Source organism: Tachypleus tridentatus, chromosome 7, assembly GCF_004210375.1.
Source record: "Tachypleus tridentatus isolate NWPU-2018 chromosome 7, ASM421037v1, whole genome shotgun sequence".
Taxonomy (NCBI): domain Eukaryota; kingdom Metazoa; phylum Arthropoda; class Merostomata; order Xiphosura; family Limulidae; genus Tachypleus; species Tachypleus tridentatus.
This window is the reverse complement of record NC_134831.1, coordinates 37,537,508-38,015,998: the sequence shown is the minus strand read 5'-3', so window position 1 is coordinate 38,015,998 and position 478,491 is coordinate 37,537,508. Positions and strand designations below refer to the sequence as shown.

Below are 478,491 nucleotides of genomic sequence, written 5' to 3'. Positions count from 1 at the left end.
GGCTCAACTCTTCTTTATGGTTCTCAGTATTTTTATGCAGCAAGAAGAAATATAATTCTATCATTTTTACTTGAATATCCCGTGTTGTACAATAATGTATTTTTTAAGAAGTTATAAAATGGTACTTCCACACTTATTATTGGACAACAACTGTTGTTACGACTTTGGTATGTTTACGAACTGAGCAGCAAACAATGTAAACGTTTAATAAAAACCGACAGTTCATCTCTTTTGTTGTTAAAGGAAAGAAAGAAAACAACAATTTTTCTCTGCGATATGTTTCACAGTTCATAGCCTTTGGTATCCTGCCAAGTGAAGACTGCCTGCATTAGGGTAACATGTCACGTGACTTGAATGCTTTGTTTTGATTTGTTCAATCTCCAACTGAGGATTAAAGATATAGAAGGAAATTGAAAAAAATCAAATGTACGAGATGCGCCTACTTTCCTCCGCAAGAAGGTTTGTTGAAGTAGATTTTGTTCATTTTGTGTACATGAAACAACTCAAAAGAAAAATAATAATAAAAAAGGGAGGAAAACATAAAGAAACTAGTTATTATTTTCTAATAAAGGATGCTTTTTCTTAAATTTATATTATACTTAGTATTAATCTATCTTATGTTAGCTTCCTTCGTATTACCGTACAGACATATTTTAGAGTTCTTGTAGTCTAATGAAGTCTAGACAACCCACACGTTTCACTTAAAAAATAAAGAGTGTTATACTGAGATGCGCTAATTGAAAAACTCAAACTTTAACACCACCTTAAGCTGGAATACCAAAGATTCGGGAGTAAAAGTCCGTAATTTTGATTTGATGACCAAAGGTAGAATGACCAGTAGAGAAGCACGAGCCACCTACACACCTATATTTATACGAATAGCAGTATTAGACGTGTCATTTATAACTCTCATAACAGTTTCTCGAACGTTGATCCTTGTACAGGAAACTTTATAAATTTCACCAATCAAACCTAAAACTGTTTCATTTCTGTTATTTCTTTAAAACTAAATACAAGAACTTTAATTATCAGATCTTCTTGTTAATACGATTCATTATGAAACAGATTTTCTAAATAACACGTGAAGAACAACATTCGAGTTAATGAGTTTAATTGTCTAGCCTCACTTGTTCACTCACTAAATCTTACTGATCATACGTGATTGCTCAAACCTTTATACATAGCAAATTCTCACTATAATAAGTTAAGTTTTCTTTGGATTTACTTTATAAAGAGAGAGATGACCAACGGTTAGCACGAGAGTTCCTGTAAGTGTAAAACAATCCTTTAGAAGTTACCTCAGATAAAAAAGGAGGAAACTATTTACCGTTTATTATGAAACTTATTGTTATAATATATTCACGGAAGATCTTCACTAACAATTTGCCAAAGATCGCAGGAAATAATTAATAACAATAATAGCTAGTTCTTTATACGTGTTTAACAACATGCAAGTTAAAAGGAAGAGCTAATTGTGCAATCGTTTATCATGCATGGTTATCACTATTGAAGAGTTTTAAACTGTTAATGACATTACACACTGATCTGCTGATGGATAACTTATGACATACTGAAAGTACACTAATTAATCGGTTATTTTTGGTTCTTGGATTGACCGTGGCAAGTTACACTATATAAAGTTACAAATATGTCACACTGAAGGTACACTAATGAATCGGTTTCTCCTGGTTCTTGAAACGACAGTAGCAAGTTATTCTATATAAAGTTAGAATTACGTCATACTGAAGGTACACTAATGAATCGGTTTCTCCTGGTTCTTAAAACGACAGTAGCAAGTTATTCTATATAAAGTTAGAATTACGTCATACTGAAGGTACACTAATGAATCGGTTTCTCCTGGTTCTTAAAACGACAGTAGCAAGTTATTCTATATAAAGTTAGAATTACGTCATACTGAAGGTACACTAATGAATCGGTTTCTCCTGGTTCTTAAAACGACAGTAGCAAGTTATTCCATATAAAGTTAGAATTACGTCATACTGAAAGTACACTAATGAATCGGTTTCTCCTGGTTCTTAAAACGACAGTAGCAAGTTATTCTATATAAAGTTAGAATTACGTCATACTGAAAGTACACTAATGAATCGGTTTCTCCTGGTTCTTAAAACGACAGTAGCAAGTTATTCCATATATAGTTAGAATTACGTCATACTGAAGGTACACTAATGAATCGGTTTCTCCTGGTTCTTAGAATGACCGTGACAGGATTAGTTACGTTTTTAAACCTTGCTCACCGGATTTCTCATAACGTTCCATGAAAGTCTTAGTTGTTTGCATATTTGTTTCTGTTGTTAAGTCTTACCTTTATAACATTTTTCATCCTTTCCGTTATACACATTCTTAATCTGTGTTTTTAAAAAAATAAGTTATACCATATGTTCTACATCATTTTGCTTTGTCATTTTAATTCAACGTTATAGAAAAGTTCTAGGCTTTGATATAACGTTTCAATGGTAATAACTAAACACACACTTAATCCCATAGATACGACGAATAACAGATTAATGGAGATCAGCGTAATGTGGTTTGAAATGTAATTAATTTAAAAAAAATTAAAGGGAAAGCAAAGTTTTAGCCTGGTGCTTGTAATATCTTGATGTGGTAAAAACGTGAGATTCTGGAGCATGTGTTGAATTCCCTAGTCAACAACTTTCAGCTCATAACCAGAGACAGACCATTCTTGACGTAACTAAACAGAATGTGTCATTAGTATCAATCCGCCGTTAAGTAGATGTCACATTTTCAAAGAGGACTCAGCCTAATTATTTCCCTGGCTGTGTCGCTGACTCGTTAACGTTGTAAATGACAGGAGCTTTGACTCTCTGACGACTGTCTGTCTTGCACTTTCAGAAAGGATTCATTTTACGTCACTCCCCTTGTGGTTTATTTGTTCACTGAATCTAAAACTAGTTGATTTTTGTTTTGTTTACTGTTTCAGAAGTGTACCGTAGGGAACCTCGCAAGAACTACAGGTACGTGTTGTTGCTTTAATAGCAGTTGTTACCCGCATGCAATATACTTCGGACGCTAGAATAAGTACATTTTGAACAGTAGTTGTGATTGATGACACATTAAGTTACAGTGGCGCCTCTGTTGGTAATATATGACATTTGAAGTCGCATGAAACACTAATATTTCATTGCAATTTCACATTCATATACCACACTGTTTTTGAGTTATGGCGATGAATTACAGGCTTTCTTCATAATTATAGTGTAGTTCCTCTGCAAGTCCAAAGATCGTAAGCTGCTTTAACACGTTTACAATGTGTAAATTTCTTTGTGTTATTTACTTACTGCTTCTACACTTCAATGAAGTGTAAGTTTCTTTTTGTTGATACTTTTTTCAACCAATAACTCAATCTGAAGTCTTATAACATTTAAAATTTAGTTTCGATACCCAAGGTGGGTACAATACAGATAACCATTCACCAGATTTTTACTTAACAGAAAATAAAAACCAAATAATTATTATTCACTTCCACACTTTTAGGGTTTGTTTCGTTTTGAATTTTAAGTAGGTATACTAGCAGTTCTTGTGTTAACAACAATAGTCTAGAGGCTTTTATACATTGTTAATTAACTTGATCCTAAAATCAGGGGTTTGATTCCCATCGGTAGACTCAGCAGATAGCCCGATGAGGCTTTGCTATAAGAAAACACAACAATGGCTTGAATATCGCATGAGAATTCTTGTTGAATGACTTGGATGTATATCAACTAAAATATCACGTGGCACAATTTTAAATTACTTGAATGCATGTCACCTAAAATATAGCATGAAGCATGTTGTTGAATGACTTGGATGTATATCAACTAAAGTATCACATGCAGCACGATTTTGAATGACATGGATGTATGTCAACTAAAATGTCGAATGTGGCATATTATTGAATAACTTGAATGTATGTCAACTAAAATATAGCATGTGGGATGTTGTTGAATGACTTGGATGTGCGTTAGCTAAAATATTACATGTGGCATGTTGTTGAATGACTTAGATGCATGTCAACTAAAATATAGCATGTGACATGTTGTTGACTGATTTGGATGTATGTCAACTAAAATATCGAATGTGTCACGATTTTGAATGACTTGAATGTATGTCAACTAAAATGTAGCATGTGGCATGTTGTTGAATGACTTGGATTTATAGGGAAAGTTTGATATTGTTACCAAAGGCATTGTTGATCCAGTGATCTATATAGGAAAGTTTTATACTGTTGCCAAGGGCATTGGTGGTCCAGTGTGATTTAAAGAGGAAAACTGGATATTGGTGCCAAAGGTATTTTCGGTCGAGTGATTTATAAAAGAAAGATGGATATTGTTACTAAGGGCATTTGTGATCCAATGATCTCCAGTGGAAAGTTGTATATTACTGTCAAGAGAATAAATGAGAATGGTTGATTTGAATTTTGTCGTCAAGGATTATTTCAATACGTGGAAGCTACTTCTAAAAAAAGACAGTTTAAACTCGATTTCTAATTTGCCAGAACATTACTATAACGTCAGAAGAAACGCTTGTTAAATGTTTCTTACTGTTGTCTTAGTGTGTATTGATATGACCTCACACTTAGAAATAAAGTAAAGTTGCTAGTTTTGGTTTGGTTTGTTTTGAATTTCGCGCAAAGCTACTCGAGAGCTATCTGTGCTAACCGTCCCTAGATGGAAAGCAGCTAGTCATCACCACCCACCGCCAAGCTCTTGTGCTACTTTTTTTTCCTACGAATAATGGGATTGATTGTACATTATAACGCCCCCACAGTTGAAAGGACGAGCATGTTTGGTGTGACAAGGATTGGAACTCTCGACTCTCAGATTACGAGTCGAGTACCTTAACACGCTTGGCCATGCCGGGCCAATTAAGGAGAAAGTTGACAAAAAGAAATTGCGTAAAACCTGATGTAACATACTTTTGGTCATACATAATCTCATGGATTAGTATACTCTTCAAAACAAGAAACGTAAAAGGGATATTTTTTTATTTTAAAGAGAAATATATGTAATAACGTTACAAGCTCAGAGTATGTGATATTACACGTGTTAAGGCACTGATTGTCAGATCAAAATGACAATAAAAGTTGTGCACTTTGAAAACGAAGGAAAACACCGGATTTTTCGCCAAAACGCATTCGTGTCCAATACATTTGTTTGAGAGATCTGCATGTTCTGCAAGTGCAACATGTGCAAAATCCCTATAAAAGTGACAGGTTCTCGGTTTCCATAGCTCAGTGTTAAGCTACTGACACGCAATACAGTTACGCCAAGACTGACTGAAACACAACGCAACAACGCCATTGGTCGCTTGGAAGCAGGCGAATCTCGATCAGATGTTCCCAGAGCTGTGAATGTTTACCCAAGCACCATCACAAAGCTATGGAATCGTCACCAACAACATGGATCAACTCGTGACCGTCCACGATCTGGCAGACCTCGTGTGACCACGCTCGCACAAGATCGCTACATCCGGTTACGTCACCTTCGGGATAGGACCACCACTGCGACGTCTACTGCCTCAACCATACCAGGGCTGCGTAGGATTTCCAATCGGACCGTACGCAACCGTCTACGAGATGCAGGAATCCGACCTCAACGTCTAGTTAGAGGCGTCATCCTCACCCAGCAACATCGTCAAGCACGGCTGCAGTGGACTCGGGCACATCGGGTATGTCCTCATCGACGATGGAGGCATGTTTGGTTCAGCGATGAATCACGTTTTATGCTTCGTAGGCAGGATGGAAGGACCCGTGTTTACCGTCGCCGAGGTGAACGTTTTGCAGCAAACTGTGTGCAGGAAGTTGACAGATTTGGTGGTGGCAGCGTCATGATGTGGGCTGCCATCGCCTACAATGCCAGAACAAACCTTTTGCACATTCGAGGGAATCTTACGGCTCAACGATACGTCGACGAGATTTTTTAGGCCCCATGTGCAACCCATCATGGTGAACGTCAACGATGTTTTTCAACATGACATCGCCCGTCCTCACACAGCCCGACTCACCACTTCTTTTTGAGACACCACAACATCAACGTTCTTCCCTGGCCCTCCAGATCACCAGATTTAAATCCCATCGAACATCTTTGGGACGAGTTGGACCGACGTCTGCGACGGCGACAACTTCAACCGCAGACTCTACCTCAGCTTGTAGCAGCTTTGCAGGCTGAGTGGACAGCCATTCCACAGGATGTGATTTGTCATCTCATCGCTTCCATGGGCAGGAGATGCCAAGCAGTTATTGATGCTCACGGGGGGCATACTCATTATTGACGTTGAGTGACGTTAAACTTCAACTAGTGAGCGTGGACTTCGCCTTTGCAGACTTTGGATGTTCAGCAGTGAATGTGCAAAGTTTCACACATGTCATACAGAACTACCCGGAATAAATTTGTTAACAATTTGTCTCAAATTCTGCCTTTTGCTTTTCCTTTCTTGAAGAGTATATTTAGCATATCTATTCTAGTAATTTATAAATGAAACTTTCTAGGAAAGACGGAATATCTCTTTATTTGTCTCGCTAGCTCTGATAAAGTATGCTTCATGATTTGGGCAGCCATTTACATTAAGTTTCTTGTGTTTCCTGTCAGTTATGCACGTCTGTCTGTTTTTTACCCTGTATCTATATTATCAAAGGATTTAAATACATGCATGAAAAGCTCTTAGCCTTCGTTAAATTATGCTAAACGAAATTAGGAGTAGGGAAGTAGTGATGACGTCACCAAATGAGTATGGGACGGGTTGGTATAGATAGTGATGACGTCATCACATGTGTTTGGGACGGGTTGGTATAGATTGTACTTATGCGTTGCGAAGATTTGCCTGCCTGTTTGAAATTAAGTAGAAAGCTTCACAATGGGCTCCCTATGCTCTGCTCCTCATGGGTATCGAAACCCGGTTTCTAGCGTTGTAACTCTGTAGAAATACCGCTGTGCCACTGGGATGGAGGGCGTGTTACAAAGAGAAAATTATTCGAGAAATGGACCTGTTATACCCCAGAGACCCATCTAAGAGAGCAGAATTTATGTGTTAAGGTTTTATGTGTGAATTTTCTCATTTGTTTGTATATATGTAAAGAAGTACTGTCACCATGCAGAGACCATAAGCAAAACTACCAAGTTTCAATACTTGACCTCTATACTCAAATAATGAGTGTTTTTTATATATTTTGTTCTGTTTGAAGTTTATCATAAAAATACACAATGGTTATTAAAACCCAAATTGTCACTAGATTTGGTGTCTCCTACTAGATAAGTTGATCAACTTGTTATTTTTATCACACAATTCGGCTCCAGGTGTCTATTGAACTAAATGTGTTTGGTGTGTATTGCGTGTTATGGAATAAGTGTAATTTACTTAGGTTTAATCTCGCAGTCATTGAGACGCCCCCCCATGGCCATCAGAAATTCACAGAAATCAAAGTACTTAACCTCATACGTCAGTAGTTTAGGCAGGTAACTCAACTGTTTTAAGTACTTAAAATACACAGCACTGACTTGCATGTTATAAACTTTATGCACTCAAATACAAAATACCAAAAATACAAACTTTTTCGTACATGAAGCACAAGTTTTTCCCCTAGTGTTTACAATTCATGTAGTCTGTAGATTTACGAAACAATCTAATTTTTATATTGTTTGTAAGATGTATTAAGTGTTATTTTATATTTTCTCCCAGTTTGTAGAAGAGGAATTAAATGTTCAGACAACAGAAAGTTTTGGAGTGACAGATGTAAGAAGAAAAGACTGTTTGAAGATTTAATTATGGATGTAGGAAGTTCAAATAGTGATGTTACCCTTAGAAACGAGCAGGCAATGAAGGATGTTTAGTCATAGAAGATTTTGTATTATATATAAATTCAAGATTATTGATAATTTTTGTTACTGAGGTAAAAATTCAAGACCACGGATGTCGTCAGTCATGCAAGAATTCAATACCAGGGAGGGTTTTTTGTCGTTAGTCATGTAAGAATTGGAGATTAGGGATGGCTTTGCTTTTAGTCATGTAAGAATTCAAGAGCAGGAAGGGTTTTGTCGTTAGTCATGTAAAAATTCAAGACCAGGGTTGGTTTTTGGTTTTAGTCAAGTAAAAATTGAAGACCAGCGAGGGATTTGTTACTCAGTCATGCAATAATTCAAGAGCAGGGATGCTCCTTTATGTGATTGATGTAAAAAAACGAAGGATGTCATAGTTATGAGCGTGAATATTCAAAGTGTAGTAAATTTTAAAACACTGGAATGTATATTTCAGAAGGAGGGTACTCCTATAGGTTGAACAAGAAAAAGTGGTCAACATTTGAATATTTTGTAAAAAGTTATATGAAAAAAGTGAGTGAGCAGAGAAAATTAGTTGGGTGCCTTTTGATTAGCGAAAAAACTTGTGCTGTCATTCATTGACTGATACCTTACAACAATGGGAACTGATCAGGTTAAGAAAGACGTTCAATGAGTTTTCACTGCTGTCTTTCTGTTCTTTATAATAATAAAACTTTTTTTTAAATACAAATTTTCGTTATAAACAAGATTCTCATCTTTACTGTGTTGTAATAAAACGTGTTTCAAGATCCAGACATAATTACAACCTTGACAGTCTGTGTGAAAAGTTTCAACTATATCTTGTAAATTGATAGCCTTGATTGAAAAAAGAACCTAAAAAGTATTAGATTATTACTGTTATTTTTTATGAATATGTACATAAAATGTGAGCCTTAACATATATACATTCATTTCTTTGTCATTTGATCTCACCTAATTCCTTACATGTGTTTTCCAGCTTCTAAATCCGGAAAAATAAGCTCGAATTTCCTGGAATGACTAGATTCTGTATGGTTTGGTTTCAATGACAAAAATACTTAAAGTCGTTATTCTGAGACGAAATATCGTACGTTTCATTGCCGAGTAATTAAATGAATAGTTCTGTACAGAAGATAAAAAACAAGACACAAATTATATACGTGAAATAGAACATTTCGATTCCTAAAACGTAACGAACAATATGTTAACTTTGTCTGAATCCCTAACCAAAAAGACAGCAGAGACCCGCAAAACATCAGAGGTCAATTTAGTATCTTAGGGAAAGATCACTTCTTTCAATACAGAATAATACAAAAAAAATCCTAATCACAGACACCAAAGTCTGCAAGTCCACTTGTCTTAGGCCTAACATCAGTTAAGCCTTTAAGTACAGCCCATATTTGACAAATAGATAAGTTAACACTGTAACTGGTGTACGTCTTTCGTTTGGTTTATTGTGCTTAATACAATCAATAAATAAACTAATAATATTATACTACCACCTAACGTTAAATCTCTTTAATAACTTTGACATGGTTTTAATGCAAAATATCTACTAAAGTATATTTATATCCACATTTTGCTTCCATCCTATAAAATGAAGTGTACATACCTTTACAGAACAGACAAAAACAGTATTATTATAATCGATTATACGCAAGTCTAAGTCAGTTTTTTTAATAGTTTCAGTGTTATTATACTGTATTTTCATTATCTGTATTCCAGGTGTTATTTTACTGCCTATTAAGATATTGTTTCAATGATATTATAATGTATTTTCATGATGTGCGTTCCTGTAAGGAATATATCTGTAGGAATATATTTGTATACATATATATATATACACCACACATAATATTAATGCATATAATATCTGTGCCATGTGCATTGCTTATTACACCTTATCTTTACGAATGTGTATTAAGTGTTCTTACGTAATATAACTGTGCTTATTTGTGTTAAGTTTGGATGTATTTATTAAGTATATTCATATTTCCTAAGTGAACCTATATGTCTATCTAGTGCCCTTATAAATGTTAAGTGCATACACATACAGGTTTTAAGCATGCCCTGATATATGTAACACAGTGATAATGTTGCTCTGGTATAAATTATAAATAATTTCAGGTCAAGCACGTTATGATATTCACTAGCGGGGATTAAACTAACAGTCTTCTGTACAAACAGTGCTGTATAAAACAGTTAAAACGTAGTACAGCTGCTCCTAGCAACGTCACAGAAATCCAATTGATAGTAGCTAAGGAAAAGCTACTTGAAACGCGAATCGTTCTGACCTATAATTAGGCTTAACGTCATTCTGATACCTATCTTCATCCCTCGACTTGTTTGTTTGTTTGCTTGTTTTGAATTTTGCACAAAGCTACTCGAGGGTTATCTGTGCTAGCCGTCCCTAATTTAGCAGTGTAAGACTAGAGGGAAGGCAGCTAGTTATCACCACCCACCGCCAACTCTTGGGCTACTCTTTTACCAACGTATAAAATGAATTTACCGTCACATTATAACGCCCCCACGGCTAAAAGGGTGAGCATGTTTGGTGCGATCAGGATTCGAACCCGCGACCCTCGGATTACGAGTCGAACGCCTTAACACACTTGGCCATGCCGGGCCTCCCTCGACTTTTAGAATGTAAAAAGTTGGAAAATGTGGAGAGAAAAGAAATTCGAAGAGTTTAAAAATGCGATTATTGATTTACTAAAAACTTGCAACTTCTTTTACTGAAAATAGCACAAAATGTCAATGGAATTTTGAAAAACGCAGCATATAGAGAATTATTTAACTTATATTTCCGACACCTGCCTTTCGTTCAGATGTTAACATTTGAAAAACGCAGCATATAGAGAATTATTTAACTTATATTTCCGACACCTGCCTTTCGTTCAGATGTTAACATCTTTCACACTCTTATGCTTCGTCTTTAGATTTATTTTAAAAAATCATGTTAAATATCGCAGCTAAAAAACCTCAAATCGGGTTTCGATACCAGCAGTGGATTGAACAGAGATAGCCCGTTGTGTGGTTTTATGGTTAACAACTAGGAAGACAAAGAAACAGTAACAAATAAACAAAAGTAGATAATTTCACAAGAAAACGTAATTTCAAAATTTGTAAGAAAACAAAAAACAAAACAAGCGTGAATTAATCTCTTTACCATTTTTTTTTTCAAAGGACGAAAAGAAAATCTATAATTTTTAGATTTCTTCCTCACTTACTGTACGTTACAAAAATGGGAAAGAAATCCCATTTATAAAGTTCATTTATTATCACTAAGCACTTCATAAAGCTTAAGGATTAAAGTGGTAAGTAAACGACTGTAAACAGAAGATAGGGAAACTCGGGATCTAAAGCATTTGACAGATAGTTCTTTATAAGAATTCTATATAAGATTCTGGAAATACGAGAAGATATCGTCTTTACATATTGTTTAATATCTCTCGTATGAACAAGGATGTTATACACTAATATCAATAATAAGAAAATTAGAACTAAAGAAGTAACTTCACGTCCATCACTGTCTTGTATGTTGGGTGAACCATCTGTTTATTGTGGTTATGTCACTAGACTGGTAATAGCTGCCTTGTGTCTTGGGTGACTCAACCGTTTATTATTGTCATGTCATTATTTTCGTAGTATTTATACTGTATATTGAGTGAATCATCTGTTTATTGTTGTTATGTCACTAGTTTGGTAGTAGCTGTGTTGTATGCTGGGTGAGTCATTTCTTTATTATTGTTATGCTACTAATGTGGTGGTAGCTATCTCGTATGTCGGGGGAAGTTGTTATTATTGTGATGCCACTAGGTTCGTAATAGTTTTCTTGTATATCCGGTCAGTCATCTGTATATTGATGTTGTTTTACTAGTTTGTTAGTAGCTGTCTTGTATGTTGAAGGAGTCATCTGTTTATTAGTGTTACGTCATGAGTCTGTAGCAGCTGTATTGTATGTTAGCTGAGTCAACTGTTTATTATTATTATGTCACTAGTCTGGTATTAGCTGTTTGTATGTTGGGTGAATCATCTATTTATTTCTATGTCACTAGTCTGGTAGTAGATGTCTTCTATGGCAGGTGAGTAATCTCTTTATTGTTGTTATGTCACTAGTGTGGTGACAGTAACATTGAATATTAGGTAAGTCATCTATTTATTCTTTTTATGTCACTAGTCTGTAAATAGCTGTTTGTGTATTGGAAGAGTCATCTCTTCATTGTTCCCATGTCACTAGTCTAGTAACAGCTGTCTTGTATAGAGGGTGAGTCATATCTTTATTGTTGTTATGCCACTAGTGTTATGGTGGCTATCTTGTGCGTACGGGGTAAGTTATTCTCATGCTACTAGTTTGGTACTAGCAGTGTTGTATATTGTGTGAGTCATCTGATTATTGTCGTTATATCTCTAGTCTGGTTATAGTATTTTGTATGCTGGGTGAGTCATCTATTTATTATTTTTATGTCACTAGTTTGGTAGTAGCTGTCATGTTTATTAAGTGGGTCACTTATTATGATTGTTATATTACTAATCTGGTAGTAGCTGTTTTGGATGTTGGGTGAGTCATCTGTTTATTGTTCTTATGTCACTAGTTTTGTGGTAGGTATCTTGTATGTAGTGGGGAAGTTATTGTTATTGTTATGCCTCTACTTTGGTAGTAGCTGCCTTGTACGTTGGGTGAGTCAACTGTTTATTACTGTTATATCAATAGTTTTGTTGTAGCAATATTGTATATTTGTCACTTCTTTGGTAGTAGCTGTGTTGTGTGTTGAGTGAGCCATCTTTTTATTGTTGTTCTGTCTCTCGTCTGGTAATAACTGTCTTGTATCGTAGGTGAGCCATCTATTTATTATTTTTGTGTCACAAGTTTGGTAGTAGCTGTCACGTCTATAGGGTGAGTCAATTATTATGGTTGTTATGTCACTAATCTGGGAGTAGTTCTCCTGTATGTTGGATGAGTCATCTGTTTATTGTTGTTATGTCTCTAATCTGGGAGTAGCTGTTCTATATGTTGGATGAGTCATCTGTTTATTGTTGTTACGTCACTAGTCTGGTAGAAGCTGACTTGTATGTTGGGTGATTCGTGCGTTTATTGTTCATATGGCTCTAGTTTTGTAGTAACTATCTTGTATGTTAGGTGAGTAAACTCTATATTATTATTATGCCACTAGTTTGGTAGTTGCTTTTTTGTATCACTAGATGATTGAACTATGACTATTGTTATGTCACTAGTCTTTTAGTAGCGGCGTTGGTTGTTCGGTGGGTCGTTGTGCCACTTGTCTGGTGGTGGCTGTATTGTATGTTGGATGAGTCATTTGTTTGTTATTGTTATGTCACTATTCTTGGATTAGCTGTCTGTATGTTAGGTATTTCAACTTTTATTATTTGTAATAATTGTCTAATGTCATATACCATTTTGTTTTGAAATAATTGAGTTATTAAGTAAGGTAGTAAGGGAAAATTGCAAAATTTAAAGAATTTAATTTGAGTTACAATACGTGACAAAAACGGGTACTTTATTAAAATGTCACCCGTTGGATCCATTGTAAGTTTACAACACAAAAGTATGAAGTTCGATTCCTCGTAGTTGACACAGCTGTAGCATTTGTTAAAAACAAACAAACATTGTATCGTTTAAATGTAAAATAAATTTTATGAAATTAAAATTTTTGCTTTTGAATATTTACAACCTAACTTGCTCTCATTATGAATTTAAAACTGAATATATTTAATATACTCTGTAAATAAATGTCAGTATAAGTAAGAAATCAAGATGCATAAATAATAGCATGTTTTAAGATATCTTTGAAATAACAGTACTTGTAGTTTGCACATAATGTATACCAGAAATCTAACTCATTCTGAAGCAAATAGCACAGTATACAGTAAAAAAGACGTAGGATGAAACAGGTTGGTACGTAACATAAAAATCTGTATTACTTCAGAAACCACTGTTTCATCGACAGTATTTACAGGTATAAATCATAATACATTTAACAGGCTGTAAATAAAACGTTATTTTGCCTATGTCGTGGAAATTACTGCGTATTTATGAAACAAATAGCATAAGAAAAAATCTATACTTTGATCACTAGCGGTTGGTTTAATGTTTTAATGACTTCAGCTAAAACGGATGTAAGATTAATTATTTTGAGAGAATTTGGAAAGTGGGACGTTCACGTGAACGAGCAGCACGCGCGCCTTAATAATCTCAGCTGGTCCAGGCATGTTTGAGGTCTAGCCCTTTTGTTTATGAGAGATAAGTGATTGATAGTAGTGATAAATAATTTTTTGACTAGTTTTTCTATCTCTCTATCACACACACAGAGGAAGAAGCTGGTAGATTTACACACCCTGTTTAATACAATTATTGTACACACACATACACAGATAAATTAAGATAAATGATTAATTTTATATTTTACAAACTACAATGTTGTGTTCGACTTTTCATTACAGGCCTATTTCTAGATTAGTTGATTATCATTTAAACATTGAATGGGTAATACAGTGTGGGTCACTTTGTTGTAATTTTTCAGTAACAGTTACTACATTTGTGACATTATGTAGGACTAGTTCGTATGTCGACAACGTCTAATAGTCTAAGCTATAGATACCTACATAGGGATGGAACTATAAGTACACGATGCTACGAGTACCCATCATTATATAGAAATATCGGACTTTATACATGACGAATCTAGCAATTCCATATTGTTTGGTATATTGTACAAATTAATCTTTTTTATGTTATTAATTGATAGTTGTTTTATATAGTGCTTGAATGAACGACATGTTACGTTACTATAGATTGCTTTCGAGTAAGTTTCTACAGCCGATTGAATACCGGATGTAAAAACATGTTTATGTGCAAATCAGCAAGTCACGTGACAACCACAGTCGATATAAAGCTCCAGACATTTCGGACAGAAAATATTCCTACTCCAGATTAGGGGTTTAGAACTCTAAATGTGATGATATCCATTGTACTTGCTGGCACGGAGAAACAGAGGATATAGAACCAGAGCAAAGATCTGAAAGAATATGCACTCCAGACGTCTTGTAACAGGCTAGGATCCAAACGTCCACCTGCTTCGGGCTACAGTACACAACATAACTGAGAAGGATCTCCGTTAAAATGATACAAGTCACATGCAATCAAAACATTTTCATTCACACGTTAAATCAACTCACGCAAGGCGTCTTCCAAGTTGAATCCGAATGGATGACAGCCAACTCCGGAAACAACTCCTGTATGGTCAACTGAAAAATGGGAAACGAATGAGAGGAGGACAGAAGAAGCGGTTCAACGATAGCCTGAAGACAACACTCAAGAGCTGCAACATTGATGTTAACAATTGGGAAACTCTCGCTCACGACCGAACCACTTGAAGATCCCTTATCCATCAGGGAGCAGAATTCTTCGAGTCATCAAGAAGACAACATTTTGAAGAGAAGCAAGAGAAGAGAAAACAACGCCAGCTATTATTGAAACCTTTCTAAACTGACTGTCAGAAGACCAGTACAGTAAGGATTAACTTCATTAGCTATCTCCGGACCCACGAATGAACTTGGAGGACCATCATCCTCGACCTCGAGGGATCGCCACGACGACGAATCAAAGCATCCTTCAGTAAAAGCAATAAACGAAACGAAACTAATAATTGAACAGGTGCTGGGAAACAGTCGCCTTTTTGTACTATATGGAATATGAGAAACATGCAGCCTTATAACAGGACTTTTTTCCAAGATAAATGCACTGTAGGTCTATTGACAAGATGCACAGTCGTTAGATAGAGCACATCCAGATATGGGCTGTGAAAACCTATAAAAGCTCAAATATTGTTTTAATATAATGTACGCGACTACTGTAGAATATGATGAACGATATGATTTAGTTGGCCGCTGTAAACAATTGCTATCTAACTTCATGTCCTGTCGGTGGTTCCGCAGTAAGTCTGAGAGCTTACAACTTTAAAGCTTGGATTTCAATTCCTGTGATTGGCAGAGAACAGATAGTCAGTTGCATGATTTTGCATTTAAAAAAGGACAAGTCAAGATTCAGAAAGAGTCAGTTATCTTAACAAAACGTTTATATTAATAACTGAAGTTAATAAGTTGACAAGTGCACTTACAATGTTTTCTTTTGTGTGAAACTAATTCACCTGCAGGTTTTAAATATTCTATAAACGTCTCAGAAGATAAATGTATCAAGTAATGTTGTTAGATGTCAGAAGATAAATGTATCAAGTAATGTTGTTAGATGTCAGAAGATAAATGTTTCAAGTAATGTTGTTAGATGTCAGAAGATAAATGTATCATGTAATGTTGTTAGATATCAGAAGATAAATGTATCAAGTAATGTTGTTAGATGTCAGAAGATAAATGTATCAAGTAATGTTGTTAGATGTCAGAAGATAAATGTATCAAGTAATGTTGTTAGATGTCAGAAGATAAATGTATCAAGTAATGTTGTTAGATGTCAGAAGATAAATGTATCAAGTAATGTTGTTAGATGTCAGAAGATAAATGTATCAAGTAATGTTGTTAGATGTCAGAAGATAAATGTATCAAGTAATGTTGTTAGATGTCAGAAGATAAATGTATCACGTAATGTTGTTAGATGTCAGAAGATAAATGTATCAAGTCATGTTGTTAGATGTTCAATTTGTAGATGATCCTTAACCTTTATCACATTTTGGTTTCTACATTGGAAATAAAACAACCTAACGGGACATGACTTATGTTACACCCTGTACTGTAGTTGCTTAATGAACAGAAGAAGCGTAATTAACCCTCTCAACGATCTCTCTCTATCTACATTAGGCCTGGTAACTTTATCTGGTAGGTACACAACCTGCTCGAGAGTTAAACACCTAATTATGAAGAATATATTCTTTTCCTTAACGCACTAAATGGACTTAATAGGTTAAGCAAGTGATCTGTAAGACAGCAAGTAGTTCGAGCAGGTTTTATTAATCTATAAAACCCAATATATTCCTTAACTGAACATGATCAGAACAAGACAGTTATCTGTTTTCTTGGGAGTTTGAAAGGATAACTAAACCATAAACTTGTAGCTGTGGACAACATGTGTACAAAGTTAATTAGATAATAATTGAACTCAAGACATAAACATTTGTAACACTGAATAACAAGAGAATCAAGTTAATTAAGTAATAATTAAACTCAAGTTTCAAAACAGTAGGCTTGTCAGTGAATGTGTATTCAAGGGTATGAAATTATTTGCTCAACAGTTAAACTCAGGTGACAAAGGGAGGCTTGTATTATTTTAAAATTAAAAGAATGTTACAAGTACTTCCTTTCTTAAAATGTAAAGTAAATAATAAGATAATTTAGAGTTACTTCACCTATGGTTAAAGTTTTATAGATGATTGTGAAAAGACCTACATAGCCACCACTAACGGCAAGCAGAACAATAAAATTGTGGCTGACAGTGAGGTTATTACAAGACAACAGAATTGTGACTAACAGTGAGGTTGTTACAAGACAATTGAATTGTGATGACAGTGAGATAGTTACAAGACAACAGAATTGTGACTAACAGTGAGGTTGTTACAAGACAATTGAATTGTGATGACAGTGAGATAGTTACAAGACAACAGAATTGTGACCAAGGTTGTTAAAAGTACCATTTAGATGATCCGTGTATTAGAAATAAAATTTATTTATTTCTTATAGAAATAATTATTCAAAGGAAGGACAGGATGATGTTGTTTAGTGGAAATCAGTCCTAGAACCCTGACCCATACAGCCAATACATTATTGTAAAGTGTCTAGCGACTGTATTATTGTCCCCAGAACCTTGTTCTACACAGCACATACATTATTGTGAAAATACATTATTGTCTAGTTACTCCATTGTTCTTACCAGTACTTTACCACTTGCACATGAGTTTGTTTGCTTGTTTTTAGAACTTCGCGCAAAGTTACACAAGAGCTATCTGCGCTAGCCGTCCTTAATTCAGCACTGTAAGACTAGAGGGAAGACAGTTGGTCATCATCACCCCCCGCCAACTTTTGGACTACTCTTTTACCAACGAATAGGATGATTGACCGTTACATTATAACGCCCAACAGCTGAAAGAGCGAGCATGTTTGGTGTGACGGGAGATTCGAACCCGCGACCCTCAGGTTATAAATCTAGCGCCCTATTTACCTGGACATGATGGGCCTGCACTTGAGTTACTACATGTTGTCGTAACACCAGGGCCAACTTGTACGTTAACAATTTGAAGAACATATTGTCCTGACTTATTATAATTCAAGTATTTCATAAGATACGACGAGGCTTATTTTTCATTCTTGATTTGGAATAACCTATTGTTCATCATCAGGCCAAAGAGCTTGACAATACATGATACAAGCCGGTAGGTGAAACTACTGAAGTGCCATCTGTTGGAAATCAATAACAAAACAATATACATGACAGTCAAATGATTTCAAGTAATATCTTCAGAGACAGCATTCTTTTTTCTATAAGAGAATGTACTGCATCTAAATTGTTCCTAGTTTTATGTTAAAAAAAGTGTGATATCTCTAAATTGTACCTAGTTTTGTGTTGAGAGAAACTCGAAATTCCTTTGTGTTTACCAATTTGTTTATTGCTTTTCAGTATCGTTTTTAAACTGTAAACAAGTTTCCAAGTTTGGAATGAATTTTGTATTTTATTTAACAGTTCACTGAAATATTGTACAGAGTATTTCGTATTTGGGGAAGTTATTTTGGATGAGTAAGTTGTATATTTTTTAGATATTTTCTGTAACATTGATTATATAGATCCACAACAATATACCACGAATAATTGCTAATTTGTTTATAATACAATAAAAGACGATGAATAACAAAATTGATAAAGCTTACAGTTTGAGTTGAATCGGAAAAAAAGTGAAGAAATCTTGTTACTGACATCTTAATGTGACATGAGAGTAAATTCTGAAAATGGTTTCTTACTACAAGATGGGTATGAGTGCTTGGTAACTGAAACCAGTTAAACAGACTGCAATTACTCAAGAGTGGTAACTATACAAGTAGCGAATGTTACGTTATGGTCACTGGGGTATTACAAATAAGAAACGTTGTTTTTCAAATCCTGTACTTTTATAAACCTTATAGTTATTAAACAATCAACTTATGAAAAGGGCTTAAAGAAGCTTATTCCTTTAAAATAAGTCCATGTCAATTTTCATGTTTAACATACCTTTGTATGAGTGTGGTTGTTTAGGAAACACTTCTTACTTTATAAATTTAAGACAGCTCTATTTCAGCTTATATTTTCAAATTAATTCAACTTTAGTTTGCTTGTTTACAACAAATCTATTTCAGTTTACATGTTTATAGTAAATCTTATTCCAGTTTATACATTTATAGTAACTGTGTTCTAGTTTACATGTTTATGGTAACTCTGTTCCAGTTTACATGTTTATCATAACTGTGTTCCAGTTTACATGTTTATGGTAACTCTGTTCCAGTTTACTTGCTTATCGTAGCTGTGTTCTAGTTTACATGTTTATGGTAACTCTGGTTCAGTTCACATGTTTATCCATGTTTCAAAACCTTCTGGTGGACACAGCAAATAGTCCAATGTGGTTTTGTTTCTCAGATAACAAACAAACAAACTGTCATGTTTCTACATTTGAAATACTTATTTCAATAAGTAGACGAAGAAGGTGTAAAAAGTTGTAAAAAAACATTTCTCAATAAAATTGACGGTTCAGCACACTGACAGATCGATAAGAAATTATAAGAAGATAAAACTTTTTTTTTGTAATGTACTCTTGAAGATACGTTTTATGTTTCATAATATTTCTTCCTACGATTATTCGTTTAGGAGATACGGAGCTTGGCAGTTGATGCGTTTACAACAGCTTACAGTTCAGGGTAAATTTATAACAGTTTATGCGTTTACAGTAAGTTTATGACAGTTTAAGCTTCTAGGGTAAGTTTGTAAAAGTTTACGCTTGTAGGGTATGCTTATAACAGTTTATACGTTTAGGGTAAGTTTGTGACAGTTTACATGTTTAGAGGAACCATACAGAAGTGTATATGTTTATTATAAAGATATATAGATATAATATATAATGGAACTCCTGCTCATATGATTCTAGAAAAACGTTTTTGTTACGCATTGTACAACTCCCAATTTTGCAAAATTTTTATCCTGTATGAATGTAGATTCACAGTAGGAGTCAAAATTTTCCCATTTCGTTTCAATTTTTCATCAAGGAGAACTTTAATTTTCTTCATTCTCAGGGTACGGATGTGACGTTGTGAACACGGATCTAATGCACTGGCGCCACGAGTAATTACAAATAATCTTTCAACTTACGAAATAGTAAAACTGATTTTCCAAAACATAACTTTTAAACTAAATAGGTAAATCTAGAAACATCATTACGATTACTTGAAACTCGCCGTGACAAAAAATGTAAAGGTTTTAAATCCAAATCAAAAGTTACTTACTTTTATTACGTAAATAGAAACACCTGAATCTTCTTATATATATAACTATGACGAGATACACTCTATGAATTGCAAAATATTATCAGTTAGTTAAATTTAAATCAATATTTCTCGATTTGTGCTCATTTACAGCGGAGACGGGTGGATGTGTGACGTTCTCGAGAACGAAGTTTTTATATTCTCGTTTGTCATACACAGGACATGCCAATACCATCCGGGCCTATTCGTACAGTACCAAGGAGAAAACCAGTCGTTGACGTCTTTTGGTGCATACCAATGAGATATATTGAGGAGGACGGGCAGAAGCCAATAGAACAAGTGAGTGAAGAGTGTTTTATCTAGTAGACGAAAGTAAAGTCAAGAAATGGTGATGCCGCTACCTCTAAAAAAAAATACTAAGTTGCTAAAATTAACAAAAAAATTTAAATGGATTCTGATAGCATCGTGCATTATCTAGAGTCATTATGGAAATAAATCTGAGTACCGTTTACTAACATTCGTGTTTCAGCCAAATGAATGGAGTAACTTAAAGTAGAATCGAAATATTTGACGGTTTGCCAGGTTTATAATCTTACCTTTGAACCATTCCTAGTACATATTAGTTGTGAAACGCTCTGCGGTAGAAACTTACTGTTACTAAGTGTACATACATTTATCCCAAAGCAAACGCTTGTTTGAGTTACATTTGTATTTTAAGAACTTTTCCATAAAGCAAATACGATAATTAAAACATTTTTATTTGACAATACCAAAACAGATATACATTCCTATTCTATTTCGCTGTATTTGACTTTCCAGATATCAAATAATGTGGACATAATACCACAGTTATCTTCAGTCCTTTATTTTATCTTACAGAGGTCAAATAACATGAATATGATACCACAGTTTCTTTCAGCCCTTTATTTTATCTCACAGTGTAAAAAGAACATGAACGTGACACCACAGTTTCCACGAGTCCTGTAGGTTATGCTCCAGAGATCAATGAATGTGAACTATGTTACAATGTTTGAGTAATGTGGTCTTTTCCAGTCCGGTGTTTTATAATCCAAGGAACGTAAACATTGTTCGAATTCAGAAAATTACAGACAATTTCCTTCTAATTTTATCAAAACTAAAATCTTACGAATGAAGCAGATTATAATACAAGAATAAGTCGAATTGAATTAGGTCAACCAAAAAATTGACAAAGAGATTTTCGGAAGTAGTTCAAAGTGAAGTTTCTAATAACCATTTACAAAGTCGGAGAGTGTTGACCAATTCAAAGAGAGAGCTAATAGAAATATATTGTAAGTTGTTGAATCAAGTAGTAAATAGTAACGGTTAAATTACTTTCTTCAACTTAGAGTTTGAAAGTTTCTTGACACACGCTTACCAATAACGACCAATCAATGTATGACATAAATGAGACCATGGAAATGAAATGATATTTAGGGTGTAAAACTGAAAACACAACTCATGCTAAATGTACCGTTTTAACAGTCTTGTAAAACGTCATCTAGAATAAACATTTGATTCGTAGATAGCGTTAAATTAGGTGAATTTTTTACTGTTCTATAATAAAATCAAAACCAAAGTATAATTTAATTTTCTTATTTTGTAGATAGTACAGGAAGAAACGAACGAAATACATTAATTTAGGTTCAGAAATCCAAATTACGAGTTTCTGTAAATCAACAAATCGATACTATGTAGTATAGGATTAGTCACAAAGTTTTTAGTTCTCCAGTAGAACAGCTGTAGGCCTACGGACTTGCAGTGATAACATTTGGGGTTTAATTCCCGCAGTAAATACAGGAGATAACTTGGTGTGGTTTCGTTCTAAACGTAACACCATGTAACAAAATCTTTCTAGAACTTTCTAGAATGTTGTAGAACCTATAAGAAATTTCCAGAATGTTGTAGAACTTACGAGAATTTTCTAAATATTTCCATAGTAATGTTCACCACTCATTGCTTCAGTTTAGTCCTAGCTGCCTAATTGAACACATAGACCTCTCTGATTTTATCAAAGATGGCATCAAGAAGCTGCAAACATTCTTCAGACGCATTCTGCTATGCATGTGGCCAATTTATCAAAACAAGAGCGAGAAAGTACTCTGTGACAGCTTCTGCTAAAATGTGTGAAGCCTACAAGGCATATTTTAGCATGCCTGTTGGGGATCTAGGCAAACCCTGGGCCCCTCATTTTGCAGGATGGTACAGAGGGGAAAACAGAGCCATGAAGTTCGCTATTTCAAGTATTTGGCGTGAGCCCACTAATCACTCAAGTAATTGCTACTTCTGCATGGTGGGTCCTTCCAAACGTTGAACTGGAAAGAATGCATCTGCTATCATGTATCAGAACCTTCCATCATCCATCGCTTCAGTGCCACACTGTCCTGAGCTCCCTGTACCCAAGAGAGAAAGCAGCCATCCTCAGAAGAGAGCAGCAAATCAGAAGAGGAATTAGACGTTGAAGATCCAGATTAAAATTTCAGAGGCGCAGCTGGTGAGATAAACCCATACTACCCCAACCAAAGAGACCTCAGTGACTTGATCAGAGATCTTGGTCTAACAAAGTCGAATGCCAAGCTTTTGACGCCTAGGCTCAAGGAGTGGGATTTGTTAGATGAAAGTGTGAAAGTTGTAAGTCAGAGGAAGCGGCATTTTTCAAGCATCGTCACTGGTCAAGATGAGCTCTGCTCCTGCCACAATGTATCCAATCTGTGAGAGGCAATTGGAATTGCCCGTAACTCGAAAGAGTGGCGCCTCTTCATTGATAGTTCATCCAGAAGCCTCAAAGCTGTCTTGCTCCATAATGGAAATATGTATCTGTCTCTTCCCCTGGCTCATTCGGTGCATCTTAAAGAGCAAGGCGAGCGCTTCCACTGGACTTTGAACGTCACTACCAAGGAACGTATAACGAAAACAAGATAGGAGTCTATATTTGGGGGCTGATACGTAAAAGTGATTTGCATTACACTCGCAATTCTCGAAAACTACTCACTTCTAAACATCTTTGTTCATTTTTGTATAACTTTACCATAAATACATGTAAATCTTGATTCATATGTTGTTTTATTCAGACCTTATATAAATGAAAATGTGCAAATTTGCTCGATTTTACATAGAAAATAGGTTAGTTTCTAAATTTTATTATCCAGGTGTACAAAAGCAAAGTTTGAAGGGAATAATGTCCATTTTCTGTACTTTTACAACATAAGCAATTAAACAATGACACATACCATCCAGAAACAAAATTTATGTTACGTAGCGTAATTTATATCGTATTAACAACTACAGAACTAGTTTTTGTACAATAAGGTTTAACTTGATACTAGGTAAGCTTTAGCTACAAAATCCTGAGTTTAATCGATCTGTGACGATGTTTTGTGTAATATAAGCAACGTTTCGGATTTAAAATGATTTTTAATCTGATTTTTATACATGATCTACATATGTAATTCTACTTCACCTGGAGATGACGTAGAAGGGTAAAATGAGAACGTGCCACTTATCGCGAGGCTGTGAACATATATACCAGGTTTGGTTACAATTAGTAACATCTTTATTTAATGTGTTTGGTCTAGAGTTTCATTTTCGTAGAAAAGTTCATGTAGTCTCAGTCATTTTTACTAAGTCATAAACTGAGCACTAAACCGGGATTTAAAACCACAGGGGTTAAGTGTACATCAAAAAAGATTTTGGGCCTCACCAATTTGTCATAGTCCTTGTCTCGTCATGTTCTGTCTGTCCCCCGTTTACCTCGATAACAGTGCTGCAGCGTGGTTTCAATTTAAAAAGAATCTGTCTTCAGTTTGTCATGTCTATTTAATACCAACCCTCCTTGCAGATTTATATAAGGCTTTTGTTATAAGGGGAGAATGATTTCCCAGCACCAATTTTAACAGTCTGATCACACACAGAAAACTATAGACACTACGTTCGATTACTTGAATGTTATGTATACATATTGAATAGTATGAATACTCGTTTAATTCTCAAGTAACTTTATATATACGACAGTTGAGCATGAGGTATGACCAGTATTTGTGGAAGCCTGAAGTATGACCGGAATTTGTGAAAGCCTTATCTTGGTAAACCAATGCCCTGTTAGCCTCTTTTACTGTTTTCAGTGTGGTTCCAAGGGCTCAAAATATTGGTTTGATAGTAAGCACAATTTTTACGTTCTTTTCACACCAGAGAACCGAGTACCAGTTTTGGAACTTCTTTTCACCCATTGACCAGTAGCAAATGGCACAAGCCTTGTTATTGGTATGAAGGGTATTATACGCTTCATCGAATGTCCCTGACTATTTACCGTTCAAGCAGATAGTTTTCCTAGCCTGGTTATGTCGTGGAAGCAGCCTGTATACACGTGATTTGTGTTGCTTCTGTCTGGAGCACGTGAACGACTTATACTAATGTACTTTATAAATCCTCACCTGGAATACAGCTTGTTGGTTCTATTTCCAATGGGCTGGTTGCTTCAAATTGATATATATTCTTTTATATTCCAGCGCCATTAATTACATTAATATATTCGGCATGGAAATTCTAAATCTCTTTATCTGAACACACTTGAGTTTCAGTGGCATTTCAAAATGTCAAACAATAACAAAATGTAGTTATATAAATAAGTTATACCATGACTTTATATAGGCTGTGTTTGTCAAGTGGCTCCTTGATTGGTGTATTCAAAATTGTTTTTATATAAGTTGTTCAAGTTATCAAATCCTATGTACTTTACAAAACGAAAAGAAAAATAATTGAAATTTGATGCATTCTTAACAACGAAGAACCGTTTCCAACATTTATATTCTTTGTTGTGGTTAAAAAAAATTCCAAAGAAGAACAGTATTGGTGAATTTTCTGATGTGATTTATACGACTACCAAAAGTCTCAAAATGAAAATTTAGGTTTATCATGGAAGGCTATGCAACGGCAATTTCTCATTTTAAAAGTTTCCTGAAACAGTTTCAGAACCACTTTACTTTGTCACTAGATGGCTTGAAAACTTATCACATTACAACTACCTTATTTCATAACCTAGGATCTGAAAAATAGATTAAAACTCGTTGTTTCAAAACTCTAAGTCTTTGGTATTCTTAGAAATAACTGAGAAGGACGGTGTTGTTAGTGATTATGGGGATTGTTACATGGCACACCACCAGAGGTCGACACACGTGTCCTCCTCTAGTGGCATGCCATGTAAAAATCCCAATAACTAAAACTTTTCTCTTTTATTTATATTTTAAACAACGCTTTTAACAGTCTTCTTTCCTAATAGAAGATTGTTTTAATGTTTGATCTTCTGAAACACGGTAAGACCCATAGCTTCTAAATGTTCTGACGATGGCCTTAATTTGATTAGCTTAAAATAAATATTAAACTTCTCGTTGAAAATCAATTAGTTTTTGAAAAGCCATTTTGACTCCTTCCAGGAATCTTACCATTTTTTTTTTCTATCAATATAGTGTTTGGAAAATTATTGATTAATTCCGGAGATTCAATTTGTTTTAACGGAGTTTTAGAGTATGAATTTGGCTTTTTATCAAAACATCGTTTAGAGATAAAATACACGACAAAATTGAGGGACGTTTTAATTTATATATATATATATATTTCTAATTGGAATAATAGCCAAATAACTATGTTATATGACATTTAATATGTTGAGACATATACATATCTTACTACAGTATATAGCTAGCATACGTAACGTGACGTAGATGTGCAGATGGAACATTTATCATATTTGGGGAATCAGACGATGTATTTACTTATATAGGTAAACCTTAAACGTGTTGAAGCATGCAGACGACCCATTTAGTGAAACTGTTATGAATATCTAACGCGTTGAGAGGATATAGATCATATAATTAATATTCCTTAGTTATATGAACTGTATATATGACACACTTAATATTCATTAGTTATATGGACTATATATATGACTCGTTTAACGTGCCTATGGTATGTACCATAATATGAACCACATACAAAACACGTTTAATGTGGCTATGATATGTAGATGACACATAATATACAGACGACATGTTTAACGTTTCTACGATATTTTATAATACACGTAATATCAACTATATAGACGACACGTTTAACGTCAATACGTTATATAGAATCTGATAAATGTAATATAAATATAATCTAATATATCAAAATATTTCAATGATATTAGCAATAGAAAATTTTAACTGTCACAAGTGTAATGTGTAGTCCACACTTTACATGCTCCCCCCCCAAAAAAAAAAAGATAATAAGTGTAACGTTTGAAAACCCTTGCTTTACTATTCTTTGGGGATAATGTTTTTTATTTAATTTATATAACAAAGTTCTGAAACTCTGTTCTTTGTCGTTTGGTTATAGATACTATGTTGAAGTCCTTGGTTCGTTTCTAACCGTTTGAAAAATTGTTTGGTTTGTCGTTGAGCGACGTCTCGACATGGCCAGGTGATTAGGATGCTCGACTCGTAATCTGAGGGTCACGGGTTCGAATCCTCGTCACACCAAACATGCTCGTTCTTTCAGCCATAGGGCGTTATAATGTGACGGTCGATCCCACTCTTTGTTGGTAAAAGAGTAGTCCAAGAGTTGACGGTGAGTGGTGATGACTAGCTGCCGTCCCTCTAGTCTTACACTACTAAATTAAGGACAGCTGGTGCAGATAGCTCTCGTGTAGCTTTGCATGAAAAATTCAAAACAAACAAACTGCTTAGCAACAACATCGGGTGTTGAAATCAGCTTTGTAGTATTCTAAGCTCATAGACTTCTCACTGAGCCACTTAGAGTCATACGAACATTACGAACAAGTCTGTTTGCATTGTCATTACAACAGTGAAGAATATTTCTGAACCTACAAAAGTACAAGAAGTTCTAATAACAAGAGGAATTAATGGTAACAATCAGGTTTAGTGCGAATGATGAAAACGTTCGTTGTATTGTTTTGAGATAGCTGTGTTTGACTGTTTCGCTACCCTTTGAATTAAGTTGGCTATAGATAATTTAGAGAAACAATAGTCCTGAATAAATAATTTACCATGATATATTTCGGTGAATATATAACTTCACGTATCATATATGCACTTACATTATATACATTTCACGTCACTCTTATAATTATATTTAATGATTTATCATACAAGATCACGGTTTCCAAAACAGAATCATTATTTAATTTCGCCATACACAAGTCATAGCTTGTAAAACATCTTACAAATTGTATCTGTTGGAAATTTTAGATTACAAAGTAGAAGCTTAAAAAAACGTTTTTCTTTTTGCTATAGCTATCTTTTAACAAATGAATTATTGTTTATGAGTGGTGTTTAAAAAGAGTTATTTCAGTAAGTTGTTGTCGTTTTATTTTATTATTCCCAACCAATACAGCTAGCTTTTCCCTGAACAAGTAGTTATAAATCTTACCATCTTCCGTTACACTAAACTGTATTTGGGAACAAGAGTTCATGCGGGACTGCTGAAGCATATTATTTCCCAGCGATATACGGGTGTTCTGATTACTGCTGTCTTTGTAAGTTCTCCATCTGATGACAGAAATCTGTGGGTCTTCGTTTCTCAATTTCTCTTTGTTTTGATGGCTGGTATTGCTTTATGTAATAACCATATTTGATTTGTGTTTTAAGTCTGTTTATGAAGGATACTACACTGATGGTGGCTCCACAGGTGCTCCGTGGTAGTTGTTAGGATAATTTGTTAGGGAAATCTTCGCAGTGTTTTCCTGCTAAAATTTTCAGAGAATACTGATATTTTTTCATTTATTGTAACTACATCCTCTAGCAGACAGAATAAAGAATATCTATTTGTTTATTTGAGCATAAAGCTATTCAAAGTTGTGTTTACCATAAATATCGAAACATAGTTAAGAGGCTTCAGAGTTACTGCTGAGCCACTGAGGACGAGGATTTCTGTAGGTTTAGTCTTTTGAACGCTGGAGTACATTTACTTCACTTCATGCTGACTCCTATTTGGTCTGTCTTTTATTTCCATGTATTAGAAGCAATTAGCTCTGCTCAAGCTTACAGCGTCTTATACATGGTATAGGTAGGAGGGCTCACTTCTTCTCTCAGTAGTAATATGAAGTAGCTAGCCTAGACTCTAGCCGTAAACAGAGGCTCCACCACTATGTGGGTTGCAGTATGGTAAATTTATTCGTGTCTTTCATACTAAGTTCCCGTTTCACCTAGTTTCCTATTGTAACACTATTTTCGCAGGTGCAATGTTTGGTTTGGTTTGTTTTGAATTTCACGCAAAGCTACTCGAGGGCTATCTGCGCTAGCCGCCCCTAATTTAGCAGTGTAAGACTATAGGGCAGCTAGTCATAACCACCCACTGTCAACTCTTGGGCTACTCATTTATCGACGAATAGTAAAATTGATCGTCACATTATAACGTTCCCACGGCTAAAAGGGCGAGCATGTTTGGTGTGACGGAGATTCGAACCCCCAGCCCTCAGATTACTTGTCGAGTGCTTTAACCCACCTGGCCATTCCGGGCCCCCATGTGCAAGGAGCAGCTACTTTACAATATATTTGTTTATACAGGGTAAAATGGTATGAAGGTTTGTCCATTATAATAGCGTTTTCTGGATCAGTTGATGTCTGCTAAATTATAGATATTTGGAAAGCTGGTAAACCAAACAGAATTATTATAAATTTGAATGTATCATATTAATAATTTCTAATAATTTTTAAACTCATGACAAGCCTAAGATTTGTCATAAAAAATTACGTTAACTACATTTTTTTTTACATTCCTCTTAATTTGAGCATTACGAAGAGAACACATGCAGAAGCAACCTCCTGATCTGTCCGTGGTCTGACAGAACTTACTGTCCAGTTGCCTTTTCGTCAGTTAAACTTAATGATTAAAGAAAAAAGTTTCTCTGAAATTTTATTTACGAAGACAGTATAATAGTTTAAAAGTTATACAATCTATACTGGAGCTTGTTAAGTTATCAGGTTCATATTCAATTGAAAACAAACGTCAAAATATTTCAATCAAGCCAAAAATGAGAAACGTAAAGCAAACGTCTTTACATGCAAGTAATATTTTAATTACATAACAACTAGATTTTATTTATGATGAACAAATCTTGATATGTTTTTATTACACGTGGAACAAACTATGATATATTTTTTTTACACAATAAACAAACCATGATATGTTTCTGTTACACGATAAACAAACCATGATATGTTTTGTTGCACAATAAACAAACCATGATATGTTTTTGTTACATGATAAACAAACCATGATATATTTTTGTTACATGACAAACAAGCCATGATATGCTTTTGTTGCATGACAAACAAACCATGATACATTTTTGTTACTTGACGAACAAACTATGATATACTTTTGTTGCATGTTGAACAAACCGTGACAATCACTTGAATCTGGCTTAATCTGAAAGCTAGTTAAAATGAAACAATTAAATGAGATTGCACACTGTTTCATTTACCAAAGGTCAGCAAGAACAGATCATTAAGAAAGGTCAAGGTCAAACACAGGATGGTCCTACAGAAAATATCTGTTTTGCATCATAAAATTAATAATTTTATTTTTTAATCAGTGTGGGGCCTGGCATGGCCAAGCGCGTGAGGCGTGCGACTCGTAATCCGAGGGTCGCGGGTTCGCGCCTACGTCGCGCTAAACATGCTCGCCCTCCCAGCCGTGGGGGTGTATAATGTGACGGTCAATCCCACTATTCGTTGGTAAAAGAGTAGCCCAAGAGTTGGCGGTGGGTGGTGATGACTAGGGACGGCTAGCACAGATAGCCCTCGAGTAGCTTTGTGCGAAATTCCAAAAACCAAAACAATAATCAGTGTGAGACAATGACAACAGTATATCTAATTCTCACAACGAAATGGGCCCCATTATTGTCATGAATTTCGTTTCTTTTGTACAAAATTAACGCAAAACTTCAGAACAGAAAGTCGTTTACTTTGTTACCATCTGGTAGTTACGAACTTCAAAGGTTAGTGGAGTGACGGACTATTTTATTTATCTTATACGTTTGTATTGTTATTATTTTTGTTTCTCATAACACTTTTAATTTTCTTTGCAAATATTCTTTGGTTTGCTGAAACCAAACGTTTCTAAAACGGTTCTTTGTAATTTAGAAGAGGTGTTTATCGTTTTTCGAGTTATACTAATAAACGTAGGCAGAACTTATCGATTCTACAGCCATAGCAATAAGTAGATAAACTAGTATGATTCGGAGACGATTCTTACTTCTTCTTATGGAAAGTAATTAACTTTGGTTGGAGTTTTCTGATCCATGCTTGTCGGGAATTAAAAGTACAGCTCAGACACTGCACCATCAGAGATCGATTTAGAACCCTCAACACTCGCTCTGCCTTTAAAACCGTTTTCTTTTATTTTGAAACATGACTAGTATAGTTTTATCTAAGTTTTAAGTCAAATGGATTACAAAAGAAAAACTTCTAAAATACGTCATGGATATCTACAAATATCTGTTTATTATTCTAACAGTGACATATTTGAACTCTGACAGTGGTCGATGTCCTGTTAAGATTAGAGTTTACCAAATACTGACTATTTTGGTAATGAGAGTTTACGCGATGTGATCCAAGAGTTTCAATGCTTTTGACTCTCTCATATCTCAGAAAACTGTTTTAACATATTCATTATCTTGGCATCCACCAAACAGCTGGAGCCAGTTATCAAACTGTTGTGAACTAGTTTCGTTCAGTGTAATTTCCGTGTAATCCATATGATACGAACATTTTTCAAGTTTGTTTTGTAATATTAGTTCGACTAGGATCTGCATGTCAAATTAATATGGTATCCTTGGTGTAATGGTATCAACTCAGTAGCTAAAAAACGACATATCTGTTGATTTTTAAAAATTTTAAACAGCACATCATATTTTAAATGGAATTGTATACAATTAAATTAAACACGTCTTACCGAGAACGTTTCTGTCACGAGAAATATTCAGTTGATTATTTATTCCACTGAAGAATTTAATGCAAGTTCTAGTACCTTAGTGTCTTTTGTTGATGAAGAAACTGTTACGAAGATTTTAAAGTGAATACATACATGTTTTTTATGATACAATATTTACTGTTTTAGTACTTCGAACTGATTTTAAGTACACTTATTCATTGTGAAGACAATAAAGCACATTTTGTTCAACATATTTTAATTTTAAATTTGATTTTAGATAAACCTTGGATAAAATCTTCTTCATAAAATTCATTTTGTTAGATATTTTTTACGGTAATATTTGTTTTGTAAATCTTGTAGTGTCCAAACACACTGTACTGAAGGAAGCGTAATTTTATTTTGTTTTGATATATCTGTTTGTAATGCAACGTTTTTCAGGAATATTTACGAAGATCCACATTTCTTATCTTCTTGACAGCTACCAGAGAAGATAAATTGCCGAAAAGAATAAAATACAACAACAACTGAATAACTTTATCACACGGACATAAAATCTTGCTTTAGAGGAAATTCACAACAGTTGATAATATTTAAAACACTAAGTGTAAGGACAACGAAACTAGGTCATTAATATGTAATTTAAACACATGAGGTTATTACAAGAACTAATTAATTGAATACTTTGGACGAGTTAAAGAAATACACGAGTAAGTGAACTGGGTATGGTACATGGTTACAAGAAACGAGAAATACTTTTCGAGGAGTTTATGGTTTGAGAAAGATCTCAACCAGGAAAAGAGACAAAAACGTGTGATTTTGTTACAGCTACTTCTGTGCTTTCCTGACGACTTCTGAGATTACAAGTAGGTTTCTCTATTGTTTACGTAAGCTTCAGAAGTTTCAGAAATAAAATCGTATAGATTAACGTTAGTGACGAAGTAGAGAAAACCACACTAAGAAACCAAGACTATATTGTCCCTGAAAGAGTTTGGTATTGGTAACGTATAGACAACACAATACAAGAAGCCAACACTATAGAATTTGTAGCATAATACAAGACATGATATTGCATCCTGCCAATCTTTCCTAGGTCCGAATGTGTTGATATAATTGATTACTCACGGAATAATATTTAATTTTTTTCTATCATGTATTTGCAGAAAAAGTCACAGACAACATCAAAACTTGATAAAGAGATAGGTCTTGGTCTTGGACGTAATATCAGGTTAAATGTTTAGTTCGTTGATTTACGATTCCACAACTAAATCTTGAATAGAATAAGATAAAACATCTCGATACAGAAATCAGTTAACAGTTTGTTGATTTCAAATTAATTGTTTAATTCATTAATTTGCTGTTCCATAGCTAAATCCTGGAATCAAAGTGAGCTAAGATTAAGAAAGATTTTTAACAATATAGAAGTCACTCAATATGTTTAAGATTTTAACTACTGTAAGGGTAAAGCTTGTGCTTTATTCTTTCGTGGACAGATATTACTGGATTTTCCAGATCATTTAATTCGACCACCGATAAACATGATGCAATGAACTTTTCGTCTTTTGAATAAATAAATGCGTGTGTTTGGGGGGGGGGGGGTTATAGCAAAGCCACATTGGGCTATCTGCTATGTCCACCGAGGATAATCAAATCGCTGATTTTAGGGTTGTAACTCTGAAGACATACCGCTGTCCCAGCAAGGGAACGAATAAATAAATACTACACAAAATAAATAAATGTTATACAAGTAGTTAACATCAAGAAAACATAAGAACAAACAAAAAAGCAGCTGTAAGTATAATTTACTATTTACTCGTACCCACTCGTCACAAATTATTACTATAATTTACTCTTACCCACTCGTCACCACAAATTATTACTATAATTTACTTGTACAAACTCATCATAGGATAAATAATAAAACATGGAACAAGTTTTCAATGAGGTATAAACTACATTCTTAACAAGAACCTGTTGTATGGTAGTACATCATGCTTGTATTGATGGTATTAGTATTAGGAACATTATATAATTTACTTCGTGAAGGTTATTTGACAGTTTAACTGTAAAGGTCATTTTTGATTGACGTTTTAGCTGCAGTAACTGGTGTTAGAAACTTAACCAATGACAGCATTCTGCTCGTCTTTACTATTAGATTAGTATAAGTTGATATGAAAATTTATTTAGACAGTTGATATTTAACTATTAACGGTTTAGAAACGAACAAGAATATCGCTGTTCCATAATACTGACCAGGAGTTATACTCTTATTTCGTTTCGGTTTTTTCTATCATTTCTTAGTTAAGGGTAGAAATAAAGTTGAGTTTAAAACTCCTGCAGCTGACCGGTATTTGAAGTGCAGCAGGGAAAGCAACCACCAGGCTTAAACATCACTCGACCGAATATTTGTTCACGTATCAGTACTTTAGCTGTCAGTCATAGTTCACAGAACCAGCATCAAGCCTAGTGTTTTCCCGCTGTTGTCACTCAGTTTTCAGAGTGATGTGTCTTTACGAAACAACAACATAAGGGTGGGAACTATAATTTTTTACTGTGTGTCTGTGTTATCAGTTGTGCTACTTATTCTGAAATCTGTCTTGATGTCTCTTAAGTAAAGTTTTAGTAAATATAACACACCGTCTAGTGAACTATTATGCATACAGTAAAGAAATAAAATATTTTAAAGAAGAAAACCGTAGGAAAACCAACATGTCGACTGTGCCATACATACATAATACTGAGAGTGGTTTTCTTAGTGCAAAGCTACACGATGGTCATCTGCACTCTGGTCTCCAGGGGAATCGTTTCTCGAATTTTAATGTTGTAAGTCCGTAAGCTTACCGCTGACTTGTAGCTATACTCAGATTTAGCCTTCATGTTAGTTCATATTTTATTTATTTGTACTGTTATTTTATTATTCAAGTAATCTATAAACAGTGGCTCAGTAGAAGGTCTGAAATCTTATTACTCTAAAATCCAGGTTTCGATATCAGTGTTAGGCACACCACAGATAGTCTATTGTGTAGCTTAGTATTTAACAAAAACACAACAAAAGCTAAGCAACTGGATTTTACTGTAAAATCAAATCCATTATAATAATTCTATTCTGGATTTTTAGGAGGACAAAATTTGAAGTTTCTCTCCCGTGATCCATCCAGAACTGTAATGTTTAATATTATTAGTGCAGAGGATACAATGACAATTGAGTGGAACACTAAAATGCAATTCTTGTAGTTTTTATTTAAGTTTTAAAAACTATTTGTTCGTTTCGGGCACTTGGAAACTGAAGAAGATTTTTGCAATATTATACTAAATTTTCCGAAGATTAAAAAATTTCTTCTCCAATAAGTTTGTTTTCATCATTATTCTAGGTCACTTGTCTATTCCTAAATCATCATATGTATGATATCCAAACGGGACCTTGATGACCATAGTCTTCCACAGGCCTCTTATCCTTGACGTACAAAACGGCTACCTTGATGACCATGGTCTTCCACAGACCTCGTATCCTTGACGTACAAAACGACTACCTTGATGACCATGGTCTTCCACAGACCTCTTTTCCTTGATGTACAAAACGGCTATCTTGATGACCATGGTCTTCCACAGACCTCTTTTCCTTGACGTACCAAACGACTACCTTGATGACCATGGTCTTCCCCAGACCTCTTTTCCTTGAGGTATAAAACGGCTACACATTCATTAATTTCGATTGACTCTTGAGATAAGTCACCCTGTTTTCCACGATCTCTCGTTCCTTCAGTTTTTCTAGTTACGACCAGACTTTTAATATGTTCTTTCCTCATAACGTGTCCGATAAACTTTATTTGTTCCTGATGTCAATAACAGCTGCCTTCTCTAGCAAAACATCTTTATCTGAGATGTGAATCACCAAACATACTTTCAAGATACACTTCAAGAACCTCAGTTTAATTGCTTCATTTCTCTTCTCCATACTTAACACTATTGTCTAACATTCTAATATACACGTGCGAACTGATCTAACAATCTAAAACTCTTAACTTCATCACCACAGAAGTTTCTATATTTGTCAGTATCTTTCTTCATCTTCATAGATGTGTATTTTACCATTCCTATGATTCGTTTCATTTTATGGCAACGTTTACACTCTGATTGTATATAGGTAGTTGAATTGATTGACTTATGTTCCTTATATACTTTATATGGAAGTATATGTTTGTTCGAGGAACGTCTCTCTTCAAGTAGTTCAAATAAGAATATTTAAAATTACAGTTAAATCAACTTCCTAAATGTCCACACATTACCGAACTGTTTTCCGCGAGCATTTACTTTTCTTCAGAATATTTTTGGGCTCCCGAGTAATGTTTATACTAGTACTGGGATGGGCGTGGCCCAGGTATAACTGTGCTCGGAATGTAATATCAGGAGTTCATGGCTGTTGCAAAATGGCGCTCCACACTTTAGGATCATAGGTGCGCTATAAAAGTGACAGTAAAATCCTACCACTCATTAAACAATAGTGGCCCAAGAGCTGATGATGGGAAGTGCATGTGGGTCCATAATCATTCGCAGGTAACATCTTCCCAATAACAACTTACAAAAGTTCAACAAGCAACAGCATAAAGAAAGGTTTAGGAAGAAACTTATTTTAAAAGAGCTATTCTTCAATAATAAACGTTTTGCAGCAATACTTACTTATCTGTGTATGTCTACAGGATAGTTTTTTTCATAGGACATCTTGGGTGTTGAAATGTTTGAAAAAATAGTTCAGGATTTTAGTACAGCTGGAATAACGAGTTTTTAAATAGGTATCTTGGGCCTGACTATTTGAATTGTATGAGTGTTACAATAATAATATTTCAGCGTTTCTGTATGGTATTCGAAGATTACATACTTGTAAAATGAAGGGTTTACGTGATTTGTATGTACGTTAAGAACACCTTGTGGGTTGTTTTAAAGCCATGTACGAACAAAAGCTAATGACTATAACGTAAACAATACTGTACCGTATCCTTAACATAGCCCGATGATTAGCGCGCAATCTGAGGGTCGCGAGTTCGAATACCCGTTACCGAACATGCTCGTCCTTTCAGCCGTGGGGGAGTTATAAAAGCGAGCAATCGCTCTATTCAGTAGTAAAAGAGAAGCCCAAGGGTTAGCGGTGGGTTCTTTTCCTCTAGTATATCTATACTAAATTAAGGAGGGTTAGCTCAAATAGTTCTTGTGTATCTTTGTGCAAAATTCAAATCAAACCAATTTTGATAAATAAATTTGTTTCTATCTCCAGAACTAAGATGAACAGTCATGGTACTTTCAAGATAACTACAAGGAATTGTTAGCTTTTGTTATTAAAGTATGATTTTAAAACATTTCACTAACCGACTCTACCACTCTGAATCACAAAACCGACATCGAAATATGTAAGCTGATAAGTGTGGATGTATTGAACGAAGGGTAACTTAGGGCACCTTGTACATCAAAAGTCAGTCAAGATATTGTTGGCTAAGTTCATTTGTTGGGTATTTGAAAGATATCGTCCAACACTTACAAATAAGTGGTTAGATTATAAAGTTGTTACTTACAATACGTCTACCGTAGTTTATTAGCTAACATTCTACTCCATTTAATTGAGGACTCACAAAATACCAAGAACAAGAATGTTAATTAGTTTCAAATAGAACAGTTCTGGTTCACAGTTACCTAAATACTTGTAATATCCGGTTTCTTTTCTAGTAAGTACGAGCAGATTTATGTATACGTAAATATTTTGCACAGACTATAACTCAAATGATTTCTCTCTGTTTCCAGCTGTGACCTTGCTATGCTTACCATAACATGGACACTTTTCTGAGGTTAAACGTTGTTTTCACTACAGAGTAGTCTATAATCACACACTTAATAAAACACATCTTTAATGGTCCTTAAGAAACACCTTACGTACGGTACAACTGTTGTATGTGATGTACAACTTTATGTACGTTGCAACTTTAGCTTTAACTCTGGTATGTAGTATATAACACCTTATGTACGGCACAACTCTGTGGTGTAGTGTATAATACTTTATGTACGGCACAACTCTGGTATGTAGTATATAACACCTTATGTACGGCACAACTCTGTGGTGTAGTATATAACACCTTATGTACGGTACAACTCTGTGGTGTAGTGTATAACACCTTATGTACGGCACAACTCTGTGGTGTAGTGTATAACACCTTATGTACGGCACAACTCTGTGGTGTAGTGTATAACACCTTATGTACGGCACAACTCTGTGGTGTAGTGTATAACACCTTATAAGTGGTGCACCTGATGCGCTGTATTAAAATAAATAAACAAGTTCATGTTAACAAAAAATCGTTAAACTAGTTTTAATGAGACTGATTTAAATAAAAGTGATAAAAGTTAGGGACCAAAACTTAATATACTGCACATGGAAACAGTTGTTGGTCAAGTAAATTATAATATAAACAGCACCTTGGTCACTGTTACGCCTGTTGTATCCCAGCCGGCCTGATGGTTGGAACTAAAGTCCTCGTCGGGTCAGAAATTGCTGAATTACTCAGCTTTCATTCAAAGGTTCTTAGAATACAGTACATGACACCCTGTGTACGGTGTAACTATAATGGTAGTACATAACGCCCGATGTACGGTGCAACTATAATGGTAGTTTATAGCACCCTGTGTACGGTGTAACTATAATGGTAGTACATAACGCCCAATGTACGGTGCAACTATAATGGTAGTTTATAGCACCCTGTGTACGGTGTAACTATAATGGTAGTACATAACGCCCGATGTACGGTGCAACTATAATGGTAGTTTATAACACCCTGCGAACGGTGTAACTATAATGGTAGTACATAACATCCGATGTACGGTGCAACGATAATGGTAGTATATAATACCTTCTGTACGGTGCAACTATAATGGTAGTTTATAACATCCTGTGTACGGTGTAACTATAAGGATAGTGCATAGCATCTCTGGCATGCAGTTCTTCAATACACGACATAATATTTCATAAGAGAGTGACAGAGGTCATCGATCTTACAAGGTAGAAACAAAGTGAATCAGTTGACCAAGAAGATCTAATACTTACTTCAACAACATGTTCTACTGATCCGTAGTGACCACAACATAATATTTAATAATAGAAGACAAAAAAGCGAGTTAACTAACAAAAAAAAACCGCACTGCTGTTAACAATGGTTCATAGCTATCACCAGGGAAACAGATGCTATGTTACGACAGAATATTGAAATAACAAAAGTGTAATTGATATTCCGTTGTCTATGGCAACGTTTTGCTGACTTACCCACAACAATATTTGTAAAATAATATACTGTAATAATAATTCTAGTCGGTTTCGCTAAAAGTCGAAATATGGAGAAGGGATAAAGGTTACCATTGGCAACAAAACTTTGTTCAAATAGTGTTCTTAAGTACGGAATGTAGAACAGTTCGGCACTGTTTGACTGACTGAACAATGATCCTGTGACAAACTACTTGAGCAAATAAACTATTGAAAAATCCTGTTTACTTGATTTTCCATTGTAAACATTTTTAATAATGAAGTTATGGAGAGGTTATATAAAATTTTATAAATGTATATTTACCAAAAGCACAGTTTGTATTAAAACTTTTAGAACTATTTGTATATGTGTGTGTGTGGTATTACGACTACCCCAACATGTTTCTGTTTATTTTATATCTGTTCCATTTTAACAAGTTTGACTACGAACCATTATTGCTCTAAAAATATCACATTTTTAGGTCTTAGCGGTAAGCCCGGAATGGCCAAGCGTGTTAAGGCGTTCGACTCGTAATCCGAGGGTCGCGGGTTCGAATCCCAGTCGCGCCAAACATGCTCGCTTTTACACCCGTGGGGGCGTTATAATGTGACGGTCAATCCCACTGTTCGTTGGCAAAAGAGTAGCCCAAGTGTTGGCGGTGGGTGGTGATAACTAGCTGCCTTCCCTCTAGTATTACACTGCTAAATTAGGGACGGCTAGCACAGATAGCTCTCGAGTAGCTCTGCGCGAAATAAAAAAAAACACAAAACAAACAAGATCTTAACGCTGTGTTCTGTCTATCGCAGGGAATCGAACCCTAGCTTTTAGCGTTGCAAGTCCATACATTTACCGCCTACTTATCGGAGACCGTATTTTTAGAAAGGTTGGGCTATTCACCAGTAACATAAGAGGAAGAAAATATATGGAACCAGTTTGGACGTTCATGTAAAAACAAAACCAGCGGAAGTGACGAATTATGCTCTAGCTTAAGTTGGTTATCTCATTTACATGTAATTAATAGAGTCACCTTTCCTTACAATATCATGTCTTTTCATGGTTGTATACAAAATCCTACATAATTTAAGATGTAATGATAAGTAAGTTGAAAAAAGTCCCAACCTTTGTTTTCTTAAGTTTATGCTTGTTTTTCGCCATAACCCGCTGTTTAAAAAAAAAAATCGTTTTTACAATAGATTGTGCCCCTACCATATAATGTGCGCATGCTCAACCTCTGACCTTAAATTTTGAATCTTTTATAGGTCATCTTATAATTTAACTTATTAGCTTTACCAGTCTGCATGTATTATTATTTTATTATAAGGGGCATAGCTACACAATGGATTGTACTCCTATCGTTTATTGAAATCAGATTTATAAACCTTCAGACATAGCGCTAAGCTACATAGGAAGTATGATTATTTAAAACATATAAGTTCTAATATTAGCCATTCTTGAAATCACAATAATCTTCTAATTACTCGACACAATATAAATTTTTACCAAAAATGTAACCCGTAATACTAAATTATTTGCCCCTGATAGCTCATCAATACATCTGAGAGTTTATAAAGCTAAAAACTGGATTTCGATACCCATGATGGACAGCAGATGAGAGCCCATTGTGTCGCTTTGTGTGCTTAACATCAAATAGCCAACAAAACAAACTAAACCATTAAATATTAGCAAAGTTTCTTGAGTTATTTATAATAAAATTTTTAAAGGCTTAACTAAACGTCTAGTGTGAATTAAAATAACGGTAAAAAACACTGTGGTTATCTTTAAATTATAATCACTTAGAGTCGTTATGTCAGCTACAAGGATCGTTATTACATTAACGTCGGTCACATTAATCTATCATCTCTGTTAATAGTAGGGTTATTTCTACCCAAGTATCACAAATTCTTAATGGCGCTTAATCATATATAGCAAAGAGAGGTTAGTTTGGGTACTACAATAAATGGAAGGAATTGTAAAATGTGATGGATTCAGTCCAGGGAAGAAACAACAGTCGATTTATATCATCTATAAAACTAACACTGCGACACTAAAACGTGGTACTAAAATAGTGGACGGAGAGCTGATGCTACGATCCTCGCGGGTGGACAAGAAGAAACGAAAGAGTTCTTACCGTTGGTGTCCTCCTCTCAACAGTGACGTTCTTTCATTGTTTACGTTTTCCTGGGTGCACCGACACAGTTCCACCCACAGAGACAATAAGTTATCACTCCAGGAGCTAGCCCATCGTTGTACTTAGTTAATGACGCTACGGTAACTTGCTTGGTTGTTTAAGAAACCGGAGGTTGACTGTCCGTTATGGTCAGCCCCTTGGTAACGTGACAAATACCATGTACTCTCGAGCTGCCTCCGTGAGTGTTGCCAACAGCGCTCTACATCCAGTACGCATGCGTACACGACTATTAGCGATAACTTTCAAAAGGTTCAATTCACTGCAGTGTGCAGCCGAAAGGAAAGCACGTGTTCTGCCTGTGATTTTCTTATAATGACCGTAATTATTACTATTATTATTTTATTAAGATCAGTTAAAACATATCTGTCACTCATCGTTATTTCAATGAAGCTCCAACCAATCATAAACTGGGATTGTCTGAAAAAAAAAATCAATGCCACGCCTCTTCCGGTAGTGAGTGATACAGTTTGGGATATCTGCTGTTGACACGAAGTCGCCAGAGGCCGAGCAAAAGAATACCGGCTATTATGTAGAAACTGCTATAAAGCAGCGACTTCACAAGTACACAGAGACGTAGCATTATAGAATAAATCATGTCTGTACTGATAAAACGGATGAAAAATAAAGCATTCTGTTCGTTAGGAATGGAAGTTCATGATATATTTATGAAAAATTTACATTGCCCTTTAGTTCTAGTAATGTCACACAAAATTATAAAGATAACAATATATTATGGTAACCAAGTCAGATTGGAGCTTATGACGTCACGTCCTATGTCCTATGATGTTGTAAAAAAATCAAATTACTTGATGTGATAACATTTGCTGGTATTGAAACAATTTGATTATCTTCAAGGTTAAAAAGATACCATGGTTCCAGAATTATTAATTGTTTATCCAATTAGCTTTGTCGGAGGCGTTTCTTAGGGACTGAACGCCATCTCTAAACAACAGCTGTTGATATAACACCACCACTGTTTTACACCTCGGTCTTCTTAAAGTGATCTCAGCCATAATGTGGAATTATTGCATATATTTCTGAAGTCATGGTGAAGAAATGAAGGTATGTAGAGTACCTTACTGTAAATATAGTCTGTGCTTACCTTACCAGATAATGTTATGTTAATCTATATTTAATTGAGTATTTTATACGATACGGATCATATATAACATAGCAGAGAAAGGAGCCGGTTTGTTTGTTTTTTTCAATTTTTCTCAAAGCTACACGAAGGCTATCTACGCTAAGCGTTCCTAATTTAGCATTGTAAGACTAGAATAAAGCCAGCTGATCATTACTACCCACCGCCAACTCTTGGACTACCTTTTTACCAACGAATAGTGGGATTGGTTGTTATAACGTTCCCATGGTGGAAAAGGCGAGCATGTTTGATGTAACGGGGATTCAAACCCACGACCCTTAGATTATAAATCAAGCGCCCTAACCAAGGGATCAATTCTTAAGTAAAGAAATCTTATTATAATATATATATATATATGTAGATACATTCAGTTATTGACCTAACGGGATTAAGCGCGACACAATGGTTAGCCTGCTGTACTGTGTCATTGAGGATCTCTGGTTCGTGCATCGTTACCGGAAAACAAAAAATCGCGCTCCGCACACTGGAGCCACAGAAAACTGGTGGTCAAATCCAACTATTCGAGCTGACAATGAGAGCCCAAGAGTTTGTGGTTAGTAGTGCTAATTATCTACTTTTAATCTAGTCTATAAGTTCACATTTAAAGTAAATCAAATAAAACAGACAAAAAACATAACCTATCAACAAAAACACGTATTTAACCAGAAAGATTCCGAAACTCGTCACACCAACTTGATCAAACATGAAAGTTATGCTGAGAATATTTGGGTAAACAGAAAAGCAGTTTACCTGAAAATCAACTGAATATTTCTGTAACTTAGCAACAAGATGGAAAACAACAAAACATCGTACTGGTTAAATTATTCACGTTAACATGTATATCTAGTGTTCTAGAACTGTCTTGCGTTACACTTACATTAGATACGTTAATATGTAAAGCAGGAAATGTAACACATTTTGTTGTAAGTGTTATATGGAAAGTAATATTTAATGAAACTCACTGACTAGTGTAATTCTTGATTAACACGATCTTTGTTTTGACTTGTGATAATACCCTATTTCATTGTATATTTAGTTTCATTTTCATTATACACTGCTGTTTGGTTATATTGGTGCGTATCACATTACACACTGCTCTTAGGTTATATCGGTAGGTAAAACATTACATTGCTGTTTAGCACAGATAGCCCTCGAGTAGCTTTGTGCGAAATTCCAAACAAACATTGCTGTTTGGTTGTACTGGTCTGTAACACATTACACTGTTGTTTGATTGTATTGGTGTATAATGTGTTACATACTACTGTTTGATTGCATTGACGTGTAACACATTACAGACTGCTGTTGAGTTATATTGGTGTGTAACACATCACACTGCTGTTGAGTTATATTGGTGTGTAACACATCACACTGCTGTTGAGTTATATTGGTGTGTAACACATCACACTGCCGTTTGACTGTATTGGTGTTTAAATTGTGAGACTATGTTGTTAGACTCAATTCGTGATGTTGAGAAACTTCTTTGTTAACCTGAAGATTACCTAAGAAAGTCAAAACGTTGTTCTCTGCTAAATTAGTAAAACGTTTTATACCTATATCAGCCGTTCTGAGATACATTTTCACGTTAGAATTACTTTTCACCTACAGTAAAATAAAACTTATTGTATGTATGAATCTGCGTTTTTCAACGTAGGCTAAGCTTTCTGGTTTTGTAATGTATTCCGATTAAAGTAATATTTAATCTTGTGTGTGGGTGTGTTTTCTTATAGTAAAGCCACATCAGGCTACCTGCTGAGTCCATCAAGGGGAATCGAACCCGTGATGTTAGCGTTATAAATCCGTAGACTTACCACAGTACTAGCGAGGGACGTTTAACCTCTTTAGGCCACTGTTAAGACACCTTCTAGCGAGCGATCTAGAATGTTGTTAAACTATCAAACCATTTGTGGCTTTGGGACAAGGTCGGCTAGGGATTTTCCTAAATATGTACAGACTCTCTAAGCGTTTATGAAAAACAAACCAATTTATAAATATTTGATCTGGTAAATTACATCACAATAAAATGAGCCCTACAGGGGTGGATCAGTAAACTAAGTTGATGTCTCTCAAGTTAAATAGTAAATATTAAAGTTTCATATCAAAACATTTTCAAATACCAGCAAACACTAGTTACAGCTACATCAGTTGGCGTTCAATAGAAAATTGTAGTTTTTATCCTATCAGAATACAGTACTCTTGAGTGTTGTCACGTGTCAGATTACAGAACACCATAAAGCAATATTATGTATAGTTTCAATTTTACTGATATTGGAAATGGTTATATAAAAGTGTGATATATGCGATGTAAAGGAAAAGATATTTATAACATTGCCTTCTAGTCTTCCTATGTTGTGTAGGTTGACATACAAATAAGTCATATAAAAATACATTTGCAATGAAATTAATTTCCAGTAATTCTCTTCAAAAACTGTCGGGAGACAAAATATTTAATTTGTAATTTATAAAGTATGTTACACAGCACAAAATTTTCGTCTTTCACTCTGTTTCAGTTCTAGTAGAGCGTTCCTAATTTTTAAATTTTACCCATTGAAGTATCATATTCACCTCTCGTGAGTATGAAATTTGGGTCAGAATACATTAACTGTATTAAAACTTCCAAGTCATTTAAAAAACAACTCCTGACCAAATTCCAGTATCAGCGTCCCTCTTAGATAGAGGTGGCAGCTGCGAAGCGCAGTCGTATTTCTAATATTAAATATCAAGTTCATGTTAGAATTCCACAAAGACGAACGACACTGAATTTGTTTCTGAATTTGCATACGAACGCCATCGGATACCGATAGATAAAGTAACGCCTGTCGACCTGATTAAAAATTCGGCGGGAAAACTAATCGAATGCAGAAAAAAAGAATTGTCCGTTGTTTAATTTTTTATGTTAGCGTTAGAAAGGAAATTATGGTAAGGATAGGAAATCATTAAAAAATTTTTTTGTAAGTCCGCATTCTTGTTTTTATCTTTTAAATTATGGATTTCTTTTACTAATGGGTGACGTCTCAACTGCTTCATGGATATTGTAAATGAAAGGAAATAAGAAACGTAAACTACGTTTATATCCTATTTATTTTATCTCTGAAGTCACGGGTATACTTACGATATAGCAAACACATAATAACTATTGTTGTATTTTATAAATATATTTGAGTAAAAATATTAGGACAGACATAGTTACACTTCGTAATGAATAAAATAAAAGTATCTTGCTATTAAATAATTTTCGTAATATATTTCCTTCTATGTTTCTTGTCTTTATGGGAATAATCGGTTAACAAACATCGCAATGTCCTCAAAACTTAGTTTCATCACAGCTTAAACAAACAAATATCTAAGAAAACTAGGTTAAAGAGAAATACAATAATTTACCTTATTAACTATTTCCAGTCTTCATAGAAAAATGAGGTTATAAAAATGAAATGTCCTCTAGATTCAGGTAGTCATGTTATCAACTATTTACAAGAGCAATTTCTCCTTTAAGAACACTCAGGAAGCTACAATTTTATTTTTCATGCTATATTAACAACCTATCTCCGAACTTCCATACAAAAGATTATTGTAGTTTCCAAAGTGGATATGGTCCTAGGAAAATCCTACAAAAAAAAAGAAAATTACAAGGATGAATAGGACGCAACCTATCGAGAATTTTCTGGAGTTAAAATTGTTCAAGGGAAAAGTTATTGATTTGTTCGGTAAGGAAGAAATTATTGATTTTTTTTTCCTTTGTGAAGAAGTGATTTACTCCAAAACGAGGAAAATACTGATCTACTCCATAAAAATGAACACAGTGAGTTTCTTCTCAGAAAAGAAGATACTGAATTGTTCCATATATATGAAGACAGTGACATTGTCCTCAGAGAATAAAATACTGAATTGTTCCATAAGGATGAACATAGTATGTTTGTCCTAGGGGAAGAAGGTACTGAATTATATCATAAAGATGAACACCGTGAGATTGTCAGAAAGGAAGGTACAGAATTAATTCATAAGGAAGAACACCGTGAGATTGTCCTTTGAAAGGAAGGTACAGAATTAATTCATAAGGAAGAACACAGTGAGTTTGTCCTTAAAGAAGAAGGTACTGAATTGTTCTGTAACGATGAAGATAATGAGTTTGTTCTTAGGGAAGAAAGTACTGAAATGTTCTGTAAAGATAACGCAGTGCGTTCTTCCTTGCGGAAGACGGTACTGAATTGTTCCATAAAGATTAAGACAGCGAGTTTATTCGTAGGGAAGAAGGCACAGAATTATTCCATAAAGCTGAACACTGTGATATTGTCCTTAGAGAGGAAGGTACAGAATTATTCCATAAAGATGAACACCATGAGATTGTCCTTAGAGAGAAATATACAGAATTATTCCATAAAGATGAACACCGTGAGATTGTCTTTAGAGAGGAAGGTACAAAATTAATTCATGAGTAAAAACTGCTGGTATGGGTAGAGAACGCACTATGTAGAAGATCGAACAACGTTTCGACCTTCTTCGGTGATCATCAGGTTCACAAAGAAAGAAAGAAGTGTTTGTCCTTAGAGAAGAAGGTACTGAATTGTTCCATAAGGATGAACATAGTGGGTTTGTCCTAAGGAAAAAGGGTACTGAATTGTTCTATAAAGGTTAACACAGTGAGTTTGTTCTTAGGGAAGAAGGTACTAAATTGTTCCATAAAGATTAACTCAGTGAGTTTGTCGTTAGAGAAGGAGATACTAAAGTGTTCTGTAAATATAACGCAGCGGGGTTTTCCTTACGGAAGACGGAACTGAATTGTTCCATACAGATGAACATAGTGAGTTTTTCCTTACAGAAAAAGGTACTGAACGATTCAATAAAGATCAACACAGTGAGTTTGTCCTCAGAGAAGAAGGTAACGAATTGTTCTGTAAAGATAACGCAGTGGGTTTTCCTTACGGAAGACAGTACTGAACTGTTCCTTTAAAATTACTATAGTTGCTTTCCTAAGAACAAGCTCACTGTGTTACTCTTTATAGAACAATTCAGTACCTTCTTCCCTGAGGAAAGAAGGCACTGAATTGTTCCATAAAGATGTTCTTAGAGAAGATTGGTTTGTTTTGAATTTCGCGCAGAGCTACTCGTGGGCTATCTGTACTAGCCGTCCTTAATTTAGCAGTGTAAGACTAGAGGGAAGGCAGCTAGTCATCACTACTCACCGCTAACTCTTGAGTTGCTCTTTTACCAAAGAATAGTGGATTTGACCATCATACTATAACGTCCCCACGGCTGAGAAGGCGTGTATGTTTGGTGTGACAAGAATTCGAACCCGCGACCATTGGATTAGAAGTCGAGTGCCTTAACCACCTGCCTATGCCGGGCCTCTAAGAGAAGGAGGTACTGAATTGTTCCGTACACATAAACACAGTGAGTTTGTCCTTAGGGAAGAAGGCACTGAGTACTTCCAAAAGATGAATATAGCAGGTTTATCCTAACGGAAGAAGGTACTTGTCTTTAGAGAAGAAGGTACTGAATTGTTCCGTACACATAAACACAGTGAGTTTGTCCTTAGGGAAGAAGGCACTGAGAACTTCCAAAGGATGAATATAGCAGGTTTATCCTAACGGAAGAAGGTACTTAATTGTTCTATAAAGATTAACACAATGAGTTTGTTCTTAGGGTAGAAAGTACTGAATTGTTCCATATAGATTAACACAGTGAGTTTTTTCTTAGGGTAGAAGGTACTGAATTGTTCCACATAGATGAACACAGTGAGTTTGTCCTTAGGGAAGAAGGTACTAAATTGTTCTCTAATTGTAACGCAGTGGGTTTTTCTTTACGGAAGATGGTACTAAACAGTTCCATTAAAATTAACATAGTTGTTTCATCCTTATAAGAGACGGTACTGAATTGTTCTGTAAGTATGAAAATAGTATGTTTGTCCTTAGGGAAGAAGGTACTTAATTGTTCCATGATTCTGAACACAGTGAATTTGTTATTAGGAAAGAATTTACTGAATTTTTCTATAAAGATGAACATAGCGAGTTTGTACTAAGGGAAGAAAGTACTGAATTGTTGTGTAAAGAAAACGCAATGTTTTTTTTTTCACCGAAGACGGTACTGATCTGTTCTTTTAAAATTAACATAGTTGTTTTGTCCTTAGGAAGACGGTACTTAATTGTTCTGTAAGTATAAAAATAGTGCGTTTGTCCTTGGAGTAGAAGGTAGTGAATTGTTCCTTAAGGATGAACATGTGGGTCTGTCTTCAGGGAACAAAGTACTGAATATTGCTGTTAAGATGAACAAAGTAGTTAGGATAAAAAGTACTGAATTGTTCTGTAAAAATGAATATAGTGGGTTTGTCTTTAGGGAAGAAGTTACTGAATTGTTCCATAAAGATGAACACATTCGGTTTGTCCTTTTGGAAAAAGGTAGAAATTAATTATATATATAGAACACGTAATAGTGATTAGTTTGCTAATGGTTAGACCTGGGTTTATATCGTAATGGGAATGGCTGTGATTATTTCTGTAAGGAAGAATTACAGATTCGATACATTCATGTAGTAATTAATCAGTAGACTAAAACTCAGAGTACAGGTAAGTTATGTGGTAATTAAACAGTAAATCAGTTTCATAGCTTCAGCATACTTATGTGGTCCTGAAGCAGTAGGCCAATTTTTCATAGCTTCAGCAATGTTTATGAGGTACTTAAATTGTAGATTAGTTTTGTAGCTTCAGCACGTTTATGAAGTACTTAAAAGTAGACCAGCTTCATTGCTTCAGCACGTTTATGAGATACTTGAACAGTAGTTTAGTTTCTTAGCTTCAGTACGTTTATAAGGTACTGAAATAGTAGATTAGTTTCACAGCTTCAGTAAATTTATAAGGTACTTAAACAGTAGATTAATTTCATAGCTTCAGCACGTTTACGAGGTACTTAAACAGTAGATTAATTTCATAACTTTAGTATTTTTATAGGGTCAATAACATAGCAGCCACAGTGCAATAATTTTGTTAGGTTGTCGCGTAGAAATTAATATTGTACATTTGGAAGCACCCCAGATTCAAAAGGTTACTTTAAAGTTATTATCAGGTGTGTCGTAGGATTGTTAAATACAGGCTACTTCACAGTTGTTAGCCTGTATCTCGTGAGGTTACTTGACATTTCTTTGCCTCCACGTCTTGAATTTTCCTAACAGTTGTTATCCCATATCTCATAACGCCGGTAATCTTATAAAATGTACAGACAATAAATTATTGAAACTCAGCTTAGAGAACACAACATTATACTTGATATCCTGCTGAAGATCTACAAATCTTTATAACTGTCTATACAACCGTCGTTATTATGAAATATACTCGAACAGCTAGCCATTTTTAAACACCTTGTCAGCTGGTTTTGTTTTGTATGATATGTTAAAAGTATCGAATCAAGCTTGAAACTGCAAGCAGAGTTTTAGTTTTCTTAGTTTTAGTTTTACGAACCAATTAGAAGAGTGACTGTTTAATGTTAAAGTTCATACCAACAGCAACGTTTGTCTAACACTATACTATTTATGGGATCAAAGTATATACTTATTTAGATTTGAGTAAACATAATATATAGTGAAAGTTAATGAATGTTGCATGAATAATTTAAGAAGAATTGTCTTCAGAACAAAATAAAAGCTTCGTTAAATATATTTTATTTGTTTAATGTCGTTATAATACAGTTGTGATACTTGTACTACAATAAAAAAAATATTTAACACCTTGGTGTATTATGGTTTCGCTCTTCCAGGGAGTTTATACTTTGTAAAATTAAAAAATATCCATAAAGCAAAGTTTCTCTAAATTTAAATTGTATAGTTTACTTCTAGAAATGCAAACTTAGCTGTACTTTGTTCAATTATCGTATATCACAGAACTGTAGAAAATGTGGCGCAGTCGTATGTCTGAAGACTTTTACCGCCAGAAACCGGTTTTCGATACCCGTGGTGAGAAGAGCACAGATAGTCCTTTGGAAAGCTTTGTGTTTAATAACAAACAACAACATTGAACTTAACTAACTAGATGGTAATTTTGTTTCCAAGAGTAAGGAAAGGGTGGAGAACTGCTACATTGTGATCATTCCTCTAATGAAATGTTGGGTATAACAACTGACCACTCCAATAACAAAGTTCTGAGTATAACAACTGACCACTCCAGTAACGAAGTTCTGGGTATAACAACTGACCACTTCAGTAACGAAGTTCTGGGTATAACAAACATATAGATTACTATATGGTTAGTTTTCTAATATAGCCGACTATAACAAAGTCATGGGTTACTGACTGGTCATTTGTAGGACACTGACATTGTGGGTTACTGTCTTGTAAATAATTTAAACGTACAATATGTTATCATAAATAAATTTTCCTAAGTGAACTGAAGAACAACAACGACAGAGTAAAACTGTCATTTACTTACTGGTAGCCTAAAAGACCTAATTCCAGTGTTATCCCGGAGAAAGCCGAGCCTAATTCCCTTAAGTGTCTTGCAATAATTCAGTTCTTCAAAATGACTTGTGTTTGATTCAATTGATTCAATCGTGCTAGGCCATTTTTAAATTACCAAAGAAGTGAGCGGAACAATGACCCCGCTTTGGTGTATAACACACAAGATTTTGTACTGTACGTATTGAAGTATTTCAATGAATACGAGAAGTATAGTAATACAAATATTTTATCTAAAAATTCAGCCCTTATTAGTTAACGATGCTTTAAGTTTCAATGACGAACCTATGATCATCCAGATATTATTTGTCTAGAGACTACGGTAAATCCCAGTTACAAACATGAAATAAAACGGTTATTATCAAGTTTCCGTTATTTATAAAGTGTGCTCCTAAGTAAAAATATTTCCTTCTCCATAAATATTTACTAAATCTAAGTTCCTGGGCAATTCATGACAATTCAATAGTTTCAGAGGTTATTTCGACTAGCAACATTTACTCAGTACTATAAACTATGATTATGTTGGATCCAAAGGTTAGTTATTTCGGTTTTATTTCGAGTTTTTGTCATTTTAAGTAAGATTTTGTAACAACACGAAAGATATTTAAATAATCATGCATCACAGTTCTATATTTACATTCTGATCACTAGTAGATCAAAATACACTTCTATATTTACATTCTGATCACTAGTAGATCAAAATATACTTCTATATTTACAATGTCATCACAAATAAATTAAAGTACAGTTCCATATTTACATTCTGATCACTAGTAGATTAAAATACAGTTCTATATTTATATTCTGGTCACAAGTAGATTAAAATACAGTTCTATATTTATATTCTGATCACTAGTAGATTAAAATACAGTTCTATATTTACATTCTGATCACTAGTAGATCAAAATACACTTCTATATTTACAATGTCATCACAAGTAAATTAAAGTACAGTTCTATATTTACATTTTGGTCACTAGTAGATTAAAATACAGTTCTATATTTATATTATAATCACTAGTAGATTAAAATACAGTTCTATATTTATATTCTGATCACTAGTATATTAAAATCAACTTTGCAATCTTTCAGCCGAAAGGTACTTGTTCTTTTCACAGATCTAAAAATATTCCTACATTGTTAGAGAAATATTCGCTGTTTTACTTTCATTCGACCGTTTAATGTATGGTGTGTGATTTGTTCTTTTGGCACGGCATAATTACGAATTTTACGCACGCCTCATTAAAATTATGCTACTTATTACAACACAAAGCTTAGATACAGAATTGGGAAATAAAGTTCTTTGTGTGCACATTTCGATACAGAACAACTTTTATCGGACTGACATATAAACGTGTCAAAAGTTATTGTTTCTTAATGGTGGACAAAACTCTGTGTTACACTATACATTATATACTTCGAAATTTTTCTTACAATTAGTTTGACACATACAAACTGAATACTTCGAGTGTACCTTTGTTCAGTTTTCTAAATAGTAAAAAACTCCTGTAAATACACGGTTAAAAGAAAAGAAATAGCTGTAAATGCATCTTTCTATTTGTAACTGAATTCTCAAAAATGCTTTCTTCATCATTTAACACAGCTATAGGACAAACATTCTCTGATACTTGTTTTATAATTAAATTTCACAGACTTTCACACTTTCACAATTACGTGCTCATATGTACTATCCTGTAGCTATAGTGATAAGATAGGAACATACAATTCAGTTCACACATTTTTCAACTTGAAAGTCGCTACTATCCTCTTCTTGTAACCCACTAATAATTGATAGATAGAATGGCTTTCGTTACGCTGTCGTCAGTTTTATAACTTTCAAAAGACGTTTGATTGAAACAGGATTTCTTCAATTTTTGTTTTCTTTTTACTACATTCTTCAATTTTATACAGTAAAAATGGTGTGGCAGAAGTGAATTTCTTACATAGAGTATCGAAGACGTATTTATGGATTTCATACAGCCGATTATTAGAAACTTAAACCACAAGAAAACTAAAAGAGTCGATAAAAATCTCTTCTTACTTAAATACTAGTAAACTGAAAATAAACTCTGTAGAACAGTATCGAACTGAAAAACATTCACTTTGCCCTCGGACACACTAGGCCCGGCATGGCCAGGGGGTTAAGGCACTCGACTCGTAATCCGAGGATCGCGGGTTCGAATCCCAGTCACACGAAACATGCTCGCCCTTTCAGCCGTGGGGGCGTTATAATGTTACGGTCAATCCCACTATTCGTTGATAAAAGAGTAGCTGCCTTCCCTATAATCTTACACTACTAAATTAGGGACGACTAGCGCAGATAGCTCTCGTGTAACTTTGCGCGAAATTCAAAACAGACAAACGGACACACTGGTAGCATAAAGCATACCGTGTCTACTGTTGTAATGCATTGAAATAATCTATGTTTCTCTACCAATTAGTGAAGTCAGTAAAACTATGTTTACTTTCTGACGGTTTAGTGAAATGAAGAATACGGTTCTTTCTACGTGACACAGTGATTAGAGGGGAGATAGTCTTTTTACTCCCTAACAATCACAAAATAAAAACATTTTTTAATATGTGACACATTAATGGGAGCGGTGTATTAATATATCTGCTTCCTCACATAATCATGATGCGTGTAACACTTTTTTTGGTGTGCAACAAATGTACGGCAATGGTGTGTTAATAATTCTACCCTTGACATAATCGTGATGCGTGTAACACTTTTTTTACTACGTTACACATTTATGAGAGTGATGTATTAATATTTCTATCCCATGACCATAGTCGTGGTGCGTGTAACACATTTTTAGTATGTGACATATTTATGGCAGTAGTGTATTAATATTTTTAACCCTAATATACTCGTGATATGTGTAATACTTTCTTTGGTACGTGACAAATGTATGGGAGTGGTATATTAATATTTTTACCCCATAACATAATTGTGATGCGTGTAACACTTTTGTTTAGTATGTGACACATACATGGTATGTGACGGAGGGAAGGAGTAACCTTCATATCCCTTTGCATGACTTTAAAATATTATTTAGCAGTTTTTTTGTTATATCACTTCAAAAGAAAAACTACCGGTTTTTATATTTTAAACAAAACATTTTAATAATATAAGGTAGTATGTTTTTAAAGAATCTAGTGAGCTGCTTAAAAATTAGCCTAAACATATCTCTAAAGTAAAATATAGGTCATAAATTTTAGAACCGTGAGAGAATAAAAACAATTCGAAGCTCTGCCTTGTTTTTGGATTAGTAATCACTTAATGCTGAGCTATAGAAAACGAAACAAAACTATGAACATCTGAAAGTTTTTACCTTCCGTCTTTGCTTTTATACGTTATTGATTGGAAAATATTGTTTCCTAAGTAATATTTCTATATATATGTATCTGTAAATTCTACAAGGATTCAATTCATATAAAGACTGGTTTCAATATTTTAATGAGTAGTTTGGAAACTATTAACAGCAGAAGTAATATTTTTGTCTATTTTCCAACTCTTTATATCCCACATACTCCTTTTTAACTGTCGTTGGCATTATTCCGGAAAGCACGAAGGGCTGATGTGTATACTTGAAACAAACGACTTTATAACACCAAATTAATTGTATATTTTACTCATTAAGGAAGAATACATAATTTGGTGTTATAAGGTAATCTATATTTAGCAGTACAATGTCCTTCATATACCAATATGCACTATAGAAATTAATTAATAAGCATACTGTTGCCTTCTTCAAGACAAAGGTTGCTAGGGCAACTGAGTAGTCCTCCAGTGTTGATGTTATAGAAATGTCATACGAAATGAATAAATTTATTTCTTCGAACAACAATTGTACAATTATCTCTAATAGGGTAAGAACTAGTTATTTACAGAATTACTTAACTGAGTCCTCACTTTTAGAAACTCTCTTATTTAATTAAAAAATGCTCATGTGGATTTTAATATTAAACCCAATTATACCATAACCAGTTACTATGGTCCTTACATGTTGAATATCTATATTAAACTATATCTATTAAGTAAGAAGTGCTTACCTGGATCTTCATTTGTAGGCTATTTTAGCTAAGTAATACTACATCAAACTTCTCATTCATAAGAGTCTGGGGACTCACACCGCTAAATATCGGGTTTCGATACCCGTGGTGGGCAAAGCACAGATTTATGGCAGTGCTTTGCCATAAATGCAAATCTACATTGTGTAGATTTGTGTTTACTTCTAAATAAGCAAGCAAACATTCATAAGAATCTGTATCTGTTAAATTTTGGTGTATTTTAGGTCTTTCATTGAGTTCATTTACTTCTGTTCATTTTTTTCAGGTTTGAAAGTCGCTGTAATAAGTTAAACTCACTAATTATTTGGAGTTATCTTTTTACCATACCGTTGACAACAATTTATAGCGCCTCCTTCCGACAATTTAAAAGCTGATTAATGTTTGTTGGGGTAATGATTAGGCCTAGGCGCCTAATTAAGTTTTGGCGGTATAACTTATGATGCTTAGTTGTGTTATTCAAAATTGCTTGATGCAGTGGCGAACGAGGCCTATCTATTCTGTTGATGAATATTTGATGCAGAAACTAATTAGGTCTAACTATTTAACTCTGAAACCTTACCGTGTCCCAACATCGACAAATTAGCAAAGCCAGTCAGTTAGGTTTCAGTAGGTATATTTTACTTGAAATAATATATATGTATTTCTTAAAACGATTCATTAGCTGAATGAAGACTAAAGTTATACACAAATACAACCTTCATAAGATAATATTATTACGTCCAGTACACATTCGAGGCACATAATTTAGAACCTATGAATAATACACAAGCAATTTATAGGGTCGCATTTCAAATTCTATCACTTAGCAATTAGTTCCCCGCTAGACAGCGGTAAGTCTACGGATTTACAACGCTAAAATCAGGGATTAGATTCCCTTCGGTGGACTCAGCAAGTAACCCGATGTGGCTTTGCTATATGGTAAGCACAAACGCTTGTCAATTAATGCTTAAGTATGTACAGACAATAAGTGATTAAATATCGTTAAAAACAGGGTAATCATTTGTACGAATAGATTTAACCGTATTGAATTCTTGAATATTATTACTACCCTAAATCTTAAGACCACATGTACGAGTGAACATAACTGGAATATCAAGTCCACATACATTAAACATGTCTTCAAAGTTGCAGTCATTTGGAATTTCGTGTACATGGTATAAAGTATCGACACCTTCCATGTCTGAAGAATTTTGTACTTTAATAATACCGTTGCATTCTCATGAGACTAAAATTTCATCAGGAACGCCTATGTTTTCATGCGAGATAGTTATAAGTCTGAAACTGAAATGTTGAATTTTTTGTTATACATTGATGTTTCAATCTCAGCTTTGTTAAATCTTAAATTTTCCTTTCACGTCTTTTTCTCACGCCATTTTTTATACGAATTGAACAATTAAATTGTAGAACGTGTAGTATAAAGATGAAAATGGAATTAATTTGGATATTTAAAAAGCACTTGCATATATTTATCACTTGGTTCTAAAAAGGAGTGAAATACTCATAGTCCAACTTTTTAAAATAAAACTAACAACTGCAATAAGGTAAAACAAAGTCTGGTGAAGTAAGATTAAGGAAAGAAAAATAATTTTTTTAAAGATTACTCGTTACTACTGAGTTATTGGGTAGGGTTAACAAAATAAAAGAGCACATATTAGCTTGTGAGAAAGGATGAATGAAGGTAAAAGTAGTAATTATAGACTTCTGGTTAGGATTAAGGATATGAAAGTTGCAATTACAAACTTGGAAGATAAGATTAGGGTAGTTCAAACGTAGTAATTACAGACTTGAAAGATAAGATTAGGGTAGTTCAAACGTAGTAATTACAGACTTGGAAGATAAGATTAGGGTAGTTCAAACATAGTAATTACAGACTTGGAAGATTAGAATAGGGTAGTTCAAACGTAGCAATTACAGACTTGGAAGATAAGAATAGGGTAGTTCAAACGTAGAAATTACAAACTTGGAAGATAAAATTGGGGTAGTTCAAACGTAGCAATTACAGACTTGGAAGATAAGATTAGGGTAGTTCAAACGTAGTAATTACAAACTTGGAAGATAAAATTAGGGTAGTTCAAACGTAGCAATTACAGACTTGGAAGATAAGATTAGGGTAGTTCAAACGTAGTAATTACAGAGTTGGAAGATATATTAGTATAGTTCAAATGCAGTAATTATAACTTTTTTATTTTTATTTTTTGTTAACAACGTATAAGCCAAGCCGCGAATCAAAAAACTGCTAAACAACATTATGCATTAGAATTGATATTTATAGAATGCAAGCCGTCAGTGATTAACAACCGTAAAGTACAGTGGGATCGATGTAGTCAAATTAGTTAATATTGCGGTCTGTGAACCCGGGGGTCTCGTTGTCTGTTTGTTTGTTTTTGAATTTCGCACAAAGCTACTCGAGGGCTATCTGTGCTAGCCGTCCCTAATTTAGCAGTGTAAGACTAGAGAGAAGGCAGCTAGTCATCACCACCCACCGCCAACTCTTGGGCTACTCTTTTACCAACGAATAGTGGGATTGACCGTCACATTATACGCCCCCACGGCTGGAAGGGCGAGCATGTTTTAGCGCGATGCGGGCGCGAACCCGCGACCCTCAAATTACGAGTCGCACGCCTTACTTGGCCATGCCAGGTCCCCTCAAAATGGTACTTCACACTTCTTTGTGGCTGTAAGTGGGTCATAAAAGTGACAGTACGCACTACTCAGTCAAACAAGAGTTGGAGTTTGGTGCTTTTATCTAGCTACCTTTCCGTCTAGCTTATCATTTAAGAATTAGAAAAGGCTAATAGAGATAAGCCTTTGCTAATATCTTTGTGTTAATATCTGAAACAAACAAAATTGAATGATAGGGCCCAAGTATACGTTTAACTAACACGACATGCCCAAACCCTAATTTACATTAATTATTATCAACAAATTACAGACTTCTATGACGATGAAGCTTATGTTCGAACTACTTTCTCAATCATCTACGAGGATAGAACGCAACTTCCGGTAGAATTACGTCCCTGTTCATTATGTCAGTGCCTTTTTTTGCCGTCTACAAGTTATCTTTCATAATGATGATTGGTTCATGGACCAGATAAGCTGTCCAAAGTTGGCGAACAGACGGTTTTGTTTCCTTCTAGGATAGATCGAACTGCCATTTACATTAATCTAGCAGCGACTCACTCTGCTGTTGCTTGTCGTATATGACATACTTTTCAAAGTTTAAATAAGGCTTCGAAACTAGTGTCAGATCGAAAACACATCATAGACTACTATGGTTCATACAACTGCTAAGCTTAATCGAATCTGATTTGAAAGAAAACATTACTTGTTTAACATCAATATTAACTAAAAGATGGTTTTAATGCTAAAAGTTCAAAATCATCTGTGAAACTGTAAATAACATTGCAAATAATATGACCATATTCATGTAAAAAAGCTTCTCCAAATGTGTTTGATTTTGGGTAAAAGAAAAACCGATTTCTCAAATATCTCATAAAAGTTACCCCAATTGTAAAAGTATTATATATATATGTGTGCCCAGCATGGCCAAGTGGTTAAGGCGCTGGACTCATAATCTGAGTGTCGCGGGTTCCAATCGCCGTTGCACTAAACATGCTGGCCCTTTCAGCCGTAGTGACGTTATAATGTAACGGCCAGTCACACTATTCGTTGGTAAAAGAGAAGCCCAAGAGTTGGCAGTGGGTGGTGATGACTAGCTGCCTTCCTTCTAGTCTTACACTGCTAAATTAGAGACGGCTAGTACAGACAGTCCTAGTGTAGCTTTGTGCGAAATTAAAAAATAAACAATATATATATATGGAAATAATATTACAAAAATTAAAATCTTCAAATCAATATTTCGTATAAATTAAAATAAATCTTAAAAAATAAATAAACCAATTTGGGCAAGGTTTTCTTAAACATATATGTTAAAATACTCAACCTGGTCAAGGAATATTATTAAAATGTTCAAATTAACCTGGACAAGGAGTATTATTAACACGTTTATTGATGGATTTAATTAACCCACTGTTGTCCTGGGGTCTATGAACATGTTTATTATTGCATTTATATGAACATGGACAAGGGGTATTATTAATATGTCTGTTAAAATATTTAAATTAGCCTAAATAAGGTATTTTATAACATTTAAACAAACCTAAGCAAGATGTTTTATTAATATTTTATAGAACGTTTTAACAAACCTGAGTGAGGTGTTTTATTAACCTGTTTGCTAGAATGTCTAATCAATCCTGAGAAAGGTATTTGTATTTCGAGGTCAGTTAGAAATGTAAATTAAATATATTTCAGAGCGCATACTTTCCTTATCCTTTTCTTTGAAATGACACAAGCCTATAAAAATTCCTTATGTGGTATTGTAGCAAGCTAAGCTTAGCCTTTTCGATACATCAACAAAATGAATGCTGTTATTCGTACAACAGAAAATGAACATTCAACAGCTTCGAAGTTCAATGGTTCTAATATCACACAATCCTTTTAAACCATATTTAAAGCTTTAAGTTTCCATTTGTCTCCTTGAATTTTTTTATTTTTCTGAAATATTGTTATGTTTATAAATTAATTAAATAAGCTATAAAACTAGCACTGTTTATCAGTCATGAAAATGTGTATATGAACCAAATGCAAGAACGTATTTGTATCCAAAACAATCCATTAATCATTAACTTAATTTGAAACCAAAATGATTCGTAAGTCATGAACTTAATTTGAATTCCAAACGATTCATTAAACATGAGCTTAATTTGAATCCCAAGCGATTCATTAAACATGAACTTAATATAAACCCAAACAATCCATTAATTATGAACTTAATTTGAAACCAAAATGATTCGTAAAGCATGAACGTAATTTGAATTCCAAGCGATTCATTAAACATGAAATTAATTTGAATCCAAAACTATCCATTAATCATTGAACTTAATTTGAACCAACATAATCCATTAACCATAAACATAATTTGAATCCAAAACTATTCATTAATCATTAATTTTATTTCAATACAAAATAATCCATTAATCATAAACTTAATTTGAAAGCAAATCAATCCATTAATCATGAGAAATTTAACTTTATAAATTTCTTTAATTACTATATAAAGTAAACAATTAAAAATCATAAAATTTGTATAACAAAATACAAAAGGTATAATTGTGGAAGGAAACTTATGCAGTTATAGCATCCAAGAGCATTACGAATATTCCGTCTATCAAACACAATCTATAAACGTCAATGAATAGTAAGACAGTTGTTGGAGAAGATCAGTCAGGGGTGAAGTTTTGGTGCTTTAACCTACAATGTCCCATTTCATACTCCATTTACCGTCTGCCGCCACTTGTAGGCGTGATAGTCACCCCTATTTTAAAAATAACATCACAGTAGAGGTTATGTTATAAAGAACCACCAATAATTTCTAGTATTGTTAGGCACCCAGTCTCAGCCTTTAAACAAATACTACGAAGGAGAAAAAACTAGTATGGTTTAGTAATAAGTAAACACCCAGTCTTCTAATAAATGAGGTAATCCTTATAAAATAGACGAATGACTGATGAATAACATGAGACACTAAAATACAAAATTACTAGATAATTTAATCTTTACCATATTGATGGAAGAAGTCGCTGTTCAGTCATGGTTTTGTTGGTTTGTCTTTTTAAAAAATAACAACATCTAAAGTAATAATATTTATGAAATGGGATTTTAAACAAAAAGGCCCTCATCATGGGACAGACATATGAAGCAGTACAGTATTTCCTTGAGGATAAGAAAGTATCTACTGAAGTGGAAGATGGCGATAACACAGTGTATAATTCATGACGTCCGTTCTTAAGCCTCACACGTGAAGTTAATCTTATGTGCACCCTGCTATAGAAGGGGAGTTACCCATAATGAAACATTATGGACTACAAGAAAAGCTCCTCTCTTAAATTTGTATAGAGTGTAACAACACCCACACCTAAAACGAATAACTGTTGTGTTTTTTTTTATCACGTTTGTTCGTTTCTGGTTGTGCTTTCCATTCAGTATCCAGCTGAAAGCTACTGGCTAGCTTATAACGTGGATGTATGATTAGTTTTCAAAACGTTACCTAAGTTTATTTAATTTGAGGTTATTTCTAATACGCTGTTTCTTTAAAAAAATGTTGATATTTCGGTTATAATTTTATTTTAGCACTGGTTTAACTAATTGGGACTGCAATCTGAAAAACAAAACAAAGTAAAATATCGATATTTTCCAATTAAGGCGATGTTTTTTTCAACTCTGGATTATTTCTAAAGTGAATAGTGTTTTTCTAATGAAAGATACTTGTTTTGTAGATTAGTTTTAAAGAAATCAAAAGTGTTTGAATTTCGCGCAAGGTTACACGAGGGTTATCTCCACTAGCCATTGCTAGTTTAGGAGTGTAAGACTAGATGGAAGACAGGTAGTCATCACTACTCACCGCCAACTCTTAGACTACTCTTTTACTAACGACTAGTGGGATTGACCATCACCTTATAACGTGCCCATGGCTGAAAGGGTGAGCGTATATGGTACGACGGGTATTCGAACCCGCGACTCTCAGATGAGGAGTCGAACGCTTTAACCCACCTGGCCATGCCGAGACGAGATGTTTGTGTTTTAACTGTTATTTCTAAAGTAAACACAGCGTTTCCGTCAAAAATCAAATTTGTTTTTTTAATGTGGGTTATATATGAAAAGAAAGATCAAACAAACAAACAAAAGAAACAATAAATGGTGAACAAATTCACGCTGTATAAAATTCGTTATACATATACTCGATGATATATGGTTTATTGTATTATTTATTGAACAAGTTATAAAAAACATAATTAAATTCCTGCATGTATGACAACAGCTTCACCAGCGTCCTATAACAGTATTATAGAAAGCCATATGTATATATTTAATCACTACCTATAAATCAATGAAACCAGAAATAACATGAATTTTTGTTTAGCAAGCTTATTTATAATAAGAAACAATCTTTTGATTTCAAGTATCAAATTTTTTGTCGTTTCTCGCCTGCCCATGTCTACCTTATAAAAATAACAAATTATAATGCTGAGTTCAAAATTAGTTATAACAAGCTTTTACATCCGTAATGTATACAGAGTTAATTAAAATACTCTTGTCAGAAATCAAATCCACGGATATACAAATCAAAGTAGCTACTGCTGCCGCCTATTGGTCTTTATAATAAACTAAAGATCGGAGAATGTGCAAATCAATCGCTTTTATTGGGAAAGGCTTAGTCTAGTGTGTTCCTTCGCGAGAGTATTTTTTAAATTTATTATTTACACTTTTATGATTCTATTGTACGTATCTTTACGCCAAATAACTACTTAACACGAATACATTGTTACTACGTGCGGTCTTTCTTCTCGCAGAACTGGTTATGGATTAGTATCCAATAGAAGGAGTGCCTTATCAGTAACTCCCAATATTTTAGATACATCATTTATGGAACATTTTCTAATAGCTCGAGCGTGCCTTTCTAAAATTCGGTGACTTTGGAATTGGGAAATGGCGTGGAAGTTCTATATGGTGGACAGTAATGTGAATTTACTACAGCTGCAGACGTGTAAGGAAAAACCTGTTAGTAAAACAATACAACGCACAACGGAAGAAGAAATTAATGGCTGATAGTTTATTAAAACTACGAGGCTTTATCCTTCTAATAAATAAATTGATTTCAATTTCTTCTACTATCTGATTGAGAGGTAAATCATTTGTCGTGCTCAATATATTTATAGATAAAAATAAAATATACTTTTCTCGACAAACATCTCTAAATTGTCATTATTAATGTACAAACACTAATGGTTTCTTTGTTGGTTTGCTCTCAGGGCAAAGTCACATTAAGTAACCTGCTTTGTCAACCGCGGGGAAACGAGCCTCAGAATGTAAAGTTGAAATTGTAAACTTACCAATTCTACTCGGTGGACTCAGCAGATAGTCCAATGTGGCTTTGCTATAAGAAAAACAAAAAACACGGCACATACAGCTTTCCCGTCAGGGAATAAACGTTATGAAAACAATAATTCAGAAACATGGAATCTACAAATAGTATAAAAATCGTAATCTAAAAACTTATAAGTATGAGTGCACTGCTACGAGGTGTGAGAAACTTTCAAGAAAATGCTTTTTAAAACTTTCTTTCCATGAAATTAGTTCAAAAACACTTGTCATAGATTGTTTATAGTATCATAAGCATTACGATAAATTCAGTTTACAATACAGCGTTCTCTCCAATCCTTCCGACACGGCATGGCCAGGTGGGTAAGGCAAACAACCTGTAATTTGAAGGTCGCGAGATCGAATCCTGGTCAAACAAAACAAGCTCACTCTTTCAACCATCGGGCGTTATCATGTGACGGTCATTCCCAATATTCGTTCGTAAAACAGTAGCCCAAGAGTTGGCGATAGGTGGTGATGACTAGCTCCCTTCCCTCTAATCTTACACTGATAAATTAGGGACGGCTAGCGCAGATAGCCCTTGTGTAGCTTTGAGCGATATTTGAAACAAACCAATCCCATACTTCCACATTTCTATAAGGTTTATAGAAAGTGAGATTGTTCTGTTTACTCTATCCACGTTTTCATAAAATGTTAGTTACTTTGTTGTGCTATAATTAGCACCTAATTATTATAAGTAAATAACTGTTATTCCGTGTTTCAAATCAGCTCGTTAATTATTTGGTACCTAATTAGAACTTGATTATTGTAAATAAATACCTCTTAGCCAATGTTTTAAGTCCGCTTGTTAGTTATTAGGTATTATAATTAGAACCTGATTGTTATAAGTAAATACCTGTTATCCAGTGTTTTAAGTCAGGTTGTTAGTAATTTGAAATTATAATTAGTACCTGATTATTCTAGGTAGATAAATATTATCCAATGTTTTGAGACAGCTTGGTTAGATATTTGGTATTATAATTAGAACTTGATTGTTGTAAGTAAGTAACTGTTATCCTGTGTTTTAAGTCAGGTTGTTAGTTATTTCGTGTAATACTTACAACCTAATTGCTGCCAGTAAATATCTGCTATGCAGTGTTTTAAGTGAGGTTGTTAGTTATTTGGATTTATAATTAGTTACAGATTATTGTAGGTGATAATTGTTATCCTGAGTTTTAAGAAAGGTTGTTAGTTATTTGGTATTATAATTAGACCCTCATTGTTGTAAGTAAATAACTGTTATCCACTGTTTTCAGTCAGGTTGTTAGTTATTAGGTATTATAATTAAAACCTGATTCTTATAAGTAAATAACTGTTATCCAGTGTTTTAAGTCAGGTTGTTAGTTATTTCATGTAATATTTAGAACCTGATTATTGTAGGTAGATGAATGTTATCCAGAGTTTTGAGATAACTTGTTAGTTATTTGGTATTATAATTAGACCCTGACTGTTGTAAGTAAATAACTGTTATCCATTGTTTTAAGTCAGATTGCTAGTTATTTCATGTAATATTTAGAACCTGATTGTTTTCAGTAAATATCTGCTACACAGTGATTTAAATCAGATTGATAGTTATTTGGTATTATAATTAGAACCTGAATGTTGGAAGTGAATAGCTGTTATTCAGTGTTTTGAGTCACCTTCTTAGTTATTTGGTATTATAATTGGAACCTTATTGCTGTAAGTAAATACCTTTTATCTAGTGTTTTAAGTCAGCTTGTTAATTATTTGGTGTTATAATTAGAACCTGATTCTTGTAATTAAATTAGCTGTTAAACAGTGTTCTAAGTCAGCTTTTTAAATATTTGTTTGGTTGGTTGGTTGATTTAATGTTTCATGGCACAAAGCAGTTAGGCTATCTGTTCCAAACATCCGGTAATATATATTTGGTGTCATAATTATTAAATGATTGTTGTAAGTAAATACCTGTTATTCAGCGTTTTAAGTAATGTTGTTAGTTACTTGTTACTCGAATTAGTATCTGATTATTGAAGGTAGATAACTCTTATACAGTGTTATAAGTCAGCTTGTTAATTATTTGGAATTATAATAATACCTGATTATCGCAGATAGATAACTGTTATCCAGTGTTTTGAGACAGCTTGTAAGCTATTAGGAACTATTATTAGTATCTGATTCTTGTAAATAGATAACTGTTATACAGTGTTTTAAGTTAGCTTTTTAGCTATTTGTTATTATAGTTAGAACCTGATTGTTGAAAGTAAGTACCTGTTATCCAGTGTTTTATGTCAGATCGTTAGTTATTTGGAATTATAATTAATACCTGATTATTGTAGGTAGACAGCTCTTCTACTGTGTTTCATGCCAGCTTGTTAGTTATTCGTTGTTACAATTCATATCTGATTATTGTAAGAAAATCCCTGTTATTCAGTGTTTTAAGTCAGCTTTCTAGTTATTTGGTGTTATAAATAGAACCTGATTGCTCTATGTAAATACCAATTATGCACTGTTTTCAGTGAGGTTGTTAGTTATTTTGATGTTATTATTAGAACCTGATTATTGCAGGTAAATTCCTGTTATCCAGTGTTTTAAGTAAGCTTGTTAATTATTTGTTGTTACAATTATTCCTTAATTATTGTGAGTAAATATTTGTTATCCAGTGTTTTAGGTGAGCTTGTTATTATTTGTTCTCACAATTAGTAAGTTATTATTGCAGATAGATAACTGTTATACAGGATTTTAAGTCAGCTTGTTAGTTATTTGGTGTTTCAATTAGTACCTGATTACTTTAGAACCTGATTGTTATATGAAAATACCTGTTATCAACTGTTTTCAGTGAGGTTGTTAGTTATTTTGATATTATTATTAGAACTTGATTATTGCAAGTAACTTCCTGTTATCAAGTGTTTTCAGTCAGCTTGTTAGTTATTTGGTATTATAATTAGAACCTGATTGTTGTAAGTAAATACATGTTATCCAGTGTTTAATGTAATATTGTGAGATATTTTTTGTTTAGAATTAATGCCTGATTATTGTAGGTAGATAGCTATTCTACTATTTTTTATGCCTGCTTGTCAGTTATTTGTTGTTACAATTAGTATCTGATTATTGTAAGTAAATACTTGTTATCCAATGTTTTAAGACAGCTTGTTAGATATTTGTTGTTACAATTAGCACCTGTCTATTGCACGTATATCACTGTTATACAATGTTTTAAGTCAGCTTGCTAGTCATTTGTTGTTACAATTAGTACCTGATTACTCCAAATAGATTATTGTTATACAATGTTTTAACTCAGCTTGTTTCGTATTAGGCATTATAATAAGTACCTGATTATTGTAGGTAGATAAATGTTATGCAACTTTTCATGCCAACTTATTAGTTATTTATTGTTACAGTGAGTACGTAATTATTGTAGGTACGTAAGTGTTATACGGTATTTTAAGTGAGCTTGTTAATTATTTTGATGTTATAATTAGAACCTGGTTCTTGTAAGTAAATACCTTATATTTAGTGTTTTAAGTCAGCTTGTCAGCTATTTGTTGTTTCAATTGGTACCTCATTCTTGTAGGTAGATAACTGTTATACAGTGTTTTAAGTCAAATTGTTACTTATTTCATCTGAAGATTTGTTGTATATTGTTAACAAAGTCATGCTGTTATTTCTACTGAAGCTCTATTTGTTGTATGTCGTAAATAAAATTGTGACTTTATTTCAATTGAAGATTTTGTTGTATATCGTGAACAAAGTCGTGACGTTATTTCAACTGAAGAACTATCTGTTATATATCGTTAACAATGTGGTGACGTTATTTCAATTAAAGATTTGTTGGACATCGTGAACAAAGTCGTGACGTTACTCCAACTGAAGATGTATCTGTTATATATCGTTAATAAAGTGGTGACCTTATTTCAACTGAAGATGTATCTGTTATATATCTTTAATAAAGTGATGAAGTTATTTCAACTGAAGATTTGTTGAATATCGTTAACAAAGTGGTGAAGTTATTTCAACTAAAGATTTGCTTTATATCGTTGGCAAAGTCGTGACGTTATTTCAACTGAAGATTTGTTGTATATGGTTATGAAACTGGTGATATTACTTAAGCATAACACACATGATTTTGATGATTTCTCTGACAATGTTAAACATGATAGTTTCCAACTAAACACCAATATTGGCATTCATCTGTAGGTTATTACACCGAGGCCTAAACGTGGGCTTTTAACCCACGGAACATTGCTTTCTATATATGCATACTAAACTAGACAAATCAGATTACTAAACATGCTCGCCCTCCCAGCCGTGGGGGCGTTATAATGTGACGGTCAATCCCACTATTCGTTGATACAAGAGTAGCCCAAGAGTTGGCGGTGGGTGGTGATGACTAGCTGCCTTCCCTCTAGTCTTACGCTGCTAAATTAGGGACGGCTAGCACAGATAGCTCTCGAGTAGCTTTGTGCGAAATTCCAAAAAACAAACAAACAAACAAAAAACAAAGCAGATTAAAGAGATTAATATATACGTGAAAAACGGCTGGTTTGGTTTGAGATATTTTTTATGTAGAGGAGCGAACAACGTTTCGACCTTCTTCGGTCGAAATTTCTCAACCCAAACCGGCCGTTTTTTACATATATATTTTTCTCTACAATTGGGTTTTCTCGTCATCACTGATTAAAGAGATTGTAGAGATCTTCGTTTTTCCCGAGTATATCTAACTTTTGAAAGTCGACCAGACAATCAGTATAAGTGGATATCCCTTGGAGATGCCAGTTACATAAAATTCGGTCTTCATTTTAGAATTATCTACATCATTGCATATCTCTTATGTATCATCAAGGAATTTATTGAAAGGAAGCAGGAAAGTCCAGCTAGTGTTCAATGAGGGAAGAAGGATATTGTTCTGGACTGATGATGTAATATAAAACAACTTAAATGAGAAAAGAGTTATTCCCTTAAAAATGACAGTACAACGTTTGGACCGGATATATGGCCCTTATTAGGTATAGAGACTAAAATAAAAACAATAACTTAACAGTTGTGCTTAACTATAATCAAACCTACGTAGATGTTAAAGTACAATTATATTTTATAAATAATTATATCATCCTAGGAATTTCTATAAATTTTATTTAATAACTAAAGAATATTTTTATTTTATTTTTGTACAAATAAAACTCTGTTATTAATTTTGTGATTTTTGAAACCTTTATTAAAATAAGTTGTGTAAAATATCTGTGTGTTGGTAAAATTTTTACAGTATGGTTTCGATTTGAAAATATATATTTAATTTCATGGTCATTGTTTTGGAAGCCATTTTAGTCATTTGTTTGGTTTATTTGAATTTCGTGCAAAGCTATACGAGGGCTATTTGCGCCTGTTTGATCCGGTTTTTCACTTCATGTTGTGTGTTTTATGTTTTGGATTTCCTTTTACATTTCATTGATTTGTTGTTGTGTTTTATTTTATGCTGTATGCTTTGTGTTATTGCTTTGAAATAACTTTTTCTATTTGTTTAATTTTCTTTTTGTTTCATGTTTCGTGATGTCTTTTTTGTCATCGTTAAATTTAAAATTTATTTAAAATTACGTATCAAACGAATTCATTTAAAGTTGCCAGACTTAGCGTTTGGTTGAAATGGAAAGCTGACGCACAGATACAGAGTTTTACTTGAACTTTATAAACATTTCGCAGGATATCGTAATAAATGTCACATGTACAGACATTAAATGATGTAATATCAAAGTTAAAGTTGTTATTTCCTATTTAAAGCAACATTTAAGCCAAACGTCGTTCATAAGGCTTCATTTCGAAGTTACGTTGTAATCCAAAATGAAAATTAATCGTCACGCATGCACAAAGTCTACCACACGTATGGAGAATTTAAACAACGTCAGTAACGTTATAATTGTTAAACGCACCATGTGCTGGAATCGGAATTAATGTTAATATACGTTTGTATGTACGAAAATTACACAGTCTCGATGGTAATTTTAACATTTAAATGGAAGAGAACGTTAAGTAAATGTTTTATATAATTAAAAGTCTGTCGTACATAAATAATAATATCACTAGGATACAAATTGCATTTGTAAAAGAGGTATCTGCGAAATAGAATCAACACAGCGACAGGGATTCACTATTTTTATGCCTCCTATATAGACAAAAGTGATGTCGAAAAATAAATGTTCAAGACCACAAGTACCTTATTTAAAGTATCTTTCACTATCTTTAGTCAGTAGTAGGAAAACAGTTGCTCCTACTGAAAGATATATATAGAAATAAAAATATAAGTTTAAATAATCGGAGCTCTGACGATGATAAGTGACACTTATTGTCACTTTATTGGAGGAAAATTCCGTTTAGTGTTGGTTTAATAGTAATAGTTTCATTATAATTTGGGTTAATAGTAACAGTTTTATTATACAGAGTGGCTCGTAAGTCCCTACCCATCCATATATCTTATCTATCCAGTGTATCTGTGTGCTGTCCCTCATTCTCGCTGCACAATATTATGCGACGCCATATTCTGTGAGACATTTTCCTCAAAATAGCAGAGGTTATTGTTGTAAATGCCGCGGTAACAGCTGCCTTCAACTCACCATTAGTATTATAACGTTGTTTAGACACAATATATGGATGGGTAGGGACTTACGGGCCACCCTCTATTTTAGTTTAATACTATTAGTTTCATTACACGCTAGTTTAGTAGAAATAGTTCCATTTTCATTTGGGTTAATAATAATAGTTTTTTGTACTTTGGATTAATAGTAATAATTTCGTTGTACTGATGGCTAGTAATAAATTTTTTATTATATTTCGTACAATAATGTAACTAGCATGAGAAGTAGTTTGTTGGTTTGTTCAACTGAACGACACTTTTTTGTTCACAATTAGAGAAACTGACAGGTAAGGTAATCTTATGCTCTAGGCTTAGTTGTCCTTAAGTTTGAATTACGAACTCAGTATATAAGTCACCCGTTGTAAAATATATCGTAGCTTTGAAGTAAACATCAAAGCAATGCTGTTTTAAAGCATAGTAAACTTAGTCGTTAGTTTATTTTATTATTTGTATATGTGTTAAAATTATGGTAGACCTACCTGTTTTACGTCAAATGAACTGAACTTTAGGCCTAATCATATTGAGATGAATTGTTAGGTATAATAAGTAAGTACATAAACTGGAATTATATTTTAAAATCCTATCCCATAAAACTTTGTTGTTTTTTCTTCTGAAACAATACCAGTCAGTTTTCTTACCATACTGAGATTATTTATAAAGGTGTCAGACATTTTGTTTTCCTTCAATTTCTTTTCCCTTGCAGAAAAGAAGGGAAAAAAAGAAAGTTGAAATCAATAAAAAGAAATACAAAACTTTAGATCGTTAAATGAATGATTTACCTTTCAGAGACGAGCATTTTAGATGAAGATTAAACCGAAATATTTAGCAACACATCACTACAAGTTTTAGGATTATAGAATTTTGTTATTTTGTTCCAGGCATCACGCTTACTACCGGAATCAAAATGTTTAGTAAAACTGATATACTGAATACACTAGCTTCGAATAAAAATTAGGGTCAATAGTAACTGTTCTTGGGATAACTTTTAACTGATTACAATTAATCACGAATAGTCTTAAGTTTATTGGCAGTAAATTTATGAACGTACAACGTTACAAATCGGGGAGTGAATGCAAATATCCTGCTGTGTAGCTTTCCGTTAAAACAAATTTCATACAGTATTCATATCAACAGTCAAGTCTTGTTTAGCAAAGTTAAAATTAAATACTCTATTAAACAAGTACTTCTTTATTTTTACATATCATGTGGTTTTGAAACAACAAAAAGTACAATTTTCGAAATGCAATAATTCCAATGACTATTTTTATCTATGAAATGAGTGTTGTTAACCCTACTTATTTTGTGTGAAAAAAACGTCGTAAATATTTAGAGGTTTTTTTTTGAGAGGTACATTCTAAGTGTAAGTTTTAGCTAAATAAAGACACAGTTTACCAATGACGTCTCTAAAGTGAAAACAGTAGATCGATACGAATATTTCTCGTCAAGATAAAACACATTTACATTTGAAGCGTAGATAATGCCCACATAGTATTTGCATATCAGTTGAATTGACTCAAAGGTTACTTCGGGGACCGGCAGCTAACATTTAGTGTTAATTCAAACACAGCTTAATATTTATTTCATCTGAATAAATTTCCAGTTTAGCATTCAAACATTGTCTTGAAGTTTATTTTATGGTCTACAACAAGGAAAATATACTCGTTTGATATTATTCCCAAAGAAAAAAAAGCATAATTTAGTATGTAAAAATTTTCTGGGTCTGTTCATCTTCCTGAATGAGAAATAGAAGGTTAGAACAGGTTCACAAATCTCTGCACATACAATATCTTGATAAATTAAAATTTTATAACAATATTTCAACTATCTGAGGAGGAAAGTACAACAATTCAACTTGACAACATGTAGTTAACTATGGAGAGAAAAAACACTTTACCTTATGGCTATGGTGTTATCTTGGGGGAGGTAAACACTTTACCTTATGGCTATGCTGTTATCTGGGGGGGAGGGTTGTAAAACATTTCATTTTAATGATGCCTACCTATTATTACCATTGGTTGAGGACTGTTCTTAAAGGAGTTTGTTGACACACAGATGAAAACAGCTAACACTTGGGAGGATGAACACCTCAGTTGGATGTCAACTAGTTAGTTGAGAGAATGAGCATCTATACTGTATGTAAACTAGTTATTTAGAAGGATGAAAACCTCTACTGTTTTACAACCATTTACTTGGAAGGATGAACGCCTGAACTGTATATCAACTAGTTATTTCACAGGATGAGCACCTCAACTCTATTTCAACTAGTTACTTCACAGGATAAACACCTTAACTCTGTTTCAGTTAGTTGCTTCACAGGATAAACACATTATCTAGATGTCAACTACTTACTTGGAAGGATGAATGCCTCCATGAGGGAATTGTCTACAGTTGGATTACAGTTATATTCAAATATTTTAGATCATTCCAAATATTCTCGATCAAATCGAGATCTTGCAATTTTCTAGCCAATCAAAATGACTGAAATCATTGGCATGACCTGCGAATTAAGTTCATTCAACATATCAGAGTCGCTTGTCGGATTGAAAGGGCAGTACTGTAGGTTATAAAGGAAAATTAACAATATTCTTGAATTATCTGTATGTTGTTCACCCTCCATAAGGAGTGAAATGTCCTTGCTCTTGCTTTAGGAATATTCTACACAACTGTATTATCCTTATTGTGGTTCAGTCAGTCACGTTATATGTTATTACATGGTAACCCAAGATTTAGAGATGGATGCTTGTTACCAAAATGACGGAAGGCAGCAGGTAATCTTAGCATGACAACCTTAAACGTAAAACTGGTGAAACGTAAATACGTTCACGTGCTGTATTTTGTAGCTTCTTCTTTTGTACCTTAATATTTGCAGCTGTTCGTTACACTATAAATATATCAGTATCAACATTGAATATTGTAGTGATAAATGAAGTAAATTATTGTAAAGTTTAGAGTATTGACTCTTGGTCTTGATGTGTTAATATAAGTAATTTTTTGTAAAGTTTAGAGTATTGACACTTGGTCTTGCCGTGTTAAATTAAGTAGTTTAATGTAAGATGTATAGTAGTAAAACTTGGTCATGCAGTGCCACATAAGTAATCTATTGTAAAGTTTGTAGTATTTACTCTTGGGTTTGTAGTGTTAAAATATGTAATTTATTGTAATCTTTAGAGCATTACCTCTTGGTTTTGTAGCGTTACAATGAGTAATTTCTTGTAACTTGTAGCTTATTGAAACCTGGTCTTGTAGTGTTACACTACATAATTTATTGAAAGTTTATAGTAATGACAGTTGGTCTTGTAGTGTTAAATTTAGTAATTTATTGTAAATTTTATGATATTGACACTTGCTTTTGTTGTGTTAATCTAACTAATTTATTGTAAAGTTTAAATTATTGACACTTGGTTTTTTTAGTGTTAAACTAAGTAATTTATTGTAAAGTGTAGAGTGTTAACACTTGGTGTTTTAGTGCTACACGGTGAATTAAAGAACTTAGTGTGCCAACCTTTATTTTCTGTTGTTAAATGAAGTGTAACAAGTTTATAAGACTTTTAATTGTCATGCTATGGTGTTGTAGGGACATATCCATAATTATACTATTTTTTATACAGATCAACCAAATTAGAATTTTTTAAACAAAAGTACGAAAAAGAAACGTCACTAAAAAGAGAACTTTTTCGACAGTTCAGTAACTCAAGGCAGGTATCACCTGCACATCACGCTAAGGTTAACCCCTCATTAAAATTATTTGCACATCACGCTAAGGTTAACCCCTCATTAAAATTATTTGCACATCACGCTAAGGTTAACCCCTCATTAAAATTATTTGCACATCACGCTAAGGTTAACCACTCATTAAAATTATTTGCACATCACGCTAAGGTTAACCCCTCATTAAAATTATTTGCACATCACGCTAAGGTTAACCCCTCATTAAAATTATTTGCACATCACGCTAAGGTTAACCCATCAGTAAAATTATTTGCACATCACGCTAAGGTTAACCCCTCATTAAAATTATTTGCACATCACGCTAAGGTTAACCCCTCATTAAAATTATTTGCACATCACGCTAAGGTTAACCCCTCATTAAAATTATTTGCACATCACGCTAAGGTTAACCCTCATTAAAATTATTTGCACATCACGCTAAGGTTAACCCCTCATTAAAATTATTTGCACATCAGGTTAAGGTTATTTGCACATCACGCTCATTAACCCCTCATTAAAATTATTTGCACATCACGCTAAGGTTAACCACTCATTAAAATTATTTGCACATCACGCTAAGGTTAACCCCTCATTAAAATTATTTGCACATCACGCTAAGGTTAACCCCTCATTAAAATTATTTGCACATCACGCTAAGGTTAACCCATCATTAAAATTATTTGCACATCACGCTAAGGTTAACCCTCATTAAAATTATTTGCACATCACGCTAAGGTTAACCCCTCATTAAAATTATTTGCACATCACGCTAAGGTTAACCCCTCATTAAAATTATTTGCACATCACGCTAAGGTTAACCCCTCATTAAAATTATTTGCACATCACGCTAAGGTTAACCCCTCATTAAAATTATTTGCACATCATGCTAAGGTTAACCCTCATTAAAATTATTTGCACATCACGCTAAGGTTAACCCCTCATTAAAATTATTTGCACATCATGCTAAGGTTAACCCCTCATTAAAATTATTTCAGCTCCCGGCATAAACTAAGCCAGGAGATTTACAGACTTCAACCTACACAAAATTTAAATTATTAACTACCAAGTAGCGCGAGCTGTTCCACAATAGAAAGGCAAGTTTCAATTTTTACTGTAAATTCTGTTTTATTTTTACGTGAAATACAAAATTTTAAATGTTCATCTCGAAAAATAAAGTCTACTTCATTTGCCAAAGGTAAATAAAAATAAAGTTGTGGTTTACTTAGGACGTTTCGTCCTCACAGTCTAATTAGTTATACGTTGTAAATAAACACTTCTGCAGTTGTTTACTGAATTAACTATTTTGGACGATTGTTTCAAAGATGAACGTTTTAAAATTGCTATATTATTGAGCAACTTGAGATTAATTGGTAAAGGTTGACATAGTACTGGATAAAATGAATTGTCAGTATACCATTCAATTAAATTGACTAGGTTTTTGCCTTACCAACAGCGTGACTAAGTCATTATCGTGCTGCTTTGTGAACCTGAGGATTCATGGTTTACTTTCCTATATCGCAACACTATACAACACTAAAATCAAGGGTTGAGGTTCTCTCGGTGGACACAACAGATAGCTGTTTTGTTTTTGGAATTTCGCACAAAGCTACACGAGGGCTATCTGTGCTAGCCGTCCCTACTTTAGTAGTGAAAGACTAGAGGGAAGGCAGCTAGTCAGCACCACCCATCGCCAACTCTTGGGCTACTCTTTTACCAACGAATAGTGGGATTGACCGTCACATTATAACGCCCCCACGGCTGGGAGGGCGAGCATGTTTGGCGCGACTCGGGCGCGAACCCGCGACCCTCAGATTACGAAGCGCACGCCTTAACGCGCTAGGCCATGCCAGGCCCCAACAGATAGCCCGTTGGGGCTTTGCTATAAGAGAACACACACACACGCCAATATCGCAAAAAAAATGCGCTTCGCATTTTCGGGATGTGTGCGTTATAAGCATGGTGATTAAATCCTACTATTCGTTCAGAGAAAAACAGTCAAGGGTAGGTAGTGAATACTGGTGACTAGCTGCCCTTCCTTCTAGTCTATCATTTTAAAAGTAAGAACTACCAGCGCAGATAACCATTTTGTAGTTTTAAGTGAACATCGAAAACAAACAAACAAGAAATAGCTGTGATGGATGAATTAGCCCTAATTTCTTTATCTTTAGTGAGGAAGGAAAGCAGAGAAAGTGAATTTTAAAATTCTGAAAACTTCTTCCTGTAAACCAATCTAGATATGACTTCTACACGATAAAAAGATTTTTCTGTCCACTCTTAAGCTAGGAAAACCGTGACGCCTTCACTTACGTCATTTTTTCAGTGCATCATCCTCCAGGATCATGGCTTATCGGCTGCACCTGGTCTTGCTCTTATATTGTGTCTCGTACCTTATATCATAAATAGTATACAAGTAGCATTATCCAGAAGATATAAAAACATTTAGGAGATTTTAGTACTCAGAAGAGATTTTTCCTATTTTAACACAATTGAAAAGAAAGTACATTTGCTCCCTCGTGTTTGTATGGATGAACTCGTAGTTGTATTTCTTGCATGACAGGGATGCATGTCGCCACTGGAAAGAAAATGAAGACACTAAAACACTATAGGCTTTCAAGCACTCTAAAAACAATAATTGTTACATATGTAACTAAATGGCGAGTTCGTTTAGACGGTTGATAGAAGAAATCTTTGAGTTTTCTCCACAAATAATATGAGATTTAATTAGAACTGAGTTATCTTCATATAGTGATGCCCAGTGTCTGTCACGCTCTGTATCTGTGGTTAATCGCAGAAAAAAATTATATATATATCAAAGCGCTTCTTTTCAAGAGTAAATTGCAGAAAATATATTAAATTCTTCCAATCTCTAAAATTTTATATCGATATCAACATCGATCAGTGACTTTATATATGTGTTGAACAGTTAATATTAACATTGATCCATCGGTTTCTGTACACACTAAAGAAATAATATCATCATTGATCTGTCAGTCTGTATATGTGCTGAATGGCTAATATCATCGATATGTTAGTTTCTGTATAAGCTGAAGGGTTAATATTATCGATCTGTCAGTTTCTGTATGTGCTGAATGGTTAATATTATCGACCTGTCAGTTTCGATACGTGCTGAGTGGTTAATATTATCGATCTGTCAGTTCCTGTATGTGCTGAATGGGGAATGTTATCGATCTGTCAGTTTCTATGATTGCTGAACGGTTAATATGAACATCGATGCGTCAGTCTTTATATATTATATACATGCATGTTTTATTGTACCCGTGTCAAATAAGTTGATTTGAATTGAATTAAATGTCTTCCCTTTGACATTTCATAAATAAATGACAACTGAATAAAAACACTATCTTCGGTGGCAGTCTTTTTTGCGCACACCAAAATGATAAGGAACGGTGGCATCTAATGGAAAAAATCTTCATGACTACTTAGCGAATCTGAATGTTCTATTGTGCTTGATGAGCTCATTGAATCCATACCAAAATATTTAGGCCCGGCATGTCCAGGTGGTTAAATCACTCGACTCGTAATCCGAGGGTCGCGAGTTCAAATCCCCGTCACACCAAACATTCTTGCCCTTTCAGCCGTGGGGGCGTTATAATGTAACGGTCAATCTCATTATTTTTTGATAAAAGAGTGGCCCAAGAGTTGGTGGTGATGACTAGCTGCCTTCTCTCTAGTCTTAAACTGCTAAAGTAGGAACAGCTAACGCAAATAGCTTTGCGTGAAATTCAAAACAAACCAAAATATTTCACCAACAATGTATTTATTGAATTCAAGTACCTTTGCTTATAAACAAAAGCAGTGCAATTTCTGTTATTTAAATGACACTTGGAGTGACAAAATACAGTTGTAAACGGTTCACTAGACAATCCTGTTACATGTACGTTGATCCAAAGTCTGGGCTGACAGCACATTTTATATTTAGGAAAATTACTGTTAAATTGTTTCAATGGACATTTGCAAGTTAATATAAAAACTATGAACGAAAAACGTACGAAGACAAGAAAGTAGATTATACTCAATATACGATAATATTAAACAACATATTGGCTTCAATTCTTTAATAGTTTTTATGTCATGGGAACCCTAATGTAAAAATAATAATAACGTTACCGAAGGACTTATCCAACCCTATTTTTCTTCAAGGGGTAAAAAAAAACAAATATCACCAGTGTTATATTTAACAACTATTACAGTCTTATCAGTTCCTGTAGGTTTAACAGGAAAAACCCTCGTTAAGTTGTATAATAACTTACGCCACCGCTTGGTGTAGGACTCCAGCTTTCACTTGCAGTAAAAGTGTAAACAACCCATAGTAGCGGATGAATTTGAGTACACACTCAAAATTACCGGAAACACCTTTGCTGGTGAATCTTTATTGGTTGGTTAGTTGTTTAGTGGTAATTGGCACAAAGCAACTGGGATATCTGCGCCAAACAGTCAGTAAAAAGGTAAAAAATAAAATATGTAAAAAGGAATTATGCTAAAACAGAACATAGTCCAATTTTCAGATTAAAATCTTAAATAGAGTTAAAAAGACCAATGGCCCTTAAAAATTTAAAAACACAACTGAGGTGGACATTATCACCCTCACCAATGACACTGAATAAAAACGCTATTTTCTGTGGCAGTCTTTTTCGTGCAAACTAAAATGATAAGGAAAGGTGGCATCTAGTGGGAACATCTCCATAACAACTTAGCGAATCTAAATGTTTAAATGGTGCTGTCGCTCTCGATCGTGACGACGGCATGACGGTAAGATGTGGTGTTATCGTGACGTGAGTGTCACACAGACCACACATTGGTGCATCAGTACCAAATAAAAGAAAGTGATGAGTTAAAACTGTGACCAATGCGTAGTCTAGTCGGAACAACTCTTTCCGATCCTTACTGAAGCAAGACGGATAAAGAACAATAGAAGGTTTGATTTAGAAAAGCTTGTTATCATGTTACTCATTCCTTGTTGACTGCCAACTGGCGTGCAGCCGAGCCTTGAATACAGGACCGTAATCCATGTATGGGACAGGCACGGCGGTGATAGTACCATAGCAGGCTGACTTAGCTGTGATGTCCGCGAGCTCGTGATAGAGAGAAATGGGCCAGTCGGTTTTGAATTTTGACGAGAATAGGGTGAGAACTGACGTGAAGCGATTCCAGGGCTAACAGAGAGCTAAGTGAACCGGTATAAATAGTACAGTTTGGGTACTGCATAGCTTCTATCTGATCTAGGGCAACAACTTAATCATGGCAAACATTGGTAGAGTTCTCTGATTTCGAACCATCTGTATAAATGGGAATGTAAGGAAGGGTCCAAAGATGTTCGGAAAATAGAAAGGGATACTTCCAATCAGGAGTTCTGTTTTTCTTTAGATGACTCAAAAAAAGGTCACAAGTAGAGGAGGGATAGGCTGATACGTGGATACCATGATTCATCCAAAGACAGACCCAATCCATCCAACTGCACCTGGATACGAACGTTAAAAGGAACAATGACAGACCGTCTATTATGAAAAGTATGGCTCACTGAGGAAGGAAAACACAACCCCACGTGGAATGCTATGGTGAAGATCGAAGTTTTGAATCATACATTAAAAACAGTTGTAAACGACAAAGAGGGAGTTCATGGGACTCTATGTACAAACACTGGACTAGAGAAATGCGGGAAGGCCCCTGTGCAGAGCCGAAGCCCCTGTTAGTGAACAGGGTCCAACATTTTCAAGGTCGAGGTCCTGACAAAATAATAGACCAGAGACCTATAGTCCAGTTTTGATCAAATAAGGGTATGATATATTTTTAGCATGGAACATCAATCTGCCCTCCAGGAGGTGGAAGAGAGAATACACTGAATGTCTAGTGTCCTTGTACACTTGACACGTAGTTGCGTTATGTGTAGAATAAAGATCAGCTTACGGTCAAAGAAAAGCCCCAAGAACTTTGCCTCAGGAACCAAGGGAAGCACAACTTTATCAATACGGAGTTCAAGATCAGGATGAAAACTCCCTGAAGACAAAAGTGCACGCAAACAGCTTTGGAGAGAGAAAGATTAAAACCGTTTGCTGTGATCCACTTAAGTAAATGACTGAGGGCAGTCTGTTGCTGCTGCTCAATATACCTCATGTTTGACGATTGACACGAGATGTGGAAGTCGTCGACAAAGAGACTGTTTGCAACTGTGGCTGTAGTTGTCCACTGATGCCATTAATCGTTATAATGAAAAGTGCAACACTCAAGACACAGCCCTGAGGGACTCCAAGTTCCTGTGGGAAAGGATGGGAAAGTGTCAAACCCACACGGACCTGGAATCACCGGTTCATTAAAATGTTTAATAAAAATCGGTAAATTGTCATGCAACCCGTACGAGTGGAGGTTTTGCAAGATGCTATATCTCCATCTTGTATCATAAGCTTTCTCAAGGTCAAAACATACAGAAACAAGATATTGTCGCTTGAGAAAGGCTTCCCTGATTGATGTTTCAAGTCGAATCAGGTTGTCCATGGTGGAGCGCTGTCTTTGGAACCCCAGTGAGTGGGTGAGAGGAGGTTGTTTGATTCGAGGAACCAAACAAGACGAGCATTAACCATCCTCTTTAAGATCTTACAGAGATAACTTGTCAAAGCAGTTGATCTGTATTTCAAAGGAATCTTGGGATCCTTCCCAGGTTTACATACCAAGCATTGGAAAAAACATTCTTCTGCCAGATCCGGTTAAAAACAACCAGAAAAATATCAAGAGAGACAGGAGAGATGGCGTACTATCTCGTAATGAAGATCATCAGGTCCAACTGATGTACTGCTAGACTGATGAAGAGCAAGTTTAAGTTCCACCAGTGTAAGGGGTGATTATAATTATGGAGGTGATCACCCTGAAAGGAAAGAGGCGATTGTTCTGTCCGTGTTTTGATGGCTAAGAAGATGGGGGATGAAGCAGAAGTGCTGGATATATGAGAAAAGCTTTCGCCTAGAGTACTGGTCATAAGAGAACAAGATCGAAAGGGGCAGAAGTATACTGGCCACTAAACTTTCAAATTTTGTTCCATACTATTTTGGAACTGGTGGTAGAGGAGATGCTAGAGGTGTATTTAATCCAAGATTCCCTCTGGCTTTGACGTTTGATCTGCACGGGCTCACTGAAATGCAATGCAGTTTAAAAATTTAGGATACCTTCCGTTTTTTTAGTTTTTCTTGTCATGTGGCAGGAAGAATTCCACCAAGGACGAGGATACTATGGGAAACGTGTCGAGGTTTTAGGAATACACTGAGTAGCTGTTTGGAAAATACAGTTTGTTACAGCTGCCACAATAGCAGGATCAAGTTCTGAGAGAGTGGTGAAAGAAGGTCAGTCAGCCTGATCCAACTTCCATCGAGGCATTTCTGTCGGATGGCATGGACCACGGCTAGTCTCTCTCAAAGTGATAGGAAAATTATCAGTACCCCGTGGATTACCGTCGACCCTCTAAGAAAAGTAAATGAAAAGTGAAGGGGAGCAGATAGAAAGAGCTTTAGCAGTAAAAGACTGACTAAGTGCATGAAAATAGGTATAAGAACCAGTATTGAAGAGAGACAGGTTGTGGTCCAAGAGTATATGCTCCATAGCACGACCCGTCCCATCAATACTAGCACTACCCCAGAGGGGACTATGTCCATTAAAATCCCCCAGTATTAACATGGGGGATGATAACTGCTCAGTGAAGGCATCAAGGTCTGACTGATTATAGATATCTTCAGGTGACAGGTAGAGAGAACAAATAGTGATACGACCCAAAGAAACACGGTTGGCTACAACTTCCAAGGGTGTATGAAGTGACAAAGACAGGGTGGGCACATGCTGTTAAACCAGCAATGCCACCCCACCATGCATTCGTCCATCACGCAACCTGTCTGTTCTGTACAATGAAAATTGCCGAAGGTTGACTGTATCAGCAGGTTTCAGAAACGTTTCAGGTAAGGAAACACACGGGATGGTAAGTATGAATCAAATCCTTAATGTCATCTAAATTTGATCGAATACCTCGACATTTCCACTGGATCAGAGTGGCAATTTTTATTTATGTGGAGGAGAATGTGGCGGAGAGACCTTCTGTGTGCGACCACGTTTTTTCCCTTTATTGAACGAAGATCTGTCAACCTCCATGGATCCTGCCCTGGGTCGAGTAGGAAGGTCTTTGTTTATGGATAAAGATTCCAGTGACTGATGGCGTGAACGAATGGTCGATTTATTTCTTGGAGATGCTGAAGAGGATGGACCTGAGGAAACACTTGAACCTGAAGGAAGTGGAACTGGACAGTCACTGGAAGGAGTGTTAGAGACAGAGATGGAAGTAGACATAGATGTGTCAACTTTTTTTAATTATGGAGGCCACAAGATTCTTAAAATATTTTGCAAACAACTCTGTTGGAGACACCGAAAGATCCGTCTGCACTCCCACTGTAGTAATGGAATGGAGTGCAGAAGCATATGACAGAGATGGCGTTGGGGACTAATTTCCGAGCCTCTGGATAGGTGATATTGTTAACAGTCTTCAAGCGTTGGACCTCTTTCTCTTCTACCCATTTAGAACAATAAATGGAGTAAAAGGAGAGTAAGCCACTACAGTCAACACAGTGTGGTCCCAGGTTGCACTCGTAAGCGTCGTGGTCTTTACCACCACAACGAGCACATATCAGAGAACCACGACATGATGTTTTTGAGTGACCTTTATATCACAGTGTTCTGATGATTTTGGTACAGTTAAAACCTAATGAACGGTATAAAGACAATCTTTAAATGACAGTAAGGTTTTGCTATTGTAACAGGATATACGAGATGTTATTGGTTTTGTTTTGTTTGTTTTTGAATTTCGCGCAAAGCTACGCGAGGGCTACCTGCGCTCGCCGTCCCTAATTTAGCAATGAAAGATTAGAGGGAAGGCAGCTAGTCATCACCATCCACCGCCAACTCTTGGGATACACTTTTATCAACGAATAGTGGGACTGACCGTCACATTATAATGCACCCACGGCTGAAAGGACGCGCACGTTTTGTGCGACAGAGATTCGAACCCGTGACCCTCAGATTACGAGTCGAACGCCTTAACCCACCTGGGATGTTATTAATTCAAGTTTTATCATAAACACCAAAGATCAGGTGGTAAATAAAATTTTAGAAAGTTTATAAATTAGAAAGTTTCCGTGGAGTTAGTTGTTCGGTGACTCTTATCTCCTTATGAACCGTAAAAGAAAGAATGTTCCTATGTTGTCTGGATGCTATTCGAACTTCTGATGCATTTCAGATTTCTCAAGCGTGAACCTTGATTTTCAGCTTGATGTGTTGTTCTTATTAATAAGAGTGTGCGTTTTCTTAGAGCAAAGCCATATCAGGCTATCTGCTGAGCCCACCGAGGGGAATCGAGCCGCTGATTTAAGCGTACTAAATCCGGAGACATACCGCTGTACTAGCTGGGGGCGTTATTAATCAGATCTATTATGACATGATTTTATTTAAACTATTGTAACAGCTTCAGAACTGAGTGAACGTTAAGAAAACTCCTTGATAAAAAAAAATATCTTTAGGTTTCGTCTAATCCCCATCCTATAAATAGTATTCTATTAGTAATGATTTATTATACAACCTAGTAGTTTAATTCCTGTTTTGAATAGGAAGTCTTGCCCTATATTTCTTGAATTTCTCCATTTTATTCCACAACATATTCACAGTATCGTAGAACAACACATCAAAAATATTTTTTATAACTTTATCACTAAGATGTACACAAGTTCATGAGTCTCTTCAAAGTAATATGTGGGATTTAACCACGTGGCTTTGCTTACTTAAATGACGTTATATTTGGCGGTACTATTCTCATCCACAGGCTGTTTGTTTAAAGCCACGTATAGGTATATTTACGTATCATGCAAGGAAATCGCAATAGAAATAACTGCCTGAGGATGGAAAACTCTTACACTTTAGTGTATATGTATGGATCGAAAAGACGAATTTAGAATTACCTTTTTTTATGAAAGAGATAAAAATGGTAAACCTTTAGATAAGAAACATGGAACTACCTAAGGAAATAAGCTAAAATATTTAATTACATATAATATTCAGTTTTCTATAATGTTCAGTTACATATAATATTCAGTTTTCTATAATGTTCAGTTACATATAATATTCAGTTTTCTATAATGTTCAGTTACATATAATATTCAGTTATACTTTTACATTTACAACTTCCGAAAAATTCATATTTATGAACTGATAATTTTGTGTTCAAAGTGACATTTATAGTGAGAAGCAAACTGTTTGCTTCGACAAACCTATACTGTTCTTTAAAATAAAGGTCTTATATGTATATATATAATTTTTCATTGTACTTACACCATCAATTTAAATTCCAAATTTTTTTTTTGGTATAGCTGTAATGTCAGTTCCATCTTAATATCCTGACTTAATCTTAGAAAGCATTTGTTTTAGAAGTTGCATACAGAATGTTTACAGATCCTTTGTGATCTGGATTCAAGGTTTCAACGAGTAATAAAATAAACAGACCCTGATATTATTAGAACTAGTAAAAACATGGGTAGACCCTCGTATTAACAGAACAGTAATAAAGTAAGTACACCCTGGTATTAACAGAACAAATAATAAAGTAAGCAGACCCTTATAATGACAGAACGAATAATAGAGTAAGCAGACCCTGAAGAGTATAAACACTGGAATAAAGACAACACATGTTTAGTCAATAAGTTCCGTCTTTGTTATCCTGGTATTAATTGTCAACATATTACGCTGGGATAAAGATTATATATATATATATAAATACACAAACGGTTCAGCACCTTTTTTAGAATTATTCTGAATATACAAATCACAAGTCACACCGCAACTATAGTTTGTATTACAATGTACTTGAACATCACTTATTAGAACTGTATTTTATAACGTAATCACGTAGTGTAAACTAAAGTTCAGCTCTTTTGGGCAGAGCATGTAATAGCCCATTCTGAACAAAATATTCATACACTCAGATCATAAAAGTGTATTCAGATCGAGGATATAGAGTTTTAAGACGGTGATATCTCTGTTAATTAATAGCATAGAAAGGCAAAGGAGTGTAGATGAACTTAAGTAACATAGGAAAGCGGAGAACAGCCGTCCTCATTCCCAAGGAATCCGTACGCAATATTGCCACGCAGTATTCCTGGCAGAGTGACACAAATCACTTGAACACAGGTTAGTTGTAAGACATACGTGTTCAGCATACTGAAATAGTTATTCTATACAAAGACATGAGAAACTAATGTTTTGGTTCACTGGATGAATTATGGTAAGTCCATAGGTAAGGGTGATATGCTTTAATATAAAATTATTACTACGAAGACTATGCAATAGAAACTAGGCTAAAAGGTTATTGACAAGATGCACTCTCGTGAGATAGAGCATGACCGAACGTGACGACATGGACTGTAGCGACGTGGCGAGGCTCCAAAATCGTTTTAACGTAACATATTTCTCCTCTGCAGATACCATTGATGTTAACTGCATCTATTTAACTGCTTAACGATTTCCACAAGAAACTTGAAACAGCCAATCATTTGTGCTGGTTTAGGACTACGACAAGCTTCCATTCAGTTTGATTTCAAATGTCTCTATCGAAAGATTGTTCGTTATTTGAAATGACATTTTAGGGGAGTCATAGCCTTTATGCCACTACCCAAAATACATAAAGTTTAATAAGTGATCTAAAATTATTTGATCTTCGGAAAGAACAGACTTACAAGTAAGAAAAACAGCCTCTAATATCTAAGTTGCTTCCTAAATATAGATATAAAGACTGAAAAACAACAAAACAGAAATTCAGAAATTATCCTTTTCAGTGATTGGTTCGCTCTCTTCGTCAACACCTTCACCATATAACGAGCCCCACGCCAAACCTTGCTTCGACAACCGTATTTGCATTTTACACAGCAAAGGCGGTGACGAACAAGCCAGAAAACATTTAGAAACCTAAGTATCACTGTAATTCCTGAAACCGAAACTGGTGTTCCTAAGAAATCATATAGTTTCTTTCCGTTCCCCCTAGGTGGCTTAGTGGAAAGTCGGATTGCTTATAACGTTAGAATTCGGGTTTCGATATTCGCAATGGGCACAACACCGATAGCCTATTGTGTAGTTTTATATCTCTAGAATAACTGCCCATCTGTGTGCATCTACAGCATGCGAAATAAGAGGAGTTCAGAAAACTGTTTCATTATAACCATTAAAGGATATTAATTCAAACTGATTAAGCATGTAAGAAATCGACCGACTACGTTGTACTGGTTTCATACCTTCTATGGACTGAATCAGCCTGTAGTGTGTATATTTAGAGAATAGTTCGGTCTGTACAGATACCAACACATTCACAACATCTTGAACTTATAGTCTCTTTCCACTCCCTTACTTTCACAGTAGCTAAGCTGTACGCCTGAAGGGTTAATAACGTTAAAAATTTGGGTTTCAATATTCGCAGTGGGTGTAATCCTGGTAGCCCTTAACAATGAAACGAGTACACTTGCTACTTTAATAAGGACTATTTATTATGGACCACCCTGTACAGATATGATAGAAATTAGAATAACGAACAAGTTCACGGAAAAGTGATAAAATGAACAGTACATCACAGAGGTTATTAGTAATATCAACATTAATAACAAACGTTGTGAAAGAAAGAAATCAGTATCAAAATTGGTGATATTTGTTATGTAATGAAGTGAAGGCTTTTAATGCAAATATAACTCCAAATAACTTCTGTGTTATCTCTCATTGTAACGTACAGTTAATACTCTTACTGTTTACTAAAGTGTTTTTTGGGCTTCTTGTCTCTGGGATTTACTAATGATATATTAAGCTTTTTTGGTAGAACAATAGAAAGTTTACAAAGATAAATTCCAGGGTTCGATCCCCGCGGTGGACTGAATGCAACTAGCTTTCAATAAGAAAATAAACACAACAAAAATAAATTAAATGTCTTTTGAAATGTTCGACATGTTGGTAGTTTGACATCATAACATCATATTATATACTGGTCAACGTTGAAATAGGTTTTTATTTACACATTGGTAATGAATAATAATAACCTTCGGGTGACATCTCGTCAACCAATAAACACATCAGATACAATAAAAGTTTTATAATACAAAATTTCTAGCATAATATTCTACTACACTATGAAAACTACCCCTATGTCTATGCCCCACGCTAGTACAGCGGTAAGTCTGCGGATTTACAACGCTAAAATCAGGGGTTCGATTCCTCTCGGTGGGCACAGCAGATAGCTCGATGTGGCTTTGCTATAAGAAAAAAACACACACACACTGTGTTAACCACTATAAGTCCGGCATGGCCAAGCGTGTTAAGGCGTGCGACTCGTAATCTGAGGGTCGCGGGTTCGCATCCCCGTCGCGCCAAACATGCTCGCCCTTTCAACCGTGGGGGCGTTATAATGTGACGGTCAATCCCACTATTCGTTGGTAAAAGAGTAGCCCAACACTTGGCGGTGGGTGGTGATGACTAGCTGCCTTCCCTCTAGTCTTACACTACTAAATTAGGGACGGCTAGCACAGATAGCCCTCGAGTAGCTTTGTGCGAAATTCAAAACAAACAAAGAAACAGTGAGTCGGTCGTTACAGTAACATCAATAACAAAATACTATTTAAAAAGTCGGTCAGATGTTACAGTTTCATTTATTACAAAACATTGTTTAAACAGTGAGTCAATCGTTACAGTAACATCAATAACTAAATACTATTTAAAAAGTCAGTCACATATTACAGTTTCATTTATTACAAAACATTGTTTAAAAAGTGAGTCAATCGTTACAGTAACATCAATAACTAAATACTATTTAAAAAGTCAGTCACATGTTACAGTTTTATTTATTACAAAACATTGTTCAAACAGTGAGTCAGTCGTTACAGTTACATCAATTTTTTGTAATATAATCATAATGAACACGAATGAATACATCCAAAAAATGAAGAACATCCTATCAGACACAAACAAATTTAAACCGATTACACACAAATCCAACAAAGACACACGAAACGCAACTGAACAAATTACTACTAAAAATGAAAAAAGCCAACACAATTTCACAAACACTTTATTCCTACCTACGCAAAACCGACTCACGCACACCACAAATATACGACATCCCTAAACCTCATAAACCAGATTGTCCATTACAACCAATAATGTCCACATATGAATCGTTTAATTGTAATCTTGGTAAATACATAGCATGGGCATTCTCCAAATATATTACATCAGCCAGCTCATTCATCAAAGACTCTTTTAATTTCAAGTCTAATCTTAATCAACTTAATCATAAAGCCTTAATGGCCGGTTTCGATGTTATGTCTCTCTTTACAGAAGTTCCAACCGCTGAAGCCTGCAAGATAGCCTTAGAACTCTATATCCGAGACCTTAACCCATCTATAGACATTCCCAGCAACCAATTAGAAACCCTCATAGAATTCACCACGATGAAGACAAACTTCATGTTTAACATCCACAACTATATACAAACAAATGGCCTAAGCATGGGCAATCCAGTATCACCAGTTCTAGCCAATATTTTTATGGCACAAGTTGAAACACAAGCAACTAACACAACATTACATCCACCACTATACTGGTACAGATATGTAGATGACACGATTGCGGGATTCAAATCTACAGAACACACACTTAATTTTTTCAATCACGTTAACTCCATACATTCGAACATTCACTTCACATGTGAACAGGAAGAAAGCAATAAAATATTATTTCTTAACCTCAAAATGACAAGAACCGATACACAATTTAAAACAGAAATCCACCGAAAAATCACCCATACGGGACTATACATTCTTTGACACTCAGCACATGAAACAAATCAAAAACTCAACATACTAAGAAACCAAATAAACACAGCCATAAAACTATGCTCACCAGGTAAAATTAACGACGAATTAGACAAAATAAAAACAATACTTCATCAACATCAATAAGTTTCCTCCACAAACCGTAGAAAACATCATACGTACACACCTGGACATAAAGCAAGATCAACTTACAAAAGTAAATATATCTCACGAATTAAAAAATCACGAAACCATATATTGCTGCATACCATATATTACCGACATCAGCACACAAATAACCAACATTTGGGAGAAACTAGTAACAAAATATGACATTCCGGTTAATACCAAATTTATTCAAAAAACAGGCACAAAACTAAGGTCTATACTGTGTTAAAATTACACTGACAAACACCACACCAACATTATTTATGTAACACAATGTGATAACTGCCACGACTCCTATATTGGAGAAACAAGTAGAAAAATGGAAACCAGATTTAAAGAACACAAAAAGTCACCTTCACACGTTTTCGAGCACTGTAAATCTAATAAACACAACATAACCATAGAAAACACTCAAATATTAAACAAAGAAACAAACATAAACAAACGCAAAATTAAAGAAGCCTTACTTATGCAACAACTTAAACACAAAATAAACCAATACAAGGGAACACCTTTATACCTATATTAATAAATATAATCAAACATCTAAGCGCGCCCTCTACATTCCTACACTCAATTACACAACCCTCTTCAAAAATGTGGTCAGCTGTCGGTCAGTTACCTCTTTCTTTCTTTGTGAACCTGACGATGACTGAAGAAGGACGAAACGTTGTTCGCTCCTCTACATAAAAAATTTTCTCAACCCAAACCAGCTGTTTTTACACATATTTTTCTCTACAAGTGGGTTTTCTCGTCATCACTGATTACTGTTTAAACAGTGAGTCAGATGTTACAATAACATCAATAACTAAATACTATTTAAAAAGTCAATCAGATGTTACAGTTTCACCTGTTAAAACACAGTGTGTCGCTTTCATTTATTACAAAACACTATTTAAGCAGTGATTCAGATGTTACACTTTCATTTACTACAAAACATTGTTTAAACAGGCAGTGAAGTGTTACGATTTTATCTATTACAAAATATTGTTAAACAATGAATCAGATGTTACAGTTTAATCTATTACAAATTATTGTTAAAACAGTCAGTCAGATGTTACGGTTTTATCAGTAACTAAACATTCCTAAAACAGTCAGTCAGATGTTATAGTTTTATCTATTAAAAAACTGTTTAAACAGTGAGTCAGATGTTACAGTGTCATCTATTAAAAACATTCTTTAAACAGAGTCAAATGTTACGCTTTCATCTATTACAAAACATCGTTTGAACAATCAGTCAGATGTTACAATGTCATGTATTACAAAACTGTTTAAACAGTCAGTCAGATGTTACAGTGTCATCTATTACAAAACATTGTTTAAATGGTGAGCCAGATGTTGGATTCTCAAATACATTGTGCTTATTCTCGTGTTCTAGTGCTTTCTGCAAGTCAGATGAAATTGGAGAAGATAATCTCCTGATAATAAACCCAGAAGTGACTGAGATAGTAAAAGTTATAATTCTGCCATTTTCTCGAGCATGATTATTTTGATTTGAAAGGGTATCATTCTTCGACACGTGCTTGATGCAGAATCGATTTTAAATTTACGTTAGCATGTTTGCCTTATAAGAGACTAGAGTAGAACTATAGAACTTTTGATGTACTACCAAAATGTTTTAGTAATCAATATCGTATTTCTCCAGGTTTTGGTTAACGGAGAACAGTTAGTCTAGTGAGAATTTTGCTTCCTACGTCTTTACGAGTTTTCGCGGCTTAGTTGACACACGACCCGAGCCTATATTTTCTATATTTATAAAACCATAATCGATACCAAATTTACATAACAATGTGATGGGATCTCTCTCCAGAAAGATTTCGAAGAAGAGGCGTGTCTTATAAGCTATCAGTAGCGAACCTGGGCTTCTGTGGAGCTATCTAAATTACCAGAGATAACTCACGTGCTCAGCCATTTCAAGTATCTATAACGCGTCTGGTTTCTGCATGCATATACATCTTTCACTGTAGTAGTTTCTACTTTGGAGAAAGAAATGAGTTCCCTTTACGTCTTAGGACCTTTAAATTCCTACGACATCTTTGGATCGAAAACCATGGTTAATTTTGAAACGTGTTCTATTTGTAATGAATAATAATGGTATACTGAAATAAAAAGGTTTCACCAAGATGTTTCTAACACCTACAGACATTACACAACAGCGGCGAGGTTTATATCCTCACTTGAGACAACACAGACGGATATTTGAGTTGATAGTCAACAAGGATATCACCAGTTTGATTGGGTATTTCACTTGATATATTTATATATTACTTGAAACAACAGAATATATAGATTAATGCCATACTTAAAAGAAAGCAAGAATAACAATCAGATTGATTTCTTACCTGAAGCACAAGTACAATAACAGTCAGATTGATTTATTACCTGAAGCACAAGTACAATAACAGTCAGATTGATTTCTTACCTGAAGCACAAGTACAATAACAATCAGATTGATATCTTACTTGAAGCACAAGTACAATAACAGTCAGATTGATGTCTTACTTGAAACACAAGTACAATAACAGTGAGATTGATATCTTAGTTGAAGCACAAGTACAATAACAGTCAGAGTGATACCTTAATTGAAGCACAAGTACATTGTAAATTGGTATAGCTTTGTAAGAATAAAAAAACAGCGCCAATATCGAAAAGCATTTCAGAAGTTTCGTGGCAGCTACAGTGGTTTAGTTATAAGAAAAGTAGTTTTAAAACAACAAACTACTGTGTATGAGTTTCCACACTACTCAACCGTTTCACCGTAACAAGCAGTATTTATATTTTATATTTATATTTTTGAATGGTTCTATGCTTTTAATTAGTTGTGTGTATTCTGTTTTTGTTAAAAGCTTTTTGTCTTTTGTGAAAATATTCCAAGTCACGAGGAGTATAGTGGCCTGTGTTGTGTGTATTAGGATCACGTGATGGAATTTCTAGTTACTCTTACCAGCTTCTCGTTAAATCAAATATCATCCTATTCTGTCCAACATTAGTGGGAGTTTTAGGTTTTAGTTCCGAATACTAAATAAAAACTAAATACACCTCCATCCTAACTCAGAATGGAAGTCTGGGAGTCATATTTTTGTGGATGAAACTTTTATGCAGAGTTCTATAGCGTGGGAAATAACGGACTTTCTACATCTGGGTAGATTGTAAAAGTTTATTGGATTATAATTATCTAATATAGCATATCGAGAGAAAGGTAGAAAAAAACCGTATCAAAGTAAAGAACTGACTTTAAATGTCATTAAATGGTAGGAAGCTTTAGCTTTTTATTGACGGATGGAAATTTGAATGTTTTGAATACATTTTACTTCCAAATACGGCATTAATATCAAGCAAAAGTGTATTTTATACTTAAAGTTAACCTGATCACAGTGTATCTTTCTTGATGTGTTTTAATACTGTGAATTATCATCCGTTTTCTACAAATAAATCAAAAACCTCTAACCCTCGTTAAAAACATTAGACTTAACCTCATTAACACTACTAAACACAACATAGTTAACATTATTAGAATTAACATAATTAACACTATTAGATCAAACTTGTTAACATTATTAGACTTAACCTTGTTATCACTATTAGATTTACTTTGATAACATTATTAGACTCAAACTTGTTAGCACTATTAGGATTAACCTTGTTAGCATTAATAGATTTACAGAAGAACGTTCTGTAAAATTGTATGCATGATGAAGAACGTTCTGTAGGCTTGAGTGCATGTTGAAGAACGTTTTGTAGGATTGTGTGCATGTTGAAGAACGGTCTATAGGATTGTATGCATGTTGAAGAATTTCTATAAAATTGTGTGCATGTTGAAGAACATTCTGTAGACGGTGTGCATGTTAAAGAATGTTCTATAGACTGTGTGCATGTTGAAGAACGTTCTATACGACTGTGTGCATGTTGAAGAACGTTCTATACGACTGTGTGCATGTTGAAAAACGTTCTATAGAAATGTATGCATGTTGTCCAGAAAAGGTTTGTTAAAAGCGACTTGTACTCTCCATGTAATTGTGGCCATGTTAGAAATTCAAACATTATATCACTTCCAGTAATGACTGTTCCCATTTTGTTTAAAGTTCGCTGTCATTGGACTCTTTGTGATTGATAGTGGCTGGTATGGAGTGAAGAAGTCTACATAGGTTGAAAGTTGTCTTTGTATTGTGAGGAAGATGTTCGACCCGTTTTGTACTTGGATGTTCTTTTCTTTTTTCTGTGTAGGAACCACTTCCTGTGATGTTAAGGCATATCAAAGGATCTTAAAGAATACGATCCAGGGAGGACTACTGTACTACTGTGATGATGACGCATGCTCAGTGGTTGTATAATTTTAATTTATCATACTCTTTGCTAGGTCTCCAAAAGCCAATATCATAAATTCATACGACATTTCCAGGATTACGTAGAGGTAAACTCGAAAGGTTACGTTGCAGTCTTCTACCCCAGTTGTACCAGGAATCTGTTGGAACTTTGAAATCCGTGTAACTACGCGCTGTAAGGACCTGTTCGTATGGGGAACTATAGCTAGTCATAGATGTTTAACACCAGAGAAAAGCTCGTATAACTGTTCGTACGTCTGTAAAATATGAAAACACTTATTTACTCTAACAGGTTTCACTCAGTCTTTGTGCATGAACGTTTGCTTGTTGAGAAAAGCTTGACATAACACTACTCTGTAGTAGAGTATTTAAAGTTTATAAAAGTAAATTTAGAAACATTGAATGCACCATAAATGTAACTTCTAACGTTAAAGTTTCTTTTTTAAATATATTTAACTTGTCTCGCGTTGGCACCAATCTGTACCAAAATTAAGAATAAAATTCGTACCAACGTCGTTCATACATGCACAGGGATCTAACCGAGATTTTCTTACTTACTCCCGGACACACTTCTTTAATTTCTGAAATAACATCGTGCAACTAGTTATCTGTGCAGCTTTTTATTGTTTATTTTATTCTACTCAAGAGTTTGTAATTTTCCCTCGCTGTTTACCCCATTTAATACCAAAATGTCAGTTAACTTGAACTTTTACTTCTGGTTGGTTGAAACCTAGTTTCTTTTTGTCTGTTTTGCTAACGAACCTCTGACAAGAAAGCTTGTGTAAATAAAGTTACGTATCCCTGGACTATCGGGACATCTGAACGTTTAATAATTCATAAGTTTCATTTCATTAAATATTAATATACTGTTGACAAAAGATGAAAGATAAGAGAAATTTATAAACATTTTGAAAAGTCAAGCCCTCGAATAATGAATGCATTAGCAATAAAAACGTAGGCGTATTTTAATTAGTATCTGTGACTACTACACACCTACACCTTTCTGCCAGAAACAGGTGAATTTCTCAGCGTTTCTTTCATATCATTTATTTAGAACTATTTCTACATACACACATACTTGTGTTTACTGATCATGCGCAATTCTCTTCCCTGACTTTGTACAGGGAAATAACTCCAAGAGTTAAGCCTACTTACGGCTAAATCATTTGTGCACTTCCTTTGAAATTAAAGTAGATATCTTCAAACCAGTCTCTTTACAATCATTCATTCAGAACTAGATCTAGAGTTTATATTGTTAAACCTGACCATTAAACACAAGAACATTCAGAATCCATCAAAAAAGTGGATTAAATGTGTTATATTAATAGATCTTGAGTATACATAGTTAAACTTAACCATGAAGCATACAAGAAAACAACAACGATTCTGAATTCATTACTCAAATAAATAAAGATGACTTAGGTAACATTGGTAAACTTGGTCATTAAGTGGAAAATTAGAAGAGTACAGGATCCAGGACTTGAAGATTTTAATATTATTTCAGTAATTTATGCTAACTTTAAACTATAGTTAAACCTAGCCATTAAATATTTCGATGAAAGGTTTTATAATGGGATTTATAGGATTTATAATGGATTACTTATTTGCTTGTACGTAATATGTATATTTACAACAGTAAACATTATAACTGTTCATACGACAACACTAAATGTTATAACCGTCCATATTGCAACAGTAAATACTATAACTGTTCATATGCCAAAAAACTTACGATATTATTGGGTGTATCTGAACAAATAAACTTACGATATTATTACGACAACAGTAATTTTATAACTGTTCATATTACAACATTAATTGATATGAATGTTCACACTACAACATTATATGTTAAAACTATTCTAAAGACGACTGGTATTGGTATTAAAACTCTAATTAAAATAAAGTACAAAAATACGTTTCAACCTTCTTAGGTCACCTTCAGGTTTACAAAGAGAGTTTGTAACTGACCGTTGGCGAGCACATGTTTTAGGGACGAGAGTGTATGGGACTTTACAGTTAGATGTTAGTTTATTAATTAATATAGGTATAAAGGTTATATTGGTTTAATTTTGGTTTGAGTCCATGTATAAGCAGGGCTTCTTTGATTTTGCGTATTGTTCCTTATATAACAATGAATGTATTGTTCCTTCTATAACAATGAATGTATTGTTCCTTCTATAATAAGGAATGTATTGTTACTTCTATAGCAAATAATGTATTGTTCCTTCTATAATAAGGAATGTATTGTTACTTCTATAGCAAATAATGTATTGTTCCTTCTATAAAAAATAACGTATTCTTCCTTATTTAATAAGGAACGTATTGTTCCTTCTATGGCAAATAATGTATTGTCTCTTCTATAACAATGAATGTATTGTTTCTTATATAACAATGAATGTATTGTTCCTTCTATAACAAGGACTGTATTGTTTCTTCTATGACAAATAGTGTATTGTTCCTTCTGTAACAAATAATGTATTGTTCCTTTTATAATAAGTAAGGTATTGATCCTTCTATAATAACGATTGTATTGTCAAATGTATTTTAAAACATTCCCCCAGACAAAATATATTTGTTGGATAACCTGAAGCAGGTTTGATAATAGTGTAAATCAACCAGCTTCTCGCTAATTCATTCTGCTGAATGCACAGCGACCATTCTGTTAGAAAGCCTTTAAAAGAACGTGCTGTTGCAATTATAACTTTCATGGTTGTTGAATACTTTGCGGCGATGGTCCGACTTCTAAAGGTCACTGCAGCAGTTTCTTGAACGAAGCTGAAAGCAACGTTTTGTATAACTCATTTAACGCCAACATCCTCTTTACTGTAATAGCAAGCCATTTTCTTGAAGATTTCTGTTTTCTTGGAAGATATTAGTAATTCGTCTTTGTTAATGGAAACTATATGGGAAGCTGTTAGATTTTAGCTAATATTACGTGTTTTTTCTACATCTAACTAAAGAAACAAGGCAGTAATAAAATAAAAACACAATCTATATCTCCTGAAAAAAAGCATATATATATTAAGTCGCAATAGATCACAAAAGCAACGTGACCGTATAATATTTGAGCTACTTGCGGCATCTGTCGCTTATAATCTGAATAACCTATTGTATAAAATAAGAAAAAAAAACTGATCAGAGGTAGTTTTAATACACTGTGAGATGTATATTTTCAAACTTATTCGAAACAATCTAGTTTTTCTGTTCAGATAAACTAATGGTATTATTGGGTATATGTGAACAAATAAATTTATGGCATTATTGGGTGTATCTGAACAAATACACTTACGATATTATTAAATGTATCTGAACAAATAAACTTACGATATTATTAAGTGTATCTGAACAAACTTTATTGTTTTCTCTGATAAGCACAAAGCTATACAGTGAACTTTTTTGTGCTGTGCCCATCACGAGTATCGAAACCTGATTTGTAACTCATCATACGTATATCTGGGCAACATTATTGTTATAGCTAAGCATAATTATTGTAACTCATTATCGGCGTATCTGGTAACTTTATTATAACTTATTATTAAATGTATCTGGGCAGCATTACTATAACTTATTTTTGGTGCATATAGTAATTTTATTGTAACTTGTTATTAGATGTATCTCGGTAACTTTATTGTATCTTATTATTGGGTGTACCTAAACAACTTTATTGCATCTTACTATTGGGTGTATCTTGTAACGTTATTTAATTTATCATTCGGTGTATATGGGAAACTTTATTATAACACAATAAATGTTTGAGCATATATTAATAAATATATCTGTTCCTAAATATGGGGTTTCCAAAGAAATATAGCAGTACTTTATTTTGAGTGCATCTAAAGAAACGTTATGTAAATCCATTATCAGGTGTATCTGAATAAATATTATCATAATCCTGTTAAACATGACCTGTTAAACTTTTGTACATATCTTGAGTCATTCTGGTATTTACAGTATGAGTTAAACATGATCCTTTAACTTTTGTCTGTATCTTCAGTCATTCTATTGTTTACAGTATGAGTTAAACATGAGCCTCAATCTTTTGTCTGTATCTTGAGTCATTCGGTTGTTTACAGTATGAGTTAAACATGATCCTCTAACTTTTGTCTGTATCTTCAGTCATTCTATTGTTTACAGTATGAGTTAAACATGATCCTCAAACTTTTGTCTGTATCTTCAGTCATTCTATTGTTTACAGAATGAGTTAAACATGATTATCTAACTTTTGTCTCTATCTTCAGTCATTCTATTGTTTACAGTATGAGTTGAATATGTTTGTTTGTTTGTTTTGGAATTTCGCACAAAGCTACTCGAGGGCTATCTGTGCTAGTCGTCCCTAATTTTGCAGTGTAAGACTAGAGGGAAGGCAGCTAGTCATCACCACCCACCGCCAACTCTTGGGCTACTCTTTTACCAACGAATAGTGGGATTGACCGTCACATTATACGCCCCCACGGCTGGGAGGGCGAGCATGTTTAGCGCGACGCGGGCGCGAACCCGCGAATTACGAATCGCACGCTTTACGCGCTTGGCCATTCCAGGCCTAAGTTGAATATGACTCTCAAACTTTTGTCTCTATCTTCGGTCATTCTATTGTTTACAGTATGAGTTGAATATGACTCTCAAACATTTGTCTGGATCTTGAATCATTCTGTTGTTTACAGTATGAGCTGAATATGACTCTCAAACTTTTGTCTGGATCGTGAATCATTCTGTTGTTTACAGTATGAGCTGAATATGACTCTCAAACATTTGTCTGGATCTTGAATCATTCTGTTGTTTACAGTATGAGTTAAAACTGACATTGTAGGATTAATTTCAAGATGTCATGTAACTAATTCCCAGTTACCTAGACAACTTTACATGTCAAACATATAATTCCAGATATTGATACCGTAAACCTCATATCATTTATCCTCAAAACATATAACTGCCACCGCTCGGTCTCCGACACAAAAGATCTCCTTAAAACGTTCCTAGGAAATCTGTGATAAACGAATTTCTTTTCTTTTTCTGATATATTGCTATAATACCAACAGAGCCAAACGTTCTCATATAATATTCTTTTGGTAGCTGTAGATTAAATTGAATCCTTTGGCTATCGGACGGACACGTCGGATCAGTGAAAGATATCCTGTTATTTTTATTTTCCATTAAACTGTCTCTAACAGCTCTTTATATAGATATTTCTTATCTCTAAATTTGTTAACACTGTCGTTTATTTAGTTATCTATCGTCCATTTATTTCTTCTTAGTTACATAGAAAAATTATAGCTAGTTTTTGACGTGCATTTTGAAAGCATATTGTAAATATTTTCTAAATTTTCACTAAGCCCATTTCATAGGACTTAAACATTTTTTCAGCTAGTGTTTACACTGTGACCGTTTGAAGTATAGAGTTAAGTAAAAATATTGCCAGTATTAAAATATATATTCATGCAGTTTGTGTTTTTAAAATTTTATGAAAGAAAGTATTTGTGCAGTGTTCCTTCTGTATTACTCTAGAAATAAGTGTGTGACTGTTGGGATGAATTAGACACTTATTCTACTCATCTTGGTGAGGTACAATACAACTGGATGTTGGGATGAATTAGACACTTATTCTACTCATCTTGGCGAGGTTCAATACAACTGGATGTTGGGATGAATTAGATACTTATTCTAATAATCTTGGTGAGGTACTATACAACTGGATGTTGGGATGAATTAGACACTTATTCTACTCATCTTGGCGAGGTACTATACAACTGGATGTTGGGATGAATTAGACACTTATTCTACCCATCTTCGTGAGGTACTATACAACTGGATGTTGGGTGAATTAGATACTTATTCTACTAATCTTGGTGAGGTACTATACAACTGGATGTTGGGATGAATTAGACACTTATTCTACTCATCTTGGCGAGGTACTATACAACTGGATGTTGGGATGAATTAGACACTTATTCTACTCATCTTGGCGAGGTACTATACAACTGGATGTTGGGATGAATTAGACACTTATTCTACTAATCTTGGTGAGGTACAATACAACTGGATGTTGGGATGAATTAGACACTTATTCTACTCATCTTGGTGATGTACAATACAACTGGATGTTGGGATGAATTAGACACTTATTCTACTCATCTTGGCGAGGTAATATATAACTGGATGTTGGGATGAATTAGACACTTATTCTACTCATCTTGGTGAGGTACTATACAACTGGATGTTGGGATGAATTAGACACTTATTCTACTAATCTTGGTGAGGTACAATACAACTGGATGTTGGGATGAATTAGACACTTATTCTACCCATCTTGGTGAGGTACTATACAACTGGATGTTGGGATGAATTAGATACTTATTCTAATAATCTTGGTGAGGTACTATACAACTGGATGTTGGGATGAATTAGACACTTATTCTACTCATCTTGGCGAGGTACTATTCAACTGGATGTTGGGATGAATTAGACACTTATTCTACCCATCTTGGTGAGGTACTATACAACTGGATGTTGGGATGAATTAGACACTTATTCTACTAATCTTGGTGAGGTACTATACAACTGGATGTTGGGATGAATTAGACACTTATTCTACTCATCTTGGCGAGGTACTATACAACTGGGTGTTGGGATGAATTAGACACTTATTCTACCCATCTTGGTGAGGTACTATACAACTGGATGTTGGGTGAATTAGACACTTATTCTACTAATCTTGGTGAGGTACAATACAACTGGATGTTGGGATGAATTAGACACTTATTCTACCCATCTTGGTGAGGTACTATACAACTGGATGTTGGGTGAATTAGACACTTATTCTACTAATCTTGGTGAGGTACAATACAACTGGATGTTGGGATGAATTAGACACTTATTCTACCCATCTTGGTGAGGTACTATACAACTGGATGTTGGGTGAATTAGACACTTATTCTACTAATCTTGGTGAGGTACAATACAACTGGATATTGAGATGAATTAGACACTATTCTACTCATCTTGGTGAGGTACTATACAACTGGATGTTGGAATGAATTAACAACTTATTCTACTCATCTTGGTGAGGTACTATACAACTAGATGTTGAAGAAGATTATTGCTAGGTGATTTGTTACGACATAACCTGTTAAAGGTATGCGACAAAATAAAGTATAAAATGATGTCACTCTTGTCAAGAGTTTTATTGCTAGATGATTTTTTACGACATGCCCTTTTATTAGTGTAGACCAGCTATAGTTTGCTATTTATTATTCCAAACACTAACTAATGAACGTAAAGATGAGATTTATTTTATTCAATGATAGAGGTACAGAACTAATGAAATTAAAATTTGTAATGAGGAACACTTCTATTCATCATTTAGTACCTAACAAAATTAAATGCCCAACTAATAGCTGGTCTAGGCAGTAACATCATTAATTGTAATAAAGTGTTGAATAACCTAACCACTGAAACGATACGGAACATTTCATCCTCTAAATGAGGATATGATTCATCCCTTTACATTTATTTTAACATCGATCACGTGCTCACCACTAACCTTGATATCATGACTAAAGAAGATTTACGACTACTAATAACTAAAGGTTCTAAATTCTGGGAACGTCTGAACGTTTATTTGAAATTTACGAAACAAGCAAAGATTGAAGTTTTGTTTGGCTTTTTTTGTTTTGAATTTTGCACAAAGCTACTCAAGGGCTATCTGCGCTAGCCGTTCCTAATTTAGCAGTGTAATACTAGAGGGAAGGCAACTAGTCATAGACCACCCACTGCCAACTCTTGATCTACTCTTTTACCAACGAATAGTGGGATTGACCGTCACATTATAACGCTCCCACGGCTAAAAGGGCGAACATGTCTGGTGTGACACGGATTCGAACCCGCGACCCTCGGATTACAAGACCAAGATTAAAGTTATAGATAAAAAGGGAAATTAAAATGAACCATATTTATAAACTAGGTAAATAACATGAAAGACGTGCTGTAATTAAGTTTGTTTATTCCTCATGCACGGCCACATTTGAGAATATATCCAAACTTAATTGCACAGCCACGCCACTTGACCTACGGGTGGTCACGAAGTACTCAGTTTTTCTGCCAGCTAAATAGGAAACATCATGCAAAGTCCTGCCTTGTGGTGTAAGAGATTGTTTGGGTTACCAACTGTAGTACATCAAACGGACAACTGTTCGTGAGAGAAACATGATGACAACAGGTACACGTGAACCACGTTCAAAGACTATCCTTGCACCTTGTTAATAATCGTGGTAAAAGTTATACAGGCTGAAAACTGTAAGAGTTTATATTCAAAAGTAGTAACTGTAAGAATGACGGGTGTTCTTAATATGAAAACATCCTGACTCTTGGAGCTTCCAATGAAGATTGTGGCCTTCACACTATGAGACAGTAGCTGTTTGACGCACAGTCTAGTGTCTTTGTAAAGTTTTAAAGGATTCATGCAGTGGAGAAACCTACTTTATGGTGCAAGTTGTGTGGTTGGACACCAGGATAGTTTAATACTCCTGTTGATAAGTACACGAACTGATCAGCATCAATCACACTATCTACTGAATTGTACTTTGTTTTGCCAGATAACATGGAAGAATTTATTTCAATTACTGCTTCATTTTAAAGGTTCATTAATGACTCTTTACCTTGTGGCTTCTGATGTGTTCCTTAGAATAACTTTGTTTTAAACTCATTTTCAGTTGTAACATATTTTCCATAGTATTTGATAATCCGACATATCTGCTGGAATGTGACTATTGCCAATACGAAATAAAATGTTAGAAAATTGGTCTGATATTCAGTAAAATGGATCAGAATTTTGTACAGTTCTTTGTTATGTTTTTGTATTAATAATATTTTATTGGCCTGCTATTCAGTAAAAGGGACCAGAATTTTGTACAGTTCTTTGTTTTGTTTTTGTATTAATAATATTTTATTGGCCTGCTATTCAGTAAAAGGGACCAGAATTTTGTACAGTTCTTTGTTATGTTTTTGTATTAATAATATTTTATTGGCCTACTTTTCAGTAAAAGGGACCAGAATTTGATACAGTTCTTTGTTATGTTTTTGTTTCAATAAAAATATTTTATTAACCTTTTGCAGCTCTTGCCTTGTTCAAGCTCCTAGCAAGTCAATTAACTTTTCGACCTTATCTATGTGCAAATACAAAGCCTTTGTGACAGACATAAGAGAACTCTGTTGTGAAGGGTGTGTAATGACTCATGAGAAAAAATAACACATTATACGTTGCAAAAATAAAAGCCTATTTTTCATGCCCCCTGGTTTAAGTCCACTAAGATGATAAATTATATTATTCTCGATGTCTTCTCGTGATTAATTTTGGATGTGTGAGGTAGTTAACGAGTCTGTCATCAATGTTTCTTTTATCTTTATTCTTTAAGCTGCTAGTGTGTTCAAACGGTTAATTCAATATAAAGTTGTTCGGATCAAGAACGAGGAATGAAAAAATAAGCAGGTGTGGTTGATGTATTAATAATAACTTCCAGCAGTATCTGTTCTACACCATTCTAAGGTCATATACTATAACGATTACGGGTGCATATTCTTGGACGACCGTTAAAAGTGGATGAAGGAACAATAACTGGCATAACCGCATTTCTCTTGAAGTAACAGATTTTTTGCACGAATGAATCAGTCGATTTATAGCATAAGAAGACTTGTGTGTCATTAGTTTTGTAATGGACTGTATTAAAGGATTTTGTACATTATTGAATCACTCGAGCAGATGGTCTAAGAAAGTGTATGTGCCAATAGTATTGTAATGGATTGAAGTGACGGATTTTTTACATGTATGGATCACTCGAGTTGTAGTCTAGGAAAGCGTGTGTGTAAGTAGTTTTGAATGTACCGAAGTAATTTTTACATGAATTAATCTCTTGAACTATAATTTAGGACAGCGTGTGTCAGTAATTTTGTAATGGAGTGAAGTTAGAGACGTTTTACATGGGTATATCTGTTAAACTTTAATTTAGGAAGTTTTGTGTGTGTCAGTGGTTAATGATCGACTCAAATTTAAGTTGCAGGTAGTGACTCCAACAATAACATTAATATAGGGACGATAATCGACAGGGAAGGGATCAGCCCAATTAGCAAATAAGTTAGAAATGGCTAGCTTCATTTTTGTGCGCATGCTCTCTTCTTCAACTGGTTTGTGGAATTTTTTTATCTGAGGAGAAAATATACTTGTTCTTTCCTTTAAAACTACATTAATGAAAGGAGGCTCGTTTTGTGGTTTTAAAAATTCAAAAATCCTTAACATTTTATAACAACGGCTTGCAAGTAGCGTTCAAAATGACCTTGGATTCAACCCAATAAATGTTACTTTAAAATCGCTCCAAACCCACGTTGTTTTGATGAGGCTACAAAAATGTTCCGATACCAAATAACATAAAGCATGATTCCACCCGTTTTGTCTCTTAGTTTCCTTCCTGTTAATTGGATTATATTGTAATTTTGATCCCCTCTTCAATTGTCTGAACTACTACGACTTCCCGTAGGTTGCTTTGTGATAAAGAAGAAACTTATTGTGCTACCAGGGGACCCAGTTCTGTTTTACTACAGCAAATACAAAGGTTTATCAGACAAACAGAATTGTCTAATACGCTTTAGTTAAATATAAATGAGTTGAACTTTACGATCCAATTAAATTGTTAAATAAAGAAACTCGAAATAATTCTTAATTAAACGTTTCTAATAGTTTTCATTTAAATATAAACTTTAATTCCTCACTCTTCTATCACAACTTGCCCAGTAGGATTAATTTCTCACTCTTCTATCACATCTTGCCCAGTAGGATTAATTCCTCACTCTTCTATCACAACTTGCCCAGTAGGATTAATTCATCACTCTTCTATCACAACTTGCCCAGTAGAATTAATTCCCACTCTTCTATCACAACTTGCCCAGTAGGATTAATTCCTCACTCTTCTATCACAACTTGCCCAGTGGGATTATATCCTCACTCTTCTATCACAACTTGCCCAGTAGGATTAATTCCTCACTTTTCTATCACAACTTGCTCAGTAGGATTAATTCCTCACTCTTCTATCACAACTTGCCCAGTAGGAACAACTTTAAATGGATCTTTCTTTTCTCCTATAGATATTTTTTCTTTGTTTTTAACTTACATATATATGAACAGGAAACGTCGTAGAGAAGGTCTACTTGATACACTTGAGATGAAACATTGTATTTATACTATCTAGCACGTTTTCTTTGTTACCATAGAAAGAAACCTTTGAAGGAAAATCTGAAAAATTAACTACTTTTAGTTTGCTTATCTGTTGTTGTTTTTTTTTGTTATTCAATATCGTACGCTATGAGTACAATATCCACCCTAGTCGTTAAGTCAGTATTTTAATAAACACTAGTGCTGTCACTCAACTGGAAATCACAATGACTTGCTTCTGTAAAAAAGTAATATATTTATAAAAAATTACATTAAAACAGATATAGAGTTCTGCTAGCATTAGGCTTAGGTTGTACGAGAGTTGTTAGTTGAGCGACTTTTTCTAAACGCTTAACTACCCTGATGTGTCATTATTAAAATAAACATACTTTACAATGAGAGGGCGTGTTGTCTTAACGAACACCAGTTATTCAACTTCATCATAATGTTAATTTTATGTACACAAAACCTATCTTTACAGAATGTATGTACACAGACACTGTATTGGCAGTATTTATGTACACAACCCATCTTCACTGTATTGACGTACATGAACCCTATATTCACAGTATTTATCTACACAAACCCTATCTTCACAGTATCTATGTACATAAACCATATCTTCACAGTATTTATGCACATAAACCCTATCTTCACAGTATTTGTGCACATAAAAGCTATCTTCACAGTATATATGTACACAGACACTATCTTTGATATGTTCACAGTATTAATGTACATAAAACCTATCTTCACTGTATTTATAAGTGCATAAAATATTTATTCACAGTATCTATGTACATTAAACCTATCTTCACAGTATTTATGTACACAAATCTTATGTTCACAGTATGTGTGTACATAAACCCTATCTTCACAGTATTTATGTACAAAAACACTGTCTTCACACTATCTATATAAAAACACTGTCTTCACACTATCTATATAAAAACACTGTCTTTATAGTATTTATGCACATGAACACAATTTCGGCAATATTTACGTACATGAACCCTATCTTCACAACATTTATGTACACAAATCTTATCTTGACAATATTTATGTACATAAACACAACCTTACAAGAGTAACCGCTGTTTTAACTATTTGATTTTACTATCTGTCTTAGTGTCAATATCATCTATCAAACAATCTCCATATCGTGACGCAAGTATTGTAAACCTATTGTATCATTATGTTAGTGACAGTATTACCCTAACATTTAAACATCATGGTATCACTACGTCAGTGTCAATATTACCCTAACGAACTACCATTATAACACTATTGTGTCTTCAGTTTTTACATTATATTATTCGTATTTTAACTTTCCGTAAAGTACACAGTAGTCCCATATAATTATAACTTTTATAAACCCATGATATATTCATCAACAATACAGGTACAAAAACACATTACTGTTGTAACATTCGTCTTATAGTCCCATAAAACACAGTTATCGAAGAGCCATATTAATATTATTCTTATAATGTTATAAAATTAACGTTATTATAGTCCCATATTAATATTACGACGGTAGTCCTGCATGAAGTTACCGCTATCAAATAGCCATAATAATATTAATCTTATAGTCTCATAAAGTTGACACTGTTGTAGCGTAATTCATGTTAATTCACGTGAAATCATATGTGTACATGAATTTCGCGTTTTGTCTCATAGACTTGCATGGTGTCACGCTGATAACCCACAATTCGAACGTTAAAAAACTAGAAGCAATTATTTCTTATATGCGTTTGTTAAAGGAACAGCTGTATTCATTCCGTGTTAGGTGGAAATCAGTGATATAAAGTCACACAAGTACATACGACGCTAAACAGTTCAGTGACTCGAGCTCTAACAGAAAACTTCAATCACTTTGTAATATCATATTGATAACAGCCATACAACAATACACTTAACATTGGTAGCTACAAATATAACCACTTTGAATATATCTGATGATAACAGCCATACAACAATACACTAAACATTGGTAGCTACAGATATAACCACTTTGAATATATCTGATGATAACAGCCATACAACAATACACTTAACATTGGTAGCTACAGATATAACCACTTTGAATATATCTGATGATAACAGCCATACAACAATACACTTAACATTGGTAGTTACAGATATAACCACTTTGAATATATCTGATGATAACAGCCATACAACAATACACTTAACATTGGTAGTTACAGATATAACCACTTTGAATATATCTGATGATAACAGCCATACAACAATACACTTAACATTGGTAGTTACAGATATAACCACTTTGAATATATCTGATGATAACAGCCATACAACAATACACTTAACATTGGTAGTTACAGATATAACCACTTTGAATATATCTGATGATAACAGCCATACAACAATACACTTAACATTGGTAGTTACAGATATAACCACTTTGAATATATCTGATGATAACAGCCATACAACAATACACTTAACATTGGTAGTTACAGATATAACCACTTTGAATATATCTGATGATAACAGCCATACAACAATACACTTAACATTGGTAGCTACAAATATAACCACTTTGAATATATCTGATGATAACAGCCATACAACAATACACTTAACATTGGTAGTTACAGATATAACCACTTTGAATATATCTGATGATAACAGCCATACAACAATACACTTAACATTGGTAGTTACAGATATAACCACTTTGAATATATCTGATGATAACAGCCATACAACAATACACTTAACATTGGTAGTTACAGATATAACCACTTTGAATATATCTGATGATAACAGCCATACAACAATACACTTACCACTTTGAATATATTGATGATAGTTACAGATATAACCACTTTGAATATATCTGATGATAACAGCCATACAACAATACACTTAACATTGGTAGTTACAGATATAACCACTTTGAATATATCTGATGATAACAGCCATACAACAATAGACTTAACATTGGTAGTTACAGATATAACCACTTTGAATATATCTGATGATAACAGCCATACAACAATACACTTAACATTGGTAGCTACAAATATAACCACTTTGAATATATCTGATGATAACAGCCATACAACAATACACTTAACATTGGTAGCTACAAATATAACCACTTTGAATATATCTGATGATAACAGCCATACAACAATACACTTAACATTGGTAGCTACAAATATAACCACTTTGAATATATCTGATGATAACAGCCATACAACAATACACTTAACATTGGTAGCTACAAATATAACCACTTTGAATATATCTGATGATAACAGCCATACAACAATACACTTAACATTGGTAGCTACAGATATAACCACTTTGAATATATCTGATGATAACAGCCATACAACAATACACTTAACATTGGTAGCTACAGATATAACCACTTTGAATATATCTGATGATAACAGATATAACCACTTTGAATATATCATACAACAATACACTTAACATTGGTAGCTACAAATATAACCACTTTGAATATATCTAATGATAACAGCCATACAACAATACACTTAACATTGGTAGCTACAGATATAACCACTTTGAATATATCTAATGATAACAGCCATACAACAATACACTTAACATTGGTAGTTACAGATATAACCACTTTGAATATATCTGATGATAACAGCCATACAACAATACACTTAACATTGGTAGCTACAAATATAACCACTTTGAATATATCTGATGATAACAGCCATACAACAATACACTTAACATTGGTAGCTACAGATATAACCACTTTGAATATATCTGATGATAACAGCCATACAACAATACACTTAACATTGGTAGCTACAAATATAACCACTTTGAATATATCTGATGATAACAGCCATACAACAATACACTTAACATTGGTAGCTACAGATATAACCACTTTGAATATATCTGATGATAACAGTCATACAACAATACACTTAACATTGGTAGCTACAAATATAACCACTTTGAATATATCTAATGATAACAGCCATACAACAATACACTTAACATTGGTAGCTACAGATATAACCACTTTGAATATATCTAATGATAACAGCCATACAACAATACACTTAACATTGGTAGCTACAGATATAACCACTTTGAATATATCTGATGATAACAGCCATACAACAATACACTTAACATTGGTAGTTACAGATATAACCACTTTGAATATATCTGATGATAACAGCTATACTTCAGCGCCAAACCAATTATGTTCAAGAAGCAAGATAGAGTTGGAAACATTAAAACGACAAATTCTCTAGATACGTTAAAGTCGACGTTGATGGACCTGAGTGACAGCTTTTCTCCAGGGTGAAGTTGGGATTCACATAAAATTCCATGAAAACACATAACTTTTGTTTTTGTTTATTACTCCATCTAGCGGAAAAGTCAACTTTAAGTCAGGACTATGATGCATTAATCATACATGCACGCACACTAGTTAATTTCCTTTACGAAGATTGTGTAATTTGGTAAAATTTCATAAATTATTTAACAGAGTTCCACTAATTATATGCGCATGCGTTATAACAGTTGCACTAGTGGAAAACAACTTCTGATTGGATATTGATTGCTTTGAAGAAGAAAAACAGAATAAAGAGATCTAACACTTGCATATTTGATGTAGATCACGGTTCTTTAATGATATAACATCTTCATATATCTCCCAATGTTGATAATATAATACTCAGAGTACGGCTTTCTAGCATTCTCTTTGACATAACACTTAGTGTACGGTTGTCTTCGAATGTTAATGATATAACACCTAGAGTACAGTTGTCTATTAATGTTGATGATATATAGCTCTTAGAGTACGGATATCTCCTAATATTGATCATATAACACCTAGAATACGGTATTTCACCAATTTTGATGATAAGCACCTGGTGTACGACTTTCTACGAATATTTAATATAACACCTAGAGTACAGCTTTATACTAATGTTGATGCTATAACACCTAGAGTACGATTGTCACTGAATGTTGATGCAATAACATCTAGAGTACGGTTGTCTACCAGTGCTGATGCTATAGCACCTAAAATACGGTTGTCTACGAATGTTAATGATATAACACCTAGATTACGGTTGTTTACCAATGTTGATGATATAACATCAATAATACGGCTGTTTTGAAGTTTGATGTCACATAAGGTATAAACTACCCCTGTAAAACTATCTTTTTCTCCATACACGTCATTTCTTCAGGTTATAAAATACCTAAGGTTGCAAAGAAACGTTTATATGTATTCTTTATGTAACTGGAAAAGAACATCTATGTCCGAAATATTAAAACAAATTAATTGTAAAACAAGTATAATGGCGTATTCTGAGTCAAAACACGATTGTATTGGTGTAGAAGTAGATTATAGGAGAGAGAGAGAGAGAACAAGACAGGTAGATAGGTGACGTAACGTATTACTAAAAACGAATCATATTTAAGACTTACAGTTAAAATTTGTACACCATACTTTACTAACAATATTTTCATTCGATCCATGACCAAACAAACTCAGTTTGTTTTAAACTTATTAATTTATCTTTTTTTTATTTTTTGTGATGAATATTATAGATCAATTTTATAGATATTTAAGTGTACATATGTATAATTCAAGGACATCTAGGCCTTCTTATCCACTGAATTTTAAAAGTAAAAATAAAACCCTCAAAGCTAGCCCTTATCATTCAAATACTTCCAGCGGCTCAACGGTAAGTCTAAAGGCTTCAAACACAAAAACTCTGGCTTCGATAGACGCCTTGAGCAGAGCACTGATGGTTCATTATGTAGTTTTTGTGCTTAACAAAACCCAAACCTAATTATTCAAACATTTATCAATTAACTGTACCCACCACATATGAAAGCAATTCGTTTTAAAAGTCAATCAACCTGTTAGAATATTCAGCCAAAATCTACATTTGTGTCCCATAGTTTTATCATTCAATAAAAAAACGGGTTGTACATCAAAATTATCAGTTCCCTTAGCAGTCTTAAACACAATTAGATCCCTTCAACATTATCAGTTCCCTTAGCAATCTTAAACACAATTAGATCCCCTCTAACTTTTCTTGTTTCAAAATGAAACAATTTAAGAGATTTTAAAACTTTCCTTGTTTGACAAGGTTTTTGACCCAAGTGATCCTTCTCTGAATCTTTTCTAACTATTCATTGCCTTTCCCAAGGTAAAAATACCAGTATGTAACACAATACCGTAAATGTGGCCCAACTGTTCAAATGTATAGTGAAATTATAACCTCTTTTGATTTGTGTTTAAAATGTTTTCAAGAGACTGATCAACTAGAGCACAAAATTTATAACACGGTTAAAATTTTAATTCGAAGTAAGATAACCCACGTGTATTTGATATGATTAAAACCCAAATGCCATTTATTTGCCCAACTTACCAAACGATCTAAATCCTTTTGTAAAACCATAATATCCTTTTCAAAGTCAGCAACACCCAAAACTTTAATGTTATCAGCAAATTTAAATTATTTATTTACCATTCCTTAATCTGTTATTTATATATATAAAAACACACCAAAGGTCCTAACATTGAGCCCTGAGATACACTAATTGTACCATTAATTCAGTTTGACTGAACTACATTGATAAAAACCTTTTGCTCTCTTCATTCTTGTCAGTTTTCCAATGAGCCAGCTTGTCCCTCACACTTACAGAAATGACTTTTTTTGACAAGTCTTTTATGTAATACCTTGTTAAATGCTTTCCAAAAATCCATGTACACCAAACCCACACCCTTACCCTTATCATATAAGTAGTGTCGTCATCAAAGAATTTCAAGACATTAGTAAGTCAGTATTTTCCCTTAACGAAACTATTCTGACTAACCAACAACAGTTAAGGCTTTGTTAAATGATAGAAAATAATGTTAAAGAACAGACAGTATTATTTCCGAGTAAGGTTGGAAGTCCTGTGAAATAAAAAAGGAAACATATACAACAATTGGCATTGAAATGGAGATAGAAAAAATAACTAACATTTTGTAAAGTCTTCTTCCCAAGGAGTTGCTAAAGACAGTTTCATAAAGACAAGGAAACTGATAGCTAAACGAAGAAAACACAAGTGTGACAAGATTTAGAATGAGCTGCAAGGGTTGACAAGATGTCTCCATTAATTATATTGTAACATCCAAACCAGGTGTTATTAATTCCGTCCATCAGCCATTTTCTATAGATCTGAAGACGATATCTCCAAATTTAAATTACGGAGGCTATGTCGTCTGTCTTAGAGTACAAAATTCATTGAATCACATTTTTCTAAAAGCTAAACCTAAGTCTTGACTAGATATTAATATAATAGTTTCAGTTATACACTTATTAAACAACCCTAAATCACGAGTTACGAAAGTGGAAGTAGATAGATAAATAGTTATTATATACAATGATAACTCGTCATATTAGTGAAGGGATAAAGTTGATATTTTAAATTAGACTTTAGACCTGAAATAAAATATGAAAGAATATTTCTGAACAAAAACCTTGTGCGACCTTACACATATTCCACAGATAGAACATGAGACCTAGAATACAACGTTAAAGAATATTTCTGTATATAAACGTTGTGTGACCTCACACATATTTCACAGATAGAACATGAGACCTAGAATACAACGTTAAAGAATATTTCTGTATATAAACGTTGTGTGACCTCACACATATTCCACAGATAGAACATGAGACCTAGAATACAACGTTAAAGAATATTTCTGTATAAAAACGTTGTGTGACCTCACACATATTCCACAGATAGAACATGAGACCTAAAATACAACGTTAAAGAATATTGCTGTATAAAAACGTTGTGTGACCTCACACATATTCCACAGACAGAACATGAGACCTAGAATACAACATTAAAGAATATTTCTGTATAAAAACGTTATGTGACCTCACACATATTCCACAGACAGAACATGAGACCTAGAATACAACGTTAAAGAATATTTCTGTATAAAAACGTTATGTGACTTTACATAGATTTCACGGGCAGAGGTCTGACCTGGAATACAGCAGTAAATAACCATTATGAACAAAGACTTCGTGTTGCTTCTCACAGATACCACAGAGACAAAAAAATAGTAAAATAGAACGCTATCAAAGAACGTAAAAGGGGATTACAAAAGCAGTTAAGTAGAGCTGAGCCGTAGAAACAACTTTCATTTAATATCAGGATGTTTAGCTATTTTCTTAACAGCTTGGAAATGCTATATAAATTTTTACACAAAAGTGAAGCGAACAAAACATTAAGAAATGCGTGAAAACAAAATCCGTAGCGTTTCTTACTGCAAACTAACCAAAACTGTATTACTTAAAAATTCACTTTTATTTGTGAGGTAAATCTTTCATTATCAAGGTTCATGGTTCGCTGTTTTTGTTGGAGTTTCATGCTGCAAAGCATCACGGCTGTCTGCTGCAAAACGTTTAGTAATGATAAAACAAAATAATATAAAACATCAAAAATCGTAAAAGATTAAAATAAATAAAAAAGTGCCACGTTTATACTTGAAACTACTTTTAAATATTAAGTAGAAGTAAAATGGACAATGGTCTGCATCAAAAAATACGATCAACCTGGACAGTGTCATTGGTGATGTTGAACAACAAGGATAGACCCGAGACAAAATATGATGAAAACGGCGCCGTCGCTAGCAGTTATAGCGACAGTACGAAATAAAAATATGGGTAATTGTGACCTAATTATCACAAAGGCCACACATTTAGCGGATCAGTAGCTTGTAAAAGAAAACAACGAGTGAAGAAACTGGCCAATGACATTACAACGTCCTCTCTACGATCTTTAATAAAGGTAGACGACGAAACAACAACAGAAGACCAGTTGTTTATGAATGTCCAAAAAAACTATGTAAAAACTGACATTAAATGACTCCAGAGCCATCAAAGAGCTGAGATAGTCAGTGTTTATAATACTGTTAGTAAATTCCATGACTCGGCATGGCCGCAGGTTCGAATCCCCGTCCCACCAAACATGATTGCCAGGGCAAACGACAGATTACCTGATTTCAAATTATCCATGAAAATAAAAAGATACAAATAGTTTAAAAGATATTCAGCAAAGAGAAGATGGTGCTTCCAATCAGAATTTTTCGTGCTTCTCAAATGACTTAAACAAAAGATAGGCTGATCAGCAGAATCATCCATTGTCAGACTAAATTCATTCAACTGTGATTCGCATTTCGTACTTTGGAAGTATGTTATCAGATTGAAGTTTATATCCCATTATTCTACTGTAGTAGCCCAACAGTTATGCTTTCCTCCTATCTATTAGTTCAATTTTAAGAGTGGTTAGTACAGATAGCCCTTGTTTATCTTTGTATTAAATTTCGAAATAAACAAAGAAAAATATTTCGTTTAATAAGTCTAATCAGTAAAGCAGCCATGGTGTTTCATTATAGGACTATTGTTGGCTAGAAAAAGTCTCTTGGCACAAAGAACAAAAGGAAAAGAAATCATAAAAGTATTTAACTCTGAAAGAAGGATGTGGAAAGAGAATTGATACCAGTTTTAAGTCTTGAAAAAAAGGAAGTTAAAGAAACTTCTAGTTGAAAAACGTTGAAAAATACATCAGGTAAGTCCTAAAACAGCAGAGTGATGTAACATTTACATCCGGGTCTCCAGTAAAAAAAAAAGAGTTGAAGAAAAGAAGAAATATATGTCTTAACTTCTAAGAAAAACAAACGTAACATACTTAATAAATATTGAGTTTTGAAAGTTAATAATGCGCAAAATATTAGTGCTACAAGTTTTAAGTCTTGAAAAGAAAGAGTGAAAAAATAATATCTGTTTTAAGTCTCGGAAACACGTGAACATGGCAAAAAGAGTTACATAGATGTTAACCCCTACCCAAAACGGACGTAGCAATAAGAGAGATGTACGTGAGAAGGAGACATGAAAGAGAAATGTTATATATTGGATTCTGAAAAAAAGAGGCACTGAAAATGGGGAACTATAAATATTGAATACTTAAAAGTTTGTTTGTTTCTCGTTTGAAGTTAAGCACAAAGCAACACAATAGACTATCTGTATTCTACCCACCAGTAGTATGGAAAGCTGAATTCTAGTGTTGAAAAATATTCAGAAGAAAAATATGGAAAAGTAGCGATGTAGACGCTAGGTCCTGATATAAAAGGACGTAGGAAATATGACTGATATAATGTTGTAGCCCTAAAAAGTAAGACGAGAAGTGAGTAGTGCAAGTTTTTAGGCTCTAAGTCAGAGAGACGTTGAAAAAGGAGTATTATATAAGACTTGTGTCCTGAACTGTGAGACATAGAGAAAGAAATAAAGAGTTAGATCTTGACAAAAATGACTAGAAAAAGGAAGTGATATAAATTTTAATTCCTGGAAAAGGAAAGCATGGAAAGAAATATTGACATGCATCTTAGATCCGAGAAAAGAAGCATTATACTGGAAGTGAAATCAACTGTTAGGTACCGAAAAAGGTGTATACGGTTTGAACCATAAAAAATGAAACGTGACAAAAAATTGTAACTAGAGGGTTAATATATGAAAAACAGACGTGGAAAGGATACTTTTCTACAACCATAAATTAAGAAAGTAATAAAAAGTTTTAGATCCTGAAATGTGAGGCTTTTTTTTTTGCAGTTAAGCGCAAATTATTCAATGTGCTATTTGTGCTGTACCCACCACAGGTATTGAAAGTGGAAAATGGGTCGTCAAAGTGTTAGACCCCGAAAAAAGATGTTGAAAAACAGACTGATAAAATTACAAGATAAAAACATCGTATGTAAATACGCATTGAAAAACGAGTGAGGTGAAGGTTAGGTCCTGAAAATAAATGATATGTTGAAAATACGAATGGTAGCTTAAGGTCTCGAGAGAAGTCTAAAAAAAAGCAGTTATATAAGTTCTATTCCTGGAATAAAGTAACACGTAAAAAGGATTAATATAAGTTCTAGTTTCAGGTGTTAAAATGTGTTGAAAACTGATATATTTTATGTGATAAAAATAAAGACTTGAGAAAAGAAGTAAAATGAGTTTCAAGTTTTCAAGTGGACAATTAAGTAATGTTGACTTTAGGTTCTGAAAAATGAGTAATACTATAAAATGTATATTCTATTCAATACATAATTGTGTTTTCAAATAAATAGGCATGAGATTAAAACATAGGAAAATTGACTTATAAAATAATATAACGAAGATTTCATTGTATATATATATTTTTGCTGGAAAGTGACACCCATCCAATCAAGATTAAATATTCTGGTTTGAAGTGGTCTGTCTCTTAACTGGCCCGGCATGGCCAGGTGGTTAAGGCACTCGACTCGTAATCTGAGGGTCGCGGGTTCAAATCCCCGTCACACCAAACGTGCTCTCCCCTTCAGCCGTGGGGGCGTTATCACGTGACGGTCAATCCCACTATTCTTTCGTAAAAGAGTAGTCCAAGAGTTGGCGGTGGGTGGTGATGACTAGCTGCCTTCTCTCTAGTCTTACGCTGCTAAATTAGGGACGGCTAGCGCAGATAGCCCTCGAGTAGGTTTGCGCAAAATTCAAGACAAACCAAACTGTCTCTTAACATATTACTATGTCTCTTTAATATTTTACAAAGATAGAATTTAGAATAAAGAAACCAAAAGAGCGGTAAAGCAATATTATTTCATTAAAAATTAACATTCAAAAAGCGTTTCCTATTATTATTATTTTTGAATTTAGCAAAGGTATAAAAACGTTAATACGAGGAGAAAAGGACAAGTTTTCGCTTCTTCAATATTTTAAACAGAAACTAAGTTATTAATGTAAAGTTCAAATTATTACTGAATGCCTATCCTACAGTGATACATTTGACATATTTTAGGTCGATAACAATGCTGATTTTCTCAAAATATTAGATGCTACTTGACACCTTTCCAGGTGCGTTAGCCTAACCGCCATATTGGAGTGGCCAAGTTTTGTCAGCTGAACCATTTAGGGAACTCTTAAAATTAGAAACGTGAAAACATTGTTCGGAATTCAGTCATAATTTTAGATGCAATGAAATAAATGGTATTTCACAGATGAAAACTTTTTATATTTATTAATGAGTTATATTTCTATAGCAACGTTAGTCCCACTCTGAAAAAGTAAAATCTGTATTGGTACATTATTCTTGGTTTACTTTTAATAAAAGCCTGTGCCCTGTCGCTAGTCCAAATTTAACTAACTACATATGTAATTTGTAATATTAAGCCTTTGTTTATGAGCAGATGATGGGTTGTTTAATGTAAGCCTTGTTACCATAACGGTTCTGTGAATACCGTATTAACGTGAACGTGTACGGGTTGTGACGAGATTTACCAAATTGAAAAAAATAATATAAATAGCGCCTGAACTACAAGCAAATTATATTTACTCACACTAATTTATTTTAATTATCTGTCGATTTTACTTTCGAGTAGTGTCGTGTTTTATGTATCCATGTATTCTGTTTATTTAAATTAATTTGTTTCGTTATTTAAACAAGAAGAAAGGATGTGTTTAAATCGGACAGTGAAACTTAACCCTAAAGTAGTGCCACTGTTAAGCAGAAAAACTGAAAATCGTGGAAAGGCATCGAAATTTAAAATCATTATCAAAAGCATTACAATATATGTTATTTCCAACCGAATATATATATATGTAAATCTGATGCTATAATAATCTCATGACTTGTAGATCTAGATCGGAAATAACACACAATTTAACATGCTTAAATTTATCAAAATAAATTACAACAGCTTGAGTTACAGTCATATGAATTTATTTCAGTAATGCCAAGCTTGTTTTACCTCATGATTTATTGATAGTATCAGCAGTGTGCTTTAATACTTAGTTCAGTCGTATATGTTACGTGTTATCAGTGAGTTAGGTATTGGTTTAATTTTTTTTTTAATGTCCAACATCTTGAAAATTCTTTAACGAAAAAATAAAGTAAATGATTTTACTATCTCCTCAAAATTTAGAGTTACGTTATCAAAATGGATGTTTAAATGTTATGAATATAAATTGAAAACAACAGTCATGGGTAAAAATAAAAATGGAACTCTTTACTTTAAATCGAATATCAATTCGTAAAGTCTTGAGCACGTTTGACAGGACTTGCAACTGTTAGTAGGGGTTTATGTCGCCTATAAATTCTAATTACCTGAAGATGAAGTGTTTCTTATACTTTACCACAGTACGAGGATGGCCATAATGTATTCGCTAAGCCTTATTTTTACGCTTTTCAAGTTCTGTCATATCTCTAACGGTTAGAGTCTAACCGATATGACATGAACGCCGAAAAGTACAGAAAAAGTGTTTTATGTGAATGTTGGTGAAATTGTTTTTATAGTCCTAATGTTTTTTTGACATAATTTATAACAAATTTCGTACGTTTAGAAACTGGAAGTAGTTTTATACGAGTTATTCCGTACAGTTCACGTACTTTTGGGAATGCACGCGTCTCTGGAAATACATGTAAACTTGCAGCAGTAGCAGCCGTCCAAGTTAAGATGAACATGGACCAACCACATCTTATTTCTTTTAAATATTTTTTTATTTATTTTAAAAAAAGAATGTTTAAGTTTACAGCGTGTTTAAGGTCTGAGAAAACCGTAAACATTAAAAAATAATAACTGCGTATGGTTTTGATTTATTGACAACTAAACACAACGGAAGATTTACTACAATGAGCTGAGCTCATGACTAGGTTCCCAGTTTCTCTGTTTACTGCAGTCGTGTCATTCTCAAGTCAGCGCTCGGCATGGCCAGGTGTGTAAGGCGTTCGACTCGTAATCTGAGGGTTGCGGGTTCGAATGCCTGTCACACCAAACATGCTCGCCCTTTCAGCCGTGGGGCCGTTAGAATGTGACGGTAAATCCCACTATTCGTTCGTAAAAAAAGTAGCCCAAGAGTTGGCGGTGGGTGGTGATGACTAGCTGCCTTCCATCTAGTCTTACACTGCTAAATTAGGGACGGCTAGAGAAGGTAGCCCTCGTGTAGCTTTGCGGGAAATTCAAAAAACAAACAAATTCTCAAGTCAGCAGAGGCATGAAGTAAGCTGTAGGTAAGACCGGGAGCTACGAACTTTTAAACGACTCCGTACTTCACAGTTCCTTATTTTAAACAGCTCTGTATTTCACAGTTCCTTATTTTAAACAGCTCTGTACTTCACAGTTCCTTATTTTAAACAGCTCTGTACTTCACAGTTTCTTATTTTAAACAGCTCTGTACTTCACAGTTCCTTATTTTAAACAACTCTGCACTTCATAATTCCTTATTTTAAATAACTCTGCACTTCACAGTTCCTTATTTTAAATAACTCTGCACTTCACAGTTCCTTATTTTAAATAACTCTGCACTTCACAGTTTCTTATTTTAAACAACTCTGTGCTTCACAGTTCCTTATTTTAAACAACTCTTCACTTCACAGTTCCTTATTTTAAACAACTCTGCACTTCACAGTTTCTTATTTTAAACAAATCTGTACTTCACAGTTCCTTATTTTAAACAACTCTGTACTTCACAGTTCCTTATTTTAAACAAATCTGTACTTCACAGTTCCTTATTTTAAACAACTCTGTACTTGACAGTTCCTTATTTTAAACAAATCTGTACTTCACAGTTCTTTATTTTAAACAACTCTGCACTTCACAGTTCCTTATTTTAAACAACTCTGCAATTCACAGTTCCTTATTTTAAACAACTCTGCACTTCACAGTTCCTTATTTTAAACAACTCTGCACTTCACAGTTTCTTATTTTAAACAAATCTGCACTTCACAGTTTCTTATTTTAAACAACTCTGCACTTCACAGTTCCTTATTTTAAATAACTCTGCACTTCACAGTTCCTTATTTTAAACAAATCTGTACTTGACAGTTCCTTATTTTAAACAAATCTGTACTTCACAGTTCTTTATTTTAAACAACTCTGCACTTCACAGTTCCTTATTTTAAACAACTCTGCAATTCACAGTTCCTTATTTTAAACAACTCTGCACTTCACAGTTTCTTATTTTAAACAAATCTGCACTTCACAGTTTCTTATTTTAAACAACTCTGCACTTCACAGTTCCTTATTTTAAATAACTCTGCACTTCACAGTTCCTTATTTTAAACAACTGTGCACTTCACAGTTCCTTATTTTAAACAACTCTGCACTTCACAGTTCCTTATTTTAAACAACTCTGTACTTCACAGTTCCTTATTTTAAATTCTTAATATTTCTAATATTGATTCCGTTCAGTAATATCATTCTGTTGAGCTCGAATGTTGAACAAAACAAACGTTGCGTTGTATGTTAAATACAAACCAGTGTATATACAGTGTTTTTTTTACGAATACAGCGTTAAAAAATAACAGCATCTCATAATGACGTCATTGGTATCAAGTAACATGATATGTTTGATTGTGTTACTTTCGAAATAGGCTTGTTAATTAGGTCGCTCGTCCCGCAATCTGCAGGTCATGGGTTCGACTTCTCTCAGTGAATATATTCACCCTTTCAGCCATGGGAGCATCAGAAAGTAACATTCAATTCAACTATTCGTTGTTAAAAGAGTAGTCCAGGAGTTAGCAGTGAATGATGTTGACTATCTTCCTTCCCTCTAGTTTATCGCAGCTAAATTAAAGAAGGCTAGCGCAGATAGTCCTCGTGTAGCATTGCGCGAAATTTAAAAACAAACTAAACCAAACACGCTCGAAATGTTTCCTACAGGTTTGAAAATATAAATTATTACACATCGTCTTTATCTGCGTCTTAACACTGTCCTCTGATTGGTTGAAAAAGATAACAAAGAGTGTACAGATTAAATTGAATAAAAATGATCAACCTTGGGGGAACTGTTATTAACTTATTTGTAGAAGTGAATCTAACATCAGCGAACAGCACCTTCGGAAGGTCAGCAGAGGTGGATCGAAAGGTCCTTAAGTCACGACTCCGCTCCAATCATGTTAACATTCTTTGACCTTGCAGTTGTTACGATGAAGTTCCAATTAATTAAGCCATTTACAGGCCTAATTTTTTCCTTCAAAATGATTATTCTGTCATTCATACGAGTCTTAGCGCTAAGAAAGTATTGCATAAGGTTATCAGACGTTCTGGTTTGTAGAATGTTACCCTGGTGCCCGAATAGATCCTTTTGGGATGCTTGAATATGCTGGATTTTATTTGCGTCGCTAACGTGTTTTTTTATGTTTGTATTTCGTGATTTGACTCTCCAACATCCGTGAATTAAGGGATAATTGTTTTAGCTCAGTATGGCAATTATCCTACAGCATACATAGCCTTTGGTGCTTCCTCTGAAGTTGGCTATCAGGCAGACTGCAGAAGTAGATATGACGTCGTTTTTGTAATCATCACTGAGCACGCGGTTTTGTTCATCAGAACAAAGGAATGGCAGGTGCTTTTTACAGCTGATGTTCGATTTCTCTAGTCGTGAAGTATCTATTCAAAGTAACCTAAGGGTGAACATGAATTATAGTTAGTAGGAAGTTTACGAAAAACTCTTGACTAATAAGTAGTTCCCTTTTAAGAAATGTACCTATAGCAACAATAATGTAAGCAAAATATCCCTGGTGATGTTTATTATTTTACCAAAATGTGAGATTATTATTTGAAAATCTGATTACCATTGTCTTTTGTCATAATATGGCTCATAAAGAGCGTTTCACACCACGATCCACAAAGAGTGTCTTTTAATGTGACTCGTTAAGTGCGAAGCGTAACGTGATTCACTTAGAGCATCACATAACGTGATTCACCAAGAGCATATCATATAATGACTAACTAAGGAAGTCTGGTAATGTGACCCACTAAAAGCGTCTCACATACTAACTAAGGGAATCTCATAACGTGACCCACTACGATCGTATCGTACAATGTCTCACTAAAAGATCCAATAAGGGCGACTCGTATAGAACTTTATGGCCTAATTATAAACGTATAATTTAGGATTTACATATGTATGAAACAGTAATGATCTATTTTGCATCAAATTAAAACAAACAGTAAAATGGTTCCAATTTCAATTAATATTATTTGAGAGATTAATTTGCACTGCAAGTAACTGTCAAATAAACTAAAAACAGTTTTATCATAAAGTTAGTAGAATTATGGATTTAAATTGAGCGTGACGTTTGTTTATATAAATTATTTTATATTAGAAACTTGTAAATGATTAGTATGTATGAAACAAAGTGGGAAAGTTTCGTAATACCGAAAACTGTAGCATTAGGAAAGTTCTAATTTTTCATTATATTTGAACAAACATTTAATGTCAAACATTATTGTTACTTACTGTCATAATAGGTAAGCTATTTAATAACACTTAGCTGTTCGTATACTTAGCAAGAAAGTAACTCAGGGTTATTGATCATCTCCCAAAAAAATAGTGTCCATATAGATGATGTACAAGTCCAAGGTCCATACAGAGTGTTGCCGAATTGGATTCTTCCAGTTGTGTATGTGACATGATCTGGAAATGCTGGACTTCTGGATTCAAAAGATCCAAAGTTAAGATTATGATGGAAAACTTTGTTCGAATTAATTTTACATGTTTCATGTTGAAATTGATTCCTCCTCCCAAAAACAAACACTGTGTTGTACATGGCACTACAAGACTATAGTTATAAAACAGTTTAAACACTGTGCTGTACATGAGCCTATAGTTATAAAACAGTTTAAACACTGTGCTGTACATGAGACTATAGTTATAAAACAGTTTAAACACTGTGCTGTACATGAGACTATAGTTATAAAAGAGTTAAACACTGTGCTGTACATGAGACTATAGTTATAAAACAGTTAAACACTGTGCTGTACATGAGACTATAGTTATAAAAAAGTTTAAACACTGTGTTGTACATGACACTATAAGACAATAGTTATAAAACAGTTTAAACACTGTGTTGTACATGACATTGTGAGACTATAGTTATAAAACATTTTAAACACTGTGCTGTACATGACACAATGAGACTATAGTTATAAAACAGTTTAAACACTGTGCTGTACATGACACTATGAGACTACAGTTATAAAACAGTTTAAACACTGCGCTGTACATGGCACTATGAGACAAGATAAAAAACAGTATAAACACTGCGCTGTACTTGTCACTATGAGACTATAGTTATAATACAGTTTAAACACTGTGCTATACACGGCACTATGAGACTATAGTTATAAAACACTTTAAACACTGCGCTGTACACGGCACCATGAGACTATAGTTATAAAACACTTTAAACACTGCGCTGTACACGGCACTATGAGACTATAGTTATAAAACAGTTTAAACACTGCGCTGTACATGACACTATAAGACAATAGTTATAAAACAGTTTAAACACTGTGTTGTACATGACATTGTGAGACTATAGTTATAAAACATTTTAAACACTGTGTTGTACATCACACTATGAGACTATAGTTATAAAACAGTTTAAACACTGTGCTGTACACGGCACTATGAGACTATAGTTATAAAACAGTTTAAACACTGTGCTGTACATGGCACAATGAGATTATATTTATAAAACAGTTTAAACACTGCGCTGTACATGGCACTATGAGACTATAGTTATAAAACACTTTAAACACTGCGCTGTACACGGCACTATGAGACTATAGTTATAAAACAGTTTAAACACTGCGCAGTACACGGCACTATGAGACTATAGTTATAAAACAGTTTAAACACTGTGTTGTACATCACACTATGAGACTATAATTATAAAACAGTTTAAACACTGTGCTGTACACGGCACTATGAGACTATAGTTATAAAACAGTTTAAACACTGTGCTGTACATGACACTATGAGACTATAGTTATAAAGCAGTTTAAACACTGTGCTGTACATGGCACTATGAGACAAGATAAAAAACAGTATAAACACTGCGCTGTACTTGTCACTATGAGACTATAGTTATAATACAGTTTAAACACTGCGCTGTACACGGCACTATGAGACTATAGTTATAAAACACTTTAAACACTGCGCTGTACACGGCACTATGAGACTATAGTTATAAAACAGTTTAAACACTGCGCTGTACACAGCACTATGAGACTATAGTTATAAAACAGTTTAAACACTGTGTTGTACATCACACTATGAGACTATAGTTATAAAACAGTTTAAACACTGTGCTGTACACGGCACTATGAGACTATAGTTATAAAACAGTTTAAACACTGTGCTGTACATGGCACAATGAGATTATATTTATAAAACAGTTTAAACACTGTGTTGAACATGGCACTATGAGACTATAGTTATAAAAGAGTTTAAACACTGCGCTGTACACGGCACTATGAGACTATAGTTATAAAACAGTTTAAACACTGTGTTGTACATCACACTATGAGACTATAGTTATAAAACAGTTTAAACACTGTGCTGTACACGGCACTATGAGACTATAGTTATAAAACAGTTTAAACACTGTGCTGAACATGGCACAATGAGACTATAGTTATAAAACAGTTTAAACACTGCGCTGTACACGGCACTATGAGACTATAGTTATAAAACAGTTTAAACACTGCGCTGTACACGGCACCATGAGACTATAGTTATAAAACAGTTTAAACACTGTGTTGTACATCACACTATGAGACTATAGTTATAAAACAGTTTAAACACTGCGCTCTACATAACACTATGAGACTATAGTTATAAAACAGTCTAAACACTGTGCTGTACACGGCACTATGAGACTATAGTTATAAAACAGTTTAAACAGTGTGCTGTACATGGCACTATAAGATTATATTTATAACACAGTTTAAACACTGCGCTCTACATAACACTATGAGACTATAGTTATAAAACAGTTTAAACACTTTGTTGTACATCACACTATGAGACTATAGATATAAAACAGTTTAAACACTGCGCTGTACATGGCACTATGATACTATAGTTATAAGACAGTTTAAACACTGTGCTGTACATGAGACTATAGTTATAAAACAGTTTAAACACTGTGCTGTACATGAGACAATAGTTATAAAACAGTTTAAACACTGTGTTGTACATGACACTATGAGACAATAGTTATAAAACAGTTTAAACACTGTGTTGTACATGACATTGTGAGACTATAGTTATAAAACATTTTAAACACTGTGCTGTACATGACACAATGAGACCATAGTTATAAAACAGTTTAAACACTGTGCTGTACATGACACTACGAGACTACCGTTATAAAACAGTTTAAACACTGCGCTGTACATGGCACTATGAGACTATAGTTATAAAACAGTTTAAATACTGTGCTGCACATGGCACAATGAGACTATAGTTATAAAACAGCCTAAACACTGTGCTGTACACGGCACTATGAGACTATAGTTATAAAACAGTTTAAACAGTGTGCTGTACATGGCACTATGAGATTACATTTATAAAACAGTTTAAACACTGTGTTGTACATCACACTATGAGACTATAGTTATAAAACAGTTTAAACACTGTGTTGTACATGACAATATGAGACTATAGTTATAAAAGTTTAAACACTGCGCTGTACATGGCACAATGAGACTATAGTTATAAAACAGTTTAAACACTGTGTTGAACATGACACTATGAGACTATAGTTATAAAATAGTTAAACACTGTGCTGTACATGAGACAATAGTTATAAAAGAGTTAAACACTGTGCTGTACATGAGACTATAGTTATAAAAAAGTTTAAACACTGTGTTGTACATGACACTATGAGACAATAGTTATAAAACAGTTTAAACACTGTGTTGTACATGACATTGTGAGACTATAGTTATAAAACATTTTAAACATTGTGCTGTACATGACACAATGAGACTATAGTTATAAAACACTTTAAACACTGTGCTGTACATGGCACTATGAGACTAGTTATAAAACAGTATAAACACTGTGCTGTACATGGTACTATGAGACTATAGTTATAAAACAGTTTAAAATCTGCGCTGTACTTGTCACTATGAGACTATAGTTATAAAACAGTTTAAACACTGTGTTGTACATCACACTATGAGACTATAGTTATAAAACAGTTTAAACACTGTACTGTACATGGCACAATAAGATTATATTTATAAAACAGTTTAAACACTGTGTTGAACATGGCACTATGAGACTATAATAATAAAACAGTTAAAACACTGTGCTGAACATGACACTATGAGACTATAGTTAAAAAACAGTATAAACACTGCGCTGTACATGGCACTATGAAACTATAGTTATAAAACAGTTTAAATCCTGTGCTGTACATGGCACAATGAGACTGTAGTTATAAAACAGTCTAAACACTGTGCTGTACACGGCACTATGAGACTATAGTTATAAAACAGTTTAAACAGTGTGCTGTACATGGCACTATGAGATTATATTTATAAAACAGTTTAAACACTGTGCTGATCATGGCACTATGAGACTATAGTTATAAAACAGTTTAAAGACTGTGCTGAACATGACACTATGAGACTATAGTTATAAAACAGTATAAACACTGCGCTGTACATGGCACTATGAAACTATAGTTATAAAACAGTTTAAATCCTGTGCTGTACATGGCACAATGAGACTATAGTTATAAAACAGTCTAAACACTGTGCTGTACACGGCACTATGAGACTATAGTTATAAAACAGTTTAAACAGTGTGCTGTACATGGCACTATGAGATTATATTTATAAAACAGTTTAAACACTGTGCTGTACATCACACAATGAGACTATAGTTATAAAACAGTTTAAACACTGCGCTGTACATGACAATATGAGACTATAGTTATAAAACAGTTTAAACACTGCGCTGTACATGGCACAATGAGACTATAGTTATAAAACAGTTTAAACACTGTGTTGTACATGACACTATGAGACTATAGTAATAAAACAGTTTAAACACTGCGCTGTACATGGCACTATGAAACTATAGTTATAAAACAGTTTAAATACTGTGCTGTACATAGCACAATGAGACTATAGTTATAAAACAGTCTAAACACTGTGCTGTACACGGCACTATGAGACTAAAGTTATAAAACAGTTTAAACAGTGTGCTGTACATGGCACTATGAGATTATATTTATAAAACATTTTAAACACTGTGTTGTACATCACACTATGAGACTATAGTTATAAAACAGTTTAAACACTGTGTTGTACATGACAATATGAGACTATAGTTATAAAACAGTTTAAACACAGCGCTGTACATGGCACAATGAGACTATAGTTATAAAACAGTTTAAACACTGTGTTGAACATGACACTATGAGACTATAGTTATGAAATAGTTAAACACTGTGCTGTACATGAGACAATAGTTATAAAAGAGTTAAACACTGTGCTGTACATGAGACTATAGTTATAAAAAAGTTTAAACACTGTGTTGTACATGACACTATGAGACAATAGTTATAAAACAGTTTAAACACTGTGTTGTACATGACATTGTGAGACTATAGTTATAAAACATTTTAAACATTGTGCTGTACATGACACAATGAGACTATAGTTATAAAACACTTTAAACACTGTGTTGAACATGGCACTATGAGACTAGTTATAAAACAGTATAAACACTGTGCTGAACATGACACTATGAGACTATAGTTATAAAACAGTATAAACACTGCGCTGAACATGGCACTATGAAACTATAGTTATAAAACAGTTTAAACACTGTGCTGTACATGGCACAATGAGACTATAGTTATAAAACAGTTTAAACACTGTGTTGTACACGGCACTATGAGACTATCGTTATAAAACAGTTTAAACACTGTGCTGTACATGGCACTATGAGACTATAGTTATAAAACAGTTTAAACACTGTGTTGTACATGACACTATGAGACTATAGTTATAAAACATTTTAAACACTGTGCTGTACATGACACTATGAGACTATAGTTATAAAACAGTTTAAACACTGCGCTGCACATGGCACTATGAGACTATAGTTATAAAACAGTTTAAACACTGTGTTGTACATGACACTATGAGACTATAGTAATAAAACAGTTTAAACACTGCGCTGTACATGGCACTATGAGACTATAGTTATAAAACAGTTTAAACACTGTGCTGTACACATAGCACAATGAGACTATAGTTATAAAACAGTTTAAACACTGTGCTGTACACGGCACTATGAGACTATAGTTATAAAACAGTTTAAACAGTGTGCTGTACATGGCACTATGAGATTATATTTATAAAACAGTTTAAACACTGTGTTGTACATCACACTATGAGATTATAGTTATAAAACAGTTTAAACACTGCGCTGTACATGACAATATGAGACTATAGTTATAAAACAGTTTAAACACTGCGCTGTACATGGCACAATGAGACTATAGTTATAAAACAGTTTAAACACTGTGTTGAACATGACACTATGAGACTATAGTTATAAAACAGTTTAAACATTGCGCTGTACATGGCACTATGAGACTATAGTTATAAAACAGTTTAAACACTGTGTTGTACATGGCACAATGAGACTATAGTTATAAAACAGTTTAAACACTGTGCTGTACATGGCACTATGAGACTATAGTTATAAAACAGTTTAAACAGTGTGCTGTACATGTCAATATGAGACTATAGTTATAAAACAGTTTAAACACTGCGCTGTACATGGCACAATGAGACTATAGTTATAAAACAGTTTAAACACTGTGTTGAACATGACACTATGAGACTATAGTTATAAAATAGTTAAACACTGTGCTGTACATGAGACAATAGTTATAAAACAGTTAAACACTGTGCTGTACATGATACTATAGTTATAAAAAAGTTTAAACACTGTGTTGTACATGACACTATGAGACAATAGTTATAAAACAGTTTAAACACTGTGTTGTACATGACATTGTGAGACTATAGTTATAAAACATTTTAAACACTGTGCTGTACATGACACAATGAGACTATAGTTATAAAACACTTTAAACACTGCGCTGTACATGGCACTATGAGACTAGTTATAAAACAGTATAAACACTGTGCTGTACATGGCACTATGAGACTATAGTTATAAAACAGTTTAAAATCTGCGCTGTACGTGTCACTATGAGACTATAGTTATAAAACAGTTTAAACAGTGTGCTGTACATGGCACTATGAGATTATATTTATAAAACAGTTTAAACACTGTGCTGAACATGGCACTATGAGACTATAGTTATAAAACAGTTTAAACACTGTGTTGTACATCACACTATGAGACTATAGTTATAAAACAGTTTAAACACTGCGCTGTACATGACAATATGAGACTATAGTTATAAAACAGTTTAAACACTGCGCTGTACCTGGCACAATGAGACTATAGTTATAAAACAGTTTAAACACTGTGTTGTACATGACACTATGAGACTATAGTTATAAAACAGTTTAAACACTGCGCTGTACATGGCACTATGAGACTATGGTTATAAAACAGTTTAAACACTGTGCTGTACATGGCACTATGAGACTATAGTTATAAAACATTTTAAATTTGCGCTGTACATGGCACTATGAGTCTATAGTTATAAAACAGTTTAAACACTGTGCTGTACATGACACTATGAGACAATAGTTATAAAAGAGTTTAAACACTGTGTTGTACATGACACTATGAGACTATAGTTATAAAACAGTTTAAACACTGCGTTGTACATGAGACTATGAGACTATAGTTATAAACAGTTTAATCACTGTGCTGTACATAGCACTATGAGACTATAGTTATAAAACAGTTAAATCACTGTGCTGTACATGGCACTATGGGACTATAGTTATTAAACAATTTAAACACTGCGCTGCACATGACACTATGAGACTATAGTTATAAAACAGTTTAAACACTGTGTTGTACATCACACTATGAGACTACAGTTATAAAACAGTTTAAACACTGTGCTGTACATGGCACTATGAGACTATAGTTATAAAACAGTTTAAAATCTGCGCTGTACTTGTCACTATGAGACTATAGTTATAAAACAGTTTAAACAGTGTGCTGTACATAACACTATGAGATTATATTTATAAAACAGTTTAAACATTGTGCTGAACATGGCACTATGTGACTATAGTTATAAAACAGTTTAAACACTGTGTTGTACATCACACTATGAGACTATAGTTATAAAACAGTTTAAACACTGCGCTGTACATGACAATATGAGACTATAGTTATAAAACAGTTTAAACACTGCGCTGTACATGGCACAATGAGACTATAGTTATAAAACAGTTTAAACACTGTGTTGTACATGACACTATGAGACTATAGTTATAAAACAGTTTAAACACTGCGCTGTACATGGCACTATGAGACTATGGTTATAAAACAGTTTAAACACTGTGCTGTACATGGCACTATGAGACTATAGTTATAAAACATTTTAAATTTGCGCTGTACATGGCACTATGAGTCTGTAGTTATAAAACAGTTTAAACACAATGTGATGTACATGACACTATGAGACTATAGTTTTAAAAGAGTTTAAACACTGCGTTGTACATGAGACTATGAGACTATAGTTATAAACAGTTTAATCACTGTGCTGTACATGGCACTATGAGACTATAGTTATAAAACAGTTTAATCACTGTGCTGTACATGGCACTATGGGACTATAGTTATAAAACAATTTAAACACTGCGCTGTACATGACACTATGAGACTATAGTTATAAAACAGTTTAAACACTGTGTTGTACATCACACTATGAGACTACAGTTATAAAACAGTTTAAACACTGTTCTGTACATGGCACTATAAGACTATAGTTATAAAAGAGTTTAAACACGCTGCTGTACACGGCACTATGAGACTATAGTTATAAAAGAGTTTAAATACTGTGCTGTACATGACACTATGAGACTATAGTTAGAAAACAGTTTAAATACTGTGCTGTACATGACACTATGAGACTATAGTTATAAAAGAGTTTAAACACTGTTCTGTACATGGCACTATGAGACTATAGTTATAAAACAGTTTAAACACTGTGTTGTACATCATACTATGAGACTATAGTTATAAAACAGTTTAAACACTGCGCTGTACATGACAATATGAGACTATAGTTATAAAACAGTTTAAACACTGTGTTGTACATCACACTATGAGACTACAGTTATAAAACAGTTTAAACACTGTTCTGTACATGGCACTATGAGACTATGGTTATAAAACAGTTTAAACACTGTGCTGTACATGGCACTATGAGACTATAGTTATAAAACATTTTAAATTTGCGCTGTACATGGCACTATGAGTCTATAGTTATAAAACAGTTTAAACACTGTGCTGTACATGAGACTATGAGACTATAGTTATAAACAGTTTAAACAGTGTGCTGTACATAACACTATGAGATTATATTTATAAAACAGTTTAAACATTGTGCTGAACATGGCACTATGTGACTATAGTTATAAAACAGTTTAAACAGTGTGCTGTACATAACACTATGAGATTATATTTATAAAACAGTTTAAACATTGTGCTGAACATGGCACTATGTGACTATAGTTATAAAACAGTTTAAACACTGTGTTGTACATCACACTATGAGACTATAGTTATAAAACAGTTTAAACACTGCGCTGTACATGACAATATGAGACTATAGTTATAAAACAGTTTAAACACTGCGCTGTACATGGCACAATGAGACTATAGTTATAAAACAGTTTAAACACTGTGTTGTACATGACACTATGAGACTATAGTTATAAAACAGTTTAAACACTGCGCTGTACATGGCACTATGAGACTATGGTTATAAAACAGTTTAAACACTGTGCTGTACATGGCACTATGAGACTATAGTTATAAAACATTTTAAATTTGCGCTGTACATGGCACTATGAGTCTATAGTTATAAAACAGTTTAAACACAATGTGATGTACATGACACTATGAGACTATAGTTATAAAACAGTTTAAACACTGCGTTGTACATGAGACTATGAGACTATAGTTATAAAACAGTTTAAACACTGTGCTGTACATGGCACTATGAGACTATAGTTATAAAACAGTTTAAACACTGTGCTGTACATGGCACTATGGGACTATAGTTATAAAACAATTTAAACACTGCGCTGTACATGACACTATGAGACTATAGTTATAAAACAGTTTAAACACTGTGTTGTACATCACACTATGAGACTATAGTTATAAAACAGTTTAAACACTGTTCTGTACATGGCACTATGAGACTATAGTTATAAAACAGTTTAAACACTGCTGCTGTACACGGCACTATGAGACTATAGTTATAAAACAGTTTAAATACTGTGCTGTACATGACACTATGAGACTATAGTTATAAAACAGTTTAAATACTGTGCTGTACATGACACTATGAGACTATAGTTATAAAAGAGTTTAAACACTGTTCTGTACATGGCACTATGAGACTATAGTTATAAAACAGTTTAAACACTGTGTTGTACATCATACTATGAGACTATAGTTATAAAACAGTTTAAACACTGCGCTGTACATGACAATATGAGACTATAGTTATAAAACAGTTTAAACACTGTGTTGTACATCACACTATGAGACTATAGTTATAAAACAGTTTAAACACTGTTCTGTACATGGCACTATGAGACTATGGTTATAAAACAGTTTAAACACTGTGCTGTACATGGCACTATGAGACTATAGTTATAAAACATTTTAAATTTGCGCTGTACATGGCACTATGAGTCTATAGTTATAAAACAGTTTAAACACTGTGCTGTACATGAGACTATGAGACTATAGTTATAAAACAGTTTAAACACTGTGTTGTACATCACACTATGAGACTACAGTTATAAAACAGTTTAAACACTGTTCTGTACATGGCACTATAAGACTATAGTTATAAAAGAGTTTAAACACGCTGCTGTACACGGCACTATGAGACTATAGTTATAAAAGAGTTTAAATACTGTGCTGTACATGACACTATGAGACTATAGTTATAAAACAGTTTAAACACTGTGCTGTACATGACACTATGAGACTATAGTTATAAAAGAGTTTAAACACTGTTCTGTACATGGCACTATGAGACTATAGTTATAAAACAGTTTAAACACTGTTTTGTACATCATACTATGAGACTATAGTTATAAAACAGTTTAAACACTGCGCTGTACATGACAATATGAGACTATAGTTATAAAACAGTTTAAACACTGTGTTGTACATCACACTATGAGACTATAGTTATAAAACAGTTTAAACACTGTTCTGTACATGGCACTATGAGACTATGGTTATAAAACAGTTTAAACACTGTGCTGTACATGGCACTATGAGACTATAGTTATAAAACATTTTAAATTTGCGCTGTACATGGCACTATGAGTCTATAGTTATAAAACAGTTTAAACACTGTGCTGTACATGACACTATGAGACTATAGTTATAAAAGAGTTTAAACACTGTGTTGTACATGACACCATGAGACTATAGTTATAAAACAGTTTAAACACTGCGTTGTACATGAGACTATGAGACTATAGTTATAAACAGCCTAAACACTGTGCTGTACACGACACCATGAGACTATAGTTATAAAACAGTTTAAACACTGTGTTGAACATGACACTATGAGACTATAGTTATAAAATAGTTAAACACTGTGTTGTACATGAGACAATAGTTATAAAACAGTTAAACACTGTGCTGTACATGACACTATACTTATAAAAAAGTTTAAACACTGTGTTGTACATGACACTATGAGACAATAGTTATAAAACAGTTTAAACACTGTGTTGTACATGACATTGTGAGACTATAGTTATAAAACATTTTAAACACTGTGCTGTACATGACACAATGAGACTATAGTTATAAAACACTTTAAACACTGCGCTGTACATGGCACTATGAGACTATAGTTATAAAACAGTTTAAACACTGTGTTGTACATCACACTATGAGACTATAGTTATAAAACAGTTTAAACACTGCGCTGTACATGGCACAATGAGACTATAGTTATAAAACAGTTTAAACACTGTGTTGTACATGACACTATGAGACTATAGTTATAAAACAGTTTAAACAATGCGCTGTACATGGCACTATGAGACTATGGTTATAAAACAGGTTAAACACTGTGCTGTACATGGCACTATGAGACTATAGTTATAAAACATTTTAAATTTGCGCTGTACATGGCACTATGAGTCTATAGTTATAAAACAGTTTAAATACTGTGCTGTACATGACACTATGAGACTATAGTTATAAAAGAGTTTAAACACTGTGTTGTACATGACACTATGAGACTATAGTTATAAAACAGTTTAAACACTGCGTTGTACATGAGACTATGAGACTATAGTTATAAACAGTTTAATCACTGTGCTGTACATGGCACTATGAGACTATAGTTATAAAACAGTTTAATCACTGAGCTGTACATGGCACTATGGACTATAGTTATAAAACAATTTAAACACTGCGCTGTACATGGCATTATGAGACTATAGTTATAAAACAGTTTAAACACTGTGTTGTACATCACACTATGAGACTACAGTTATAAAACAGTTTAAACACTGTTCTGTACATGGCACTATGAGACTATAGTTATAAAACAGTTTAAACACTGTGCTGAACACGGCACTATGAGACTATAGTTATAAAACAGTATAAACACTGTGCTGTACATGGCACTATGAGACTATAGTTATAAAACAGTTTAAAATCTGCGCTGTACGTGTCACTATGAGACTATAGTTATAAAACAGTTTAAACAGTGTGCTGTACATGGCACTATGAGATTATATTTATAAAACAGTTTAAACACTGTGCTGAACATGGCACTATGAGACTATAGTTATAAAACAGTTTAAACACTGTGTTGTACATCACACTATGAGACTATAGTTATAAAACAGTTTAAACACTGCGCTGTACATGACAATATGAGACTATAGTTATAAAACAGTTTAAACACTGCGCTGTACATGGCACAATGAGACTATAGTTATAAAACAGTTTAAACACTGTGTTGTACATGACACTATGAGACTATAGTTATAAAACAGTTTAAACACTGCGCTGTACATGGCACTATGAGACTATGGTTATAAAACAGTTTAAACACTGTGCTGTACATGGCACTATGAGACTATAGTTATAATACATTTTAAATTTGCGCTGTACATGGCACTATGAGTCTATAGTTATAAAACAGTTTAAACACTGTGCTGTACATGACACTATGAGACAATAGTTATAAAAGAGTTTAAACACTGTGTTGTACATGACACTATGAGACTATAGTTATAAAACAGTTTAAACACTGCGTTGTACATGAGACTATGAGACTATAGTTATAAACAGTTTAATCACTGTGCTGTACATAGCACTATGAGACTATAGTTATAAAACAGTTAAATCACTGTGCTGTACATGGCACTATGGGACTATAGTTATTAAACAATTTAAACACTGCGCTGCACATGACACTATGAGACTATAGTTATAAAACAGTTTAAACACTGTGTTGTACATCACACTATGAGACTACAGTTATAAAACAGTTTAAACACTGTGCTGTACATGGCACTATGAGACTATAGTTATAAAACAGTTTAAAATCTGCGCTGTACTTGTCACTATGAGACTATAGTTATAAAACAGTTTAAACAGTGTGCTGTACATAACACTATGAGATTATATTTATAAAACAGTTTAAACATTGTGCTGAACATGGCACTATGTGACTATAGTTATAAAACAGTTTAAACACTGTGTTGTACATCACACTATGAGACTATAGTTATAAAACAGTTTAAACACTGCGCTGTACATGACAATATGAGACTATAGTTATAAAACAGTTTAAACACTGCGCTGTACATGGCACAATGAGACTATAGTTATAAAACAGTTTAAACACTGTGTTGTACATGACACTATGAGACTATAGTTATAAAACAGTTTAAACACTGTTCTGTACATGGCACTATGAGACTATGGTTATAAAACAGTTTAAACACTGTGCTGTACATGGCACTATGAGACTATAGTTATAAAACATTTTAAATTTGCGCTGTACATGGCACTATGAGTCTATAGTTATAAAACAGTTTAAACACTGTGCTGTACATGACACTATGAGACTATAGTTATAAAACAGTTTAAACACTGTGTTGTACATGACACTATGAGACTATAGTTATAAAACAGTTTAAACACTGTGCTGTACATGGCACTATGAGACTATAGTTATAAAACAGTTTAAACACTGTGCTGTACATGGCACTATGGGACTATAGTTATAAAACAGTTTAAACACTGTGCTGTACATGACACTATGAGACTATAGTTATAAAACAGTTTAAACACTGTGTTGTACATCACACTATGAGACTACAGTTATAAAACAGTTTAAACACTGTTCTGTACATGGCACTATAAGACTATAGTTATAAAAGAGTTTAAACACGCTGCTGTACACGGCACTATGAGACTATAGTTATAAAAGAGTTTAAATACTGTGCTGTACATGACACTATGAGACTATAGTTAGAAAACAGTTTAAATACTGTGCTGTACATGACACTATGAGACTATAGTTATAAAAGAGTTTAAACACTGTTCTGTACATGGCACTATGAGACTATAGTTATAAAACAGTTTAAACACTGTGTTGTACATCATACTATGAGACTATAGTTATAAAACAGTTTAAACACTGCGCTGTACATGACAATATGAGACTATAGTTATAAAACAGTTTAAACACTGTGTTGTACATCACACTATGAGACTACAGTTATAAAACAGTTTAAACACTGTTCTGTACATGGCACTATGAGACTATGGTTATAAAACAGTTTAAACACTGTGCTGTACATGGCACTATGAGACTATAGTTATAAAACATTTTAAATTTGCGCTGTACATGGCACTATGAGTCTATAGTTATAAAACAGTTTAAACACTGTGCTGTACATGAGACTATGAGACTATAGTTATAAAAGAGTTTAAACACTGTGTTGTACATGACACCATGAGACTATAGTTATAAAACATTTTAAATTTGCGCTGTACATGGCACTATGAGTCTATAGTTATAAAACAGTTTAAACACTGCGTTGTACATGAGACTATGAGACTATAGTTATAAACAGCCTAAACACTGTGCTGTACACGACACCATGAGACTATAGTTATAAAACAGTTTAAACACTGTGTTGAACATGACACTATGAGACTATAGTTATAAAATAGTTAAACACTGTGTTGTACATGAGACAATAGTTATAAAACAGTTAAACACTGTGCTGTACATGACACTATACTTATAAAAAGTTTAAACACTGTGTTGTACATGACACTATGAGACAATAGTTATAAAACAGTTTAAACACTGTGTTGTACATGACATTGTGAGACTATAGTTATAAAACATTTTAAACACTGTGCTGTACATGACACAATGAGACTATAGTTATAAAACACTTTAAACACTGCGCTGTACATGGCACTATGAGACTATAGTTATAAAACAGTTTAAACACTGTGTTGTACATCACACTATGAGACTATAGTTATAAAACAGTTTAAACACTGCGCTGTACATGGCACAATGAGACTATAGTTATAAAACAGTTTAAACACTGTGTTGTACATGACACTATGAGACTATAGTTATAAAACAGTTTAAACAATGCGCTGTACATGGCACTATGAGACTATGGTTATAAAACAGGTTAAACACTGTGCTGTACATGGCACTATGAGACTATAGTTATAAAACATTTTAAATTTGCGCTGTACATGGCACTATGAGTCTATAGTTATAAAACAGTTTAAATACTGTGCTGTACATGACACTATGAGACTATAGTTATAAAAGAGTTTAAACACTGTGTTGTACATGACACTATGAGACTATAGTTATAAAACAGTTTAAACACTGCGTTGTACATGAGACTATGAGACTATAGTTATAAACAGTTTAATCACTGTGCTGTACATGGCACTATGAGACTATAGTTATAAAACAGTTTAATCACTGTGCTGTACATGGCACTATGGGACTATAGTTATAAAACAATTTAAACACTGCGCTGTACATGGCATTATGAGACTATAGTTATAAAACAGTTTAAACACTGTGTTGTACATCACACTATGAGACTACAGTTATAAAACAGTTTAAACACTGTTCTGTACATGGCACTATGAGACTATAGTTATAAAAGAGTTTAAACACTGTGCTGAACACGGCACTATGAGACTATAGTTATAAAACAGTTTAAACACTGTTCTGTACATGGCACTATGAGACTATAGTTATAAAACAGTTTAAACACTGTGTTGTACATCATACTATGAGACTATAGTTATAAAACAGTTTAAACACTGCGCTGTACATGACAATATGAGACTATAGTTATAAAACAGTTTAAACACTGTGTTGTACATCACACTATGAGACTACAGTTATAAAACAGTTTAAACACTGTTCTGTACATGGGACTATGAGACTATGGTTATAAAACAGTTTAAACACTGTGCTGTACATGACACTATGAGACTATAGTTATAAAAGAGTTTAAACACTGTGTTGTACATCATACTATGAGACTATAGTTATAAAACAGTTTAAACACTGCGCTGTACATGACACTATGAGACTATAGTTATAAAAGAGTTTAAACACTGTGTTGTACATGACACCATGAGACTATAGTTATAAAACAGTTTAAACACTGCGTTGTACATGAGACTATGAGACTATAGTTATAAACAGCCTTAAACACTGTGCTGTACACGACACCATGAGACTATAGTTATAAAACAGTTTAAACACTGTGTTGAACATGACACTATGAGACAATAGTTATAAAATAGTTAAACACTGTGCTGTACATGAGACAATAGTTATAAAACAGTTAAACACTGTGCTGTACATGATACTATAGTTATAAAAAAGTTTAAACACTGTGTTGTACATGACACTATGAGACAATAGTTATAAAACAGTTTAAACACTGTGTTGTACATGACATTATGAGACTATAGTTATAAAACATTTTAAACACTGTGCTGTACATGACACAATGAGACTATAGTTATAAAACACTTTAAACACTGCGCTGTACATGGCACTATGAGACTAGTTATAAAACAGTTTAAACACTGTGCTGTACATGACAATATGAGACTATAGTTATAAAACAGTTTAAACACTGTGTTGTACATCACACTATGAGACTACAGTTATAAAACAGTTTAAACACTGTGTTGTACATCATACTATGAGACTATAGTTATAAAACAGTTTAAACACTGCGCTGTACATGACAATATGAGACTATAGTTATAAAACAGTTTAAACACTGTGTTGTACATCACACTATGAGACTACAGTTATAAAACAGTTTAAACACTGTTCTGTACATGGCACTATGAGACTATGGTTATAAAACAGTTTAAACACTGTGCTGTACATGGCACTATGAGACTATAGTTATAAAACATTTTAAATTTGCGCTGTACATGGCACTATGAGTCTATAGTTATAAAACAGTTTAAACACTGTGCTGTACATGACACTATGAGACTATAGTTATAAAAGAGTTTAAACACTGTGTTGTACATGACACCATGAGACTATAGTTATAAAACAGTTTAAACACTGCGTTGTACATGAGACTATGAGACTATAGTTATAAACAGCCTAAACACTGTGCTGTACACGACACCATGAGACTATAGTTATAAAACAGTTTAAACACTGTGTTGAACATGACACTATGAGACAATAGTTATAAAATAGTTAAACACTGTGCTGTACATGAGACAATAGTTATAAAACAGTTAAACACTGTGCTGTACATGATACTATAGTTATAAAAAAGTTTAAACACTGTGTTGTACATGACACTATGAGACAATAGTTATAAAACAGTTTAAACACTGTGTTGTACATGACATTGTGAGACTATAGTTATAAAACATTTTAAACACTGTGCTGTACATGACACAATGAGACTATAGTTATAAAACACTTTAAACACTGCGCTGTACATGGCACTATGAGACTAGTTATAAAACAGTATAAACACTGTGCTGTACATGGCACTATGAGACTATAGTTATAAAACAGTTTAAAATCTGCGCTGTACGTGTCACTATGAGACTATAGTTATAAAACAGTTTAAACAGTGTGCTGTACATGGCACTATGAGATTATATTTATAAAACAGTTTAAACACTGTGCTGAACATGGCACTATGAGACTATAGTTATAAAACAGTTTAAACACTGTGTTGTACATCACACTATGAGACTATAGTTATAAAACAGTTTAAACACTGCGCTGTACATGACAATATGAGACTATAGTTATAAAACAGTTTAAACACTGCGCTGTACCTGGCACAATGAGACTATAGTTATAAAACAGTTTAAACACTGTGTTGTACATGACACTATGAGACTATAGTTATAAAACAGTTTAAACACTGCGCTGTACATGGCACTATGAGACTATGGTTATAAAACAGTTTAAACACTGTGCTGTACATGGCACTATGAGACTATAGTTATAAAACATTTTAAATTTGCGCTGTACATGGCACTATGAGTCTATAGTTATAAAACAGTTTAAACACTGTGCTGTACATGACACTATGAGACTATAGTTACAAAAGAGTTTAAACACTGTGTTGTACATGACACTATGAGACTATAGTTATAAAACAGTTTAAACACTGCGTTGTACATGAGACTATGAGACTATAGTTATAAAACAGTTTAATCACTGTGCTGTACATGGCACTATGGGACTATAGTTATAAAACAGTTAAATCACTGTGCTGTACATGGCACTATGGGACTATAGTTATTAAACAATTTAAACACTGCGCTGCACATGACACTATGAGACTATAGTTATAAAACAGTTTAAACACTGTGTTGTACATCACACTATGAGACTACAGTTATAAAACAGTTTAAACACTGTGCTGTACATGGCACTATGAGACTATAGTTATAAAACAGTTTAAAATCTGCGCTGTACTTGTCACTATGAGACTATAGTTATAAAACAGTTTAAACAGTGTGCTGTACATGGCACTATGAGATTATATTTATAAAACAGTTTAAACATTGTGCTGAACATGGCACTATGTGACTATAGTTATAAAACAGTTTAAACACTGTGTTGTACATCACACTATGAGACTATAGTTATAAAACAGTTTAAACACTGCGCTGTACATGACAATATGAGACTATAGTTATAAAACAGTTTAAACACTGCGCTGTACATGGCACAATGAGACTATAGTTATAAAACATTTTAAATGCTGTACATGGCACTATGAGACTATAGTTATAAAACAGTTTAAACACTGTGCTGTACATGACACTATGAGACTATAGTTATAAAACAGTTTAAACACTGTGTTGTACATGACACTATGAGACTATAGTTATAAAACAGTTTAAACACTGCGTTGTACATGACTATGAGACTATAGTTATAAAACAGTTTACACTGTGCTGTACATGACACTATGAGACTATAGTTATAAAACAGTTTAATCACTGTGCTGTACATGGCACTATGAGACTATAGTTATAAAACAATTTAAACACTGCGCTGTACATGGCATTATGAGACTATAGTTATAAAACAGTTTAAACACTGTGTTGTACATCACACTATGAGACTATAGTTATAAAACAGTTTAAACACTGTTCTGTACATGGCACTATGAGACTATAGTTATAAAACAGTTTAAACACTGTGCTGAACACGGCACTATGAGACTATAGTTATAAAACAGTTTAAACACTGTTCTGTACATGGCACTATGAGACTATAGTTATAAAACAGTTTAAACACTGTGTTGTACATCATACTATGAGACTATAGTTATAAAACAGTTTAAACACTGCGCTGTACATGACAATATGAGACTATAGTTATAAAACAGTTTAAACACTGTGTTGTACATCACACTATGAGACTACAGTTATAAAACAGTTTAAACACTGTTCTGTACATGGGACTATGAGACTATAGTTATAAAACAGTTTAAACACTGTGCTGTACATGACACTATGAGACTATAGTTATAAAAGAGTTTAAACACTGTGTTGTACATCATACTATGAGACTATAGTTATAAAACAGTTTAAACACTGCGCTGTACATGACAATATGAGACTATAGTTATAAAACAGTTTAAACACTGTGTTGTACATCACACTATGAGACTATAGTTATAAAACAGTTTAAACACTGTGTTGTACATCATACTATGAGACTATAGTTATAAAACAGTTTAAACACTGCGCTGTACATGACAATATGAGACTATAGTTATAAAACAGTTTAAACACTGTGTTGTACATCACACTATGAGACTACAGTTATAAAACAGTTTAAACACTGTTCTGTACATGGCACTATGAGACTATGGTTATAAAACAGTTTAAACACTGTGCTGTACATGGCACTATGAGACTATAGTTATAAAACATTTTAAATTTGCGCTGTACATGGCACTATGAGTCTATAGTTATAAAACAGTTTAAACACTGTGCTGTACATGACACTATGAGACTATAGTTATAAAAGAGTTTAAACACTGTGTTGTACATGACACCATGAGACTATAGTTATAAAACAGTTTAAACACTGCGTTGTACATGAGACTATGAGACTATAGTTATAAACAGCCTAAACACTGTGCTGTACACGACACCATGAGACTATAGTTATAAAACAGTTTAAACACTGTGTTGAACATGACACTATGAGACAATAGTTATAAAATAGTTAAACACTGTGCTGTACATGAGACAATAGTTATAAAACAGTTAAACACTGTGCTGTACATGATACTATAGTTATAAAAAAGTTTAAACACTGTGTTGTACATGACACTATGAGACAATAGTTATAAAACAGTTTAAACACTGTGTTGTACATGACATTGTGAGACTATAGTTATAAAACATTTTAAACACTGTGCTGTACATGACACAATGAGACTATAGTTATAAAACACTTTAAACACTGCGCTGTACATGGCACTATGAGACTAGTTATAAAACAGTTTAAACACTGTGCTGTACATGGCACTATGAGACTATAGTTATAAAACAGTTTAAAATCTGCGCTGTACATGTCACTATGAGACTATAGTTATAAAACAGTTTAAACACTGTGCTGTACATGGCACTATGAGACTATAGTTATAAAACAGTTTAAACACTGTGCTGAACATGGCACTATGAGACTATAGTTATAAAACAGTTTAAACACTGTGTTGTACATCACACTATGAGACTATAGTTATAAAACAGTTTAAACACTGCGCTGTACATGACAATATGAGACTATAGTTATAAAACAGTTTAAACACTGCGCTGTACCTGGCACAATGAGACTATAGTTATAAAACAGTTTAAACACTGTGTTGTACATGACACTATGAGACTATAGTTATAAAACAGTTTAAACACTGCGCTGTACATGGCACTATGAGACTATGGTTATAAAACAGTTTAAACACTGTGCTGTACATGGCACTATGAGACTATAGTTATAAAACATTTTAAATTTGCGCTGTACATGGCACTATGAGTCTATAGTTATAAAACAGTTTAAACACTGTGCTGTACATGACACTATGAGACTATAGTTATAAAAGAGTTTAAACACTGTGTTGTACATGACACTATGAGACTATAGTTATAAAACAGTTTAAACACTGCGTTGTACATGAGACTATGAGACTATAGTTATAAACAGTTTAATCACTGTGCTGTACATAGCACTATGAGACTATAGTTATAAAACAGTTAAATCACTGTGCTGTACATGGCACTATGGGACTATAGTTATTAAACAATTTAAACACTGCGCTGCACATGACACTATGAGACTATAGTTATAAAACAGTTTAAACACTGTGTTGTACATCACACTATGAGACTACAGTTATAAAACAGTTTAAACACTGTGCTGTACATGGCACTATGAGACTATAGTTATAAAACAGTTTAAAATCTGCGCTGTACTTGTCACTATGAGACTATAGTTATAAAACAGTTTAAACACTGTGCTGTACATGGCACTATGAGATTATATTTATAAAACAGTTTAAACATTGTGCTGAACATGGCACTATGTGACTATAGTTATAAAACAGTTTAAACACTGTGTTGTACATCACACTATGAGACTATAGTTATAAAACAGTTTAAACACTGCGCTGTACATGACAATATGAGACTATAGTTATAAAACAGTTTAAACACTGCGCTGTACATGGCACAATGAGACTATAGTTATAAAACAGTTTAAACACTGTGTTGTACATGACACTATGAGACTATAGTTATAAAACAGTTTAAACACTGCGCTGTACATGGCACTATGAGACTATGGTTATAAAACAGTTTAAACACTGTGCTGTACATGGCACTATGAGACTATAGTTATAAAACATTTTAAATTTGCGCTGTACATGGCACTATGAGTCTATAGTTATAAAACAGTTTAAACACAATGTGATGTACATGACACTATGAGACTATAGTTATAAAAGAGTTTAAACACTGCGTTGTACATGAGACTATGAGACTATAGTTATAAAACAGTTTAAACACTGTGCTGTACATGGCACTATGAGACTATAGTTATAAAACAGTTTAATCACTGTGCTGTACATGGCACTATGGGACTATAGTTATAAAACAATTTAAACACTGCGCTGTACATGACACTATGAGACTATAGTTATAAAACAGTTTAAACACTGTGTTGTACATCACACTATGAGACTATAGTTATAAAACAGTTTAAACACTGTGTTGTACATGACAATATGAGACTATAGTTATAAAACAGTTTAAACACGCTGCTGTACATGGCACAATGAGACTATAGTTATAAAACAGTTTAAACACTGTGTTGAACATGACACTATGAGACTATAGTTATGAAATAGTTAAACACTGTGCTGTACATGAGACAATAGTTATAAAAGAGTTAAACACTGTGCTGTACATGAGACTATAGTTATAAAAAAGTTTAAACACTGTGTTGTACATGACACTATGAGACAATAGTTATAAAACAGTTTAAACACTGTGTTGTACATGACATTGTGAGACTATAGTTATAAAACATTTTAAACATTGTGCTGTACATGACACAATGAGACTATAGTTATAAAACACTTTAAACACTGTGTTGAACATGGCACTATGAGACTAGTTATAAAACAGTATAAACACTGTGCTGAACATGACACTATGAGACTATAGTTATAAAACAGTATAAACACTGCGCTGAACATGGCACTATGAAACTATAGTTATAAAACAGTTTAAATACTGTGCTGTACATGGCACAATGAGACTATAGTTATAAAACAGTCTAAACACTGTGCTGTACACGGCACTATGAGACTATAGTTATAAAACAGTTTAAACAGTGTGCTGTACATGGCACTATTAGATTATATTTATAAAACAGTTTAAACACTGTGTTGTACATGACATTGTGAGACTATAGTTATAAAACATTTTAAACACTGTGCTGTACATGACACAATGAGACTATAGTTATAAAACACTTTAAACACTGCGCTGTACATGGCACTATGAGACTATAGTTATAAAACAGTTTAAACACTGTGTTGTACATGACACTATGAGACTATAATAATAAAACAGTTTAAACACTGCGCTGTACATGGCACTATGAAACTATAGTTATAAAGCAGTTTAAATACTGTGCTGTACATAGCACAATGAGACTTTAGTTATAAAACAGTCTAAACACTGTGCTGTACACGGCACTATGAGACTAAAGTTATAAAACAGTTTAAACAGTGTGCTGTACATGGCACTATGAGACTATATTTATAAAACAGTTTAAACACTGTGTTGTACATCACACTATGAGATTATAGTTATAAAACAGTTTAAACACTGCGCTGTACATGACAATATGAAACTATAGTTATAAAACAGTTTAAACACTGCGCTGTACATGGCACAATGAGACTATAGTTATAAAACAGTTTAAACACTGTGTTGAACATGACACTATGAGACTATAGTTATAAAACAGTTTAAACATTGCGCTGTACATGGCACTATGAAACTATAGTTATAAAACAGTTTAAATACTGTGTTGTACATGGCACAATGAGACTATAGTTATAAAACAGCCTAAACACTGTGCTGAACACGGCACTATGAGACTATAGTTATAAAACAGTTTAAACAGTGTGCTGTACATGTCAATATGAGACTATAGTTATAAAACAGTTTAAACACTGCGCTGTACATGGCACAATGAGACTATAGTTATAAATCAGTTTAAACACTGTGTTGAACATGACACTATGAGACAATAGTTATAAAATAGTTAAACACTGTGCTGTACATGAGACAATAGTTATAAAACAGTTAAACACTGTGCTGTACATGATACTATAGTTATAAAAAAGTTTAAACACTGTGTTGTACATGACACTATGAGACAATAGTTATAAAACAGTTTAAACACTGTGTTGTACATGACATTGTGAGACTATAGTTATAAAACATTTTAAACACTGTGCTGTACATGACACAATGAGACTATAGTTATAAAACACTTTAAACACTGCGCTGTACATGGCACTATGAGACTAGTTATAAAACAGTTTAAACACTGTGCTGTACATGGCACTATGAGACTATAGTTATAAAACAGTTTAAAATCTGCGCTGTACGTGTCACTATGAGACTATAGTTATAAAACAGTTTAAACAGTGTGCTGTACATGGCACTATGAGATTATATTTATAAAACAGTTTAAACACTGTGCTGAACATGGCACTATGAGACTATAGTTATAAAACAGTTTAAACACTGTGTTGTACATCACACTATGAGACTATAGTTATAAAACAGTTTAAACACTGCGCTGTACATGACAATATGAGACTATAGTTATAAAACAGTTTAAACACTGCGCTGTACCTGGCACAATGAGACTATAGTTATAAAACAGTTTAAACACTGTGTTGTACATGACACTATGAGACTATAGTTATAAAACAGTTTAAACACTGCGCTGTACATGGCACTATGAGACTATGGTTATAAAACAGTTTAAACACTGTGCTGTACATGGCACTATGAGACTATAGTTATAAAACATTTTAAATTTGCGCTGTACATGGCACTATGAGTCTATAGTTATAAAACAGTTTAAACACTGTGCTGTACATGACACTATGAGACTATAGTTATAAAAGAGTTTAAACACTGTGTTGTACATGACACTATGAGACTATAGTTATAAAACAGTTTAAACACTGCGTTGTACATGAGACTATGAGACTATAGTTATAAACAGTTTAATCACTGTGCTGTACATAGCACTATGAGACTATAGTTATAAAACAGTTAAATCACTGTGCTGTACATGGCACTATGGGACTATAGTTATTAAACAATTTAAACACTGCGCTGCACATGACACTATGAGACTATAGTTATAAAACAGTTTAAACACTGTGTTGTACATCACACTATGAGACTACAGTTATAAAACAGTTTAAACACTGTGCTGTACATGGCACTATGAGACTATAGTTATAAAACAGTTTAAAATCTGCGCTGTACTTGTCACTATGAGACTATAGTTATAAAACAGTTTAAACAGTGTGCTGTACATAACACTATGAGATTATATTTATAAAACAGTTTAAACATTGTGCTGAACATGGCACTATGTGACTATAGTTATAAAACAGTTTAAACACTGTGTTGTACATCACACTATGAGACTATAGTTATAAAACAGTTTAAACACTGCGCTGTACATGACAATATGAGACTATAGTTATAAAACAGTTTAAACACTGCGCTGTACATGGCACAATGAGACTATAGTTATAAAACAGTTTAAACACTGTGTTGTACATTACACTATGAGACTATAGTTATAAAACAGTTTAAACACTGCGCTGTACATGGCACTATGAGACTATGGTTATAAAACAGTTTAAACACTGTGCTGTACATGGCACTATGAGACTATAGTTATAAAACATTTTAAATTTGCGCTGTACATGGCACTATGAGTCTATAGTTATAAAACAGTTTAAACACAATGTGATGTACATGACACTATGAGACTATAGTTTTAAAAGAGTTTAAACACTGCGTTGTACATGAGACTATGAGACTATAGTTATAAAACAGTTTAATCACTGTGCTGTACATGGCACTATGAGACTATAGTTATAAAACAGTTTAATCACTGTGCTGTACATGGCACTATGGGACTATAGTTATAAAACAATTTAAACACTGCGCTGTACATGACACTATGAGACTATAGTTATAAAACAGTTTAAACACTGTGTTGTACATCACACTATGAGACTACAGTTATAAAACAGTTTAAACACTGTTCTGTACATGGCACTATAAGACTATAGTTATAAAAGAGTTTAAACACGCTGCTGTACACGGCACTATGAGACTATAGTTATAAAAGAGTTTAAATACTGTGCTGTACATGACACTATGAGACTATAGTTATAAAACAGTTTAAATACTGTGCTGTACATGACACTATGAGACTATAGTTATAAAAGAGTTTAAACACTGTTCTGTACATGGCACTATGAGACTATAGTTATAAAACAGTTTAAACACTGTTTTGTACATCATACTATGAGACTATAGTTATAAAACAGTTTAAACACTGCGCTGTACATGACAATATGAGACTATAGTTATAAAACAGTTTAAACACTGTGTTGTACATCACACTATGAGACTACAGTTATAAAACAGTTTAAACACTGTTCTGTACATGGCACTATGAGACTATGGTTATAAAACAGTTTAAACACTGTGCTGTACATGGCACTATGAGACTATAGTTATAAAACATTTTAAATTTGCGCTGTACATGGCACTATGAGTCTATAGTTATAAAACAGTTTAAACACTGTGCTGTACATGACACTATGAGACTATAGTTATAAAAGAGTTTAAACACTGTGTTGTACATGACACCATGAGACTATAGTTATAAAACAATTTAAACACTGCGTTGTACATGAGACTATGAGACTATAGTTATAAACAGTTTAAACACTGTGCTGTACACGACACCATGAGACTATAGTTATAAAACAGTTTAAACACTGTGTTGAACATGACACTATGAGACTATAGTTATAAAATAGTTAAACACTGTGTTGTACATGAGACAATAGTTATAAAACAGTTAAACACTGTGCTGTACATGACACTATACTTATAAAAAAAGTTTAAACACTGTGTTGTACATGACACTATGAGACAATAGTTATAAAACAGTTTAAACACTGTGTTGTACATGACATTGTGAGACTATAGTTATAAAACATTTTAAACACTGTGCTGTACATGACACAATGAGACTATAGTTATAAAACACTTTAAACACTGCGCTGTACATGGCACTATGAGACTATAGTTATAAAACAGTTTAAACACTGTGTTGTACATCACACTATGAGACTATAGTTATAAAACAGTTTAAACACTGCGCTGTACATGGCACAATGAGACTATAGTTATAAAACAGTTTAAACACTGTGTTGTACATGACACTATGAGACTATAGTTATAAAACAGTTTAAACAATGCGCTGTACATGGCACTATGAGACTATGGTTATAAAACAGGTTAAACACTGTGCTGTACATGGCACTATGAGACTATAGTTATAAAACATTTTAAATTTGCGCTGTACATGGCACTATGAGTCTATAGTTATAAAACAGTTTAAACACTGTGCTGTACATGACACTATGAGACAATAGTTATAAAAGAGTTTAAACACTGTGTTGTACATGACACTATGAGACTATAGTTATAAAACAGTTTAAACACTGCGTTGTACATGAGACTATGAGACTATAGTTATAAACAGTTTAATCACTGTGCTGTACATAGCACTATGAGACTATAGTTATAAAACAGTTAAATCACTGTGCTGTACATGGCACTATGGGACTATAGTTATTAAACAATTTAAACACTGCGCTGCACATGACACTATGAGACTATAGTTATAAAACAGTTTAAACACTGTGTTGTACATCACACTATGAGACTACAGTTATAAAACAGTTTAAACACTGTGCTGTACATGGCACTATGAGACTATAGTTATAAAACAGTTTAAAATCTGCGCTGTACTTGTCACTATGAGACTATAGTTATAAAACAGTTTAAACAGTGTGCTGTACATAACACTATGAGATTATATTTATAAAACAGTTTAAACATTGTGCTGAACATGGCACTATGTGACTATAGTTATAAAACAGTTTAAACACTGTGTTGTACATCACACTATGAGACTATAGTTATAAAACAGTTTAAACACTGCGCTGTACATGACAATATGAGACTATAGTTATAAAACAGTTTAAACACTGCGCTGTACATGGCACAATGAGACTATAGTTATAAAACAGTTTAAACACTGTGTTGTACATGACACTATGAGACTATAGTTATAAAACAGTTTAAACACTGCGCTGTACATGGCACTATGAGACTATGGTTATAAAACAGTTTAAACACTGTGCTGTACATGGCACTATGAGACTATAGTTATAAAACATTTTAAATTTGCGCTGTACATGGCACTATGAGTCTATAGTTATAAAACAGTTTAAACACAATGTGATGTACATGACACTATGAGACTATAGTTTTAAAAGAGTTTAAACACTGCGTTGTACATGAGACTATGAGACTATAGTTATAAACAGTTTAAACACTGTGCTGTACATGGCACTATGAGACTATAGTTATAAAACAGTTTAATCACTGTGCTGTACATGGCACTATGGGACTATAGTTATAAAACAATTTAAACACTGCGCTGTACATGACACTATGAGACTATAGTTATAAAACAGTTTAAACACTGTGTTGTACATCACACTATGAGACTACAGTTATAAAACAGTTTAAACACTGTTCTGTACATGGCACTATAAGACTATAGTTATAAAAGAGTTTAAACACGCTGCTGTACACGGCACTATGAGACTATAGTTATAAAAGAGTTTAAATACTGTGCTGTACATGACACTATGAGACTATAGTTATAAAACAGTTTAAATACTGTGCTGTACATGACACTATGAGACTATAGTTATAAAAGAGTTTAAACACTGTTCTGTACATGGCACTATGAGACTATAGTTATAAAACAGTTTAAACACTGTGTTGTACATCATACTATGAGACTATAGTTATAAAACAGTTTAAACACTGCGCTGTACATGACAATATGAGACTATAGTTATAAAACAGTTTAAACACTGTGTTGTACATCACACTATGAGACTACAGTTATAAAACAGTTTAAACACTGTTCTGTACATGGCACTATGAGACTATGGTTATAAAACAGTTTAAACACTGTGCTGTACATGGCACTATGAGACTATAGTTATAAAACATTTTAAATTTGCGCTGTACATGGCACTATGAGTCTATAGTTATAAAACAGTTTAAACACTGTGCTGTACATGAGACTATGAGACTATAGTTATAAAAGAGTTTAAACACTGTGTTGTACATGACACCATGAGACTATAGTTATAAAACAATTTAAACACTGCGTTGTACATGAGACTATGAGACTATAGTTATAAACAGCCTAAACACTGTGCTGTACACGACACCATGAGACTATAGTTATAAAACAGTTTAAACACTGTGTTGAACATGACACTATGAGACTATAGTTATAAAATAGTTAAACACTGTGTTGTACATGAGACAATAGTTATAAAACAGTTAAACACTGTGCTGTACATGACACTATACTTATAAAAAAGTTTAAACACTGTGTTGTACATGACACTATGAGACAATAGTTATAAAACAGTTTAAACACTGTGTTGTACATGACATTGTGAGACTATAGTTATAAAACATTTTAAACACTGTGCTGTACATGACACAATGAGACTATAGTTATAAAACACTTTAAACACTGCGCTGTACATGGCACTATGAGACTATAGTTATAAAACAGTTTAAACACTGTGTTGTACATCACACTATGAGACTATAGTTATAAAACAGTTTAAACACTGCGCTGTACATGGCACAATGAGACTATAGTTATAAAACAGTTTAAACACTGTGTTGTACATGACACTATGAGACTATAGTTATAAAACAGTTTAAACAATGCGCTGTACATGGCACTATGAGACTATGGTTATAAAACAGGTTAAACACTGTGCTGTACATGGCACTATGAGACTATAGTTATAAAACATTTTAAATTTGCGCTGTACATGGCACTATGAGTCTATAGTTATAAAACAGTTTAAATACTGTGCTGTACATGACACTATGAGACTATAGTTATAAAAGAGTTTAAACACTGTGTTGTACATGACACTATGAGACTATAGTTATAAAACAGTTTAAACACTGCGTTGTACATGAGACTATGAGACTATAGTTATAAACAGTTTAATCACTGTGCTGTACATGGCACTATGAGACTATAGTTATAAAACAGTTTAATCACTGTGCTGTACATGGCACTATGGGACTATAGTTATAAAACAATTTAAACACTGCGCTGTACATGGCATTATGAGACTATAGTTATAAAACAGTTTAAACACTGTGTTGTACATCACACTATGAGACTACAGTTATAAAACAGTTTAAACACTGTTCTGTACATGGCACTATGAGACTATAGTTATAAAAAGAGTTTAAACACTGTGCTGAACACGGCACTATGAGACTATAGTTATAAAACAGTTTAAACACTGTTCTGTACATGGCACTATGAGACTATAGTTATAAAACAGTTTAAACACTGTGTTGTACATCATACTATGAGACTATAGTTATAAAACAGTTTAAACACTGCGCTGTACATGACAATATGAGACTATAGTTATAAAACAGTTTAAACACTGTGTTGTACATCACACTATGAGACTATAGTTATAAAACAGTTTAAACACTGTTCTGTACATGGGACTATGAGACTATGGTTATAAAACAGTTTAAACACTGTGCTGTACATGACACTATGAGACTATAGTTATAAAAGAGTTTAAACACTGTGTTGTACATCATACTATGAGACTATAGTTATAAAACAGTTTAAACACTGCGCTGTACATGACACTATGAGACTATAGTTATAAAAGAGTTTAAACACTGTGTTGTACATGACACCATGAGACTATAGTTATAAAACAGTTTAAACACTGCGTTGTACATGAGACTATGAGACTATAGTTATAAACAGCCTAAACACTGTGCTGTACACGACACCATGAGACTATAGTTATAAAACAGTTTAAACACTGTGTTGAACATGACACTATGAGACAATAGTTATAAAATAGTTAAACACTGTGCTGTACATGAGACAATAGTTATAAAACAGTTAAACACTGTGCTGTACATGATACTATAGTTATAAAAAAGTTTAAACACTGTGTTGTACATGACACTATGAGACAATAGTTATAAAACAGTTTAAACACTGTGTTGTACATGACATTGTGAGACTATAGTTATAAAACATTTTAAACACTGTGCTGTACATGACACAATGAGACTATAGTTATAAAACACTTTAAACACTGCGCTGTACATGGCACTATGAGACTAGTTATAAAACAGTTTAAACACTGTGCTGTACATGACAATATGAGACTATAGTTATAAAACAGTTTAAACACTGTGTTGTACATCACACTATGAGACTACAGTTATAAAACAGTTTAAACACTGTGTTGTACATCATACTATGAGACTATAGTTATAAAACAGTTTAAACACTGCGCTGTACATGACAATATGAGACTATAGTTATAAAACAGTTTAAACACTGTGTTGTACATCACACTATGAGACTACAGTTATAAAACAGTTTAAACACTGTTCTGTACATGGCACTATGAGACTATGGTTATAAAACAGTTTAAACACTGTGCTGTACATGGCACTATGAGACTATAGTTATAAAACATTTTAAATTTGCGCTGTACATGGCACTATGAGTCTATAGTTATAAAACAGTTTAAACACTGTGCTGTACATGACACTATGAGACTATAGTTATAAAAGAGTTTAAACACTGTGTTGTACATGACACCATGAGACTATAGTTATAAAACAGTTTAAACACTGCGTTGTACATGAGACTATGAGACTATAGTTATAAACAGCCTAAACACTGTGCTGTACACGACACCATGAGACTATAGTTATAAAACAGTTTAAACACTGTGTTGAACATGACACTATGAGACAATAGTTATAAAATAGTTAAACACTGTGCTGTACATGAGACAATAGTTATAAAACAGTTAAACACTGTGCTGTACATGATACTATAGTTATAAAAAGTTTAAACACTGTGTTGTACATGACACTATGAGACAATAGTTATAAAACAGTTTAAACACTGTGTTGTACATGACATTGTGAGACTATAGTTATAAAACATTTTAAACACTGTGCTGTACATGACACAATGAGACTATAGTTATAAAACACTTTAAACACTGCGCTGTACATGGCACTATGAGACTAGTTATAAAACAGTATAAACACTGTGCTGTACATGGCACTATGAGACTATAGTTATAAAACAGTTTAAAATCTGCGCTGTACGTGTCACTATGAGACTATAGTTATAAAACAGTTTAAACAGTGTGCTGTACATGGCACTATGAGATTATATTTATAAAACAGTTTAAACACTGTGCTGAACATGGCACTATGAGACTATAGTTATAAAACAGTTTAAACACTGTGTTGTACATCACACTATGAGACTATAGTTATAAAACAGTTTAAACACTGCGCTGTACATGACAATATGAGACTATAGTTATAAAACAGTTTAAACACTGCGCTGTACCTGGCACAATGAGACTATAGTTATAAAACAGTTTAAACACTGTGTTGTACATGACACTATGAGACTATAGTTATAAAACAGTTTAAACACTGCGCTGTACATGGCACTATGAGACTATGGTTATAAAACAGTTTAAACACTGTGCTGTACATGGCACTATGAGACTATAGTTATAAAACATTTTAAATTTGCGCTGTACATGGCACTATGAGTCTATAGTTATAAAACAGTTTAAACACTGTGCTGTACATGACACTATGAGACTATAGTTATAAAAGAGTTTAAACACTGTGTTGTACATGACACTATGAGACTATAGTTATAAAACAGTTTAAACACTGCGTTGTACATGAGACTATGAGACTATAGTTATAAACAGTTTAATCACTGTGCTGTACATAGCACTATGAGACTATAGTTATAAAACAGTTAAATCACTGTGCTGTACATGGCACTATGGGACTATAGTTATTAAACAATTTAAACACTGCGCTGCACATGACACTATGAGACTATAGTTATAAAACAGTTTAAACACTGTGTTGTACATCACACTATGAGACTACAGTTATAAAACAGTTTAAACACTGTGCTGTACATGGCACTATGAGACTATAGTTATAAAACAGTTTAAAATCTGCGCTGTACTTGTCACTATGAGACTATAGTTATAAAACAGTTTAAACAGTGTGCTGTACATGGCACTATGAGATTATATTTATAAAACAGTTTAAACATTGTGCTGAACATGGCACTATGTGACTATAGTTATAAAACAGTTTAAACACTGTGTTGTACATCACACTATGAGACTATAGTTATAAAACAGTTTAAACACTGCGCTGTACATGACAATATGAGACTATAGTTATAAAACAGTTTAAACACTGCGCTGTACATGGCACAATGAGACTATAGTTATAAAACATTTTAAATTTGCGCTGTACATGGCACTATGAGTCTATAGTTATAAAACAGTTTAAATACTGTGCTGTACATGACACTATGAGACTATAGTTATAAAAGAGTTTAAACACTGTGTTGTACATGACACTATGAGACTATAGTTATAAAACAGTTTAAACACTGCGTTGTACATGAGACTATGAGACTATAGTTATAAACAGTTTAATCACTGTGCTGTACATGACACTATGAGACTATAGTTATAAAACAGTTTAATCACTGTGCTGTACATGGCACTATGGGACTATAGTTATAAAACAATTTAAACACTGCGCTGTACATGGCATTATGAGACTATAGTTATAAAACAGTTTAAACACTGTGTTGTACATCACACTATGAGACTACAGTTATAAAACAGTTTAAACACTGTTCTGTACATGGCACTATGAGACTATAGTTATAAAAGAGTTTAAACACTGTGCTGAACACGGCACTATGAGACTATAGTTATAAAACAGTTTAAACACTGTTCTGTACATGGCACTATGAGACTATAGTTATAAAACAGTTTAAACACTGTGTTGTACATCATACTATGAGACTATAGTTATAAAACAGTTTAAACACTGCGCTGTACATGACAATATGAGACTATAGTTATAAAACAGTTTAAACACTGTGTTGTACATCACACTATGAGACTACAGTTATAAAACAGTTTAAACACTGTTCTGTACATGGGACTATGAGACTATGGTTATAAAACAGTTTAAACACTGTGCTCTACATGACACTATGAGACTATAGTTATAAAAGAGTTTAAACACTGTGTTGTACATCATACTATGAGACTATAGTTATAAAACAGTTTAAACACTGCGCTGTACATGACAATATGAGACTATAGTTATAAAACAGTTTAAACACTGTGTTGTACATCACACTATGAGACTACAGTTATAAAACAGTTTAAACACTGTGTTGTACATCATACTATGAGACTATAGTTATAAAACAGTTTAAACACTGCGCTGTACATGACAATATGAGACTATAGTTATAAAACAGTTTAAACACTGTGTTGTACATCACACTATGAGACTACAGTTATAAAACAGTTTAAACACTGTTCTGTACATGGCACTATGAGACTATGGTTATAAAACAGTTTAAACACTGTGCTGTACATGGCACTATGAGACTATAGTTATAAAACATTTTAAATTTGCGCTGTACATGGCACTATGAGTCTATAGTTATAAAACAGTTTAAACACTGTGCTGTACATGACACTATGAGACTATAGTTATAAAAGAGTTTAAACACTGTGTTGTACATGACACCATGAGACTATAGTTATAAAACAGTTTAAACACTGCGTTGTACATGAGACTATGAGACTATAGTTATAAACAGTTTAAACACTGTGCTGTACACGACACCATGAGACTATAGTTATAAAACAGTTTAAACACTGTGTTGAACATGACACTATGAGACAATAGTTATAAAATAGTTAAACACTGTGCTGTACATGAGACAATAGTTATAAAACAGTTAAACACTGTGCTGTACATGATACTATAGTTATAAAAAAGTTTAAACACTGTGTTGTACATGACAATATGAGACTATAGTTATAAAACAGTTTAAACACTGTGTTGTACATCACACTATGAGACTACAGTTATAAAACAGTTTAAACACTGTGTTGTACATCATACTATGAGACTATAGTTATAAAACAGTTTAAACACTGCGCTGTACCTGGCACAATGAGACTATAGTTATAAAACAGTTTAAACACTGTGTTGTACATGACACTATGAGACTATAGTTATAAAACAGTTTAAACACTGCGCTGTACATGGCACTATGAGACTATGGTTATAAAACAGTTTAAACACTGTGCTGTACATGGCACTATGAGACTATAGTTATAAAACATTTTAAATTTGCGCTGTACATGGCACTATGAGTCTATAGTTATAAAACAGTTTAAACACTGTGCTGTACATGACACTATGAGACTATAGTTATAAAAGAGTTTAAACACTGTGTTGTACATGACACTATGAGACTATAGTTATAAAACAGTTTAAACACTGCGTTGTACATGAGACTATGAGACTATAGTTATAAACAGTTTAATCACTGTGCTGTACATAGCACTATGAGACTATAGTTATAAAACAGTTAAATCACTGTGCTGTACATGGCACTATGGGACTATAGTTATTAAACAATTTAAACACTGCGCTGCACATGACACTATGAGACTATAGTTATAAAACAGTTTAAACACTGTGTTGTACATCACACTATGAGACTACAGTTATAAAACAGTTTAAACACTGTGCTGTACATGGCACTATGAGACTATAGTTATAAAACAGTTTAAAATCTGCGCTGTACTTGTCACTATGAGACTATAGTTATAAAACAGTTTAAACAGTGTGCTGTACATGGCACTATGAGATTATATTTATAAAACAGTTTAAACATTGTGCTGAACATGGCACTATGTGACTATAGTTATAAAACAGTTTAAACACTGTGTTGTACATCACACTATGAGACTATAGTTATAAAACAGTTTAAACACTGCGCTGTACATGACAATATGAGACTATAGTTATAAAACAGTTTAAACACTGCGCTGTACATGGCACAATGAGACTATAGTTATAAAACAGTTTAAACACTGTGTTGTACATGACACTATGAGACTATAGTTATAAAACAGTTTAAACACTGCGCTGTACATGGCACTATGAGACTATGGTTATAAAACAGTTTAAACACTGTGCTGTACATGGCACTATGAGACTATAGTTATAAAACATTTTAAATTTGCGCTGTACATGGCACTATGAGTCTATAGTTATAAAACAGTTTAAACACAATGTGATGTACATGACACTATGAGACTATAATTTTAAAAGAGTTTAAACACTGCGTTGTACATGAGACTATGAGACTATAGTTATAAACAGTTTAATCACTGTGCTGTACATGGCACTATGAGACTATAGTTATAAAACAGTTTAATCACTGTGCTGTACATGGCACTATGGGACTATAGTTATAAAACAATTTAAACACTGCGCTGTACATGACACTATGAGACTATAGTTATAAAACAGTTTAAACACTGTGTTGTACATCACACTATGAGACTACAGTTATAAAAAATTTAAACACTGTTCTGTACATGGCACTATAAGACTATAGTTATAAAAGAGTTTAAACACGCTGCTGTACACGGCACTATGAGACTATAGTTATAAAAGAGTTTAAATACTGTGCTGTACATGACACTATGAGACTATAGTTAGAAAACAGTTTAAATACTGTGCTGTACATGACACTATGAGACTATAGTTATAAAAGAGTTTAAACACTGTTCTGTACATGGCACTATGAGACTATAGTTATAAAACAGTTTAAACACTGTGTTGTACATCATACTATGAGACTATAGTTATAAAACAGTTTAAACACTGCGCTGTACATGACAATATGAGACTATAGTTATAAAACAGTTTAAACACTGTGTTGTACATCACACTATGAGACTACAGTTATAAAACAGTTTAAACACTGTTCTGTACATGGCACTATGAGACTATGGTTATAAAACAGTTTAAACACTGTGCTGTACATGGCACTATGAGACTATAGTTATAAAACATTTTAAATTTGCGCTGTACATGGCACTATGAGTCTATAGTTATAAAACAGTTTAAACACTGTGCTGTACATGACACTATGAGACTATAGTTATAAAAGAGTTTAAACACTGTGTTGTACATGACACCATGAGACTATAGTTATAAAACAGTTTAAACACTGCGTTGTACATGAGACTATGAGACTATAGTTATAAACAGCCTAAACACTGTGCTGTACACGACACCATGAGACTATAGTTATAAAACAGTTTAAACACTGTGTTGAACATGACACAATGAGACTATAGTTATAAAATAGTTAAACACTGTGTTGTACATGAGACAATAGTTATAAAACAGTTAAACACTGTGCTGTACATGACACTATACTTATAAAAAAGTTTAAACACTGTGTTGTACATGACACTATGAGACAATAGTTATAAAACAGTTTAAACACTGTGTTGTACATGACATTGTGAGACTATAGTTATAAAACATTTTAAACACTGTGCTGTACATGACACAATGAGACTATAGTTATAAAACACTTTAAACACTGCGCTGTACATGGCACTATGAGACTATAGTTATAAAACAGTTTAAACACTGTGTTGTACATCACACTATGAGACTATAGTTATAAAACAGTTTAAACACTGCGCTGTACATGGCACAATGAGACTATAGTTATAAAACAGTTTAAACACTGTGTTGTACATGACACTATGAGACTATAGTTATAAAACAGTTTAAACAATGCGCTGTACATGGCACTATGAGACTATGGTTATAAAACAGTTTAAACACTGTGCTGTACATGGCACTATGAGACTATAGTTATAAAACATTTTAAATTTGCGCTGTACATGGCACTATGAGACTATAGTTATAAAAGAGTTTAAACAATGTGCTGAACACGGCACTATGAGACTATATTTATAAAACAGTTTAAACACTGTTCTGTACATGGCACTATGAGACTATAGTTATAAAACAGTTTAAACACTGTGTTGTACATCATACTATGAGACTATAGTTATAAAACAGTTTAAACACTGCGCTGTACATGACAATATGAGACTATAGTTATAAAACAGTTTAAACACTGTGTTGTACATCACACTATGAGACTACAGTTATAAAACAGTTTAAACACTGTTCTGTACATGGGACTATGAGACTATGGTTATAAAACAGTTTAAACACTGTGCTGTACATGACACTATGAGACTATAGTTATAAAAGAGTTTAAACACTGTGTTGTACATCATACTATGAGACTATAGTTATAAAACAGTTTAAACACTGCGCTGTACATGACAATATGAGACTATAGTTATAAAACAGTTTAAACACTGTGTTGTACATCACACTATGAGACTATAGTTATAAAACAGTTTAAACACTGTGTTGTACATCATACTATGAGACTATAGTTATAAAACAGTTTAAACACTGCGCTGTACATGACAATATGAGACTATAGTTATAAAACAGTTTAAACACTGTGTTGTACATCACACTATGAGACTACAGTTATAAAACAGTTTAAACACTGTTCTGTACATGGGACTATGAGACTATGGTTATAAAACAGTTTAAACACTGTGCTGTACATGGCACTATGAGACTATAGTTATAAAACATTTTAAATTTGCGCTGTACATGGCACTATGAGTCTATAGTTATAAAACAGTTTAAACACTGTGCTGTACATGACACTATGAGACTATAGTTATAAAAGAGTTTAAACACTGTGTTGTACATGACACCATGAGACTATAGTTATAAAACAGTTTAAACACTGCGTTGTACATGAGACTATGAGACTATAGTTATAAACAGCCTAAACACTGTGCTGTACACGACACCATGAGACTATAGTTATAAAACAGTTTAAACACTGTGTTGAACATGACACTATGAGACTATAGTTATAAAATAGTTAAACACTGTGCTATACATGAGACTATAGTTATAAAATAGTTTAAACACTGTGCTGTACATGACACTATACTTATAAAAAAGTTTAAACACTGTGTTGTACATGACACTATGAGACTATAGTTATAAAACAGTTTAAACACTGTGTTGTACATGACATTGTGAGACTATAGTTATAAAACATTTTAAACACTGTGCTGTACATGACACAATGAGACTATAGTTATAAAACAGTTTAAACACTGCGCTGTACATGGCACTATGAGACTATAGTTATAAAACAGTTTAAACACTGTGTTGTACATCACACTATGAGACTATAGTTATAAAACAGTTTAAACACTGCGCTGTACATGGCACAATGAGACTATAGTTATAAAACAGTTTAAACACTGTGTTGTACATGACACTATGAGACTATAGTTATAAAACAGTTTAAACAATGCGCTGTACATGGCACTATGAGACTATGGTTATAAAACAGTTTAAACACTGTGCTGTACATGGCACTATGAGACTATAGTTATAAAACATTTTAAATTTGCGCTGTACATGGCACTATGAGTCTATAGTTATAAAACAGTTTAAATACTGTGCTGTACATGACACTATGAGACTATAGTTATAAAACAGTTTAAACACTGTGTTGTACATGACACTATGAGACTATAGTTATAAAACAGTTTAAACACTGCGTTGTACATGAGACTATGAGACTATAGTTATAAACAGTTTAATCACTGTGCTGTACATGGCACTATGAGACTATAGTTATAAAACAGTTTAATCACTGTGCTGTACATGGCACTATGGGACTATAGTTATAAAACAATTTAAACACTGCGCTGTACATGGCATTATGAGACTATAGTTATAAAACAGTTTAAACACTGTGTTGTACATCACACTATGAGACTACAGTTATAAAACAGTTTAAACACTGTTTTGTACATGGCACTATGAGACTATAGTTATAAAAGAGTTTAAACACTGTGCTGAACACGGCACTATGAGACTATAGTTATAAAACAGTTTAAACACTGTTCTGTACATGGCACTATGAGACTATAGTTATAAAACAGTTTAAACACTGTGTTGTACATCATACTATGAGACTATAGTTATAAAACAGTTTAAACACTGCGCTGTACATGACAATATGAGACTATAGTTATAAAACAGTTTAAACACTGTGTTGTACATCACACTATGAGACTACAGTTATAAAACAGTTTAAACACTGTTCTGTACATGGGACTATGAGACTATGGTTATAAAACAGTTTAAACACTGTGCTGTACATGACACTATGAGACTATAGTTATAAAACAGTTTAAACACTGTGTTGTACATCATACTATGAGACTATAGTTATAAAACAGTTTAAACACTGCGCTGTACATGACAATATGAGACTATAGTTATAAAACAGTTTAAACACTGTGTTGTACATCACACTATGAGACTACAGTTATAAAACAGTTTAAACACTGTGTTGTACATCATACTATGAGACTATAGTTATAAAACAGTTTAAACACTGCGCTGTACATGACAATATGAGACTATAGTTATAAAACAGTTTAAACACTGTGTTGTACATCACACTATGAGACTACAGTTATAAAACAGTTTAAACACTGTTCTGTACATGGCACTAAGAGACTATAGTTATAAAACAGTTTAAACACTGTGCTGAACACGGCACTATGAGACTATAGTTATAAAAGAGTTTAAACACTGCGCTGTACATGGCACTATGAGACTATGGTTATAAAACAGTTTAAACACTGTGCTGTACATGGCACTATGATACTATAGTTATAAAACATTTTAAATTTGCGCTGTACATGTCACTGTGATACTATAGTTATAAAACAGTTTAGTACAGGTTATTTGGACTTATTATTACAGGTTCAGGTACTATCAGTTATCATAAAATATTATGTACAGAAAGAACAGATGCGTCATGTGCGTGGGTTATCGAATTATTTACAGGAACAGTTAGTAAGCCTTTAGGCTCACTCGACGACAGACCTTCTTGATATTGTTCTGTTCATAGAAATTCCGCCAGAGGTTGATTGATTTTGCTGCCAAATTGCGGATACGTATTATAAATTATCCCTGTAATAAAGATTGTAGATAATACATGAAGTCCTGAAAAAAGGTAGGTAGGTTTTAAAAGAACGCAGGTCACTAAGACTTAGACAAAAATATATTGTTCCAAGTAAAATTCTTGACGTTTGAGTTACATCTTCTATAAGATATTTTTTTACAAGATTAAAGCACTATATTATTTATGTTGGAAGTTAACTATGTCCTATGACAGTAGTTTTAACACTTCTTAACATAACACCTCCTAATTACCCATTACGTCTTTCAAAGCAGGCTTAGTAGGTACTTTATTAGTTAAGAACATTGAATTGAAAACTTTTGTGTTCATATAAACTTTTAATTTTGAACTATAATTTCAAATTATCTTTATTAGATAGTTTTCTTTATCAGTAATTCTACGTCGTGGTTTAAGTATTTTAGTGGTGAGTATTATAAGTGTGAATCTTGACTTAAGTCATCGTTACTTGTGTGCATCCATAATAATATTGTACAATTAATCATTAGTATAAATCTTAAATGTTGGATTAAATTATTATGCTTTGCCTGTAAGTCTAACATGTATTTCAACTTCATGTTATTGGAGTGTATGAAGCCTAGATATGGTTTACCTAACTATAGAAACCTGTAGTTGAAGTTAAACAGGCTACTGTGCATTTACAATTCGACAGTCATAGTTTAACATCATCAGACCAGCGTGAAACTAAGTTTAAATTGTAATGTGAGTTCATCTAGCGGAGTGATTGTTTGAAATATTCACTCCAGATATAAACTTAATGTCTATAAAATGTATTAAAATATATTATTGTGTTGTATATTATAAGTATGATAATATATATACATGTATATATATATATAATGACGAGTACAGATCGATATATACGTTACCTAGCGAGCTATAATAATATCAAAAGTACTAATGATACAAAACATTTTGAAATAAATTAAAATTACAAAGTAACAGATACTTAAAATATTAAAAACATTAACCTACTTTAGCAAACCAATGTAATTATTTTAACCTCAATCAACGCCCCCCGCTAGTACAGCGGTATGTCTTCGGATTTACAACGCTAAAATCACGGGTTCGATTTCCCTCCGTGGGCTGAGCAGATAGCCCGATGTGGCTTTGCTATAAGAAAAACAAACACAAACACACTTAACCTCAATCAAAGCAAAGATATTTTTTTTTATTTTAAATAATTCAGTTTTCGAGTTTTGACTTTCTTGTTTCAGTACTTTTTGCATCATTAAAACCTTTTACATTACTATAGCTAGTTAGGATATCGTTTGGATTCTGTTAGATCTATCCAGTTGAATGTAGTTTTATCAGAAATGTGATTTCTTATCGTTGGCAAAAGTTTGTTTGTTTTAAGTTCCACACATAAATAATATGTTGTTTAGCAGATGAAGTTTGTTCCATCAAACAGGGGTATGTGGTAAAAGGCTTAAGTCTTTTTAACTGTTGCGAGTAATTAGAATTAGTTAAATCGCTTTCGAGCTCTTCCTTTTGAGTTATTTGGAAGGATTTTATAAGCTGTCACTGAATGGTTTCTAGTAACATCTACTGTTATAGCTTGTGCCTGTTAGGGTATAGAGATATTAAACTGTAATGCACATCACAAGCTCAAGTGACATCCACTTCTCTTGATGATTAACAACAATATATTACAGTACTCTACAGAATCTGTTATAATTTTATTTGTCTATATAATTCAGGTGTTCTCGTAATAACGTAAGCTATTTGAACCACGGCATTTAATCAAATTAAGTGAATCATTAAAAAATATTTTTATACGCTCCGCTTCTAAAATAACAAAAATACATGAAACTTTACGGATTCCTTTGGCCTAGCGAACATAAAACCTCTGTATATATAACTAAAATAAACACTTTAAATCAAAATTTTGTAAGTTTTAACTTTGAACAGCACGAATAACTGGCCTTTTTAAAACTTTCTTTCAATTTCACTGTTTCGGCTGACAATGTATGTTGATGTCAAAAGCGATAAATATAACTAACATTAAGGGATATCTTATAGATTCCCTGTTTTAGTTCATTATGTGTTGATGTCAGTAACGATAGCCCTCGTGTAGCTTTGCGCGAAATCCGAAACCAACCAAACCAGTAATGACAGACACAATCAACACTACGCGATATCTTACAGATTTCCTGTTTTAGTTCTTTATATGTTGTCAGTAACTATAGATACAATCAACACCCAGGGATATCTTACAGATTTCCTGTTTTAGTTCATTATATGCTGATGTCAGTAACGACAGACAAAACCAACACCAAGAGATATCTTATAGATTACCTGTTTTACTTCATTATATGTTGATGTCAATAATGATAGGCATAATCCTGTTTGTCCTGCCCTCTATTGGACAAAGGCAAAAATTAAAATGTTAACTGAACTAGGTTTATAATTGTCCTACCATCTATCGAACAGACACAAAACTTATAAAGTCAATTGAACAAGGGTAGTGTAACCTCGCAACGTGCAAAAAGTTAGCATCGATAAAACATGACATAAGCAAAAATACGAAAACTTCGGTATAAATATGTTTAATTTTGCGTAAAATCTAATAAGAACAAGAGTGGATTTATGTAGTGTTTAATTTGATGTACCTAATCTTACCACAGTGTCTTTTTAACCTGGTTTATTAGCATGCATCATCGAACATTAGCTAAAGTAAAATAATTTATTTGTGAACTAAGTTTATCTTCATTAACCTATTTTTGTTTGGTTCTTTTGAATTTCTCTCAAAGCTACTAGAGGGCTATCTGCGCTAGCCGTCCCTACTTTTATAGTAATGCGCTAGAATATCGGCATCTAGACAACAACGGCCTGAAATGACCAGATGGTAAGGATATTCGACTCGTAATCTGCGGGTCGCGGGTTCGAAACTCTACTTACACCAAACATGCTCGCCCTTTCAGCCGTGGGGACGTTATGTGACGATCAATCCCACTATTCGTTGGTAAAAAAGTAGCCCAAGAGTTGGCGGTGGTAGGTGATGACTAGTTGCCTTCCCTCTAGTCTTACACCGCTAAATTATGGACGGCTAACGCAGATAGCTCTTGTGTAGCTTTGCGCGAAATTCAAAATTCAAAAAACAAACTAGACAATAACACCCGCTGCCAACTTCTAAACTACATTTTACCAATGAATAATAGAATTGATATTCACATTATAACTTGCTTTGGCTGAAACAGGGTACGATTCAAATGACCTAACTACTAGCTCATGCCAGGACTTAATCAACGACGAACTATGAACTACAATAAACTAATGTCATGTTCACCTTGAATTAACATTATGCATGACAGAAACGTTATTTGAGTAAAATAGTTTTTTAACGTCGCTTTTCCTTCCAAGATGATAACACACAAATTAGGTTTCAATACGAGAGACAAATTAATCAAACAAACCAGTTAACCTCAGTTTAACAATATACATTGTGGTATGCGATTCACAGTGAAATCAAATTTTTTTAACCTCAGTTTAACAATACACATGGTAATACATGATACAGAGTGAAATCAATTCTTTTTAACCTTAGTTTAAGAATATACAGGTTGATACGCAATCCACAGTAAAATTAATTATTTTTAACCTCTGTTTAACAATATACATGTTGGTATAAGATTCACAGTGAAATCAAATTTTTTTCAACCTCGGTTTAACAATATACATGTTGGTGCGCAAGCCACAGTGAAATTATTTTTAACCTCTGTTTAACAATATACATGTTGGTACGCAAGCCGCAGTGAAATTAATTATTTTTACCCTCTGTTTAACAATATACATGTTGGTATAAGATTCACAGTGAAATCAAATCTTTCTTGACCTCAGTTTAACAGTATATATACATGTTGGTGCGCAAGCCGCAGTGAAATTATTTTTAACCTCTGTTTAACAATATACATGTTGGTACGCAAGTCACAGTGAAATTAATTATTTTTAACCTCTGTTTAACAATATACATGTTGGTGTGCCAACCGCAGTGAAATTAATTATTTTTAACCTCTGTTTAACAATATACATGTTGGTATAAGATTCACAGTGAAATCAAATTTTTTTCAATCTCGGTTTAACAACATACATGAGCCAGAATAAAATTAACGTCATTTTTTACTTTATATAAAATGAACTTACGTTATGTGAGTTGTAGAGTTATTTCTTATGTTTTACCTGGTTGACACAAAATGAGCTTTTCATGTTACGAGAATAAAATAAACATTTGGCCTGTCGTATCTGATAAAATATAAACGTGTTGTATCGCACGGTCCATAAAACCTTTGCATTCCCTATCCTAACACACACAACACATTTACACTATTATATCTGATTTGAATTTCTGTTACACATTTATTATGTTGCACGATTCACAGAAACATTTGTTGTGTTCTACCTGACAAAATAAACTTATCATGTTACATAAATCAGAGGAACATTTGTGGTGTTCTGCCTGACATAAAATGAGCTTATCATGTTACATAAATCAGAGAAACATTTGTGGTGTTCTGCCTGACATAAAATGAGCTTATCATGTTACATAAATCAGAGAAACATTTGTGGTGTTCTGTCTGACATAAAATGAACTTATCATATCACATGAATTAGAGAAACATTTGTGGTGTTCTACTTGGCATGGAATAAACTTGTATTGTCTGGATCAGTGAATAACCGTTGAGAGCCTACCTGAGTCAGGGAAAAGCTAGTGGTACTACGCTGCTCTGAGAACTGCTTGATAGCCGTCAGATATTTAGACTCTCCTTCGTCGGAGCTACCCCCTGAGTCCAATAAGCGAGCTGCACCACTGTCGAGACTGCTGCCCCGGCGACCATCTGTACAACTTGTAGATCCATAGTAGTTCTGTCTCAGGTTATTCAGTCTCTCTCTACTAGCACGGTACGTGGCGATACTTAGTTTCATGTTAACACAACAAATACTGTTCAAATCTGCGATAAAAATTTTTACTCTTTCTTCAAATTACTATTGCTCTGCTTGTGTTCAGATGTTGTTAAATTACTCAAACGCTTTGTTCATATAATTTTGTTGAACTTTTCATTGGTTTCTGTCGATTAAAGTCTTTTTTCTTGTTAACACGAAAGCACGAGGGCGTAGGAGGACACCTGTTGCTGAGAGGATGAGAAGTCGTTTTACTTACAGAATGTTTTGTGAAGCTACTTTCCATCGATTTGACGACATAAAACCATAACTGGTAACGTTTATACGTTATTGGCAGATCAACTCTTGTCCCCAAAGTTCTCCAGGTTCGATGAGCAAGGCATGACCTGCTCCTAGAGTTGGTACGTCATCACTGTTATGATGTTGTCTCTTGGTCGACCAAAATGCAGCGCAGTCTGGTGACGGACCTTATAGAGCTTTCTGCAATCGATTGATCGGGAATGACGAACGGCGTGTTCAGCAAGAATCTTCAATTAACCAGTTTCACTGTACGTACTTACTGGAACGAATTTTACACTTGCTTCTTGGCATCTGAGAAGGAACAGGAACTTCTAAACAGAGTAATAAAAACAAATACTGAATGAAGTGAATACGGTGCAAATTATATCTATTATCATCCCTGGAAACTAGGAAGGATCGTATACACGTCAACAGAAGATCACTGAAAAATATAACCCCGTTTTTTTTTATGTAGAATACAGAAACAAACGAATTATTGATAAAGACCTAACTTGCACATTAAAGCACTGGAGTATAAAACAAAATACGTAAGCCGTCATCCTACACGATAATCATGGATTTTTGCCACATTTATCTCACTATAAAGTGGTTTATCAACTTCTTGTACCATATTATTTTCTTCCGCAGTGCTCAGCGTGTGTCTCTCACTGATTCTCTGAAATTTTTAAGCAACAAATAAAACTATTTATCCGGACGTATCAGAACAATATTGACAAATATATAACTCCAATAAGCTTCTAAACAACGAAAATTCTATTGGCTTCGACGGAACTGTTCTTTTCCTTATAAATGTAGAAATCTAAATTCAAAAGCACTATTTCAATTATAAACTGAAACGAGCTAACTGAGTCTAATAAACACACCTCAGTTACTTCAATTCATCTGGTTGTGTGCCCGACATAAGTAAATGCCGCACCAAGCGAATGTCACAGCTGTCGGAAACAGAATGGAAAGTTTGATCCAGACAAAGAACATACCACTAAGTGAAAGAAAATTTTATTTAAAATTATTTTCTGTTCCCAAACGTTTGCTGTTGCCACTAAAAAAAAGCTTTCGTTGGTTCTGAGTTAACTTATTCAGTATTTTTGTAACAGCTGGCGAGAGTTTAAAAGTTCATGTCGGTTAACAAGACCCAACTGACGGCTTCCCGAGAGATGCAGGCTTGCATTGTGTTAGAAAGGTGGACAAAACAACTCCAAGAACATTGAGGTTGTACCTAGATCGGCATCACTTGTTCACTTTGTTCTTTCACATACTATAAATGATGATGGTTCCAAAAATTCTGGACAATAGAATAAATACAGACGAATTATAACCTCTTAATAAAAACAAATCATACATTGAAATGTAAATAAGAAGTAAACAGTTCACATTTAATCAAGTAATTTAACACTAAAAGTAAACAGTTCACATTTAAACCGGTAATTTAACACTAAAAGTAAACAGTTCACATTTAAACCGGTAATTTAACACTAAAAGTAAACAGTTCACATTTAAACCAGTAATTTAACACTAAAAGTAAATAGTTCACATTTAAACCAGTAATTTAACACTAAAAGTAAATAGTTCACATTTAAACCAGTAATTTAACACTAAAAGTAAACAGTTCACACTATACGTTTAATCAGATGATATAAAATTAGAAGTAAATACTACACGTTTAAACAGGTAATATAACACAAGAAGTAAACACTGCACATTTAAACAGGTAATATAACACTATAAGTAAGTACTAGGCACTAAAACATATAACATTAGAAACAAACGCTGTACATTTAAACAGGTAACGTGACACTAAGAATTAACACTGATGTTTTAACCGGTAATATGAGATTAGATGTAAACATAACGCTTTATATCCAGGTTAGATAATTATGTATTTATTGAGTTATGGAATGATAAATGGCTTGAATTAGATAATTAACTTTGAAAGATGTAAGTTTCGTAACTGTTAGTTTTTATGTTGCAGTAGTGTTTAAGTTAATTACTTCCAGTTAAATACTCTTGGATTATTTCACAGTGTTAAACATGTTTTGGGTTTCTGTCTTAAATTTTCAGTTCGTACCATAATGCTGAATTAGTAGATAAGTTGCTGTTTTAAATTCCTAAGGTTTCTTTTAATGTTTATTGAAATACCGTTCATATACCATTACAATTCAAAATAGAAATATGTAAATTCAATCCTATTGTTCCATTTACTGATCTTGGAACACTTTTCATTGGTTTTAAATGTTTATTAATTTCAAATAATTAATTTAATTAATGTTACTAAAATTGGACCGTTTATTTAATCATTCCTTAATACACATGGATGAAAATTTTTATTAATATAAAGAAAATCGCTTTTTGAGTTGCTGAAACAGTGTTGGATTTACGAACTGACACTTTACACTTCAAAACTTATACTAAAGAATTGGCTATGGATCACATAAAGAGGCTTAATGAATGAAATAAAAAGTAAAAAGATAAAATATACACTAAAAGGACACGCAATACAAAACATGTGTAACGTCTTGTATTCATGAATCAAATGTTGTATCATATGTAATTATGCAGATTTATAATTTCAGTGGGCTAAAATAAAGTCGATGTGGGATTTCGTTGCTTAGTAAATCGGAACATTAAATAGTTGATATTCCGTTATATAATTTAAATAAAATAGAATAACGTGTAAGGCCCGGCATGGCCAGGTGGTTAAGACACTCGACTCGTAATCTGAGGATTGGGGGCTCGAATACCCGTCACACCAAACATGCTCGCCCTTTCATCCGTGGGGGCGTTATAATGTGACGTTTAATCCCACTATCATTGGTAAAAGGGTAGCCCAAGAGTTGGTGGTGGGTGGTGATAACTAGCTGTTTTCCCTCTAGTCTTACACTGCTAAATTAGGGACGGCTTGTGCAGATAGTCCTTGTGTAGTTTTGCACGAAATTCAAAACAAATCAAAATAACGTGTAGTGGCTCAGATTCTAATCCGTTTGTTTACCTAATTCAGTTTCAAAGTTATTTGTCCGCCTTCGAGTTATTTCTCAGAGTTCAAATGAAATTATTTGTAGCGGTATAAAAAATTAGCTTTAAAACTGTTGAAACACTTGTTAGTAGTATAACGTTATCAGATGAAGATATTAAACTTGTTACTAAAAATAATAACACAGTTATCACAAAGGTATTGTAATAAATCAACTGGAGTACATCATATGAAGTACACAACATGGTTCATGACAGTAAAAACAAGGCTATATTTATCACAGAATTGGTGAAATTAAACAAAATATTGTACTAGATTAACTGAATTACATGATTTTGGTTTAATAATAGGTTTTTAGATTATGTTTATTAATTTAACATGAAGTGTTAATTTGTATTGATTACTGTTAAATCAGGCTTAGTTTGTTTTGCTGTAGAAACTGTCAAACGTATCAGGTTTTCATCAAATGTGGACAGGTTTTTAAGACGTGTTTCCTAAATTATTTACTATAAATGTTCTTTTCTGCCCATAAAGTTTTTTTCAAAAGTTACTAGAAACTTCAGACACGCGATTAAAAAACACTTCAACTGACAGAGAATGTATTTTATACACAAGTAATTGGTGGGTTCATTTTTAGAATGTGTTTTATACACAAGTAATTGGTGGGTTCATTTTTAGAAAAGAGCGGTGACAAAAGAACCATTAATTTTTAAAAAAGAACATCAACGTTGAACAGCTGTTAAAGGCTGTAGAAAACTTCCTTCTTTTGTTCGAGTTAGTATAAAAAGATCACAGTTCAATTCTGTATCCCCTCCCAGTGGCAATGCAGTATACTGCGAGAATGTGGGTGTCTGTATCCGTGGTATGCAGATAACAAATACCCTTTAGTGTAACTTTATGATTAATAACAAACTACTGATTGTGAAAAAATATATTATCGAAAGAAATTTGGCATTAGCTTCTTAACAAGAGTCCAAACACGAGACTTGTGTCTTTACGTTTCAAGTTCTGTACCGCTCCTGGATTCTTTTTTAACCAGATGTTTTAAGAGCTAATTTCTGTACTACTAAGTAGTTCTTTTTAGTGTGATGTTTTAAAAGCTACTTTCTCTGCAGCTTGTTTTAGTGTGATGTTTTAAAAGCTACTTTCTCTGCAGCTTGTTTTAGTGTGATGTTTTAAAAGCTACTTTCTCTGCAGCTTGTTTCAGTGTGATGATTTAAAAGCTACTTTCTCTGCAGCTTGTTTTAGTGTGATGTTGTAAAAGCTACTTTCTCTGCAGCTTGTTTTAGTGTGATGATTTAAAAGCTACTTTCTCTGCAGCTTGTTTTGAAAGCTAGTTTCTCTACCGCTCAGTAATTCTTTTTTAGTCATATATTATAAAAGCTAAATTCTGCACTACTAAGTAATTCATTTTAGTCTGATGTTTTAAAAGCTAGTTTGTGTGTCGCTAGGTTGTTCTAAATGTGCCAAAGGTTCATGTAAACCATCTAATTAACTTGAAAACGTTAAGACATGTCCTAAAAACTATATGTGCAATTTCATACTTTAACCTTGCACGCGACGTTAGAAAGCTTAGCTTGCCCTAACTGGAAAAAATAGAGAATATTCTACAAAAAACGTCATTTTGGGTCCGATCAGAAGTACAACTCACAAACAAGTTGATTCAGTGACATCTTTACTCAGTTTAAGATAGTCCAGGTTGATCAGTACCATATTTCTGATCACATTGAATTTAAGAAGCTACGTGTCTCATTGGCTATAATTAGTAGTGTTATGCTAATGAAACTAGTTCGTAACTATATTTGACTAAGTTTTTTGTTGTTGTTTTTAAGTACAATTTAACTCTAGCCTAATTAATCATTTCGCGTTGAACACTTTAACTACGAAATCTTGTAGTTTTAATTTTTGTAGGAACTTATAATTAAAGTTTCTAGAGGAAACAGGAAGATGAAATTTGGCAAAATTTTCATAATTTAATCAACAGAAAATCATACAAAGGCGTGTGCAAGCACCAATTTGGATTGCACAGTAAATACACAGTTCGATAGGCTTAAAGTTCGGCATATTGGAAGCGCGAGGTAATACACAACCAGAAGACACTCGCCCAGTTTCGAATCTTTCAACGAACATTTAGAAGAAGAGTCTATAATACAGGAAAAACATATGTTCTGTCAACAGAAGACAGAAAGGAATTTATCACTAAACGCATCCGAAAACCATAATTGGTGTTTCAACACGAAATAAATTAGTTCTTTTTAATAACATCTGTCATTAATTTATTTTATTAAATAACCATCTGGAGTATCCGTCTCCTGGATGAAAGTCATGTAAGGTCATAATTAGTGAAAGGTTATCTCCTTGGTCATAGAAAAATTGCTTCCCTTAGCTGTAATTGTAAAAACTTCCATAAGAGCCGCAAAATGTAAAATTAAAAATTTGTATGTATGTCCCCGTAGATGGCCCAGCATGGCCAGGTGGGTTAAGATGTTCGACTCGTAATCTGAGGGTCGCGGGTTCGAATCCCAGTCGCGCCAAACATGCTCGCCATTTCAGCCGTGAGGGCGTTATAATGTTACGGTCAACCCCACTATTCGTTGGTAAAAGAGTAGCCCAAGAATTGGCAGTGGGTGGTGGTAACTAGCTGCCTTCTCTCTAGTCTTGCAATGCTAAATTAGGGACGGCAAGCGCAGATAGCCCTCGAGTAACTTTGAGCGGAAATTCAAAACAAACAATCTCCCAGTAAACCCAAAGAACCTCCACGCCTGCGAAGTAGTTACAAGGACGTACAACAGACTGTATTATTATATTTGTGTAAAAAATACCTTCCTCAAACTCTCCAAAACAGCTATACGTCTGAAAATGGTGCTATATTTATACAATGAACTCATTTTAGTTTTTATTTTAAATTCATAACCTACCATAGTAAAATAAATACATGTACATGATACCAACTAAAGCTTCAATCACTTGGTAACAAAATACATGTAAATAATATCAACTAAAACATTATATGTAAACACTCGGTAACACACACATGTGAATAATATCAACAGAAACATTATCTGTAAACACATGATGACAGAAAATACATGTACATAATATCAACTAAAACATTATATGTAAACACTCGGTAACACACACACGTGAATAATATCAACAAAATATTATCTGTAAACATATGATAATACTTTCTTGACATTGTATTTTCTGTCATCATTGATATTATACGTGTTTTATCTGTCATCATATGTTTACAGATAATACTTTGTTGATATTATACATGTATTTTCTGTAATCGTGAATAATATCAACTAAACCATTATCTGTAAATACTCGGGGACATGAAAAACATGTATAATATCAATAAAAGTATTATTTATAAACACATGATGACAGAACACGTGAATAATATTCGCGCGAAACTACACAATGGATTCTTGTGCTAGCGTCCTTAATTTTAAACTGCTAAATGAGAAAGAAGGCAACAATCTAATTTAATGGTGAAATGTGATCGTTCTTTATATTCACGATCTTTCAGTAGAGGGAAGAGAACCATGGACCATCTGATCCAGCAGCCAATACGATAATAACTAAGCCACGCTCTGTCTGCCTCGGTAGAGCAATCGTGCAGGAAAACTCTCAACTTACCCAACACCTGTCTGTGACTTGCTTCTTTTTTTTTTTCATATTTTCAAATGACGTTGTTGGGTACTTAAGAAATTATATTTATGTTATACTATTTCTTTCCATTTCATTTTTACCCTTTTCACGAGAGATGTAGAAACAGTTCTAAATTTATTTTGCTCTTTGTGCTCAGCGGTTACGTTTATCCTCTATCAGTTCCATGTGGGAGCACTTCCTTAGATTTAGTTCAATCTCCTTACAGCAGCCTCGCACAGTGTGAATAACTGCAGCTATTCAACATTCTTGTGAGCACCTAGGAGATGAACCGAATCAAATCAAACACGAGTATTTCTGTTTCATCATTTTTGTTTGCTTCGTTTTCATAGAATTCAGCAAACAAGAGCCGTTAATTAGAATTTGACATATTCTTAAACCAAATTTTAAAACTTAAAGATTAAATCTGACTTTTATCTTGTGACTAAAGAAACCAGTTTGTTATTATGGTCTTTCAGTCATGGTACACACGGCATGCACGTGACCTTTGGTATCTCTTCTTGACGTTTTACATCTATCCACTTCAAAACTTTCAACAAATCGAACATATGCACATGTATATATATATATACATGTATTATTCACTGAGACATTAGTTATTATCAAATCTTTTAAAAATTAAATGTAAAAAAATTTAGTAAATGAAAGAAATATAAACAAACGTTCAAGTTACGTTAACATATTCATCTGACATTCTGAAAACTACTGAAAGTCTAGATACGCTGGCTCAATCTGAAGCTACTGAGACAAAGTGTCGATATGCTAGCTCTGACTGAAACTAATGAAACAAAGTGTAGATCTGCTAGCTCATTCTGAAACTACTGAGGTAAAGTGTCGATATGCTATCTCTGACTGAAACTACTGAGACAAAGTGTCGATATGCTAGCTCTGACTGAAACTACTGAGATAAAGTGTCGATATGCTAGCTCATTCTGAAACTACTGAGACAAAGTGTCGATATGCTAGCTCTGACTGAAACTACTAAGATAAAGTGTCGATATGCTAGCTCATTCTGAAACTACTGAGACAAAGTGTCGATATGCTAGCTCTGACTGAAACTACTAAGATAAAGTGTCGATATGCTAGCTCATTCTGAAACTACTGAGACAAAGTGTCGATATGCTAGCTCTGACTGAAACTGTGTGTGTTTTTCTTATAGCAAAGCCACATCGGGCTATCTGCTGAGCCCACCGAAGAGAATCGAACCCCTTATTTTAGCGATGTAAATACGTAGACTTACCGCTGTACTAGCGGGGGGCTGACTGAAACTACTGAGACAAAGTGTCGATATGCTAACTATGACTGAATCTACTGAGACAAAGTGTCCATACGCTAACTTAGTCTAAAACTAATGAAACAAAATGTCGATCTTCTATCTAAGTCTAAACCTATTGAGACAAAGTATCGATTTGCTAACCCAATTTTGAAACTTAGCTGGTAGATCGAAAATTTGACGTTGGATATTTCTTTTTGGGTATGTTTTCATTACTTCAAGTATTTTTTAATTCCTTCTATATAAAATCATGATGACGCGAAACCCACTTCAAGTAAAATGTATCTCAGGACCACTGGTATGGGTATTAACACTTTTACTAAGAAAACAGAAAACAACGTTTCGACCTTCTGAGATTGTGTTGGGTTTTTTTCATTTATAGTAGTGTTTTGTTAACCTGAAGATAACCTAAGAAGGTTGAAACGCTGTTCTCTGCATTATTAGTAAAAGTGTTAATACCCATATCAGCCGCCCTGGTACTTTATATTTATAACAACCATGTTTGTTTATAATAATCATTGTTTGATTAGACCCTGGTATCTTCCTTTTGTAGGTGGCTCTAACAAAACTTAGCATACGTCCAGTTTCACCTGTTAGTTTATTAAATATTTATGTTTGGAACCAAAATCGAGAATGGCTTCTTTAATCTTCCAGTTTCATTTGACATTCAAGAAAGAGAAGTCGAACCCTATTAAAAGAACTGATATCAGTAGACACGTAAATAAAGTGTTTGTAACTTGTATCTGTATAATTAAATAACCAACATGTGTGCGTGAATGGAAAGTCTCCAACAAACAACGTAACAATGAGGTGAGGAGTGTAGAAGTATTGATGACATCATTGGAGGGGTGTAATAGTACTATGGGAAACGGGTCTATTAACCCTCAAAGCCTCATTTCAGTCAGCACTGTTAAGGTTACGTGTATGAATTTCTTGATTTGTTTATAAACACTTAGCAGTACCTACACTCTGTTGAGTCTAATATTTGCCAACAAGACCCAAGTTTTGAAAGCATCACTAGATCTGGTGTCTCTTACTAGATACATCTATGTTTGTTTTTTTTCATTTCTAATCAGACAGTTTCACTCAAAGTTTCGTTTAGAACTCTATACCTAACTTTTTACGTGAGTACTCAATAGAGATAAATAACTATTGCAATCACTTTACGCGTTCCATGTTATAAATCTTATCCATTCAAATACAAAATATTAGAACTAAAACTGATTGATGCTCGAGGCACGGGATATCCTCCAGTTAAGATAAGTTAATCTCAAAGTGAAGCATTTTTATTGATTACACCAATAATCTTACCAATTGTATTCATTATACTGACACTAAAAACAGAATTTGGTAGATTAAACATTTTATACGGGTTACCTATAGTAAATAAAGAAATGTGAGATAATACCGACAGGATCACACACAGGTATTTTATGTGGATTGCTTATATTACATAAAGAAATGTCAGATAATACCGACAGGATCACACACAGGTATTTTAAGTGGATTGCTTATATTAAATAAAGAAATATGAGATAATACCGACAGGATCACACACAGGTATTTTATGTGGATTGCCTATAGTACATAAAGAAGCACATCCGATGAAAACATGAAACATTTGATACAATTGTTAATCTTAATTATAATCAGGAAAGTCGAAACAAGTTCTCTAAAGAAGGTTTAGAACTTAATTACAAAACAACGGCACTTTGTGTTTAATCAAGGGTCATTATATGTTAGCATCTAGATTAGCTCCAGCATTGAGTGATCTGTTCATATATTATTATGATTCTTACGAAAAATTGTAAGTATTTATTACAAAAGATCTGCCTATTGTATCTTTCAAACAGAAACATTGTTTAGATAACAAACATGTAATCTTAAGAGTTAGAGTCGATCAACCAAGATAAGTCTAAACGTAAAGAATAATTCGGCTTAAACTAGTGTCAGTGTTGTTGGTTAGCTAAAGCTTTTATATTGTGTTGTGAAAAGTCGGAGAGCAAACACCATCAGATTTTAAACTAGACAAGCACAAACCTTTCTTTTTAGTAAGAATTTTAAGTATAACTTTCAACAAACAACACTAGAGGTAGTTCCACATCACTACCGATAAAACTACATCTAACATAGATCAGGTATAAAATAACCAAAGAGTAAGTGTTTGAAACATGGTGGATTCTCTGTAGTTTTATCAGATATAGTTTTATAGCTACGTTGATAATAAAGGAAAGAGTAAAATGGTATTTACATACTGCTAATCTTCCGACGTAAGACTATCCATATAAATAATTTAAAAAACAATGTAGATTCTCGCCATTGTTCCAAACACTCACTCTTTAGTAGTTTAGTAGGAACCATTACGTGTGCGACATCAAGTTTATTTTTTATTGCATACTAAACCTCTCTGAAGCGGATTATTTTCCTCTGTTTATTATAGTTTGATTATAATTATAAAAAGAATATGATTCTAATAGAATGGTTTTGTTGCCCTATTATAGGTTAGATGTGATGTCCTTAAAGATAAAAGTTCTACATCAACATCAGTGACTGACTTTTTCTTTCTGACGTTGAAAACTGTTATAGTTGAACACTTCTCTACTTCTCTGGATAAAAGCAGACGTCTGTTTATTGTACGTGAAACTGTCTATTCGTCTTGAAATAAGCTAAACAGAGTTTAATCGGACAGCTGGTACTCCATTTATGATTGACTTTTATAGCTACGTTGATAATAAAGGAAAGAGTAAAATGGTATTTACATACTGCTAATCTTCCGACGTAAGACTATCCATATAAATAATTTAAAAAACTTCGTTCTTATCACGTAAAACTAACCACTTAAATCATTGTAAAAGCTTCGTTCTTCTGACGTAAAACTAGTTATATAAATCATTGTAAAAGCTTCGTTCTTTTGACGTAAAGACTAGTTATACATTCTGTTTGAAACAGACCAATAATAAAAGTTCTTTTAAGACCAAACAACAATACATAGTTCTATTTTAAACCAGCAATACATATGTCGTTTTAAGACAAAACAACAATACATAGCCCTATTTCAAACCGAACAATACATAAGACCCTTTTAAGGTCAAACAACCATACATAGTCCTGTTTCAAATCAACAATAATACTTTTATCTTTTTTTTTCTTGAACCAAACAACATTCTGTTACTTATATTAATTCATGTTCTACATTTGTTTTTTGTTTGTTTACAAAGTCTTCTAACAGTTTATAAACTTGCAGAACTAAACGAACCCAAATATGGTTTTTGAATTTGGGTATCTGGTTCCCCTCGAGATCCTATGTTAGTCATGTTTGAAACTTTGTTCCTATCTATACTTAAAAGCTACCTGCACTACTAAATGGTCTTGGGTATCAGCAGTAGATATCCTAATTTTGTTTGTTTTCAGGTATATACTCTTTTAGTTATATGCAGAAATAATTGGAGATATCGTAGAAGTTTGATCGATAGAGTGTAGTCTCTTTGAACCCCGCAGTGGATTGTGGGTAGTTTAAGCTAGTTCCTTTTAAACTAAGAAATGCGCTCATGTACATGTCATGAACGCACGTAATCAAAATATTTACTTAATTATTTTAACTTGGCAAAACATAAAGTCCTTAAAACTTCCAGTTTGTACAACACAAATTTCTTATCAATCAAATTAGCGAAACATAATTCTAATATACCCAATTAACGTAAAATAAAGTCTTAATAAGACCAATTAGTGAAACAAAGTTTTTAAAATCCAATTAGCGGGCCAAAAAGTCCTAATAAACCCAATTATTGAAACGTAAAGCCCTGATAAACTCTGTCAGTGAAACATAAAGCCACTATAAACCCATCTGATAAAACACAAAGTCCTAATAAACGAAATTAGTAAAATCTGCATTTGTATAGTTGCTATAAACAATATGAGACATGAAATCCTTATGAATATGAGATCTCTATAAATCCGCAGGTAGATAGCGAAGCATATTTTCAGAAGCTCCAAGCTCCTCAACAAATAGTTCTTATATTAAATATTTTGTTGTGTTTAAGAGTAGAAATAAAAAAGCGTGGAAAATGTATTACGTTTTGACATTTTATATCACATTAACGACAAACAACCCACATCTTACCATAACAATACTCAACAGCTGATTTCAGACAAAGCCATTTTACTTTAACAATCTTTAACAACTGATTTGAGAGAGATTTTACTTTTTTGTGTCTGTCGAAATGTTACACGTAAACTATGATGAGTTTTTTTATTCTGTAAAATACAAACTTCTGACTTACTTTTACATTATGTAAATTGTATACACACGTAAAATACAAGGCTCGGCATGGCCAGGTTTGTTAAGGCGTTCGACTCGTAATATGAGGGTCACGGGTTCGAATCCCCGTTGCACCAAACATGCTCGCCCTTTCAGCCGCAGGGAGTTATAATGTGACGGTCAATTCCACTATTCGTTGGTAAAAGAGTAGCCCAAGAGTTGGCGGTGGGTGGTGATGACTAGCTGCCCTCCCTCTAGTCTTACACTGCTAAATTAGGGACGGCTAGCTCAAATAGTCCTCGTATAGCTTTGCGCGAAATTCAAAAACGAAGGGCCTGGCATGGCCTAGCGCGTTAAGGCGTGCGCTTCGTAATCTGAGGGTCGCTGGTTCGCGCCCGAGTCGCGCCAAAACATGCTCGCCCTCCCAGTCGTGGGGGCGTTATAATGTGACGGTCAATCCCACTATTCGTTGGTAAAAGAGTAGCCCAACACTTGGCGGTGGGTGGTGATGACTAGCTGCCTTCCCTCTAGTCTTACACTGCTAAATTAGGGACGGCTAGCACAGATAGCCCTCGAGTTGCTTTGTGCGAAATTCCAAAACAAACAAACAATCAAAAAAGAAAAAACGTAAAAATATCGGTTTATCTAAACTTTCTTTCACATAAATACTGTCCCCACCAGTATCTTTTGTTCAGGTCCTTGTTGTTTCTTTACTGTATAAATATGTCATTTGGTGTTCAATGATTTCACTTTAGTTAATATATTTCTTTATTTTTTTGTGAATAGCTATGTGTAAGTACGATACACCAAGTTTGTCAGGTGCCTAACGCGTGACACGAAGCATCAACATCTCTATAAACTACAAACCTCCGTCACTTTTCCAAGTTAGGCATCTCATGATAGGCTTTTGTCACTCTTTATGAGGGGCAGGTGCTACTAATTGTTCTGTCCCACTTCCTTCATTCTAAGAGCCTATAATGACAGATGAGCTGCTAGTTTTAAATGAAGAAATATCAGGGGCTCTTCTTCACGTCGCATGCTGGTATAAATCTTTGTTCAGCGAGAAGCTACAAACTCCGGAAAAATAAATCGCAAACTTCATAACAGAAAGAAAGAAAGAAATCCTTCAGTAACTTGAAAACCTATCTCTCTTGCGTGGCATCGAAATTAATCTTGTGGATGTGATATCTGGTGGTCAATGTCTCCATCATGGCTGCCTCAGCGAACTATCTAATCAGCCTGACGTTCGCAGAATAAGGGTATATATATTAACGTTCTAGTCAATCTATTAGGATGAGAAACAGATTACAAAAAGCAGCTCCGATTTATTGCTTCTTTGAGGGAAGAGACACGAATTAGTTAAGATGAAATCTGGTTTATTAACGTAAAGTATTTCAGTATTTAGCGAAACCACTTCTTCTAGGCGCCCTATTCTTTGTCCTTTTATTCGTCAGATGTAGTTTCTATATTCGTTATTTTCGCGGATATGCTTATGTTAATGCTGACAGAAGAAGGAATAATAATAATAATATATATAGTCAGCTCTTAACACTTTTACCTTCTTTAAATTATCATGACCAAAAAATTCGTTATTTACCCAATGAAATAACCGTTTGAAATTTCTAGAAGCGGGTAAAATACTGCAATGATATCCATGCAACTACAGAGTGGTCCATAATTAGCTATTCTCACACTAAGTTCTTCTAAGTCAAAAATGCTCTATTTTCTTCCTTCTATATCTCTTTGTTTGACATTCGTATATACTGTTTATAAACTCGTAAATTAATCTGAAACTTGACAACGTTTCGTATTTGGCCCCATAACAATCTTTTGACATTCTTGTATAGAGCTGCGAAACAAAAACTAATACAGCTGCGGAATATCTTACACCTGGGATAACTCGTATAAGAAGAACAAGAAAATAGTACTGTGCTCCACTAGAACCGTACATACAGATGCTAGTACTGTGATCCACTAGAACCTTACATACATAAAATAATACTGCGTTCCACTAGAACCTTACATACATAAAATAATACTGCGTTCCACTAGAACCGTACCTACAGAAAATAGTACTGTGTTCTACTAGAATTGTACATACAGCAACTAGTACCGTGTTCCACTAGAACTGTACATAGAAAAAGTAGTACTGTGTTCCACTACAACCGTACATACAGAAAATAGTACTGTGTTCCACTAAAACCGTACATACAGATACAAGTACTGTTTTCACTAGAACCGTACGTACAGAAAGTAGTACTGTATTCCACTAGAACCGTATAAACAGAAAATAGTACTGTGTTCCACTAGAACCGTATAAACAAAAGATAGTGCTGTGTTCCACTAGAACCATACATATAGAAGATAGTGCTGTGTTCCATTAGAAACGTACATACAGAAGATACTACAGTGTTCCACTTGAACCGTTTATTTTGTTTCTAGAGCTTATTCAACATGACGTTACAATACTTATTCAAGTTATATCAATAATGTTCATATAAATATAATATTTTTTTTTTAGTTATCCTTAACTCACCATAAATTAAATTAAATTAGTTGTGTGAGTAATATTACAATATTACATCTAATTTATTGTACAGCGGCCCAACTCTTCATTGTACTAACTTATTGTACAGCGGAACAACTTCTTATTGTAATAATTTCTTGTACAGCATACCAACTTTTTATTGTACTAATTTATTGTATACGGCCCAACTCTTTATTGTACTAACTTATTATACGATGGACTAACTCTTTATTGTACTAACTTATTGTACAGCAGACCGACTCTTTATTGTACTAATTTATTATACAGCGACCAACTCTTTATTGTGCTAACTTATTGTACAGCGGACCAACTCAATGTTACAGTCTTCGTTTCTTTATACTTTCAGTTTTTGTTTGGGTGCGTCTTAAGATTGATACAAATGAGCCCCTTGACTCGGATGGTGCCAGAAAGAGTATTGCCGAGTGACTGGTTTTTCCTCTAGTCACGAGCTGAACTTTAGTGACGATTATAATTAGACTATAACTGCAAAATACAGTACCTTCTAAAATTTTGGCCCGGAATGGCCAGGTGGGTTCAGGCGTTCGACTCATCATCTGAGGATTGCGGGTTCGAATCCCCGTCGCACCAAACATGCTCGCCCTTTCAGCCGTGGAGACGTTATAATGTGGCAGTCAATTCCACTGTTCGTTGGTAAAAGAGTAGTCCAAGAGTTGGCGGTGGGTGGTGATGACTAGCTGCCTTCCCTTTACTCTTACACTCCTAAATTAGGAACGGCTAGCGCAGATATCCCTTACGTAGCTTTGCGCGAAATTCAAAATAAACATTTTAAAATATTGCACTATAGAAGTTACAAATATTGCCAGTTTAAAACATAGCATGGCATACAATGTTGACAGTAAATAATTTACAAAACACAACACGAGTAATAAAAATAATTTCTAAATGTAAAGTGATGTAAAGATAGCAATGAAAAGAAATATCTAATCATCATACAGCTATATCTAGAGCATTCCTGCATGACTTTTAATATTAACATTTAATATTACACTTTAATATGCTCACGTACAAAATGATAACGAGGTCATTCAGTTTGGAGTCAAACGTTTGATAACTAAGGCAGAACTAACAGTACATGATCCCATTTAGTAGTTTGATAACTAAACCAGTAACTAACATTACATAATCTCATTCAGTAGTTTGATAACTGTGGCAATAAATAACAGTACACAATCTTTTTCAGTAGTTTGATAACTGAGGCAGTAACTAACATTACATAATCTCATTCAGTAGTTTGATAACTGTGGCAATAAATAACAGTACACAATCTTTTTCAGTAGTTTGATAACTGAGGCAGTAAGTAACAGTACATAATCTCATTCAGTAGTTTGATAACTAAGCCAATAAATAACAGTACATAATCTCATTCATTAGTTTGATAACTAAGGCAGTAAGTAACAGTACGTAATCTCATTCAGTAGTTTGATAACTAAGCCAGTAAGTAACAGTACACAATGTCATTAAGTAGTTTGATAACTGAGGCAGTAACTAACAGTAGTACACAATCTCATTAAGTAGTTTGATATCTGAGGCAGTAAGTAACAGTACACAATGTCATTCAGTAGTTTGATAACTGAGGCAGTAAGTAACAGTACACAATGTCATTCAGTAGTTTGATAACTGTTGCAATAAGTAACAGTACACAATCTTATTCAGTAGTTTGATAACTGAGGCAGTAAGTAACAGTACACAATCTCATTCAGTAGTTTTATAACTGAGGCAGTAATTAACAGTATGCAATCTCATTAAGTAGTTTGATAACTAAACCATTAACTAACAGTACGTAATCTCATTCAGTAGTTTGATAACTGAGGCAGTAAGTAACAGTACACAATCTCATTAAGTAGTTTAATAACTGAGGCAGTAAGTAACAGTACACAATCTCATTAAGTAGTTTGATAACTGTGGCAATAAGTAATAGTACACAATCTTATTCAGCAGTTTGATAACTGAGCCAGTAACTAACAGTGCATAATCTCATTCAGTAGTTTGATAACTAAAGCATTAGCTAAATCCAAATACTCTGATTCATAATTATACATAATCCTATTAAGAACGACAAGATCATTCGATTAGGTACACAACAATAACACCTTCCACTCAAATTACTAAGATAAAAAAAACATATTTTAACTTCAAACTTAAAGAACATTTAATATTCCTTCCCACAACTTAAAAATTACAGATAATCCAATTTAAGTAGTTAATAATTACTTCTGTATATAAACTCCAGACAACTAACCACTCTATGAAAGACACTTGGGTGAAATAAACGGAATAGCACTGACAGTCCATATCATTATATTGTTATACCAATTTGAAGTAAATGGAACTATTACATTATAACCTCGTTTAAATTATTATAAGTCCTGAGGGGAAATACGTTTTAGTGTATTTGTGATCAATATTGTGTTTGTTTCATTAAATGCAAGATTTCTTTCAAACTTTCTAAATTATATAAACTTTTCGAACTGGTTATACGATCCATATATTCACAGTACTTCAAACTAAATAAAATATAAACCATAACAAAATAATCCGTCTCTAAATACTAAGAAATATACCTATATTTGAAGGGCCTGAAGCAAATCTTTTTCGCCCACACATTATAAAGTAAGTAATTCTTCTTTAGGTTCACTGACATTATGTTTTCATTCGTTTAGAACATTTTGATTCATCCGTTTTGATGAGGGACTATATATAAAGGTTTCCAGCTGTATTTCGTTTTGTTGTCAAGACATTTGTGTTATTAGTGTCTAAAATATTTTAAGTCGCTAAAATAATGTGTTTTCGAAAGAGGATTATTCGAAAATCCCTTTAAAATGCACTGTTTCATAGATTATTCCTTTGGATGATCACTATAGAAACGTTAGTTTCGTTGTATGCACATCATGACACTGACACACTCTATCGGCGAAATTGTCAGACAACAAAAACTTTTTCTTGTTATGTTTGTCCTATTTTGGAAACTATTGAGTAGAATACTTTTTCTCAATCAGGAAGCTTCTGATTGTTATCAGTTTAGCAACAGAATTATCTAGTATGTCCTGTCATTTATTGTATAAAATCCCCCATAATTTAGGACCGTAAGATAACAGATAAGAAAACATGTATTATGATAGCAGCGTAATTTTCAGGTGATAATACTGCAACAATCGATTGTTTGTTTGTTTTGAATTTCGCGCAAATCTACACGAGGGTTATTTGAGCTAGCCGTCCCCAATTTAGCAGTTCAAGATTAGAGGGAAGGTAGCTAGTCATCACCACCTATCGCCAACGCTTGGGCTACTCTTTCACACTCCCGATCACTCCAAACATGCTCGGCCTTACAGCCGTGGGGGCGTTAATTGTGACGGTCAATCCCACTGTTCGTTGGTAATAGAGTATCCCAAGAGTTGGCGGTGGGTGTTGATGACTAGCTGCCTTCCCTCTAGTCTTACACTGCTAAATTAGGGACGGCCAGCGCATATAGCCCCTGGTGTAGATTTGCGCGAAAATGAAAAACAAACAGACTCTTTTTCCAGTGAATAGTGAGATTGATCATCATACAGCGTCCTCACGGTTGTAAGCATGTTTGGTATAAGGAAGATTCGAACCCGCGACCCTCAGATGACTAGTCGAGCGCTCTAACCACTTGGCCATGCCGGGCCGAATATTAACTCATCCCTAAAGTAATGTCCGATTTCAGGTTCAGAAAGAGAGAAGGATTTCAAACGCTTTTAATTTTATTTAATTAATAATGTATGTTTCATTATTATTCATTACTTCCTGCCAACGATTCACAAGCTTCTGAATACCACTTCTATAAAATTCTTGGGGTTTGGAGTAAAAAACGTATAGATGATAGTTTTGATCTCCTCATGTGTTTCAAACTTTTTTCCATCAAGATAGCTCTGCAAACTACGGAATAGATGATAATCAGATGAGGCAAAGTCTGAATAATAAGATGAATGCGAACGTTTTTCCCTGTCTAGTTCTTCAATCTTTGCAGATGTGATGCTATGCTTGCTATACGGGGCCGTGCATTATCCTGGTGTAACACAACACCTTTACAACTGATCAAAGCAGGCCTCTTTTCTTTCCGTGCAACATTCAATCGCTCTAACTGTTGACAACAAAAATCTGAATTAATCGTTTAGTTGAGTGGCAGCAACTCAAAGTGGATCACACCAACAATATTCCACCAAATGCTTACCAAGACCTTTTTAGAGTGGAGGTCTATTTTGGGTTTGCTTTAGCCATTTTACCTATACTGAGCCATTGTCTATTGCACTTAACATTTTTATAATATATCCATTTTTCATCTTCAGTCACTAACCTGTCCAAAAAAGGTGAGTTACGTTCACGAGAGTGCAAATGTCCACTCTTACTCTAAGGTTGGCTTTTGTCAAATCGTGGGAGAACAATTTTCTAATTTTTATACCTATCCAAGATGGTGCAGATGATAGTGAATTGTTGAATGGGTTGAATTAAGCTTCTGTGCTGGTTCTTCAACTCTTACAGCACAATCTTCATCAAGTGCAGCCAGCAGCAACTCATCATTAAACTCAACAGGACGAACTGAACATGGAGCATCACTTAAGCTGTAGTCACCTAATCTGAACTTTTAAAACCACCTTCGACATTTTCTTTCATTGAGAGACTCCGTACCGTAAACACCTTGAATGTTTCGTGTAGTTTCTAGTGCACTACTGCCTTTTTAAAACTCATAAAGCATTATTTGATTAATGATCTGAAAAAGTAGAGTTGGGTTAGTTTCTCTCATTCGTCTTAACATTTTTATACACGTCCTACTACATGTTTTAGTCATGAAAGCCTTCTTCAAAGACGGAAATGATGATGCACTTTACGTATTAAATTTTCGGACGTTACTTATGGGATGACCTGATATTATTTGAAACGAAGTCATTAGAAAGAACCTATTTACATATTTAAAATGTGTGTGTATATAAAGATTTTTTCCAGTCCAAGAAAGAAGCCCATAGTTTAGAATTTGTTTTAACTTTCTTCTTATTCATTCTCCCTTACTGCGAATAAAATACGAAGCGCTAGTGAACAGAACCCAAACCTAACCAGCCAAAGCGACTCGGCGAAACCTGGTGGTTATGGCTCTTGACTAGCAATTTGAGGGGTACAAATTCGAATTCTATCACTGAATATCCTCTTTAAGCTATTAGAGACGGTTAGTCCCAGTTTTCGTTATTAAAGAGTAGCCCAAGATTTAGCGGTAGATAGTGATAGGATAATAGTCTTTCCTCTAGTCTATTATTACAGAAAAAAATATTTTTCTCTTTCACAAATATATAACTGAATAGTATTATTTATAGCTTTCACTATTTGAAATAATTTGCTTGTGAAATATATTCGTATTTTACTTATAAAAATATATATAAGTAGATGATAATATTTATAAATTTTGTAATTAAAATATTTTAGTATGTATGTTGTACAAGCAATCGAAAGGTTCGAGTAAACGAAACATTAGATGGCACTCTAGTAGTGTTTCCCATATGTTTAGGCTTTTCAAATCGCTGTTGAAGTTTATGCTTATCACTCACTTTTAAATTACTAAAACGGTGATGATCGTTAGATTAATTTTGTGCAACTTATTCAAATATATTCACATTAATCAGTTTAAAGGATCTTTGGCTTGCAGTACAAAAGTGACAGGACTAAGAAAAATAAAAGTATGTTATTATTTCTTCAAACCGTTGTAATAAAATATGTAGAAGTTCGCTGTCGCATGAACGACATAACTGTTATTAGCAATAATATTAATATAACTAAGAAGTTTCAAAAGTTGGTTGTATTAGTCTGCTAAAACCATTTCAATAGACTTATAACTGAAAAATTATACTCAAATGTTTTACAACTTCCAGTTGACGCAAGTCCAAAAGTGTTGGTTTGTGTGTTAAATTAGGTAACGTGTTATTGTGTAGTTTATACAAAATTAAAGTATGCTCTGTGTTCATTAAAAACATAAACAGAGTTTATTTTCCAACACGTGCAAATATTTATTAAAACTGTAGAAAGCTAGTTGGATATACTGAGCATTAGACTGCCATTTCTGTATTTCAGCCTTTGTGTTAAACCATATAGTACAAGATTCCTACCATTGAACTAAGTCTATACATTTTCTGATTAGTGTCACCATTGTTTAATTATCGGGTGTGATTCTTACAGTTACATAGCCATACAGACTAACACTAATAATAGTTTCACTGTAGGAGCAGCATTTGTGGGGTAGTAATTTTAATGTATGGAAACAATATAAGTTGTTACAACTTGTCATTACATAAGCTGGTTATCCTGTAAGAAAAATAAAAACTGTCATAACTGGACTCTAGCTTGTCTTTTTACTCATATTTGTGTCTTGTTATCTTCAGAATATAACACAGAGAAATCGGTGGCCTTCATTGTGTTATTCCCATAGATATTTTAATAAACTTCAGTAAGATTGTCACTTCCCTTTCTTTTCTTAAAATAAATGTTATATTAATTTATACCCAAAAAATAATTCTTCCATCTCCAGATCCATCCTAGAAGCCCTATTATGAACCCTTTCCAATGAGGTAATATCCTTTCTTAAAGGACACAAAACACTACATGGTATTTGAAATAAGGCCTGACTGGTGACATTAAGAGATAATTGCATCATTTGACTCTCTTTAAAATATTAAAATCTAATAGTTCCACTACTAACAACAGAGTGCTTGAGTAACTTATCCACATTGTAACAAAATGCTTTTTCTTTAGTTATGCTACTGAAAGTTTTTTTATCTGTGGGAAGTTGAGTTCAAATTATGATGACTTAAATGCTACTACTGTAACTAAAAGTCATTTGCCAAAAGTTCAATGTCATCAGCAAACTTTACTAATATGTATAAAAAGGAACCAACTGTTTAGGTAATCCATTACTAACAGATTGACTGAATCCCTTCAGTGGGAGTGTTGTGCTCTCTTCCAAACAATCACACAACAACTCAGTTGTATAGTCTTTTCTCAGCCCTTATTGATGTGAGCTCCTTATGGTTTGTGTCGTACCTTTTGGAAATTCAAAGTATACCTTTTTGATCATCCAAGTAACAAAAACTATCCTTGAAAAAACAGATGGTAAATACATGTGGAATTTCTTTTATATTTCACTAGTTGATTTTACAAAGCTTCTTTTATCAGTTTAGCTTTTTATCCACTATAAAAATAGAACTAACTACACTGTAATTACTTGGGTGACTGTTATCATTTATTTAAAAAATAATAAGAGTATAAATTGTTCTCCAGTTATACATTTGCTCACTTTCTTCAACATACCAAATTTTAAAACTGATGTAGATTGGCTCACGTATCTGATGTTTGAACTCCTTTAAAACCATGCAGAAAATATTTTATTCACCGAGGATAAATGTATACACAGTTATGTCAATTCATACTCTTCTCAGAGAATGTTCCAGGTAAGAAATATTGCTAACATACTGTGTTTTTAAAACAGAGAAATAAAACCTTTAAAAACTCAACCATATCATTGTCTTTAATAAAGACAGACTAGGCTCAAATTAACATAGTTTTAATAGCAGAGTGACCAGCTTTTTGAATGAGTTGCCATTGTCAGTAGTGGAAACTGGCACTAACATTTAAGAATGGAATCAGTATTACAAAGAGAACAGTTTTAATATTTTTCTCATGAGTGGGTTTGTGGAAACAGCTTTGAATGAGTCTAGTCTGTTTTTATCTATGGATTACAAAACACTTTGGTGGAAATGTAAAAGGTATTTAACAAGTCTTTCTTTAAGACTACACTCATGGATTCCACCCATTTCTCCTTTTTTAAATGAATTTGTCATGAGAATATGTGGTATCTTGAAGAGGACTTTGGAATGCTGTGTACTGTTTTCATAATAGACATTGTTCCATATACTATTAATGCTTCAAATTTTTGTATACATAACCCAGTTCTGTCTATTTAGTGTACTCCTAAGGTTGTTTGGAAAATTTTCAAAAGAGTAATGTTTTGATGCTCTATTTCCAGCAAACAAAGATTGATCATCAAACAGTTGAACATCTGGAGAGGCTAGCTTTAGTAGATTTTGCCAACCAAGCAGGAATTCAGAGTCTAGAAGAAGCTATAGAATTTGCTGACCAGCTCTCAGCTGTAGATACAGAAGGTGTTGAACCAATGGTCACAGTACTAGAGGACAGGTAGGGCATAAATAAGATTTCTAGGATGGAAATAACTGTGTGTAACTGTTCCACAAATGTGAATTTACACAGGAAATTTAGTGGTACATCTTGCACATATTAAGTGGTACTAAATATTTGCTTTTCTTATGCTCTACAAAATGAATACCAAATTCATAATGCCAGTCAATGACAAAAAGGTTTGTGTAAAACATATTGAAAAAAAAATTGTGTTAATACAAAATGAAATAATACGTAATGAATTTACTGATATAAAGGAAAATGTATTACTGAAGGATTTATTTCTAAAAGAAACATCAATACAGAATTTAGTGAATATAAAATATGTATTGAATTCTTCAGTCATGGCAAGAAATCTATCTAGTGTGGTTGTAATTTAATCATAGCAAAAAATCTATCCAGTATTGTTGTAACTTAATTATAGCAAGAAATCTATCTAGTGTAGTTGTAATTTACTCATAGCAAAACATTATTCAGTATAATTGTAATTAATTGAGGAATCTATCCAGTGTAGTTGTAACTTAAATCGTCCAGTAAATTCTTGAGTCACTGAATAAAACCTATGTAGTTTGTCACCAAGTTGTCTGTATAATATTGGTGACAGTATTTTTGTATTGCATACTTTCACTGCAGATTTCTTAAATTAAGCAACAGATATTTTCTGTGCAGAATCGATAAATACATATCTTCTCACTATACATACTCATTTAATGGCTAAACCATTCAACATATTTTATTTATCAATACATTTAGTTCATAGATCTTTTTATCAAATCAATAACTAGACCTTTTTTTACAATAATCTCCTACATGGACTTGCATGGTTAACTAGAGGATTTTTTTTTACTAATTACATACATTCACCAGGCAGAAAATATTTTGCTTTGCCAACTGTGTGTGGCTGCTTAGAGTAAGACTACTAAATATATATTTATATTACTTGTTGGGTCAGTCAGAGGAACACTTTATTTACATATTTATCTAGCGAGCAAAGTTTTTGTCAACTGTTTTTTAGATTTTCTTATTTATTTAATTAATAAATAAATATCTTACTGAAGTCCTTCCAATACAGATATTTCAATTTTGTGAAGATATTTTTCTCTTCAGCTTTACTGGTTTAATCTAGATTTTGCTAAAAATGTTTCAATTTGTATATTTTTAAAACACTCTGAAGTTATTTTGTATATAGTTTGTTCTTAAGTGAACTGATTTTTTTTAATATTGAGATATTCGGTATATAAACACAAATGTTTTGCAAATCTATTGTACATGCATGAAACAAGTCTTGTTACAATTATCTACTTATTCCTGAAACATTGTTCTAAGTCAGTCAACATATTGTATTCTTTATTAATTTTCTATATTGATTAATTTAAATTTTTGAGGTTGTAAAATAACATTTGTTGCTTAATTCTCTGATTAGATTTATTAGATCAGTAAAGAGCTTGTTCAAGAATTATTGTAGACAGTCATTGAATTGTCAGTTATTTCATGATGTAAATTCTTTGAAACCAAATGTACTAGTCTAAGTGTAATTAATTTCACAAATATTCTGATTATTTATTGAAGACATCTGAAACATATTTCCTTGCTAAATGTTATTACAGGTTTGTTGGGTTAATTATGAAGTAGCTGATTATATTGTTGTTTTTACAATCTAAGTTAAGAAAATGCTTGTACTGAAATATCTACAATACAGTTAGATTTTCCAGTAAATAGACAGGCGGTATTCTATACTAATCTTTAGTAGGTGTCTTCAGATAATCTGATATCCATTAAGTCAGTGATATACATTCTTTAAAGTTAACCAAGATATATTTCAGTGAACTGTTGAAAGTTTATTATTTTAGTTCTACTCAAGAACAACTGTTATAACTGATGTGTATTTTCGTCAGAACTCTTTATCTTCAAGATGATGTAGTGACTGATGGAAACTGTAAAAATGAAGTTATGATGAATGCAGTAAAAACAGAAGAAAACTACTTTGTTTCCCCTCCAGGTTAGACTTTCATTTATTCTACTTGCCTAACATAGTCCTAACCTTCATATAATGTGTTTAATTTTAAAAATATAACCATTTTTAACCCTTACACTGCAGCCATCATCAGTTGATGCTGCTACCTACAACATTCCTACTGTTTAAATGTCAAACAAGTATTGGATCTATTGTGGATTAAAATATGCATGTATAACAGACCTGTAACTATGGATGAGAAAAGGGAAGCTGAGGAAGAATTTAATCATTGAGAGTGACTTTTTGGTGTATTTGGAGTGTGGCCTTTCTCAGGACTACTTGGTATATTGTATTTGTAATGTGTATGGATGGCAAGGGCACCCATATCAAAGCATTACATAAGCCACCTAGATTTTATTCTCTATATGTTGTCAGAAGCTATGTATCAAGAGACATCTGACATGCAGGTTTTGCAGTGTATCCTAAAGTCAAAACCAGCAAACAGCAAAAGCTGGGATTTCATCTTTCTTCAACAGGTCTAATGCCTGCCTAAGTTCTAACAGTAACGATAACTGTATCATAATGTGATAGAGCAGAAGAGTATGCACACTATATGACTATCTATTTTATTATTATTTTATGTAAAGTTAAAGAAGAAAATCATATTTTTAGTGTAAATTCCTCTGAAGTTAGCTTTCTTACAGAAATCTGTTCATTTAAAAACCTTGAATACAGAGTGAAACAATATTACCAGCCAATAACAGGTGAAAATTTGATGACTTTAAAGAATACATAGTGCTTTGTACATCATACAGTTGAAATTTTGGGGAGCCAACTTCTATATTGTGTATAAAGAGATACCAAGTACAGTTGCTCTGTTTCCAGTGTTTATGCCATTTTTCAGCTATCCGTAACTTCCCAAAGTTCAAAGCCAGTGAATAGCCAAAACTAAAATTTCTTTTGTTTCATCATCATATGATAGAGCAGAACAGTCTTCACAATCTTTGACTACCTATTTATCATATGTGGGCTTACCATAATTTCCAAGCCTCAAACTGGGACAGGTTTCAATTTTTATTATAGGTATTGGCATTGGTATAATAAAGAAGTGCTTTCATAACCTAACTCCCATTAAGCTTTAATGCTGCCACAAAAAAAGGAATACTGGTAGTTTATATCTCTAACATTTGTTTAAATTCAGCAAGGCAAGGAATGTCGAAATGTCATTAATTTTTCACTGAACACTTTTTTTTTGTGACCATTCATATTTTTCACTTGAATGAACTTTCTTCAAAAAATCTTTATTAGTTTTTAATTTTTCAAAGAAATCACTGCAACTCAAGTCAGTATTGAGTTTACAATGCAACAATCCTTTTACTGTTGATTCATTCATTAGACCTCTTTCTTGAGACCAAATGCTATTCATCACTGAAAATACTCTTTCAACAGGGGCAGAAGTGCATAATAAACAAAAAATGTATTCCATAACTTGCCTGAGATTAGGTACAGAAATACTTTGATCTTTGAAGTGGTTAAAAAGTTCTACCCGTTTTTCTTCACAACCCATTTCTTTTGCTTTCCACCCGTCACATTCTGATGACCAAATGGATTTAGCAAGAACTTTATCAAACAGATCATCAACATTGACTGCAGCATTTTCAAGTATTTCATTAATTTTTTTTAGCAGCTGCTTCTATGTCAGGCCACACAAAAACACTTTTTTATCCAAACAAAGTATTCCCCAGCACCAAAACTGTTTTCCCACAGCTCAGTATAAGACAGGCAGTAACCATAAAAACTGGTAAATTCTTTCCTCATCAAGTCTACCTGGCATCCCCCCCCTTCCTCTAGCACACTGAGTATTTTTTTTGCACCAAGGAAAATAAAGTTATCTTATTTTTCTTTCAGGTTGGTTTTCAACTTGTTAACTTCTGAACAATATCACTTGTAGTTGCTTTTGTTTTCTCCATGGCTAAAATCACTTTGTTGAACAAACCTAATTCTCCATGAACAAACCACAGATACATTTCTCCACATTTACTCTGAGAAAAATCTTTTCATCAATAATGAGCACTCAGTGATGTTGAGAAAACCCACTTCTAGAGAAATATATATGCACATATGAGCCGTTTTTGCATATATAATAATGAGCACTGTTCTCGTGAATAAAAATATGACTTCAGTCCTTCATAAATCTGAAGAATTCTCTCAATGGCTGGTAACACAGACAGAAATTGCATATTTCCATATTGGAGAACCTTCTTGTACTCAGTTTCTACAAACTCGCAGAATTCTTTTATATGTGTAACATGCACAATGTAAATATAGAGATACTTGTAAATTTTGGCCACCAAGCTTTCCACTTCAGTAGGAAGGACATCAGCTGCAGTTTGGAGACAGTTATGTACAATATGACCACCACAACCAGCACCCACAATATTTCTGCCAAGTTCCTTCTTCAATTGACTATATGCATTTTTTTTCCTTTCTCTTTACACCACCAAAATTTGTATTGTAGTTGTCACCACAATAAGCAATAATGTTTTTTGATAAATTATGTTTTTTTTTAAATGTGACACCAAGCAATTCATCAAAATTTCTGATGTCACTGCAGGAACCATCTGAAAGTCTGAAAGTTTTACTTTCACTCCTTCCTCTGGCAAAAAATATTGCACCATGACAGGTATAATTTTGGAATATATTTTGTTTGAAGTATCTGCTGTAAGTGAAACAAACTGGACCTCCATTAAGTCTTTCTTCAATTCCTTTGCTGCTAAAGGAACAATTGCATTCAAAATAATAGCCTCATTCTTCATTCTAGCAGAACTGAACTTTGCTGTCAGTTTGGATGAGCAATCAGCTATTTTAAAGCTTATGTTATGGACAGCACTGTAATAAAGGATGCTTCTTTGGCAGCTATTAGCAGGTCACTCTCTTCAGGCAGTTTTTTTATAACACAACTCTTAAACTTTGAGCAGCTACTAAAAGACTAGCTGCATGTTTAGCACTTTTTAAATGGTCTTTTATGTCTAAGTGGCCACCATGTGTAACAGAGAACTCAGATGAACACTACAAACATTCGACTCTGTCCTCCTTGCCACAATTTGTTTTCAAGAATGGATATTCTTTTTGTAATTCGTTGTTGAATGTGCATTTTCTTTTACCAGCTTTGGACACTATGACTAGAATTAATTTCTAAAATAAAAGAACGAAAATAATTCAGCATGTACCGTATGACTAATATAATAAATACTGTAATAAATAAAGCAATCGCAAAACCCAGCCCAAACACATGCTCAAAGAAAGTTTTGCATATGCTGCCATTTACCATATCAGCTGTCTGTGAATTTCGTCTCATGCAATGCATTTAAAAACACTATGGCTCCCTCTACCCATCAACTAATAAAATGAAGACTTAAAAATTACATTTTGTCAACACCAAGTCAGGACTCTATTCAGATTTTAACATTTTCTGTTTATCCTTTTCATGAAAAACCGGGACATTCCAAGACAATTCAGTGTCAAACGGGACACTGGGACAGACACCTCAAACTAGGACATATGGTAAGCCTAATCACATGCAACATTTATAAAGCTTCAAACTACACTTCATAACCTAGTAACTCACACAAGCCATCTTACAAAAAAGGAACCAAACAAGACAGGGATGGAAGAGGACTTTGATGTGGTTAATGGAAACATAGCAGACTCTCTCAACTTTACATGCAGAATAAAATCCTTATTTTATTTTCTTCATCATTAGACAAATAAAACAATTATACAAGCAGTATTCTAAAGATAACTAAAGGAAATGTGTAATGATGAAAACTGAGATCCTATAGAAACATCAAGCTTTAACATACAAAGTGGGAAAGCCAGTTGTGTAGGGATTGTATTCTCCACATAAAGTTGAGACCACTTAGTCTGCTATGTACTCATTAGTTGGATCAAATATGTCCACTTCCATCCTTATCTTGTTGGCTCCTTTTATCAAGTACAACAACCATCCCTAATTTAGAAGTGTAAGACTAGAGGGAAGGCAGCTAGTCATCACCACCCACCGCCAACTTTTGGGCTACTCTTTTACCAATGAAGAGTGGGATTGACCATCACATTATAATGCCCCCATGGCTGAAAGGGCGAGCATGTTTGATGTGACAGGGATTTGAACCAGCAACCCTTGGATTATGAGTCAAGTGCCTTTACCACCTGGCTGAGCCAGGCCTATTGTGTTGAGCAACATATTTTTTCTTAACACTTCTATCATATAAGGTATCATGAAACACAGATGTACTTAACTGAATCACACCTAGTCATCATGTAGTTTGCACTCACACATCCTTCATAATTATCATACACCCTTGTGCAAATTAATTGCAACAAATGGTCATTTTACAATATTTTCAGCATGGTGGAAAGTTTTGTCTTGCTGGATCCTCTGGTTTCCTTTAATAGTCATTTTTTCACACAGACGGAGTCATTAGCTGTGTTTTACAGTACAGTCGATCTATTTTTGGGACATATGACGAAATTTTGAGGAATATTACATCATTCAAAATTGCATTAGAAGGGCAAGGAGACCAGTCAAAAAACAACTTCTTACCAACTCAATAAAGAAAAAATGGTATCAATGGGGTCTGAAATACAAGAACAATGGAGGAAGGTGTTATTCAGCGACGAGACTCGTTTCTTTGTACAGGGTCAAAGAAGTCTGCATGTTATAGATCTCCAGGTGAGAAACTTCGAGAATCTCACATCAATCAGTTTGTAAAACATCCCTTGAAGAAGATGTTTTGGGGCTTTTTCAGCTATTATGGCATTGGAGGCTTACATATTGTAGAAGGTATGATGTGAGGATCACAGTACATCGAAGTTTTGCAGAGAAGAATCGCTCCACAATTGAAAAAGAGATTTCCAGATAGATCTGGCATTTTTCAGTAAGATCTGGCTCCATGCCACACATTGAAACTTCTGAAGAATTTTATGACTACAAGGCGAATAAAGGTGCTGGACTGGCCTGGAAACTCTCCGGACTTAAATATTTGGGGAAAAGACTGTACTACAAAAGATAATCTAATTGAGACCATAATTGAGGTGTGGTACTGTGATCCAAAAATTAGTAAAGATTGCAGTCAACTTGTGGACTCGATGCCAAAGTAGATTAGTGATGCCAACCATTACGAATTGAGGGTAATCATTACGGACGTATACAAATATTACGACCTGTTGCAACTCCCAAATTATTATATATTATATAGGCCTATACAATAAAGTGATAAATTGTTCCCCTAGGGCTTGAAAGGGGTGAAAGGAAAATTTCTAGTGAGATACAAATAAATTTTGATAATTAATAAGATATAGTCCAAATGGCTACTTGCGATAATCATGTTTGTGCTTCAAATAATAAAAATTATTTGTATCTCTGACGTCTACCAATAGTTTGAGTGCAGTGCTTCTCCTTACAGGGTACATGGGGTGATTCATACATATGTCATCAATGCTTGTCAGCCAATCAGCACTCATGTGGATGGGTATTTCTCGTTTTCTAAGCGGCATAGAAACACCAATGCGATCGTTCACAAGATGGAAAAAAAAAGAGGCCTTGTTCACCAGATTGTCTTGTTTCTTGCAAATCTAAAAGGACTAAAACTGTGAATCCAAAATTTAGGAAAGAGTATAGTGCAATAGATTTGGTCATTGCATCAAAACTCAGTGACAGTCATGCGTTTTGTACAGTTTGTCACATCAATTTTTCTGTGGCACATGGCAGGATAAACGATTGTTCTAGACATACAAAATTGGCATCTCACCAACAAAAGGCTGAAGCGAAGACAAAAACAATGCAGATAATGACATTTATGAGTTCAGAATATGAAACCATATATGCAGAAGTGATGTTCATGCAATTCATCATTGCTCATAATTTACCCCTAGCTGTAGCCAATCATGCAGGACATCTATTCAGAAAAATGTTCCCAGACTCTGATATGGCTGTGCTAGAACCAAAACAACAGCCACTGTACAATAGTTAGGTTGTGAAGATGACAAAATGATTTCAAGCACACTTACTAACAGTGTTTACAGTTTAGCCACAGATGGATCCACAGACATGGATGACTCAAAACTGTATCCAGTGGTTGTACGATATCTGTACAGGCTCTGTCTACAATCATTATGCTCAGTCATTTGAAATAGTTGGCATCTCTGCAGATTAATGATCTTCTGAAAAATAAAGGTGGTCATATCATGTACTAATTTGTATTTTTGTATTCTCAGAAAGAAAAGGCAAAAAATTGAAAAAAATCGTAATTTTCCGTCTTGTTTAAATTAATTTGCACAAGGGTGTACACTTAGAACCTATAAAATAACAGAAATTCTCAGGTAGACAGAGTTCATACTCCACTGTTAACCACAATGCAGTTATTTCTATGGTTGCCAAGAAACGTCAGTTAAAGTGAAAAATATATGCCGAGGTCTGCTGGCATGTTAGTGTTAAGTTTACTGGCTTACATTACTAAAATTAAGGATTAAATTCTCTATGGAGGAGACAGCCAATTGTGTAAAACAACTATTACTACAATTGTATGTTTGTCAGAGTTGTTCAAAGTGAAAACTAGCAATCAGCAATGTGTTGCAAAGAACATTTATATATATTAAGTGTCCCAGTAATAGCAGCTCTTCATAAATACTAAATTACCTAAGTCATTAGCTGTGCAACAAGGCTATTCACCTGTTTTTCAATTCCTGTCTTTTCTCCAGAGAATCATCATCCTGGAAAGGTATTTTGTTCAGTAAGAAGTCAATATTGAACATTTCAAGAATTGCAAAATTCCTCTTCTATAACTAGTTTAGTAGTTCTTTTCAAAGAAGATCCTCCAGTGATGATGATATTGTGATAACAGTGTATGGTCAACATACCCACCTCTGAAACCTGCTTCATAGTAGAAACCTCCTAGTCAGAAATGATCAAATTCCCTTTCCCAAGTTACTGGTCTCATGCTGTTCTGTCATTTGCTGGAACATTTAAAATATGGTGTTTCAATAATTTAACACTGTTATAGGTTTGTGCTAGGGGTATTACACTGGACTTGATGCTCTGGTGAAAAACATTAGGTCTTTAATTTTCTTATACATTTCCTTTATCTCTGGTCAGGATATACCTGCTCCTCTGATGACAAAGCTGAACATGTGGACAGAGCATTGAATACATTACAAGTGAAGAATGTTAATTACAATGTGTCAATCATAACTTTTCTTACTCTTTTAGCCCAAGGCTATGTATTATTTTCTCTATGGCTTTGACATTGTTCTCTGTAGTGTGGGGGCTTCTTGCACTAATTATTCTAAGAACTGTGGATCAAAAATTTGAAGGAGCAACAAAGTGTGCTGTGATGGTTATATAGCCCTCCATTTGGTGGGACATGCAAATGTCTGGTGTAGGATGATATAACACTCCTTTCAGCTTATCAAAGTTTCTTCTTTGTTGCTTCATACAGAGAGGGCAATACAACTCCCATTAAGGATCAGCTGTTTGGCACCTTTACCAAGGTTCCAGTGTGTGCAAAAATCTATGTGATGACTGATGTAGGTTGCAGGTCTGTAGCAGTCATCCGGCTATTGTAACATTGATTTCTTTTACACCAACTCACTTTTGCTCCATAAGGCTTTGTGTTGGATGCTTGTTTTTCAACTGTGTAAACAAGTTTGTAGTGTTATTGGTATGTTTAAGCTTTGAGCCATGTAATGTACATTTAGCACAGAGTGGATTTTTTTACCTAAATTGTAAGTTAAAGTCTGGTAACTGTGTGCTGATTGTTTACACTTCATTTGAATGATTAGAAGCATCTCCTTCACCCATAGCATATCCTTGTTTCCAGCTTTACTGGTTACTGGGACAACATATATTGAACTGTTGGTGAACCAGGGATTAGTGTGTTCCTTTAAATGATATGCTAGTCTTCTTACAGGCCATCCAACCTGAGCTTCTGACATATTTGGCAGTAAGAACCATAAATAACACAACTGTGAAAAAACTGGATACATTCTTCTAAACTTCTCGATTCTCAATAAGAGTATGAACACAGATTTAAGATAAATTTGTGGATATACTTTTGACTATGGTATTTAGTTTCTTTTTCACAAAGCAAATGTGCACTACAGAGAATCATACATGTAGCTTCAGAACATCATAGTTCAATGAACTTGATAATGTAGTTGTTGAATGGTCAACCATATAAATTTGAAGGATATATTTAACTCTTAAAAAGTTTTACTCCTATGCAATACTGCAAGATAAATGTCTTTCTTTCCACTGTTCTATGAATAAAAAAAACTATTGCAAATGTTATGTAAAAATCATAAGTGGGTAAATTCTCTGAATCATCCTGCAGAGGGGATAATTATGTCTAAACAAGGACAGATTTAGACAGGTACAAACAAAAGTTAAATATGAAACGTTTATATTTTCAATTTAATAAGCCAGATTTCCAAGACTTTGGGATATATATCACTACTTCCTACATGCTTGTAATAACCAAAAAATTGTGTGTCTGTCTTTTGACAGTTTTATGAAATCACGACTTGACCTCACTATTTTCTTACTCCTAGGAACAGTACTACTCATGTAATCAACCAAACTACCTATTTACTCTTTAATATGTATATGCATGTTTATATCTATAATTCATCATCAATTTCTGTTTTACATGATACTGTTATATATATATTCAGTACATTTTTATTATACTGTATTTTCATCACTAAGTTTTGTTTCTTGCATGCTGCATTATACAGTATGGTTGTAAATAAAGCCCCATATTTCAAAACACTTCCTGAATAACTGAACAACGACATACTAACAGTTTTATTCAAGGAAGTTACCACATAGCGAGTTCAACTTTGTCACTCCCAATCAAATTATCCCTAATAATATGCTACATTTATTATGTTTTGGATGGTGTTTAGTGAACATTGCTGATCTTATATGGTTGACAAAGATTTGTGAGAAATGACTTAAGTACAGACTGTGTCCCACAAACCATCAGTCTTTCCTAAATATAGCAATTTTATCATAATATATCCCATAAATAAATAATCTGGTAGGATCACCTATTTTTCCTTTATTCACAAAATAAAGGTAAGAAACCTTAAATTCTATAAGCTAACCATTGTAGTAGCCATCCTTTAAAACATTTCTTAAATGAGATCAAAACTGTACACAGTATTCTACAGGGTGTTCAGAAAGTCACTGTGCAGTTTTGAAAGCAGCAATAACAGCATTCATTCATTCTATTTCAAGCCAGCAACTGATAACAGTGTTTAGAAACAAAATAAGAAGGATCCAAGCCTATTTCAACATTGTTTATAATTGTCATTCATATTTACCTCCTGTATTCTATATTGAAAAATGCTGTTAATTAATATATAAGTGCACAGTGATTTTCCAAATACCATGTATGTAAAGCTTAATTATTGAACTGAAATCAAGTTTTACCTATAATATAACCACTGAAGATTTTTCCTCAAACACAATAGTTCCCATCCACATTTACTGTAAGTATAGGCCATTTACAATCTGACCATACTGCAGTAACTGAACACAATCAGACATGAACAGTTTCAATACCATCAGTCTATCAGTATCATTAGGAAAAAGGCTTGTATTCAGCATTCTTAACACACATCCATTCTATGTAAACTCCATTACTAATAATGTTGTGCTCTAGCTTCACTCTTTTTTTTTTTAAGGATGTTATTTATCTAGATAAAAAGGTATTTTGGAACATCCATGTTTTTTTTTAATCATATTTGACTAATACTTGTACAGTTTCATCAAACTGTATTTTATAGACACAAGTTACATTATTCAAGCTACCACATTTTTTATTCCACCAGCCATTTCTTGACCTACAGTACTGTGCAAAGGTGTTAGGCTACTGTCAAAAACAATGGAAAGTAAATCACAGGTGAAACATTAAAATTTTATTAATCTCTGTATTTAGTACAACAAACTAATTGGAAGTGCTTAAATTAAGCAAACAGTTAAATTTTGTGTAAACCTTTTGCTTTAACAACTGCAGCATCTTTCAGGTTTGGTTTGCAACATATATAGTGTCCTTTAGGATTTTACTGAATGTCTTCTAATACACTCAGTTTCTTTGAAAGTAACTTTTAATTTAAGTTTTTGATCTCTCAAATCCCAGATGGGCTCTGTTGGGGCCACTGCATCATTTGAATAGCTCTAAGTAACTTCTCCATAGAGTAGGTAAGTGTTTGGAGTAATTATCTTCTTGGAAGTATAATCCTTTGCCAATAATACATAGCCACTGGGTCCACCATGATGGATCTTGCACTGATCCATTATTCCACCTTTTTTTGCAACTCTCTCCTGTCACCTCAGCAGAAAAACACCCCCAAACCATGACACTGCCTCCCCCATTCTTCATGGTGGATACTATGCATTGAGGTATCTTTCACCTTCCTTCCACCAGATGTACAATCTATACTTTGAATCATTTTTGAAATCCTCAACGGTCCAATTTTAGCCTCTTGATACTATTTGGAGATTGTGTAGCAATTTACAAACCTTTACTTCAATCACTTATTCCACAACCATTGATTTTTTTTTTTTTTTTGTTACTACAGATCTGGACACTCTTCTGTCATTTGGTATATGTTTGTTCTTCTCATGCTTAAGTTCAGTGACAGTCCCGAAGACTATAAACAAAGATACTTAACATCAGTATTGCATAGTTTGTTTTCCGTCTTTTCCTTTCCTATTTTAAAATTTACCTGTTCAAGTTTGCAGCAATTTGTTGGAGAATCCAGCTAGCATCACAAATATTTTATGCACTAAAGCATAACAAAAAATGTATATATGTATGTGTTTAAGCATTGTTTTTATCAAGGTTTATTTGTAGAGTACTATTGTACTGATTTATGCTACCTTCTTTCTACATAGTTAAAACATTGCATGGGTACCATGACAGTTATTTCAGACCAGTATGTTCACTGAAGTAGAACCATCACAATTGTCCCTCAGTACCAGTAAATGGGAATTGTAAAGAATAAGTATTCTCGCTCTAGCTCCTTAGTGTCAAAATATATATTCATTACTGGCTTAGACCCATGAAATGGAAAAATAACATGTACTCTTGTATCTCATGTATCTAAAATCATGACAAATTAAGCATTCTCTATTTTACCTTTTGTGAAAGTGTATTTTAATATTCAAGTTTTAAATTATTAGTATATACTGGTTTTATTACTATGTGCAATTTATTTTTGTACAACCTTTCTCAGATATATTTATAGGTGTAGATTACTTCAACTGATAAACAAAACAAATATCACCATTGCCAGTGTACTATAGACACTCATTCAGATGTGGACTAAACCTCCATAAGTCCATTAGTACTGTTGCTGTGGTCATCTTCAAACTTTGTAAATGAACCTTAGATATCAATACAAGAACTACCAGTGTTCTGAAGATCATGTCTCTCCAAGGAATCTTGAAGTTAATGCTTTCTTGCTTACACCTAAGATAACAGCAATATGCAGTTGACACACTCCATGGTGAAACCTCTTCCATAGTAATTTTTGAGTATTCTATGTTGTGATAGAAGTTATCGGTTTGGTTCTGGCTATAAATTTAAACTGTATAGTATAAAACTTAAGAGAAAGTTTGGAAAGTAAGTTATTCTTACTGCTAAGAGTGTTGGTAATTTACACTGTTTGTATGAAGTATTACGTTCTTTTAATATGCACATCTTGTAGAGTAACCCCCGACTCTTACCACTTGTGTATATGAGCTTCTCCATCTGAATGATACCAACAGTAGCATGCTACCTCATATTCTTCATAGTATAACAAGGGAGTTATTGAAATAGTACCAAACTAATAACAAGAGTTTTATGAATGAAAGTGACTTTTGAATTTTTAAATGTAGTCTCACTTTAATCTGATTTTTTGTTCTTTCTTTCCTTCTTTATTATACAGGAAACATACCTCTTCCCCCTAAACAAAACTGGCTCAATGAAGACAGAGAACCTGGAAAATTGTGCAATACTTCGAAATAGGTACGAGTTGTTTTTCATAACCTTTCAAACAAAAATACACTATCTGTTTATACGAGAATTTTAATATTGTATGTTATTAACCAAAAATCCCCTCGACTACAATTCAAACTTTATAACAATCTGTCCCAGTGTAACTTTTTATTATGAATAAATTTATAAGTTTTTGCATGAGTTTCCTTGCTGTAGTGGGGAACAAATGTTATTAGTGTTGTATACTTCTAATAAAGTGTGTAACACATAGATGTGGCTCTCAGATTAAGGAAATGAACTGTTGTCTTAGCAATAAACAGTGAGTAATGTAAAGGAAGTTTGTGTCATTAAATACTCTTATTCCACTAAAATGTTTAAAACAGTTTTTAAAATTCACACAAGTTCATTAGTTGTGGACAAAATGTTTAGTACATGAAACTGATTGAAATTTGTTTTGAACTTTCAGGAATTATTGGAGCTAAGAAAAACACAAGATTAAAAACCATTGCTATACATTATAGTTCCATACTAATATTGGTACAGGTTAAGACATCAAATTAAGTAAATACTTATCAGCTAGTGGAACAGTGTCTATAGTTATAGTGTATAGTGAATGTACACTTGTAGAACTCTGTTAATAGACAACTGTGCTTCTCTTAACATAAGCCTAATTTATAGTACTGCTCTTTTACCTAAAAGTACATATATAAAACAGTCACTATATGTATAGAAAAAAATTCCAAGGACTTTCATTAAAGGAGGTGGTGTCCACATATATCTATAAATGTTTAAAATCAGTATCAAAACTTTGTCATAAAACAAAGTTCACTGCTCTACATGTAATGGAAAAAATAACCCTTCCACCCTGAGTACCCCTTTAAAAAACTTTACAAACCTCAAATTATCAATGTTATGTGAATGAAATTACCATCATAATGTATGTTATACAATTTTTAATATTTCATGAAAAACCTTTGAAAAATAACTTCGTTTTAATGTCACATGATGTATGAAAACTTTCACACCTTCCACCTCAACTCAAAAAATGCCAGTCCTGTAAATGAAGTATGGTAATTTGTTCTTTGACAAGCAAGTTTCTAAATTAAATGAAGTAGCAACGAGTAGTAATTTTTATCAACCCCTAGATAAAAGTGTACATAGTCATAATAGACAGCTATGTTACACTATAAATCAAGTTATTTTGAAACTGGTCTACAATTTATCATTATCTGGCAGATGTAATTGTCAGTAGTATTGTTGGTTGCTCAATCCCTGATAATTAACTGTAATATAGAAGTGCTATGTATTAATTTTTAAATATATAATCACACTGTGCATCAGTTCTCAAGGCTTAAGATTTTGCAGATAGTTTTGCTAAAGATACTGTAATTATGCACTAAGAGGCACCATTGACTTGTGACAAGAGGAGTAATAAGTAGTAATGGACAGGAAATTAAAACATTAAAAATTAACTATATTTGAAAAGGAAAATATGGAACAGATCAAAGATCAATCACAGATTGAAAGGTATGTACAGTTAGTGATGTGGTAAAGAAAATGAAAAATAATATACACTGCTGGCCAAAATCTTAAGGCCAATGAACATAAAGAAAAAAAATATGTATTTTGCATTGTTAGACTCAACCATTTATTTGAGTAGAGCTTTGAAAGATGAAACTAAGAAAAGGGAAATTAAAAAAACTTTTATCGCATTTAATAGGGGAAAATGTGAACACTATGAAATTAGCCTAAATACTAGCTGGTCAAAAGATTAAGACCATACTAAAACGAAGTGTTGATCGGTAAACACGTAACGAAATATAGTCATTTGTGTTCAAGCATTAGCGTTGTCAACATCTCCCACTGACATCTCGTGTTACATTGGGTAAAAACATGGCAAAGGCTAAAAAGTTGACAGAGTTTGGACATGGCAGAATTGTCGAGCTGCAAAAGCCAGGTCTCTCTCAACGTGCCATCGCTGGTGAGATTGGGCGTAGTAAAGTTGCTGTTGCAAATTTCTTAAAAGACCCTGAAGGATAAGGAACGTGAATTTCAAGTGGTCAGTTCAAAAACATTTTGCCGGCAATGAGCAGGAGAATTTGACGGCTCGTCCGGCAAGACACCAACCGATCGTCGAACCAGGTTAAGGCCCTCATGGACACAGAATGCAGCTCAAGAACAATAAGATGGCATCTACTAGAGAAAGGCTTTATAAACTGTAAACATCTTAAAAGGCCACACCATGAAACAGCTCGGCTAAACTTTGCTGAGAAGCACTGAACATGGGACGTAGAAAAGTGGACAAAGGTTTTGTTCTCTGATGAGAAAAAATTAACCTGGATGGTCCAGATGGCTTCAAAAGTTACTGGCACAATAATGATATCCCACCAGAGACATTTTCTATGCAACACAGTGGAGGAGGTTCCATCATGTTCTGGGGTGCTTTCTCCTTCCATGGAACAATGGAGCTTCAGGTTATACAGGGGCATCAAACAGCAGCTGGCTACACTGGCATGTTGGAGAGAGCATCCTTATTGACTGAAGGCCATCGCTTGTGTAGAAATGACGGGATCTTTCACAAGGACAATGCCCGCAGGACAAAGGACTTTTTCATGGCGAATAACGTGATTCTTTTAGATGATCCAGTGTGTTTGCCCGAACTGAACCCCCACTGAAAATGTTTGAGGGTGGATGTCAAGGGAAGTCTATAGAAATGGATGTCAATTCCAAACCGTGCATGATCTTCATGAAGCCATCTTCACCACTTGGAATAACATTCCAGCCAGCCTTCTGCAAATGCTTATATCGACCATGCCAAAGCGAATGTTTGCAATGATGGCCATGCAATTCACTACTGAGAATTCTTTGTTGGGCATTTCCTACCCTGTTTAAGACTTCTTTTTGGTATGGTCTTAAAATTTTGACCAGGTGATATTTAAGCTAATTTCATAGTGTTCACATTTTCCCTATTAAATGCTAAAAAAGTTTATATTTATTTTCCCTTTTCTTATTTTCATCTTTTGAAGCTCTAAGTCTAACAATGCAAAATGCATACTTTTTCTTTATGTTCATTGGCCTTAAGATTTTGGCCAGCAGTGTACATATTTACCTTTAATGAACTTTTGATAATGATTTAGGAGGAGGTTATACAAATGAATATCATTTTACCCAAGAACTAATTATTAAGCTTGAGTGCAAATAACTACAATATAAATAACATTTTAGTAGACATAATCAAAATAACATTCTTTGTGTATAAATACTTAATGTTTAACAAAATCTCATCAGTATCGGTGAGGACACATTAAATCAACAGATTACACTATATATTGTTGCACTTGTATCATTCCAAGACAGGATCAATACTTTACACAAACCTGAAAAGAATGTGGAAGACATCACCTCCAGAGGCATCCTTCATTGCACATGATACAAGGTTTTAGCAACTTACATTAAAACAGTTATTGGCTTTTTGTTTATTTATTCTGATTGGTATAGTATAAAACCTTAGCTAGTAATCCACATTTTAATAGCACAAGTTTCATGTTTTTAATTCTACAACATTTTAAAAAATCCCAAATTTCCCATAGTCTGACACGTGAGATTTTCCACAACACCTAAAAAGATACAAGTTTAAATGTAAATAACCCACTATAATATCATCATTGCTCAGACAAACCATAATTTTTATAGCCTTTAATTTTGGTTGGTTACAGAGCTCTTAATAAAAAAATTACAACCCTCCCGCCACACTCACCTGTCAAGTCCTCTCTTTTCAGTTGTTAATAGTTCTCATGTTTAGTTCAATATTACCTGTAACCAATAGAAAGCCAATGTTTTCATCTATCAAATTGCATTTTTTCAATAAACAAATGTCAATTTAACTGTTAGCACAAGATTCATTCCCACAGGAACGATAACTAGATTTGATGAATGCAGAAGAGCTTGTCGCATTCTTAGAAAACTAAAACTTTGAGCATAAGGGAAAATTGTCTACATATTTGCATATTATTAGTCTATGTTCTTTAAAATCATTTAGTGCATTACTACCATTAATACAAAAAATGTAGGGTTAAGCATCATTGACAATCAACAGTAAGAAAAAAGATTGGTAATTTATTTCTTGTTTTTCATATTCATTCATTATTATTATAAAAGTAACTAAACTGTAAAAACAGCAATCTCTAAGTTAATTAAGGTTAATAATAGATAAAATAAAAACATTTCACAGGGCATGCACATGAGCTGCTCAAACTGGTTCATGAATAATGTAAATCAATAGTATAATGTGAGCTGCATGTTGCCTGAGTGACTTACAACTTAAAGTTGACCACATAGTCACAGTTCCAAAGTCAAGTAAGCAAAAATTTAATTATAAATAGATGTGCAATATGAGTTTAAAGCTACTAAGGATAAACAAATGTAGTTCCATGTTACACTCTGAAGCCAGTCTAGAAAGATAAAAAGGGTAACTTCTTTTTTGGTGATCACAAGATCAGGCAAACTGACTGAGATAAAATATAAAATTTTACAGAAAACAAACATTTTAAATGCATTAAAGGGGTTCAGGGATTACACAAAGAAAATGAGATTTTTTGAGAGTAAGAAAAGAATTTTTAATTTTAACATGAAAATCATTTTGCACATGGACTAATTAAAACAAATATGATCATTCAAGGACTTTTTTTTTTTAAGTTTATTAACTCATTCAGTACTGGACCAACCTAAATCATTTTGTGCTTGTTGCAATTTTCACTTTATTACTTTAAAATTAGTAAACATGCATTCACAAAATTTGGCATATTATCAGTAAATATTACAAGGCTTTCATATGCAAATTCAGATTTTAAAAAAAAATTAGATCTTAAGGTTTGGTAAACAATGTTTTTCTCATTCCTTTATTTATGCATATTACCTATCCAACATGCAACGTAATTTTCAATTTAAGATTAAAAACTTGTGCATCAGAACATGTTTAAATCCATGTGAAATCCTTATTATGTCCACAATTTTATCAAACATTTTTTGAAACAAGCTTTATATTTTGTTATTTTGACTAAAGATTCTCTGTATGGGTTCAGTCAATTTGTCCAATCTTAATAAACACCGTATAAAATTAGGAAATAAATATAAATGCCTTTTCATTGTAGAATGACTACAGATCATGAAACAAAAATGTTTAAGACCAAATAGCTTAAATCTCATAACATTATATATTTTAAATCCAGCCTGGCTAACAATACAGAAGTTACAATGACAGCACATGTAATTCAATAATATAAAAATGACCTGTCTTGGATGTGTGTTTTTTACTCTACCTCTATTTGGTAAAATTCCCTCCACATTTCAACTATTATAAATTTTCTGTATATCAAATTTATTTTTCTTAAGACATTGAACTGTAAGTAAAAAAATAAAGCACAAAATTCTCATCTCTTCTAGATATGACTTTTGTACTAATTTTTGCTTGCTAGGCCTTAAGAAATTTTGCATGTGAAGGGTATGAAATAACATTTTTAGGTTTGTACATAAATATACATAGCACACACATACGAATAACAAAAAATCATAAATTACTTCACAGATGTCACAAAATTCCATTATAATTTACCTACTTTTATAACTAATTTGTATTTGTATCTAAAAAAATATGAAATCATGACAACTAAAGACTTAAATTACCAGTTTAAAAGTTTGTCTCCAAAGAAAGAGGTTGCCATTATATCTAAAAATGGCTGAGTACCAACAGAACATTGAGCTTCCAATTGGTTATTCATTTGTAATATATAAATAGGTACATACAAGGAACTGTTTCTAACAGGTAAAGCAAGACTACTGTGTTTGGTTCACTAAATACAGTGACAGCTCAGCAAATAAAGATAAAAGGTTATTTTATATTCTAGCTTGTCAATATCGATAATTTGAACCAGTGCTGCATTTAACATACCACGTGACAAACAGAAATAGATGTTTAGGTGTGTTTAATATTTACTTTTAAATTAAGAAACTAAATAATGTATAATATGAAATTTTGAATTATAATCCAGTTTCATACCAATTTTAAGGGGATAAATTCACAAAACAGTTCAATAAAATTCTGAATACACAACAAATGTAATGACATCATGGCCTTTCACTTGTGTGGAAAGGGTTAAAAACATTTTAAATGCCCAGTGTGTTGGGATCAATCAACAAACTGCAGTCTTATTTTTCTTTGTTTAGAGACATTATATTTAAGTTTTACCATAGACATCTGGTTTCACTTATACACGTATTACAATTAAAACACCACGTTTTTAAGGTAAATTGTTACAGTATTCATTTTCCAGAAGAATGATATGTAATATACTAATACTATAACTTTACTGTATCCTCCATGAATCACAACATTAACTGTAGCACAGTTGAAATTTACTAGAAGCTTTTTGTTACAAACAGTGTAGTTCAAATACAATTCAGTTTATAATACTTATTAATCCATCTATTAAACTTACCGGTTTTATTCGTTTATAAGACGGGTCCCAACTTCACCTGAGAGATTGTCGATATTCTGTTTAGACTCGTTTATAAGACGAAGGAAGGAAAGCAGGTAACGAGAGAAAAGTGAAAAAAATGGAAATTAATAGAAATCTAATTTTGGGTTTTGTATACGATATTTCGATTTCAGATTAGAAGGAGAAAAATAGAAGAGATAGAAAAGTGAAAATAAATGAATAAATCCAAACTCGGTGTTCAAGCGTTTAATGGAATTTCATCAACTATTTTATTTACTGTATGATAAATATTCATATTTAAAACACATAACAAAGAACAATCTAATGCACAAAACTTATCACAACATATTTCAGTATCAAAGTACGTTTATGCTAACTTTTAAACCACATTTCTTCAAAGTATTAAAAGAGTTTACGCAAACTGCACTTTAATAGAACACAGCAAATCAGTATGCAAGTTATGAAATTCAAAAGCCTTCAAATTATTCGTTGTCGCTATCTCCAAACAGTTCATAAAACTGCTCCTCGGACAATCCATCATCGTAGAGGTCACATTCCTCCGTGTTCTCCTCCTGCTCTATGTCATCTCTGCCGCCGATAAACTCACTGAAAAGTTCATCATCCTCACTGCCGTCAATGGAATTCGAAATTCCGCATTTGAGGAATGATCTGATAAACTGAGTGAACTAAATTTATTTTGTATGTCTGTAGACCTCGCCTATAAGACGGGCCCCCCAATTTGAGCCCGAAATCTCGAGGAAAAATCCCCGTCTTATGAGCGAGTAAACACGGTACCAGTTTAGTTTTAATTTTTGGACTTGCCCTAGGGATGTATTGTAAAAAAAATATTGTTACTGGAATATAGGACAACCACCTTAAAAAAGCCTTTAATGCTAAAAATTTATGGAATACTAAGCAGATGTATTTTATTTCAATTTAACCAGTAAACATAAATTGTTTTATTACAATTCTTAAACACTTTTTTTCAGTGTTGAAAAAAATTGAATAGAATTAAGATAAATCTATAAACTATTGAGCAAAAATAATGGAATAATTAGACGCAGATAGAAATACCCACAAATTAAGTGTCATTGCATCTGCTTATACTATCGTGAAAGCACAAAGTTCAGGACAAGGCATAGTTCATGCTTCGAAAAATATGGTTAAGTATGTATCGTAGCAGTCTGAAGAAGATACCGGAGAAAATATACAAGTTAATTGGGTCTAAACATCACAAATACAACTTATCTTGCAAAACTGGACCACACAAACTCTACCTTCCACATGTTTTTTTTTTTTTTGTATTTTCCTGCATTATATGAAAAATGATGAATTTAGCTTCAGTTGCTAACATGAATCATGTAAACTGGGGAAAAACTCCAAACCACATGGTTCACAGAAGTTCCGGCACTGTTGGTTGGATCCATCCACCCACACCGTACAACAGCATTAGTTATCTTACCCCCAACCCCACCCAATGTAGAAGTAAACTATCCACTTACCTGGAGTATCACTGTTAAAAGCTCTAAACTTAGAAATTACAATATATTTCACTAGAACAAATGGTATACTTTAAACTTAAAAACAATTTGATATGGACTTACATATGAGATTTCCCTTAGCTGGCCTTGATCATTAAAGCTCCTAAACTTCCAAACAAGCATTTAGTGCAACATATATCTTGTTGTCATATTTAAATAATAAAAGAAATCCATGAAGATCCTTAACTTCTCCTTGATTCCATGATTCTTTGTGCGCCACAAGAAATGAATTCCTTGTTTTTTCCTATGCAACATTAGGCTATAGCAAAGCATAAGATTCTCCACAAGTAGCTTGGTGGTGAAGTACTACCGAGAGTGTTTAATCCCTTCAGTACCAGTCTCTACTGGACACACTGCAGCCTGGTGCTGAAGGGTTTAAACATGTTTCCTTTAAATGTAACACTTCAAGTGCCAGGAGTTCCCTGCGCCTGGAGCGCTCCTCTCTGTCACTATAAATAAACCACAAATGAAGTCATACTGCCCACATACTCCTAGCAACCACTAGGTCCATCCAATACAAGATTTATAATATGTATTCCTGGTGTTAGCTCTTCACGAAGCACCTGGAACACAATCCACGTTCTCTGCAGATTTAGAGCATTAGAGTCAACATAATTATCTAATGGGAATTTGTTCCTAAAAGCTGCCTGTCCTGGATAAACCATAAGATGTTAATCCTGCCCTTCATACCAGTAAGCAGGAATGTTTCTGTCACTACTACTCCTATACCAGATATTTACAGAGCCATCCAAAGAGAGAGAGAGAGAGTTTAGCCTATCCTGGGATCCACACCCATGCCATCCCATCCTTAGGAAATCCAGTTAGATCCATAGTTTTGTTAAATCCTTAAGAGTACAGCCAAGTGATCCTTGCTACCTCATGTAGTAGTTAAAGCTGAAGACAAACAAAAAATATTGTTAGAAATTTGTCTTTTTGATCCCAAACTTAATAGTAACTAAAATATTTCAAATCTATAAATTCTTGATGTATGTAGAAATAACCTGAGCAAAATTGTTACCTTGATCCATTTTGTCAAAGTGTCTGGATGCTCCTGAACACTAACAAGTTTCATGTTAAGAATTTAGTTTGTTTTATTTAAGAAAGCCAAGTTAAATCTGCCCACAAGTTAATACAATTTAATTGTGTATTGTTATTAAGCACAAAGCTACCAATGACATATGTTGAGCTGTTTACTATGAATACCAGAACCACATTTTAAATGTTACAAGTGTTATCAATGAGCCACAAGGAGGGATCAAACACTTAAATAACTACAATACCCCCCACCTAATCAATCTGTAAAAGCCTAGTACAAGGGTAACAGTAATATTACATCCACAGTCATATACTAACAATAACAAAAGGAGAGAAACTCAGTGCTGCAATACTTGTTGCTTGGATTTTCAAAGTATTGTATATGTTTTTATTTTAAAACAAAACTTGGAATGCACAAGTCTAGCTACATTTAACGACTTAAACTAAATCCAATATCTTCACATTAGAAGAGATGTTCAACATTTCATGTGTATGCTATAAATGTCAATAAGAATCAGTTCTCTACACATTTGTTCTTGATATAATTTTTAATTTTGTAAATCATATCATTTTATGACAAAAATTACACAATTGAGACAACACCTACCTAGATGTGTTTTTATTTGCCTAATATGAAAAGACTAAGAAAAACTTCTGATAAAGAGTACAATTATCCATCTTTATCAAAGTGTCATTTATCAATTCCTTGTTAACAGCTATTAAGCTCTGAAATCAAACACTACACGGGCAAAAGAAAGGGTCTCAGTAAAGCAGACAACAAAACCACCTGAATATTCTGTTTAAAGTTCATTGTTCAACTTATACAGACCTTGGAATGGACAAAATTTCTTGGTGAGAGGGGGCTGTTCTTACAAATATGAATACTATAATTGAAACAACACTGTGTACCTAAAAGAAAGATAAATGAACAAAACTGAATTAAAAAGTTTTATTTTCAACAGCTAATCATTACAATGTTCAAAGAATATAAATGTAAAATTATACATGTACCGACAGGTTTCATTAACACTGCTTTAGAAACCTTCCCTCTCACCAATAACAAAACCAATTACATAATTACAAGATGTGCTAAAACATACATCACTTTAGGGGAAACAAAAAAAAAGTCAACCTGATAATATGTCGACATCACATCCTATGCATTATTTGAAGTTTCAGATGCTACCACTATATGAATGCACATGCTGATCTTTTACTTGGAATATGATCTGGACCGGGAACGAGTGTGTGATCTACGAGCTGGAGAGTACGTTGGCGAGCCTCTGCTACGTCTTGGCGAGTAACTTCTACTTCTGGAACGAGAACGTCCATAATAATCTTCCTTGACTCTTATATAGGACACCTCTCCCTATAAAATAAAGTGATGAATTAAGTTATGTCTGCATCGTCATAGTTATTTTTATATCTTAAGCAGGTTTCTGGCACATCCGAAGAAAACAATTGGAACTAATAATAGTTACTTTCCTGAGTTGAATGTGTATGCTTGTCTATCTCTGACCTTTTAAATGTTTCAGTATTTTGATGGTGAAAGTTGACTGGATGAGGGATGTGGAAAAGAATGTGACAGGCAAGCTGTGTGTAAAATAACACATTAGTAGGGAACTTAATGTCAGGGTAACAACAACATTAGTGTGTAATAGTTTTACGTCTGCATTATTATGAAGGTAAGAGACCAGATAAAGATAATATTTTTAGATGTGATGTAGAAGGTATGTATTTCAGGCAAGCTGAAGAACCAAATAAGTGACACAGTGGAAGTGCTCAACAAGAAAAATTACTTAACCAAGGTGAAGATAAAAATACACTCTAGAAGAGATACAAGCTGTGAACTGACCACACCTGAATGTATGGTGGGTAACAAAAAGGAAGGCAGGGATAACATGAAGAACTGGACTAGTATAACTTCAGAAGAGCAACAACAAAATACCCTTCAGTTTTAGTTTGACAGGATAAATCAACTGGTATCTTATTTTGGGTGACCCCAATATTTTTTTACTCTAGAAAAATGCTGTTTTGAATTAAAAATAAATATCTTTTTAACTTTAATGTGTACAGTCTTACATTTACTTTTCTCTCTTGGTTACTTATAATACTTTCTTTACTCCAAGAAACAGACTGTACCTTTGGTCTCATTTGTCACCTCATAACTCAAATCACTTCATGATGCTCTACTTTAATGTAAAATGCAACAACAGGCACACTTAAACACATTATTCAACTCTGTTTAAACAATTCACTGCCAACCATTTCTTTTGCAAGTTGTTAACTGAAAGAAAGGTGAACTGGGTGGCACTACCCACAGCAAACATTTTTTTTTTTTTTCTTTTTGTTGTACTACTGACCAGAAGGAAGACAATTTCTGATAGCACACACCATCAACTTTTTTCCCACTTGTATGTAACACAGATAATTAAACAGTACAGATTTATTTAATTAGAAAATACTACCTAATTACAATCTAAGCAGTCATCAATACATCCCAAGTTCACTATTCAACAAAAAAAAATGATTCAAATTTAGGTTCAAATTAACTTCATGAAATAATCAAAAATTCTGTCTATAAGACAGTTCTACTTTAAAACATAAAACTTAGTACAGCATCTAGAAGCTAATCAACAGACAAGTGGTAACAAACTAGTCTATAACAAACCTCATGAGAACGAAACCTGGAGTCATCAAGTTTCTTTACAGCATATTTCATGTCTTCGTATCTGAGGAACTCTACAACTCCTGTCCCATCTTTGGACACATCAGCATAGCATACATCTCCAGCTTCTCGCATGTGATCTTTCAGATCCTGCCAACTTCCAGTTGCAGGTAAACCTGTATTTAACAAACAATACTATACACACATTTCTAAAACTGTTATCCAGCTGCAGGTAAGCCTGTATTTAACAAATAATACTATATACATATTTCTAAAACTATTATTCAGTTACAGTTAAACCTTTAAATGACCAACAGTTATGTATTAGATAGTGATACTGAGTTAAAATTAAGCATATACTTAATTAATTCTGAAATGAAACAATTAACTAAGTTACTTCTCTGTAAGGCTCTAAGTAGCGTTAATTATTATTTAACTACATGTTAATTTTCTAAGGCTTATTGTGAGTTCTTTTTTACAGTACCTAAAAAGTCACTTATCTGTAGGCCAAAATAAAGAGTACATCTTTGAAATTTGTCAGTGGTTTTAATTCGTGTAAAAGTTATATCTATCAGGGATACATCTATACTAAATGTACTGAAGGTTCTGTTTATTCTGTAGACATAACTGAACAATATGAAAAACAAGTTCTTAATGGAAAGTGTGAACGTTGGGTTGTTTGCTGAATTGCTATAATAAGCATCCACAATAAATGGTACAATAAAAACCACACAAGTAATACTAGTTGGACATATTCTGAACCAATTTTCAATACCTGCTTTGACTGGCATATTTAAACTGCTTGATTTAGCTATACCCATCACAAAATGGATTAATTCTTAGAGCAATTATACAAATAACTAACAACCCCCACTTCATTAAAATTTTCATTTGTTTTCCAACTTATATTTTGTCTCAGGTTTTTGGTCAATAAATTAAAATTAGGTACCATTTTTAAATGATTTTTTTTATACAGGCTGAACAGATAAATCTTGCACAACATGAAAGGGACTACAAAGTTTGTAAGTTAATATAACAACAATGTATTACCAAGTCATAATAATAACAAATGTCCCTTTGGTTAAAATTAATCTCAACTAGTTCTGTAGCTGAATTTTAAACAAATAAAGTGTTACAATAATTTTGAGATGGTGTGATTATTTCTTTACTCAACTTTTCATACACTAATTTTAACATTATTTTCACACTTCTATTGAAACAGCTAGTATTAAAACACCCAATCATCTACATTCAACTGTTAAGCACCAGCATTGCTCTTACAATGTTAACTATTAACAAAATAAGATAATAAAACAAAGTAATAAGAAGAAATGTTTATTAGTCTCAATGACAAGGTCAGAGGTTTCACTACTGACAAATGAAGTGTTATACAATGTTTTTTTTTTTTTTACATTCTATAATTACAGTTTACCTCTAAAAGTGAACATGTTGGCACTAAGTAATAGTGTTACTCAGTAAAAAGCGAGTTACTGGATGCAGTACAATGTAAGCCATACATACATACTTTTCATGTTAATAAAATACCCCCCCTTCCCAATACATGAATTTTACAGAAAATATAAATCCACATTGTTTATCATTTTAATTGTATACAAGTTTTGGGATCTTTGAATGTTATACAATACGCTGACATTCAGTGGTGTTCAAAGGATTTTTCTACAACATATATTACATTCTAGTTTAAAATAAGGTATGTATGAAAATTATTCACTAAAAAATGTCAAGAAAGAAGGGTGAAAGCAACCATGCCAAAATTTTGATTAGCTATGCCTAATGTTATCAAATCAACAAATTTTTGCTACAAATTTCCACCACTTTCACTATGTCAAAGGTTAGCAAAAGATCACACTTTGTTTTGACATATTTATATTCATTCTATCCTGTTCCATAGAATTTAATCTTTGAACAAATGACTGGTATATCCAAGTTTTATAAAGTTTCTAATTAATTTAGAAAATCATGAGTAGAGATTTTTAGTTATTACTCATTAACATCTTCTGTTTTCTATTATAGTCTATTTTAGATTGCTTTTGACAAATATCTAGGTATATAAAAATTCATATAATCAACATTCTACACTACTCTTAATAACTACACAGTTACTGATCACTAGATGATACTCAGCTTAAGAACATTAATACTTACACTTGTTAACTAGGGAATGTAAATGACTTGTACATTTCATTTTATGTCATGATTACACATATTTTTATGTATCAATAAAAGTAATAGATGTTTTACATTAGACAGTTACCACACAGCAGTATGAAACCACATTCACAACACCTTGAGCTGGATATTAAAATACAGAAACTTACAATAATTAACTTTATTTTACTTACATTAGGAATATCACCAGACATTTAATAAATCAGATGATACTATCACAGCCATACGCTATTCATGTACAATACTATAAATCAAATTTGTGCTTATGGAAAAGCTACTATGCTATCTGCTGCCAACCCTAATTGTGATACTAACCAAAGAGATGACAGCATTCATCCCACTACCTATCATTCACACTGAAAAAATCAACATTCTTAGCATTAATACTGATACACTAAGATGAAATTTTCCTGAAAGTTACAAATTCTAACAAAAACAATTAACCATAAATTTTATCCTCATGAATGACAGAAAAAAATATATAAAATTAGATAATGTCAATCACTACACTGTTCTTGCAAGTTTTCTTTCACTGTCAAAAAAACATTCACACCTAATTATTTTTGCTGTTAGGGTCTGACTAAACTAATTAATCTCATATAGCAGTACCATTTTATTTTATCATGAGGGTAATATCACGTTTGTAAATTAAAAAAAAAAATTCTTAATGGTTTTCAGATTTTTGTAAATAGTAGTATAATATTCAATTATTTGTACAAAACTATTATTTAAAGCTTGAAGAGAAATTTAATAAAAAAAATCCTAAAATATATTTCAAACTATAAATAAGCACCCTCTAAGTAGAAATATTTAACTTTTTTCCCTTGTGCTTCATAGCTGATTCTATCTGACTGGTATCAACCTTTTTCCAGTCTATTTTCTTTATAAAACAGTGTCTGATCATGTTAAACTTTAGCTGTAAAGATTTTAGCCAATTCTAATCAAAGGTGCCAGTTTCAGTACCATGCTATTCCAACTGCTGTAATTCACATTTGATAAGCAAAACGTGATGAAATGTTCTCTGGATGTTACAATAGGAATGTGGACTGTGCTTATTATAGTAACTGGTAGTTTATGTATAGGTTGCATTTAGTAGTTTTCATTATTTTGGAAACCTTAGAAAATTTGCTTCTGGAAAAAAAAAAGCTGCAAGGGATGTATGTGACTTATTTTCTATAGTAGTTTAAATTATGTTATATTATGAGAAATTATGATTATATTCTTTTGCATTTAATTTAGCAGTTGTAAGTTCAAAAATTTAGTTCATAATAAAAATAGTATTCAGTACTTAGAATGATAGCCTTGTATAATTTGTACATACTGCTGCTATTACTACCACCATGCAAGAATTTTCTACTTTTTACTATATTTACTTTGTAGCAAGACCCAAACTTTTGTTGTTGCCTTACAATTAAACCAATAACCAATATTAAAAAAAATTTATTCTAATATTTTGCAAAGGGTTTAAAACTCAGTATACAAGCAAGGACAATAAAATACATTTGTTGTGAAACAGGATAAAAGGATAAAGACTTGTCTCAATTATAGTTACAGTGCCAATACACCAGAACTCAAGTTTTAAATTCCAAAATAAATGTTGCTCATTATGAGAAATGTCACCATGATTAATATTTTAAGTGCTGTAAAGTAATTTTCTTTGTAATTTATGGTGTCTCTCATTTGTAACGGGATGTATCACTCATAACAAGCATACAACATTCAAACTGCTAACCAAGTGTTGTTTTTTTGCACAATAAACAAAAGTACAGCTGCAATGAAGAATAAATTTGAAATAAAAATAAAGTTATGATACAAAAATAAAATGTTTATCTACACATATATAAACATCAAATCTTAGTTAAAAATACAAATCTACTGTTTAGATTTACTTAGCAACTACTTTAAGTCTCATACTACTTTAAGTAAAAGTGATTATCAAAAAATGAAAAATTGATAAAATTTGCATTTTAAATGCTTCATTTTTACTTCAGTTTGATTAGCATAATAGAGCACAATCAAACATTAGCATACGTCATCAATACTTTTCCTTAACCTGTAATCCTGTTGTATCATTCCAATATTTTGGTAATAACTAAGATAATTAAGATATACATGAATAGTGGAATCATCTACCAACCTGACACAAGAATTCTGTGTTGAGAGCGACGAGCTGGAGGACCTCGACCTCTGCCTCTAGACCCAAATCCTCTTCCTGGATTAGTCCCTTTAGGAAATTCTACACGTAGCCGATACCCATCATAATCATAACCATCTCGTGAATGGACTGCATCTTCTGCATCTCTGATAAGTCATTAAAATGGTTTAGCACATATGTTAAGTACGAAAAAAATCTTCATTTATAAAACTTTAATTATGAATTTAAAAATTCAGATAATAAAATATCAACATTACTCACCACCCTTACCCATCTATTAAATCATCTTACTATAAGGGAGAAATGGTGTGGCCATTAATATATCTACATATGTGACCAAAATAATGAATACAATGGTGCCAACTGATGTGCTGAAATACAAAATCTCAGTACTTGAAGTGATGATTGCAGCTTATGAAATGTGATGCCATCTACTAAATGGCACTACAAACAAAAATCCATAAAAACTTTCACATTTTCGGTATTTAAGATTCAAACAATTTGAAAAATAACTGGTACAAGCAACAACTTCTTTATCACAGAATACAATTTTAAATAAAAATACTCTCTTCAGAACTTTCACTATGACTATATACGAGGTAATACAATTACACTCTAAATTTAAAAATAATGTAAACTTTTATTTAACACTGAAACAGCCCAAGAGTTGGTGTTAAATACTATCAACCATTTCCCCTCTCTACTTTGTATTTAAAAATTAGTCAACAAAATACAACTCAGCTAAAAAAAATCAAACTTAGAACTCAAATCACAAAAAACCCTTAAAATATAAAGCAAATAAAAAATAGAAAACCAATTTTTTCTACTTACAAATACTAAACCCATTCACCTACTTCCCAAACTTTTCTAAGCCTTCTCATATTTCACACAAGAAGGATAAAACATACATTTTGAAATAATCAAATGTTATAAATTACTCTATTAAAATCACAGCATTCCACTGTAATTTATCAAGCTTACTAACTCTATCTGGGTAAGAAGAATAGAGACAAAAATATTTGGAATTTCCAACCAATAGAAGCTGAGAAAACCATGTAGGGGACATTGAGCTTTTCAACTAATTATTCACATTATAGACAGAAGTATACACACATTTACTGTGTTTCATTTGCTAAATATAGTGACATCTAATCAAACAGAAAAGACATAAGGTTCTTACTTTATAATTTATCTTCTCAATAATTTGAGTTTCCAATTAATAAGGTCCTGTAGACTTTGTATTTGAACATCACAAACAATTTGAACCAAAGCAGCATTTTACATTGTGTCATACAAAAATCAATATCTAGAAATTTTGTTTTAATATTTACTTTTACATAAATAATATTAAAATTTGAATTATGATTTACAATTTTGTAACAAATGTATTTATAAACATTCATTAAATAATAATTCAATACAAATCTGAATTTAAAATTTAAAAAAGTGAAAACATGCCTTTTGACCCCTAACAACAGGAAAACTTGTAACAAGATGGTTAAATAGTCTACCACTTAAAAGAACTACATACATGAACATTTACAGTGGTTTTTTTGGTCATGTCATGAAATTATGAATTAATAGTGCAAATGTATGTAATATTCATTTATGTTCACAGCATATTACCCCTATACTGGCTGGAAAGAACAATTTTATTTAGAATGCGGCAACTGCTACAATATTTTTTCATGCAACATGGATGCAAATTTTAAGATTTTTATTTCCCACTTGATATCTAGAAGCATTTAGCACACAATTAATACTCAAAAGTTTAATTTCATCAACATTTACTAGCTATATCATTAATATAAATAATAAACACTAAAGTTTACTAGTACCAAAGGTCTAGTTGGGCTAGACACTCATCAACATCCCAGTCAGTAAGTCTCTTCCAATACCCTGTTGACGTGATTTTCTCTTAATCTTCCCTTTGCGAGATTTTATCAACAGACCAACCATGATTCTGTCCATCCCACATATAAATAGGTAACACCCTTGTAAAAGATGAAAATTCTCCCTTAACAAAATTATATCAACTTTCTTTTTTAAGATATCTTGCTAAATGATTTTTCAAACTTTTCTATAAGACTGGAATCTAGCTACAGAAGTCTAACTGACTTATATTTTCACATTCAAATTATCTGCCCACTTAAAGATATGAATAACAATTCTCCAACCCTCATGCAACTGGACACAATCTGCTGACACACCAAATGCAGAGGTTGGCCTGTATGATCTTTGACCTTTAAAATCCCGATTGGTTTTGATATTTTTAGCATACATTTAGGGACTAATATATAAACTATTCAGATCAAATCCAATATTTTTCATGTAATGTTTAGATTGTTACTAATATCTTCTCTTCTAAACCAAAATATATAAGATTAACTCTAACAGTCTGCAACACCCTCTACCATCAGAATCTCTAAGTGTCCAATCTCCATTTTAACACTTACCTGTAACCCTTTCACTGCAGCTGGAATTTATATTTCCCATTACACTACATCCAAACAGCAGTGAATGGGTTGCAGTACTTAAAGTATCTTGCTGTTAGTCCTGACTTTTAGCTACCTATTTTCCATACACTCTTTAATGATCTAGTTTGTTTTTTTAATAAACTATTCTTCCTAAAGTTCTTTAAGGCAAGTGTTTCACCTTATGCACCAATTTTATGTACATATTGTAGATAAACATACATTAAATAAGTGATGATAAAATGTACTGATTACAGATGCTTATTAACACATTTTTAATTTTATAAGATACTAAAATTCAAAAGCTAGAACGATGTTACTGGTATATCATTCAGATCCACAAGAAGTGTAATTAACAGAAACTGAATTTAGAAACTACAGTAATGTGAAGATCTATATCATATTGTACACAGTTTTATCAATTTCTTACTACAATAAAAGATATTTAAAAATTTTTACTTTTACATTAACCATGTGATCAAATCTGTTGACTTACTATGAAAATTTTATTGAACTACTTTATGAATTTATACCAACATGGTTGATATCAAATTGTAAACAAAAATTCAAGTTATACTATACATCACTTAATTTCTTAATTTAAAAATAAATATTACAAAAAAACCTGAACATGAATTGTTGCATGTCACGTGGTTCCTTGAATGCAGCACTGGTTAATATAAGATGTTTGTGATCTCAAAATACAAAATTACATTTTTGTACAAACAAGAAACTCAAATGTCTAATATTGAAAAGCTAGAATATAAAATAAGAACCTCCTATCTTTCATATCTGTTGAGATACAGCTTATGTACTGAATCAAACATGTGGCCCTGTTCACCTTTCCATTTTTGGAAACAATCACTTATATACACATCTATAAATGATGTTAATAACCAATAAAAATCTTGGAATGTACCCACAAGTGGTTTCCTCAGCCACTTTCAAATATATTGGCATCATATCTTTCTTTCAAGACAATCTTTCATGCTGATAAATTGAGTATTTAACCTATTCAATTTTTTTTTAAAGACCAATATTGATTAGTTACTAAACTTGATAAATTATAAGAAATTAATGATAGAGAAATTTGATTTTTTGGTTATTCAAATATATATAAAAACCTTAAAAATCATTTTGTTTCACATCCTATACATGCAAAATTTAAGGCGTAGCAACCTACAACAAGCATCAAATGATCAAAAGTCATATCTAGAAGATATAATTGTTTGTGTTACTCCTTTATTTACTCTATATTTTAAGAACAATAAGTTTAAAAACTTGTAAGTAGCATAATCTACATACATATATAATGCATTTTAACTGAAATGTGACTATTTTACAAAATACCAGTCAAAAAAGGTCATTTAGTAAAGGCAAGTTTTATATTGTTAGTTACAGTAACATGCACCACATCATTACAGCTTCTGTAACATAAACCAAGCATGGTTGGAAGGGTAATCAAAGAAAAATAAATTTATAATGTTATAGCATTTAAGCTATTTTGACTAAACACCTGCATTCAAGATACAATTCATAACCATTCTAGAAGGCAAAGAAGCATAATTTATATTTATTTCTTAATTTTTTTTATGGTGGTTACAAGATAAAATCTACTGAGCACATACTGAGATTCTGATTCGACAGTGAAAATAATGGGTAAAATATAAAGCTTTTCTTAGAAAAAAATATGACAATTATCTAGAGATTAAAGATTTAACATGTAAAATTTGAAAATCTTCTAATGCGTAAAATTATTTTTAATCTTTAAATGAAAATTACTCTGCAAGTTGGATAGTCATCATTCTGAAAAGGAAATTTTTTACCAGAAAATATTATAAAGTCTCAATACATAATTCAAAAACCTGATATTTTGTATATGAAAGCCTTGTAATGTTTACATTATGTGTAAAAGTTTGTAAACATATGGGTACATCATTAAAAAATAACAGTATAATTACTTTCATGGATACCTTCATGGTTATGATTTGAATGGAGTCTACCCAATCTGTAATGAAAGGGTTAAGTGGTTCAGGCTTATACACCACCATTACTAAAGTTCAGTTGCAGGCTAAATGTTGAACCTCAATATTTGTTTTTCATTTTTGTTGTGAAATAACAAACATTCTGTCACAAAATAAGAATGGTTTCTGCATTTTTAGTTCATGATTCACTATGCATTTCCATTCACAAATTTGTTTTGTATTATACTAGTACATATTCATTTCAAATGTGATTTCAAGATGTCTATTACTGTTAAGTGAAAATCAATGTTATGTAATATTTAATACTCAGGTTGAAAAGTTTTAAGCTTCTGTTTTGTCACAAACATGTATCCAAATCAAATGTGCACGTTTATATTTATGCTTGAGATTATATTGTTCTATTTAATATTTCTTGAAATACTGACAGACATTTTGCAATGGAAAGTTGCACTTATGTGAATAAGCTAATAATAACCTGCACATCAGTTTTATTACTACACTACAGTCAAAATAGAAATCTTTGTATTAATTCACCACTTGCAGTAGGGTTAGAAATTAAGTAGCTATTCTGCTAATCTGTTAGTTTTAAAACTAGATACAATATTAAAACCACATTTTAACATTGCTGATGTTTATAAAAAATTGTAATTCTAAAACAAGATGTAAAATAACTACAATGACTAAAACAACAGTTTATGTTTCATATTTTGATGTGTTTATTACAATATAAGAAAGTTCAAAAACTATCCAGTTTAACTAACTACGTAATTGATAACGTTAAAATCTTAAAATTCAAGATACAAATCTTGATTCTGTAAAAACTTGCTAGCCTTCACTACCCTAAATTAAACATTAAGCCCTACGCATAGAACAGTTATAATTAATGGCAAAATACCAATTTGTTTTACAAAACTATTCAACTAAAGTACTCACATAATAACAAAAATATGTTACTGCATTTCGTAAATATTTTACTGAATAACTGAGTTTCCCAAAATAAAAATATATTTCATGCTATAACAGATGAAAAGTGATTTTCAAAATGCAACTATGATAATAGTAAAAAAGTTAATATCCGCCATTACTTTCTACCCTTCTGTAGTTACTACGCATCTATCCTCCCCCCAAACTTATGCCTAAACCAACCTGGTATCTTCAAATTCCACAAAGGCAAAAGGCGGTCCTCTTCTATTTTTCAAGTCGATGAAAGTAATTTTCCCAAACTTATAGAATATATCTTCAATATCTTTCGTTCTAATATCAGGGGGCAAATTTCCAACATAAATACGGCTATCATTGTTTCTATACGACATTATTATACAGCTTTCCTGACAGTCAACTAACGGATAGTACTAATACTGCACATTAGGAGCAGGTGTCGCTATATTCTTTTTAAATATATATACATATAAACAGCAAAAGCTCCAGAAACAATAAATATATACATACATACCTGATACAAAACATTCCTCATGTAATTAAATTGCTAAGGAATAATCAATCAAACATAATTAAACAGTTAAAAAATATAATAGTGCGCAATCTTGTTGTTAACTACAATTTATTTGAAGAGTAGCTTTCTACTACAAATATATGTAAAAATTTTCATCTGTGGCTCAAATTTTGTTACTGAATAGTAAGTGCTGTTTTTACAAGAATTTGAAGGTATTTTTATATAATACACATCAATCCAATTATATTTTTTAAATATAAAAATAGTACATGTTTAACGTGTAAGAATAAATGAAAAAATAAAAAATTAAAGCAACATTGGAATAAGAGCTTATCTACTTTTCATTTTTTCCCAACTAGGTTTATATGAGCAAATTAAGATTTTTTTCATATATTCTTTGAATTAAATTCCGGCCTAAATTCAAGGGTGATAAGAGTTTCTTTTAAATGTACGTTTTGTTTATTAACATCTTTGTCAAAAAATTTGAAATGTTTCATTCCAATAATTATAGTACGACGCAACATTGTATGTTAATTGTTAATATTTTGTTCCCCGGTGGGTGGGCGTATGGAATTATAACGCAAAAGTCCGAAGCTCGATTCTCCGCGGTGGACACAGCTGATAGCTCAATGTAGCTTTGTTCTAAAAATATAAATTTAATGTTGTTTTTTAATATTCTATCTGTGCACAAGTCTTATTTAATTTATATGTGCAATATGTTGTTCAGTTTTTCTGATGCACATTTCAAATACCATTTTAATAATTTGGTGATGCTCCAACACTGACTTACAATGCTATAATCTGTGGTTCGATTTTCCACAGTGAATACAGCAAATATTCAAATGTGATTTTTGCATAAAATAAATAGACTTCCACAAGCTGGCTAAACATGCTCGCCCTCCCAGCCGTGGGGGTGTATAATGTGACGGTCAATCCCACTATTCGTTGGTAAAAGAGTAGCCCAAGAGTTGGCGGTGGGTGGTGATGACTAGCTGCCTTCCCTCTAGTCTTACACTGCTAAATTAGGGACAGCTAGCACAGATAGCCCTCGAGTAGCTTTGTGCGAAACTCCAAAACAAACCAAAATAAAACCAATCCACAAGCTGGAGAACTAAATGAATAATAAATGAAACATTCGTATGGAATAACTTGTTCTTAAATGTAAGAATAAACTTTTACGTTTTAAATTATTTCGAAGTGCTGTTCGTATTAAGACTTATAACTTATCACGTATGTGAAAGTTTCCTTTAAAAAAGTAGTCTTGTGATATAGCAGTATATTATAAGTTTCTTCTTTTTGTAGTATTGATATTTGACTCTTAATTCATTCTTTGTTCTAACTATGATCGGGTTGCTCACAATACCTGATCAAGATTAGTTTATCTGTTTCAAGTTACTTTTATCGTTCTCAAAGTTAAGTGAATTGTACCAAAGCCCGTAAAGAACATTGCTACAAGTTACTTTGTTTATATATGTCGATGCCAATGTCTCTCACTGCTTGTACAAATAATAACTAGAAATTCTTGTTCCACCTATGTGGTATGGCAATCACCAGTCACGTGGTAGGGTTGTATCGCAGGAAAATGCAATGTTTTAATTAGATATATCTCATTTAATTAGACTGATTCCTAGTCCCTTCAAAGCTTGACCTAATTTTGACTTTATAAAGAGGTAATAATCTATTGTAAGCTAATATTGTGTTCATAGTGTATTACACTTTCTGTTCAGTACATTTATTTATTGCCTTAAATTCAGCCAGTAAAGGCTTAATTCTTTTCTTTAGTACCATATTCTATTCAAAATTCCTATTAAGCAGGCCTTTAGGGTAAATTTCAACGTGAATATACCGCAGATCAGATAGGTAAAAAAAATATTAGTACTGTGACCACAGAATACTGGAGAATGAACTTTTTGACTGAAACGTTTAAAAAATACTTATTTGTTTGAAAATGACATTATTTACAGTAAGGATGTGTAACTTAAAGGGAGAGTCAACCACCGAGGAAAGATTCATCCAAGGTAGAATAGTTGCATCTATGAGAAGTCTTCTCCTAAATGTTGGACTTTTGTTGATGCTGCAAAAGCGCATGACTGCTATTTCACTGCAACCTACGACCTGGGAAGAACTGCCAATGTTTGGTAAAACCAGATCATAATTTTACAGGGTTCTCCATTGAGGGAAAATTTTGGTGTAAGGTGGCATAATCTGATACTTTGCCACGGAGTTACAGAATTTGCTGTCTCCAAATCAACGCAATATTGGAGAATATCATCTGCCAGCCAAAGCCCTCCATAATTGTAGAGCAACGGTGAGCCTCCTCGAGCTTCAAGATATACTGTTGAAATGAATGTAATCCATAAAAGAATTTGGAGTCTGGTAAAGGCTAGAAGTGAGCCTATGCGCGAAATGAGCAGAACATAAACAGCATTAGCTCCAGCAATTGTTTGTCCAAGTTAAGTTCTGGCGCTCTTCTGTAATTATCAGCTGTTGGCCATCTACCTGCAAGCTGAAATAACCATTAACATTGTAAGCAAAGTAAAAGTTACTATCGAGAATGCAAATGTTACATCCATTCAACTGTGCCCCAAAGTAGAAACTTGCATACCAACACACCCGAGGTTGATAGTTCATGATTGTGCAGTTAATCTAAATTTAACCGAGGAACAATAAATAAATGATTTGTTTCCAGGGAATACCTGATGTGTTAACAAGAGCAGATGGTTGACTGGCAAACTTCAATCACTTAACATAATAGATAAAGGTGATACATGTCTGATTAAACAAATGTTATGTAAGCTTCCCTGAAATACTAGGGAAACGGTTAGCCAAAATAGAGCAGATTGTAAGTACCTAAATCATAGTTTCCAGAGAATGCCTGGTCCCAGGAATAAGAAAGGTGCACTAACTTTTTGTATTGATTTTAGGTAGGTAAATGCTGTAACTCACGTTTATGCTTTTCAATACCACAAATAAACACGTATCTAAATGCACTGAGGAAGGGATCCTTTGGTTCAATACCTTAATTCTGTCATACAGATATTGGAAAGTTGAACTAGATGACAAAAGCAAGTCAAAGACTACTCTTAATACTCAAGATGACTTTTATCTTATTCTGTTCATCCTGTGTAACGTGTTCATTACTTTTGAAGAGTAAAGGAACTTAAACTTAAGGGATTGTAATAGGAGAAATACCAATCTATGTTCATGACATCTTAGTAGTTGATCACACATTTAAGTCCATTTTGGTTCTTACTAAATTAAAACAGTTTAAATAAAGTGAGGAGTGCAAGCAAGCATTCCCATCTCTGAAATATTGTTTGGTAAAAGCCTTAGTGTTGGCAAATCTATGACAGGCCTGCGAATTACAGTTTGACACTGATATTATGAGTTACAGTGGCATCAGAGTAATGTTGCAGTTATCCAATAAAGAAGAACAGTTGATTTCATATGCTAGTTATATGTTTATGGTTCTAGAAAATAGGTACTGCAGAACAAAGAAATAACTATTTGTAGTTGTTGTGTTTGTGAAACTGTTGGTTACTGTTCAAGTGAGCTATTCATAATTTAAATGGTTGAAAAATTTAAAAACTTCACTTGGACCATAGTATGCTGCACACCTGCATTGTAAAATTATGGTTTAATCACAAATCATCATTTAGACTAGCAACACAGAAATGCAGGCGGACTATCCTGTACGCTCATGAGGCCTTGCATGATACACTGGCTGAATGTCCAAACCCTGGACCCTGTGTGGGAGTTAAGGTTATTTCTACTATAAAGACAGGCCATTCCACTATTGGATGCCATAATTCCACTTTGGTATAATTATGGTTTGTCTACAAATTTTAGTCTTGCTAGAAAATATCAGCATACTTGCTTTCTGTACGTTTATCTATATTCTGTTCTTCTGATATTTTATTATTTCATTTAGAACCGGCAATGAACTGGTGGCTACTTTGACGGAGTTATGGCACTCTCAAATCGTCGCATTATCTGCAAATTGAAATAGCAGACAAAAACTTGGATCCGTTAAGAGCATGTCACTTACATACATCATGAAGAGAATGGGAATAACTACCCCTCCCTGGAAAATAAATGCCTCTGAGTATATGCCATCCACCTCCACTCTGCATGCTGTACTACCGTACAGTATCAAATGCTTTCCCTATACCGAAACATAATGCATTTGTTTTCATTAAAAATCTCTATTATGATTTCAGTTACCCTAACTGTACGATCCGTAGTTTGCAGAAAATTTCTGAAACCGTTTTGCACTTGCAGTAATTTAGCCGTTTGCTCTAAGAAAGTTTAAAGTCTATTACCAATTATTCTTTCTAAAATTTTGGTCATAAAACTTGTTAAACTAATTGGTTTTCGACGTCCTGGTTTATAAACATAAGAATGTTTTCTTGCTTCCAAGAGGCTGAGATACAACGTAAAGTTAGGGACATGCTAACAATGATGTTAAATGATCAAATAATCTCCGAGTATCTTAACTACGGATCAAAGTTTTTAAACACAAACGCTCCGTCCTCTCACAACAAGTTTGACATTTACTTCCAGCTTTGGCCTCATAGGGTCAAACTATTACGATAGATGTGCTTGATCACGACCAAAGATCTCACATTAGCTTACTCTAATTCCACATAAAAGAATTTCAAGTGGAGTATTTAAGCTTCTCTCTTGTTTAAGAGAATAGCTTGTGTGTTATCTTCTTTTGGCTCTGTTTTCAGTACTTTTTTTTAAAAAAATGAAGACAGTTCCATGTTAGTGACTGTTACTGCTTGTTGATTTTAAAAGTTAAAATCTCAGCCGGGAATATTGGCTAATGTGCCGATTTATTGTGTTAAAATAGTGGATGTTCGTATCGAGGTCATCTTGTATTTCAAGAGTTTTCTTTAAAAATGTTTTTGGTAAGTTGTTTTATTTTGATAATTAAGCGTCGAATGTTTTACGTGCGTTACGACTATTTATATACATTTATAATTATTTTCGGTCTGAACAGTTCTGTATTAAATTGGTTTCGTATTTTTTTCCTCAGTGTATTTAGATGCGTTTTGATTCATAGAATCCGTGTGATCAACTATTGCGTTTTGATACAGTAAATAAGCGCTGCTGATCACGAGACTGGGTAAGAGCATTCCCATTGGCTGATTGCATCCGGGAATTTGAGCCTTAGACCATGTTATGAACTACTTCCATTTTCTGGTATTACGTATTCGGTTACAAAATCCAATCGTCACTGCCGAGGACCTAAACATCTCCCATCTAATTTAGATAATGGTTGGTTACAGAATACAAGCTTTTACTTCTAGATTTTTAGCAAACAATTAGAAATTCAGAACAGAATCATTTGCAATGTTTAGCATACCAATTTCATTATATTTTGATTGAATTATTTTAGTAGGTATATGGATCAAAAACTGACCTGAATCTTAGCGATACTCCGAAAATATTTTTTGGTTTATTAAGGTTTTTTGTTTGTTAGCCGTCCCTAATCTAGCAGTGTAAGACTAGATTGAAGGCAGGTAGTCATCACCACCCACCATTAACTCTTGGGCTACTCTTCTCGACGAATAGTGGGACTGGCCGTAACATTACAATGATCCAACAGCTGAAAGAGCGAGCCTGTTTGGGGGTGACGGGCTACTAATGTAAGAACACCCAACTGCAGAAACAATATGTTTTAGTTTTAACAAATAAATACTTTATCAGGTTTATCTTTGACTTTTTTTCAAATTAGTTGTTCTGAAGTTACTATTGGTTCTGGTAGTTTTAGTTGCATGCCATGGTCATTACATATGGCTACTTAATTTAAGTTAAAATATCAATACTGTGAAATGAGATTTATTACGTCACGTTCAAGTATCTCTACAAATTATCACTCTTCTAATTATACGGTGAATATGAACTACTTGTACACTGAAATGATACCAAGTTGCCATGATAGTAAACTATATCATCAACTAATGAAAAAAAAACAACTTAGATACGAATCAACTCCCACCTCATCGTGGAGAAGGGTTTACAAACAGGTAGTTGAATACACTAGATGCCTTTGTGCGTTAAAACTAGCACTTTAGTCACAACTGGTTTTTTGTTTGTAAAACGGTCCTCGAATTAACGTTTGAGAACCCTTATTTTAAATGTTCATAGATGGTCTTCAGGTGTGAAGAAATACGTGTATAAAAGGTATCAATACAAGGAGTTGGGTAGGGTGAAGAACCATAAATTGACTAATGAAAACAAAGTCCATAAAAGAGTTTATTTCATTTCAAATATGCTTAACTTTCAGAGACATAATTTTAAATATGCTAAAGGTTAAAATGGTCGAATTTTAGTACTGATGTTCCATCCAAGTCAACTTAGAACACAAGATGTCCATTCTCTTCGTAGCACTAGAAAAAAAACGCCGATTATGATTATTATAAACTGTTTAAGAAAAGAAAAAGAACAAGACAATGAAAATACGTATGTTAGTACGGGATATGGACGGGCATTTATGTATTAAAAAATTCAAAATGTACCTTTTACACCGAGACTATCTTATGATGCATACGGTAGTAAATTCCAGAACAAAACAGATGATTATTTTGTGGGTCAACCATAGCTTCACATGCTCGTTTACGATTCACTTAGATATCTACCAATATTACAAACAAGGGGACTTATGTGGCTACCTTTAGTTTTAAGATCGGCTTTGATGTTGTCTTGGTTGATTGTGTTTTATGACACAAAGCAGCTAGGCAATCTACACCAAACATCCAGTAAAAAGTTAAAATTAGATTTAGTAAAATTCATAAAAAGAAATTAAGGTAAAACAAAACAAAGTTGAAAAAGAAAATATAAATAGCATAAAACCAATGTTTACATTTAGTCTACAACGTTAAAAGAACAACTACACTAATACAAGTTGTAAAGGACTTTCTATAGCATAATTGTAATTATCATAACTCGCCAGGAAGACTAACAGGTAAGTTCAAAGACCACCGTCAGTCACCTGAAGTTGGCCTTGACAGTCCTGGTTTCGAATTATTTAATGTTACGGCCAGTTTCTAATTTCAAATCGAACTAGATGAACTGTGATTTTTAAAAGGGAGCCACATCAAAAAGGTGTAAAGTACAAATTCAAAACTTAAATGGCTTTGAAAAGATTAATGGCCTTCAAAAAACTATAAATATTATCAAGGTGGACAGTGTCACCATCACCAATAACACTGTTTAACGTTATGGACAAACCTTGGGACAGAACATGTTTAAAATGGTGCCGTTGTTGTGAATTGTAACGATGACAAGAAAGTAAAATGTAGCTTTTTGTGATCTGAGTGTTACACAAACTACACACTGATGCATCAGTTCCAGATAAAAGAAAACGATGAGTTAAAAAACTGTGATCAATGCGTAGTCTATTTAGAACAACTTCCTCTTCCCGATCCTTACAGAAGCAAGATGACCAAAGTCCAATATAGGGTTTTATTTGGAAGAGATTGTTTTAACATCGCTCACTCCAAATCGACTGCCAGCTAGCATGGAGCCGAGCGTTCAATACAGACCATAGTCCATGTATGGAACAGGCACAGCAGTAAGAATGCCAGAGCAGAGATTTAGCCGCGGTGTGGGCGAGCTCGTTCCCGCGAATACCAACGTGGCCCGGTATCCGGAAAAACTGGATAGAAGTAGATGTTAGAGAAATGGGCCAGTCGGTGTTAAAAATTAGCGAAAACAGGGTGTGAACTAACGTGAAGCAATTTCAGGGCCAGTAGAGAACTAAGCAAGTCAGTATAAATAGTGCAATTTGAGTACTGCTTGGCTTATATGTGATCCAGGACAAGAGAAATAGCGCACAATAGTAAACGCAGTTGTAAAGGGGATTCTGCGCGCAACCATCGAACCACAACAAACCATGGCAGAGCCCACAGGCACCCGATTTCGAACCATCTGCATAAGTAGGAATGGAAGGATGGTTCGAATGATATTCAGCAAATAACAGACAGCATTTCCAATCGGGAGTGTGCTTTTATCAGGTGACTTAAAGATAGATCACAATTGGGGACTGTAAAAAGCCATGGTTGGATGGGCTGACAAGTGGATGCAGCAATGTTATCCAAGGACAGACCCAATTCATTCAACTGCGACTGGATACTAAGGCCAAATGGAGCAATGGCAGATCGTCTGTTCTGAAACTTATGTCCTACCGAGGAAGGAAAACACAACCCCAGACGGGATGCTTTGGTAAGGAACGAAGTTTTGAAGCATATAGTAAAGACAGTTTCAAACGCCAGAGGTTCAAAGAAGGTTCACGAGACTATGTATAAGCTCTGAACTGGGAAAGTGAAGAAAGCCCAGTGCAGAGCCGAAATCTTTGATGATGAATGTGTTCCTGCATCTTTAAGGCCAAGGGTCTGGCAGAGCCATAGACCAGTGACCCATAGACGAGTTTTGATCGAATAAGAGCACGATATCGATCTGCTTCCCAAGTGGTGGAAGAGAGGGTACGGAGGATGTTCAGTGCTCTTGTACATTTGACCTGTAGCTGCTTGATGTGTGGTATAAAGATCAGCTTACGGTCAAAGATAAGCACCAAGTACTTTGTCTCGGGTACCATAGGCAGAACAACTTCACCAATACGGAGTTCAGGATCAAGATGAATACCCCATTGGCAGCAAAAGTGCATGCAAACGGTTTTAGAGAGAGTGAGAGAGAGAGGGAAGTTAAAGCCGTTTGCTGTGGTCCACTTCAGTAAACGATTGAGGGCAGTCTGTAGCTGCTGCTCAACATACCTCATGTTCGTTCGACGACGGACACGAGATCTGAAAGTTTTCAATATGGAGCCCATTTGCAACAGTAAGAGGGAGATGTTCAGTGATGGCATTCATCTTTATATTGAAAAGTGTGACACTCAGGACACAGCCCTGAGGAACTAAGTTCCTGTAAAAAAGAACGGGAAAGTGTCGAACCCACACGAATATGGAATCTCCTGTCCATTAAAAAATTTATAAAAATGGGCAAATTGCCACGGAACCTATTTATATGGAGGTCTCGCAAAATACCATACCTCCATGTTGTATATAAACCTTCCCAATGTCAAAGAATACTGATACAAGATGTCGTTTGAGAAAGGTTTCTGACTGACGTTAAGTCGAATTAGGTGGTCCACGGTGTAGCACTGTCGTCGGAACCCACACAGGGTGAATGAAAGGAGGTTGTTTGATTCGAGGAACCAAACAAAATGAGCATTAACCATCCTCTTTGAGACCTTACAGAGACAGCTCGTCAAAGCAAGTGGACGGTAGTTTGAAGGAGTCTTGGGATCCTTTCCAGGCTTAGGGAGAGGTAGGACAATAGCCTGCGCCAGGCATCAGGAAAACATTCTCCTGCCAAATCCGGTTAAAAACTATCAGAAGCATAACAAGAGAAGTAGGAGATAGATGGCGCAGCATTTCATAGTGTACATCATCAGGTCTGACCAATGTACTGCCAGACCGCTGAAAGACCAGTTTGAGTTCCACCAGTGTAAAGGGACGATTATGGTCATAGAGAAAATCAGCTCAAAAGGAAAGAGGTGAATGCTCTGCCCAAGTCTTGATGGCTAAGAAGGTGGAGTAAGAAGCAGAAGTGCTAGATACCCGGCAAAATCTTTTACCTAGAGTATCGGCTACTTCCTGGCCATCAAAAAGCAAGATCGAAAGGGAGACAGAAGTATTCTGCCCACTGACCTTTAGAATCTTGTCCTATGACTTTAAAACTGGTGGTAGAAGACATGCTAGTTGTGAACTTAATCCAAGATTCCTGGATTTGACGTCTTACCCACCGAGCATGTTCACGTGCCTGCTGGAAAGCGATGCGGTTCGAGAGTATGGGATATCTACGGAAAGTATTCCAGGCCCGTTTTTGAGCCTTCCGTGCCATGTGACAGGTAGGATTCCACCACGGAGATGTCGTTTTACTGTGAATAGAAGTACAAGAAATGAAACAAACGATTCAATTCTATCACATTAACGGCAAATCCGAGTTTTAGTTAAGTACAGCGACATATTTTCATTCGAGAGAATCTCCCGAGATAGGTTTACTTATTCAAATTCAGCAATTTATATTTGGTAAAAAATTTAAAATTTTACAGCACGATAGATGCAATACAAAACGAAGGTTCATGTCCAGACAGAAGAAACTACTGAATAGTTAAGTTTTCTTTATTGCTGGTATAGAAGAGATTACGATGTTGTAAACACGTTTAAAATCATGTGTGTGGCCACCTATAAAGTTATTTGTTTAAATGAAAGCTTCATAGTTACCTAAATATGGTTTTAATATTCACCTTTTCTTTTAAAACTAATTCTATAAACATCTTTACACTCTTTGTGCAGAAATTAGTTACAAGTGTACAACAGAAACAAAAGTAAGACCTAAAACACCTACAGCGAATTTACATCTTATTCCATTGATAAACATTTTGATATCGTAATGAATACAACGTTGTGCACGTTATTTTAAACAATTTCTTGGATCTGGTGGTTCAGTCTGGATGCGTTAGGAATATTTAGTCGAACGTCCAATTGAGAGGTTCCCGAGTTTATAGTTTACTGCTAGAAAACCCTTAACCTGTAATTAATACTTACTTGTTTGTAAGCTAGGTAGCATAAGTCTTTATCCACCTGTAAAATGAACGAGAAGGTACTTTTATATTAGATCGTAAAAACAAAAACACCAGTTCAAGAAAGCTCACTGCAAGCAAAACAAAATTTAGGATTGTAAATATAAGTAGAAGTAATGTAAGACAGTCCAAGGAGACTCAGTTACAAGATTGCTTAACATTAAGAATTAATTATACAACTATTGTTGGCATAACCTACCCGGCTAAGCTAAGAATTCTTCAAGCAACTATTACAACTTACAATTTTTACAGTAAAGAACTGACACCGATATCAGTTAGTTTTATTGCAAATTTCCAAGACATCGAACTCTTTAGTACTTTAAGTACTAACTGGTAGTTAGACCTACATTTGGGAATTATTAAACTCCCGTTTGAGAATTCGCTAGATGTAGAGTTATCAGGATATGCTCCAGGAAAGCGTATAAACTGTTGTTGAAAGTAGGTTCAATGAACCTGTCGATAGTTTTTCGTTGCAACTTAGTTTATGTTAAAACATCAGAATAACAATAATTTTGACGTCCAATATTAAATCTGCACGAGACTTTTCGTTGATCAGTAAGTAACTGGATAACTTAAAATTTTAGTATTAAAAGTTCGGTTTTCTCGGCAGGCTCAAGAATGTGACCTATTTTAAGGAACCAAAACTAAAGTTGAGATGGATTTGAGAAAAAAAAAAAAAACGATGCCATTGGCTAGCGATGTCACTGTGAGAAACAGGTACGACGCTTCAGTCGTTGGTGCGATCAGCTCAGTGAGAAAGTTTCGTGAAGTTAACCCACGATATTTTGGTTACCAATACATTTTCTTTGAAAAGAAAGTTAGTGGAAATGAATAAATCGCTGTACAGACAATTAGTTACATCTTAAAAGGCTGTTTTCATGGTACTTGTAACCAACGTTCTAAAGTTCTCTTAAGAATGTGCGAAAAATCGAGTTAAATTAAGATTAAAGAGTGGTAAGTGTTTAATTATTTACTGGTTACCAGATATTTGATTACATGAATAAAACTAAAGAAATATTTGAAACTTTAATACGAGTATAGGCTTTGCATAAAACAGTCGAATATATTAAAGAAAACAGGTATGAGCATCATTATATTAAGTAATTGGTCAGTGTGTATTATTACAAACAGCAAGGAGGTTTAACTTTACTTTCTTTCCCGATGGCGAGTTAGTGATCTACTGAAACATGCAGTGTTTTTAATAAAGACCTGTGTTGAGTTTAAGTGTTGTGTATTTTAAACGTTAGAAATTTAAACTATTGTAACATAAAACATTTTTACCATCATTATTTTAAGATCAAGAAAAACAAACGTTTTTCAAACTTACGTTTCCGTCTTGACTGGTACAGTTGGATAGCAAGTTTTCACACTATTGAAAAAAGCGATAATTAATTAACTACAAATTTTTCACTTTATTGGATTAAACATTTAAAGCACTCAACCAGAGGGAGGTAAGAGATAATGGTTGTAATAAACCCAAACGAAGAAAAGGTTAGAATTTCAACTCACTTCAGCACCCTTTATTGCTACTGGAGAACCAGAAGAATAAACAGGATTATACAAATTCCGAATTCCCAACTGACATACAACCTCTACAGGAAAGTTTCCATTTTCAGAATATGAAATTAGATTCCCATTTAAAAACCTCCTTACAGGGTTTGCCTGTCCATATCGAAACTTAATGGAAATTGGAGGTGAAGTCATGCGAGGTGGAAGGAGTATTAAGTTAAGGGATTGACCTAGGAATTCAAGTAAAGAAAGCTGGTTGCAAGAATAAATAAGTCTTCCACAATATTATTAGTTTTTTTTTAAAGGAAGTTATTATAACAATTATTGGTCTATAAATTAAACGTCTAAGCCTTAATAAGTAGCAATTTGTCCAATGTTAAGGCTACAAACCACAACGGTGAAAGTAATTAAGTTTCAATAAATAAAATTTTCTATATAGTTTTCGCAATTCAGAAATTATTTTCGCGTATACAACACGTAGGGTTTGAATTTCATAAAATATTCACTTACCAGCACTATAATGCAAATACTCTAAAAATTACTTAGATTTTTCTCTTAGATTAGATTTTTTTTCACTAAACTAATAAATTAAGATTTAAAAATTACTGCGATGGTAAAAAGTACACTGAAGTCAAACTGCTTTAAGACACCTTCGATCAGTCTTAACCGAAACAACGATACACTGTTTATAGCTTAGTTTAATATTAGATTTCAAAAATTTCTTCGCATTCATTCAATTTTTCAAACGATACTTAAAGTTTGAGCTGTTTGCATTCACAAGAAGTGTACTTACCAATATGATGGTTTCCTCGCTAGCTACCTTCGTTTCTGTTAAAGAGACGGATATCAGACGGAGTGAAACAAGTTTAGGCTATTATCTAAAATTATACAACATACAAAATACAATCCAACGTTTAAAGTTAAAGATGGGGAACAAGATAAAGCCAAGACTTCGATCAGGTCTTGACCTTAAGAAGTTAAGATAACTTACACAAGCCTTGACTATAAATTATTTGTCCCTACGCTAAGAAGAAATGAGAAAAAAAATATTATAAATTTAACACTTATAAGAGAAAAAAAAACAGTAGATCCTGATGCAAGCTCACATTGATAAACGAAAGCTAAATAATCCTATCAATATGTGATCGCCCCAACTACAAGTAGGTAGGCATTTCGTGGTTATTGACACAAAGCTGTTAGGCTATTTATGTCAATCAAGACAAGATGCAGTACACTATAATGGTATATAAAAATTACGGTAAAAATTTGTAAAATTAACACCTACCAGGAAGACTGAAGCATTAAGTTCAAACTTGCTGTTAGTCACCTGAAGTTGGCCTTTCCGGTCCTGGGTTTAGGTCAAAATAAAGTGTGTAAAAGAAATTATGCTAAAACAGTGTATTGCCCAATAAAAACCTTAAAAGATCAATGGCTCTTAAAAATGTTAAAACACGAGTGAGGCGGTCAGTATCACCTATGACATTGGCTGATGTCAAGGGCAAACCTACCTTAAAAATAAGTTTAAAATGGCGTTGTAGTTCTTGGTTGTAACGACGGCATGATAATAAAATATGTACGATTGTGACCCGAGTGCCACACAGACCACACATCGATGCATCAGTACCAGATAAAAGTGGCAAGTTAAAAAAAAAAAATGTGACCAATGCGTAACCTAGCCAAAACAACTTCCTCCCTTCTATCTTTACAGAAAGAAGATGGCCAAAGAGCCAAATGAGGCTTAATTTGAAAAAAGTGTATTTCGTTGCTCACTCCAGGACCACTGCAAACTGGTGTATAGTCGGGTTTTGATAACTGGACCATAGTCCATATATGGAACAGGGGCAGTGGTGATAGAGCCAGAACAGATCGAGTTTGCTGCTCTGTCAGCTAGCTCATTCCCATGAATACAAATACAACCTAGCATCCAAAAGACTGAACAGAGATAGATGATGGAAAGAGATGGGACAGTTTATTTTGGATATTAATAAGAATATGATGGTAACTAACATGGAATGATGTTAGGGCCAATAGACAGCTAAGTGAATCAGTATAGATCGTCCAATTCGTGTATTGCATAATTTCAATATGATTCAGGGCAAGAGAAATGACAAACAATTCAGCAGTGTACACAGAAACTGCTGAGGCGGTTCTGTGTACTACAACCGAACTGTAACAAACCATAGCTGAACCTACAGAGTCACCTGATTTTAAACCATCTGTATATATGGGAATGGATGGATTGTCTTCGAAAGATGTTCAGCAAATAAAGAGCGATATTTCTAATCGGGAGTATCGGCTTTCCTCAGATGACTCAAAAATAGGTTACAGTTGGGAAAAATAATTAGCAATGGTGGAAGAGGTCAAACTGTTTATACTGCTATGCTATTAAAAGACATCCAATGTTTCTGATTGTGCCCGAATACGAAGGCTAAAAAGAAACAATGGCAGATTTTCTATTATAGAAACGTGTGGCCCATTGAGAATGGAAAACATAACCCCAAGTTATGAGACAGCTGCAAACGGCGAATATACAGAGTAGGTTCATGGGACTCCACATTCAAACTTTGGACTGGAGAAGTACGAAAGACCCCAGTGCAAAGCCGAAGCTCCTGATAGTAGATATGATCCAGCATTTTCAGTGCTGAGGTTCTGGCAGAACCATAAACCCATAATCAAGTTTGAATCAGATAAGGGAACGATAAATTTTAAGCATGAAGTATTGATCCGCTTCCCAAGAGGTGGAAGAGAGGACATGGAGGATGTTCAGTGCTCTTATACATTTGACACAAAGTTGCTTGATATGGGGAATAAAGTTTAATTTACAGTCAAATATAAGATCTAAGAACTTTGCCTCAGGGACAACAGGAAGTACAGCATTTTCAATAAGAAGTTCTGGATCTGGATAAATACCCCATTGGCGGCAGAAATTACACAAACAGTTTTAGAGAGAGGAAGTGGAAAACCGTTTGCTGTAGTCCACTTAAGTATATAATTGATTGCAGTTTGTAGCTGTCGCTCAATAAACCTCATGTTTGATTGCTGACATGAGATGTGAAAGTCATCAACAAAAAGACCATTTGCAGCTGTAGGGGGTAGCCGTTCACTGATGGCATTAATATCTTTATACTGAAAAGTGTGACACTCAAAATAAAGCGCCGAGGGACTCCAAGTTCCTGTGGGAAAAGACGGGAAAGTTTTGAGCCCACATGGACTGGGAATCGGCGGTTCATTAAAAATGCTTAATAAAAAGTGGCAAATTGCCCCGCAATCCGTATAAGTGAAGGTCTCGCAAGATGCCATATCTCCACGTTTAATTATAAGCTTTCTCTAGATCAAAATAGAAACAAGATGTCGCTTCAAAAAGGCTTCTCCAACTGATATTTCAAGGCGAATTAAGTGGTCTATCGTGGAGCGTTGCCTTCGGAACTCACACTGAGTGGGTGAGAGAAGGTTGTTTGATTCAAGGAACCAAACAAGACAAGCGTTAATCATCCTCTCTAAGATCTTACTGAAACAACTCGTCAAAGCAATGGGACGATAATTCGAAGGAACCTTTAGATCTTTCCCAGGTTAAAAAATAGGGAGTACAATAGCTTGGCGTCAAGCATCAGGAAAGACATTCTCCTGCCATATCTGGTTAAAGACAGCCAGGAGAATAGTAAGAGAGGCAGGAGAAAGGTGGCGTAGTATCTCATGGTGGAACTCGAACTTGCACCAGTGTAAGAGGGCGATTGTAGTCATAGGGATGGTCAGTTGAAAAGGAAAGGGGATATGTTTGAAGAGCTAGATACACGAGAGAAACATTCACCAAAAGTTCTGGTAATGCTCTGAGCATCAACAACTTCATGGTCATTGAATATAAAGATAGAGAGGGGCAGAAGTATACCGTCCACTTACCTTCCGGATCTTGTCCCATATAAGTTTAGAACTGGGGGTTGAAGAAACGTTGGAAGTAAATTTAATCCAAGATTCCTTCTAGCTTTGACATCCAACTCGCCAAGCCTGTGCACGGGCTTGCTAGAATGCAATGTGGTTTGTAACTGTGGGATATCTACGAAATTTATCCCAAGCACGTTTCTGAGCTTTCGTGTTATAGAACAAGCAGAATTTCTCCAAGAGCGAGGATTTCATGGAAAAGATGTTGAGGTTTTGGGGATGCACTGAGCAGCTGCTTGGACAATACAGTTAGTTACTGCTGCTACACAATCGTCTATCGATAATCTACATAAGATGGCAGGACCAAGTTCCGAGAGAGCAGTGAAAGAGGGTCACTAGGCCTGGTCCAACTTCCACTGAGACACACGAGTCAGATGGCACTGACCACGAACAATCTCTCTTAATATGATAGGTAAATGATCACTACTCCGTGAATTGATGTCAACCTCCCAAGAAAAGCAAGTGAAAAGCGAAGGTGAGCAGATAGAAAGATCTATAACATTAAGTGACTGACTGGCTCCATGAAAATAAATGTAAGAGTCAGTATTGAAGAGAGACAGGTTGTGATTCAGGAACATATGCTCCATACCACGACCCTCACACAAATATACGAGAACCACCCCAGAGGGGATTATAGCCACTAAAATCCCACAAAATTAAAAAGGGGGTTGGCATTTGCTCAATGAGATCATCAAGGTCTGAGGGATAATTTTTTTCCAGGGGTAAGGTACAGAGAGCAAACAGTGATGGTACGACCCAAGGAGATACGGATGGCTAAAGCCTCCAAGGGCGTATTCAATTACAAGAACTGGGTGGACACGTGTTGATCAACCAGCACAAGACCTGTCATTTTGGTATAAGGAATATTGTCGAATTTTGACTGTATTAGTAGGTTTTTAAAATGTTTCCTGTAAAGAAAGACATTTGGGATGATAAAAATCAATCAAATCCTTGATGTAATTCACATTTGATTGAATACCTCGACAGTTCCATTTGATTAGTGTAGCCATTTTTCTTTATTTTCGAGGAAAATATGGCAAGGAGACCTTCTGCTTACGACCGCACTTTTTTCTTTACCGGATGCGAGTCGGTCACTCTCTAGTGATCCTTCACTGGATCGAGTAGGCAGGTCGGAGTTTGTAAATATACGTTTCAGTGATTGAGGACGTGAACGAGTGAGTTGTTTAATTTTTGGGGTGTCAAGAGAGGAAGACCCCATGGAAACACCTGGGCTTGAACAAGGTGAAGTTGGCCAATGACTGGAAGATGTGGTAGGGACAGAGACAGAAGTAGATATTGATTCGTTAACTTTGTTGATTTTGGAGGGTATTAGATTAAGATGAGCTGTTAAGGATTATGTAGGAGGCACGGAAAGGTCTGTCTGGAGTTCTATGGAGTGGAATGGATTACAGCAGCATAAGTCTGAGATGGAATTGTAAATAGTAATTTCCGAGCTTCTGGTTAAGTAATATTATGAACTGTCTTAAGACATTGTACTTCTTTCTCTTCCATCCATTTAGAGCAAGAAGTAAAATAGGAAGGATGTGGGTAATTGCAGTTAACACAATGTGGTTCTAGTTGGCATTCAAAAGCATCATGGTCTTTACCAGCACAACAGGCACATGTTCGAGTGACCAAATCATTGACAATGAAAAATCTAATAGGGTTAGGAATATAAGGCCGTATCTTAAAATTCAGATATCCTGCCTTGATTGTGGTAGGAGGACGTGATGCTGCAAATGTTAGTATCAGAACATTTGTCGGCTCCAGAATCCCATCTCTACGAATAAAAATTTGGCGCACGGCTGTTACACCTTGGCTGGTGAAACCTGCGAGGATCTCCTACTCTAGAATGGCCTTTAAATCCCTCTCGCCTATAATTCCTCTGAAATAATTTAAAGTAGAATGAATAGTAGCCTTAATGGGTATATCCCCAATGGCCTTCGACTTCAAGAGGAGTTTGGAATATTGTGATGAAGCTGTTTCCACTAAAATATCCCCAGACCATAATTTTTTTACCGATTTAAAGTGAGCCGGCAAGCTCTTCTAAACCCTTCTGAATAAAAAATGGAGACATTTGCCCCAAGGATTTCTCACTTAAAGAATATATAATAAAAACTTGCGAAACAGATTCAAGTTGTGAGTTTGACTACACAGAGTCATCAATGCGCGGTCGTTTGCCAGTAGTTGGATTTTTCTCTATGCTGTCATGCTTGTTTTTTTTAGTGAGGGGTATCCATAATAAAAAATATTTTGGTGCCCACCGACCTCACTCACCATGGAGTTCTACGATGGGACGTAATTCAGTGCCATATAAAGTCACTGCAGCGACGCCAGGGTTTCGTGAGCACTATACCCAAACACCAGTATCAGAATGTCCACCACACCTGTTGAGGACGTCCTACGCTGGCACTCAGTTGACCCTGGCCCAAATGGATTATCCGATTGATATTGAACCCAGAGACCGTTCTAATAAACCCTTCTCTGAAGGGCTTCCAACAATTCGATGCCATTCTTAAGTAAAAAGCACAAAACCGAGCATAATATTACAAATACGTTCTAGCTAATGACCTGTATTAAGAAATTATGTATTCAATATTTCTGTTAGTTATCACCATTAGATTCCATCTGGGAACATAGGGCCGCAATCGCTTGCGGATTCTTCAACAAGTATTTAAGTGACTGCACCGAGCCGTCCCTAATTCGCCTCTGGTGTAAGACTAGAGGGAAGACAGCTAGTCATCACCACCCACCGCCAACTCTTGGGATTTTTTTTTACCAACGAATAGTGGGATTGACCGTAACATTATACGCCCCCACGACTGGGAGGGCGAGCATGTTTGGCGCGACGCGGGCACGAACCCGCGACCCTCAGATTACGAGTCGCACGCCTTACGCGCTAGGCCATGCCAGGCCCTAATATTTCTGTAGACTATCTAATATTCTATTTGCGCCTACCACTAGTAATAGCGTACTACCGTCATCAGACACTAGCCTTCATTTATCACCTCTCAAAAGGTTCTCCCCTTAATATTTTATTTAGTTTTAACGAATTTAAAGAAATCCTGACTGTTTAACAGTTTCAGGCAACTTTTTCTCATACATTTTCTTTACTTCCTAATTTCCCGCTTCACAAACTTCTTTAATCTATAATCTTCAAAGTTTTTTATCCTACAACTCAACTTATTTTTTTTTAATTTAATAGTTTTCTCTAATTTTGTCTCTAAATCTCTTTGGGAGCCAACCCGTTTTTTTCTTATTTTCATCTGCCCTTTTCTTTTTGTAAAGAATACATTTATCTTAAATATTTTAAGTAAAAAGGAAAAAAATAAAGAACTAACCTGCAGCGATACCTCCCACCATAACAAATACTCCTACTACCAAGCAATAAAATACTTTCATTTCACTGTTTATAGATTAACAATTCCTTCGACGTAATTCCGTCTTTGTATTTTTATAGCTCACCAGGTTTACGTTTGCCACCTAGCGGTGGAACAGAAATTACGATATGCGTGTTGAAGCAGTGCATTGTTTATTTTCTTATTTTGTTACAATTACTGTTTATATTATAACAGTAGTATTGTTCTAAAGGTCAATGACATTTCTTTATCATCGTACTTTAGTATAATCAACAAAATAATTCGCTGTGCACGATAATATACGTTGTTCTTTACTTCCTAAAATGGTAATTACTACTAGTAGAAAGAATGCTGAATTAAGTTAATAACAGCGCCTCTGGCACAAGTCTGCAAAATTTATTGTTCATTTAATGGCAGTGTTGGATATGTTATAAAATGTTTCTTCGTAGATTTGAGCGTTGTGAACAAGTGTCCATATTGTGAATAGAGTTGTAATAAGTAATCAGCATGTGTAACTTTATAATAGACCACTAAAAGTGTACAAAAAATTAAATTGTGTATAATAGGATCGTAGATGCTCAATAACGCTAGGGAAAGGAATGGTGGAGATTATAGTAGATATGCTGTGGTTCAACTGGAAGTTTGAAATCTGATATTGGTAAAAATCAGATATATTGTGTAGCTTTGTACAAAAAAGAGAAAATATACCTTAATTGTATGGTTCGAAAATACATTGAAACAGAGACGTCGTAACTTGCCTTGATGGGGGGTGGGGTGTAGCACTCCCACATGTACATATCTGTACATGTACATATCTGACTTATATGGCGACTCTAAATTATATCATTGTACCCTCAGACCTCCTAGATTGAGTTGCCTTTGGCATTTTTTTGGACTTTTAACCTCTCACTGCAAGATTTGTATATTTAGCGAAGCACCCACTTTTTACAACTCGTTCATACACCTCTGCATTGAGATGTACCACTAGTCCACTACCACTACTACAGGTGTAATAACTGAAATACTTACAAGCCTCACCCTTCCGTAACTAATTTAGGATACGTCTCTATTAAGACATAGTTTCACTTTCATGCTTTAGCGTCCTGAAACACTTTAAAGCTATAAATATTTAATACACAATGTTTCGAGCGTGCGAAGAAATCAATATTTAAGGAAGAAGTCTGGTTGAGTGGTATGATGATGTACAAAGTAGTAGCTATAATGGGATTAGAAGAAGTGATTTTGTTTGTTTGTTTTGGAATATCGCACAAAGCTACTCGAGGGTTATCTGTGCTAGCCGTCCCTAATTTAGCAGTGTAAGACTAGAGGGAAGGCAGCTAGTCATCACCACCCACCGCCAACTCTTGGGCTACTCTTTTACCAACAAATAGTGGGATTGACCGTCACAATATAACGCCCTCACGGCTGAGAGAGCGAGCATGTTTAGCGCGACGCGGGCGCGAACCCCCGACCCTCGAATTATGAGTCGCACGCCTTACGCGCTTGGCCATACCAGACCAGAAGAAGTGATATAACGCGGTTAGATTGGTTTGTTTGTTTTGAATTTGGTGCAAAGCTACACGAAAACTATCAGCACCAGAGGTCTGTAGCTTAGTTGTGAAATACTAGATGGAAGGCGGCTAGTTATCACCTCTCATCGCCAGCTCTTCGGCTACTTTTTCTTACCAACGAATAGTGGGATTGATTGGGACATTATTTAACACCCCTACGGCTGAAAGGGCAAGCATGTTTGGTGAAAGGGGATTCAAAAGGGGTAATAAGGACTGATATAATTTAGGGGTATTGATGCAATGGCTTCAACGTTACTAGTATAAAGGCTAGAGAAAAATAAAGTGGAAAACAAATATACAAACACATTGTCAGAATATATTTTGTACTGATGATCGATTGTAGGATAAGAAGAAATTTATCGAAATTTCCATTTTTTATTTTACTTTAGCTACACGTAAAATATAAATAAACGAAGTCTAAAAATTACAGCGTTAGTGTTTATTCCTGAAAATCTGCGGCTATGTTCCTATGGGCGCACCTGTTCACTTTACAAGTGCGACCTGTTTCATGTTAGAAAACAATGGGGAACACTAGATGAAACAATATTGTAGTTAATTTAGTAGTCATTTTTCATTTATGTATTTCTTATTCGCTCTTTGATAAACTATCTCATTGTGATATTTGTTAACAATAGAGATAAAATCTCTTGTTGTGACGAATGATATGTTTTTAAAAATAAAACAATCGAATAATTGCTTTAGTAGGTTATTGTGAATCAACCATTCGAGACAATATTTGACTGCAAAAACCAGCCCTGATTAATAGCAAAATATAACTTGGACCATATATCGTTTAGCCAATCTTCAGTTAAAATGAATTTCGCTGTGTTTTTACTTTATTTGTGTTTATTTGTTGTTGTCAATGGTAAGATTATTCGTTGTTGTCCAGGATAAGTTCATTCCCTTCTTGTTAACCACTGTTAGTAGTTCAAGTTTTTTTGTTGAAAACTGTTTTACAACAGGTTGATTTCAGTCTATTCTTATTACTAAGGCGAGTAAATATCTCTGTTTAGTGAAGATTAATCTTACCTTACTATTGCAATCAAGGTGGGTGAACGTCTCTGTTTAGCAAAGGTTAATCTAACCCTACTATTATTATTGAGGTAAGTAAACATCTCTGTTTAGCCAAAATTACTCTAACTCTACTATAATGATTAAGAAAGTTAAACGTGTCTGTTCAAAGTAGGTTAGTTTTATATCGTGGTGAAAGTAAACTTATTTTTTGAAATAAATACTGAACAAATTGTTACCATCGATTATCACTCTTTATCTTGATTAGTAATCGATACGATTACTCAAGTTTAATTATTATTGAGTTCATATACTTATATTATTAGATATTAAATACTAACATTTTTATTCTTATATTTCTGATGATAATTTACAGCTATCGTTAGAAACGTTCAGAGACAACGTTTATGGTGGTATCGACTAGAACTCGATCCTGTATCGTTTTGATGTAAATACTGAGCCACTTTCCTGAGGTCTTCATCGTTAAAATTTGAACAAACTAAATTGAAGGAGAGTCCAGGTGATATTGATTTCTGTAGAAGCCATTGTGAATCTTCCTTTATCCCCTGTGTAGCTCATAGACCATTATTATTGACTTATTTTATTTTGTGGTCTTCTTTTCTGACACGATGGGCTATTTGGGATAGGTCATATTATGGTTTTGTATTTATGATTTTTGAAGATATTCCATCACGTTTATCGCTTATCACACCCGGATTAACTTTATTTGGTGCTTTTATTTCTCCAATATATTCGAGTCCACATTCACAATGCTATATTGAACTATCTACTTTGTTCACCTTAGAGAAATCGAACCACGGATTTTAGTGTTGCAAATCCACAGACTTAACGCTCTTCCATGGGGTGTCTTCAGAATAAATGTCGTTAATGTGCATTTGCAAACCATTAAATCTTCAGGTGGTTTGGTGTGTACGAACTGTTATAGTATTTTATCATATCTTCTAACTGTCTGTTTCTTACATATCCTCTGTATGTTTCAGACATTTTATTGTTTATTATTTATGTTTATCTTCTTTAGTTTCACCTTTATCAAGTGTTCCGTTTATTCCTTGCTTGTATTTAGTATTTTTCTTATAGCAAAGCCACATCGGGCTATCTGCTGAGCCCACCGAGGGAATCGAACCCCTGATTTTAGCGTTGTAAATTCGTAGACTTACCGCTGTACTATCAAGGTAAGATTCCTTGCTCAGATTGGTTGTACTGGAGTGTTTAACCTCTTCTTTTCATTAGCTTATTCAGTGTTACAAACGCTGTTCACTTACAAACTAGGTAGTTTATGATATTCGTTTTTTTGTTGTTTTTGTCTTGTTTTTACCTTGTAGGATAGTTTGATGTAAAGTGAGTATTTACGAATATCTGTTGGGTTCATGTATACTACGAGTTATTTGTATTGGTAATCATCACGCTTTGAAATGGAATTTTGTATTCTTCTATTAAAATTTTGAAAATTTATTGCAGGGTTTGTTGTAAAGGATTAAAATACGAATGGACTATCTATGTTTTGCTTACCGCTGATATCGAAACCCGATTTCCAGCGTTATAAGCTCATTTACTTGCCACTGAGTCAATGAATAATGTATTGTGGGATGTTGTCCATTCAAATGATTCACGAATTCTGTAGTACTCGTATGTTATCTTTTTACTAATGTAAAATCTGCCCTTCATTACGGAATGTAAAATGGTTGTTTTGAGCGGAAAATGATTCTCTAGATATCACTATCTACAGGTAGCAGTGAATACCCCATAACTACGCCTCTTTGCTCTCGGTAATAATTATTTCAAGTTATGTTTAACAGAAGGGTTTAAGTTCTAATATCGCGGTGAATAGGCTGTAGAGCCTTATGATTTGGTAAGTTGGTGTAGAAATTGGATCCGTCAAACCTGATAATTGTATCTGGTGAAATTATCGTAGTTCATTTTATAATTTATATTATGTGAATTAATAATTAGAATTAGATGGTCGGGTCATTGAAGCTGTTAACCACAATAACGACTATTTTTAGATTTGTTTACTGTAAATTAATTTATCTTTATGGTTATCATTATTTAGTTCTCTTCAGGATAACTTTTTTGTATTAAAGAAACAATGTGACATAATTCTAATCCTGAGAATATACATTTTAAAACTTTGCAGTTTACCCCTAAGCATAATCGGAGAAAGTTTATTCCTATGTATCTCAGTTTTGCATTAATTTTCTTTCAACAGGCAGACAAACCCTGGGAGAATATGAAAGAAGCAATGACAGGGTAGGAATTTAGATTAGAAATCAGTGAAGGCATTGAATATAGAAAGTAACTTTATCAAATATTATATTTACAGTCGTAGACAGAATATTATAAACCATTTTATGTAATTAAGCTTGGATTAATAATTTCGTCAAGTTCAGTTTAGAAATTATTTTGTAAATTAACTTCAATTTAGTCACGTTGTATGGTTGAATGTTAACTGTTTTATAAGTTAACCCTTGTTTAAACACTTTCCTCGTACCTAGACTTGTGTAAGTATAGCGGTTATACCTATACTAGTTTATAAGTTAACCCTTGTTTTGTCACGGTTTCATTTTATATATACTGTTGTATAAGTTATTATCGGTTATATGTGTACTGTTTCATATGTAAACCATTGTTTATTCATAGTTTTATTATATCTGTACTGTTTTATAAGTTAACCCTTGTTTATTCGGTTTCTTTGTAGCTAAATTGTTTAAATTAATATCTGTACTGTTTTATAAATTAACCCTTGTTTAATCACGGTTTCTTTGTATCTATAATGTTAGATAAGTTTTAATATCGGTTATATCTGTAATATTTTATAAGATAACACGTCATTGGTCACTGTTTTGCTGTATTTGGATATTTTACAAATTATTGTTCTATTGAACATGGATTTTTTATATAAGTTTACCCTTATTTAGTCACTGTTTCGTCGTTACTTAGATGATTTATAAGTCAACACTTGTTAAGTCGCTGTATTGTTGTATTCGTGCTGTTTATAAAGTTAACACTTTTAAAGTCACTGTGTGATGTAGTAAATTCTCCTTGACTTTGATTGTTTATCGCTCATTTTTATTTCTTTCTATCGTTTATTTTTGATAATTTCTGATTGAATTAAAATTCTACCTCAACATCTACAGAATCATTTGTATTTTCAGTAAACGCGTGCGCGTGTGTGTGAATGTAACTGACGTACAATGGTGAGTAAAGATACTAATTAAAATAGTAAAATAAATGTAAATTTATTGTCGCATAAGGTTGTGCTTCATGATTTATTATTAAAATAAATACCCTGTAAGAAGCTTCACTAAGTGAAAGAGAGAGTCACGAGGTAATTATTATTGTTCATCAGTCTTTTCTTTGAATATTTTATTTGTTGGTTTTTTAATGAAACTTTTGGGTTCTTTTTCCTGATACGTTGTTATTGATTTATTAATATTTATGACATCTTATTTATTAATATTGGTGTAAAGTCCTGACGGTGTATTTGTTTATTGACTGTGTTGACTTTATATCTGGATGTCGTTCTTATAAATATTTTTTTTTAATTGTTGAACCCTGATTATAGCCCATTTTAGACCTTTGTAACCGTATTGTTGTATTTGGACTTTTTTTTTAAATAAGCTAACACTAGTTTAGTCACTGTGTTCTGTTGACCATGGACTGTATCGCTTAAACATTTTGTTTATTGTAATTTGTTTTATAATTTAATAATATATAGTGCCACGTGAATGTTTAAAATGTCCCAGGAGCTTGAAGTAGCAGCTGTTATTCTATAATGTTATATTGTAATTGTTTTTTTATAGAATTTTAACAATCAGCAACTAACAGTAACTTTATTTTTAGTGCACTGCATCTCTTAATTATTGCGTGAGAGCTGTGAGCGACAAAATCCTTATCTTTAACATCGTAAGTTGTCCGATTTTTTAAATACTTACTTGTCAGTTTTGGTTAACTTCTAGAGCTCTAATTTCTAAATGGCCTGCTAGGCTTTGCTAGTGTACACTGAGCTGGAATGACTTATCAACAATTTTTATTGCGCAACTCGGTGTAGTTTAGTTTCTTACATTACACACTGATTATAATATTTTATAAATACTAGCAGTTTAGAAAACAAAACGTATTGAATATTCTGATGATTTGTTTAATAATCGAAAACAGAACAGCTGAAATGTACTGTAGGTGAAAGTGCAACAGCCAGAAATTACTGTAACAAGAGAATAGCGTGTCGTAGGGCGTACACTCGCATGGACACAAGTTGCTCACGAAATTTCTACAACTGTTATATGAACAATGTGTTTCACAAATTGTGTTCTGGTATTTAAAAAATTTAAGTAGGCGAAGAAGTTTCATATTTTCGAATACAATAAATATGACGAATTCTTCGTCAAATTAAAATAAGGTTACTGGCGAATATGGAAGGTTAGTTGTTTTTGGCATTTTATGGAACAAAGCAACAAGGCTATCTGCACCGAATATGGAAGGAAACAAAGTGTTGGGGGCCAAACAATAAGGAGAAAACTCCGTATAAAAAATTAGAAGAACAAAGACCGTGTGACTCGTAAGTTCAGAACATATTAGTAAGCTTAATTAGAATAACAAAAAAGTAGAAATAACAATAATAATGAGTTGAGTAAACTTAGAATAAATAAAAAAATCATGAAACATTCAGCATATTAGGGTTATGACACATTAAAATAAGTAGCTGATTAAACTATTTAAAAAAAAAGGTTGAACATGAGTAAAGACAATAATTAGTTCGATACAATGCAATTAGAATGAAGGTGGGCATCGAATAATGTTGTGCAGTGAGGTACAGGAGTAAAAGTTATAGGGATGGAATTTAAAATCATAATGAATAAGAAAAATAATATACAGAATTACAAAAATTATGAAACATTCATAATGTTTTTTTTAATGATACTATATCCTTAAAAGAAGCAATTCGATTTTTAAAAGAGAGGGTGGAGTACAAATGTGTTAGGTTATTACTGAATGTAAAAAAATAATAGTCTAAATGATTTGATGTTTTCATTATCGACTTATCCCTGTTACGAATTTAAAATTTTGGATTTAGAAATTTGGTTAAAAACTTGGGTATAGCTATAGTCCCTTGGAGCAGTGGTTCCCAAACTGTGTTTTCGAGGGAAAAACAGCGATATCGTCATCTGTCGAACACCGCGCGAACTACTAACTCGAGGTAGTTCACAGTTTTAACATTAGATCGCGCTACATTATTTTCTATGACGTTCTCGAATGCTTGAAATATGTTTTTGTTTACTTGTGCTTTCGGCTACGCCAGAAACTTCTCAAATTTTCTCGTTCTTAGATTTTGTATATAAATACCTGTCGACTCTCAGGGTCCGCTAGTAATCGAAATAACTGTTGTGATAAAGTGTCTGCGAGGACTGTGTTGTTGTTTTGAATTAAGCACAAAGCTACACACTGGGCTATCTGTGCTCTGCCCACCACGGGTATTGAAACCCGGATTTTAGCGTTGTAAGTCCGCAGACATACCTATGAGCCACTGGGGGCCTGCAAGGACTAGCGAAGTTCAATGAATTATTTTGTTTATTTTTAGTCCCTGTGCATAAAAAATGGAAATATTTTTGAACAAAGATAAGAAGTGTGGGAGTGAAGAAAAGGATGGCGAACCACAGATCAGTGGCAAAATTGTAAAGAAACGGAAATATGACGATAGTTATCTAGATTTTGGTTTTACTTCAGTAGATGTCAATCATGAAGAGTGTCCACAGTGTGTATTATGTTTAAAAGTTTTGGCTCCAGAGTGCATGCTTCTAAGTAAATTGAAATGCCACTTAGAGACCAATCATCCTAACATGGCTAGTAAATCCGTGATTATTTTACCAGAAAATTAAAAGAATTAAAAACACAAAAAAGTACATTTTGAAACAAGCATCAATACCAAGCAGTGCTTTGCTAGCATCCTACAAGTTAGCATATAGAGTTGCGAAATGTAAAAAGCCTCGCACCATCGCGGAAGAGCTGATTTTTTACCGGTTGCAGTGGATATGGTGAACATTATGGATGGTGAATCTGCGGAAGAACTTCTTTCAAAGGTGCCTTTATCCAATCAGTCGTAGGATCCAACACATGGCCGAATACCTCAACCATCAGCTAATTGAAAAAATGAAAGAGAAGGATCACTGATTAGAATTCTGATTACAGCTAGATGAGGCGACGAACATTAACAAGGATGCTCATTTGACTTGCTACACACGGTTCGTGGACGGTGACAAAATTGTGGAAGACATTCTCTTTTATAAAAGTATCGCTGCAGATACAAAGGCCAAAGACTTGTTTGAGATCCTTGACACGTTTAATTATGAAAGCAACTTAGACTGGACTAAATGCGTTGGCGTCTGTACCGATACTGATCGCTTTATGTTCGGCTGTTATGGAGGATTGCAGGTACCCGTACGAAGCAAAGTTCTTGATGCACTGTGGATCCACTGCATAATCCACAGGGAAGCGCTTGCGTCAAAGCACCTGATTCCTCCACTGAACCTAGTCCTGGGAAGTGTGTTGAAAGTGGTGAACTTTATAAAAACTCTGCCACAGAAGACGATGTTTTTTTTTAAAACTGTGAGAATATGGGATCTCAGCACACATCTTTGTTGTACTACTATAGCTCGCGATGGCTCTCCCGTGAGAATGTACTGTCCGGTGTGTTCGAATTACGACAGAAATTTTACTTTTATCTCGAAGAAGAACACCAATGTGCTACAAACTTCATGGATACTGATTTTTTTTGTCAAAATTAGCATACCTGTGCGATCTCTTCGAAAAAACTGAATGCGTTGAATATCTCTCTGCAGGGAAGCAACACACACATTCTGAAACTTGCAGAGAAGGTTTCAGTCTTCAGGTAAAAGTTACTATTATGGAGAAGAAAAATAATGACGATGGTGACAAAGACTGTTTCCCCTTGTTGCATCAGTTTGTTAATCTAATGAATTTGATTTGATCCACGAACTGTTTGTTTTTTGTTTTTGGAATTTCACACAAAGCTACTCGAGGGCTATCTGTACTAGCCGTCCCTAATTTAGCAGTGTAAGACTAGAGGAAAGGCAGTTAGTCATCACCACCCACCGCCAACTCTTGGGCTACTCTTTTACTAACGAATAGTGGGATTGACTGTCACATTATAACGCCCCCACGGCTGAAAGGGCGAGAATGTTTGGCGCGATGGGGATGCGAACCCGCGACCCTCAGATTACGAATCGTACGCTTTAACATGCTTGGCCATGCCGGGCCCAACTTATGAACTAAAATCTGTTTTTGAGAAGCACCTAACACCTCAGTGACTGGTTTGAAAATTACTTTCCAGAAGATATGGAAAAGTTTGCATGGATCCAAGACTCATTCAAGGCTAAGGCCTCATCTAAATTTACCTCTGCAGAAGAAAATCTCATTGAGCTGTCTTGTGACAAGACTATAAAACAAAATTTGATGACATGGAACTAACTGAGTTTTGGATACAAGTAAAAGATGAATATCCGCTGCTAAGTGCTAAAGCTCAGCGAATCCTAATTCCATTTTCGACGTCATATCTCTGTGAAGCTGGGTTTAGGGTGGTTGCTGTAATAAAAAACAAGTACCGCGCGAAAATTAATGTGGAACAGGAAATGATAGTGGGGTGTCCAATCTGATTCCAAGGTTTGAGAAGCTGTGCAGTGCCCAACAGGCGCACACATCCCATTAGTAATTGTGGTTTTTAAAACTGAAATAAAAATATTATTTTTACTTTCAATTTACCGCTACTAAGTTGTTAGGATATAAATACTTATTAAGTATTAAGTTGTTTGGACCTAACTACTTAATAAACGTAACTGTTAGACTTTTCTTTTTGCCTCGGGGCGCCGTAAAAAAAATTGCTGAGACTCGAAGGGCTCCGCGAACCGAGAAAGTTTGGGATACACTATCTTGAAGTATTAACCTAAATACAGACAGTTTTTACTATTCTTACCTAGCTGGTTAATTTAATTAATGTTTGTTTTTAAGAAAGCACGGAAGGAAAGTTTTAAGCCAAGGTGACTTACCATTAACGGATCGCAACCATTCTAAAGTTACTGTATCAATTATCATTAGAAAAAAAATCGATAAGGATAGAAAACTGTTGTACATTGAGTTCTGAGTTTAAAATATATAAACGATGGCAGCTTTTTATTTCATCAAGGTTATTATTGGTTTACGGATGGTAAAACTACGAGTAAACTCTAACTCAAAGATCTACTTTTTCAAACGACGACATTTCGTGTTATATTTAGGTAATAGGATTTAATACAGTTCAGCTTTTCTTTTAGACTAGTACAAATGTTCACGCCCTGTCAATCTTCTAGCTAAGCCTAATAATGATCTTCACTAGCTGACAGTCTTATTGTTAATTCTAATTATAACTTTCGCTGGTTGACAGTTTTTATCATCGACCTATCTATGATTACATTTCTAAGATAGTTTTTATTGAGGTTTGCAAGCCAATATGAACTGATGTCTTTTTTTTTGGGGGGGAGTGTTTATGTAAGTTTGAAATGTGTGTCAGCAATAGACAAAACTACACTTGAATATTTTTTGTTGTTAATGGCCTATATAGTGACACTAGGCCATTTAAAGAAAAATCTATCACATAAGCAAAATATTTCGTAAGTAATTAATTTTTTTAGAATATTTGATTTGCAAGTACATACAAATTTAACGATGAATATGTGGTTTTACTTCTAATTTCTATGATACTTGTTTCAAATTATTTCTTAATAAGAAATGTAACGAAACTGAGTCCTTAATTAACAAAATTATTTTCTCTTATTTAAAATTGTATCATTGTTTCTTCAGGACCAGCAGCTAAGGATTTGTACTCTTCAATATGAGAAAGTGAGTAATTCCTAGCTTTTATTTTCTGCAACTTTTTTATTTTACAACATTGGTCTAGTAGTTAGTGTGTCTGGTCGCAGATTTTCTAGAGTCCAGGGTTCTAGACGTGATACCACTGACTAAACTCGGTGCTTTCAGGACAAGTAACAGGAAAATCTTATTATTTCGTTCAAAAATTCTCGAAAAGCTCTTGTGGTGGAGGATACTAATAGTTGGATATTTTCCTTCCGGTCAGAAATACAAAGTTAAATATAGCTTAGGGTGTCAGATCTTACTATTTAGCCTTGTGTGTTATGGATAAGGTAGGTTCATGTTGGGAACATCAAATATTATATTGTATTTTGTAGCATATGTTACCTGATTGAGGAGCTTTAATGTTAAAATTAAAAGTTTACTCACCACTGTGGATACAGTGTAAAGAATCAGTGGTAATGTTTCTTGACAAAAGAAACTAAAAAAAAAAAAAAAAAAGATATTCCGAAATTGGATAATTCCATATTCCACAAAACCTTATCTGATTTTATGATTTATCTACTTTCGCGTTACAATGTACCTAAAAACACTTTTATAATAACACTTTCCACAACTATGTTTTAAATATCTATTAACTTCCTTCACTATCATCAGGTACCTCAAACAATGACATGTTTTAACTCCCTTTTCTGTCACTTCGTTCTCCAAACACTGACTTTTGATGACTTTTAATGTGCAGTTGTTTTACTTTTCAAAACTGTCGTGTTTGTAATTGTATAATGTTTATTACTTATGATTTATTGAATAAAAAGAAACCAAAACGTATAAGATAAGCTCGAAGTTATATAAAGTAGCAATGTTACGCTGAACCAAAGGTTACATAAACGAATAATGTTAAGTCAATCTTAGATTAAGGGCCGAAAAATCTGCTAGCATCTGTGGATAAAGTAGTTTTTGCAATTTGTTACTTGTAATTAAGGCGCTTTTAGTAAAAGTTATTACACTGTAATGATTATGTAAATTATCAGTATAAAGTTAAATTAACATAAAACGGAAGTGATTAGTTAAAATACATACTGTATGGAATAACAGTAATCAGTTAAACATAACAACAGATGAAACTATAGAACGGTTGAAAAAATATTTTTGTTTAAAAGTATTATTTTAACTGAACCAAGTGAATTATTTTTTACAGTGTGTTACCAGGCGTCAACCCCGAGTGTACAATAATATAAGTTAGTCAACAACGACCTATGGATTCCAAATATCGATGTGAGGATACTAATCTCAATTCAAGCCTTTTTATTGTAACTAATATAGTGTTGTTTTTTTCAATTATGCTAAACCGCACTCTAAGGAGATCTGAATAAAAATGAACATAAAATCAATAAACATAAAAGACGATACGTTTTTGTGTATATTCACATAATTAATACCCAAACACTTGTATCCATAAAACCATAAGGCCTGGCATGGCCTAGCGCGTTAAGATGTGCACTTCGTAATCTGAGGGTCGCGGGTTCACGCCCGAGTCGTGCCAAACCTGCTCGCCCTCCCAGCCGTGGGGGCATTATAATGTAACGGTCAATCCCACTATTCGTTGGTAAAAGAGTAGCCCAAGAGTTGGCGGTGGGTGGTGATGATTAGCTGCCTTCCCTCTGGTCTTACACTGCTAAATTAGGGACGGCTAGCACAGATAGCCCTCGAGTAGCTTTGTGCGAAATTCCAAAACAAACAAACCATAAAACCATAATTAATTCCACTTAAAATAATTATGCCGAAAACGTTTATAATTACAAATAATATATTTTGTTGCTTAATACAAACACATTTATTTGCAAAGCAACGAATTTATTGCTAAAATAATTGTGGGTTTCGAATTTTCAATACAGTTGTTATTAAAGTAATTGTGATTGACGAATACTATATGTTATAATCCCTTTACTAAGGGCAACAAAATCGCTACAACGAGTGTCTATGAACTCGAATGTGGCATCATATTTTGTTTTCCTGTCCCCTCTCTTGGACCAAAGAGTTTCATGTTTGAAACTGTTCATAACCACAGTCACAAACGAGCAGTCCAACCTTTGCACACGTGGTCAGGTGCCACCAAGTGCTTTAATGTTTTTTGGGATAAGGACAAGGGCCCCTTTAGAGTAGTTATAAACACAATCGGGAAAAATGGCTTAGCTTAATCAGTAAACTGGGACCCCAGGGTATCATAGCAAAGTAAGAGTATTATTTACCAGTTGTCTGAATGAGCTAAATGTGAAATATAAGCGTTACTATGAATAAACAGAAAACAAAGATTAGTCTATGTACAAACTTCTGTAACACCTTGTGAAAAGGTAGCGTCAACAGATACAACCAAAACTGAATCTGTTCAGAACTAGCCAACATTACAGGACTTGCATGAAGAAAGAGGAATTATTAGAATGTGCTCTTAGTATTATTCTTATAAAACCATTGCCAGACAAGCCTTGTCCTTTACATAAACTACTGGAAATAAAGTCATGAAGGAGTAGGCACTGAACAAATTGAAAAATATGACTCCCTAACATTCCTATATTAACTTACGTAACCATTGGAAATCGAACCATAATAAATGCAAACCTTTGCAAGTTTGCAGTGTTATCACAACTGCATGATGTAAAAGAACATCTCCAGGGCTTCTTGTTGCTTTTTACTTGGTCCTTTTAAGTTTCTCATGATCATACATAATATAAAAGCATTTCCTTCTGCTAGATATAAAAAATAATTGTATTTCAGTGGTATAAAAAGTAAGAATAAAAAAAATAAATGAAAAACAAGCAAGCCAAGCACAATAATAAATTGATCATGGTCATTCAAAATAATATAACCTCTCCAAATCCAGATGTAAAAGTCCTTTTTCTAAATTTTTTTCTTTTAAACTACAAATCATTCACTGCTAGTTCAGAAGAAAGAAGCAGCCCTTTGTTAAACTGTATTTCTAAGCTACAAGTTGTTCACTGCTAGTCAAGAAAAAAAAAAAGGTAGTCCTCTTTTAAAATGTATCTTTAAGCCACAAATTGTTCATTGATAGTCCAGAAAAAAAAGAAGTCCTTTTTAAGATGTATCTTTAAACCACAAATTGTTCATTGACATTCCAGAGGAAGGAGGTAGTCCTCTTTTAAAATATCTTTAAACTACAAGTTCCTTACTGTTAAGCCAGAGAAAAGCATTCCTTATAGGTATTTGTTGTTAAAATGGGCATTTAAATAAAAAAACTATCTACATACAGCCAGTATTTACATAAGGATCAGAAATTTGATCATTCAAATCACTTTCCTCTGATGCCTTGCAGTGAGACACAGAGAATGGTTTCTTGCTTGCTTATTTGCCTCCTGTGTCATTGTGTTAAGTACACTTTCAATTCACCATGTGCATGGTCATCTTTTGGTTTTCCATCCATTTATATTTTAATTCAATGAATATGGAGGCAGAGTAGTTGAATTTTCAATAATTGTCTGATCCACTTGACTTTTCTCTTGTGATGTTTGGAATACAAGTCTTTTAAATTAAGTACACAATACAGTATTCTTAGCCTGTATGTAATGGTGTCTCACAGGTTGTAAGTACACACTGTTGTGTTTACAACTTGTAAGCAGAGGAATACAACAGTGTCTGACAAGTTTTAAGGACATTTTGTACAGTGCTTTTAGCTTGTAAGTAGAGAAATACAACAGTGTGTGACAGGATGTTAAGTACACATTGTAGTTTTTAACTTGTAAGTAGAGTGATAAAAGTGTTTTATGTATAGGACATAAAACAATATTATTCAGTTATCAAGAATTAATATGAATAAAAAACTCCCACTGCTATACATATTTACTATCAGTTCTTGCACCAGACAACATCAGGCAGGCTTGGAATAATATACAAGTATTTATATTATAACTTTAAAGCTAGATGTTTACCTTCACAGAATTTGCTAGACTTTTAGTAAACACTACACGTCTTTTTATATACAAAACAAGTTTTTAATGAAGTATTTTTTACTAAAGATTTGTTTATGAAAATACTGAGTTTCTTTTGTTACTAATAGTTAAATAATTTTCATGTTATGATTCAGAAAATTATTCTTTGTCTCAAAAATCTCAAATATTGTGTTATCTCCAAAACACCCTAAATATATTTCAAACATTCATTTTGAGTAAAACTTTATATTTTATCTATTCTTTTTACCCTAACTATATGTGGTCTATCTGCTTAACTGACCTCATAACTACCATAAAATAATTAGGAAATATATATACATTAAGCTTTTTTTGTTCTAGAATGACAGATTATAACATGGAAACAAATGTTTAGTCTAAATAGCTTAAACATCATACATTTATGTATATTTATAATTTTTATAATAATTACCTTTATTTGTGTCTGGCTAACATTACAAAAGTTGCACTGATGCAGTGCACATGGACTCATGTTAATTATCCAATAATATAAAATCACCTTTAGTCTTTACAGACATTCATTTTCAATAAAACTTCATATTTTTATGTTATTTTTTTCCCCTAACTATATGTGGTCTATTTAACTGACCCTGTAACCACCATAAAAAATTAAGTATAAATTAAGTTTTTTTTTCCATGCTAGACAGAAATTTTTGGTCTAAATAGCTTAACCCTAATATATTATACATTTATGTATATTTATTATACTGACCTTCCAGCCACACCTGGCTAACATTACAAAAGTTGTACAGATGTGGTGCATGTGTACTCATGTTCCATGTCCAGTAATATAAAATTAACTTTAGTTTTAAATAAGTGATCTTGGCTGCATTTTAGTGGACTAGTATTTGTAAATTACAGTCACATTTCAATTATTATGCATTATATATGTATTTAGAGTATTACTATTTACAAATAAGTTCTTAAACTTTTTTTTTTTCAAAACACAGAAGAGTAAATAAACAAGTATAGGAAACAGTTACATCTTATAATTATGACAACCTTTGTATCTGTATGCTGCTTTCTGTAGATTTCTAACCCTTTTCACATTTTACAAGTGGAGGATGTGAGGCAAAATATTTTCCATTTTACAAGTACACTTGAATAACCAAAAAATATCATAAATAATTATATTGATACCATAAAATTCCTCTTTCATTAAGCTTGGTAATGGAGCTGTACTTTGTGTAAAAAAAGTAATTTCTAGCAGACTAAAGAAACAACTGATCTGCTTGAAATCTTGGTTTAAAAGACAAGGTGGCTTCTTAGCACTTTAAAATGACAGAGAAAGCCACTAGGAGATATTTCTATCTTTTGCTTGGTTATTCAAGTCATATTAAAGTAAGTATGTAAGTGACAGTTCCTAAAAATGGAAAGAGGTGAGGGGGGCCACTGATTTTGTACATAAACCATATCTCAACAAATAGAAAATGTATGAGGTAATTATTTTGTATTCTTGCTCTTCAATACTGGTAATTGAAAATCCTAATTCATATGAAACTACAGACTTTTTATCTGGACATTAGAAACATAATTTGAACCAACTCTTCATTCACCATACCACATGACATATAAAATTGACATTTAGATGTGTTCTTTCAATATATACTTTTAAATTAAGAAATTTAAATACTATATAATACTAAAATTTGAATTATACAATAACAGTTCAGTACAATTTATTTTGAATGTAATGACACAGTTTTGACCTGTGACATAACATGATCGGGTTATGTATCATGCATGTACTATCTTAAGTTGTTTCATGTTGTAACCTGTTGAAGTTACTGCTTATGAATGCATGCCTAAATCTGTCTGACAATTTCACATAGCTGGTTTTAAAGTGAGACACTTGTAGTAATGGATTACTTTACCCTAAAGACTACTAAAATCAACAGCACCACTTCCTAATTAGAAAGCTCCATTTTGTCATGCAAAGTTCATTAATTTTTTTATTACTGATTTAAAAAAAACTATGCCAGAAACTTAAGATTTTTTGTTTTTTACAAGTATATGTAACATTGAATTTAATAAGTAAAAAAGTAACTTGTTACTTTCAAAATGTACAAGTAATCAAATCTATTCTATATCAACATGTATATTTTATTATTAATGACCAATTCCACTAGAAAAAGAAAGGGGGAGATTTTCTATAATGTGAAAAAGCTGGGAAAATCAATAACAATAAAGGCAAAATATTTTCTGAAAATACTTTATTATAACATCTTACACACCAAAGAGAGAAGTTGGTTGTAACACTGAGTAACATGACACACTAATATCAAATAAAGATGCTATTACATAGAAAACCACATACTACTACTCTACATCAATATTTTATACATTCTATGGAAAACAATATTGAAAACTAAGCAAGTGATGATATATGTAAAGGCTCCTCACACTTCTGGCTCTGACAACCTTTCAGCATTATGTACAAAGCATTTTCATACACTTATGTATAGTCTGATTATAATTCACTATAAACTTAGTTTAGTGCAATGTAGAGCTGGTTTACTAACAAAATTTTGAAAAATAATAGAGCTACAGCTCAATTACTAATTCCAACTATTTCTTTAATATTATTTTGAAATTCAATATGTATGTCAAAGACATGACTTATTCTGAAAAGTTCTTACAAGTAATGCCAACAGTATGAAAAGCATCATTATGTGAAATCCCCAATTTTGAGAATATTAAGAGTAAGGAATTTTGCATTTTGTCTACTTTTAAATAAGACAACCAGTAACAAGAAAATGTAAAATCTGGATTCACTTGAATCAAGAAAGGTTATAAACTCAGACATGACCTGCTTATCTTGTAAAATTCTGACATATACACTTATATTGTTGGTTTTAAGCAGTCTTTCATCTTTCTCCAGTATCAAGACTTTCACTTCTGAACTGGAGGGAAGAAAGCTGTTGGTTGAGATGAATAGCCTAGTCCAACTCCTCTGTGTGTGTGTGTAGACATTCTAGCTATTTCATACTGTTGATCTAGGTCTCTGAAGAGTGACTCTTGTTGTTTCAAAGCTTCATCCTCCGTTTGAGGTTGTGGTTTCCCTTCAACACTTTCACTACAGCCACTCTCACCACCTTCTTCTTTAATTCCCATCAACTTGCGAAATTTGGCTGTCATCTTCCCATCTTGGTCTTGGCTGAATGAAAGTTTTTCCCAAACAGCAGAAGAGGCAGGGGCCTTGTACAAGAGAAATTCAAAGTGCATACATCAAAAACTTGACATTTTCTTACACTAAAAATGTATTTCCAATATGAACTTACACCTCCTTCCATCCAAAGCTATCTCAATCCTGAACTGCTGTCTAAGAATTGTAAAAATATATATATATATATATATCACTACAGCACACCAGTCTTTATACCCCATCTATTTCGACCATTTCAAAACATGATTATCATGTGACTACCCTCCACCAATCATACTGTGCCATCTATACTGGCACAGCTAGCTCCTTTTAGCATTCTAGAACAATCCCTAATTTCAAGAATTGGCAGGTACAAACCATTAACACTGAAACCACTTGGTTTTTAAATTGATGTGCTTTTACTAGCCTGCTTCTAATCAGGTGAAAAAAGGTAAGTACTTATCACAAATACATTTCCAGAGCAAGAAAGTGTTAATTTCTTAAAATGGTACTGCCTCCATTCACCCAAAGCTAGAATCCCATGTCACCTAGGTGGAGGGACTAGTGAAAAACAAGTGAAAAAGTCACACTCAAAGAACAGATTTAGTAGAATATGAAAGGAAAGTACATCACTGGGGTACAAAACTACTTCTGGGACAAGCATGATCTTTACCCAGCAACCAGTGCAATGCAGTAACACAATTGTGAAATGTATTTGAATGGTCCACCTGGGTGTAAAACATTCATGTGAAGCACCTTGCATAATAAATGTATAATCAAGTGTGGTCTGCTCAAGCAAAACATCCAGGGGGAAGTGCCTTGGCTACTGCATATTGTTGTATAATTCATGGTTCTGTTCTGTAATGATATAACACCTACAGCCATATTCTCATTAAGTAGGTACACATAAGCTAGACAGATTTGGTGATGCCAGAATAAATTATGTTTACTTAAAATTGTTAAAGGAGAAACTGAAATAGAAGTAAGAACAGGGAATGTTACTCTAGTAAAGGCCAGAACAAAGCGAATCACATCTGAGCAGGCTATTAAGGAATAACAAGCACAACAAAACAAGCTGTGGTCTGGATAAGAGTCTGATTGGGGGGTAAGCACACCCACTGAAATTCCAGTAGAAGTTTGTTGGTTTGGTGTTTTATGGTGCAAAGCAACTAGGTTATCTGCTCCAAACATCTGGTAAAGTTAAAATTAAAGTAAAATGTGTGAAAAGGAATCAAGGTAAAACAAAACAGTTTATTTTTTTAATTAAGTGCATAAATAGCACTAAACCCAATTTTTATATCTAGTTTACAGCAGTAAGAGAGAAAGTACAGTAATACAAGTTGTAAAGGACTTTCTGTAGCATAATTTTAATTATCATAACTCACCAGGATGACTAACAGGTAAGTTCAAACACCAGTGTTAGTCACCTGAAGTTGGCCTTTCCAGTCCTAGTTTCGAGTTATTTGATATCATGGCCATTTTCTAATTCCAAACCAAACTAGTTGTACTTTAATTTTTAAAAAGAAATCACATAAAAAAATGTATAATTTATAAATTAAAAAACTTAAATAGCATTAAAAAGATTAATGGCCTTTAAGAAACTAAAAAAAAAATTTGTAAAGTGGACAGTTTCACCATCTCCAATGACCCTGTAATGTTATTAATAAACCTTGGGACAAAACATGTTTAAAATGGTGCCGTCGCTGAAAGTCATAACAATGGTAAGACCGCAAAATGTGGCTTATTGTGATCTGAGTGTCACACAGACAACACACTGATGCATCAGTCCAAGATAAAAAAAACAATGAGTTTAAAAACTGTGGCCAAATGTGTAGTCTAGTTAGGACAATTTCCTCTTTCCAATCCTTATGGAAAGAAGATGGCCAAAGTGCAATAGAGGGTTTTATTTGGAAAAACTTGTTTTCACGTTGCTCACTCCAAGTTGACTGCCAGCTGGCATGGAGCCGAGCCTTGAATACAGGACCATACTCCGTGTATAGAACAGGCACAGCAGTGATAGTGCCAGAGCAGACAGATTTAACTGTGGTGTCAGAGAGCTCATTCCTGTGAATACCAATGGGGACTGGTATCAAGAAAAATTGGATAGAAGTAGATGTTAAACAGCCAGTCAGTTTTGAATGTTGGCAAGAAAAGGGTGAGAACTAACATGAAGCAATTCCAAGGCCAGTGGAGAACTAAGCGAGTCAGTATAAATAGTGCAATTTGAGAACTGCTTGGCTTCTATGTGATCCAGGGCAAGGAAAATGGCATACAGTTCAGCAGCAAACACAAAAATTGTAAAGGGGATTCTGTGTGCAACCATTAAACCACAACAAACAATGGCAGAGCCCACACAGTCACCTGATTTTGAACCATCTGTATAAATAGGAATGGAAGGATGGTTCAAAAGATTGCAGCAAATAACAGATGGTACTTCCAATTGGGAGTATCTGGTTTTCTCAGGTGGCTTAAAGAAAGGTCACATTTGGGGATTGTAATAAGCTATGGTGGGATGGGCTGACCAGTGGATACAGCAATGTTATCCAAGGACAGACCCAACTCATTCAACTGCACCTTGATACGAAGGCCAAAAGGAACAATGGCAGATCGTCCGTTCTGAAAAAGCAGAGCCTACCGAGGAAGGAAAACACAACCCCAGACGGGATGCTTTGGTAAGGATCAAAGTTTAGAAGCATACAGTAAATATAGTTGCAAACAGCAGAGGTGTCTAGGAGGTTCATGAGACTACGTATAAGCCCTGGACTGGGGATAGTACAGAAAGCCTCAGTGCAGAGCCAAAGTCCCCGATGATAAATGGGGTCCAGCATCTTCAAGGCCGACCCCTCAGTGGGGAGAATCTGGTTTGATTAAGATAAGCAACTGGCCACCAGATTCATAATTCTGGGAATGTAATGCTAAGAATGCAAGGTAGTGATCATAGGCCCAGTAAATAAGATCTAGAGTGAAAACACTGAGATATGGATTTGATTCCCCCCTGAACAGTGATAGAGCTGACAACAGTGGAATAGTCAGAATGAACAATAACCACCCACACTCTCAAGAGCAGGAGGAAATGATACAGAGCCTGACAAAATGCCAAAAGTTCCAAGATGTTGTACAGTCCTGGATGGGGAGGAAAGGTAATAAGATGGTCCAAGGGATCATGGGAGAAGTTTTACTGTACAAGAAGCATCCACTGAAAGAAATGCACACTAACTTAACCCAAGAGTATGAAAGTTTACAAAGAAGCATGCACTTCTAAAAGAGAAAGAAATCTCCAGTGAGAAAAGAAGAAGGTAGGGCCTTTGAGATTGTCAACTCCATATCGCTGAGCTGAAGTGAAGAAAGCTGGGCCTAAAAAAGATGAGAATTTAAGAAAAAACCCAATGAAATAAGATATCAAGTTCAAAATAAACTTATCCAACTGGATCAGAAAATCCCACCTAATTAGCTTTCCAAAGAAGAAAGCAGGTTTGACTGGGTATGGGAAGAGGCAAGCAGGTACCAGTCATTCAAGAAGAGTCGAGTCCAAACCAACAGTGATGGGCAAAAGAGCATCCCACTCAATGAGACACAAAGAGCCAAAGAAGGACTGAACAGCAATGCTTGGAAAGGGAAGAAATGACCCTCATGAATGAACTCAAGAAAATGATGTAACACTGGAGCAGTTTATATATGAATATTGGCATCCATTCCAATTATTTGGCCATACAGAATCCTAAGGGGAAAAAAACCCTGAAGTGAGCCTCAAGGGAGTGGAATGGGGGAAGCAGAACTGAAGGCAGAAACCTTTAGATAGAACCTGCAGATCCTACTGAAATTTGTGAAATGTAACCACAAAGACATGTAAAGCAAATATACTTAGAGAAAGTAATCACTACGAACAAAACCTAAAAATTGTAGTCTACAAAGTACATGATGAATGCACAAAACTATAAAATTATCCCCAAAACATAAAACAATAATAAACACCTAAAGTACAAAAACACTAAATAAACTCTGAAAATAAAAGACATGTAAATATCAAATTCATGAGTGTGCTCAGAAAACAAATGAAAAAAAGGACAAGTAAATCTTACCCTGAACAATGAAAATGAAGGGGCAACCAGTTAACAGTAACAAATTCTGACTCAACTTAATCCCCAATTATACATGACTTGTAGTAATGAAGAAAAAACTGACTCAAACAGTTAAATACAGTATAAATAACAAATCAGCTTGCCCATAAAATTGGCAAAGGTTACAATTACCCGAACAATAACTATTGTACAAAACCCATACATATACTGAAACTTAAAAACAAAGTAATAATGAAACTCTTATATGCAAATTTATACTAAAGAAAATAATTATAAAAATACTGAGTAGAGAAGACATGAAAGACCTAACTTCTTGTTAATCCACACAAGCTCACATAAACTTGCTAAACATGGGTATACCTACTGGGAGTGAGGAATACATGCTGAAAACCTTACCAACATTTCCTGGAAAAAAGAATAACACCTCACCCAGGAAACCATGTGAAGGCACGATAACAGGTGGAAAGTTCTGTACAAAGAAATTTCCTTTCAGTAGTTCTATATATCTTTCCTCAGATAAAAAGCATAATCAGAAAGGAAAAAAATTGTTAGCTGAACATAAGCCAAGAACTGCCTGCAAACTAGAGCCAGTACTTTCCTAGCAGACACTGCTGAATGTTGAAAGAATTCCATCATTCATTATATTAAATCTTTAATCCATGTGAACAATTTAGAATTTGGAAAACAGAAATATTTCTAAGAGAAATGACTAGAATTAATGGAAATCAAACACAAGAAGTTGAAACTTATACTTAAAAATGATATAAATTTGTGATCAAGCACAATCAAAACTTTGTAGTCACATGAAGAGCGAGTTAAAACATGTCTATACACTGGAATGGCAATCAAGAAAATGAAGACATCCAAAGTAGTAGAGAGAGCTAACAGCACCAGTACAGATGGCACAGTACAATTAGTCATATGATCACCAGAAGTTCTGAAATGGTGCAAAAGTGATGAGGTATAAAGATGGGTGCACTGTACCAAAAAGTTTTGTAGCAATGCATACAGGGAAGACAAATATCAAAATAATTTGGGGTGAGGAGGAGAAGTACCATTTCAGAAAAAGAAATCCTTACCTTTAGCTCCTGGTTACCTTTTTGTCATATATTGTAATACTTGTTAAAATAAACCAATACTTCTTAAAGTTAAACTTATCTATGTAGTAAAAAAAAACTGCTGTTTCATGGGGATAGTAAACAGAAGCATTACCAAAGTGTATTTACATTTTCAATAAAACAAAGAAAAGTACTTGTGTAGATCACAGTAAGATTACTCCCTAGTATGCAAAAAATTTCATCTAATAACCATAACACACTGTTCTCTCACACGTTTTGAAACAAATAACAGAGAACTACATGCCACATGATGAATAAGTGTCAGGTCATGACACATTTTTTAAACTGTATTTTTAACACCAATCTATCAAAGTTACAACAGAAAATTTGATTGAATAATGTTAGATTAAGTTGTCAGAGCAAAATACTGCATGTTAAAATATTACCTGGAACAATTTTAACTTATTACAACTCACTTGCACTATCACTTAACTATAAAAAACACACACAATAGCATAATACCAAACACAGGGTTGATTATAAAACAAACCAGACAATCCAAAATAACACAAACAAATTACTGATTTTTAAAAATATAGCTACATATTGCAAATATTTTCAGAAACAATTACCATCAAAACTACAAATTTCAAGTAATTAACACTTAAGGCTCCTGTAATGCTGATGTTATTTGTTCACCAAACACAAAATGTTTAAATTATGTCTGAACACATATTTACTCAACTGTTCACATTCAAAATAACTTACCTTGTCTTTCTCCTTGTTAGCTTGCCACAACAATTTTCTTTTCTGCTGCTGTTCAGCATACTTTAAGGGATTGACAGCAGCTGGGTTATAGTATTTAGGCAGAGATATCCCAGTCAGAGCTTGGGCCTTGGCACTCATGGCAGCCATCTGCTGCTGTAAGGCCATTTGAGGGGTCATTCCACTTGTCCCAACATCGTTTAGAGGAAGGTTACTGGGTTTTTCCACTAGACCACCTAGAAGTTAATAAATTGAAACAATTACCTACTCTGTTCATTCAGTAAACATTTATATATTTATGGGTAAATACAGTTAAACTCATTTCATATAAACCAAAGACTGTCCTATAGTTACTTTATCTGACTATACTGAATTTTATAGATAATAGTTCAAAAATATTTTTCATTCCATGCAACTAAAAAAAGAAACACGTAACTTTTGAAAATTATTGTCGAGAAAACCAAGTATTTTATCAAAAAGTTCAACACAGTACTTGCTACAGATGGTACTTACTATAAACAATACCAACTATAAATGGTACTTACTATTAGAATCTGTGGAATCTCCTTGTTTTGAATCTTTTTTTGAACTACTGTTTTTCTCATCAACCTTAATTTGGCCACCCTGCCTATACAACATCTGTTTACTCTTGCTCCTACTACGACTACGTCTTGGACTATATCGACCTTTGCGGTCTCGTCCACCGTAGCTCCTTTCCCTGCTCCTGTCTCTACGATAACGATCTCTGCTCCTGGATCTCCTACTCCTTGACCTGTACCTTCTAGGAGGACTTCTTCCATGTCCTGTTCTGTATCTGCTGTTACTTCGAGTCCTCCTCCTGCTTCTCCTATCACTGCCTTTTCTTGGACTTCTAGATCGAGATCTTGTCCTTCTATTACGACTTCCTCCAAAACGACTTCTTTCTCGGCTCTTGCTTTTTCTGTAGCGTCGTTCTCTGCTTCTACTACGGCTTCGACTCTTACCTCGAGAAGAATCACTACTACTGCTACTGGAGCTTCTGTCGTGCCTTTTCTTTACAGTTTTATCATTGTCTTTGTAATCATTCTTTTCCAACATCTCTTCCTGTGAAAAAATGGGCTTTTTCAGGAAATAAGACAAACTGTGTTAGTGCACATTCAAAACAGGTTTCAAACATTCACTGAAGAATACAAATCTGTATTAACATCAAAAACTAGACTTTTATCATGTTAAATCACAATATGTAACAAATTTTCTCTTTAATTCCCATTGTACCCTCTCGCATCTTCTCTCTCTTGTCAGTCACACAAGCTTATTTCTACACCTGTCTGCTCAATTGTTATTCATTCAAAAATACAAAAAAGACCGAATTACATTACAGTTTACGAAGAGCTAAATAAATGTTACAAGCTTGTGAGAGTTGATAATGAGATTTGTGTTGCTTCTAGTCATACACTTACATGTCCTGCTATTACTGATGGCATAATATACAATCCCACATGCATCTAGATCTCATGCGAAAGGTTGTTCAATCAAATAAAATATTAAGGCAGAAGTATTTGGTGGACAAGTGTGATTACTTACTGTATTTTCAATTTCTTTATAATTTATCACTCATACTGTGTTGCATAGATTTTATCATAATTTTACATAACTTGCATATTGAGGGAGGGTAAACTTGAGCTCTCTGTTCCCAAACAAGTAATTTTTTTTAGTACCTATAGTCTTTCATATTAAAATAACTATACTATACAATATTCTGTTTTCAACATCAATAGCCACAGGCATTAAGAAATTCTCAAAATGTTTTAGTGTTTGTGTGTGTCACATAGTTTGTAGTTTATTTATTACAACACAATCTTGTTTCTTGACTATTAAATATTAGGAAATTCTGAACTGGTTAATTTTCTACAAAAAACACGTCTTACCTTTTACTAGTTCAAGGGTAAAAAGCATATAGTTTCTTCCAAACACAGGCCATTTGATAATGTGGATTCTTCGGAATTTTGAAATTGTGAATCACCCTTGGTAATTGCTGTTTAATGAGTTACACCTTGAGTTGAAATTTTATTCTTTTTTTATTGTAAAGAATATTAATACAGTAGAGCATCATTTGTAACTTCAGTTAGTTGGTAAGAATTTCTGATCATTTACAGTTCCTTCATAACTGTGCAGTTTTATTCATTATTAATTTAGGGAATGAGGGAATACTGACCAGTGAGAATCCCTAATGCCTGTATTGCTAAATTTACTCTATTTTATTTATCTGTTCACCTAATGGAGGGTTTATGTATTGTTTGTTACGTCCATGCTTGGAAGATGGCTCAACAACTTGATCAAATATAAACTGTTAGTTTCTTACTTATAGCTAAAGTTCTAGTCTTCACTACTACAGCAATGTATAAATATCAATTTGTAATAAATCAAGTGCATTCAAATACCTACAACCTAGCAACTGCCAGTTAGTTTAGTAAGATGCTGGGTAAATGAAAGAACACAAATTTTATAAAATTTTGCCTCATTTGACCTCAAAATACCAGTAACAGAACAAGCCTGACATGTAATCCATTCCATGTAAAATTTGTTAAAAGAATATTAAAAAACAAAAACGTTTGCTACTTAGGTTTTCCATAATTATAAAATAAAAACAAACTGATTCAATACATCTCATAACATTAACACTAAGTTCTAGGACTGGATGTTCATCATTAACACTAACAATGTTTAAAAACATGAACTCCACTTTGTTTTACAAGTCCTTTATGAAAACTGAAGAGCCCATCCACATTGTTTGCCATTATTTCTTTACTGTTACATTCCAAACTTTACATTTTGTTTCACATTCAACCACTTCAATTTTAGATAGACATTCTTTCAGAAAAACCCTTATCTCCAACATGCCAAATGTATCATCACAATAACTACTTCAACCTCCAGTGGACAGAGCATTCATTTAAAATTCACAAAACTGTATGACTAACACTACAGCCTAGCACAGTATACATGCAGAAAGTATATCACGCAAAGTGAGCTGACAAATATCAAAACACAATGTCACATAATTTTGTTAAGTTGAATTAATAACATGAAAATGATTTTATTCTCAGAAAATTTCTATCTTCTTATTTTTATAAATATAATTGCAAAATATTCACTTGACCATGAAGATATAATCAGAAGTTTTTAACCTCAACACTTCTTGCTTTAGTCAAGGGAAGATATGTTAAATATTTATGAACGTTACAACACCACTGACTTTTGTCAAGGGAAAACATTTTAAAGACCTTATGAACCTCACAACACCCCTCGCTTTAGTCAAGGAAAGATATGTTAAATAGTTGATGGAACCTTACAACACCACTCACTCTAGTCAAGGAAAGATATGTTAAAGAGTTTATGGAATCTTACAACACCACTAACTTTAGTCAAGGGAAGAAGTGGTAAAGTATTTGTGAATATCAAAATGTTGCTTACTTTTGATAAGGTTGAAAAGATGCAAGAACATCTATTAAAGTGACTAACTCTTGTCATACAGTCCCACTAAAACTTGTTCAATTACACTCAATTTCTAATCATTGTTTAATTATGAAAATATACATAACTCTGAATATACAAGATAAATTTTTAAAAATATTGTAAGTTTTTAATGAATGTAAAAAGTCGGCTGTACACAAAAATAAATTTAATTTCTCAGTAAAGTATTTTTATTAAACTTGTCTGTAGATTTCCTTAACCTTTACCAATGATTGAAAGAGGGTTACCATGCTATAAACAAAAATACTTTTTTCATTAGTTTTCATATTTCTCTTGTAAACTACTAGAATCTTGCAAATGATTTTGAAGTTTTTTGCAATAAAATATGAAAAAATTTAAATTATAATGTAAAACAAATAGCTGTTTTCCACCTAAATTGAATGTATCACCTATCAACACATCTTAAATTAACCATACAATTTCAACTATTAACTTTTTCACGTCCATTTTAAATTTTATAGTTAGCTTTTATCACATAAGCACCCTATTGATTTGTAAAAAACAAAACACCAAAGTGGGAAAACATTAGAAGTTGCTTGTACTGTGAATTCATGAACATTTTACACTTGGCAGTTTCTTGTAAACCAAAGTACTGTGAACATTTTACACTTGGCAGTTTCTTGTAAACCAAAGTACTGTGAACATTTTACACTTGAATGCATATTTTACATTTCATTTTTTCTAAGTTGATTTTCCAGGCAAAATTCATGTACCTTTCACAAATGCATTTTAGAACACAAAGAATGTAACAGACACTAAAACTGAATGTCCTAAAAACTTTCATTTGAATGACCTTCTAAACAAAAGTTCAAAAAGTTTAAAAATGCCACTACTATAACCATTTCACTTAACATACAATGAGCACTTTCTATTGACTAATTTCTATTGCTGTCAAATTCAAAAGGACAGTTACAAACAAAACAGTTCTTTCTATTTGTTATAAATATGTGCATAAGAAAATGTGGTTTCAAAAACTGCTTTGAAAATTAAGGAATGATAGTGAGGTTTCTGTCGTGGGTTGGAAAATATATTGATATCTCAATAAATGGAGAAATCAATAATTTGAAATTATATATTAGACCTTGCTATTGTTTATAGCCTGCAGGCTGAGTGCCTCTTTACATTATGTGACAAGAGTAGTGAAATCTAAGAATATATAAATCTAAAAATGTGAATTATACACTATATTTTGATGCCAAGTTTATTGACATGCACTGATAATAAAGCTGTTGGATTAAAGTTCGAACATAACCCTATAAAATATTGCAGCACTGAAACCAGGAAAATTGACTGAAGCTATGTGGAGCACAACAAGAAAGGTGTAAATGTTTATGGACCTTATATTGCTGCTTTCTTTGCTCAAAGAAGGAAAGGGTTAAAAGCATTTATCAAACTGGTTAAATATTTAAGGTGTTTACATTTTTTAGGCAATTGGAAACAATTCAGAATTCTGCTACTCAAAAAAATCAACCTAAATAAAATTTCATAAAACCATTATGTGAGTGACTATCCCACAGTTATAAACTTTTACCACCACATTTTTAAGCCAGAAGAAACAACTATCTTAATACTCATGTGATAAAGTTAAACAGGTATATTCTCTTTAAGTGATGTTTAAAACTCAATCAGGTAAACATAAAAATATAAATTTTGCTGTTTATGCTGAGCTTGTACTTTAAAACAAGTTTATGGGTCTTTTAAGTAAAGAGGGCATACCTACACTTGCAAAATCCATACATACCTTAGTTGTAGCTAACTCCAGGTAAGGAAGAGGTCAACTGCCAGAGGTCGTGGTCACCTCTAACACAGGAGCCATATTCAACTTGGTTCTTGGATAGCAATATTTATAAACATGTGTTAATATAGGGCCGAAACAAATTACCTTCTGCTTTGGCTTCGCAGAATAGCTTGCGATTTAAAATCCAACAACCTTTTTTTAACTGTTTAATTTTAACAAAATTAACAATACTCTCACAGCAAACGCTCATATACTTACATGCTCAAAACAGTCTTTCACCTTTACAGCTTCCCTTGGCAACATGGGTTTACATTTAATCCGGTTCTCACACTCAGTGAATCAATGAATTTAAAATTACAACAACATAAAACAGGTGTGCACTAACAATAAAGATACCACAATAAAAGGCCAGACTTCTAAAAATATGTAGTGAGAATAATTTAGAAATTTGGTATGGGTGTATAATGCTGAAGGAATTTTCATGTGGACTCAACCATGTATAACGTTTCACTGCAGTTTTACAGTTCATTCTTAAATTTACTATTTACTATGTCTCTTAAGTCGTGCATTCCATAAAGCCAAGTACGTAACAGACCTAAGTGTTGATTCTGAAAATGCATCCAAGCTCTATTCTACAATGAACATAAATGTATTTCTATAACTTAATGAGTTATGAACCCAATTTTAATAAACTGATCAAACTTCAATACACTGAACCACAAATAGTTCCAAATAAAAAATATCTCATTTAAAAAAACAGCCTGTTGCTACAGGTGTGCAAAAAATAAAAACTTTAAAAATAAATGCTACATACAAATGAATATTAATAGCTAAAAATCCAATATTCAAACATATCTTTTCCAACTCACCACACTTTGTTTCTTCATATCCTCCTCCTGGCTTTTAATCTCATTGACATGTTCTTTGGTGTTTTCTGTTTTGTCTACAGTAACAATTTAATATTATTAGAAAATGAGCTTATTTGTAAAACTAATTTTAAAAAATCTTTCAATATTAATTATTGTATATTAATATTTCATTCTGATATGTCTCAGGTTAGATTTTTTTTAGAAGACAATTACAGAAAACAAACAGTTCTTGTGTGAGAGAAGCAGAGAATTCAGATGTTTTCATTGATTGAATCCTGGTCCTCTGTTAAGTGTGTTTAGTTAGTTATAATGAAAATAAATGAATGTGGTTCTGGGTTTTATTTAAACAAATTCTGAATTTGTGACCATATAAAGTTATATTAATCTTTCATATGACATGGTAAGGCCTCATTTAAAAGTACTCTGTGCAGGTTTGTTCCCTAAACTACAGGAAAGACAATGAGCTCTTAACTCTTCCTAGGCTGAAAACGTGTAACCACTATTTCCTAACATTTTCCTCCTCAAAGAGGAAATACAATATTGACTTTCAAGAAACTTAGTACAAAACAGTATATTGTTTTAGTTTGAAAACATTTACAGAAACTGATTTTATACTTGTATAATTTCTTAGATTGTAAAAATTTCAAATATTGTCATGGGACACAGTTTTCAAAAATAAAAGTACTAATATTTCCTTCCATCTTAGAAATTCAATCTCTTTATTTCTGACAAGAAAGTTCCATTTGATATTTCCAGGCAATTTTAACTTGGTTGATGTTCCTTAACATATCTTTTGAGACATTAGTAACCCACTTCAAACTATAAAATAAAAAATTGACAAATTTATTGCTAACCTAGAGCCTGATCTTTTGAAATGTCATCACTATTACCTATTAATAGGTATTGTAGGATTTTTATAGCATATTCATGGTTGAGACAAATTTATATCTAATAATTTCTTTCCAAAAATAATAAATTTTATTTCAGCATGTTGTTTGAAGGTAATAAACCTAATAACAAAAAAAAAACTTGAGTAACCAGAATATTGTCTTCACCCAAATGTTGTATATCAAAATTTTCTGCAAACAGGTACAATTTAACATTAAAATATTTTCAGGAATAACAAACAGCATGTCTACAGAAACTATAAAAACAAATCTCAACATTTTTCAAACAGAGCATCACAGTAGTTGTTCAAACTGTAATGTCACAGCACTAAGGTAATAGAACTGAAAATGTATTTCTAATAGGCACTCACATCCACTCACAAGATTACCTATTCCCATCCAGTGTTGTTCTCTGTATGCAAACCTTTTTCTTTGCACATGTCACAAAGGAACATGTATGAGACAAACAAGTAGAGGCATACAGAGGGAGTCACATGAATACATCATGCTCCTACTGGGAGAAAAGTTATGCATGACGATTTTCAAGAGTGACAGGATGGAATTATTTCATTCCAACAGGGGGAGCAAAAGGCTTGTGGAATGCATAAATAAAATTTGCATGCAGAGAGCAGTAATAGGCAAAAATAGCTAATTTTCTGATGCAGAAAAAAAATACCACATCAGAATTATGTTTTTTTATTATTACTATCTCTGATTATTCCAGCTACCTACATAACTAAAATATTACACTATGTTTGTTTGTTGTTAAATGCAAAGTTACATTGTGAGCTACCCAATGCAAGCACTGAAACCCTGACTTATAATGTTACTAGATTTTTAGTCAACTTAAGTGAGGATAAGCATTTCCTCAGTTGTGTTTTGAAAATAGCTGATTTGTTAAATGTAACTGATTAAGGAACCCAACAACTGATTAGTAAATTTAATAATTACAAATTTTACACAACACTGGACTTACCTTCAGGAACTTCTTTATTCTCCATCTCATTTTCTGACCCAAACATCACATTCAGAATGAGCTCAGTATCCTAAAAGTTAGAATAAAATATGCTATTGGTCCACATTCTAAACATCACCAGTATACTAATTTCACCTACATTTTTCACATCAAGAGTTTATATCATCTTAAGCTGCACTATCTGTAACTATAAAGTTACTGTTGCAGAATTTTTGAATAGATAAATCAATGCATGATTTGAAAATGAAAAGGATAGTATCCAAACCTTATACATATCATGATGGTTCAAGGAGGTCTGCACTAATCCATTAATGGTACCATCAATTAACCCCTTTGCAACAGGTCAAAGGGCATGTTATTGTGTTTGTTGATTTGAATTTAAAGTTTTATTGAACTAACATCTTATAAATTTATAACAAGTTTGGAATCAAATTGTAGATAATTAGAACTCTAATATTATATATACGAATTAACTTCTTAAATTAAAAGCAAATATTAAAATCACACACCGAAATAAAGATTTTAGTGAGTTGCATGGTATGTTGAATGCAGCACTGTTTACAATTAGATGTCAAAATATCAAGTGTGTAGTTTTGTACAGATTAGGAACTCAATTTACTAATAAAAAGCTAAAATATATAATAAGAACCTCATATCTTTTTATTTCACAGAGATATGACTTACTGAAAAAACACTGAAGCACTGTTCACCTCTTTCCATTTTTATAAATGGTCCCTTATATACATTTACCACAATCTATGACAAATGAATAACCAATCAACAGTTCAAAATGTCACCTTAGTAGTTTTATCAGCCATTGCAATCTGTTATTTTGAAAGGGGTAACTGATTTGCAAATATCGCTATTACCCACAGCTCTACTTCCAAGCAATACAGTACAATTGGTCAAAGACCTGAGCACCAACCCTGCAAGCAAGTGCTATTTAATTAAGCCAGTGAAATCCCATATGATTCAAGTCCAGTTCAGTAACTCAAAAACAATCAGAAATAGGCTTCATCAGGTTGGACTTCATGCCAGAATACAAGTTTTCTTGATTTACCATTTGACCAATTCTCTGTCTTCTATAATCATTAAAATATTTCATTGCTGCAGTTATTTTAAACATATTATATTTATATGTTTTATTTAATTTTATCCTTTATAACCTTTGTGAGACAACCTGGTTTTTTACTTGCAGTCACTGTATTTTTTGTCTATAAGGAACATGTCTATTTTGAATATTTAAGAATTTGTTTTTAAAATTTTTCTACATATGACCAGTATTTCCAATTAATTTATTTTCCCAATTTGCAGCAGTTACTAGTAGTTTTTCTGACCAATTTCCCAGTCTATCAGCTTCAAATTAAAGTCTCCTATAATTAAACCCTCATTAACAGTTCAATTCTTTATCTCACTGCAAAATTTGTCATTACTTTTATCTAATGGTCTGTAACAAATTCCGACCAAAAGCTTTCTCCCATTATGACCACTAGAAAAACCCAGCAGATTCAACTTTGTTGCTTTTAGCTTTTGTATCAACTTTGACAGGATATAACTGACATCATATATATATATATATATATAAAGCCACTCTTTCCTCTTTGTTTTAGTACTCTATTCATATTAAATAACCTTGCACTTCAAAAAAATTTGTCATTAAAATTGTCTGCATTTAGCCAGGTTTATAATTCCCATTATATCAAAATCCTCTGTTCTAATCAAAACTTCATTGAGTTGTCTATTTTATTTCTTATACCGCCAGTATTACAACAATACGTTTAACTTAGCATTAAATTATATTTGCACCTTATTCACAAACACTATACTTCTACCTATATCTTTTGTTCTGGACCCCTCCATTGTATAATTTTAGTTTAAAGTATCCCTTTACAGTTAATAGCCCATGTACACAAGCAAGCCCCTACCCTATTCAAAAGTAAGCCATCTATTCCAAATATGTAACTTCGTCCCACTAATCCTACAATTACAAACAGCCAATCTTCACTTCCTTACATATTAATCTATCAATCAACTCTATTGACCTACTCAAAGCTCACTCTGTTGCTCGCCATATTCGCCAATGGCTATTATTTTTGTTTTTTGGCAAAGAAAAATTGTTATTGGCGAATATACTGGCGACATACTGTTGTTTACAAAATGCTAGACTGGTTCACTACATCAACGTTTTTTTAATGCAAGGATGCGGTAAGCAAATAAAAATCAATAACCCATCTGCATTCATGCAAGGTCATGGTCAGGATCGACAAACGTGTAAAAAATTGTCCAATCAACAGCGACCTAACAGCTTGACACGAATAACTAATTTATATGTTATAACACGTACTTGTAAAAAACTAAATGTTAATTAGTGGAAAGATTCTCTATAAATTGAGCCAATATGCAGCGAATTCATCAGATCTCAGAATATATATGCAAAAACGGCTTGTTTGGGTTGAGAAAATACTTTACATAGAAGAGCAAACAACGTTTCGACTTTCTTCGGTCATCGTCAGGTTCACAAAGAAAGAGGTAACTGGCCGGAAGCTGACCACATGTTTGAAAGGGGTTGTGTAATTGAGTGTCGGAATGTAGAGGGCGGTGTTAGATGTTTGAATATATAAATTTATTTTATTATATCAATATAGGTATAAAGGCATTCCTTTATATTGGTTTATTTTGGGTTTAAGTTGTTGTATAAGTAAGGCTTATTTAATTCAACGTTTGTTTACGTTTGTGTCTTTATTTAGTATTTGAGTGTTTTTCATGGTTATGTTGTGTTTATTTGACTTGCAGTGTTCGAAAACGTGTGAAGGTGACTTTTTATGTTCTCTGAATCTGGTTTCTATTTTTCTACTTGTTTCTCCAATATTGAAGTTGTGGCAGTTATCACATTGTATTTTATAATGTTGGTGTGGTGTTTGTCAGTGTAGTTTTTACATAGTATAGACCTCAGTTTTGTGCCTGGTTTTTGAATAAATTTGGTATTAACTGGAATGTCATATTTTGTTACTAGTTTTTGCCAAACGTTGGTTATTTGTCTGCTGATCTCGGGAATATATGGTATGCAGCAGTATATGGTTTCGTGATTTTTTTATTCGTGAGATATATTTACTTTTGTTGGTTGATTTTGCTTTCTGTCTAGGTGTGTGCATATAATGTTTTCTACAGTTTGTGGAGGAAACTTATTGATGTTGATGAAGTACTGTTTTATTTTGTCCAATTCATCATTAATTTTATCTGGTGAGAATAGTTTTATGGCTGTGTTTATTTGGTTTCTTAGTATGTTGAGGTTTTGTTTTGTTTCATGTGCTGAGTCCCAAGGAATGTATAGTCCAGCATGGGTGATTTTTCGGTGGATTTCCGTTTTGAATTGTGTGTCGGTTCTTGTAATTTTGAGGTTAAGAAATGATATTTGATTGCTTTCTTCCTGTTCACATGTGAAGTTAATGTTGGGATGTATGGAGTTAACGTGATTGAAAAAATTAAGTGTGTGTTCTGTAGATTTGAATCCCGCAATCGTGTCATCTACATATCTGTACCAGTATAGTGGTGGATGTAATGTTGTGTTAGTTGCTTGTGTTTCAACTTGTGTCATAAAAATACTGGCTAGAACTTGTGATACTGGGTTGCCCATGCTTAGGCCATTTGTTTGTATATAGTTGTGGTTGTTGAACATGAAGTTTGTCTTCATCGTGGTGAATTCTATGAGGGTTGCTAATTGGTTGCTGGGAATGTCTATTGATGGGTTAGGGTATCGGATGTAGAGTTCTAAGGCTATCTTGCAGGCTTCAGTGGTTGGAACTTCCGTAAAGAGGGATATAACATCGAAACTGACCATTAAGGCTTTATGATTAAGTTGATTTAGATTAGACTTGAAATTAAAAGTCTTTGATGAATGAGCTGGCTGATGTTACATATTTGGAGAATGCCCATGCTATGTATTTACCAAGATTGTAATTAAACGATTCATATGTGGACAGACATTATTGGTCGTAATGGACAATCTGGTTTATGAGGTTTGGGGATGCCGTATATTTGTGGTGTGCATGAGTCGGTTTTACGTAGGTAGGAATAAAGTGTTTGTGAAATTGTTGGCTTTTTCATTTTTAGTAGTAATTTGTTTAGTTGCGTCTCGTGTGTCTTTGTTGGATTTGTGTGTATTGGTTTAAATTTGTTCGTGTCTGATAGGATGTTCTTTATTCCTACCTACTAAATAAAGAAACAAACATAAACAAATGCAAAATTAAAGAAGCCTTACTTGTACAACAACTTAGACCCAAAATAAACCAATATAAAGGAACACCTTTATACCTATATTGATATAATAAAATAAAATAATATATTCAAACATCTAACACTGCCCTCTACATTCCGACACTCAGTTACACAACCCCTTCCAAACATGTGGTCAGCTTCCGGTCAGTTACGTCTTTCTTTGTGAACCTGGCGATGACCGAAGAAGGTCAAAACGTTTTTCGCTCTTCTATGTAAAATATTTTCTCAACCCAAACGAGCTGTTTTTGCATATATATTTTTCTACAAGTGGGTTTTCTTGACATCATTGAGATCTCAGAATGGCTTCTTCGCAGGCCAAACGCCCCTTAGACAGTGAAAATTGTCTAACGCCTCCATCAAAAAAATCCAAATCTGAAACTGACAGTTCACGATCATTCCAAGAAAAATGGTTGAATGAATTTAACTGGCTCAAATATTAAGCCTCTACAAAACAAATGTTTTGCAGATTGTGCATTAAAGTACAGAACTCAAACACTTTCACAACTTTTTTGTGCAGTGATGAAAAAAGACAACCTAACCAAGCATCAGAAAACAAAATGTATTTATTGACTGAGTAAATGTTGAGACTTATTTAGATGGTTAAACTTAAAAAATTATTAAATATAATAAAAAAAATATGCCCATGTCAATTTATTTCCTAATACTTTTGCAGTGTTATTACATTAAAAAGATGTTGTGATGCATGAGGTAATTCATTTTTTTATCATTTATTTCAGACCACAGAGATGCAATGGAGGCGTCCAAGCTCTCTACAGCAATGACTAAGGCTACAGTCTCAGCCACAAACAAAAGTGAGACTGCCATCATAGCTGCAATGCACAATGTTTACTTTGCAGCAAAGCATGACCTACCAAGTTCCCTAATTCCAGATCTAAACAGACTATGTATGATGCAGGTAAGTTATTAGGTATACAATACAGTTTTGTATACATCTGGCTAATAGCCTGGCTACAGAAAAATTTAGTCCAGGGTAAGCCCTGCTACTTATAATTTCATCCCTACAGTTAGTCCTTGGTAATACATCCGACAGAATTAACTTAATATTGCTTTTTTTCTTTGAATGTCTTCTACTTAACAATTAGTTACTCTCATCTACTCTTCCCTACATCACTCCCATGTGGGCACTATAAAGATTGCTAGCACCCTATATCACTAGCTCTCTGGTTATATCCTTCCACCCTGTCCCTGGATGGTATAATTTTCTCTCTATTTACTCTACAGAAAATACTATCCATGTGTCATACTAAAGAATCTCCTATAACCTTCTTAAGTTGTTTATTTTCAGCCATATCTTTTACTGTCCTGAAATTCATCTGCACCAGCTAAAGACTGAAATATTACAATCCACTACTATTAACCCTATTAGTAGTTTTTAACTACTTGAAAGTCATCAGCCACTGTATCCTTCATGTGCAAGGGCTTAATTTCCTCTTTGATCCCTTTCTCACAGTTTACACTTCTCTTCATCCTTGGCTACTACCCTTTATAAGAATAGCCTCTAATTTCTACAAACTCTAACACAAATTGTACATCATTCATGATGACAAGAAACCCACGTTAAGTAAAACTGTACATCTTCACTATCAGCTTCCTTAAATGTGAATGTCAGCCCCAGTTACCCAAATAAAAACACTTTTTACACTTACCAAACTAAATGCTTATCACACTTCTCTTGACCAGTGTATACTGTAACCTAGAAATAAATAATATTACATACAAGTACCCCATTGTCAAGACATTTGAAAATAATTTTTGTGCACATTTACTTCAATGTGCAAAACTGTTTTTTTCAGTATGACAAAATACCCATTTTAAGTAAAAATGTATTCAAAAGATGGCTGGTATGATATTACAATTTTAATTAAAATAAATTACAGAACAACATTTCAACCTTCCCAGGTCATCTTCAGGTTCACAAAGATGTTTGTTGATGGGTATATATTTTTCTAAAATACAATTTGTCAACATTGAAATATACAAAATGTTCCATAGATAATCAGTCTCACACTTGGAGAAATTTTCTAATATTTCAATCAATGCTAACTGTGAAACTGAAGTAATAAAATATGAAACTAAACAGACCTATGTTTAGCCTACACGTAGGTTACGTTAAAAAATACACTAAAAGTAACAAATTAATAAAGTTCTAATTTACGTTGTATGTTATAATTAAAAATATGATAAATCTAAATCACTTTAACAGATGACCGTCTTCAATAACAGTAACACTGAAAATATATATTTTAAGTTATAACTTAATGTGTAGTATTATCTTCTACACGTCTTTTAAACGTTCTAATAAGTACAAAAGTCCATACGGTTCAACAATATATTTAAATGTCATATAATTTGTTTTCTCATGACTGAGACAATATGGCGGCGATTCTATTCTTGGATTGCCGACATCAACAATACTTTCTGAGGCCTACATTAGGCTACTCTGAATAACGCAAGTTCAATTAGTTTATAAATGATTTTACCTACACTAACCTCCAAATATAGATTCCAGTCAAAATAAGTCGAAGTGGGTTCTTTCCTTGAAAAACTCAAGTATATTATAATATGCAAAAATAACAATTCTATGGTAAAACTCAAACACAAGCAAACAAATATTCTAATATAAGATTCCAACCTAAATATTTCTCGAGAATATGGCTTCCAGCAACAGCGCCATCTAACCTACATTAAATCATACAAGGTTTTTAAACCACACAAAAACTAGATACATGTTTACTAAGAGTCGAAACTGACCAATTGTACTATGATTGTGAATGCGAGAGTTCATGGTTGACAACTCTTACTGCACAAATATATTATATAAATGACAATTAAATAAACTATTTAGTATTATCTTTGAATTCAAAATTAGGGGCAACAATGCGAAGATAGTTTTTTGTCGAGCTATATGTAAAATATCTAAAGCAAACAAATAAACTTACTTTAAATCATGGGCTTTCCAGTGATAGAAGAGCAGAATTATAAAAATTTTGTTTAATTGAATGGGTTATAGATGAAAACATTTACAAGTTAGAAACATTTTTGAATATTATATATTCTTAAAATGTATAGCATGAATAAAACCCAATTTCACAAAAAGTACAACATACTTTTGATGTATGTGTATTCTCACTTAAAACACGAGTAGGACATTTAAAGAATGATTATGGGATAGCTAGTTTATTAAATTCTACTTTTTCCTCATGTATACTTATGAAAATTTAAATAATACTCTTCAACCTGAAGAATTTTTTAGATGGAAATAAGACTGAGGAAGATAATGACATTAATTTTGAGCTTGTTAAGAAAAACTTGAGAAATTTAAAGAATAATAAAGCTCCTGGTCCAGATAATACTTATTCAAGAGTTTGAAAGAGATTGAATATGTGAACCACTTATTATTATTTTCTCTAAGTCATTGAACAGTGGGCAGATGCTGAATGTTTGGAAGATGATTAATGTTACTTCTCTTTCCAGGAGAGTGATAAAATTTGTACCATTAATGATAGGCCTATTACTCTTTTATTAGTACTGGAAAAAGTTTAAGAAAGCCTGATAAAAAAACTGCTTTGCAAATCATTTACCAAAGTTTAAAATCTTGTTGGGTGGTCAGCATGTTTCATCATAGAAAAATCTAGCCTTATTAATTTGTGTACATTCTTTGAAGAGGTTACTACTTATTTAGATAAGGTTACGGTTATGAATTTAGTGTGTTTGGATTTTCAGAAAGCATTAAAAAAGCCGTCACACAAAAAGGCGTTTAAAAATTAATTTTATAGTTGTGGGAGATAAGTTAGCCAAATGGATAGAAAAGTGACTAGATGGAAGAAAACAGGGAATTTTTATAAATGAAGTTTTGTCAAACTAGATTATTGTTACAAGTAGGATGCCTTAAAGCTTAGTTTTAGGACGTTTGCTATTTCGGATTTATATTTATGACAAAGGCGAAGGAATGCAATAATAGCTTATTTAAATTTGCTGAGAACATGGAGGCCTTGGGTGTTGCTAACTATGAACAGGATGCTGCTGTTTTACAAAAGGATTTATATTATTCAATGAGTTAGGCAGATAAATTACAAATTGGTTTTAATAATAATAAATGCAAGTTAGTGCATTTGAGATATCACTGTTTGAATTATGAATATAATTTTGATGTGAATAACCTTTAAAGTGTTATAAAATTAACAGAGCTTTGAATTATGGTTCATCAGTCTCTCACGCCATCCATGAAATGTGCTGTTGTTAAGGGCAGGGCAAATAGGATTTTACTTTGTATTTACAAAAATACTGAATACAAGTCTTAAAATATTATAATGCTATTGTACACTTCGTTGGTTAGGACACATTTGAGATACTGTATTCAGTCTCTGGCTCCTTACCATAGAAAATACATTGTATAGTTGGAAAGGATTCAGAGGATGACGCCTAGGATCAATATGTTGTTATACGAGGATAGTTTAAAATATTTTGTAACAGATTTGCTGTTGTGCATTTATTTTAGTACCTCGCCTGTTCTCGAAATTTGTAAAAGATTCTTGAGCTTAAGAATCAACAATGTAATAGATATGTATGTAATACTCGTGATTGAAAGTATTGCTGCCAAGCGAACTCTGGTTAACGTTCTCGAGTCTTGCGTGATTCGTATAAAAAACAGCTAGCGAGACACAGAAGAAGTGTTATTATTATGAATCAGCTATACTCAGTGCGTTATAGGCCTTGGAAGCTATAGTTGTGATTAAGCCTATTAATCGAAAAACTACAAAATTGGAACAGGAATATTTATAGATTTCGAACCTTACAAATCGTTCAACTTCAGTGAATTTCTTCGGTCATTATTATTTCTACGAGGACATTAAATATCTCAGTTGGTGAGAAGTAAGCTTGTTAGGGTGTGAGGCTAATTTGCAGGTCGTGGGTCTGTATCGTCGGTAAAATATTCAGTTCTAGACTGGATATAAGACTCAGTATTGTCTGAACGTTAGTAACACTTTTGTATATAAACCATCATTTGTAATAACTATTATTAATAACCGTTATTATAGATTGTATTTTTTTGTATATTAAAATATATTTGTGATAAAAAAGGAAATTTTGTGTATCAATCTTGTTGGCAAATACCATAAATTTGATACATATTAACAGTTGATTAACTTCTAATTTCAAGCTTTCGATTACTTGAAATAGTAATACGTAATGTACGTAATACACTGCTGGCCAAAATCTTAAGGCTAATGAAGATAAACAAAAATTATGCATTTTGCGTTGTTAAACTCAACCACTTATTTGAGTAGAGCTTCGAAAGATGAAAATAAGAAAAGGGAAAATAAAAATAAAAAACGTTTTAGAAGGAAGGCAGCTAGTCATCACCACCCACCGCTGACTCTTGGGCTACTCTTTTACCAACAAACAGTGGGATTGACCATCACATTATAACGTCCCCAAGAATGAAAGGGTGAGCATGTTTAATGTGACGGGGATTCGAATCCGGACCTTCAGATTACGAATCGAACGCCTTAACCCACCTGGTCATGCCGGGCCTTTTCTAACAGAATGGATGGTCTATGGAACGAGCTTCTTCAAATGTGGTATATGTAGTTAATTTAAGGAACAGCTTGACTGATATTTAAATGAGAACGATTAGCTTTGAATTTTGTATGCTTGGTTTAATTTAGTGGATAGGACAGCACAGAGGAACCAAAAGGTCCTTTAATCTTGTGTCTTCCAGTGGGACAGCAGTAACCTTCGGATTTACAACGTAAAAAGTATTATTTTGAGTCTGCTCGGTGAACAACAAATAGTCTGGTATGGCTTTGCTACAATAAAACACACACCCTTAATTTTATCCTTTGATGTTATCTTGTGATAGCGTGGGATTTTCGATAGGATAATTTCAACTTTCAGTTTTTGATACAACGGAATGGAGATAAAATCTCGTAAAATGGCATATTAAACTTTATTTTTAGTGCTTTGTTTTAGATCAGTGGTTCTTAACCTTTTTGGAGGTACTGAATCCCGGAAGTTTCGTACTTGCGTTCACTGAACCATTCGTAATTGGAAAAATAAAATACGATTTTTTTTTAATTCAAAACATAAGTGGATATTTTATTAGTGCACAAAATGAACCATGCATCAGTTGCACACAATATCACTGTGTTCAAAGAACAAAACCACCAAAACATGAATTTCACACAAAATTAAAAACATAACTCAATGAATATTTACTGCAAATCAATGTGACTTTTGCTGTTGCCTTTCAGAGACAAGTTCAGAAATGCGTGGCTTCACCTTGGCAAGTGCCACTCTCATATCATTTTCGCAACAAAGTCTGTTCCTTTTCTTCGTTTTATGTCTACCATCCTCGAAAAGGATTGCTCGAAAAGATAGGTTGTAACAAACGGTATGCGTATCTCAAGGGCTTTCTTAGCAATAAGAGGGTGCGCTACGATTTGGTGACACCAAAACGTTGAGAGCGTTGTTCTGAAAAGTTGCTGTTGAACCTGGCTCTGCTGAAGTTCATTGATTTCGTCGAGGTATTCATCATTGATATCTGCTGTCGCAACACTAAATGTGAACAGTTGTCTCACCAATGCTGGATATGATTCTCTAGTGGGGAAGTATCCGTCGAGAGACTTTGCGAGCTCATTTAAGCACGTGGCAATTGCTTGCTTCAGTTCCCCGGGTACAGAAATGTCTCCGATTTCAGACACATCTTCGATCTTCCTTACACAGTCTTTCGTCTTGAGGCTTTCTTCCGCTTCGATGATGTTGAATCCACCGCCCTGCATCTGTTGATTGAGAGCATTGAAGATATCGGCCATGTACGCCAAAATGAGAATGAACTCAGATTTTTCGAAGCATTCTGCATGACAATGTTGGTGCTCTCGCAAAAACAAGGCTAATTCCACATGTATAGCAAAAACACGATTCAGCACCTTTCCCCGGGATAACCACCGAACGTCAGAATGGTACAGAAGTACCTCGAATTAGAGCCCATCTCATTACACAGCCCTTTGAAGATGCGGTGCTTCAGGGCACTATTTCGCACAAAGTTCACACATTCCACTACAATTGTTAATACTTCTGCCAGTTTTGAAGGCAATGTTTTTGTTGCCAACGCATGCCCATGCAGAACACAGTGCGTTACAATGATGTGTGGTGCATCGGCTTTCACTATCGCACCAAAATCAGAGTTTTGTTCCAGCATGACTGGAACTCCGTCCGAACAAACTGCAGAAACCATATCCCACGAAAGATCGTTGTCTCTGAAGAAGTTATTCACAAGTTTCTTCACGTCAGTTGCCTTAGTTGTTGTTGTAAGAGGCTTACAAAATAAAAAAATCTTCTTTTATCTCGTCGTTCTTCACATAGTGCACGAATACAACAAGCTGGCTTAGATTGGAAATGTTGGTGGTCTCGTCGAGTTGAAGGCTGAATTTTGCTGGGCTTGAAATCAGATCTGCAACTACTTGAGCCAAGATGACATCGCTCATGTCATCTATTCTGCTGCTGATGGTGTCATTTGAAAGAGGAATCTTAGATAACTTATTTTTAGCAGATTTTTCCAGCATGATATTCGCCATCTTCAATGCATCTGGTTTTACGAGTGCTTCACTAATGGTGTGTGGTTTGCTCTGCCTTGCGATTAGGTACGCAACTTCGTACATTGCTGTGAGGATCAGTTTGTCGATGGGTACAAAGACAAGAACAGGCAAAGTAGCCTTTTCATCGAACTTGGTTCGCTTTACATTGAATTCAGCAAGTGTTGTGTTTTTGTATTTCCCATCTCCATGCAGCTTTAGAGAGTGTTCTCTTAGTTTTGCCAGTGCTAGACTAGAATTGCTCAAATTGGCATTGCAAATCATGCATTGAGGATGCTAACTCCCATCACGTTCCGTTATACACGTTAATCCATATTGTACGTATTCGTCCGACCACTTTCTGTTTTTGCTCGACATAGTTAGTATGAAGGGATTGAAAGATTAGGAAAAAATCACAAATGACACACGATTACTACAGTTACAAGTCGACTGCTAAGCGCACAAAGTTCCCTGCAGCACAGATATTAAGGCCAAGTGAGATGACGTGATCAGCCGCAGCCAATGATGGCCAAGTGGAGCATGACGTCACGAATCATACAAGTGGGGTGAACGGAACGGACATACACACAGTGTGTGTGTGTCTTGACTTCCGCCGAACCCCTGGGGTTCCATTGAACCCAGGTTAAGAACCACTGTTTCAAATGTTTACGAGAGAATGTTGTTCGATCTGGAAAATTAGTATAGAGAATAGAAGGTAGGTAGAGTAGAAGTAACAATAAAATGAATCAGTGAAATAATGACTAACGACTGAAAAGTGAATGAACTAATTGAGAATTTACTGGGTAATCATTCAGCAACGTAGTTGAGTATTAGATAAGTTCACCAGTTTCTGAAGTAAGAGTTATTGCATCTATTTTGGAGAAATTTCTGTAAGTAAGTTTATTTTGTACGTTAAGCGCCATTACTTTCTGATTTTTATTATATTTTTGTCAACTTCGGCCTGCAACTTGAGTCAAACTAAGTTTATGAGCTATGAATTAGACATTTGATAGGCTTTTGCTTTGTTTTTCCATAAACTTCGTGTAGGAGTACAGAGACTAATTAAAATATTTTCTGATAATTTAATGAATTTTACGAACTGATAAACTAGAGTAAAATAAAGAAGAGGGTATTATGACATGTCAAGCGCATTCTATCTGCCATATCCAAGGCTGACGAGGTCAGAGGTTATCAGCCTGCTGGAATATAACATACGAAGTAATGATTCAAACGTTATTTATATTGTCAAATAACATGAAAATATGTTATTGTGTGAACCAGAATAAGTTTGCAAATTCTAATTTATGTCAATTTTAAATATGTTTTACAAATCAAAATTGTGCTGAGGAATAATAACACAAAATTATTCATTTATTTGTTTTGGAATTTCGCACAAAGCTACTCGAGGGCTATTTGTGCTAGCCGTCCCTAATTTAGCAGTGTAAGACTAGAGGGAAGGCAGCTAGTCATCACCACCCACCGCCAACTCTTGAGCTACTTTTTTTACCAACGAATAGTGGGATTGACCGTAACATTATACACCCCCACGGCTGGGAGGGCGAGGATGTTTAGCGTGACGCGGGCGCGAACCCGCGACTCTCGGATTATGAGTCGCACGCCTTACGCGCTCGGCCATGCCAGGCCTATTTATTTATTTAACAACAATTATATATTATTATAATATTGTCTTTACTTGAAGTTTTTTTTTTTTTTCATCATTCAGATAACTGATGAACCAGCAAGCTTGTTTAATTGTTTCTAAAATGGGTCAAGTAACCAACACGTCAGCGGAAGGAAACTACACTACTCTTATAAACAACTTAAGAGTGAAAGTAAAGCATAGAAGAAATGTATAGTACCCTGTAATTAAAGGTGCTGGGGCCTTCCGCCTATTAAAATGGCTCATTTTAGTAATGTCCGTACCGAAATACCTGAAAAACAAGTGAGGTAAACGTGGATCTATTCATCAGTCGAAGTAATATGTGAAATTCCAGTTTGATAATCCTACATTGTGGACATTCTAACTCAGCACTAAGAAGCTTCATGAACATTTTGATTCAGTTTGCTCTTTTGTGATTAAATAAAATAGTTTTGGTAATTTATGTGGAAAATATGCTATTTCAGTTTCTCCTAATTAATATATTTTTTAATTTACAGTTTATTTCTTTTAGTAATATTATATATTGTGTATATGTGATCACACATTCAACAAAGGTTAAAATAACTAATTGTAGTATTATCGATTTCTAGCTATTTTGTGTCCGCTACTCTGTAATTCACATCATATTTTTATTAAATCTTCTTCGAAATTTATGATAAAATTAACCAAATGGATTTTACTAGTAGTTCACACAGAAACTGCTAGTATTTTATATGAGAGAAATGAGGGTTAATAATTGACTTTCCGGGATTTTCTCTAGCATTAACAAAAAAGAAAAGAAAGAGTATGAACCCTGATGAAAGTATGGAAAACGATTTTAGCACTATAAAACGCGGGTATATGTTGTTCTTCCTACTATAAACTGCTAGATAGTGTTATTGTCAGCACAAAGTAGCTTCGTGGTCTGTGATTATTTGGTTGCACATTTGTTAGGGTATAAAGAACATGATTTTTTTTTTTCGGGTTTCTTTATTGTATGGCGACACGCTGTTAAATAATCGCTTATTTAAAGATACCACATAGCTCTAATACCTGAATCATAATCCGCACGTGTATCGGCTATTTCTGCATAAACACACATGGGTTATCTTGAGGTTGGCCGGACATGGCCAGGTAGGTTAAGGCGTTCGACTTCTCAGCTGAGGGTCGCAGGTTCGAATCCTCGTCGCGCTAAACATGCTTGTCCTTTCAGCCGTGGGAGCGTGATAATGTAACGATCAATCCCATTATTCGTTGGTAAAAAAGTAGCCCAAGAGTCGGGGGTGGGTGGTGATGACTAACTGCCTTCCCTCTAGTCTTACGCTGCTAAATTAGAGACGATTAGCGCAGATAGCTCTGGTGTAGCTTTGCACGAAATTAAAAAACAAACAAACAATCTCTCGAGGTTTTCTTGGTTTATGATTGTCCAAGACAAGGCCAAATTATTAGACTATAATTAACACGAGCGCAATTTCACGAGACTCATTTACAGCGAAAATTAAAGTAAAAAAATATCTACATATCCACAAAAGTTTTTAGCATGGCCAATTTTATTGGGACATACATTTTTGAGTGAAAATGTTTACGAATTTATGAAAGCTATTGGTGAGTAATTGTCGAGGCAAGCAGCCATCTTTATAAATATTTTTATTTAATAAGTTACATAAGATACTTTCTTTTATATTTTGGTTACAAGCACAAGATAGATAGATTGAAATTTTAAGATTAATAAACATGGAAAAAATTAACTTTCTACTATCATCCAAAGCTTAAGTGATATTCACATATTGTTCATGGAGTTCTATTCCAATAGAGACGTCACTTTAATATGAACTTTATAAGGTGTGGTTATGTGTTGGATATATGTATTGTGTTTTAACAGTGATTTAAAATAAGGAAACTTGATGACGTTGTTTTAATGCATAACTTCTAAGGGTGGTGATAAGTGTCTAAACTTTATACACCCACTTGTTTCCTTCCTTGGGCCAAGAAACAGCATGAGTTTCTTATCAGAATATCGGTTCATGTCCGGTTAGAGGTTATATCTAATTCTAGAGAGGAGATTGCCACGGCCAGAACTTGGTGAACATTATTCGATATTAAAACTTTTTTTTTACGATATCGTTTGTTCCTAGTTTTATAATTTTCGCGCAACTCAACACAAACCTATTTGCTTCTAATTTGGAACTGATAGAATAAATGAAAGGCAGTCAATAGTTATCCATTAGTTACTCTTTGGTTAATCTGGTCTAACCGATTATTATAGTTCAGTATCACATTTGTATTGTAACCAATGCCACAAAGGGAGAATGCTTTCGTTTTCGCGGTAAGTGACAGTGAACTCTATATCTTCAGTTTGATAGCACTGATCACATCTGACCATTTTTTTGTTATTTGCATGGCATTAAGTTGGTCACTTCGCTAACTAAAAGTTTAAAATTATTAATTGTACTTCTGGCCCATGCTGAGACTAGCCATTGTGAGTCTCTGTACCTCCAATTAAAATTGATCCCCTGGGGGACAGCGGCAAGTCTTCAGATTTTGAACGCTAAAATCAGGGATTCGATTTCTCTCGGTTAACACAGCAGATATTCAGGTGTGGTTTTGCTATAACACATCACACACATATATAAATACAATTTCAAGGAAAACGCTTTTAATTTATTTATATTTTGTGCACAAAATATTACACTGCTTGTTTATTCTACTCAATTGCGCGAAGCCACTAGGGGCTATTTGCATTAGCAGTCCCTAAATTAGAAATATTATGCAAAAGGGAAGGCAGTTCTTTGACTCCAACCCAACCAACTCTTGAAATACGTTTTACTAAGAAAAAGCTGATTGATTCTCACGTTATAATGTTTCCACAAATTTTATGGTAAGTATACTACGGTTTGAATATCCTACCTACCACGCCTCACACCCTACAACCTTAAAAAAAAAAAGAATTGTACAATAATGAGCAATTTTTTCTGTCTAGTCCAATAATGCTAAGTAAACTTCATGACAATTCAAATAAACGTTGCTGTTGATCACACAGATATAGCGATATTAAAATGTTTTTAAGCACATATTTAGATGTGAAGTCTCCCATAACATTTGTGCAGTGTAGAGCTCTTGATATTTCATTCATTGTAAAGACACAAATGAAATGTTTAATTAAATGCCCTAGTGTATAGTGGGTCTTAAAAAGTTTTTGGTTAAGACTAACTTTGAAAAACACTTTCAACAGATTCAACAGTCACGCATATGGTAAAGTGTATATTTTCATTTCTGTAAATGCATGGATATAGTTTTTTTTCCTCACTTAAATTACTGAAACTTAAGCTAATTGTTCATGAACAATGCTTAGAAAGAGAAAAATATGAGATCTTTAACACAAATTGAAGATTTTGACAGCCTCTAATATTATAAAGAAATCCAAAGTTTTCATTTTGAGACCATTTTAATTTTGTTATTCAGTTATAAGTTTTAGTAAATCATAATTAATTAAAACATTTATACGGATTTACTACTCAATAACGCATTCTTGCGAGCCCTTCCCCCTCCAACCCAAGAATTAGGCTTATGGCGTTAAAATTCAGGTTTCGATACCTGTGGTAAGCAGACCACAGATGTAACAATATGTATCTTTTGTGCTTAACAGTAATTTAGAATAAACCATTTCATCAGTTGGGTACGCTAGCCCTAACCTAATTGCTTGTTTGTTTGTTTTTGAATTTCGCACAAAGCTACTCGAGGGCTATCTGTGCTAGCCGTCCCTAATTTAGCAGTGTAAGACAAGAGGAAAGGCAGCTAGTCATTACCACACACCGCTCACTATTGGGATATTCTTTCACCAATGAATGATGAGGTTGAACGTCACATTATAACGTTCCCGCAGCTAAAAGGGCAAACGGCCATGTTTGGTGTGACGAAGATTCAAACCCGCGACCCTCAAACTGTAAGTCAAATGAGTCTGAGTCATTATAGACTGAGAGTTTACTTTTGGTTGTACACTTTTAGCGGATCTGTCCAGTTTTCAGTGAGAGCAGAGCTTGTTATGAAATGTTCCTTTAAAAAATTAGTCAAATTACAGATCTAATAAAGTATGATGATTGGAATTTTGATATGATTTTTCAAAACGTTAGAGTCCCTCGCTGGTACAGTGGTAAGCCAACTGATTTACGACGCTAAAATCATGGGTGCGATTTCCCTCAGTGGACTCAACAGACAGCTCGATGTGGCTTGGCTATAAGAAAACACATGCACAAAACGTTAGAAAGCTTTAACTACAGGTAACTATAATGTAGGTTTCCGAAATGACCACAAATGTACCTCTAAATGCTATCAGCATATGTCCCTGATATAACATTATACATATACTAGTATTTATGTAATATAACAACCTGAATAAACACTAAGCTTCCATACGTAATTGCTGTTACGTTCAATTTTCTAAACATTGGTCCTTCGGACTTATAGCCCTTCGGAAAATCGAGTGTACCCAAGCGAATTCATTATATAGTTCGCCTGTTACACGGTAAGTGAATTCGGCTTTATAGTAGGTAAGCCAATCTGTGGAATTACAGATGGACTTTTCTCTGTATTAAAATACATTTCTTTCGTATGTAAGCTTTCGTTCCTGTTACCACAACCTTCATCGGGCAACAATAAACTAAGCAATATAAAATCATTTTTTGTGAAGAACTGCTTTAATTAAAATAAATTCTAGACACAATCACAACAATAACTGACATCTAGTATTGAAGTTACTAACCATATAGAAATTATGATAATTTAGAATTAACTGTCGAAGATTTAAACTTATAAAATGTATTATTTATAATTTGAATGGCGTCGTGATGTAATTGATTTATCTTAAGTATTGTAAAGCAACAGTGTGTATAAGTTCTTTATACTGTTATACAGTTACAAAGACCAAGGTTTTCGTTATTCAAGTTACATAAAAAGTTAAATCTTTGACATACATTTCGTATAATTTCTATTTGGTTAAAAGCTTGAATACCAGATGTTACTTACTTTTTTTTTAATTTCGCGTAAAGCTACTCGAGGGCTATCTGCGCTAGCCGTTCCTAATTTAGCAGTGCAAGACTAGAGGGAAGGCATCTAGTCATCACCATTCACCGCCAACTCTTGGGCTACTCTTTTAACAACGAATAGTGGGATTGACTGAAACATTATAACGTCTCCACGGCTAAAAGGACGATCATCTTTGGCGCGACGAGGATGCGTGACCCTCGGATTACGAGACGCATCGCACGCTTTAACCCACCTGGTCATGCTGGACCTCCCTGTTATAAAGCAATGTTTTATACATTAACCAATTTATATTACTTAGTGCATTGTTTCCCGAGAAAGGTTCCAGAAGTAAAGCTTGCAGATAAAAGTATTTTAACGTGGAGAATAATTTATATATAATTCTACATACAAGTTATGTGAATTGTGAAGTTTGTTATCAGTAACTGGACTGGACTTTTTGCATTAAATTTTCTTTTTTTTTACGGAATTATTCAAAAGAATCCTTTCAACAAGAAAAAAAACGTCACAGCAATAAATATAGGTAATTTCAGAACAATTGTTTCTTAGCTTCTTTATCAAGTCAACTTTAATTAATTAAATTACCGCTGATATAGTCACGTGCTTAAGTAATATGTAATCATAAACAATGTACTATGCCCTCTGCGCCTTTGAAAAGTCATGTCAGATTATAGCCGGGAATTATTTCTCGGGATAAATTCAGTGGGAACACTCAGCAATAGAATAATAGCAGTGGAGTTTGTATTTCATCCTATTATTATAATTGTATCATTTCTGGTCTGATCCAGGCGAGTTATGATTGGCTGTGAGAAGTGGCGTGTCGTTTCATTGTAAAATATATAGAGTCTGTTTCTGTACGCCAGACTGTAAAGCTAAGGTTTTGGAAGGAATAATAAAATTTAGAAGTTTAATATTAATTTCAATAAAAATGTCTGATTTAACAGGAAAATTTAAGTTATTTTCGAGTGAAAATTTTGATGAGTTTTTAAAAGCAGTTGGTAAGTGGCTTAATTTGTTTTGGAATTAATTTTAAATATATAGAACTTTTTTTAGTATATATTTTTATTTTGCCGGTATTTTCACTCTTAATCCCCACCCCCTATTAATAAATAACACTTAACAGTAAAACATGTGATATAATTTATAAAAATAGAAATTTATTAAAAGTTGTTTGGGTGAGAATTGCTGTACTTATAGGCGGGTAATTTTCGAATTACGGTGAAGCCGGAAAGTACAAAAATACATCGGTGATTCAGCGGTGCTTCTAATGCTTAGTTCGAGGCTGGACACCACCCTTGGTCATTACCCAAATAATTTATTGTGCAACGTAGAATGAAAACTAAGGTGAAATGAGTTAATTTAGCCTTCGGAGTGAAATTTAACTTAAAATTTTAACGAATGTTTATTTAATTAATCATGATTGTTTGTTTAATAATTACTACTACTAATATTAATACCAAGGTTATTCTTGAATAAGCAATTAACTGTAATTAATTAATTAATATGTAGAAATTTAGCTGTTAAAGTTCGACCTCTGGGGTTAATGTTCAAACTATTATGCCAATTGATTTAGTTTTGTATAGTTATTTATAATTTAGTACTATTTAGTAATTTACAACAAATTTTAAAATGTACTATGCATAAATATTTTGTCTCCATGAATTGTTATTAAAGCTTAATTTGTGAACATATTTGTTCGTACATTATTTATTGTATCTTGTCTATGTTGCCTTTTGTTTTCATTCTTTCTTGCACTAAATAATTCTTCCAGTTGTATCTAGATTTGCCCCCCGCTAGTACAGCGGTATGTCTCCGGATTTACAACGCTAAAATCAGGGGTTCGATTCCCCTCGGTGGGCTGAGCAGATATCCCTATGTGGCTTTGTTATAAGAAAAACACGTACACTGTATCTAGATTTCATTAAATTTTACTGAAGTCTATGTAATGGACAATACAGATTGTGCAGCCTAGAAGTTTGGTTTTTGGTTAGTAAAGTACAGTTAAAAAAATTAAAATATATTTAGAGTTAAGACAATGGGCATACATATTGGTGTTGGCAACCTTTATATTTGTGTAGTATAATAATTTCACATGTGATCGAGAGTAACTTTATGTTTGGACAATTTTGTGTAATTAAATATTCTCTTAATTTGTGTAACATATAAAAGCTACTGATGCAGGCTCAAAAATAAGCATTTCAGTTTTCCTAAACTTATTTCATAGTATATTTACATGTGAAAATCTGTTTTATGCAAGTTAATATGTTAAGAGGAAAATACTTCATGTTCAGATTAATATAAAACCAGAAATAAAAAAGTGTTACACCTTACCATAACATTTCCCCCCAATCTAATCAATCTAAATATAAAAAATGAAACATTAATTTCAAAATCCATTGGGTGTCACTCAAAAATGACTAGTCCTATTAATTCATAAAGGATACAAATCAGTGTCGCAATCTATTGCGTTTCTCTCAGAAATTACAAGCCCAATTAACAGATAAAGGGCATGAGTTAATATCATAATCCATTTGGTTTCTTTCAGAAATTACTAGTTCTTTTAATCCATAATTGATACCAATCAGTGTCATAATTCACTGGGTTTCTCTTTGAAATTGATGTTACTGTTAATCCATAAAGGACACAAATTAGTGCCATAATCCATTGGATTTCTCACTGAAATTACTAATCATATTAATTCATAAAGGACACAAGTTGGTTCATAATCCATTGGGTTTTTCTTGGAAATTACTACTCCTATTCCTACATAAAGAACACAAGTTAGTGTTATAATTTATCAGGTTTTTCTCAGAAATTACTACTTCTCTTCCTACATAAAGAACACTAGTTAGTGCTATAATTTATTGGGTGTTTCTCAGAAATTACTATTCCTATTCCTTCTAAAGAACACAAATTAGTGTTATAATTTGTTGGGTTTCAATTCCTACTCCTATTCCTACATAAAGAATACAAGTTAGTGTTATACTTTATTGGGTGTCTCTCAGAAATTACTACTTCTATTCCTACATAAAGAACACAAGTTAGTGTTATAATTTATCGGGTTTCTCTCAGAAATTACTACTCCTATTCCTACATAAAGAACACAAGTTAGTGTTATAATTTATCGGGTTTCTCTCAGAAATTACTACTCCTATTCCTACATAAAGAACACAAGTTAGTGTTATAATTTATCGGGTTTCTCTCAGAAATTACTTCTCCTATTCCTAGATAAAGAACACAAGTTAGTGTTATAATTTATTGGGTGTCTCTCAGAAATTACTACTTCTATTCCTACATAAAGAACACAAATGAGTGTTATAATGTTTTGGGTGTCTCTCAGAAATTACTACTTCTCTTCCTACATAAAGAACCCAAGTTAGTGTTATAATCTTTTGGGTGTCTCAGAAATTACTACTTCTATTCCTACATAAAGAACACAAGTTAGTGTTATAATTTATCGGGTTTCTCTCAGAAATTACTACTCCTATTCCTACATAAAGAACACAAGCTAGTGTTATAATTTATCGGGTTTCTCTCAGAAATTACTTCTATTCCTACATAAAGAACCCAAGTTAGTGTTATAATTTATTGGGTGTCTCTCAGAAATTACTACTTCTATTCCTATATAAAGAACACAAATGAGTGTTATAATGTTTTGGGTGTCTCTCAGAAATTACTACTTCTATTCCTACATAAAGAACACAAGTTAGTGTTATAATTTATCGGGTTTCTCTCAGAAATTACTACTCCTATTCCTACATAAAGAACACAAGTTAGTGTTATAATGTTTTGGGTGTCTCTCAGAAATTACTACTTCTATTCCTACATAAAGAACACAAATGAGTGTTATAATTTATCGGGTGTCTCTCAGAAATTACTACTCCTATTCCTACATAAAGAACACAAGCTAGTGTTATAATTTATTGTGTTTTTCTTAGAAATTACTTCTCATATTCCTACATAGAGAGCACAAGTTAGTATTATAATTTATTGAGTTTCTCTCAGAAATTACTACTCCTATTCCTACATAAAGAACACAAGTTAGTGTTATAATTTATCGGGTTTCTCTCAGAAATTACTTCTCCTATTCCTACATAAATAACACAAGTTAGTGTTATAATTTATTGGGTGTCTCTCAGAAATTACTATCCCTATTAATCCACAAAGGATACAGAAATAATCCCATTAATATGAAAAAGAAATATATTAATGACATAATCTGTTGGTTAGTAAAATTTTTCATTTTTGCATGGAAAGTTGGATATTTGGAAGAGAAAGTAAGATAGAGCTAACTTGTAATGAGTAGTGAATAATATCTGTTGATATACTAGAAAATTACTAAGTTGAAGCAACCTTTTTCTATCTATCTATATTTGTATATATTAATTTTTTAATAAGGTAACTTTTTTGTTGAAGGTCCAATATTTTTATGAGATGAGTTCTATTTGTTATTTATGAAAGAAATGTTACCACATTAAGTATTGAAGTTTGTATTTCATGAAAGAAGAAAATTAGGATTTTGAGGAATACCTTTATAATGTATGTTGATTGTGAAAAAAAGATAACTGGTTTCAGGAAAGTTCTTTTATGATACTGTTTGGTTTAAGTGAAGTACCTGTTTTGATAAGGTGTGTTGTAACGTCATATTATATGACAAGAAATATAAAATACTGAACATCTAATTGGTAGTTATTCTTGATGACAACAAACCCACTTGAAATAAAAATGTATCTCAGAATGGCTGGTATGGTTACTAACACTCTATTAACAGAGAACAACGTTTTGACTTTCCTTGGTCATCTTCAGGTTAACTGTATTTTATTGTGCTTTCAATTTTATCTGGAATGTTATTAACAAAGTGATATTTAGAGATGTTGTAGTTACAATTTGGATTACTACACATCATTAAAGATTGTTACTGGATTTGTTTTAAGTAAAACAAAGAATGATTTAAGAAATTTCTCTTGAACAGTTAATAACTAAAGCCCCTTACCTATTCTATAGCACTTGATGGTCATCTGTATAACATCAGTGACAGAAGAGCATCCAGTAACATTTTCCATGTTTTTTAAAATTGAAAATAATTCCTAATTATTACTTTTCTTGGAAATTTTATTTGTATAAGTTGGACTTTTGTAATAACATCATGAGTTTATGATTTGGTTTGATGGTAATGGATTTTTTACCATGCAAAATTTAGATGCAGTTGGTTAAAACTAGTTAGTTACTTAATGTACTCCATGTAGAAATTTTGATGGATTGGTTTATCTCAGTTGTAGTTTAACAGACCTGACTCTCATCATTCGAAGGAAAGCCAAAATTTAAGCATGGCAGAAGTTTTCAGTAATTTATTATGAAAATATTTCTACAGAAGATAATGCCACCCATAATTAAACATGACAAAGATAGAGTAATTTTCGATGAAGATAGTAGTGTGGGACATGTATTACTTCAAACTTGCACACACTATTTGATAAATGTACACAGTTACAGGTAACTCTCCAAAAATGGCAACTTTGATCTGAATTGTGTTTATATTTATCAGATTTTTTTGTGTGGAGATGTTGAAAGTGTATGTAAATAAAAATGTCAGTAAGTCATAAATTTACGGTTAATGCCTCTTTATGGTACCAATAAAGTAATGTATTTTTTCTTCCCAAAGAAATAAATTAAAACAAGTGAACAGTATCAGGTTATCAAAGTTTATATAAGCCACCTTTCTTATGGTTGTATTTTTATTTTAAGCAGATGACAACAAGTTATCTTGTAAAATAATTCACTTTATCTATTTGATAAGGTATTATACTATTATGTTAAACTAAATACTTAATAAATACTGTATGTTCTTGATATGTACCAACTCAACTGTAATTATAATCTAAGAGAAACATTTACTTTTTCATACTTCAATTCCATATGAGAAGGTTTACTGTTTAAACCTAACTTTCTGGAAAGTATAAGTTTTAAGGAATGATACCATAAAACCTGTTTAGCGTCTTGTCATGTGAAAGTTTAGATACCCTATCATCCTTACAACTTGTAGATTTTTTTAAAGGTAGCTGTCACAATGTTCTTGTTTCTTGCCACTGTGTGCGAGTTCCTCGCCAGAAACTCATTTTGCTCTTGTAACAAGCATAACTCAGAGTTTGTATAGAGTGTCAGTAAGGAGAAATCACAGTAAGTTTTAAGTATTTTCAAGAACATTTATCACACAAACTTTCAGTGCAAGGCTGTATGCACACCACAAGCTAAGAACGGTGCATTTAACAATCTGATACACAGTAAAACCTGTCTAAGGCAGAATTGCACAGGACTGAGTAAGATCTCCAACTTAGACACAGTGAACATACATGTCCTTAATTATATACAAATTTTGAGCAGAATGTTATCCTTGCTTGACTCAAGGGAAGTAAGACATTTGTGAATAAAGTTGCTATATTGTGTATGCTATATTTACTAGAATAAGAACAAAAATGGACATTTAAAATATACATAACTACACAAAATCTTAATCAAATTTATTCGAAGAAAGTGCCCAATTTCAATAGTTTCGTTTTTTTAATGGGCTTTCTCATGCGGTTAAAAGAGAACGCCAATTCTACAGCCTTTTCATGAAGTTCATTTTCCCCCTTCATTTTTGCATATAATTTGATAGGGTTATTATAACTTAACACTTGTGATGAAGTAGGAATTTCGATTTCCTCACTATCTTTTCCATTTTGTTCATCATCTAAATCTCTCACACTGTTACCATCTTGCGATTCTGTTATAGATTTAAATCAATTTCATCAGTTTCTGTTAAAACATTCTTGTCAACATTCACAAAGCTTTCTATGTTTACAGAATCATCTGCATCAATCTTCTCAGAGTTTGGATTTCACTAGAATCATCACAACAAACAACTTCTCCACAATCTCCACCATTATCGAGAATAAATCCACAGTTTCAAAAGCACTTTATTACGCATTTGACTGAATGACTTAAAAATGCAATTACTTCTAACACATAAATTTTCATGGTCATTTCACATGTTCTCTTACAGTCGTCCATATTTGCAATAACATGCTGAAGCATCAATTTTTTTTTTGTATTTCAATTTTATACACTGTATAATTCCATTATCTACTGGCTTTACAACTGATGTTGTACATGGAGGTAGAGAGACTAAACGAATATTTGAAAGTTGAACTTTTGGGTGACAAGTTGCATTATCTAGGAAAAGTAGAATATTCCTATTTTCTTGTTCCATTCTTTTAATTTAACTGCAAAAATAATGATGGCAGAAAAAAGAACAGAATACATTTAACCAATACTTACTGTAACAAAATGTCTGAGAATTTATTAATATTTAAAGAAATTATTTAGTAAGTAAGAAATTAATATTTAATCAAAAAAATTTTTCTGCCTTACTCTGGTTCTAATCCTATTTGTTGATAGATGAGGTAGGTGAACGATAGTTTTCCATCCACAGTATGCAGATTCCACCATATAGAGGGCCTTTTATAAGAGAAATCTTAAGATAATGCTGCAAAATTATGATATTTCCAGCTTGTACAGGTTTCTGCCCTATGCAGTTTCTGGCTTAAACAGGTTTTACTGTAGTTAATTTTGTTGGATACTTCCTTGTCAGTTTACTATTGTAAATAGAGGAAGGAATAATTAATATGAGTTTCACCATTTGTATTCTGATATTTGTCTTCTACAGAGGTGTTTTTATTGTGTGATCTTTTAACCCACTATGATAACTTCAAGAATACTTGATTAATTAACCCTATGCACATTGGTAGGGGTCAAAGTGTACATGCTATGACCTTTCACAGAGTGACACTCAACACGGTATTTTATGTCAGAGTTATCAACTGTTCATTTTACCCAATATTTCTGATTTAGTGACATTCATGGTAAAATAAATTCCAGATACAGTGTACATTAGACAAAAATACTTTTATTGTTTAAATAAATATCATCTTAGGTTCTGACAGATATACCTTGATCATAAGTACTGTAATTTATTTTTCTTGTATTTTACAACCTGCACATTTCATTGAAAGCTTGTCACATTTCATGTAGATGTATTTAGTAAATTCATAACCATAGACACAATTCTTTTTCCAGTGGACTGAGCCCATACATATTTAGGTCTTAATTTTTACCACAAGAATGCTAGTTCATGATCAACACATGTACTTGTCTGTGTCTTAATAGTAGCTATGAACTAACAGTGTTGGTTTACTCATATATAGTGTCCAAATTATTTGCATTTGTGATATAAACACTGTACGAGTCATTCTTATAGATTATATCACTTATGATTATTCGATTGTAATCTAAATTTACAATATCCTCACTGCTGAGAAAGAATTATATATAATTTGGGACTCTTGTTTAAAAAAAAAAAATATATATATATATATATATATATAAATGTGTAAAATAGCATGAATGTAACCATCTTTGGAAAGAGCTTAAAGTTCAAGTACTGGTTAATTCATCACTTGGGCTTTTACTGTTGGTATGTTGACAGTTACCTTATCAACAGAGACAGGGATTTCATCCTTGAATGTTATCGTAAGGGGATTAAGTTGTGAATATATTTTGTTATTATTTGAAAGACAAGTAGTAAATAAAGTGGTCTGACAGAAATATTTTATTTTTGTATATTGAAACACATAAAAACATAATTTATTGTTGTATAACCTTCAGCATTGTGTAGATGGAAAGTATATGTAAGGTATTATGAAAAACTAGCAAAGAGAAACACTAAGCCCTTCAGATATGAACTTGTATGCTAGTGAAAAAAGTATGTGTAATATGACTGATGTTTTTCTGTGTGTGATAAGACTGTGTCTTCACCACAAGATTTCAAGCCTTACTTTCTTGAAGTGAGCTATTCAAAAATTTATCACTTTTGTTTCATTTAGTTTGTTAAAATAACAAAAATGACAGTGAAGGATTGTTTATGTGCAATAAGTTGAGACAAAATAATTAGAAACAGATTACTACTAAAATAATTTTAGCCTGTCAAAAAGAAAGTTAAATATTCACATATAGTGGCAGTGTTTTGTCCAAAATGTAAAGTAGATGCAGGTATTATCATATGAGAATAGAGAGGACAATAAGATTATAGAGTAGGAGTTGTAGAGATACCTTCATTACTAGGAATAAACTCTTTCCTGTTATTTTGTGTGAAGAAAATATGCAAGTAACTAGCTTCATACATGCCAAACAAAATTAGCATGTATTTAAATATTCCAGGAAGATGAGGAAATCTCCATGAACTTTGAGTTGTTACTTCATATTTTCAATAAGGAATGTTTTTAATTTGTGTTAGGAGATGTCAGAAGGTAATATACAAATTAATTTGACTACTTCTTTCGTGGTACACTTGCACATGCGTAGCCTATTTTCATGTGAACCTTTTGGAAAATTCCATTTTATTATTAAATCTCCTTTTACAAAACTATCACTGGCATAACTGATTAAAAACTACTGAATATAACAATTTTGGTCATTGAGTTAATTCTTGAAAAGAAACTTTTGTACCACTATAAACTTTTGGCATTTTTAAACTCTTGAAATTTAATACAAATTTTTTTTCTTAGTTATATTTTATACACCATGTGATCTATTTTTTGACTGTGTAATCTACGTTAAGGTTTTCCTACTTTGTAAAGGTGAAAAGACACCCTGAAACAAAAGACAATCTATTTAATAAGGCAGCCATTTATTCACTAAGCAGTAGCAGAGGTCACTTATGATAGAATACATTACGTGATGTTGTATTCAAGAACAAAGGTAAACATTGGCCAGGAAAGATAAAGATTGAACTTCAACACCATTGTTAATCCCTAATGATTAAAGCTCTTGAAGAAATGAATGACCCATTGTCTAATAGGTACTTCATTAACCATAGTACAATAATACTGTAGCCTCTTAGTACGAGTAGTACTTACAAAGGTGGAATGACAAGACAGATATTGAACTCTAGTATCATTGTTATTGTAAAGGGCTCAAAGCACTTAAAGAAATGAGTGGTTTACTGTCTAATAAGTACTTGGTTAATAATAGTTTTTCAGTATAATAATGCTGTAGTCTGTTAGCAAAATACAACAGTATTGTAGTAATTAGTCAAATACAGGAAAATAAGTTAAATCAGAAAAATACAACATTAATGTTTGTTAGCAAGAGTGACTTACAAAAACAAAAGTTGGAAAGATAGAACAGCACTACAGTTTGTTGGTCAGTGAGTGTTCATTGTGTTCTACCAGACTGACTTGTTGTGTGGTGACTGAGTTTGTGTGCACATTCTGGGTTATTGTACAATACATACTAACACATCTATGATAAAGTGAGCAAATAATTTATCGTGGGTAATTTTCATTTTTCAAACTATCTTTGGTTCTTATGTTTACTTTAGTAATTATGTTCCATTTATTAGATTAGTGCAAAACAGAAAATTATACATCTGCTTATCATTAAAGGTCTTTACTATTCTCTCCTTCTCTTAGTTCTAGAAACTGAAGCACTAAATGTTGATTTGGTATGTTTCTCATTTTGTAAATCTAATTATTTTCCACACTGGGCTTTTTCAGTTGATAGTTGTAAAGCCAGGTGCTGGGCCTGAGATAGTTGGGAAATACTATACCATTCTCAAATACAGCTTATTTTTTCTGAAAACTATATAATGTTTCAAAATATGGCAAACCTTAAAGTAACTAGTAATATAACCATATGTAATTATGGTACATTGTGGCTATTGCAACAGTTTTGTAGATTGTTATAGGGGTGAAAATTGTGTTAAGACTTGTACATTGTTATAGGGAAGAGTACTGTGTCAACCTTGTACATTGTTATAGTTAGGTGTGGATATGGTCATGGTTTTGTACACTTATAAATGTGGGTATTATATGTTATTATAGGTTTAGATATAGTGCTGGTCTTGTATGCTATTATAGATGTGAGTGTTGAATGTTATTACAGGTGTAGGTCTGTTGATCCGAAAGTTAGGCAACACTTCCAAACCAACTGTGGAGATTTCACAGAATGGAGATAAGTGGAAGATAAAAACAATTACAACATTTAAAACAACAGAGATTGAATTCAAACTGGGGGAAGAGTTTGAAGAAACTAGGATGGATGGTTCTGTTGTGAAGGTAAGTTTATATGACCTAATAGTACAGTTTATCTAATACACATTAGTTTTTCATTTACTAATATAGTTTGAAGAAACTAGGATGGATAGTTCTGTTGTGAAGGTAAATTCAGGTAATCTACTAGTATAGTTCATATAGTACACACACTGGTTCTTTATTCACTAATACAGTTTGAATAATCTACGATAGAGGGTTCTGTTGTGAAGGTAAGTTTTGATAATCTACTAGTATAGTTTGTGTAATACACAGATTGATTCTTTATCTGCGAAGAAAATACTTGTAATATAGAGGTTGGTTTTTCATCCTATAATATACTGCATGTAGTATACAGACTGCTTCTTTATCCACTGATGTAATTCATGTAGTATACAGACTGCTTCTTTGTCCACTAATATACTGCATGTAGTATACAGACTGCTTCTTTATCCACTGATGTAATTCATGTAGTATACAGGTTAATACTTAATTCACTAAGGTAGTTCATAGAGCACGTTTTTTTTGTTTTTTTTAAGCTGATGGTATATAAGTAACTTATTTATGCACTGATGTATTTCACAAAGAAACGACTGTAATAAAATATCAACAAAAACATCATTTTTGAGCACAGTTAAATTCTTGTTTCTTTTCATTGTTATATTTAGTAGCAGTTTCTATTTAAAATGTAAAAAATTAAGAGATATGGTATTTACATCTAACAAGATAATAGATCTCACAAACAGCTTGTTTATGCATGTATTTCAGACAACAATAACTCAAGAAGGAAACAAACTCATCCAAAAGCAGCTGGGTGACAAAGAAGTGACAATCGTTAGAGAAATCAATGGTGATGAGCTTAAAGTTGTAAGTAATGTACAAATGTCAGTTGAGATAGTTAATGTAACTAAATGTGGATATGTTGTTGTTGAACAGTGATTTGGATGGATCAAGTAGTTTCAGTTAGGATAATTAATACAATTATATGTGAATGTGGTGATGTTAAATGCTGGTCTTGTAGTATAACTCAAATGTAAGATAATCTTTACACCATGTTTTAGGACAGCATGAGGCATATCAGTCTCCCTTTAAACCAAAATATTAATAGGTAAATAAATATATTAAAACCAAACCTTATCACTCGTATATTTATCAAGATTTCTTTTAAACTGAATTAAATTTACTAGCTCCACAACATCTAAAGGCAGCCCATTACATATGCTAACCACCATTAGAAAAACAAAACTGTCTTAACTGAAGATAACTCCCACAGTACCAAAACTTATATTTGTGTCCCCTAGTCTTACTATTCTCACTGTTAAAAGGAAAAAGATGATACATCAACACTATTAATTCCCTTTACAATCTTAAACACATCCCCTTTAACTCTTCCTTTTTTCAAGAGATCCCAACCTCTCCTTGTGTGATGGCACCATTTTAGTAGCCCTACTGTGAAACTTTTCCAACAATTCAGTGTCTTTTCTAAGTAACGAGCCCAAGACTGAACACAATGCTCCAAATGTGGCTCAACTAGTGATGTACAATGAAAGTATAATCTCTTTAGACTTGTATTCAATATTTTTGTAGATACAACCTAAAATCCTGTTTGCTCTACCACTAGCAACAGCACACTGCCTGGATGGCTCAAGAGACTGATCAATTATTCTACCAAGATCCTTTTTCATGACACTGTCAAGGGTATTTCTATTCACATCTTACTTATAATTTAAGTTAGGAAAATCAACATGCATTATCTTCCATTTATTATAATTAAAACCCATCTACCATTTACTTTCCCCACACACTAAATGATCTGAATCCTTTTGTAAAGCAATTGCATCCTATTCATAGTTAGTAACATCCAAGACCTTAATATCAACAGCAAATTTAAGTAATTTATTGACCATTTTTTCTTTCATGCCATTGATGTAAATCAAAATGATCAAAGGTCCCCAGACTGAACCCTTGCAACATTAATCATGTGGCTGAAATCCATTTGTAACAATCCTCTGGTTTCTTCTGTCCATTCTGTTAACTTAAAATTGACATCTTTAGACATTTGTTACAAGCCTGTTATGTGGCACCTTGTTAAATGCCTTCTGATAACCAAGATACACCAAATCTACACCATTACCTTCCCAAACATAATCAGTAACCTTTGTAAAGAATGTCTAAAAAGATTTGTATGGTAAGATTTTCCCAAAGTGAAATCACTTTGACTATTGAAAAAAATTCTAAACTTTATTAAATAAATTTGCAAAGCATCTTTTAACTGACTTTCCAAAACCTTTTTCACAACTGATGTAAGACTTAATAGATCTATAATAAATGGGACAATTTTCATCACTTCTTTTGAAAAGAGGAGTTGCATTAACTTTCAATCCTCTGATACCTGCACATTATTCAAGGACTAGTGACAAGTAACTTGCATATCCAATTTTTAACTTCCTTTGTTTGCTTATTTTTTAGACCAGAGTCGCCTGAGGCTATCTGTGTCCACTGGAAGTAACCAAATCCCATAGTTCATAGACTTACTGGTGTCCAAGTGGTAGACTTATCTACTAGTTTTATTTACTTGTTGATATTCTGTAACTGTATATAGTTCTCATATTGTTATTTTTATGAATTTTTTAGGTTTGTACTGTAGAAGACATTGTCTCAACTCGAACCTACAACCGAGAGTCAAGTTAAAAGTGGGTCTGTGGGGTATGATACAACTTAACTAGTGTCACACTGGAGAACATAAAGCCATGTCTTTGTGTTTGAAAATTTTAGAATATTAAATTGTCTTTTTGGATTGAGAACCTGCTCTGACATAACTGTATTCTGTATCTTTGTTTAGATGTAGTGTTATAAAACATACAGCTTCTTAAAAGGAACCAGTAAATGCAGCCTGCTGTAGACAAATGCACAAGTGTATTTTATAGGGTTCTCTGAAACATTTGTATGACACTAGTCAAACTCCATAAAGATGGCTGTACTTGATAATCTAAACTCTTACATTGTAATGAACAGCTAATAAAATTTAGTACTGTAATTTCCAAAAAGTTTCTCACTCCACATTTTTCATGCATCTGATCAATTCAAGTCTAAAACAAATGTTATCTGTTACCTGGTTAGTAGAATAACTGGAAACTACCTTTTAGTATTATCATTGTATTTGTTGTTAAGATACATCAGATTAATAAAAGTATTTTAAAGTGGAAATAAAATGGTCATAATTAAGTAGAAAGAAGTAACTGTCACATTCTCTTTCAATTTCTATGCTCATGACTACTTTGTTTGTAATAATCTGTTCTCTCTGTAAAAACAGTTGTTTGAGTAACTGTATATGAACATTGTATTATCTCAAGTTTTTAAAGCAACATTTCTGGATTTTTTATTTCATTTCCACCAAAGATTAAACCTAATCCAAAATAACGTGTACTTCCTTATGTTCTTTTCTCAACAATCAATATCATTAGTTTTATTCTAAGAAACACCAAATAGGTCCAAAACCTGTTAAATGAAGACCTTTATATTATTGAAATGTTGTGTTCCAGTTTTGCTACAGTTTATTAACTTACTGTACTCTGTTCACAGTCACATGGTTACTAGTGGAACAGACCTTTATCCTTGTTATACCTTTATACTGAGTGTTAAACTGTGACAATGTACTTTTGTTTCTTATTGTGTCATGCATGTATGTTGTTAAAATGTAGTCATTTTTTTTTTTTTAATGGAAGTGTGTTATAGCAGAAGTAGGAGTAATACCTGGTCATATGTCTTATTTTTTTTACTGAGTTCCCCCCAAAAAAATGTATATTTTTTTATCTTTCAGGATATGAATGTTGAGACAAATAAATTAATTTCATAATGCAATTCTAGAACAGTAGATATGTACAAGAACTGGGTGGAGTTCAAGAGGTTTCATTCCAGTTACTGAGATGTTACATGTTTAGTGAAAGATCTATAAACTGAACATTTTGACTTTGTTAAAAACTGCAGTGTAGAGAACAAAATGATGGCCACCAATACAATACAATTACTGTATTTTTAGTTCAATCAATACCATCTCAACATGAAGGTAATAGTCAATTCAGTAGACATTCAGTTACAACAGCCTGTATGAAACCAAATACAGTATTATGTACAATGCAAGATATGAATGTATGTATGGGATTCTGTCTCTAGCTTTTTATAAATTAATAATTATTAGTAATTTTAATTTCCAATACCCTTTCTCACATATTTTTAAGAATTAGAAATTTATTTAAGTTGTATAGAGTATATATGACTAAGTGTTATAACTTAGCCCCCAACACACCACCATCACAGTTTCATAGATACATTCATGTTATGTAATCTATATTTTTCTTGTAAAAAATAGTTATTAATAAAACTTACTTGCCTCTGCTACTGCAAATAGAAGCATTGGTTCTAGAGAATATTAAACTTTGTCTAACCCTCAGGTGCGAATAACATCCATGATTAATCTGTTTAATGCTTTTAATAAATTTATAAACATTGAACAGAGTGAATATTATGTGAGTAATACCAGTATCTTTGGATTGTACATATATACTGGTACTGTCTACAAAATGATGACAGTATGTATGTAATTCAGACAGCAATTCCTATTAGTTGGAATAAATATATATATATATACAATGTGCACGGTTTGTCTCTTAGATCTAACACTTTTTATTTCAGTCCTTTTACTACATTATACATTTTTAAAAGGGAGGGAAGAAACTTGTGACACCAGATTAATAACTAAGTTGTGGATTTTTGTTTAAATATAAAAACGTCTTACTACCACAATTTGAAAGAATGCTTAATGGGCTGTCATTCACTAAGATTGATTAACTGTATTTCATTCATTACAAAATTACCAAATTTGTATATTTTTTTTTAGTATGCATTTCAGACTATTTTGTGGTTGACCCAACATATTATAAACTGTATCTATAACATTTAATATCCACTGTTTTATCTTTCAACAAAAGAAATGCTGAAATTTACATTCAGGTTTAAAAACATACACGAGTTGACTCTAAGAAAATACATAGTTCACAAAGATTATTTCATTTTAACTGTTTAGGATTATTCATTTTACCTAAATATAAATAATCACAAATGGTATGAATAATGTTATTTACAAGGCCACTTGTGTTTGAAAACAAATTAGTAGTTTTATGTGCAGGATTAATATGGGAACTCACTAGACTTTCTGAAAACCTGTAAAAAAATACATACACTAAAATATTACCAAAGAAGCACATTTTATTGGCTTTGCTAACATACAATCCAGTCCTTACCACAAATAATCTCAAAGCACTAAGTATTGGTAGAAATCACTCACTTTCCAGTGTAATTATAATATAAGCTAGTAGGATATGTATAGTAAAGATGCTAGGAAACAGAACACTGTGGTCAAGTACAACTTGAAATGTCCAGTACTGTTCCCTTGGGATGTTATAGAATGCTCTATCCTAGACAAACTCATTTCTTTATCTAGTGTTAACAAGAAATAACTGAAAGAAATAACCATGTTACAAAATAATATTACAAAAATGGAAGACAGTACAATACAAATCTGAGGGCCTAATACCTTCATATTATTAAATCAAATTAAAAGAAATACTCACATTAAATTCATACCTTCTATTTCAAACGTACAAAGCAAGTATTGATTAGATGTTACATCCACAATTAGAGAGAATAACCCTGCTGACCAAGCAGATAAAGTAATGGACAAGAGAATACAATATTTGCTTTTACGTACGAGGAAAATGACTAGTAATGTGTATACATAAAATCTGCCGAAGTCAACTCTTTATTTAAGTAACAACATAACAGTTCAGAAATCCTTCATTCTAGTAAGTACTGGAAGAATCACACTTTGGATTTACAAATTACAGACCAAGTGTAATGAGGATGGTTTTCACTTGCATATGTTTTATGTTTTGTACAATAAACAAAATTATTTTATTGAATATCTAGTTGTCCTGAGAAATAATGGTGTCAAACTCATATGTTGAATACTTTTGAAATACTGAATGTGTTAATAAAGGAAATCTTGCATAATATCTCATTTACTATCAGTAAAAATACAGAAAACCTACACTTGTTACAGGACTTAAATAATTGTTTGTTTTATCTAACTTACCAACACAAGAATTTAGTTATCTTCATGTGTTTGTTTATCTCAGTGAGTTAAATTCTTCAAATCATATCTGTATCAATAAAACATTCACAGTATTGTACAAAGAAAATTACATTCAAAATATAACTCACTAATACAGATAACTCCACACCAAAAATAAACGTTTTCATTAACTATTTTTGGAAAAAAATAACAACCTGATACAATTTTCAACCATCAGCATGGAACTGTTATAAACAAGCAGCTAGAAAGAACAAGTTAGTATATTTTGACTTTTGATAGTATAGTTGCTGATATAACAATATTAAAGTTTCCAGCATTTTAATTTAAATTCTGATGTTGATAAGTAGACTGTGTACAGTAATATGTTATTAGAGCAAATACTTCAGACCAGGTGTATAATACTAAATTCACATAAAAAAAAATCCACGTTAATGTGGAGTAACAATTCTATACACATAAATACAATGTTAAATCCTAATAGTTACACAAGACTGTATTGTTTCTCTCAATACACGACATAGTGTAAGCATTTATTACAGTGACACTTTACAGTCATGTCTACATCAGTCAGTCACTTCAAACACTTACCTTCAACAACAACAACAAAAATGCCACTTCAGCAAAATGGCTCTTTGAGTGTTGTATAAAATGTGTAATAATTATAAAAAAAAAATGCAGTAAACTTTGTTCTTTTAACAAAAAGATCCATAATCAATATTGGAAAACTCTTTAATTATTATTATGTCAGTGCTGTGGAAGCCTTTTCGGGGTGTTCCTTGTCATAACACAGCAAACACTTTTACCTTAAAACTTAGGTTAATGAATTCTGAAACTCATGCTGTGCTCTCCCTTGGGCCAGCATTTGAACAATCTGTTCCTACAGAAGAGGGATCTATTTCACCATCATCCCTGAAAGGGAAAAAATATACACTGTGATACTTTTCAAAGGCTGGTGTACTAGTATTAGTTTACCTTTTATACAAGCAATTTTGAGAAATTACAGAAAAAATTCTAAATCCAACATCTTTGAATTAACCAAATTTAACACAAGTTCCTATCAATAAATAATTTTTTTTTTTTCAAATAAAGGTAAAACACCTTGGAAGGAGTCCATCTACAATTAAATATTTTGCTATTATTCAGTAATTACTATTTGAAGAGCCACAGATAACATTTAACGTAAATTGAGCCTTTTAAAACATACTGTTAGTACAATTATAAATTCATGCTTTTAAGTATGTTATATTGGTACTGTTAAAAGTTAAAAATCAATAACTGAATCGCAACTAATATACACATAATAAATACCCTATATTAGTTATTGCATCTACAAATTAAAAGTTGTTACAAACCATACTGTCTCAGCATGAACTACTGGTTTTCTGTGGCAATAAAATCTAAGACTGTTAAGGGAGCTGCATGCTTAGAAAAAATCCTACCTACTGCTGGACAAAGGGCTGAGGTGAGTCATGCTAAACAATGGGTTTTCACCCATACTGTATTGTTGTCTTCCAGAAGAAAACTGATGGTGGCTAGGTTCCATATCACTACTGTTTTCACTATCAGATCCACTTAAAAAAGTTAAAAATGACCATTATGCATACATAATTGAAATACTGGAATATGAGCAAATTTGATATTTTTCTCTTACATATACCTAGTTATTGCACTAGCACATCAACCCAACTAACTACCACAAAAATGGTTAATATCACCAGTTATAATAAATTTATCCACAATAACATTTTTACTATTACTTTATTACATGCAACCAGTAACAAGTCTCATGCATCCCACAAGCAATAGTTCCTAAACTGCCAAAATAAAACAATTCCACAGACTTAAGAGTTGCAAAACAACTTAATGTTTTATATAGTTTAGAACATCTAAAACATTCCAAAATTTACACTGAACATACAACACTACATCTACTGTTTACCTCACACTTTTATCTTACTAGTTGAACTGTCCTCATGTGTTATGTTATACAGCTTGATTTCACTAACTGTTTCTATCAATAACTGACTCAGAGAGGCACGTCAAATTTTACTTTTAAACAACAAAAAAAGGATCTGTTTACCTTTTACACATAGGATCTATAATTTATCAAATACTGACATTACAACCCCACAATACAACAATAACAGATCTAAAACAGCTATATAAAGTCACAAAACACTTAGAAAAATACAAGGGTAACTAAGATCATTAACCTGACAAAAATATTTAGTCACCAAAAGCACAACATATAAAAAATTCAATATTTCATTTCTGTACCACAGGGCCAAACTCAGCTAGCACAGGAGTGAACCTGTGTACAGTATTTACTACAACAGTATTTACTATGTATTCATGCTCAACTAACAAAAAGAGAATGTATCAGGAATGTGTGGACCACAGGTTTATACACAGCCAACATAAAGAGAATGGATCAAGAATGTGTGGACCACAGGTATATACACAGCCAACATAAATAGAATGGATCAAGAATGTGTGGACCACAGATTTATACACAGCCAACATAAAGAGAATGGATCAAGAATGTATGGACCACAGGTATATACACAGCCAACATAAAGAGAATGGATCAAGAATGTATGGACCACAGGTATATACACAGCCAACATAAATAGAATGGATTAGGAATGTGTAAATCATAAGTTTATACATAGCTAACATAAAGAGAATAAAACAAGAATGTGTGGACCATAGGTTTATACATAGCCAACAAAAAGTAAATGGATTAGGAATGTGTGGACCACAGGTTTATACATAGCTAACATAAAGAAAATGCATTAGGAATGTGTGGACCACAGGTTTATACAGAGTCAACATAAAAAGAATGGACTGGGAATATGTGAACAACAGGTTTATACACAGCCAACATAAAAATATGGACTGGTCATATGTGGACCACAGGTCAAATCTTGGGCTACTCTTTTATCAGTAAACAGTGGGATTATAATTCCCCCATAACTAAAAAGACAAGCAGATTTGGTGATGGGGAGTCAAACTCACAACCCTCAGATTATGAGTCTAGCACTCTAACCATGAGGCCATGCCTGCATCCAACAGAAAGAAACCAGATCTAGAATATGCAGTCCACGGGTTTTTCAACTAATACACACAAGGAATATATCTTGACCCCCTTTAAAAAATTGTTAATAATGTTAATCACATGAAGAACACATTACCAACAAAGCAATATTCAGTCATCTATCACTAAAGAAGAACATGTGTATTCATCATAAAAAAAAACACTGACAACAAGAAACTGTATCTGTTTTGTATTTCATTGAAACATCTTATAGTTAATATCTATACTTATAAACAGACATTACACTGAACAGGGATACACTTTTAGTGTATTAATTCACAATAAAGAAGAAAAAATCATTTATCTACAATAATCACAATGATAAAGTAGTTAACCTATCATCGGGAACGTCTGTACTCGTGTCTAGGTCTTCTTCCAAGGCACACTGAAGATCGTGTATCCTCTGGCAAGCTAGACGGAGGTCATTTTTTGTTGACTGTAAGTCAGCTTCAGTGTTTTCTAAGGATAATTCCTGATAGAATATTAAAAACCAGGAAAACATTAAGAACTCAAAATGCTAATTCCTGTGGTGGAAGACCTTTAAATAGAATTACGTTAGTTACAAAAGACAAACATTTGTAAAGAATCCTTTTTCAAAATTGTTTTAATACAAAAATGAAAGGAATTGGCCTTTTTTAATATTTAGAATTTTTTCATTTCTAGGATCAGTGAAAACAAATAATATAAACAATCTTTATGATGCACTAGTAACCTTGTTTTCAGGCTATAAGTTGATATATCTCTTTACATTGCACCTGGATTTAATATGCAATTTCCTATCATACCCTAAAGTTATTTTATGATGTAATATTTAATGTTTTCACATGATAACCTAAAATGTTTTAATGTTGATCACTCAGCAGTAATGTTACTCAACTGCTGGGACAATGATTTCCTTTACTACCAACTTCTGACAAAAATGACCACTTCTACAGCTTGTTCAAGTTTATCTTCTATTTTATGTATGTATTTGCAAGTGAAAGGTTGTTTGAAACATTGCATTTATTGTAGTGTTAAAATAAGTTGTTTTTAATTAAAGAAGCAAGCACAGCATGTTACAATGTATTCTATCAATAGTTTTATGCAGTGAAATTGTTTTAATACTTAATAAGTTGAATCACTCAGAAGCTTAAATCCAAAAGTGATTATTACTGAAACAGTCTTTCAGATTTGGACAAAAAAACATTATCAAATTAATTTCACCCAATCCAAAAATTCTGCAAACGTCTGTGTAAAGAAAAATGTTTCATTAAATCTACTGCATTTGATGTTATGTATGCATAAAGTCTACATTTTAAGAGAAATTCAGTATTACACCTTGAAAAGGGTTGTGGTGAAACAGTGAATTTCATGTTCAGATATAGAAGATGAGATAATATTGAAACGAAAAAAGTAACATGTCAGGTTTTTAAAATAATAATTGTATTTTCATTTGTTTATTATCTCCTACTATCAGAATGAGAAGAGATTTGTTGAAACTAATACTTTCTTAAGTTTCTTGTTTCAAACTAGAGAAAAGCCATAATTCCAGCAAAAAATATTATCCAACTATAGCGTTAACTACACTTTTAAATATTTAGATGTTTATATTGTTGTATAAAGTGAGGTCTAGAGCAAATATAATGTAATGAACACATTATCTCGAATGTTCAGGGTAGTTATAGACAAAACTGCATCTATGCCTAAGATTTTTTTGAATAATCTGTTAATTAATCAGGTTGTTTTAGGATATTTCAAGTAGTGTATATAGTAATAGTACATGGCTATGCAAATATGCTTACATATGAGAGATTATTTACCAAAAAAATCCATTGGTATTAAAATTGAAAAGTAGACAATATTTATTTATATGTGAAACTCTAGTTGCTGTTTTTTTTTTTTTTTAATTACCAGGAATTTTCTAGGGTGAACTCAAATTTACGAAACTACAAGTTTTACAGTACTGTGCAAAATATCCCAGTTTTATATATGAATAACAGTATAAAGACAGTTTTATATGTAGAATGTATTTTAACCATTTCATGAAATATATATAGCTTTACCAGCTCTCTACACTTCTGATGAGCCTCACACTCCTTTTGTTGTAAATTTGTGTAATCTTCTCGAAGCTCTCGAATTTGTCTTTGCAGTCTCTTTTCACCTTCTTGTGCATGATGTTCTTTAGTTTTCAGTGTTTCATTTTCTTCCCTCAGCCGATCACACTGCTCTTTCAGTCTCTCGAGTTGTTTCTGAAAGACAGAGTGCACATTCAAAACAAGTAAACCTTTTGAAAACACTGAAAGATAAGGTTGGGTTTCTTTATTTGCTTCAGGTGTATCTAAGGGAAGCTTTTATCAAATAGGAGACACTGAGGAATTTATCACAAAAGCATGTATTGTAAGGAAAAATATAAATGTCAATACAGCTGATAAAATACACATATGATTTATTTATTTCACATCAAAACTATTACTGATGAAGGTTTTATCAGTAAACCTTTACCCCTCTCCTGTGAGTGGGACATATTACACTATAGAACAAGTAACATTAAATAGTACAGGATGCTAATACAACTTTTAAGCTCTAAAAGCTTTACAATAAAACAAAATATTTTAATAACACTAATTTTCACGAGTACCTCCAATCTACTTCGATTAATTTGCTCAAAATCTAGCCGTGATTCCAGTTCTCGCATTTTAGCTTCAACTCTTTTCACAGCCATAGGATCTTCGCTCTTGCTTGATATATGTTCCAGCCGGGAGGTCAGTTCACCGATCTGTTAATGTGTACACAAATAACCAACACACACAACAACCAACATATATGAAAATCTTAGTACACAATTTACTCAAAGGTTAAGTTAACAGGCTCACGTAGAATTATTGTTCTTAAATATCTTTTGGTCATAAATACAACAACTACTGAAGAAGATAAATCTAAAAACTTCCTAACATACAGAAAACAGAACACTATCTCCACCTACCAATAAAACACTTTCAGTGCCTTGTAAAAATTAAATGTAAGAATTTCCAGTTTAACTAGCTTTAGCTAAGAGCTGTGAGTATACAATACTTACTAAAAGTTACATGGAAACTAATACTTTTACACATCTATCTTCAAGACTTCAATCTATTCATGATTAAAATTACACATCAACCTCTTCTGTTAAGGACAGGAAAGAAAAGTGTTTGTCTAAACAAAGTTAGTACCTGTTCTTTAAGCATTTGACGTTCTTCTTCCAAATCAGTGATCTGAAAAGTCTGGTCACTCAGTAGTTTCTGATCATTAGTCATCTAGAGCAGAAAAAACATCAAACCATTAAAACAAAAGTTAACCAAAATACAACTTCTTAGTTACATTACTGTATTTCTTGTTTACAGTCTTTCAAGTGAATAGATCTTCAAACAAGTCACTGTATTTTTTGGTTATATATTTGTTTGTTTTTGAGTTTCACGCAAAGCTACACGAGGGCTATCTGCACTTTGGTTATATATCTATATTAATATTGAATGGCAGTTGTTACCTGTTGCACAGCAGACTTGTACTTCTTAAGAACCTCTCCCTGTTCTTCCTCTATTTCTTCGAACTGAGTCCGTAGGGCTGATTTTTCACGAGAAAGTTGGAGGCAGCGGCTCTCTGCCTGTCAAGGACAAAATGTTTTATTAAAGTCAAGATTTCCTGGAAGAATAAATATTTTAAATTCAATTCATAGAAAAACATACCTAAAAACACCATTATAATACTACACAAAACATTCAGTATAACTTAATAAAACATACAGTTAATAGTCTAATGAGTGTTATATATTAAAAAATAGTGATTACGGTTTTTATAATACACAAAATCTAGGTCAAACACACCTAAACTGTACATAATAGTATCATTAAGAGTACATTTATAAAAACTTTACTAACAATCCTAACAGTTTCCTTGTATGTTCTACTTATGTTAAAATGTTATTGGATTTTAAATACATTTCAAGTAATTTCTAACTTTGAAAATATTCTGTTTTAGTATATTTTTATAAAAATACCAGGTCTCCAAGATGAACAGCCTCTAGGTTATTGAACAATGTTGGTAATGGAAGTTGGCAAAACAGATCCGTAACATTGGGACAAGGATTCGTTCTGATGGCTGGGTCTAGTTGGGCTAAAGTATGATGTATGTGTGGTACTGCACTGGAACTGGATGAGGCTAGCCTTCAACGGCTTGGCAAAACACAGACCAATGTCAGGACCTTCCCGTGAAAGACCTCAGCTACGTGGTGTGCCAGAATCCCACCTGACATGACCGTTTCAGCCAGCAACTAACAGCCAACTCATAACTGGCACGGACTGAGGGAATCCGACTAATTAAAACAAAGCATTGTAATGGGTGCTGGATGGTACTGATACAACGTGATTTCTGCCCAGTACTCTGAATGTCGAAGTGAAGCTTTACCAAGCTCGGGTAAACAGCGGGAGTAACTGTGACTCGTAAGGTAGCCAAACGCCTTGTCATCTAATTAGATATATTATCAATAAATAGAGATTATATTTAAACACAATGTTAGTTCAAAGCCAAACTACATACAGTTTTCTTATCTTGTAGCAGAAAATGTTACTATCAGGGATCAATGGCATGGCAGCACACACATCTACGTGACAAAAATAATAAATACAATGGTGCAATCTACTGTGCTGAAATACAAGATCTAAGTACCAGAACCAATGATTGAGGCTTATGAAAGGTGGCACTATCTCTTGAATAATATCATAATAAGACATTATATGATGTCTAATGTATAACACTATCAACACAATGACATAGTAAGACCTTATAAGGTGTAAAATGAACAACAGTATCAACATCAATATCATGATACAGTAAGACCTTGTATGGTGTTTTATGAATAACAGTATTACAACCAGCATCATGACCCAGTAAGACCTTGTATGATGTCTAATGAATAACAGTATCACCATCAACATCATGATCCAGTAAGACCTTGTGTGGTGTTTTATGAATAACAGTATCACCATCAATATCATGACCCAGTAAGACCTTGTATGATGTCTAATGAATAACAGTATCACCATCAACATCATGATCCAGTAAGACCTTGTGTAGTGTTTTATGAATAACAGTATCACCATCAATATCATGATCCAGTAAGACCTTGTATGATGTCTGATGAATAACAGTATCACCATCAATATCATGACCCAGTAAGACCTAGTAAGGTGTCTAATGAATAACAGTATCACCATCAATATCATGACCCAGTAAGACCTAGTAAGGTGTCTAATGAATAACAGTATCACCATCAATATCATGACCCAGTAAGACCTAGTAAGGTGTCTAATGAATAACAGTATCAACATCAATATCATGACCCAGTAAGACCTTGTGTGGTGTTTTATGAATAACAGTATCACCATCAACATCATAACCCAGTAAGACCTTGTAAGGTGTCTTTTGAATATCAGTATCAACACCTGTGTCAAGATAAAGGAAAACCATAAAGAATATTTAATTAATAAATTTAACACCAATATCAAAATACAGTCAAACAACATAGTAATAATATACCACCATTTTATTTTTCTTACCTCGCACATATCTCCTCATTTGAACCAATCTTTATAAAATAGAAAACAACATATTACATATTACTTATGAACTACTAAGTATTACAAAGTTGATAACATTTGAAACACAGTATAAATTATAAAGGAATTAACAAGCTTATAAGCTAAACTACATTTGTGGTCAAGCTCTGTATACAAGACAAAAATAGTAAAAGATATGTTTATAACCAACCAACACAGGGAATGATAATATATGGAGAGCAAGAAACATGTTCCCTACCTCATTTTTAGTTTTTGTAATTTCTTCCAACTGATTCTGCACATTTTGTAACTCTAGTTCAATTCCTTGTCGAGCTTTAATGGCTGCTGCTTTGGCAAATTCTGCATCTTCAAGCTGAAGGAAACATTAGCTGCTCTATAATTTATTGCATTTTTGAATATGGTTAACACACTGTCATACTTGAATGTAATTAGGTATTTCTTCACTATACCTATCCTATCTATGTACTCTTACTAGTAACGGACTTGAAGTTAAACATCTATCATGTGTCAAAACATATTCTGCTACAGTATCAAGAGTTACAACTGCTGTATAAGATTTTCAACACATATAACCTTACTTTCTCTCCTAAAAATTAAAGGCTACATTTTATATTATATGCATGTCTTATTTTGTTCGTATTTAAATTTGCTGGATTCTCATAATTCTGCTTAGAAACCAGAAGTTCCAGTGCAGAGGAAACAAAAACAGAAAACATCTAACATTTTAGCTACTTGTGAGGTACAGTCTTGTGAAAAAGTTACAACACCCTATGAAAGCCTGTGTATTTTTGTAACATTTTTGGATACATAGATATTTAATCTCAATTTTAAAAATACTGAGAGATTATAGAAATATAACTAAACAATTACAACTGAAGAAAAGACTTTTCAAGATCTTCTGTAAATGTAATTCTACAAAAATGCATATTTTAACCGAGGAAAAAGTTAGGACATCCCCACATTTACACACACTTAAAATGGCTCAACTCACACACAGGTGTAATCACACCAGGTGCACATGATTAGAAGATCATTACTCAGCATTTTGAATGAGGCTTGCCCTATTTAAACCTCAGACATTTACTTTGGTGTGCTCCTGACTGTTGAAGTGAGAGTGAGCACCATGGTGAGAGCAAAAGAACTGTCTGAGGCCTTCAGAAAGAAAATTGTAGCAGCTTATGAGTCTGGTAAAGGATTTAAAAAGATCCCAAAAGATTTTGAAATCAGCCATTCCACTGTCTGGAAAATAGTCAACAAGTCGAGGGCTTTCAAAACACCTGCCAACATGCCCAGGTCTGGTCGTCCAAGCAAGTTCACCCCGAGAGCAGACCGCAAGATGCTAAAAGAGGTCTCCAAACACCCTAACATGTCATCACGAGACCTACAGCAGGCTCTGGCTACTGTTGATGTGAAAGTGCATGCCTCTACAATTAGAAAGAGACTGCACAAGTTTAACTTGCATGGGAGATGTGCAGGGAGGAAACCTTTGCTCTCTAAGAGAAACATCAAGGCCAGACTGAAGTTTGCCAGAGAGAATGTACACAAAGACCAGGACTTCTGGAATAATGTTCTTTGGACAGATGAGTCCAAAATTGAATTATTTATACACCAGAACAGAGGACATGTTTGGCGTAAACCAAATACAGCATTCCAGGAAAAGAACCTCACACCAACTGTGAAGCATGGAGGTGGAAGTGTCATGGTTTGGGGCTGCTTTGTTGCAGCAGGATCTGGACAGCTCACAATCATAGAATCCACCATGAATTCTACTGTGTATCAGAGCGTGCTTGAGGATCATGTGAGATCATCTGTACGAAAATTAAAGCTGAAGCGGAACTGGACCCTGCAACATGACAATGACCCAAAACATACCAGTAAATCCACCAAGGACTGGCTGAAAACTAAGTAATGGAGAGTCCTGGAATGGCCAAGTAAAAGCCTAGATCTTAATCCCATTGAGATGCTGTGGGGTGACTTGAAACCGGCTGTACATGCAAGAAACCCCTCAAACATCTCACAGCTGACAAAATTCTGCATTGAGGAGTGGGGCAAATTTTCTTCAGACCGATATCAGAGACTGGTAGATGACTACAAGAAGTGTCTCACTGCAGTTATTTCAGCCAAAGGGAGTAACACTAGCTATTAGGGGGTAGGTTGTCCTAACGTTTTCCTCAGTTAGAATATACATTTTTGTAGAATTACATTTACAGAAGACTGTATATAGTTATATCTCTACTTTAACCCTAGAATGCCAGTGTTAAATTGGCATTCTAGGGTTAACTTTATCATAATTTTCCAAACCATTACCATAACTAAAATTAACTTTTAAGTAGGCCTGTTTTACCTGCTTTAGTACTTTAAGAACTTTCTTATACAAATTTATGAGCACAAACCTGATTTTTTAATTGTCTGATAATTAACTTATTTCCTTGTCCATCCTGGGCATGCTCCATCATATCCTGAGCATCACGCAACAGAGCCTTTGTCCTCCTCAGGTCCCTTCGAAGCCTCCTCTCCAATTCAGGATCCTTCTCTGGTGGTCTCTCACTCATGTCAATAATCTTTCTTTCCAATTCATGCTTCTGCTTCATTAGCTGATGCCTGTCTTCCTGTTCATTCTCCAGTTGAGCCTCTAAGTTCTTAACCTGGTGTTAACATGAGATAGATTAGCCCAATTGAGAATCATTGATTTAGTGTCTCATAACATCACCAATGATATGACACATGAAAAAGCTAAATCAAAATTATTTTTACTACAAACATGTAAAGAGTATCCATTAGTAATGATAAAACTAAGGTTTATACTGTAAGTTTTGGTGAAAAGACAAGACACTGCAGTTAAAAATGAATATTCACAGAAAAGTTATAATATTTGTAACATTTTAATTATAATTTACAAACTGCTAACTATTTACAAAATAAAATAAAAGCCAATTACTTTTTCTAATAAATAAAATTATAAAATAAAAAGGCAAATGATTTACAATGTCTAAAAAGGATACAGAAGAATGTAAATCAAGAGGTATAAGGTATCTTAATGACATCATTATATGCAGCTGTATAAGGTACTGTAATATTATGTACAGAAGTATAAAGTATCTTAATGACATCATTTTTTACAACAGTATAAGGTACTGTAATAACAATCATTATATACAGCAGTATAAGGTATTATAATGGCATCATTATATACATCAGCACTATAAGGTATCTTAATGACATCATTATACACAGCAGTATAAAGTATCTTAATGACATCATTATATACATTACTATAAGGTATTGTCATGGTATCATTATATACATCAGCACAAGGTACTATAATGACATCATTATATACATCAGCACAGGGTACTGTAATGACATCATTATATACATCAGCACAAGGTAGTGTAATGACATCATTATATACATCAGCACAAGGTAGTGTAATGACATCATTATATACATCTGTACAAGGTACTGTAATTACATCATTATACACAGCAGTATAAGGTACTGTAATGATATTATGATATAGAACACTGTAAGGTATCTTAATGACATCATTATACACAACAGTATAAGGTATCATGACATACAACAACACTGAAGCTGAAGTAGCTAGGTAAACAAATACTTGTAGCTTAATCATTAAAAAGTATAAATGCAACATTCACATAATTTGAAGTTTCAAGTTGCTGTCAGTAAAACAAAGCAAGAAAACTCAACTATGCAAGATATAGTCAGTCAGATTTGTAAAAATAAGCTTCTCTTCCATCTTCACAAAACACTTTAGAACTATAAAAAATATCTACACTGTGGAAACTTTCTGATCAATTCAACAATCACAACCATATTTAATTCTGACTCCAAAATCAAAAATAATTAACCTATTGAAAAGAGAATTTACTGATACCAGTACAGTTGAAGTGTAATAAAAAAAACAAGGAGCACACTCAAAGAACAACATCAGTAACAATATAAAACTAAGATACCTTTTATACAAGAAACACTTGTTACAGTAGTAAATATATATCACTGGGAAGGTTTTAAAATTCTATCCTGTATATTCATTCAAAATACAGTGTTTAAACAACTTTGGATGAGAAAAACATTTGCAGATTAAATTCCTTTAGTTCATCTCAACTTGTAAAATATTTTGCCAAACAAAACAATATATGTTATTTCACACTAATTTACTTTTCTTTACACTGTCAGTGCTATCAACAGCTATATTAATAAAATTTCTTGAGAATTTTCTTCATTTCTAATACTTTTAAAATAAATCTCTCACTTTGTAAAACTGGTTTTATATTTATTTTACTATTAATTTCCATTTAAGCTGTTAATTACTGACAAGATAACTATGGATTTAAGAGAATATATTACTGTAAAGTCACATTATCAATTTACTTTTTTTGCTGCACTAATTCTGATTTCTTCTACTTCCTCCTCTTTAGCAGAAAGTTCTTTTCGAGTCTCCTGTCGGAGTTTTTCCATAGCCATTTCCAGGCGGAGTTTGCCTTGTTCCAGAAGTTGAACCTGTCCTGCAAAGTCTTCAAGCTCCTCTTCCTGGTCCTTCACTTTTCTTTCCATTTCTTGCTTAGTTCTCTTTAACTGCATAAGCTGAATGAATCATCATAATTGTTCAATGTTGTTACTTTATGAAGGAAGAAAAAATGACTAACTAATTAATGACTAGGCTACTTACCAGGACAATGATAAAGAAACATTTCTTTAAATGGTTTCTTCTGTTTCATAAAATACAACTATCATCACATATTTTTGATCAGGTCTTTAATCATGAGTACAATAAAACCACAATTTTGTTTTCACACCAATATTTTTCAGCCTAAATCTTTCTAGCTGGTGTAAGGTATGGATCTTACTTAGTATCTTGTATATCTACTCCATATTAATAACAACTGAAATGATCCCTAAAGACAGAACACTAAATAAAACTGTATTCAACAATGTAACCTTACCTGGAAACAAAAAAAGTTACTGGAAAAACACAGATATGGACAACAAAATAATACAATTTTCATTAATACCACAAAGATACCAGTCTTTAGACAAAAGTAATACAGTCACAAACAGAATACAGTTGGCATTAGTAACAAAAATACCAGTCTGTAGACTAAAAGAAGTACAGTCATAAACAGAGTACAGCTGTTATTAGCTAACACAAACAATATTCTTTAAAGAAATACAATCATAATCTATTAATGATATTTCACAGAAAATGTACTGGTCTGCTGTTACTGGTACTTAGCTCCTTAAATTCAAGCAGATGTTGCTAGCACCTGACAAAATCCCAACTGACCTGTTGGATCCAATAACAGCATAGAATAACATTTCTCTCTCATTGGCTGAAAAGTAATCCAAACCATGTTATTATCTAGATATGGTAATAATTATTAGCAAATCACAAATTCTGACAAAACATGAATTTGAAAGACCTTTTAGAAAACCATAATTTCATAAGCTATATGAAAGATTTTGGTTGTTGAGATGAAAAGAACTGACCTCCTTCTCCTCATGGCTGTTGTAGGTAAGTTCTTCTAGTTCACTGTTTAACTGGTGAATTTTCTCTGTCTGGAAATCCATATCCATTTTAACTGACTGCAGTTAAAAAGAGTAAAAACAGTAAGTTGATTACAAGTAAAATCCTTTTTATCCTGATATAAATAAGTACTATGTGGTCATTAATAAACATCAAAATAAAAGGAGAAATAGCCACTTACTTACTGTAGTTTAAGAACCAACAACACTGAAAATATAAAGGTATGATGAAAAACCAATGAAATATCTAATTATGTAATTATGCACTATATGACAAAGGTAATGGGTGCCCACTTGTAATAAAAATATATAGTAGTCACTGTAACATAGTTTAGAAATCACAAAGTGATCCCAGACTAAGCACTTAAAAATAATATATTGAAGATACCTTTAGCTCCTCCTCCAGTAATGATTTTTCATATAAGATTTTGTCTCTTTCCTTCTGTAATTGCTCTCGCTGAAACCTTTCTTGTCTTACTTGATCTTGTGCTGCACTCAAATCCAGATCAAACCTGAAGCAGAGAAGTAATCAATCAAGTGACACATTCACAGTCTGTAACGTACATAAACTTTAACAACTTTTTAAAATACAATGCTCAAAGTTTTATTAAATATTACGCTATCATCTAGTAAATCAGAGTAGCTACTATATTCTATCAAAAACACATTACTTAATTACTATAGTAAGCAATACTATTACTTAATTTCTACAAGTACAGTACAAAAAGACTTAATATCTACATGTCCACCAACCTATAATAATTAAAATCTGAAACTTACAGAAACAAACACTTTATACTACAACATCCTCCGTTATCTAAACTTTAAGAATTACAATGCAATAAATAAAACATTGGCACTTAATACTACAACAGTCTGAATTATATTAGCTTTAAGAATTACAGTGCAATAAATAACATCTTAATACTTAATACTACAACAGTCTGGATTATATTAACTTTAAGAATTACAATGCAAGTTACAACACAAGAACAAAATATTTATTTAACCCTTTCTCAATGGTTCAAAGGCTATGTCACTGTGTTTGTTTACTCACAATAAAAATTCTATTGAACTAATATTTTATGAATTTATGTCGATAAGTGTGGAATCAAATTGCAGATTATAATTCAAACTAAGTTAATTTCTTAATTTAAAAGTAAATATTAAAAGAACATATTCAAATATAGATTTTAGTGAGTCACATGGTATATTGAATGCAGCACTGTTTAAAATGAGATGGTTGTGAAATCAAAATACTACATTTATAATTTTGTACAAATTATGAACTCAAATTATTAACCAATATTGACAAGTCAGCATATAGAATAAGAACCTCACATCTATATAACATTTGAATAACCAACCAACAGCTTAAAAAATCCCCAGAGTGGTTTTCTCAGTCAATTTAATCTTTGACAAAACTACCTTGTCTTTTCAAGTTAAGTTTTCGTGGATGTAGGTTGTGTCTTTAGTCTTTTTGGTTATCCAACTGTACATATAAAACCTAAAAAAAAACTTTTACATCCTTCACATGTGAAATTTTAAAAGTCATAGCAACCTATGTTAAGCAACAACCGAGTACAAAGGTCACAATAAGATAATCGTTTGCTTTACATCTTCATTTATTGTTCTATACTTTAAGGAAAATAAAAATAAGTTTAATAATTTATTTCTAAACAGTAATAATGTATATATGTATATATAATGTATAATAATTGAAATGTAACTGTATGTTACAAAATACTAGTCCATTAAAACATAGCCAAGACAAGGAAGACTAAAGGTCAATCTCATATTACTGGACACGTGACTTGAGTGCAAGAGTACCACATCAATGCAAGTTATGTAGGCATGACTGAAAGATACACACACTGCATGGTCAAAAATATATGGGCACCCTACCATCACACCCATATGTGCTTGTTGAACATCTCATTCCAAAACCATAGACATTAACATGGAATTGGTCCCCCCTTTACTGCAAAAACAGCCTCCACTCTTCTGGAAAGGCTTTTCACTAGATTTTGAAACATGGCTGTGGGGACTCGCTCATATTCAGTCACAAGAACATTAGTGAGGTTGGCCGCTGATATCGAGTGAGAAGACCTGCTTCGCAGTTGGCGTTCCAATTCATCCCAAAGGTGTTTAATGGGGTTAAGGTCGGGGCTCTATGCAGGCCAATAAAGTTCTTCTACACCGACCTCGGCAAACCATGTCTTTATGGACATCGCTTTGTGCATGGGGGCATTGTCATGCTGACAATGTTAGGGCTTTCCTCTAACTGTTGCCATAAAGTTGGAGCATACAATTCTCTAGAATTTAATTGTATTCTATAGCATTAAGATTTCCCTTCACTGGAACTAAAGAGCCTAGCCCAAACCATGAAAAACAGCCCCAGACTATTATTCCTCCTCCAAAAAACTTTACAGTTGGCACTATGCATTCAGGCAGGTAGCATTCTCCTGGCATCTACAAAAATCTAGATGTGTCCATCAGACTGCCAGATAGTGAAGCATGATTCAACAATCCAGAGAACGCATTTCCACTGCTCCAGAGTCCAAGGGCGGTGTGCTTTACACCACACCAGCCGATGCTTGGCATTGCACATGGTGATCATAGGCTTGTGTGCGGCTGCTTGACTACAGAAACCCATTTCATGAAGCTCCCTACGAACAGTTCTTGTGCTGACATTGCTTTCAGAGACAGTTTGGAACTCGGTAGTGAGTTTTGCAACAGCAGACAGCCCATTTTTACATGCTATGCACTTCAGCACTCGCCAGTCCTGTCCTGTGAGCTTATGTGGCCTAACGCTTCATGGCTGAGCTATTGTTGATCCTAGATGTTTTCATTTCACAATAATAGCACTTACAGCTGACCAGGGCAGCCCTAGCTGGGCAGAAATTTGACAAACTGACTTGTTGGAAAGGTGGCATCCTATGACAGAGCCACATTGAAAGTCACTGAGTAGAATCCATTCTACTGCTAATGTTTGTCTATGGAGGCTGCATGGCTGTATGTTTGATTTTATGCACCTGTTAGCAATGGGTGTGGCTGAAATAGCCAAACTCATTAATTAAAAGGGGTGTCCACATATTTTTGGCCATATATTGTATATGTTCAGTTGTTATTTTAACTCAAAAACAAGCCAAAATAAAACCAAATTAAACACAAAATGCTCACTGTATCAACTAAATAGATCCCAGCATACAAGTTACACTGTGATATTATAAAATTTACCCCAGGGTTTGGAGGTGACTGTGGAAGAAGGGCTCACATAGTGGTGGGGATACACCATTTATCAGTCTTAAACCTCCATTCACCAATCTCATATAAGAAATAAAGAATAGCAATAGACACAGAATTAGAAATTAGGAGGGCAAGATGTGGGTGCTAAAGCCCACAATATTCTACATCTATATCACCCTTCACCGCATGCAGACAGTTGTGGGAAGGTGACTAACTGACAGCACAGGAAATGAATTTTTCAAGCATGAAGCATCCCCACCCAGCTGTCCAAACTAGTACAGCTCCCAACCACCACTCATTCATTATGTATACTATGACTATCATACTCTAAACAAGACTTTATATGTAGCAAGGTGTACATCTGCATAAAGTAGTGCCAAGTTATTAAATGACCTTATTCTTAATTAAAAATAGTTATCAGAAATTTTTAGTAAAATTTCTCTAATTTTTATTTCTTTATATTTATCTAATACATTCTTATATTTGTTACAAAACAGTTTTATAATTTTACTCAAGGTTTCTTTATTAAATCATTAGCTATTAATTTTTGTATCAGTATTTCAACATTACTGATAAAATATTGTAATTCATTACAAATTTTACAATATCTGAACAGCTGCAAAGTTATAATGTTTATAACAGAAGGGTATGATACATTACTACTAAAAGAGGGTAAACCATGAACCAGAAAGGTAAAATATTTCCTTTTATCAAAATTATTTACAATGATATCCTTATCAATTATTTTAAGTTCTATATCTAAATAATGTATTAGATATTAAAGTATTTTCTATTTCTAATTAAATAAATTGTTAATATCATTATTTATTTCAGGATTATTTAAAATAATTAGATCATCTACATATCCGTAAGTTAAAGTAAAAATATCTGGATCTGTGTAGTTTTCAATAAATATACAAATTAGCTATACAAGTAGAATAGTTAGGTCCCATTGGAACTTGTATTACTTGTTTAAAAACCTCTTTACTGAAAATACAGAAACTTAATACATCTTTCACATTTCTGGAACTAAATTTTCTTTTTCCACTTCTAAAATATATATATATGTTAATATATATATCATACGACTTAAGCTACTTAGACTAAACATTTGTATTTTCATGTTATAATATGTAGTTATTCTAGTATGAAAAAAGCATAATTCCTTTTCTAATGTTTTTCTCTCGTGGTTACAAGGTTGGTTATGCAACAGACCCCACACAGTTTGGTTTGAATTTCTCTCAAAGCTACACCAGGGTTATCTGCACTAACCGTCTCTAATTTAGCAGCGTACGACTAGAGGGAAGGCAGCTAGACATCACACCCATCATCAACTCTTGGGCTACTCTTTTGCCAACGAATAGTGGGATTGACCATCACATTATAATGCCCACATAGCTGAAAGGGCAAGCATGTTTGGTGTGACAGGGATTCAAACCCACAACCCTCAGATTACGAGTCAAGTGCCTTAACAACCTAACCATACTGGGCCCTGACCATACACAGTTAGAGTATAGAAAAATAACAAAGTACAAGGTCTTACTGAAAACAAAGTTTTAGAGATTACACAAATAATTTTTAAGATTTGTTAATCATAGCATGAAATCACCTTACATTCAGACTATTAATGAAACAGACTCTATTTTCACAAACAAATCTTAAGTAAAGATATTTCACTACAAAATCTGATTTTTTGTATAGAAAATACTTGTAATCTTTACTAAAAAATTCTACCAAATTATGTGAAGCACATGCTGTATTAAAAGTTATAATGCAAGTATTTAACGTGCAAATGTGTAGATGAACTCATGTAAATTAAACTGAGCTCAACAGGTTATTACTACAACTTTATAACACAGTGTACTTACTCGTGTAGATAGCAGTTACAAATTAAGAAAAACTATACTTAAGTCAGTAGTTTAAAAATCAGAAATACCCATTATTTGTTCCTACTTATTATTCAGCACAGATATTGTAGTTGCTTTGCACCATAAAACACCAAACATACCTATTATTCATGCAGATACCAGGTAAAATAAGTAAGTTAAAAAAAATCCACAACTTTCTTTTTAAATTTCCTTATAAAAATGTTTTTTAGTGCATCAGAAACAAGTTATTTATAGGTTAACTAATTCAGGTGGCTAGAAATATGATAAAGAGAAAATGTATGGTTTTAGATTATTATATGGAATTATTAACAATTACAAAATTAATAAATATAGTTGAATTATGTTTTTATTAACCAAGGTTTAAAATAAATTTTACTGTAATTAGGGGATACAAACGTATTATGAACCAAGGACTGAGCCACCAAAGAAATGTGACAAAACTGGCCATTCAATAATGTGCTGGTGAAATATTGGACATGGGAAGGACACATTTTTATGACACTGGTTTTACTTATACTCACCAAGGCCATTTTTGTGGTTCCTTGGGAAGGACTAGTGTGTTGGGCCACCATTCTTAATCAATTTCTTCAATAATGCACTTGTGAAATATTTGACATGGGAAGGACACATTTTTATGACACTTGATTTTACTTTCACTCACCAAGGCCATTTTCATGGTCCCTTGGGAAGGACAGTATGTAGGACCCCCATTCTTAATCAATTTCTTCCTGCCTTCTCCATGGCCCCAGAGGAATTTTTACAGCCTGAAATTTGTAATAATGTCATACTGTCTACAGAAAAATCATCTGAAGGAAATAAATAGATAGATAGATAGTTCTGTAGTGAAATTTATTTTAAAATATTAGACTGACATGTAGTAAAACTCGATACAAAATATCAAATAGATGCACTACATATCCTACTTACTAGATAAAATGATGGCCCCCAGATGTCTCACATTTATGCTACCTCCTACCTTTTATGTGATTATAAGGTATTTTAAGTACTACAATATAAACACTTCATAACTGTGAATCTCTTCAGTTAACATGAAATCATACTTTCGCTGTTTCTTCTCCAAGTCAGCATTTCGATTCATGTGATCTTCCATAAGAAGACGAAGGTCTTGCATTTCTTGACCAAGCTTTTGAGCTTTTCTTTTCCACTGATTAGCTACTCTTCTTTCTTCTTCTGCTTCTTCTAAAGCTTCTGCTAACTATAAAGATAAAAAACTAGACAGCTAACAAACAAAAAGCCTAGTACTGGCAACACAAGATCTAACATACTGATTGCAACACTAGTTATGAATCTTTCAAACAGTTATATAAAATTATATAATATAATAGACAGAGAAGTATACAGAACGTCTTCACATAGGAATAACAACTAAACTTGTAAGTATAAAAATATTTTAAGTAACAAAACAATCACTAAACTTTACTACCATGACTAGTCAAGTGTGAAAAAGTCAATCAGAAATATATAACTGAAATGCTTCCTTATCAGTGAAGTTATCTGCAGTGATGTCACCTGAGATGGCATAATCTACTTTCAAACATTTTAAAGATTATAATGGCTCTTATATTGGAAATTTGAGTGCCTAACTAATGTATCAGATGCAAGTTACTATTGATATTGGTGTGATAATGAAACAGTGCTAGAAACAACACATACTTTTTTGTCTACAGCTTTTTTTCCCAGCATATGTGTTTCCAGTTCTTCTTCATGCTGCTGTTGTAAGCGTCTTTTTGTAAGCTCCAATTCTCTTTTCATGTGTTCATATTTCTGTTTGTAAATGGAGCCACCTACATAAACAAAAATTAGTATAAGTTTTGAACTCCAGGGTTGTTCCAGTTTATGTGCCACACTGACATTAACAGCAGTAACTTGTACAAACCACAATTAAACTTCTAACAATGCACTCTTAATTAACATTTACAAACTCCCACCTAACGAAAGCAAGTTAACAAACATGTCTTTATCAACACATTTTGCTCATAAGTGATGTCAACAGTCTATTCCTTGTTGGCTATTTTATATTAAACCATGTCATTACACTAGTTATTTCATGACAACGTGGGTCAATTTTTCCATGTAATATTGTGATAAGTGTACTTTCACAACCATGTACCTAAGAACATTAGGACCACTCTCAGATAATAAAAAAAATTGTTACTTATGTCAGTACCACAAAAAATTGACACCTTCACTCATATTTACTAGTCTACAAAATTACAGGGAACAAAAAGTAAGTGTTTAAGTCAACAAAGTTACTGTTGACAATAGTTCTGTAAATTATTTACTGACAGCTAATAACTTCTGTCAGATATTTTTAAAAGAGTGCCTGAGCATTCATTTTTGAATGCTTGTAAAAACAGTAAAAAAAAAAGCTCATATAATATTTCTAAAAAATCTTAAGGTCATGATTAGTGACCAAGTTGTTTCTCTTGAAGTAAATTCACAAACTACTACTGTCCATATAAATGATAAAATATGTTTTCAAAGTTATGTCTACTATAACATTAAAAAAAAAAAAAAGACAACACTTGTCAATTCACAATGTGGCATTCTCTTCTGAAACAATTATATATATAAATTTCATTTATTAAACACAAAGCTACACATTGGGCTATTTGTGCTGTATCCTACGAGTATCGAAACTTGGTTTTCAGTGGTGTAGATCTTCAGATTTATCGTTCAGTCTCCAGGGTGCAAATGTTTATCAAACCCCTAAAAGTTATAACAGCTTATTTTGTATTTGTTCACTCACTTAGATTACATTTACCAAATCTTTCTAAGTTTGCTTCTTTTTAAAAGTTGTCTTTCCTGAATAGCAGGAAATTTTATGTACTTCATAAAATTTAAGCTCATTTTAACATCTAATTTCCAAAAAACAAAAACTGTCACTATTACACCAACCTTCTAAAACTGACTCCCTTACATTCATCCAAAACACGTCTCTCTAATGTCAACCCCTTTTATTTCATGATTATTAAAGGTTTTTATGATGATAAAAGTTCCCCTTTTTTTTTTTACCAATATGCATTGATTGCAATAACTATAAAGTAAAACTTTCTAGTCATGATTTAAGTGCTGAAATATCAAGCACAGGAGAATATTACACAGGTTTTTGTGGAAATATCACAGGCGACATTTTTCAGTAGTATAATAATAAATCATTGATAAGGTGATGCAAAGTGTTGTCATAGTTTTATATTCTCGCAGTTAAAAACTTCTGTTACTTGTAACAGTCTGATACTTCTCACATTGGATAACTGGTTTTCAAGGTAAGACAAAGAGATGTCACAGTTTTACACTTCTAATATTGGATGATAACTGGTTTTGTATGATGCAGGATGTCAAAATTTATTTGCTTCTGTAATTATAAGATAATTTTGAAAGACAAGGTGAAGACATGACTCACTTTATTTCTTCCAACTTAAACAAATGAAATTTGCAACCTCGTTTTACCATATTATTATCAGCAGGTGTTTTTGAACCATATAATTACTTACTAGCTCCTTGTAGCTGTAAACTTGCATTTAGCCTTCTTGTAAACCATAAATAACTACTGGATTCCCTATACATGTAAATTTACACTCAGCTTCCTTGTAAGCCATAAGTAACTACTGCTCTCTCCTGTAGTTGTAAACTTACATTCAGCCTCCTTGTAAGTAGGAAGTAACTTTGACCTTATAAGTCATACAATTTGAAAAGTATTTTTAAACTTACAATTATTACCAGAAAAATATAAAAGCAATAAAATTACTAGCAGATTCTTTAAAAGCTACAACACCAACACCAAATTAATTTTACTCAGAACATAGCCACTCAGTGTCATTATATACCAAACTACAACTACACTTCCTACAAGCCATAAGATTTACATGAAATTGCATTGCATGTTATAAAATTAGTACCAGTTATTACAAGTTAAAAATGACTACTATGGTTATTTATATGCCAAATATCAATGGATATTTGTTGTAAATCACAAAAGCTACCTTATTACTACTATGTTTCTTGTAGTAATCAGAATAAGTATCAGCCATTTTGAGTTGTGAGATTACTACCTGATTTATTATAAGCTATATATTCTTATTATCAAATAATACTCAAGCAAGAGTAAGGGCTAATAAATGTTTACACAATCTGATTATTTTAACAGGATATACCACTTTATGATGAAAATTACTCATGCTTAGACAAAGCTATTATCATTACACTATGTTGTGGAAAAACTAAATTAGAAAACATTGCAGTACTAAATCAAATATTTATTTTAATTAGCTTACTACAGGGTTACGTACATTACATTAAAAAAAATTTTGATTAAGAAATTCTCTAAGTCATGAAGCACCCATAGCCAATATAAATTCTTGGTGGAATGTGCCAGAACTAAACTTTGACATTTTTTAGCCTTAAGTTAGTAGTGAGAAGAGTATGTAACAATTCTTTCTAACTAAAAATATTCATACACTCAAGTCATAAGGTTGTGTTCAGAGTGGAAATATAGAAGTTATAATATCAGATATGTCTTATGTATAATGGCCTCAGAAAACAAAGGAATATGGATCAACAAGTCATACCTCAGCCATGGGATGCAAAGTGCCATATCTTGTAAGAGCTGAGAACCTGCAAACACAAAGGTTAGTGGCAACAGCCCTTCACTGTACCATGCAACAGTGCACAACATAATCAAGTTACAGGTTTCTTCCACGAAACATCATTTCAACCTCCCCATACCTCAAGCAGTTGAAAAATGAAACTAGTATTAATGCAATTTTATATCAGGACACATAATCAAGTTGCCAGATGTAGCACCCATAGATCTGTAGAAATGGACTCTCGGGAAATCATCATCTCATGCATTAGTTTAAGTATTGAAGGGGTGCTTCAGATATGAAAGTTTTATGACAGAGCCTTATGTAACAACATATGGTTGTCAGATAGAACATTTCAATATGCCATTCTCAACTTCTGAATAGCATAAAAAAACAAGTATTTACTTCCTGTTCCATCTTCATCTGACAGTTCTCCATTCAGTTCGGTACTTCGATACATCCTAGACTCCATCATCTCCATTTCCATCTGATCATTCCGTTGTTGGACTGCTGAGCATCGTGTCTGAAACAAATTCATTAGCTAAGTTAATGTAATTCTTAGACAACTCTGAAGAAAAAAAAATTCTGGATTAACTGGTACCAGGTTATATAGCATCCTGTAATAGTTCACAACAATAAAAGAAGATAACTTCTTAAAATTAAGCTGGTGTTAAACATACAAGCTTCAACAGCTGGTGGAGAAAAGATACAGACATAAAAGTGTTATTACCAGCTAAAAAGAACAAATAAGACTATATAACAGAAGAGGATTTACTTAGTCAAACACTAATAATTTAAGAAGCACATGGGATGGGATACAAAAAAGTCTCCATGGTCATAACTACTTTGTTTGTGTGCTAGACAATATACTTTTTTCATATATGCACTTATGAATTTAGACCCCCCCACTACTGTAGGGTGAAGAAACTGTTAAGACTGAATCAGTGCATTGAGAAACTAGAACTAAGACCTCACTAGTTCTAAATTTAAAGTGTAGTTTTTAACTTCATTGTCATATAGGAACTGTATACACCCATTATGAACACAGCCTAGACCTAATAATCCTTCAAATATAAAATATTACAACTAACCTGCATATCTTGAATTTCTTTTTCTAACTTCATTCTTTCTGATGTTTCAGTTTCCAACATCTCTGAAGCATGAGTGGCTGCAGAATGTTCTTCATTGAGATCTGCCCAGAGTTCAGATACCTGAGAGAAACGAGAACAGTTAGATGAGTTTGGAAGGAAGTCTAAAGATCCACTCAGCCTCCACCTGCCAAGTCCAACAGACTTAGAACACCAATGTTGACTACCTATATAGCTAGACCTAAATGGTTGTAAATTGTATGTTTTAAGTTTTTCAATAAATGTTCTGGAAGTGTCTGAAGATGATACTGTAGAATAACACAAACCAGTATTAGAACTGGCTACTTTCAATGGATTAGCAGTATGATAACTGTTAGGCAACTGTCGGAATACACTACTGGATTCTTTCATTGCTTTTTGACCATATATAAAGGAAGTTATTACTGCCTCTTTGCTAGGTTGTTTGATTAGTTTGGTGTCATTCTGTTTACCAACGTTAGACTTAGAAGGTAATTCTTCAACCTTTCTGAACTGTCTTTTCAACTCTCTGAGGTCAATGGTGCGAATTCCTCCCTTTTCACCAGCAGACTTCCTTCGAGCTCCATTATAAGTTTGCAAGGCTAGCTGTCTCTTTCTCTTGGTCTTCATGTCGTCACAAGTTTCATTTTTGATAGTTACATTCTTATTCAGCTTTACCGAGACTATTTCCTTCTTCTGAAGATTCACAATCTTAAGATCAACTGAATTCTTCTTTTCTTTGGAATGACCAACTCCTGAAAGGGGTTTACCAGTCTCACACTTCTGAATGACTTGTGATGGAATATCCGTGAAACATAAAGATGCCTTCCCACAGTTTGTGTTTAAACAGTTAGGTTCATTTGAATTGGTAGATATGGGTCCTGGTGGATCTAATTCTATGTTATGCTCCTTTACTGAAAAACTTCTGATAGGTTCACAGTTCTTTTCCGTTTGTGAACAATCATTATGTATCAAAATCGCTTTGCCATCAATTTCGCAAATTTGTGTTCGGTCTTTGACAAAATTACCCTGATACTTCGTTACTTCTTTGATTGCAGTAACCTGCTCCTCGGGATGTATTACAACCCCATTTTCTAGGTTCTTCAAAGACTGTGTTACTGGCATGGCTGTTCAGTGGAGTTAACACGGTAAACATTCGAAGATTACCGCTTAACGCCACAGAATCTTAGATTTGTGGTCATTTCTTGTCATACACATGAGACTACTTTAAACACACTATTTTTCCAAGTCTACTGCAAACGCAGAGGCCGTCGGCTAAAACGTGCTACGCACGCGAGACGCTGCAACACTTTCTCCCTGCAGCCAATAAGGCGAGGCAAGAACCTCGGGAGTTTTGGCAAGTGTTCAAAATCTCGGACACGAGCTTCTAAAATACATTATTAACTGCTTGCTACCCGCAGTTAAATTTACAGTAACAATAAACAGGCCTTCTTGAAGGAGCAGAAACAGCTTTAAAAAGAATGTAGGTCAATTCACACAGGATGGAGAGAAAACCCAAGAAACTCTATCTATTTGTTACTCTTATCGGTGTTTCACTGCTGGCTCAAAAAGAAAATTAAGACTTCACTAGCTGTGTGAAAACTTTTGTTAAATAAAAATAAACATTATTACAAGACATGTATACTGGCAGTTAAGCTTGAAACAATAGAAAAAATTTAAGAAATTCTCTTATAAATTGAAAACATAACATAAATATTTTATTCTTCTTAAAAAGCGTCAACACTAAATCAAAAACACCCTCCGTTATAATAGTGTAATATTGTTTTCTGGCTGTTGTTTTTCGTACACAACAAAAAGGATCGAATCATACAAAAACTTGCATTAATAAAAAGATTTCATTAGAACAAGAAAGAGTTAACTACACTTTGTATTTTAGAAATATCTTAAAGTCATACTAATCTGTTAGGTAATTTGAACATACTTAACAGCTATACGTCCATTTAACATCAACATTCTCTGAACAATAAACTATGGTGTAACGTAGGAGTAACTTTTATTCATAACATCTTGTACGAACAAGCATCGACCTCCGTATGGGATACTTGTCAGAAAAGCGTTAAAGTGGAAAATCAAAAGCTATTTGTGCAGTAAAGAAAAACATTTTAGTAAAGCCAACACCCCCCCCCCAACTTAAGTGTGTAGCGTGATAATAAGTTTCATCCTTGTAATTTAACTGTATACGTTTACAAGACAGTCGTTTTGTACTTCTAAATATTGCTACTACAGGCCCGATATTGCTCGTTCAGCCCAAAGGGTGTTTTCGCACATTCTGCTGATACGTGTTCATACTGATCTGATAAACCCCCTTCGGTTAATCTCTGAACTATATACATGTATTGTTTAATTTATTTATTATTTAAGTTCATTGTTTCGGCTTGTTTTTTTAAGTTATAACAAACTAATATAATTAGTCAGATGTTTGGATTTGCTGTTTCTAACGCAGTCTTTCCTTGTGATTTTGTTTAACTTCATGAAAATGTGTTCACTTTCACTATAAATACGGCTGTCCCATCCAATACACTAAACTTTAAAATAATACACTCAAAACCAGCCCTTATAATTATCGTTGAAATATGTAGTAAGTAATATTAAATTAAGTTCATCCACCACATATGAACGCAACCCATTCCAAAGGCCAACCACCCTGTTAAGAAAAAAAGCTGTCTTAGCTGAAAATGACTCCTACTGTACAAACAAAAATTATATCTGTGTTCCACTACTAAATATAAAAGAATTACGCATGAATTTGCTTAACAAACTTAAACACCTCTCTCTCGTTCTTTGATTCGGTTTTCGGCTGAGCCATATTTTACGGAAGTTCATAAAGGATATTGTACCCAGGAACAAAACCAGACCAAGGCTTCTTGACACGAGATGTTTGTCAAGTGTTGTTGATGGCTTGCGGCCAAAACGTTAGAGAAAGTTCTAATATCATTAAAGCTGTCGAGCTCGGCAACTCGTTCATCCAAAGATAGCCTGGAAGTTAGCCTATCACCACAAGAATGTATTCACAACCCTGGACCTCAATTAGTTCTGATTAGTAGCCAAGCAGAACCTGAAGCGCGTGAAGGTCGGGTTAGCTGCATATAATCATCGAAATCAATAAGACATTAAAACAAGCAAGAGTTACTCAAACATGAACAATTTTATTTATTTATATATAAGCTATAGCCTTTATTATAACACAACAAAAACAATAAGTTGTACCATACAAATGCCTTCTTTTATCCCCAATGAAAATTGGTTACGTTTCGGCCTAAATCAAACCCAACAGAATGACAGATAACAACAACAGGACGAGACACTGGTATATCAAGTGCACGAGGTGGACACTAAGGATCACTTAAGTTACGTAACAAATATCCCCAAAAGGGTAGTATCCTTTCCATATATAGCTTTATGTTTTATGAGCATCCGTCTTTGCAAAACTGGTACAAGTTTTCATCACAAGAAGAAAATATATAGCAGAAAATGTATTTATTTTTAACTGATAACACTTGCATGGAACCGCATTTAGGGGTAAAAATGAAAGATTTGACTGCCAGAAAAAGTTTTTGATGTTGAGCCAACTGCTGCCGGTAATTCTCCTAACAATCCGAAACTAACTCCCAGGTCTAGGTCAACGACCCGTCTTGAACTTGAAGCTTGTAAAAAACCGTCTGTCATCTCAAAGTAACTGCCAACAAACATAAAGTTGGTCGACTGTGCATACCGTTTTCATTCTGCGGCTATAACCGTCGACGGACTAGTGCAAACCACGACATTTTTAATATTTCTGTTCCAAAACCAACAACATAGACTAGAATATCCAGATATAGAACACGATACATTTTGACCCGATATCCCAGTAGTATCGTTAAATCAAATATACTATTTGTACACTAATACCAGATCCAATTCATAGTCCTGTCTAAAACATCTGGAAACAGTAAAAGAATCAGATTTAATTCGTACTTGCAAGCAAAATTCTGTAATGAACATTTAGATAGTTTCAGTACTTTCAATAATGTTTTTATTTAAACTTTACCACAAGCATGAATCCTATAATACTCCCTTCTCATTATAACGTTTCCACCTATAAGTATTTACGTAATGTTTCAAGTCCCCAGTAGGAAGACAAGATAATTATTCAACATCTACAAATTCCCCTGTATACTAATACCGTTCCACATTATTAAGAACACTGCAGATACATTCAAAACAACTCCACTAGTACAATCTCGACAGATACAACAGACCAAAACCAAATTAAATCTATTCTCAAGTATCACGACACAGATTTATGAAATTTATTCCATGAAATATTTGCTATCCTTCCATGATTACCTGTTTTATAATAAAACATTTAACACAATAATCACTTGTGTTCAGACTTAAATAATGCCTTACAACTAGCAGTGACCAGACTAAAAAACATATTTCAGTGTTTAGTTACAACATTACAGCAGTAATCAAACCAAATAAGAAACTTCAGGGTTTACTTACAACATAACATCTTACAACCAGCAGTAATCAGATTAAGTAACAGATTTTTGTGTTTGGTTACTACATAGTATTGTACAACTAGCACAACTCAAATTAAATAGTAAACTTCAGCGTTAGTTACTACATAACATCTTACAACCAGCAGTAATTAAACTAAATAAACTTCAGTATTAGTTACTACATAACATCTTATGACCAGCAGTAATCAAACTAAATTAGAAACCAGTGTTTACTTATTACATAACATCTTACAACCAGCAGTAATCAGATTAAGTAACAGATTTTTGTGTTTGGTTACTACATAGTATTGTACAACTAGCACAACTCAAATTAAATAGCAAACTTCAGTGTTAGTTACTACATAACATCTTATGACCAGCAGTAATCAGATTAAGTAACAGATGTTTGTGTTTGGTTACTACATAGTATTGTACAACAAGCACAACTCAAATTAAATAACAAACTTCAGTGTTAGTTACTACATAACATCTTATGACCAGCAGTAATCAGATTAAGTAACAGATTTTTGTGTTTGGTTACTACATAGTATTGTACAACTAGCACAACTCAAATTAAATAGCAAACTTCAGTGTTTACTTACTACATAACATCTTACAACTAGCAGTAACAAAACTAAATAACAAACTTCAGTGTTAGTTACTACATAACATCTTACAACCAGCAGTAATCAAACTAAATAACAAACTTCAGTGTTTACTTGCTATATAACATCTTACAACTAGTAATAACAAAACTAAATAACAAACTTCAGTATCAGTTACTACATAACTCTTACAACCAGCAGTAATCAAACTAAATAAAAACTTCAGCATTTACTTGCTATGTAATATCTTACAATCAGCAGTAATCAAACTAAATTACAAACCAACATTTACTTACTGCATAACATCTTACAACCAGCAGTAACACTAAGAGACTTCAAAGTTTACTTACTACATAACATCTTAAAACCAGTAGTAATCAAACTAAACAAACTTCAGGGTTTAGTAACTACATAACATCTTACAACCAGCAGTAATCAAATTAAATAAACTTTAGTATTAGTTACTACATAACATCTTATGACCAGCAGTAATTAAACTAAATAAACTTTAGTATTAGTTACTACATAACATCTTATGACCAGCAGTAATCAAACTAAATTAGAAACCAGTGTTTACTTATTACATAACATCTTACAAACAGCAGTAATCAGATTAAGTAACAGATGTTTGTGTTTGGTTACTACATAGTATTGTACAACTAGCACAACTCAAATTAAATAGCAAACTTCAGTGTTAGTTACTACATAACATCTTATGACCAGCAGTAATCAAACTAAATTAGAAACCAGTGTTTACTTATTACATAACATTTTAAAACCACAATTAATCAAATTAAATAACAAACTTCGGTGTTTACTTAGCACATAACATCTTACAACCAGCAGTAATCAAATTTAATAAGTTCAGTGTTTACTTACTACATAACATCTTGCAAACAGCTGTAACACTAAATAAGGGATTTCAGTGTTTACTTACTACATAACATCTTACATCCAGCAGTAATTAAATTAAATTAAAAATTTTGGTGTTTACACTAGTACATAACATCGTACAGCTAGCAGAAATCATATTAAACAAAATATTTCAGTGTTTACTTACAATATAACATATTACAATGAGCAGTAATCAAACTAATTACCAAACGTCAGTGTTTACTAACTACATAACATCTTGCAACCTGCAGAAGTCAAACTAAATTATAAACCTCAGTGTTTACTTACAACATAACATCTTACAACCATAAGAAATAATGCTAAATAACAGTCTTCAGTGTTTAATTACTACATATCATCTTTAAACTAGCAGTAATAAAACTAAATAAAAATCTTCAGTGATTACTTACTACATAACATCTTAAAACCAGCAGTAATCAAACTAAATAACAAACTCTGGTATATACTTACTATATAACATCTTACAAGCAGAAGTAATCAAACTTCATAACAATCTTCAGTGTTTACTTACAACATAACATTTTATAAACAGCAGTAATCAAACTAAATAACAAACTTTAGTATTTACTCACTATATAACATATTACAACCAGCAGGAATTCTAATCAACAGACCTCAATGTTTAGTTACTACGTAACATCTTAAAACCAGTAGTAATCAAATTAAATAATAAACTTCAGTGTTTACTTATTGCATAACATCTTACAACCAGCAGGAATCAAACTAAATAACAAACTTCAGTGTTCACTTAATGAACAACATCTTAGAACCAGCAGTAATCAAATTAAATAACAGACTTCAGTGTTTACTTACTAGATAATAACTTACAACCATCAGAAATCAAGCAAAATAACAGACTTCAGTGTTTACTTACTACATAACATCTTACAACCAGTAGTAATCAAACTAAATAACAAACTTCAGTATGTACTTACAAAATAATACCTCACAACCAGTAGTAATCAAACTAAATAACAAACTTCAGTATGTACTTACAAAATAATACCTCACAACCAGCAGTAATCAAACTAAATAACAAACTTCAGTATGTACTTACAAAATAATACCTCACAACCAGTAGTAATCAAACTAAATAACAAACTTCAGTATGTACTTACAAAATAATACCTCACAACCAGCAGTAATCAAACTAAATAACAAACTTCAGTGTTTACTTACTATATAACATCTTACAACTAGCAGAAATCAAGCTAAATAGCATACTTAAGTGTTTATTATATAACGTCTTACACAAAGCAGTAATCAGACTTCACTGTTCAGTTACTACATAATGCTTTACAACTGCAAGTAATCATACAACATAACAGACTTCAGTCCTTATAAACATAATTTTGTAGATGACATACTGTGTTATTCACAACAAGAATGAACAGCTATCTATTAATTAAAGAACTGTAAACAATTTATTTTTAAAAAAAGCAAAGAATGTCCAACCTTACCAAGTTATTTAACTGATGACTGTTAGTCCCAGAATAGTGAGACAATTCTAATTTAATAAGATGTTGAAAGATCTGTATCAACCTCTTTATCTATGAGAGAAAAATCTACCAAAATATTAAATTGTGGGTATCATCCCTACAGGACAAGATAAATTTCTCAAGTTGCTAACAGATGGATATCCTTCCTACATAACTAAGACAAATTTATGAAATTGTTAACAGATGGTTATCAATTCCACACACATATAAGAAAAGTCTATCAGGTTGCTAACAGATAGGTATCAGTTCCACATAAATAAGACAAGTCTATTAGATTGTTAACAGATGGGTATAAGACCCAGTTCTTACCTGCTGAAGGTATGCCAATCTTGTAAAATCATTCAAGAAATCTCATTTCTTTTGTTTCAGTTCCAGAAGAAATGAAAAATGCAAGTTATCCATGTTATCATTTGAACAGTATCATTTCCCAAAAGGAAACTGTTGTTGACATTATTTTCTCTTAAAAGTTAACCAAACTGTGAAATCAAATTACAGTCAAAATAACAACAATTAGCATTATTAATTAATTACATTTAAACCAAAACCACTCCTGATAAAACCTAATATCACATACTTTAAAATGCAGGAATGTTATTAAACAATTATTTGCTCACCTTCATTTCTAATTTTTCATTTGTTTGTTTTAGTTCATTCCTTTCCTTTTCAAGTCTCAAAGTTTTAGCTTTCAAAGTTTCCAGTTCTTCCTGTACAAAAAATTTATTTCAGTTCACATTGCATTTCTTTAACGACTTCAGTGTGTTAGAACAGAAGAAAACATCCTTAGATAAAATTGAATTTTCATGGTAAAGATAAAAAGCTAGAATTGAATAGTTCTCTTCAGACAAGGATTTTAGTAGTAGGTACAAAAATACAAGATTGATACCTTTGAGCTTTTCTTTTTCTTTTGTAAACATGTTATGTTTAAGAGGAATGAAAGTCTTACTTCCTGAATACTGTCTTTTAAGTCTAAAGAGACTATTATGAAAGCTATTATAACAATGTTACCTGATTGAAAATATAGACATGTATTTATTACAATAAGTGAACCTATTATTCCCAACATGTGAGACTCACAGTCTTTAAACGAAGCTCCTCTTCTGTACGATGCACATTTAGAAGAGGTGTTAGCTTAACAAAAAGTCGCCACCATGGCCAAGATTTTACCTCTAGAAATTTGCGAACATTCCTCTGAATGCATCTAATGGCCATATCTTGAACCTGAAAAAAGTTTTCAAACACTTCTATTATTTCACTTGATAACATAAGTTCATGATTAAACCTGAATTCAGTTGTTTTCAAGCTCACTTTTAGTTTTTAAGCATTTCAGTATCACCCTTAGATATGGGAACACATACAGTTAATATTAGTTTAAATAATTATCATTTTCAGTACAAAATATCCCATAATACAATGACATAAACTTGAGTGATAACAATTCACTATTTGAAACTGATATTTGACAGTGCAAAACTTTTAATACTGTTTCTCTACACTTGAGTTGTATAAGCAGATTGTACAGTCACTAATAAATTTATACAATTTTCTTCAACAGACTAACTCAATTTCTGGTAGGTTTTACACATACATTCTGACGACGAGAAACGAGAGGCTCTAAAAATGTGCATTAATAAAAAAAACCTTCTGTAATTTTTTATTGTATAGATTCACAATAAAAACAAGTACAAAACTTTAAAAAAATTATTATACTATCAAGCAACACAGTTCTACCAATAACGTTTTAGTGAATAGATTTATTTTTCTAACTATTTGTTAACTTACCTTGTACTTATTTAACTTGCTTCTTGCCAAATAACCTCTGCAGTGAGTCTGAAACCTCACAATCATATCATGAAGCTTCTCATCACGTTGGTTTTCCAGTCGAGCTAGAGTTCCAGCTCGTAGAAAGATCTAAGTATCAACAGAAACAAAACAGACTTCTAGTTAAACCAAGCAATCTACCAACAAAAGATTAGCATAAATGTATAATGTAGGGATTTTAGTTACAATGTCTCCATGACTCACTGACAAAAAAAATTATACATTAATAAAAATTAATGGTTTTAAATAAACTACCTGTAGCATAGTCTTGTCAAACCAAATAATCTACATACAAAAATTATTTGAGATCAATAGTAAAAATGTTGAATAAATAATATTTCACAAAATGTTAGTTTTCAGTTGTAGCTCCAATTCATCAGTAAAAAAAACACCTTGTAATATGACTTTTAAGCAAAATTCTTGCTAATACGAAGGTATAATTAAAAGTATATAATTTAAGGACATTTTATTTTGGTAGAATCTTATAGTTAAACTAAAGTATACACCAGCTGAAAAAACAAATCACAAAAAAATCATAAGACTCAAGTAACCTACTTGCAATATTATCTTTTCATACAGCAAAGTTCATATCAAAAAACACAATGAAAACATTTCTCAAATGACATAAACTCTCAAGGTTTATCTCAGCAAATATACATTCTTTAGAAGTTACAGTTCCATTTACAGAAGTGGTAGCTTTTACTTTTTTGTTACCAAAATTAACGAGTACAACACAAAGATGCATTTTTGAAACCTATGTGATAAACTTGGACTTGATAACAAACTGCTACACCTTTATCTGAATATTGTTTAAGAAAAGTATGCCTGTACTAAATGTATACAATAGCTAAATGACAAGAATTAATAAAATAAAACTAAAATCCAATTTTAATACTTCATTTATAAATACAGAAGTACATCTTACATACATAAAAATAATGAAATACCAATGCCTAGCTTATATCATTTATTTTAATACTACTTCTCATACAAATTTCACATTTGTCATGTTCCTGTATGAATATTACAATAATTTTTTAATCCCTAATTGTCACAAATTATGCTAAAAATCTAGATAAATGTCATTTGGTTTATAGAAACAGTCTCAGTACCTTTCACTCGTATATCCTGAGGAAAAAAGAGAAGAACAGTGTTCAAAAATTAATTTCATTCATACAATCAGTTTCTTCATCTCTAGCCATTACAAGTTCTTTTTCTTTTCTTTACCCTCCATATGATTAGTGTCTTAAAGATGAATGAACCACTGTTTCTTGAAAGTATCTATATTCACACATAGACATACTATATGGTACTCAACCACCCCTAAAGAAGAATGAATTAGCAATTTTCCTAAGTATTCATGTTCTTATAGTGAGTATCAATGTCCAACAATTTGCAATCCCTGACAAAGAACAAACTGTTTCTCCAAAATTCTCATGTTCATATAGTCAGCCTTACCATGTCTAATAAATTTTACTAACAGGTATTCATTTTCCTTTGCAAAAGTGGCATGATTGTAAGAAATTATGTACAAATCCAACAAATAGGAGTATACAAAAACTGGTTTCAAATCTGATTCATCCTACCAACTTTCATAAATTCTTCTTATAAGATTCAAATTATAATGGAATAGCTACAAATTGGGAAATTAATGTGACATTTTATAACGCTTGAAGTAATTGTACATAAAATTAACACCTGGCTATTATAAAAAACGTTTTTACAAATAACTTTATAAAATGAGCCCATCTTGATATTTTTACCTGGAGTGCAGTGGTTGTGTAAATGATATATATATATATATAAAAATGTGGGATCATACTACATGAAAATTTGATATAAATGTTATTATCCAAACAGGAGGTCAGCTGTTTAAATATGAGTGTGTGCTGTGAAACATTTAGACTTTATTTGTATGTTTATTATTTTACTAAAATCTGTTAAATGTTTTTCAGTGTGAAATTTTCTGATAATTATATTACATCTCAAAAAAAATTTTTGAACAAGTACCCAAATCAACTTGCTAAGTATGTGAATGCTGAAAACAAACCAGCACTTAAAAAATATATATATATGTACAGTTACGACAGAAAGTGTTCATACCACTGTGTCCTGTGTAGTTTTTTCCGCATAACTTAAAAGTATCATGATTAGGATAATGAAAGTAAAGTATATTATAAATATTATACTAACACACATCTACATATATTTTTATATAAATTGAATGACAAATAAACTGTTTATAAACAAATAACCAAACATAAAAGGGGCAGAAAGTGTTCATGCATCTACTTTAATGGTCAGTTGTATAGCCTTTCAGGTGAATTACTTGGCGTAATCTCTCCTCATAGCCCTCCATGATCATTTGACAGTACTCGACTGGTATTTCCTTCCATTCTTCTTTACAGAAGGCCTCCAACTCTTGGAAGTTTTTCGAATGATGCTAATGAACCCTGGTCTTCAACTCATGCCAAACATTTTTAATTGGGTTGAGATCGAGTGACTGCGATGGCCACTCCAGAATGTGCTTAGGGTCATTGTCATGCTGGAAGATCCAACGACGCCTAAGCCGCAAGTTCCGAGCATCATTCTTGATATAAGTGCCTAATATATCAACATACTCTTCTCTTTTCGTTATTCCATTGACGAGGTGAAGTCTGCCTACACCAGAAGAGCTGAAGGAACCCCACAGCATGATCAAGCCACCTCTGTGTTTAACTGTATGGACGATGTTCTTTGGAAGATTTAGTTTTCCCTTCTTATCGAAAATATTGCGAACATCATTGTGACCAAAAAGCTCAATTTTAGTATCGTCTGACCAAAGAATACTCTTCCAAAAGGTAAAGGGTTTATCTACATGCTTTCTTGCATACCTCAATCATGCTTCTAAATGAACAGGCTTTAAATATGAAGTTCTACGAGGACAGCATTCTTTGAACCCAGAAGAGCGTAACATGTTCATAACTGTAGAGGTGCTTTCTTCAACCCCAATTTCCCTTACCAGTTTCTGTATGTCATTCCATGCTAAATGAGAGTTCCTACTAACTTCTTTGAGAACCTTCCTCTTGGTTCTCTCTGGAATTTTGGTGGGGTGTCCAAAATGAGGAAGGTTAGCAGTTGATCCTGTAAGCTTAAACTTGGCAATTATACTTTGAACAGTAGATTCGGCATATTAAGTTGTGTAGCAATACTGGAAAGAGACACACAAGACTTGTATATTACAATAATTTGATTTTTAAATCACTGGACAGTTGTTTCCTGTTCGCCATGATGACCAAGCAAATCATGACGGAGATGGTGCCAAATTGCCGGAAGTACATTTTTTGCTGGCTAAATTCCAATAATTATGAACCCACTGTCTAGTTTTGGAATAGTATAATGTAGTTTATTCACCAAACTACACAAAATTTTAACGGGAATATCGGTTTTCTCACGCGTTCTGAACTGCACGAACACTTTCTGCCCCTCCTATTTTTGGTTATTTGTTTATAAACAGTTTATCTGTCGTTTGATTTACAAAAAGATTTATGTAAATGTGTGTTAACATAATATTTATAATGCACAATACTTCTCTCAGCCTACTCGTGATACTTTTTAAGTTATGAGCAAAAAACCACTTGGGACGCTCGCTTTCTGTCGTAACTGTAAATACTGAATAACAGTTTCAAAATGCTATAACAGTTTCAGATATGCTATAACGTCAAAAGTAAATAAATATTTAACACACAAAATAAGACCTAGAGCTATCCAGTGTACAATATCTAAGAAAAATTGAAAAAACAACGTTTTGTTTTTCAACGATATATTCTTACTTTGGTCTTCCAATTAAACAGTTTAACCAATGTTTTAGTATAACGCATCTTTATGTACAGTTTATACTTATTACTGATATGATCACTGTACATGACTGCATAACCAGTACATGTTGGAAAACATTCCCTAGTAACTTGAACTATAAAGTTAAATTATAACGCGAATATCATATATCATGGAAAATCTCATAACTCTGCGTGCGAGGGCAACGTGTGTTAATAAAACCTCACCTCCACACGGTACTTTCCTTCTAACAGACGAAACCCTACAGAATTATACACAACGGGCCTACGACTGGCTTGATCCATTGTTTTAAATAAATAATTAACCATGACCCAGGTCAAGACTGCTAGTTCTTCTTCAATAGAAAGAAACACCACAAACAACAATGCGTGCTTCTGTTCGCCGATGTAGAGTGAAATCGCGTATTAAAAAGTTTCAATGAGAAGAATGTTAAATTATAAAGAACTAACTATATAAATTTCACAACACTTTACACCTTGCAGATTATTAACTGTATTGGAGGCGATGACCTAGCATATAATAACAAAACAGACGGCCAAATGACAACGTATATTATACAATGAATAACAAAACTGTGTTTACGACATTAGTGTATGTCAGGGAATATTCTATAAAATAAAGTACATGGAAATCCAACTTTCACAAAGTTTGGGAAGTTTCGAATTTAACGTGCTTGTTTCAAAATAACAGCAAACCCATAACTAACTTTGTTTACTACGTCATACCGATGGATTCTCCAAATGTCCTCACATTTACAACGCTATCGTATAATGCACTCAAACTACGTTAAAATCTTATTTATATTACACAAGTTAAGCGTGAGGAAGAACACCGTCACACTGAAAACAAACTGCTTAGGTAGGAAACGTGATCATGAAAAGGCCAAACTCCAATAATATTAATAATAACCATGTGCCAGTGTACCGGCGAGAAAGATTAGCGTATTCAGTATTAAAGAAATTATCCTTCAGCGAAACAGGAAAACTATGGTGAACAACCTTTACTGGTCAATATAGCAAACACATTCTCGCAATTACGCAAACGTTAGTTCGTAAATTACGTCTGTCAGGGACGCAGAGAAATACTGTAAAAATAATACTCTAATATCAAAACCGTAATAAAAAGATAATACAATACCACTAAGACATTTGGTCAAAATTTTTTACAACAAACAGAAGTCGCGTAACCGACAAATTATATTAAATTTGTGTATATATATATTTTTTGTTCAATTCATGCAAAGTTACACGAGGGCTAACTGCGCTAGAAGTTTCAATTTGATAGCGAGAGACTAGTGTGAAAACAGTTAGTCAATAATAATAATCGCCAACTTTTGGGCTACTATTTCTAACAGACTGCCAGACACATTATGACGCTCCCAGGGGTGAAAAGACGTAGATATTCAGTGATTGGGTTCGATCCCACGACCCTCAAACTGCGAGTCAAGCATCCTAACTTCAGAATATTACGTTAAGGATTGGCCACTAGGTCGTTGAGAAATTACGATTTAAATAATCTTTGTAATAGTATGTGAATACTGTATTCAAATCTTATTTAATAAAACAGTTTTTCTAACATTATCAGTATATCAATCTAGAGTTTAAGACTAGCTAGGCTTCTACGAACTTGTGTGGCAAAGTGAAAGGAGGTTTAGTTGGGGTAATATTTACTTTTCTCAGTTGACTTTAATTGTTAATCAGAAGAAGTGATATTTCAAAGTGTGTGTTTTATTATAACAAAGACACATCGGGATACCTGCTGTGTGCAACGAGGGAATCAAACCCCTGATTTTAACACTGTAAATCGAAATACTGCTGTCTCACTGAGGGCCATTTCAAAGTGTAATTAAAATGATATAACACATTCATTTACTCAAAAACCATACAACTGTACTTGTGTCGTAGCTGACAGCTAATAGTTTTACCATTCTATAAACTGTTTTGAAGTAACGTATATTTTTTAAACTTATGGCTGGTATTCTGTTGATGCGATGTAACTGTGACAGTCAGTACTCTCGACATGAATGCTGTTTACGTCTTATCAGTACTTCAAAATTAGTATCTTCGCCATAAATATAAAACAAATATTACAAACGACAACAGCTAATAGCCTGTATTACTTCTCCAGTGTATATGAATGCTGTAACAGTCAGTGGCATACATAACTTAGCATTATGGGATATCAAACACACACCCTTTGTCTTATATGTAAATGTGGTACATCATAAGTTTCGTTATCATTATGGGATACCGCACACACACCCTTTGCCTTATATGTAAGTATGGTATATCACAAGTCTCACTGTCATTATGAGATATCGCATACAGACTCTTATATGTAATTGTGGTATATGACACGTCTTGCCGTTCCTCTTTTGTGTCGACAGTTTAGAAAAAACACCCTTTTCTAATTTCATTAGCAGTCAACTCAGAATCGAATCTAAATGACTGGACGATTGGTAAAATACATTAAACACTATTCTGAATACCAATTTATTTTATTTGCTAAATTGTGTTTTTTTTTCTTTGCTGTCCGTGTTCGATTTATTCGCTGCATAACATTTTCGAAATATTATCTGTTTAACGTACATTTTACTTTCCTGTCAGATATCAGCTTACTTAAGCACAACACAAGCACTGTCATAGATTATATTTCCAAATAACTTAGGTGAAAAGAAAATATATAATCATTAACCAGCTGATTTGCTGTATAATAATGAATTATAAATTAGACGCAGTGTCATATTATTCATTCACACACCTAAATTATATTAGGGTCTTACACAGTTAAAAATGACTCAAGAACTTTATAAAACGTAATATAAAGATGTTATGGGAACTTATTTTGATGATTCACGTTACTTTTAAATGTGAAACAAATATTATATTAAAAATAATATTAGTAACATGAAGAATAATTGTAAAAATAAAATTCGTTTTTTATCATCAAAGTGGTATATTACAGAAATGAAAAATGAATATACTGATACCTGTAAAGCAGTCACAACTGTAACAAATTTGCTATTGTATTTATTTTTATATCGATGTTTGTTTTAGTTAAATATATATTTAGAAATGCATGCAACTTATAGTGTTAAATACATGTTGTGAAATTCCCGCCTATTCTCTAAATCTGTACAAGATTCTCGAGGGTAAGAATTAACAATGCACAATGCAAGTAAAATACTGTTGCCAACTGAACTTTCGAGGACCTCGCCAAACGTATATAAATCAACGCGACAAAAGACAGTTTTCGTAATACTGTTGGTTTACGAGAGTTGGTATACTATAAGCCCCGGTAGCTACAAGTAGGATTAACGTTTATTAATCGGGAAACTATAGATATTTGACCAGGAATGTTTACAGATTTCGAACTTTACAAATTATTTAACTTCAGTGAATTAACTTCGAACGTTAGCATTTCTACAAGAATATTAGGTATCTCCGTCGGAGAAATGTCAGCTTGTAAGAGGTGTTACGCCAGCTAAGTACAGAGAGCTAACTAGCTAGCCGTAAAGCAAAGTATAATAATATAAATTCAGAATTAATTCGCTCTTCCTGAACCGTCGATAAAATATTCAGTTCCATGCCAGATAGAAGGCTTAGTATTATTTTAAATCTGTAAAACTTTTGTATATAAATTATTATAAATTGTATTGTTGTTTGTATATTGAAATACATTTCTGTTAAGAAAATTGTACGTATTAATCTTGTTAGCAAATATTATAAATTTGATATATATTGATATTCACTGAATTTCTAAATTCAATTTTCAGAATATTTCAAATTGTAATATCTGACATAATAAATTGGAGCCTCATCATAATAAATCATACGACTTATAACAAAGAACACAGTAAGTGAAGAACTAAATGGAGCACAAAAATAAACCATAATAATAACACTGAAACTTTTCGTTTTTACTTATAAATCACGATAGAATACTTGGAACACTTCAGTAGTCATTAAAAATCAATTTGTTTATAGAAGAACTGTCACCTTAACATCGAAATACAAAAATATTAAAATGGCGTTGCTTTTGTTAGGCCTGAAAAGACTCAGTGTTCTACCATCTATCACATTTTACGCCACTTTTGAAGAATTAGTACTGTATACAAACACCATTAGCTTGACATATTCTAACCTAATAATGAGTTTTGGTAACTGGTATTCATCAAAAGGGCTTTTGAATAGTGTTTAGTGGCAGACAAATGGTTGGTTAGGTGGTACTTTCACGTGCCTGAAATTGAAAATCTGTAATGATACAATTAGAAGTTATGACACCTGGATGTTACAAAGATAAAGAAATATTAAGTCACTAAGAGCAAGACTTACTATATACTCGAACAACGGTATCTAACCGAAACATTGTGTAGTATTATGATTCTTTTCTTGCTTATCTACACTGTAGATACATATATATAACTGTGCTGTCTACTGTACGTCCATTAACTGCTTCACAAAGTGTGGATGAGAATATTCAACCCAAACTGGTATAAAAGTTCGTTGGGTCCATGCAAAGATACTTGCTAATTTATGGTCTTTCACATTTTGTGTTTTGTAGTTTTTATGAGCGTTCTGTACATTTACATATAATTATAAAGGAAGCAACTTTTCATGCTATAATACAGTAAAACTTATCTAAGCCGGAAACTGCAATAGGGCGGAAACCTGTACAAGCCGTAAATATCAATATTTTGCAGCATTATCTTGAGATTTCTGTTATAAAAGGCTCTATTTATGGCGGAACCTGCATAATGTGGATGGAAAACTACCTTTCACTTACCTCATCTATCAACAAGTATGTTTAGAACCTGAGTAAGGCGGAAAAATGATTTTGATTAAATATTAATAAATTCTCAGTCATTTTGTTACAGTAAGTATTAGTTAAATATATTCTGTTCTTTTTTCTGCTGTCATTATTTTTGCAGTTAAATTAGATTCATGACTTGTAGAAATACATTTGTATTTTAAGCGCAAAATTGTACTTTTTAAATAATTCTGACGAAAAAACAAATTCCTATATTGTCTAATTTTAAAATTTAGGGATAATTTGCCATGGGTAATAGGTAAAAGTAAAAATCCACACTGTTTCAAAAATTCAGGAAGAATCAACTTCCCGTGGAATGGAAAGCGAATAATAAAGTGCGGATGACAAGTTCTATATTCGATGAATTTTTGAACAAATTAAACAAAACAATGGAACATGAAAATAGGAATATTTTACTTTTTCTAGATAATGCAACTTGTCACCCAAAAGTTAAACTTTCAAATTTTCGTTTAGTCTTTCTACCTCCATGTATAACATCAGCTCTATTGGAATTATATAGTATATAAAACTGATGCTTCAGCATATTATTGCAAACATTGACGACTGTAAGAAAGCATCTGAAATGACCATGAAAACTGATGTTTTAGATGCATTTTTGAATTTTTAAGTCATTCAGACAAATGCGTAAAAGACGAATGCATAATAAAATACTTTCGAAACTGTGGATTTATTATTGATAATGGTGGAGATTGTGGAGAAGTGATTTGTTGTGATGATTCTAGTGAAATCCAAACTCTGATTGAAAAGATTGATGCAGATGATTCTGTGAACGTTGACAACAATGGTTAAACAGAAACTGATGAAATTGACTTAAAACCTGTAATAGAATCGCAAGATGATAACAGTGTGAGAGATTCTGAAGATGAACAAAATGGATAAAACAGTGAGGAAATAAAAATTCCTACTTCATCGCAAGTGTTAAGTTATAATAACGCTGTCAAATTGTGTGCAGAAATGAAGGGGGAAAATGAAATTCTTGAAATTGCCGTAGAACTGGCGTTCTCTTTTAACCGCATGAGAAAGCCCATTAAAAAAATGAAACAGTTGAAATTGGACACTTTCTTCAAATAAATTTAAGATTTTGTGTACTTATGTATATTTTGAATGTCTATTTTTGTTCTTATTCTAATAAATATAGCATAAACAGTATAATAACTTTATTCACAAAGGTCTTACTTCCCTTGAGTTAAGCAAGTATAACGTTCCTCTCAAAAATTATGCATAATTAACCCTAGTACACACACTCCAAAAAATTACGTTGCCCACACTGGGGGTCATTTTTGACCCCCACCAAAAATATTAAAAAAAAACATTATTTTCATATAAGCAAAGTATAAATTTGGACAAAATATTTATTCTATACAATTTATGCATACACTCTGGGTAACTTTATGGGCATTGCAAGCCATTTTACTACATTTGATACACTTTGAAGAAGTTTTTTCCTTGAATCACGTGTGCATATTTGACACCATTTCCTAACGTTCTCTTCAGCAAATTTTTGTCTTTTTGGAGGGATCACTTCATTTGTATCTTCTTCTGGCAGTAATTCATCAGTAAACAACTTCAGAAATTCACGTCTTGCTCTTTTTTGGTACTTTGATGCGAATTCTGGATGGCGCTGGCGATAGAGAAGGTAAGCATTGTATGCGGCAGCATCAAGAATGTTATAAAATAGTGCCATTGGCCACCTTCTGGTCTTTCTTTTTGTAGAAAAGAATCTAACTATTTGGTTTAGTGTATCGACTCCTCCTTTGGTGGAGTTATAGTATGATATTATTTCAGGTTTTCCTGATTCATCATCGATTGAGGGCTCTCTATGCAACGTAGATATGAATATTCTAGAATGCTCGAGAACATTTATAGAGTGTTCTAGAACACAAAATTTCATATCAATATATTATTTGATTGTTTACCAGACATGTAATTGAGTTTTTTAAACGGGGGTCAAAAATGACCCCCAATGTGGAAAACGTGAATTTCGACATTAGACAAGGGGTATAATACCCCATTTGCATAAAATACATGTTAAACGTATTAGTATAGTATGTTATTAGTATAGATTAAATTAGGTACGTTTTTAGGCCCGAAAGTCACACCTTTGATATTTCTATAACAACTTAAACACAAGTGGGCCCATTTTGACCCCCACCGTGTGTATGAAGGTTAAGGAAATGCATGTTCATTATGTCTAAACCGGAAATTTTACTCGGTCCCGTACGATTCCGCCTCAGATAGGTTTTGCTGTATAACCTTTTATTTACTATGAATTTACATAACTTCCGTTCAGAGAACGGGCATTCCAGCTTTATTGAAACAATTTTTTTGTGGCAACTTCTAATGTTAGGAATTGTTGAAATATAATCAATACAACTGCCACAATAACCTAAGCCTTAGTTAGACTGACGTTTATGTTTAAGTTTACAGCTCTAAGTTGAATACAGTGATCTATAGTATACATTAGTTTCAAAAAGACGAAAATGATCCCAAAACATTCGGCAGATTGGGCATAATCTTCAACTTCAAACGTTGTTTAAATAAACGTTAGTTTATTTTTCTGTCTTAATATTACTTAGTTCTATACCTAAAACTTAATTGTGTAAGTAGGCCTACACTAAACCAAATATTCATAGTATGAGCCTAATCCACTGTAAACGCAGCTTAAGATGACTTTGATGCTCATAATGACCAATGAACTTGAGAAATTTTCGTCAAAGTATAATCAAGCGTGTCTATTTTTTTTAATATACAGTTTCACAGGGTTTATGTATTACTTTGTCAAACTTAAATGTAGCATACCTGCATTTTTAGGTGTGATTAATTCAAATTTCTGATCCTATTCGTGATTTCTAACACAATAATAAGCCTGTCCGTTACGCTTAATGTTCAAAAAAATTATTTGCCTCCAATAGTTGGCGCTATCGCTTTTTGCAATATATTTAAAAAAATCACCTTACAGTTATAATGTTAGCTAAATTACAGAAAATTATTTTATTTTAAGCGTGCAATAAATTTAAGTAACTTTTTATAAAATTGTTCACTGAAAAGTTTATTATTATGTTACAAAAGTTACTGTCTGTTTACAAGGTTATTTTGTTATGAATTTCGCGCAATGCTGCACAAGGGCTACCTGCGTTCCTAATTTAGCAGTGTAAGACTGGAGGGAAGGCAGCTAGTCATCACCACCCACCGCCAACTCTTGAGTCACTTTTTTACGAACGAACAGTGGGATAGACCGTCACTTATAACGCCCCCATGGCTGAAAGGGCGAGCATGTTTGGTGCGATAGGGATTCGAACCCGTGACCTTCAGATTACGAGTCGAACGCCTTAACCCACCTGGCCAGGTTACTTTGAAAGTTCTTAAACATCTAATTCTTATTTATTTGAATGATGGACTTTGTTTATTGCAGGTAAAAAGTTACATCTGTGACTCTACAAAGATTGATATTCTTTTTCGTCCATTACACTGTGATTCTAAGATCAAAGTAAAATTTTCGTCGTACGACTATTTCTACAAATTGCCTTAATGTTAAACCAAATTTAAGTTTAATTATATTCGCATATTTGGAAAATATCTAGAACCATAAAAATAAAGCTGCAGATGTCACTCAAAACAATTACACATTAACATAAAGAAAAAGAGGAGCACACGCGTCGTCTGTCAGGCTGTTCTATTAATACTTCAAAATAATTACAGTCTTTATTTTATAAACGAAATGAAGACTTCCAGCAGCTAGTTCTTTGAGCTCTAACACACGATAATATTTGAAGCAGTCACTCATACATTCTTGTATTACCTAATAAACTTATTCATTGAAGATAGAATTACGAGTGAATTCTTTAGTTTACGTGAGAATTGTAACACAAACTAATTGAGGCACTACAGAGTGTGTGTGTGGGGATCTATTTAAAAAAAAAAATTTGGTCTTTTCTTCATTACAAACTTGTTGCAAGTAAATTGCACAATACACAAAGGTATTTGGAAAAAGTGATAACTGAGAATGGGTGGTCTTACCATGACAGCTTTGTAATGTCTGAAATGAATACGAGGGCTGTTCAAAAAATACGCGAACTGACGTCATAAAACAAAATGTACTTTATTTAGAAGTTACAGGTCTGGGACCCTTTCAAAGTACTCTCCTCCCCAACGCACACACTTATCCCAACGGTGTTTCCACTTGTTGAAACAGTCCTTGTACGCTTCTTTTGTAATGTCCTCCAGCTCCTTCGTCGCATTTGCCTTAATCTCGGGAATCGTCTCAAATTTTCTTCCTTTCAAGGGTCTTTTGAGTTTGGGGAACAAGAAAAAATCCCAAGGAGCAAGGTCAGGTGAGTAGGGGGGTGGGGAAGAACAGTGATCGAGTGTTTGGCCAAAAACGCACGAGTTCTGAGGCACAAATTTCGCAGCAACGCGGTGCATCTTCAATTTTTCGGTCAAAATCTCGTAACAAGATCCAACTGATATCCCACAGTCTTCAGCAAGCTCCCTGACAGTCAGACGTCGATTTGCCCGCACCAGGGTGTTGATTTTGTCGACGTGTGTGTCGTCAGTTGACGTGGAAGGACGTCCAGGACGCTCATCATCTTCAATGGACTGTCGACCATCCTTAAAACGTTCATGCCACTTGAAACATGCCGTACGCTTCATAGCAACATCACCGTAAGCCGTGTTAAGCATAGCAAAAGTTTCAGTCGCAGATTTTCCAAGTTTAACACAAAATTTCACCGCAAGTCGTTGCTCCTTCAGGTCATTCATTCTGAAATCCGCCAAACGAAAAAATCGCACTTCACTTAAAACCGCGTAGCTAATACACAAATGAAGATATTTGCAATCGGGAAATGGCGTCGTAATCAGCTGATCTGTGCGAACCTAGCGGATTCCCCTGGAACCAACTGGAGCCGCACAATTCAAACAGTCCGCGTATTTTTTGAACAGACCTCGTATGTATACTTTGTGATTATTGAAACTAATACAAATTAACACTTTAAAAAATACATACATGAATATATATTACGTAAATGTGTTTATTAATATCTGTATAAAATGTAAGTAACAAAATGTACATGTAACAGTAAAATCGTGTGTAACATTTGTTCATGTCTTGTGGCTCTCAAACATCTGAAGTTTATCATATATGACTCTTACGTTAAGCAAGTTTGGCCACCCCTTTTATATAGTTTATTACACACATGATGCAAAACAATTGTTACTTCACTAGAAAGAGTCACAGAAAATTTATATACTTTATTGAATATATGGCAAGAGTAAATGTTACTTCACTGAACAGTGTGTCATTCAAACCTTCTGTAATGTATTATATAGGTAATGATACAGATGAACATTGCAGGATAGTGTCAGACAAAGCTTCTATAGTGTATTATATACATAATGATAGTTAGGCTTTATTTCACTAGACAGAGTTTCAGATAAAATTTCTACAGTATATTATATACATTATGATAGATAAGTTTTATTTCACTGGACATAGTTCTAGATAAAGTATCTACAGTATATTATATACATAATGATAGATTGTCCAATGAAATAAAACATGAGTTCCAAAGAAAGTTACTACAGTATATTATATTCACCACTAATATTAAACACCACTAATAACCTATAACAGTTTACAACCATCATAGATTCTTTGGTTTTTTTTTCAGTGAAATTATACATTTTAACCCTTTTACTGCATTTTACAATTAATGTTGCCTAAAAATTGTCTTCCAAGTTGAAAAAAGTACACAAAGAAGAGGAAATTTGTCCAGTATCATGTGAGATGCTTCATGTTAAACAACTGTTGTAGATTGCCTCAATGAAGGGACAAATTTCTTCTTTCTAGACTTTTGTTGACTTACACACTTAAAGTGAAGAAAAATTTTAGGTGACTTTAGTCACAAAACACACCAAAAGGGTTGAGGAACAAAGAGAACTTACTAAATAAACTAACAGCTAGTCTGATAAATAATAATTAAATTTAACAGCATAGTCATATAGTATTGAAACACCTATAAAATATATTTTTAAGTTATTAACAGTGATTAAAGGACTACATTAAAATGTAGAAGTTATTTTGTTCTACCTTCATAAGATGATCGACTGTCTGTTAGTACCTGAACTATAATTTTATGGTATCATAACCCTTTGTGCTGGAACCCGATATGTGTTTCTTCCCAGTGAGCAGTGTCTGTTAGTATCTGAACTATATCTTTATGATATCAGAGCTCTTCATTACATTAGATTTATATATGATTAATCCATATAACCTACTCATGAAGACATAACTGTAGTTGATTTTGGATTTAAAGCAGTATTTTAAAGAACACAGAGAACAAAAGTTTCCAAATATTCCAAAACTTCCATTGATATAGAATGGCATACTTTATGTTTCCTAATCAAATGTGAAATTAATTCTTTTTGGACCTGAGTGGTATCACTGACATACCCTGATCTTTTCCTTCTCACATTCAAAGTACTTAACCAAACTGAATGAAACATAAAACAAATATACCAGTACTACTTACTTTCAGCTAAATTGATTATTAAAATTTTAATTTGATATACTGTATAAAAATAAAGAACATTAAAAAATACTTTATTTTAGAATTACAATTGTATGTTTAACTGTTGATCAGGAAATCAAACTTATTTATCTAATCAGTTTGAACTTTGAAGATATTATTTAACATAATTTATTTTGATTATTGCAGTATTCACCACTTCCTGTTATAAACTTTAAAAATATGAAAAAAACCAACAAGGATATATCAGCGAGCTAAAACCTGACTTTTTAAAATGGTGTAATCATTACATTTCTCAGGTTAAGTAACAATGTGTTTCCTAAGAATGTTCTTGGTCAAAGTAAATTTATACCTATTAAATGAGGGTTATTTACACTAAATTTAACAGTAACATTTAATAAATAGGAACTTGAGTCATTTGAATATTTGTTAAACCTAACTAAGCTTACCTGACGTCTAGTCAGAGAAAAAATTTTTCAGCTTTTAAATAAATATAAATTAACATTAAAATATTTTCATCAATGAAAACATATGTTGTTATCATAAAGACCATATACAAAGAATGAAATTCAAATGATAAAAAAGGCATGAATCTGGTCAGAGACAAAAGCTTGACACCTGTTTGATTTTTCTTTGTGAATTATAGTAAATACATGTCATGAAATATCAATTCTAAAATAATTTAGACCTTTTTAAACAGTCAGAATTATCATTCTCACTCATATTTTGAAAACTGAGAGGAGCTCTGTGGTTTGAGTTTAGTTAATAATGATTCATTCGTATGATACTGATATAAATAAGCCACTTAAATAACTAGTTTTATATCATAACTTTAACATTTGTGTTTAGAAATGGAAAATTAAAATTTTCATGTTTATCTCAAGTATTCCATACTCAAGGTAGGTATATTTTAAACTACCCAGGTTTGGAAAAAGATTTCAGAAAGGAGTACAAGACAATAAACAGTGAACTTACTTGGCTCAGCCCAATGCGGTATGAAGACTTGTCAAAATCTAAGTTCTCGATCAGTTGTTCTACTGCTTGTTTGTCATCAGAAATTTGCCTTCCTGGTTGTTGTTCTGGTGGGGCCAATAATTCTACTCTTCGACGAAACTCACCATACATCAAGTGCTCAGGAAAACCTGAAATTGTTGTCTTTTAACTACATTTAAAATACATTTAAAAATGCAACCAATTACTTTAAAAAAAGATCCATAAACATCAGACCTTCATTGTAACATACATCATTATTAGTTCTTTCAACATACAGTACAAAAACACTGCACTGAATGTTTTACTTTTTAAAAATATAAAAAGACTTAGTACAGCATAGCCCAATAACAAAAGATGGTTCAAACTGAGAACATCATGATTTTTTTAACAGAATAATATTCAAAATTTAATTGAACAACTATATTCATAATGTTTGTCATCAAAACACAGTTTAGAATTCAAATTCTTGTGTTCCTTAAGTTTTAATTTCAGAAAGAAATATTTAAATAAGTCCTTAATCTTTACTTGTCTGTGTCATGTGATACTTTTGCACTCTGAAGTGCCCACCTGAGATTTTCTTTCTATCCTTCTGCGATATATCTGAGAGTCCCACTAATTACAAACATATACTGTAGATATTTCTGTACACATTCATCAGATTTTATAAAATTTACGAGTCTTGTTTGGGTGGTGAAAAGTGTTAGACTGACCTTCAAAAGGTCAATCCATAAATTGTTTAAATATTTCAAGGATTGTTACATTATTTTAATTTAATGTACACAATATCATCTGATAAGATTTAAAACCTCTTTCTTGATTCACATTCATAAACAACTGGTTGTTTTCATTTTCCTTTCAAGTTGCCACTGATTACTTTTTCTCTGGAAAATGAACAATTTAGTGACAAAACTGTAATGAAAAAATAAAAAATGGACTCATTTAACAAACCATAATTTAAAATTATGCTTTATACAGTATTTACTGTTATACAACATTAACTACACATAATATCCACTTTTTCTTCCTTTTTTAAAACAATTTAACTTCCATGATGCCATATCGTAAATCGTTTATAACGTTTCATGATGTGAAGTATTATTTTTATTTTGTTATGAAAATTGAAACATGCTATACAGGATGTTAATCTAAGTAAATCATACAAAAACAAGTTATCAAGTAATAAGGGTTTACCTTGTTTGTACACTCGAACAGAGTCTATAATTTGGGCACCTCTGAGCTGAGATCTCAAGAGAGGGACATTTAAAAGGAAATCCTCACACCCTGAACTTCGTTTCAGGATTTTGCTTCTATGATTCCAATGTCCAGCATTATGTTGAGGAAGAAGACAATGAACAAAGTGCAGTTGACTTCGGTTTAATATGTCTATTAGAGCATCCTTTTGGTAGAAAAAAAAAGCACTTTAAATAGACTTCTTACAACATTTAATACAGTTTATAAACATGGCAATATAGTTACATATAAACTACAGATACACACATTATAACAGTGCACAACAAACGTGTTACATTCATTATAAAATCAGACTTACAGAAATGGCAGTTCATCATATCTTACAATGAATCTTCCCCACAATTATCAGTTGGCATGACCTACCATGGTATATTTAACTTGGAGGGGTAAAGACCGTCGTTTTACTCCAGCTGTTGCTACAGTTTGTGTGCGCCGTATGCTGGAGGTTCGCCTGAGAGTGGCCGAGTCACTGGAGCCAATTGTACCAGTCATTGTTGAAGAAGGTCCTCTTGAAGACACATACAGCTGGCTGATATAGTCTCTGTATTGTTGATAAAAAAACATCAAACATTTATTTATTGGCTTACACATCTGCATAAACAAATTTCTTTACTGTTTAAAGTGTTTATCAGTCTTTATCTCCCAACTAGTCTTTAGTTTGTTTCTTCACTTCTTGTAACTCAGATTTTATATGAATGTTGTTCATTCTCTGATTTAGATGAAGAAATGTTGAACGTTTTATTAGTAGTATTATAGTAAAGCATCAGTTTATCAGATATTTAATCATAACTTTACACAATTGTTTATATAGAACCTTGGAAATAGATAAAACATATTATCAGTAGATAACAGTAACTCACCTCTGAGAGTCCTGTAGCAGAGGACTAGCCTGACGAACAACTGGATGCTCCCTACAAGCTTTTAACCAGCCTGCTGTGTTATACGTAACTGGGTTGGTTCCTTGTAAGTGTTGTAATGTGAACAGATGCAGATGAGGTCCCTTCTGTAACAGGTGTCTCTTTTCTGCTTGAGAGTAAAGATGATTATACTCCATTTAGTTACATGAAAACCAGTAAATTATTACTTTTAGGATCCAGAGAATGAAACATGAGGTTAATTGATGCAACCCCTTCATTACTGATCTGCCTAATGTTATAAATATTCTTAAAAAAACATAGATAATTCTTGTCCCCTCTATCATGACTGTTGTATTCTTTCCTGTATATGCCATATTAGCATGACTTCAGTGACAAAACCCAAATATATAATCAATCCAATATCATTCATTACTTTTCTTTACCCAAAAACCTTTTTAACTATTTAAAACCTTAAAATTACTCTTATCTAGAATGATACTGACCTGACTGACATCTCACATCAACTTTAATTCCTATTAGATTATTTTTTTAATACAGGTTAGACCTATTTATAAACATAAAGTGGAATTTATTATAATAGCCACTTGCACATGATCAACATGACATTTTTCTATAATCACAACTTGCTGTTTTTTCATGTATTAATTTTTACTACTCTGTCATCATTCATAACTATTACAGTTTAAAAGTTACTTTAAACATTATAGTTCAGTATTTTATGGCAATTCTCTCACTATTAAGGTACCTTTTGTATTACTGTGAGCAAAAATTCGTTCAATGAAATTTTGTTCTGAAGAATTAGGAAACATAGACTCTTCATCTAACAACCACAGCAAACCTCTCTGTTCCTCTCTCAAATTAATATTTGATGACCTGCTAGGCCCTTGCTGTGGTGGAACCTGATCAATCAGACTGACCATTGGTTCTGGTGTTATGTTCAGATAATGGTCAGAGTCCCAGCTGATGTTCTCCTGTTAAAGAAAATGAACCTCAGACATTAAGTAATCATGAAGCAAATATTCAACATAACATGCTCATCAAATGTTGTTTAACACATGTATTTAGTTCTTAGTTCAAACTGGAATAAGGCAAGACAAAGAAGGGAAAACTTGCTTTTGGAACAAACTGCACTCTAACAAAAAACATACATGTGGATACTGATTTCAACATATTTTTACGCTGGACTGAAGAGGATACATTTATAAAATAACCACATTCTAACAAAACAACTAACAGGAGTAACAGTTACATTTTTACATTGAACAGAAGGAGGAATGTATGTAAAAAAAAACTATATTCTATAAAAACCTTTAATTGGACAATATTTTATTTTGTCTTTTTGATCCAATATGACTGCAGGAGCAATTTCAAAATGCCTTAATTCAGCAAATTTATTTCAGCACACAATTTCATCCTAATAAAACTTAATCTACTTTAATAACAAAGGTAAGAAAAGGTCACAGGTTGTATATGCATATAAAGTATACTCAGTTATAAAATAATTAACTTTTGATGCTTGATGAGTTAAACTAGCTATTCATAAATGTTGTCCAGATAACGATCAAGACATCTTCTGAATTTAAAGCATAAAACATGGGTAAATCAAGATACAAGTGCTGTCAGAAATCTTTTTACTGGACAATACAAATATGGCAAGTTCATTGAGCATTTAATTCTCAATGTAATATGAAGTTCAGATTAAACAAAAAAACTCACATACTTAACCTAAAAGGTAAATTAACTCACAAATTTTAAACTAAAAAATAAGCTAATTCTAAGATTTTTTTTAAATCTCTAATCTTCCAGCTTGAAGAAATGATTATGAAGGTTTAACACCCAACTGTTGTACTTCACCTCATGAATCCTGAATACAAAATTCAGAAAGTTTGATACACACCTAATCTAAACTCACTCATTAACTCTTGATTAAGAAATTTGGAAAGGATAATATACAGCTGATATAATTTATTCTGTTTGAGACTGAATGTGAAATTGGGAAAGATTAACCTGACATAATTTATCCTCTTTGAGACTGAATTTGAAGTTAAGAAAGTTAGACAAGACCTGAGTCAACTACTTTTTGAAGTACACTTTGGACATATAAGCAGAGATGCCAACCATTACGATTTGAGCGTAATCATTACGAGTTTGGTGTATACATTATGACTATACGCTCATACAGATAAATATTATGGCTTGTTTCAACTCCCAAATTATTATATATTATATAGGCCTGTACAATAAAGTGATAAATTGTTCCCCCAGGGCTTGAAAGGGGTGAAAAGAAAATTTCTAGTGAGATACAAATAAATTTTGATAATAAATAAAAGACATAGTCCAAATGGCTACTTGTGATAATCATGTTTGTGCTTGAAATAATAAAAAATATTTGTATCTCCAACGTCTATCAATAGTTTGAGTGCAGTGCTTCTCCATACTGGGTATGTGGGGGAATCCATAATTATGCCATCAGTGCTTGTCAGCCAATCAGCGCTTGCGTAGATGGGTATTTCTCATTTTCTAAGTGGCATAGAAACACCAATGTGATCGTTCACAAGATGGAAAAAAGAGGCCTTGTTCACCAGATTGTCTTGTTTCTGGCAAATCTAAAAGGACTAAAACTGTGAATCCAAAATTTAGGAAAGAGGATAGTACAAAATATCTGGTCATTGCATCAAAAATCAGTGACAGTCATGCGTTTTGTACAGTTTGTCACATCAATTTTTCTGTGGCACATGGCGGGATAAACGATTGTTCTAGACATACAAAAGTGGCATCTCACCAACAAAAGGCTGAGGCGAAGACAAAAACGATGCAAATAACAACATTCTTGAGTAAGAATTCAGAATATGAAACAATAAATGCAGAAGTGATGTTCATGTAATTCATCACTGCTCATAATTTACCCCTAGCTGTAGCCGATCATGCAGGACATCTATTCAGAAAAATATTCCCAAACTCTGATATAGCAAAAAAATATGGCTGTGCTAGAACCAAAACTACAGCCATTGTACAAATGTTGGGTTGTGAAGATGACAAAATGATTTCCAGCATACTTACTAACAGTGTTTACAGTTTAACCACAAATGGATCTACAGACATGGATGACTCAAAACTGAATCCAGTGGTTGTATGATATCTTGACCCTTTGCTTGGAAAAATTGTTTATTCTCTTTTGACAATGGTGGAATGGAAAGAAGCTTCAATGGGAGAAAATATTTTCAAGCTTTTGGACCACGAACTGACAAAGAGGAAAATTCCATGGGAAAACTGTCTTAGTTTTTCTTCAGACAATGCCTCAGTTATGTCTGGTATAGATAAAGGTGTGACTGGACACATCTCAAGACGACAGCCTAGCATTTACTTCATGGGCTGTGCCTGTCACCTCATGAATATTGCTGCCCAGAAAGCTTCCAGAGAACTGTCCTGCCCAGTTTTTGATATACTGATAGATATCTACTATTTTCTGGACAAAAGTGCTAGCAGAAAACAACATTTCAAATAGTTTCAAGGATTGTATGACAAGGAAAAAGAAAAATTCTGCAAATTGTTAACACAAGATGTTTATCACTCGGGGTGTGCCTCAACAGAATATTGAACATGTGGAAGCCATTGAAAAAGTATTTTCACTGTTAAAAGGAAAAAAATAGATTCAAAAGGATCTAAACATGCAGCTTAGTCAGGCAGCAAGACTTTAACAGTCAGGATATCCTCTCAGCCACACAGGGACACACTCAAGATATCCTCTCAGCCACACAGGGACACACTCAAGATATCCTCTCAGCCACACACTCAAGATACCCTCCCAGCCACACAGGGACACACTCAAGATACCCTCCCAGCCACACAGGGACACACTCAAGACATCCTCTCAGCCACACAGGGACACAAGACAACAGTCTCCAAAAGCAGACAAAGAAACATTTTATATAACTCAATATATGTTTAGGCAGTCCGATCATGAACCAAAGAAGAGACAATCAATGAAACAAGAGAAGAAAATGAAAGCTAGCAAGGAAGTAACCAAGTAAAGTTATGTGCAAAGCAAGTTAGATAAGTTAACAGTTTTCTTGGACAACAAAATGAACTTGTTATTTTGTCTTTTTCTTCAGTCTGCAATTCCTCTATTTGAGCAAGCCAATTTGATATTGCAAAGAGAAGAACCTTGCATATACATTATGCATAGAACTCTGATTACACAAGTTTAAAAATATACTTGTCAGATATATCAAGCCAGAATATCTTGAAGGCAACATCACTGAACTTGACTACAACAATGAATCCTCACACAAATCTGATGAGGCAGTCTCTATTGGAAATGCTGCCAAGGAATACATTTTTAAATAAGAAAAGGACCTGGACCTGATCAGCTTCTACACCAGTGTCAAGAAATACTATATTGCAGCTACAATTTTCATGATGAAACATTTCCCTCTAAATGATGAACTTCTGATTCACGCAGAAGTTGCTGATCCAAAACTGAAAGTCAGCAAAGATTTCTCTTCTCTATGCTTCTTCACAGATATCCTGTCCTTGTCAATACACATGAGCACGACACTATTGACTAGTTGGAAGGGCAATATTTGAACTATCAAATTGATACTTTCTCAGAAACTGTCCTTCAGTTGAATGTTGACAAGTTTTGGGTTCAGCTGTCTACAGTCAAGGATGGAAATAGCAACCAAAAGTATAACATTCTGTGTAGGGTTATACTTGGAATTCTTACAATCTTCCATTCTAATGCTGACATTGAAAGGATATTTAGTTTAGTGACTAAAAACAAAAGCAAGTTCAGACCAAACTTGAGCGCCCACAGTTTTGAGCAGTATTATGACACACAAGATGTGTGTGCAGTCAAATGGACATTGCTGTTATAACTCCCAACCATCAAGACATTCTCATGAAAGCAAAGGATGCAACAGCTGCAAAACTATTACAATAAGTGTCATAAACATGATATAAACTAGTCCTTACACAAAGGCTTTTTCTGCTCACTGTTTGTGCATGTTCAATATTGTTTTACCAGTATGTTTGTTACTCTTAATGAAATAAAAGACATAATTTCAAAAGAATTTTTTAAATTTATTTATTAAATACACAATACACAGTAATAAATGAGCAATCTATAGCAGTAATAAATAATAATAGTTATAATAATAATATAATAATAAACAGGTTAGAGACATTGAGCAGACCTAGTAGCTGCAAATGATAAAGGGCTATGTCTACAATCATTATGCTCAGACATTTGAAATAGTTGGCATCTCTGTATAAGTAAGTACATATTTGTTCTTAATATTTCCTTTAAACATCTTGATTTGTGCATGCAAATATAATTTTATTTATTAATAACCCTCATGTACATGGTTATTTTAGACACCAATTCTTCTGTATTTTATCTTTTAAAGATAAATAAACTATGTACTGTATATGATAAACAAGGATTTATATATAGGTTTTCAGCATTAATATTTCCTAGTATAATTTTTTGTTCATTCTGAAAGTTAAAACTTAACACTATACATACCTGTGTGTATCTGTCCTCCTGAGCTTGGAATGTAGCTTTATGGAATAGTAGCTGCAGTCGTTCCTGACAGTAGTTATAAAGCAAGTCCTGCAGCTGTGATCCCGAGTATTTGTTACACGAAGCAGGATTTTGAAACCCAGGAGCATCAAGCACTTGAATGCTTGCCATTCTACGACTGCTGCTACCTGCTAGAGATCTGAAAAAAATAGCTTCTTGAAAGCATTATTTCTTACATCAGTTAGGACTTGTAACACTATATAGCTGAAAATCTGAATTAATGTAAAATAGGAACAGAACATGAGCTGGAAAAGAGAAGTGAATGAACTTCTGAAGTTGCTTTTCTTCCATAAGTGATGTTTAAATCTGAAGAGTGAAACATGTAAAATGCACATTTTTCCCTTATTTTGTATGAATTAATGTAAAGCCAGTTTTCAGTATATTTAGACTTCCATTTCTGCAGGGCCCTTACTTAGCAAGATTTATGCTTTAGTATACAACCTATAGATGATGTGATTGATGGTTTTATACTGTTGAATTTTATTCTTTAGTTTACCTTATGGATACTGCTTTGCTATTAAAATTTTCTTATATTTAATCTTTTGTAATTTTTTCTTTACATTCCTTATTTTTGTGGTAATTGGGTGTCAAGTTTGTGTCCTGGTATGCCAGAGTTAAATATTGGAATGCTATTTCTTCTTATATTGTAACTGTTATGACTGATGTTTTTTTATTGTTTAATTTTAACCTTAACTTTATGGGTGTTGTTAAAGTAGTAAATGTTTTTTGCCACTTGCCTCTTATGTGAGTGTAGTGTTCTGAAATGGAATTCTTTCTCTGTGTGATTTTTCACAGACACATGCTTTGCTAGACAGATTTTTCTTTCAGCATTTTGTGGTGAGACTAATACATTTCTTGACTTTCAAATGAGCTAATTTGAACTAATGTGATTTCTGAATGGCCAATATTTTTTCAGTGTTATGAAATCTTCTGAATTTGGATGATTATTAGTGTGGACACATAACTCCTTAAGTGACCATGTCAGTGGTGCCTGTGTTTAATTTCATCTACATAACAAGCTTAACATATTGCGATATGCCAAAGAAATCAATGAAACAAACTGGAACTTAATGGTCATGATCATAACAGAATAACGTGGAGATGAATATCAGAATTATTCCATCCATTATTAACAATGGTTGGCATGTCTGTATTACTGTATCACAATGTGTATAGGAGCTGCAAAAGATGTAAATTTATGTGAGCTTCTGATCAGAGTAAGTTATCTACTTAGAGCAAAAATAAAGTATACCTGATAATGAGTATAGATAATTAAATATAATTATTTGAAGTCCTTACTTAAAAAGAATAGAATTCATTATTTTATCAGTTAAGTATCCTCATTTAGGATTTTTACTAAGCTAACTGTCCCTATAATAAACTTATAATAATAAAATCAAATATGTTAAACATTCTAACCAAAACTGTTAATAAAAGAAATAACAAAGCATACTTTACTTACAAAACACAAAACAAGTAACAGGCAATGGGAAGTAATAAGTAAAGTAAGAGCTGAAAAGTAGATGTACTAAAATCTTAGAAAGTTCAATAATAATTAATAATAAGACTTATAAAAGAGAGTTACAACATGAATATACTGACAAATAAAATAATCAGCAAAAATTAATGTAACTTAACTCATGATTAATTACAAGATGGAGAAAAGATAACAAATACTTAAACTTCATTTACAAATGACCACAGTCTCGCTAATAAAGGCATCATCACTGTTATTAATAAATGTGAAACTACAACTGTCTTGTTTTTTATTAAATTCTCTAATTATGGAGTTTAACCAAGCATTGACAGTATCAAGTATGAATTATTAAACTGTAATTCCAAACCATGTACAGAACTATTTGACAGCTGGTATTAACTATATATATAGTAAGAGCTCAAACTACAGGAGATAAACTAATGGTAGTCAATACCTTAAAACAGTTCAACATAAAAGAATTTATTAACAAATATGACTGATGTGCTAAACTTTACTATAATCTTTTGAAGTGAGGTTTGTAATATATTAAAATTATTATCTAAACGAATGTACATCTGCAGTTTGTGGTTTAAAGTTGCCTCTCACTATTTCTCTACATCTGTTGCAAGACATGTTCATCAAGATATAAAGGTATTATCAAGTAAAAAATGCATGACCTGCAAGAATTTATTTACTGTGAAACAGAGGTAACTGTTGTGAGTGACAGTTATAGAAAGTTTTGTGTTTACTGATGCAGAGAATTAACTAACCAGTTATTAAAAGATTTTTGCATTGTTAATGAGAAGGTCATCTTAATTTTATCAATACAGAAATGTTTGTATTGTTATAACTCCAAAGCCTTTAATTTTATATTTATATTTAATAGAATTACTGATTATAATATATGAATTAATACCAGTTCTCTCTCTAATAATGTTACAATATTCCTTTAAATAGTCATTAATGTAAAATAAACACTTAATTCAGGATGTACCTTGTATAAACTTTCTTCAGTGCACATCATTTTTTAACTCTTCCAACACAGATTTGGTCAATTTGATCCAGCCATGTGACCTCTTTGTACTCATTCAAAACCTTTATATATATATATTTGTTACAACTAACTTTTAATATAGGAAATATACATCTTAACAAAATCTGGGAGTCTTTCAGTTAGCATTATAAGTGTTTCGCATACAAAAATCATATTTTTTACTGAAGTACTTTTATAAACTACAATACAGATTTATCCATGAATATATTGAGTATTTGTTTTGACTTGTCTGTGTGTAAAGTGATTTTCATGTTAAGTTTAAAAATACTTTTCTCCCTTTCAAAAATCTCAAATTTCCTTAGTGTAATCCATATAACCTTTCAAATACATTTTAAATGTTTGTTTTCAGTGAAACATTATATTTTATGGTATTTTTCTCTTCCCTAATTCTAGTTCCAATACTAACTATATCTTCTAAATTGGTTTAACATGTTCATACACTTCTTCACCTACAGATTTTAATGTTTTAAAATCAAAACTAGTTCTTTAAATAAAATCTTAATATAGTTTATTTTACAAATAAAAATAAGGTTATTGGTTGCTTAACCTGCAGGAGTGATGATGTATCTACAATGTAAATAATATAAATTCTTATCTTTTCTTAACTACAACTTTGCTGTTCACAGTAAATTTCTTTAAATATGTATTATGTAATGATGTAATAACTTTATTCACTAACTTTCTAAATATGTATATTTTTAACTTTACTAATTACTTGTTTGGTGCATTTACATTCAATTTTTTTCCACCTGATACTCTAGATCTTTACAATTTAATAGTTGGAAATCTTTAATTATGATGTCAGTGTTACTGACAGTGACAGAATAAATGTAATGCAATGAATTACATTCACACTGTGAAGATAACATAATCATTGAGTAGTTACATAACATTTTATTACAGTTAAACACTATTACCAATGATCCTTTCAGAAGAATTACTATTACTTAGTAATTTTGTAATGAGTTCTACACTTTGATAAAAAACTGTAAAATAAAGCTTATGTTTCTTTAATAGCTATAGTTGTTTCAGGTTTAAGTAATGATATGTAGCAAACATAGCTAGTCTGCACTGCTCACCAAACCAATCTATTTATGTTCAACTGAGCAAAAACAGTATGTTTATTATCTGGTAGCCCTCTGGTAAGATAGTGTTTAAAACACTAAACATTTTACTTCTGGGTGGATGTATAGGAAACTAGTTACATAAAATGTGGATCCTGTTACACTTTAATGTGTGAAAGCTGTAAGCTGTAGTAAGTGTTGAACCTGAGAAGTTATAATGTGTCCGAAAGCTGTAATGTCTAAGTTATAGAAAGCATTCAACCCACAAATTTATAACGTGTGTATGAAAGCTGTCACACCCATAAGTTACAACAAGTACGTGAAAATTGCAATATCATAAATACAATGTGAGGAAGCTATAAAGTTACAATATGTGTAGAAGATGTAAAGTTATAATGTATGAAATCTGTAACGTGTGGAAGTTATGCAAGCACCTAAAGATATTAGTGAAAACCAATTTTAATAAACCTGTGTCAGTTTCAAAAAACATTCTCTAGTTTAAAGCTTTGTTATAATAAATGTAAAAACTAGAAAAATTTGGCAAAAGTTGTTTAAAACAGTTAATGATTTATACAAGTTATGTTAATGTCACATAGAAATGATTCTATACAACAATTATATGATTAAAATCTGAAATTTAAGTTTGACTGTTTAAGTTTAAAACAAAAATGTTTATTTCAAAAAAACACTTACTTATATATTTAAATCTTCTTTGACATGGAAACTGCTGTTAGTTGTCCATATTGCCGAAGGAAAAATCAATTTTATTTTGTGAATAATGTTAAAATTTATCACTTAGATATTAAAATGTAATGTTTAAAATTTAACATGAAATATTATCCTTCAGTTTTATCATTTACATAACCAACACAAAATCAGAAAACTTACCGATTAATAAGGGTTAGTAGCGCATGAAATACTTCACTGTACAAGCCCGCTACTAAAGCTTGAAGGGACTCCAAAGCATCATTCATCACATCTACATTTCCTGATCTAGGAAAGAAAGTTCAGTTTATCAACAAAATATTATTTAGTTTTCATAAAGCATAAAAAGAGAAAAAGAAATTACGAAAATTGACTGACTATCATGGGGAAACAGATTAAACTTAAATACCAAAGTACTAGTCTGTCCCCCAAAAAATTAAGAAGACAAGTTGTAACAAAAGCAAGTAGATCAAGATTCTAAACACTCTAACAGTCCTCAAAGAGAGCAAAATAGTGCTTTCTGAAACCTATGACAATCTTCAAGAAGTAATAATAACAATACTTTCAAAAAGCTGGGACAGTCCTCCAGAAGATTGGTTGGTTGGTTGGTTTGGTGTTTTATGGCATAAAATAACTAGGCTATCTGCACCAAACATCTGGTAAAAAGTTAAAATTAAAGTAAAATTATTAAAATTCATATGAGGAATTTAAGGTAAAACAAAACAAAGTTTAATTTTTTAATTAAAAATATAAATATCATTAAAACCAATTTTTATATCTAGTTTACAGCAGTAAGAGAAAAACTACAGTAATACAAGTTGTAAAGGACTTTCTGAAGCATAATTGTCATTATTATAACTCGACAGAATGACTCGTGGGTAAGTTAAACTATTAGCATTAGTCACCTGAAGTTGCCCTTTCCAGTTTTGGTTTGGAGTTATTTAACATTACGGTCATTTTCTAATTTCAAATTGAACTAGATGTACTTTGATTCTTAAAAGGGAATCATATTAAAAAAATCTAATGTATAGATTAAAAAAAAACTTAAATAGCATTAAAAAGATTAATGGCCTTTAAGAAACTAAAAACATTTCTAAGGTAAACAGTGTCATCATTGCCAATAACACTGTCTAACATTCAGAATAAACCTTGGGATCTGAATGTTACACAGACAACACATTGGTGCATCAGTCCCAGCTAAAAGCAAATGATGAGTTAAAAAACTATGACCAATGCATAGTCTAGTTAGCACAACTTCCTCTTTCCAATCCTTATGGAAGCAAGATGGCCAAATTCCAATAGAGGGTTTTATTTGGAAAAGCTTGTTTTCACATTGCTCACTCCAAGTTGACTGCCAACTGGCACGGAGCCAAGCCTTCAATAGAGGACCATAGTCCATGTATGAAATAAGCATAGCAGTTATAGTGCCAGAGCAGCTAGATTTAGCTGCGGTGTCAGAGAGCTAGTTTCTGCGAATACCAATGTAGCCCAGTATCTAGAAAAACTGGATAGAAGTAGATGCTAAAGAGAAATAGGCCAGTCAGTTTTGAATATCAGCAAGAACAGGGTGTGAAATAATGTGAAGCAATTCCAGGGCCAGTAGAGAACTAAGCAAGTCAGTATAAATAGTGCAATTTGAGTACAGCTTGGCTTCTCTGTGATCCAGGGCAAGAGAAATGGCATATAGGTCAGCAGTGAACACAGAAACTGTAGAGGGGTTTCTGTGTGCAACCACCAAACCCCAACAAACCATGGCAACACCCACACTGTCACCTGTTTTCAAACCATCTGTATAAATAGGAAAGGGAGGATGGTTCAAACGATGTTCAGCAAATAACAGAGAGTGTTTCCAATTGGGAATATCTGCTTTTCTCAGATGACTTATTATAGATAGTCTATAATAAGATTTGGGGACTGTAATAAGCCATGGTGGGATGGGCTGACCAGTGGATCCAGCAATGTTATTCAAGGACAGACCTAATTCATCCAACTGAACCTGAATACAATGGCCAAAAGAAGCAATAGCAGATTGTCTGTTCTGAAAAAGCATGGCCCACCAAGGATGGAAAACACAACTCCAGGTGGGATGCTTCGGTAAGGAACGAAGTTTTGAAGCAAATAGTAAAGACAGTTGCAAACAGTGGAGGTACAGAGGTAGTTCATGAGACTCTGTGTATAAGCTCTGAACTGTAGAAGAGTGGAAAGTCCCTGATGATGAATAAGGTCCAGCATCTTCAAGGCTGAAATCCTGGCAGAGCCATAGACCAGTGATCCATAGTTTAGTTTTGATCAAATAAGAGCACAAGCATAGAACATCAATCCACTCCTCAAGTGGTGGAAGAGAGAACAAGGAAGATGTTCAGTGCTCTTGTACATTTTACCCATAGCTGCTTGATGCGTGGTATAAAGGTCAGCTTACATTCAAAGGTAAGCCCCATGAACTTTTTCTCAGGGACCATCACCAAGAAGAAAGTATAACAATACTTTCTAAAAGATGGGACAATCTTCAAAAAGAAAGTAGAACTATAGTTTCTAGATGCTAGGAAGTATTAACAATACTTTCTAATAAGCTGACCATGTGTTGTTTAAGGGCATGATAAAGTGAGAAGTTACTGCATTTAAATATGACCAAAATTATCAATATACATAAAACAACTTCATTAGATATATACATTGATATATATAACATGAAGACCATTACTGTTCATCTGGAAATACCAATACAAGTATATAAACATATACATATTTAAAAACTTCACAGTTGCTGTACATGCAGATATATTCAAACAGCACTAGACATACCTGTATACCATATTATGACTACATATGATACCACAGCTGTCACCTCACTGTGACATCAAGTGTAACACTACACACATGTACATACTATTGTAACTTACAGCACAAAATCATAATTAAAACTTGAAACCAACCTTGGAGAGTTCTTTGCAGAACCTAAGAAGTCAATACTAAAAATAACCTTCGCTAAGTCTTCTACTGAAGTGCCTAGCAACGATGCAGCCTTTTGAGCACTCTGGGGTCGAGCAAACTGGGCTTTGTTCGAAAGTGCTGTTTTTGAAACATAACAAACTTTATAAGTATTAATGTTCTTCAGAGATTTTTAAAGCATTATTTACCTTTGAAATAAACAAGAGGATATTTGACATGTAATTCACATCTTTCAAGAACTACAACCATGCAATATTTATAATTCCTTAAATCCTATTTCCTGTATTGGGTCCTACACATTATAAAACTGTCTGAATAAGCACATAACAATATAATACACAATGTATATAAATATTTAAAAATGAGAACCATAAAGCATTCTAAACTAAAAAATATCATCACACTTTATTACATAGAGAAATTCATTATTAATAGTTTGTGAAATTAAAACAGGACAGTGTCACACATAAAATACATTAACTTTATGAAACACAAAAATACCAAATATTTAAATTCTGTATTAAAAACAGATCATTGTTAAAGGTTTGAAACTTCTGGTTTTTAAAAACAAGTACATTACCTATTTTGCAGTTCCTGTACATTATATGCAAGTTGACTAGAAAGCCATAATAATGCTATAATAATTTACCCAAGTGTTTAAATCTCTGTACAGAAAACAATTAATATAAAATATCAATTGATATTCTATTGATTGTAAATAATATAGTATTAAACATCAGAGAGAACTTTGGATATTTCTGAAAGACAAGATATAACAGGTGAGCATGGCAAGAGAGGTCTGATTTTGTATTTGATGGATGTGTAACTAATAATATTGAATGCTATAAGAATTATGCTTTGAGTGATTATAATATCATAATAAGTAATTTACGTTAGAGTTCATACTGCTTGGAGTTGTGGTAAATAAATTAAAAAAGACGAGATACCTAAGGAAAAAGTTGCAATTTTAATACTGGGGAAATTCAAGATTTTTTATATTGCCTTATGAAGTTAAAAACCTAAAACTTGTATACTATTAAAAATTCAAAGGTATACAGTAACACTACCAGATGTGCCCTACCCATAATACCTGTTGAATGACATACAGCAACACAACTAAAAATGTTCTACATGTACAAGTTTAATGTCACATAGCAATTGACCTTGAAATGCTGTACTCATACAAAACATTTAAGGACATACACCAACACACTAAATGTTATACTCCTGCTACATGTTCAGTGACAAAGTATCATTATTTGAAATGCTCTATTCCTACTAGATGTTTAATGACACAAGGTAACATTCCTTGAAATGCTATACTCCTGCTACATTTTAGTGACATAAAGAATTCCTGAACACTATGCTCTAGCTACATGTTTTGCGATATAAAGTCACAACCCCTGAATACTATACTCTTCCAACGTGCTTAACCCTATGTGAACAGGTGGAGGTCAAAGTGTGAAAGCCATGACCTAATAGACAGTACCATTCAAATTATTATTATGCATTTCAGCCAGAGCTATCAGCAAATAATTTTACCCTATACTGCTGATTTGGTGGCAGTTAATGACAGAGGAAATACCAGGTAAAGAAGAAAACTGCAGATATGTATTTCTTAAGTTATGAAAATGCAGAGTGCAAACTAAATGATGAAAAAAGTACTTTTATCCTTCACACAAACATCATCTTATGCTCCAAATTGTCAGGGTCTGAGTCATACCAATGCCATAATTTCACAAACATATCTTCAGTACAAATACTTTTGTAACATACCTGATCTTGATGGATTCATATTACTAAAATACTACCATATTTTCTGTATATATACTCAGTAAATTTTGAGTTATACTAAACATTTCTTCTCCAATGGTAGACCATACTCATTTCATTAATTATGTACAATAACAGCTTTTTTCCATTTTACTTTACATCTGCTACATTTAATAACATCTGGCTATAAATTCTGAAATGTCTCACCCTGCTACATGTTTAGTGATATAAAGTTAGTCATTCATGTAAGAGTATCAATAATAACTAACACCTGACTAAACACTGCATGAAAGAATATAACAGTGAGCATTACTGATTCTAATAATATGATAAACATGTTCTACCACAAGATACTCCAGCAGCTCCAAGATGATATATTGCTGCTAGGATACTCCATATAGCCTTTGCTTCTGCATCCTGAATAGTCAAAGTCTGCAGAGCTGCACACAGAAAAGCCCAAGACAAACCAGCTCTGTGTTTATCTTCAACCTAATGTTTTAAGAAATACGACTTGTTTAATTTCAAAATATTTTATTGTACAATAATGTTTCATTTAATACCAGTTGAACACTTTACTCTCAGAAACATCAACTTTCCATATTTACAGGTTATAAAATCCACAAACACTTTATAAGCTCAGGTATAACACACAAAGTAATAAACCAAAACCATAAAAATGGTCTTACTTTCTGTAATGGTGACATAAATATGTTTGGTTCTTCCACATTTTCCAAATGAAGCTCTTTTCTATAACCAAAATAGAATAAAAATGTACTTCTAGAAGATGAATGCAAACAGACAGTTTATTAATTTTCAAGAAAATGATGTGTTACAACTTAAACAAAAATGAAACTCCAAGCATTCAATTCATAAATCCAAACAATGAAAGAGATATTTTTTTATCTTCATTTAGTGCTTTTATGGCAATAAAAATTATCATGAAGCAACTGTAATTATACTGCATACTTCTAAAACACTATCTATGGTTTACTTACATAACACACATTACTAAGTACATTTACAAGGATGATATACAAGATAAGACACAAAAGATAAAATCATTTTTCTAATGGTAAACAACATGACTCCAAGTTACACATCTCCAATAATTTGATCACTTGCAGAAAATAAATTTACTCTTACAATGCTAAGAGGGTTTTTTATTTGAAACTACATCATGAGTAAAAAAATCAAATATTATTTCAAACAACTTTCATTTAACACTGTAGGAGCAACTTTACAAAACATGCCTAGAAATAATACCTGGTTCTTGAAAACCTGATACACAAAACATCTTGATTTTCATTTCAACAAAAATATTGAGTTTCATAACTTTCAGGCATCTACTGAAATAATAAAGTACTTCAATAACTAAGTATGATGTACACAATAACTCACTGGCTTAAAAAAACGTGTAGATGAATGTGCTGCAAATGTGTGTATCACTAACAGTTATTTTTATTGTGTTAAGATATACTGTTAAAATGAACACTTGTCACTATTTCTTGAAAAACTGTTTCACCACAGATATACTCAATGCACTAGGGAGGTCAATTTCAACTGATGTTTCATTTCAACATACACCTAATCCAAAGGGGTTTAGGAGAGATGAAAGCTGTAATGTTCTTCTATACTTGATATTTTATCTTAGAAGTTGAATATCAACATACATCTACTGTTAAAGAATAAAGAGGGAATTGTGGTAGTCATGAAGTTAACATTTCCTTAATTTAAAAATATATTTCCAGTAATACTGATCTTATAGATATTACTTGACTGCCATGTTTTTTTTCCTTTACCCATTTGAGCATCGATCTGATTTTTTTCTCACTTGCTCCAGTCTTTTATACCTCACTCAATTACTCTTGCTTATAAGCACCTCATTCAGAAAGTTATTTGAGATTTATACTACCCAAGTCTCTAACACTGAATTTAGTGAGGAGGAAAGGTGAGAGAGTGTCAGTGGAGTTAAGTATTATTGTAAGTACATTTTCCTAAATCTAAAATTTATTTCTAATAATACTTACTTCCTCTCCAACTTATAGCTAGAATCCCACATTGAGAAGGTGGAGAAACTGGTAAGGGTATTATCCACACAGAAAGCTTATGCACAGGCCATGGGTAAACCAAAATAAGAGCAGTGCCCTGGTTTGGGAACAGCACTACATCCATAATATGCATACTTTTCAACCTTAGCCCAGTTCCTGTATCAAAGATGGAACTGTCCCTGAGTTATCATCACTATAAGCCAGCCCAACCAGAAAACTGAGACTTCACTACTCAGGGTTGGGATTACAAGGACTTGGTCCCTATATCCATCCCACATTGGTGGATAGTGCAATTGGATCACAATGTTACAGATATACGAGTGGATCCCACTTGCAACCATTACTTACATTATACTTGCAACCAGAATTATTAGCAGGAAGTGAAATAACTATGCTCAATGAAAGATCCAGGTTGGGACCACTCCATGACTGGAATGATGAGGAGATGACCAATGTATTGAATCTACATTGATCAAAAAATAATAGGCAAGCATCAAATATTAACCAGTATTACAAACAGGTTCCCACGTAAGCTGGTAAGCTGGTGTCACTCCTACCAACATCTGGGAAAAGTATCTAGGAATCTAGGTAGGAGGGTCCCCAACTTCTTCCTCTTCCCCAAGAGTAGAGAAATTCATTCTGACACTTTGGAGGAAAAGTCTCTGTCCACCACTCCAGTGACTGGAAACCAGATGTGGTAAGGACTTCCTAACTCAACTAGTAGAATCTGAGGGTAATGCGTATTGGGAAGTCATGAGGAACAGTGCTCTGAAAACAGTGAAATAGGTGAACCAAGTTCCCTAAATTTTAAAAATCAAACCAACCTCAAGTTATTCAATACAAAAATCATCAGGGATGGACAGGATCTCCTCATGCTTTATTTGTAACAAGCCACAAGTGGCAGTCTATCATAGAACAGTAATATTACCTGGTCAGTTACTAGATGGTATTATGAAACACCTCATTTCTGCAGAGCCTATTGCAACCTGTATAATGTATACTGAATTAGTAGTTGCTAGTGCAGAATTGGTATGATAAAAACACACCTGCCTGAGCAACACTTCCCACAGAGTAAGATCCTGTGAAAACAGGGTAAGATACCCTAACAAGTAAAAATAAAAATACTTACCCCTCTAAATAATCTAGCAGAAATGGTTAAGATAGCTATAGAGGGTAGGCAAAAAACCCCAGATGAAGAGACTGCCCAATCAGGCATAATAATGTGACATACAAGTATTCAAGGAAGTCCACATACCAGTCCACACAACAACCTCCAACAGGCAATTCAACCAGACAACTAAGGATAAGGACATATAGAAAAGTGAAATTTGATTAGATATGACTTGCAGAAGATACCTCATCTCCAAAGAGAGTCAGAATAAAAAGTGTTGTCTTGTATCTCTAAAGGTATAAGTGCAGGCAATAAAACCTTCAACACCCTCATTGAACATGACCAAAATCAAAACCTAATTAGGTATAGGAGAGGGAGATAGTAATAAGATGAATCAGAGAAAAGGACTGAATGCCTTTCCCATCTGATAGCATGTCAGGTGAAAGAACTGGTTTGAGAATGTAGAGAAAATGAACAAGTGGTCTGTGGACGAAAACTCAAATCACTCCAACTAGTGATGTCCATAGGTCAGTATCCGTAAAACATGTACCTAAAAGTAAAAGGAATACATGGTATATAAAAGTCAGGTCAGAAACAAATATTGAGAAAGAACCTATAATGTGACCTTAAATGATCTGGTAGGTAATGGGAATGGTTATTTGGAACTATGTGCCAAAGCAACATGAGGAACCTGGCGAGTGCTATGGACTCAAAAAATATGTGGTCCCGATATTCAAATGGTAATTGATAAGGCTGCCTTAAATAAGGTAATTGTCAAAGATGCAAAATCCTCTGCCAAAGAGCCAGACCAAAAAATGAGCTATGGTTGACACCACTTATTAAACAGGGTTTAACTTACTCTCAATACACCATTCCCAACAATTAAGAGTTGCAAAATGAAAAGCAATCCAACAGAACATTGTAATGCAAATTTTATTCTGTTGCGAGAATCTGTCTGAATTGAGACAAACGACCTGCTGCAACAGGCAACATCCTTTAAACATGTTAAACCAGAAAGGTAATAAGATAGGACTGGACCCAAGAAAGGAGGTCCAAAATTCAAATACAAGGAGCCCTGGACCATATTCCTCCTTCATGAGAAACACCACCACAGAAGTATCAGAGTGAAGCCTGATGTTTTACCTCTTAATAAACTCAAACAATGAGGCACTGTCTGTTGAAGAGCAACAAGGACAAAAATACTGTCTATGGAATCCTTGTCATTCAGCATGGACTCTGGAATTCTTGACTGTTGGACATACATACTTCATCCCTGACACAAGGAATTCATGAAAATAATGGAACTCTGGATGAAGTGGTAAGTGGAGGAAGCCAAATTATAGTAGCATCCCAAATTAACCTCTCAAGATAGAAGAGTAATCCTGACTACGGAAACTGAGGAAACCAAGAAACAGATGTGTATAATCTTTGGCCACTTAAAGACCAAGAAAAGGATCACTTGTGTTCTTGTCCCATATGCACAAGAAATTTGGGTGATGCCTACATTCTCACAAGAGAAAACTATCCATACAGTATAAGCAAGAGAGGTAAAACTGTGGCATCTTATTCTACAGAGTTGAGTCAGATGAGAGTCAAATGAGAGATGAGATGAAAAATAAAAATATCCAGATTGATAACATATTGAAATGGAGCAAAAATAGATGTCTCATTCCTGAAAGAGAAGCCTGTCTTGGTTGTTTCTCAAAGCAGAATCAGAATGAGATGGTCTGTCAATTGATGAGATGATGCCAGCAGTAACTAGTCATCCATGAAATGGTGTGTGCACAGTATGATAGGATGAAAGGGATGAAAAAAAACAAAAAAAACTTGTATAAAATATCAGAACCTGCATGAAGCCAGTGCAAGTTTGAATGGAAAAACATAGAACTGTAGTACTTGACCCTTGTGCACTACAAACACCGATAGTGGTGGAATACCACCACTTTGAAAACTGCACATAGAAACTGACTACAACCAAATGGGGCATCTACAATACCAGTAGAGTAACATCAACATAAATGGAAGAATGAGTAACCTGTGAACCTTGAAGAACCTTAATATTGATATAGATGAGGAAGATCAATGACTGGACACCCGTATCTTGTCTGCATAGACCCAACAACTGATTGGAATAAAACTCAGAAGAACTAGCATGACTCTCTTACTAGCCCCAGACCAACCAGACACAGAAAATCCTAAACTAAGTTCCAAATCCTGTGAACTGATGAAGATGGAAACCCTACAGGTTGGGTGGATAACAGTGGTGAAGATGTGAACTGAAAAACTATTTTTTACTCAGACTGGCAGTGCTCCTGGACCCATGGTTAAGGTCACCACATATCCAGAAATTCTTGGAAACAAGCCCCCAGTCTCTGAAGATACACAATAATCAAAGAAACCACTGCAGTGGAAATTCTGGATACAGACAGAATTTATTCTTGGTATCAGTGTACTGATGGGCGTATGTTAGGGGTCAGGCCTAACACATAGGGACAGAACTATTACTCTCTATATGAGCTGATGTAATTTGAGACTGCAATAACAACAACAAGGATGTAGAAGCTGATATCTGAAACCTTTGTGTATCCTAACAATGAATCCAGCTCATCTTCAATGAAGTTGGTGATTCTGAGACTCTTCTAACAGGAGGCACTGAACTATTCAGCTGAATTACAAATTCTACCTAGAACCTTAAAATCTGAGAAGCAGATATACTTTCTGAGAGTCAAAAAATGCCTCCACCTGATAATAGCAGGCTAAATAAAGTTCCACCAACATGCCAAGTAAGGCCTAACTATCCTTCACATAACTGAGAAGTAAACCTTCCAACATGAATCATAATATCCATGTATGAAGAAAACAAAAACACTAAAAATTTGCTCCAAGACCTATCAGCCTTTATGTACATTGCAGGTTCAAAAGCAACTGGGATAAAGTCCAAAACATCACACACTTGAAGAATCAACAGAAGAAAACAAATCTAAGGTAGCTTATCCCAATGCAGTCTCGTTTTCCTTGTTCAAAAGTCATTTAGAGAGAGCGTTGATAGGAACAGTGTTTTGTGAGGTAAAGTTGTTTTCTTAGAGCAAAGGAACTTTAGACCATCTGCTGCATCTATCCTAGGAAATCAAACCATGTTCCCCAGTGCTGCAAGTTCGTAAATATACAACAATCCCACAAGAGGAGCAAACATCCAAAAGACTAATTTAAATTCTCTCCAAAATGTCAAGGATCACCTTTAATTGAAGCTTCAGATCCAAATGGAGAACAACCACAGGTCTAAATATATGTCTCCATTTCACTACAAATAGAATCAATGACAGTCTCAACTAAGACTTCTGAAATGCTAGATGTCAGAGGTAGGACAGGAGAGACCCAATCTGCCTCCTTGCCAGAAATAATAGTCCAGAAAGTCAGACTGTAAAACAGCTTACAAATTAGGCAAAAACATTTTTTTGAAAAACGAGTATAACAATTATAACAAAACTCAACAAGATAATACCATAACGTACAAAGTATCTCCAACAATCATAATACTGGGAAATCTGTTTGTGACACTTTGTCAAGAAGTAATAATGTTAACTGAATGAGGTGCTTATATACAGTACCAGGATAGAGGATGCATTGATGTAGCTGGAGAGCAACATGAGATAAATAACACCAAAAGCAACTGAATGGGATACAAAAGACTCAAAAAGTGACAAAAAATATCAAACTAATGCTTAGGTGGGAAAGGAAGAAACCCTGGCAGTTGAGTAACAGCTATAAGTGTGTGGGGAGGTAAATATGTTTTGAAATAGTTTATATTCTCTCTCAGAAGTTGGATATTAACATACACCTACAATCACAGGATATATGGGAATTGTGATGGTCCAGTATACTTGATAAACTTTCTTAAAAGGACAATATCAACATACACCTACTGTCAAGGGATATATATGGAGTTGTGATGATTCAGTATACTAGATATTCTCTCTCTTAGAAGTTGGTTATTCACTGGTACATCTAAATTTTAAAACAAAAACGAGATATTTATATAATGGATGACATGCAATTGAGATCAGAAAAGCAAAGGTTTAACTTTGTGTTTTAGTTTTGTAATAGTCTGAAGTTGCTCCACCTTTCTTTACCAATATATAAAACCCTACACTTATTTCAATTATATTTAAAATAATTTATTACAAAATTGCAGTTCCATTTATCACAAAATCATATGAACTGTATACAACATTCTCTGGATTTGTGGTTAACATTCCTCTAACTCACTGATTTGTGGTGTATGATTAATTTATATATGACATCTAAGGTGTTAGGTTTGTCAGTTAATGCTTAACAAATTATAAAATATGTACTGGCATTTCAAGTAATAAAAAACCTGTGTTCGAGTCTGAAAATTACCTATGGATAGGTTTTTAATTTCTATGTCTCAAAGGTCTGTGAGTAACTAGCAAAATGAACTGTTTTCCAGTTACCTACAGAGTTTGTTATTACACAAGATCAGATGCACTGTTTTCTTTATGTAGGTATGAAAATGCAAGGTGTTGATAATTTAACTAATTCTAAGGTTATTAATTTCTCTTTTATCAATTGATTCTATCTTGTAGATTAAAGTAAATGTTTCAAAAGACATTGATGTTTTCATAAAAAAGGTAACTATTTCTATAACAAAAGTGCAGAAACTGGTAAAATGAAGTGTGGTAAAGAAAGCTGCAATGTGTTGTGTTAAATTATAGTGAGTAATATCTGGTTAATTGACCTCTACAGTGCTGTCTTGTGTGTAAAATCTTTCTGAAGAATATAACAAGCAAAGAAAGGCTTAAAATTATAAACATACACACACAAAAACCAATTCCCTTTCTTTACAGAGTGTGGAAGACTTTGTGCAAGACTTATTTAAGCATAAGTACTTTTATTTAATACAGCTCAGAAAGATTTAAAATTCAAAGAACTACAGTACAACTTTCAACTCTATGTTCAACATACTTCTCACTGCACGTGACTATTCAATAAACTTAAGGTTACACAGTACCTCAAAGCATCATCAATGCCCTCTAACATCTGATAAAAAACATTGAAGTTTGGTTCCCCTTCTGCTCTCCTAGACACTCGAGTTCTTTCTACCATATATGCCTAAAATAACAACAAAAAAGACTAATAATTTACAACAATCTAAGAATAAACTGAAAATATAAACAATCCATACCTGTTTATTAACGTATGAAACAACTTATACAGTCATTTGACTCAAACAAGCAAAATTTAACTAGATCGTGTTTGCACTGCAACTGAACATTGTTGAGGGAAAAAAAAGGAGAGCTAACAGCACCTGGTATTAAAAACAAAAAAATTTATAAAAGTAAAGTTTTCTGATAATTTTTTATGTAATTGATAAATATCAGTCTTTAAAAAATATATTACATACATTGCCAGGATAACTACTTCATACATTTGCATTGAAAAAAAGATGCCAGAAACAACAAATTATTCCACAACAATAGTTACACGTCAGATTTGATGATATTCTTGGCATAGTAACTGAATTTATCAACAACTGGTTTGTTTAATTTATCTTGTATCTAGAGATTCTATAATAACTTAGATTTTGACTTACTTGCACTGATGCTGATACAATCTGGCCTGAATGATCAAAGTCTAAAGAGAACAACTGAGTAAATCGAGTAGCATTACTGTTTAAAACAGTTCTACAATTTCCAAAGGCTTCAAGCAGTGTTGAAATGGCAGTCAATTTTTCCACTGTAATCAAATAAGGTAAAATAAGGTAAATGACAGAAAACTCTATTAACCACAAAACTTTTCCAATACTTTTTAATAATTATCAATCCTCCACAATAAATGTAAACCATTTAATGTAACTAACCAAACCAACCTAAAAAAAAGCTATTCTATTTAGGAGTATTATAATTAAAGAAAAAAAACTTAATGCAGAATTATCATGTGTTTTAGGCATGATTATTTGCCAGGGAAGAATGCTGTGTATGTTTAGTCACCCAAAAGGCCAAGTGATATTCAAGTACTAATATTTGGTAGAAGAAAATGGAATGGATATATGATTATTTTGTGAGATATTAACAGATGAAAATAGACTGTTTTTATTTAACTGAAAATGTTTAATTTAACAAGATCTTCTTACCACTGATCACATTATTTAAACAGCCTGCTGTGACAACTAGGTACTGTAAGACTTGTCGTACATTGGTAGTTTTACCACTTCCACTACGACCCAGGAAGACAACAGACTGGTCTCTGCGAGATGTTAGCAGTGCACTGTAAGCAGTCCGTCCTACAGAATAGATATGTGGGGGCATGTCTGTTTGCTTGCTTCCTCGAAACATCTTCATAATCTAAAGAAAATTGAACTGAGTAGTTAAAGTATTTTAGGCTTTCTTTATGAAACTTGGGCAATATTCACAGGGTAACCTTTAATCTCATACTTCATAACTTACAAACTACTGGGGCCATTTGTTAAAGGTATGGGATATAGTAATTCAGTATTACAGTTGTCAACATAACACACAAAGAGCCTGAAATAAAGCAATCAATATTACTGAGGCCTACATAACAAAAGGAGCCTGAGATATAGTAATTCTTTTCCACAGAGGCTGAGATAACACAAAGAAACTAGGATATAGTAATTCAGTTCCAAAGAGGCTGACATAACACAAAGACCATGGGATATAGTAAATCTGTTCCACAGAGGATGATATTCCAGAAAGAACTTGAGATATACTAATTCAATATCACAGAGGATGATAAAGCACCAAGTACCTCAGCTATTAAAGTTGATTCCACCTGTTCTGTTTAAATGCTATGATTTATGATAAGTAGACAAACGCAACAACTGGATAAGCAGATGCAAACTTTAGTAAATAGTTAAGATATGTATTTGATTCCAAGTCATCTTAAGTTCTTTATTTAACATAACAGTAAAGGAAAAGATGGATCCTTTTATCCAATAAACTAAACACTAAAACACTCAAAGCTAGCCTATATCATCCAAATGTTTTTCAAAATTTCCCTTAAACTCCCTTATGACACCCTGTTCCAAAGGCTAGCCACCATGTTATAAAATACTGTTTAGCTGAATAAAACTGCTACCCTGCCAAAAGCTGTGTGTACTACAGTGTTGCACTGTTATACAAGCCACAGTACACAAAAACCAATAACTCTAGCACCAACTTCTCTCCTGAATAAAGGTATATTTTGCGAAATCCATTGAATTTTCTGGTTTCTTTGATTGTACTAAAATATCACAAAAAATCAAATTTTTATGTATTCACTAGATGAAAACAGTTATAGATTTGAAATAGATATTTCAATATTTATGTCTACAATGCACCTATTGATAAATAATAATGTTGATAGTGTATTTTAATATTTTTACAATTTAATCTTATAAAGCTGTGTGAACTGTACAAAAAGCTGTGAATAAAAATGCTCTTTAGATCCCAAGTAACAATTCCAAATAAAAGATAATATATTTACATTCTCAAGAAACGATATTCTGAAGGATAATACAAGAATTATTACGTACTTTTTCAGAATATAAGGCCATTGGGTGCTGAGGGTTGATAACCAGTAACGTGTTTGCTGCATATGTGTGAATTAAACTGCTTGCGTACCTCTGGCGTAGAATGTGTAGTATGCTGCTTTCATTCAGGTGTCTTAGCTCACTCAAATCTTCTACACGGTCAAGGTGAGAGGGATTAGCCTGTGAATAAAGATACCTTGTGGTTAAGAAAGCCAATAGTTTATCTTTATCAAAGTCATAACGAGCAATTCTAGATAACCAAGTAACAAAAGGCACAAATTAATTTATCTAATGAGTGAGTTTGAGAATAAAATGGAAAAACTAATAAAAGAATTTAACACTCTTTATGATTTACCTTCAAGACTTGATGTGATGTTCTGTTGAAAATAATATAACTAGAACTTAAGTACTTAAAGGAAGAAATTTTGAAACTATATTTAACAGAAACTTCTATTTCAATAGCAGATGAAGTTTCTGTGGTATGAGTGACTCCACACAGTTCATAATTCGTCCACTTATTGAGATTATTTAACAATAAATTTCTGAGGCAACCAGAACATGTACTATGTTATATGACAGTGAGGTATATACTCAGCATTTCCTTACCTGTCCTTTAAATCTTATGAACAATCTAACAATATTTGTCAATCTAAAAACAGAAAATAACTGGAGAAGGTACAATGATTTTTCTCATTTGGTAGGAAAAGCAATTTTTTAATAAACTAAGGTCATGATGTTATTGCAGTCGAATAACTAAGGCTCTTGTGAAGCCAGTAATTAGCAAGAACTGTCAAACAACCAGAATATTTTCTTCTGAGAATGCACATACCTCAGAGAATAGATGTCAGAAGTATCAAATTCAAAGTTTCCTTGCAAGCGTAAGGTAGCAAAATGTCCAACGCACTACCAATACAGCAGATTAGATGGAATCATGATGGGATACCAGTTACAGAGAAAGCAAGCCAGAAAAGTGTTTCAGTTGATACTAATAAAAAACACCAAAGGGCTAAAGAAAAGTATGTCTAAATACTGAACCATTAGAATATATACATGAACAGGAAAGTGAGAGTGGTAAACTTGGGAAGACAGAAAACTATTTCAACCAGTGTATTCACAGAAACAATAAAAGACTTCTCAGAAGTCCTAGATATTCCTATATTTTGTCACTTTTTCCAGATGTGTAGGTCTCCTGTGGATCCTTCTTTATTATAAAAAAAATTATGTAGTTAGTCTGGCATACTCAGAGATTTGTTGTTAATCATCACATAAATAGGTGGTTTTCAAACAAAACCATTACACCATGTAAAATAATTTATATCTTGAATATGTCAATCATAAGAATCATTAACCAACTATAAAAATCAAAATGTTTAAATCGTAAGTTCTACACTAGCGAGACCAAAGTAAGGATCGAGTTAGTAGCTCCTCATTAAACTCACGATCATGCAGATTATTGTTAATGAAGCAACTGTAAGTTATTTTAGTAAAATATGCTTTAGTTAGCAGAGCAAAACATCATTAACATGCATTATTTTATGTTCAATAGTTAATTATTATTCTTCAAAACCAACAGACAGTCAAAAATGTTTACAAAGTTTTGTATTGTGTAATAACTCTATTATAATGTGATAACACTTCAATAGTAAAAAACAGTTCTAAGTGGTCAAGTGAAATAACTGAAATTCATAACAATTTAAGGAACCCTAACTGATACAGAACATTTTGTGAAAACAACTTCAGGAAACCCACAGCAACATCTTTTACATACACACATACACTTTAACTGCATTCAAGTTTCAAACATAAAAAAACATTTTTTACACACTGTACCACTGCTATAAATTCAAATGTATATTCAATTTTGGCATAGACTGATGAAGTGATTTGAAACAAAAGAAACTAAAAAATATATTATTTTGTGAAAATAATTTAAATAAGTAAACTACTTATATTCCAAAATGGAAAATAAAATTTTTGCTTCATTAAACATGAAATATCAAAGAAACACTACACAACTGTAAGTAAACAAACAAACTATGGATATCTGTAAAGTTCCATACATGAGAAATGTTCAGAATAACATTATTTCCTATACCTTCCTACCCTCTCATTGGCATTTGTTTGTTTGAAGTTAAGCACAAAGCTACACAATGGCCTATATGTGCTCTGCCCATTACAAGTATCAAAACCCAGTTTCTAGCATTGGAAGTCTGTACACTTACCACTGTGTCACTGGGGGGAGCCTCTGTGGCACGTTGGTAATTGTGAAGGATTATATGCTACACATCAAGTTTCAATAACCATGTTGGGCAGAGCACAGATGGCCCATTGTGTAACTTTGGGCTTAAACACAAACAGTTTCTTGTATATCTTAATACAATCAGCTGCATTAATTATTTTCACATCAGATAACTGAAATTATGATTAATTAACAGAAGAAAATAATAAGTGATTTCAACTATTCAAGTGATCAGAATACTGTCTTAGAATTTCTCATTGTTTTTTACTCAGAAATGTTCAGCTTAATCAGTGTCATGAAACAAAAATAATAAACTAATCAAAATTAGTATTTCCAGTTATTGCTATTTGTGATTATTCCAACTATCAACATGTATTTAGATATTTATAAACTGTTTCCAAGCACCAGATATATGTTTAAATACAAATTAATAAAAAAGAAGATAGATTTAAATACTTCAATACTAAACTGAGACTTGAAACTCACAGCACTCTAGAGGTGGAGGAGAGCACTCACCTTTATCAGAACATTGACTAGGTACATAAACGGTATATCACAATTTTTGCAAACTAACCTCTTCATGCTGTACTGTTAAAATACAGATCTTAAACCAGTGTCTAAAAACAACAAGTGATACTTCGCTTTGAATTTCAAAAAAGAACCAGTACTTAATTGTGATGAATACAGGTAGGATTCCACCCCTGGATTTTGAAATCTGTATATTTGTTATATTTTTCAAATTAAAGTTTTTCTTTATGCACCTCTCAACACTGCAAGAAAGAAAATACGATCCTGTGACAGTAGAGAGAACATTTGGTAACTTGGGAGGATATTGCCCTTCAACAGTACATAGGTGGAAGGGTAAAGTTTAGAGAAGATAACAGCCGAGTTTTACTTACAAAGTGAAAATTCTACTTTAGGGCATAAAAAAAACTGCTACTTAGATGTAAAAGCTTTAAACCATCAACTGACCAAACTTTTTTCTTTTTTTTTTAATTTGCCAAGCAACTGTTTACCAAGTTCATCCAACAAAATTATGCTCATTCACAGTCCAATCCATGCAGGCAAACATTTGTCATGCAACTTACAGTATGTATAACTGTTTATCACAGGTAAATCTAAACAATATTTCTGTCCTAATTAGAAAAGAAAGAAAATTATAGGTTCAACACAACCAACACAGGTATGAAAACCAACTAAGTTACTCAGCTAGTCCTTATGAGTATTTATTTATTTAAATTCTTTTCTTATAAAATTATGTGCTAATGTTTGGTATTGCATTACTCAACAAACACACTCATTTGACAATTCTAACACTTTGTTCCAATTGTCTTTGGCAGAAATGTCAATCACAAAATTACAGATATTTGAACAAAGATGTTAACCTGAAGATGATCCTACTTTAGATGTTTTCTACTTTATTTTAATAAAAGCATTAATACCCATACCAGCCATCTTGAGATACATTTTTACTTCAAGTGTTTTCCTTGTCACCATAGAGTATTGGAGACAATGGACTTTCCTGTGGCCATTCCATATTCTTGTCTAAAATACTAACCAAGACAAGTAAATACATTGTTGTTTACACAGATTTCAATAAGAGAGATAAATGTGCCAGTAGGAACATGTTCAATTCAGTTAATTTTCTTTTAAAAAATTCTATTCAGGCTATCTGCTGTGTATCACAGGGAAGTCAACCCCAGATTCTAGTATTCTAAGTCCATAAACTTAGCTCTGTTCTATCAGAGGATTTATTGCCCTTTGAACACTAACTAATATTACCACCACATAAATTGTAAATAGCTTGATGAATGTGTAGCTCATGTTACCCTAACAAATTACAGCAAAGCACAAATTACTCATGAGTTGCATGCGAGCATAGCTCGTTAAAAAATATTTTTTCCTTTATTTTGCTTTAAAATATAATCTAAAAACTTTCTAATTTTTATATTTGAGTTATCTTTATAACAATAAATAAAGAATACACATGATAAATAAGAAACATAGTACTTGTTTTTATTGTTTTTTATTAACTGTGACTATTATCATGATTTTTCTAGCTTTCTAACAATACAACAAGACCTGTTATAAATTTAGCTAAGCTCATCAATGTGTTTCCTGTGGGAATAAAGTATGAACTGTAAATGGAATAGACAATTCTCTGTAAAGAAAACATAACATATCATTTGATAGATTAAAACCTTGATCTTCTAGTGATTATAAATAACATAGTATTAAACATCAGAGAGAGGTTTTGAAATTTCTAAAAGACAGGATATGACAGGTAAGCATGGCAAGAGAAGTATTATTTCCTACTTGATGGATTTGTAACTAAATAAGATTTTGCTTCACCTGAGAGATGGCAACATTATGATAAGTAATTTATATTAAATTTTGTACTTCTTGGAGTAGTGGAAAATAAAATAAAGAGGGGATGCCTAGAAAGTAAATGTTACAATTCTCATACTAGGTGAAATGAATGATTTTTGTTTTATAAAATTAAGGACTTAAAACTTGTTTAATATAAAATATGAATAATTAGCTAGTTTTTGATACCAAGTTTATTCATATACCACGATAATAAAGAATTTTAATTAACTTTTGATTTTAAGATAATAAAACCTTGTGACGTGCTCAGAAAACTATGCCTGCATGGAAAGAATTAAGCTTTATAACAATACATCCAGTTAAAAAATTAATATATAATTTCTGACTCATTGTTTCAGTTTTATAACTTTTTATTCTGGTATCTGAGGTCTAAGAACATTTTTGTATTTAAAAATACTTTATTTAGCACATTAAATAAGTTTGTACAAGTTTTTATATAAAAAAATCTATGTGAAATAATTCAACTTGGGTCAACTTCAAAGCTTCAACCTGACCAAGAAAATGCTGGCTTTAACTGCCAAACCACACTGACATATTGGAAGGAGGGAGGGGAAGTTTTTAGATGTATTTAACAATGGAAGTTCACAACTTTATGACACAATTTCTCTACAGAATCATAATATTGGAAAAAATATTTCTCAGATGTAGATTTAGGGCATAAAAATGAACCAGTGAAATATTATTCTGTGCATTTTGGGGAGTGACAGATGCCAAAGCATTCATGTCAGTTCTCCAGTCAAATATTACACTAAGAGCTGGGTTCTTCAAATTTCACACCAGAACATTAAGGTCTGTACACAAATCATACACCAGTAGGTTTTGTTCCATACATAAACCTTACACCTATGGTAAGTTCTGTAGCCAAATCTTATACCAGAAGGCTACATCCTACAGGCAACCCTTAAACCAACAACATGGTAAGTTCTATAGGCAAATCTGACACCAGAAGGCTGAGTTCTGTGAAGAAATCTTACATCAGCAGACTAAGTTCTTCATATGTTGCACAAGAAGGAGAAGTTCTATTGGTAAATCTTACACCAACAGCTAGGTTCTGTAAAGAAATCTAACATCAGCAGAGAAAGTTCTCCAAATCTTACATCAGAAAGATAAGATCTCTAGACAAATCTTACACCACCAGGCTAAGTTCTATAGATTAGATTTTCTCAATCTCCTCAATGGAAGCATTTGGCTTGTTGCCTCTATAATCTGTTGAGGATTGTGAAAGCACAAGTACAAAAACAAAACATTACAATTTATATATGAAATAAAAACCCTATAGCCCAAGCACTTTCAAAAGGTGAACCTTTCTTCTTCAGGAGCACTCATGCTATAAGGTTTTTATCTCATTTCTATCAAGACTTCTTGAACCTACATGTTTTTCTAACAATTTATATAGGTATATTTTGGCAGATGTTTTAATTTGTTTTGTAAGATTTCATGGACTGGCAGAATGACACTGATTTGTGGACCTGTGGTTAAGAAATCCTGCTGTAGAAAAACATTAACAATGCTAATTTTTTGGATAAATCTTACACAAACAATAAGAGTCCTATGGACAAATCTTATGTATCAAGCTAAGTTTTTTAGAAAAACTTAAATAAAAAAAGAAAATGAATAGTTCTTTATCACAGAAGTAAACGTCATTACTAATTTTGCAAGTATTTTATATGAGTCATTTTCAAATTTCTTGTTACTTTGCAAACTACTTTTCAAGATTTTGTTGTTGCTACGTTGTTTTTTGGAGTATTTCAAATGTAACATGCTACAACTAAGTGTAATATTTTGTTTCAGCCATTTAAATTAATTTTTTGTAGTTGTTTTGGTTTTTGTCACATAACATGGAGTGAGCTGTAAGTAGTAGATTCTAAGTCATCCTAATTCATACCAAATCAGGTATTATGTACCCGGGTGTGTTGTAAACCTTACTTCATTCATATCAAATCAGGTATTGCATACCTTGGTGTGTCATAAACCTTACTTCATTCATACCAAATCAGGTATTGTGTACCCTGGTGTGTTGTGAAGTTTACTTCATTCACACCAAATCAGGTATTGTGTAATCTTACTTCATTCATACTAACTCACGTGTGGTGTAACATGATATGTTGTAAACCTAACTCAAGTACTACAGTTCATCTTCAATCATACCAATTCATGTGTGGTGTAATGTGATATGTTGTAAACCTTATTCAGGTACTATGATTTTTCTTCAATCATACCAACTCCAATATTATCTAGCATGGTGTGATATAAACCTTACTTATGATTTACTTTCATTCTGAATATGTCATGCATCATATAACAAGCAATGATATATAGGTGTTTTATCTAATCTGAACAATTCATGCGTGTGAATGAAGTAACACAAACTTGTGCAAACATTTATGACAAGAAAAATGTTTTAGCATGCATCTAAATGCCATAGATCCCAGCAAGCCCCAACACCACACCTTCTCCACATCCTCCTGGTCCACCTCCAGCACACTGCCCTGAGCATCTAGTCTCACCCACAGCTTGCCCTCTGATGGGGGCAAACTTGGGGACTCTTCAGCTGTCAGAAGATGAGATCCAGCAAAACCACCTTTGTGAACAAGCCAAACCTGGTTTGTTTGAAGCCATGCACGATCCACCGCCAACTGCTCAGCTGACTTGGTCTAGAAAAGTTTAAAAATAAACTTTAGTTAACATTTACCAGATACAAACCACACTGTTTACAATCCTGCAACAGGGATTTGAAAGATCTACTAATTCACAGAAATCCATGCAATTCTCTTGAGATGTATGAACCCTGGTATTCTAGCAAATGATCAAAAGCACCCTCGTACCTCATCATATATTAACCGAATTTAAAATTTAAAAAATCTTGCAAAATTACATACATTCAAAAGTATTTAGGAAGATCTATGCAAAGTTCACTGGATTTATCCTTTTCCATTTCATATCCCTGCTGCAAGTAATAATCATTCACTCTGTAAATACTATCATCACTAACTATTATTACATTAATTAATAATATTCTTAAAAACAAGCTGTTTTCAGCTTTTGGATATATCACCATTATTAAGCCCATCCAATATGAACTAAAAATTAAATAATGGAAGTAAATTATGAAGAAAAACTTATCTTTAATAGTTACATAAAAACAAATTGCTAATGAAATTTATGTTTTCTGGTAATTTTCAAAAACTGAGATACAACAGTTTCAAATATCTAATGTCCCATCCTAAGTTATATACAGCTGAACAGTACATTTTTACTTTACAAAAGAATGAATACTTAACACAAAAACATTTTTTATTGCATTCAATATTACATTAAAATTAACAACTTAGAAATATTACCAACACACACAAAAAAACCTGGGTATCTTACACACTCCGAAATAAACATACACACAGTGTGATGGTTCTATACATAAATGTTTCATGTTGCTAAAGTTAACTTCACATTCAGAGTCACTAAAACCTAATTTAATGTTTTGTCACAAAAACACTAAGCTTAAAACAGAAATAATTCAACACGAAAACATTTTCAGTAAAACAAAAAAGCACCAAAAGAATCTATACAAAAATTGCCAGGTCTGTGTTTTTTCCAAAGACTTCAACTCCCAGGTCTGTGTTTGTTCCAAAGTCTTCAATTCCCAGGTCTGTGTTTGTTTCTAAGTCTTCAATTCCAAGGTCTGTGTTTGTTTCCAAGTTTTCAATTCCCAGGTCTGTGTTCATTTCCAAGTTTTCAATTCCCAGGTCTGTGTTCGTTTCCAAAACCGCTAATCCGAAGGTCTGTGTTCGTTTCCAAAAACCGCTAATCCGAAGGTCTGTGTTCGTTTCCAAAAACCGCTAATCCGAAGGTCTGTGTTCGTTTCCAAAGACCGCTAATCCGAAGGTCTGTGTTCGTTTCCAAAGACCGCTAATCCGAAGGTCTGTGTTCGTTTCCAAAGACCGCTAATCCGAAGGTCTGTGTTCGTTTCCAAAGACTTCAATCCCAAGGTCTGTGTTTGTTTCCAAAGACTTCAATCCCAAGGTCTGTGTTTGTTTTCAAAGACTTCAACTCCCAAGGTCTGTGTTTGTTTCTAAGTCTTCAATCCCAAGATCTGTGTTTGTTTCTAAGTCTTCAATCCCAAGGTCTGTGTTTGTTTCTAAGTCTTCAATCCCAAGGTCTGTGTTTGTTTCTAAGTCTTCAATCCCAAGGTCTGTGTTTGTTCCAAAGTCTTCAATCCCAAGGTCTGTGTTTGTTCCAAAGTCTTCAATCCCAAGGTCTGTGTTTGTTCCAAAGTCTTCAATTCCCAGGTCTGTGTTTGTTCCAAAGTCTTCAATTCCCAGGTCTGTGTTTGTTCCAAAGTCTTCAATTCCCAGGTCTGTGTTTGTTCCCAAGTCTTCAATTCCCATCAGTGACGTCAAGTAAACCCATTTGTATAGAAATATATATGCAAAAACGGCTCATTTGGGTTGAGAATATATTTTACATAGAAGAGCGAACAACGTTTCGACCTTCTTCGGTCATCGTCAGGTTCACAAAGAAAGAGGTAACTGACCGGAAGCTGATCACATATTTGAAAGGGGGTTACATAACTAAGTGTTGGAATGTAGAGGGCGGTGTTAGATGTTTGAATATATAATTTTATTTATTTTATTTATAAAACAAAAACAAGGAAACAACCAACAGAAAGAAGACAACTTAGACAATTTTATTGACATCCAACAGCCAAACTTCCCAGGTAAAATTACAAATTTATATTTTCCAGAAACACCTAAAAACATCTTAAACGATTTTTTCAAAGAATTTTCTCACAAAACCATCAACATAATTTCACAAAATAGAAAACTAAAAAACAACCTTACAAAAAGAGACATTAATTCCATTAAAAACCTAAAATAAGACAAAAACATAAAAATTCTAAAAGCAGATAAGGGTAACGCTATAGTCATAATGAATACGAATGAATACACCCACAAAATGAAGAACATCCTGTCAGACACGAACAAATTTAAACCAATACACACAAATCCAACAAAGACACACGAACGCAACTGAACAAATTACTACTACAAATGAAAAAAGCCAACACAATTTCACAAACACTTTATTCCTACCTACGTAAAACCGACTCACGCACACCACAAATATAAGGCATCCCCAAACCTCATAAACCAGATTGTTCATTACAACCAATAATGTCCACATATGAATTGCTTAATTACAATCTTGGTAAATGCATAGCATGGGCATTCCCAAATATGTAACATCAGCCAGCTCATTCATCAAAGACTCTTTTAATTTCAAGTGTAATCTAAATCAACTTAATCATAAAGTCTTAATGGCCAGTTTCGATGTTATATCCCTCTTTACAGAAGTTCCAACCACTGAAGCCTGCAAGATAGCCTTAGAACTCTATATCCGAGACCTTAACCCATCTATAGACATTCCCAGTAACCAATTAGCAACCCTCATACAATTCACCACGATAAAGACAAACTTCATGTTCAACAACCAAAACTATATACAAACAAATGGCCTAAGCATGGGCAACCCAGTATCACCAGTTCTAGCCAATATTTTTATGACACAAGTTGAAACACAAGCAATTAACACAGCATTACATCCACCACTATACTGGTACAGATACGTAGATGACACGGTTGCGGGATTCAAATCTACAGAACACACACTTAATTTTTTCAATCACATTAACTCTATACATCCCAACATTAACTTCACATGTGAACAGGAAGAAAGCAATCAAATATCATTTCTTAACCTCAAAATTACAAGAACCGACACACAATTCAAAACAGAAATCCACCAAAAAATCACCCATACTGGACTATACATTCCTTGGGACTCAGCACATGAAACAAAACAAAAACTCAACATACTAAGAAACCAAATATACACAGCCGTAAAACTATGCTCACCAGATAAAATTAATGATGAAATAGACAAAATAAAACAATACTTCATCAACATCAATAAGTTTCCTCCACAAACCGTAGAAAACATTATACGCACACACCTAGACAGAAAGCAAAATCAACCAACAAAAGTAAATATATCTCATGAATCAAAAAATCACGAAACCATATACTGCTGCATACCATATATTCCTGACATCAGCAGACAAATAACCAACATTTGGCAAAAACTAGTAACAAAATATGACATTCCAGTTAATACCAAATTTATTCAAAAACCAGGCACAAAACTGAGGTCTATACTATGTAAAAACTACACTGACAAACACCACACCAACATTATTTATAAAATACAATGTGATAACTGCCACAACTTCTATATTGGAGAAACAAGTAGAAAAATGGAAACCAGATTCAAAGAACATAAAAAGTCACCTTCACATGTTTTCGAACACTGCAAGTCAAATAAACACAACATAACCATAGAAAACACTCAAATACTAAATAAAGAAACAAACATAAACAAACGCAAAATTAAAGAAGCCTTACTTATACAACAACGTAAACCCAAAATAAACCAATATAAAGGAACGCCTTTATACCTATATTAATATAATAAAATAAATAAAATTATATATTCAAACATCTAACACTGCCCTCTACATTCCGACACTTAGTTACATAACCCCCTTTCAAACATGTGGTCAGCTTCTGGTCAGTTACCTCTTTCTTTGTGAACCTGACGATGACCGAAGAAGGTCGAAACGTTGTTCGCTCTTCTATGTAAAATATTTTCTCAACCCAAATGAGCCGTTTTTGCATATTTTTTTCAATTCCCAGGTCTGTGTTTGTTCCAAAGTCTTCAATCCCAAAGTATGTCTTTGTTCCCAGGTCTTCTAATTTTACCCTTAACATTCATTCTCACAGGAGTTTCTTATATTTATTTTCCCATAAAACAATAAATTAATGTTCAAATCATTTTATTTGCTCTACAGTGACATTAACTGTGTGTAATCTCTCCTATTCAACAGTATTTAAAATTACTTATAGACAGTTGTTTACAAAGCCATAATTGTTCAGACCACATTATAAGACATTGTAAAATGATGGAAGTAAAATCACTTAAAGATTTAAAATTATGTGAGAAACAAAACGTGGATAATTATATTATCAAAATATGAGTTTCGTAACAAATATAAACCTCTACTTTTGGATGAGGGAAAAAATTCTAAAGAAAATTAAAATATGTATGGAGTTGTGTAGAATTAAAATTTTCTTTCAAAATTATGAATGTTGCACAATCTCAGAACATTGATTCTTAAAAATTACTATATATGTAATGCTATTAGTTGTTGTACTCATTCTTCATACAGTTAAACATATAATTTTGAAAATGTAGGTTCTGACCCTTGCACCATGTACCACACTGAGATCCAATCCATAAATAAACCAAGAAAACAAACACAGAAAGCCATTCAGTGCATTAGTATCACCCTTAATTACTAAAACAACCAACTACAAGTCAAAAATTAAATGTGGCCTGAGTTCTTATAAAAATAAAAAAAACTTTAGTTGCTAATTTTAAATCAGATGTAAGTAAAATGTTTTCTTTACTTAGAAATTTTACATGCCAAAGTAATAAGCAAGCATTTCATGCTAACCTAGAAATCTGAGGCAATCTAATTCTCTAAGAGGAATGGACTAATTTTCAGCTACACATCTGTAACAATAGGTAACTTGTCATTTTAAATAATTTCATGAGTAACTGATTCGTTACTGTAACCTTTTGTACAAGATCATTTAATCATTGTATTAGTTTTGATCCTCATACTGAAGGGAGATCACATGTTGGAAGAGAGACACCTAGTTTAAATAGTTTAAGCTAATAAGAAAGGAATCAGGTTTTCACTGAAGCACAGAAGAAAGAAAGATAACTATATTCAGGTGGTCAAAACTGTTAGGGTTTGGATAATCATCTAAGTGACGGAATGAGAAAATCAGAAATACAATTTGTTAGGGTGTTACGTTGAGGCTCTGGAGGCCCGGGTATAGTACAGTGTTTCTTTTCAACAAAGATATTTTTCACTTGATTATAAGAACAGTAATTTGTATAATGCAGTGTTTCTGTGGTGCTATTTGAGTTCTATTGATTTGGGAGGTTACAGTTAATTTAGTTTTTGATGTTTTGATTGCTTGTTCTGTTCAGTTAAGGGTGAATTTGACAAGTTGAATGGTTGTAATTTCTTGTTTTTAAAATTTCTTATACAAGATACATTGCCAAGTGACCTTTAATAAACTTCTACACTTAGAATGTATGCAGGAATATTACATAAAAGATTGTACTCAACCTACTTTAAAAATCATTAAGAAAATCAATTGTATCAATACTAATGATTAAATAAAGTGTGTGGGTAAAGGTAAGGGTAAATGAAAAATCAACACCAACAAAAGCCACAGGTAACATAATTACCACTATGCATTAAAAATTAATAACTTATTTGTAAAAACTAAAGGAAGATGTACATTTTGCATATATGCACACATATGAGAAAATAGTGTACATTAAACTGGAATGAGACATTTTATTAAAGATGAATCTATTTCAAGAACAAAAGTTAGATTCAAAATCTATGCACTTTAGACAAATGTGTAACACTTTTTGGCACACGTCTTTTAAGGCATTTTTAACAACTGTAAAATACAAGTAACATTTAAACATGTTACATCAAACTAAAACAGACTACATTAATACTACTTGTTTCTGCAAATTCCAATAAAACAACCTGTTCATAAACTATACTAAGTAAGAAGTCTGAATTCTCCTTTTACCACAACTGAAAATTCTAAACACTCCATAGTAACCTCTAGAGTCAAACTTACTTGAGATCAAATTCCAGAACTTCCCATTTCAGGCTTGCCAAATGAAAAACAAGATTAAGTGAGGGCAATGCATTTTCCTATACAAACAACAGAAAATCCTAAGTACCTTTTCATAGGTGATCAGTGTAGACTGTACTTACTTGAGACCTAATTCTTGGACTTCCTACTTCAGATCCATCAAAACCACATTGGACACTTAACTCACTAAGTTCTGGAACAGGCTGAACTTTCAAAGTAACACTATCACCAGAAGTCTTAATCAATTCTATGATTTCTTCTCTGCTTTTATTTTCAATTACCACCCCGTTCACTTCTAATAATCGATCTCCAGGTAAAAGTCCAGTTTCATTTCCTCTTTCCAAGTTGCTTGGTTCAGCAAATATTATTGTCTGTTTTTTGTCAGTTGGTGGTAGTCCTCTGTGCTCCCCAACTGGTGCACGGCGAAGAGAAAAGCCAAAATCTCCAGCAGGTTGTCGTTGTATGGTTAGTGACCTAGCACGAGGTGGTTTAGGTGGTGCAATGGATGGTAGCTCCAAATCATCATCATAGCTCTTCCAAACGACATCTAGACCAGCTTGCTCTCCAGGAGGAGCAGTAAATAGTGTACGTCTCTCATCTTCCACTAAAACAGATGGTGTAGGTTCTAGGTGTAATACAGAACTTTTACTAGATTTTGTACTTCCCATTTGATCCATCAAAGCCATCATTTCATTAGCTAGACTTCCTTGAGGTGACGACAAATTGCTAGTTATGCTAGGTGATTTGACAGGTGATGTGCATTGCATACTTGAGTATGATGATTTTACATGTAACCCTAAAGGTTTCTTTGGGACAGGAGGAGGATGCTTTACAGGTGAGCTACCTTTTCTTGAGAGAAATCCCACTCCATGGCCCTCCATGGGACTTGAATCTCCAGACTTAGCAGATGACGATAAGCTATACTCACTACCTGTACTCCTCTTTTCAGAATTCTCATCTTCACCCCCAGCTGAATTTGGAGATTTTTGGTATGAAGAAAGATAATTTTTAGTGATTTCATTGGTACGCTTCAACTCATCATATGTAAGCTTCTCTCTTTGTTTCCCATGTTTCTTTTCCTTTTTCTCTTTCTTTTCTTTCCGCTCTTTTCCTCTTTTATCATCTTTGTCCTTATCCTTTATCCACCGAAACATTCTTCTTACTAGAAAGGCTTTTCCTTTAAACAAGAAAGAAGAAAACTTTGATCACTATAAGAATATCAAGTAAAACATGTTACTATAAAATGATGGGAGCACTGTAAGACCTCTTTACCTAATCTACAAAAAGGCTTACAGGCTTATGCTTTCTTGGTACATATGCAACCTGTGAACTACAAGTAGTGTTCAGTATGGATCAATCAGGTATAATACATAAAAAATATGTTTAAACTCAAGTATTCTGCAGTTGGCTTTAACCAATTAGTTCAAATATTGTGCAGTAAGTTAATGACCTAAATGTTTTGTATGCAACTTCCTCGTGAGATGTAGATGGATATAGATGATGTTTAATGGATGTGAAAAACCTTTTGAAAAACAAAAAATACAATCCTTTAGAACTGTATAATTCACTTTTCCAAAACTTGGATTCAACATGTATGTTAAATCTTCCTTCATTTAAACACTTTAAGTATTGTGCCAGTTCACAGAACTGACTCTGTATTTGTGAAGCTATATAATATTCACTAGTTCTGAATTTACTAAGTGCATCTGAACAAACTTTGGAAAACATTCAGGAAATATTACAAGTATGAAGTGCATGCAAAAAAAAAATATTATTAGAGATCTGTTTGTGAATGAATACAACCTTTATTGATTGGTGAATAGAAGGTGATTGTCAGGCTAAGAATAAAAATACATTTTTTTTAATTTTAGTCTTCATATCTCATTTACATAACCAGTAGAACCTCCTGAATGAATGCCAAAGTTTTTTTGTAAACATTTATATTTCATATTTTCTGAACACTAACACGAACTGTAAAGAAACCATTAATGTATAGCAAAAAGTTGAAAAATATGAAATTAAAATAAATGCCTTTTTTATTTTCTGTGAATACTGAATTTAACTTAGGTTTTCAAATTACTTTTCTTTGGAGTTTCAACTGTTAACTTTTCACATGTGACCACAAGAAAAAAATGTCTTCCATCAAAAGCAGCAAATAATAGTTACAGCCTTTTAGCAGTTTCCAATAAATTTCATGTGATATTCACTTGATCTTGTATTCATGGCCTACTCATCACTGAATATCACAAATTTTGGTCTCCAAAATCTAGTTCACATAGCCTTCAAATATTCATTTCATAACAAAAGAATACATCACTCACGAGAATATTATGTTATAAATTACTATAAATTCTCTGGCTTTCTTAGAAAGATATACATAAGTTAAAAAAATCCCATTAGACTTTCAGTGCAGGATACGAAGTCCCTACACCCAGAAAAGCACTGTTACTCTACAAATGTCAAACCCTAACAACTGAAATAAGACTTGTGTAGAGGAGAACCTTTCCTTTCTATTGGTTATAAAGATGTCCATAGGCCCTATAAAGGTAATAACCAGCAAACTTTTAAGACAGAAAAGGAGAGAGTTGGTACTTCTGTGGTGAGTTTTACAAATTTTTTGAGATTTCAATAAACTGAAAAAGCAATAAATTCAAATTTTACATTGTCATTTGTAGTGATGTTTAGTTTGTGTTCTGATTAGTTGGAAGCAGTAAAAGTTTCTTACTGAAGTTAGAATATTTATGTCAGGAATTTGGAGCTTAGTTGCATCACATACAACAAATAATAAAGACCAATCATTTTTGAAATATTCATTCTGGAAATTAATATTCAGATAAAATAAAAAATATGAACCCAACTTTATCTTTACGTGAAGTTTAAATATACTGATAATAAAATGGTTTGATTACATTTTCAATGTAACACTATAAGAAGCCGTGATGTGCACACTTTGATCCAACTGTAGCAACATATTTAACAAAGTTTTAGCCATGGCATAGTAGTTAATACAACAGCTCTGAGTTTTGTATCTCAAAGCTCCATCATCTCATGACAAATCCCACATCTAATTACAGTTTTGGATTCAAGAGGTCAAACTTTTTTATATTAATGACTTTCTTACTCATAAAGTTATTGTTATCTGTCATTGGTGTTTTCTCAAACTGTTAGTTTCTATAAATTCATCCTAAGTTATGTAAACAAAATTTCTTGATATACCTTACTCCCTCCTACAGTGTTTCAAGACAAAGAGTTCATATTCATTAATTTATTATCTATAACACCATGTAACACAAATTTTGTTCCTGGGTAGTATGTGTTATATCTTAATTATTTATGTTGTAAAAGTACAGAAAATGGAAATTATGCCCTTCAAACTTTGCTTTTGCGAACTGGATAATGAAATTTAAAAACTAACATATTTTCTATGTAAAGACGGGCAAATTAGCACATTTTCATTTACATAAGGGCTGAATAAAACAACATATGAATCAAGATTTACATGTATTAAAACTAGAGGTATACAAAAATGAACAAAAATGTTTAGAAGTAAGTAGTTTTTTGAGATTTGCAACTGTAATGTAAATCACTTCCATGTATCAGCCCCCAGATATAGTCTCCCATCAAGTTTTCATTATATGCTCCTTGGTAGCAGAGTTCAAAGTCTAGTATATCTGTGTGGAAGTGCTCGCCTAGCTCCTCTTAGTTTGCTCCCATGTTCTCCTTGAATGAGCATCAGGAATATGCAATTTCAGTGACATCCTGCAGCCCATTTTGCCATAGTTCTTCACCAGAGCCTCAACAAGTTCAACATAATTTTCGGCCTTGTGATTACCCAAAAAACCTGAACCACTGTGACAAAGCTGCCCCAAGCTTTTTTCCCTTCCTACTGCACTTTTTGGGGAATTCTGTACACTCCAGGATTTTCTTTATTTGTGCTCCAATGAAGACACCAGCTTTGACTTTTGCCTAAGACAGCTTAGGGAAGAAGTCTCAAAGGTACTTGAAGGCTGCAGACTCTTTATCTAGAGTTGTGATAAATTGTTTCACAAGACTCAATTTTATGTGCAATGATGAGAACAACACCTTCTGGAGGTCCACTAGTGGCTCATACTTGGCATTATGCCTCTCCACAGAGAACTTTGTCCGTTGTGGCCAGTGCTTCCTGTTGTAGTACACTGCAGTGTCCCTGCTGTCCCAAAGGCAAAGATAAAATGCAAACTTGGTTAAGTCTCCTTGGAAACCCATCAGGAATGCCATGTTTTTGAAGTCTCCGATAACCTCTTAACCACACTCATCATACTTCAAGGCTTCTATCAAGGTCTTGACATTGTTGTATTCCTCTTTGAGGTGCACTGAACGAACCAGGGGAAAAGCTCTACAACATTCTAGAAAGTTCAAGAAAATTCTCTATCAGCTACTCAGCACTGAATCTAGCTGCAATATTCTGGAAAATGGGTAAATTTGAAAATTTCATTACCCAGGTTACAATAGCAAACTTTGAAGAGAAAAATAGGTCTTTTCCATTTATTTTAAGCATAAGCAATTGGGAAATAACACTTTCTGCTCAGGAACAAGAAAAAGTAAAAATTTTGTTACATTGTGTAATCAATACTTTAGTTTTGAAAGACTTCTGCATATCAGACACAACTATTATGTTTGTTGTCTATAACAGTTGCAGAGATGCCAACTATTTCAAATGACTGAGCATAATGATTGTAGACAGAGCCCTTTATCATTTACAGCTACTAGGCCTGACCAATGTCTCAAAGCTGTTTATTATTATATTATTATTATAACGATTATTATTTATTACTGCTATAGATTGCTCATTTATGACTGTGTTTTATGTACTTAATAAATAAATTCAAAAAACATTCTTTTGAAATTATGTCTTTTATTTAGTTCAGAGTAACAAACATACTGGTAAAACAACACTGAACATGCATGTCGTTATCTGCATCATTTTTGTCATCACCTCAGCCTTTTGTTGGTGAGATATCGATTTTGTATGTCTGGAAGAATCATTTATCCTGCCATGCATCACAGAAAAATCGATGTGACAAACTGTACAAAATGCATGTCTGTCACTGACTTTTGATGCAATGACCAGATATTTTGCACTATACTTTTTCCTAAATTTTTGATGCACAGTTTTAGTCCTTTTAGATTTGCCAGAAACAAGATAATCTGCAGAACGAGGCTTCTTTTTTTTCCAACTTGTGAACAATCACATTGGTGTTTCTATGCCACTTAGAAAATGAGAAATATCCATCTATGCTAGTGCTGATTGGCTGACAAGCACTGATGATGCAACTATGGATTCTCCCACATACCCAGTATGGAGAAGCACCGCACTCAAACTGTTGGTAGACGTTGGAGAAACAAATATTTTTTATTATTTCAAGCACAAACATGATTATCTCAAGTAGCCATTTGGACTATGTCTTTTATTTATTATCAAAATTTATTTGTATCTCACTAGAAATTTTCTTTTCACCCCTTTCAAGCTCTGGGGGAACAATTTATCACTTTATTGTATAGGCCTATATAATAATTTGGGAGTTGCAACAAGTCGTAACATTTGTCTGTATGAACGTATAGTTGTAATGTATACACCAAAATCATAATGATTATGTTCTAAACGTAATGGTTGGCATCTCTGCAGTTGATGAACTGTTTTTAAGACAAACATTCAACAATCCAATGACAGCACTCTAATGTACAAGAATGATTCCAGCACTGAAAAAGTTATTTTTAATTATAGGTTAATGTCTACGATTTTCTCTTGGGCAAAAAACAAGGATAATAAATTATCTTACTGAAGTTTACAAAATTTCATTTGAGATTCTTAGGTCAAAAACTCTAATTTATTTATGCTGTTTTTCAAAGATGACAGAACACAAGTTTAACATCTGAAAAATACAGGTTATGTTACATTTAAGTTTTATTTTTCTAACAAGATGATTAACTTATTTGTAGAGTCTAGCACATAAAAATAGTTTAAGATGGAAATCAGAGATAACCTAAAATATAAATGGTAGATTTAAATTATTACTCTTTTCAAACGTGACTATCCAGTAAAAGTCTTGAGAGATTAATTATCCTTTGTTATTTGTAGTATTATCTCACCTAAAATACTAATATTATGGTCATATGTGTTCATCAAAATTTACTTTTAGTTAATGAGAAAATATAACTCAAGCATCTTTCACACTTATGTTGATCATTACATCAACACTGGACATGAAAGTGAAACTTAGAAATGTGAAATACTTATGATGGATTTTTTCACTGTTATTCTACTTTAAGTTCTGGGTAAATTGATGCATTTACAGATATTGCACAAGTACATGGATTTTCTGCTATCATAACATAATGAATTAAAATCAATGAACTGTTAGAGTGTCACCTGTTTAGTTTTAAATGGAACCATTAGACCATTAGATTAAGGAAATTGTGAAGACAGAGCTCTTGATGAACTTGTCAGTGCCACTTGCCTGGAATATGGTATTTTTACAGAAATCATCATAAAATGAAAATTAATAAAGTGAATTATTAAATTACATAACAATGTTTATGCAATATAACATAGAACATTAAGTTCAAGTATGTTTTGAATCACGAATGAAGAAAAAAATGTTTCTCCTTTATGGCCACAATTTATCCGTAACTAAAATTCTTTTAGAATTAATAGTAGGCTGTTCGTTTGAAATTGTGCTATTATTATTATTATTCAATTATAACGTCACGCTAAGTCCACCTTCTTACATTACATCAACCACCTGCTTCAAAGTTCAAAATTGGGCGTGGTTAAGTTTTACACATTTTACGCAAAAACTAAACACCGCAATACCACAAATTACAGCAAGGCTTACGAATAATCGGAGTATATCTACACCATAGGAAGTAACAACTTCTGAATAGGTTGACGTCTAGCAACAGCAAAAATTAGCCACTAAATGATTATCCTCGTTTTGTAAAAAATAACAATAGATTCGAGAATTAAATTAGACGACGTACATCACTAATATGACAAAATAATTTACACTTACCACTTAAATTATTGAATTTATCTGTTTTGAAATTTTCATACGTCTATGCTCCCATAAACGACTTCAGCGTTACCTGGCAAATAAAATTTTAACAATTATAAGTCATGTTATAATAATTATTAAAAAATAAAATGTGTAAAATTCAACTTCACAGGTCTCGCGTAAATTAAAGAAAATATTCAGTGTAATTGTTTCATCATAAAGCAGCTTCAATTTTACTTTAGACTTTCTGAATGATATAATACCACGGTATTCTTTAACAATTTATAAAGAGGTAGTCATTTTTAAAATTTTATAAAGAATATTAATTAATTTTTTAAGTGTTCAGCACTGTGCTGCAAAATGGGCTACATGTGCTCTGTCAACTGAAGAAATCGAACCCCATACTTACTGCTGAACTATTAGGAAGCACAGAAGAGAAATATGCACAGGTTTGGGCATAGTGTTACTATCAGCTGGACATATAACCTCAAAAGAAATAAAGATTAAAAAAAAAACTTAAAAGGTAAATAATTTGGTATTAATATGTAAAGCAAAAAAATAAAACTGTTCTTTATGTGTAAAAACGGCTCGTATGCGTTGAGAAAATTAAATGTAGAATTTTTTCAACGCATACCAGCCGTTTTTACATATATATTTTTCTCTACAAATGGGCGCGGCCTGGCATGGCCAAGCGCGTAAGGCGTGCGACTCGTAATCCGAGGGTCACGGGTTCGCGCCCGCGTCGCGCTAAACATGCTCGCCCTCCCAGCCGTGGGGGCGTATAATGTTACGGTCAATCCCACTATTCGTTGGTAAAAGAGTAGCCCAAGAGTTGGCGGTGGGTGGTGATGACTAGCTGCCTTCCCTCTAGTCTTACACTGCTAAATTAGGGACGGCTAGCACAGATAGCCCTCGAGTAGCTTTGTGCGAAATTCCAAAAACAAACAAACAAATAGAAATCAATAAGTTCTTGCAATATATAATTTTCTTTTGAATATTACTACCTACAGTTGTAAAATAAAAAGGAGGTGTCTCAAAATGTATTATAGAAAACAATTTTGACATGAAATTAATGTTAGACTTAGTTATGATTTGACAACATGAGAGTTTCCTTTACCTATTTTTTTAATAATTATTGTCAATGATTGCGCATTATCGCAGTTAATTTTTTTGTGTTAAAAGTTCACTGATATTTCTTACACTTTTACAAAGCATATATTATACGAAGCATTGACATCCTAGCATTTTATAGAATTATTTTTGGCAGAATGAAATTGAATATTTTCGTAGATAACTTTTAATAAATTCATAATAAATAACAACTAAATTGTGATTCGTCAACTGACAAAAAAGGGCAGTAGGTGATAAGGGCGTTTGAATAAAATATTGAAATTAGTAAATACAAAGGCAGTTTGATTTAAGTAGTGATGAGTCAGAGATACACTATAATTGTATTTGTTGGTTAATTTGTTTGTTTTTCACGAAGTTTAGTGCACTCAGGTTTTTAAATATACTTACATTTTGTTTTATTAGTAGATGACTGTAGGAAAATAAAAGTTGTAAACTGTAAATTATAATATGGCATATCATGATATGCTATATTATAACCAAGCTAGTCTAATTTAGTAATTACTATCACTATGGTGTAAACAGCAGAGTGAAAAAATGTTGTTTCTCATGAACTGATACTATTAACTTAAAGTAGCGTTTTATAAGAAATTTAAGTTCTAATTCTACAAACTTCAAATAATTCTAATTTCCCTCAAAAGTCTGAAAACCAATAGCAAAAGCTTTATACTGTTTGTAGTTACAGACCAGTGAACTGGACAGTCTACGGCGGTAATGAGTGCAGGTAAGCCTAACGGAAAAAAACGTGTTAAAATTATTTAACTGTTACTTTTTCTGATATTTGCTCCAAAGCCTTAGTTATGAGGAAAATGCTGATGTTTAACAGATGGTAACAGCTAATGGTCAATTATGTTGGACTGTAAGTGTATCTTAAGTGTAAGCGTATATGACGCAGTGTCAGCCAGCTTTTAGTGTGAGTGTTTACAACGTAATTCGTTTGTGCTTTCGTGATTTGAACTATCATGAACACCTTAAGTGGAAAGAAGCTGAACGATGTTAATTGTTATGGAAGAAAAGGATTTTGTTGTTTTGGCAAGTTAGAGGCTTAAAGTATGTGGATGGATTAAAAATGTGTGTGTCAAAACCTTTTGCAGAATTCCATTTAGCATGGTGTTAATATCATGTATTTGATGTCAGAATTATCAGTTTTTTACTTTACCTAACATTGTTGATTTAATGATAGTTTGTGTATAAATGGATAATGAAAACCTGTAGGTAGAAATTCTGGAGGTTGTGTAAATACAGTACCCAAACTGTATAATGGCCAAAAGTACTTTTCTTTACACTTAATCACTTTCCACTCCAACTTGTTAAGAGAGTGAATGAGACTGATGTGGTCATTTCTCAGATATATCCTGAGTACAAGTACTGTTATAATACGTCAGTTTTTCTTTGTACAACAGACTTGTACATTTTATTAAGAACTTGACACATTTCATATAAGTACGCATTATAAGTTCATGATTATAATAAATTTTTCTTCTCCTATCAAGATCAGTCCAAACCTTGTGTATATTTAATTAACGTTGTTGAAACTCATTTTCCGTGGGTAAGTGTTCAGCAAGACTGTCCAAGTCTTTCTGCATTAATGAAAATTTTTTAAAGAATTAGCCTTTAATAGGTGTTCAATATTATCAGCAAATCTAGAGAGCTTGCTTGTAAATAGTGATATAGAACAAACTTCTCCACAAAGACATCCAATTTATTACAACCTTCTGTTTCCTGCCTTGAGTTTTAATCTAACTTCTAGATGTAACATTAATTCATATTTTAAAGTGGTTGTGGTGTGTATACATTTATGGTGATATTTCACTAACACTCAAAATCCTCTAAGTGGTGATATACTCTTGTGCTTTTCAGCACTAGCAATGGTAGTAGAAGTTCTTCAAAGCTGAAATAATTATTAAGTATCTATATTCATCCACTTACCATTTTTAATAAAATGTCATTATTGATACTAGTTGTAACATTCTGGTTCTACAGTTAACACTGTCAATAAACCACTTCTGAAAATATTTACATCATAACTCCATATGTTTTCCAGTATTTTTCTGTTCCTTAATGTATTTTTAGTCATTTGAAATAAACTGAATCAAAATTGTTTTGTTCCAGAATATAACCATTTTTTACACTTAATTCGTTGAGATAATCTGCTTAGGTTGTCACTAAAAGAAATCTCTAATAAAATCTAAGGTAACCTGTTACGAGCTTGTGATACATTTGACTGTCATAAAGATTTCAAAGTCCGGAAATAATGTTCAGTAGATTTTGTGTTTTTATGGATATGTTGGCATGATGTAATATATGAACAGAAAGGGTCCATTTTGCCATTCATTGTTGTTTATGTACACTGAACTGTGAGAAAGAAAAGAATTATTCTTGTCTCCTTATTTGACTATTTGGGTAGTTTCAATTTGTTGTTATCAGTTGCAGTCAATCACACTGTTAGAAAATTAAAACTATCTTAACTGCAACCTATCCTGTTTATTCCAAATTTTAAACATTTTTTGTTTTATTCTATTAAGTCGGAATATAGCACAAGTAAATCGGAGGTCATTATCTTATTAATTTCAGTATAATCTTGTAAATGTCAGTGTGATCAGGTTTTACCCCTCATTTCTCAAGAGATCTTTATACGTTTATGTTAACTAACATTTCTGCCCTAGATCTATCTAAAATGATCTCTACTGAATCCTGTCCAGTACATATTTGTTTCTTAATGAGAGTAAAACTGTTTACAGTACAAGAAATAAGGCCTAACCTGAAGACAATTGTTTAAAGAAATAATTACCATGTGTAATTTGTAATATATAACTTGTGTATATCTTCCAATTTTATTAGTTTTATTGCTAAAACCAGAGCACTGTTTCAAACAGAGGGTTTGAATTACTTTTCTATCCTTATATCCTTTCTAGTCACACAATGTATTGGGTTTCCATCTATATCAACTCATCTGGGATCAGTAGGGTGTTACCAATATAATTTCTAATCATGCTATGGAGTGGTTCCCATGTATATTGACTCATTCAAGATCAGTGTTTTTTATAAATATCCTTTAGAGTCACCCTGTGGAGTGGGTTCCCATCTATATTTACTCATCCTGGACTAGTGAGGCATTATAAATATCCCTTCCAGTCACACTGGAGTGGGTTTCCATTTATATCAACTTTCCCTGACCAATGGGGTATTAAAATATTTTTTTCCAGTCACACAGTGGAGTTGGTTCCCATCTATATTGACTCATCCTGTACCAGTGGAGTGTTACAAATATCTTTCAGCATGCAATTTTGTTTTCTTTATGTATAATTTTGACCTTGTGAAATTTCCAAAATAGTGTTGTGGAATGCTCTTTTGAAAAAGAAAATTTTAAAGAAACACCTCTTGTCATAGGATCTTTTGTTATTATTGGTCATAAAGTTCTGTGTTTGTATATTCAGCTTGTTTCAATTTGATGTTACCAGTTGTAGTAGTTATATAACTTTTAATTATCACATTGGTATCATTATTATTTTTATCAAACTATATGACAGTATTTTTGTTTATCGTATTCTTGGTTGAGATCAGTTTCTGTACATATCAATATTATAGTTATGTGTGTGTAACTACTTTGGTGGATAGATCTTCATCAAAACTGGTACAGAGTTTAGTTGGATCCATAGGGATATGCATACAGATTTTCATTTTTGTGGGTATTTCTGCTTTTTTTTTTTATCACTTTCTCACTTCCTGTGGATGGATCTTCAACAAATTTGTTATGGAGGTTCATTGGGTTCATGGGGAGATGAATTTTAATTTTTGTGTTTTTTTATGGATATTTTGTGTTTTCACTACTCTTTCCCTGGTGATGGATCTTCACTAAATTTAGTATGTAAGTTTGTTGGAAATACTTGCAAACTTGTAGTTTCACATTTTGTGTTTTGTAGTTTTTATGGGCATTTTTGCATTTTTACAATTACATAAAAGAGAAGCAACTTTTCATGTGCTCAGATACCCTTTGGTTAATCATGAATTTACATAACTTCCATCCAGGGTACGATTACTCCAGCTAGTTTAATAAATATAGTTTGCATGAATACAATAAACTTAAATAATAATGGTTAGACTTAAGGATTTGAGTCATTGGAATATTTTACTATTATCTACTGAATATGTTAAACCTAATTACACTTGCATGATGTCTTGTTATAAAAGAAATTTTCCACTGTTTAAAAACATATATAGTATAACATGAAAATATTTTCTGGAATAAAAAGAATATCTTTAGAAACCATAAAATATTCATGATCTATAGTTTTTACTAAATCTTATAAATTTGTCATTAAATGTCTTTGTTTACTTGTGAAGGAGCTTTATGAGGTTACTATTAAAAAAAGAAGGAAAAAACAAAGCATGTCTAATTATATCCTTGAGGGATGATAGTAAATTTAAATATGGTGTTTTGGAATGTGTAAAAAAAGTTCTTTTAAAAAATAGATAAGTTGGTTGTTTACATGTGATATACTTCTTGCTGTGTAGAAATATTTGAACAATTTGTTAAAATGGAGTTATAATAAATGAAAGGTGTTGTGTGACCCAGGAAAGGTTAAACATGTGATCCACATTAAGAAGATTGAATTATATGAATTGTATCACACCTACTATGATTAAATGTCATTTGCCACATATTTATTCAACTTAACACTTGATCCAAGTCACTTTGCAGTATCTGATATCCTCAGTGCAGCTGGAAATGGACAAGGTTGTTATCAAGATACAGGTTGACTAACTGCACTGTTATTAACTTCATGCTTTCTCTTACCAAGCCACCCTTTTAACCAGTGTGGGTTTTTTTAGCTTAGTCTGTGTTGCATCATATAAAGAAGACTTTCAAAACTATCTGGATCATGTGGCACAACCATATGCCAAGAAGTGCCACCTTTGTTGTAACTCTTAAATGGAAAAAAGTTCTAAAAAATAATAACACATTAAATTACTAAATTATAAAAGCTCCATTCCATCAACTTATAGACATGGAAGGAGAATTGTGACTTGAATTGTAATTTGAGATGTGCACTTGTTTTAGGAAGCATGGTTTTTCAAACTGTGGTTGTAAACTTGTTAGTTGTAATCCTTTAATCTGTTTCTACATCTTTCAGTCAACTACATTCCTTTATCTTGTGTTGCACTAGTAAGGAAAATCCAAATTCACAGAGATATTAAAACATGACTTCTGAAGCATTATCATTATTTTGTTCTTATTCGGTTAAATATTACAAAATATAGAATATTGGTATTTGTTTGTAAATTTGACAGAATTGGGAGAACTTGTGATTAAAAATGTAAAGAGAGACCTAGAATTTTGGATTAAAGAACTAGGGGAGACTTGTCAGATATTTAGAATTGTTATAGGATCATTGTATATCTTGGCTTGTCTATTGGATCCCATAATTAAAAGATTGGAAATATGCTTTATACCAGTAATAATAATGCCTAGGTCCAGAAAAATTGTTTAGACAGAATTTATATTTTATGTGGGATATAAACATATAGAATGGTTTGACGGGTTAGATGTACGAAAGTGGTCTCAATGAGTTCCTTTCTTTTTCTTCTCTTTAAGGATGAAAATACCATTAATAGTGAAAATGCCTAGCTGATACCCTGCGGCAGAGTAATTAGGGGAGGTTTTTGTAATTTTTCTGTTTACTCGTAACTTAAACTGATTGTTTTTTATTGAAATTTGTATTAAAGAATTGTAGCACATATTTCAGTAGAAGTCATTACATGATTGTGTTCATTCTGTTAAAGTTAAGAGACTTTTCTCGAACTTCAATATTTTCACTTTTTTTCTTTGCACAGAAGATGGAAATCTGCTGGTGGTGATAGTGGATACTAATCCTTCAATCAAGCTTGTGATAAAAGGAAAGGTAAAAATATATCTGTTACTGTTGATAGTGTACCATTCAGCAAAAATATTTGATTATCTATTTACTAGCTTATAGATCAGAAGTTGTGTTAATTGGAAACTGCAAGTGTTTTGCAAAAAAAATTGTGCCTGTTGGCAAAATTGTCACACAATGTTTACCATGTATGTTTTTTTTACATCTGTGCAGATGTTTTGTTATCTCTTGACAATGTGTTGAATGCTGTCAACAATCCTAGAGGTGACAGTTCTTTTAATGAGTAAGGAATGGAAGCTTTAGTGTAATTTTATGACAGTATGAACACATTCATAGGAACTGAGATTTCTTTCACAAATGATGGTTATGCTTTTGGACTGTCAACTATTTGGACTAAACTGATGTGCACCAACAATTTTCAGCACTTAGTATCAATTGCTGTGATTGTGCCAGTTTCATCCATTCTTCATAAATGTGAATTTTCTGTCCTCAACTATTTAAACATTAAAATGCAAATTTTGGTGTCACAAAAGACCATGTGAGTGACCAGAAGGCAGTTACATTGGTATGGAAAGAAGGGCTACTGTTGAATGGATGAGTATATTTTAAAGCCCATATTATATATAACATAAAAAAATATAATATACACTTATGTTGTAATTCTTTTCTTGAAATTTCTTAAATACTGCATAAGGATGCTCCTTTGGTTTGTAAAGATTTTTGGCAACACTTGCTTTTACAGTATGCATTTGGTAAAATATGGCCTCTGTTAGATGCAGTATATACAGAAAAATTTGTGTAAATTAGAATGCCTTTGTATCCTGTACAATATTTTTGTATATGTTGTATGATGCTCATTTTTTACAACAAGATAAACCTTGGAAGTAAATAACTGCTTGATACAGTCAAGAAACATTACATTAAATTCAATAATACTGTATAAACTGTATAATATTTCAACAATGTGTTATATATTTGTTTTGGTAGAATGTGCTCACCCATTGTCTGGATTCAGTAATGGTATTTGCAAACTCTCACCTTATGATTAGTCCATTAAACAAATTGGCCGTTATCGCTTGCCATTCACATAAAAGGTAAGTATCAATTAATAATAGTAAGTTTTTATCATGCAGTTTGTTTTTATACTTTCTTATTCTTAAATAACTAGTTTAGAACTGAGTCATTATGTAAAATTTTGAGTCGTTTTCTAATTGTAGGAAACATTTGGCACAAATGAACACAGTTAATTTAGTAAGCTCAAGCCTCAGGCTTAGTTATGAACTCTTTATCAAGGAAAAGACAAACTGAATATGTGTTTCTTGGCTGGTAAAGAAATAATGAATGAACTTGAAAGTATACATTTAATATAGGATGGAATCAGCTCAAAGAGTTTTGTTGACATATTTATTTTTTAATCTGTTATAAAGCTTTTATATTTTGAGTCTTCGTGTCTTTTATTTTGTATATAGTTTTCCTGTTTGTTTTTTTCTTATGAACAAATAGTAGGTGGTGATGACCAGATAGATTTGTGTAATGTGGTAGGGAAGACAATAGAACAATTTTGTTTAAAAACGTATTAGTTGTAACTGCTCCAAAAACAATACAATTGAAAGAAACAAAGCTCTAATATATGTTGTTCGTATCTAAACTTGTAAAATGTGTATCTCATATTTTACAAAATATCAATCATTAAATCCACACTAAAGGAACAGCACCAACTTAAAATGGAAATTAGTTTTGACATTCCACAAAAATTTATTGGACTGAAGAGGACATGAAAAGTTGAAACAAATTTCCATCTGAATTCAATATTGTTCCATTAGTGTAGATTTGAACTTTATTGTAAATTACATGATATTGCATACTTATCTTCTTTATTATTATTTTTTAACAACCTTTAAGTTGTATTTTTGAAAGTCTTAGTTAATTCAGTAAGAAACTGGCACTGCTTATATTAAAAAAATTATCTGTTGGTACTCCCAAATTTTATTTAGGAATAAACTGAAACAGTTAATGTATGATGACACATATTTCTCTCAAATCATTAGTAAATTTTATTTTCAGTCAGTAAACTCCATTGTTAATGTCTCATTGGTACAGTGCTTTTCTGTTTCCTAAACCTCAAAATGATGATTCTGAAGATGATCGCCCTACAGATGGTCAGTATGAACTCTTTGTCCAAGTAGACAGATGTGTGAAAGATGGTGTGAAACAATTGGTTCTGGAAAGTAAGTCTTCTCTCTCATTTCCTGATTTCAAGAAAAGCTTTGTGAAGTGATATTTAAATATGTTATTCAGATTAAAACGAAAGCTATAGTAATCCATTGAACTAACTTTCAAAGAACATAGCAATAGATTCACTAAATGGAAACTGTAAACAGATTAAAAACAAGAGTGCTACCACAACAAATGTAAATATGTGTATTCAGAAGATATTTTGGGATCAATAGGTTTCATCACCAGTAATGTACATCATAAATATTGTTACAGATTAGTACATGATAGGATTCTTAGGTTCCAGCTGCTATGCTATTGTTCTGTGTTAGCTGAAGAAGGAAATATTCCTTATCATTTGCACTGCTAAACAACTGTTAGTAATTCACTTTTGTTTATTTATCATTGATGTAGTATTAAATTTATTCAGTTGAGCACATGATTATACAATAGTAGTTGGTCTTTTCATGGTTTAATTACAGGTGAGACTAAGTTGTGGCCCTAAACTGCAGAGTACTGCTTTCCCACATTGTAAGTCCTTTGTCAATTAAATCCATGTCATCTTCAACTGCTTGTTGTCAGTATAATTCCTTTGTGAGGTAAATCCATGTCATATTAAGCTGCTTGTGCACAGTGCAAGTCCATTATCAAATAAATCCATGCCATCTTAAACTGCTTGCTCACAGTGTCGGTCCTTGGTCAAATAAAGCCACATAGCTATAAACATTTTTAGCCACGGTGAAAATCCTTTTGTAGAGTAACTTCACATAAACTGTAATCTCTTTGGCTTAGTGGAAATTCTGTGTGAAGTAAATTCAGATAAATTTTAAGCTGTTTAATCACATCACAAATCTTTTGACAACAAAACCACAATTTAAACCCACTTGGTCATGGCGCAAGTCCTTTGTCAGGTAAGTCCAGATAGACTTGAAATTTGTGTAAAATTTACAAATTAATACTCTCCTCTTTATAAAAGTTTCAAACACAAGCTTATTCTCATGCTGTATACATTAATAATTGTACTAGCCTAAAACAAGCCTTGTTCTCAGCTACCAACACTTTCATTATGCAAAATCTATATTTTATATAAAGAAGTATATATTAGTACATACTATATGTTCACATCTTTGAGTAATCTGTATGTACATTAAAATGTACACACAAAACCTATATTTTTGCTGAACTTTAAAACAGTTTTTTTCCATATTATGATTATCCAATTATTTTGAAATTATGCAGATATTGGAATTAAGAATCTTGATAGCATATTTATATTTAACTTTCTTTTTGCTTTTGATTAAATCACAGATGCTAAAGGTTTTAACTGATAACAAAGTATGAGTCTCTTTCTCTTTGTGGTTGTAATTATATGTTCTCTCACTATACTTAAATGTATTTATCTCTCAGGTCCACAAGAAACTCTTCATATGGAATCTGTTTTAGCAGGGGCCATGAGTATGGCCTTGTGTTGTATCCTTACATGTTCTATTAACTTTGTTTTCATTACACTGCTATTAGCTTTGTTTATTAAACTACCTTATTCATAAATGTAAACTATGAAACAATCTTAGAAAACTCCCCCTCTCAGGTTTTTCATTCTCAAATACAATTATTTTATTATTAGTTTTACAAATGTTTGAAGATAAAAATAAATGCTTCATTTCTAACTTTTTGTCTGCCCCTTTTTTCACACACATTTATTTCATTATATATGTAGAAAAATCAGAATAGACCAGTCCTTCTCTACCTGATGTGTGTCAATACAGGAAGTGTATGAAGTGACTTTAGTAGATGTACAAACCACTCCTTCCCTACCTGATGTGTGTTGATACAGGAAGTGTTTGAAAAATTATTAATTAAGACAATATCACTGCATGTATACTTGCTCTTCTTGACCATTGTTTCATCAAGCCTCATTAAAAAAATTCAATTAAATCAAGAGCAAGGTCAGTTAACCTTGCTTTGACTCAACATAACATAAGCTACTCTGTGACAACTTTGAAAATGACATTTAAAAAAAACAACTTTGAATAAGCTATATTCTAAGTTGAATAAGATTTGAATTATATTGAGACACTATTTGTGTCTATTTAACAGAACTTGAATTATAATGTACTTTTAACAGAACAGTGTTCTTATTACTAAATGTGGTTTACAGAACTTAAATTCTAGTTTACTCCTTGCTACATGTTTTTACATAACTTGAATTATAAAGTGTAAAAGATAAAAATTCAATCAACAAGAAACTAGTACTATAATATACAGTGACATCTTGCTAAACATCTGGATTACTGTAGAAATTGATTCTACTCTCTCAAAATAACTAGACTTATGGTGGTATAAATGCATGAGATATGATACTTAGGTAAGTGTTAATGTTGTATTAATGCTACCATATAAGAAAACTTAACCAAAACTAACAGATATCCACAGAATAGAAAGGGAAGAGAAATCTAGACAAAAGTTGTCTGCAAGAATTTTGGTAAGGTATTCTGTAAATGGTTTGGTATTTTTCTCTACAAAAACTGTTATTGTTTATAATGTTAATGAAAGAAACTGATTTGTATGTCAGTGTTATAAAGATAAATATGAAAGAACTTGTGTTCTCATAAAATTCATACCCCATTTGGCTCTGACTAGTTAAATGTTGTTGTGTTTATCATATTTTTGAAAACCTTGCATGCTCTCTTTGTGTTTAAAAACAAGATTAGGTGGTAATACAAGTAAATATTGACAGTTATGTAAATTTCAAAACATACTATCTGCTAGTACTCTTGCTATTTCTCAATCTCCAGGGTTTCCACTCAAATGCCTTAGGGAAATTCTAATTTGCAAATTTTTCCACCAACTTTAATGTGCAATTTATTTAGGCACTGTATTTCAGCACCTCATCCCAATAGTGTAATCATTATTATCAACAGAGCATTCATCATGGATTTCTATCAACAGGAGTATTGTGTTTATTTACTGTTTACTTTGTGAATTTGAACAGTGTCTGCATTTTTACCATTATTTTCTTGTTTCTAATTATATATTATTTAACTAGAAATGAAGAATTATAGATGGGTATTATTTCCTGAGTTACTATATCTACTACAGGTCACCAGACCTCTTCCATATCTGTATATTGGTATTTGTTACTCTCAGTTACATCTGTCCCAGATGTGATCCGTAGCAGGATTTCCATGTGGACTGATTGAATCTGTTCAGAAGTTTCTGAGGCAGCTTTTATGAATGATCCAGGAACAACTGTTGAGATTTTAAACTCTGTTTTTTCAGCTTATTTTACTGGCAGCCTCCTCAATAGAGGATTATTTTGAGCAGTCACACCTGGTTACTCTTCAATTGGTTACTAGAGTTTGTGAGGTTACGGTGATCTCTCCTATTACAGTTAATCTACCCTTTTCTTGTTAACAGAAAGGATGGCAAGTGACTAATTGCTTTCTCCTCCTAATATTGATTTCATGCTGAGTGATTTGCCAGTCAGTTACATGATGGGATAGTTTAGCTTTATCCCTCATGTTTATTGGATCAGCATAGCTTGGCTTATCACTGCCAGGTGGAGCCTTTCTAGATCCTCAAGGGATGGTCTCCATTTTGGTTCTGTGATAGTCTAGGTTGAAACATGTGATCAATTGAAACAGATAAGTTTTTTTGTACTTGTCTTACATTCACGACTGTTCTGAGGTATTTATCTTCAATTGAACTTCTGTGACAAGTTTATTAACATTTCCCACAGAAATCTGAGGATGAGTTGGGGGTTTTGCTGACTTCTACTTTAGTCATTATCTTCTTTCATTGGTTTCCTGGTTGATCTGTTGGGATTTATTGGGTAGATGTGCTTTGATAGAAAGTGTTTACCATCTTTTGCTCTCAGGGAGTTATGGGAAGCTTCTTTTCCCAATTTTATTCACTAGAGTTCCAGAGATGTTAGAATTTAAAATTGATATTTCCAATTTAGATTTGTCTTTATTATCCTTGGGTTCTCAATCTAATTTAGAAATATTGCCCTGCAGTGTTTTCTGACTCTCTCCTTTGGTTCCCAGATCTATCGGTTCTTATAATAGGGTCCATTCATGTTCTTGAGCTGAAGAAAACAACATTGGTGACTATCCTGAGGGTGGGGGAATAGTTTGTGCATGATTCCATCACTTTCTAGACATTTAGAATTCTTTCACCAGGAATCCTTGGGTACTCTAGGTTCTGGTATCAGGGTTGGTCATTCAGTTACACCAATTCCACCATTAGCTGGTCAACTTGTTGCCCTTTCATTTACAACAGATTCATGGGAAATTGAGCTCTGCTCCCAGGTCATAAGAGAGTTGTTAGTTAAAAAAGCAGTAGAGAGGGTTGATCCTGTTCTTCCAGGATTTTATTCCTATTTATTTGTGGTACCAAAGAAGATAGGAGATTGGTATTCAATCATTGATGTATGTCCACTCAATCAATTTTTGGAGCCTCCTCGCTTCACTGTGGAATCTTTTCTTATCATATAATGGCACTTTACACCAGGGCTCTGGATGACCAACTTTGATATTATGAACACTTATCTTCACATACCCATATCAGAATCTTCTCTTACGTTTTTCAGGTTTGTGCACAGAGATCAAGTGCTACAGTTTATGGCTTTTTCGTTTGGTCTTTCTTCAGTACCTTATGTCTTCTACAGAGTAGTTTGAACTTTCTGTCATCACTTGCATTGCTTGTGCCTGTGCGTACATTATTATATAGATGCTTGGCTCCTTTTGCCTGCATCTCATCAATTAGCAGAACAACACACTCAGATTATCCTGTCAAAAACCACAAAAACAGGCTAACTTATCATGTTGGAGAAATTTATTTTGTCACTGACACAGTGTCTTGTCCATTTTTGTGTTTTTCAATACTAACTTAAGTCCCATTCAACCGACCCCTCTCAGGCTTCTAGCCTTGGAATAACTCATCAGGCTTTTATTTCAGTCTCCTTTTCCTACTGTACAATGGATGATTCTCTTTCTTTTGAGGATGTGGGCATCCTTTGGACCTCTCATTCCTTTGGGATGCACCCATATGAAGACCCTTTAGTGATCACTGCACAACCAATGGATAATGCATTCTGATCCTTTTGATCATTCTGTTTCATCACTCAGGACCAACGTCATTGATTGTGAATGGTAGTTGGATCAGAACAGCACTGTTGTTGAGGATACCTATTCCATCACCTTGTCCCAAGGGATGAGGAGCTTATCTTCAAGGTAAAGAGTTCCAGGGTACTTGGACAAAAGACAAGTCTACCCTTCATATCAACTTTCTTGAACTTCTTGCAGTGCATCAGGTAATGGTTCAAGGTCTATCTCTTTTGAAGGGAAAAATTGTCATATGTTCTGACAGTTCCATGGTTGTATCTCAGATTTCTTATCAAGGAAGCACACATTCTTGGGACCTTTGTTTACATACCTTGGACCTTCTCTTCTGGGCCCATTTCAGCTGTGTCAGTCTTTTAGCTTATCATGTTTCAGGAGTGATAAATTTAATTGCAGATCACTTATCTAGACCCAACCAGATTCTTCCAACAGAATGAATGCTACATCATGAGGTTTTTCAGTAAATTTGCTCCCAGTATGGATCTCCAAATGTCAGTGCTTTTGTGACTCAATGGAATTCACAAGTGCAGTTATTTTGGTCTCTAATACTTCTTCCTTAAGCAAGCATTGGCAGTAGGTGTATTTAGTCAGGACTGGACAGGTTTACATGTATATATGCTTTTCTCTTGACTTGACTATTGCTCCAGGTTATATCTATGGTTTGTTCTACTCCCTATCAAGTTCTCTTGGTTGCAACTTATTACCAACTCATGTGTTGTTTCCACTTCTTTAGTATCTACACGAATGTCCACTTCTACCTCTTCCACACTGGAAGTCTCTGTTGCAACAGCCACAATCAAACATTCTCCACCCAGATGTTTGGAAACTCAGTTTTCATGCCCAGCATTGGTCAGAGTTGTTTGAAGTGCCTGTGTATAGGACTCTTTATCATTCCATATTTGTCCTATTCTGTCCTGATAGGTCTTTTCTTCCCAAGACTCTGGTAGCGAAGGAAGAGGAAAAATCCTTCTCAACAATCCATTTGCCAGCTCCTTCTCAACAATCTATTTGCCAACCATTTCTCACCTTTATGACCTCTCTGATCTCTGTCATTTGTTATGTCCTATCAGTGTGGATCATACAAACTCATTTTGAGGTACTAGGAACTGATTGTTCTTTCACTGGTATCCTTCTATTTCCTGTAACTTATCTTTCATCACCTTCACAAGATGACTGTGTAAGTTGATTCACATGGACTATAATGGGTCATCATTACAGGAGAGGAATCTTTTGTGTGTCAGCTTTGCTATATCTGTATGTCATTGGCCACCTTGTTCAACTGCCTTCGAGAAGACATTGTGCAGGCTGGTATGTGGACTACTCCTAAGACATTCCTGCCTCATTACTTACATGAACTACTACTGTCTTTTTCTGAGGATTTTTTACTACCTCTTGTAACTATTTTGACCACATCAGTTAGACTTTAACCAGAGGTTAGTATTTTCCTCATTCATATACGTTTATTTCCAGAGTCCCTTTTTTTTTTTAACTGGATCCCACCCTGTAGCAAGTGTTGCTCAGGCAGGTAATCTTTCTCTTCTCAAATCTGCACTAGCAACCAAGATGGGTGTCTTCCTACTTGGGGTTCCTAGATGTTTTTCTCAGATGTTAGTAGGAGTGGCACCAACCTTTGTGGGAGCCTACTCATAATTCTGGTTCAGATTTGACACTATCTGATTTAGGAGTGCATGGCCCTTCTCTTTGATCAATGTTGTTGTAATTTATTGGTTGGAAGGTGGTCTACTATTTCCTCATAATTCTGAATACAATATGGTCCCATCCTAGGTCTTTTGGTTAAGCACAGGTTCCATGTCCTCTCCATAATTCCAGGAACAAGTGAAATACTTCTTGTGCATTTGGTCAGAAAGTGAGGATGGATTTTCATAATTCCAGACAAGATGCATTCTGTTCCTTTAATTGAGTACAGCATATGTGATCCTATCATTCTGAGTAGGGGTGTTACCTTGTGAACTTCTTCAAGTGGAGGAGAAAGTTTGTATACTTATATTCTTATCATTATTCTTGTAGTGTGAAATGCATCACTCTTTGGCTACAGATTTGGATCCAATCACAGTATATGCATTGCAGTCCAATAGCCCCAGACAACAACATTGGATATAGGTACAGCCACCTCTTAATTCCAACCCTGAGTTGGGGTTGTCCTTTGCTGATGATTATGCATATTCTGTTCCACCTTTGATATAGGAACTATGTTCCAGGTGAAGAGCATACCTGTTCTGGATGTAGTGCACTTCCCCCATTCTTGTACCAATTTTTCTTTTGCAATACTCCTGTTCTGTGTGGATGCTTTCTGTATTGATCATGCTTGTACTGGCCCCTACACATTCTCAGTGTGGGATTCTAGATATGGTGTCAGCAGATGATAAGTGTGTTTTGGAAGTTAAAATTTTTCTAAACTGAAAATGTGTTTCCAATAATACTTACCTCCACTAACTCTCTTCCACCCTACCTCCCAACTAACAGCTGGTCTATGTCTCAAAAAAGTGATTGCATTATTAAGATGAAGTGCTTATATAGAGAGCACATTGAAGTTGGCAGAGATATTTGCAAATTAGAATTTGTATAAGGCATTCGATTGAAGCACAACAGACTGGAGCAAGCATTTTCATTGTGTAGATGGGTAAAAAATGGAAACCCTAGAAATCAAGAAATAGCTATAGTGTCAGCAGAGGTATTATTGGAAATGCATTTTAAGTTAAGGAAAATCATAATTTCTGTTCAAATAGCTTATCTTGCCATATTATGACTTCTTTGTGATTTTGTTTTATGATTTATGCATAAAAGCAATTTAAGAGTGTGTGTGTGTGTATGATTAACTTCTGGACACCAGAAGTTGGAAACATTTTAATCTCAGCCCACCTCATACACCATGAATTGTGTTTACTAGAAGTTTTGGCAACTGGTATCTAGTGTATTACAAGTTTTGGCAGTATGTATTTAACTCCAGTGTTGGATCAACATGGTCACAGGGCTCAGGCACCTCCTGTTTGTAGGCCCCTCCAGCCATATATGTTAAACCACAAGTTAGATAAATTATGGATGTACAAGTTATAAATTCTGGTTTGAAATTTGAGTATTTATATGCATAAAATGTGTACTTGCTGTTTATGTGTGTTAATGCACTGCAGTTAAATATTTCCTGTGTATTTATGGGAATGTGAGTACACAAACTAATGCATATATACAAAAGTATATGTACAACTTAAAGATGCAATAAAGATTTTACACTGAAATTTGTGTTTCATGTTTTTATGCTTACTATTTTTTGGCCTTCTAAGGTTAATTTTAAGGGTAAAATTTCATGGACCCATAGTTTCATATGCCCTAGGCACTGTGCCTAATAAATAATCTGGCCTTGCTTAACTCTCCAGAAACTTTATGTGAGTTAAGTGAGTTTGATGCTTACGTATTAAATATATATAATTGAGAAACTATAAGTGACATAATGTTAAAGCTACTATGACTTTAATATGTTAAATGCATGTAAGGTAGTGAAATGTAACATAGGTCAGTATATAGAAGTGAACAATGTTGTTCGTTAGTTTTTTCTACCTTCAGCAAATCATTGTTTTTCTATCACCAGGTAGTGACAGCCTCAGGAGACAGTGCAGCACAATATATGAATTTCATGAATGTCTTCTTCACTGCACAGAAACAGGTACACTTGAACTGCAGTTTAACCTTTACCATACAGGGTCAGTTGGTGTGACCAACCTCATAATCATCAGAGTTTCCATATTATAACTTGTAGTATGTTTTGTGTATCTTCATAAAATTTTGTTCATAAAAGATTTTTTTTCATTAACTATTTTTACTAAAGATTTATCCATAAGTATATAGTGCTGACTGTTCCAACTTTAAAATAATTTTAAATATTACTATCAGAAATATTTTCATCATCTGAAGATTCACAGATTTCATTTGCATAACCTCTAAGTAAATATCAAACTTTTTTTAAAGTTAAACTTGATCTGTTATCTTCTCTACCCTTACCTGAGATACAGACCAATTTCATTTGACCAACCTTGTAATCACCATAAAAAACTAAATAAATCTAAATTACCTTCTTTTTTTTTTTTACAGAATGACTGAGCATTGTAACAGAAAACTGACTTTTTTATTCTAAATATCAAATCTTGTAACAGTTTTACATCTTTTTCTAAGTAATTTTATTGATCTTTGATCTGTGTCTCACTAACGATTCCACCATACAGGTTGCAAGTTACTCACGTTAGTGTATTGAATCATGTAATACACAAGCATACTTCATGAATAAATTTTATTACTATTATAAAAGACCCAGCATGGCCAGGTGGGTTAAGGCATTCGACCCGTAATCTGAGGGTTGCGGGTTCAAATCCCTGTTGCACCAAACATACTCACTCTTTCAGCTGTGGTGGCATTATAATGTGATGGTCAATCCCCTATTCATTGGTAAAAGAGTAGCCCAAGAGTTGGCAGCAGGTGGTGATGACTAGCTGCCTTCCCTCGAGTAGCTTTGCTCAAAATACACAGTAAACAAACAAACAAATACTATTGTAATTTTTTGTTATCTTACTTATTATAACTTTTTTCTAACCTAAACAATTTCTAATTTTTAAATATTTATTAATTTTATAATGATAATAAATAAAAAAACGTGTGATAAATAAGAAATGCAGTGTATGTGTTTGATCTTTTCTTTTTCACTTTTGGTTGCTAAGGAAATTTAAGTGTCTGGTGGGTCTGACAAAGAGAATGTGAATTTGGACAACTTCTTTCCCCCTTTTGAATGTGCTTCTCAGTTGCAGGTTGTAATGAGGGACTTTTTCTCCCTTTGTTAACTTGATTAATCAGGTTTACATGTTTTTGTCTCCTGTTTCCTATGATTTTATACCTGCTCTCCCTGGAGAAAAATCTTTGTGTTAATACCTGATTTTCCTCCTTCACCAGATATTGATGTTCATACTTGTTGATATGGAGAACAATTTAACCAGGGATTAGTATGCCTCCTCCCTCTTGTAGATTGGATGATCATGTTTTCGTTTTTCATCATGCCAACTACCCATATTTAGACTTCCAGTGTTTGGAATCTTTTATTCTTTTATGGGGCTTGGGCTCTAACTGTAGCTTCTGTTCTTTTCCAACCCATCTATTCTGGTTTTATTGGCTCGCCCCCACCTTAAAACCATTTACTAATTTCAACTTCTCATCCATCTGTGTTGTGCAATCATTTGGATGGCTGTCATCATTTTTAAGAATTTCATGTTAATGTCAGGCTCTTCCACTTTGCTCATGTTTGAAGGTCTTATACAGTCGATTCATGGGTTTTGAAGGTTTCCATAGGTCTGGCGTTCTGCTTCCTGTTTTCTCATATGTTATTTCTCCACCCATTTTTCCTTCACCCTTTTGCTAAATCTGTTTTATGCCAGCATTTGTTGGAATCAGTTTGGGGTTTTAATTCTCAAGGCCTTCTCTTCACCCTTTTCTGCAGTGTGAGAGGTTCTGTCTGTTTTAGAGATGTGGGTTTCTCTTGAAGTTCTCATTCCTCTTGGTTAGACCCACAGGTGCTATATTTAAGGGACTTTAATTGACCAAAGGAGCTTTGTTTGGAACCCCTTGGATACTCCCCTTAGCCTTTCATCTCCATTACTGACAGACTTTGCCTGATGGTTGGATTGGATTAATTTTACTGTGAGAGTTGCTCTTTCTCTGTCTTCATCAGACTGTTGCTTTTTTACAGATGCTTTTCTTTCTGGTTAAAGAACATATCTGGACTCTCAGGAGGTTTTGAAACAGTAGACCCGTACTAAATCCATTGTCCATATCAACGTCTTGAAGCTTCTTGCTGTTCAGTGAGCTGTCCTTTGGGAATAGGTGGTTGTGATCCCCTCAGCCATTTAGCAGTGGTGTCCTATAACACCAGGCAAAGAGGTACTAGTTAAAGGTCCTTTGTTTTCAAATTTTGGATCTTCTTTATTGGGCCCACAGCCACTTAAATACTTTGCTGGCATATCTTATTCTGGGTGCCCTAAATTTGGCCATTGAGCAGTTATCCTGACCTAACAAGATTTGTCTGGCAGAGTAGTTTTGGGATCTTGTCATTTTTTGGGAGCTGTGTGCTTTGTTGGGGTTTTCCTGACTTAGATGCATTTATGTCTCCTCTCAACATAATTTTCCATTTTTTTGTTGCCTGTTCCTCATCTGCAGATAAATGTGGTGAATACTCTCAGCCAGAATGGAACTGATTGTTATCTCTATTATTATCTTCCTATTTGGCTTCTTCCTTTTGTCCTTTCAATACTTCTGACTACTCCTTGTCAAGATCTGTTTGTGGCTCACATTGAATGACTCAGATGTGGTTTTCATTTCTATGACAGCTGTTGGTGTCATCACCCATTCCTCTTGCTTTATCTCCCATGATCCTTCACCAGCATCACTCCAATATATGTCATCCTACCTTACCTGCACTCCACCTTCACACATTGCTTTTGTCTGGTCTCTTGCTTGATAGTCTGATCTTTCTGGATACCTTGCCTTCTTTATTTCTTGTCCAGTTCAACCAACATCTTTAGTGGTTTATCAGAGTAAACAGGCTTCTTGTTTCTCTTGGTCTGTATGTCAATGTTAGTACTCTTCTCAACCTACCATATTTTGCTTGTTATCTATTTTCACTTGGCTTTTTGACAGGGGCCTATTGGTTCTTCTACATGGTTGCAGGGCAGCTTTGTCTTCCGTTTTTCAGTGTATCAGATTTGCTTTTGTGTTTCTTCAGTGGACTGAACTAAACATTCCCAGTGCCACTAAGCTTTGGATGTGAGATGAATGCTGCCTGAGCTTTTCTTACTTCCAACCATCTGCTGGGTGTCAGTTTCTAGTGGATCAAGTGTTGATTTTGTTGGAGATGCACACATGTGGAGACAGGTTCTTAGTACAAAAATTCCTCTTTCCTCCCCATATCTGTTTTTGAAGTAAAAGCCAGCAGACCCTCTTCCCACTGTCATGCAGTGCCAGATTTAAGGTTGTGTAGGCCTGGGGGCTAATAATTTTTGTGGGCCCAACATCTTATTTAATTTTACATAAAATAAAATTATCAATGGGCCCTGGGGCTGAGCCCCTTCTTGCCCCTACCTAAATACACCTTTATGTTTCTACCCTTCATATTTTGGCAAGACACATTCCTGAAGACTGAAAAGTATACCTTGCTCAGATGTGGTGAAGTCTCCCACTGATGTGTTGGTTTTAACTCCTTGCCACACCTCATGGTCTTTCTTTGGGTGATTTGTAAGGAGGATCATGTTCACTGACCCTCCACCGGTCCAGTTGTTTGTGAAAGGAGGTGAGATATAAGTTAACAACTTCCTTGAAAATGTATTTTTGATAGACATTTACTTCCTCTCATATTTCCAACTTTTCCTTCCCATTTTCAGTGTTTAATTGACTTTGTTATGATCTCAAAGTGATTAACAGGTGCATTATCAGAAATAATGCTAGTTACAATAGGAGTTGTGTTGCACTCCTGTTGATAGGTGTTGGTGCATAATCATTTACTTATAGATATGGGAGTTAAAAGGCTAGTGGTGAGCGAGAATGTTGTGCTAATAGAGGTCAGTACTAATCGAGAAAGCTGTTTGTGAGAGGAGGTAAGTATCTATCAGAAATGCATTTTAAGTTCAAGAAAACGTTAATTTTAACTAAGACATGAAGAGATTGAAATAATGCCTTTAGCTATTTGATATGAACATCATGAAATAGTCTTTTAAACTAAAGACAAAATTGACAATATTTTTACTAAAACTAAAGCTTATGAATCATTTGATAGATTGAAATATAGTACTTACCTGAGTTTCTTGTTCGTGTCATTTAGCAATACAGATCATTTCTATAAATAACCAACAATCCTTACTTTCCATTAAAATTCTAATTTTATTTTGCTATTCATTTGTTTGTTATTTATATGTCCATGGAATGGACATAACATCTATAAACTTTCAGTATAGATATGTCCTTGATAGCTATACCTTTTACAAGAATTACAACAGTAATCATGAATTTATAAAATGTAATCCTCACTTTGTCTTGTGATAAGTGTATAAAGCTGACAAAGTAGAGAATAGATTCTACAAATCTGTGATTCTAGATTTTTTTTTATGGTAAATTTTGTAGGAAGATCCCTATTTCATTTTAAATTAATAATTTTTAATACTCTTGTTTGTTTAGTTTTTATGTTATACCTGTATAAAGTATATATTTTACCTTGAGAAACTGTTGCATAACTATACATCAGTAAGCAACACCATCTATTGGGTTGAAAAGATATTTAAGTATGTGGATGATATGTTCACCATTTATTAAAAAAAAATTGTATATATTTATTGAAATATCAAAAGTGGATATCCAAACACCAGTGATGTAAGCTTGAGAAATCTTGTAATGATAGTTTGAGCATTCTAAGTACTAGTCCCATTAATGTGATCAGTAAAGTAGGTAGGAGATAAAAAGTTATTGTTTTAGAAGTTTTGGAATTGTTATACCTGAAAACTTAGTGACCTTTTTAGTATATTATTAGTATCAGGTCATCCCTTAAGTAATGTCCAATTTTAGGTTCAGTAAAAGAGAAAGGATTTCAAGTGCTTTTAATGTTATTTAATTAATAATGTATGTTCTATTATTATTCATTACTTCCTGCCAATGATTCACAAGCTTCTGAATGCCACTTCTATAAAATTCTTGGTGTTTGTAGGAAAAGAATGTAGAAAGGGTAGTTTTGACATCTTCGTATGTTCCAAGCTACAATCAAGATAGTTCTGCAAACTTCAGAATAGATGATAATCAGATGGGGCAAGGTCTGGAGAATAAGGTTGATATGGAAGTTTTCCCAGTCTAGTTCTTCAATCTTTGCAGATGAGAATTTTTCTGTGTGGAGCCGTGCATTATCCTGGTGTAACACACCTTTATGATTGATCAAAGCAGGCCTCTTTTCTTTCCGTGCAACATTCAATCGCTCTAACTGTTGACAACAAAAATCTGAATTAATCGTTTAGTTGAGTGGCAGCAACTCAAAGTGGATCACACCAACAATATTCCACCAAATGCTTACCAAGACCTTTTTAGAGTGGAGGTCTATTTTGGGTTTCCTTTAGCCATTTTACCTGTACTGAGCCATTGTCTATTGCACTTAACATTTTTATAATATATCCATTTTTCATCTCCAGTCATTAACCTGTCCAAGAAAGGTGAGTTACGTTCACGAGAGTGCAGAGAAGTGCAAATGGCCACTCTTGCTCTAAGGTTGGCTTCTGCCAAATCATGGGGGACCCATTTTCTAAGTTTTGACACCTTTCCAAGCTGTTGCAGGTGACAGTGAACTGTTGAATGGGTTGAATTAAGCTTCTGTGCTGGTTCTTCAACTGTTATAGCACAATCTTCATCAAGTGCAGCCAGCAGCAAGTCATCATTAAACTCAACAGGACGATTCAAACGTGATGCTTCACTTAAGCTGTAGTCACCTGATGTGATCTTCTGAAACCATCTTTAACGTTTTCTTTCATTGAGAGATTCATTTTAAACTCATAAAGCCTTATATGCCCAATGTGCTCCTCAGACACATCCATCTTCATAAGGGTTTATTTGATAAATGATCTGAAAAAGTGGAGTTGGGTTAGTTTCTTTTATTTGTCTGAACATTTTTATACACATCCTACTACATATTTTAGTTATTAAAGCCTTCTACAATGAGGATGCACTTTCTGAATTAAATTTTTGGACATTACTTATGGGAGGGGATGTGATACATATGTGCATTATATATTGGTACCAACACTTTGAATGGTTGATTTTTTATTTTTTAAGGAATTTAACAAGGTGGTTTCTTGCCACATCAATTATTTGGAAACTTTGTCAGTCCTTACTACAAACTACTACCACACTTAGTTATTATTTATTTATTATTATAAAAGTAATTAAAATATAAAAAACAGCTAGTGCAAAATAATGATGATGAAAATTCATGATAACAATATACCACTGGAAGTAAATTTTATTCTAAAGACAGTTGGTTTTTAGAATACAGTGATGAAAATTATTCACAAAGTTTGTATTACAAAATTCAGTACAGTAACATGAGCTTCACATAATTTGACTAATTTACAACTTACTCAGTAGGATTTTTAGTTACACACCACTCAAAGGGCAATAAAACTAAGTAAAAGTAGATTTATACTATTATGAAAGTAATATATTTATAACAAACAATATTTCTTTCCTGTTACAATTTCCAGTCATTCTATAAAGAAGAAAGGGTGACTTAGATTTACTTTGTTGTGGTGGTTACAAAGTTGGTCAAATTGACTAACTGCCAATAGAGTTAAGGTAAAGATAAAAATAACAAAGTTTGATATTTATATAGTAAGTTTTAAACATTAAGAGATGAAATGTGGAAATATGCACTCAGAGCAGTCAACACTCTGACTCCTTGAGTTCATGGACAAACATTTAGTAAAAATATAGTTTATTAAATTTATGGAACCATTATGTGATTGTATATAGTTTATTAACTTTACAGAACCACTGTGTGATAGCACATAATCTATTAACTTTACAGAACCACTGTGTGATAGCACGTAATCTATTAACTTTACAGAACCACAGTGTGATAGCACGTAATCTGTTAACTTTACAGAACCACTGTGTGGCAGTGTGTAGTCTGTTAACTTTACAGAACCACTGTGTGGCAGTGTGTAGTCTGTTAACTTTACAGAACCACTATGTGATAGTATATAGTTTATTAATTTTATAGAACCAGCACACAAGAGTAAAGGCCATGTCATCACGTTTGTTGACTTGAATTCAAAATTTTATTAAACTACTATTTTATAAAATTATGTCAACAGGTTTGGAATCAAATTGTAGATTATAATTCTGACTTTAATATTATATATCGGATATTTTTCAATTTAAAAAAATATTAAAAAACATTTAAATATTGATTTTTAGTGAGTCACATGGTGTGTTATATGCTGAGCTGTTTAAAATTAGATGTTTGTGATGTTAAAATACTAAGTCTGTAGTTTCATACAAATTAGAAACTTGAATTACTAATATTATCAAACTAGAATATGAAATTAAAACCTTGTATCTTTTTATTTTACTGAGATCTGGCTTATGTACTGAATCATACACAGTGGCCCTGTTCAAATCTTTCCATTTTTTGAAACAATCTCTTATGTACACTTACTTCAATACATGAAATGTGAATAACCAATCAACAGCTTAGAATGTGCCCAGAATAGTTCCCCAAAATCTTAATCTTTGAAGAACCGACCTCATTCTTTCAATCCAAGTTTTCAAGGAAGTAGTTTGTGTCTTTAGTCTCCTCGAAGTTTCATATTTTTTAAAATGTAAATAAACCTTGGATACTAAACTTAATAAGATATAGTGGAATTCTATGGTATCAGTGCAGGTTTTTTTTTTGGTTTTTTTTGGGGGAGGTATTTAAGTGTATATAAAATACCTAATTTTTTTTTATGTACTCCACATGCAGAATTTTAAAAGGCTTAACAGTCTATGTCCAGCAGCAGCCGAGTTCAAAGGTCATAGTGAGAAGAGATAATTGTTTGCTTTACTTCTTGATCTGTTGCTCTTTATTTTGAGAAAAATATATAAACATAAGTTCAATAATTTATTTCTAAATAATAATAATCTATATACATATATGATGTATGATAATTGAAATGTGACTGTATATTACAAAATACTAGTCCACTAAAACACAGCTAAGACAGGGAAGACTGAAGGTCATTCATATAATATTGGATACTGATGTGAGTGCACATGCACCACTTCAATGCAAGATACGTAATGTTAGGTAAGCATGACTGGTAGTTCAATATATTAAAAAATAATAAATATATATTTTCATATATACAGTTATGAGACTTAAGCTACTTAAACTAAACATTTATATTTTGGGTTATAATATGTAGTCATTCTGGCATGATAAAAGCATAATTTATATATATTTCCTAATTCTTTTTATGATGGGTATGAGATTGGTCAAGTGACAGACCCCACTTAGTTAGAGTGTAGAAACTAATATAAAATGTGAAGTTTTTCTGAAAACAAATGTTTGAAATGTATTTAGGATGTTTTAGAGAGTTGGGAGATGAAGAATAGTTTATAATCATAACACGAAATCACTTTACACTCAAACTAGTAACAAAACGGGCTCCATTTTCACAAACAAATTGTAGTAAAAGTAATTCATTAAAATATGATTTTTTGCTTACAAAATACTTGTAATCTTCACTAAAAGTTTACCAAATCTTGTTAATATACACATGCTGTATCAAAAGTTATAATGTAAATACTTAACGTGTGCAAATATGCAGACAAACTCCTGTATATTATACAGTCTGTTGTGAAAGAGTTAACTTTACAGAACCAGTATGCAATAGTGTTTTGTATATTTACTTTACAGAACCAGTATGCGATAAGTTAGTATATTTACTTTACACAACCAGTATGCAATAGTATTTAGTATATTTACTTTACACAACCAGTATGCAATAGTATTAATATATTAATTTTACAGATCCAGTGTGTGATAGTATGTAGTATATTTACTTTACAGAACCAGTATGCGATAATAGTTAGTATATTTACTTTACACAACCAGTATGCGATAGCATTAATATATTAATTTTACAGATCCAGTGTGTGATAGTATGTAGTATATTACCTTTACTGAACCAGTATGTGATAATGTTTAATATATTAACTTTACTGAACCAGAAAAAGATAGTGTGTATATAGTTTATTAACTTTACAGAACCAGTATGTGAATATGTGTAGTACATTAACTTTATTACATGGGTGGGGGGTTATAGTGTGTAAGCAATGACCATAGTGACATTCAAAGTGGTATTATTTGATGTCAACTGTTCATTTTTCCATATATTGCTGATTTACAAAAGTTCATAGTAGAAGAGAGTAAATACCAAATACACTTTATAGGGATACTGAAAAAAACTCTGTAGCATTCTGGAGCCCCAAGAGGTTTTGAAAGTGTATTATTCAAACATTACAGTAGCAAATAGTATTTTTATTTTTCTTATGAACATCACCTTGTAGTCCAACTTTTCAGTCTGAGTGAGATAGTTGTCTTCAGCTCACAAACATACATAAGTACAAATACTTTTGTGACACTTGATTTTATTTAGTGTAACAGACATCTACATTTTACGAAAAGATTGCCACATGTTGTGCACACATATTTGATTCACAGCCATATTCAGATTCTTTCTCTGGTACTATCTTGTGGCAATGTGTGGAATATTAACATTACATAATCACTCTTTGAAATGTTTAATATATCAACCTTATAGAACAGTTGTTTGTTAATGTATAGTATATAACTTGAATTTAGGCAGTCATAATTTATATTAATTTTGTAAATTTTTTTTAGTCTTTAGTTTTACAGGATATTCTAACTATAATTTTAATTTATGTTGATTAAAGCCTTAAGTTAACTTAGTAATGTATCTCTTGTTTACAGTATCTTAGTCTAATACAACCCAATAATATGTTTCCTGTTGTAGTATGCTCTGAGCTAATTCAAACTAATAATGTCTCTCTTATGTATAGTATTATGAGCTAATTTACTATAATACTTTTTATCATGTTTATAAAATATTGATGCTTATGTTGTAATCTAATTTACCATAATACTGTATATCTTGTTTATAGAATGTTGTTATTGATGCCTGTGTTCTGGACAAAGACTCTAGTCTGTTGCAGCAGGTAATGGTTTTTCATCTAATTGTACTCCATTTTTTAAAGTTAATGCTTCTCTTTGAATGTAGTATCACAACATTATATTAACATAACTCAGAAGCAACTGAATGTGTTTTATATTGATATGAAGTCATTGTGGGACTATAGGTGTGTTGTAGGTGATATTGATTAACTGCCTTCCTGCATTCTGTCAGCCCAAAATTAGAGTTTGATAGTGTATATAGCCTATGCACAAACTTTGTTTGAAATAAATGTAAAGTTTTTGTAATTTTAAGAGTAAAAAATGTTTTCAGGATACATAGAGTAGACTGTACTATCTTACGTATTCTTTGAGTAATGCATCCCCCCCAGGAAAATATTTATTTTATTTATGTTCCAACATTTTCCTTTTGCACATTTATTCAAGGTTAACAAAGCTCAGCTATAACTGAAAAGTAGACTTGTTTTCAAGTGTTGGTGTAACTTATTAGCAGCTATAATTACTGATCATTAGTGCAAACCAGAATTTATATGAAATTAATAATTTCCTGAAGATATTTATTTTATTCACACAGTTAAAATCTACATGTGACTTAAGTAATGATAAATGCTCACAAGCATCTAATACATGTATATTAAGGGTAGTTAAAACTGTTATTTTAATGAATGTATAATATATATATGTGTTTTCTGTGCAGGGCTGTGACATAACTGGTGGCTGTTATTTAAAAGTAACGAATGTGTCTGCACTTCTACAGTATCTCTTGGTTAGTATAACTTGATGTTTTCCTTTGCTATGACTGATTATAAATAATTCTCAATTTTAGTGTGGCACCATTTCATAACAAATAACATCTTTTGTTTGTCTCCTGATTTCAAACATATGTTGAAGATATTAAAGGAAGAATGTGAAATATTAGAACTAATATTTTGTATATGCATAAAATAAGTAATTATGTTTTGAAAGTTATGCCATTTAAAAAAAATGTGTTTCAGATGTATCTGCTTGACAGTACTACTTAAACCTGTTAAACATTTTTTGTAAATAAAATTGAAATTAAGTTTTTCAAACATTAACTTGTCTCATCTTGAAGATAAAACTTTAATATAGCTCATTGTTTTTAAAATCTTGATCAATGGCATGAATTGCTATCATTAGCTTTATGGTAAGGATTTTGTAATAATTGTAGGATAGACAAATATATATATTGTGAAGCAACTGTCAGTGAAAAACATATGTGTATTCACACACAGTAAAATCTAACCAGAATGAAATTAAAACTACTTTCCAATAGCCAAAGACAAATATGGATTAAAAGTTCATATATATCTTTTACACCAACAAACACTTAAAATCTTGAATAGTTTAGATTGTTTCATTAAATACCGCATTTCTTCTGTAGTGGGTGTTTCTTCCAGACGCCAAGACTCGTAAGCAACTGGTGCAGCCCCCTCCTGTTCATGTTGACTATCGAGCTGCTTGTTTTTGTCATCGAGAACTTATAGACACAGGATATGTGTGTTCTGTCTGTCTTTCTAGTGAGTGGTTCAGTGTATTTATAAACATCTGTGTTTGTACACTAAGAATTTCAGATGTTTTAACATGCCTCTATAGTAAATAAATCTAGGTTAACATGCTGTTACCAAAAGAAATCCAAATTTGTGATTTCTCTGCATAGTAGAAGATTGTCTTTGTTTGTGTAGTAAGAAACCTAGAATACTTGTTAATATTTCTGTCTATATAGTAAGAAATCTAGGCTATTTATTATCTTTGTTTGACAAGTAAAATGTCCAAATTGTTTGTTAACATATCTGTTTAGCCACATTTCTAGTCAAAATATCTGTTAGTTTTGTGTTAGTATGCAGCTAAAGTACCCAGCCAGAAAATACATGTAGATGTGTGAGTAATTCTTGAGTGTTAATCTCAAGTATTGTCTGCAACTAAAGTTACTAACCAGAAAATATATTCCTTGGCTGGGTACTAACAATGATTAATGTCTCATATTGTTTACAGAATATTTTTGGGCAGTTGAGCAAAATATTCAGATTGGTTTAATTTTCAAACTTTTTAAACATTAATTTAATTACTTTAAGGTCTATATACTCTGATTTTCTTAACATATAATTCTGTGTGAAAATAACACACAATTATCCACACAAAATATTTTTTTCTTTCTGTATGACTTATATTCATTTTGGATCTTTTATTTGTGTGTTTCAGTTTTCTGTGCTTTCAGTCCCATCTGTTCAACCTGTCAGTAAGTTATTTTCCATAATTATAAAATAAGATAGTTTATATATATATATATATACACAATTATACACACACGTATATCAGAAATCCCCAATAAAGGAAGCAACTTGTATAATATACCTTTATTCATGATTCTGCTGTCTTTGATCATTGAATCAGTCTAATGTTAAATAAGAAAATTAATATGTTTTAACATGGTAACATAATGTGTTTAAATACCTTACCAAAGCTTAACACTAAGGAGCAACATTTAGATGAAGTGTCATGATAAAATAATGTGTTTAAGTACTTTATAGCAAGACCTGACTTTAAAGAACAACAGTAATATGTTTTATCATAATAAAATAATGTGTCTAAATTCCTTACCTACATTTAAGCTTAATGAACAACATTTAGATGAAGTGGGATTTATGGTTACTGTTTTTCTGTTAAAAGTTTGGTGTGAGCTTAGTCTTAAATTCCCAAAGTATATTTTACTTTCACCCTTATATTTTGTTTCAAAATTATTCTGGTGACATATTTTACTTGTTTTGCAAATCAGCTTCCATATATTTTCTTTTCCAGTATGATACCAAAGTGCTATGTACTTGGCTATTCCTTTAATAAACACACTTTACCACATTTTGTTTTACATAGGATATGTTAAGGTGTTTCCTGCTACTTTAACTTCAGATTTTATGGTTCATGTACTCAAAGCTGATACAAAAGTATATGATGCTTACAAGATTTCTGAGGTAAATACATATATTTTGTCAAATCAGCCATGTAAGGTGTGTAATACTACAAGAACAAGCTTTTGAAACACATTTCCTAACAATATTCAAGTGAATACATTATATGATGGAACTTTAATTACCTACAATAAATTGTAATTGAAGCATATTTTATATATGAAGTTACTGATTTCTTAGCTCAAATACATTTCTTCTATAATTTTATATATCAAATGTGATTAGTATTTCAGTATAGTACACTAAACTGAATAGTATTTAAGTATGGTACACTTAGCTGAAGTACTTCAGTACAGTACATGGAACTGAAGTGTAACTAGTACTTGTGTGTTGTACACTAATCTGAAAGTAATTCTGAACATAAGAAGATAGAATGTAACACAATAGCATCTTATATTTTATTGAAAATTAAATAGGTTTGTGTTAATTTTGCCAGGCATATAAACATTTAATTAATTTGTTGTATCAATGTTCCATATGGAAAAGCACACACATACTGACAGTGTTTTGGCAAGAGATATTTAAATAACAGTAATTGTTTTTCAGGACTGCCTTCAAGTTGGCTCCCATATCTGCTCTTAAACCACGAAAAAAGAAAACCAAGACAGGCCTCTGAATAGTTATTAAAGAGATATGTAACTTGTTTCTGTGTGATGCAGATTAGGGATTGTAGTGAAAAACTTAAAAATTATCACAGCCTCACAGTAACACTTGACTCTGAATACAACTGGTAAAGGACTAACAAGCTAGCAAAATACCTTTAGTTACTCAGTAAAAATGTAATGTAAAGGACTTGGTAGAATTTAGTTTTGATATGCATCTTGAAAATTCTTTTAGTTACATTAATGTGACCTGTTAGACCTCATTGATGAGACATTCCAGTATGATGAATCATGAGAATTGTAGGTATCTCACTGTATGTTAAGTGTTTACAATATGGAGGTAATCATGTCTCAAGACCACTAAATTCAACAACTTACATGATGATTTTCAGAAACAATTCTTGATTAATAATTACAACTTTGCTTGCACAGTTGTAGACGTGATAGAGCTTAAACTCTAGTAGTTAGAGGTATATGTATGTTATGAGCAAGTTACTGTTACTTATAAATTGATTATACTTAACATGACTGGTTTACTCGGCAAACCCACCCACACAGGACCACATATATAGCAGTTCTCTGAATCTTTACTGCTTTACTTGACAAACTCTCATACACAACCACATCTGTAGCAGTTGTCTGCATCTAAACTGGTTTACTTGACAAAACATGAATAGAAACACATTATATGATAACATTGGACTCCCAAGTATATGTTTTCACAAAACAACTAGTAAAAAACTGCCCATGCCATGAAATAGAATAACTAGTTTAGTAATTTCTTGAAAAGATGTAATTTTTAATAGGCAAATAAAAAGGAAGTGCAAATACTCACAGCCTCATTTTTTTTAATGCTCTCACTTTATTGTGTATAAGAAAATAAATCAATACTTTGTTACAATACAAATGTTTTTTTACGGAAAATAAATGTACAGATCACGAAGATTTTCACAATAACACACATGAGCACACAGAATCTTGTATCCCAGAACATTAAAATGAAATGATCTTTTCTGGAAGAGATCACTCCTGTTTTTGTCTTACTGCTGGTAATTTTCTTAGTTTGTAACAAGCACATCCAAGAAGCAGTGCATTGACCACATAAGTAGAAACACACACTACACAGAAGTCATGCAGAATGAAGTATAAGATATAAGCCAGATACAGAGATCCTATGTTAGAAACAAAAGCTAAGGATATCTCAACTTTTGTCAGAAATGGGTCAGTACTTTGACCTAAAGGAAAGAAATAGTGCATTAGGAATGATTATAGAAGTAACACTACAGATTACAGTGACAAGAAGAAAAGTTTCAAATGCAGCATTATTGATTGAAGACTGAGTTCTGTTTCATAATGGCTTAGTTAGTACTCCTCGTTTCAAAAGTAGAAAACATTTGACATTCACCCATTTAACATTTTGACATATAATACTAGAATAAAATTCAAGTATATTGAGCACTAGATATCTTCCCAAAGGAAAGCACTATAACAATATACATGAACATTTCTAAATTAATAATTAGCTACAATAAAAACTTTGAATCACATTGCTAAGAATACAACTATGGTGTTTTAGTATCTTCAAATAATAAGTAATTACAGAATTTCCTACCTAGTGCCATCTGAAGTGTGTAGAATACAATACCAAAAATACTGTTTGGAACATTAAACTGCGAGTTACTTCCAACAATGTGACCAAGTAGACCAAATCCTCTTCCATACCTATAAGTAATCACAAAATATAGTTTTTGGCATTCCACAAGTATAACCCCCCCATCTATACATATTTTTGATGTCTTAAAATCAAATTTAGATCCAGATATTCAGAGCTTGTTCTCATTAGCTAAATATTTAAAATCATACTTTCAACTTCTTTCCAAGATTCAAATGTACAAGAAAGTATTTTCTAAACTTGTAATAGTATTAAACACTTCAGTCTATCTGTCACTAGTTTTCCTACACTACAGAAAAAACAGTTTTTAAACCTGTATCTGTTGTTCAAACTCCTCAAATCAGGTAAGATTAAATTATCTTAATATTTTGCCAGCGTGCCACAATTTTTTTAAAAATTAGGAGAAAATAACCATTTGTTCCCCAACATTAAGTGTTGGCTGAAGTTTTAGTCAATAAATATTTCTTCCTCTTAAACACTGGTATTTGATAAAGATCTTTAATCTGCTTTTTGAAGTCCAAAAACTATTTTGATCCTTATGGTGGGCACAGCACAGATAGCCCATTGTGTAGTTTTGTGCTTGATAACAAAAGTTTTTTTTTTCTCTTTTTTTAATTCCAAACCCCACGTGCACCACTTTATGATCTTACTATTAAAGTACCTTAAAAACTTCCTTTACTAGGTTTGCATTAACAAAATCCAAATTTTTCATGCTGAATATCATTTCTCAAAAACAAGTTGCAATACGCACTAATGATTAAAACCTAAATCAAACTACGCTATTTTCCTGTTATTATAATGCAGGATATTTAACTAATTTCGAACTTGCATTTTCTAACTTCTTTTCATCTCTATCCTAATCTAATGAAAGTATTATTTTAGTGAATTTAATTTGCAAAACTAGAAGAAATATTAATAAAAACTTAAAGAAACTGACTTCATAACACAAAGTATGCAATTAGAAAGGTTTACAACAAAGTTTTGGGTTATTTTAGAAGGCGTACCGTATGATGTTCGTTTTACTCTTAAATCTAACGCACTGGCTTATCCTGCTAGTCTTACTGCTACCGTACAAGTAGTAGCGATGTAATCACACACAGAACTATCAGTATAGCAAATTACGTAGAAAACTAGAATTGCAATAAACGTATACTTTTTATACAGTACTTATAGCAAATCTAATGTAGTCTACTACTACTTAAAAATTAGTAATAACAGAAACTTATATTTACTATTATTGACAGTGCTATTAAAATATACGATAGTTTCAAAATTTTCTTACTTTGACGTGAATACGGTAGAACAGCTCATATGATCACTAATGTCACAAAGAGCTTTGTAGTCCTTGTTGTGCTCTTTTTCTATTTCTACATAATAGGCATAAAAAGATAATACAAGTCCTACAACACAAACAATCGCAGACACAATTCGTAACTTGCGAAATCTCATACCAACAGCCGCCATTTTAAAATTACTGGTAGTGTGACATCTAGCGGTAATGTGCAATAAGAAAAGATATACATGCGCGCGCTCAATCCACCATTGAGTCGGCAGTAAGTTTTCCGACTTAAAACGCTAAAATCCAGGGCTCGATTTCTCACAATGGACAAAACAGATAGCGTCTTTGACTTAAAACCAACACATTTTATATACAGTTAGTATAACTTTATCTTCCAACTGTACACATGATGTATAGTACTTAGATTAAAAATATGTCAAGACAGGTTTTAAAATTAAATGTGGGATATACTTTAGCATAAAATAAGTAAGATATTTCTTTATTACTGTTATGAAAAAACACGTAAAAACTCTGGACGACTGAGATACATTTTTCTTCAAGTGGGTTTCTCGTCATCACGAAAAAAACGTAAATATAACAAGATAAATGCATTTTTATTCATTTTGAATTTTACGCAAAGCTACATGAGGGCTATCTTCATTAGTCGTTCTTAATTTATCAGTGAAAGACTAGAGAGAAAGCAGTTAGTTATCACCACCAACTGGTAAATCTTGGACTACTTTTTTTACCAATGAACAGTGCGATTGGCCTTTACTTTGTGACGTCCTCACAGCTGAAAGAGCGAATTATTTGGTTGGACGGGGACTCGAACCCGCAACCTTAATATTGCCAGTAGAGCACCCTAACCATCTGGCCATGCCGAGTCCTGATGTTATACGATTTTATGCAAAGCTACATGAGGATTAATTACGATATCCATTCGTAATTTCGAGGAAATATATTAAAGAGAAGGCAGATAGTCAAGACCACCCACCGCCAAATATTATGAGACAGAATTTTGGGAATTTGTCTCCACTCATATAACATACACTGGCCTCAAACAACAACATTAGATTATGACTGTTATTTATTTTTGGTAAATAAACCTACCACGGAACCTTAGCTCCATTTACAGGTAAATAACAAGACCGCGGTTATGGGAGATTTGGACGAAAAAGTACTGCAGAATAATATAATGAACATAAGCATTACGAAAAGTAAAATAAACACAGATGTAAAACAAATAACATTCATTTATTTACCTTAAACATGTTCTAGATGTAACACATTTAATATCTTCGACTGTAGATTGACTCTAAGAGTGACAGTCATTCCAAGTAGTTGCCTACCCTCTAACCTGAAAGTCTAAATTAGGTATGGCTCTGTAGGTTTCTGTCTCTTCATTATGCGCATAAGATATCGATCAGCTCACCAAACAAATGTATTGTACTGGAATAAGTTTTTTTTTTGCTATTTATTTTTTATAGAAATAAATATTACGCAGTAATAAAACCAGTCTTCAGTTCACGGCAAGATTATGGTAGCTAGCCATCACAGTTTTCCTGGGCCAACCCTTATGTTTGAAAACGTTTTCTAGGAAGTATAACCCGGCTCAAGAAATGTCTCCACCACTCCTCTCCTAAGTAAAATCCAAGACTGGGCCTCTGGTTCAATACAGTTTGGAATTCTTTGGAAAAAAAAGTACACAAATTAAAAGAACTTTTAAAATTGAGGAAGATATTTTGGAAGTATTTTTCTGTGGTTTTGAAAATATATTTATATTTATATATCTTCACTAATAATGTTTGAAATATAAACCCTCACTAGTTATTCCTGTAAAGAAATTCCCTCTAAAATATATATTTTTATAAATTCTTTGTTGTTATCTGTTTGTAAATATTCACTAATTGTAGAATCTACAGAAATAACGTCTTGTCTTGAAAATTTTAACATGCTTTACAGTAATTCCTGTATACTGAATCTGAAACTCATATCATTTTTCTCCAAAACTTCATGTGTAATTTTACAAAAGTGAATAATTTTCATTGAAATCGGGTCATATTTTGTTATGCTCAAAATGTTGACAACCACTTGCTATAGAATTCTCCAGACCAATCGCGACGTAAACTTTTGTTTTTAAATTGTTCTGGAACACAAACATAATAATAAAAATGTTCTTTGCGGTTAACGAAATAATAATTTGAGCTAAGTAAGAGTTTTTATTTCCCAATTTGTAAAAAAAATATTATGTTATAGACAGAATAATAATATTATTTTCGAAATATTTTTAGCTGAATTATGGAAAATCCATTATTAAAATCAAAACGACTTTATGAAGTTTAAATTCGCAGGTCTGTGTTAATAGCAAGTATGGGTTTCAATTCCATAATGCAGTCGACAAAATTAAACAACATTTTAAACGATCTGTGTGCGTTATACCTAAAAGGAAAATAGAGAGAGAAGTGCTATTTTTATATTGAGCTCATATAATCAAGTAAGTCTCTGATTTCAAAAATAATGTGTAAAATTCTCGTTAAGTGGTAAATAACGTATAAACTTGTCGTTAAGTAGCAAATAGTGTATAGAATTGTCATTAAGAAGTAAATAGCGTATAGAACTGTCGTTAAGAGATACTATTAGCTGGTCAGAGTTACAAGACCTGATTAAACATGGATTAGCACTCTCTTCTTCAAAGAATCGGGAAAAAAATCATTGAATGATAAGGTATATTTATGTAAGTGTAGTTGGATCCGATGTTTAAACAAAATGTGATATACCAATATATAAGGAATACAATTACTTCAACAGCATAAAACATACAATACGTATTTCAAAGTGTTAGAATCTTTAAGAACATCAGGACCATACATAAAACAATTTTAACGACTTAAGATTTTTATGCACTTCAGTCACGTTTGTATATTTAAATTTCGCACAAAGCTACTCAAGGGTTATCTGCGCTAGTTATCACGGCCCACCGCCAACTCTTGGGCCACTCTTTTAAAAACGAATAGTGGAATTGACTATCACATTTTAACGTCACCACGGCTGAAAGGGCAAGCATATTTGGTGGAAGAGGGGATTCGAACCCGCGACTCTCAGATTATGAATCGAGTGCCTTAACCACCGGTCATGTGTATAAAATATTTTATTAAGTTATTTTAAAATGAATTAATAATCTTAATAAACGTTATTTTATTAAACAAACGATAATGTGCGTGTGTTCAGTTATTGCAAAGTCAGCTAGACCATCTGCTATTTTTATATTGAGCTCATATAATCAAGTAAGTCTCTGATTTCAAAAATAATGTGTAAAATTCTCGTTAAGTGGTAAATAACGTATAAAATTGTCGTTAAGTAGGAAATAGTGTATAGAATTGTCATTAAGAAGTAAATAGCGTATAGAACTGTCGTTAAGTAGTAAATAGCGTATCGAATTGTTATTAAGTGGTAAATAATATATGGAATTGTCATTAAGTAGTATTATAGCGTATAAAATTGCCATTAGGTACTAAATAACATGTGGAATTATCATAAGTAGTAAATAAGGTATAGAATTATTCTTAAGTAGTGAATAACGTATAGAGTTGTCGTCAATTAGTAACTAGCGTGGAGAATTGTCGTTAAATAGTAAATAGCATACAGAATTGTCACTAAGTAGTAAATGACATAGAACTATCGTTAAGAAGTAAATAGTGTATTGAATTGTCGTTAAGGGATAAATAAAGCACAGAATTGTCGTTAAGTAGTAAATAATGTATAGAATTGTCGTTGACTAGTGAGTAAAGTATACAGTTGTTAAGAAGAAAATAGCGCATAGAATTGTCGTTAGGAAGTAAATAACGTATATAATTGTCGTTAATTAGTAAACAAAGTACTCAATTATTGTCAATTAGTAAATAACGTATAGAATTGTCGTTAGCAAATACATAGTGCACAGATTTGTCGTTAGGGTGTGAAAAGCGTACAGAAATCTCGTTAAGTAGTAAATAGCGTATAGCATTGTCGTTAACTAGTAAATAACATATGGAATTGTCGTTAAGTAGCAAATAGCGTATATATATGTCGTTAAGTAGCAAATAGCGTATATATATGTCGTTAAGTAGTAATTGGCGTAGAGTATTGTTGTTAAATAGTAAATAGCGTATAGAATTGTCATTAACTAGTAAAATAAAGTATAAAATTGTCGTTAAATATTAAATAAAGTATGGAATTGTCGTTAAATATTAAATAAAGTATGGAATTGTCGTTAAGAAGTAAATAGCGTATAGAATTGTCGTTAAGGGGTAAATAACTTATAGAATCGTAAGTAAAAGAAGTAAATAATGTATGAAATTGTCGATAAGTAGTAAGTAATGTATAGGATTATCGTGAAGGAGTGAACTTCGTACAGAATTGTCGTTAAGCAGTAAACAGTATGTAGAACTGTTGTGAAGTAGTAAATAACATATGGAATTGTCATTAAGTAGTAAATAACGTATATAATTGTTTTCAATTAGTAAATAACATATGAAATTTTTATTAAGTAGTAAATAACGCATAAAATTGTCGTTAAGTAGTAAATAACATTTGGAATTGTTATTAAGTAGTGCATAATTTTGTATAGGAAACTTTCATACCATCTTATTCCGTTTCGCCTGTTGACAAGCATGTTTTGTAGCCGTTGTCATGGCGCTCTAAGTAACCCTTTTTTCTAACTTTATGTATTGATTATGGCTACAAAGATGTTTTGCAACCAAGACAACATCATCGGTTGGTGTAGAAGTTTTCGCATCGTATATTAGTGAAAACTTTACGACAGATAGTAACTCTAAATATTGGTAATTGTTTTCTACTGCACAGCAGCATGGGAGCAATTATTGAACACTCCAGCCTGTAGGTGGTGGTGCTATTTATTAGAAGCGGTCATTGGAGGCTATGGAAAATCTTGGAAAGGCAGTTTCAACGATTAGAAAGGAGAAGCGTTTCAATCTAAGAGAGAAGTTTTATGTTACAATAAAATTTTTATCACTTAATGCATTTTGATAGCTTCTATGTCTTTTTCATATATCCTTAACTTATTTCAGTTAATATTCTCTTGTTGGTTTGGTACACTTGGATTATCACATATAAAGAATAATGAAACATATTTAACGATCAAAACTATTTCTTCTCCAATAAGAAATTTTTAAATATTGTAACTAATGCTTACTGATAAGCTTTAGCATCCAGTAGGTGCATAAATAATAGTTTCAAGTAGTTGCTAAATTTTTATATTTAGTCATGTGCTGCATACAGCTTGTTACTGCATGAAAAGCACAAATAAAACAAACTAGGTTCATACAGTAATGAACTAACTGACTAAACTATATGTAGCAACAAAGATACTTTGTATTCAAATCACAACATCCGTTAGATATTGTATGTACTAACACACTTAGTTATTCTTCAGACTTTCTATACAACTCACCACGTCCATTAGATATTGTATGAAGTAACACAGTTATTCTTCATACTTTCTATACAACTCAAAACCACCGTTAGATATTGTATGTAGTAACATACTCAGTTATTCTTCATACTTTCTATACAACTCACCACGTCCGTTAGATATTGTATGCGGTAACACACTCACTTATTCTTCTTACTTTCTGTACAACTCACCAGATCCGTTAGATATTGTATATAGTAACACACTCAGTTATTCTTCATTCTTTCTATACAACTCAACACGTCCGTTAGATATTGTATGTAGTAACACACTCAGTTATTCTTCATTCTTTCTATACAACTCACCACGTCCGTTAGATATTGTATGAAGTAACACAGTTATTCTTCATTCTTTCTATACAACTCACCACGTCCGTTAGATATTGTATGTAGTAACACACTCAGTTATTCTTCATTCTTTCTATACAACTCACCACGTCCGTTAGATATTGTATGTAGTAACACACTCAGTTATTCTTCATACTTTCTATACAACTCAACACGTCCGTTAGATATTGTATGTAGTAACACACTCAGTTATTCTTCATATTCTTTCTATACAACTCACCACGTCCGTTAGATATTGTATGTGGTAACACACTCAGTTATTCTTCATACTTTCTATACAACTCACCACGTCCGTTAGATATTGTATGTGGTAACACACTCAGTTATTCTTCATACTTTCTATACAACTCACCACGTCCGTTAGATATTGTATGTAGTAACACACTCAGTTATTCTTCATTCTTTCTATACAACTCACCACGTCCGTTAGATATTGTATATAGTAACACACTCAGTTATTCTTCATACTTTCTATACAACTCACCACGTCCGTTAGATATTGTATGTAGTAACACACTCAGTTATTCTTCATTCTTTCTATACAACTCACCACGTCCGTTAGATATTGTATCTAGTAACACACATGGTTATTCTTCATACTTTCTATACAACTCACCACGTCCGTTAGATATTGTATATAGTAACACACTCAGTTATTCTTCATTCTTTCTATACAACTCACCACGTCCGTTAGATATTGTATGTGGTAACACACTCAGTTATTCTTCATTCTTTCTATACAACTCACCACGTCCGTTAGATATTGTATGTGTAGTAACACACTCAGTTATTCTTCTTCATCTTTCTATACAACTCACCACGTCCGTTAGATATTGTATGAAGTAACACAGTTATTCTTCATTCTTTCTATACAACTCAACACGTCCGTTAGATATTGTATGTAGTAACACACTCAGTTATTCTTCATTCTTTCTATACAACTCACCACGTCCGTTAGATATTATATGTGGTAACACACTCAGTTATTCTTCATTCTTTCTATACAACTCACCACGTCCGTTAGATATTGTATGTAGTAACACACTCAGTTATTCTTCATACTTTCTATACAACTCACCACGTCCGTTAGATATTGTATGTAGTAACACACTCAGTTATTCTTCATACTTTCTATACAACTCACCACGTCCGTTAGATATTGTATATAGTAACACACTCAGTTATTCTTCATACTTTCTATACAACTCACCACGTCCGTTAGATATTGTATGTAGTAACACACTCAGTTATTCTTCATACTTTCTATACAACTCACCACGTCCGTTAGATATTGTATGTAGTAACACACTTAGTTATTCTTCATACTTTCTATACAACTCACCACGTCCGTTAGATATTGTATGTAGTAACACACTCAGTTATTCTTCATTCTTTCTATACAACTCACCACGTCCGTTAGATATTGTATGTGGTAACACACTCAGTTATTCTTCATACTTTCTATACAACTCACCACGTCCGTTAGATATTGTATATAGTAGTTATTCTTCATTCTTTCTATACAACACACGTCCGTTAGATATTGTATGTAGTAACACACTAGTTATTCTTCATACTTTCTATACAACTCAACACGTCCGTTAGATATTGTATATAGTAACACACTTAGTTATTCTTCATACTTTCTATACAACTCACCACGTCCGTTAGATATTGTATGTAGTAACACACTTAGTTATTCTTCATACTTTCTATACAACTCACCACGTCCGTTAGATATTGTATGTGGTAACACACTCAGTTATTCTTCATACTTTCTATACAACTCACCACGTCCGTTAGATATTGTATGTAGTAACACACTCAGTTATTCTTCATACTTTCTATACAACTCACCACGTCCGTTAGATATTGTATCTAGTAACACACAGTTATTCTTCATTCTTTCTATACAACTCAACACGTCCGTTAGATATTGTATATAGTAACACACTCAGTTATTCTTCATTCTTTCTTTTCAACTCACCACGTCCGTTAGATATTATATGTGGTAACACACTCAGTTATTCTTCATTCTTTCTATACAACTCACCACGTCCGTTAGATATTGTATGTAGTAACACACTCAGTTATTCTTCATACTTTCTATACAACTCACCACGTCCGTTAGATATTGTATATAGTAACACACTCAGTTATTCTTCATACTTTCTATACAACTCACCACGTCCGTTAGATATTGTATGTGGTAACACACTCAGTTATTCTTCATACTTTCTATACAACTCACCACGTCCGTTAGATATTGTATGTAGTAACACACTCAGTTATTCTTCATACTTTCTATACAACTCACCACGTCCGTTAGATATTGTATATAGTAACACATTCAGTTATTCTTCATTCTTTCTATACAACTCACCACGTCCGTTAGATATTGTATGTGGTAACACACTCAGTTATTCTTCATACTTTCTATACAACTCACCACGTCCGTTAGATATTGTATGTAGTAACACACTCAGTTATTCTTCATTCTTTCTATACAACTCACCACGTCCGTTAGATATTGTATGTAGTAACACACTCAGTTATTCTTCATACTTTCTATACAACTCACCACGTCCGTTAGATATTGTATGTAGTAACACACTTAGTTATTCTTCATACTTTCTATACAACTCAACACGTCCGTTAGATATTGTATGTGGTAACACACTCAGTTATTCTTCATACTTTCTATACAACTCACCACGTCCGTTAGATATTGTATGTAGTAACACACTCAGTTATTCTTCATTCTTTCTATACAACTCACCACGTCCGTTAGATATTGTATGTAGTAACACACTCAGTTATTCTTCATACTTTCTATACAACTCACCACGTCCGTTAGATATTGTATGTGGTAACACACTCAGTTATTCTTCATACTTTCTATACAACTCACCACGTCCGTTAGATATTGTATGAAGTAACACAGTTATTCTTCATTCTTTCTATACAACTCAACACGTCCGTTAGATATTGTATGTAGTAACACACTCAGTTATTCTTCATTCTTTCTATACAACTCACCACGTCCGTTAGATATTGAATCTAGTAACACACATGGTTATTCTTCATACGTTCTATACAACTCAACACGTCCGTTAGATATTGTATATAGTAACACACTTAGTTATTCTTCATTCTTTCTATACAACTCACCACGTCCGTTAGATATTATATGTGGTAACACACTCAGTTATTCTTCATACTTTCTATACAACTCACCACGTCCGTTAGATATTGTATGTAGTAACACACAGTTATTCTTCATTCTTTCTATACAACTCACCACGTCCGTTAGATATTGTATAAGTAACACAGTTATTCTTCATTCTTTCTATACAACTCACCACGTCCGTTAGATATTGTATGTAGTAACACACTCAGTTATTCTTCATACTTTCTATACAACTCACCACGTCCGTTAGATATTGTATGTAGTAACACACTCAGTTATTCTTCATTCTTTCTATACAACTCACCACGTCCGTTAGATATTGTATGTAGTAACACACTCAGTTATTCTTCATACTTTCTATACAACTCACCACGTCCGTTAGATATTGTATCTAGTAACACACTCAGTTATTCTTCATACTTTCTATACAACTCACCACGTCCGTTAGATATTGTATGTAGTAACACACTTAGTTATTCTTCATACTTTCTATACAACTCACCACGTCCGTTAGATATTGTATGTGGTAACACACTCAGTTATTCTTCATTCTTTCTATACAACTCACCACGTCCGTTAGATATTGTATGTAGTAACACACTCAGTTATTCTTCATACTTTCTATTCACCACGTCCGTTAGATTTCTATACAACTTTCTATACCACGTCCGTTAGATATTGTATGTAGTAACACACTTAATTATTCTTCATTCTTTCTATACAACTCACCACGTCCGTTAGATATTATATGTGGTAACACACTCGGTTATTCTTCATACTTTCTATACAACTCACCACGTCCGTTAGATATTGTATGTAGTAACACACTCAGTTATTCTTCATACTTTCTATACAACTCACCACGTCCGTTAGATATTGTATGTGGTAACACACTCAGTTATTCTTCATACTTTCTATACAACTCACCACGTCCGTTAGATATTGTATGTAGTAACACACATGGTTATTCTTCATACTTTCTATACAACTCACCACGTCCGTTAGATATTGTATATAGTAACACACTTAGTTATTCTTCATTCTTTCTATACAACTCACCACGTCCGTTAGATATTGTATGTAGTAACACACTCAGTTATTCTTCATTCTTTCTATACAACTCACCACGTCCGTTAGATATTATATGTGATAACACACTCGGTTATTCTTCATACTTTCTATACAACTCACCACGTCCGTTAGATATTGTATAAGTAACACAGTTATTCTTCATACTTTCTATACAATTCACCACGTCCGTCAGATATTGTATGTGGAAACACACTTAGTTTTTCTTCGTACTTTCTACACAATTCAACACGTCCGTCAGATATTGTATGTGGTAACACACTTAGTTATTCTTCATACTTTCTATACAACTCACCACGTCCGTTAGATATTGTATGTAGTAACACACTCAGTTATTCTTCATACTTTCTATACAACTCACCACGTCCGTTAGATATTGTATGAAGTAACACAGTTATTCTTCATTCTTTCTATACAACTCAACACGTCCGTTAGATATTGTATATAGTAACACACTCAGTTATTCTTCATTCTTTCTATACAACTCACCACGTCCGTTAGATATTATATGTGGTAACACACTCAGTTATTCTTCATACTTTCTATACAACTCACCACGTCCGTTAGATATTGTATGTAGTAACACACTCAGTTATTCTTCATTCTTTCTATACAACTCACCACGTCCGTTAGATATTGTACTAGTAACACACAGTTATTCTTCATACTTTCTATACAACTCACCACGTCCGTTAGATATTGTATCTAGTAACACACTCAGTTATTCTTCATACTTTCTATACAACTCACCACGTCCGTTAGATATTGTATGTAGTAACACACTCAGTTATTCTTCATACTTTCTATACAACTCACCACGTCCGTTAGATATTGTATGTGGTAACACACTCAGTTATTCTTCATTCTTTCTATACAACTCACCACGTTCGTTAGATATTATATGTGGTAACACACTCGGTTATTCTTCATACTTTCTATACAACTCACCACGTCCGTTAGATATTGTGTGTAGTAACACACTTAATTATTCTTCATTCTTTCTATACAACTCACCACGTCCGTTAGATATTGTATGTAGTAACACACTCGGTTATTCTTCATACTTTCTATACAACTCACCACGTCCGTTAGATATTGTATAAGTAACACAGTTATTCTTCATACTTTCTATACAATTCACCACGACCGTTAGATACCGTATGTAGTGACACACTCAGTTATTCTTCATTCTTTCTATACAACTCACCACGTCCGTTAGATATTGTATGTAGTAACACACTCAGTTATTCTTCATACTTTCTATACAACTCACCACGTCCGTTAGATATTGTATATAGTAACACACTTAGTTATTCTTCATTCTTTCTATACAACTCACCACGTCCGTTAGATATTGTATGTAGTAACACACTCAGTTATTCTTCATTCTTTCTATACAACTCACCACGTCCGTTAGATATTGTATGTAGTAACACACTCAGTTATTCTTCATACTTTCTATACAACTCACCACGTCCGTTAGATATTGTATGTAGTAACACACAGTTATTCTTCATACTTTCTATACAACTCACCACGTCCGTTAGATATTGTATGTAGTAACACACTTAGTTATTCTTCATACTTTCTATACAACTCACCACGTCCGTTAGATATTGTATGTGGTAACACACTCAGTTATTCTTCATACTTTCTATACAACTCACCACGTCCGTTAGATATTGTATGTAGTAACACACTCAGTTATTCTTCATACTTTCTATACAACTCACCACGTCCGTTAGATATTGTATATGGTAACACACTTAATTATTCTTCATTCTTTCTATACAATCCACCACGTCCGTTAGATATTGTATGTAGTAACACACTCAGTTATTCTTCATTCTTTCTATACAACTCACCACGTCCGTTAGATATTGTATATAGTAACACACTCAGTTATTCTTCATTCTTTCTTTTCAACTCACCACGTCCGTTAGATATTATATGTGGTAACACACTCAGTTATTCTTCATACTTTCTATACAACTCACCACGTCCGTTAGATATTGTATGTAGTAACACACTCAGTTATTCTTCATACTTTCTATACAACTCACTACGTCCGTTAGATATTGTATGTAGTAACACACTTAAGTTATTCTTCATACTTTCTATACAACTCACCACGTCCGTTAGATATTGTATGTAGTTCAGTTATTCTTCATACTTTCTATACAACTCACCACGTCCGTTAGATATTGTTATATGGTAACACACTCAGTTATTCTTCATACTTTCTATACAACTCACCACGTCCGTTAGATATTGTATGTAGTAACACACTTAGTTATTCTTCATACTTTCTATACAACTCACCACGTCCGTTAGATATTGTATGTGGTAACACACTCACTTCTTCTTCATTCTTTCTATACAACTCACCACGTTCGTTAGATATTATATGTGGTAACACACTTGGTTATTCTTCATACTTTCTATACAACTCACCACGTCCGTTAGATATTGTATCTAGTAACACACAGTTATTCTTCATTCTTTCTATCAACTCACCACGTCCGTTAGATATTGTATGTAGTAACACACTCAGTTATTCTTCATTCTTTCTATACAACTCACCACGTCCGTTAGATATTGTATGTGTAGTAACACACTAGGAACACACAGTTATTCTTCATTCTTTCTATACAACTCACCACGTCCGTTAGATATTGTATGTAGTAACACACTCAGTTATTCTTCATACTTTCTATACAACTCACCACGTCCGTTAGATATTGTATTAGTAGTACACACAGTTATTCTTCATTCTTCTTTCTATACAACTCCACCACGTCCGTTAGATATTGTATCCGTTAGATAACACACACAGTTATTCTTCATACTTTCTATACAACTCACCACGTCCGTTAGATATTGTATGTAGTAACACACTCAGTTATTCTTCATACTTTCTATACAACTCACCACGTCCGTTAGATATTGTATGTAGTAACACACTCAGTTATTCTTCATACTTTCTATACAACTCACCACGTCCGTTAGATATTGTATGTAGTAACACACAGTTATTCTTCATACTTTCTATACAACTCACCACGTCCGTTAGATATTGTATGTGGTAACACACTTAGTTATTCTTCATACTTTCTATACAACTCACCACGTCCGTTAGATATTGTATGTAGTAACACACTCAGTTATTCTTCATACTTTCTATACAACTCACCACGTCCGTTAGATATTGTATTGTAGTAGTAACACACTCAGTTATTCTTCATTCTTTCTATACAACTCAACACGTCCGTTAGATATTGTACCTAGTAACACACTTAGTTATTCTTCATTCTTTCTATACAACTCACCACGTCCGTTAGATATTGTATGTAGTAACACACTCAGTTATTCTTCATACTTTCTATACAACTCACCACGTCCGTTAGATATTGTATGTAGTAACACACTCAGTTATTCTTCATACTTTCTATACAACTCACCACGTCCGTTAGATATTGTATGTGGTAACACACTCAGTTATTCTTCATACTTTCTATACAACTCACCACGTCCGTTAGATATTGTATGTAGTAACACACTCAGTTATTCTTCATTCTTTCTATACAACTCACCACGTCCGTTAGATATTGTATGTAGTAACACACTCAGTTATTCCTCATACTTTCTATACAACTCACCACGTCCGTTAGATATTGTATAAGTAACACACTCAGTTATTCTTCATTCTTTCTATACAACTCACCACGTCCGTTAGATATTGTATGTAGTAACACACTCAGTTATTCTTCATTCTTTCTATACAACTCACCACGTCCGTTAGATATTGTATGTAGTAACACACTCAGTTATTCTTCATACTTTCTATACAACTCACCACGTCCGTTAGATATTGTATGTAGTAACACACTTAGTTATTCTTCATACTTTCTATACAACTCACCACGTCCGTTAGATATTGTATGTAGTAACACACTTAGTTATTCTTCATACTTTCTATACAACTCACCACGTCCGTTAGATATTGTATGTGGTAACACACTCAGTTATTCTTCATTCTTTCTATACAACTCACCACGTTCGTTAGATATTGTATGTAGTAACACACTCAGTTATTCTTCATACTTTCTATACAACTCACCACGTCCGTTAGATATTATATGTGGTAACACACTCAGTTATTCTTCATACTTTCTATACAACTCACCACGTCCGTTAGATATTGTATGTAGTAACACACTCAGTTATTCTTCATTCTTTCTATACAACTCACCACGTCCGTTAGATATTGTATATAGTAACACACTCAGTTATTCTTCATACTTTCTATACAACTCACCACGTCCGTTAGATATTGTATGTAGTAACACACTCTATAGTTATTCTTCATTCTTTCTTTACAACTCACCACGTCCGTTAGATATTGTATGTAGTAACACACTCAGTTATTCTTCATACTTTCTATACAACTCACCACGTCCGTTAGATATTGTATGTAGTAACACACTCAGTTATTCTTCATACTTTCTATACAACTCACCACGTCCGTTAGATATTGTATGTAGTAACACACTCAGTTATTCTTCATACTTTCTATACAACTCACCACGTCCGTTAGATATTGTATGTAGTAACACACTCAGTTATTCTTCATACTTTCTATACAACTCACCACGTCCGTTAGATATTGTATGTGGTAACACACTCAGTTATTCTTCATACTTTCTATACAACTCACCACGTCCGTTAGATATTGTATGATAGTAACACACTCAGTTATTCTTCATACTTTCTATACAACTCACCACGTCCGTTAGATATTGTATGTAGTAACACACAGTTATTCTTCATACTTTCTATACAACTCACCACGTCCGTTAGATATAGTAACACACTCAGTTATTCTTATTCTTTCTATACAACTCACCACGACCGTTAGATATTGTATGTAGTAACACACTCAGTTATTCTTCATTCTTTCTATACAACTCACCACGTCCGTTAGATATTATATGTGGTAACACACTCAGTTATTCTTCATACTTTCTATACAACTCACCACGTCCGTTAGATATTGTATGTAACACACTAGTAACACACGTTAGATAGTTATTCTTCATACTTTCTATACAACTCACCACGTCCGTTAGATATTGTATGTAGTAACACACTCAGTTATTCTTCATACTTTCTATACAACTCACCACGTCCGTTAGATATTGTATGTGGTAACACACTCAGTTATTCTTCATACTTTCTATACAACTCACCACGTCCGTTAGATATTGTATGTAGTAACACACTCAGTTATTCTTCATTCTTTCTATACAACTCACCACGTCCGTTAGATATTGTATGTAGTAACACACTCAGTTATTCTTCATACTTTCTATACAACTCACCACGTCCGTTAGATATTGTATGTAGTAACACACTCAGTTATTCTTCATTCTTTCTATACAACTCACCACGTCCGTTAGATATTGTATGTAGTAACACACTCAGTAACACACTCAGTTATTCTTCATACTTTCTATACAACTCACCACGTCCGTTAGATATTGTATGTAGTAACACACTCAGTTATTCTTCATTCTTTCTATACAACTCACCACGTCCGTTAGATATTGTATGTGGTAACACACTCAGTTATTCTTCATACTTTCTATACAACTCACCACGTCCGTTAGATATTGTATGTAGTAACACACTCAGTTATTCTTCATTCTTTCTATACAACTCACCACGTCCGTTAGATATTGTATATAGTAACACACTCAGTTATTCTTCATTCTTTCTATACAACTCACCACGTCCGTTAGATATTGTATGTAGTAACACACTCAGTTATTCTTCATTCTTTCTATACAACTCACCACGTCCGTTAGATATTGTATGTAGTAACACACTCAGTTATTCTTCATACTTTCTATACAACTCACCACGTCCGTTAGATATTGTATATAGTAACACACTCAGTTATTCTTCATACTTTCTATACAACTCACCACGTCCGTTAGATATTGTATGTAGTAACACACTCAGTTATTCTTCATACTTTCTATACAACTCACCACGTCCGTTAGATATTGTATGTCGTAACACACTTGGTTATTCTTCATACTTTCTATACAACTCACCACGTCCGTTAGATATTGTGTGTAGTAACACACTTAATTATTCTTCATTCTTTCTATACAACTCACCACGTCCGTTAGATATTGTATGTAGTAACACACTCAGTTATTCTTCATACTTTCTATACAACTCACCACGTCCGTTAGATATTGTATGAAGTAACACAGTTATTCTTCATTCTTTCTATACAACTCACCACGTCCGTTAGATATTGTATGTAGTAACACACTCAGTTATTCTTCATTCTTTCTATACAACTCACCACGTCCGTTAGATATTGTATGTAGTAACACATTCTTCACTCACCACGTCCGTTAGATACGTCCGTTAGATATTGTAGTAGTAACACACTCAGTTATTCTTCATACTTTCTATACAACTCACCACGTCCGTTAGATATTGTATGTAGTAACACACTCAGTTATTCTTCATACTTTCTATACAACTCACCACGTCCGTTAGATATTGTATGTAGTAACACACTCAGTTATTCTTCATTCTTTCTATACAACTCACCACGTCCGTTAGATATTGTATGTAGTAACACACTCAGTTATTCTTCATACTTTCTATACAACTCACCACGTCCGTTAGATATTGTATGTAGTAACACACTCAGTTATTCTTCATTCTTTCTATACAACTCACCACGTCCGTTAGATATTGTATGTAGTAACACACTCAGTTATTCTTCATACTTTCTATACAACTCACCACGTCCGTTAGATATTGTATGTAGTAACACACTCAGTTATTCTTCATTCTTTCTATACAACTCACCACGTCCGTTAGATATTGTATGTAGTAACACACTCAGTTATTCTTCATTCTTTCTATACAACTCACCACGTCCGTTAGATATTGTATGTAGTAACACACTCAATTATTCTTCATTCTTTCTATACAACTCACCACGTCCGTTAGATATTGTATGTAGTAACACACAGTTATTCTTCTTACTTTCTATACAACTCACCACGTCCGTTAGATATTGTATGTAGTAACACACTCAGTTATTCTTCATACTTTCTATACAACTCACCACGTCCGTTAGATATTGTATCTAGTAACACACATAGTTATTCTTCATACTTTCTATACAACTCACCACGTCCGTTAGATATTGTATGTAGTAACACACTCAGTTATTCTTCATACTTTCTATACAACTCACCACGTCCGTTAGATATTGTATGTAGTAACACACTTAGTTATTCTTCATACTTTCTATACAACTCACCACGTCCGTTAGATATTGTATGTAGTAACACACTCAGTTATTCTTCATACTTTCTATACAACTCACCACGTCCGTTAGATATTGTATGTAGTAACACACTCAGTTATTCTTCATACTTTCTATACAACTCACCACGTCCGTTAGATATTGTATGTAGTAACACACTCAGTTATTCTTCATACTTTCTATACAACTCACCACGTCCGTTAGATATTGTATGTAGTAACACACTCAGTTATTCTTCATTCTTTCTATACAACTCACCACGTCCGTTAGATATTGTATATAGTAACACACTCAGTTATTCTTCATACTTTCTATACAACTCACCACGTCCGTTAGATATTGTATGTAGTAACACACTCAGTTATTCTTCATTCTTTCTATACAACTCACCACGTCCGTTAGATAATGTATGTAGTAACACACTCAGTTATTCTTCATACTTTCTATACAACTCACCACGTCCGTTAGATATTGTATGTAGTAACACACTCAGTTATTCTTCATACTTTCTATACAACTCACCACGTCCGTTAGATATTGTATGTAGTAACACACTCAGTTATTCTTCATTCTTTCTATACAACTCACCACGTCCGTTAGATATTGTATGTAGTAACACACTCAGTTATTCTTCATACTTTCTATACAACTCACCACGTCCGTTAGATATTGTATGTAGTAACACACTCACTTCTTCTTCATTCTTTCTATATAACTCACCACGTCCGTTAGATATTGTATGTAGTAACACACTCAGTTATTCTTCATTCTTTCTATACAACTCACCACGTCCGTTAGATATTGTATGTAGTAACACACTCAGTTATTCTTCATACTTTCTATACAACTCACCACGTCCGTTAGATATTGTATGTAGTAACACACTCAGTTATTCTTCATACTTTCTATACAACTCACCACGTCCGTTAGATATTGCATCTAGTAACACACTTAGTTATTCTTCATACTTTCTATACAACTCACCACGTCCGTTAGATATTGTATATAGTAACACACTCAGTTATTCTTCATTCTTTCTATACAACTCACCACGTCCGTTAGATATTGTATGTGGTAACACACTCAGTTATTCTTCATACTTTCTATACAACTCACCACGTCCGTTAGATATTGTATGTAGTAACACACTCAGTTATTCTTCATTCTTTCTATACAACTCACCACGTCCGTTAGATATTGTATGTAGTAACACACTCAGTTATTCTTCATACTTTCTATACAACTCACCACGTCCGTTAGATATTGTATGTAGTAACACACTCAGTTATTCTTCATTCTTTCTATACAACTCACCACGTCCGTTAGATATTGTATATAGTAACACACTCAGTTATTCTTCATACTTTCTATACAACTCACCACGTCCGTTAGATATTGTATATGGTAACACACTCAGTTATTCTTCATACTTTCTATACAACTCACCACGTCCGTTAGATATTGTATGTAGTAACACACTCAGTTATTCTTCATACTTTCTATACAACTCACCACGTCCGTTAGATATTGTATGTAGTAACACACTCAGTTATTCTTCATTCTTTCTATACAACTCACCACGTCCGTTAGATATTGTATGTAGTAACACACATGGTTATTCTTCATACGTTCTATACAACTCAACACGTCCGTTAGATATTGTATATAGTAACACACTCAGTTATTCTTCATTCTTTCTATACAACTCACCACGTCCGTTAGATATTGTATGTAGTAACACACTCAGTTATTCTTCATACTTTCTATACAACTCACCACGTCCGTTAGATATTGTATGTAGTAACACATTCAGTTATTCTTCATACTTTCTATACAACTCACCACGTCCGTTAGATATTGTATGTAGTAACACACTTAGTTATTCTTCATACTTTCTATACAACTCACCACGTCCGTTAGATATTGTATGTGGTAACACACTCAGTTATTCTTCATACTTTCTATACAACTCACCACGTCCGTTAGATATTTTTTGTAGTACCACACTCAGTTATTCTTCATACTTTCTATACAACTCACCACGTCCGTTAGATATTGTATGTGTTGTATCCGTTAGATAGTAACACACTCAGTTATTCTTCATTCTTTCTATACAACTCACCACGTCCGTTAGATATTGTATGTAGTAACACACTCAGTTATTCTTCATTCTTTCTATACAACTCACCACGTCCGTTAGATATTGTATGTAGTAACACATTCATTTATTCTTCATTCTTTCTATACATCTCACCACGTCCGTTAGATATTGTATGTAGTAACACACTCAGTTATTCTTCATTCTTTCTATACAACTCACCACGTCCGTTAGATATTGTATGTAGTAACACACTCAGTTATTCTTCATACTTTCTATACAACTCACCACGTCCGTTAGATATTGTATGTAGTAACACACTCAGTTATTCTTCATACTTTCTATACAACTCACCACGTCCGTTAGATATTGTATGTAGTAACACACTCAGTTATTCTTCATACTTTCTATACAACTCACCACGTCCGTTAGATATTGTATGTAGTAACACACTCAGTTATTCTTCATACTTTCTATACAACTCACCACGTCCGTTAGATATTGTATGTAGTAACACACTCAGTTATTCTTCATACTTTCTATACAACTCACCACGTCCGTTAGATATTGTATGTAGTAACACACTCAGTTATTCTTCATTCTTTCTATACAACTCACCACGTCCGTTAGATATTGTATGTAGTAACACACTCAGTTATTCTTCATACTTTCTATACAACTCACCACGTCCGTTAGATATTGTATGTAGTAACACACTCAGTTATTCTTCATACTTTCTATACAACTCACCACGTCCGTTAGATATTGTATGTATGTAGTAACACACTCAGTTATTCTTCATACTTTCTATACAACTCACCACGTCCGTTAGATATTGTATGTAGTAACACACTCAGTTATTCTTCATACTTTCTATACAACTCACCACGTCCGTTAGATATTGTATGTAGTAACACACTCAGTTATTCTTCATACTTTCTATACAACTCACCACGTCCGTTAGATATTGTATGTAGTAACACACTCAGTTATTCTTCATACTTTCTATACAACTCACCACGTCCGTTAGATATTGTATGTAGTAACACACTCAGTTATTCTTCATACTTTCTATACAACTCACCACGTCCGTTAGATATTGTATGTAGTAACACACTCAGTTATTCTTCATACTTTCTATACAACTCACCACGTCCGTTAGATATTGTATGTGGTAACACACTCACTTCTTCTTCATTCTTTCTATACAACTCACCACGTCCGTTAGATATTGTATGTAGTAACACACTCAGTTATTCTTCATACTTTCTATACAACTCACCACGTCCGTTAGATATTGTATGTACACACTAGTAACACAGTTAGTTATTCTTCATTCTTTCTATACAACTCAACAGGTCCGTTAGATATTGTATGTAGTAACACACTCAGTTATTCTTCATACTTTCTATACAACTCACCACGTCCGTTAGATATTGTATGTAGTAACACACTCAGTTATTCTTCATACTTTCTATACAACTCACCACGTCCGTTAGATATTGTATGTAGTAGTAACGTTAGATATTGTATGTAGTAAACACTCAGTTATTCTTCATACTTTCTATACAACTCACCACGTCCGTTAGATATTGTATGTAGTAACACACAGTTATTCTTCATACTTTCTATACAACTCACCACGTCCGTTAGATATTGTATGTAGTAACACACTCAGTTATTCTTCATACTTTCTATACAACTCACCACGTCCGTTAGATATTGTATGTGGTAACACACTAGTTATTCTTCATTCTTTCTATACAACTCACACGTCCGTTAGATATTGTATGTGGTAACACACAGTTATTCTTCATTCTTTCTATACAACTCACCACGTCCGTTAGATATTGTATGTAGTAACACACTCAGTTATTCTTCATTCTTTCTATACAACTCACCACGTCCGTTAGATATTGTATGTAGTAACACACTCAGTTATTCTTCATTCTTTCTATACAACTCACCACGTCCGTTAGATATTGTATGTAGTAACACACTCAGTTATTCTTCATACTTTCTATACAACTCACCACGTCCGTTAGATATTGTATGTAGTAACACACTCAGTTATTCTTCATTCTTTCTATACAACTCACCACGTCCGTTAGATATTGTATGTAGTAACACACTCAGTTATTCTTCATTCTTTCTATACAACTCACCACGTCCGTTAGATATTGTATATAGTAACACACTCAGTTATTCTTCATTCTTTCTATACAACTCACCACGTCCGTTAGATATTGTATGTAGTAACACACTTCAGTTATTCTTCACTTTCTATACAACTCTTTCTAGTTATTCTTCAACTCAACTCCACGTCCGTTAGATATTGTATGTAGTAACACACTCAGTTATTCTTCATACTTTCTATACAACTCACCACGTCCGTTAGATATTGTATAGTAGTAACTCACACTAGTAACACACTCAGTTATTCTTCATTCTTTCTATACAACTCACCACGTCCGTTAGATATTGTATGTAGTAACACACTCAGTTATTCTTCATACTTTCTATACAACTCACCACGTCCGTTAGATATTGTATGTAGTAACACACATCAGTTATTCTTCATACTTTCTATACAACTCAACACGTCCGTTAGATATTGTATGTAGTAACACACTCAGTTATTCTTCATACTTTCTATACAACTCACCACGTCCGTTAGATATTGTATGTAGTAACACACTCAGTTATTCTTCATACTTTCTATACAACTCACCACGTCCGTTAGATATTGTATGTAGTAACACACTCAGTTATTCTTCATACTTTCTATACAACTCACCACGTCCGTTAGATATTGTATGTAGTAACACACTCAGTTATTCTTCATACTTTCTATACAACTCACCACGTCCGTTAGATATTGTATGTAGTAACACACTCAGTTATTCTTCATTCTTTCTATACAACTCACCACGTCCGTTAGATATTGTATGTAGTAACACACTCAGTTATTCTTCATACTTTCTATACAACTCACCACGTCCGTTAGATATTGTATGTAGTAACACACTCAGTTATTCTTCATTCTTTCTATACAACTCACCACGTCCGTTAGATATTGTATGTAGTAACACACTCAGTTATTCTTCATTCTTTCTATACAACTCACCACGTCCGTTAGATATTGTATGTAGTAACACACTCAGTTATTCTTCATACTTTCTATACAACTCACCACGTCCGTTAGATATTGTATAACACACTCAGTACAACTCACACGTTAGATATTGTATGTTAGTTATTCTTCATTCTTTCTATACAACTCACCACGTCCGTTAGATATTTTATGTAGTAACACACTTAGTTATTCTTCATACTTTCTATACAACTCACCACGTCCGTTAGATATTGTATATAGTAACACACTCAGTTATTCTTCATTCTTTCTTTTCAACTCTCCACGTCCGTTAGATATTGTATGTAGTAACACACAGTTAGTTATTCTTCAATCACCACGTCCTTTCAGTTATTCTTCATACTTTCTATACAACTCACCACGTCCGTTAGATATTGTATATAGTAACACACTCAGTTATTCTTCATTCTTTCTATACAACTCACCACGTCCGTTAGATATTGTATGTAGTAACACACTCAGTTATTCTTCATACTTTCTATACAACTCACCACGTCCGTTAGATATTGTATGTGGTAACACACTCAGTTATTCTTCATACTTTCTATACAACTCACCACGTCCGTTAGATATTGTATGTAGTAACACACTCAGTTATTCTTCATTCTTTCTATACAACTCACCACGTCCGTTAGATATTGTATCTAGTAACACACTCAGTTATTCTTCATACTTTCTATACAACTCACCACGTCCGTTAGATATTGTATATAGTAACACACTCAGTTATTCTTCATTCTTTCTATACAACTCACCACGTCCGTTAGATATTGTATGTGGTAACACACTCAGTTATTCTTCATTCTTTCTATACAACTCACCACGTCCGTTAGATATTATATGTGGTAACACACTTGGTTATTCTTCATACTTTCTATACAACTCACCACGTCCGTTAGATATTGTTAGTAACACACTCAGTTATTCTTCATACTTTCTATTAAACTGACCACGTCCGTTAGACATTGGGTGTAGGAACACACTTAATTATTCTTCATTCTTTCTATACAAGTCACCACGTCCGTTAGATATTGTATATGTAACACAGTTATTCTTCATACTTTCTATACAACACACGTCCGTTAGATATTGTAGTTATTCTTCATACTTTCTATACAACTCACCACGTCCGTTAGATATTGTATGTAGTAACACACTCAGTTATTCTTCATACTTTCTATACAACTCACCACGTCCGTTAGATATTGTATGTAGTAACACACTCAGTTATTCTTCATACTTTCTATACAACTCACCACGTCCGTTAGATATTGTATGAAGTAACACAGTTATTCTTTATTCTTTCTATACAACTCAACACGTCCGTTAGATATTGTATATAGTAACACACTCAGTTATTCTTCATTCTTTCTATACAACTCACCACGTCCGTTAGATATTGTATGTAGTAACACACTCAGTTATTCTTCATTCTTTCTATACAACTGACCACGTCCGTTAGATATTGTATGTAGTAACACACTCAGTTATTCTTCATACTTTCTATACAACTCACCACGTCCGTTAGATATTGTATGTAGTAACACACTCAGTTATTCTTCATACTTTCTATACAACTCACCACGTCCGTTAGATATTGTATGTGGTAACACACTCAGTTATTCTTCATTCTTTCTATACAACTCACCACGTCCGTTAGATATTGTATGTAGTAACACACTCAGTTATTCTTCATTCTTTCTATACAACTCACCACGTCCGTTAGATATTGTATGTAGTAACACACTCAGTTATTCTTCATACTTTCTATACAACTCACCACGTCCGTTAGATATTGTATAGTAACACAGTCAGTTATTCTTCATTCTTTCTTTTCAACTCGCCACGTCCGTTAGATATTGTATGTAGTAACACACTTAGTTATTCTTCATACTTTCTATACAACTCACCACGTCCGTTAGATATTGTATATAGTAACACACTCAGTTATTCTTCATACTTTCTATACAACTCACCACGTCCGTTAGATATTGTATGTAGTAACACACTCAGTTATTCTTCATACTTTCTATACAACTCACCACGTCCGTTAGATATTATATGTGGTAACACACTTGGTTATTCTTCATACTTTCTATACATCTCAGCACGTCCGTTAGATATTGTGTGTAGTAACACACTCAGTTATTCTTCATTCTTTCTATACAACTCACCACGTCCGTTAGATATTGTATGTAGTAACACACTCAGTTATTCTTCATTACTTTCTATACAACTCACCACGTCCGTTAGATATTGTATGTAGTAACACACTCAGTTATTCTTCATTCTTTCTATACAACTCACCACGTCCGTTAGATATTGTATGTAGTAACACACTCAGTTATTCTTCATACTTTCTATACAACTCACCACGTCCGTTAGACATTTTTTGTACTACCACACTCAGTTATTCTTCATACTTTCTATACAACTAACCACGTCCGTTAGATATTGCATGTAGTAACACACTCATTTATTCTTCATTCTTTCTATACAACTCACCACGTCCGTTAGATACCGTATGTAGTAACACACTCAGTTATTCTTCATACTTTCTATACAACTCACCACGTCCGTTAGATATTGTATGTAGTAACACACTCAGTTATTCTTCATTCTTTCTATACAACTCACCACGTCCGTTAGATATTGTATGTGTAGTAACACACTCAGTTATTCTTCATACTTTCTATACAACTCACCACGTCCGTTAGATATTGTATGTAGTAACACACTCAGTTATTCTTCATACTTTCTATACAACTCACCACGTCCGTTAGATATTGTATGTAGTAACACACTCAGTTATTCTTCATACTTTCTATACAACTCACCACGTCCGTTAGATATTGTATGTAGTAACACACTCAGTTATTCTTCATACTTTCTATACAACTCACCACGTCCGTTAGATATTGTATCTAGTAACACACATAGTTATTCTTCATACTTTCTATACAACTCACCACGTCCGTTAGATATTGTATGTAGTAACACACTCAGTTATTCTTCATACTTTCTATACAACTCACCACGTCCGTTAGATATTGAGTGTAGTAACACACTTAATTATTCTTCATTCTTTCTATACAACTCACCACGTCCGTTAGATATTGTATGTAGTAACACACTCAGTTATTCTTCATACTTTCTATACAACTCACCACGTCCGTTAGATATTGTATGTAGTAACACACTCAGTTATTCTTCATTCTTTCTATACAACTCACCACGTCCGTTAGATATTATATGTGGTAACACACTCAGTTATTCTTCATTCTTTCTATACAACTCACCACGTCCGTTAGATATTGTATGTAGTAACACACTCAGTTATTCTTCATACTTTCTATACAACTCACCACGTCCGTTAGATATTGTATGTAGTAACACACTCAGTTATTCTTCATACTTTCTATACAACTCACCACGTCCGTTAGATATTGTATGTAGTACAACACACTCAGTTATTCTTCATACTTTCTATACAACTCACCACGTCCGTTAGATATTGTATGTAGTAACACACTCAGTTATTCTTCATACTTTCTATACAACTCACCACGTCCGTTAGATATTGTATGTAGTAACACACTCAGTTATTCTTCATACTTTCTATACAACTCACCACGTCCGTTAGATATTGTATGTAGTAACACACTTAGTTATTCTTCATACTTTCTATACAACTCACCACGACCGTTAGATACCGTATGTAGTGACACACTCAGTTTTTCTTCATACTTTCTATACAACTCACCACGTCCGTTAGATATTGTATGTAGTAACACACTCAGTTATTCTTCATACTTTCTATACAACTCACCACGTCCGTTAGATATTGTATGTAGTAACACACTCAGTTATTCTTCATACTTTCTATACAACTCACCACGTCCGTTAGATATTGTATATAGTAACACATTCAGTTATTCTTCATTCTTTCTATACAACTCAACACGTCCGTTAGATATTGTATATAGTAACACACTCAGTTATTCTTCATTCTTTCTATACAACTCACCACGTCCGTTAGATATTGTATCTAGTAACACACTCAGTTATTCTTCATACTTTCTATACAACTCACCACGTCCGTTAGATATTGTATGTAGTAACACACTCAGTTATTCTTCATTCTTTCTATACAACTCACCACGTCCGTTAGATATTGTATGTAGTAACACACTCAGTTATTCTTCATACTTTCTATACAACTCACCACGTCCGTTAGATATTGTATCTAGTAACACACTTAGTTATTCTTCATTCTTTCTATACAACTCACCACGTCCGTTAGATATTGTATGTGGTAACACACTTAGTTATTCTTCATACTTTCTATACAACTCAACCACGTCCGTTAGATATTGTATGTAGTAACACACTCAGTTATTCTTCATACTTTCTATACAACTCACCACGTCCGTTAGATATTGTATGTAGTAACACACTCAGTTATTCTTCATTCTTTCTATACAACTCACCACGTCCGTTAGATATTGTATGTAGTAACACACTCAGTTATTCTTCATTACTTTCTATACAACTCACCACGTCCGTTAGATATTGTATGTAGTAACACACTCAGTTATTCTTCATTCTTTCTATACAACTCACCACGTCCGTTAGATATTGTATGTAGTAACACACTCAGTTATTCTTCATACTTTCTATACAACTCACCACGTCCGTTAGATATTGTATGTAGTAACACACTCAGTTATTCTTCATACTTTCTATACAACTCACCACGTCCGTTAGATATTGTATGTAGTAACACACTCAGTTATTCTTCATACTTTCTATACAACTCACCACGTCCGTTAGATATTGTATGTAGTAACACACTCAGTTATTCTTCATACTTTCTATACAACTCACCACGTCCGTTAGATATTGTATGTAGTAACACACAGTTATTCTTCATTCTTTCTATACAACTCACCACGTCCGTTAGATATTGTATGTAGTAACACACTCAGTTATTCTTCATACTTTCTATACAACTCACCACGTCCGTTAGATATTGTATGTAGTAACACACTCAGTTATTCTTCATTCTTTCTATACAACTCACCACGTCCGTTAGATATTGTATGTAGTAACACACTCAGTTATTCTTCATACTTTCTATACAACTCACCACGTCCGTTAGATATTGTATGTAGTAACACACTCAGTTATTCTTCATACTTTCTATACAACTCACCACGTCCGTTAGATATTGTATGTAGTAACACACTCAGTTATTCTTCATACTTTCTATACAACTCACCACGTCCGTTAGATATTGTATGTAGTAACACACTCAGTTATTCTTCATTCTTTCTATACAACTCACCACGTCCGTTAGATATTGTATGTAGTAACACACTCAGTTATTCTTCATTCTTTCTATACAACTCACCACGTCCGTTAGATATTGTATTAGTAACACACTCAGTTATTCTTCATTCTTTCTATACAACTCACCACGTCCGTTAGATATTAACACTTCAGTTATTCTTTCTATACAACTCACCACGTCCGTTAGATATTGTATGTAGTAACACACTCAGTTATTCTTCATTCTTTCTATACAACTCACCACGTCCGTTAGATATTGTATGTAGTAACACACTCAGTTATTCTTCATACTTTCTATACAACTCACCACGTCCGTTAGATATTGTATGTAGTAACACACTCAGTTATTCTTCATACTTTCTATACAACTCACCACGTCCGTTAGATATTGTATGTAGTAACACACTCAGTTATTCTTCATACTTTCTATACAACTCACCACGTCCGTTAGATATTGTATGTAGTAACACACTCAGTTATTCTTCATACTTTCTATACAACTCACCACGTCCGTTAGATATTGTATGTGGTAACACACTCAGTTATTCTTCGTACTTTCTATACAACTCACCACGTCCGTTAGATATTGTATGTAGTACCACACTCAGTTATTCTTCATACTTTCTATACAACTCACCACGTCCGTTAGATATTGTATGTAGTAACACACTCAGTTATTCTTCATTCTTTCTATACAACTCACCACGTCCGTTAGATATTGTATGTAGTAACACACTCAGTTATTCTTCATTCTTTCTATACAACTCACCACGTCCGTTAGATATTGTATGTAGTAACACACTCAGTTATTCTTCATACTTTCTATACAACTCACCACGTCCGTTAGATATTGTATGTAGTAACACACTCAGTTATTCTTCATACTTTCTATACAACTCACCACGTCCGTTAGATATTGTATGTAGTAACACACTCAGTTATTCTTCATACTTTCTATACAACTCACCACGTCCGTTAGATATTGTATGTAGTAACACACTCAGTTATTCTTCATACTTTCTATACAACTCACCACGTCCGTTAGATATTGTATGTAGTAACACACTCAGTTATTCTTCATTCTTTCTATACAACTCACCACGTCCGTTAGATATTGTATGTAGTAACACACTCAGTTATTCTTCATACTTTCTATACAACTCACCACGTCCGTTAGATATTGTATGTAGTAACACACTCAGTTATTCTTCATTCTTTCTATACAACTCACCACGTCCGTTAGATATTGTATGTAGTAACACACTCAGTTATTCTTCATACTTTCTATACAACTCACCACGTCCGTTAGATATTGTATGTAGTAACACACTCAGTTATTCTTCATTCTTTCTATACAACTCACCACGTCCGTTAGATATTGTATGTAGATAGTAACACACTCAGTTATTCTTCATACTTTCTATACAACTCACCACGTCCGTTAGATATTGTATGTAGTAACACACTCAGTTATTCTTCATACTTTCTATACAACTCACCACGTCCGTTAGATATTGTATGTAGTAACACACTCAGTTATTCTTCATACTTTCTATACAACTCACCACGTCCGTTAGATATTGTATGTAGTAACACACTCAGTTATTCTTCATACTTTCTATACAACTCACCACGTCCGTTAGATATTGTATGTAGTAACACACTCAGTTATTCTTCATTCTTTCTATACAACTCACCACGTCCGTTAGATATTGTATAACACACATAGTAACACACGTTAGATATTGTATGTAGTAACACAGTTAGTTATTCTTCATACTTTCTATACAACTCACCACGTCCGTTAGATATTGTATGTAGTAACACACTCAGTTATTCTTCATACTTTCTATACAACTCACCACGTCCGTTAGATATTGTATGTAGTAACACACTCAGTTATTCTTCATACTTTCTATACAACTCACCACGTCCGTTAGATATTGTATGTAGTAACACACTCAGTTATTCTTCATTCTTTCTATACAACTCACCACGTCCGTTAGATATTGTATGTAGTAACACACTCAGTTATTCTTCATACTTTCTATACAACTCACCACGTCCGTTAGATATTGTATGTAGTAACACACTCAGTTATTCTTCATACTTTCTATACAACTCACCACGTCCGTTAGATATTGTATGTAGTAACACACTCAGTTATTCTTCATACTTTCTATACAACTCACCACGTCCGTTAGATATTGTATGTAGTAACACACTCAGTTATTCTTCATACTTTCTATACAACTCACCACGTCCGTTAGATATTGTATGTAGTAACACACTCAGTTATTCTTCATACTTTCTATACAACTCAACACGTCCGTTAGATATTGTATAAACACAGTTATTCTTAGTAACACACTCAGTTATTCTTCATTCTTTCTATACAACTCACCACGTCCGTTAGATATTGTATGTAGTAACACACTCAGTTATTCTTCATTCTTTCTATACAACTCACCACGTCCGTTAGATATTGTATGTAGTAACACACTCAGTTATTCTTCATTCTTTCTATACAACTCACCACGTCCGTTAGATATTGTATGTAGTAACACACTCAGTTATTCTTCATACTTTCTATACAACTCACCACGTCCGTTAGATATTGTATGTAGTAACACACTCAGTTATTCTTCATACTTTCTATACAACTCACCACGTCCGTTAGATATTGTATGTAGTAACACACTCAGTTATTCTTCATACTTTCTATACAACTCACCACGTCCGTTAGATATTGTATGTAGTAACACACTCAGTTATTCTTCATTCTTTCTATACAACTCACCACGTCCGTTAGATATTGTATGTAGTAACACACTCAGTTATTCTTCATTCTTTCTATACAACTCACCACGTCCGTTAGATATTGTATGTAGTAACACACTCAGTTATTCTTCATACTTTCTATACAACTCACCACGTCCGTTAGATATTGTATGTAGTAACACACAGTTATTCTTCATACTTTCTATACAACTCACCACGTCCGTTAGATATTGTATGTAGTAACACACTCAGTTATTCTTCATACTTTCTATACAACTCACCACGTCCGTTAGATATTGTATGTAGTAACACACTCAGTTATTCTTCATACTTTCTATACAACTCACCACGTCCGTTAGATATTGTATCTAGTAACACACATAGTTATTCTTCATACTTTCTATACAACTCACCACGTCCGTTAGATATTGTATGTAGTAACACACTCAGTTATTCTTCATACTTTCTATACAACTCACCACGTCCGTTAGATATTGTATGTAGTAACACACTCAGTTATTCTTCATACTTTCTATACAACTCACCACGTCCGTTAGATATTGTATGTAGTAACACACTCAGTTATTCTTCATTCTTTCTATACAACTCACCACGTCCGTTAGATATTATATGTGGTAACACACTCAGTTATTCTTCATTCTTTCTATACAACTCACCACGTCCGTTAGATATTGTATGTAGTAACACACTCAGTTATTC

The 478,491-nt window shown here is 33.3% G+C and overlaps 7 protein-coding genes and 2 long non-coding RNA genes across 23 annotated transcripts; 4 read left to right on the top strand and 5 right to left on the bottom strand.

Annotated features, from left to right (window-relative positions):
* The first annotated feature begins 187,278 nt into the window (after window positions 1-187,278).
* On the top strand, window positions 187,279-204,785 carry GatC (glutamyl-tRNA(Gln) amidotransferase subunit C, mitochondrial). Its single transcript, XM_076511162.1, has 5 exons — window positions 187,279-187,500; window positions 189,840-190,009; window positions 191,905-192,008; window positions 203,961-204,040; window positions 204,477-204,785. The coding sequence occupies exons 1-4, from the start codon at window positions 187,393-187,395 to the stop codon at window positions 204,038-204,040; spliced, it is 462 nt and encodes a 153-aa protein (XP_076367277.1). The 5' UTR covers window positions 187,279-187,392; the 3' UTR covers window positions 204,477-204,785.
* LOC143255459 (serine/arginine-rich splicing factor 1A-like) lies at window positions 201,923-225,929 on the bottom strand. 11 transcript variants are annotated; one of them, XR_013030667.1, is made up of 8 exons: window positions 225,699-225,929; window positions 220,076-220,239; window positions 215,752-215,924; window positions 214,213-214,449; window positions 212,109-212,939; window positions 210,505-210,569; window positions 207,768-207,823; window positions 201,923-202,679 (listed from the first exon to the last, which is right to left on the bottom strand). XR_013030667.1 is itself a non-coding variant. In XM_076511161.1 (4 exons), the coding sequence occupies exons 1-4, from the start codon at window positions 225,863-225,865 to the stop codon at window positions 214,294-214,296; spliced, it is 660 nt and encodes a 219-aa protein (XP_076367276.1). In that variant the 5' UTR covers window positions 225,866-225,929; the 3' UTR covers window positions 213,610-214,293. The 11 variants fall into 11 exon arrangements, 1 of the variants encoding a protein (XP_076367276.1); XR_013030666.1 differs by having other exon boundaries at window positions 201,923-207,627; window positions 210,505-210,560; XR_013030665.1 differs by having other exon boundaries at window positions 210,505-210,560.
* A 6,327-nt stretch (window positions 225,930-232,256) lies between these two features.
* Window positions 232,257-245,562, bottom strand: LOC143257973 (uncharacterized). Its single transcript, XR_013032062.1, has 5 exons — window positions 245,443-245,562; window positions 238,959-238,993; window positions 237,984-238,025; window positions 236,622-236,657; window positions 232,257-232,403 (listed from the first exon to the last, which is right to left on the bottom strand). It is a non-coding gene; the product is annotated as an uncharacterized LOC143257973 (long non-coding RNA).
* Window positions 245,563-247,760: 2,198 nt separating this feature from the next.
* On the top strand, window positions 247,761-258,328 carry LOC143255458 (uncharacterized). The gene is made up of 5 exons (XR_013030659.1): window positions 247,761-247,896; window positions 250,270-250,310; window positions 251,904-251,966; window positions 256,911-256,949; window positions 258,118-258,328. It is a non-coding gene; the product is annotated as an uncharacterized LOC143255458 (long non-coding RNA).
* Window positions 258,329-263,097: 4,769 nt separating this feature from the next.
* LOC143255457 (uncharacterized) lies at window positions 263,098-284,895 on the bottom strand. The gene is made up of 6 exons (XM_076511159.1): window positions 284,716-284,895; window positions 277,930-277,999; window positions 276,067-276,140; window positions 270,492-271,029; window positions 269,950-270,182; window positions 263,098-264,097 (listed from the first exon to the last, which is right to left on the bottom strand). Exons 2-6 carry the CDS (start codon window positions 277,973-277,975, stop codon window positions 263,792-263,794), a joined length of 1,197 nt encoding a protein of 398 aa, XP_076367274.1. The 5' UTR covers window positions 277,976-277,999; window positions 284,716-284,895; the 3' UTR covers window positions 263,098-263,791.
* A 12,374-nt stretch (window positions 284,896-297,269) lies between these two features.
* fabp (fatty acid binding protein) lies at window positions 297,270-312,254 on the top strand. 2 transcript variants are annotated; one of them, XM_076511157.1, is made up of 5 exons: window positions 297,279-297,476; window positions 307,459-307,631; window positions 308,373-308,471; window positions 309,192-309,302; window positions 310,239-310,408. In XM_076511157.1, exons 1-4 carry the CDS (start codon window positions 297,407-297,409, stop codon window positions 309,258-309,260), a joined length of 411 nt encoding a protein of 136 aa, XP_076367272.1. In that variant the 5' UTR covers window positions 297,279-297,406; the 3' UTR covers window positions 309,261-309,302; window positions 310,239-310,408. The 2 variants fall into 2 exon arrangements, with proteins under 2 accessions (XP_076367273.1, XP_076367272.1); XM_076511158.1 differs by lacking the exon at window positions 309,192-309,302 and having other exon boundaries at window positions 297,270-297,476; window positions 310,239-312,254.
* A 9-nt stretch (window positions 312,255-312,263) lies between these two features.
* Window positions 312,264-412,380, bottom strand: LOC143255454 (unconventional myosin-XVIIIa-like). Of its 2 annotated transcripts, none has more exons than XM_076511154.1 (36): window positions 412,294-412,380; window positions 405,364-406,418; window positions 398,885-399,088; window positions 391,811-391,987; window positions 390,410-390,620; window positions 389,870-390,012; window positions 389,288-389,388; window positions 381,786-381,846; window positions 381,444-381,588; window positions 379,311-379,446; window positions 376,561-376,665; window positions 372,021-372,216; window positions 367,239-367,464; window positions 366,476-366,638; window positions 365,979-366,156; window positions 365,556-365,760; window positions 364,347-364,513; window positions 348,142-348,270; window positions 347,437-347,580; window positions 346,977-347,066; window positions 338,824-338,943; window positions 338,138-338,255; window positions 334,803-334,933; window positions 334,190-334,344; window positions 328,379-328,502; window positions 327,955-328,050; window positions 326,839-327,051; window positions 324,837-325,088; window positions 322,682-322,795; window positions 320,355-320,471; window positions 320,041-320,124; window positions 319,470-319,607; window positions 318,895-319,080; window positions 317,188-317,324; window positions 315,195-315,326; window positions 312,264-314,664 (listed from the first exon to the last, which is right to left on the bottom strand). In XM_076511154.1, exons 2-36 carry the CDS (start codon window positions 406,393-406,395, stop codon window positions 314,589-314,591), a joined length of 6,006 nt encoding a protein of 2,001 aa, XP_076367269.1. In that variant the 5' UTR covers window positions 406,396-406,418; window positions 412,294-412,380; the 3' UTR covers window positions 312,264-314,588. The 2 variants fall into 2 exon arrangements, with proteins under 2 accessions (XP_076367269.1, XP_076367271.1); XM_076511156.1 differs by having other exon boundaries at window positions 315,199-315,326.
* Window positions 412,381-413,632: 1,252 nt separating this feature from the next.
* Tfb4 (transcription factor B4) lies at window positions 413,633-444,806 on the top strand. 3 transcript variants are annotated; one of them, XM_076511149.1, is made up of 12 exons: window positions 413,633-414,127; window positions 419,239-419,306; window positions 420,267-420,373; window positions 421,380-421,507; window positions 422,901-422,963; window positions 423,917-423,975; window positions 430,221-430,295; window positions 440,363-440,416; window positions 441,088-441,156; window positions 441,793-441,928; window positions 442,611-442,647; window positions 443,921-444,806. In XM_076511149.1, exons 1-12 carry the CDS (start codon window positions 414,118-414,120, stop codon window positions 443,988-443,990), a joined length of 876 nt encoding a protein of 291 aa, XP_076367264.1. In that variant the 5' UTR covers window positions 413,633-414,117; the 3' UTR covers window positions 443,991-444,806. The 3 variants fall into 3 exon arrangements, with proteins under 3 accessions (XP_076367264.1, XP_076367267.1, XP_076367266.1); XM_076511152.1 differs by lacking the exon at window positions 413,633-414,127 and adding an exon at window positions 414,191-414,262; XM_076511151.1 differs by lacking the exon at window positions 413,633-414,127 and adding an exon at window positions 414,290-414,453.
* Window positions 444,807-444,815: 9 nt separating this feature from the next.
* On the bottom strand, window positions 444,816-447,272 carry Vkor (Vitamin-K epoxide reductase). The gene is made up of 3 exons (XM_076511153.1): window positions 446,931-447,272; window positions 445,589-445,698; window positions 444,816-445,211 (listed from the first exon to the last, which is right to left on the bottom strand). The coding sequence occupies exons 1-3, from the start codon at window positions 447,110-447,112 to the stop codon at window positions 445,000-445,002; spliced, it is 504 nt and encodes a 167-aa protein (XP_076367268.1). The 5' UTR covers window positions 447,113-447,272; the 3' UTR covers window positions 444,816-444,999.
* Between the last annotated feature and the right edge of the window lie 31,219 nt (window positions 447,273-478,491).

Excerpts from the sequence above, each read along its gene's own strand:
- LOC143255459 (XM_076511161.1), bottom strand. The coding sequence starts at position 225,865 with ATGTCGTATAGAAACAATGATAGCCGTATTTATGTTGGAAATTTGCCC. Across the intron at positions 220,240-225,698 it reads GTGGAATTTGAAGATACCAG|AGATGCAGAAGATGCAGTCC; the intron begins GTTGGTTTAGGC and ends ATGACTTATCAG. Across the intron at positions 214,450-215,751 it reads CCAGGTTTCGTTCTCATGAG|GGAGAGGTGTCCTATATAAG; the intron begins GTTTGTTATAGA and ends TTTATTTTATAG.
- Vkor (XM_076511153.1), bottom strand. The coding sequence starts at position 447,112 with ATGGCGGCTGTTGGTATGAGATTTCGCAAGTTACGAATTGTGTCTGCG. Across the intron at positions 445,699-446,930 it reads TCTACCGTATTCACGTCAAA|GTATGGAAGAGGATTTGGTC; the intron begins GTAAGAAAATTT and ends GATTACTTATAG. Across the intron at positions 445,212-445,588 it reads CACACTTCAGATGGCACTAG|GTCAAAGTACTGACCCATTT; the intron begins GTAGGAAATTCT and ends TCTTTCCTTTAG.
- LOC143255457 (XM_076511159.1), bottom strand. The coding sequence starts at position 277,975 with ATGTTTGGGTCAGAAAATGAGATGGAGAATAAAGAAGTTCCTGAAG. Across the intron at positions 276,141-277,929 it reads GAATAAAGAAGTTCCTGAAG|ACAAAACAGAAAACACCAAA; the intron begins GTAAGTCCAGTG and ends TTGTTACTGTAG. Across the intron at positions 264,098-269,949 it reads CTAACAAGGAGAAAGACAAG|GCCCCTGCCTCTTCTGCTGT; the intron begins GTAAGTTATTTT and ends CTCTTGTACAAG.
- LOC143255454 (XM_076511154.1), bottom strand. The coding sequence starts at position 406,395 with ATGTTTCGGTGGATAAAGGATAAGGACAAAGATGATAAAAGAGGAAAA. Across the intron at positions 365,761-365,978 it reads TCCAAGTTAAATATACCATG|GATGCTCTAATAGACATATT; the intron begins GTAGGTCATGCC and ends TTCTACCAAAAG. Across the intron at positions 347,581-348,141 it reads GCAAGTTAAATAAGTACAAG|GTTCAAGATATGGCCATTAG; the intron begins GTAAGTTAACAA and ends AACTTTTTTCAG.
- GatC (XM_076511162.1), top strand. The coding sequence starts at position 187,393 with ATGATCGTTAGATTAATTTTGTGCAACTTATTCAAATATATTCACATT. Across the intron at positions 187,501-189,839 it reads CAGGACTAAGAAAAATAAAA|CAAACAAAGATTGATCATCA; the intron begins GTATGTTATTAT and ends CTCTATTTCCAG. Across the intron at positions 192,009-203,960 it reads CTACTTTGTTTCCCCTCCAG|GAAACATACCTCTTCCCCCT; the intron begins GTTAGACTTTCA and ends TTTATTATACAG.
- fabp (XM_076511157.1), top strand. The coding sequence starts at position 297,407 with ATGTCTGATTTAACAGGAAAATTTAAGTTATTTTCGAGTGAAAATTTT. Across the intron at positions 307,632-308,372 it reads TGGATGGTTCTGTTGTGAAG|ACAACAATAACTCAAGAAGG; the intron begins GTAAGTTTATAT and ends CATGTATTTCAG. Across the intron at positions 308,472-309,191 it reads ATGGTGATGAGCTTAAAGTT|ATACAACCTAAAATCCTGTT; the intron begins GTAAGTAATGTA and ends ATATTTTTGTAG.
- Tfb4 (XM_076511149.1), top strand. Across the intron at positions 423,976-430,220 it reads AGTTGTCTGCAAGAATTTTG|GTAGTGACAGCCTCAGGAGA; the intron begins GTAAGGTATTCT and ends TTCTATCACCAG. Across the intron at positions 430,296-440,362 it reads TCTTCACTGCACAGAAACAG|AATGTTGTTATTGATGCCTG; the intron begins GTACACTTGAAC and ends TCTTGTTTATAG.